This window comes from Anabrus simplex, chromosome 7 (assembly GCF_040414725.1).
Source record: "Anabrus simplex isolate iqAnaSimp1 chromosome 7, ASM4041472v1, whole genome shotgun sequence".
NCBI lineage: Eukaryota > Metazoa > Arthropoda > Insecta > Orthoptera > Tettigoniidae > Anabrus > Anabrus simplex.
Window position 1 is genome coordinate 241,744,358 of NC_090271.1, and position 523,728 is coordinate 242,268,085.

General features: G+C 39.8%; 2 protein-coding genes and 1 long non-coding RNA gene across 3 annotated transcripts; 1 reads left to right on the top strand and 2 right to left on the bottom strand.

Annotated features, from left to right (window-relative positions):
• Positions 1-38,439: 38,439 nt before the first annotated feature.
• snu (snustorr) lies at positions 38,440-455,137 on the top strand. Its single transcript, XM_067151642.2, has 17 exons — positions 38,440-38,705; positions 299,705-299,896; positions 352,335-352,494; positions 362,158-362,312; positions 365,286-365,393; positions 365,475-365,568; positions 371,739-371,903; positions 380,968-381,093; positions 385,141-385,289; positions 397,465-397,681; positions 411,851-412,028; positions 430,245-430,360; positions 443,081-443,151; positions 443,230-443,318; positions 445,953-446,129; positions 448,471-448,557; positions 449,467-455,137. The coding sequence occupies exons 1-17, from the start codon at positions 38,695-38,697 to the stop codon at positions 449,679-449,681; spliced, it is 2,310 nt and encodes a 769-aa protein (XP_067007743.1). The 5' UTR covers positions 38,440-38,694; the 3' UTR covers positions 449,682-455,137.
• On the bottom strand, positions 397,526-450,672 carry LOC136877526 (uncharacterized). The gene is made up of 4 exons (XR_010860774.2): positions 450,537-450,672; positions 445,292-445,453; positions 441,499-441,652; positions 397,526-397,657 (listed from the first exon to the last, which is right to left on the bottom strand). It is a non-coding gene; the product is annotated as an uncharacterized lncRNA (long non-coding RNA).
• Positions 455,138-485,488: 30,351 nt separating the features above from the next.
• LOC136877081 (uncharacterized) lies at positions 485,489-501,625 on the bottom strand. Its single transcript, XM_067150899.2, has 4 exons — positions 501,473-501,625; positions 495,377-495,578; positions 490,892-491,127; positions 485,489-486,049 (listed from the first exon to the last, which is right to left on the bottom strand). The coding sequence occupies exons 1-3, from the start codon at positions 501,596-501,598 to the stop codon at positions 490,901-490,903; spliced, it is 555 nt and encodes a 184-aa protein (XP_067007000.2). The 5' UTR covers positions 501,599-501,625; the 3' UTR covers positions 485,489-486,049; positions 490,892-490,900.
• Between the last annotated feature and the right edge of the window lie 22,103 nt (positions 501,626-523,728).

A 523,728-nucleotide genomic window follows, 5' to 3' on the forward strand; every position in this document is an offset into this window, starting at 1 on the left:
AGTGGACCACGTTTCAGCCCTCATACCACTTTACAAATTTCGTGGCAGACCCGGGAATCGAACCCGGGCCTTTGGGGATGGCAGCTAATCACGCTAACCACTACACCACCGAGGCAAGGACTATTTCCTCTCTTCAAAAATCGACAAATCGACAAGTGGGCCCGGTACAGGTGAGCGCGGTTTGAATCCCGGGCAATGCAGGTAGGGTTTTTAAAATGAGAAGTCATGTCCCTGCTAGGAGATCCGGAGGAAGTCAAGTTGCTCCCTGATAGCTATGCTATCCTTTACATAAGACTCCCGGTAATAGGTACAAGTGTATCACTAGTTATATAAAGTTCGGAAATTGTGCTACTTGAGAGTTCTCCGTATAATTAACTTACATAACATCACATTCACTCAGTTACACGTGGTCGCGTACAGCGATTCGGTCAATGATACTCCTCTTCCGCTAGACCCTTACCTTACCAGGTCCAGACGCTACGATAGCCCCAGTCGGCCAGACAAAAACAGTGAATTTAACTCATTAGTGAAGAAAATTTCTAACAACTTCAGTTCAAAATGCAATGGGTTGGAACCAGTGCGGTTTCAGACCACAGAGTGGAAGAGAGACACGTTTTCAGGATATGTTTACATCAAGTAACCGTTCTGTATTTAGAGCAGTCGCCCAGGTGGCATATTCCCTATCAATTGTTTCCCTAACATTTCCCTAAATATTTTCAAAAAAATTAGAAACTTATCGAACATTTCCCTTGATAATTTATTCCAATCCCTTACCCCTCGACCTATAATGTATATTTGCCCCAGTTTTTCCTCGTGAATTCCAAGTGTATCTCCATTAACAGCTCGTAACATACCACTTTGCCAAGCAGTTCGCCTCCTTACTCCCAAGTCTTCCCAGCCAAAAGTTTCAACATTTTCGTAACGCTACTCCTTTGTCCGAAATCACCCAGAAAAAAATCGTGCTGCTTTCCTTTGGATCTTTACCATTTCTCGTATCAAGTAGCCCTGGTGTGGGTCCCATACACTGGAACCATACCCCAGTTGGGGTCTTACTAGAGACTTACACGCCCTCTCCTTTACATCCTTACTACAAACTCTAAACACTTTTTACCCTCGGTACTCTGTCAAATGCCTCCTCTAGATCTACAAAACATAAACTATTATGATGATCATTCACTTATTCATTCATCGATACGGCCATCTGTAGGGCACGTTTACATAATCTACCTGCCCTTCTGTCACGCACTCTTATCAAAGATCCTTAAGTCTTTGGCTCCTTCTTTCTCGCTCTTCCGCAAAGAATTTTCCATGGCTTTTCGAGTGTATTCCTCACACTCGCAACACTTTTCGTAAATGCTTCTCTGTCCTTATCTCTTCCTCCTTGACACTCAGTTCTGCTACATCTTTGTGCACCTTTGCAAGCCACCCAAGCTGTGTATTCCACTTTTCTGGTAGAAGGATTATTATTATTATTATTATTATTATTATTATTATTATTATTATTATTATTATTATTAATCCGTTTACCCTCCAGGGTTGGTTTTTTCCCTCGGACTCAGCGAGGGATCCCACCTCTACCACCTCAAGGGCAGTGTCCTGGAGTATGAGACGTTAAGTCGGGGAATACTACTGGGGAGGAGGAAGTGTACCTAGCCCAGGTAGCCTCACATGCTATGCTGAACAGGGGTCTTGTGGGGCGGATGGAAATATTGGAAGACATAGACAAGGAAGAGGAAAGGAAGTGGCCGTGACGTTAAGTTAGGTACCATTCCAGCATTTGCCTGGAGGATAAGTGAGAAACCACGGAAAACCACTTCCAAGATGGCTGAGGTTGGAATCGAACTCCCCTCTATTCAGTTTACCTCCCGTTCCAGGACTTGTACAACTTTTCAAATGTCGTGGGAGAGCCGGGAATCGAACCCGGGCCTCCTTGGGTGGCAGCTAATCATGCTAACTACTACACCACAGAGACGACATTATTATTATTATTATTATTATTATTATTATTATTATTATTATTATTATTATTATTATTATTATTATTATTATTATTATTTACGCATCTTATAGCCTCAGCTACCGTTTGCATGCATTTTCATTTGACACTATTTCGACTGCGTACGCGTCAAATTCAATGTTCTATTTTACTCTAACAGATGACAGACTTAATTCGTCCGACTCGTTGGCTGAATGGTCAGCGTAGAGGCCTTCGGTTCAGAGGGTCCTAGGTTAGATTCTCAGCCGGGTCGGAGATTTTAATCGCATCTGATTAATTCTTCTGGCGCCCTACTCGTTGGATGAACGGTCAGCGTACTGGCCTTCGGTCCAGAGTGTCCCGGGTTCGATTCCCGGCTGGGTCGGGGATTTTAACCTTAATTAGTTAATTCCAATGGCACGGGGGCTGGGTGTATGTGTTGTCTTCATCATCATTTCATCCTCATCACGACGCGCAGGTCGCCTACGGGAGTCAAATAGACAGGCCTGCACCTGGCGATCCGAACCCGTAATGGGATATCCCGGCACTAAAAGCCATACGACATTTCATTTCATTTCTTCTGGCTCGGGGATTGGGAATTTGTGTTTTTCCCAACACTTTCCTCTTCATATTCAGACAATACTCAACACTATCAACCGCCACAGAAACATGCAATAGTGATCACATCCCCCCATATAGGGTTCGCGTCAGGAAGGGCAACCCGCCGTAAAACAGGGCCAAACCCGCGACCCCACAGGTTTAAGAAAAGAGGTAGTAGTAGAAGAAGAAGAGATAGCAGACTTAATCCGATGACGTTTGACTGAGGTTTTAATAATTAATTTTGTCAGGCAAACATCAAATCCTATCACCAGACAACTTTAATATGCCGACATCGAACGACATGGAGTGCTGAAGTGATTCTTTTTCAGCCCTTTGAAAACCCGACTACCGCCGTGTTCGACACTGTACTACTTATCCATAGAGAAAGACGGTATGTACAGACTACCTATATATTCGCCGGGTAGTTTCACGACGTCATGTGGGCGAGTCAATACATCTAAGGCTGATTCTCGATCAATATGGATTATTTCGTGGAAGGCATCAACTGTTTGAATGATTGGCCCTGAAATGAGTATACTGTAGCTTATGAACTGGCCAAACTGGTCATAGCAAGCATAACGTATTTGTAGATACGGTCAAGAGCAATTATTTACTTTGAATAATAACTAATTTTTATTACACCGTTTTTGTTCATGTATCAAAAAGAACAGAATCACTTTCCATCCATTCCAGCACCAAACTAAACAATAAATCTAATTTCACTGCTTACCCGTTGTTTATTGGTTCCTACAGCTCACGCCATTCATCGTAAGTCCTACAGGCTGTCTTGGAGATGGCATCCATTTTACGTCCTACACTACTTCCCTTCCAGTAACTTAGTTACAAAAATATTTTGTCATCAATTTTTCAAAGATTTATTCATGGTATTTTACAAGGACTTGATTTTTGTTTTGCTTAATTGATGACATCTTGGGAGCCTCAGAATCTCCAGAGCAACATACTGATATCATTTTAACTTCGTGTTTCAATGATTGAATGTCCGACCCGTCGGCTGAATGGTCAGCGTACTGGCCTTCGGTTCAGAGGGTCGCGGGTTCGATTCCCGGCCGGGTCGGGGATTTTAACCTTCATTGGTTAATTCCAATGGCCCGGGGACTGGGTGTTTGTGCTGTCCCCAACATCCCTGCAACTCACACACCACACATAACACTATCCTCCACCATAATAACACGCAGTTACTTACACATGGCAGATGCCGCCCACCCTCATCGGAGGGTCTACCTTACAAGGGCTGCACTCGGCTAGAAATAGCCACACGAAATTATTATAATGATTGAATTATAATAGCCTTAGAATTATTTTAAGTAAATCAGTATTAGGAATAAATAAATTTCAATTCCTGGGCCATCTGATTACACCAACAGAGTCCCACATATTCATCGAAATACGATTTAAGTAAAAAAAAATTACTATTATGAAATAAAACATTGTGCATGACGGCGGCGAAAGTGTTTTGTGTAATCGTTTCGAAATTTCGGCCGTAAGCATTTCAATTTATACGTGAATTCCATTGATCTGTGGTTGAATTGGCTCTTTTAATACGAGAGGGTAGTGGGTTTGTTATGACAGAGGGGAAAGATCTCCATTCCAACCGCTAGTTCATATCAATGCTCTCCGTCGAGCAGGCCTGCCAACTGCCGCTAATGCAGACCTCCTCGCTGGAGCCTCTGACCTAAGGACCAGTCTCCGTGCTGTGGTCAACTCTCAGCTCCTGGACATGAGTTTCTCTCAGTTCTCTTCCTGTTCTCACATCACTCAGCGGTCCGTACGCTACTTGTGTGTAGTGAAGTGCTCCTGGTATTCTACAGGCGGGAGGGTGATTCAAGAAACAGGAATGCTCTAATGAAGAAACAAGAACACAAAATGTGTAACTAAGAGGAAGAAACAGTTAATAGTGTTACAATAATTAACATCGTCTGATTTCTAGCAGTGGCGTATGCTGGGATCAAGACGTGGGCTTCCACTAGAATTAGGTTACCCCTTTTCGATGGTTGTTTTAGTGAACGTCAAGCCATTTTAAGCGTTCCGAACTGTACACAATAGCCAATGGAGAAACCTGCTGTATTGTTAAGGCTGCTTCACAAGCTACTGCCCTGGCCTCTGCTACCGTCAATACTCAACACATGATCAGTGGAGATGGTAGCCTAAAGTTTAGCAAATTAAAGTCCTTAGCAAAAGTCCGGCTTTGTGGCTAAATGGATAGAATGCTTGCCTTTGGTCCAATGGCTCAGATTCAATTCCCAGAATCGACCCCTTCATACTGTTAGTTCCCCTGGCTTGGGGACTGGGTGTTTATGACGTCTTCGCCATTCATTTCATCCTCATTAAGTCACCACCAAACCTATACAGATGCCGTGCACCATTATTATTATTATTATTATTATTATTATTATTATTATTATTATTATTATTATTATTATTATTATTATTATTATTATTGTTATTATTATTATTATTATTATTATTATTATTATTATTATTATTATTATTATTATTATTATTATTATTATTATTATTATTATTATTATTATTATATAGCCTATATATAATTCGCTGGGGCCATCAAGGACCACGTTAAGTCTTGTTGCATTTGACACTGAACTTGGCCTTCTTTAGAGCCCAAATTTCCCTCATTCTTTGTGAGTGGGCCTGCTTACGCTCCTCTGTCCAAGGAGCACCGTGTCTTCTCTTCGGTTGCTCGTCTCGGTTTAGCCCGTTCGTCAATATTTTTTTCGGAAGAGAACTCTGTTAAGGGCGTCTTCAGCTGAGATATGTAGCATAAGCAAGTCTTCTTTGGTATTTCTAAACCAGGGAATTGTAGTTTTGGGGTTTGAATCAAAAAAGTGAAAGATTTCCTTAGTTAACTTTCTTCCGTCCATTCTTTTCAGATGGCCGTAAAATCTTGCCCGTCTTTTTCTGATTGTGTCGGTAATTTTCTCTATTTTGCTGTAGACTTCCATGTTGGATCTCTTTTGATGGATTCCATTTCTGTACTTTGATCCCAAGATTCCTCTCACAATTTTGCGTTCTCATTTCTCCAGTTCTTCAAGGAGTCTTTTGTTGGCATTTAGAGACAGGGTTTCGGCTGCATATAGAACTACTGGCTTCAGAACTGTTTCATAGTGACGTATCTTGGTGTTTTGGGAAAGGCATTTTTTGTTGTAGATTGTGCGGGATGTTTGGTAGGCTATTTCCAGTTTGCGTACTCGCTCCTGAAGTGCTTCTTCGTCCAGTCCATTTTTCATGATGATCTCACCCAGGTATTTGAATTTGTCTACTCGGGTGATGTCCCCGTATTTTGTATGGAGTTTTGGTGGAGCCTCTTTGATGCTAGTCATTACTTCTGTTTTCTCAAACGATATCTGCAAACCAGTTTGTTCGGCAATTACCTTTAAAATTTCAACTTGAGCTCTAGCGGTTTCTATGTCGTTTGAGAGAACAGCAATATCATCGGCAAATGCTAAGCAGTCTGTTGCGATCCCCTTGGATTTGGTTCCTATTCTCAATGGACTGAGGTTGGTTTCCTGTAATCTCACCCGCCAGGTTCTGATGATCTTTTCAAGAACACAGTTGAAGAGTATCGGGGATAGCCCATCACCTTGTCGGACTCCTGTTTTGATGTCAAAGGAATGCGAGAGACATCCGTGGAACTTCACCTTGGATTTTGTATCGGTCAGGGTGGCTCTAATTAATGCCAGCAGTTTCAAATCAACTCCAAATTCATTTAAGATGTTTAGCAGGACTTCCCGGTCAATGGAGTCGTACGCTTTCCTAAAGTCCACAAAGACATACACATACTGCTTGGACCTTAGTGTACAATATCTGATGATCGTTTTGAGATTTTGGATCTGTTCAGCTGTTGAGCGACCTTTTATGAACCCTCCTTGGTATTCACCTATTTGATGTTCGACTTGTGCTTCCAAACGCTCCAGAATGACCACGGGTAGCAAAGATATTCCTCTGTAGTTGTTGATATTCTTCATGCTGCCTTTTTTGTGTAATGGATGGATCAAAGCTATTTTCCAATCTTCGGGTAGGGTCTCCTTGTTCCAAATTTCTTCTATTTGCTTTTGCAAGATATCAAGTGATTCCTCTGGGGCATATTTTTGCATAGTTCTGCTACTACTGAGTCTTCCCCCGGCGCTTTGTTATTTTTGAGACGGGCAATGTGGCGCTTGATTTCATCTCTGTCGGGCGGTCTGGAATCTGGGTACCTGAGTAAGGGTTCCTTGGTCTCAATGGCGCTTTGCGGTTTAGAGCAATTAAGTAAATTCTTGAAGTAATCTGCCAGAATGCTGCAATATTCTTCATTTGACGTCGCCAGTGTGCCGTCCTTTCGCTCAAAGCATAGAGATGGTGGTTTATAGCCAGTGAGTTTGCGTTTGAAGGCTCTGTAGTACTCTCTTCTTTCATTCTTCCTAAAGTTTTGTTCTATCTTTTCAGTGAGAGATTTTTCGTATTTACGTTTCTCAGTTCTGAACACCCTAGCTGCTTGGGCACGTTGGGTTTTGTAGGTTTCCCAATCATTTTCTGATTTCGTGGAGTAGTACTGTTTCCACGCATTGAGTCTTTCTTGGAGGACTGATTCGCAGGTACTATTCCACCAGGCATGCTTTTTGCTTCTCTTGATTTCTGCAACGTCCTTGGCGGCCTCAACAAGGAGACTTTTGGCGTTGTTAAAGTCACAGTCATTTGGTCTAGCCTTCTCCTGGAACTCCTCGACCCTTTGCCGAAGTTTATCATTGTCGAAGCGTGTGATCTGTTTGGTTGTATTCTTATGTTTGCGGGAATTGGTTTGAATTTGATAAGAGACATATAATGATCTGAGACCACATTGATGCCTTTCTTTACCTTGACATTCATAATCTCAGGGCTGTTTCTCCTGGAGATTGCAACATGATCAATTTGGAACTCTCCGAGAGCTTGGACGGGAGAACGCCAAGTCATTTGCTTTCTGGGTAGATGGCGAAAGTGGGTGGACATGACCTGCAGGTTGTGATTTTCATAATTATTATTATTATTATTATTATTATTATTATTATTATTATTATTATTATTATTATTATATATATATATATATATATATATATATATATATATATATTGCGAATGAGCCCATTAGGACTACGCAAAGTACTTAGAGACAGGCATTTGCCTTTCTTTGTGCCCACACTTCCTTCATTCGTTTGCTGTGTGCTTCTTTTCTCTCTTGAGACCATGTTGTTCCGGTCTTCTTCTTTGGTTTTTCCTCTTGGTCAACTTGCCACTTATGAACTTTGGTTCTGAAGATAACCCGGCTTTGGATGTCTTCAGGTGTAATTCCTGCCAGTTTGTGATCTGTTTTAATTTCGCCAATCCATTTTATTGTGTCCGTTTTAGCTTTACTTCGGTTTTCATAAAATTCAACTATTTGCTTGGTAAGTCTATCTGGGTTCATCCTTTTTATATGTCCAAAGAATCTTAATCTGCGTTTTCTGATGTCGCTGTGAATGTTAGAAAATTGTTTGATTTCCTGTTTCCCTCTAAGGCGGTACTGTTCATCTACGAGTTTTGGGCCTAAAATTTTTCTAATGATCTTGCGTTCCTTTTTCTGAATATTTTCTAGATCAGTTTTCCTGTTCAAAATTAGTGTCTCTGATCCATAGAGGCATTCTGGTTTTATAACTGTATTATAGTGTCTTAGTTTTGCATGCTTGGAGAGACACTTTTTGTTATAGATATTTTGGGTGAGTCTATACGCAGTTTCCATTTTTTGGCATCTAACTTCATTGGCTTTTGTTTCCATTCCATTCTCCTGAATTATTTCACCGAGATATTTGAATTGCTGGACCCGTTTTATTTTGCCATATTTTGTCTCCATGAATTTAGGGGCTTCTTTGCTGCAGGTCATGTATTCAGTTTTTTCAAACGATATTTGGAGGCCGACTTTTTCCGCTATTTCTTTCAGGAGTTCGATCTGGTTTATGGCTGTTGAAACGTCTCGAGTTAAGATTGCCAGATCGTCCGCAAATGCCAGGCAGTCTACTGCTAATTTGCCCCTACCAAGAGTGATTGGTTGGTCAATCTTGAGGGCAGACTTCTGTTTGCGCCATTATTATTATTATTATTATTATTATTATTATTATTATTATTATTATTATTATTATTATTATATCAAATTAGTATTTTACAGCATTACCAGTGGTCGTAGACATCGTTCATTGATTTATTAGCTTCCTCGGGAGATCATTGATGGTGTCCGATCCATGATCACGAGTTCGATTCCAACCAACAAAAGAGAACACTAAATCTGAAAGACTGCATTTCATTTCAGCAGATCTACCAATAAAATGAAAACTATACTGCTCCTATAACATCAGCCCTGCAGTGTCTTCCAACAAGGATGTAGAAGTAAATGGGAGTGAAATATCAGCACTCTGTTATCTATGAGTACGATGAGGTACGCATGGCTGTTAGCAGTAGCGATGTGTCGGAGCGAAGCCTAGCACACCTATCTCCCGGGTCGCCGTACCCAGCCCCACCTATCGAACATACATCAGCAAGTCGCGCGAATTGGGTCTAGGGGAGAGGGACGCAGAGTCTGGGCTGCAAGATCTGTCTCTGATGCCTTGCTCTCAGAAAGACGTGTGACGTTTTTTCTCATTGCTTTGAAATTTCGTAAATGGAACATTGTCTCAGATGCTTACATTATAATGTGCTTTAGATCTCCATCGCTCTCATTTGAGGTTTGGGCTTCACTGATAGCCTTGGTAGCCCTCGGTAAACGCCACTTTCTAGAGAATCAGTTGAGACTTTTCTTTCTCAGTGCAGAAAAAGAAATGCTTTCTTCAATCACAGAAAATCCCCATTAAGTTATACATGATGTGTGTACAGTAGTTAGTGCGGCGTAAAATCATTATCAATATTATTAGCAACATTACATTACATTACATTACATTATCATTATAGACTGTTATGCCTTTCAGCGTTCAGTCTGCAAGCCTCTGTGAATTTACTAAACGTCGCCACAATCCTCGATTTGCAACTAGTGTTGTGGCCTCACTTAGTTCTATACCTCTTATCTTTAAATCGTTAGAAACCGAGTCTAACCATCGTCGTAAGCCCCATTAATATTGATAGCTTCCCGTCGAATTCCATTTCGTTCGCCAAGTTGTATCCAAGGAGTCCCTCGCCTGTCAAATGGGAGTGAGACTCCATTACTCCCATAGGTCCGAGGCTTCCTTAAAATGTTCTGAGCTCGGTAAATTCATGAAACAGGATGCTACCCTACTTGCACATAGTCCAAGTGAGGATCTCTCCTCTAACGGGTTATGGACTACAGGTGAATTGTATAGTCCTAGCCGCCTGAGCACAAGGAGGGCCATGACTCAGAATATGTCCGAGATGCCCACTCCCATTCCATAACAACTGGTATCCCGACTCTCAGGACCACTTACTAGGCCACTCAGCCGCTGCCCATGGTTCACGAACTAGGACGTGACTACAGCAACCCACAAACATGAACCATAAAGAAAAACAAGAAACTGAAAATTTGCGTCAAAAATCATCGACTGTGACGTGTAGTATTGTTGGATGGCCATGACTGAGGAACGTTAGAGTACTAATGGTCGATGTGATCGTGCAGGCTGTGATGTGAGTTATTGAAGTAGCGCATACGAGTTCAACACCCGGCTGGCTGGATTTCTCGCTGCACACCTTGTCAGCAAAGAGACTGCTTGTAAGGAGTTATGTTATCCAGTCCAACTGTAAGAATAATAAACATAATGACCCTATTTATAAATAACGGCGACATAGCAGATAGATTAAGCTTTCCATGTTATTTTCTCCTCTGCCTTGTTATTACCATGTATTTTACCGAACTCGTACGCTCATGTTAATCGATAGTACTGATTATATAGGTTACTTGCTGAACGTATTTCATCATCATCATCATCATCATCATCTGTTTACCCTCCAGGGTCGGTTTTTCCCTCGGAATGAGCGATGGATCCCACCTCTACCGCCTCAAGGGCAGTGTCCTGGAGCTTCAGACTCTTGGTCGAGGGATACAACTGGGGAGTGTGACCAGTACCTCGCCCAGGCGGCCTCACCTGCTATGCTGAACAGGGGCCTTGTGGAGGGATGGGAATATTGGAAGGGATAGGCAAGGAAGAGGGAAGGAAGCGGCCGTGGCCTTAACTTAGGTACCATCCCGGCATTCGCCTGGAGGAGAAGTGGAAAACCACGGAAAACCACTTCCAGGATGGCTGAGGTGGGAATCGAACCCACCTCTACTCAGTTGACCTCCCGAGGCTGAGTGGACCCCGTTCCAGCCCTCGTACCACTTTTCAAATTTCGTGGCAGAGCCGGGAATCGAACCCGGGCCTCCGGGGGTGGCAGCTAATCACGCTAACCACTACACCACAGAGGCGGACGCTGAACGTATTTATTATTTATAATTATTATGAAAGATGTTGTCACTAAAAACGAGATTAGGTATATACATAATTCCTAATGATGTTGACAGGGAGGAAATACCATGTACCGGGCGAGTTAGCCGTGCGGTTAGGAGCGCGCAGCTGTGAGCTCGCATCCGAGAGATAGTGGGTTCGAACCCCACTGTCGGCAGCCCTGTAGATGGTTTTTTGTGGTTCCCCATTTTCACACCAGGCAAATGCTAGGGCTGTACCTTAAGGCCACGGTCGCTTCCTTCCCATTCCTAGGCCTTTCCTGTCCCATCGTCGCCATAAGACCTATCTGTGTCGGTGCGACGTAAAGCAAAATAGCAAAAAAAAAAAAGAAAGAAATACCATGTATGATCCATCTGCGGTGTTAAAAACGTGTAGAATCTGTTGAAGTCAATAAAAAATAGTATATGCTACATATAGCATACTTGAATAATATTTTATCATCATCATCATCTGTTTACCCTCCAGGTTCGGTTTTTCCCTCGGACTGAGCGAGGGATCCCACCTCTACCGCCTCAAGGGCAGTGTCCTGGAGCTTCAGACTCTTGGTCGGGGGATACAACTGGGGAGTATGACCAGTACCTCGCCCAGGCGGCCTCACCTGCTATGCTGAACAGGGGCCTTGTGGAGGGATGGGACGACTGGAAGGGATAGACAAGGAAGAGGGAAGGAAGCGGCCGTGGCCTTAAGTTAGGTACCATCCCGGCATTCGCCTGGAGGAGAAGTGGGAAACCACGGAAAACCACTTCGAGGATGGCTGAGGTGGGAATCGAACCCACCTCTACTCAGTTGACCTCCCGAGGCTGAGTGGACCCCGTTCCAGCCCTCGTACCACGTTTCAAATTTCGTGGCAGAGCCGGGAATCGAACCCGGGCCTCCGGGGGTGGCAGCTAATCACGCTAACCACTACACCACAGAGGCGGACGCTGAACGTATTTATTATTTATAATTATTATGAAAGATGTTGTCACTAAAAACGAGATTAGGTATATACATAATTCCTAATGATGTTGACAGGGAGGAAATACCATGTACCGGGCGAGTTAGCCGTGCGGTTAGGAGCGCGCAGCTGTGAGCTCGCATCCGAGAGATAGTGGGTTCGAACCCCACTGTCGGCAGCCCTGTAGATGGTTTTTTGTGGTTCCCCATTTTCACACCAGGCAAATGCTAGGGCTGTACCTTAAGGCCACGGTCGCTTCCTTCCCATTCCTAGGCCTTTCCTGTCCCATCGTCGCCATAAGACCTATCTGTGTCGGTGCGACGTAAAGCAAAATAGCAAAAAAAAAAAAGAAAGAAATACCATGTATGATCCATCTGCGGTGTTAAAAACGTGTAGAATCTGTTGAAGTCAATAAAAAATAGTATATGCTACATATAGCATACTTGAATAATATTTTATATTGATTTAAATGTGACGTCCGCGGCATGTTCGATCTCTAGCCTAAGTTTCTCCCACTGGGTACCGAAATTTTTACCGATTTATATACATGCATTCACTTTGGAAGCTCTTAATCTGTTGAAGTTTGTCCCTTTAACTCTACATAATTGCTGTTATAATTATTTCTAGTTTATTTGAATGCTGACAGATGGCACGTGCAAAACACACCTTTAGCGCTGACACGGCTATTTCTGAAATCGAGACTCTTTACCGCTCCTTATAAGTAGCCTATTTCTCTTTGCTTCCAATGTGTGCAGCGAGGAATCCAGCTGGCCGAGTGTTGGACTCGTACACGCTACTGCTATTGATGTATATCTATGGCTGAGAAACAAGCCAAAGAGGGGCGTTAATTTTTTTTCTTTATTTTGACCTTCGTCCATAGGACATTTGGCCATCAATAATGTACAATGATAAAAATTGTTACAGAAAAGAGAAATAAAAAAGGGACAACAAGTTAAAAGACATACAAAATAACAGAAACGACCTAGAACAGAGCAAAAAGGAAGCAAAACACACTTGAAATAAAGACACTTACACTTTAGATATTAACACCAGTTTTTGTGAAGAATGTTGCAATTGCACTGTACATACGTAAGTCTCCAGTTGCCAGTAATAGCTGAATATTTGTGGGTAAGGGAATCCGAAGTTGCACAAGGGTAGCGAACAATTCTCTGCGAAAAGATACAGTTCTACTGCACTCGAAGATAATGTGGTTCACATCTCCCGCGTTTCTTGCGCTACACGGACATTGTGCTGATTGGAGAACTCCAATCCTGTTGAGGAGAGCGGGAAATGAAGCATGGTTGAACCTCATCCGAATAATGGTAGTTACTTGGCCTCGGGCCCATCTGACGTCTTGATACCATGGTTTGTGAGGGATAGCTGGTTGAATGCAGGCATAGTATCGTCCTTTGTGTTGAGTAGTCCTGCTCCACAGAGCTGTCCATTCAACATAAGTTTTCCTTCTACTAGTAACATAAAAATCAGTACAGGGGAGGGGTAATGAAAGGAATAAGCCAGTACGTGCACCTTGTTTGGCCAGACTGTCAACCAGTTCATTGTATGGAAGTCCTGAGTGTCCTTTCACCCATAAAAATGACACACATTTTCCGCGCGATTTCATGACAGACGATAATTCTAATATTTCATAGATGTAGGAGTGTGTTCGTATGTTTCGTCGAGGATGTCCCAATTTCCTAATAGCACTTTGAGAATCTGAAATGATAAGTATCTTGGGGAAATTTCTGGATTGTGAGTAATACAGTGCAAGAGGGGCGTTAATAGTCAATGTGATGGTGCAGGCTGTGATGTCAAGTATAGATGGACGGCCATAACTGCGAGACGTTAGTTTACAGATGGTCGATGTGACCGTGCAGGCTGTGATGTGAAGTACTGATGGATGGCCATGACTGAGAGACATTGAGAAGGCTGTCTTATCAAAGAGGCCTTATCTCATCATATTCTAGAGAACAGATTATTTCACTCCTGGTAGTTTGAAAGGCCCTGAGTTTATTCCTCCCTTTCGATACACTGAGTCCTTCACATGTTCAGCCTAAATTCCATACAGCTGTCTCTCGAAGAAGAAAACGATTCCTTAGATGCAAGTAAATTAATATTTACCCTTTTGAGTTTCATTTATTGAAAGATACATTTATGATCATTTCATTTTCCCAAAAGGAAATTTGACGCTCATTTTTCGGCAATCTGTTTAGCACCCGGGGATGGGTTTTTTCCTCGGATTCAGCGAAGGATCCCACTTCTACCTCCTCAAGGGCAATGTCCTGGAGCGTGAGACTTTGGGTCGGGGATACAACTGGGAACGAGGAACAGTACCTCGCCCAGGTTGTCTCACCTACTATGCTGAACAGGGGTCAGGGGCATGGGAAGATTGGAAGGGATAGACAAGGAAGAAGGAAGGAAGCAGCCGTGGCCTTAAGTTAGGTATTATCCTGGCATTCACCTGGAGGAGAAGTGGAAAACCACGGAAAACCACTTCCAGGATGGCTGAGGTGCGAATCGAACCTCCTCTACTCAGATGACCTCCCGAGGCTGAGTGGATTCCGTTCCAACTCTCGTGGCACTTTTCAAATTTCGTGGCAGAGGCAAGAATCGAAGCCGAACCTTCGTGGTAGTGGTGATGATGATGGTCATTGTTGTTTTAAGAGGAAGTACAACTGGGCAACCATCCTCTAAACAACACTAATCAGAGAGAAAAAATGGAAGGGCTTCAACACTTCGAAAATGAAGATATCGACCAAAGAAAGACAAGGACCACGAAGGGCGTGAACATGAAAAGACTCCCTAGGCCTCGAGTGTTCTAATACCGTCGGGGTCAGAAAAGAACAAGAGTTGACCAAGTGAGGTCGGATAGGATAGATGAAAGTGAGGAACCTGGAACAAGTAACTGGAGGCAATGCTAGGATTCAACTCAGGGCCCCGTGGTCGCCAACCCACGCTCCCAAGTAAGAGCCTCTGGGGCCCCTTTTAGTCGCCTCTTGCGACAGACAGGGGATACCGTGGGTGTTATTCTACCGCCCCCACCTACAGGGGGTGGCCTCCGAAGGTGACAGCTAATCACACTAACCACTACACCACAGAGGCGAGTATGAAACATGGGCCAGATCGGAAAGAAGCTATTGTCACCAATGAAATTCCATGGACGTCCTTTTCCAAAGGACTATATCCAGCTCAGGTCCAGAAATACTAACATTAAAGTTAAGAAAAATGTAAAATTTGTGTTCAATGAGGGGGATCGCTCAAAACACGCCGGGCTGCGTGGCGCAGGTGATAGAGTGCAGGCTCTGTGACCCCAAGGTGGTTCAGTCCGGTGGTATTTGAAAGTAGACCCAGGGTGCGAAATCAGAAGAAAACGGTGGGGGAGAAGGATCATAGGGCTTAACTACTAGTGTTTCTTTCAGGGAGTACCCGGCGGGCCAGGGGGTATTTAATTCCCTGTAAGTAAATTACCCCCTCTCACAGGAAACTGTACATTTTAGATCTTTTTTACTTGAGTTCTATTGTTATAACAAAAATGATAATTATTGGAAAGTTGTTTCTTGTAGGCAATGACATTTTTTCCGTTGGTCATTACACAGTTCAATAAAAATACTAGTAACAAGTAGGCACTTCGAACTAGGTGCAATTTCACTAAATCCCTACGCGTATTCGATGGAAAAAGTCAATGTGAATTTCGGAAGTCTAGGCACTCATCTCTCCCCCTCCCCCCTGCCTCCCTTGAGCACGGCTGGTGGCAGGCCTTATGAGTTGCATGAGTTGCAATGTTGAGCAATAGTATATCTGCAACATATGCTGGATCGTTGTACACATTGTGACCATGGATTCCTATAGCAACAAAGGGAGTAGAACTGTAAACAAAATTTAACTTAATAAACTAAATAAAAAATACATATTTATAAACATCGAGTGTACCAAATATTGTACAGTCCATCATTTTTGTCCTATTTTTGTATCACATCCCGAAGGTGCGAAACATGCCCCCAGAAGATATTTTTCTGAAATACATCCTGCTAACTACCAGTGCACTAATTTGGAAAATCATAAGTGAAAAAAATAAAAAAAACGAAAGAATGAATGAATGAATGATGAATGAATAAATGAATGAATGAATGAATGAATGAATGAATGAATGAAGCGCGTAACTGACACTGAGGAAATAAAATGTGCCAGTTGGTGAGGCCTATTGCACTCATCTGGACAATGATTAATGAATGAAAAATAAGAAATTGTGGAAAGTGTTGCCGGGATGAGAGATGACAGGAGAAACCTGAATAAAGTTGTTCCTGCTCCGCTTTGTCCAGCACTAACCTCGCATGGAGTGATCGGTGTTTCAACCACCCGAGCAATAATGGGAGGCCGACGTTCTACCAACTGCGTCACAGAGGTATATTAGAGAATCTTAAGTCGTTTAAAATCTTTAAAATAAAAATGCAGGCCCGAAAACGAAACTCACTTCGAAGAAAAAATCTGAGGTTGTATTTCTCCTCGCTGCTGTTCTTCAATGAGTAGCTTTGGTCTGCCAAGTGATGCCCAGAGATGACCCATTTATCAGCGATGGTAACTGCATCCCACAATCTCAAACGGGGTCCGTTCAGTTTAATAGTCATCGCAGCCTGTAAAGTGTTCACCAACAAGCGATTTCTTTCGGTTGTTTTGATGTTATGAGCAGCGCTGAAACCTCGTTCACAAACGGCGGTTGTCATAGGCACTGAACGAATTTTGCGTATTACTTTCATCATCATCTTCATCATCATCATCTGTTAACCCTCCAGGGTCGGCTTTTTCCTCGGACACAGCGAGGGATCCCACCTCTACCGCCTAAAGGGCAGTGTCCTGGAGCTTCAGACTCTTGGTCGGGGATACAACTGGGGAGAATGACCAGTACCTCGCCCAGGCGGCCTCACCTGCTATGCTGAACAGGGGCCTTGTGGAGGGATGGGAAGATTGGAAGGGACAGACAAGGAAGAGGGAAGGAAGCGGCCGTGGCCTTATGTTAGGTACCATCCCAGCTTTCGCCTGGAGGAGAAGTGGGAAACCACGGAAAACCACTTCCAGGATGGCTGAGGTGGGAATCGAACCCGCCTCTACTCAGCTGACCTCCCGAGGCTGAGTGGACCCGGTTCCAGCCCTCATACCACTTTTCAAATTTCGTGGCAGAGCCGGGAATCGAACCCGGGCCTCCGGGGGTGGCAGCTAATCACGCTAACCACTACACCACAGAGGCGGACGTATTACTTTCAAATGAACTAAATAAGTTTGGGTTTCAGAGCCTATCTTATACTCCCTCCATTGCGATACCACAGTATCACCATCCAAAGCAAACAACTCAGCTGCTTTATATACATCAGAAATGCCATACAAACCACTAGTATCACTACTTGTTTCTTTATCAAACACTGCAAAGCACTTCAGTACTTCATCTTTCTACTTCATCTACTAAACCCTAAATTATTTGTCCTCTTACTCTGTCAAACTCATCCTCCTCAGAATCGCATTTGCAATATGTTAAATAATTTTCCTTGGAAAGAGTCAAATAAACATCGTCTTTCACGCGCATTTCTTTAAGGGTCTGTATTGTAGAATTAAGCTTGTTTTCGATTTCACCATAAGAAACCGATTCCTTTTGCATTGTTGTACTTAGGAGGGACAGTACACACGATACATCTAACAGAAAACCCAACAATAGAATATTTTTTCTCTGCGACAACTTTCTGTACAGCCCTGCAAATTTACAACGATCTTTACTCTACACTTCACTGTTTTCAGATTCACGGATTAGGTACTCCATGATGCAAGAGAAGTCTTTGAAAACTGCCAATAAACAGTCCTTCTCACTTGAAATCCAACGAACTTGGAAGAGATTTTTGACTTTCAAGAACCCTGAAACACCTGTGACTGCCGCAATATGTCTCAGTTCAGCAGCTGCAGAAGGTCTACTGAAAAGTTTATAAAGTTCGTCTAGTACGCATTCAAAATTATGAACAGCATTCACAACACTAACAACTTTTTCTGAAACAAGGTCCATTCTATGAGCCATACAATGCACGCTGTTCAAGTGCGGAGATATGTTCCTCCTGATTGTAGCAGCAACACGTTTCTTTTCGGCCAGTAAACACTGCAGCTCCGTCCGATCTAAACCCCACAAGTTTATTTTTGAGCATTTCTACATCTGTGTCAGCTTCTGAAAAGGCTTGGACAATTTTCTCTTCCAGCAACTTACCATCAGCATTTTGAACAGGTACTAGCTTGTAGAAAAGAGCTGCCTGTCCGAGGCGGTAAAGGCGTGCTCGGTTCACCCGGCAGGACGTGGGTTCTAATCCCCGTCAGGAAGTCGTAAAATTTAAGAAACGAGATTTCCACTTCCGGGGGTGCATATGGCCCTGAAGTTCACTCAGCCTACACCAAAAATGAGTACCAGGTTAATTCCTGGGGGCAAAGGCGGCCTGGCGTAGAACTAACCACTCTACCCAATCACGTGCCGAGGTTAACAATGGTGGAAGCCTTTACCTTCCACTCCTCCAAAGCCCTTCATGGCCTGTACTGAGGTGACTTTGCTTTGGTTTTACTAGCTTATAGAAATAGCAGCAAGCGTCATTCAGTTCGTCAACGTACGTAATGTACAAAATGAAATGTTTTTCAGAAAACCTATCTGTAGACTCATCCACAGAAATTGAAAAACAGTCAGTCTCTTTTTTTTTAATTCACTAACTTTACACGTAATTGTTCCGCAACAAAACTGGTCATTGCCGCCGCAGTCTTGTCTGTATCTTTTTTTTTTTTTTTTTTTTTTTTTTGTTTGTTAGGGGCTTTACGTCGCACCGACACAGATAGGTCTTATGGCGACGATGGGATATGAAAGACCTAGGAGTTGGAAGATAGCGGCCGTGGCCTTAATTAAGGTACAGCCCCCCCCCCCCCCCCCCTTGTCTGTATTAAGATGTGTCCCCATGTCTAAGCCATTTGCGATCTGTAGTTTTATAAGCTCCGGATGATCACGGAAACTCCACTCTCTTTTCGCTGCTACATAAACTGACCTTAACACTTTAATGTCCGCCTCTGTGGTGTAGTGGTTAGTGTGATTAGCTGCCACCTCCAGAGGCCCGGGTTCGATTCCCGGCTCTGCCACGAAATTTGAAAAGTGGTATGAGGGCTGGAACGGGGTCCACTCAGCCTCGGGAGGTCAACTGAGTAGAGGGGGTTCGATTCCCTCCTCAGCCATCCTGGAAGTGGTTTTCCATTTCTCCTCCAGGCAAATGTCGGGATGGTACCAAAATAAGGCCACGGTCGCTTCCTTCCCTCTTCCTTGTCTATCCCTTCCAATCTTCCCATCTCCCACTCAGGCCCCTGTTCAGCATAGCAGGTGAGGCCGCCTGTGCGAGGTACTGGTCATCCTCCCCAGTTGTATCCCCCGACCCAGAGTCTGAAGCTCCAGGACACTGCCCTTGAGGCGGTAGAGGTGGGATCCCTCGCTGAGTCCGAGTGAAAAACCGACCCTGGAGTGTAAACAGATTACGAACAGACGAACGAACACTTTAATAGTTGTATCTCCAAATTTTCGTGTTTATAAACAGCGTCCAGATTCTTCTTTTTATTTTTCCTCATTACACCGTATTTTGCCCAAGGTAAATCAATATATGAAGTTCGTAACATTTTACACACGTGTTGCGAATGTTTAACACACACACACTACACATCATTACTCGACAGTCTTTGTCATTGGTAGTAATCAACAACCAGGCTCAATTTTTCTGCCAAGACGTCCAAAACCTCTCGGTGGCCACCAGCATTGATGATCCTGGATTATCTGCATTGCTGCATTCGACATTGTGCTCGTTGTGTAAAGGACATTATGCCGGCACCTTATGTAACACTTCACATCACATTTAGGTTTTTTATTGGATTTTTCCTGCACATCATCTTCATGTGTCACTGATTGAACTTGCGTATTGACTGGTAGTGACTGTATATTATCATTACCAGTTTGAAAGAAGTTAGTAATTAAACTATTCTTACTTTTTACCGCACGTTTCATTTCTAGATTCTCGACCTCGACTGTTCGTTACCATGTACAAGAGACAGATTGCAGACTGGTGCCAGTGGCGGATTTGGCAGCGGTAACGTCAGACAAGTTCATCTAAAATCCAGACGGGAGGGCTGGTCTGCGGAGTAAGAGGGAAGTCGATGCAGCGAAGGAGAAAGAAAGAAAATCGGCTGAGAGGTTTGTGAGAGACTGTCCCTTTCCTAAGAAAGGACAGGTGAGGCGCGGTTTGTCCTGATTTATTGCTGTATTAGTGGAACCTTCCACTACTAGGGCTAAATTCTGACTGAACAAATTTTTCAGTTTGTACACTTCGTAAGTGTATATTGTTCTATTGACTACCTATCGGAAACACACCCTCTCTAAGAAGTACAGGAGTGGTGTACGCTCGAGCTACTTATTTTTGTCCGGGTTTCAGATGGTCCTGCCAGATTGAAACAGGAACAATAGGCTGCAGGTGCGGAGTTGCCACCGCTACGTTGTTTTATTGTTCAAGGCCTGGCAGTCATTGTATTATTTCCATATTATGTGTATTATTGGCAAGGCTTTTATGAAAATATGTGCAGCAAGAATATTCATTTCAGTAATATATGTGTTATACTTTTTCCTCATTACTATATACTGAAAGATTCCACCCCAGGCAATTTTAGTCGGTGGGTGGAAATCCCCCATCCCCCGCGATTTCACACCCTGGGTAGGCCTACTCAAATACGCCTGCATACTGTCGGTAGATTTAATGGCACGTAAATGAACTCCGGCATTTCGACTTTGCCTTCGTTTGCATTGGTGTCGACAGAGACTGAAGTGGAGTACTATGGACAGTACGAGTACCAAATTCTCTTTATCACATAACCACTGCCACTGATTGCACTTCACTTTACTGCAACAAATATCCTTTACCGTTGGAGTGATGGTCTAGGAGCTATCGAATGTGATTGGCTGTAGTGACACGAAGTTCATTGAATGCACAACGGTATTTTAAGGAAGTCCTGTGACCACATGTGCTACCTTTCCTCACTAAATGCTCAGAGGCCATGTATCGCCAAGATAACGTTCATTCGCTCATAGCTGTGGTTTTCCTAGAGTATTTACGTCATGCTTCACCACTTCCTTGATCTACCTACTCTCCTGATACGACGCTCGTTGGACACCAGTGAGATCAGATGGGGTACGAGCTTCATCTGTAAGGGCCATTCAAAAAGAAACGAGCCGGGTGCTATAAAATGAAAACCTGTACCGGTATTTCAAAAATATTGTCCATCACCGCTGGGGCACTTGTACCGCTGCGACACAGGGCGGTGAATGGCCGTCTCGTAAAATTCCTGGGGCTGCGCTGTGAACCAGTTCCCAACGTACTGCTTGACGTCATTGTCCGAGGTAAATCGTTTGCATCTCAGAGCTTTCTTTAGCTTACACTGGATTTTTTGGATGGTGACGACCCTGCAAGCTTCCACTGGAGACTTTGTCGTTTTGACTCGGGTTCGAAGTGATGACACCATGTCTCGTTTCCAGCGACCACTTGTGACAGGAACTCATTCTCTTCCTTGGTTCAGCACAGCAGATGTTCAAGAGAGAGGTCCATTCGACATGCTTCCCGTGCTGGTTGAATACTGTGAGGCACGCATTGGGCACACTTTTAGAGAAATTTCAATCTGTCTTTAATGATGGCGCGAACTCTTCCGGTGCTCACTCGGACCTCTGCGGCAATCGCTGCTACCGTAACTCGCCCATCTTACATAATGAGGGCATCCACCTGCTGGACAATGGCATCGGTAATGGGGTGTGGCGTTCCAAACCATACATCATCGGCCAACGACATGCATCTTTCCCTGAATCGCTTGTGCCATGCCTTGACCCTTGCAACGGACATGCAGTGCTCTCCGTACATTTGTACTGTTCTTCGATGAATTTTCTTTCCCCTCACTTCTTCCGCTGTCAGGAAACGCTCTGCATTGTTGGATGCGCTTGAGAACGGTTGGCTGTTGAGAGAGCTCTTGCATTATTGTAGTGATAAAGTAGTGAAAACCTATTGAAATAGCTAAATTTTGTGTATATCTGATTCATTTAGTGCTGTTTATATAGTGGTGTTTAATGCTTGTTGGTATAAATTGGGAGTAGTGATATTTATTTAAATTTTGTAACAAGTAATTCAGATGGTCTTCAGTAAATTACGTTTTCTAGGTTAAGTAGGCTAGCTAGGTGTACCTTGTTTCGAATTTAGGTTTAGGAAATACTTCAGGTAATAATATTAACTTTAAAAATATTTGTAAATATCTATAGGTTCGTTGGTTATACTTACAAAGGCAGATTATCATAAGGAATAGTACCGTAACTTCTGCAGCAACTTCTCCGGCATTTCGTATAGATATCCGTTCAAACTATCGCGAAGGTAATAATTTACTACATTAAAAAACACGATACGCCTGTAAACTTCCATTTAAAAAGAAGTTAAAGAGATTACACGGTAATAGTTAACAGTTGTTGTATTGATATTGATTATTGTCGCTCCTCATATTCAAATATTGCATTGTTGGCTACAATCGTGAACAAAGGGTGTAGTGTAGTCAAGTAAATATAAATAAAAATCAGCTGACCTTGTATTCCATTCATCTGTACTTCTGAGTAGGTAGTTAAAGTATCCGTAATTTATATTTCGCTCCCTCAATCTTTCAGAATTTATGAGCGGTTAGCTAATAATAATAAAGTTCATATATCCCAGTAATTGCAGTTCAAGTCCCTGGAGTAGTAGTAGTAGTTTTGATAGAAATATTTGAGAAATTATTGTAGACGACCTCGTATTTTTCAGTAGGCCTAATTAAGGACACTTTTATTCTCCGTCCCGTGGAGTAGGGAAAATAATAGTAATCCACCAGCTGTAATAATCACATAACCACATTTCAGTAGAATTGTAGTGAAGATAAGGTATAATATATTAGATAGTATCTTGCCAGTTATATTCGTGTTTTTCTTCGTGTACGGCAATCATTTAACCAAACGCAGTGTAGTGTAGTGTAGATACATTGTAGTACAGATACTGTACATTTAGATAGTGCCATATCTTGCCTGCTATATTCGTGTGTGATTTTTTCGTGTGTATCTATTAGACCGTAATACAAATAATAATTTGTCTAAGCATTTAGCATTTAGCTTCGTTGGTAATCTTTGAGTACAGTAGTTCTTGCAAATTTCATTTCTGTTGTGCTTAGTTTAGTGACATACGGTACGGTACCGGTATCGTAATTAAGATACGTCTGAAAGTAGTTTAAAATTACTGTAGTGTACTGTACAGTAGTATACGAGTAATTCTCCTATTAGAATTTAGTGTGATTATCCTATTATTGTAAAATATTTGTGTAGTACTGGTTGTAGTAGGGGTATCCGTAGAAACTCTTACTAAAATACTGTTGTAATTAGAATAGGCTTAATGGCAGTTTGGAATTGAGAAGTTCTTGTGTAGGCTATTACTTTCGATATTCAGTAATTAACAGCAGTTTTTATCCTGTCAGGGGTTGTAGGATTAAAAAAAATAGAGCACGACTAAGTAGTATTGTAGTGTAGTCGTATATTAATTACCTTATTGTTGTGTACTATCCCAGACAATATATCCCTCCGTTCATTTTTTTTTCCAAATAAGTTACTTTATTTTCTTTAATTTCTAATTTTCCCCCCGTAAAGAATGGCTAAGGAGCGCGAGTGTACTTATTGTGGGTGTGGTGAGGCATTGAGGGGTATGAGGGAGGAGTTGGAAAGTTTGAGGGAGATAATTAGGATTCTCACAGAAGACAGGAAGGAAGATAGGACTCCCTCAAACAATGTACAGGTTACAGTAGGTGTACAAGAGGGAGGGGAAGGAAAGGGAGGAGTTGTAGAAGACAGGTGGTCTAATGTTCTAAGGGGAAGGAGACTGCAGGCTAAGGGCTCTGTTCAGGATCAGAATTCAGGACAGGTGTCTGTGCGAAATCGGTACTAGTCACTCCAGGTAGAACAACAGAGGGAATATGAGGGACAGGGAACTGTTGCTGAGATGCATGGAAGTAGGAGGAAGGGAAAAGGTAGGAAAGGGAAATGTAGAGTAAAGGATAGGAAAAGACAGGTGGAACAGGGTCATGGGAAGGAGAAAAGCGAGGAGGAAGTAGCTTCTGCAGCTGTCAGGAAAGATAGGGCTGACCAGGAGGGGAGGAGATCAAATGAGGTGGGTAGGGTTGAGGCTCTGGTCATGGGGGATTCCATCGTTAGACATGTGGGGAAAGTGTGTGGAGGAAAGGGAACCAGGGTAGAATGTTATTCAGGAATTAGGTTGAGGCAGATGTTGAGGAAAGTAGAAGAGAGGGAGGAGGGGAAGGAGAAGGTGGTAGTGTTTCACGTTGGTACCAACAACGTAAGGCAAGCTGATATAAGTACCAACATAGTTGGAGATGTGTGGGATCTGGTAAATGCAGCACGGGTGAAGTTTAAGAAAGCGGAGATTGTTATTAGTGGAATACTGTGTAGGAGGGATACTGACTGGAGGGTGATTGGGGATTTAAATGAGACTATGGAGTGGGTATGTGGGAAACTGGGAGTGAAATTTCTAGATCCTAATGGGTGGGTAGGAGATAGGGATCTGCGCTCGGATGGCCTTCATTTAAACCGCAGTGGTACGCATAAGTTAGGAAATTTGTTTGGAAGGGTAATAGGGAGGTACATTCAGGGAAACGGGATGGCCTAGGGAGCGGTGATAAGGGAACAGGGAACTGGAAATCAAGTAGGGATGACATAAAATTGTTAGTGTTGAACTGTAGAAGTATTGTAAAGAAAAGAATAGAATTAAGTAATTGAATAGATATATATTTACCAGATATTGTAATAGGAGTTGAATCATGGCTGAGAAATGTGGATGCAGAAATTATCTCACGTCACTGGAGTGTGTATCGTAGAGATAGGATAGGGTGGGAGGGGGAGTGTTCATTCTGGTGAAAGAAGAATTTGTAAGCTACGAAAATGTTAAAGATGAGTCACATGAAATTCTAGGTGTAAGGCTCATTTCTAAAGATAATAGGCAACTTGATATATTTGGAGTGTACAGATCGGGAAAGGGTAGCACTGACGCGGATTCGGAATTATTTGATAGGATAGTCAGCTATGTGGGATACGACATGGAAAGAAATGTGATTTTAGCGGGAGATCTGAATTTGCCAGATGTCAATTGGGAAGGAAATGCGAACGACAGGAAGCATGACCAACAAATGGCAAATAAGTTAATATGGGAAGGACAGCTGATTCAGGAAGTGATGGAACCAACCAGAGGGAAAAATATACTGGATGTCGTGCTGATAAAACCAGATGAGCTCTATAGGGAAACTGAAGTAATAGATGGTATTAGTGATCATGAAGCTGTTTTTGTGGTAGTTAAAAATAAATGTGATAGAAAGGAAGGTCTTAAAAGTAGGACTGTTAGGCAGTACCATATGGCTGATAAAGCAGGCATGAGGCAGTTTCTAAAAAGTAACTATGATCGGTGGAAAACGGTAAATAAAAATGTAAACAGGCTCTGGGATGGGTTTAAAGAAATAGTTGACGAATGCGAAAACAGGTTTGTACCATTAAGGGTGGTAAGGAATGGTAAAGACCCACCTTATTATAACAGAGAAATAAAGAGACTAAGAAGGAGGTGCAGACTGGAAAGAAATAGAGTTAGAAATGGCTGTGGAAGTAAGGAGAAATTGAAGGAACTTACTAGAAAATTGAATCTAGCAAAGAAGGCAGCTAAAGATAACATGATGGCAAGCATAATTGGCAGTCATACTAATTTTAGTGAAAAATGGAAGGGTATGTATAGGTATTTTAAGGCAGAAACAGGTTCCAAGAAGGACATTCCAGGAATAATTAATGAACAAGGGGAGTGTGTATGTGAGGATCTTCAAAAGGCAGAAGTATTCAGTCAGCAGTATGTAAAGATTGTTGGTTATAAGAATAATGTCGAGATAGAGGAGGAGACTAAGGCCAAAGAAGTAATAAAATTTACATATGATAACAATGACATTTACAATAAGATACAAAAGTTGAAAACTAGAAAAGCGGCTGGAATTGATCAGATTTCTGGGGATATACTAAAGACAATGGGTTGGGATATAGTACCATATCTGAGTACTTATTTGATTATTGTTTGGTCGGAGGAGCTATACCAGATGAATGGAGAGTTGCTATAGTAGCCCCTGTGTATAAAGGAAAGGGTGATAGACATAAAGCTGAAAATTACAGGCCAGTAAGTTTGACATGCATTGTATGTAAGCTTTGGGAAGGCATTCTTTCAGATTATATTAGACATGTTTGTGAAATTAATAACTGGTTCGATAGAAGGCAATACTAGAGTATGGTTCCAATGTATGGGACCCTCACCAGGATTACTTGATTCAAGAACTGGAAAAAAATCCAAAGAAAAGCAGGTCGTTTTGTTCTGGGTGATTTCCGACAAAAGAGTAGCGTTACAAAAATGTTGCAATGTTTGGGTTGGGAAGAATTGAGAGAAAGAAGAAGAGCTGCTCGACTAAGTGGTATGTTCCGAGCTGTCAGCGGAGAGATGGCGTGGAATGACATTAGTAGACGAATAAGTTTGAATGGCGTTTATAAAAGTAGGAAAGATCACAATATGAAGATTAAGTTGGAATTCAAGAGGACAAACTGGGGCAAATATTCATTTATAGGAAGGGGAGTTAGGGATTGGAATAACTTACCAAGGGAGATGTTCAATAAATTTCCAATTTCTTTGAAATCATTTAGGAAAAGGCTAGGAAAGCAACAGATAGGGAATCTGTCACCTGGGCGACTGCCCTAAATGCAGATCAGTATTGATTGATTGATTGATTGATTGATTGATTGATTGATTGATTGATTGATTGATTGATTGATTGATTGATTGATTGATTGATTGATTGATTGATTGATTGATTCATTGATTGATTGATTGATTGATTGATTGATACACACCCTTCCTCTTCTTTTGAAGCCACTATTTCATTGTTTTCAGCACGACTGTGTGCGCGTGCTCATTCTGTCGTCATGGCCCTCCAGCGGTGAGATTAGGACCTCAGCGCTCTTATGGGGACCGCATCTTCTTCCGCAGGCAACTGCATTACGATCCTTTTAGCGGTATTCATTTTATAGCCTCCCGCCCTCATAAATTGACATTATCGCGTTGTAAATCATAATTTGATAGAGCTACGGGAAAATCTGTTTGATGATAATGTACCAGATCTCTTTCATTCCATGTTCAATCGTATCAAGGCAAAGATCCAGTCATGATGCTCTCCAGTGAGGAGTTAATGTTCCCATGAAGTCTTGAACAAGAAATTGCAAAAACCCTTAAGCAAACGAAATACTTCCATTATTTGGCAGATGGAACAGACGGTCGTACTTTACCATAATCAGAAGACCACACAAAGGTGAACTGTTTGGGTCCCATTGACAACTGCCTATTAGAGACATTGGAGCAGAAAACACTGGAAGGCAGAGCGATGGGGGTAAAGTTCTCTTTATCAATGGGAGTAGATTTAGCCCCAGCAGTGACTCTGGACGTCAGGTAACATGAAGAAAGTTTGGAACACGGTGAAAGCGGTACTATAACTGGAGAATAATTCTACTGCTACAAAATCAACCTTCTGAAGTGCGTCTATGCAAATGTAGCCTACTGTTGGACTCGAGTTTTTCTTCATGGACGATTATATCAGGCCGGCGTATTGGAGCTGTTCGCAAAGTGTTCGAAAAGGAAGATAGATGGATTGGCCTGTTTGTTCTTTAATAAGAAATAAGGTATAATTGATTGAGTGACTCCAACTTTACAATACAATACAATATTCTCTTTTTATTTTATTTTAAGAAAAAGGACATGTTTCGTCTCTTCTATTGTCAGACATCTTCAACCTTAGCTATTATGGTAAAACACATGATAATCTTAATACTAAGAACAATGACATATATTAAAATATTGAAGATTTTTAAAAACACAGTTCGTTTAAGTCTTAAAACCAATTATTTGAATAGTAGAAGTCTCATTGAGTTTTAATATACAAAATGAATGGAAAAGATGGTCATAGCGTGGCAAAATCAGAGTTCAAACTTGAAAAACGTCGATATGATCTCATTTGGTAGCCTTGATTACGTGAATATCTGATCAAACAGGGCTTGTTTGTAGGTTGAATTGTATTATGTGGCGGGACAATTCTTGAGAACCATATATTTTTTGGAAAATCTAAAAGGAAAAAAAGAAAAAGAGGGAAAAAGATAAGAGACTTGTACAAAATACTGCAATAAACAAAGTGTTTTTACGGCGTCTGAGTACTGCTCCACCCTGTTTGTCCCTTTCCCTTGGCCGGCCGGCTCATGTATGGCTCCGTATGGGACTGTTGTCTGCTGTTAATAGTGTTAATTGTGTTTCCGAGCAGGGGTGAGGGGAGTGGTAGTACGAGGAGTCGAGTAGAGGGGAACGGATGAATCAAAAGCGTCAGAATTGTTCGTGTTTTGCAAAAAAATTCTTTATAATTTCTTCAAAAAGGATGTTGTGATCTTCGGAAATTTCGTTTTGATTACTGTTGGGGTTAATTCTTTGATCAGTGTTAATAAAGATATTATCGTACACAGTATATTCAGAAGAGCGCCTTTATAAATTATTTTGAAGATGGAAAGATCATGTTCATTTTCGGAAAAAAAATACTTTAGTCAGACATGTGACTACTCATAGCTGAGAATTCACGATATTTTTGGTATTGACGTGTTCTGAATAACGAATAGGAAAGCTGCGTCCTATTTTCCTAATGTAGCTGCCGGAACAGTGGGTACAATTCAATTTATAGACTCCTGAATTAGAGAATTTATATCTGGCATTGATTTTATAATGATTGAAACACAAAGTAGAATTATTATTAACGTCTTAAAAGCTATATTAAAGTTCTGTCTTTTGAAGAGATTTGTAATTTGATATATTTTATCGTTATTGCAGGTACATGTGATGTGATTCTCTCTTTTTTCTTTTCTGGTTCTCTCGTAAGAGTGGTCACAGGCTTATTTTTTTATTTTATTGACGATTTTGTCAATAAATGATTTCTTGAAATCAGTATCAATAGCTAGACTATAGATTATGTTCATTTCCTTCTTCAGATTGCTAGCCGATAAGGGGATACTGAAATCTCTATGAATCAAACTAAAGAAAGTCGGTCTTTTCTTGGGCTTCGGGGTGAAAGGAATCCCGTCTTACGGTGATATCTGTTTATGTGGGTTTTCTGTAGATGTCGTAGGTAAGTTTCTCGTTAGTTCTAGTGACAGTTAAATCTAGGAAATTCAATGATTTGTCAACTTCTGATTCTATTGTAAATTTTATGGAATGACCTATTTGGTTCAAGTGATTAAGAATTGTTTGGCCATTAGATGCTTTCTGATTGAATATAGTAAAAACATCGTCTACATAGCGCGTCCAAAAGACAATCCCCTTGTCGGTCATCCCACCTCAGCCAACCTCGAAGTGGTTTTCCGTGGTTTCCCACTTCTCCTCCAGGCAAATACCGGGATGGTACCTAACTTACGGCCACGGCCGCTTCGTTCCCTCTTCCTTGACTATGTCTTCCAATCTTTCCATCCCCCCACAAGGCCCCTGTTCAGCATAGCAGGTGAGGCAGCCTGGGCGAGGTACTGGTTCTCCATCCCAGTTTTATCTCCCGACCCCATGTCTGGCACTCCAGGACACTGCCCTTGGGGCGGTAGAGGTGGGATCCCTCGCTGAGTCCGAGGGAAAAACCAATCCTGGAGGGTAAACATATTTAGAAAGAAGAAAGAAAGAAAGAAAGAAAGAAAGAAATGAATTTTAAAACATCAATTGTCCTACACTCATTGCATAAAAGGTATATCACGACTAGACGCAATGCATTAAAAATTCACGCATTGATTCATAATAAATTGCAAGCGAGAGTTTTGGAAAAAATGATCCGTTATGCGTGGTTTGTCGCAAATTTAATTGCCAAAACGTGAAATTTCCAGTAATGTTAACGAGTTTTTTTCCCGAGTGTCATTCCCACCCAGAAATGTAGCCTAACTGTGGCAAGCCTGTCTTTGCGCGATAATCGAGGTGTGCGAAATGTCTATGTTTGGAATGTTTCTACGATCAGTACCATCCAAGCGAATGCATCGTATCTACCTGAAACTTTAATGTAAGAATGAAGATAGAAGACGTTGTAATCCCTGAAAAATACCATACTGTATATATGATAAATACATAACACTTATTGTGAAATCCAGTTGTAATTTTACAATCAACATAATGCCCTTCACACCAGGCAAATGCTGGTGCTGTACCTTAATTAAGGCCACGGCCGCTTCCTTCCCATTCCTAGACCTTTCCTGTCCCATCGTTGCCATAAGACCTATCTGTGTCGGTGTGACGTAAAACAAATAGCATCACGATCTTGTCTCAACTAACTTGATAAGAAACATCTGCGTAGCAATCGTCGATGGACGTATGAAAATATATGAAACAAACAAAGCAGAAAATCATCGGGAAGCCGCGTCGATAGCCGCTGCACCACCACGCCAGGTGTACAGTAGTTATTACGCTCTAAAAAGGCATGTAAAGCACGTCGTAAACTTCGACCGTAATTATCTCGGAAACGGTCGAGTGTCTACGGATAAGCCGTTTATTTCGGTCCCTCTTCCGCTGAGCGAAGTTTCTGGGAAATCTGGTCGTTACACTTGGTGGGTTCCCCTCGTGAGTGTGCCCCCGCTAGATGCCAGTACTGATACCATTGTACAAAGCTATCCCGTCAACGACGTTGTGGATAGAGATGCTGTGTCTAAGCAAACAATGACATAGAAAAATCGGGCCCTAACTCGCCTCACAGAATTCCGAGTGTTAAAAGCTTTGGTAACTCCAAGTTTTCCTGTTATGTAGCTGAAACTTGGACAATCACTGCAGGAGACCGCAAAAGATATTATGCTTTTTGAGACATCGACATAAAGGAGCATATTGAGAATCTCATGGACCACAAAAGTAATTTAATATAATGGAATCCACATTTTCAATACATGCAAAACTGTTGCACATAAATTATTTATAGCAAAATAATAATAAAAATGTTGTAAAATGTTGTAGTATAATTTATATGCAACAATTTTGCATGTATTGAAAAGGTGGATCCCATTATATTAAATTACTTTTGTGATTCTCAGTTCAGTACCGAACGACCATGAAATTCTTAACTTTAGAATCTCATGGTTGGACAAACGAACTACCACCTCGATCTCTCAAGGACTCAGTGTGAAGAGATTTCCCAGTACTTGTTTCCACTGAACCCTGCGGTACTTTGGACACATAGCTCGGTGGTGGGAGGATAACTTGAAAAGGATGTTTGTCCAATGTAAAGTTAAGTGGAAGACCTGCATCACGCGATGCCGAAGACCGAGAACAATAGGGCCGAACTGTAAAGTGATGTGTCACCAGTTTTCTTCAGCTATGAAAGATGCCGTGATGATGATGATGATTTAATCTGCCCTTGAATATACCTGTGCCGGGCCCGCGGTGTATTGGTGGCGTGCCTGGTTCGAAGTCCACTCAGCCTACGTGATTACAATTGAGTAGATCTCTGACGGTGATATGGAGATCCCAGTCTAGGAAGCCAAGAATAACGGCAGGTGATTCGTCGTGGAAACTACGCGATACCTCATAATCTTCAAGCCTTCGGGTTGAGCAGCGGTCCCTTGGTAGTCCAAGGCTCGTCGGGGCTGTTGCGCCATGGGGTTTGTTTTGGATTGTTTCTTTTTAGTATAGGCCTACCTGTAATCGACGATATGTCAGACTCGTGTCTCTTCTTAATAGTGTTAAAAGAGAGTTGCGTGCTGAATGTGGGCAAAGTGGAGAAACTTTTTGAATATGGTGGAATGATAAGGAACAAGGAGAGAGAAAATTCCGAGCAGAAATAAAAATTTTAAATCCCATGAAGGCAACATAGGTCAAGTGCCTGCTACCTGATGCATAGCGGTGACACAATTACAGTATTTTTCTTCTTTCTTTACTTTTACCACATCGTGGTGGGGTCCTAGACGTGTGTATAAGGACTTGACCCTGTTTGACGGCTGCATAACCTTCCTGACGCTAATCCTATTTAGAGGAATGCATTCACTATTGTGTGTTTCTGTGGTGGCTGTCTGTATATTAAGTAGAGTGTACTGGGATAATCGCGAACACCTAGACCCCGAGCAAAATAAATTAACCAAGCGTGGTTAGGAACTCCGACCCGGATATGAATCGAACCCGTGATCATCTGAAACGAAGGCCTCAATGCTAACGATAGATCCAAAGAGCTTGACAGCGATGGCGCAGTTATCATCCTTAACACTTCCTGTGTACACTGAGGTTTGTATTCCTTACAATGGCAAAAAAATCTGTCGACCTGTGAGGTCGTTATCTAGTGGTTTAATCGAAGTTTGTGTATATTACTAACAGTGATGCTGTTCCTTTAGATCCTTTGTTGCGGAATGTTGGTATGAAATGCTAACTTCCGTGTGTGGTTACGTGACGGATGCCCGCTATCAAATACCGAGAAGGCAATCTCTGCGCTAAATGTGACTCACTGATGCATGTTGGCAAGGCCTGACCGGCAGTTCCATCCTATGAGCCAACTGGTGGAGAAAGAAAAAGTATATGACGAACTTTGTGTGATTTCAATTGCTAACAAAATATTAGTCAGAATACCCCAAAGTGCTTTAGGAAGACGAGTAGCAATAAAGGAGATATTCATTGATAACCTTGCAACAAATGTCGAGATTGCTGGCAGCATTTGGTGTTTAAATGTAAAAAGTTTGATGATTTTTAACAGTTGTATCTATTGCATGAAAAAAAGACAGCCGTGAATTTAAATTGAGAAAAATTATTCGGGCTATGTATTCTATAATATTTTGAGGCGGTTTCCTCATGATCTACCCTATCAAAAGCATTGGCTAGATCAATAGCGATACAGACCATTTGACCTCCTCAATCGAAAATATATGCTTATCTCCCTGGAATATTCTGCAAGTTGAGCCTCACCGGAATAAACTTTCCTAAACCTGAACTGCCTTCTATCAAACCAGTTAGTAATTTCGCAAAAAATGTCTAACGTAATCAGAAAGACTCAACACCTAAATCCAATGCACGTTAGGCCGACCGGCCTGTAATTTTCAGTTTCATATTTATCACCCTTTGCTTTGCTACTATAAAAAACTGCCCATTCATTCTGCATAGCTCCTCCATACAAACAGTAATCAAATAAGTACTTTAGATGTGGCAGACCTATTAAATCCCACCCCACAGTCTTTACTATATTCCCTGATATCTTATAATTTCCAGCTGTTTTTCTAGCTTTCAACATTTTATCTTCATTATCGTGTGTACATTTCATTACGGTACTTCGCTAGCATTTGTCACCTTCTCTACTTGGACATTATCTTTACATCCAACTATCTTTATGTACTGCTGACTAAATACTTCTGCCTGCTGTGTTTCCTGAAACCTCTTTCTGCCACAAAGTGCCTATATATTCCCTTCCAGTTTTCACTACCATCTATGTGACTGTCAACTTATTATGGTTGCCATCGTGTTGCACTTAGTTGAATTTTTCGCTAAATTAAATTTCCTAGTGAGTTATTTGAATCTTTCCTTATATCCACAGCCAGCGGAGAACATGAGCAAACTGCAGAGAGTACAGTGCCGCGTCCACCCCTACCATTCAAAACGTTATCTTCCATTGAGAGAGTAGCCAAGCAAACTGATCTGTCCTTTTACGGAAATCCCTCTCTGGCTCTATGAAATTGATCCCTTCCAATATCTATCATTTGTTTAGGCCTACTGCTCAGTTCAGGGAGGCGCTTATCTCGGCCTTTCAGAAGTATTTTTATTGGTGCTCTGAAAATTTCACATTTTTTCCGCCTTTCACCCGTACTTCTACCTTTCACAAGGGTTCTTATTGGCGATCCGCAAAGTTCTCAATTTCGTCAGCAGTCTCCGATTATATACTCTATCGAAAGCCAAGAATAGGTCGATAGAGATACAGTCTATTTAACCTTCTGAAACTAAAATATCTGCTAGGCCTATATCTTGCTGTAATCGTATAAACTGAGCCTCACTAGAATAACCTTTCTGAAACAGGCCATGAATGTCAACAAAGGAGTCGAAGGTAAATGGCTCCCTTTATCCGCAGCCTTGGCGATAAATGGTGGTGGTGGTGGCGGTGATTACTGTTTTAAGAGGAAGTACAACTAGGCAACCATCCCCTAGAGGAAGTACAACTAGGCAACCATCCCCTAGATAACACTAATCAGAGTGAAAAAATGGAAGGGTCAGACACTTCAAAATATGAAGGTATCGACCAAATAAACTAAGGGCCACATAGGGCGTGAAAATGAAAGACTCCCTAGGCCTCAGTACCTATTTCGATATCTCGAAGGAATTGTCGTTTCCCGGTGGAATCTTACATATTTTATATTTTCTAAAACTTGAAGTCCTATTTCTCGAATTCTTCGACATTTCGACGGATATTTCGTGCCTAGATGTAAAATATTTTTCCGTAATTCGACGTTATGCAGAAAAATGCACTGTGTGTACTCGATTAATCACTCATAAACTTATTTCTAGAGTAGGAACCTGACCTTAAATCGTCTCCTTATAGAATAATAAATATTCTGTTCCTTTTTAGAGATTATTATTTAAACTAGCCGCATACCATAGCAGCCTAAAACCCTACTTCAGGCTGCTAAGACCCCTGTGGGTGGGGGCGGTAGAATAACACCCACGGTGTCGTTAGAGGCGACTTAAAGGGGCCCCATGGGCTCTCAACTTGGGAGCGTGGGTTGGCGAACCGGGGCACTCACCTGAGTCCTGGCAGTGCTTCCACTTACTTTTGGTAGACTCCTCACTTTCATCTATTATATCCGACCTTCCTTGGTCAACTTTTGTTCTTTTCCGACCCCGACGCTATTAGGTTTCCGAGAGCTAGGGAGTCTTTCATCTTCACGCCCTTCGTAGCCCTCGCCTTTCTTTGGCCGATGAAATGAAATGAAATGTCGTATGGCTGTTATTGCCGGGATATCCCAGGACGGGTTCGACTCGCCAGGTGCAGGTCTTTCTATTTGACGCCTGTAGGCGACCTGCGTGTCGTGATGAGGATGAAATGATGTTGAAGACAACATATACACCCAGCCCTCGGGCCATTGGAATTAACCAATGAAGGTTAAAATCCCCGACCCGGCCGGGAATCGAACCCGGGACCCTCTGAACCGAAGGCCAGTACGCTGACCGTTCAGCCAACGAGTCGGACTCTTTGGCCGATACCTTCATTTTTCGAAGTGTCGAATCCCTTCAATTTTCTCTCTCTGATTAGTGTTATATAGAGGATGGTTGCCTAGTTGTAGTTCCTCATAAAACAATAACCACCACCACCACTCAGGCTACTAAGGAACCCTCAGCAGAGTGTCAGAAAGAGAATGGGTAGAAGAAAACCAACGGACTTCTTTTCAAAGATATAGTCTTGTAAGTATCCTAAAATGAGAATGCTCCTTAGTATGCCATAACAAAACTGGTTTTAAAACACTGACTTATAATACGATAGAATAAAATTGTAGATGTAGGGAAATATAGTAGCATTGGTGGCAAAAATTTAGGAAGTAAATAACGGTATAGCATTTGTTTTTTGTTTTGGTTTTGGTTTTTGGTGCTTCGAATTTTCAATAAACGAAAATGAAAATCCACAGCCTGTTTCCAGTCACTGATCGGGTCAGGAATGGAATGAATGAAGCCCCCATCTAGCGGCGTGGATAGGCGTTGTGCCGGCTGCCGAAGCCTGTCGCACTCCTCTGGGGCAATGAATAATGACTGACAGATGGAATGAAATGATATTGGAGAGTGTTGCTATAATAAAAGATGACAGGAAAAACCGGAGTACCCGGAGAAAAAAAAACTGTGTCAACTCCGCTTTGTCCAGTACAAATCTCACGTGGATTGACCGGGATTTGAACCATGGAACCCAGCGGTGAGAGGCCACCGCGTTGTCGCCTTAACCACGGAGGCTCTGCATTTTCGATAACTCGAAGTATTTTCAGCCTCCGTAAGCACTTCGAGATATCGAAGTTTAACTGTAGGCTATATATAATATCTCACGTAATAATCAACTTTTCCACATAATCAGCTTGGGCGTTTAGACAGTTTAAGTAATTTTTCTTCTTAAAATATTCTTTCGTCCGTACCTCTGCCTTTCAGGAGGGTTTCTATTGGCGTTCCGCAAAGCTATGGAACCCGCTGTTAAGGGATGTCAAGAACTTGCCTCTTCCAAACTTTCAAAAGTATATAAAGACAAATGTAAAATAACGGAACTGCCTCATGTGTCTGTGAGTGTGTGGGTGAATGATTGGTAGAGTGAAAGGAAGTTTGCGAGCATTGGAATGATCGAACGGATGAATGATTAGCTAACTATCGATAGACAGAATGAACGATCAGTAGGAAATTATGCATATTTTACACAGTACTATTTAAGTATTTTGTAAACTATGTAAATAATATATCATCTTAAGATAGGTCTAGGGAATATTTTATATGTACATGGGGCTCACCTTTTTTCTCTAGACCTTCCATATTTCTGAACGGAATTGTGGTAAATAAATAATACTAATACTAATCAGAGAGAAAGGATGGAAGGGATCCGACACTTCGAAAAGTGAAAGTATCGGCCAAAGGTCCACGAGGGGCGTATTAATGAGACTCCCTAGGCCTCAAGTGCTCTAATACCGTCGGGGTCGGAAAAGTACAAGAGTTGATCAATGGAGGTCCGATAGGACAGATGAAAGAGAGGAGCCTGACACAAGTAAGTGGAAGCAATGTCGGGACTCAGCTAAGGGCCCCGTAGTCACCAACCCACGCTCACAAGTTAAGAGCCCCTGTCGCCCCTATTAGTCACCTCTTACGACAGGCAGGGGTTATCGTGAGTGTTATCTTACTGCCCCACACACTGGGGGATGTATATCCAGAGACCTGTTATGAAAATAAGAAGAAGAATAGTAATTAACCAAGAATATTTTATAACATATTTTGCAGTTGTGATTTTTTATTTTTAAAGATCCATACACAATCAGTTTCTGAGTCACATTTAGTTATTTTCGAGTCACATATTGTCATTTTAAGGCCATAATTTGTTTGCAAATTTGGCAGATCTTTGGGTTTTATATACCCGAACCTTACTTTTTCAGTAAAACACGCTATCGCTAATTTATTCACCAACTTATCAATAGGTTGACGTCATTTCACTAAAGTGCTTCATCAAGCAGCACTATTTCAGTTGTTGTTCTCACGTACACTTCACAGTGTTAACAACCACGGCAGTTTTATAAACCAGGTGATTTGTGCTTCCTCGCAAGAATCATTACATCCTCGAAGGAGACATTCAATCAATCAATACTGATCTGCATTTAGGACAGTCGCCCAGGTGGCAGATTCCCTATCTGTTGTTTTCCTAGCCTTTTGCTAAATGATTTCAAATAAATTGGAGAATTATTGAACATTTCCCTCGGTAAGTTATTCCAATCCCTAACTCCTCTTCCTATAAATGAATATTTTCCCCAGTTTGTCCTCTAGAATTCCAACTTCATCTTCATATTGTGATCTTTCCTACTTTTATAAACGCCACTCAAACTTATTCGTCTACTAATGTCATTCCGCGCCATCTCTCCGCTGACAGCTCGGAACATATCACTTAGTCGAGCACCTCCCCTTTTTTCTCAATTCTACCGAGCCCAAACTTCGCAACATTTTTGTAACGCTACTCTTTTGTCGGAAATCACCAAGAACAAATCGAGCTGCTTTTCTTTGGATTTTTTCCAGTTCTTGAATGAGGTAATCCTGGTGAGGGTCCCATACACTGGAACCATACTCTAGTTGGGGTCTTAGCAGAGACTTATATGTCCTCTCCTTTACATCCTTACTACAACCCCAAACACCCCCATGACCATGTGCAGAGATCTGTACCCTTTATTTACAATCCCATTTATGTGATTACCCTGTTTCTTACACAAACTGATGAAGATTTCTAGAGGGTACAGTGACCTTGAATGTTCTTTTTAAATTCCTCGGAAAGAAGCACTGAGTTTCCTTACGTCCCTTTCCACGAAGCAGATCCGTACTTGCAGATACATACACGATTGAATGAAGAACTACTAATGCACATTAAGTCATACGTCTAACTTTCCTCCCTGGTTCAAGGCAGAGGAAGAGCTTCACCCACACGCGTTGCCTCATCTTCCTGATCGTCACTGAATGATCTTTTGGGGGAAAGGAATTTAACGCGAGCCGCAGGTGCTGTGGTGGTGGGGGCCGACTGGTCAGGTGGCCGCCTGCTAGGCGAGCTCAGTTGAGCGCGGAGTGTCCTGGACTTGAGTGCGGACCATGAACGTCTTCTCGTAAGCTACGTCGTGCGGGCTTCTACACTTTCTCATGTGCTGTCTGTGCTCTTACATCGCTCGGAGAAAGTGTTCCATGTGCTAACTTTCACTAACAGCCACATACTGTTGTTAACGATAAAACTCTTTAACTTTTGAGACGATCAAACGATATTTTGGTTAGTTTTATCAGTGTGCTTCGTGTGAGAAGCAGATAGAGGATTATTAAATTATCATCAGGATGCTTATTACGTAAGTACCTTAATATTTAAAAGTGTATACATTTGGAGTAATGTGATTTGTGAATGGACTAATTTCCCGTGTTAATATAACTTACAAGCTTTCCAGTCTGTGGAACACTTAGAGCCCTACAAAACATCTGTAAAAAAAGCTTATAAGTTATATTAACTGAGACGAAACTAGAAAAGAATGGCTTCATTTTTACCAAAAAGAATCTACTGTTGTGAGACGAGAATAGTGTTACACACGAGTTCGTTATTTTCCGAATTAACTCTGGTACAACAAAATGTCACCTTTTTAAGCAGAGGCGGACTTCAAAAGAGACTTCAATTCTGTGTACTCTATCCACCAAGACGTCAATTCAGTAGAGTGCCGGGATGATGTGTCCAGTCAACACAGATATTATTTCACCTTCCATGAAGTTTTAATAATCTAGTGGGCGTCGATGTTTGCAGGATGATAGCCAATACATATATATTTTCTAGTGAATGTGAGAAACTTATTTAATTTAATTTTTCTGGTGTTAATTCTTCAAACCCTCCAAAACTTGCTTTACGAGGACAAAGAGTATCCTTTACTACCGAAGCCTTCAGTGTTGTCTAACTTGATTTTCCTGATAATCAACCATCAACAACTCAGGCATGCTCGGCTCATCCGCAGTGACGTGGGTTAGGAGACTTCATCGCCTGTCGATTTCGCTTTTCTTTGCATTGTTTCATCAACAATAAACTAGCTGTCGTAATTTTCATAAAATGATACTAACTCATTCTTCAAAACCTGAAATCTACTAAGTCGAAGAGCTGATTATAACTCCGAGTGTATGTCTCTAGTGCAATATTGTTAAACCTACTCTTTTACTTAAGTTTCCCATGAAATGTCATATTTTTTTACGTAAATAAGGAATATTGCCGTCGGTCCTTTTTCCGATTTCAAAGCCCTTTATATTTTCAGATTTATTTACTTGAAAAGTGGAAAGAGGTAAGGATATCCTTTGAAGAAGGAAAATATTTCTCATCCACGAATACGATACTTAGGTTTATCTTCGGTTACAGCTCAAACGTCGCGGGTCAGCTTGAATTAAAGAGATAAATTCAGTGACACTAAAGGTTGGTTACCATGGCTTCCTTATTTTCACATATTCCAGAGCCGCTACCTTTTTCTAGTCCTAACATTTCTTATTCCAGTGTTACTAAAAATCTATATGGTAGTGTGACATTAAACTTGTAGAAACGTCTTGAATATTATGATAAGGACTCAGATTGCTAGCTTTTATCAAGCTTTCCTTTAGGCTGTTTATATCGGACAACAACGAACAAATTAAACAATTTTGAAGGAATAACTTAGAAAAATAAAGTGGGTGAAGATATCCATTTCTTCCGTGCAATATCAGATTTCTCTCTTCAACAGTTTTCATTATCTCAATTCTTTACAAATATATTATGATCAATTTATTAAAGATATGGCATTCATTTCTCTACAGTTATAAAGATACTACATATACAAGAGTAACAACTGTCTTGGGAATTCATTTCTTTTATTAATATGTTCTGAAAACATATTTATTAAATTTGACCGACTTCCTCACATTAGAAACGTATTTTGAAAGTCACCATGGTTTCCTCTTCAAAGTAGGATATGGATGACGTTCACAAATCTGTGGAGGTTTTCCTGTAACTGTATAGGAGTGAATTTATTTCTTCACTTTTCGAAACTCTCGCCTGAAATTATGCAACCCTACATGACCTGTAATCTCTGAGTACATCAGACGGACACGCGCGGCATTGCTACTGCTGATTGAGTAGCTACGTGCTGCTTAAGTGAGCTGACTTAACGAAAATATTTCGTTTTTTTTAAATTCGTATATTATTTACGTCCCCATAAATTTAACAACTCAGCTTTATTCAACTGCTGAAACTAAAAGTATTGAATTATTTAGATATTCTTTTTCATTGTGGAATAAAAATAAAATTAACATTTTCTTATACAGTATTTGTACTCCCTGTCTTGAAGTACTGTACCATATATTGGATTTTATTTTTCAAATAAAATCTGAAAGAGGCAATCCTGATGGTTGGAAATCTTAATCTTGAGTTATGACTCAAGTCCTGCTTAATCCAAACATCATACTATAAAAAGCCTATTTTATTTGTGTAAAACTGAAACCTAATTCAGTTTTCTGTCCCTAAGGACGGGATTAAATATGGGGCTTGGAAGTCGCGAAAAATAATATTAGACTATAAATAGAAGACAATTTTGTACACGCTATTACAGCTAAGAAAATATTGTTTACATAATATCGACTTCGGAAATTGTCTAAATCTATTTTTAAACTTTCATTATTTAAAAGAACAAGTCTATTTTCTGCAGGTTACTTTTTTCGGCTTCGTGTGGAATGTCTCTCATAATACGCTTTGTAGATATTTCGACAATATTACGAACATTATTTTGAAACTAGGCTAAACATTTCAGTTAGACGTTTACTGGCACCAAGGACTGACCTTTAAACGAAAGTTGAAAATGTCTGGTGGAAGAAACAAGCGACTGAGCTTATTATTATTCCACCTTGCTTCATTGAAAACACGTATAACTCCTGCTTTGTGCTATTCAAAAGTATATTTCCTCTGGCATGACCTTTAAATAATCCTCAGTAAAGTGCAAGAACTACGTATCTCAGAAGAATGCCGAAGCAAGGGAAATGAGAATGAGCTCTAATCTCTACCGCGAACGGACGTGTAACTCGAGAGTATCGAGCCAAGCAAACCTCTCGTTACTCTGTCCAAACAAAAATATCCCGAAAACTACAAGGTCCAGCAGGACGTAGGTTTACTTGATGATCTTTAGGGGTCCCAAATAGATGAGCTCTTTCCATTATCGAAGAGAGTCTATACTCTGCATGCATTGACACATTTTTAAGAAAAAAATATCTTAGCAGTTTGGCATAAAAAATGTAATAAAAAGGTGTAATGTTTGAGAGGTGGGAGAGAGGTGCAGAAACTGAAGAAAATTTATCGAAGACCAGAAGGGCTATAAAGTCATAAATTAGGAGGCAGAAAATCTCTAACCCGAAAGAATGTTAGAATCTTTCTTCTTTATGGCCTTTCCCCTATGTATTGGGGTCGGCAATTGGTGGTGATTTGCTCCAGTTTTACAGTCGTTTGCCTTTCCCGACGCCAACCCTTCGTGGAGGAAAGTATTCGTTGTTGTGTGTTTCTGTGGTGGTTGGTGGAGATGAAGAGAACTGTGTTGAGACGAACACAAACACTGAGAACCCAAGCCAGAGAAATTGACTATACGCAGTTAAACTCCCCTAACCGGCCGGGAATCGAACCCACTGCGTTCTGAACCGAAGACTAGTGTACTGACTAATCATCCAAGGAAATAGATGGATGTAGAATTACTTGGTGACTGTAAAAATTCCTAAATGGGTCGCATGAAGGTGGCCGGAAAAGATGGAAATTGCATACGAAGTCCTTGCTATTATCATACAAAGTTAGTATGAATTGACTCCTTTTCAAAACCTACTTGACCAATTTGGAATTAAAAATTCACTGAGTATAATGATAAGATGGTGGGAGTTCCGAATGTTCCAAGGCCGTAAGGCTGCAGGAATACTTTGTGACGGAGAATTTCCCCAAGAACAAGGATTTCTGGAATAAATCGAAAATTATTATTGTAAAAGTGACCCTTCCATTGTAAGTGTAGTTAACTGCTGTCCTGGGAGACCGGGTACTGACACAGATTTAAGAATGGGAGGAGCTCACCTCCAGCGAGGGTGTGCCTGAAATGTGGGTTACTTTACTTAACATTCAATATACGACAGTTTCTTATAATTATAGTTTGTATATTACAATAAGTAAAGTGCAATATCAATCCCTCAACAACGCGAGCTTTTTTTCTCAAGCAGTCGGTATTTTTCCCCATGTACTAGGCTATAGGCTAATTAGCTCAGACGGTAGAACGCTTGTCTTCAGGCGGGTTCGATCCCGGCTGAGTACAGTGGTATTTGACGATGCTCAAATACGCCAGCCTCGTGTCAGTAGATTTACTAGTACGTAAAAGAACTCCTGCTGGACGTAATACCGGCATCTTCGTGTCTCTGAATACCATATTGGTAGTCAGTTGGATGTAAACTTACTATTATTATTATTATTATTATTATTATTATTATTATTATTATTATTATTATTATTATTATTATTATTATTATTATTATTACGTTGCGCTCACCAGAATAACTATCAAAGAAAATTTTTAAATCTTCATTTAACGAGTAACAAGACCATATATTAGAAAATGATAAACTATTTATTTAAAAAATATTGTTTATGTATAAATGTTTCACTGAAGTACACATTCTTCCTTTCAATCAAGTTGATATTTCCTGTAGAGATTGTTCACAAAGAAGATCGTCTTCTCCATATCAACAGTCACGAACATGATGCTTTTTTTCCTATCAGGGTCCAACAAATGTGTATGGGACACATTAGAATGTCGTAAATACGTACAGCGCTGAGTTTAAACTGCCATTATGTTAATTACGTTGTTATTGTTATGGTGTTATGAAACACCAATAAAAGATACTGAATCATATTGATGAGAGGAGATCGATTTGGCTAAATTTGAGGAGAAGAAGAGATAGAATGAGAGGATACATCTTAAAAGAAATCCAGAACTTGCTCAGTTGGTTTTTGAACGCTAGGGATAGAGCAAGGTATGAATGTGACAAACAGATTAGAGCAGATGTAGGATGCAGTAGTTACGTAGAAATCTTTTTTTTCGCACCGACACCCATAGGTCTTGTGGCGACGATGGAAAAGGGAAGGGCTAGGAGTGGGAAGGAAGCGGCCGTGGCCTTAATTAAGGTACAGCCCCATCATTTGCCTGGTGTGAAAATGGGAAACCACGGAAAACCATTTTCAGGGCTGCCGACAGGAGTTCGAACCTACTAACATAGAAATCAAAGGGCTAGCACAGGATAGGGTGGCATGGAAGCTGCATCAAACCAGTCTATGGACGACTCCGACAACAACATTATGTTAATTGGGGCCTGCGTGATTGAGGCGGTAAAGGCGTGCTCGGTTCACCCGGAAGGACGTGGGTTCCACTTGAGGAACTCGAAAAATTTTAAGAAACGAGATATGCACTTCCAGAGGTGGGTACGACCCTGAAGTTCACTCAGTCTACACAAAAAAATAATTCCTGGGGGCAATGGCGACCGGCCACAGAACTAACCACTCTACCCCAACAAGTGCCGAGGTTAGGTTAAGTGTAGTGGAAGCCTTTACCTTCCACACTTTCCAGGGCCTTCATGGTCTGTATGGAGATAACTGCTTTGCTTTTCCGTTTTGCATTATGTTAATTATCTGAATACAAGAAACTGAAGTTGACTTACTTATCTTCGGCATGGCTGGCAGAAGATCAGGGACGTACGCAGAAATTATTTTCGGGGAGGGAGGCTATTAAGTATTAAAATTTGAGGACTATAAAATAATGGTGGCTGCATATTGTGTAATTGGAAACACTAAATTAAAACTTGCAAGATAACACAATTATTTAATTAAGACACATTTGCATTCATATTGATGGTTATTGATTACAATAGCAGGCGTTTCCTGTTTGTTTGCTATTTTGGTCAGTTCATGCATTATATTTTCTACCCTCACATGTTCTTCCTTATGTAAATACAAAATAGCTAACACATTCAATCTTTCCTGTGCAGTCATATTCTGCAAATGACCTTTTAAATATTTCGGGGGTAAAGAAGAGCGTTCTGGTGTGACAGTGGTTACTAGTAAGACAGCAAACCGTTTCAGTACTCAGTGTACAGTATTGTTGGGAAAATATCACTCTCACAAAATATTAAGTGCAAAACTGAAGTTTATTGGTTCAGAATGATTTCTTTCAGAAGAAAATCTTATATTTAAATTTATTTATATTTATTAATGGAAGCATTAACACATTGCTGGCAAATACGTAGTTCCAATTAAAGCAAAACAGTGAGCTACCTCAAACTTCAATTACATGGTTTCCATAGTTAATCGCAAGTTCTAAACTTCAAAATTTCTAGGAGAGATATTTATCCCCCCAATCCCTCACCACCTCTGCGTCCGCCCCTGCAGAATATTACTTCCCCATCGGTAGTGAAGTCTGAATTGCTGACATTCCATTGCTTCATAATGTATAATTCAGACATTACGACATCACAAAGTAATTGGTCTACGTCTCAACCAAGCAGCGAAACACAATGTGTAATAACGCAACTGTAGTGACCACGACAGTGAATCACTCCGGCACTGAACAATAAACAAGTTCATTCCATTCCCCGTGTATTCCTATCGTAGGTTTCAGTCAGAAATAGTAAACTAGCTGTTGAGATATTCTAGGTTGTAACTCCAGTTTTAGATAGCGCAATGTTTAATAAGACGTTCATATTTTGTTTCAGAAAGTGTGAAATAGGGTAGATGACAGATCATATCAGGCTCTAGTTATAACAAAACTCAACTTAAATTTTCACTTCAAGAATTTGACTAAGTTATTACATGTTGTTGTGTTGTTTGAGTCATCAATGCACAGACTGGTTTGATGCAGATCTCCATAACACTCTATCCTGTGCTAACATTTCTACGTAACTACTACATACTACATCTGCTGTAATATGATTCTCATATTCGTACCTTGGTCTAACCCTACCGTTCTTACCACCTGAGCTTCCCTCAGAAAACAGATGTACAAGTCCTGGGTGTCTTAAAATGTGTCCTATCATTCTATCTCTTCTCCTGGTCAAATTTAGCCAAATCGATCTCTTCTCACCAATTCGATTCAGTATCTCTTCATTCGTGATTCTATCTACCCTCCTCACCTTCAGCATTCTTCTTTAACACCATATTTCAAAAGCTTCTATTCTCTTTCTTTCTGAGGTAGTTATCGAGCATTTTTCACTTCCATACAACGCCACGTTCCAGACGAAAGTCTTCATAAACATCTTTTTAATTCCTATATCAATGTTGAAGGTGAAAAAATGCATTTTCTTAAGAAAGGTCTTCCTTGCTTGTGCTAGTCTGCATTTTATGTCCCCCTTACTCCTACCATCATTAGTTATTTTACTACCCAGGTAACAATACTTTTCTACTTCCTTTAAGACTTCATTTCCTAATCTAATATTTCTGGCAACACCTGACTCTTCGACCGCCCTCCATTGCTTTTGTTTTGGACTTATTTATTTTCATCTTGTATTCCTTCCCCTAGACTCTGTCCATACAATCAGCAATTTCTCCAGATCTTTTGCAGAGTCCGATAAAATAGATAGCGTATTTATAACGTTGGTTGCACAAGTAAACGAAATATTTTATTTTATGCGTTGAGGAAAAGTCCGCCTCTGTGGTGTAGTGGTTAGCGTGATTAGCTGCCACCCCCGGAGGCCCGGGTTCGATTCCCGGCTCTGCCACGAAATTTGAAAAGTGGTACGAGGGCTGGAACGGGGTCCACTCAGCCTCGGGAGGTCAACTGAGTAGAGGTGGGTTCGATTCCCACCTCAGCCATCCTGGAAGTGGTTTTCCGTGGTTTCCCACTTCTCCGGGCGAATGCTGGGATGGTACCTAATTTAAGGCCACGGCCGCTTCCTTCCCTCTTCCTTGCCTATCCCTTCCAATATTCCCATATCCCTCCACAAGGCCCCTGTTCAGCATAGCAGGTGAGGCCGCCTGGGCGAGGTACTGGTCATACTCCCCAGTTGTATCCCCCGACTCAAAGCCTGAAGCTCCAGGACACTGCCCTTGAGGCAGTAGAGGTGGGATCCCTCGCTAAGTCCGAGGGAAAAACCGAACCTGGAGGGTAAACAGATGATGATGATGATGAGGAGGAAAATATTCTATTGCTTCAGGTTTTCCTTCGTTTTGTAGGCTATTGATAAATAAGGACAATAACTATGTCACTTGTCAGAAAGAATGAGAAAAGAAGCTTGTGAAATGTTGAATTCTCGGTCACCAAGTAAACGTACATTCTATTGGATCTGTTGAAATGCTGAAGGTGGATCGGATCACGGATGAAGATATACTGAATGAAGATAGTACGACGAGAACGATTGGGATAAATTCGACCAAAAGAAGAAGAGATAGCACGACAGGACACATCGTAAGACAACCAGAACTTGTTCAGTTAGATTTTGAGGGAAGTGTTTGCGTTAAGAACAGTAACGGCGGAGCAAGGCATGTCTATGACAAACAGATTAGAGTGTATGTATGATGTAGTATTTACGAAGAAATTAGAAATTTAGCTCAGGATAGGGTGGCATGGTGGGATGCATTAAACCATTCTATGGGCTGATGATCCAAACAACGACAACAACAACAACAACATATAGCGTACACCTGTCTGCCTAATCCGTACCCCGCTAAGCCAGACTTCGCGTAATCCGGACACAAGAAAATAATCCAAACTATATGGAACCAAGCTGGCTTCAAAGCGAAGGAATTGTCCATGTTTATCTAATTTTTCGGTGTGTTACCTTTCTCTGTTCTAAGAATTCTGAACTGAAATAAGAACTGATGTCATAGAGAGGTGGTGATTGTTGTTTCAATGGGGAGGATCATTAGCCGCTTTTACAATGTAAGAGTCTGGAATCGTTGAAACTGAGGAAGAGATGGGCGAAGTAAAGGATCCTGTCAGGTTCTGGGTTGGACGAGAACAATTAGTTGCTTTTGATGTTAATGGGGTAGTTTTTATCCGCTTGCAGCAGAGACAGAACACGCACTCCTCCAAAATCAGTCGCTTGTCCGGCTTGGTGGTATTAGCATATCCGAGGCCAGTTATTTATCCTTATTTTAGATTCCTCTTCCCTTATTTTTGAGTGATCGTTCCTTCACCTTTAATTTTGATAGTCATCTTCACTGTTTTCCTGATCAATAGCGATTGATAATCGTGCGGTTTTAAACAATGGGTCTGTTGAAATGCTGAAGGTGGATCGGATCACGGATGAAGATATACTGAATGAAGATAGTACGACGAGAACGATTGGGATAAATTCAACCAAAAGAAGAAGAGATAGCACGACAGGACACAACCACCGCAATCGCCAGCCAGGACTGAGCAGTACTTTCATGTCAGAATTTATCGCCGCTGATGAAATGCAATAAAAATTTAAATTTCTCAATATTTCCATTATTGTGAACACAGTAAATCCTCACTAATCCGTACCCCGCTAAGCCAGACTTCGCGTAATCCGGACACAAGAAAATAATCAGGAAAATGTATTATTAAATTTTCCTTTGGGAAGATCAAATGAACATAAATATGTCTTTGAATGAAATGTGTCACGTGATGTTACCTAGCAACTGTGCAGGCTGTGACGTGAAGTATTGATGAATGGCCATGACCTGTGCATCTCTCAAGGTACTGTTGCTAGGTACACAGCGTCAAACATGTTGTTTCGTGACGATGTTTGTTACACAAGTTTTCGGATGACCCCCAGCTCTGAGAACATTTATGTCGAAAACAAAGATGAGGTGATGGTGGTGATTATTGTTTTAGCACTAATCACTAATCACAGAGAGAAAATGGTGGGATCCGACATTTCGAAAAATAAAAATATCGGCCAAATAAAGACAAGAGCCACGAAGGACATGAAAGTGAGACTCCCTAGGCCTCGAGTGCTCTAACACCGTCCGGGTCGGAAAAAGAACAAGGGTTGACCAAGGGAGGTCGGATAAGATAGGCGAAAGTGAGAAGCCTGGCACAAGTAAGTGGAAACAATGTCAGGACTCAGCTAAAGGCACCGTGGTCCCAACCCACGCTCCAAAGTTAAGAGTCCTCGGGGCCCATTTTAGTCACCTCTTACGACTGGCAGGGGATACCGTGGGTGTTATTCTACTGCCCCCACCTACAGGGGAGAAAGGATCCGACACTTCGAAAAGTGAAGGTATCTGCCAAAGAAAGATAAGGGCCACAAAAGGCGTAAAAATGAAAGACGCCTTGTCTTCGATAACTAACACCGTCGGGGTCGGAAAAGAACAAGGGTTGACCAAGGGAGATCAGATGGGATAGATGAAAGTGAGCAGCCTGGCACAAGTAAGTGGAAGCAATGCCAGGACTCAGCTAAAGGCCCTGTGGTCGCCAACCCACGTTCCAAGTTCAGAGCCCCTGGGGCCCCTTTTAGTCGCCACTTACGACAGGCAGGGAATACCGAGTGTGTTATTCTACCTCCCCCACCTACAGGGGGAGAAATCCTTAGAAATCGCAAGACGCAAAGTTTGAAAAGTGGCTGGAAGTCAACAATAAAGTGCTCCGTGGTGGTACACACTGCAGTTACCAAATTGTTCCTTTAATCTTGTGCAGTGCAGTGCTGTATTTTACCGTGTTATCATTATGTCATTAAGTGAGCACTTTTGTAGACGGAACCGCAAACACAGAGGTCTTTCCATTTACGAAAATATAGCAATAATAGAAAAAACGTGAAAAGGGTTCATCCATGCGTAATACCTGTGCCGAGTAGAGAATTACAAAACAGACTGTATCCGACATTAAGAACGAAAGTGAAATGTTCATATTTGCGGTAAAATTAAAAAACAAAATGTGAACTGAAGCGAATGAGAAGGTTTCTAGAGGAAATCTCCAGATGATGCTGGCGTACAAGTGATTCACACAACTGCGTTTGGGTGGACTGGCAGCCGGAGGAACTGAAACTCAAGTTGTTGCAGAAATACTTGTCAAGTAAGGCATACATTTTCAGCGATTTCAGACTGACTTTTCAGATTATCAAGACACCATATTATAACGAAAAAAATTTTAGGCCTACTCCCTCTAAATGTTCCTTGATAGAAGTATTATGTTGCTCTCAAGGGAGTCTTAATGGATCTTCTACTGTTCTGATCGGTTATTTCCCGTATGCCGGTCAACTTGTTCCACCCATTTAGTTCGGATTAACGAGTTCCTACTCTATATCAGATATCAAAGGTTATAAATGATATTTTCTGCAAAAAATTTTATGTACACATTTTAGACAGAACTACTATTTCCGGAGATTTGTGAATGATTCCTCGTAACGTAGAAAAGGCATGAAACATAAACATATGTTTACGTATACAGCTAACAAGAATGAGGAAAATACACATATTCTAGTCCGTCTGGTTGCCATGATCGGTTAAGGCGTTGAAGTCTAAACGGTCAGCCGGTTCGAGTCCCGTTGGTCGAATAAAATGTCACCATCAGAATGGTGGCCGGCAGGGTAGGAGAGGTGGTGGTATAGTAGATTGCGTACCAAAAGCCTTGATTCTATTCCAAACCCCTCCGCAGTGTTCATATGGAGTGAGGGAATATGACGCTGTTGATGGTGATTCATCCGTCGGATGGGGACGTAAAGCCTTGAACAGATCCCTTGGCGTTATTCGACAGGAGTAGGCTATGTTCCGACAACGGGTTTCACCCTCTCCCTACTTCATTACAATAATCCAGACGCGAAGTTTGCTAATGGGCGTCAAATACCAGCACCAGGCGAGCCGAACATGTCCTTGGACACTCCCAGCACTAAAAGCCATGCGATAAATAAATAAACACACACTTTTTGTTCACTGTAAAATTCGCTATCCTTGAACTTAAATACCGAGTGTCGGAAAATGCTAAGTCACAGACAAACGAAAGTTGACCTGAAGCCACTTTCGACTTTCAAACACCTAATGCGAAGTAGAACGAAGTAGGCCCTACAGGGCAAACATTTAACAAAATTGCAATTTTATTTATACAGGTACGATGTCCGATTCTCAGAGGGCTCGCCAGGATCTCTTAACTTGGGAGCGTGGGTTGGCGACCACAGGGCTCTCAGTTGAGTCCTGGCATTGCTTCTACTTACTTGTGCCGGGATACTTTCATCTATCATATCCGACCTCCCTTGTTGTTTCCCGACCCTGACTGTGTTAGGTTGCAAAGCCTGGGGAGTCTTTCATTTTCACGCCCATCGTGACCTTTGTCATTCTTTGACCGATGCCTTCATTTTTCGAAGGCCGGACTGAGTGGCTCAGACGGTTGAGACGCTGGCCTTCTGACCCCAACTTGGCACGTTCGATGCTGGCTCAGTCCGATTGTATTTGAAGGTGCTCAAATACGTCAGGTTTATGACGGTAGATTTGCTGGCACGTACAAGAACTCCTGCAGTACAAACCTCCGGCACCTCGGTGTCTCCGAAAAAGCCTAGATGTAGTTATTGGGACGTAAAGCAAATAACATTATTATTATTATTATTATTATTATTATTATTATTATTATTATTATTATTATTATTTCATTTTTAGAAGTGTCGGATCCCTTCCAGTTTTTCTGTCTGATTAGTATTATATAGAAGATGGTTGCCTAGTTGTACTACCTCTCAAAATAATTACCACCATCAAATTAGAGGACCACGGGTTCGATTCCCGACCGGACCGACGATTTTAACCTTTTCTGGTTAATTCCTCTATCTCTGACGCTGTCCTCCTTTATAAACAACACATCTCACTATCTGGCACCTCAGAGTACTTACCTCACTCAGTGTGGAGGTTAGGAAAGTGATCTGGCCGCAAAACTCAGTTAAATTCATACAAAAATGAAGAAGAAGAAGATTGTAGGAAGCGAGGTCTTGTTTTTCTCATCCAGTATCGATCGTTGGCTACCATCGTTTTGTTGACTTTACTATTTGCTTTACGTCGCACCGACACAGAAAGATCTTATGGTGACGATGGGACAGGAAAAGATAGTAATTCCAGGATGAATTAACCGAAATATTCTCTCACACTTTAAGACATGCTATTGCTCTTCTACCGTGATCTCGCTTGTTTTCGATATGTATGGTGATGTGGAAGTGGTAATGACGTCTTTGAAGACGTTGCATTCAAGTAGGATAGGGAGATAGTAGGTTCGAATCCCACTATCGGCAGCCCTGAAAATGGTTTTCCGTGGTTTCCCATTTTCACACCAGGCAAATGCTGGGGCTTTGTGCACACTTCCAATACTTCGAGCCTCTTTGGTGTGGGTTGGTATCAAGGGCCATTACGCAGAGCAGCATTAGGAGAGAGCAATATCATATCACTGCTCACTGAAGGAGAAAAGTCTTGTGAGCTCCTGGAGCGTTTGTAGGTCGAGCAGTGGGTGACCAAACACCATTGCATTCTTCGTCCGGCTTGGATCGTACAAGTTGGAGGCATTTCGAGTACACCACACTATGCACGGTGATTCAATACAACACCGGCAACGTTTAGTATGTTGCAAGGGACGGCATATGTCCATAAATTGTACAGTTTTGATGCTGTGGTGTGTCGAAATTTGGCAACATTTCGGATAAGGTGACGGGCGTGTCTTCCATATGTTGTGGAGAAACCCAACGAGAGCATCACATCGTGACTTAAATTACATCGAATTGTCGACCTTCAACTTAATTTCATCGTCGGTGCAGAGATTGGATGTCGTGGTCAAAGACGTTATTGTTTGAAGTACTATCATGGATATGGTATACGAGACTGCTCTTTCATCGAAGGAGGACCTTTTCGGCAAGAATTTACACAGTGACTGAAATACTGAGCACACAACTTCACTTATACTTGTAGTAGACCCTGACACGGCTGTCGCTTTCAGATTTTGTCGCTCCCGAATTTTTCTCAATGTTCTGTGGATGATATCTGGTCCTCTTACAGTGAGCATTCTATGGGATTTGTTTTATCCCATAACCTCCTTTTGAAAACATACACTTTCTTATTCTGGAGATAGTGAGATATTTTCAAAGAATTACAAATTTTTTCAGTATTTCAAAACCTACATATATCAGTTCTTTTAATCTTTATGTTTTTTCATGATTTTCAGCGCTAGAACAACGTAAACGCTTTACAGTGAAGCCACTCGCAATCTCCTCGCACGATTCGACGTCGAGCTATACTAATTTTATGCGGTCGGCGCCACATGATTTGATACCCACATTTGGTGGTCATATCTTCTTTTATATGATATCGTTGTCAATTCCAATCTTGGCATTCGTAGAGGCGCGCGGCTGTGAGCTTGCATCCGGGAGATAGTAGGTTCGAATCCCACTATCGGCAGCCCTGAAGATGGTTTTCCGTGGTTTCCCATTTTCACACCAGGCAAATGCTGGGGCTGTACCTTAATTAAGGCCACGGCCGCTTCCTTCCAACTCCTAGGCCTTTCCTATCCCATCGTCGGTGCGACGTAAAGCCCCTAGCAAAAAAAAATCTTGGCATTCATTTCATTCTCCCACCCTTCCTCTTTCGAATGGTACATGCCCTGTTTTGATATCTCTTAAACTTTCCAAGTTATAAGGAAATGTTTGGTATACACACAAATTCGTTGTATCCCCGCCGACCATGAGACTCACGTCAAAAACCTCGAATTGTCTTTCAAGGCCAAGGTAGACGTTCATTTTCACGTAATCTGTGGAAGTGGTTAGCGAACCTTCCCGATTTCGAAAGTTAGTTCATGACAGCCTAACGACCAGGCTCGGAACTACAGCGGGAGTTTGCCAAATACGAGGACCTCCTGATCAGCTGGTACATATAGCCTACGGCCTAGAACTTCATTGAAAACGTATGTTTGGCACTGTGTAACATGCTGGTGAAAGTGAAATACAGAACAGTATCAAAATAATTTTTTGGTCCTAACACAATATTACTAAGTGTGAATTGTGAAGGTCATGTTTTACAGTCAGTAAAAGTGAAATCGAGATTCATTAAGAAACGTCAGTATCGTATAGTTCTCTCTCTGTGCATCAATGATACCAGATCCAAAATCGGACATAGGTTGAAGAACTAACAAAATTTCATTCAGTACTCCACGTAGCACGATGTTGGCATGTAAATGCTAGTTGCTTTACGTCGGACCGATACAGATAGGTCTTTTGGCGACGATGGGACAGGGAAGGGCTAGGAGTGGGAAGGAAGCGGCCGTGGTCTTAATTAAGGTACAGCCCCAGCATTTGCCTGGTGTGAAAATGGGAAACCACGGAAAACCGTTTTCAGGGCTGCCGACAGTGGGGCTCGAACCTACTATCTCCCGAATACTGGATACTGGCCGCACTTAAGCGACTGCAGCTATCGAGCTCGGTGGCATGTAAATGATCTCTCGTACCGTATTTTGGTCTTGACCCGACTAAGTTAATTAAATCTCAACCCAAGCACGGCTATCCTCTCCAATCTCTCGGCAACCGCGTGGTCAGCTGATTCATATAGCCTACGGCCTAGAACTTCATTGAAAACGCATGTTTATAGGATTTTAACAACTCGAATCTAAGGTCCGGTAAAACTTCCATCTTTTACGCATTTGGCTGATGGGATACAGAGCTTCATAATTATTATCCACTGTTCAAAGACTCCAGGTTTGACGTGGAGTGAAGGTAACAAGTTCATCTTATTGGATACAAAATATTCATGAATTATATTGTATTCGTCTGGAAACATGCTGGTGATATGTTGACCGTTGGCTTCGATTCATAGGGCCGCGTGGCTGGGGGATTTTAGACCCGGTTAGTTAATTCCGCTACCTGTTCATGTGTAGACAACACACCACACTACCAATCACCACAGAAACACGGACTCCACATGAGGTTGGCGTGAGGAGGGGTAATCGACCTACCTAAAGGATCTTCAATATTCTATGATACACACACATTTCACAAACCTGCATTCGGTTCATTGATGAAAACTTGATGTCCACCCTTCGTCACCGTACTGTAAGTAACGCTTCACGACATTCCAACGACTAAACAATCAACCAGTTCCCGTTAATTCTCAGTCCTTTTGTTTCCCATAAAACATTCCACTGCCATTCGAAAAACTTCCCAGCATTACGTTCATCAAGAGTCATTGAATCTGCAATGAAGGTTTACTCAAATCGTTTGTTTCTCACAAACAAGTTCACTAGCATTCCCAACATTATGTTCATCAAGAGTTATTTCATGTACAATTTCTTTGGATTATACCCACTCGAATCTAATGTCCGGTAAAATTACAATGTTTTACCCATTTGGCTGACAGGATACAGAGTTTCAATAATCATTATCCTCTGTTCAATGACACCAAGTTTGATGTGAATCGAAGGTAACAAACCCATCTCATTGGCTACAAAATGTTTATGAATTATGTTGTGTGCGTTTGGAATTATCCTGTTGAAAATAATATCTTCTGCTCTGCCAGCTTATAGAGAAACCACGAATACATTGTGTGCCTAGTTTGAAGACCCAGAACTTCTTTAAAATACCACTTTACAGCACTCACAGAAAAGATTTCCTAACTCTTTGATATAAACAGGGTGAATTACTGGAATGGAAGGAAATTTGTTTGCGTTGTACAGTAGGACACCCTAGAGACTTGTGGCTGAACTATCCATAAATAGAGGCCTCTAATCTTTCTCATGAAGAATCTGTATGGCATCAAGAGACCACTGACATCGCTACAAAAACAAAAGGTTTCATTCTTGTGGAAATGCTCCGTATTTTATATTTTTATGATATACGGGATATGTCAAGGAAGTTCTTCAGAATGTCAGAATTTCTGATGTTACTTGGTTAGTTGTAAGTCCTATGTAAAACTAATTCCAAATGAGTAAAGAATTATGGTTCTTTGAAAGCAATATTTAGTTTCAAGTTAATTCCGGAAGATTTTGTGCTAGTATGGTTGATTTCTATTTTCTTGATACTTTTACAAGTTCTAATATCCATCATATATTCCATCTGGCAATTTTGTCTCGGTGAAGCCATGGGAGGTGAAATGTTCTTTTGACGTCAAGTTTCAGCCCCGTCTAAGGTATAGAATGTCTTAAAGGTGAGGCAAAATTCTTGACTCTCTATATCAAAATGTTTGATGAGACAACGTCTGACTCCACAGGCCTGCATATAGCGTTACGAGAATCAACCTGTACATCACAGGCAAAGTCTAGGTGATATTTTGAAGTAACTAGATAAATGAAGGCCTCAGCTATATGTCACAATGGTAAATTTAAGGCAATGATGCCACCTTTCTACGTGTAGGCTTTATGGTTTGACTGTTTGTTTACGCCCACTCAAAGCAGTTCGGAGAGCCGTAGCAAGTGAACGCGTCGACTGATTAAAAATATTCTGGTCTCTTTTTATACACAAAAATAGACAGGCTAACAAATATAAGTGACATTGTTGCGAAAACATGCACAGCTTTTGCACAAATAACTGTGAACATTGAAAATATGCAACAATATTTTATTTTTTTATAAAATCGGTGATTTGGCCACCTAGACATTAACCACTCATGTCGAGTACAGTAAAAAATCCCTCTCTGAATCGGACATAATGATACCACAACGGTAGTGCTACATACTTTAGAGCGGGGTCGAAATATGTTAGAATGTATTAATTAGCTTCATATCGACTTCTGAATGTAAATTCCTACCCTTGATGCACGTATCACTGAATAGAGAATCTTACTCCCGGCATAACGATGCCACTGCAGTACATTTAGGGCGATTGGAGCAGAAGCGATGTAGCCTACTCCACGAAAGTTTGAAAATATTACCAAATGTATTTTAATTAGTTTAATTTCGTGTGGCTATTTCTAGCTGAGTGCTGCCCTTGTAAGGCAGACCCTCCGATGAGGTGGGTGGCATCTGCCATGTGTAGGAAACTGCGTATTATTGTGCTGGAGGATAGTGTTATGTGTGGTGTGAAAATTGCAGGGATGTTTAGGACGGAACAATCACCCAGTCCCCGGACCAAGGGAATTAACCATTTAAGGTTAAAATCTACGACCCGGCCGGGAATCGAACCCGTGACCCTCTGGACCAAAGGCCAGCACGCTAACCATTCAGCCATCGAGCCGGACACTTACTTCATTTAAAACAATGTGCTGTATATTCATCAATTGTTATCATAATACCAACGCTTGTGTGTTTCATTTTATAAGTATCGCTAAGCAGAAATTGGTTAATCCGTAAACTGTTTATGGCGAATTCTCTCAAATAAGGTTATAAAAAATGACAGCTCATGTCGTGGTCATGATCGTTAAGGCTTCAAGTCTATTGTGGTTAACCGGTTCGACTCCCATTCGGCGGGGAAAGAAAACATCATCAGAATGTTGGCCGGCAGGGTAGGGAGAGGCGGTGGCATACAATTTCTAATCACTACATTTCGTGCCAAAAGCCTGGATTCAGTTCCAAACTTCTCCGCAGTGTTGATATGACGCTGTTGATGATGATTCGTCCGTCAGATGGAGACGTTAGGCCCTGAAGTATTAATCGACATGAGTAGGTTATGTGCCGACACCGGGTTTCACCCTCTCCCTACCTTATTGTTATTATCATTATCATTATCATTATCATCATCCCACAACCAAACGCGAAGGTTACCCGTGGGCGTGAAATAGAAAGACCTGCACCAGGTGAGCCGAATATATTCTCCGACACTCCCGGTACTAAAAGTCATACGAATAATAAATAAATGGACAATGAAGAAATGAAATGAAATGGCGTATGGCTTTTAGTGCCGGGAATGTCCGAGAACAAGCTCGGATCGCTAGATTCAGGTCTTTGTATTTGACGCCCTTAGGCGACCAGCGTGTCGTGATAAGGATAAAAAATGATGATGAAGACGACACATACACCCACCCTCCGTGCCAGCGAAATTAACCAATTTCGGATAAAATTCCCGACCCTACGGGGAATCGATCCCGGGACCCCTGTGACCAAAGGCTACCACACTAACCATTTAGCCATGAGTGTGACAGAATAGTGCGTGAGCGTACAGTATGTCAGACTAGGAATGAACATGTGTTATCGGTGTGATGGGTGGCATTCCTTCTGTCAGATTGCATTACGCAGCCTCTTGTTATGTGACGGCACAATTCTTGTGAAGGTGACCGTACGGTCTTTGTTTGATGCTTACGATGGTGAGGAGGCTAGTAAAGTAGCCTATTTTAAAATTTAAAAGACCAACTGTTGACCACTGGTGTGGTGAAGAAGACCAAGTTTTATTTTAAACAATCCATAACAGAGTTTGTAAATAAGATATGGCCGTGCGTGTAGAGGCGCGCGGCTGTGAGCTTGCATCCGGGAGATAGTAGGTTCGAATCCCACTATCGGCAGCCCTGAAAATGGTTTTCCATGGTTTCCCATTTTCACACTAGGCAAATGCTGGGGCTGTACCTTAATTAAGGCCACGGCCGCTTCCTTCCAACTCCTAGGCCTTTCCTATCCCATCGTCGCCATAAGATCTATCTGTGTCGGTGCGACGTAAAGCCCCTAGCAAAAAAAAAGATATGATTATCTTCAGTCAATCAATCACTACTGATCTGCATTTAGGGCAGTCGCCCAGGTGGCAGATTCCCTATCTGTTGTTTTCCTAGCCTTTTCTTAAATGATTGCAAAGAAATTTGATATTTATTGAACATTTCTCTTGGTAAGTTATTCCAATCCCTAACTCCCCTTCCTATAAACGAATATTTGCCCCAATTTGTCCTCTTGAATTCCAACTTTATTTTCATATTGTGATCTTTCCTACTTTTAAAGACACCATCCCAACTTATTCGTCAACTGATGTCCTCCCACGCCATCCCTCCACTGACAGCTCGGAACATACCACTTAGTCGAGCAGCTCGTCTCCTTTCTCCCAAGGCTTCCCAGCCCAAACTTTGCAACATTTTTGTAACGCTATTCTTTTGTCGGAAATCGCCCAGAACAAATCGAGCTGCTTTTCTTCGGATTTTTCCAGTTCCTGAATCAAGCAATCCTGGTAAGGGCCCCATACACTGGACCGTACTCTAGTTGAGGTCTCACCAGAGACAAATATGCTCTCTTAAGTTGAGAGAATTATATAGGGTGATCGGAAACAACGTGAACCGGGTATACGAGCCTCAGGGAGCTGCTCGTTCAATTTGAAAAATAATATATCTTACGTCATTGTCATTTCATCAGATCGCCTCGCGGGTGAATTCAAAAAGGCTTTCAAGGGCAGTGTAGCCTTTTCCTTTACAAGTCGCTTTACGTCGCACCGACACAGATATGCCTTATGGCGACCATGGGACAGGAGCTGGAAGGAAGCGCCCGTGGCCTAAATAAAGGTATAACCCCAGCATTTCCCTGGTGTGAAAATTGGAAACCAAGGAAAACCATCTTGCTATTTGCTTTACGTCGCACCGACACAGATAGGTATTACGGCGACGATGGGAGAGGAAAGGCTTAGGAATGGGAAGGAAGCGGCCGTGGCTTTAATTAAGGTACAGCTCCAGCATTTGCCTGGTGTCAAAATAGGAAACCACGGAAAACCATCTTCAGGGCTGCCCACTATTTCCCGGATGCGAGCTCACACCTGCGCGCTCCTAACCGCACGGCCAACTCGTCCGGTGAAAACCATCTTCAGGGCTATCGAGAGTGGGGTTCGAACCCATTATCTCCCGAATACCAGATACTGGTCGCACTTAAGCGAGGTGGTGTAGCTAAATCTGCACGTGCCGGGCTGAGTGGCTCAGACGGTTAAGGCGCTGGCCTTCTGACCCCAACGTGGCAGGTTCGATCCTGGCTCAGTCCGGTGGTATTTGAAGGTGCTCAAACACGTCAGCCTCGTGTCGGTAGATTTACTGGCACGTAAAATAACTCCCACGGGACTAAATTCCGGCACCTCGACGTCTCCGAAGACCGAAAAAGTATTTAGTGCGATGTAAAGCAAATAACATTATTATTATTATTATTATTAATGTGCACGTGACATAAGACCCGTCTGAGAGCACCAACAGAAGAAGAAAGTGTGTATACATTTCTCCATTGCACGGAAAAACATAGAATCACGGATATGTTAATAATAATAATGTTATTTGCTTTACGTCCCACTAACTACTTTTACAGTCTTCGGAGACGCCGAGGTGCCGGAATTTAGTCCCCCAGGAGTTCTTTCACGTGCCAGTAAATCTACCGACACGGGGCTGTCGTATTTGAGCACCTTCAAATACCACCGGACAGAGCCAGGATCGAACCTGCCAAGTTGGGGTTAGGAGGCCAGCGCCTTAACCGTCTGAGCCACTCAGCGCGGCACTGATATGTTTTTGGACTTAAGAGATGAGAGTGGTGGTGGTGGTGGTGATTATTGTTTTAAGAATGGAGAAATGAAAGGGATCCCATACTTTGAAAAATTAAGGCATCAGCCAACGAAAGGCAAGGGCCAGGAAGGGGGTGGTAATGAAAGACTCCCTATGCTTCAAATGTTCTAATACCGTTGGGGTCGGAGAACAATAGTTGACCAAGAGAGGTCGGATAGGATAGATGAAACTCCACCAGGGGAGGGATTTGAACACGTACTTCCGAGTTGACAAGCCCGCGCCATAGCAAGTACGCTACCGTGATGCCGGCTGAAATCCACGCTGCGTTTGTGTTTGATGCTCAATTCTCCACTTTACGAGGATCTGTTTAACACAAATGTGGTTGTGTATAACCCGATTATAGCCAGAGACTGTCCGCTTTATGAGGGATCTGCCCAACGGAAACTTGATTAATCACCTTATTCATGTACTGACAGGGTCTACCCGGCCGGGCTGTGGACTTGAACCGCGTGTGGTTAATTCCTCTAGCTTCGGAACTGGGCGTGCATTCACCTTAATAAAGCTCTTCATTTATACACAATAAATCACACAACCAACCACCACAGAAAAGCTGAATACATAGGAAGTACCAGCCTTAGGTAAATGAGGAGGACGAGGAAGAAGAGATCCGTACATTGACCGGCGTTTAAATCAAGGATGCCTTAATAGGAAGGCACTAATGACGTCCCTCTCCTAGCGTACCCTATCTTTTGCAATGTTGTGAGATGGACAGCAGACAATGGTATGATGATAAACGGGGTTAAAAGTAGTTGTGTGTTTCACAATTAGGAAAAGTCTTCTCAGTTTTAATTACTGCATGAAAGTTCCTTATGGGCATCACTGTAAGTACCTAGGTGCTAATATAAGGAAAGACCTTCATTGGGGTAATCACATAAATGGGATTGTAAATAAAGGGCACAAATCTCTGCACATAGTTAGGAAGGTATTTAGGGGTTGTAGTAAAGGTATAACGCGAGAGCATATAAGTAAGTCTCTGGTAAGACCCCAACCAGAGTATGGTTCCAGTGTATGGGACCCTCACCAGTATTACTTGATTCAAAAACTGGAAAAAATCCAAAGAAAAGCAGCTCGATTTGTTCTGGGTGATTTCCGACAAAAGAGTAGCGTTACAAAAATTTTGCAAAGTTTGTATTGGGAAGACTTTGGAGAAAGAAGACGAGCTGTTGGACTAAGTGGTATGTTCCAAGCTGTCATTGGAGAGATGGCGTGGAATGACATTAGTTGACGAACTAGTTTTGAGTAGAAAATATCACAATATGAAGATAAAGTTGGAATTCAACAGGACAAATTGGGACAAATATTCATTTGTAGGAAGGGGAGTTAGAGATTGGAATAATTTACCAAGAGAGATGTTCAATAAATTTCCAATTTCTTTGCAATCATTTAATAAAGGACTAGGAAAACAACAGATAGGGAATCTGCCACCTGAGTGACTGCTCTAAATTTAGGTCAGTGATGATTGATTGATTGATTGATTGATTGATTGATTGATTGATTGATTGATTGATTGATTGATTGATTGATTGATTGATTGATTGATTGATTGATTGATTGATTGATTGATTGATTGATTGACGACCACAAGTCCTGTTTTCGAAGCAGGGTGACAGCGCTGTTCAGGCTTTCGAGCGATGGTTGGATCGAACCCCACTATCGCCAGCCCTGAAGATGCTTTCCTGTGGTTTCCGGTATTTACTTGGGATGTTCATTCATTATGGCCACACTCGCTTCCTTTCCACTCCTTGCTCTTCCCTGTCTGAGTCGAAGCGGTTTAAACGTAAAGTCTGCAGTCTCAAACCTGTAATGTGATGATCAGTAAGGCGTTTGTTTTAATTGCTCTGGTAGAAGTCAGTTGGGCAGCAGGAGAACTACTGAATATCCTTGAAGATGTTATTACGCAGCTACAAGGCGAACCACTTTCGTATGCTCTTATTTCTCTAAGCGAATGCTTTTTTTTTTTTAATAGTCGTAGACTTTACATCTTGGATATTCATCACCTACTGCTAAAAACTTGTTCTCAGCTTTCACGAAGCTTTTCTTAATGATGGCTTTGGAATGCCTTTGCATGCGTTAAGTTCTAGAGCCGCGATAACAAGGAGCTTAATTTGGCTGCGTGCTGTAGACCATCTTCGTGTCACATGAGCCTTCGTCTGGGACTGTGTGGACGGCGTTTTGTCGTTTCATCGGTGTGGGTTGGTGACCACGGGGCCCCTGAGTCTAGCATTCCTTCCACTTACTCGTGTCAGTCTCTTCACTTTATTTTTTGCTATCCGATCTCCGTAGGTCACCTCTTCTCCTCTTCCAACGCTGAAGTTATTAGGCTTGCGAGACTTTCGTGGCCCTTCCCTGTCTTTCAGCTTCATTCTGCGAAGTGTCGGACGCCTTCCAGTTGTTGTATTGGTGTTAATAGAGGATGGTTGCCCGGTTGTTCTTCCTCTTAAAACAATAACCAACCTCCGAACCAACATTATTGTTAATAGAGGATGGTTGCCTGATTGTTCTTCCTCTTAAAACAAAAACCACCAAACCATCATTACTGTTAATAGAGGATGGTTGCCCGGTTGTTCTTCCTCTTAAAACAATAACCAACCTCCGAACCAACATTATTGTTAATAGAGGATGGTTGCCTGATTGTTCTTCCTCTTAAAACAAAAACCACCAAACCATCATTACTGTTAATAGAGGATGGTTGCCTGATTGTTCTTCCTCTTAAAACAAAAACCACCAAACCATCATTACTGTTAATAGAGGATGGTTGCCTGATTGTTCTGCCTCTTAAAACAATAACCACCAAATCATCATTACTGTTAATAGAGGATGGTTGCCTGATTGTTCTTCCTCTTAAAACAAAAACCACCAAACCATCATTACTGTTAATAGAGGATGGTTGCCTGATTGTTCTGCCTCTTAAAACAATAACCACCAAACCATCATTACTGTTAATAGAGGATGGTTGCCTGGTTGTTCTTCCTCTTAAAACAATAACCACCAAACCGGCATTATTGTTAATAGAAGATGGTTGTCCAGTTGTTCTATCCTTTTACACAATAACCTCCAAATCATCATTATTGTTAATAGAAGATGGTTGTCCTGCTGTTCTTCCTCTTAAAAGAATAACCTCCAAACCATCATTACTGTTAATAGAGGATGGTTGCCTGGTTGTTCTTCCTCTTAAAACAATAATCACCGAACCAACATTATTGTTAATAGAAGATGGTTGTCCTGCTGTTCTTTCTCTTAAAACAATAATCACCGAACCAACATTATTGTTAATAGAAGATGGTCGTCCAGTTGTTCTTCCTCTTGGTGCAAGACTTATATTTGAGGTCCATGGACGACCTGCTCGACTGACTCGTGTGCTCATCCCGAGGTGGTGCAGCTCTATTCAGGCACAACCCCAATGGAGGCGAGATGAATGTACAATTTTAACCATATACCAGACCTCCTGCCATTCTTAAATCTCTGGCGGTACCAGGAATCAAACCCGGGCCTCCAAGGACGGCAGCTTAGAGCCCTAACCGTTACGCTACGAAGGCGGACTGGGTGTGTGGTAGTGATAATGATGATAAAGAGGTATTGAAAGAGTGAAATCGGGTTTCGGTACGTAGCGTACTCCTATCGAATAACACCAACAGGTCTGCTCATGGCTTAACATCTCCATCCGACAGACGAATTGCTATCTACAGCGTCATATGCCGTCACTCCATATGAACATTCTGGAGCGGTTTTGGAATTGAATCCGGGTTTTCGACACGAAATCCAGTTATTAGCAATTGTATACCACCACCCGTCCCATTCTGCCAGTAAATATTCTGATGGCGAAGCGTTTTGTTCCAGCTATGGGACCCGAACCAGGTAAACACAGTGTCAGACCTCAGAGACTTGGTAATTTTAACTATATACCAGCCCTGCTGCCATTCTTAAATCTCTGGCATTGCCAGCATGCGTGTGAACATGTGCAACATGAACAGATGGTGTCCTACAACCAACTACTATGACATTGTCAAAGCTTCTGAGAAATGGAGGTTCCAAAAAAGCGAACGGGAAGAACTATTCTTCCGTTATGAAAAAAAACTGAAATGGCGTATGGCTTTTAGTGCCGGGATGTGTCCGAGGACTTCGGCTCACCAGGTGCAGGTCTTTTGATTTGACACCCGTAGGCGACCTGCGCGTCGTGATGAGGATGAAATGATGATGAAGACGACAAATACACCTCGCCGTGCCAGGGGAATTAACCAATTATGGTTGAAATTCCCAACCCTGCCGGGAATCGAACCCGGAACCCCTGTGGCCAAAGGCCAGCACGCTAACCATTTAGCCATGGAGCCAGACTCCGTTATGAAAATATGCAGTGTCTTATATTTTCCAGGACTATTAATGACATATTACAATGTAACATACGAGTATAGTGGCGCTATTTTGCCTGAAATGTACGACTGAAAAGTATTGCCCTCGACTCCTTGGCTGAATGATCAGCGTTGAGGCCTTCGGTTTAGAGAGTGCCAGGTTCGATTCCCGGCCGCGTCTGATTAATTCTCCTGCCTCGGAGACTGGGTGTTTGTGTTTGTCCCTACACTTTGTTCTTCATATTCAGGCAACAAACCACACTACCAGACACCACAGAAATGACACAGTGATGACATCCCTCCTTTAGGGTTGGCGTCAGGAAGGTGTCCGGCCATAAAACAGGGCCAAATCCACAGGTGAGAGACGGTTCGCACCCGTGACGCCACAAGTGTGGGAAAGTCGGTAGAAAAAGTATGACTGAAATGTAATTAATATTATTAACATCAACATCGTATACCTATAGAGTTATAGACTACGTGTGTGCCGTCTAACGATTCATTATTTCAGCATTGGAACAGGTCAAGAAACTTACTAAGTTGAAGAAAAATTCGGCTTTTTCTGTTACTGGTATATCTCAGGCAAACACTAAAACAACGACTTGCTAGTTATGCTGTGGCATGGGAAATAGGCAAATCCCTTACATCTTCTTAAGAGGAGGCATTTATAGAGACATGTATGGTGGAGGTAGCAACGAACTGGCCCAACTTCAAGCCCTGCCTCTTTCACGACAGAGTCCCCCTGTGGGTGGGGGCGGTAGAATAACACACACGGTATCCCCTGCCTGTCGTAAGAGGCGACTAAAAGGGGCCCCAGGGGCTCTGAACTTTGGAACGTGGGTTGGCGACCACGGGGCCCTTAGCTGAGTCCTGGCATTGCTTCCCCTTACTTGTGCCATACTCCTCACTTTCATCTATCCTATCCGACCTCCCTTGGTCAACTCTTGTTCTTTTCCTACCCCGACGCTATTAGGTTTGCGAGGGCTAGGGAGTCTTTCATTTTCACACCCTTCGTGGCCCTTCTCTTTCTTTGACCGATATCTTCATTTTTCGAAGTGTCGGATCCCTTCTTTTTTTCCCTCTGATTAGTGTTATGATGGTTGCCTAGTTGTACTTCCTCTTAAAACAATAATCACCACCAATTTCACGACAGAGTATATGTCGAAGAATTGAGTTCCTGTCCAATGACACATGTAGGCAGGTGAATGTTAAAAATCTCTAGCCATCGATGAAAGTTACGACGTGATTGGCACAACTCAGCTGGCAATATTCGTGCACGGCATTGATGAAGAATTAAATGTTGGAGACTATTTATTAGTATGGATTCCTCTGGAAGGTAATACCACAGGAGAAGACATTTTCAATGTTCTTTGTACGTGTATAAAGAAAGATAATTTAGTCAGATTATGGCTGATGGGGGTCGGTCGATTGTTGGCCGTTTAGTACCTTAGAAGGGTTTCTGAAGAAAAGAGGCGTAGAAAAGATATTATACAGTCTACTTTGCATCTCATTCCACTTCAGGAACCTGTTCCTACAAAATGTGCACATATTCCAATAGTTATAAATGTTGTGACTCAAAATTTATACTAAAGAACAGTGAATTAAAACATCGCGAATTTTAATATTTGCTTCAAAGTTCCGAACATAAATTTGAAGATCTACAATACTACACAGATTTTGTTTACTTCGGAACATAACTGATGAATTTTTGAAACACAAGGGAGGTCGGTAGTAGAATTGAATAATGACAAGTGGATTCGTGAGTTAGTTTTTGGGCGACATTTTTAACACTTAAACAAGATCAAATATTTCCTTGCAAGGCCGAAACTAAAATATGTCCATATGTATTGCTGAATGAATATGCTTCAACTTTGGAGTGAACATCTGAATTCATCCGAATTGCATTACATTCCCAGTTTTAACTATCTGCCATATGTTCCTCCACATAAGCTCAATAGCCATAGTGACACATGGTGAAAGGTCTAAAAAAAATATCGGCTTACCAAAGAATCGATCTGCAGACATGAGACATTTAAGAAACTGGCCCGTTATTCACTGATATCAGAAACGCACGTGTAGATATTCAGGAAGAATTGACAGACTTAATTTCAAACATGTCGAAGTAAAAGATAAAAACTTTACCTCTCCAAACTATACAAACCATTGTCGAAGAAAAATGCGGAAAGTTAGAAATTATGTCTGTTTTTTAAATCAATTTTTGGAACATATGTTTGTGAACAAAAATTCTCCAAAATGAAAACTTTAAAATCTAAATGTAGAAGGCGTCTATCAGATAGACATCTTTGTGACAGCTATGATTAGTCGTATGTGACTTCAGTTCTAAAATATTACAAACAGTATGTGAAGAGAACGAATGTTAAAACATGTACTTTAAGTTGTACACTGACCGTGGTACTTAAAAGTAGTGAAATATAATAAAGTTATACTTAATATGTCTATAGTTAGGTATAATTTTTATACATTATTTACCGGGCGAGTTGGCCGTGCGCGCAGAGGCGCGCGGCTGTGAGCTTGCATCCGGGAGATAGTAGGTTCGAATCCCACTATCGGCAGCCCTGAAGATGGTTTTCCGTGGTTTCCCATTTTCACACCAGGCAAATGCTGGGGCTGTACCTTAATTAAGGCTACGGCCGCTTCCTTCCAACTCCTAGGCCTTTCCTATCCCATCGTCGCCATAAGACCTATCTGTGTCGGTGCGACGTAAAGCCCCTAGCAAAAAAATATATATATACATTATTTATGTACTGTATTTTTCACAAGTTTTTCTTAGCCATTTCTCTCTAACCAGTAGTAAAATTGAGTATTTGACTTGGATGGTCAGCGTACTGATTTTCAGTTCAGAGGCGCGGGTTTAATTCCCGGTTGGGCCGAGGATCTTACCAGCATACTGTATGGTTTATTTATCTGGCTAAGGGACTGAGTATTTATGTTTGATTAATACTCTTCTCTTCATCTAATTACTACAAACCACCACAGAAACACATACAGTAATAGTGAATGCATCCCTCTACAAAGGGAAGGGCATCCATTCATAAAACCTGGCCCAGATCCATTTCAATTGCCGGTCCCAATAAATTAGATTGAGGTCCAAGAAGAAGAACATTATAATTTATAAATATTATTTCAGTTCTGAGAATGAGTACACTTAACTAATTTCGATCAGTAGTGCGCCACTTGTTGCTCTCTCTCTCTCTCTCTCTCTCTCTCTCTCTCTCTCTCTCTCTCTCTCTCTCTGTGTGTGTGTGTGTGTGTGTGCGTGTGTCACGTGTGAACAGGAGATTTTACCATTCCAATTTGTAACAAAAACCAGTTAAACGTTACATAGACAAGCTAAGCCAAGGAATATTTAATTAAATATAACCATTCTGAATCATAAAATATCCCTTGTTTTGACAATGATTATACCACAAACGTTTCACGTAAAAAAAGTGTGTATGTTTGATGTTATGGGCTCCTTGAGAAAGAGTAACCACGTTTTTCTTCTCACCGGTTGCTCCACACAGTAGAAGTTTGCTGGAGGAGAGCATTGCCAAGGAGGTGGGACTAAATTACGGTGTAGAGAGACGTGTTGCCAACCTCTGTTATCCAAACGGAAAAGTACCGCGCACAGTGTACGATCCTCGACCCATCGTCTGAGACGACTTCTTTCTGAACTACAGTACCATATAACCAAAACTGCGTTCTTCTTCTAGGATACATGTTATTCCTCATTGTGAAGCAGTTACCTATCAAACGTTGCTGGGAGGATCGAGGACCGCTGCCATATTTCCTGTCCATAACTCATATTCATAACGTCGATGTCTTTATTTTAAACCGTATTTTCCCGGGATTACTTTGTTCATACTTTTTCTGAATAGTTGTGATACGTTAGTCACGTGGGTCTACTGAGTGCCCAGCTGTTACTTAGTACCTAACTTAAGGCCTGTCCGGGTATAGTGCGCATTGGTATCACCCAAATATCACTATAAAATTTGTCACAAATGGAACATAATAATTGCTTTTACACATATCAAGTGAAAAATCCCTGGCAAATTAAGAACTATTTGATTTTTGGAGAATATTATCTATACGTACTTTACCACTTTACAAGTACATTTGGTGTTGCGCTCACAGTGACACACGTATGTCTTTTGTCTTACACTTTCAACGATTTCGTGTGTGATATGTGTTCACTGAACTTCTTTGCTTTCGTTTCATTGCTTCACTTGTCAAACATCTTCATTTCAAGAATTGTATCGCAATATGCAATATTTAATAGGCGACAAAATGGTATGGCCAATGTACATAAGAAAAATTCAGTGGACTAGTGATTTATTGGTCCAGGGATCGAGCTACTTTCGTTCGAACAGAAATAAAAATATTTATTGGTCCAGGGATCATGCTATTTTTTTGTTGACCTCCATTTTGTTGTTTGAACTGGCCGCTCTAGTCATATGGACAAAGATAATGAGAATCTACAGACATAGCACTCCCATTCCACGGTGCTAGCCCTGGACCTGAAGAAAGTAACAAAAGACTGCACCAGCAGCGTAGTACGACATAAACCAGTCCTGGCTACAAGCCTTAAGTATGTTTCCATATTTCTCAAATAACGACGGTATTTCTTAATTTGCCAGGGATTTTTCACTTGATATGTGTAAAAGCAATTATTATGTTCCATTTGTGACAAATTTTACAGTGATATTTGGGTGATACCAATGCGCATCGTACCCGGCCTGTCCCTTTAAAAGGACAGTGGGCACATTTGACACCATATGTTCGTATGCTACATTCTAATAGTCTAATGTTTTTGTTGATAATACCTCTATTTTCTTATTATTTTTAAGTAAAACCTATAAATAATTATGGAAACTATTATATTTAATGTTTTAGAACGACAATAGGCTACATGTTTATATACAATATCTGGTACCAACATTTATAGTCGAAATATCTATGTTTGGGCAAATTCCTTTTGATCTTCAAAGTTTATAGAGGATGGTTGCCTAGTTGTACTTCCTCTTAAAGCAGTAATCACCATCACCACCTCTCCAAAGCTAAGCAAATACATAGGGTTTCAATGAAAACAACTGCATTGTTGGCCTCATTGTGGGTACAGTTTTTATCACAAATAGCGGACACATTGTTGAAGATCCCATAAGACATTTCCCGTGAATTAGTATGGGTGATAGCAAATGATTACGCTTTTGACCAGCCTATCTTTTCCACTGCCCTTCGTCTTACGTCCACTAGTTTTCTTCTTCTCAACTTTATTCTCAAGAGCATAATTTAGTTTGCGACTTTTTGAAGCTGATGGACCTGGATTAACACAAGATTGAAGTACACACCTGGCGTCGTCATTAGTGTAAACGTTAAGTTTTTCCAATCCAACTCCAAGCTCGAAGTTCAGCTGGAGCTCGTTGTTGGTTCCCTGTTAAGGTGTAGGGCCCTCATCCTTATATCCACTGTCCTCATCGCTTAGAAGGTGATTTTCAGGGGGGAGGGGGGGGATATGAAAATATCACCACTACAATATCAATATTTTCCAATTGTCAGGGAGAAGTCTGGCTAAAGTAAGCAGAATAAATACCAGATTCAGCTAGGTGCCCGTGGGTGTCACGCACGTGTCACAAGTTATGAGCCCTTCAGAATAAAACTAACAGGCTCTACCCTTAAAATATGCTATTCTCTATCCCGACCGCCGTGGGATCAGTCTCCACTAAGAGATGGTATTGTCTCGGTCTCTAGGTACTTCTGGATCAGATCTCTGTTCATATCCAAGGTAAAGAGTTCTGTGATTGTGGCGAACTACACATCACCTGCGTTCCTATATTTTGTGCCAATCTAGATGCCCTTGAATTGGTGTCAGCTACACTGAATACTTTACAAGTAACTAGATGTTGGCAGAAACTACTTGATTTTTCTTGTAACCATACGTTCAGTAGTATGATTTGTAATTTTATAGTTAGGTTAGTTTAGGATATTTAGCTCATGGGATCTTTGAACAATAAAGTAAATAAATAAAATTAATAGAAGAAAAAGAATTGATACATGCTAGTCAGTAACAGAAGTGTGTTTAAGGCTACCTAAACAATATAACTTCGTTAAAGTCTAGAGCAATTTAGGTACATAGAGTATAGTAATATAATAAAATTAATCACCGTCGTATTCTAATTAGTTCGAATGTCTCATGATAGTTTAATACTAATATTCACTTGAGGCGTCGGACGTGGTATGGAGGTACTGAGGATGAATATTGGTGACCTTCACTTTGGGGGGGGGGTCACGTTTCCGCACCTACAACTTTGGTGCTACGACTTGTTGTCGTATCTCGATCCCTTATGCGTTAGATAGAGCTGCATTTCCCGACTATAATCAAAGCTCCCCAACTCGACTATGACTGGCATTAGGAAATGGGGCCTGCCTTTATAATGAAAACTCCCCATCTCGATTGTGAATGGCAGTAGAGTAGTGAGCCTGCCATTATAGTATAAACTCACGAACTCGATTGTGAATGGCAGTAGGATACGTGACTGCCATTATCATCAAAACACCCCAACGCCCACCTTACATGGGAAACAACGTATGAGGACTTCCCCCTGATGTTTCCCGGATAATGCTAAGAGATATGCAGTTTAATATGTTTAGCATGTCCGAGAAGTTTGATTTCTTTACAATAATACCTCTGATATTTCTTTCAGGCCATTCTTTTTCTGTTCAATTTCTAATCACTTACAAGCGTAAAATTTTGGTTATTACCCTAACGCTATTTTAACGACACTTCTCTAATGGTGAAAACATTTCTTATCAGACAGGGTAGGGGTCCTCATACTACGAAAAACGTAACATTAAGTATTTTCCTCAATTTTGCCGAACTTTGAAGGGCTAAAGGGCCGAAAAACTAAAGAAACAAATTTCAAAAATAACTTCCGGCCAAAATGCAGTTCCGGTAAAACAGCCTAAAATCGCTTGTTACTTTACTCGTTTTTTTAAATTCAAACCCTAGCTAAATTAACTTATTTACATGATTATTTTTGTAATGTTTTCCTTGGTTCAATATCCTCGGGATTTTTTTTTTTTAGATTTTTGAAAAATATTCACAGCGAAGTTAGTTATAAGGGCTTAAGTGAAACTCTGTATTGACTCACATTAGCGCTCGTAGCTATAGAAAAAGGTGAATTGCTAATCTAATCGACCGGATAACGATGATTAAGAAAAGGGTTGCAATTTTTAGGAATAAATAAAAAATATATTCTCATACTTTATTATATTTTATATACTTAAAATTCGTAGCTCGTATCCCCAGGATGTTTTCAACATTCAGTTGCTTGCCTGAAGGACTAGAACTGTGGATATTTCCTTTAGGCCTATTTGTCTTTCTACTTCATGTTTTTGAACTATGATTTTAATGCTTTCAAATTATTGTTAACAGGACATCTGTCTGTCTGTCTGTTAGGTCATCAGCCCAGAGGCTGGTTGGATCCCCAAATAGCACCACCAAAGATTATGCGGTTATAGGGAAACCCCAAAAACCAATGGCAGCACCAAAATGAGGCATACTAGGCAAGATGAGGAGTGAGGTGGTTTGCCATTGCTTTACTCACTGGGCCAGAAAGTACTATTGCATCATGACTGACCCTATGAGCAGCACCTTTCATAACACTCAGATGCACTAGTCATGCTCTGAATGTCATTACTCAGCACTACCCATACCCAAGCAACTTTCATATTGTCACAGCCATGGATGTTGACTGGGACTTCGGTGGAAGCTATACTTTACTCTGGCCTGTGCCAAGAGATGGATGCAAAAGTACTATATCCATCAAGAAATGACAGCAGGCAGATAACAGGACATATGAGATGAAATTACAATAAACAATACTTTCTCCATAATCTTCAGTTTCCAAAATCATGGGAGATGGGTTTTATCTTATCTAATCCCGAATTCTGTCTTAAATATCATTTCGTCTTGTTAGGAGACACCGCGTCTTGCGATTAGACCTTATTCAAGGTTCTAGTGCCATAGAAGTTTGCTGTTAGATTCACCTTTCATTTTTTGTTGCTTTCAGCTAAATATTTTATCCCTTGACTTCCTTCCCGTGGGCTTGAGATCATTAAAGAACCCAAAAAGGCTCACTCATACCTGGCAAGTGGTCGTTCCCCCGAGCTCTCCAGGTAGCGAGCGGCCGCGCTCTCATGTGTCGCCAGAGAAAGTGTGTTGTGTTATCTTTACTTTGACTGTTCCACCAGGAAAGTTAACATTTTAAACCGTTTCAGGTGTTTTATAGGGAAACGGTTCTACAATGAGATTTTCATAAATATTAGCGGTCTGAACTATCAGATCCCCTAAAATTTACCCAACTCCCTTACATTCCTGTAGATCGTCTAGAAGTCTAGATGATACTTGCACCTTGTTCAAATACGTTTACATTTTAACCTATTAACGCCTAAAAATCCTTCCTCTAGAATAACAAACATCTACTATGTTGTCGTTTAATTCAGCAGTATCTAAAGATTGTTGGCTACAGGGATTGATAAAGTTTCGGAGGATATACTGAAGACAATGGGTTGGTATATAGTACCATCTCTCAGTACTTATTTGATTATTGTTTGCATGAAGGAACTTTACCAAATGAATGGAGAGTTGCTATAGTAGCCCCTGTATATAAAGGAAAGGGTGATAGACATTAAGCTGAAAATTACAGGCCAGTCAGTTTGACATGCATTGCATATAAACTTTGGGAAAGCATTCTTTCTTATTATATTAGACATGTTTGCGAAATTAACAACTTGTTTGATAGAAGGAATTCTGGGTTTAGGAAAGGTTATTCCACTGAAGCTCAACTTGTAGAATTCCAGCAAGATATAGCAGATATCTTGGATTCTGGAGGTCAAATGGACTGTATCGCGATTGATCTGTCTAAGGCCTTTGATAGGGTAGATCATGGGAGACTACTGAAAAAAATGAGTGCAACTGGACTTGACAAAAGGGTGACTGAATGGGTGGCTCTGTTTCTAGAAAATAGAACTCAGAGAATTAGAGTAGCTGAAGCTTTATCTGGCCGGCCCCGTGGTGTAGGGGTAGCATGCCTGCTTCTTACCCGGTGGTCCCGCGTTCGATTCCTGGCCACGTCAGGGATTTTTACCTGGACCTGAGAGCTGCTTCGAGGTCCACTCAGCCTATGTGACTAGAATTGAGGAGCTATCTGACGGTGAGATAGCGGCCCCGGTCTAGAAAGCCAAGAATAATGGCCGAGAGGATTCGTTGTGCTGACCACACGATACCTCGTAATCTGCAGGCCTTTGGGCTGAGTAGCGGTCGCTTGGTAGGCCAAGGCCCTTCAAGGGCTGTAATGCCATGGGGTTTGGTCTGGTTTGGTTTGGTTTGGAAGCTTTATCTGTCCCGGTAATAATTAAGAGGGGAATTCCTCAAGACAGTATTATTGGACCTTTATATTTTCTTATATATACAGTATCAATGATATGTGTAAAGAAGTGTAATCAGAGATAAGGCTTTTTGCAGATGATGTTATTCTGAACGGAGTATTAATAAGTTTCAAGATTGTGAGCAACTGCAAAATGACCTCGATAATGTTGTGAGATGGACAGTAGGCAATTGTATGATGATAAACGGGGATAAAAGTCAGGTTGTGAGTTTCACAAATAGGAAAAGTCCTCTCAGTTTTAATTACTGCGTTGATGGTGTGAAAGTTCCCTTTGGGGATCATTGTAAATACCTAGGTATTAATATAAAGAAAGATCTTCATTGGGGTAATCATATAAATGGAATTGTAAATAAATGGTACATATCTCTGCACATGGTTATGAGAGTATTTAGGGGTTGTAGTAAGGATGTAAAGGAGAGACCATATTTGTCTCTGGTAAGACCCCAACTAGAGTATGGTTCCAGTGGGGCTTACTGTTTTTTTTTTCTTTTTTTCTTTACGTCGCACCGACACAGATATGTCTTACGGCGACGATGGGAGAGGAAATGCCTAGGAATTGTAAGGAAGCGGCCGTGGCCTTAATTAAGGTACAGCCCCGGCATTTGCTTGGTGTGAAAATGGGAAACCACGGAAAACCACCTTCAGGGCTGCCGACAGTGGGGCTCGAACCCACTATCTCCCGATTGGGTGGTTTTGACCCCCACCACCCCCGTGGAAACTGACAGTAAACAATAAAATAAATAAACATTAAATTTTTCTTCCAGTCCTTAATAATCTCACTTCCATCACAGACTTGGAATGGTTGCGGCTTCTCCCTGCACTGCTGAAGAACTTGCACATACTCTTCTTTTGAGTGGATATTTTCCATCTTCTTTGAATTCTTTCCATAAATGCCAAAGTTTCTATCACACTGACTGTGGCCACGCACTGGGAAATGTGATCTATTATAATACATTTTGTCTTTGCTAGCCAAGTGCAGAAGGCAGTCATAAACAAAATTTTTGTTTTGTCCTCCTGCTGCATCAGAAAAGGAATTATTTTCTTAACATTTGGTGACTCTTAAAGCTTCTTTAATATGAAGTTATGGAGGAATGAGCAGACAGAATTTGGATCCTTTTTACCCTCAAATTCCATGAAATAGCACAAAGCACTTGAACCATTATTGTGGCAGTGTATACTGGAAATGTACAACCAAACGATTTTTTATAGAACTGTGCATTAACCACAAGTTTTGGCAATGGCAGATTTTGGGCATAGTCAAACTCCAAGCATAGCAAACTATCATCTGTCTTACACTGTACAATGATATCCTGTTTTCCTTTGTAATAAGCCTCAACAGATTTTTGTGAAGCTGTAAGTTAGTTTCAAACCCCTTATTTTCTTCCTATGTAAATCTTGTAGTCGCTTCACTGCAAATGTAACAAGTGTCAGATCTTGGTTCCCTGAATGCATAGTTCACTGTTGAAATTTTTTTTAAATATGCATGGTATTTCATATTGACTTTTCGGCCATACTTTAACTGGTAGAGCTCTTTAAAGAGTGTAAACATTGTATTGACATTGAAATTTGTATTGTCGAAGTACAATTTTCTTGATTTGGATGCTGAATAATGTGAATTCGAGTGAGAAATGGTCAATAAATGCTCTGTTACACACTCCCAAATATCATCCGTTATTTTATGGGGCCTTACCCCTTCTTTCCTCAAAGTTATCTCCTTGAATAACTTTCTTCTGGATAGTTCTCAAACGTTTTTTCTTTTGATATGTTGAGCACAGTTAAAAGAAAATATCTGCAGACAGCCACTTCACAACCCTGGCCAGGCAATGAATAACCCCACACATTTTCTCTGTTCTTACGTTTGGGTGCCTTGATTATCTCTTTAATCTCCTTTCTGTGACAACATCCTGATAGAAATGCTTCCTATTGAGCTTTATCACTTGAACTATAAAACAGATGGAACACAGTTTCTTGGACATTACGAGTCACTGCTGCACTACACTCCGTTCCACAGCAACGAATAACAGGCTGAAATGTATTTCCTGTTATAATGATCCCTTTCTTATTTCTATAACTACTACCACCATTTCTTCTCTTCTTACTGTCATTAAAATCATTCTCTGACTCTGATTCACTTATTTAACTCATTTTCTACACCAATTTCCAGCAACACATTACACTGTAACAAATTGGTGGCAAAGAAGCTGGAAGTTGACTGTCATGCACCGCCTTCTGAAAGCGATTTCTGGGCCTGCTTGAAAGATATCGATCTGAAATGTTGTACGCAAATAATTCAGACATGTAAGAATTTAATTCGCACTTTGAGGGAAAAAAGGCGTAACGACACTTCCGCCCTTATTCTATCAAACTCCTCAATTGTACATAACTTTATAGCTTAACGGAGAGGAGTTTCCTTGCCTAATAGTCAATTTCGAGCAGTGACCGCATTTTTCACGTTTTCTTTGCCTGGTTATTACTCCATGTTTAACATAAACCGTCAATAAACGTTTTAAGTTATGTTTTAAATAGTTGAAATCAGTTATCTTTAAGCAGCAACCTTCGCACAAAACATCCACATTTAACAAACAATTATTGATTTCCATAGCAACGAATAACTTATTTATTAACATAGCAACTGGTAATTTGTTTATTGACATAGGAATTAATGAATTAAACAACGCCCCTACCCAATGTCCCTCCTTCTCAGTTGGCAGCAGTCACAAGGAACCTACGTCTCTACCGACAAATGAACATCAAACAGCGGTACATTCGCTGGTGACAGTTTGGTAAAGATTTACCGTAGAAAATGTGCCTTGCTTATGAGATTGAACACCAGCGTAACGAAGCTTTCGTGATGACTGAAAGTAAGGTTCAAGGACAATCGCTGAAAGTGGCAGGAATTCCTTTGGAAACTCCGTGTTTCGGTCGTTGTCAATTTTATGTAGCTTACTCCAGGTTTGGAACTCTGAGGAACTTATGCGTATGCGCTCCTAATAGTGCAAAGCATAATATTGATAATGGGATTAATCAACTTCTGGTTTGATGTCATGCATTTTATTGATATAATACATTCCATTTCCAAAACGTTCTTGTGGATATTTCATTATATCGAAGCTTTGAACTACTGGACGGTTACCTACTTTTACTTCCTCTTAAAACAAACATCACTACCAAATCAATCATAATAGTAAATCCCAGGGAATCACTGGACAGGTGAAAATAATATTTGAACATATTTTCTTTCTTAATCTGCTTACCCTCCAGGGTTGGTTTTTCCCTCGGACTCAGTGATCCCACCTCTACCGCCTCAAGGGCAGTGTCCTGGACCGTGAGACATTCGGTCGGGGATACAACTGGGGAGGATGACCAGTACCTCACCCAGGCAGCCTCACCTGCTATGGTGAACAGGGGCCTTGGTTGGGGATGGGAAGTTTGGAAGGGATAGACAAGGAAGAGGGAAGGAAGCGGCCGTGGCCTTAAGTTAGGTACCATCCCGGCATTTGCCTGGAGGAGAAGTGGGAAACCACGGAAAACCACTTCCAGGATGGTTGAGGTGGGAATCGAACCCATCTCTACTCAGTTGACCTCCCGAGGCTGAGTGGACCCCGTTCCAGCCCTCGTACCACTTTTCAAATTTTGTGGCAGAGCCGGGAATCGAACCAGGGCCTCCGGGGATGGCAGCAAATCACACTAACCACTACACCACGGAGACGGACTTGAAAATCTTTTCAACTTAAAAAGAATTTTTCTGGTAATTTTGAGCACAACAGTACTCATGGGGAGGAAGTGGAAAAATGGTAAATAAACTCCATTGTCATAAAGCAGCAGGAATAAATGAAATTAGACCTGAAATGGTGAAATATGGTGGGAAGGCAGGGATGACATGTAAGTAAGGTACCTTTTGATTTGATGAAAACAGTAACTGCACTTATTTTTAAGAAAGGGAACAGCAAGGATTGCAACAATAATCGAGGTATTTCATTGATCAGTATACCAGGCAAGTTACTCGCTGGCATTTTGGAAGGGAGGGTGCGATCAGTCGTTGAAAGTAATTTGGATGAAGACCAGTGTCGTTCATACAACAGGGGGACTGTCAGGACCAGATTTTCAGCATGCGCCAGGTAATTAAAAATGCTACGAGAGGAATGGACAATTATGTTTATGTTTCATAGATCTAGAGAAGGTATATGACATAGTACCGAGGGAAAATACGATAGCCGTACTGGGAGACTTTGGGATGAAGGATAGCTTATTAAAAGCAATCAAAAGCATCTATGTTGACAATTGGGGTGCAGTGAGAATTGATGGTAGAATGGGCTGTAAAATGTTACCTTTGTTGTTCATAGTTTACATGGATCATTTGCTGGAAGGTATAAAGTGGCAGGGAGTGATTCAGTTAGGCTACGTAGAAATATAGTAAGCAGTTGGGCCTATGCCGACAACTTGATGTTAAAGGGAGATTGTACTGAAAGCCTGAAATTTAACATCTTGGAACATGAAAATAGGTGCAGTGAGTATGATATGAAAATTAGCCTTTTCAAGACTGACGTGATGTCAGTAAGTAATAAACTTAAGTGAACTGAATGTCAGGTTGGAATACAAACCTGGAACAGGTAGATAATTTCAAGTACTTAGGATACATATTCTCCCATTGAGTCAAAGTGCATTAACCCTCAAACACACGCGTATGGGGTGGAATCCACCCCCAGGTCATTTTATTTCCTCGTGAAATGTACAAATAACTTTTCTGTGCTCTCCCCGCTCTTGTACATTTCTGGCTGGATCCCTTGCGAAAGAGTCATTCGTACATAACCTATCTTAAAATCTCCAATTAATACAGTAATTCATATTTTACAATACAATGATATGTGGGGTGGAAAGCACCCCCACGCGTGTGTCTGCGTCCTAAGATCTGGCGCATGTGCTTGAGGGTTAAAGTTAATGCAATGAGCTCGCAGTTGCGATCAACATTATTCTATACGTAGAAGTCAGTTCCCGGACTAAACTGTCTTTACACCGGTCTGTTTTTAGACCAACTTCGATTTACGGGAGTGAAAGGTGGCTGGATTCAGGATACCTTATTTATGAGTTAGAAGTAACAGATATGGGACTAGCAAGAATGATCGCTGGTACAAACAAGTGACAACAATGGCAGGAGAGCGGCCGTAATGAGACGGTAAAGACTAAGTTGAGAATGAACTCGATTGTTGAAGCGGTACGGATTAACCGGCTTCGGTGGTAGGGCCATTTGAGGCGAATCAAATGCAGTAGAGACAATACGCGACACTTCCGGATTTAGCCTTGGTAAAATGGGAGACAATTCGATGGTGGCGCGCTGCTAGTGACTTGACCTGAAAAGTCATGCTAAATTCAAGTATCAATGGAAATGCATATACGAAAATGGATAAATAAATTACGTCTAGAAAGAAAGTATTATTGAGATATTAACTTCGAAGTTGCTAAAGCAATATTCTGGATAAATGAAGGAAGAATTATTTAAAAGGTTATTATTTAAAGACTGAAATTATACATATAAACTGCTGTGAAATGGCTTGATCTTTCATTTATGCATTACTTTTTCTGCTTTAGCATTCCTGCCTGAACTTTTACGGTTAAATTTGTGTTTTTCCTTATTTAAAAACATTTTATGATTACATTAAGACACTTGTCAATAAAAATATCGGCACATTCCTTACACACATGATGCAGTGAACTAACATTTAAAAGCTGGACAATTTTCCTCTTAACATGAAGCCTGCTAACAGAAAGAAAATCTATAAAATCCCGGCTTTAATCTGAGAAGAGGGATAAAAGAAAGAAAAGTATGAAAATGTTGTCGATAGTGATGCTTTTAGGAATATTTACGTACAATTAGAGTAAAAATGTAACATATCCCTGGCTGTATAGTCGAGGATTTCTAAAGTCGCTGGCCTGGAAATGATCTGAACAGATCTTATAATTCTTATACAAGCGTAAAGTCCCTTCTTTCTTGTACACCTTATCCAAATCACTTCTGTGACATTTCAAAACCCACAGATCACACCTACAACAACACATCTGTATTGAAGGTTAACTACGGCACTATACAATAAAATATGCGTATTATATTTTAAGCCAGTTAAAATATGGGTCGAGCAGGTCAGAAGATTATGAAGTACTATAAAAGTCTCTTTGTCACTGGAAGAATATATGTGCAAACACAATAGTACTTACATTTTCTTGTCACGGGGGAAGCGAAAGAAAGACCGCGCATTCTTCTCTACTTCATAGTTACTGCAGCCAAACATAACACATACCTTTCCCCTCATGTTGAGAGGAGATATCAAGGAATGACACACGCTACTATTTAAATATGTCAAATCACTGAAAACGCATAAATAACACCAAAAACTTCACACACAAATACACATGCTCTTATGACAGAATCAGTAGTTCTCAGGCCTACCCGCTAGAGAGAGCTCTAATAGCTGTCCCTCGATATCTCGCTGAGTGTCGCGTATTGTCTCTACTGTATTTAGGCGAATGGAAAGGGACATATTACCTAAGAGAGTGGTAAACTCGGCTATGGATAGTAAGAGAAGTAGAGGGAGACCAAGACGGCGATGGTTAGACTCAGTTTCTAATGATTTAAAAATAAAAGGTATAGAACAATTCGAGGCCACAAAGCTAGTTACAAGTGGTGGTATTTATTAAAATCACGAGACTTGCAGACTGAAAAGTATAACAGTCTATAATGAAGATTTATGTAGGAAACTTTGCAATTATTGTATATGTGTGGGAACATTTGTGAACAGCATGATACATTGCGGGAAATTGCTAGTACATAAATAATTATGAAGTGCTTGAAATATGTTTACTACAATTCGGCAAAGACACAATCCGTGTCGCTCTACTGCTTAATAAATACCAACTCAAGAATCTTGAGATCCGGTGTACTTATGGTTGGATGTAGAGCCACGATTATGTCTTCTTCTGTCGACTTTTGTAACAGACTCGGAATCAGCGAAGATGGCATCCGTGATGTCCTCATAACACTGAAGCGATTCATCAGGATATTGAGACATAACTTACAGTCATTTTCATGTTAACACACTCGGTGCGTCGCGAATCACAAATTTACTTTTTTAGGTTTGTATTTCATTAGCTTTGCTCATAACTACTATATTCTAATAATGTTATATATCTGTTTAAGTGTTCTATATCCTTAATAGTAATGCTATTGGCGTTACGTCCCACTAACTACTTTTAAGGTTTTCGGAGTCTAAATCCTTGTAATAACCTGTAAGTTAAGGCAAATTAATGAAATATTTTGTAAAAGAATTACGAACATCTTGCTCAGTAAAGAATGAACAGAGACTGCGATCTTGAGAAGAAATACTGCTTCTAGAAATGATACTCCATCATGTCGGTTTCGTAACAGTCCATCAAGAAGTTTCTCAACAAGCTGAAGAACGAAATTTCCATCCTTGTCGTCACACAGAATTTAAATTGTCAGACATAAAAGCTCTTTAATTTAGAAGACAACAGTCCGGCTGCTAGGCTGAATGATCAGAGTTCTGGTGTCAGTTCAGAGGGCCCCGGGTTCGATTACCGGCCGAACCGGGTGATTTTAACTGCGGATGATTAAATCCTGTGGATTGGGGACTGGGTGTATGCTCACTACCAACCCCCACAGAAACACGTGAACACATCACTCCATATAGGGTTGGCGTTGTGAAGGGCAAATCCTTTTCATAATGCCGAACTCAATAAAATTGAGGAAGTGGCCAGAAAAAGAATTTAGGAGACACTAAGGGAGAAGCCATAATAACTAGCGACATGTTACCTCATGTTTCCAAGTCAGTGGTGTATCTTACATGGAAGACTTGGGCTCGATTCCCGGCTGGTCATATTATGTTAATTCCGGACTGAGGGCTGGAACGATATTCACTGAGCCTCGCGATTTCAATGAAGGAGCTACCTGATATGAGGGACAGCGTACCTGGTCAAGAAACCTACGCAATATGGCAGAAAAAGAAACTATGTGAGCCACGTGATTAAACTCCTGTTGTCAGGACAAATAACACAAGAGCAGACTGTTAAGTTTCATTCCTATAAACAATAAACTCAAAATGTGTCGTATTTACACTGTTAAAACTAACTTGCCTTCTCTATTTAGTGACTTGCCTGACACTCTTTACCCATTGAAGCTATTTGTTATGGGTGGAACATGCCTGTGTACCACGACCGTCCAGGACTGCCGCGCTTGCTTCAGGTAGATAGTGGGTTCGAACACCACTGCCGGCAGCCCTGAAGATGGTCTTCCGTATTTTCCCATTTTCAAACAAGGAAAATGCAGGGGCTGTACCTTAATCAAGGGCACCTCAATTGCCACGGAAAACCATCTTCACGGCTGCCAACAGTGGGGTTCGAACCGATTATATCCCGAATGGAACTATTTGTACTTCCTTAAACATACAGTAGTAGGTTCATTTATATAATGAAAGAAATATTTAAAATTTTCTTTCCTTCTTTCTTTCTTTCTTTCTTTCTTTCTTTCTTTCTTAATCCGTTTACCGACTGCAGGACCCCCCTCCGTCTGCGATGAGTTGGCCGCGGGCGCCTGTACTCTTGGTCATTTTCGCTCAATTTTGTTATGAAAACGTTCCACTCCACAGACCTGTATAGCGTTATGGAAATAAGCCTGTTTGTTTCTGACAAACTGTGCGTCAAACATCCAATGTCTTGATATCGCCAGTTAAATCAAAGCCTGGTTCAGACGATTGAGGCGCCGACATTCTGATCCCAACTTGGCAGGTTCGATCTTGCCTCATTCCGGTGGTATTTGAAGGTGCTCAAATACGTCGGCTTCAATCGGTAGGGTGGCACGTACAAGAACTCCTGCGGGACTAAAGTAGGCACCTCGGCGTCTCCGAAAACCGTAAAAGTAATTAGCCTAGTGGGGCGGAAAAGCAATAACATTATTATTAAATGTCTCAATGATGGCACCACTCCCCACGAGCCTCGTGCTTTGAGTGCTCGATTACGCGTTCGGAGCGCCGTAGCGAGTGAAATTGTCGACCGATTTAAAATATTCTGATCTTGTTTTGCTCGACAATAAACAGGCTATCAAATATATGACAAACACAAGTACAATTTGCGAACAAGACTGAAAATATTGAATATTTCAATTTTTTGACATAGATATTATATCTTATGGCTGGGGGTCATCCGAAAATTTGTGCAACGTGACGTGACAAAATGTGTGACGGAAGTGTAACCATAGCAATCGTGCAGGCAGTGATGTAAGTAATGGATGGATGTTCAGACAATGTTACCTAGCAACCGTGGGCCGGCGGTCATCTGAAATTAGCTTGACAAGACTAATACTATGCCAACGGTCGTAGCCGTGTTGAAACACCAGATTCCGTGAGATCCCCAAGTTAAGCAACATTGGGCGTGGTCAAGATTTGGATGGGTTGCCACGGGAATGGAGGAGCTGAAAGGAACTGGCCACCCTACCATACGTACACTCCGGCTCAGGCACACCTCTGGGGAGGTTCGGACCTGCCTTCGGGCAGAATACACCCTTACCTTTTAGACTAATACTATGGTGAAAGATCTGCGAATATATTTCCATCCAATCAAAAGTTTAATAGAGGAGCGCCGTTGTGTCATCATCATATTCAGGGCCACTGAAATGAAATGGCGTATGGCTTTTGGTGCCGGGAGTGTCCGAGGACATGTTCGGCTCGCCAGGTGCAGGTCTTTCGATTTGACTCCCGTAGGCGACCTGCGCGTCGTGATGAGGATGAAAATGATGATGAAGACGACGCATACACCCAGCCCCCGTGCCAGCGAAATTAACCAATGATGGTTAAAATTCCCGAACCTGCCGGGAATCGAACCCGGTACTCCTGTGGCCAAAGGCCAGCAATCTAAGCATTTAGCCATGGAGCCGAACTTCAGGGCCACTGAGGTACAACGACAGTATCTAACTCCCAAGAAGTATATACAAAATCGATTTTATGTACAATATTTGCCTTCTTTATACGTCTTTCTAACCTAAGAAATTTGATCATGTAACACCCACGGCCTGTTGTCAGGACAAGTAACACAAATGCAGGCTGAAATGTTTCATTCCAATAAACTACATTCTTTGATTTTTGTTTTCTTGTCTTTTTTTTTTTTTTTTTGCTTTACGTCGCACTGACACAGATAGGTCTTATGGCGACGATGGGATAGGAAAGGCCTAGGAAGTGGAAGGAAGCGGCCGTGGTCTTAATTATGGTACAGCCCCGGCATTTGCCTGGTGTGAAAATGGGAAACCACTGAAAACCATCTTCAAGGCTGCCGACAGTGGGACTCGAACCCACTATCTCCCGATTACTGGATACTGGTCGCACTTAAGCGACTACAGCTATCGAGCTGGATGTTTTCTTGTCTTGTCTTAACAAACTCGCTCCACTCTCAGAAGGTACGAATGACGGGTACATAACAAAAAGGATACCCTGAAATACACGCTGTCGAACACTTAATTAAACTAATTAGTTGGACAACGCTGCAAAACCAGTCAGAGAATGGCCTTGTCACAAGTTCTTGTTCAGCTTCTAGCACACAGCACTAAGGCAAAACCCCGAATAGTGTCCGTCGCTTGGTGGAGGATAAAATAAAAATCCATGTTATTATAAAGTAATCCATGTGTACAAATTAGTAGGTAAGTGTTGCAAACTTCGTTATTTTGTTGTGAAAAAAAATAAACCCCAATGGTAGAGACGGTACATCCATCCTAGAAACGTGTAACAAACTCAATGCAGCGTACCAACTATCCCACAACCATTATAATAAGAGGTGCATTTCAAAAAATGCTAAGATCTGTCATTACAAAACTGTTGTCAGACCACAGTTTTTGTACGCCTCAGAGACCCTCCTGATGAACAAAACAGGTACCATGGATGATCTAGAGAAAGCCGAAAGACGTATCCTCAGGAAAATTCATGGACCGAGATTGCTCCCAGATGGAACCTACAGACTTAAATCGAACTCTGAGCTGTATCGACAGTTAGAATCAACCAATACCAGCATGCGACGTAAGAGGCTTAAGTTCTACGGAAACCTACAACGAATGGACAGCAACAGGCTTACCAAGAAGATCTTATCTTTGGTTAAAAGCTACAAGACTGGAAGCTTGTGGCTTAATGAAGTACAGAAGGACTTGGATTCGGCTGGGATTTCAGACATTGATATAGAAGATCGTTCCAAATTTTGTGCTATGGTACAGTCTTGGACCCCACCACCTAGACTTCCTAGAAGTCGGAAGCCCCTTTCACAAGAGAGAAAGGAGAAATTATCAGCAGGGTTCAAGAGATATTGGGGACGAAGAAGAGCATCGAGGAAGAACTAGTCATCAGCACTCCTTAGTGGGCTTAAATTAATAATAATAAATCTTGTGGAGAAAAAAGTTTCCTATTGTGTTTTGTTAACAATGCATGTTGTAATAATAATAGTTCGACTCATTGGCTGAATGGTCAACGCTGATGCCTTTGGTTCATAGTGTCCCGAGTTCGACTCCCGGCTGGGTTGAGGATTTGAATGTATCTGATTAATTCTTCTGAATCGGGGACTGGGTATCTGTGTTTTTCCCAATACTTTCCCCTTCATATTTAGACACACTACACTACCAACCATCACAGAAAAACTCAATTGTGATTATATCCCTGGCGTCAGAAAGGGCATCCAGCCGTAAAACAAGGCCAGATCCACCTGTGCTACACAGTTCGCCAACGCGACCCCACAGATGTGGGGAAAAGTGGTAGAATAATAATAATAATAATAATAATAATAATAATAATAATAATTTTACGAGATCTACAATGTTTTTGATTTTCTCACAGTTCATGAGTCTTACAATTCTTTTGTGGACATACTCAGTTTTCCTTCGATTTATCGAAACTCTTTTATCTCCCCTGTGGGTGGAGTCAACGGATGCATGTCGTAAGAGAGGAACAGTCCGTACTCGTTCTCTCGTCCTTTAAGCCCAACATTACGATCATATCCATGATTCTATGCTTTTCCCTGTAGTGGAGAAAATGTACGAGTGCTAGAAGGATGTTGACACTGGGGAAGGCGGGGCTGCTACTCATTTCATTAGCAAAGCAAAGCAAAGCAAAGTCACTTCCGCATAGGCCATGAAGGCCCTTGGCGGAGTGGAAGGTAAAGGCTTCCACTATTGTTAACCTCGGCACGTGATGGGGTAGAGTGGTTAGCTCTACGCCCAGCCACCTTTGCCCCCAGGAATTAACCTGCTACTCATTTTTGGTGTAGGCTGAGTGAACCTCAGGGCCGTATGCACCTGCGGAAGTGGAAATCTCGTTTCTTAAATTTTACGACTTCCTGACGGGGATTCGAACCCACGTCCTTCCGGGTGAACCGAGCACGCCTTTACTGCCTCGGCCAGGAAGCCCCTACACATTTCATTACCACCGTAAATCTCCGTTCCTACATGGGCTAATGTTTTGCTCCTCTCTATCTGTGTTTCGCAGCGAGTCAGCGAAGAGGCAAGCAAGAGGCCTTCTAAGCATAAGTTGGCAGGTTCGATCCCGGCTCAGCCCGATGGTATTACAATGTGCCCAAATACACCCGTCTCGTGTCGGTATATTTGCCGGCATTTGGCATCTACTCCCCCTGTGGATAGGGATGGTAGAATAACATCCACGGTATCTCCTAAAGGGCGACTGAAAGGGTGACCAGGAACTCTGAAATTTGGAGAAATTGATCACCTGACACTGCAAGAATACAGCTTTTGGAAAGCCAAGGTCCCCGACATCTCAGGACTTATGACAGTTGTAGAACGTTTGGCACCTGGATGTCATGAAGACTGGTCTGCCTGAAAGTCCTTCTTAAACAAACTGAGGACAGGAGTGGGCAGATCCAAAATCAACCTAGCAAGATTGGGCTGTATCGAAGCTAGAGCAACATCAAATGTGACTGTGGCGAAGAACAAACTATTGCAACATATGCTCCAGTGTTTATTGTGTGCATCTTCCTGCACTAAAGATGATGTTATGTAGTTCAGTATGTATAATTGACAGTGTAAATGGTATTTCTGATACGATAATAATGAAAAATGAAATGGCGTATGGCTTTTAGTGCCGGGATGTATCCGAGGACTTCGGCTCGCCAGGTGCAGATCTTTTGATTTGACGCCCGTAGGCAAACTGCGCGTCATAATGAGGATGAAATGATGATGAAGACGACACATACACCCAGCCTCCGTGCCAGCGGAATTAACCAATGATGGTTAAAATTCCCGACCCTGCCGGCAATCGAATCCGGGACCCCTGTGACCGAAGTCCAGCACGCTAATCATTTAGCCATGGAGCCAGACATACGATGATAATAATAATAAGATGAGTCTGACATTGATTCCACTTACTTGTGTAAGACTTCTCGCTTTCATCAATCCTGTCCGATCTCGCTTGGTCTATTCTTTTTCCTTTTCCGACTCTTTCGCCACTAGATTTCCGAGGCCTAGGAAGTCTTTCATTTTCATGTTTTTCGAGGCCCTTACACCTTCAATCTTCGAAGTGTCCGACCTCTTCTGATTAGTGTTTTATAGAGGATGGTTGCCCAGTTGTACTTCCTCTTAAAACAATAAACACCACTACTACGCATAGGACTTGAAAGAGAGGTACATGCGGGTCAGTTTCAATGGGTGCTCCTGACAAAAGCTGCACCATCCCGAGGATACCAATTTACTCTCGTGTCTAGTATTTCAGGCGTGAAAGTATAAACCTTGTTAAGCTGGTGTTGAGATGAACGGAAGCGCAGCATACAGTTGAACATTTAATTAAATACTAATTTAGCAGCACGCCCGTGCCTAATTCACGTCGCTCCATTATCTCAAGTATAATGGCGTGGCGAATGTTCTCATCTTACGCAACTCTTAACTATGGTGGTTATTTCCACTCCACAACAAGCAATCAACTGAGAAACTGTGTCACGAGATTTCAAAATAGAACGACTTTCATATAATGTTAATATTAGTTCTTCTTCGTTAATAATAACTTCTGCTAATGTCATTTTTATTATGACTAAATGTTACAGCTCCTTTGGTAGATTAGTGGTAGATTTCACGATTTTGTGTTCAAAGCAGGCAGTAGGGGTAGTCGGATTTTTGAAGGGCAGGAAATCAATCCATGACGTATTATGTCGCTATGTACCACATGTGGTGTTTACACGACAAAATTAACGAAAATTCCGCCGGAGGTCACCCAACAGTAATCTGGTTTACTCTGCCATCTGGTAGACAAAAATGGAACGTCAAAATTGATTCACAGACAGTGTTAAGTTGTAACGTGAAAATGATAACTACATCTTTCTCACAACACTCTATTACTGTACGGCATGCAAAACAAAAAAGAATCTACAAGCGTAAAACTCCACTTAGTTACTAGTCCTTCTGGTAGGTGGCATTTGCTTGTACATTTAAACCTCAGCATTCCCCTCACCCTGGTCGATTTCAAGAGGAATCACCAGTTGCACCGGTCGGCTGACTATTGAACCATTCGGCAGACTCAGGATGGCTGTCCTCACTCGGCCGTCTCTCCCCTGAAGGACTTCGTCGACTTGGGCTCTCTTCCACATATGACTAAGCAGGACGTCTTCTTGTAAGTGGGCAACATTTCCTACTCGAAGTCTCGGATGTTTACCGGTTGGAGACTTGACCTCGTGGTAGCTCCGCAGCTGAAGGAGGTATTCCCTTTTCCACCTTCGCCAAAAGTCTTCAACCATTTTCAGATTCGTACGAAATTCCCTCGTAAGGTCTTTCTTCTTTACCGGCTCAGTCGAACTGGAATGGTCGTGAGTTTCTCGCCGTTGAGGAAATGCGAGGGTGTTAATATTTCAGGGTTACTTCCATCCTGAACAATGGGACTTGAATTCAGGGTGGCTTCAGTGCTCATTAGAACTGTACGGAGAACCTCTTCATAGACCTGTGAGCGATCTAGAACCTTTCTAAGACTTTCTAAGCGCTTAGGGGAGCCAATCATTCTCTCCCACCGTCCTCCCCACCAAGCCGCCCGTGAAGCTATAAACTTCCACGTCACATTGTGATGTGCCATATATTCATGAGACTTTGGACTGTTGAGCACGTCTGAGAGTTGAAGTTCTCTGTTCGTTGCTTGGAATGTTTGGACATTGTCGGTATATATAGTGTGTGGAACACCTCGTCGTCCTACGAATCGTTGAAAAGCCATTAAGAATCTGTCGATAGTTAAGTCCGTTGAGAGTTCCAGGGGTATAGCTCTCACGGTTGCACACGTGAACAGAACGATGTAAAACTTCTTGGGCGTGTTTTCTGACTTGATATAGATTGGGCCTGCTAAGTCGATTCCGGTCACAGCAAATGGTCAAATTGGACGGACTTGAGACGTCTTCTTTTCTTCCGACAGGGTCATGTCCGGGGCAGTGACGCCAGAAGTTTGCATGTTCGACAAGCCAGTGTCGATGTCGGGGCAGAGTATCCACTGACTGGACACGGTATGCGTCTACATCTCTGTCACGCTGTTGCAGACAAAGGTCTTCCGGCGGTTTTGATTGTTGCAGATCCATCCTAATGTGACGGTTGAGTCACTCCGTAAGGTGGCACAAGAGGACTCAACTCCAATCTACTGGCAGAAGTTGTGAAAAAGACGGAATCCAAGCAAGGCTGCAAGCAATTCCAGCCTGAGAAGTGTTACTTTCTTCACGGGCGACAGTAGGTTTTTACTGAAAACCAGCGTGACAGAGGAAGTGTTTTGGTAGTCATCTGAATGTGCAGCACAGGACCATATGCCCTTTTGGAAGCATCACAGAACACGTGCACGGATAAATCGTCGTTAAATTTAGATATACCAATCCATCTTGGAATGCGGATGGAAGACACATACGGAAGATTAGATGTCCAGGCTTGCCATCTCTAGCTAAGAACATTTGGGAGGATTTCATTCCATTGCAGTCTCTTGCACCAAGTGTCTTGAAAGAGGATCTTGCCGATGATCATGACGGGGGAAAACAGGCCTAGTGGGTCGTAAATTCTGGCAGTAACTTGCAGGAGGTGGCGTTTAGTTTCTTGCTGGTCAAGTAGTTCGGCGGTCATATCGTCTGGAATTGCGAAGAAGTAGCCCGATTCTGCATTCCAGTTAACACCAAGGACTCGTGCTTCCGATTTCACCTCTCGACCTTCTGCTCTCCAGATGGCTGTCAGTGGCTCTGAATTTGTAAACCATTTCGACAATGGAAGTTTGATGTGTCGAAGTAGGCCTGTGAGTTCATAATAGACGACGGTGGCCAGGTAAATGGCGTTTGGCTTTTAGTGCCGGGAGTGTCCGAGGACAAGTTCGGCTCGCCAGATGCAGGTCTTTCGATTTGACACCCGTAGGTGACCTGCGTGTCGTGATGAGGATGAAATGATGATGAAGACGACACAAACACCCAGCCCCCGTGCCAGCGAAATTAACCAATTAAGGTTAAAATTCCCGACCCCGCCGGGAATCGAACCCGGGACCCCTGTGACCAAAGGCCAGCACGCTAACCATTTAGCCATGGAGCCGGACGGTGGCCAGGTTATCATTATCGACGCTGCCTGCAAAGTCGTCCATAAAAGTACAACCATCCAGGGATGCTGCTGCAGTGGGATATTTCTCCTGATGCAGTGTAACCAGTTCTCGTTGAGTAGCGGACAAAAGGAATGAGCTGCAGGTAAGTCCAAACGGTAATCGTGTGAAGCGATACATTACGACGTCTCTAGTCATCTGCGTGCCATCAGTGGTAATTTGCCCCGGTACCACATAAATCTTGTCAGATCCCTGTCGTTTTCATCTAGGGATAGCTGTAAAAACGCTTGACTTCCATCGCAGACAATAGCACCTTGACGCATTCGCAAACGGAGCAATATCGCTAGAATTTCAGGCAGCAGATTTGGTCACATCTCTAGGGCATCATTTAATGCTGGTTGGCCTCGTTCATGCGAATAAGCATCGAACACGATCCTCCATCTTATGCCCTCTCTCTTTGGCTTCTTCATAGCGTGATGTGGTAGATAGAAGACGTTTCCGGGAGTCTCATACGTCGGAGCTACTTCCACTTGTTCCTTCGGTATGTAGTCCAACATATGCGTGTGGTACATAGTTTGGAAGTCTGCATCCTTATCCATTCGTTTCTCAGGACTCTGAAATATTTTCTCAGCGATTGACCGCTTATCAGACAAGACGATGTACTTTTTTTCTTGGAAGTGATGCAAATCTTCTTCCGTCTCGGATCCGGTGTGCCTCATGAAATTTGTGAAGGATAGCGGCGTCCGTATCTTCCAGTGTCCTGTCTTGTGAATCGCGAATGTCAATTGTTTCCAGATCCCAGAATCTTCGCATGGTTTCTGGAGATATCTCACTATTAGTGACTGAAACGTGGTGCCTTGTAACCTGTTTTACTGAAGCTCCGGACCGGTTTCCCGTTAGTACCCAGCCGAACACCGTAGGTAGGAGTACGAGGGAAGGTGCGATTGACATCGGCTGTTCCAGTTTTACAATTTTTCAATAATGGCCCGCGCCGATTAGTATTTCAATAGGTGGTTCTTCCTGTCAATTTGCGGGCCTGAGAGTGTCACGTTCCGTAAATCCTGAGGGACACTGGGGTGAGAGGAATAGGTATTCTGACTTTCGAAGGCCGTGAGTGTTACGATTGTCCTTGTTGACAATCCTGTCATGTCAATCTGCCTTGGTACTGCTCGATGTCGCTTCGAAGGCTGTCACTGCAAGTTCTCGAATAGCTGTCACGCGTAGTTGAAGATCATCCACGAAAGACTTCGTTAAAAAGCTGGACTGGCTTCCGGGGTCCAGCAGACATCTTGTTAGTTTAAATATTCCCGTGGGTCCTTTGATCCAAACTCGAGCAGTTTGAAGAAAGGAAAAATTTGATGTGGTAACTTCTATTTTACCGACAGACGTGGGTTAAGAGTTCGCGTTACAGAGTGATATGTGATGAAGTTGCTTACATTTTGCGCAAGAAACTTTCCCTGTCTTGTAGCACTGGCGGACGTTGTGTCTTCTATTTAGACAGAGAAAACATATTTTGGAAAGTTTTAGTTCGTCTATTCTCTCCTGAAGGTCAGCTGGTTCTTTACATTCTTGCGCCTCGTGGCCTCGGCTTTCAAAAAAAGCAAAAAAGGGGTTATTGTGGCCTTTCTTTTCGTCTTAGATGTTTCTGTTCCCGTAGCAAGTTGAAGAGCAGCCACTGTTAGGGTGTAGGGCGATGGAGGTGACGTGCGAAATTCTCCTCGTATCTTCTGAGATTTTAGTGCTGCTTCTGCCTCTTCATTTAGGAATTCCATTAATGTCATCAAATGACCTTCTGGGATATTTACGCGTTTGGCATGGATCAACCAACGTCTACAGATCTCAACCGGAAATGCTCTTAGAATTTTTGGCACTAGCACGCGACCATACCGGTTTACATCTTCCCCTAGGGCCTTGAGGGCTTGATCTCTTCGGTGGCACTGCACGTAGGCCTATGTCATATTTAGTTCCTCAGGGGTCTCCGAGAAAGCGGGATTTAAATTCTTCAGGAAGTCCAGGTGGGCCTGGATTATTCTGTCCTTGTCTCCGTAGCGTGCTATCAGTATTGTCTTCGTCCGATCGTATGTATCTGCGCGTACTGCGATGCCATTTGCGATTCGTTTTGGCTCTCCTTCGAGATACCCTCGCAGGAACACGTGCTTGTTAATGTCGGATATTAATGGGTTCTTGTCGACCGAGGACTGAAACTGCTCCCAGAACGTGGACCAAGTCTCTACGTCGCCGGAGAACAGTTCGAGCCTGATTGTTGGTAATTTTACGCCTTGAATATTCGCGGGATGAACGTCCGAACAGAAGACATGCTAGTTTGTTCTTTCTTCTTTCTGAGGAGGCTATTAGCCTTCTGAATAGCGCGCTTCGAGCTATCTATATATTCTTCACAACTGCATGCGTCTGCTTCGTATTGTTCATCTTGTAACAGGTCGTGTATAGACTTATCTAAGGCTAACAACTATTGCAGTGTATCTTGAAGACGATCATGGATGTTTTGGATCTCACTGAGGCCTGCAGAGCCATTACAGCCTTTTAAAAATGTGGAGAAGCGCGTAGCATTATTACGCAGTTATTCGCTTCCGTTTAAGATTCCTAAGCTGTTGTTCATTGTCAGGTATCGTGAATGGAAAGTGCCGGTCGGGTAGAAGTGAGGTAATTTATTGCTCTTCGAGGTACAGTAGGTATGTGACTGAGAATGGGTTTTCGTGGTTTTCCATTTTCCTGCACTAAGATGAATACCGGGACAGTTCTTAGTGTAGACCACGGCCGCGAACCCTCTCACCTTCTCCGCACACCTCCTTCTCCAATATAAAGACGGCGTGGTAGTAGCTGTCGTTCAAAGTTAAGGAGCCGAGAATCGTGAGGGGAGCTCTGTGGTGCTAGAGGCCATCCAAGCCAGTATTGGTAAATAATTCGGAAGTGATTCTCTTCAAGATGTGTTAACTTGTTTAGAACTATGAAACAAAATCTCAATAACATTTCAAACACGTACTGACCAGGTAAATGGTAGAATAACATCCGCATATCCCCTGCCAGTCACTGTCGTAAGATGCGAATAAACGGCGTTCCAGGGGCTCTTAACTTGGGACCGTGGGATGGCTACAACGAGGTCTTTAACTGAGTCCTAGTATTGCTTCCAATTTGTGCCTGGCTCCTCAGTTTAATATATCGTCGTTCCGCCTAGCACAGCCGCTATGTGATAATATTTCACCTCAGAACTCTGACCAGAAAGATTCTGTCAGCTAAGGTTCAATAGAGGAAAGCAACGGGAAACTACCTCACTCCTCATTTCCCTAGTACACCTCTTCAGTGACGCCTAGGCTATTTATGACAGCTGTTGGCTGAGCTGCAGAGGATCAAACCAGCCTTCGGGCTGAATACCCAACATACATACATACAAGGTTCAATATTTATTTATTTATTTATTTATTTATTTATTTATTTATTTATTTATTTATTTATTTATTTATTTATTTATTTATTTATTTATTATGTCAGAAGTACAAAGTCAACGAGACAAAAATTAAACAGAGGAATTTTAAACACTGGTTGACCAAAAATTGGCCATTACAAGTGCATTTGGAGTTGCCCTCATTATATCTTTACTCCCAGATATTTTGGAGTCGAACAGTGCTGAAGAGGGATTCCTTCTCAGGTGATTCGTAGGTTTTTCAATATTACATAAAGTGTATCAACGAATTTTCGCCCTCAAGTGATACATGTATTGCGGGTCAGTATTTCTCCCCTCAACATTGTCGCATACCGGTATCGCGAGGAGAAACGACGATATGCTATATGCCCTCGTTTGGTCAACTCTTGTTCAATTCCGACCCCGATGGTATTGAGTTCTAGAGAGTCTTTCATTTTGACCCCATTCGTGGAGCTTGCCTATCTTTGCCCGATACCTTCGTTTTTTGAAGTGTTGGACCCCTTTCCTTTTTCCCTGTGATTAGTGTTAACAGAGGGTGGTTGCCCAGTTGTACTTGCTCTTAAAACAATAATCACCACCACCATCTCTACCCGGGTAGAGTAAGATGCACCCAATTCCAGGCTCTATCCGTAGCATGTCCATCAGGTGGATGTGTGATGCAATTATTTATCATCGAAAAAGTGAACTCATCAAGTTGAGCTGCGTCTGTTGATACTCAGCAGGCTAACCTTGAACACAGCTATACATGAAACCAACAGGAAACTTTAAAAAATAAATCACGTGGCATCTGGTTAGTTCTGCACGCCCCCTGAAAGGTAGACCCCTTTTAAAGCTGTGCCATCCATAGAAACGAGTGAGTTAGTCGCGTAGCTCAAGGCTTTCCATTCGGGGCAAGGTTGGTTCGAATACCACCGTCAGCAGCCCTTGAAATGGCTCCCCGTGGTTTCTAAGTTTTTCACCAGGCAAATGTCGGGACTGTACCGTAATTCATAACCCCCTACCTTCCCAATCCTAGCGTTTCGTTTAATTTTGTCTCATGGTCGTGCCCATTGACCCAGACCCATCACCGGTGATGATCCTGTTGATATTATCCCATGAGAAACGCGTACTTTTGTGGTTTAACATTTGAAAATCTCTGTCTGAAGTAATTAGAGAATTCAAAACATATGTTGAGCGTCAGAACTCGAATCAGTTAAATAAAGGATTAATATTGTGAAGCGTTCATTTAATTTTATGTTACCTTTCCATCAATAGCCGGCTCCGTGGTGTAGAGGTAGCGTACCTGCCTCTTACCCAGAGGCCCCGGGTTTGATTCCCGGCCAAGTCAGGGATTTTACCTTGATTTGAGGGCTGGCTCGAGGTCCACTCATCCTACGTGATCACAATTGAGGAGCTATCTGATGGTGAGATGGCGGCCTCGTTCTAGGAAGCCAAGAATAACGGCTGAGAGGATTCGTCGTGCTGACCACACGACACCTCGTAATCTGCAGGCCTTTGGGCCGAGTAGTGTTCGCTTGATAGGCCACGGCCCTTCGGGACCTTAGCGCCATAGGGTGGTGGGAGTGTTTTTCCATCAATGATGTTAATAATAATAATAATAATAATAATAATAATAATAATAATAATAATAATAATAATAATAATAATCGCGTGGCCTTCTCTACCATGTGCAAATATATTTATTTGACGCCACATCTGGCTGCTTGATCGTCAGTTTCGACGTTCCGTTTTACTCCAGGCCTACCAGATGGCAGAGAATACCGAAACTCTCTTCGGCGTCTATACCTGAGTTTTAATTAATGTTGTCAGGTAAACACTAAATTTGTTACCAGAGTTCTTTTACATGCCGACCTCATACGACATGGACTGTCGAATAGACTTCTTTTCCGCCCTTCAAAATTCTGACTAACTCTGCGGGTCTGGACCCATTATCTTGGGATCCGGAGACCGACACTCTACCACTTCCTTTTTTACCAGACTTTTATTCTATGCTTCAATACCACTGATCCATAGAGAGAACTAGCCTTCCACTGAAAGGAACTTAATAGCAATGTGTTTCACAAACAGTTGTCAAATTATTGTAACTCGAATAGAATACAGATCATTCGACTTTGGTTACTGGAAACATCTACAATCAGCTCCATAAGTGGCGGTATCTCCTTATGAATTGTAAATAAAGGTTACAAATCTCTTCATATGGCAATGAGAGTATTTAGGAGCTGTAGTAAGGATGTAAAGGAGAGAGGGTGAATCTCTGGTAAGACCCACCTAGAGTATGGTTCCAACGTACGGGCCCTCATCGGGATTACTTTATTTGAGAACTGGAAAGAATCAACACACAAAAACGCATGGTTTTTTTTCTGGATTATTTCCAACAAAGGAACAGTGTTACGAAACTGGTGCCAACTTTGTGCTGAGAAGACTTGGCAGAAAGGAGACGAACAACTCGACTAAGAGGTATGTTCCGAGCTGCCAGTGGAGAGAATGCTTCGAATGGCATTAGAAGACGAATATGCTTGAGCGGAGCTTGTAAAAGTAGGAAAGACCATATCATGAAGATAACGTTATAATTCAAGAGGACAAATAGGAACGAATGCACGTTTATAGGAAGAGCAATTAGGGATTGGAATAATTTACAAAGGATAATTGTCCAACTTCTTTGAAATCACTTAAGAAAAGAAAAGGTAAACGCCGGTCACCTAAGCGATACCCCTAAGTACAGATCGGCGATGACTGATTGACTGACCACCCTGTATAAGTGAAAGATTATTGAAAAATTAATTTTTTAAAAATTATGCGACGTTAAACCATTGTGAGTCTGTTGTAGGTTTAATCTCCTTCGTGATACCGAATTACGGTGGAAATAAACGTTAGCATTGTCTGGAATAAGTAATAACAGCGTACGAGTTCCTGAATACGTAATGAGATCATATCAAAGAAAGTGGGGAAAAAAGATTTAAAAGACAATAATCAAGCGCATAGTCCTGTATGGAAAGAAGATCCGAACTAGAATCCTGTTTAACCGATTGAAACGTTGTACGCCGACTACAGAGCACCTTGTTGTTTGTCTTAGCGAATGGAACTCAAACTCTCGACGATAAACATCACTTGACTTTACCCAACGCTCATCAAACGACATTAATTACGAGGAAAATTTTAAAATAACAATTGGAATTACGAAATTAAGGGCCGTACATTTTAAATAGTCCGCTTCTATGGTGTAGTGGTTAGTGCGATTTGCTGCCACTCCCGGAGTTCCGGGTTCGATTCCCGGCTCTGCCACGACATTTGAAAAGAAGTGGTACGAGGGCTGGAACAGAGTCGACTCAGCCTCGGGAGGTCAACTGAGTAGAGAGAGATTCGATTCCCACCTCAGCTATCCTCGAAGTGGTTTTCCACTTCTCGTCTAGGCAAATTGTTTTATAACTTTTTTATGTAGGCCGACTGATGATGATCCCAAGGATCGAAACATGTCTATGCTTTAAATTTTAGAGTTAACAACATTGAGTACTGAATAAGCTGGATAAAATTCCTATATTTTAATTGTTACGTGGGAGGCGAAAGTCAGACTGAAAGGATGTAGAGGAACCATACGTCAACAATTTTCGAGTAATATTTATTTATTTATTTATTTATTTTTTGCTAGGGGCTTTACGTCGCACCGACACAGATAGGTCTTATGGCGACGATGGGATAGGAAAGACCTAGGAGTTGGAAGGAAGCGGCCGTGGCCTTAATTAAGGTACAGCATTTGCCTGGTGTGAAAATGGGAAACCACGGAAAAACATCTTCAGGGCTGCCGATAGTGGGATTCGAACCTACTATCTCCCGGATGCAAGCTCACAGCCGCGCGCCTCTACGCGCACGGCCAACTCGCCCGGTAAGAGTAATATTTAGATCTGAACATTGGGAAAATCTAAACCAGAATAATAGCTCTCAAAGTGCAACTAAACAAAAAGTATCTTGTTTCCGATGACCCACGACGTCAAAAATATTACCTTAACGGTGTTGCGAGGTGTAATTGAGCAAATGTAGTGATACAAAAAGTCATCCTATCAAAAAGATCTCCGGTGAGAACCTGGCCTGTGTGGTGCTGGGTTGGTATTCCCGAGTAATTTTCAGCTCAGTTGGCAGACACTAAATATCAAAGCGTATGACCACTTAGCTGACGCAAAAACTAATTTCATGAACGTTACAGTATTAAAGTAGCCGTCCTTGATGGGTTAGTTTGTGTGTAGGACCGATTAGCAGAATGAGACATAGCGATTTAAAGTTATTGGGGCTCAGGCCATCACTTTAGCGGATCAGACGCCCCCATCTGGACGGTACACTTCCGTGTCCCTTGTCGCCATCAGTTATGGCCGAGAGACCTGTATGTTCCGATTTTCCCAAGTAAAATCAGATTAACAATCTCATAGAGTAAAATACCGTATTATACTGTTGCACTGTCGTAGAATTTGTTTTATGTCTTCTTGGTACAAATGTACCAGTCGAACGACTCGTTGGCTGAATGGTCAGCGCACTGGCCATCGGTTCAGAGGGTCACGGGTTCGATTCCCGGCCGGGTTGGGTTTCTAACCTTCATTGGTTAATTCCACTGGCCCAGGAGCTGGGTGTTTGTGCTGTCCCCAACATCCCTGCAACTCACACATGGCACATAACACTATCCTCCACCACAATAACACGCAGTTACCTACACATGGCAGATGCCGCCCACCCTTATCGGAGTGTCTGCGTTACAAGGGCTGCACTCGGCTAGAAATAGCCACACGAAATAATAATAATAATAATAATAATAATAATAATAATAATAATAATAATAATAATAATAATAATTATTATTATTTATTATTATTATTATTATTATTATTATTATTATTATTATTATTATTATTATTATTATTATTATTATTATTATAATACCAGTCGAACGTGCCTTTGTTGTAACGAATAAGATAGGGACATCTGTGAAACTCGAATAAAAGTACATTGACCACTCTGAAAGCAATTGAGCCGATGACCTTCGATGTCAGGCCCCTTAAAGCAACAAGCAAGCACGCAAGCTGAAAGCAATTGTGGTGGGTAAAATGAATTTCGAATACAGTTGTTTGAACTTATACATTTTTAGAAAGATACATATCACCTGTGAAAAAGTTTCCTTACAAAACTACTGTATGGGGGAACTGAATTACTGTAAATCATATAGGCTGCATGAGCTTCCGTGGCTCACGCGGCAGCGCGTCGGCCTCTCGCCGCTGGATTCCGCGGCTCAAATCTCGGTCACTCCATGTGAGATTTGTGCTGGACAAAGCGGAGGCGGGACTGGTTTTTCTCCGGGTACTCCCGTCTTCCCTGCCATGTTTTATTCCAGCAACACTCTCCAACATCATTTCATTTCATCTGTCATTCATTAATCATTGCCCCAGGGGAGTGCGAGAGGCTTCGGCAGCCGGCACAATTCCCATCCTCGCCGCTAGATGCGGCTTCATTCATTCCGTTCCCGACCCGGTCGATAGACTGAAAACAGGCTGCGGATTTTCACTTTTTATATAGGCTGCATACAATTTACAGCTTCAGTACAAAAATACAACACAATTAATTGTAATACATATTATTGTATATTGTATTTGTTGTACAAATCTGTAGTAGGTTGCATAGTCACTCCCGATTTATATTGCTAATACTGTATCTGTATATTAGATGTGTGTTAATGAAATTCTTCATACTAACTGTTTAGTTAAATTCTTTCTACCTTTAACTTCAATAATGTGGTGTACGGAAATTATTGAGCACTGTTTGCCCTACACTATGTCCTGCAGTAGCTAGCCGTTTGGTTCTAGCGTTGTCTCACAGGAATAAGCTAAGCTCTTCAACTGCAACTACAGAGTCCATCAATAAAAGTAGGAACAATCCTCAAACACGCGACACTTTTTCCAGACTAATACATGAAAGAGACTTCAATCAGTTCTTGAGGTAAAAACATTTAAAGACACTGTATTCTCCGCGAAAGATAACACCGACGCTGCTTGCATAATTCAGTTGTTGCGCTCAAAATCCTTGAAGAATCATGTTTTATTCAAACTTGGATTTCCACGAATTCCAACGTGACGTCGTGATCTCCTGTAAGAGCCAATTGTCTGATTGGTCCAGTCAGATATCCTGTCTTGTTGACTGAAGTGCGAGGGTCGTACCAGCGCTAACTGATGTACTGATGTATGCTACTCTAGATATCTGTAACGCCGAAGAGAATGGAGGAAAGAAATATGGGAGCTGTTGAATAGGTTTCTAAAAAGTCAGTCCGCCTCTGTAGTGTAGTGGTTATCCCCGGAAACCCGGGTTTGATTTCGGGCTCTGTCACGATATTTGAAAAGTGGCACTAGGACTGAAACGAGATCCATTCAGCCTCGGGAGGTCAACTCAGTAGACGCGATTCGATTCCCACCTCAGCCATCCTCAAAGTGGTTTTCCGTGCTTTCCCACTTCTTCTCCATGCAAATAGCGGAATGGTACCTACCTTAAGACCACGGCCGATTCCTTTCCTATTCCTTCCTTCCTTCCTTCCTTCCTTCTCATCCCCCATAGGGGCCCTGTTCAGCACAGCAGGTGAGGCCGCGTGGGAGAGGGACTGGTCCTCCTTCCCGGTTTTATCCTCGACCAAATGTCTCAGGCTCCAGGATACTGCCCTTGAGACGGTAGAGGTGGGATCCCTCGCTGAGTCCGGGGTAAAAACCAACCCTGGACGGTAAACAAATCAATTTTAAATGCTTAATTCAAAACACGAAGAAAATGACAGACTATTTTAATTCGAGAGCATTATTTTCACAAAATAGAGATAAATACAGTCCCGCAAAAAATTCTTAGTAGTATTAAATTATTCAAAATGGGATAACACTTAGATGAGGCGGCGATAGAGTGTTCGTTTATCGCAGTGGATAGAGGGCATCGGAGTTCAGTCATCACATGAGTCTTGTATTACTGGTAATATAAGACCTGTAGGCCTACTATAAATTGCACTACGCTAAACAAACTATTATACATAAAAATGAACACACGAACAATACAGTACAGTGATCTCTCCATTAAATAGAGTCGCCCGTGAACCGAGAGTCCATTAAATCGCGAAATTTAGGAATGTTGTTGGTAATTTAAAATTTCCTGTGGTATTAATATACCTTAATGGGAAACATTTTATATACATACGATTCTTCGCAATTTTACGCTAAGGTTTTAACATCCAAAGACCGAACATTACTGTTTACTGACCATGGGTACGTATTGCAAGGTGTAAGTATACTTGCACGACCGTAGGTCGGTAATATATTTTGAGGTTGAGTCAAAGGTACTCCTGAAGCCTGTGGTAATATGATGGGGAGGGCCTTCAGAAAATAAACGGTAGCTGGTACGCGTGGATGTTAACGGGGTGGAAGGAGTACCTTTGGTTGTAGAGCTGTTTTTTCTATCTGTTATGTATAAAAACACGGCATCGCTAGTACATGTGTTTGATTGACTGTGCAGTTGAATGTGTGCCGTAGAACTACCTCTGTCCACAATATGTATCCATTTACACAGGTGAAAATTTATATGTTGCCTGATGACAACTCTGTGCAGTAGAGGGTTAATGGGAAAATGTTTAGCCTATATACATACCCTGTTACGGTGGATTTGGCTTGAAAAAAATGAGGAGAGGTAGTGATAGCTGCTGCAGAGCTTGTGCTGTGTTAGTTACGTAGAAGAAATGAAAGAGGTTATTTATCACAGAACATGTATGGTGAGAGAAGTAAGAAATGTGACGTTTACGTGAGGCATATGTCCTACGGCCTTACTGGACGGCGCCTGTTTCCATAACGGGCGCTCCATCGCACCGTCTTCGGCGCGCATCGCCTCAACTTTGCGGCACTCCCTAAAACGATGCATTCTCTCAGCCGATCTCGTTTTGGGCTTTCTAGACTCCTCCTTATAGTCTGGTGCGTTCTCGGTGTTCTTTTGTAAATTGTGTCGTCAAGTCTACAAAACTCCGCAATTTTCAATTATTTCGTGCTAAAAGTTTGGTTTTTCCACGTTCATATCTTCATGATGCTCAACAGGCTTCATTTGTTAGTCCATCAGCTACAAAATCGCATCTTCTGGTCGACTTTACCCCGTCCAGTTCCAACACTACAATGTGATTTTTGTGCGCTGAAACAAAGGAGATTACCAATCACCTTGGCAGCCGTGTAATGACGTCATCCACACAACTTAGAGATTTTGTTTGGTCGTTTATTCGTCATTACGTTAGCTCTGCGTGAAATGTAACTACTGTGTGTTTTATATGCGTTTCAAACGTGACTTCAGATGCATTTCACCATTTGTTTAATGTGACATCCAATATGGGACCGAATTCAAAAGTTTCCACTTCAAAAAGGTATTCATTTTCCGTTGCTTTCCACCTGTATACTATTTCTTGATAACTATTGATCGAAATTGCTCGACATGTTTGTAATAAGCAGTCATATCTGACGAGAGCCTTATGGACGAGATAATGTTCTCCATGTTCTCTCAAACCACCAATAGTTCTGGAGCAACTGGAGCTTATTATTATTATTATTATTATTACTATTTCTTCTTCTTCTTCTCCTTCACCAGCTTTCTGATCGTGCCCTAAAACACCTTAAGCAATGCTTCCCTGTCTTAGAATCTGCTAGCTTGGATCACCTTCATCAATGTCTAACCATTATTCAATTATTCTGACAGCCTGATCAGCTTGCTTCAGGATTTTGCAAAAGTCAGGGGTTTTAAAACTTTTAAAATTGCATTATAGTTCAATAACTTCGTTCAACTATTAGTTAATGTTGTTGTCTTTTAAAAAAGAATATTTTCATAATCTGTATTTATTTGTCGAATTCTGTCCGTGAATTCCGAAGTCATTGGAGTGGAGAATTTACTGTAAATATAAATCCATGGAATGTTCGAGCAAAAGGAATCACTGAGCCACTAAATGAGCAGTCATAAATTTAGCGCGCTACACTGTCTGGCGACTGAGCACTGGACTTAAACAAGCAATAGTTCCTGGCATTACGGATTGCAGGCACGAAATATTTATTGTCGCCTTGTGTGATAACGAGCAAGCAATCCCACTTCGAAGTCGAGGAACTACGATACTGACCGAGCGATTTGGCTATTCAATTCGGGTTACGTAGCTATGAGATGGTGAGTTCGAACCTCACTGTCGGCAGGCCTGAATATTGTACCTTAATTAGCACCATGTTTCCTTCCCAGTTCTAGCTCCTTCCTATTCCATGGTCGTCAAAAGACGTAGCTGAGTGGCTCCGACGTTAAAATACTTGCGCCACACAACTTCCAAGTTACCTGCTAATGGGAGGCATTGTCTTGTGAATGTTTATCTTTGAGTGATATGAAAACCATCTGCCTCTGAACAGGAAGATGATCCATAGGAAACAGAGTTTGTATTTGTAAGAATAAACCAGAAGCATTTGGGTGACATTTGGTCTCACCCTTAGTATGTTTTAGGCGGTGTATGTTTCCAATCAGATTTCGACATAAAAGCATGCTATATACTAGTGTCCGCTAATGAAGAGAGGGAGCAGGGGTGTCCTGATAGTTGTTTGTGCGGTGAGATGCCAGCCACTTTCACTGCCACTCGGCCCACGGCCATGCATTACAACACACACTGTTAGTTTCTACATCCAGTATGGAATGTTGTATCACATGACTCATCAACTTATGCCGACCGCATTGCGTACTGCATGGACTAGCATACTGTATTCGCTAATAAGCAGATATCAGTTTTTTTAAATTGGCAAAGTTCCCTTGTAGAGGCATTTTGATTTGTCACCTTTTACGCTGCCTGTGTGTCCATTTCGACGTTCCATTTTACTCTACGAGATGGCAGAGGAAATGGAATTCCATTGGGCGACCTATTGATGAATTTCTTAATTAATTTTGTCGGTAAACATCAAATGTGTCTTTCACACCGCGATATTGTACGACATGCAGTGTCGCACGGGATTTCCTACACATTTCAAGAAATGAATTACCTCTGCCGGGTTTGAACCCGTGACCTTCCACTTATCCACAGAAGGACATCGAGGATATTGCTGCTACTTAAATGGAAGTTGAAGGGTAACGATGCATGAAGGTATGTATAAAAATACAAAGAACAGGAAATAATGAGGCCGGGCTGAGTGTCTCAGACGGTTGAGCCGCTGGCCTTCTGACCCCAACTTGGCAGGTTCGAACCCCGGTGGCATTTGAAGGTGCTCAAATACGTCAGCCTCGTTTCGGTAGATTTACTGGCACGTAAAAGAACTCCTGTTGGACAAAATTCCGGCACCTCGGCGTCTCAGAAAACCGAAAATGTAGTTAGTGGGACGTAAAGCCAATAGCATTATTATTATTCGAAGTAGTAATGCACGTCCATGCATCTTCTAAAATTAAAACTTTATTCAGAGCATCTGATACTCTCAGGATCCCTACAAAAATTGAAAATGTCTAAAACTGCTCGACGGGTCCGAGCTGGAGGGTTTCGAAATGGGGGTCTGAAGCAAAACACCGAAGACAAAACAAAGCACCTAAGTGTAAACATTTTTTTCACCCACCGGGAAACTTTTCTAAAGCGATGACCTATAGTCCTAATATTAATTTAGTCTGTTATTTAAATCAATTTTAATTCTATTAATATTGTATTTTCTTTCTTTCTTTCTTTCTTTCTTTCTTTCTTCTTTCTTTCTTTCTTTCTTTCTGTCTTTCTTTCTCTTTCTTTCTTTCTTAATCTGTTTACCGCCCAGGGTTCGTTTTCCCTCGGACTCAGTGACGGATCCCACCTCTACCGCCTCAAGGGCAGTGTCCTGGAGCGTGAGACTTTGGGATACAACTGGGGAGGAGGACGAGTACCTCGCCCAGGCGTCCTCACCTGCTATGCTGAACAGGGACTTTCTTGGGGGATGGGAAGATTGGAGGGGATAGATAAGAAAGGAAGCGACCATGGCCTTAAGTTTGGTAGAAGAAGGAGAAGTGGGGAAATTAGGAAAAACCACTTCGAGAATGGCCGAGGAGGGAATCGAACCCCCTCTACTAATTTGAATTCCCGAGGCCGAGTGGACCCCGTTCCAACCCTCGTACCACTTTTCAAATGTCATGGCAGAGCCGGGAATTGAACCCGGGTCTCTCCGGGGAAGGAAACTAATCGCACTAACCACTACACCACAGAGACGGACAATTATTGTATTTTTATTATTTTATTTTAGGTTTTAAACACAATATGGTCAAGTGTAAGAGAGGGCCTAGTCTCCTAACTTCGCCAATGAAGAATCTGGCTCCATAGCTAAATGATTAACGTGCTAGCCATTGGTCACAGGGGTCCCGGATTCGATTCTCGGCAGGGTCGGGAATTTTAACCATCACTGATTAATTTCGCTGGCAGAGGGGCTGTGTGTATGTGACATCTTCATCATCTCGTCCTCATCACGACGCGCAGGTCGCCTGCGTCGTCAGTTCAAAAGACCTGCACCTGGCGAGCCGAACATGTCCTCGGACACTCCCGGCAATAAAAGCCATACGCCATTTCATGCCACTGAAGAAGGAACGAATAAATACATAAATATATATGCTTTTCAATTTGTATAAAAGTTGCCTGAAAATCAGCATTAATGTTTAAAATCAAACACCGAGAAACACCTCTTTTTACTTCATTTGATATGAGTTTAATGTCTCAATAACGCGCAGAAGGTTTTCGGCGACGCAAGGATGAGAAATATGCGGACTGAGGCCGTGGCCCTAATTAAGGCACAACCCCTGTATTTACCTGGTGTGAAAATGGAGAAGCATAGAAAACCTTCTCCTGGGCTGCCAAGCCCACCAAATCCCTAATCCAAGTTCACGTTCCTGTGACCGGAGAATATGTTGAGGAGAATTTCCGAGGTATTTAATGCTTTTCCTTTTATAGAATGTGAGCTAATATATCTTTTCATTCATTTGAGTGTCAGTTAGCCGTTCGTTTTATGATGGTGTTAATTAAGAGTCTCCTTCTTTTTCCTGGGCCAGGCTGAGTGGCTCAGACGGTTGACGCGCTAGCCTGTTGACCCCAACTTGGCAGGTTTTTTTTTTTTTTTTTTTTGCTAGGGGCTTTACGTCGCACCGACACAGATAGGTCTTATGGCGACGATAACTTGGCAGGTTCGATCCTGGCTCTGAGTGTTATTTGAAAGTGCGCAAATATGTCAACCTCGTGTCTGTAGATTTACTGGCACGTAAAAGAACTCCTGCTGCACAAAATAATTCCGGCACATTGGTGTCTCCGTAAAAAAGCGGAACGTAAAAAACAACCTTAGTATTCCTTTTACCGGTCTGTTTTCCAGTTTACTGGGAATGGCACTTGGCGAAGGTTTGACCATTTTTTACGGGCAACAACCTTGTTCGGAGGGATGTCTTCCATATTTGTGTTCTGTGGTGGCTAGTAGTGTGTTGTGTGGTGTGTAGAGGAACAGACGAATACGAACACCTGGCTCCCGAGCCAGAGCAATTAACCACACACAGTTAAAATTCCCAGGCTGAGATCGAACCTGGGACCCTATGTACGGAAGACCAATGTGCAAACCATTGAGCCCCTTTGGTCTCGGGAGACCCGGGTTCGATTTCCGGCAGGGTCGGGAATTTTAACCATAATTGGTTAATTCCACTCGCACTGGGGCTGGGTGTATGTGTCGTCTTCATCAACATTTCATCCTCATCACGACGCGCAGGTCGCCTACGGGAGTCAAATCAAGAGACCTGCATCTGGCGAGCCGAACTTGTCCTCGGACACTCTCAGCACTAAAAGCCATATGCCATTTCATTCTTTTTACCACTGAGCCAAGGGGACGAATGATGGCTTTACTTAAGAGTATTCTACTTAATAAATGAAAGTCGAAGTGCAACGTTGTAGCAACGTGAGTTAATGAGGAGGCACCCTAGAAACGTAAGACGTGTTACTGTGGAAACTGATTACCCGACGATCTCAATAAAAATCAGACATTCCTGCAACTCCCTGAGAGGACGATCTGGGCGATGCAATATCGAAAAGGAGCATAGAAGTGAAACAAGTGTAAATTCACGAGCATGTGTAGGCGTCTTTTCACCTAGTGGAATTCTATTTCCAAAGATCTGAGGTACAGCATAGGATTGGCAGTTTAAATAAACATATATTTCATATAATAGGGGCCGATGACCTCGATGTTAGGCCCCTTTAAACAAAAAGCATCATCATTTCAACTCAACTTATTCGAGATATGTTGTTGAAGTGTAGCTCATACGCACACTGATATTGAGCGTTTTGTACGGTGTGAGAATGAATGATTTTGTTTGATAGGATTGGCTAATAAGGGTTTTCAAAATGCTGTTGCCTTATTTTTCAAGTCTTAATATTCTCGAAAGTATAGCAAATATGGGCAGTGTTTCTTACTTCTCTTGAAGGCAGAGGTTTCTTTTATGAACCGTCATGAGATAAACAGTAACATTTGTACAGATGTGCCCAGAATGTTTGGTAGTTTTTCGCCCGTAACTCCTACAGTTTTTTAAATAAATGTGATTTTTTGGTTCATTTTCGTAACAGCTACATTTGAAGATGAAGTGAAGAATTCTATTAAATTATGAAATACTACTACTACTAAAATGTTTTCATTCCTGCCCTGAAGGGGAAGGCGGGCCTCTTAGACGGTGACGCCGTCTCTCAGGCCGGGAGATTTGTTACGGTGAAGGAGATGCTCGGAGAAGGTGACGGGGTTGGCGGCCGTGGCCTATACTGGGAACTGTCCCGGCATTCGCCTTAGTGCAGGAGAATGGAAAACCACGGAAAACCATTCTCAGGACAGCCGACGGTTGGGGCCAGCCATGAGGTCCAGCCCTGTCCCGTCTCCCGAATACAGAGGCGTAGAGCCACGGTAGAGCCGTGGCCACCCCTCTTCTGTTCGGTTGGCCGGTCGGAGTGCAGAGCTGTTGGACCATGGACCAGCCGTGACCACTTATGGGCCGAGATCCACTCTGCATCTACCGACGTATGAAATATGAGCTCATAGAATAACTTCATTCTTTGTTTACTTTTTCACCAAGAGAGTTAATAATGCTACTGAAACAATAAACGTAATGTGAGGCTCAGAGCAGTGTTATGATTGGAGGATACCGTACATCTCTTCACAAATATATAAATTACTATAAAATAAAGAAAACGTAAGGGAAATATATTTATGGAAATTGGCACAGAGATGGAGGAGAATGTGATGTATCCGGTGAACTTATAAAACAGAAGTATATAAACCCCTTTGCAATACGATGATATTCAATAAATGTCTATTTCTCAGTGTTCGACCCAAATATTTCAGGTCAGTTTCTCAACATGTTACGCGAGCAGTATCGCCCGGTGTAGGAGGAGAGACTCGTTGTATTAGAACAATGTGGTATTCTTCACACGATAAGCGGACATATTGTCTGGCGAGTGAGAAAGTTCAAAGGAATGCTGTGACAATCGCACTGCGTCAGGCGCCAAGAACTTCGCCCAGCTCAGCAGAGTATGTTTTTCATTGAGTGTTTTCCTGGTCTTCACCTATCCCAATAGTGTCCACTGTCTGCATTAGCTGACGGTAACAGATTGAGGTGAACGAGCGGTTCTCAAACCGTGTGACACGGCCCCTTCGGGAGACGAAGCATACTTCTTTGTTCAATTATTTTTGAAGAATTGAATTGGATTAATAATAATCCATTTGAAAATGCTCCTGGTTAATTATTTTTGAATGTGAATGTTCAAGAACACATCATGGATCTCACTAGTGATTCTTCTTTAAATTGACGGAATTCATTCTTGGCGTTCCGGGTATGCTGACCACACAGCTCTGGGTAGACTCACTTCCCGGCCAGGTCAGGAATTTTCACCAGAATCTGAGGGCTACTTCGAGGTATACTTAGCTTACCTGAGAATGTCTTGCTGTGAGTTAGTGGCCCTACTCTGGAAAGCCAAGATAATGACCAAGAGAGTTCGTCGCGTTGACCTCGTAATCTACAGGTCTTCAGTCTGAGCAGTGGTCCCGGCAGAGGTGCGTGTATAAGCGAGTAAACTGTTGTACTCATAGTGAAAACAATCATAGTCTTCTACCGCACATGTGCTTGGAACATTGGTAGAGTAACTCTGAACTTTCAGAAACCCTTTCCGTACAGGTACTTCGTGCTAGCGATCAACTCCACAAACCAAACGAGCTTTCTCTCTTGGATCTCATTCCACTCTGCCTCTGTGGATCCGTGGTAGAGTGTCGGCCTCCGAATCCGAAGATAGCGGGTTCAAACCCGGCAGAGGTAGGTAGTCGGATTTTTGAAGGGCGGAAAAAAGTCCATTCGACATTCCATGTCGTATGATGTCGGCATGTAAAAGATCTCTGGTGATACATTTGGTATTTACCCGACAAAATTAATGAAATCTCAGTCATAGACGCCCAAGAGAGATCCGATTTACTCTGTCTGCCATCTAGCGGACCTGGAGTAAAACGGAACGTCGAAATTGACGAGCAGACAGCCAGATGGCGTCAAAGCGAAATGTCTGCACACGGTAGCTGAGGCCATACGATGATTATTATTATTATTATTATTATTATTATTATTATTATTATTATTATTATTATTATTATTATTATTATTATTATTATTTTGCTATTTTACTTTACGTCGCACCGACACAGATAGGTCTTATGGCGACGATGGGACGGGAAAGGCCTAGGAATGGGAAGGAAGCGGCCGTGGCCTTATTTAAGGTACAGCCCCAGCATTTGCCTGGTGTGAAAATGGGAAACCACTGAAAACCATCTTCAGGGCTGCTGACAGTGGGATTCGAACCCACTAACTCCCGGATCCGAGCTCACAGCTGCGCGCTCCTAACCGCACGGCCAATTCGCCCGGTATATTATTATTATTATTATTATTATTATTATTATTATTATTATTATTATTATTATTATTATTATTATTATTATTATTATTACACTCTACACCCTAGTTGGGGGTTTAGAAACAAGAATGAATCTCTTCCAATGTTAGAAAATAACACTACGATGCAAAGGTATCAGTGAGTGAGACCTGCGGAAATGCAGACCTTCCCCAATAGTATTCATTTAACTACAGTCGAACCTCGATATTTCGAATCACCGCGGGAGCTGAATGGTATTTCGATTTATCGAAATTTCGAGAATTTCCGCCTTTGAGGATTGCACATAATCGAATCACGTGGAACTACGGCTTGATGCTGTCATAAGTGTTATTTAACCATATAAAAACAAACTCGAAGTAGCTTGTCATTTTAATGAATTGCCTATTTCATCAAGTCGTAGAAAACAGAATATGGTACATATATTGAAGGAACACGAAACATACCTCCGTTAACAATTTTGGAAAAAAATCCATTGGCTTCTTCTGTTTTTCACCCTAAAGCTTATTTCCTTCCACATAGTTTCCAACAACAGTTATTGCTGTAAAAACATTTACATTCGACTAACTGACTCTGTATGTAGGATCGAAGAATAGTCAGTGCATCTAACGTCTGGTCTCTGTTGATCTAGAAGAAGGCTCAAACAGCCCCTGTGCTTATGGTGGTGGTGATTATTGTTTTAAGAGGAAGTAGGCCTACAACTAGGCAACCATCCTCTATATGACACTAATCAGAGAGAGAAAATGAAAGGGGTCCGACACTTCGAATAATGAAGCTATCGGCCAAAGGAAGACAAGGGCCACGAAGGGAATGAAAATTAAAGACTCCCTAGGCCTCCGTACGTTATACTGTCGGGGTCTGAAAGAACAAGAGTTGGCCAAGGTCGGATAGGGTAGATGAAAGTGAAGAGCCTGACACAAGTAAGTGGAAGCAATCCCAGGACTCAGCTGAGGGCCCCGTGGTCGCAACCCACGCTCCAAAGTTCAGAGCCCCTGAGGTCCCTTTTAATCTCCTCTTACGACAGGCAGGGGATACCGTGGGTGTTATTCTACCGCCCCTATCCACAGGGGGACAATGCAAATGATAAACGCACCAGCGGTGAACAGACGAGCCGTTGTGTAAAAATACGGAAGTCTGATGGGAAGATATACTGTAGTACGTTAAGGAACAATAACACACAAATCTTAAATGCTGTACAAAATTCGAGTTACAGAATATTTTTATCTTCTATGGAGGAAACGTTTGCTTCGAGAAATGGAGAAATTCATGTAATCGAATTTCGAGTAGTAAGGGAATAAATACACGTCAAGAATAGAACAGATGGTACAGAAATTGAAATTATTTCAAAATACTGAAATTTCTAGTAATTGAGGTTCAAGATATCAAGGTTGGATTGTAATTATTTCAGTAATTATTTATTTTACTGAATTTTCTTCATCGTTTATCTCAATCATTGAGCACTCAGTATGCGATGCTCTTGATTACTCTCTATTTTACATTTAAATTCAAATTTGCCAAACACAAAATACTCAAGAAGTTGGGAGATGAAGACGAAGCCGACGTTGATAAAGGAGTAGAAGTTGGCATAGTTATTTAAGCAACAGCCACGGAAAGTGGTCTTTTACGTTACGAGTGAGATGTTTACGGCGAGGGCGGAATTTCGAAACGATTAATGTAAACTTATCACTTTAGTGGCTGCTGCGTACAAAATTTTATTTCATATTATCGTGAATTTATTTTAAATTAAACACAATTTTAATTCTTCACGATGCAGATCGTCCATGTTTGATCCACGCATTGACGTTAACTTACTTTGTTGTTCATGTCTTGCTATGAAAGGTATAAGAGGTGTGCACATGAGGTTTTGATGCAATAAAACATAAAATTTAATCTTATTTGAGGCATTGAACAGTTCACTAAGCTACCAGAGTCGTAGACGTGGTCCTCTGCCTCCTGGATTAATGAAGGTAATACGAACTTTATAATATACTGTGACAAATGCGATATTTATCTGTTGGAAATGGGTTAACCTCTACATTAGTATTGTGATGGCTTGAGCTGGAAAACCAGAGACGCCATTTTTGTGTGTGTGTAGATGGCTACAGAGCCACAGTGCTGCAGTCAGACGAAGAAACAGTTCAACAAGGTTACGTTTTATGTTTGGTGTTCCTTGATTCATGATCTCCCTCACTATCCGTGTTTACGACACTGTGAAGCGGAGTACAACCAATAATAGATGATTTCTAATTAAAAAAAGACAGTACGGTAAAGTGTCATTTTCCATACTCTTTTGAGGCAGTTACATCATAGTATGATATAAAATTCATTTCACTTCATTGTGAAAGGGCTTCAAGGATTTGTTATTAAAAGAAAATAGAGAAATTTAAGTAATTTGACGATTATATTGAATATAGCTTATAAGATAAAGCAGCCCTCTCCCCGAGAGTTAACAAGCTGGAACTGGTCTATCAATTGACTCGAAACGCTTACAACAAGTGATACCTGTCACGGAATCTGAAGCTTAAACACTATACAACAGTCATCCGCCTGGAAGGCCTGTATGCTATGGAGTGTCAGTCAGTAAATAGGGAAGGCTTGATTGAGAAACTGAAGTCAGAGAGAGAAGAAATATCCGAAGGAACGTACGCGTGGTACTTGAAGATGGGGAACACCGAAGACGGCACAATTCAGAGCTCTACTTCCAGCTCTACTTCCTCTGCGAACCATGTGACCTTGCCGCGGTGGGGAGGCTTGCGTGTCCCAATGATGCAGATAGCCGAGCCGCAGGTGCAACCATATCGGATGGGTATCTGTTGAGAGACCAGACTAACGAATGGTTCATCGAAAGGGGGGTAGCAGCCTTTCGGTAGTTGCAAGGGCGGCAGTCTAGATGATTGACTGATACGGCCTTGTAATAATACTCAACATGGCTTAGCTGTGTTGATACTGCTACACGGCTGAAAGCAACGGGAAACTACAGCCGTAACCACCTCCCGAGGACATGCAGCTCTCTCTGTATGAATGATGTACTGATGATGGCTTCCTCCCGGGTAAAATATTCCGGAGGTAAACTAGTCCCCCATTCGGATCTCCGGGTGGGGACTACACGAGAGGGGGCGATCATCAGGAAGATGGATACTGACATTCTGCGAGTCGGAGCGTGGAATGTTAGAAGTTTGAATCGTTGTGGTAGGTTAGAGAATCTGAAAAGGGAGATGGATAGGCTAAAGTTAGATGTAGTTGGTATAAGTGAAGTACGTTGGCAGGAAGAACAGGATTTTTGGTCAGGCGACTACCGAATTATCAACACGAAATCAAACAGGGGTAATGCAGGAGTTGGTTTAATAATGAATAAGAAAATAGGGCAGCGGATAAGTTACTACGACCAGCATAGTGAAAGAATTATTGTCGCCAAGATAGACACCAAACCAATGCCCACCACAATAGTGCAGGTCTATATGCCTACTAGTTCAGCGGCTGATGAAGAAATTGAAAGAATATATGAGGAGATAGAAGATTTAATACAATATGTCAAAGGTGACGAGAATCTAATTGTGATGGGAGACTGGAACGCAGTGGTAGGCAAAGGAAGAGAAGGTAGCACAGTAGGAGAATTTGGATTGGGACAAAGGAACGAAAGAGGAAGTCGGCTGGTTGAATTCTGCACTGACCATAATTTAGTCCTCGCCAATACATGGTTCAAACACCACAAACGACGGCTGTATACGTGGACGAGACCTGGAGACACTGGAAGGTATCAAATAGACTTCATTATGATTAGGCAGAGATTCAGAAACCAGGTGTTGGATTGCAAAACTTTCCCAGGAGCAGACGTGGACTCTGACCACAACTTGTTGGTCATGAAATGCCATCTGAAGTTGAAGAAATTGAAGAAAGGAAAGAATGCAAAAAGATGGGATCTAGACAAGTTGAAAGAAAAGAGTGTGATGGATTGTTTCAAGGAACATGTTGCACAAGGACTAAATGAAAAGGCCGAAGGAAACACAGTAGAGGAAGAGTGGAGAGTCATGAAAAATGAAATCAGTAGGGCTGCTGAAGAAATGTTAGGAAGGAAGGAAAGATCAACTAAGAATCAGTGGATAACTCAGGAGATACTAGACCTGATTGATGAACGACGAAAATACAAGAATGCTAGAAATGAAGAGGGCAGAAAAGAATACAGACGATTAAAGAATGAAGTGGATAGAAAGTGCAAGGTAGCTAAGGAAGAATGGCTGAAGGAGAAGTGCAAGGATGTCGAAGGCTGTATGGTCCTGGGAAAGGTAGATGCTGCATACAGGAAAATCAAGGAAACCTTTGGAGAAAGGAAATCTAGGTGCATGAATATTAAGAGCTCAGATGGAAAGCCACTTCTAGGGAAAGAAGACAAAGCAGAAAGATGGCAGGAGCATATCCAACAGTTGTATCAAGGTAACGATGTAGATAATTTCGTTCTGGAACACGAAGAGGTTGTTGATGCTGATGAAATGGGAGACCCAATTTTGAGGTCAGAGTTTGACAGAGCTGTGAGTGACCTAAATAGGAACAAGGCAGCTGGAATTGATGATATTCCCTCTGAATTACTGACTGCCTTAGGAGAAACCAGCATGGTAAGGTTATTTCATTTAGTGTGCAAGATGTATGAGACAGGAGAAGTCCCATCCGATTTTCGGAAGAATGTTGTTATACCTATTCCCAAGAAAGCCGGTGCTGACAGGTGTGAAAACTACCGCACTATTAGTTTAGTATCTCATGCCTGCAAAATTTTAACACGTATTATTTACAGAAGAATGGAAAAACAAGTTGAAGCTGAGTTGGGGGAAGATCAATTTGGCTTCAGAAGAAATGTAGGAACACGTGAAGCAATCCTGACTTTACGTCTGATCTTAAAAGATCGAATCAAGAAGGACAAGCCCACGTACATGGCATTCGTAGATCTAGAAAAGGCATTCGATAATGTTGATTGGACCAGGCTATTTATGATTCTGAAGATGATAGGAATCAGATACCGAGAACGAAGAATTATCTACAACCTGTATACAAATCAGTCTGCTGTGATAAGAATCGAGGGCTTTGAAAAAGAAGCAGCAATCCAGAAAGGAGTGAGGCAAGGCTGCAGTTTGTCCCCTCTCCTTTTCAATGTTTACATAGAACAGGCAGTAAAGAAAATCAAAGAGAAATTTGGAAAGGGAATCACAGTCCAAGGAGAGGAAATCAAAACCTTGAGATTTGCCGATGATATTGTTATTTTATCTGAGACTGCAGAAGATCTTGAGAAGTTGCTGAATGGTATGGATGAAGTCTTAGGTAAGGAGTACAGGATGAAAATAAATAAGTCCAAAACAAAAGTAATGGAGTGCAGTCGAACGAAGGCAGGTGATGTAGGAAATATTAGATTAGGAAACGAAGTCTTAAAGGAAGTAGATGAATATTGTTACTTGGGTAGTAAAATAACCAACGATGGCAGAAGTAAGGAGGACATAAAATGCAGACTAGCACAAGCAAGGAAGAGCTTTCTTAAGAAAAGAAATGTGCTCACTTCAAACATTGATATCGGAATTAGAAAGATGTTTTTGAAGACTTTTGTGTGGAGCGTGGCATTGTATGGAAGTGAAACATGGACGATAACTAGCTCAGAAAGAAAGAGAATAGAAGCTTTTGAAATGTGGTGTTACAGAAGAATGCTGAAGGTGAGATGGATAGATCGAATCACGAATGAAGAGATACTGAATCGAATTGGTGAGAGGAGATCGATTTGGCTAAATTTGATGAGAAGAAGAGATAGAATGGTAGGACACATCTTAAGACACCCAGGACTTGTTCAGTTGGTTTTTGAAGGATGTGTAGGTGGCAAGAATGGTAGGGGTAGACCAAGGTATGAATATGACAAACAGATTAGAGCAGATGTAGGATGCAATAGTTACGTAGAAATGAAAAGGTTAGCACAGGATAGGGTGGCATGGAGAGCTGCATCAAACCAGTCTATGGACTGATGACTCAACAACAACTTCCAGATCGTGAGTCTCAAATGTGGTCTCAAGTAGGTTCATTCGAAAGAAGAAGACATGTTTAATTCAAAATAAAATATAAATGTTGTTTCGAAAGTCCTTTTTATTTTTCATACTGGAAAACTACATTTTGTTGTCATAGTTCCTCATTTTCCAAGGAACTGCTTCAGTTAGATCTTTGAAATTTTAACAACTTAAAATTCATAACATTATTGTGATAATCTGGATCAATAATGGTAGAAGTAAACATTAAGATGTAAAATTGAAGATTTTTATATCTCGCTTTATACTGAAGGTAAATTTAAGGAAACAGATCACCAACCCCTTATTTTTTGGAGGTAGGTAACCCAACTAACGCATATATCAGTCATCCGAAAAACATAATTACCTGTTTCTTTATGGCTTTAGTACAACCATACCGTTTATAATGCGCGTGAATATGGTATAAATCATTAGCGGCAGTGTTATTTCTATTACTTAAACTATAATGAATGTGTAAAACGATCATAGCTGTGAATAACACTATCTTACGTTTCGACAGGAAGTGTCTATAAGGACTATAACGTGCAAGCTGTGCACGACGGATGCGGTAGCTAAGGTGGCTGAATCATGCAGTACTGCTGTTGCATCAGCCAAGTTGTCAGGTAGTAGGTTTAATTCACAGGCTAGTGCGGTTCTTTTTTTCGATTAACGCCGTTTACAGTGACCATAATATGGCCGCATGTCATCGAGTTCCAAAGAGTGAAGTTTTATTTGCTCCTGAAAACGACCGCTTTTATCCGATGTAACGACATAATGGTTAACGTACTATCCATAGCAATACATCTTGAGGAAATGAGTAAGTGCTCTGATGTGACCTGTTAGGTGTGGATTATTATTTGTGTGCGTGGAACTCAGGAGGTTATGGATTCGAATGCCGGGACGGTACTTTAATAAAAGACCAAGGTCGATTTCCTTCCCAATCCTTCCCCCACCCATCCTTAGTGGAAAGACGCCAGTCAGATCGGACTCCTTAAAACCAATAGCAATTTCATTATTATTATTATTATTATTGTATTCCCGCTAAAATGGAGCACCTCTGTCGTTGAAAATAAATGTCTCATACTGGATTCTAACCACTACGGTGCCGATACCCACATACGTTGTCCTCCAACCCTTAACCGATTCCGTCACATGAGGCTTGCTAGAGGTTTAGTACTTAAGTATGGCCGTTCCACCTCGAAAGTTAATATCCGTGTCAGAGTCTTCAATGGCGGTTTACAGTGTTCATTTAAGTTTTTTACATAGCAGATCACGTGGCATAACCTATTAATTCGATCGTATTACGGGTACCTGTGTTATTTCAAAGCGCAATAAATCACATGTTTGCTGATGGTCCTTAGTATTTGACGCGGAATTGTGCATTATAGTTTTCCCTTTGCTAGGTCCATGGATCAATTTACACTGATGACACACAGGTAGAGGAGAGCCTTATCGATCATAAGGAGAAATTTGAAGTTATTTTGTGTTCATAAAACTAAATTATTAGGTTATGCACGTTATTTGGGTTGCCTGTCACCGAAAAAATAAGGGGCTGGTGAACCACCTGGTATATACAGGTTGTCCTTGAAAAAGGATCCAATATTTACAGAGGAGGCAGCACGCAACAGACGAAGGCAAAAGGTCCTATAAACATTGGTCGCAAACCTTCGGAGTTAAGGTCCACTACCCCTACTATCAATGATCTCGATATTTCAATAATGTACGGAGGGTTGTATGTAACAAAAGACAGAAATACGTTCCTACCTAAACACTGGTCATAAACCTACTAACGTGTTGTGTTATGGTCTTATTATAACGGGGCACTGGCCCATTTTCATGGCAGGGTTAGGCGACACCTAGCACGGGTCTTCCGTGAGGGATGGATTGGTTCGGGAGGGCCAGTCCTTGGACTTCCGTTCACCTGACCTTAATCCTTCAGATTTTTGGCTTTGGGAACATGTAAAGATCACGGTCTTGAGGAATGATGTGGATACACTACGAGAACGCATGTTCAGTGTCTGTGATGCAATCCGGCTACAGCCAGGGATGTTCCTACGAATGCGTGATTCCATGCGAAGTAAGGTGGAAAGCTGCATTGCAACATATGGCGGTCACATGTTGTGAGGAGTAGATTAAAGACATGGTGATCACTGATGGTAGTGGCAGGGGCTATAAATCCGAGAGATTGGATTTGTGATCGATGTTTATAGGACATTTTGTCCTTCGTTTGTTGCGTGCTGCCTACCCTGTAATTAGTTACCATTTTCAAGGACACGCTTTATATACACTGACTGACAGAGCAAATGCAACACCAAGAAGGAGTGGTCAGAACTTTATGCCAATTGCAGGGTAGACTGACGTCACTGAGGTATGCTCATGATGTGAAATGCGCCGCTGTGCTGCGCACGTAGCGAACGATAAATGAGACACGGCGTTGGCGAATGGCCCACTTCGTACCGTGATTTCTCAGCCGACAGTCATTGTAGAACGTGTTGTCGTGTGCCACAGGACACGTGTATAGCTAAGAATACCAGGCCGCCGTCAACGGAGGCATTTCCAACAGACAGACGACTTTACGAGGGGTATGGTGATCGGGCTGAGAAGGGCAGGTTGGTCGCTTCGTCAAATCGCAGCCGATACCCATAGGGATGTGTCCACGGTGCAGCGCCTGTGGCGAAGATGGTTGGCGCAGGGACATGTGGCACGTGCGAGGGGTCCAGGCGCAGCCCGAGTGACGTCAGCACGCGAGGATTGGCGCATCCGCCGCCAAGCGGTGGCAGCCCCGCACGCCACGTCAACCGCCATTCTTCAGCATGTGCAAGACACCCTGGCTGCTCCAATATCGACCAGAACAATTTCCCGTCGATTGGTTGAAGGAGGCCTGCACTCCCGGCCGGCGTCCGCTCAGAAGACTACCATTGACTCCACAGCATAGACGTGCACGCCTGGCATGGTGCCGGGCTAGAGCGACTTGGATGAGGGAATGGCGGAACGTCGTGTTCTCCGATGAGTAACGCTTCTGTTCTGTCAGTGATAGTCACCGCAGACGAGTGTGGCGTCGGCGTGGAGAAAGGTCAAATCCGGCAGTAACTTTGGAGCGCCCTACCGCTAGACAACGCGGCATCATGGTTTGGGGCGCTATTGCGTATGATTCCACGTCACCTCTAGTGCGTATTCAAGGCACGTTAAATGCCCACCGCTACGTGCAGCATGTGCTGCGGCCGGTGGCACTCCCGTACCTTCAGGGGCTGCCCAATGCTCTGTTTCAGCAGGATAATGCCCGCCCACACACTGCTCGCATCTCCCAACAGGCTCTACGAGGTGTGCAGATGCTTCCGTGGCCAGCGTACTCTCCGGATCTCTCACCAATCGAACACGTGTGGGATCTCATTGGACGCCGTTTGCAAACTCTGCCCCAGCCTCGTACGGACGACCAACTGTGGCAAATGGTTGACAGAGAATGGAGAACCATCCCTCAGGACACCATCCGCACTCTTATTGACTCTGTACCTCGACGTGTTTCTGTGTGCATCGCCGCTCGCGGTGGTCCTACATCCTACTGAGTCGATGCCGTGCGCATTGTGTAACCTGCATATCGGTTTGAAATAAACATCAATTATTCGTCCGTGCCGTCTCTGTTTTTTCCCCAACTTTCATCCCTTTCGAACCACTCCTTCTTGGTGTTGCATTTGCTCTGTCAGTCAGTGTACATATCCCGTAAAATTATCATTATATTTCCTTGACTTGTTTCAGAGGGTAAGGGAAAAGAATTTGCTAAATTTAAAGTTGTGCTGTAAAATCTAAAGTCCCTTTTTTTTTTTGTTTAAATGAAGTTAATTTGTTGCCAAATTTATTGAACTCGAGGCACTAAAATGCAAGAGAAGTAGAGTTGGCTAGAGCATACCGATTTGAAATTAGGATGAATGTATGTATGTGTATGTTGGGTATTCAGCCCGAAGGCTGGTTGGATTCTCAACAGGTTCACCATTAGCTATCATAGATGGCCTAGGTGTCACTGAAGAGGCGTACTAGGGAAATGATAAGTGAGGTAGGTTCCCGTTGCTTTCCTCACCGAGCCAGACGTTGCTATTGCACATCAGTCTTCCAAGCCCACTGAAATGCTTGCACCAACCGACCCTATGAGCGACATTTTCACACCATTCATAGCAGGGACTAGCTGCATAAGGAATGGCATTACTAGCGTCACTCATACCTCAGCCACTTTCATATTGTCAAAGCCAAGGAAGAGACTGAAACAGGTCTATGAAAGTAACAATTTTATTCTAGCCCATGCCAGAAGACATAGAACACCGTAAACACTACATCTTGCCAGCAAAGGCATACAGAAGCATATAAAGCTACTATTTTAGTGGCAAATAAGGAATCGTGGAGGAATTTGGTTCTGTAAGCGAGGCCTCCAGACTTATGTTGAAAGGCGAGTACCCATCCCTACTGTGGTCGAATGAGGCAATAACCTTTCTGACGTACCCAGAGATAATGGAACATTTTGCTTGCGACAGGAGACCAAAATACACAATACCTCTGTATGTGTCGGGTTGAGTGGCTCAGACGGTTAAGGCGCTGGCCTTCTGACCCCAACTTGTCAGGCTCAATCCTGGCTCAGTCCGGGGGTATTTGAAAGTATTCAAATACGTCAGTGTAGTGTCGGTAGATTTACTGGCATGTAAAAGAACTCCACCGGGCGAGTTGGCCGTGCGGTTAGAGGCGCGCAGCTGTGAACTTGCATCTGGGAGATAGTGGGTTAGAACCCCACTGTCGGCAGCCCTGAAGATGGTTTTCCGTGGTATCCAATTTTCACACAAGGCAAGTGCTGGGGCTGTACCTCAATTAAGGCCACGGCCGCTTCCTTCCTATTCCTAGGTCTTTCTTATCCCATCGTCGACATAAGACCTATCTGTGTCGGTGCGACGTAAAGCAAATAGAAGAAAGAACTCCTGCGGGACCAAATTCCGGTACCTCGGCGTCTCCGAAAACCGTAGAAGTAGTTAGTGGTGGTGGTGGTTATTTTTGTTTTAAGAGGAAGTACAACTAGGTAATCATCCTCTCTGAACTAATTAAGTGGAAAATAAATTCAAAATAAAGCAAAATTATGTATTCAACGAGGAAATTTGGAAACGAAGTACTAAATAAAACAAAGAATTACTGACGAATCAAAAGGAAAGGTCATTCCCTGTGTAACACTGCACTTGTAATTTACATACCTTTGATTAATCCACTGTCGCACATAAAGTGAATGACGAGATCAGCAGTAGTCGTGTCATGGGCTAGTATGCGTTCGAGTGTTTCCTGCAGGCCGAGGCTCCGTCTTAGGCCAGAGAGATCGGCGCATTCTGTGAGGTTTTTTTTTTTTTTTTTTTTTACGTCGCATCGACACAGATAGGTCTTATGGCGACGATCACGGTGAAGTCGGCACCACAAGAACACACTAGAGGGGTCTTCCCTCTTTAGGAGATAAGAGTGCGTAGATCGTCCATGACCTATCCTCAGCCTACACAATACTATTGCCTCTGTCTGTGAAGGACCGAGCTCGATAGCTGCAGTCGCTTAAGTGCGGCCAGTATCCAGTATTCGGGAGATAGTAGGTTCGAACCCCACTGTCGGCAGCCCTGAAGATGGTTTTCCGTGGTTTCCCATTTTCATACCAGGCAAATGCTGGGGCTGTACCTTAATTAAGGCCACGGCCACTTCCTTCCCATTCCTAGGCCTTTCCTGTCCCATCGTCGCCATAAGACCTATCTGTGTCGGCACGACGTAAAGCTACTAGCAAAATGTCTGTGAAGGCTGGAATGAGGACCGCCACACGGCTGTTGTCTTAATAGCTCTCAGCTTGTTGAGAGTTTGCATAGCTAGCTACTCCGATTCCCAGGAGGCCAAGACGGTTCGACGCAGCTGAGATCAAATATCTGTAGCAGGTACATTAATAGGTCTTGGAGGTAAAAGTACCGGTGAGACGTACAAACAATAACATTATCATTACCTTTGTACGTATGTACGCTATGTCCATCCGTATAGTCCTGAAGCATTGTGATAGCTAGCACAGGAGGGAGGAGCTACTATAGAGCCGTTGGTGAGAAGTGAAAGGTCTGGCAACTCCAAGTGGATAGCAGGCTGTCTCCTTGGTGACCGCAGTGGTCCGCCCACGTTTCTATGGCAACCATACCCCTACTCCCTCCTGTCCAGTCAGGTAGACGGTAAACGGACCCTCCCTGCACTAGCTGTCAGATCACTTCTTTTAATATTAGGACTATAATACCGTTTCCTGGTACGGGGTCGGGGATGAGGTAAGATGAATTATATGGCAAGATTTCACGGCCGGATACCGTTCCTGACGCCAACCTCAGTTGAGGAGCTAATACAGATGAAATGAATGTTGGTAAATGAAACTGACTATGGAGGTAGAAGAAATCGGCTGTGGTCTATGAAGAGGAACTCTCCCGGCATTTGCCTGGAAGTTCAAACAGGAAGAAATATAAAAACATTCTGAGGACAGCCGAAGGTGGAGCTCGAATCTACTCATCCCCTACCGCAGAGCTTGGCTCCATAGCCGTAGCGCATTAACACGGCGGCCATTCTACTCTGTAAAATACACAACAGCTTTAAATCCGGCATTTTTTTAATAGCTGTAGTTGGTAATTTTTTTCTCGTGTAGATATCTCCTCGCTGTCATTGTTGAAATGATGATGTTCTTCTGGAGCTGAGTTACACGTCAGGTAGTGCTTACAGGATATCCCGAGCGATGCTTCGTCAGATACGAGAAGCAAGGACGAACTATTGTGGTAACATCCCGTTTAGGCCTACTCTACATCTACCGGACAGATATAATAAGGCACTTTCACAAAACATTGTTAGATGTCTTAAGTTTTAAATTATTACACTTCAGTGTCTTCGGAACATTCTGGTAGATGACTTTAATAAGAGAACCGGGCAGTGTAAAATATCAAAGTAGGACAGTTTTTTTTTTGTTTTTTTGTGTGAAAAATAATCTACAGACTTTCAGGATTACTAAGATATACATTTTATTGGGCATAATGATGGTTTACGGGGTGTTACTGATGATTCTGTTGAACCATGTGCTCAGGCGCCACGCCCCTTTTTCGTACTTAACATATGGCTTTTGTTGTTCAGTGATTGAGGAAATTTGGATGAAGTACTCTGCCCCCTAGAGAATGTTTCTTAACATAAGTTCGCTACTCTTTATACACATTATCTATTTTAATTTGCTTTCCCACCTCTCTTTGCGTAGGTTGCGAAAGTTGAAGAGGGACATGAAGGGACAGAAGCTTACTTATGGTAAGGCATTAAGAGGTCCTGGCCGAATAACAAGCTGTGAAATAGACTTACTGCAGACTTACTTTAGATTAGCAATAAGCAAAAACACCAACAACTTGAACGCCATGCGCGAGGCTGTGTGAGCGTCATTCCTACACAAGTGCTCCACTGACGAAACGTCACAGCATGTTCTGTGCCCTAAAGGTCCAGTCTCTTGGTGTACGTACCAGCGATCTCAAATTACTGGGACCGTACAGTTATAAACACTGTCTTCCCTATGCAGCAACGGAAGAGATAAAACTTATTTACAGCAATCTGAGCTAACCTGAACTCCTGAAGATATGCTTGCATGGGAAGACTCAAAACCCAAATGAAAGTCTCAATAACTGCATCTTGGATCGAGTTCCGAAAGGTGTTTTTGTGGGTCTGCAACTACTGAATATTGGAGTAAAGGATGTTGTGATTACTTTTAATGATGGAACTCTGGCTAAGACACTGGTGTTGTGAGAAATGGGTTTCACTCCGGGAAGAAACTGCCAAGCGAGTCTTCAACGCGTTGGCAACAAGTGCATATTTTATGCAAATAAATCAGCTGAATGAGGAACCAAAGAAGCGAGGACCAAAAGAAGACAAGGAAGCTACGAAAAATTAAAAACTTAAAAAGAACTCAAATAATGGTTAAAAATATTGACGAAATCAAAAATTCATAAAATCGAAACCATATTCCTGTCAACACAATACGTTTGTTTCACAAGCTGCGCCAATAACATTATATTAAGAATTATAGTTTTCATTCAATAATCTATTGTAACATAAGGGGAAAGGGTACCAAAATAGAAGTACTTTTCTAAAATGTTCATAATTTTCAAATGTTCACTATTTTTCAAAATATGTTTTCAATTTCTATCATTCACTACCATGACACAGCTATGGATGTTATTGATAGCTTCTCTAAATCTCAATTTTCTAGGTGCCATGGTTATGTAATAACGAAGCTTTTATTGAACAGTTGTCCGGCTCCATGGCTAAGTGGTTAACGTGCTGGCCTTTGGCCACAGGAGCCCGGGTTCGATTCCCGGCAGGGTCGGGAATTTTAATCTTAATTGGTTAATTTCGCTGGCCCGGGGGCTGGGTGTACGTGTGGTCTTCATCATCATTTCAACCTCATCATGACACGCAGGTCGCCTACGGAAGTCAAATCAAAAGACCTGCATCTGGCGAGCCTAACTTGTCCTCGGACACTCCCGGCACTAAAAGCCATACGCCATTTCATTTCATTAAACAGTTGCAATGGTGGCTAATCTACACTACCCGGTTCCCTAACATGGCGATGTTTTTTTTCATTTGCAATAAATGTTCCAACAATGTTATTGATCATCAAACTTCCACATTTTGTACTATACAACGTAATAATAATAATAATAATAATAATAATAATAATAATAATAATAATAATAATAATAATAATTCCAAGTAACTAATTTTTACAGCTTTTATAAATGTAGTCCCTCGGAATTATTTTTACGTGCGAGTAAAACTTATTCGAGCACCTTGAAATACCACCGGACTGTGCGGGGCATCGAACCCGCCAACCTAAGCTCAAAAGAAGAGCGCTTCAACCGTTTGAGCTATCCATCCCGGTAACGAAGGAACTACCGGTAAATCACGTCATTATAACTATTTAATATGCCTTATATGCTAGTTCCTTAGGCTCCACAGTACATTTCGTATTCTGTCATTCAAAAAAGGTAATCTACTGTATTCAGTCCAGCTGTCCGGCTCCATGGCTAAATGGTTAGCCTGCTGGCCTTTGGTCATAGGGGTCTCGGATTCGATTCCCGGCAGGGTCGGGAATTTTAACCATAATTGGTTAATTCCCCCTGGCACGGGACTAGGTGTATGTGTCGTCTCCATCGTCATTTCAACATCATCACGATGCGAAGGTCGCCTACGGGAGTCAAATCAAAAGACCTGCACCTGGCGAGCCGAAGTCCTCGGACACATCCCGGCACTAAAAGCCATACGCCATTATTATTATTAGTCCAGCTATGGTTACAGTCTTTGTCAATGGTACTCGGAGTCTCAAGTCAATGGATTTTAATCTTAGGCGGTTAATTCATTTGTTCGGGGATTAGATGTTTGTTCTGTCCCCAACATTCCTGCAATTATTCATTGATCGAATGAGTACAAGAAGAGAGTAATTGGACTGCGTTACAGTTGCCTGATGAATGATATCTCAGTTACAATCACAAATTACATTTTTCAACAAGTAATCACTGGCATTTTTCCCATGGGGCTAGAATAATCCCAAAGTTTGCAGAGAAAAAGGTTATTACTTCATTTTGTGGTCTTCTTTTAGCATAGAGACAGGTATAAATCATCACAAAGTGAAACCAAAATTTATATTTTGTAACTCTCAAAATTAATTTTTTACCATAATTTTAGTTGGTGACTTCTAGCATTTCAAATCGGTTCTTAAAATTACCGAGCGAGTGGCTACGCGGTTTGGGTTACGTAGTTGTCAGCTTGCATTCGAGACATAGGGGGTCGAATCCCACTGTTGGCAGTTCTGAAGATAGTTTCCCGTGTTTACTCATTTTCGCACCAGGTACCTTAATTAAGGCTACAGAAGCTTCCTTCCCACTAGTAGCCATAAGACCTATGTGTGTCGGTGCGACATAAAGCAAATTGTAAAGATAATGGCACTCTACATTTTCATCCCTAAACCAAAGCAAATTTGCTGAACAGACGCACTTGAAGAAATACCTGTGTTTAGTTTCAAGAACATTTCCAGCAGTGATGGATAAAGCCCGGATTTTCATGCGGTAATAGGTTAGGTTGCAAACTAATTTGGTTAGTAGGAAATGTCGGCCACCTGCTCTTCCATAATGTAGAAAGAGTAGCATAAATTATAGGGGTTCTGATGGGCCGTACCCCTAATGTTTATGCAAACCCCATAGCATAATCGTTGTGAAGGTAGACTATACTTGCTTCTCGCTTCAGTAAGTTTGCATTCTAACCTATTAATGCACAAAATTCCGGGCTCTAGTGATGGATATTGTAGGATTTTTTTTTTTCTGTGGAAGTACTGAAGAGGTAAGAAAGTCTTTCATTCAGCACTGATGACTGTGCTGGTGTTTGCAATGATTTTAATAAAAAGACATCATACTACGTTTCTGAAAGGTCAGATTCCTTGGCTGAATGGTCAGCGAGCTAGCCTGCTGTTCAGAAGACTCCTAGTTCGATTCCCGGCCGGTTCGAGGATTTGAACTGCGTCTGATTAATTCCTCTGACTCGGTGACTGAGTTTTGAGTTCGTCTTAATACATATCCCCGTTTACAGATAACACAGAACACTGCCCACCACCACAGAAACACGCAGTAATGAATACGTCCCTCCATATACGATTGGCGTCAGGAAGAGCACGCGACCGTAAAGCTGGGCCAGAGGAATGCCAAATTTTGACCCCAATAAAACTGAGGAAACACCAGGATATTCTACGTTTCTGAAGGAGGTGAAACTTTTATTTTTAAGTGTTATTTTAACTTACTGTATGTAGTAGACTGTAAGACATTTTAGCGTTCGGTGTGCAAAAACCTCTACGGTTGAAATAAGTGCCATCAAAAAGCCACTCTTCTCCTTCAGTACCCCATATTCGGAAACCATTGCATGAAGTTTGTAAACATCAACTCTTTTGCTCCAATCATTGCCGAATCCGTTAGTCTCCTGAACTACGACCGCCCGCTTCTTTCGTCGTCTCTGTGGAACTAACCACAGCACCGCGAAAATTATAGCCTGTCGACCGGTACCGATCTTGAAGGTCATATCTTAATAATTAATTCCCTAACGGCATGGTTTATTGTGAGAAACGAGTTAGACTGACTATTCGAGGTCAGTGTGTGTTATGGCGCGAGGGTAGTCGCTCTAAGTCTCGTAGTTGCCTAATTGGTTGACTAGCGGGTTGCCTATGTTGCCTACGAATGCATTCCCTAACCCGAGTTTTCCTTTTCCCTGTCTTTCCTTCTACAGGTTATATCATAATTAATAGCACAAGTTGAAACCGCTGAAAGTACACGATACTAGAAGCAAAAAATTCTTCGTAAACAAGGGTCCTGAAACGAACAGTTAGCGAGATCATTTACAATTTGTGGTTACCACTGACTTTATTGTGTGTAAACGTCATCCTAGTTAGAAACAGGTACCAATAAAATATTAAGAAAAATTATCAGATACTTTATTAGAAATGCAGTTCTTTTTAATGAACAATAACAGTCTGTGAACACTTCCTTTAACTACGAGTATGTACACTATACAATCATTGTAACATGTAACTGTAACATATTAAAGGTAAGACTGTTTACTTACAGCTGTTTCAATTTGCGCTATTAATTATGATACACTCTGTATACACTTTTGTACCTCTTGGACCAGCAACACAGGCTTAGGCATTTCAATGGCATACCTACGCCTGTCACCCTATGTTGACTACCAATTTAACAGAATTTTTACAAGTTGCTTTACGTCGCACCGACACAGACAGGTCTTATGGCAAGGACGGAACAGGAAAGGGCTAGGAGTGGGAAGGAAGTGGCTGTGACCTTCATTAAGGTACAGCAACAGCATTTTCCTAGTATGAAAATGCACAAACGACGGAAAACCATCTTCAGAGCTACCGACAGTGGGATTCAAACCCACTATCTCCCGAATGTAAGCCCACAGCTGCGTGCCTCTAACCGCACGGCCAACTCGCTCGGTATATTTAATAGAAATCTGATCTCTATTTTGAATGTAATAAAAATAACTTAACACTACAAAAGTTTCCACGCACTCTTTGCTAGTGTAATCAATCACAAATACTGCCTTTAGGTTTAGAGGCTCCACGTACTTAATTCCTCTAAACTTTTCCTATCTAAATTAGCCTTCACTGCGTAGCTTCAATTTTACAATGCCTATACTACCAGGCGATCCGTATTCTTATTCCCGAGTTCTTAAAGCTCTTGGCTCCCTTCATTTTTTCCTCTGTCAACTCCAAGAGATGGGGCCGCATTGATGTTGGTCGTGAACTCAGTCTTATTATACGAGACTCTTTGCCATCTTCTGGAGTTCTTCAACCCTTTTCTTCGCTGTTGTGGTGTGAAAGAATGCCAACCATACTATTTCTATACTTTCCTTAGGCCTACCTCTCCCAATCCTGAAAGTCTCTATTTATAAAATTCTCTACTTGCACAGTCTAATGATTTTTTCCACGACACAGTTGAACAGGATTGGCGAGAGCTCGTGTTCTTGTCTTATGCCAGTTTTGACCTCAAATGGCTGTGAGGTCTTCCCCATAAACTTAATTTTTGAACTAGTGTTCCTAATAATCTGGCGTCTTATTGTTCACTCTGACCTCTTCTAGGACTCCCATCAGGGTATTTCTGTTAGTATGAAGAAAAGGAAGAATAGCATAAAAATCCTGGTGCACCAACCTATCCTAAACATCACAAATAATTAGAATATATATATATATACCGGTCTGTTAAATAAAATGTAAAATTTTAATTTAAAAAAAAGGAAAAATGATGCTTTGTGAAACAATTCATACTAGCAGTTTCCCGCTGGCTCCGCCCGCAATGTACAAAGTATCGTGTTGTTCGTTACTATCCTCACGGATGTATTTGCAAAGTTTCGAGTTAATGAAATAAAGCTCATGATCTGCTGTGGTAATAGAAAGTAATATTATGTCAACAAAACACTTGAAAATACATCACACAAAGAAATTGAATTAAACGTTCCTTGGAACAACACTACGCGCCGAACTGTTAAAAAGTGATTCAAAGATCTTCGCTACGGAGACAAATGTACTCATAAATTTTCTCAGAATCTACCAATGTAAGTAGTTATTACCCCAAAAGAAAGCGCTTGATCCACTGAGTGTTTTTAGACCAAAATGAACTGCGTACCTCAATTAGAACGAAAGATCCGATTGCTTCAATGAGAAAAAATGTTGAAGAAATGAGACGTCAAATTGAATGTGCACTCATCACTTTCCTCAGAAACAACCAATTTGAATAGTTAAGAGCTGAAATGAAAGAGCTTGACCCACTGTGTGTTCTTAGGTCAAGACGAACTCCTTACCTCATTTAGAACCAAAGATATGATTGCTTCAAAGAGACAAAAAAATTGCAAAAATCAAATAATTTGAGGAATGCGGAAGTTAAGTGATTTGCTGTACCTGATGACAAATCTGTGAATGAATACCTTTCAGTTAAAGAAAAAATTAAGGAAATCGACCGGATAGAATGGCCGGACTGACTGACTTTAGTTTTCATAAATTTATTTAATATATAGATGATCCCATTTAGACTGCCTGCATACCAATTTAAAGATTATTTTTTACTGCACCAGATGGCAAAGAAGAAAATTTATTGTTGAATTCTAATTAACTTTGTCGAATGAGACACCAGGAATCTTTTACGTAACGATACAAAACCTGTGTTGCTGACTGTACGCATGTCCCATATATAATCCTCTCCGTGTGACTGGAATAATTTAATAACAGTAGCCGATCACCTTGATCATTTATCTTGTTTTCTGTTTGTTGTAGCTTTACGAATTACTTCCTTGTATATTAAGAAAGCTTCAAGTTATTCGAAAACAAAGTAGGCCTACTTCGCTAATTGTTCACAGTATGTATATTTGTCAGCTAAAGGGCTGCTCACTCATACTGATATTTTTTGAAGTTATTCGATATCTCGCGCCTGTGTCATTTTATCAGCTGCTGAAGTTAGCCCATCAGATCGGTTCGCGGGCGAATTCAAATGGATTAGGGAGGTGGTGTTGCTAAATTTTCAAGTGGCTTAAACCGGCTTGAGGGCCATAATAAGAAGTCAGCATCAAACACACGCACAGTGGGTTTCAGCCTGTTACCGTAGCGCGCTTGCTTTGGTGCGATCGTATCAGCTCGGATGGTTCGTGTTCAAAACAGTGTTGCCAACTTATATTTTCAAGATCCTCTAAATACTACTAAAAACCGCTGAAATTCCGCCAAGAAGTCCGATCTCAAATAATGGGCAATAATAATAATAATAATAATAATAATAATAATAATAATAATAATAAAGTAAATGTCTGCACTCACCTGATCTGTAAGTTTCACTGGGATTAACCACCTGCCTGTGAGTCGGCGAGCTAAAACTTGTAGGCGTTTTAGTGCCGGGTGCAAACTAGGTGAATCCCCTACCTCAAGGGCCACACACAGAACAGGCCAGTTCATTAATCGGTCTTCCTTCATAGCATAGATATAAATGCTACTCTCTCACAGTTTCATTATTTGTCGTCATTCGTCAGCTAAGAGATAAGTACCCTTTCCCCACGCATTAAACATGTATGATACCATGATCTCATAACATCAGATCCAAATAACATGTTTTCCTCGTGTGACTGCTAGCTCCTGACAAGAAATACGGAATAGCTCGGAGACAGACTGGAGTGAAAAAACGTGAAATGGATAAAATAATAAATTCCACTATAATAATTCTAGAATTCCGCGAAAAAATCCGCTGTCCGCTAAATGATGTACTTCTCCGCCGACAGTCTTCTAATTCCGCCAAATTTAGCGGAAAAACCGCTAAGTTGGCAACACTGGTTCAAAACACTTCGATGGCGAAGTTTTTCGTTCTATTGGTGCTCTCAAGCCAGTTTTAAGCCACGTACAGATTTAGCAACACCGCTTCGTAAAACCCATTCGAATTCGCCTGCGGAGCGATCTGATTGGCTAAATTCAGCAGCTCATAAAATGACAACCACGCGGGGTATCATTTCCTTCAAATTATTTGTAAGTATGACCAGCCCTCTAACGTTCATATATTAGTTTCATGTTGTTTCCGACCACCCTATATATATTCCTGCAACAACGGCATTGTAACACCTAATTCTGTCCGGCATTAGTCTGCTTTCTGACGTATACAAAATCTCACCTCTGATTACACACTTTATTATCAGAGCCCTATGGTGTTTAGTTACCGAGCGAGTTGACTACCCCATGTCGGTAGTACACACAGGTTTTCCAAGTCAACACCAGGTGAATGGCAGACCTGTACTGCCACTACCCTCCCAAATCCAGCCCATTCCATCCCACCATCACTGAAAATCTGTAAGTGTTAGTGAGATGTCAAACCGAGTTCACTGGACCGCGCTAAGCTAAAAGGCTTCTCTTCCACTGTGCCCTGTCCGTTGCTTTCTCTCGCAATCCCATCTGCCTCAGGTCTTCGCGTAGTCCGTCATTCGAAATTTACCTTGGCTTGCCCACAAGAGACAAAATTCACCAGCTTCACAACTCATGTGTAACCATTCATCTGACATTACTTACCCACGTGATACATTTACTTATCATGTGGCTCATAGTGTTTGAATGTTTGTATATATATCATTTATCTCATGATCGTAACGTATCCACCACTCCCAATTCGCCGCGAAGATCTTCTGCTTTCAAAAATAAAAAGAAATGTTCTAATCCTCTTTCCGTGCATTTCAACCTTAACCCTGTACAATACAACAGTTAGGATTATCATAAAACAGATAACAGAAAAGAGAAAGGAAAAATAACTCCTCAATTGGGTTCATGTTCAGAAATACAGTAGGCCACTGTAGCTCCTCATATCACGTTCTTGGAACCAAGACATCGCAAGCCTTTATTTTTTACTTTCTGGAAGGGAATTCCATGACATTATGCTTTTCCGATGGTTACAAAAACCTTTTCCTGATTACATAATTACCGGAAGTCAAGGTGGTTGTTTTTAAGCTTTAGTATCAAAGTTCTGATATGATGATTGTTGTAAGAGGAAGAAAAATGGAATTTTCAGCACCTTACAAACTTAATCGTAGGAGAAATAGGAAGAATTCCGATTCGCAGTTCTTGAAAGAGAAGGATCATAAAAGGGGAAAATGAAATATCCTCTAGACCCCACAAACCTGATACCGTCGGAGTCAGGAGGAAACAAGAGCTGACCGAGGGGAGGAGGAGGTACTGATGGCAAAGATGAAGGAGAGGAGCAGAAGTAAGTGGCATCAATGCCAGGCTCAACACTGGTTCTGAAGTCGTCAACCAAGTCTCGTAAATTGTGAACCTCTGGAAGTCAGAGGTTTAGAGTGAAATAAATCATGTCAGAGGCTTGGCCATAGTTGATCGTCTCCTAACTGACGTCTATAAATTATTCTTGTATATACACCTTCAATAGAAGCTCCATCTACGCACAGCACATCATACCACACATATACCCTCAATGGTGATTATATCTCTCCACATTAACTTGACGTCATGAAAGGCATCCATTCATAAAAGTGGGTCAAATCCACATCATGTGCAGACCCCAATAACCTGGAAAAGAATCGTAGTTCTGTGAATATTCTCGACATGCTACTCTAATATTAACTCACGTCTTTCTTACTGTTTTCCTAGTTTGTACGCTTTTGTGCAACTTTACTTACTGCCTTTGTTCTGTGAATTTTCATTTTAATTTATTGGATATGTTGAACGAAGAGACCGCGTTTATACTACATAAGTAATATTTATGACTTTTCTTTCTTTCCAGGTGAGTACTGGTTCCACAAAAGAGGTGACTGGAGAAACTTGTCTGCTGCTAGTGAGTTACCATATCTTACTAGTACGTTCGTTTGTTTGTTTTTGTTTGTTTGCTTGTTTGTTTGTTTGTTTTTAGTACGCTTGTACGTGTGTATGTTTGTTTGCCTGTTGTTGTCCTTTTTTTCGTTTAGAGAGTTTATGGGATACATGATGCGTAATGATTGAAAAAAAATTTCTGTTGAATTGTTTAAATTGAATAAATTCAAAATAGCGTAACAAACTTTTCAATATAGAGAGATCCAGATTTCCCCTGCAGTTAGCTTTCGTCTCAATCCGTTGTGCAGATAAATGAAAGTTATAACCTCGAGTATTCCGCCTCTCAGCCAGTGAGAAGCAAACAGTGAGTTTAGCTGCTTCCCTCACCGGCCATCAGCACCGCACTTCTTGCTAACAGTAATGGTTGTGAGCACCTGCTCATTGTGTAGAATGCAAAGCCATCTAATATCCTTCACAAGTGCATCGACTGCTCTTCTTATTATTTCTTGCCTGAGATCTTTACAACTACACCTTCGATAACTCCAGTTTCACGCGACTTCAGTCTTAGGCCTCTGTTCCTTGTTAAAGGGCACATGGCATTCTCAGTAATGTTATCCAGATGTAGCGTGTTTATACCTCCCATTTTCTTCATTAGTAAAATTTTAATGTGTTTGTTAAATCTTATATAACAGTGCGTATATCAGTAATTGAATTAAATTAAAAATATCTACCAATTAGAAGTAAACATAGTTAGTAGAAATTCCAGTATTTAATTTGGATCTAGTACTGCAAGAATTAATTGAATTGTATTTAATATTTTTATTATTAGTATTTTTTACTTTCGCTTTTTTCTTGAGTTAAATGTGCAGTTCCTTTTTTCCGTGTATAGATATTCATATTTTTTGTCTTATACATTAGTGCTACTTGTAGTTCTAAGTATTTTAAATTTCGGTCAGTTTTATGCTATTAATAACTTTAATAAGTAATAATATGTATGTGGCTACGTATTAGAGAGAGCCGGGAGCTCTAACTTCGCCAGAGCTTTATCTATCTATCTGTCTTTATATATATATATCTATCTGTCTATCTATCTATATAACTATCTATCCATCTATCTAATACAGTCCACCTGCAGGCCCGGTTGGATTCCCTCCTCAACCATCCTCGAAGTGGCTTTCCCTGGTTTCCCACTTCTCATTCAGGCAAATGCCGGGATGGTACGTACCTTCAACATAGCAGCTGAGGCCACCTGGGCGAGGTACTGGTCCTCCTCCCCAGCTGTGTCCCTCCGACCAAATGTCTCACGCTCCAGGACACTGCCTTTGAGACGGTAGAAGAAGGATCCCTCGCTGAGTCCGGGGAGGAGAGAAAAACAACCCTGGAGGGTTAACGAATAAAATATATCTAAGACGTAACAATTAATATACCATTTGAGCATACTACAGATCAAGAGGAGAGGTATGGTGTGAGGGAATCAGTCGATTTCTTCCTTTTGCTGACATTTGCCTTATTACATGGGATCGGCCCAGTTTTACGGCCGGATGCCAACCCTAGGAATAGTGATTTTTTAATGATTGCGTGTAGTGTGATGTGGTGTGTTGTAAGAGGATGAAGGTCTTTAGTAATAAGAAGACAGAGTGAGAGGAATTAACCAGGCCGGGAATCGAACCCTGCGTCTTCTGAACTGAAGTCCACGACACTGAGCATTCAGTGAACGAGTTGGGCTTTATTATAGAGAGCAGTAGCACTATGCAGTAAGTACTAGGTACACACTCCTCACTTTCTAGTTGTCCGAGTGTTCCGTATCATAACATGCAGAATATATCCTGGATGCGGGATTTTCACCACTCTAAAGTGATTCCGTTTGCACGAAATTCGCATTGTTACGAATCGGTGAACAATGGTGATAAAACTGGCGTAGGAAGCGCTTCCCGGATGTTGATATCTGCCATAACTCACCGGGTATGAATGTTATGTAGGATCATTATGAACGGCCACAGTCGATGTCACCTGACTTCCACACACAACTCCATTATCTGCCCCTGCTCAAAGTCGTTGAGAGGTTACCTCTGGAGAAGAATGACACTCGCTCGGCGACGCCTACGGACTTATTCATTCCTCTCATCGTTCCTTCACGTTGTCCTTATTTCGTTATCAGGTCTGATGACCACTTTATGAAAACTATCACAATAACAACATCACCACCAGTTACACCAGTTAACTCACTATTATTATTATTAATATTATTATTATTATTATTACAATTTGCTGCACGTCACACCTACACAGAGATGTCTTATGGCGATGATGGGATAGGAAAGGCCTAGGAGTGGGAAGGAAAATGCCGTTAATTAAGGTACAGCCCCAGCATTTGCCTCGTGTGAAAATGGGAAACCACGGAAACCCACCTTCAGAGCTGCCGACAGTAGGGTGCGATCCCCTACCTCCCGTATGCAAGCTCACGGCTGCGCGCCCCTAACCACACGACCAACTCACCCGGTACTCATTCTTATGACAAGTGATGCTTGTCATTGTTGGTCTTGGCATTAAAAGTCCAAATTAGTCAATATATCTTAGCTCGTATAGTAAAAGTATATGAGACATAAAAGATTTACAATTGTATGCTCAATAATATTTTTAATATGTACAGTTCTTCGTTTGGCTAATATTAACGGAGATATTTGACAGTTCCTGATTTAGGCCCTTACTACTGCTACACCAAAGGGGCTGCCTAGCAGAGGCGGTAAATGTATGTTCGGTTCAACCAGAAGGACGTGGGTTCGATTCTCCGTCAGGAGGTACACTTTGTCCTGAGGTTCACTCAGCCTACACCAAAAATGAGTAGCATGTTAATTCCTAGAAGAAAAGTGAGTCGCGCGTAGAGCTAACCACTCTACCCAAGCCTTTTGCCTTCGATCTCTCCAAGGGCCTTCGTAGCCTGTACGGAGCGTAAAGTTTAGTGCACTTATCAGTTAACTTAAATACATTCCCGTGTTGTCATAACAAACATACAGACGCACAAACTTTTTTTTTTTTTTTTTTTTTTTTTTTTTTAACTCAGACGGATCTTATGGTGACTGTAAGCTAGGACCGGGAAGGAAGCTTCCATAGCCTTAATTAAGGTACAGCCTGGTGTGAAAATGGCAAACCGCAGTCTTCAGAGTTACCGGCAGTGGGGTTGGAATCCACCCTCTACTTGACCAAACCGCGTACCCAACCCGTTCGATTGGAGGAAAATTGAATCCGAGATAAAGACAAAGAGCGAGGCAGACGTTTGAGATTTCCGGGACAGTTGTTCACATTGCGCCTTCCGGGCCTATCGTAGAGTGCTCCTGGAGCTCCCTTTCTCTGTTTGTTAACATTTCATAAGGTGTCACGCAAGTTCGCCGCTGGCAGCATCGCGTACGTGTCTCCACACACATGCTGTACTGTCTCCCCTTAATCGTTTCCTGACAGGGAGTCAGGGATGAGATGAATGTATATGCCTTTTTACGGTCGGATGCCCTTCCTGGCGCCAACATTAGTTGAGGAGCTGGTGAAGGTGAATTAAATTAGGTAAGGAAGTGGAAGGAATCAGCTGTGACCTATATATAGAAACTGTCCCGGCATTTGCCTGGAAGTGAAAATGGGCAACCACAGAAAATCATTCTCAGGACAGCCTACGGTGTGGTTCGAACCCGCGTGTCTCCCGAAAGCAGAGCTATTCTGTTAAAATACACTATGACCCTAAAAACATCCTCACAGATACTTTTCATTGAAGACAGTAGTTAGTTGGTAGCTTCTGTGAGTCTAGTGGTAGTATCTGTATACATAACGCTAAGGTATATGTTTCACAAAACTCAAGCTCTTAAACCAGAGGGAGTTAAAAGGTGCGGTTTGCACCATAATCTTCCAAATCGTCTCAATAGTACAGGAAAAAATCTTGCATTTCTTGAAAAGTCAATGGAAATAATTAATATTTATTTTATGTAATTCATTTTAATTACTAAGTCGCACCAAAATTTGGGTCGACCTTGATGGATAGATTGTCGCTAGGCGACAGCGAATTACTCTGTATCATGATAGTCCGATAAGAAATGTTGTATATAGAAGGATGGGAACATACCGCCATTTTTTATGAAGTTCCTTTCTTGCTAGGAAATTCATGTAACTAGGCAACTCACTGCCGAGGAATCTGTTCATTTTCGCACCAGATGGAAAAGCAAAGAATGTCATGCATCCACTCCCGTTTCATTGAACATCATGCAAATAAATCGCTATTTATGTAAGCAAATAAAAATAGTTTGATCAAATTAATAGACATAGAAATCAAAAATAATATATATATAAAGTAACAGTTTCTTTGTTTTGTAAGTGAAATTATAAGTAAATGTATTAAGAATATAACAATACAACCAAAAATAATGAAGAAAAATGTTAATAAAATTTGCATAGAGTAGAATTAATTAAAAACACCTTTTATTTATTGAGGCGTAGCAGCGGACGCCGGGTATCAACTAGTTAATTGTTATTTACCTTAAAGGATAATATTATACAGAAATACTGTAAAGTTACGAGCTTCGGTGGTCTACTGCATAGATGAAAGCACTGCTTGCGCCGCTTTTGACGACCGGAGAATGGAGAAGCAGTCAGTAACCGCATGGAGATAATTCCACCGTACCAATTCCTTCGTGCATGTTATTATTATTATTCATTTATTTATTTTCTCTAATCGGCAGCTAGGGACCTCGATAAGTTTCATTCCACATTACACATTCTGTCGTTTATTCAATGTTTTATTGATCCAGTAGGTTTCCATTAGGTCGCTGTGTCGAGCATAACACTCATACGATCACATTGGACCAGATATCAATTTCTCATCCCGGAAAGTCAAAAAAGTAACTTAGCGCACGTAACCCGCAAAGCTACCCCCCCCCCCCCCCCGGCCACGCTCCTCCTACGTCAACACGTCATAAGACATTTTTTGTTGCAAATTTTGTCTGCTTTCCATATTTTTAGGTATTATTTCCCAATAATACACACCAAGAGTTTTTAATCCATGTTTTTGGATGTTTTCTGGAAACTTCCAGGGGTTCCGTAGGGGGGATTTTTGGTAGGAAGTTAAAAATTCGGATTCATTGTTCCAAGAAACATAAAGTAAGCCAATTTTCGGAACTACCCTATTTTCCCCTAGGCAAGTTCCCTATATACGGTCTCTATTGCCTCGGCTAAGCAAAGAAGTAGAATAAGGGGCCAGCGCGCCTCTGACCCAGGACGCTTACTTGGCAGTGAGGAACGCTGAATATTAGACCACAGAAGCCACAGATAGTGACAAAAGGTATCCAGGCAAATTAATTTAAAATGTCGGTTTGTCGTTAAATAAAGGTCAATCGCATTAACACGTTTTTTTTTTTTTTTACGTAGACCAATCTCCCAAAGTTTCAACGAAAATGGTGACCCCATACACGCGGCTTCGCTTGTTAATACACGACCATCCTGAGAGAACACACATTCTAAACACTAGCAATGATCAACTTCTTCCACTGTTGTATTTCTGACGCGTGGCGAGACCTAGTATTTACAGTGCACTATGTCTCAGTTTCACCCTTGGCTTTGACAATATGAAAGTGACTGAGGTATGAGCAACGCTAGTAATGCCATTTCTCATACAACCAGTCGCTGTGATGAATGGTGTGAAAATATCACTTATAGAGTCGGTTAGTGCAAGCATTTCAGTGGGCTTGGCAGACTAATATGTAATAGCAACGGCTGACTCGGTGAGGAAATCAACGGGAAACTACCTCACTCACCTAGACCATCGAAGACAGCTGATGGACGAGCTGTTGAAAATTAAACCCGCCTTCGGGCTGAATACTTCACATATATAATGTTTTTATTCTTTATTGTTTGTTGCTTGTTTAAACGTCGCACTAACACAGATAGGTCTTATGGCGACGATAGGATAGGAAAAGGCTAGGAGTAGGAACGAAGTGGCCTTGGCTTTAGTTAAGGTGCCTAGTGTGAAACCACGGAAAACCATCCTCAGGGTATCGAATGCTATTGGCAACGGAAGGATGGGATAGGGAATGTAGCGGCCGTGGCCTTAATTAAGGCACAGTCCCAACATTTTGAGAGGTGTGAAAATGAGAAACCACGATAAACCATCTTCAGGGCTATTGATGGTGAGATTCGAAACCACTACCTCCCAAATGCGAGCTTACAGTTACTCGACCCTAACCGCGGTACATACATACCTGACCTGATAAGCAATCCTCGTAGGTTTCTCCTCTATTGACATCATTTTAGTATCAGAAATGTTCATTTTGATATCAGATAGGCCGGGCTGAGTAGCTCAGACAGTTGAGGCTCTGGCCTTCTGACCCCAACGTAGCAAATTCGATCCCGGCTCAGTTCAGAGGTAATTGAAGGTGCTCAAATACGTCAGCCTCGTGTCGGTAGATTTACTGGCACGTAAAAGAACTCCTGTGGGATAAAATGCCGACACCTCGGCGTCTCCTTAAACCGTCAAAGAGCAGTTAGTGGGATGTTAAAAACAATAACATTATTTATTATTTTTATATCATACTCGCTACGCCTATTTCCTAGCCCCAGGCTACTGGGTTGCAGGCTTTCAGCAGAGTCTGCGTTATGACCAAGCCGTTGGGATAGCTCAACAGCCTTGTCTAGCCCTTGTAACTAATGTACTTTAGTCCAATGGTTAATTCAACCGTCAATTCTCATTGCAGCCCGATTGTCAACATAGTCAGGGGCCCGATTACGAACATTCAACTTTCACCTCGCAGAAAGTCCACGGAAACACAAGACGAAAAGCACAATACAAGCAGAGGCCGGCACATGCCTTCTGGATGAATGGGAGGTCGCCTGCCTGAACTCATTCCTTCCAGTGGCTACGACACGGTGGCAGTCGCATGAGTACATAACAATATAAATGGTGTAAATTTATTTATTACAATATTTATTATTATTATTATTATTATTATTATTATTATTATTATTATTATTATTATTATTATCATTTTCTTTTGCCTCATTAGCGTAATGGTTAGCACTATTAGCTGACATTCTCGGAGACGCGAGTTCGATTATCGGTGCTACCAGAGATTTAATATTGCAGGAGGGTTGGTATGTGATTAAGAAAGTTACACGCAGTCTCCCACCACTGAGGCAGGAGGGACACGAGTTTGCTTTATTATCAGTCACCATAATCCCATCTGATCATTTCTATGTGTGTTTTGAGAAGTGTACTTTCCTTTTTGGCTTTAAGGATCAAGTAACAAGTAACACTTGACAACGCTTAAGAATTCTCAGCGAAATAAATAGACAATGAAATGATTTTGCGTGACGAAAGCGTGACCTAGTGACCCTTGTGATCGTTCATTTACCTACTGTCTCCAATAGATAGTTGTTATGTCCAAGGATGACGAGAGTCACTTTATCTTCCCTTTCACTGCGCCTTCAGTGAACTGTGTGGACTGTTCGAGCGTATTATGTTACCTATGAGAATGACAGCAGCTTTGTACTGATACGAGGGAAAAACACATGCTTTCCTCTGAAATTCCACTTATACATTCTTTCCAAGGGATTGGCTAATATAATGTAGAAATAAGCAAGCAACGCAGCTGAAAAATTCAACATTTTCGAACTGCATTTAACTTATGTTACTTATTAAACAGACTGGAGAATAATAGCAAGATTTAAAACGAAAATTAAGACAAAAAATCCCTGATGCCTTTTAATACATCCCACTAACTGTCGTAAAAATTTTCAGCAGCAATTCAAAATAAGGAGTTCCAGCAACGCAAAAGAGGAACAGAAGGGTTGATTCCTTACATCAGTGAAAATGATACAGTGTTTTTTGCGTTCCCCGATAACGCATGTAGCCTATGTACTATGACTGACTTGTGGTTTGTGAACATGCTCGCTATTTTTATTATCATTAATGTGGTGCCTTATAATTTTTTACGTCAGTACTGAGTCAGCTCTGACTTTAAAGAGGTATTTTCCATCATTTTATAAGCATTGTCTTCTTTGTTTGCTTGTCTGTTTATATGTTTGCATTTTGCTAGTAAAAATAAATACAATTGAATCAAGGTGCAGTACAGCTAACGCAGTGAGCTCGCAGTTGCGATCAATAGTATTCTGTAAAAATGAAGTCAGCTCCCGTACGAAACTATCTTTACATCAGGCTGTTTTCAGATGAACTTTGCTTTACGGGAGTCAAAGTTGGGTGGACTCAGGGTATGTTACTCATAAGTTAGAAGTAACAGACATGAAAGTACCGAGAATGATTGCTGGTACAAACAGGTGGGAACAATGGCAGAAGGGTATTCAGAATGAGGAGATAAAGGCTAAGTTAGGAGTGAACTCGATGGATGAAGCTGTACGCGCAAATCGGCTTTGGTGGTGGGGTCATGTGAGGCGAATGGAGGAGTATAGGTTACCTAGGAGAATAATGGACTCTGTTATGGAGAGTAAGAGAAGTAGAAGAAGACCAAGATGACGATGGTTAGACTCAGTTTCTAACGATTTAAAGAAGTATAGAACTAAACGAGGCCATAGAACTAGTTACATATAGAGGATTGTGGCGGCGGTTAGTAAATTCAGAGGCTTGCGGACTGAACGCTAAAAGGCAAAACGGTCTATAATGAAATGTGTTGTTTGGTATTGGTTTAACGTTGCACTAACACATCGAAGGAATGGGTAGATAATATACACTGACTAACAGAGCAAATGCAACACCAAGAAGGAGTGGTTCGAAAGGGATGAAAGTTGGGGAAAAATCAGAGACGGCACGGACGAATAATTGATGTTTATTTCAAACCGATATGCAGGTTATACAATGCGCACGGCATCGACTCAGTAGGATGAAGGACCACCGCGAGCGGCGATGCACGCAGAAACACGTCGAGGTACAGAGTCAATAAGAGTGCGGATGGTGTCCTGAGGGATGGTTCTCCATTCTCTGTCAACCATTTGCCACAGTTGATCGTCCGTACGAGGCTGGGGCAGACTTTGCAAACGGCGTCCAATGAGATCTCACACGTGTTCGATTGGTGAGAGATCCGGAGAGTACGCTGGCCACGGAAGCATCTGTACACCTCGTAGAGCCTGTTGGGAGATGCGAGCAGTGTGTGGGCGGGCATTATCCTGCTGAAACAGAGCATTGGGCAGCCCCTGAAGGTACGGGAGTGCCACCGGCCGCAACACATGCTGCACGTAGCGGTGGGCATTTAACGTGCCTTGAATACGCACTAGAGGTGACGTGGAATCATACGCAATAGCGCCCCAAACCATGATGCCGCGTTGTCTAACGGTAGGGCGCTCCACAGTTACTGTCGGATTTGACCTTTCTCCACGCCGACGCCACACTCGTCTGCGGTGACTATCACTGACAGAACAGAAGCGTGACTCATCGGAGAACACGACGTTCCGCCATTCCCTCATCCAAGTCGCTCTAGCCCGGCACCATGCCAGGCGTGCACGTCTATGCTGTGGAGTCAATGGTAGTCTTCTGAGCGGACGCCGGGAGTGCAGGCCTCCTTCAACCAATCGACGGGAAATTGTTCTGGTCGATATTGGAACAGCCAGGGTGTCCAACTAACTAATGTTTACGGTTTTCGGAGATGCTGAGGTGCCGGAATTTAGTTTCGTAGGAGTTCGTTTACTTGCTAGTAAGTCTACCGACACGAGGCTGACGGATTTGAGCGCCTTCAAATACTTCGGGACTGAGCCAGCCACGAACCTGCCTTGTTGAGGTCAGAAGGCCAGCGCATCGACTGTCTGAGCCACTCACCCCGGTCTATATGATATGAAAATGAACATGAACATCTTCAAATACCAGCAGACTGGGAAGGCAGCGGTCGTGGTGATAATTACGTCACAGTCCCACCATTCGTTTGGAGTGAAAATGAGAAACCACGGAAACCATCTTCAGGACTGCCCACTGTGGGATTCGAACCCACCATCTCAAGAATGCAAATTCACAGCTACGCGACCCACCAAACGTCCAATTCGCTCGGTGATTGTCTTGAGTTCGTTGATATTGTTTTTATCACGCCTTATTCTGTGTGATTTTCGACAAAAGTGTAGTGTTAAGATAATATTGCAAACTTTGGGCTGGGAAGACTTGAGAGATGTTTGATAAATGTCCACCTTGCTTGAAATTATCTAAGAAATGATTAGATAAAGAACTGATGGGGAATCTGTCACCTGAGTGACAGTCCTAAATGCAGATAACGATTGATTGATTGATTGATTGATTGATTGATTGATTGATTGATTGATTGATTGATTGATTGATTGATTGATTGATTGATTGATTGATTGATTGATTGATTGATTGATTGATTGATTGATTGATTGATTGATTGATTGATTGATTGATTGATTGATTGATTGATTGATTGATTGATTGATTGATTGATTGATTGATTGATTGATTGATTGATTGATTGATTGATTGATTGATTGATTGATTGATTGATTGATTGATTGATTGATTGATTGATTGATTGATTGATTGATTGATTGATTGATTGATTGATTGATTGATTGATTGATTGATTGATTGATTGATTGATTGATTGATTGATTGATTGATTGATTGATTGATTACGCTACAGTCCTGATAGGTCTTGGTCTAGCAAGACTGCTGCTCAGCTGGAAGGCCTGAAGATCCCTAGTTGAAATGTGATCAGCGCAATATATTCTCTCGGCCGTTATCCTTGATATTTTTTAGACCGGCGCCTCTACCTCACTGTCAGATAGCTCCTTACTTGTCGCCACGTAGGTGAATGAACGTCGAAGCAGCCGTCAGATCCATTTAAAAAATATCTGACCTCACAGAGAATCGAACGCTGCACCTCCGGGTATGAGGATGAGGCATTCTCGCTACTCCTATACTACGAAGCCAGCCTAGGTTATTTAAAACTTTGAACATCATCCCATGACTGGAAATGAACGCATGTTGTGCAGGTATCATTTTGTTTAAGTAGCATGTTGGTTACTGAAATGAAAATTAACAACCTGTTTTCCAATCAGTGACCGGGTCACGGATGGAATTAATGAAGCCTCCATCTAGCGGCGAGGATAGGAATTGTGCCGGCTGCCGAAGCCTGTCGCACTCCTCTAGGGCAATGATTAATGACTGAAAGATGAAATGAAATGATATTGGAGAGTGTTGCTGGAATGAAAGATGATAGGGAAAACCGGAGTACCCGTAGAAAAACCTGTTCCTCCTTCGCTTTGTCCAGCACAAATCTCTCATGTAGTTACCGGGATTTGAACCACGGAACCCAGCGGTGAGAGGCCGACGCGCTACCGCCTGAGCTACGGAGGTTTCCCATGTTGGTTACTGAGCTCTGCAAATTTGAATATTAAGTTTAAACTGATCGAAAAATGTAATTGCTTAAAAGTGCATCCATCTGTAAGGTAGGAAAATCAAAACCCAAACCCCGTGGCGCAACAGCCCCGAAGGGCCTTGACCTACCAAGCGACCGCTGCTCAGCCCGAAGACCTGCAGATTGCGAGGTGTCGTAGGGTTGGCACGACGAATCCTCTCGGCCGTTATTCTTGGCTTTCTAGATCGGGGCCGCAATCTGGCCGTCAGATGGCTCCTCAATTACAATCACGTAGGCTGAGTGGACCTCGGACGAGCGCTTAGATCCAGATAAAGGTCTCTGACCTGGCCGGGTATCGAACCCGAGACCTCCGGATAACAGGCAGGCACGCTACCCGATAACCTTGAGGCCGGCTCTTTAAGGTGGGAATTGTACTAAAATATAGTGCAAAAGCTGCAAAAGTCCCTCTAAACATCTAAACGTTGTTCCTACTTCAGTATGTTAGATAAACTTTAGAATCAGCTGATATTGGCATCCCTGGTCGGTACAGGTGCTGTATCGCCTGCTGAATACGAATTGCACAATTCAGTTATCATTCTCCAGGCTTGTGCACTGTGTGCTAATGAGTTAACCCGTCTTGTGTAATGTTAGGTCCTGGCACCTTGCGAGGTGACAATTGCTCTTCCAGGAAACACTTGTTTCTTCTTCAAATATTCAATTAGCATGATTTTTTTTACGGCGCACAGTTATTACTTTGTTTGCTCTAACATGTGTGTCGTTTATTTTCGTCATAGTTTTAGAATTCGCCTTCGTAGTCAGGAGGAAAATACGACTTCAGGACACAACTGGGAAGCTGAATCGGTCGGAGATAGAGCGCTCTTGAGTGTTCATTTCCCCCTAGTTTGCCCACACTCACTTAAGAAAGATGCCACTATGCAGTGCCTTTTCCGTGTATTGCGATAACTCACATACTTCTGAGGCGAGTTCTAACCCCAGCCGAGCACATCTACTGTCCAATACTAACTAGAATTTTGTTTCGATAACATCTAGCTTGAAGACCCTTTTGATTTATTGATCATTTATTGGTAAAAAAATTTTAGCCTTAATAATACCTAGGAATACACTTATACAAAATAAGTACGACTAGAATTGTGCAACCAGTCAAGCATATTCGACTGCTAATAGTGAGACGGGATCGAAGTCTGCGGAACAGAAAATCAGTAACTAATCGATTGTGTCACTGAGGTCGATAGCGTTTTTAATACATGGAAGCATATTTTCTTCGGAGTATTTCCAAGTGCTTTACGCACCCTTATCCATCTGGCCTTTATCTGTATCAAAACAGCAGTTCTTTCCCCTCGTTCGTCAACCGTGGTGTGGCCACAAGTTCAGGAGTTATCATTTCCCAGCATACTATTTGCTCGCTCATTTTGAGGGAATGTTTAACACATTCCTGATTAATGTCTTTGCTGAGAAAATCATCAATGAATCTATAACGAAAACCAAGCTTGAGGGGTGAAAATAGAAGGGAGACTAATGCAGACCATCAAATTTGCCGACGATCAAGCTATAGTTGCTGGTAGTCCAATAATATTATCTAAAACGTTGCTAAAGCTGAATGGAAATGCTAAGAAATTTGGTATGAAAATGATTATCAGTAAAATAAAATCCATTATGTTTAGTAGGAACCCACGTCCATTGAAAGCGATGATCAGTGGTGAGCCTGTACAACAAGTGGCACAGTTCAAATACCTTGGGGAGATCTTAACAGAAAAACTTTAGTGTCACACTGAAATTAAAAATACATGAGTAGCAATAGCAAACCAAGTCTTCAGAAATAAACAGTTCCTTCTATGTCAGAAAAATAATGTCCCTCACCTTACGTAAAAGAATAATGAAATCTTATGTTTGGTCTGTTGCGCTGTATTGTGCTGAGAGCTAGACGTGATATTAAGACGCTACAAGCCTTTGAGATGTGGTGTTAGCGTCGGCTGGAACGGATAAGTTGGGTGGAGAAGAAAACCAACTCTGAGGTATTGAACATTGTCCAAGAAAAAAGACGACTGTTGAGTCAAATTAGTAAGATACAACTTTCTTAGATAGGACATAGGCTTCGACATAGGAAATGGTTAATGGAAATTTTAGAAGGTAAAATATCAGGGAAACGTCCTCATGAACGACCAAGAAAGACATCCATGATGGCATTTCTTGTGAACTCAGGATGCAGGAGCTATGCAAACGCAAAACTTACTGCACAGGATCGACCCAGTTGGAGAAGACTCATCGCAGGGCAAACCGTCATTAGACTGAATTATTTTAAGAAGAATAACACATTTTAAGGACGTGAAACTGAAAGACATTCCAGCTTTCAGGATAAGAAGAGAACGGGAGATGACCGGACAAGAAGTATGGAAGAAATGAACCTAGCACAAATACTCAGCTGGGATATAACACGGGTTAAAAGGCAGTTTAAATACTGAAATACGCCCGTAATATGAGTTAACAGTTCTTTTTCCTGAGCTACTGTGCCTTGGCTTGTGGTGGACTTGGATCAATTCCAACGTGTTTTTAGGCTTTCCCTTGGCAGACTGACCTCCCATGCAGAATCTGATGTCCCTCCCTAACTACCGTCTTAACAATCGCAGTAACCTACGCAACGTGTACGTAATGAGTTCTGGTTCGTGCCGGGAGTGGATCCAACAATCCTGGGTGCAGGAAGCGAGCACTTGTCCAGCTGAGCCACGTAAATTTTAATATTCATGTACAGTTGCTTGATCGTCACGGCCTCTTGCTCTGACGCATGAAGAGGGAGGAGTAAGGCGTGTTGCCTACCCAGCTGATGACCAGCGAGGCTATAACGTATCATAGCAACCAAACCGGACTCCACATACTCACCTGCTGTACTATGACGTCAAAATGTAGTGCCCTGCGGCTTACAAAGTCAGAGGTTTTTTCTATATGACAACAGTCGTATGCAGAACTCAAGTTGCAATAATGATATTCATTTCATCAATATTGATATAGTTCCAGTTATACATATGCTTCACTAAAACATCGTTTTGATATAAATATGTCTTATTTCTGAGGGTCATTTGAAATTAGCTACACAAACTGCGCGACGCGATGTTTCCTAGCAACTGTGCAGACCGTGATATGAAGTACTGAAATATGGCCATGACTTAGAGACATATAAGATTAATGATCATTTGATTTCCCAAAAGGGAAATTTGACAACATTTTAGTTTTATGCGTATTATGTGGTTTCTTCTTTCTTTCTTCCTTTCTTTCTTTCTTAATCCGTTTACCCTCCAGAGTTGGTTTTTTCTTCGGACTCGGAGAGGGATCCCACCTCCACCACCTCAAGGGCAGTGTGATGGAGCGTGAGACTTTGGGTCGGGGGATACAACTGGGGAGGAGGACAAGTACATCGCCCAGGTGGCCTCACCTGCTATACTGATCAGGGGCCTTGTGGAGGGGCGAAAAGAATGGAAGGGATAGACAAGGAAGAGGGAAGGGAGCGGCCGTGGCCTTAAGTTAGGTACCATCCCGGCATTTGCCTGGAGGAGAAGTAGGAAACTACAGAAAACCATTTCCATGATGGATGAGGTGGGAATAGAACACCCCCCCCCCCCAGTCTACTCAGTTGACCTCCCGAGGCTAAGTGGACCGCATTCCAGCCCTCGTACCACTTTTCAAATTTCGTGGCAGAGCCTGTAATCGAACCCGGACCTCCGAGGGTGGACGCTAATCATGCTAACCACTACACCACAGAGGCGGACTCTTATTATTATTATTATTATTATTATTATTATTATTATTATTATTATTATTATTATTATTATTTCTTTAATCTGTTTACCCCCAGGGTTGGTTTCTTCCCTCGGACTCGGCGAGGGTTCCCACCTCTACCGCCTAAAGGGCAGTGTCCGGGAGCGTGAGACTTCGGGTAGGGGATACAACTGGGAAGGAGGAGCAGTACCTCGACGAGGCGACCTCACCTGCTATGCGGAACAGGGGCCTTGTGGGGGGATGGGAAGATTGGAAAGGATAGACAAGAAAGAGGGAAGGAAGAGGCTGTGGCCCTAAGTTAGGTACCATCCCGCCATTTGCCTGGAGGAGAAGTGAGAAACCACGGAAAACCACTTCAAGGATGGCTGAGGTGGGAATCGAACCCTCCCTTTCCACTTGACCTCCCGAGACTGAGTGGACCCCGTACAACTTCTCAAATTTCGTTGCAGAGCCGGGAATCGAACCCGGGCCTCTGGGGGTGCCAGCTAATCACACTACCTCTACACCACAGAGGCGGACGTTATTATTATTGTCACGGTGTCATCATCCAAGGGAAATATTATTGTTGTATGCAAATGGTGACTGAGTAAACATTTGTTTGCCCCGGAGAAATGAAGGAGCACTACACGTGTTCTGTCATCATCTCGCATCCTCACATGGCACCACATAAGGCTATGGAGTTATAAGGAAAGCAAGAAACCCGATTGCGGCGACGATGGGATAGGAAAAGGCTAGGAGTGGGAAGGAAGTGGCCGTCGCCTTAATTAAGCCACAGCATTTTCCTGGTATGAAAATGGGAAACCGCAGAAAACCACCTTCAGGGCTGTCGACACTGGGATTCGAACCCACTATCTCCCGAATTGAAGCTGACAGCTACGTGCCCCAAACCACGCGGCCAGTTGATGGGCCCACTCTTTTCTGTGTTGATTTAGTTATTATAGAACTTAAAGGTTATAAACTACATATTGTTTTAACTAGAGTAACCTGCGGAAATTGTAATATATCATACAGTCCGGCCCCGCGGTGTAGGTGGTAACGCGTCCGCCTGTCACCCGGCGGCCCCGGGTTCGGTTAATATTAATATCCGTGGCCTGGGGACTGGATGTTTGTGACGTCCTAAATCTTCATTTCCTCACGCACAACATTCCACACTATCGCCATTTCAATTACACGCAGGTTCATACAATATGGGGCCAGTAGGAGCAAAAGATCCACATGGGTCGACGCCTCGAACAAATAGCATTTTAAAAAATATATACTATATGTTATACAAATATCTTCATTATAGACTGTTATGCCTTTTAGCGTTCAGTCTGCAAGACTCTGTGAATTTAATAAACGCCTCCACAATCCTTTATTTGTAACTAGCCCTGTATCTTTAAATAGTTAGAAACTGAGTCTTAGTTTCCCTCTACTTCTCTTACACTCTATGACCGAGTCCATTATTCTCTTAGGTGACATATCCTCCTCCATTCGCCTCACCTGACCCCACCATCGAAGCTTCATCAGTCCAGTTCATTCCTAACTCAACCTTTATCTCCTCATTCCGAGTACTCTCCTGCCATTATTCCCACCTGTTTGTACCAGCGATTATTCTCTCTACTGTCATGTCTGTTATACTGCTAACTTACGAATAAGATATCCTGAGTCGGCACAACTGTCACTCCCGTACAGCAAAGTTGGTCTGAAAACAGACCGGTGTAATGTTAGCTTCGTCCGGGAGTTTACTTTTTCCGTACAGAATACCGTTGATTGCAACTGTGCGCCCACTGCAATAGCTTTGCTGCACCTAGATGCAATCTCACTTACTATACTACCATCCTGGGAGAAGTCCGGCTGCATGGCTAAATGGTTAGCGAACTGGCCTTCGGTCTCAGGGGTCCCGGGTTCGATTCTCGGCAGGGTCGGGAATTTTAACCGTGCCATTGGTTAATTCCGCTGACACGGGGGCTGTGTGTGTGTGTGTGTCGTCTCCATCATGACCCACAGATCGCCTACGGGTGTCAAATCAAAGAAAGACCTACACCTGGTGAGCCGAACATGTCCTCGGACACTCCCGGCACTAAAAGCCATACGCCATTTAATTTCCTGGGAGAACACTCATCCTAAATACTTCAAATTATCTACCTGTTCCAGCTTTGTATTGCCAACCTAACATTCATTTCTCTTAGATTTCTTACCTACTGACATCACTTCAATCTTTGAAAGGCTAATTTTCATGATGAAGACGACACACACACTCACACACATACAAATTGCTCTTATTTTCAAGTTTCAGGATGTTGGCACAATCTGCCATGAAGGCCAAGTCATCGACATAGGCCAAACTGTTTGCTACACTTCCACCTAACTGAAACTCTACCTGCCACTTTATAATCCTTAACAATTAATAACTGGAATATGTTTGGTGAACATTAAGTGTGACCTTCCCACATGTTTACAGTAATTACAGTTCGCTCAGAGTGAAAGGGATTTGCGAGTTCAGAGAGTTTCTAATAGTCTAAGGGCCGGTTTATTCAACCTCAGTTAACATTTAACTGCCTGTTAAAATAATTGAATAGTGAACTCAACAAAATTGGCATTTAATCAACATTGGATAAGACTAACAAACTGTTAAACTCTCGGTTAACTTAACTGCCCAGTATCAAGCAGTTAAATTCCCTGTTAGCGCAAAATACGGCAGGTGCATTAGATGCAGAACTTCTGTATCTTGAATATTTGGAATATAGTAGGCCTTTTCCAGAAAGATTTACAAACAGATGAGATTATTTACATACAGTTATTTCGGTTTCAGTTGTTCACGTTGACTAACGTCAGTATGTAGATTGAATTCAATACACATTTTCTGTCAAGCGTCACTTTTAGCTTTGAGCACGGGTCCATCAGTTTGCTTACTTTCTATAACAGGTAATTCAGTGTTCTCCCCAGAAATTTTCGCCAGCCGGGCGGGAAATACTACGTAAAAAATTAATATGATCAAATTTTAGTTTATTCCTCTTAGAGCAACAACAATAATATCAGACAGATAAACATTAACTGGAAAATTGTACTATTTTAGTGTTATCACGAACAAGACAAAGGGGGCGGTATTTTTGAACTCTTTGTATTCCGCTGCTCGTTTATCATAACGTAAGACCGGAACTTACCACTTGATGGCTGTAGAGTGGCATTCGGAATCTAGTACTCGCATGCTAATCCAGACACTGCTCGCGCACGATACTAAGTCACGTGATAGTCAAACTGAACATTAGAACTCGGATGTAACTGATGCAATTGTGCTGACAATAATGAAGATTTATCATTTAACAGTTTTTCAGTATTAACATTTTTTTTTTTGCTAGTTGCTTTACGTCGCACCTACACAGATAGGTCTTATGGCGACGATGGGACAGGAAAGGCCTAAGAATGGGAAGGAAGCGGCCGTGGCCTTAATTAAGGTACAGCCCCAGCATTTGCCTGGTATGAAAATGGGAAAGCACAGAAAACCATCTTCAGGACTGCCGACAATGGGGTTAGAACCCACTATCTCCCGGATGCGAGGTCACAGCTGCGCGTTCCTAACCGCACGGCCAACTCGCCCGGTTATTTACATTTTAATATGGAACATCCTTTGACTCAAATATGCATTAATATTATGAAACTAACACATATCTAGGTTATGTTAGCAGGTCCAAGGGAGAACACTTGGTATATACTTGGAAATAATTTCCAAAATAAGATAAATATGAACCACGAATTCTCTTTTCGGCCTTTTTTTTCATATTGGTCTATAGAGCAACAGAAAATTCACGGTCAAGACAAAAAAATTCGAATAAATGTTGACTTCATGGGCGTTGGTTTTCAGCTGTATTCAAACAAAAGCGCATCAAAGCGCGCTCACAAACTGCATGGTTCTGCCAGTACCTTCTAGATTCTCAGTGACCGTGACTCTTGTGAGAGTTAACACCGTGTTAGCTAACAGTTCCCAGGAAATGTTTGGATGAACGCAAGAATCTTAACATGCTTAACGCTATGTTAACAAACAGTGTGTTAGTGCTCTTTTAAACTGAGATTGAATAAACCGGGCCTAAGTAACTTACATATAAACATTCCGCTCAAATAGATTTTCCTCAAGCTAGACGAAGTCCTCTCAGTGTGAGCACGGTGTGTTCGAAGTAATACACTAACACAATGGTTCATGTTTGGGACATTTTTACTTTTATGACCAGCCATTCGAAGTGTTATCATTCCTGCACGTCTTGCCGTTGACAGCATACGCTGAACTTTCTCTAATTAAATCATTGCAATCTATGTACATTAATTACTGGAATATGTTTGTTAAACATTAAGTGTGACCTTTCCCACATGCTTACAGTTATTACAGTTCGCTCAGAGTGAAGGGATTTGTTCGGGTTTCCTATGAACGATTCTGATTTCATGAAAGAATGAAAACAACAAGATCATCACCTTTATCATTAATTGAAAAAGAAAGGGGACGGTCTCTGAGCTTATAAAGAATGGTCAATAAACCAATCATCAATGATCTACTTTTAGGGCTGTCACCCAGTTTGCAGATTGCAGGTCCCCTATCAATTGTGTATCGAATATTTCCCTTGATATATTATTTAATTGTTATGTTATCCTGGGTCAGTTTATCCCGCGGACTCAGTGAGAGATCCCACCTCTACCGCTCAAGGGCAGTGTCCTGAAGCGTAAGATATTTGGTCAGGGATAACACTGGGGATGAGGACCAGTACCTCACCCAGGCTGCCTCACCTGCTATTCTGAACAGGTGCCTTGTGAGGGATGGGAAGATTGGAAGGGATAGATAAAGAAACAGCCGTGGACTTGAGTTGATATTATCCCAGCATTTGCCTGGAGGAGAAGTGGGAAACCACGGAAAACCACTTCGAGGATGGCTGAGGTGGAAATCGAAACCCCTCTCCTTAGTTGACCTACCGATGCCAGGTAAACCCAGTTCCAATCCTCGTTCCACTTTTCAAATTTCGTGGCAGAGCCGAGAATCGAAACCGGACCTGCGGGGGTGGCAACTAATCACACAAACCACTACACCACAGATTCTAATCTCTGATTCCACTTTCTATAAATGAATGTGTATGCCTACTCCGTAGTCCCATTTCTTGATACTGGCTCGGGCTTCCTATAAACGAATATTTGCCCCAAATTGTCCTCTTGAATTCCAGCTTTATCTTCATATTGTGATTACCTACCTTTTAAAGCTCTACTCAAGCTTGTTGGTCTACTAACGTCATTCCTCGCCATCTCTCCACTGACAGCTCGGAACATACCGCTTAGTAGAGCAGCTCGTCTCCTCTCTCCCAAGTCTTCCCAGCCTAAAAATGTGCAACATTTTCGTAATACTACTCCTTTGGCAGAAATCACCTAGAACCTATGGTGCAGCTTTCCTCTGGATATTTTCCAGTTCTCGTATCAAGTAAGCCTGATAAAGGGAATCACAGTGAAGGTGTCCGGCTCTTTGGCTAAGTGGTCAGCGTGATCGCCTGCGGTTCAGAAAGCCCCGAGTTCGATTCCCGGCCAGGTAGGAGATTTTAACCTGATATGGTAATTTCCCCTGATTCGGGGACTAGCAACACACACACAACACTATCCTTCACTGCTAAACACGCAGTTCCCATACATGGCAGAAGCCACCCACCCTCGTTGGAGAGTCTGCCTTATAAGGGTTGCACCAGGCGAGCAGAACATGTCCTCGGACACTCCTGGCACTAAAAGCCATACAATAAATAAATAAATAAATACATAAATAAAGCAGTGAAGGTTTGGAAGTCTGCCTCTGTGGTGTAGTGGTTAGTGTGATTAGCTGCCACCCCTGGAAGCCCGGGATCCATTCTCGGCTCTGCCACAAAATTTGAAAAGTTGTACGAGGGCTGGAATGGGGTCCACTCAACCTCAGGAGGTCAACTGGGTAGTGGAGGGTTCGATTCCTACCTCAGCCATCCTCGAAGTGGTTTTCCGTGGTTTCCCACTTCTCCTCCATGCAAATGCCGGGATGGTACCTAACTGAATGCCACGGCCACTTCCTTCGCTCTTCCTTGTCTATACCTTCCAATCTTCCCATTCCCCCACAAGGTCTCCGTTCAGTATAGCAGGTGAGGTTGCCTGAGGAGGTACTGGTCATCCTTTCCAGTTGTATCACGCTCCAGGACACTGCCCTTGAGGCGAAAGAGGTAGGATTCCTTGCTTAATCCGAGGAAAAAACCAACCCTGAAGGGTAAACGGATAAGGAAAGAAAGAAAGAAGGTAGGGAAAATATTATAGAATACTTGATATAGCGTGAAATATAACTGGTCAAAATAAGACAATTACACATTTGATTTGTCTCTACAGTTTAGTATCAATAGAATGAGTTTTAATGTTACCTATTCATTGCCAGAAGTAAAAACAAGTAGTTTTTAGTTTCCAACCAACACCAGGTAGAACGATCTGATTAGCTCCTTCGTCGTATTTTTGATGTAGCTTAAGGTGCGGCTTGGAATATTCCACTGCCAGAAGTCGAATGATCTGTGGGTTTCACCAGAAGGACGCACTTCAGCCTTCGCATCAAAGAGCCGCAACTAAACAATTCATGATGTGTAGAAAAGAATCGTGACGCAAATGGAAATATTCGTCGGATCCCTGACCCTCTTAGACGTTATAAACTCATTGCCAAGACCTCACTCTAGGGGTCGGAAAACTTAGAGGACATACTTGAGCAAGAATGAATTCGTTAGTTAGCGTCTGAGTTATAGGCTCTCCGCCATTAGAGAACACTATTGTAATTCGTCGTACAGCAAAGCCAGGATTATACTGACTTCAATGGCCAAAATCAATCAATCAATCAATCAATCAATCAATCAATCAGTCAATCAATCAATCGAACATTCAATCATTCACCACTGATCTGCATTTAGGGCAGTCGCCTAGGTGGCAGATTCCCTATCAGTTGTATACCTGGTCTTTTCTTTTTTCTTTTTTCTAAGAAGTTAGAAATGTATCCAACATTTCCCTTCATAAATTATTTCAATCCCTAAATATAAACCCTATAAACCGGCTCTGTAGCTAAATGGTTAGCGTTCAGGTCTTTGGTCCAGGGACTCCCAGGTTGGATTCCCGATCGGGTCGGGGATTTTAACCTTAATTGGTTGATTCATCTGGCTCGGGGGTGGGTGTGTGAGCCGTTTACATCATTAGAAATCCTCATAGGTAGGACCCCATACTCATAGACATGCAGGTTGCCTATAGGCCGTCTATTAAGAAACGACCTGCACTAGGCCTTTCCGGGGGCCATACGCCATTATTACTATTATTATTATTATTATTATTATTATTATTATTATTATTATTATTATTATTATTACCGTGCCCAGTGAGTTGGCCGTGCGATTAGTGTCACGTAGCTGTGAGCTTGAATTCGAACCCCACTGTCGGCAGCTCTGAAGATGGTTTTCCTGGTTTCCCATTTTCACAACAGGCAAATGCTGGGGCTGTGTCTTAATAAAGGCCACGGTCGCTTCCTTCCTACTCCTAGTCCTTTCCTGTCCCATTGTCGCCATAAAACCTATCTGTCTCGGTGTGACGTAAAGCCACTTGTAAAAAAATTGTATATTTTAAAGACTCGCCAGAATGCCCACTATCAAGCAGACAGATAGAAGTTAAAACACCAGATTTGGTGGAACTACCACTAAATTGACAACTCTGCTGAGGAGATGTGTATTCGTGATTGTCTCAATACAACACACTACTGAAAATAGGCCCTATTCCTCCACATAAGGTTGGTGTCAGAAAGGACACGCGGCTGTGGAACTGGGCAGGAAATTGGGAGAAAGGCCAGGAAGTCTGAAAGAAGGAGCACGCGTGTGGTAGGACTCATCTGCTGTCCGCTCACGTTGCATAACGCGATGCCCTATAAAAGAGGAATGTTCGTGGTCAGCATTAGCAAGGCGTGTTGTGCTTTGTTTGTTCGCTCGGCCTCTAACCCGTAAATAAATAAATAAATACTTATACATACAAATGGGCAATTATCGTCTGTCTTTACCTTCGGTAATTTGTATAGGCAAGTGCCACAAAGGTGAAGCTCCAATCTGAATCGCATCGTAAACCCGGAAAGTGTAGGTCCCAGGCTTCCTGTAAAGAATAAAAAACGCGATATCCTTCAACAAGTATTCTATTGCTGTCAGAGACAAAAACCTCACTGACCTTCATTAACGTGTGTGTCAATGTCAGTTCGTCAGGTGTTGTATGAATCGCTCAGGTAATTCGTCCTCACTCGCATTTATTCCCAAATATATATCCAGCTACATAAGTTTCTCCGGTATTTATACAGAACGAGTAAAATAACAGACAATGCCAGTCACAAATTGATCACCTAATAAATGTCTTCCTCTTGTCCGATTGAAGAGCTTATTTTGAATTGTCTTAAATTCAAAAATGTCCAAGGTTGTCTCTAGTCAGGGCCGGGCTGTGCTAAATGTAACAACGTCGCAGCTTGTCCAGTCAGGTGAGTAGAGTCCCGGTAGAGTGTCGTATGAATGTGTGTAAGACACTCTCTAAAATTATATATTTGTACCAATATTTCCAGCCCGCCTCTGTAGTGTAGTGGTTAGTGTGATAACCTGCAACCCCTAGAGGCCCGGGTTCGATTCCCGGCTCTGCCACGAAATTTGAAAAGTGGTACGAGGGCTGGAACGGGGTCCACTCATCCTCGGGAGGTCAACTGAGTAGAGGGGAGCTCGATTCCCTCCTCACCCTTCCTGGAAGTGGTTTTTCGTGGTTTCCCACTTCTCCTCCAGGCAAATGCCTTGATGGTACCTAACTTAAGGCCACGGTCATTTCCTTCCCTCTTCCTTGTCCATCCCTTCCAAACTTCCCATCCCCTCACAAGGCCCCTGTTCAGCATTGCAGGTAAGGCCGCCTGGGCGAGGTACTGGTCATCCTCTCCAGTTGTATCCCCCGACCCAGAATCTGAAGCTCCAGGACACTGCCCTTGAGGCGGTAGAGGTGGGATCCCTCGCTGAGTCCGAGGGAAAACCGACCCTGGAGGGTAAACAGATTACGAAAGAACGAACCAATATTTCCATTATTGCGCTGTCTGTGGTGATGAGAACATTCAATAATCAAGTCAGACAGATGTACACTACCGAGGTGCATAAACAACTACTTTCTTTATTAATTAATTTATTTATTTACTACATTCTTTATGAGTGTATCCAAGAATACATTTTGAAGAATCTCCCTCCTATTACATAATGACGAAAGTTTAAATTCATTTACCAAGTTCGTGTATGAAACCTTTTCTTTCAGTGTTGAAGTATGGTGCGAGTTGAAGTATGGTGCGTTTTGTAATACAGAATGAAAAGAGACATTTTATGCCTGGCTGAGTGGCATAGACGGTTGAGGCGCTGGTCTTCTGACCACAACTTGCCAGGTTCGAACCTGGCTCATTCCGGTGGTATATGAAGGTGCTCAATGTTCGTCAGCCTTGTGTCGGTAGATTTACTAGTACGTAAACGAACTTCTGCGGAACTAAATTCCGGCACCTCAGCGTCTCCGAAAACCATCAAGAGTAGAACCTAAAAACAATAACATTATTATTATGAAAATTGTTATGATTTTTTTTTTCGATCTGATTTATATGGGAGACACAAAGCACAGAGTTCCCTCGAATTCCGAATCACAGAACGGAAGGATCCTTACACTTCATTTGGAATGGTCTTCAATGCATCTTTTAAAGGAGAATGTAAGCCTACTATCCTTTAAAATTCCCAAATATTTATACCTTCTTATAGCAATGTTATCCACTTTATATTCAAGTGGACATGTCAGTAAAATTAGGATTCGTAAGTTGTTTTCGATTGCCTAAGGGTCCTGATCTTCGTAGTGATGGATTCATTTGTCCCACGCACAGACTGATGTCAACAAACAGATCATTCGCGTCTCTGAAACATTTTCAAGACAGTGACTTAAGCGTTATTGAAAAACTAGCAAATGTACCCGTGCTTCGCTACGGTATTCTACATTGTATACGGATATCGACGTAAATACTGTGCGTGCAGCAAATGAGATTGTTTTAAAATTGCATGTATCTTAGCCTTATCCGAGAAATAGCATGGGGAGGTCCACATACGTTGTTTCCAATGTAAAGTGAGGGTTGCGGTGTTGTGATGATAACGGCAGCTAACTTGCCTACTGCCATTCACAATCGAGTTGGCAAGTTTACATTATAATTGTAGGCCCCAATGGCTACTGCGCGGTCACAATCAATTTGGGGAGTTTTAGTTACAATGGCAGACCCATTTCCTACTTTCAGACAGGTTACAGTTGAGGAGTTTTTATAATAATACCCGGCAGCTTCCCTACCACCAATCAAAATTGAGTTGTGCAGTTATCATTATAATGACAGTCCCTTTTTACTGCTGCTAGCCAGCTTACTGCCAGTCACACAGAATTAGTGAGTTTCCATGAAAATAGCAGGTCACTATGCCTAATGCTAGTCAAATTTTAGATTGGAACATTTGTTTATAATGGCGGGCACCCTGGCCTAGAGCCAAACACAATAGAGTTGGGGACTTTCGAACAAAACAGCATGATCCCTTGCCTTCTGCAAGACAAATCGAAAAGTGAATTATTCATTAAAATGGTAGGCCCTCCTTACTAATGCCAGTTACACAGGAGTTGGAGAAGGACCCCATTCCTACTGCCAGCAGTTTAAGTCGGTGTAGGAGTACTGATTACAATAGCAGACACATCCTTTCTCGATCGCTACAAATCGACATCAATGAATATATACAGATGGACATACGAAAGTATATGAATGTTTACAATATTGCAGACCTTCATTTACAGATTAACTGCTGCTAAACGGTACGTCATATCGACATAGGATTGTACCGTAAGGCGCAGTATTTAGCGATCTAAATGGCTGGTCCTATGATATTTTCTTGCATCTAATCTATTCATGGGTCAGATTGAATCAGAAACGTTGAATAGGTTGAAATTTGTGTAAGAATATCTTACATTGCATTACTTTTCGGATAATTATGTGACATAGCATTTGGGTCACATATGGGTACTGGGTGGGCCAATGTTCGTGTAGAGTTTGATCATACTATCTTTCCTGTAAGTGATTGAAATGATGCACATGAGAAGAAAAGGTTTAGAAATTAATTTCCATTAAGGCAGGTAGATTTCCATTAAGTTTGGTAGTGTGTATTTGGAGGGAGTGCAAAATCACGGTTTCGGTTTCGTATAAACCCCCAATGAGTTCAGGGATTTAGAAACAATATTTGCCCTAAAACCTCCCCAAAGGACAGGTGGATTCTAAATATGAAGTTTGGTGGAAATATATCCAGTAGTTTTCAAGTTAGAGAAAGACAAACAGACAAACAAACAAACTAACTAACTAACTAACTAACTAACTAACTAACTAACTAACTAACTAACTAACTAACTAACTAACTAACTGACACCAAGGAAACCTACCCTCGGACGGATGGATGCTATATATAAAGTTTGGTTCAAATATCTTGTTAGTTTTCAAGTTGTAAGAAGTACGCTTTACACGCACCCGCTCTTGAGTTAAGTCCGCTGGGATTTGTACCGAAAAACGGTCCGTTAATGATATCTCCCTTACTAAATCCTGTTATCGAAATGATGCACATGAGAAAAAAAGTTTAGAAATTAATTTTCATTAAGGCAGGTTGATTTCAATTAAGTTCGGTTGTGTATACTTAGAGGGAGTGCAAAATCACGGTTTCGGTTTCGTAAAAATCCACACAAAGTTAAGGGATTTAGAAACGATATTTGCGCTAAAACCTACCCAAGGACAGGTGGATTCTAAATATGCAGTTTGGTGGAAATATATATTTAGTAGTTTTCAAGTTATAGAAGGACAGACAAACAGACAAACAGACAAACAGCCACCAAAGCTAAAAATGATGCAGATGGTTATTATTACACCCGAAACGGATAACTGTACGGAAACTTCGCCAAAATAATCAATGTACAGACACACAGTCGTTACGATTTTATTTATATAGATGACGGATAAGCATGAGCACGTTGTAAAGTGCAGACTTCCACTTCGAGATTCATATCTCCTAAACGGTTTATGATATTAAGAAACGGTTTGCGCCATCAGACGCCCCATTTTTCGCTCTAAATGTCTGTTTCTAAACAATATCCTCGTATCTCCCATATTAAGGGGGTAAATTGAGTTCAAATTTTGAATAGGATGAAATTTGGGTGCATCTTTAACATTTTACATTACATTTTGTCTACTTATGTATAAGCTAGAATCATGAAATTTGGTACACGTATGTCCCTTAATCGTGCCAATGTGCGCACCTAACGCAATGATCCTATCATTCTTATAAGTGTGTCAAACAATGAAATATACTTGTAAAAATCACCAAATTTACGAACAATCCAGAAATACGACCAAATTTAACGTATAAGGGAGAGTGATACGACAAAATGTCACAGGACCAAAGTTGTAGATCACTCCGAATTGAAGGGACATTGTGCCATCCGTTTTGTGATACGACTTACCGTTTAGCCAAAAAATAGCTCAAAAGGAATGTCTGCACAGACATTAAAATTGCCTCCATATTTCGATATCTTTGGGGGGTAAAAAGTGAAAAATTTGAACATCTTGGAATTTTCCCGTCGGTTAGGGACCAAAAGCTATAATTTCACCAAATTTCAATTGTCTACTTCGTCTGGCAGGTTGTGCCGCCATTTTGATTTGGGGGGATAGGGGATAAAAATGAGGAAATTCTCGAACATTTTTAAGCCCACGAAACCTATAGGTTATCGTTTTGGATATACTATACGACTGTGTTCTTATGCTGAGCCCAAAATTTGAGCCCCCCCAGCGTGCCCCCTTCAGGGAATTTTGAGAATTTCCGATTTTTCTAGGGATCCTGGGGTCATCAGTTTCCTCCGTACCAAGTTTCAAATTTCTGAGATTTATGGAAGTGCCTCATTAATTCACGTCTTTTTTCATTTTTAAATATTTATATATACATCGCTCCAGGCCGACTTGCTTTTATATATATAGAAGATAGATGACAGATAAGCATGAGCACGTTGAAAAGTGCAGACTTCCACTTAGAGATTCATATCTCCTAAACGGTTTATGATATTAAGAAACGGTTTGCGCCATCAGACGCCTCATTTATCACTCTACATCTTTGTTTCTAAACCATTTCCTCGTATCTCCCATATTAAGGGGGTAAATTGAGATCAAATTTTGAATAGGGTGAAATTTGGGTGTATTTTTAACATTTTACACTACGTTTTGCCTACTTATGTATAAGCTAGAATCATGAAATTTGGTACACACATGTCCCTTAATCGTGCCAATGTGCGCACACAACGTGATGATCCTATCATTCTTATAAGTGTGTCAAACAATGAAATATACTTGTAAAAATCACCAAATTTACGAACAATCCAGAAATACGGCCAAATTTAACGTATAAGAGAGAGAGATACGACAAAATGTCACAGGACCAAAGTTGTAGATCACTCCGAATTGAAGCGACATTGTGCCATCCGTTTTGTGATACGACTTACCGTTTAGCCAAAAAATAGCTCAAAAGGAATGTCTGCACAGTCATTAAAATTGCCTCCATATTTCGATATCTTTGGGGGGTAAAAAGTGAAAAATTTGAACATCTTGGAATTTTCCCGTCGGTTAGGGACCAAAAGCTATAATTTCACCAAATTTCAATTGTCTACTTCGTCTGGCAGGTTGTGCCGCCATTTTGATTTGGGGGGATAGGGGATAAAAATGAGGAAATTCTCGAAAATTTTTAAGCCCACGAAACCTATAGGTTATCGTTTTGGATATACTATACGACTGTGTTCTTATGCTGAGCCCAAAATTTGAGCCCCCCCAGCGTGCCCCCTTCAGGGAATTTTGAGAATTTCCGATTTTTCTAGGGATCCTGGGGTCATCAGTTTCCTCCGTACCAAGTTTCAAATTTCTGAGATTTATGGAAGTGCCTCATTAATTCACGTCTTTTTTCATTTTTAAATATTTATATATACATCGCTCCAGCCCGACTTGCTTTTATATATATAGATGACAGATAAGCATGAACACGTTGAAAAGTGCAGACTTCCACTTAGAGATTCATATCTCCTAAACGGTTTATGATATTAAGAAACGGTTTGCGCCATCAGACGCCTCATTTATCGCTCTACATGTTTGTTTCTAAACCATTTAATCGTATCTCCCATATTAAGGGGGTAAATTGAGATCAAAGTTTGAATAGGGTGAAATTTGGGTGCATTTTTAACATTTTACATTACATTTTGCCTACTTATATATAAGCTAGAATCATGAAATTTCGTACACATATGTCCCTTGATCGTGCCAATGTGCGCACACAACGTGATGATCCTATCATTCTTATAAGTGTGTCAAACAATGAAATATACTTGTAAAAATCACCAAATTTACGAACAATCCAGAAATACGACCAAATTTAACGTATAAGGGAGAGTGATACGACAAAATGTCACAGGACCAAAGTTGTAGATCACTCCGAATTGAAGGGACATTGTGCCATCCGTTTTGTGATACGACTTACCGTTTAGCCAAAAAATAGCTCAAAAGGAATGTCTGCACAGTCATTAAAATTGCCTCCATATTTCGATATCTTTGGGGGGTAAAAAGTGAAAAATTTGAACATCTTGGAATTTTCCCGTCGGTTAGGGACCAAAAGCTATAATTTCACCAAATTTCAATTGTCTACTTCGTCTGGCAGGTTGTGCCGCCATTTTGATTTGGGGGGATAGGGGATAAAAATGAGGAAATTCTCGAACATTTTTAAGCCCACGAAACCTATAGGTTATCGTTTTGGATATACTATACGACTGTGTTCTTATGCTGAGCCCAAAATTTGAGCCCCCCCAGCGTGCCCCCTTCAGGGAATTTTGAGAATTTCCGATTTTTCTAGGGATCCTGGGGTCATCAGTTTCCTCCGTACCAAGTTTCAAATTTCTGAGATTTATGGAAGTGCCTCATTAATTCACGTCTTTTTTCATTTTTAAATATTTATATATACATCGCTCCAGCCCGACTTGCTTTTATATATATAGATGACAGATAAGCATGAGCACGTTGAAAAGTGCAGACTTCCACTTCGAAATTCATATCTCCTAAACGGTTTATGATATTAAGAAACGGTTTGCGCCATCAGACGCCTCATTTATCACTCTACATCTTTGTTTCTAAACCATTTCCTCGTATCTCCCATATTAAGGGGGTAAATTGAGATCAAATTTTGAATAGGGTGAAATTTGGGTGTATTTTTAACATTTTACACTACGTTTTGCCTACTTATGTATAAGCTAGAATCATGAAATTTGGTACACACATGTCCCTTAATCGTGCCAATGTGCGCACACAACGTGATGATCCTATCATTCTTATAAGTGTGTCAAACAATGAAATATACTTGTAAAAATCACCAAATTTACGAACAATCCAGAAATACGGCCAAATTTAACGTATAAGAGAGAGAGATACGACAAAATGTCACAGGACCAAAGTTGTAGATCACTCCGAATTGAAGGGACATTGTGCCATCCGTTTTGTGATACGACTTACCGTTTAGCCAAAAAATAGCTCAAAAGGAATGTCTGCACAGTCATTAAAATTGCCTCCATATTTCGATATCTTTGGGGGGTAAAAAGTGAAAAATTTGAACATCTTGGAATTTTCCCGTCGGTTAGGGACCAAAAGCTATAATTTCACCAAATTTCAATTGTCTACTTCGTCTGGCAGGTTGTGCCGCCATTTTGATTTGGGGGGATAGGGGATAAAAATGAGGAAATTCTCGAAAATTTTTAAGCCCACGAAACCTATAGGTTATCGTTTTGGATATACTATACGACTGTGTTCTTATGCTGAGCCCAAAATTTGAGCCCCCCCAGCGTGCCCCCTTCAGGGAATTTTGAGAATTTCCGATTTTTCTAGGGATCCTGGGGTCATCAGTTTCCTCCGTACCAAGTTTCAAATTTCTGAGATTTCTGGAAGTGCCTCATTAATTCACGTCTTTTTTCATTTTTAAATATTTATATATACATCGCTCCAGCCCGACTTGCTTTTATATATATAGATGACAGATAAGCATGAACACGTTGAAAAGTGCAGACTTCCACTTAGAGATTCATATCTCCTAAACGGTTTATGATATTAAGAAACGGTTTGCGCCCTCAGACGCCTCATTTATCGCTCTACATGTTTGTTTCTAAACCATTTAATCGTATCTCCCATATTAAGGGGGTAAATTGAGATCAAAGTTTGAATAGGGTGAAATTTGGGTGCATTTTTAACATTTTACATTACATTTTGCCTACTTATATATAAGCTAGAATCATGAAATTTCGTACACATATGTCCCTTGATCGTGCCAATGTGCGCACACAACGTGATGATCCTATCATTCTTATAAGTGTGTCAAACAATGAAATATACTTGTAAAAATCACCAAATTTACGAACAATCCAGAAATACGACCAAATTTAACGTATAAGGGAGAGTGATACGACAAAATGTCACAGGACCAAAGTTGTAGATCACTCCGAATTGAAGGGACATTGTGCCATCCGTTTTGTGATACGACTTACCGTTTAGCCAAAAAATAGCTCAAAAGGAATGTCTGCACAGTCATTAAAATTGCCTCCATATTTCGATATCTTTGGGGGGTAAAAAGTGAAAAATTTGAACATCTTGGAATTTTCCCGTCGGTTAGGGACCAAAAGCTATAATTTCACCAAATTTCAATTGTCTACTTCGTCTGGCAGGTTGTGCCGCCATTTTGATTTGGGGGGATAGGGGATAAAAATGAGGAAATTCTCGAACATTTTTAAGCCCACGAAACCTATAGGTTATCGTTTTGGATATACTATACGACTGTGTTCTTATGCTGAGCCCAAAATTTGAGCCCCCCCAGCGTGCCCCCTTCAGGGAATTTTGAGAATTTCCGATTTTTCTAGGGATCCTGGGGTCATCAGTTTCCTCCGTACCAAGTTTCAAATTTCTGAGATTTATGGAAGTGCCTCATTAATTCACGTCTTTTTTCATTTTTAAATATTTATATATACATCGCTCCAGCCCGACTTGCTTTTATATATATAGAAGATGACAGATAAGCATGAGCACGTTGAAAAGTGCAGACTTCCACTTCGAAATTCATATCTCCTAAACGGTTTATGATATTAAGAAACGGTTTGCGCCATCAGACGCCTCATTTATCACTCTACATCTTTGTTTCTAAACCATTTCCTCGTATCTCCCATATTAAGGGGGTAAATTGAGATCAAATTTTGAATAGGGTGAAATTTGGGTGTATTTTTAACATTTTACACTACGTTTTGCCTACTTATGTATAAGCTAGAATCATGAAATTTGGTACACACATGTCCCTTAATCGTGCCAATGTGCGCACACAACGTGATGATCCTATCGTTCTTATAAGTGTGTCAAACAATGAAATATACTTGTAAAAATCACCAAATTTACGAACAATCCAGAAATACGGCCAAATTTAACGTATAAGAGAGAGAGATACGACAAAATGTCACAGGACCAAAGTTGTAGATCACTCCGAATTGAAGCGACATTGTGCCATCCGTTTTGTGATACGACTTACCGTTTAGCCAAAAAATAGCTCAAAAGGAATGTCTGCACAGTCATTAAAATTGCCTCCATATTTCGATATCTTTGGGGGGTAAAAAGTGAAAAATTTGAACATCTTGGAATTTTCCCGTCGGTTAGGGACCAAAAGCTATAATTTCACCAAATTTCAATTGTCTACTTCGTCTGGCAGGTTGTGCCGCCATTTTGATTTGGGGGGATAGGGGATAAAAATGAGGAAATTCTCGAAAATTTTTAAGCCCACGAAACCTATAGGTTATCGTTTTGGATATACTATACGACTGTGTTCTTATGCTGAGCCCAAAATTTGAGCCCCCCCAGCGTGCCCCCTTCAGGGAATTTTGAGAATTTCCGATTTTTCTAGGGATCCTGGGGTCATCAGTTTCCTCCGTACCAAGTTTCAAATTTCTGAGATTTATGGAAGTGCCTCATTAATTCACGTCTTTTTTCATTTTTAAATATTTATATATACATCGCTCCAGCCCGACTTGCTTTTATATATATAGATGACAGATAAGCATGAGCACGTTGAAAAGTGCAGACTTCCACTTAGAGATTCATATCTCCTAAACGGTTTATGATATTAAGAAACGGTTTGCGCCATCAGACGCCTCATTTATCACTCTACATCTTTGTTTCTAAACCATTTCCTCGTATCTCCCATATTAAGGGGGTAAATTGAGATCAAATTTTGAATAGGGTGAAATTTGGGTGTATTTTTAACATTTTACACTACGTTTTGCCTACTTATGTATAAGCTAGAATCATGAAATTTGGTACACACATGTCCCTTAATCGTGCCAATGTGCGCACACAACGTGATGATCCTATCATTCTTATAAGTGTGTCAAACAATGAAATATACTTGTAAAAATCACCAAATTTACGAACAATCCAGAAATACGGCCAAATTTAACGTATAAGAGAGAGAGATACGACAAAATGTCACAGGACCAAAGTTGTAGATCACTCCGAATTGAAGCGACATTGTGCCATCCGTTTTGTGATACGACTTACCGTTTAGCCAAAAAATAGCTCAAAAGGAATGTCTGCACAGTCATTAAAATTGCCTCCATATTTCGATATCTTTGGGGGGTAAAAAGTGAAAAATTTGAACATCTTGGAATTTTCCCGTCGGTTAGGGACCAAAAGCTATAATTTCACCAAATTTCAATTGTCTACTTCGTCTGGCAGGTTGTGCCGCCATTTTGATTTGGGGGGATAGGGGATAAAAATGAGGAAATTCTCGAACATTTTTAAGCCCACGAAACCTATAGGTTATCGTTTTGGATATACTATACGACTGTGTTCTTATGCTGAGCCCAAAATTTGAGCCCCCCCAGCGTGCCCCCTTCAGGGAATTTTGAGAATTTCCGATTTTTCTAGGGATCCTGGGGTCATCAGTTTCCTCCGTACCAAGTTTCAAATTTCTGAGATTTATGGAAGTGCCTCATTAATTCACGTCTTTTTTCATTTTTAAATATTTATATATACATCGCTCCAGCCCGACTTGCTTTTATATATATAGATGACAGATAAGCATGAACACGTTGAAAAGTGCAGACTTCCACTTAGAGATTCATATCTCCTAAACGGTTTATGATATTAAGAAACGGTTTGCGCCATCAGACGCCTCATTTATCGCTCTACATGTTTGTTTCTAAACCATTTAATCGTATCTCCCATATTAAGGGGGTAAATTGAGATCAAAGTTTGAATAGGGTGAAATTTGGGTGCATTTTTAACATTTTACATTACATTTTGCCTACTTATATATAAGCTAGAATCATGAAATTTCGTACACATATGTCCCTTGATCGTGCCAATGTGCGCACACAACGTGATGATCCTATCATTCTTATAAGTGTGTCAAACAATGAAATATACTTGTAAAAATCACCAAATTTACGAACAATCCAGAAATACGACCAAATTTAACGTATAAGGGAGAGTGATACGACAAAATGTCACAGGACCAAAGTTGTAGATCACTCCGAATTGAAGGGACATTGTGCCATCCGTTTTGTGATACGACTTACCGTTTAGCCAAAAAATAGCTCAAAAGGAATGTCTGCACAGTCATTAAAATTGCCTCCATATTTCGATATCTTTGGGGGGTAAAAAGTGAAAAATTTGAACATCTTGGAATTTTCCCGTCGGTTAGGGACCAAAAGCTATAATTTCACCAAATTTCAATTGTCTACTTCGTCTGGCAGGTTGTGCCGCCATTTTGATTTGGGGGGATAGGGGATAAAAATGAGGAAATTCTCGAAAATTTTTAAGCCCACGAAACCTATAGGTTATCGTTTTGGATATACTATACGACTGTGTTCTTATGCTGAGCCCAAAATTTGAGCCCCCCCAGCGTGCCCCCTTCAGGGAATTTTGAGAATTTCCGATTTTTCTAGGGATCCTGGGGTCATCAGTTTCCTCCGTACCAAGTTTCAAATTTCTGAGATTTATGGAAGTGCCTCATTAATTCACGTCTTTTTTCATTTTTAAATATTTATATATACATCGCTCCAGCCCGACTTGCTTTTATATATATAGATGACAGATAAGCATGAGCACGTTGAAAAGTGCAGACTTCCACTTCGAAATTCATATCTCCTAAACGGTTTATGATATTAAGAAACGGTTTGCGCCATCAGACGCCTCATTTATCACTCTACATCTTTGTTTCTAAACCATTTCCTCGTATCTCCCATATTAAGGGGGTAAATTGAGATCAAATTTTGAATAGGGTGAAATTTGGGTGTATTTTTAACATTTTACACTACGTTTTGCCTACTTATGTATAAGCTAGAATCATGAAATTTGGTACACACATGTCCCTTAATCGTGCCAATGTGCGCACACAACGTGATGATCCTATCATTCTTATAAGTGTGTCAAACAATGAAATATACTTGTAAAAATCACCAAATTTACGAACAATCCAGAAATACGGCCAAATTTAACGTATAAGAGAGAGAGATACGACAAAATGTCACAGGACCAAAGTTGTAGATCACTCCGAATTGAAGGGACATTGTGCCATCCGTTTTGTGATACGACTTACCGTTTAGCCAAAAAATAGCTCAAAAGGAATGTCTGCACAGTCATTAAAATTGCCTCCATATTTCGATATCTTTGGGGGGTAAAAAGTGAAAAATTTGAACATCTTGGAATTTTCCCGTCGGTTAGGGACCAAAAGCTATAATTTCACCAAATTTCAATTGTCTACTTCGTCTGGCAGGTTGTGCCGCCATTTTGATTTGGGGGGATAGGGGATAAAAATGAGGAAATTCTCGAAAATTTTTAAGCCCACGAAACCTATAGGTTATCGTTTTGGATATACTATACGACTGTGTTCTTATGCTGAGCCCAAAATTTGAGCCCCCCCAGCGTGCCCCCTTCAGGGAATTTTGAGAATTTCCGATTTTTCTAGGGATCCTGGGGTCATCAGTTTCCTCCGTACCAAGTTTCAAATTTCTGAGATTTATGGAAGTGCCTCATTAATTCACGTCTTTTTTCATTTTTAAATATTTATATATACATCGCTCCAGCCCGACTTGCTTTTATATATATAGATGACAGATAAGCATGAACACGTTGAAAAGTGCAGACTTCCACTTAGAGATTCATATCTCCTAAACGGTTTATGATATTAAGAAACGGTTTGCGCCCTCAGACGCCTCATTTATCGCTCTACATGTTTGTTTCTAAACCATTTAATCGTATCTCCCATATTAAGGGGGTAAATTGAGATCAAAGTTTGAATAGGGTGAAATTTGGGTGCATTTTTAACATTTTACATTACATTTTGCCTACTTATATATAAGCTAGAATCATGAAATTTCGTACACATATGTCCCTTGATCGTGCCAATGTGCGCACACAACGTGATGATCCTATCATTCTTATAAGTGTGTCAAACAATGAAATATACTTGTAAAAATCACCAAATTTACGAACAATCCAGAAATACGACCAAATTTAACGTATAAGGGAGAGTGATACGACAAAATGTCACGGGACCAAAGTTGTAGATCACTCCGAATTGAAGGGACATTGTGCCATCCGTTTTGTGATACGACTTACCGTTTAGCCAAAAAATAGCTCAAAAGGAATGTCTGCACAGTCATTAAAATTGCCTCCATATTTCGATATCTTTGGGGGGTAAAAAGTGAAAAATTTGAACATCTTGGAATTTTCCCGTCGGTTAGGGACCAAAAGCTATAATTTCACCAAATTTCAATTGTCTACTTCGTCTGGCAGGTTGTGCCGCCATTTTGATTTGGGGGGATAGGGGATAAAAATGAGGAAATTCTCGAACATTTTTAAGCCCACGAAACCTATAGGTTATCGTTTTGGATATACTATACGACTGTGTTCTTATGCTGAGCCCAAAATTTGAGCCCCCCCAGCGTGCCCCCTTCAGGGAATTTTGAGAATTTCCGATTTTTCTAGGGATCCTGGGGTCATCAGTTTCCTCCGTACCAAGTTTCAAATTTCTGAGATTTATGGAAGTGCCTCATTAATTCACGTCTTTTTTCATTTTTAAATATTTATATATACATCGCTCCAGCCCGACTTGCTTTTATATATATAGAAGATGACAGATAAGCATGAGCACGTTGAAAAGTGCAGACTTCCACTTCGAAATTCATATCTCCTAAACGGTTTATGATATTAAGAAACGGTTTGCGCCATCAGACGCCTCATTTATCACTCTACATCTTTGTTTCTAAACCATTTCCTCGTATCTCCCATATTAAGGGGGTAAATTGAGATCAAATTTTGAATAGGGTGAAATTTGGGTGTATTTTTAACATTTTACACTACGTTTTGCCTACTTATGTATAAGCTAGAATCATGAAATTTGGTACACACATGTCCCTTAATCGTGCCAATGTGCGCACACAACGTGATGATCCTATCGTTCTTATAAGTGTGTCAAACAATGAAATATACTTGTAAAAATCACCAAATTTACGAACAATCCAGAAATACGGCCAAATTTAACGTATAAGAGAGAGAGATACGACAAAATGTCACAGGACCAAAGTTGTAGATCACTCCGAATTGAAGCGACATTGTGCCATCCGTTTTGTGATACGACTTACCGTTTAGCCAAAAAATAGCTCAAAAGGAATGTCTGCACAGTCATTAAAATTGCCTCCATATTTCGATATCTTTGGGGGGTAAAAAGTGAAAAATTTGAACATCTTGGAATTTTCCCGTCGGTTAGGGACCAAAAGCTATAATTTCACCAAATTTCAATTGTCTACTTCGTCTGGCAGGTTGTGCCGCCATTTTGATTTGGGGGGATAGGGGATAAAAATGAGGAAATTCTCGAAAATTTTTAAGCCCACGAAACCTATAGGTTATCGTTTTGGATATACTATACGACTGTGTTCTTATGCTGAGCCCAAAATTTGAGCCCCCCCAGCGTGCCCCCTTCAGGGAATTTTGAGAATTTCCGATTTTTCTAGGGATCCTGGGGTCATCAGTTTCCTCCGTACCAAGTTTCAAATTTCTGAGATTTATGGAAGTGCCTCATTAATTCACGTCTTTTTTCATTTTTAAATATTTATATATACATCGCTCCAGCCCGACTTGCTTTTATATATATAGATGACAGATAAGCATGAGCACGTTGAAAAGTGCAGACTTCCACTTAGAGATTCATATCTCCTAAACGGTTTATGATATTAAGAAACGGTTTGCGCCATCAGACGCCTCATTTATCACTCTACATCTTTGTTTCTAAACCATTTCCTCGTATCTCCCATATTAAGGGGGTAAATTGAGATCAAATTTTGAATAGGGTGAAATTTGGGTGTATTTTTAACATTTTACACTACGTTTTGCCTACTTATGTATAAGCTAGAATCATGAAATTTGGTACACACATGTCCCTTAATCGTGCCAATGTGCGCACACAACGTGATGATCCTATCATTCTTATAAGTGTGTCAAACAATGAAATATACTTGTAAAAATCACCAAATTTACGAACAATCCAGAAATACGGCCAAATTTAACGTATAAGAGAGAGAGATACGACAAAATGTCACAGGACCAAAGTTGTAGATCACTCCGAATTGAAGCGACATTGTGCCATCCGTTTTGTGATACGACTTACCGTTTAGCCAAAAAATAGCTCAAAAGGAATGTCTGCACAGTCATTAAAATTGCCTCCATATTTCGATATCTTTGGGGGGTAAAAAGTGAAAAATTTGAACATCTTGGAATTTTCCCGTCGGTTAGGGACCAAAAGCTATAATTTCACCAAATTTCAATTGTCTACTTCGTCTGGCAGGTTGTGCCGCCATTTTGATTTGGGGGGATAGGGGATAAAAATGAGGAAATTCTCGAAAATTTTTAAGCCCACGAAACCTATAGGTTATCGTTTTGGATATACTATACGACTGTGTTCTTATGCTGAGCCCAAAATTTGAGCCCCCCCAGCGTGCCCCCTTCAGGGAATTTTGAGAATTTCCGATTTTTCTAGGGATCCTGGGGTCATCAGTTTCCTCCGTACCAAGTTTCAAATTTCTGAGATTTATGGAAGTGCCTCATTAATTCACGTCTTTTTTCATTTTTAAATATTTATATATACATCGCTCCAGCCCGACTTGCTTTTATATATATAGATGACAGATAAGCATGAACACGTTGAAAAGTGCAGACTTCCACTTAGAGATTCATATCTCCTAAACGGTTTATGATATTAAGAAACGGTTTGCGCCATCAGACGCCTCATTTATCGCTCTACATGTTTGTTTCTAAACCATTTAATCGTATCTCCCATATTAAGGGGGTAAATTGAGATCAAAGTTTGAATAGGGTGAAATTTGGGTGCATTTTTAACATTTTACATTACATTTTGCCTACTTATATATAAGCTAGAATCATGAAATTTCGTACACATATGTCCCTTGATCGTGCCAATGTGCGCACACAACGTGATGATCCTATCATTCTTATAAGTGTGTCAAACAATGAAATATACTTGTAAAAATCACCAAATTTACGAACAATCCAGAAATACGACCAAATTTAACGTATAAGGGAGAGTGATACGACAAAATGTCACAGGACCAAAGTTGTAGATCACTCCGAATTGAAGGGACATTGTGCCATCCGTTTAGTGATACGACTTACCGTTTAGCCAAAAAATAGCTCAAAAGGAATGTCTGCACAGTCATTAAAATTGCCTCCATATTTCGATATCTTTGGGGGGTAAAAAGTGAAAAATTTGAACATCTTGGAATTTTCCCGTCGGTTAGGGACCAAAAGCTATAATTTCACCAAATTTCAATTGTCTACTTCGTCTGGCAGGTTGTGCCGCCATTTTGATTTGGGGGGATAGGGGATAAAAATGAGGAAATTCTCGAACATTTTTAAGCCCACGAAACCTATAGGTTATCGTTTTGGATATACTATACGACTGTGTTCTTATGCTGAGCCCAAAATTTGAGCCCCCCCAGCGTGCCCCCTTCAGGGAATTTTGAGAATTTCCGATTTTTCTAGGGATCCTGGGGTCATCAGTTTCCTCCGTACCAAGTTTCAAATTTCTGAGATTTATGGAAGTGCCTCATTAATTCACGTCTTTTTTCATTTTTAAATATTTATATATACATCGCTCCAGCCCGACTTGCTTTTATATATATAGAAGATGACAGATAAGCATGAGCACGTTGAAAAGTGCAGACTTCCACTTCGAAATTCATATCTCCTAAACGGTTTATGATATTAAGAAACGGTTTGCGCCATCAGACGCCTCATTTATCACTCTACATCTTTGTTTCTAAACCATTTCCTCGTATCTCCCATATTAAGGGGGTAAATTGAGATCAAATTTTGAATAGGGTGAAATTTGGGTGTATTTTTAACATTTTACACTACGTTTTGCCTACTTATGTATAAGCTAGAATCATGAAATTTGGTACACACATGTCCCTTAATCGTGCCAATGTGCGCACACAACGTGATGATCCTATCGTTCTTATAAGTGTGTCAAACAATGAAATATACTTGTAAAAATCACCAAATTTACGAACAATCCAGAAATACGGCCAAATTTAACGTATAAGAGAGAGAGATACGACAAAATGTCACAGGACCAAAGTTGTAGATCACTCCGAATTGAAGCGACATTGTGCCATCCGTTTTGTGATACGACTTACCGTTTAGCCAAAAAATAGCTCAAAAGGAATGTCTGCACAGTCATTAAAATTGCCTCCATATTTCGATATCTTTGGGGGGTAAAAAGTGAAAAATTTGAACATCTTGGAATTTTCCCGTCGGTTAGGGACCAAAAGCTATAATTTCACCAAATTTCAATTGTCTACTTCGTCTGGCAGGTTGTGCCGCCATTTTGATTTGGGGGGATAGGGGATAAAAATGAGGAAATTCTCGAACATTTTTAAGCCCACGAAACCTATAGGTTATCGTTTTGGATATACTATACGACTGTGTTCTTATGCTGAGCCCAAAATTTGAGCCCCCCCAGCGTGCCCCCTTCAGGGAATTTTGAGAATTTCCGATTTTTCTAGGGATCCTGGGGTCATCAGTTTCCTCCGTACCAAGTTTCAAATTTCTGAGATTTATGGAAGTGCCTCATTAATTCACGTCTTTTTTCATTTTTAAATATTTATATATACATCGCTCCAGCCCGACTTGCTTTTATATATATAGATGACAGATAAGCATGAACACGTTGAAAAGTGCAGACTTCCACTTAGAGATTCATATCTCCTAAACGGTTTATGATATTAAGAAACGGTTTGCGCCATCAGACGCCTCATTTATCGCTCTACATGTTTGTTTCTAAACCATTTAATCGTATCTCCCATATTAAGGGGGTAAATTGAGATCAAAGTTTGAATAGGGTGAAATTTGGGTGCATTTTTAACATTTTACATTACATTTTGCCTACTTATATATAAGCTAGAATCATGAAATTTCGTACACATATGTCCCTTGATCGTGCCAATGTGCGCACACAACGTGATGATCCTATCATTCTTATAAGTGTGTCAAACAATGAAATATACTTGTAAAAATCACCAAATTTACGAACAATCCAGAAATACGACCAAATTTAACGTATAAGGGAGAGTGATACGACAAAATGTCACAGGACCAAAGTTGTAGATCACTCCGAATTGAAGGGACATTGTGCCATCCGTTTTGTGATACGACTTACCGTTTAGCCAAAAAATAGCTCAAAAGGAATGTCTGCACAGTCATTAAAATTGCCTCCATATTTCGATATCTTTGGGGGGTAAAAAGTGAAAAATTTGAACATCTTGGAATTTTCCCGTCGGTTAGGGACCAAAAGCTATAATTTCACCAAATTTCAATTGTCTACTTCGTCTGGCAGGTTGTGCCGCCATTTTGATTTGGGGGGATAGGGGATAAAAATGAGGAAATTCTCGAAAATTTTTAAGCCCACGAAACCTATAGGTTATCGTTTTGGATATACTATACGACTGTGTTCTTATGCTGAGCCCAAAATTTGAGCCCCCCCAGCGTGCCCCCTTCAGGGAATTTTGAGAATTTCCGATTTTTCTAGGGATCCTGGGATCATCAGTTTCCTCCGTACCAAGTTTCAAATTTCTGAGATTTATGGAAGTGCCTCATTAATTCACGTCTTTTTTCATTTTTAAATATTTATATATACATCGCTCCAGCCCGACTTGCTTTTATATATATAGATGACAGATAAGCATGAACACGTTGAAAAGTGCAGACTTCCACTTAGAGATTCATATCTCCTAAACGGTTTATGATATTAAGAAACGGTTTGCGCCATCAGACGCCTCATTTATCGCTCTACATGTTTGTTTCTAAACCATTTAATCGTATCTCCCATATTAAGGGGGTAAATTGAGATCAAATTTTGAATAGGGTGAAATTTGGGTGCATTTTTAACATTTTACATTACATTTTGCCTACTTATATATAAGCTAGAATCATGAAATTTCGTACACATATGTCCCTTGATCGTGCCAATGTGCGCACACAACGTGATGATCCTATCATTCTTATAAGTGTGTCAAACAATGAAATATACTTGTAAAAATCACCAAATTTACGAACAATCCAGAAATACGACCAAATTTAACGTATAAGGGAGAGTGATACGACAAAATGTCACAGGACCAAAGTTGTAGATCACTCCGAATTGAAGGGACATTGTGCCATCCGTTTTGTGATACGACTTACCGTTTAGCCAAAAAATAGCTCAAAAGGAATGTCTGCACAGTCATTAAAATTGCCTCCATATTTCGATATCTTTGGGGGGTAAAAAGTGAAAAATTTGAACATCTTGGAATTTTCCCGTCGGTTAGGGACCAAAAGCTATAATTTCACCAAATTTCAATTGTCTACTTCGTCTGGCAGGTTGTGCCGCCATTTTGATTTGGGGGGATAGGGGATAAAAATGAGGAAATTCTCGAACATTTTTAAGCCCACGAAACCTATAGGTTATCGTTTTGGATATACTATACGACTGTGTTCTTATGCTGAGCCCAAAATTTGAGCCCCCCCAGCGTGCCCCCTTCAGGGAATTTTGAGAATTTCCGATTTTTCTAGGGATCCTGGGGTCATCAGTTTCCTCCGTACAAAGTTTCAAATTTCTGAGATTTCTGGAAGTGCCTCATTAATTCACGTCTTTTTTCATTTTTAAATATTTATATATACATCGCTCCAGGCCGACTCGCTTTTATATATATAGATGACAGATAAGCATGAGCACGTTGAAAAGTGCAGACTTCCACTTCGAGATTCATATCTCCTAAACGGTTTATGATATTAAGAAACGGTTTGCGCCATCAGACGCCTCATTTAATGCTCTACATGTTTGTTTCTAAACCATTTAATCGTATCTCCCATATTAAGGGGGTAAATTGAGATCAAATTTTGAATAGGGTGAAATTTGGGTGCATTTTTAACATTTTACATTACATTTTGCCTACTTATATATAAGGTAGAATCATGAAATTTCGTACACATATGTCCCTTGATCGTGCCAATGTGCGCACACAACGTGATGATCCTATCATTCTTATAAGTGTGTCAAACAATGAAATATACTTGTAAAAATCACCAAATTTACGAACAATCCAGAAATACGACCAAATTTAACGTATAAGGGAGAGTGATACGACAAAATGTCACAGGACCAAAGTTGTAGATCACTCCGAATTGAAGGGACATTGTGCCATCCGTTTTGTGATACGACTTACCGTTTAGCCAAAAAATAGCTCAAAAGGAATGTCTGCACAGTCATTAAAATTGCCTCCATATTTCGATATCTTTGGGGGGTAAAAAGTGAAAAATTTGAACATCTTGGAATTTTCCCGTCGGTTAGGGACCAAAAGCTATAATTTCACCAAATTTCAATTGTCTACTTCGTCTGGCAGGTTGTGCCGCCATTTTGATTTGGGGGGATAGGGGATAAAAATGAGGAAATTCTCGAAAATTTTTAAGCCCACGAAACCTATAGGTTATCGTTTTGGATATACTATACGACTGTGTTCTTATGCTGAGCCCAAAATTTGAGCCCCCCCAGCGTGCCCCCTTCAGGGAATTTTGAGAATTTCCGATTTTTCTAGGGATCCTGGGGTCATCAGTTTCCTCCGTACCAAGTTTCAAATTTCTGAGATTTATGGAAGTGCCTCATTAATTCACGTCTTTTTTCATTTTTAAATATTTATATATACATCGCTCCAGCCCGACTTGCTTTTATATATATAGATAGAAGATGACAGATAAGCATGACCACGTTGAAAAGTGCAGACTTCCACTTAGAGATTCATATCTCCTAAACGGTTTATGATATTAAGAAACGGTTTGCGCCATCAGACGCCTCATTTATCGCTCTACATGTTTGTTTCTAAACCATTTAATCGTATCTCCCATATTAAGGGGGTAAATTGAGATCAAAATTTGAATAGGGTGAAATTCGGGTGCATTTTTAACATTTTACATTCTATTTTGCCTACTTATGTATAAGCTAGAATCATGAAATTTCGTACACATATGTCCCTTAATCGTGCCAATGTGCGCACACAACGTGATGATCCTATCATTCATATAAGTGTGTCAAACAACGAAATATACTTGTAAAAATCACCAAATTTACGAACAATCCAGAAATACGGCCAAATTTAACGTATAAGGGAGAGAGATACGACAAAATGTCACAGGACCAAAGTTGTAGATCACTCCGAATTGAAGGGACATTGTGCCATCCGTTTTGTGATACGACTTACCGTTTAGCCAAAAAATAGCTCAAAAGGAATGTCTGCACAGTCATTAAAATTGCCTCCATATTTCGATATCTTTGGGGGGTAAAAAGTGAAAAATTTGAACATCTTGGAATTTTCCCGTCGGTTAGGGACCAAAAGCTATAATTTCACCAAATTTCAATTGTCTACTTCGTCTGGCAGGTTGTGCCGCCATTTTGATTTGGGGGGATAGGGGATAAAAATGAGGAAATTCTCGAACATTTTTAAGCCCACGAAACCTATAGGTTATCGTTTTGGATATACTATACGACTGTGTTCTTATGCTGAGCCCAAAATTTGAGCCCCCCCAGCGTGCCCCCTTCAGGGAATTTTGAGAATTTCCGATTTTTCTAGGGATCCTGGGGTCATCAGTTTCCTCCGTACCAAGTTTCAAATTTCTGAGATTTCTGGAAGTGCCTCATTAATTCACGTCTTTTTTCATTTTTAAATATTTATATATACATCGCTCCAGGCCGACTCGCTTTTATATATATAGATGACAGATAAGCATGAGCACGTTGAAAAGTGCAGACTTCCACTTCGAGATTCATATCTCCTAAACGGTTTATGATATTAAGAAACGGTTTGCGCCATCAGACGCCTCATTTAATGCTCTACATGTTTGTTTCTAAACCATTTAATCGTATCTCCCATATTAAGGGGGTAAATTGAGATCAAATTTTGAATAGGGTGAAATTTGGGTGCATTTTTAACATTTTACATTACATTTTGCCTACTTATATATAAGGTAGAATCATGAAATTTCGTACACATATGTCCCTTGATCGTGCCAATGTGCGCACACAACGTGATGATCCTATCATTCTTATAAGTGTGTCAAACAATGAAATATACTTGTAAAAATCACCAAATTTACGAACAATCCAGAAATACGACCAAATTTAACGTATAAGGGAGAGTGATACGACAAAATGTCACAGGACCAAAGTTGTAGATCACTCCGAATTGAAGGGACATTGTGCCATCCGTTTTGTGATACGACTTACCGTTTAGCCAAAAAATAGCTCAAAAGGAATGTCTGCACAGTCATTAAAATTGCCTCCATATTTCGATATCTTTGGGGGGTAAAAAGTGAAAAATTTGAACATCTTGGAATTTTCCCGTCGGTTAGGGACCAAAAGCTATAATTTCACCAAATTTCAATTGTCTACTTCGTCTGGCAGGTTGTGCCGCCATTTTGATTTGGGGGGATAGGGGATAAAAATGAGGAAATTCTCGAACATTTTTAAGCCCACGAAACCTATAGGTTATCGTTTTGGATATACTATACGACTGTGTTCTTATGCTGAGCCCAAAATTTGAGCCCCCCCAGCGTGCCCCCTTCAGGGAATTTTGAGAATTTCCGATTTTTCTAGGGATCCTGGGGTCATCAGTTTCCTCCGTACCAAGTTTCAAATTTCTGAGATTTATGGAAGTGCCTCATTAATTCACGTCTTTATTCATTTTTAAATATTTATATATACATCGCTCCAGCCCGACTTGCTTTTATATATATAGAAGATGACACATAAGCATGAGCACGTTGAAAAGTGCAGACTTCCACTTCGAAATTCATATCTCCTAAACGGTTTATGATATTAAGAAACGGTTTGCGCCATCAGACGCCTCATTTATCACTCTACATCTTTGTTTCTAAACCATTTCCTCGTATCTCCCATATTAAGGGGGTAAATTGAGATCAAATTTTGAATAGGGTGAAATTTGGGTGTATTTTTAACATTTTACACTACGTTTTGCCTACTTATGTATAAGCTAGAATCATGAAATTTGGTACACACATGTCCCTTAATCGTGCCAATGTGCGCACACAACGTGATGATCCTATCGTTCTTATAAGTGTGTCAAACAATGAAATATACTTGTAAAAATCACCAAATTTACGAACAATCCAGAAATACGGCCAAATTTAACGTATAAGAGAGAGAGATACGACAAAATGTCACAGGACCAAAGTTGTAGATCACTCCGAATTGAAGCGACATTGTGCCATCCGTTTTGTGATACGACTTACCGTTTAGCCAAAAAATAGCTCAAAAGGAATGTCTGCACAGTCATTAAAATTGCCTCCATATTTCGATATCTTTGGGGGGTAAAAAGTGAAAAATTTGAACATCTTGGAATTTTCCCGTCGGTTAGGGACCAAAAGCTATAATTTCACCAAATTTCAATTGTCTACTTCGTCTGGCAGGTTGTGCCGCCATTTTGATTTGGGGGGATAGGGGATAAAAATGAGGAAATTCTCGAACATTTTTAAGCCCACGAAACCTATAGGTTATCGTTTTGGATATACTATACGACTGTGTTCTTATGCTGAGCCCAAAATTTGAGCCCCCCCAGCGTGCCCCCTTCAGGGAATTTTGAGAATTTCCGATTTTTCTAGGGATCCTGGGGTCATCAGTTTCCTCCGTACCAAGTTTCAAATTTCTGAGATTTATGGAAGTGCCTCATTAATTCACGTCTTTTTTCATTTTTAAATATTTATATATACATCGCTCCAGCCCGACTTGCTTTTATATATATAGATGACAGATAAGCATGAACACGTTGAAAAGTGCAGACTTCCACTTAGAGATTCATATCTCCTAAACGGTTTATGATATTAAGAAACGGTTTGCGCCATCAGACGCCTCATTTATCGCTCTACATGTTTGTTTCTAAACCATTTAATCGTATCTCCCATATTAAGGGGGTAAATTGAGATCAAAGTTTGAATAGGGTGAAATTTGGGTGCATTTTTAACATTTTACATTACATTTTGCCTACTTATATATAAGCTAGAATCATGAAATTTCGTACACATATGTCCCTTGATCGTGCCAATGTGCGCACACAACGTGATGATCCTATCATTCTTATAAGTGTGTCAAACAATGAAATATACTTGTAAAAATCACCAAATTTACGAACAATCCAGAAATACGACCAAATTTAACGTATAAGGGAGAGTGATACGACAAAATGTCACAGGACCAAAGTTGTAGATCACTCCGAATTGAAGGGACATTGTGCCATCCGTTTTGTGATACGACTTACCGTTTAGCCAAAAAATAGCTCAAAAGGAATGTCTGCACAGTCATTAAAAATGCCTCCATATTTCGATATCTTTGGGGGGTAAAAAGTGAAAAATTTGAACATCTTGGAATTTTCCCGTCGGTTAGGGACCAAAAGCTATAATTTCACCAAATTTCAATTGTCTACTTCGTCTGGCAGGTTGTGCCGCCATTTTGATTTGGGGGGATAGGGGATAAAAATGAGGAAATTCTCGAACATTTTTAAGCCCACGAAACCTATAGGTTATCGTTTTGGATATACTATACGACTGTGTTCTTATGCTGAGCCCAAAATTTGAGCCCCCCCAGCGTGCCCCCTTCAGGGAATTTTGAGAATTTCCGATTTTTCTAGGGATCCTGGGGTCATCAGTTTCCTCCGTACCAAGTTTCAAATTTCTGAGATTTATGGAAGTGCCTCATTAATTCACGTCTTTTTTCATTTTTAAATATTTATATATACATCGCTCCAGCCCGACTTGCTTTTATATATATAGAAGATGACAGATAAGCATGAGCACGTTGAAAAGTGCAGACTTCCACTTCGAAATTCATATCTCCTAACCGGTTTATGATATTAAGAAACGGTTTGCGCCATCAGACGCCTCATTTATCACTCTACATCTTTGTTTCTAAACCATTTCCTCGTATCTCCCATATTAAGGGGGTAAATTGAGATCAAATTTTGAATAGGGTGAAATTTGGGTGTATTTTTAACATTTTACACTACGTTTTGCCTACTTATGTATAAGCTAGAATCATGAAATTTGGTACACACATGTCCCTTAATCGTGCCAATGTGCGCACACAACGTGATGATCCTATCGTTCTTATAAGTGTGTCAAACAATGAAATATACTTGTAAAAATCACCAAATTTACGAACAATCCAGAAATACGGCCAAATTTAACGTATAAGAGAGAGAGATACGACAAAATGTCACAGGACCAAAGTTGTAGATCACTCCGAATTGAAGCGACATTGTGCCATCCGTTTTGTGATACGACTTACCGTTTAGCCAAAAAATAGCTCAAAAGGAATGTCTGCACAGTCATTAAAATTGCCTCCATATTTCGATATCTTTGGGGGGTAAAAAGTGAAAAATTTGAACATCTTGGAATTTTCCCGTCGGTTAGGGACCAAAAGCTATAATTTCACCAAATTTCAATTGTCTACTTCGTCTGGCAGGTTGTGCCGCCATTTTGATTTGGGGGGATAGGGGATAAAAATGAGGAAATTCTCGAAAATTTTTAAGCCCACGAAACCTATAGGTTATCGTTTTGGATATACTATACGACTGTGTTCTTATGCTGAGCCCAAAATTTGAGCCCCCCCAGCGTGCCCCCTTCAGGGAATTTTGAGAATTTCCGATTTTTCTAGGGATCCTGGGGTCATCAGTTTCCTCCGTACCAAGTTTCAAATTTCTGAGATTTATGGAAGTGCCTCATTAATTCACGTCTTTTTTCATTTTTAAATATTTATATATACATCGCTCCAGCCCGACTTGCTTTTATATATATAGATGACAGATAAGCATGAGCACGTTGAAAAGTGCAGACTTCCACTTCGAAATTCATATCTCCTAAACGGTTTATGATATTAAGAAACGGTTTGCGCCATCAGACGCCTCATTTATCACTCTACATCTTTGTTTCTAAACCATTTCCTCGTATCTCCCATATTAAGGGGGTAAATTGAGATCAAATTTTGAATAGGGTGAAATTTGGGTGTATTTTTAACATTTTACACTACGTTTTGCCTACTTATGTATAAGCTAGAATCATGAAATTTGGTACACACATGTCCCTTAATCGTGCCAATGTGCGCACACAACGTGATGATCCTATCATTCTTATAAGTGTGTCAAACAATGAAATATACTTGTAAAAATCACCAAATTTACGAACAATCCAGAAATACGGCCAAATTTAACGTATAAGAGAGAGAGATACGACAAAATGTCACAGGACCAAAGTTGTAGATCACTCCGAATTGAAGGGACATTGTGCCATCCGTTTTGTGATACGACTTACCGTTTAGCCAAAAAATAGCTCAAAAGGAATGTCTGCACAGTCATTAAAATTGCCTCCATATTTCGATATCTTTGGGGGGTAAAAAGTGAAAAATTTGAACATCTTGGAATTTTCCCGTCGGTTAGGGACCAAAAGCTATAATTTCACCAAATTTCAATTGTCTACTTCGTCTGGCAGGTTGTGCCGCCATTTTGATTTGGGGGGATAGGGGATAAAAATGAGGAAATTCTCGAAAATTTTTAAGCCCACGAAACCTATAGGTTATCGTTTTGGATATACTATACGACTGTGTTCTTATGCTGAGCCCAAAATTTGAGCCCCCCCAGCGTGCCCCCTTCAGGGAATTTTGAGAATTTCCGATTTTTCTAGGGATCCTGGGGTCATCAGTTTCCTCCGTACCAAGTTTCAAATTTCTGAGATTTATGGAAGTGCCTCATTAATTCACGTCTTTTTTCATTTTTAAATATTTATATATACATCGCTCCAGCCCGACTTGCTTTTATATATATAGATGACAGATAAGCATGAACACGTTGAAAAGTGCAGACTTCCACTTAGAGATTCATATCTCCTAAACGGTTTATGATATTAAGAAACGGTTTGCGCCCTCAGACGCCTCATTTATCGCTCTACATGTTTGTTTCTAAACCATTTAATCGTATCTCCCATATTAAGGGGGTAAATTGAGATCAAAGTTTGAATAGGGTGAAATTTGGGTGCATTTTTAACATTTTACATTACATTTTGCCTACTTATATATAAGCTAGAATCATGAAATTTCGTACACATATGTCCCTTGATCGTGCCAATGTGCGCACACAACGTGATGATCCTATCATTCTTATAAGTGTGTCAAACAATGAAATATACTTGTAAAAATCACCAAATTTACGAACAATCCAGAAATACGACCAAATTTAACGTATAAGGGAGAGTGATACGACAAAATGTCACGGGACCAAAGTTGTAGATCACTCCGAATTGAAGGGACATTGTGCCATCCGTTTTGTGATACGACTTACCGTTTAGCCAAAAAATAGCTCAAAAGGAATGTCTGCACAGTCATTAAAATTGCCTCCATATTTCGATATCTTTGGGGGGTAAAAAGTGAAAAATTTGAACATCTTGGAATTTTCCCGTCGGTTAGGGACCAAAAGCTATAATTTCACCAAATTTCAATTGTCTACTTCGTCTGGCAGGTTGTGCCGCCATTTTGATTTGGGGGGATAGGGGATAAAAATGAGGAAATTCTCGAACATTTTTAAGCCCACGAAACCTATAGGTTATCGTTTTGGATATACTATACGACTGTGTTCTTATGCTGAGCCCAAAATTTGAGCCCCCCCAGCGTGCCCCCTTCAGGGAATTTTGAGAATTTCCGATTTTTCTAGGGATCCTGGGGTCATCAGTTTCCTCCGTACCAAGTTTCAAATTTCTGAGATTTATGGAAGTGCCTCATTAATTCACGTCTTTTTTCATTTTTAAATATTTATATATACATCGCTCCAGCCCGACTTGCTTTTATATATATAGAAGATGACAGATAAGCATGAGCACGTTGAAAAGTGCAGACTTCCACTTCGAAATTCATATCTCCTAAACGGTTTATGATATTAAGAAACGGTTTGCGCCATCAGACGCCTCATTTATCACTCTACATCTTTGTTTCTAAACCATTTCCTCGTATCTCCCATATTAAGGGGGTAAATTGAGATCAAATTTTGAATAGGGTGAAATTTGGGTGTATTTTTAACATTTTACACTACGTTTTGCCTACTTATGTATAAGCTAGAATCATGAAATTTGGTACACACATGTCCCTTAATCGTGCCAATGTGCGCACACAACGTGATGATCCTATCGTTCTTATAAGTGTGTCAAACAATGAAATATACTTGTAAAAATCACCAAATTTACGAACAATCCAGAAATACGGCCAAATTTAACGTATAAGAGAGAGAGATACGACAAAATGTCACAGGACCAAAGTTGTAGATCACTCCGAATTGAAGCGACATTGTGCCATCCGTTTTGTGATACGACTTACCGTTTAGCCAAAAAATAGCTCAAAAGGAATGTCTGCACAGTCATTAAAATTGCCTCCATATTTCGATATCTTTGGGGGGTAAAAAGTGAAAAATTTGAACATCTTGGAATTTTCCCGTCGGTTAGGGACCAAAAGCTATAATTTCACCAAATTTCAATTGTCTACTTCGTCTGGCAGGTTGTGCCGCCATTTTGATTTGGGGGGATAGGGGATAAAAATGAGGAAATTCTCGAACATTTTTAAGCCCACGAAACCTATAGGTTATCGTTTTGGATATACTATACGACTGTGTTCTTATGCTGAGCCCAAAATTTGAGCCCCCCCAGCGTGCCCCCTTCAGGGAATTTTGAGAATTTCCGATTTTTCTAGGGATCCTGGGGTCATCAGTTTCCTCCGTACCAAGTTTCAAATTTCTGAGATTTATGGAAGTGCCTCATTAATTCACGTCTTTTTTCATTTTTAAATATTTATATATACATCGCTCCAGCCCGACTTGCTTTTATATATATAGATGACAGATAAGCATGAGCACGTTGAAAAGTGCAGACTTCCACTTAGAGATTCATATCTCCTAAACGGTTTATGATATTAAGAAACGGTTTGCGCCATCAGACGCCTCATTTATCACTCTACATCTTTGTTTCTAAACCATTTCCTCGTATCTCCCATATTAAGGGGGTAAATTGAGATCAAATTTTGAATAGGGTGAAATTTGGGTGTATTTTTAACATTTTACACTACGTTTTGCCTACTTATGTATAAGCTAGAATCATGAAATTTGGTACACACATGTCCCTTAATCGTGCCAATGTGCGCACACAACGTGATGATCCTATCATTCTTATAAGTGTGTCAAACAATGAAATATACTTGTAAAAATCACCAAATTTACGAACAATCCAGAAATACGGCCAAATTTAACGTATAAGAGAGAGAGATACGACAAAATGTCACAGGACCAAAGTTGTAGATCACTCCGAATTGAAGCGACATTGTGCCATCCGTTTTGTGATACGACTTACCGTTTAGCCAAAAAATAGCTCAAAAGGAATGTCTGCACAGTCATTAAAATTGCCTCCATATTTCGATATCTTTGGGGGGTAAAAAGTGAAAAATTTGAACATCTTGGAATTTTCCCGTCGGTTAGGGACCAAAAGCTATAATTTCACCAAATTTCAATTGTCTACTTCGTCTGGCAGGTTGTGCCGCCATTTTGATTTGGGGGGATAGGGGATAAAAATGAGGAAATTCTCGAAAATTTTTAAGCCCACGAAACCTATAGGTTATCGTTTTGGATATACTATACGACTGTGTTCTTATGCTGAGCCCAAAATTTGAGCCCCCCCAGCGTGCCCCCTTCAGGGAATTTTGAGAATTTCCGATTTTTCTAGGGATCCTGGGGTCATCAGTTTCCTCCGTACCAAGTTTCAAATTTCTGAGATTTATGGAAGTGCCTCATTAATTCACGTCTTTTTTCATTTTTAAATATTTATATATACATCGCTCCAGCCCGACTTGCTTTTATATATATAGATGACAGATAAGCATGAACACGTTGAAAAGTGCAGACTTCCACTTAGAGATTCATATCTCCTAAACGGTTTATGATATTAAGAAACGGTTTGCGCCATCAGACGCCTCATTTATCGCTCTACATGTTTGTTTCTAAACCATTTAATCGTATCTCCCATATTAAGGGGGTAAATTGAGATCAAAGTTTGAATAGGGTGAAATTTGGGTGCATTTTTAACATTTTACATTACATTTTGCCTACTTATATATAAGCTAGAATCATGAAATTTCGTACACATATGTCCCTTGATCGTGCCAATGTGCGCACACAACGTGATGATCCTATCATTCTTATAAGTGTGTCAAACAATGAAATATACTTGTAAAAATCACCAAATTTACGAACAATCCAGAAATACGACCAAATTTAACGTATAAGGGAGAGTGATACGACAAAATGTCACAGGACCAAAGTTGTAGATCACTCCGAATTGAAGGGACATTGTGCCATCCGTTTAGTGATACGACTTACCGTTTAGCCAAAAAATAGCTCAAAAGGAATGTCTGCACAGTCATTAAAATTGCCTCCATATTTCGATATCTTTGGGGGGTAAAAAGTGAAAAATTTGAACATCTTGGAATTTTCCCGTCGGTTAGGGACCAAAAGCTATAATTTCACCAAATTTCAATTGTCTACTTCGTCTGGCAGGTTGTGCCGCCATTTTGATTTGGGGGGATAGGGGATAAAAATGAGGAAATTCTCGAACATTTTTAAGCCCACGAAACCTATAGGTTATCGTTTTGGATATACTATACGACTGTGTTCTTATGCTGAGCCCAAAATTTGAGCCCCCCCAGCGTGCCCCCTTCAGGGAATTTTGAGAATTTCCGATTTTTCTAGGGATCCTGGGGTCATCAGTTTCCTCCGTACCAAGTTTCAAATTTCTGAGATTTATGGAAGTGCCTCATTAATTCACGTCTTTTTTCATTTTTAAATATTTATATATACATCGCTCCAGCCCGACTTGCTTTTATATATATAGAAGATGACAGATAAGCATGAGCACGTTGAAAAGTGCAGACTTCCACTTCGAAATTCATATCTCCTAAACGGTTTATGATATTAAGAAACGGTTTGCGCCATCAGACGCCTCATTTATCACTCTACATCTTTGTTTCTAAACCATTTCCTCGTATCTCCCATATTAAGGGGGTAAATTGAGATCAAATTTTGAATAGGGTGAAATTTGGGTGTATTTTTAACATTTTACACTACGTTTTGCCTACTTATGTATAAGCTAGAATCATGAAATTTGGTACACACATGTCCCTTAATCGTGCCAATGTGCGCACACAACGTGATGATCCTATCGTTCTTATAAGTGTGTCAAACAATGAAATATACTTGTAAAAATCACCAAATTTACGAACAATCCAGAAATACGGCCAAATTTAACGTATAAGAGAGAGAGATACGACAAAATGTCACAGGACCAAAGTTGTAGATCACTCCGAATTGAAGCGACATTGTGCCATCCGTTTTGTGATACGACTTACCGTTTAGCCAAAAAATAGCTCAAAAGGAATGTCTGCACAGTCATTAAAATTGCCTCCATATTTCGATATCTTTGGGGGGTAAAAAGTGAAAAATTTGAACATCTTGGAATTTTCCCGTCGGTTAGGGACCAAAAGCTATAATTTCACCAAATTTCAATTGTCTACTTCGTCTGGCAGGTTGTGCCGCCATTTTGATTTGGGGGGATAGGGGATAAAAATGAGGAAATTCTCGAACATTTTTAAGCCCACGAAACCTATAGGTTATCGTTTTGGATATACTATACGACTGTGTTCTTATGCTGAGCCCAAAATTTGAGCCCCCCCAGCGTGCCCCCTTCAGGGAATTTTGAGAATTTCCGATTTTTCTAGGGATCCTGGGGTCATCAGTTTCCTCCGTACCAAGTTTCAAATTTCTGAGATTTATGGAAGTGCCTCATTAATTCACGTCTTTTTTCATTTTTAAATATTTATATATACATCGCTCCAGCCCGACTTGCTTTTATATATATAGATGACAGATAAGCATGAACACGTTGAAAAGTGCAGACTTCCACTTAGAGATTCATATCTCCTAAACGGTTTATGATATTAAGAAACGGTTTGCGCCATCAGACGCCTCATTTATCGCTCTACATGTTTGTTTCTAAACCATTTAATCGTATCTCCCATATTAAGGGGGTAAATTGAGATCAAAGTTTGAATAGGGTGAAATTTGGGTGCATTTTTAACATTTTACATTACATTTTGCCTACTTATATATAAGCTAGAATCATGAAATTTCGTACACATATGTCCCTTGATCGTGCCAATGTGCGCACACAACGTGATGATCCTATCATTCTTATAAGTGTGTCAAACAATGAAATATACTTGTAAAAATCACCAAATTTACGAACAATCCAGAAATACGACCAAATTTAACGTATAAGGGAGAGTGATACGACAAAATGTCACAGGACCAAAGTTGTAGATCACTCCGAATTGAAGGGACATTGTGCCATCCGTTTTGTGATACGACTTACCGTTTAGCCAAAAAATAGCTCAAAAGGAATGTCTGCACAGTCATTAAAATTGCCTCCATATTTCGATATCTTTGGGGGGTAAAAAGTGAAAAATTTGAACATCTTGGAATTTTCCCGTCGGTTAGGGACCAAAAGCTATAATTTCACCAAATTTCAATTGTCTACTTCGTCTGGCAGGTTGTGCCGCCATTTTGATTTGGGGGGATAGGGGATAAAAATGAGGAAATTCTCGAAAATTTTTAAGCCCACGAAACCTATAGGTTATCGTTTTGGATATACTATACGACTGTGTTCTTATGCTGAGCCCAAAATTTGAGCCCCCCCAGCGTGCCCCCTTCAGGGAATTTTGAGAATTTCCGATTTTTCTAGGGATCCTGGGATCATCAGTTTCCTCCGTACCAAGTTTCAAATTTCTGAGATTTATGGAAGTGCCTCATTAATTCACGTCTTTTTTCATTTTTAAATATTTATATATACATCGCTCCAGCCCGACTTGCTTTTATATATATAGATGACAGATAAGCATGAACACGTTGAAAAGTGCAGACTTCCACTTAGAGATTCATATCTCCTAAACGGTTTATGATATTAAGAAACGGTTTGCGCCATCAGACGCCTCATTTATCGCTCTACATGTTTGTTTCTAAACCATTTAATCGTATCTCCCATATTAAGGGGGTAAATTGAGATCAAATTTTGAATAGGGTGAAATTTGGGTGCATTTTTAACATTTTACATTACATTTTGCCTACTTATATATAAGCTAGAATCATGAAATTTCGTACACATATGTCCCTTGATCGTGCCAATGTGCGCACACAACGTGATGATCCTATCATTCTTATAAGTGTGTCAAACAATGAAATATACTTGTAAAAATCACCAAATTTACGAACAATCCAGAAATACGACCAAATTTAACGTATAAGGGAGAGTGATACGACAAAATGTCACAGGACCAAAGTTGTAGATCACTCCGAATTGAAGGGACATTGTGCCATCCGTTTTGTGATACGACTTACCGTTTAGCCAAAAAATAGCTCAAAAGGAATGTCTGCACAGTCATTAAAATTGCCTCCATATTTCGATATCTTTGGGGGGTAAAAAGTGAAAAATTTGAACATCTTGGAATTTTCCCGTCGGTTAGGGACCAAAAGCTATAATTTCACCAAATTTCAATTGTCTACTTCGTCTGGCAGGTTGTGCCGCCATTTTGATTTGGGGGGATAGGGGATAAAAATGAGGAAATTCTCGAACATTTTTAAGCCCACGAAACCTATAGGTTATCGTTTTGGATATACTATACGACTGTGTTCTTATGCTGAGCCCAAAATTTGAGCCCCCCCAGCGTGCCCCCTTCAGGGAATTTTGAGAATTTCCGATTTTTCTAGGGATCCTGGGGTCATCAGTTTCCTCCGTACAAAGTTTCAAATTTCTGAGATTTCTGGAAGTGCCTCATTAATTCACGTCTTTTTTCATTTTTAAATATTTATATATACATCGCTCCAGGCCGACTCGCTTTTATATATATAGATGACAGATAAGCATGAGCACGTTGAAAAGTGCAGACTTCCACTTCGAGATTCATATCTCCTAAACGGTTTATGATATTAAGAAACGGTTTGCGCCATCAGACGCCTCATTTAATGCTCTACATGTTTGTTTCTAAACCATTTAATCGTATCTCCCATATTAAGGGGGTAAATTGAGATCAAATTTTGAATAGGGTGAAATTTGGGTGCATTTTTAACATTTTACATTACATTTTGCCTACTTATATATAAGGTAGAATCATGAAATTTCGTACACATATGTCCCTTGATCGTGCCAATGTGCGCACACAACGTGATGATCCTATCATTCTTATAAGTGTGTCAAACAATGAAATATACTTGTAAAAATCACCAAATTTACGAACAATCCAGAAATACGACCAAATTTAACGTATAAGGGAGAGTGATACGACAAAATGTCACAGGACCAAAGTTGTAGATCACTCCGAATTGAAGGGACATTGTGCCATCCGTTTTGTGATACGACTTACCGTTTAGCCAAAAAATAGCTCAAAAGGAATGTCTGCACAGTCATTAAAATTGCCTCCATATTTCGATATCTTTGGGGGGTAAAAAGTGAAAAATTTGAACATCTTGGAATTTTCCCGTCGGTTAGGGACCAAAAGCTATAATTTCACCAAATTTCAATTGTCTACTTCGTCTGGCAGGTTGTGCCGCCATTTTGATTTGGGGGGATAGGGGATAAAAATGAGGAAATTCTCGAAAATTTTTAAGCCCACGAAACCTATAGGTTATCGTTTTGGATATACTATACGACTGTGTTCTTATGCTGAGCCCAAAATTTGAGCCCCCCCAGCGTGCCCCCTTCAGGGAATTTTGAGAATTTCCGATTTTTCTAGGGATCCTGGGGTCATCAGTTTCCTCCGTACCAAGTTTCAAATTTCTGAGATTTATGGAAGTGCCTCATTAATTCACGTCTTTTTTCATTTTTAAATATTTATATATACATCGCTCCAGCCCGACTTGCTTTTATATATATAGATAGAAGATGACAGATAAGCATGACCACGTTGAAAAGTGCAGACTTCCACTTAGAGATTCATATCTCCTAAACGGTTTATGATATTAAGAAACGGTTTGCGCCATCAGACGCCTCATTTATCGCTCTACATGTTTGTTTCTAAACCATTTAATCGTATCTCCCATATTAAGGGGGTAAATTGAGATCAAAATTTGAATAGGGTGAAATTCGGGTGCATTTTTAACATTTTACATTCTATTTTGCCTACTTATGTATAAGCTAGAATCATGAAATTTCGTACACATATGTCCCTTAATCGTGCCAATGTGCGCACACAACGTGATGATCCTATCATTCATATAAGTGTGTCAAACAACGAAATATACTTGTAAAAATCACCAAATTTACGAACAATCCAGAAATACGGCCAAATTTAACGTATAAGGGAGAGAGATACGACAAAATGTCACAGGACCAAAGTTGTAGATCACTCCGAATTGAAGGGACATTGTGCCATCCGTTTTGTGATACGACTTACCGTTTAGCCAAAAAATAGCTCAAAAGGAATGTCTGCACAGTCATTAAAATTGCCTCCATATTTCGATATCTTTGGGGGGTAAAAAGTGAAAAATTTGAACATCTTGGAATTTTCCCGTCGGTTAGGGACCAAAAGCTATAATTTCACCAAATTTCAATTGTCTACTTCGTCTGGCAGGTTGTGCCGCCATTTTGATTTGGGGGGATAGGGGATAAAAATGAGGAAATTCTCGAACATTTTTAAGCCCACGAAACCTATAGGTTATCGTTTTGGATATACTATACGACTGTGTTCTTATGCTGAGCCCAAAATTTGAGCCCCCCCAGCGTGCCCCCTTCAGGGAATTTTGAGAATTTCCGATTTTTCTAGGGATCCTGGGGTCATCAGTTTCCTCCGTACCAAGTTTCAAATTTCTGAGATTTCTGGAAGTGCCTCATTAATTCACGTCTTTTTTCATTTTTAAATATTTATATATACATCGCTCCAGGCCGACTCGCTTTTATATATATAGATGACAGATAAGCATGAGCACGTTGAAAAGTGCAGACTTCCACTTCGAGATTCATATCTCCTAAACGGTTTATGATATTAAGAAACGGTTTGCGCCATCAGACGCCTCATTTAATGCTCTACATGTTTGTTTCTAAACCATTTAATCGTATCTCCCATATTAAGGGGGTAAATTGAGATCAAATTTTGAATAGGGTGAAATTTGGGTGCATTTTTAACATTTTACATTACATTTTGCCTACTTATATATAAGGTAGAATCATGAAATTTCGTACACATATGTCCCTTGATCGTGCCAATGTGCGCACACAACGTGATGATCCTATCATTCTTATAAGTGTGTCAAACAATGAAATATACTTGTAAAAATCACCAAATTTACGAACAATCCAGAAATACGACCAAATTTAACGTATAAGGGAGAGTGATACGACAAAATGTCACAGGACCAAAGTTGTAGATCACTCCGAATTGAAGGGACATTGTGCCATCCGTTTTGTGATACGACTTACCGTTTAGCCAAAAAATAGCTCAAAAGGAATGTCTGCACAGTCATTAAAATTGCCTCCATATTTCGATATCTTTGGGGGGTAAAAAGTGAAAAATTTGAACATCTTGGAATTTTCCCGTCGGTTAGGGACCAAAAGCTATAATTTCACCAAATTTCAATTGTCTACTTCGTCTGGCAGGTTGTGCCGCCATTTTGATTTGGGGGGATAGGGGATAAAAATGAGGAAATTCTCGAACATTTTTAAGCCCACGAAACCTATAGGTTATCGTTTTGGATATACTATACGACTGTGTTCTTATGCTGAGCCCAAAATTTGAGCCCCCCCAGCGTGCCCCCTTCAGGGAATTTTGAGAATTTCCGATTTTTCTAGGGATCCTGGGGTCATCAGTTTCCTCCGTACCAAGTTTCAAATTTCTGAGATTTATGGAAGTGCCTCATTAATTCACGTCTTTATTCATTTTTAAATATTTATATATACATCGCTCCAGCCCGACTTGCTTTTATATATATAGAAGATGACACATAAGCATGAGCACGTTGAAAAGTGCAGACTTCCACTTCGAAATTCATATCTCCTAAACGGTTTATGATATTAAGAAACGGTTTGCGCCATCAGACGCCTCATTTATCACTCTACATCTTTGTTTCTAAACCATTTCCTCGTATCTCCCATATTAAGGGGGTAAATTGAGATCAAATTTTGAATAGGGTGAAATTTGGGTGTATTTTTAACATTTTACACTACGTTTTGCCTACTTATGTATAAGCTAGAATCATGAAATTTGGTACACACATGTCCCTTAATCGTGCCAATGTGCGCACACAACGTGATGATCCTATCGTTCTTATAAGTGTGTCAAACAATGAAATATACTTGTAAAAATCACCAAATTTACGAACAATCCAGAAATACGGCCAAATTTAACGTATAAGAGAGAGAGATACGACAAAATGTCACAGGACCAAAGTTGTAGATCACTCCGAATTGAAGCGACATTGTGCCATCCGTTTTGTGATACGACTTACCGTTTAGCCAAAAAATAGCTCAAAAGGAATGTCTGCACAGTCATTAAAATTGCCTCCATATTTCGATATCTTTGGGGGGTAAAAAGTGAAAAATTTGAACATCTTGGAATTTTCCCGTCGGTTAGGGACCAAAAGCTATAATTTCACCAAATTTCAATTGTCTACTTCGTCTGGCAGGTTGTGCCGCCATTTTGATTTGGGGGGATAGGGGATAAAAATGAGGAAATTCTCGAACATTTTTAAGCCCACGAAACCTATAGGTTATCGTTTTGGATATACTATACGACTGTGTTCTTATGCTGAGCCCAAAATTTGAGCCCCCCCAGCGTGCCCCCTTCAGGGAATTTTGAGAATTTCCGATTTTTCTAGGGATCCTGGGGTCATCAGTTTCCTCCGTACCAAGTTTCAAATTTCTGAGATTTATGGAAGTGCCTCATTAATTCACGTCTTTTTTCATTTTTAAATATTTATATATACATCGCTCCAGCCCGACTTGCTTTTATATATATAGATGACAGATAAGCATGAACACGTTGAAAAGTGCAGACTTCCACTTAGAGATTCATATCTCCTAAACGGTTTATGATATTAAGAAACGGTTTGCGCCATCAGACGCCTCATTTATCGCTCTACATGTTTGTTTCTAAACCATTTAATCGTATCTCCCATATTAAGGGGGTAAATTGAGATCAAAGTTTGAATAGGGTGAAATTTGGGTGCATTTTTAACATTTTACATTACATTTTGCCTACTTATATATAAGCTAGAATCATGAAATTTCGTACACATATGTCCCTTGATCGTGCCAATGTGCGCACACAACGTGATGATCCTATCATTCTTATAAGTGTGTCAAACAATGAAATATACTTGTAAAAATCACCAAATTTACGAACAATCCAGAAATACGACCAAATTTAACGTATAAGGGAGAGTGATACGACAAAATGTCACAGGACCAAAGTTGTAGATCACTCCGAATTGAAGGGACATTGTGCCATCCGTTTTGTGATACGACTTACCGTTTAGCCAAAAAATAGCTCAAAAGGAATGTCTGCACAGTCATTAAAAATGCCTCCATATTTCGATATCTTTGGGGGGTAAAAAGTGAAAAATTTGAACATCTTGGAATTTTCCCGTCGGTTAGGGACCAAAAGCTATAATTTCACCAAATTTCAATTGTCTACTTCGTCTGGCAGGTTGTGCCGCCATTTTGATTTGGGGGGATAGGGGATAAAAATGAGGAAATTCTCGAACATTTTTAAGCCCACGAAACCTATAGGTTATCGTTTTGGATATACTATACGACTGTGTTCTTATGCTGAGCCCAAAATTTGAGCCCCCCCAGCGTGCCCCCTTCAGGGAATTTTGAGAATTTCCGATTTTTCTAGGGATCCTGGGGTCATCAGTTTCCTCCGTACCAAGTTTCAAATTTCTGAGATTTATGGAAGTGCCTCATTAATTCACGTCTTTTTTCATTTTTAAATATTTATATATACATCGCTCCAGCCCGACTTGCTTTTATATATATAGAAGATGACAGATAAGCATGAGCACGTTGAAAAGTGCAGACTTCCACTTCGAAATTCATATCTCCTAACCGGTTTATGATATTAAGAAACGGTTTGCGCCATCAGACGCCTCATTTATCACTCTACATCTTTGTTTCTAAACCATTTCCTCGTATCTCCCATATTAAGGGGGTAAATTGAGATCAAATTTTGAATAGGGTGAAATTTGGGTGTATTTTTAACATTTTACACTACGTTTTGCCTACTTATGTATAAGCTAGAATCATGAAATTTGGTACACACATGTCCCTTAATCGTGCCAATGTGCGCACACAACGTGATGATCCTATCGTTCTTATAAGTGTGTCAAACAATGAAATATACTTGTAAAAATCACCAAATTTACGAACAATCCAGAAATACGGCCAAATTTAACGTATAAGAGAGAGAGATACGACAAAATGTCACAGGACCAAAGTTGTAGATCACTCCGAATTGAAGCGACATTGTGCCATCCGTTTTGTGATACGACTTACCGTTTAGCCAAAAAATAGCTCAAAAGGAATGTCTGCACAGTCATTAAAATTGCCTCCATATTTCGATATCTTTGGGGGGTAAAAAGTGAAAAATTTGAACATCTTGGAATTTTCCCGTCGGTTAGGGACCAAAAGCTATAATTTCACCAAATTTCAATTGTCTACTTCGTCTGGCAGGTTGTGCCGCCATTTTGATTTGGGGGGATAGGGGATAAAAATGAGGAAATTCTCGAAAATTTTTAAGCCCACGAAACCTATAGGTTATCGTTTTGGATATACTATACGACTGTGTTCTTATGCTGAGCCCAAAATTTGAGCCCCCCCAGCGTGCCCCCTTCAGGGAATTTTGAGAATTTCCGATTTTTCTAGGGATCCTGGGGTCATCAGTTTCCTCCGTACCAAGTTTCAAATTTCTGAGATTTATGGAAGTGCCTCATTAATTCACGTCTTTTTTCATTTTTAAATATTTATATATACATCGCTCCAGCCCGACTTGCTTTTATATATATAGATAGAAGATGACAGATAAGCATGACCACGTTGAAAAGTGCAGACTTCCACTTAGAGATTCATATCTCCTAAACGGTTTATGATATTAAGAAACGGTTTGCGCCATCAGACGCCTCATTTATCGCTCTACATGTTTGTTTCTAAACCATTTAATCGTATCTCCCATATTAAGGGGGTAAATTGAGATCAAAATTTGAATAGGGTGAAATTCGGGTGCATTTTTAACATTTTACATTCTATTTTGCCTACTTATGTATAAGCTAGAATCATGAAATTTCGTACACATATGTCCCTTAATCGTGCCAATGTGCGCACACAACGTGATGATCCTATCATTCATATAAGTGTGTCAAACAACGAAATATACTTGTAAAAATCACCAAATTTACGAACAATCCAGAAATACGGCCAAATTTAACGTATAAGGGAGAGAGATACGACAAAATGTCACAGGACCAAAGTTGTAGATCACTCCGAATTGAAGGGACATTGTGCCATCCGTTTTGTGATACGACTTACCGTTTAGCCAAAAAATAGCTCAAAAGGAATGTCTGCACAGTCATTAAAATTGCCTCCATATTTCGATATCTTTGGGGGGTAAAAAGTGAAAAATTTGAACATCTTGGAATTTTCCCGTCGGTTAGGGACCAAAAGCTATAATTTCACCAAATTTCAATTGTCTACTTCGTCTGGCAGGTTGTGCCGCCATTTTGATTTGGGGGGATAGGGGATAAAAATGAGGAAATTCTCGAACATTTTTAAGCCCACGAAACCTATAGGTTATCGTTTTGGATATACTATACGACTGTGTTCTTATGCTGAGCCCAAAATTTGAGCCCCCCAGCGTGCCCCCTTCAGGGAATTTTGAGAATTTCCGATTTTTCTAGGGATCCTGGGGTCATCAGTTTCCTCCGTACCAAGTTTCAAATTTCTGAGATTTATGGAAGTGCCTCATTAATTCACGTCTTTTTTCATTTTTAAATATTTATATATACATCGCTCCAGCCCGACTTGCTTTTATATATATAGATGACAGATAAGCATGAGCACGTTGAAAAGTGCAGACTTCCACTTAGAGATTCATATCTCCTAAACGGTTTATGATATTAAGAAACGGTTTGCGCCATCAGACGCCTCATTTATCACTCTACATCTTTGTTTCTAAACCATTTCCTCGTATCTCCCATATTAAGGGGGTAAATTGAGATCAAATTTTGAATAGGGTGAAATTTGGGTGTATTTTTAACATTTTACACTACGTTTTGCCTACTTATGTATAAGCTAGAATCATGAAATTTGGTACACACATGTCCCTTAATCGTGCCAATGTGCGCACACAACGTGATGATCCTATCATTCTTATAAGTGTGTCAAACAATGAAATATACTTGTAAAAATCACCAAATTTACGAACAATCCAGAAATACGGCCAAATTTAACGTATAAGAGAGAGAGATACGACAAAATGTCACAGGACCAAAGTTGTAGATCACTCCGAATTGAAGCGACATTGTGCCATCCGTTTTGTGATACGACTTACCGTTTAGCCAAAAAATAGCTCAAAAGGAATGTCTGCACAGTCATTAAAATTGCCTCCATATTTCGATATCTTTGGGGGGTAAAAAGTGAAAAATTTGAACATCTTGGAATTTTCCCGTCGGTTAGGGACCAAAAGCTATAATTTCACCAAATTTCAATTGTCTACTTCGTCTGGCAGGTTGTGCCGCCATTTTGATTTGGGGGGATAGGGGATAAAAATGAGGAAATTCTCGAAAATTTTTAAGCCCACGAAACCTATAGGTTATCGTTTTGGATATACTATACGACTGTGTTCTTATGCTGAGCCCAAAATTTGAGCCCCCCCAGCGTGCCCCCTTCAGGGAATTTTGAGAATTTCCGATTTTTCTAGGGATCCTGGGGTCATCAGTTTCCTCCGTACCAAGTTTCAAATTTCTGAGATTTATGGAAGTGCCTCATTAATTCACGTCTTTTTTCATTTTTAAATATTTATATATACATCGCTCCAGCCCGACTTGCTTTTATATATATAGATGACAGATAAGCATGAACACGTTGAAAAGTGCAGACTTCCACTTAGAGATTCATATCTCCTAAACGGTTTATGATATTAAGAAACGGTTTGCGCCATCAGACGCCTCATTTATCGCTCTACATGTTTGTTTCTAAACCATTTAATCGTATCTCCCATATTAAGGGGGTAAATTGAGATCAAAGTTTGAATAGGGTGAAATTTGGGTGCATTTTTAACATTTTACATTACATTTTGCCTACTTATATATAAGCTAGAATCATGAAATTTCGTACACATATGTCCCTTGATCGTGCCAATGTGCGCACACAACGTGATGATCCTATCATTCTTATAAGTGTGTCAAACAATGAAATATACTTGTAAAAATCACCAAATTTACGAACAATCCAGAAATACGACCAAATTTAACGTATAAGGGAGAGTGATACGACAAAATGTCACAGGACCAAAGTTGTAGATCACTCCGAATTGAAGGGACATTGTGCCATCCGTTTAGTGATACGACTTACCGTTTAGCCAAAAAATAGCTCAAAAGGAATGTCTGCACAGTCATTAAAATTGCCTCCATATTTCGATATCTTTGGGGGGTAAAAAGTGAAAAATTTGAACATCTTGGAATTTTCCCGTCGGTTAGGGACCAAAAGCTATAATTTCACCAAATTTCAATTGTCTACTTCGTCTGGCAGGTTGTGCCGCCATTTTGATTTGGGGGGATAGGGGATAAAAATGAGGAAATTCTCGAACATTTTTAAGCCCACGAAACCTATAGGTTATCGTTTTGGATATACTATACGACTGTGTTCTTATGCTGAGCCCAAAATTTGAGCCCCCCCAGCGTGCCCCCTTCAGGGAATTTTGAGAATTTCCGATTTTTCTAGGGATCCTGGGGTCATCAGTTTCCTCCGTACCAAGTTTCAAATTTCTGAGATTTATGGAAGTGCCTCATTAATTCACGTCTTTTTTCATTTTTAAATATTTATATATACATCGCTCCAGCCCGACTTGCTTTTATATATATAGAAGATGACAGATAAGCATGAGCACGTTGAAAAGTGCAGACTTCCACTTCGAAATTCATATCTCCTAAACGGTTTATGATATTAAGAAACGGTTTGCGCCATCAGACGCCTCATTTATCACTCTACATCTTTGTTTCTAAACCATTTCCTCGTATCTCCCATATTAAGGGGGTAAATTGAGATCAAATTTTGAATAGGGTGAAATTTGGGTGTATTTTTAACATTTTACACTACGTTTTGCCTACTTATGTATAAGCTAGAATCATGAAATTTGGTACACACATGTCCCTTAATCGTGCCAATGTGCGCACACAACGTGATGATCCTATCGTTCTTATAAGTGTGTCAAACAATGAAATATACTTGTAAAAATCACCAAATTTACGAACAATCCAGAAATACGGCCAAATTTAACGTATAAGAGAGAGAGATACGACAAAATGTCACAGGACCAAAGTTGTAGATCACTCCGAATTGAAGCGACATTGTGCCATCCGTTTTGTGATACGACTTACCGTTTAGCCAAAAAATAGCTCAAAAGGAATGTCTGCACAGTCATTAAAATTGCCTCCATATTTCGATATCTTTGGGGGGTAAAAAGTGAAAAATTTGAACATCTTGGAATTTTCCCGTCGGTTAGGGACCAAAAGCTATAATTTCACCAAATTTCAATTGTCTACTTCGTCTGGCAGGTTGTGCCGCCATTTTGATTTGGGGGGATAGGGGATAAAAATGAGGAAATTCTCGAACATTTTTAAGCCCACGAAACCTATAGGTTATCGTTTTGGATATACTATACGACTGTGTTCTTATGCTGAGCCCAAAATTTGAGCCCCCCCAGCGTGCCCCCTTCAGGGAATTTTGAGAATTTCCGATTTTTCTAGGGATCCTGGGGTCATCAGTTTCCTCCGTACCAAGTTTCAAATTTCTGAGATTTATGGAAGTGCCTCATTAATTCACGTCTTTTTTCATTTTTAAATATTTATATATACATCGCTCCAGCCCGACTTGCTTTTATATATATAGATGACAGATAAGCATGAACACGTTGAAAAGTGCAGACTTCCACTTAGAGATTCATATCTCCTAAACGGTTTATGATATTAAGAAACGGTTTGCGCCATCAGACGCCTCATTTATCGCTCTACATGTTTGTTTCTAAACCATTTAATCGTATCTCCCATATTAAGGGGGTAAATTGAGATCAAAGTTTGAATAGGGTGAAATTTGGGTGCATTTTTAACATTTTACATTACATTTTGCCTACTTATATATAAGCTAGAATCATGAAATTTCGTACACATATGTCCCTTGATCGTGCCAATGTGCGCACACAACGTGATGATCCTATCATTCTTATAAGTGTGTCAAACAATGAAATATACTTGTAAAAATCACCAAATTTACGAACAATCCAGAAATACGACCAAATTTAACGTATAAGGGAGAGTGATACGACAAAATGTCACAGGACCAAAGTTGTAGATCACTCCGAATTGAAGGGACATTGTGCCATCCGTTTTGTGATACGACTTACCGTTTAGCCAAAAAATAGCTCAAAAGGAATGTCTGCACAGTCATTAAAATTGCCTCCATATTTCGATATCTTTGGGGGGTAAAAAGTGAAAAATTTGAACATCTTGGAATTTTCCCGTCGGTTAGGGACCAAAAGCTATAATTTCACCAAATTTCAATTGTCTACTTCGTCTGGCAGGTTGTGCCGCCATTTTGATTTGGGGGGATAGGGGATAAAAATGAGGAAATTCTCGAACATTTTTAAGCCCACGAAACCTATAGGTTATCGTTTTGGATATACTATACGACTGTGTTCTTATGCTGAGCCCAAAATTTGAGCCCCCCCAGCGTGCCCCCTTCAGGGAATTTTGAGAATTTCCGATTTTTCTAGGGATCCTGGGGTCATCAGTTTCCTCCGTACCAAGTTTCAAATTTCTGAGATTTATGGAAGTGCCTCATTAATTCACGTCTTTTTTCATTTTTAAATATTTATATATACATCGCTCCAGCCCGACTTGCTTTTATATATATAGAAGATGACAGATAAGCATGAGCACGTTGAAAAGTGCAGACTTCCACTTCGAAATTCATATCTCCTAAACGGTTTATGATATTAAGAAACGGTTTGCGCCATCAGACGCCTCATTTATCACTCTACATCTTTGTTTCTAAACCATTTCCTCGTATCTCCCATATTAAGGGGGTAAATTGAGATCAAATTTTGAATAGGGTGAAATTTGGGTGTATTTTTAACATTTTACACTACGTTTTGCCTACTTATGTATAAGCTAGAATCATGAAATTTGGTACACACATGTCCCTTAATCGTGCCAATGTGCGCACACAACGTGATGATCCTATCGTTCTTATAAGTGTGTCAAACAATGAAATATACTTGTAAAAATCACCAAATTTACGAACAATCCAGAAATACGGCCAAATTTAACGTATAAGAGAGAGAGATACGACAAAATGTCACAGGACCAAAGTTGTAGATCACTCCGAATTGAAGCGACATTGTGCCATCCGTTTTGTGATACGACTTACCGTTTAGCCAAAAAATAGCTCAAAAGGAATGTCTGCACAGTCATTAAAATTGCCTCCATATTTCGATATCTTTGGGGGGTAAAAAGTGAAAAATTTGAACATCTTGGAATTTTCCCGTCGGTTAGGGACCAAAAGCTATAATTTCACCAAATTTCAATTGTCTACTTCGTCTGGCAGGTTGTGCCGCCATTTTGATTTGGGGGGATAGGGGATAAAAATGAGGAAATTCTCGAACATTTTTAAGCCCACGAAACCTATAGGTTATCGTTTTGGATATACTATACGACTGTGTTCTTATGCTGAGCCCAAAATTTGAGCCCCCCCAGCGTGCCCCCTTCAGGGAATTTTGAGAATTTCCGATTTTTCTAGGGATCCTGGGGTCATCAGTTTCCTCCGTACCAAGTTTCAAATTTCTGAGATTTATGGAAGTGCCTCATTAATTCACGTCTTTTTTCATTTTTAAATATTTATATATACATCGCTCCAGCCCGACTTGCTTTTATATATATAGATGACAGATAAGCATGAACACGTTGAAAAGTGCAGACTTCCACTTAGAGATTCATATCTCCTAAACGGTTTATGATATTAAGAAACGGTTTGCGCCATCAGACGCCTCATTTATCGCTCTACATGTTTGTTTCTAAACCATTTAATCGTATCTCCCATATTAAGGGGGTAAATTGAGATCAAAGTTTGAATAGGGTGAAATTTGGGTGCATTTTTAACATTTTACATTACATTTTGCCTACTTATATATAAGCTAGAATCATGAAATTTCGTACACATATGTCCCTTGATCGTGCCAATGTGCGCACACAACGTGATGATCCTATCATTCTTATAAGTGTGTCAAACAATGAAATATACTTGTAAAAATCACCAAATTTACGAACAATCCAGAAATACGACCAAATTTAACGTATAAGGGAGAGTGATACGACAAAATGTCACAGGACCAAAGTTGTAGATCACTCCGAATTGAAGGGACATTGTGCCATCCGTTTTGTGATACGACTTACCGTTTAGCCAAAAAATAGCTCAAAAGGAATGTCTGCACAGTCATTAAAATTGCCTCCATATTTCGATATCTTTGGGGGGTAAAAAGTGAAAAATTTGAACATCTTGGAATTTTCCCGTCGGTTAGGGACCAAAAGCTATAATTTCACCAAATTTCAATTGTCTACTTCGTCTGGCAGGTTGTGCCGCCATTTTGATTTGGGGGGATAGGGGATAAAAATGAGGAAATTCTCGAACATTTTTAAGCCCACGAAACCTATAGGTTATCGTTTTGGATATACTATACGACTGTGTTCTTATGCTGAGCCCAAAATTTGAGCCCCCCAGCGTGCCCCCTTCAGGGAATTTTGAGAATTTCCGATTTTTCTAGGGATCCTGGGGTCATCAGTTTCCTCCGTACCAAGTTTCAAATTTCTGAGATTTATGGAAGTGCCTCATTAATTCACGTCTTTTTTCATTTTTAAATATTTATATATACATCGCTCCAGCCCGACTTGCTTTTATATATATAGAAGATGACAGATAAGCATGAGCACGTTGAAAAGTGCAGACTTCCACTTCGAAATTCATATCTCCTAACCGGTTTATGATATTAAGAAACGGTTTGCGCCATCAGACGCCTCATTTATCACTCTACATCTTTGTTTCTAAACCATTTCCTCGTATCTCCCATATTAAGGGGGTAAATTGAGATCAAATTTTGAATAGGGTGAAATTTGGGTGTATTTTTAACATTTTACACTACGTTTTGCCTACTTATGTATAAGCTAGAATCATGAAATTTGGTACACACATGTCCCTTAATCGTGCCAATGTGCGCACACAACGTGATGATCCTATCGTTCTTATAAGTGTGTAAAACAATGAAATATACTTGTAAAAATCACCAAATTTACGAACAATCCAGAAATACGGCCAAATTTAACGTATAAGAGAGAGAGATACGACAAAATGTCACAGGACCAAAGTTGTAGATCACTCCGAATTGAAGCGACATTGTGCCATCCGTTTTGTGATACGACTTACCGTTTAGCCAAAAAATAGCTCAAAAGGAATGTCTGCACAGTCATTAAAATTGCCTCCATATTTCGATATCTTTGGGGGGTAAAAAGTGAAAAATTTGAACATCTTGGAATTTTCCCGTCGGTTAGGGACCAAAAGCTATAATTTCACCAAATTTCAATTGTCTACTTCGTCTGGCAGGTTGTGCCGCCATTTTGATTTGGGGGGATAGGGGATAAAAATGAGGAAATTCTCGAAAATTTTTAAGCCCACGAAACCTATAGGTTATCGTTTTGGATATACTATACGACTGTGTTCTTATGCTGAGCCCAAAATTTGAGCCCCCCCAGCGTGCCCCCTTCAGGGAATTTTGAGAATTTCCGATTTTTCTAGGGATCCTGGGGTCATCAGTTTCCTCCGTACCAAGTTTCAAATTTCTGAGATTTATGGAAGTGCCTCATTAATTCACGTCTTTTTTCATTTTTAAATATTTATATATACATCGCTCCAGCCCGACTTGCTTTTATATATATAGATAGAAGATGACAGATAAGCATGACCACGTTGAAAAGTGCAGACTTCCACTTAGAGATTCATATCTCCTAAACGGTTTATGATATTAAGAAACGGTTTGCGCCATCAGACGCCTCATTTATCGCTCTACATGTTTGTTTCTAAACCATTTAATCGTATCTCCCATATTAAGGGGGTAAATTGAGATCAAAATTTGAATAGGGTGAAATTCGGGTGCATTTTTAACATTTTACATTCTATTTTGCCTACTTATGTATAAGCTAGAATCATGAAATTTCGTACACATATGTCCCTTAATCGTGCCAATGTGCGCACACAACGTGATGATCCTATCATTCTTATAAGTGTGTCAAACAACGAAATATACTTGTAAAAATCACCAAATTTACGAACAATCCAGAAATACGGCCAAATTTAACGTATAAGGGAGAGAGATACGACAAAATGTCACAGGACCAAAGTTGTAGATCACTCCGAATTGAAGGGACATTGTGCCATCCGTTTTGTGATACGACTTACCGTTTAGCCAAAAAATAGCTCAAAAGGAATGTCTGCACAGTCATTAAAATTGCCTCCATATTTCGATATCTTTGGGGGGTAAAAAGTGAAAAATTTGAACATCTTGGAATTTTCCCGTCGGTTAGGGACCAAAAGCTATAATTTCACCAAATTTCAATTGTCTACTTCGTCTGGCAGGTTGTGCCGCCATTTTGATTTGGGGGGATAGGGGATAAAAATGAGGAAATTCTCGAACATTTTTAAGCCCACGAAACCTATAGGTTATCGTTTTGGATATACTATACGACTGTGTTCTTATGCTGAGCCCAAAATTTGAGCCCCCCCAGCGTGCCCCCTTCAGGGAATTTTGAGAATTTCCGATTTTTCTAGGGATCCTGGGGTCATCAGTTTCCTCCGTACAAAGTTTCAAATTTCTGAGATTTCTGGAAGTGCCTCATTAATTCACGTCTTTTTTCATTTTTAAATATTTATATATACATCGCTCCAGGCCGACTCGCTTTTATATATATAGATGACAGATAAGCATGAGCACGTTGAAAAGTGCAGACTTCCACTTAGAGATTCATATCTCCTAAACGGTTTATGATATTAAGAAACGGTTTGCGCCATCAGACGCCTCATTTAATGCTCTACATGTTTGTTTCTAAACCATTTAATCGTATCTCCCATATTAAGGGGGTAAATTGAGATCAAATTTTGAATAGGGTGAAATTTGGGTGCATTTTTAACATTTTACATTACATTTTGCCTACTTATATATAAGGTAGAATCATGAAATTTCGTACACATATGTCCCTTGATCGTGCCAATGTGCGCACACAACGTGATGATCCTATCATTCTTATAAGTGTGTCAAACAATGAAATATACTTGTAAAAATCACCAAATTTACGAACAATCCAGAAATACGACCAAATTTAACGTATAAGGGAGAGTGATACGACAAAATGTCACAGGACCAAAGTTGTAGATCACTCCGAATTGAAGGGACATTGTGCCATCCGTTTTGTGATACGACTTACCGTTTAGCCAAAAAATAGCTCAAAAGGAATGTCTGCACAGTCATTAAAATTGCCTCCATATTTCGATATCTTTGGGGGGTAAAAAGTGAAAAATTTGAACATCTTGGAATTTTCCCGTCGGTTAGGGACCAAAAGCTATAATTTCACCAAATTTCAATTGTCTACTTCGTCTGGCAGGTTGTGCCGCCATTTTGATTTGGGGGGATAGGGGATAAAAATGAGGAAATTCTCGAACATTTTTAAGCCCACGAAACCTATAGGTTATCGTTTTGGATATACTATACGACTGTGTTCTTATGCTGAGCCCAAAATTTGAGCCCCCCCAGCGTGCCCCCTTCAGGGAATTTTGAGAATTTCCGATTTTTCTAGGGATCCTGGGGTCATCAGTTTCCTCCGTACCAAGTTTCAAATTTCTGAGATTTATGGAAGTGCCTCATTAATTCACGTCTTTTTTCATTTTTAAATATTTATATATACATCGCTCCAGCCCGACTTGCTTTTATATATATAGAAGATGACAGATAAGCATGAGCACGTTGAAAAGTGCAGACTTCCACTTCGAAATTCATATCTCCTAAACGGTTTATGATATTAAGAAACGGTTTGCGCCATCAGACGCCTCATTTATCACTCTACATCTTTGTTTCTAAACCATTTCCTCGTATCTCCCATATTAAGGGGGTAAATTGAGATCAAATTTTGAATAGGGTGAAATTTGGGTGTATTTTTAACATTTTACACTACGTTTTGCCTACTTATGTATAAGCTAGAATCATGAAATTTGGTACACACATGTCCCTTAATCGTGCCAATGTGCGCACACAACGTGATGATCCTATCGTTCTTATAAGTGTGTCAAACAATGAAATATACTTGTAAAAATCACCAAATTTACGAACAATCCAGAAATACGGCCAAATTTAACGTATAAGAGAGAGAGATACGACAAAATGTCACAGGACCAAAGTTGTAGATCACTCCGAATTGAAGCGACATTGTGCCATCCGTTTTGTGATACGACTTACCGTTTAGCCAAAAAATAGCTCAAAAGGAATGTCTGCACAGTCATTAAAATTGCCTCCATATTTCGATATCTTTGGGGGGTAAAAAGTGAAAAATTTGAACATCTTGGAATTTTCCCGTCGGTTAGGGACCAAAAGCTATAATTTCACCAAATTTTAATTGTCTACTTCGTCTGGCAGGTTGTGCCGCCATTTTGATTTGGGGGGATAGGGGATAAAAATGAGGAAATTCTCGAACATTTTTAAGCCCACGAAACCTATAGGTTATCGTTTTGGATATACTATACGACTGTGTTCTTATGCTGAGCCCAAAATTTGAGCCCCCCCAGCGTGCCCCCTTCAGGGAATTTTGAGAATTTCCGATTTTTCTAGGGATCCTGGGGTCATCAGTTTCCTCCGTACCAAGTTTCAAATTTCTGAGATTTATGGAAGTGCCTCATTAATTCACGTCTTTTTTCATTTTTAAATATTTATATATACATCGCTCCAGCCCGACTTGCTTTTATATATATAGATGACAGATAAGCATGAACACGTTGAAAAGTGCAGACTTCCACTTAGAGATTCATATCTCCTAAACGGTTTATGATATTAAGAAACGGTTTGCGCCATCAGACGCCTCATTTATCGCTCTACATGTTTGTTTCTAAACCATTTAATCGTATCTCCCATATTAAGGGGGTAAATTGAGATCAAAGTTTGAATAGGGTGAAATTTGGGTGCATTTTTAACATTTTACATTACATTTTGCCTACTTATATATAAGCTAGAATCATGAAATTTCGTACACATATGTCCCTTGATCGTGCCAATGTGCGCACACAACGTGATGATCCTATCATTCTTATAAGTGTGTCAAACAATGAAATATACTTGTAAAAATCACCAAATTTACGAACAATCCAGAAATACGACCAAATTTAACGTATAAGGGAGAGTGATACGACAAAATGTCACAGGACCAAAGTTGTAGATCACTCCGAATTGAAGGGACATTGTGCCATCCGTTTTGTGATACGACTTACCGTTTAGCCAAAAAATAGCTCAAAAGGAATGTCTGCACAGTCATTAAAATTGCCTCCATATTTCGATATCTTTGGGGGGTAAAAAGTGAAAAATTTGAACATCTTGGAATTTTCCCGTCGGTTAGGGACCAAAAGCTATAATTTCACCAAATTTCAATTGTCTACTTCGTCTGGCAGGTTGTGCCGCCATTTTGATTTGGGGGGATAGGGGATAAAAATGAGGAAATTCTCGAACATTTTTAAGCCCACGAAACCTATAGGTTATCGTTTTGGATATACTATACGACTGTGTTCTTATGCTGAGCCCAAAATTTGAGCCCCCCCAGCGTGCCCCCTTCAGGGAATTTTGAGAATTTCCGATTTTTCTAGGGATCCTGGGGTCATCAGTTTCCTCCGTACCAAGTTTCAAATTTCTGAGATTTATGGAAGTGCCTCATTAATTCACGTCTTTTTTCATTTTTAAATATTTATATATACATCGCTCCAGCCCGACTTGCTTTTATATATATAGATGACAGATAAGCATGAGCACGTTGAAAAGTGCAGACTTCCACTTCGAAATTCATATCTCCTAAACGGTTTATGATATTAAGAAACGGTTTGCGCCATCAGACGCCTCATTTATCGCTCTACATGTTTGTTTCTAAACCATTTAATCGTATCTCCCATATTAAGGGGGTAAATTGAGATCAAATTTTGAATAGGGTGAAATTTGGGTGCATTTTTAACATTTTACATTACATTTTGCCTACTTATATATAAGCTAGAATCATGAAATTTCGTACACATATGTCCCTTGATCGTGCCAATGTGCGCACACAACGTGATGATCCTATCATTCTTATAAGTGTGTCAAACAATGAAATATACTTGTAAAAATCACCAAATTTACGAACAATCCAGAAATACGACCAAATTTAACGTATAAGGGAGAGTGATACGACAAAATGTCACAGGACCAAAGTTGTAGATCACTCCGAATTGAAGGGACATTGTGCCATCCGTTTTGTGATACGACTTACCGTTTAGCCAAAAAATAGCTCAAAAGGAATGTCTGCACAGTCATTAAAATTGCCTCCATATTTCGATATCTTTGGGGGGTAAAAAGTGAAAAATTTGAACATCTTGGAATTTTCCCGTCGGTTAGGGACCAAAAGCTATAATTTCACCAAATTTCAATTGTCTACTTCGTCTGGCAGGTTGTGCCGCCATTTTGATTTGGGGGGATAGGGGATAAAAATGAGGAAATTCTCGAACATTTTTAAGCCCACGAAACCTATAGGTTATCGTTTTGGATATACTATACGACTGTGTTCTTATGCTGAGCCCAAAATTTGAGCCCCCCCAGCGTGCCCCCTTCAGGGAATTTTGAGAATTTCCGATTTTTCTAGGGATCCTGGGGTCATCAGTTTCCTCCGTACCAAGTTTCAAATTTCTGAGATTTATGGAAGTGCCTCATTAATTCACGTCTTTTTTCATTTTTAAATATTTATATATACATCGCTCCAGCCCGACTTGCTTTTATATATATAGATGACAGATAAGCATGAGCACGTTGAAAAGTGCAGACTTCCACTTCGAAATTCATATCTCCTAAACGGTTTATGATATTAAGAAACGGTTTGCGCCATCAGACGCCTCATTTATCGCTCTACATCTTTGTTTCTAAACCATTTCCTCGTATCTCCCATATTAAGGGGGTAAATTGAGATCAAATTTTGAATAGGGTGAAATTTGGGTGTATTTTTAACATTTTACACTACGTTTTGCCTACTTATGTATAAGCTAGAATCATGAAATTTGGTACACACATGTCCCTTAATCGTGCCAATGTGCGCACACAACGTGATGATCCTATCATTCTTATAAGTGTGTCAAACAATGAAATATACTTGTAAAAATCACCAAATTTACGAACAATCCAGAAATACGGCCAAATTTAACGTATAAGAGAGAGAGATACGACAAAATGTCACAGGACCAAAGTTGTAGATCACTCCGAATTGAAGCGACATTGTGCCATCCGTTTTGTGATACGACTTACCGTTTAGCCAAAAAATAGCTCAAAAGGAATGTCTGCACAGTCATTAAAATTGCCTCCATATTTCGATATCTTTGGGGGGTAAAAAGTGAAAAATTTGAACATCTTGGAATTTTCCCGTCGGCTAGGGACCAAAAGCTATAATTTCACCGAATTTCAATTGTCTACTTCGTCTGGCAGGTTGTGCCGCCATTTTGATTTGGGGGGATAGGGGATAAAAATGAGGAAATTCTCGAAAATTTTTAAGCCCACGAAACCTATAGGTTATCGTTTTGGATATACTATACGACTGTGTTCTTATGCTGAGCCCAAAATTTGAGCCCCCCCAGCGTGCCCCCTTCAGGGAATTTTGAGAATTTCCGATTTTTCTAGGGATCCTGGGGTCATCAGTTTCCTCCGTACCAAGTTTCAAATTTCTGAGATTTATGGAAGTGCCTCATTAATTCACGTCTTTTTTCATTTTTAAATATTTATATATACATCGCTCCAGCCCGACTTGCTTTTATATATATAGATGACAGATAAGCATGAGCACGTTGAAAAGTGCAGACTTCCACTTCGAAATTCATATCTCCTAAACGGTTTATGATATTAAGAAACGGTTTGCGCCATCAGACGCCTCATTTATCACTCTACATCTTTGTTTCTAAACCATTTCCTCGTATCTCCCATATTAAGGGGGTAAATTGAGATCAAATTTTGAATAGGGTGAAATTTGGGTGTATTTTTAACATTTTACACTACGTTTTGCCTACTTATGTATAAGCTAGAATCATGAAATTTGGTACACACATGTCCCTTAATCGTGCCAATGTGCGCACACAACGTGATGATCCTATCATTCTTATAAGTGTGTCAAACAATGAAATATACTTGTAAAAATCACCAAATTTACGAACAATCCAGAAATACGGCCAAATTTAACGTATAAGAGAGAGAGATACGACAAAATGTCACAGGACCAAAGTTGTAGATCACTCCGAATTGAAGGGACATTGTGCCATCCGTTTTGTGATACGACTTACCGTTTAGCCAAAAAATAGCTCAAAAGGAATGTCTGCACAGTCATTAAAATTGCCTCCATATTTCGATATCTTTGGGGGGTAAAAAGTGAAAAATTTGAACATCTTGGAATTTTCCCGTCGGTTAGGGACCAAAAGCTATAATTTCACCAAATTTCAATTGTCTACTTCGTCTGGCAGGTTGTGCCGCCATTTTGATTTGGGGGGATAGGGGATAAAAATGAGGAAATTCTCGAAAATTTTTAAGCCCACGAAACCTATAGGTTATCGTTTTGGATATACTATACGACTGTGTTCTTATGCTGAGCCCAAAATTTGAGCCCCCCCAGCGTGCCCCCTTCAGGGAATTTTGAGAATTTCCGATTTTTCTAGGGATCCTGGGGTCATCAGTTTCCTCCGTACCAAGTTTCAAATTTCTGAGATTTATGGAAGTGCCTCATTAATTCACGTCTTTTTTCATTTTTAAATATTTATATATACATCGCTCCAGCCCGACTTGCTTTTATATATATAGATAGAAGATGACAGATAAGCATGAGCACGTTGAAAAGTGCAGACTTCCACTTCGAAATTCATATCTCCTAAACGGTTTATGATATTAAGAAACGGTTTGCGCCATCAGACGCCTCATTTATCACTCTACATCTTTGTTTCTAAACCATTTCCTCGTATCTCCCATATTAAGGGGGTAAATTGAGATCAAATTTTGAATTGGGTGAAATTTGGGTGTATTTTTAACATTTTACACTACGTTTTGCCTACTTATGTATAAGCTAGAATCATGAAATTTGGTACACACATGTCCCTTAATCGTGCCAATGTGCGCACACAACGTGATGATCCTATCATTCTTATAAGTGTGTCAAACAATGAAATATACTTGTAAAAATCACCAAATTTACGAACAATCCAGAAATACGGCCAAATTTAACGTATAAGAGAGAGAGATACGACAAAATGTCACAGGACCAAAGTTGTAGATCACTCAGAATTGAAGCGACATTGTGCCATCCGTTTTGTGATACGACTTACCGTTTAGCCAAAAAATAGCTCAAAAGGAATGTCTGCACAGTCATTAAAATTGCCTCCATATTTCGATATCTTTGGGGGGTAAAAAGTGAAAAATTTGAACATCTTGGAATTTTCCCGTCGGTTAGGGACCAAAAGCTATAATTTCACCAAATTTCAATTGTCTACTTCGTCTGGCAGGTTGTGCCGCCATTTTGATTTGGGGGGATAGGGGATAAAAATGAGGAAATTCTCGAACATTTTTAAGCCCACGAAACCTATAGGTTATCGTTTTGGATATACTATACGACTGTGTTCTTATGCTGAGCCCAAAATTTGAGCCCCCCAGCGTGCCCCCTTCAGGGAATTTTGAGAATTTCCGATTTTTCTAGGGATCCTGGGGTCATCAGTTTCCTCCGTACAAAGTTTCAAATTTCTGAGATTTCTGGAAGTGCCTCATTAATTCACGTCTTTTTTCATTTTTAAATATTTATATATACATCGCTCCAGGCCGACTTGCTTTTATATATATAGATGACGGATAAGCATGAGCACGTTGAAAAGTGCAGACTTCCACTTAGAGATTCATATCTCCTAAACAGTTTATGATATTAAGAAACGGTTTGCGCCATCAGACGCCTCATTTATCGCTCTACATGTTTGTTTCTAAACCATTTCCTCGTATCTCCCATATTAAGGGGGTAAATTGAGATCAAAGTTTGAATAGGGTGAAATTTGGGTGCATTTTTAACATTTTACATTACATTTTGCCTACTTATATATAAGCTAGAATCATGAAATTTGGTACACACATGTCCCTTAATCGTGCCAATGTGCGCACACAACGTGATGATCCTATCATTCTTATAAGTGTGTCAAACAATGAAATATACTTGTAAAAATCACCAAATTTACGAACAATCCAGAAATACGGCCAAATTTAACGTATAAGAGAGAGAGATACGACAAAATGTCACAGGACCAAAGTTGTAGATCACTCCGAATTGAAGGGACATTGTGCCATCCGTTTTGTGATACGACTTACCGTTTAGCCAAAAAATAGCTCAAAAGGAATGTCTGCACAGTCATTAAAATTGCCTCCATATTTCGATATCTTTGGGGGGTAAAAAGTGAAAAATTTGAACATCTTGGAATTTTCCCGTCGGTTAGGGACCAAAAGCTATAATTTCACCAAATTTCAATTGTCTACTTCGTCTGGCAGGTTGTGCCGCCATTTTGATTTGGGGGGATAGGGGATAAAAATGAGGAAATTCTCGAAAATTTTTAAGCCCACGAAACCTATAGGTTATCGTTTTGGATATACTATACGACTGTGTTCTTATGCTGAGCCCAAAATTTGAGCCCCCCCAGCGTGCCCCCTTCAGGGAATTTTGAGAATTTCCGATTTTTCTAGGGATCCTGGGGTCATCAGTTTCCTCCGTACCAAGTTTCAAATTTCTGAGATTTATGGAAGTGCCTCATTAATTCACGTCTTTTTTCATTTTTAAATATTTATATATACATCGCTCCAGGCCGACTCGCTTTTATATATATAGATGACAGATAAGCATGAGCACGTTGAAAAGTGCAGACTTCCACTTCGAGATTCATATCTCCTAAACGGTTTATGATATTAAGAAACGGTTTGCGCCATCAGACGCCTCATTTATCACTCTACATCTTTGTTTCTAAACCATTTCCTCGTATCTCCCATATTAAGGGGGTTAATTGAGATCAAATTTTGAATAGGGTGAAATTTGGGTGTATTTTTAACATTTTACACTACGTTTTGCCTACTTATGTATAAGCTAGAATCATGAAATTTGGTACACACATGTCCCTTAATCGTGCCAATGTGCGCACACAACGTGATGATCCTATCATTCTTATAAGTGTGTCAAACAATGAAATATACTTGTAAAAATCACCAAATTTACGAACAATCCAGAAATACGGCCAAATTTAACGTATAAGAGAGAGGGATACGACAAAATGTCACAGGACCAAAGTTGTAGATCACTCCGAATTGAAGGGACATTGTGCCATCCGTTTTGTGATACGACTTACCGTTTAGCCAAAAAATAGCTCAAAAGGAATGTCTGCACAGTCATTAAAATTGCCTCCATATTTCGATATCTTTGGGGGGTAAAAAGTGAAAAATTTGAACATCTTGGAATTTTCCCGTCGGTTAGGGACCAAAAGCTATAATTTCACCAAATTTCAATTGTCTACTTCGTCTGGCAGGTTGTGCCGCCATTTTGATTTGGGGGGATAGGGGATAAAAATGAGGAAATTCTCGAAAATTTTTAAGCCCACGAAACCTATAGGTTATCGTTTTGGATATACTATACGACTGTGTTCTTATGCTGAGCCCAAAATTTGAGCCCCCCAGCGTGCCCCCTTCAGGGAATTTTGAGAATTTCCGATTTTTCTAGGGATCCTGGGGTCATCAGTTTCCTCCGTACAAAGTTTCAAATTTCTGAGATTTCTGGAAGTGCCTCATTAATTCACGTCTTTTTTCATTTTTAAATATTTATATATACATCGCTCCAGGCCGACTTGCTTTTATATATATAGATGACGGATAAGCATGAGCACGTTGAAAAGTGCAGACTTCCACTTAGAGATTCATATCTCCTAAACGGTTTATGATATTAAGAAACGGTTTGCGCCATCAGACGCCTCATTTATCGCTCTACATGTTTGTTTCTAAACCATTTCCTCGTATCTCCCATATTAAGGGGGTAAATTGAGATCAAAATTTGAATAGGGTGAAATTTGGGTGCATTTTTAACATTTTACATTACATTTTGCCTACATATATATAAGCTAGAATCATGAAATTTGGTACACACATGTCCCTTAATCGTGCCAATGTGCGCACACAACGTGATGATCCTATCATTCTTATAAGTGTGTCAAACAATGAAATATACTTGTAAAAATCACCAAATTTACGAACAATCCAGAAATACGGCCAAATTTAACGTATAAGAGAGAGAGATACGACAAAATGTCACAGGACCAAAGTTGTAGATCACTCCGAATTGAAGGGACATTGTGCCATCCGTTTTGTGATACGACTTACCGTTTAGCCAAAAAATAGCTCAAAAGGAATGTCTGCACAGTCATTAAAATTGCCTCCATATTTCGATATCTTTGGGGGGTAAAAAGTGAAAAATTTGAACATCTTGGAATTTTCCCGTCGGTTAGGGACCAAAAGCTATAATTTCACCAAATTTCAATTGTCTACTTCGTCTGGCAGGTTGTGCCGCCATTTTGATTTGGGGGGATAGGGGATAAAAATGAGGAAATTCTCGAACATTTTTAAGCCCACGAAACCTATAGGTTATCGTTTTGGATATACTATACGACTGTGTTCTTATGCTGAGCCCAAAATTTGAGCCCCCCCAGCGTGCCCCCTTCAGGGAATTTTGAGAATTTCCGATTTTTCTAGGGATCCTGGGGTCATCAGTTTCCTCCGTACCAAGTTTCAAATTTCTGAGATTTATGGAAGTGCCTCATTAATTCACGTCTTTTTTCATTTTTAAATATTTATATATACATCGCTCCAGGCCGACTTGCTTTTATATATATAGAAGATAGATGACAGATAAGCATGAGCACGTTGAAAAGTGCAGACTTCCACTTAGAGATTCATATCTCCTAAACGGTTTATGATATTAAGAAACGGCTTGCGCCATCAGACGCCTCATTTATCGCTCTACATGTTTGTTTCTAAACCATTTAATCGTATCTCCCATATTAAGGGGGTAAATTGAGATCAAAATTTGAATAGGGTGAAATTTGGGTGCATTTTTAACATTTTACATTACATTTTGCCTACTTATGTATAAGCTAGAATCATGAAATTTCGTACACATATGTCCCTTAATCGTGCCAATGTGCGCACACAACGTGATGATCCTATCATTCTTATAAGTGTGTCAAACAACGAAATATACTTGTAAAAATCACCAGATTTACGAACAATCCAGAAATACGGCCAAATTTCACGTATAAGGGAGAGAGATACGACAAAATGTCACAGGACCAAAGTTGTAGATCACTCCGAATTGAAGGGCCATTGTGCCATCCGTTTTGTGATACGACTTACCGTTTAGCCAAAAAATAGCTCAAAAGGAATGTCTGCACAGTCATTAAAATTGCCTCAATATTTCGATATCTTTGGGGGGTAAAAAGTGAAAAATTTGAACATCTTGGAATTTTCCCGTCGGTTAGGGACCAAAGGCTATAATTTCACCAAATTTCAATTGTCTACTTCGTCTGGCAGGTTGTGCCGCCATTTTGATTTGGGGGGATAGGGGATAAAAATGAGGAAATTCTCGAACATTTTTAAGCCCACGAAACCTATAGGTTATCGTTTTGGATATACTATACGACTGTGTTCTTATGCTGAGCCCAAAATTTGAGCCCCCCAGCGTGCCCCCTTCAGGGAATTTTGAGAATTTCCGATTTTTCTAGGGATCCTGGGGTCATCAGTTTCCTCCGTACAAAGTTTCAAATTTCTGATATTTCTGGAAGTGCCTCATTAATTCACGTCTTTTTTCATTTTTAAATATTTATATATACATCGCTCCAGGCCGACTTGCTTTTATATATATAGATGACGGATAAGCATGAGCACGTAGAAAAGTGCAGACTTCCACTTCGAGATTCATATCTCCTAAACGGTTTATGATATTAAGAAACGGTTTGCGCCATCAGACGCCTCATTTATCACTCTACATCTTTGTTTCTAAACCATTTCCTCGTATCTCCCATATTAAGGGGGTAAATTGAGATCAAATTTTGAATAGGGTGAAATTTGGGTGTATTTTTAACATTTTACACTACGTTTTGCCTACTTATGTATAAGCTAGAATCATGAAATTTGGTACACACATGTCCCTTAATCGTGCCAATGTGCGCACACAACGTGATGATCCTATCATTCTTATAAGTGTGTCAAACAATGAAATATACTTGTAAAAATCACCAAATTTACGAACAATCCAGAAATACGGCCAAATTTAACGTATAAGAGAGAGAGAGATACGACAAAATGTCACAGGACCAAAGTTGTAGATCACTCCGAATTGAAGGGACATTGTGCCATCCGTTTTGTGATACGACTTACCGTTTAGCCAAAAAATAGCTCAAAAGGAATGTCTGCACAGTCATTAAAATTGCCTCCATATTTCGATATCTTTGGGGGGTAAAAAGTGAAAAATTTGAACATCTTGGAATTTTCCCGTCGGTTAGGGACCAAAAGCTATAATTTCACCAAATTTCAATTGTCTACTTCGTCTGGCAGGTTGTGCCGCCATTTTGATTTGGGGGGATAGGGGATAAAAATGAGGAAATTCTCGAAAATTTTTAAGCCCACGAAACCTATAGGTTATCGTTTTGGATATACTATACGACTGTGTTCTTATGCTGAGCCCAAAATTTGAGCCCCCCCAGCGTGCCCCCTTCAGGGAATTTTGAGAATTTCCGATTTTTCTAGGGATCCTGGGGTCATCAGTTTCCTCCGTACCAAGTTTCAAATTTCTGAGTTTTATGGAAGTGCCTCATTAATTCACGTCTTTTTTCATTTTTAAATATTTATATATACATCGCTCCAGCCCGACTTGCTTTTATATATATAGATGACAGATAAGCATGAGCACGTTGAAAAGTGCAGACTTCCACTTCGAAATTCATATCTCCTAAACGGTTTATGATATTAAGCAACGGTTTGCGCCATCAGACGCCTCATTTATCACTCTACATCTTTGTTTCTAAACCATTTCCTCGTATCTCCAATATTAAGGGGGTAAATTGAGATCAAATTTTGAATTGGGTGAAATTTGGGTGTATTTTTAACATTTTACACTACGTTTTGCCTACTTATGTATAAGCTAGAATCATGAAATTTGGTACACACATGTCCCTTAATCGTGCCAATGTGCGCACACAACGTGATGATCCTATCATTCTTATAAGTATGTCAAACAATGAAATATACTTGTAAAAATCACCAAATTTACGAATAATCCAGAAATACGGCCAAATTTAACGTATAAGAGAGAGAGATACGACAAAATGTCACAGGACCAAAGTTGTAGATCACTCCGAATTGAAGCGACATTGTGCCATCCGTTTTGTGATACGACTTACCGTTTAGCCAAAAAATAGCTCAAAAGGAATGTCTGCACAGTCATTAAAATTGCCTCCATATTTCGATATCTTTGGGGGGTAAAAAGTGAAAAATTTGAACATCTTGGAATTTTCCCGTCGGTTAGGGACCAAAAGCTATAATTTCACCAAATTTCAATTGTCTACTTCGTCTGGCAGGTTGTGCCGCCATTTTGATTTGGGGGGATAGGGGATAAAAATGAGGAAATTCTCGAAAATTTTTAAGCCCACGAAACCTATAGGTTATCGTTTTGGATATACTATACGACTGTGTTCTTATGCTGAGCCCAAAATTTGAGCCCCCCCAGCGTGCCCCCTTCAGGGAATTTTGAGAATTTCCGATTTTTCTAGGGATCCTGGGGTCATCAGTTTCCTCCGTACCAAGTTTCAAATTTCTGAGATTTATGGAAGTGCCTCATTAATTCACGTCTTTTTTCATTTTTAAATATTTATATATACATCGCTCCAGCCCGACTTGCTTTTATATATATAGATGACAGATAAGCATGAGCACGTTGAAAAGTGCAGACTTCCACTTCGAAATTCATATCTCCTAAACGGTTTATGATATTAAGAAACGGTTTGCGCCATCAGACGCCTCATTTATCACTCTACATCTTTGTTTCTAAACCATTTCCTCGTATCTCCCATATTAAGGGGGTAAATTGAGCTCAAATTTTGAATTGGGTGAAATTTGGGTGTATTTTTAACATTTTACACTACGTTTTGCCTACTTATGTATAAGCTAGAATCATGAAATTTGGTACACACATGTCCCTTAATCGTGCCAATGTGCGCACACAACGTGATGATCCTATCATTCTTATAAGTGTGTCAAACAATGAAATATACTTGTAAAAATCACCAAATTTACGAACAATCCAGAAATACGGCCAAATTTAACGTATAAGAGAGAGAGATACGACAAAATGTCACAGGACCAAAGTTGTAGATCACTCCGAATTGAAGCGACATTGTGCCATCCGTTTTGTGATACGACTTACCGTTTAGCCAAAAAATAGCTCAAAAGGAATGTCTGCACAGTCATTAAAATTGCCTCCATATTTCGATATCTTTGGGGGGTAAAAAGTGAAAAATTTGAACATCTTGGAATTTTCCCGTCGGTTAGGGACCAAAAGCTATAATTTCACCAAATTTCAATTGTCTACTTCGTCTGGCAGGTTGTGCCGCCATTTTGATTTGGGGGGATAGGGGATAAAAATGAGGAAATTCTCGAAAATTTTTAAGCCCACGAAACCTATAGGTTATCGTTTTGGATATACTATACGACTGTGTTCTTATGCTGAGCCCAAAATTTGAGCCCCCCCAGCGTGCCCCCTTCAGGGAATTTTGAGAATTTCCGATTTTTCTAGGGATCCTGGGGTCATCAGTTTCCTCCGTACCAAGTTTCAAATTTCTGAGATTTATGGAAGTGCCTCATTAATTCACGTCTTTTTTCATTTTTAAATATTTATATATACATCGCTCCAGGCCGACTTGCTTTTATATATATAGATGACGGATAAGCATGAGCACGTTGAAAAGTGCAGACTTCCACTTAGAGATTCATATCTCCTAAACGGTTTATGATATTAAGAAACGGTTTGCGCCATCAGACGCCTCATTTATCGCTCTACATGTTTGTTTCTAAACCATTTAATAGTATCTCCCATATTAAGGGGGTAAATTGAGATCAAAATTTGAATAGGGTGAAATTTGGGTGCATTTTTAACATTTTACATTACATTTTGCCTACTTATGTATAAGCTAGAATCATGAAATTTCGTACACATATGTCCCTTAATCGTGCCAATGTGCGCACACAACGTGATGATCCTATCATTCTTATAAGTGTGTCAAACAACGAAATATACATGTAAAAATCACCAAATTTACGAACAATCCAGAAATACGGCCAAATTTAACATATAAGGGAGAGAGATACGACAAAATGTCACAGGACCAAAGTTGTAGATCACTCCGAATTGAAGGGACATTGTGCCATCCGTTTTGTGATACGACTTACCGTTTAGCCAAAAAATAGCTCAAAAGGAATGTCTGCACAGTCATTAAAATTGCCTCCATATTTCGATATCTTTGGGGGGTAAAAAGTGAAAAATTTGAACATCTTGGAATTTTCCCGTCGGTTAGGGACCAAAAGCTATAATTTCACCAAATTTCAATTGTCTACTTCGTCTGGCAGGTTGTGCCGCCATTTTGATTTGGGGGGATAGGGGATAAAAATGAGGAAATTCTCGAACATTTTTAAGCCCACGAAACCTATAGGTTATCGTTTTGGATATACTATACGACTGTGTTCTTATGCTGAGCCCAAAATTTGAGCCCCCCCAGCGTGCCCCCTTCAGGGAATTTTGAGAATTTCCGATTTTTCTAGGGATCCTGGGGTCATCAGTTTCCTCCGTACAAAGTTTCAAATTTCTGAGATTTCTGGAAGTGCCTCATTAATTCACGTCTTTTTTCATTTTTAAATATTTATATATACATCGCTCCAGGCCGACTCGCTTTTATATATATAGATGACAGATAAGCATGAGCACGTTGAAAAGTGCAGACTTCCACTTCGAGATTCATATCTCCTAAACGGTTTATGATATTAAGAAACGGTTTGCGCCATCAGACGCCTCATTTATCACTCTACATCTTTGTTTCTAAACCATTTCCTCGTATCTCCCATATTAAGGGGGTAAATTGAGATCAAATTTTGAATAGGGTGAAATTTGGGTGTATTTTTAACATTTTACACTACGTTTTGCCTACTTATGTATAAGCTAGAATCATGAAATTTGGTACACACATGTCCCTTAATCGTGCCAATGTGCGCACACAACGTGATGATCCTATCATTCTTATAAGTGTGTCAAACAATGAAATATACTTGTAAAAATCACCAAATTTACGAACAATCCAGAAATACGGCCAAATTTAACGTATAAGAGAGAGAGATACGACAAAATGTCACAGGACCAAAGTTGTAGATCACTCAGAATTGAAGCGACATTGTGCCATCCGTTTTGTGATACGACTTACCGTTTAGCCAAAAAATAGCTCAAAAGGAATGTCTGCACAGTCATTAAAATTGCCTCCATATTTCGATATCTTTGGGGGGTAAAAAGTGAAAAATTTGAACATCTTGGAATTTTCCCGTCGGTTAGGGACCAAAAGCTATAATTTCACCAAATTTCAATTGTCTACTTCGTCTGGCAGGTTGTGCCGCCATTTTGATTTGGGGGGATAGGGGATAAAAATGAGGAAATTCTCGAACATTTTTAAGCCCACGAAACCTATAGGTTATCGTTTTGGATATACTATACGACTGTGTTCTTATGCTGAGCCCAAAATTTGAGCCCCCCAGCGTGCCCCCTTCAGGGAATTTTGAGAATTTCCGATTTTTCTAGGGATCCTGGGGTCATCAGTTTCCTCCGTACAAAGTTTCAAATTTCTGAGATTTCTGGAAGTGCCTCATTAATTCACGTCTTTTTTCATTTTTAAATATTTATATATACATCGCTCCAGGCCGACTTGCTTTTATATATATAGATGACGGATAAGCATGAGCACGTTGAAAAGTGCAGACTTCCACTTAGAGATTCATATCTCCTAAACAGTTTATGATATTAAGAAACGGTTTGCGCCATCAGACGCCTCATTTATCGCTCTACATGTTTGTTTCTAAACCATTTCCTCGTATCTCCCATATTAAGGGGGTAAATTGAGATCAAAGTTTGAATAGGGTGAAATTTGGGTGCATTTTTAACATTTTACATTACATTTTGCCTACTTATATATAAGCTAGAATCATGAAATTTGGTACACACATGTCCCTTAATCGTGCCAATGTGCGCACACAACGTGATGATCCTATCATTCTTATAAGTGTGTCAAACAATGAAATATACTTGTAAAAATCACCAAATTTACGAACAATCCAGAAATACGGCCAAATTTAACGTATAAGAGAGAGAGATACGACAAAATGTCACAGGACCAAAGTTGTAGATCACTCCGAATTGAAGGGACATTGTGCCATCCGTTTTGTGATACGACTTACCGTTTAGCCAAAAAATAGCTCAAAAGGAATGTCTGCACAGTCATTAAAATTGCCTCCATATTTCGATATCTTTGGGGGGTAAAAAGTGAAAAATTTGAACATCTTGGAATTTTCCCGTCGGTTAGGGACCAAAAGCTATAATTTCACCAAATTTCAATTGTCTACTTCGTCTGGCAGGTTGTGCCGCCATTTTGATTTGGGGGGATAGGGGATAAAAATGAGGAAATTCTCGAAAATTTTTAAGCCCACGAAACCTATAGGTTATCGTTTTGGATATACTATACGACTGTGTTCTTATGCTGAGCCCAAAATTTGAGCCCCCCCAGCGTGCCCCCTTCAGGGAATTTTGAGAATTTCCGATTTTTCTAGGGATCCTGGGGTCATCAGTTTCCTCCGTACCAAGTTTCAAATTTCTGAGATTTATGGAAGTGCCTCATTAATTCACGTCTTTTTTCATTTTTAAATATTTATATATACATCGCTCCAGGCCGACTCGCTTTTATATATATAGATGACAGATAAGCATGAGCACGTTGAAAAGTGCAGACTTCCACTTCGAGATTCATATCTCCTAAACGGTTTATGATATTAAGAAACGGTTTGCGCCATCAGACGCCTCATTTATCACTCTACATCTTTGTTTCTAAACCATTTCCTCGTATCTCCCATATTAAGGGGGTTAATTGAGATCAAATTTTGAATAGGGTGAAATTTGGGTGTATTTTTAACATTTTACACTACGTTTTGCCTACTTATGTATAAGCTAGAATCATGAAATTTGGTACACACATGTCCCTTAATCGTGCCAATGTGCGCACACAACGTGATGATCCTATCATTCTTATAAGTGTGTCAAACAATGAAATATACTTGTAAAAATCACCAAATTTACGAACAATCCAGAAATACGGCCAAATTTAACGTATAAGAGAGAGGGATACGACAAAATGTCACAGGACCAAAGTTGTAGATCACTCCGAATTGAAGGGACATTGTGCCATCCGTTTTGTGATACGACTTACCGTTTAGCCAAAAAATAGCTCAAAAGGAATGTCTGCACAGTCATTAAAATTGCCTCCATATTTCGATATCTTTGGGGGGTAAAAAGTGAAAAATTTGAACATCTTGGAATTTTCCCGTCGGTTAGGGACCAAAAGCTATAATTTCACCAAATTTCAATTGTCTACTTCGTCTGGCAGGTTGTGCCGCCATTTTGATTTGGGGGGATAGGGGATAAAAATGAGGAAATTCTCGAACATTTTTAAGCCCACGAAACCTATAGGTTATCGTTTTGGATATACTATACGACTGTGTTCTTATGCTGAGCCCAAAATTTGAGCCCCCCCAGCGTGCCCCCTTCAGGGAATTTTGAGAATTTCCGATTTTTCTAGGGATCCTGGGGTCATCAGTTTCCTCCGTACCAAGTTTCAAATTTCTGAGATTTATGGAAGTGCCTCATTAATTCACGTCTTTTTTCATTTTTAAATATTTATATATACATCGCTCCAGGCCGACTTGCTTTTATATATATAGAAGATAGATGACAGATAAGCATGAGCACGTTGAAAAGTGCAGACTTCCACTTAGAGATTCATATCTCCTAAACGGTTTATGATATTAAGAAACGGCTTGCGCCATCAGACGCCTCATTTATCGCTCTACATGTTTGTTTCTAAACCATTTAATCGTATCTCCCATATTAAGGGGGTAAATTGAGATCAAAATTTGAATAGGGTGAAATTTGGGTGCATTTTTAACATTTTACATTACATTTTGCCTACTTATGTATAAGCTAGAATCATGAAATTTCGTACACATATGTCCCTTAATCGTGCCAATGTGCGCACACAACGTGATGATCCTATCATTCTTATAAGTGTGTCAAACAACGAAATATACTTGTAAAAATCACCAGATTTACGAACAATCCAGAAATACGGCCAAATTTCACGTATAAGGGAGAGAGATACGACAAAATGTCACAGGACCAAAGTTGTAGATCACTCCGAATTGAAGGGCCATTGTGCCATCCGTTTTGTGATACGACTTACCGTTTAGCCAAAAAATAGCTCAAAAGGAATGTCTGCACAGTCATTAAAATTGCCTCAATATTTCGATATCTTTGGGGGGTAAAAAGTGAAAAATTTGAACATCTTGGAATTTTCCCGTCGGTTAGGGACCAAAGGCTATAATTTCACCAAATTTCAATTGTCTACTTCGTCTGGCAGGTTGTGCCGCCATTTTGATTTGGGGGGATAGGGGATAAAAATGAGGAAATTCTCGAACATTTTTAAGCCCACGAAACCTATAGGTTATCGTTTTGGATATACTATACGACTGTGTTCTTATGCTGAGCCCAAAATTTGAGCCCCCCAGCGTGCCCCCTTCAGGGAATTTTGAGAATTTCCGATTTTTCTAGGGATCCTGGGGTCATCAGTTTCCTCCGTACAAAGTTTCAAATTTCTGATATTTCTGGAAGTGCCTCATTAATTCACGTCTTTTTTCATTTTTAAATATTTATATATACATCGCTCCAGGCCGACTTGCTTTTATATATATAGATGACGGATAAGCATGAGCACGTAGAAAAGTGCAGACTTCCACTTCGAGATTCATATCTCCTAAACGGTTTATGATATTAAGAAACGGTTTGCGCCATCAGACGCCTCATTTATCACTCTACATCTTTGTTTCTAAACCATTTCCTCGTATCTCCCATATTAAGGGGGTAAATTGAGATCAAATTTTGAATAGGGTGAAATTTGGGTGTATTTTTAACATTTTACACTACGTTTTGCCTACTTATGTATAAGCTAGAATCATGAAATTTGGTACACACATGTCCCTTAATCGTGCCAATGTGCGCACACAACGTGATGATCCTATCATTCTTATAAGTGTGTCAAACAATGAAATATACTTGTAAAAATCACCAAATTTACGAACAATCCAGAAATACGGCCAAATTTAACGTATAAGAGAGAGAGAGATACGACAAAATGTCACAGGACCAAAGTTGTAGATCACTCCGAATTGAAGGGACATTGTGCCATCCGTTTTGTGATACGACTTACCGTTTAGCCAAAAAATAGCTCAAAAGGAATGTCTGCACAGTCATTAAAATTGCCTCCATATTTCGATATCTTTGGGGGGTAAAAAGTGAAAAATTTGAACATCTTGGAATTTTCCCGTCGGTTAGGGACCAAAAGCTATAATTTCACCAAATTTCAATTGTCTACTTCGTCTGGCAGGTTGTGCCGCCATTTTGATTTGGGGGGATAGGGGATAAAAATGAGGAAATTCTCGAAAATTTTTAAGCCCACGAAACCTATAGGTTATCGTTTTGGATATACTATACGACTGTGTTCTTATGCTGAGCCCAAAATTTGAGCCCCCCCAGCGTGCCCCCTTCAGGGAATTTTGAGAATTTCCGATTTTTCTAGGGATCCTGGGGTCATCAGTTTCCTCCGTACCAAGTTTCAAATTTCTGAGTTTTATGGAAGTGCCTCATTAATTCACGTCTTTTTTCATTTTTAAATATTTATATATACATCGCTCCAGCCCGACTTGCTTTTATATATATAGATGACAGATAAGCATGAGCACGTTGAAAAGTGCAGACTTCCACTTCGAAATTCATATCTCCTAAACGGTTTATGATATTAAGCAACGGTTTGCGCCATCAGACGCCTCATTTATCACTCTACATCTTTGTTTCTAAACCATTTCCTCGTATCTCCAATATTAAGGGGGTAAATTGAGATCAAATTTTGAATTGGGTGAAATTTGGGTGTATTTTTAACATTTTACACTACGTTTTGCCTACTTATGTATAAGCTAGAATCATGAAATTTGGTACACACATGTCCCTTAATCGTGCCAATGTGCGCACACAACGTGATGATCCTATCATTCTTATAAGTATGTCAAACAATGAAATATACTTGTAAAAATCACCAAATTTACGAATAATCCAGAAATACGGCCAAATTTAACGTATAAGAGAGAGAGATACGACAAAATGTCACAGGACCAAAGTTGTAGATCACTCCGAATTGAAGCGACATTGTGCCATCCGTTTTGTGATACGACTTACCGTTTAGCCAAAAAATAGCTCAAAAGGAATGTCTGCACAGTCATTAAAATTGCCTCCATATTTCGATATCTTTGGGGGGTAAAAAGTGAAAAATTTGAACATCTTGGAATTTTCCCGTCGGTTAGGGACCAAAAGCTATAATTTCACCAAATTTCAATTGTCTACTTCGTCTGGCAGGTTGTGCCGCCATTTTGATTTGGGGGGATAGGGGATAAAAATGAGGAAATTCTCGAAAATTTTTAAGCCCACGAAACCTATAGGTTATCGTTTTGGATATACTATACGACTGTGTTCTTATGCTGAGCCCAAAATTTGAGCCCCCCCAGCGTGCCCCCTTCAGGGAATTTTGAGAATTTCCGATTTTTCTAGGGATCCTGGGGTCATCAGTTTCCTCCGTACCAAGTTTCAAATTTCTGAGATTTATGGAAGTGCCTCATTAATTCACGTCTTTTTTCATTTTTAAATATTTATATATACATCGCTCCAGCCCGACTTGCTTTTATATATATAGATGACAGATAAGCATGAGCACGTTGAAAAGTGCAGACTTCCACTTCGAAATTCATATCTCCTAAACGGTTTATGATATTAAGAAACGGTTTGCGCCATCAGACGCCTCATTTATCACTCTACATCTTTGTTTCTAAACCATTTCCTCGTATCTCCCATATTAAGGGGGTAAATTGAGCTCAAATTTTGAATTGGGTGAAATTTGGGTGTATTTTTAACATTTTACACTACGTTTTGCCTACTTATGTATAAGCTAGAATCATGAAATTTGGTACACACATGTCCCTTAATCGTGCCAATGTGCGCACACAACGTGATGATCCTATCATTCTTATAAGTGTGTCAAACAATGAAATATACTTGTAAAAATCACCAAATTTACGAACAATCCAGAAATACGGCCAAATTTAACGTATAAGAGAGAGAGATACGACAAAATGTCACAGGACCAAAGTTGTAGATCACTCCGAATTGAAGCGACATTGTGCCATCCGTTTTGTGATACGACTTACCGTTTAGCCAAAAAATAGCTCAAAAGGAATGTCTGCACAGTCATTAAAATTGCCTCCATATTTCGATATCTTTGGGGGGTAAAAAGTGAAAAATTTGAACATCTTGGAATTTTCCCGTCGGTTAGGGACCAAAAGCTATAATTTCACCAAATTTCAATTGTCTACTTCGTCTGGCAGGTTGTGCCGCCATTTTGATTTGGGGGGATAGGGGATAAAAATGAGGAAATTCTCGAAAATTTTTAAGCCCACGAAACCTATAGGTTATCGTTTTGGATATACTATACGACTGTGTTCTTATGCTGAGCCCAAAATTTGAGCCCCCCCAGCGTGCCCCCTTCAGGGAATTTTGAGAATTTCCGATTTTTCTAGGGATCCTGGGGTCATCAGTTTCCTCCGTACCAAGTTTCAAATTTCTGAGATTTATGGAAGTGCCTCATTAATTCACGTCTTTTTTCATTTTTAAATATTTATATATACATCGCTCCAGGCCGACTTGCTTTTATATATATAGATGACGGATAAGCATGAGCACGTTGAAAAGTGCAGACTTCCACTTAGAGATTCATATCTCCTAAACGGTTTATGATATTAAGAAACGGTTTGCGCCATCAGACGCCTCATTTATCGCTCTACATGTTTGTTTCTAAACCATTTAATAGTATCTCCCATATTAAGGGGGTAAATTGAGATCAAAATTTGAATAGGGTGAAATTTGGGTGCATTTTTAACATTTTACATTACATTTTGCCTACTTATGTATAAGCTAGAATCATGAAATTTCGTACACATATGTCCCTTAATCGTGCCAATGTGCGCACACAACGTGATGATCCTATCATTCTTATAAGTGTGTCAAACAACGAAATATACTTGTAAAAATCACCAAATTTACGAACAATCCAGAAATACGGCCAAATTTAACATATAAGGGAGAGAGATACGACAAAATGTCACAGGACCAAAGTTGTAGATCACTCCGAATTGAAGGGACATTGTGCCATCCGTTTTGTGATACGACTTACCGTTTAGCCAAAAAATAGCTCAAAAGGAATGTCTGCACAGTCATTAAAATTGCCTCCATATTTCGATATCTTTGGGGGGTAAAAAGTGAAAAATTTGAACATCTTGGAATTTTCCCGTCGGTTAGGGACCAAAAGCTATAATTTCACCAAATTTCAATTGTCTACTTCGTCTGGCAGGTTGTGCCGCCATTTTGATTTGGGGGGATAGGGGATAAAAATGAGGAAATTCTCGAACATTTTTAAGCCCACGAAACCTATAGGTTATCGTTTTGGATATACTATACGACTGTGTTCTTATGCTGAGCCCAAAATTTGAGCCCCCCCAGCGTGCCCCCTTCAGGGAATTTTGAGAATTTCCGATTTTTCTAGGGATCCTGGGGTCATCAGTTTCCTCCGTACAAAGTTTCAAATTTCTGAGATTTCTGGAAGTGCCTCATTAATTCACGTCTTTTTTCATTTTTAAATATTTATATATACATCGCTCCAGGCCGACTCGCTTTTATATATATAGATGACAGATAAGCATGAGCACGTTGAAAAGTGCAGACTTCCACTTCGAGATTCATATCTCCTAAACGGTTTATGATATTAAGAAACGGTTTGCGCCATCAGACGCCTCATTTATCACTCTACATCTTTGTTTCTAAACCATTTCCTCGTATCTCCCATATTAAGGGGGTAAATTGAGATCAAATTTTGAATAGGGTGAAATTTGGGTGTATTTTTAACATTTTACACTACGTTTTGCCTACTTATGTATAAGCTAGAATCATGAAATTTGGTACACACATGTCCGTTAATCGTGCCAATGTGCGCACACAACGTGATGATCCTATCATTCTTATAAGTGTGTCAAACAATGAAATATACTTGTAAAAATCACCAAATTTACGAACAATCCAGAAATACGGCCAAATTTAACGTATAAGAGAGAGAGATACGACAAAATGTCACAGGACCAAAGTTGTAGATCACTCAGAATTGAAGCGACATTGTGCCATCCGTTTTGTGATACGACTTACCGTTTAGCCAAAAAATAGCTCAAAAGGAATGTCTGCACAGTCATTAAAATTGCCTCCATATTTCGATATCTTTGGGGGGTAAAAAGTGAAAAATTTGAACATCTTGGAATTTTCCCGTCGGTTAGGGACCAAAAGCTATAATTTCACCAAATTTCAATTGTCTACTTCGTCTGGCAGGTTGTGCCGCCATTTTGATTTGGGGGGATAGGGGATAAAAATGAGGAAATTCTCGAACATTTTTAAGCCCACGAAACCTATAGGTTATCGTTTTGGATATACTATACGACTGTGTTCTTATGCTGAGCCCAAAATTTGAGCCCCCCAGCGTGCCCCCTTCAGGGAATTTTGAGAATTTCCGATTTTTCTAGGGATCCTGGGGTCATCAGTTTCCTCCGTACAAAGTTTCAAATTTCTGAGATTTCTGGAAGTGCCTCATTAATTCACGTCTTTTTTCATTTTTAAATATTTATATATACATCGCTCCAGGCCGACTTGCTTTTATATATATAGATGACGGATAAGCATGAGCACGTTGAAAAGTGCAGACTTCCACTTAGAGATTCATATCTCCTAAACAGTTTATGATATTAAGAAACGGTTTGCGCCATCAGACGCCTCATTTATCGCTCTACATGTTTGTTTCTAAACCATTTCCTCGTATCTCCCATATTAAGGGGGTAAATTGAGATCAAAGTTTGAATAGGGTGAAATTTGGGTGCATTTTTAACATTTTACATTACATTTTGCCTACTTATATATAAGCTAGAATCATGAAATTTGGTACACACATGTCCCTTAATCGTGCCAATGTGCGCACACAACGTGATGATCCTATCATTCTTATAAGTGTGTCAAACAATGAAATATACTTGTAAAAATCACCAAATTTACGAACAATCCAGAAATACGGCCAAATTTAACGTATAAGAGAGAGAGATACGACAAAATGTCACAGGACCAAAGTTGTAGATCACTCCGAATTGAAGGGACATTGTGCCATCCGTTTTGTGATACGACTTACCGTTTAGCCAAAAAATAGCTCAAAAGGAATGTCTGCACAGTCATTAAAATTGCCTCCATATTTCGATATCTTTGGGGGGTAAAAAGTGAAAAATTTGAACATCTTGGAATTTTCCCGTCGGTTAGGGACCAAAAGCTATAATTTCACCAAATTTCAATTGTCTACTTCGTCTGGCAGGTTGTGCCGCCATTTTGATTTGGGGGGATAGGGGATAAAAATGAGGAAATTCTCGAAAATTTTTAAGCCCACGAAACCTATAGGTTATCGTTTTGGATATACTATACGACTGTGTTCTTATGCTGAGCCCAAAATTTGAGCCCCCCCAGCGTGCCCCCTTCAGGGAATTTTGAGAATTTCCGATTTTTCTAGGGATCCTGGGGTCATCAGTTTCCTCCGTACCAAGTTTCAAATTTCTGAGATTTATGGAAGTGCCTCATTAATTCACGTCTTTTTTCATTTTTAAATATTTATATATACATCGCTCCAGGCCGACTCGCTTTTATATATATAGATGACAGATAAGCATGAGCACGTTGAAAAGTGCAGACTTCCACTTCGAGATTCATATCTCCTAAACGGTTTATGATATTAAGAAACGGTTTGCGCCATCAGACGCCTCATTTATCACTCTACATCTTTGTTTCTAAACCATTTCCTCGTATCTCCCATATTAAGGGGGTTAATTGAGATCAAATTTTGAATAGGGTGAAATTTGGGTGTATTTTTAACATTTTACACTACGTTTTGCCTACTTATGTATAAGCTAGAATCATGAAATTTGGTACACACATGTCCCTTAATCGTGCCAATGTGCGCACACAACGTGATGATCCTATCATTCTTATAAGTGTGTCAAACAATGAAATATACTTGTAAAAATCACCAAATTTACGAACAATCCAGAAATACGGCCAAATTTAACGTATAAGAGAGAGGGATACGACAAAATGTCACAGGACCAAAGTTGTAGATCACTCCGAATTGAAGGGACATTGTGCCATCCGTTTTGTGATACGACTTACCGTTTAGCCAAAAAATAGCTCAAAAGGAATGTCTGCACAGTCATTAAAATTGCCTCCATATTTCGATATCTTTGGGGGGTAAAAAGTGAAAAATTTGAACATCTTGGAATTTTCCCGTCGGTTAGGGACCAAAAGCTATAATTTCACCAAATTTCAATTGTCTACTTCGTCTGGCAGGTTGTGCCGCCATTTTGATTTGGGGGGATAGGGGATAAAAATGAGGAAATTCTCGAAAATTTTTAAGCCCACGAAACCTATAGGTTATCGTTTTGGATATACTATACGACTGTGTTCTTATGCTGAGCCCAAAATTTGAGCCCCCCAGCGTGCCCCCTTCAGGGAATTTTGAGAATTTCCGATTTTTCTAGGGATCCTGGGGTCATCAGTTTCCTCCGTACAAAGTTTCAAATTTCTGAGATTTCTGGAAGTGCCTCATTAATTCACGTCTTTTTTCATTTTTAAATATTTATATATACATCGCTCCAGGCCGACTTGCTTTTATATATATAGATGACGGATAAGCATGAGCACGTTGAAAAGTGCAGACTTCCACTTAGAGATTCATATCTCCTAAACGGTTTATGATATTAAGAAACGGTTTGCGCCATCAGACGCCTCATTTATCGCTCTACATGTTTGTTTCTAAACCATTTCCTCGTATCTCCCATATTAAGGGGGTAAATTGAGATCAAAATTTGAATAGGGTGAAATTTGGGTGCATTTTTAACATTTTACATTACATTTTGCCTACATATATATAAGCTAGAATCATGAAATTTGGTACACACATGTCCCTTAATCGTGCCAATGTGCGCACACAACGTGATGATCCTATCATTCTTATAAGTGTGTCAAACAATGAAATATACTTGTAAAAATCACCAAATTTACGAACAATCCAGAAATACGGCCAAATTTAACGTATAAGAGAGAGAGATACGACAAAATGTCACAGGACCAAAGTTGTAGATCACTCCGAATTGAAGGGACATTGTGCCATCCGTTTTGTGATACGACTTACCGTTTAGCCAAAAAATAGCTCAAAAGGAATGTCTGCACAGTCATTAAAATTGCCTCCATATTTCGATATCTTTGGGGGGTAAAAAGTGAAAAATTTGAACATCTTGGAATTTTCCCGTCGGTTAGGGACCAAAAGCTATAATTTCACCAAATTTCAATTGTCTACTTCGTCTGGCAGGTTGTGCCGCCATTTTGATTTGGGGGGATAGGGGATAAAAATGAGGAAATTCTCGAACATTTTTAAGCCCACGAAACCTATAGGTTATCGTTTTGGATATACTATACGACTGTGTTCTTATGCTGAGCCCAAAATTTGAGCCCCCCCAGCGTGCCCCCTTCAGGGAATTTTGAGAATTTCCGATTTTTCTAGGGATCCTGGGGTCATCAGTTTCCTCCGTACCAAGTTTCAAATTTCTGAGATTTATGGAAGTGCCTCATTAATTCACGTCTTTTTTCATTTTTAAATATTTATATATACATCGCTCCAGGCCGACTTGCTTTTATATATATAGAAGATAGATGACAGATAAGCATGAGCACGTTGAAAAGTGCAGACTTCCACTTAGAGATTCATATCTCCTAAACGGTTTATGATATTAAGAAACGGCTTGCGCCATCAGACGCCTCATTTATCGCTCTACATGTTTGTTTCTAAACCATTTAATCGTATCTCCCATATTAAGGGGGTAAATTGAGATCAAAATTTGAATAGGGTGAAATTTGGGTGCATTTTTAACATTTTACATTACATTTTGCCTACTTATGTATAAGCTAGAATCATGAAATTTCGTACACATATGTCCCTTAATCGTGCCAATGTGCGCACACAACGTGATGATCCTATCATTCTTATAAGTGTGTCAAACAACGAAATATACTTGTAAAAATCACCAGATTTACGAACAATCCAGAAATACGGCCAAATTTCACGTATAAGGGAGAGAGATACGACAAAATGTCACAGGACCAAAGTTGTAGATCACTCCGAATTGAAGGGCCATTGTGCCATCCGTTTTGTGATACGACTTACCGTTTAGCCAAAAAATAGCTCAAAAGGAATGTCTGCACAGTCATTAAAATTGCCTCAATATTTCGATATCTTTGGGGGGTAAAAAGTGAAAAATTTGAACATCTTGGAATTTTCCCGTCGGTTAGGGACCAAAGGCTATAATTTCACCAAATTTCAATTGTCTACTTCGTCTGGCAGGTTGTGCCGCCATTTTGATTTGGGGGGATAGGGGATAAAAATGAGGAAATTCTCGAACATTTTTAAGCCCACGAAACCTATAGGTTATCGTTTTGGATATACTATACGACTGTGTTCTTATGCTGAGCCCAAAATTTGAGCCCCCCAGCGTGCCCCCTTCAGGGAATTTTGAGAATTTCCGATTTTTCTAGGGATCCTGGGGTCATCAGTTTCCTCCGTACAAAGTTTCAAATTTCTGATATTTCTGGAAGTGCCTCATTAATTCACGTCTTTTTTCATTTTTAAATATTTATATATACATCGCTCCAGGCCGACTTGCTTTTATATATATAGATGACGGATAAGCATGAGCACGTAGAAAAGTGCAGACTTCCACTTCGAGATTCATATCTCCTAAACGGTTTATGATATTAAGAAACGGTTTGCGCCATCAGACGCCTCATTTATCACTCTACATCTTTGTTTCTAAACCATTTCCTCGTATCTCCCATATTAAGGGGGTAAATTGAGATCAAATTTTGAATAGGGTGAAATTTGGGTGTATTTTTAACATTTTACACTACGTTTTGCCTACTTATGTATAAGCTAGAATCATGAAATTTGGTACACACATGTCCCTTAATCGTGCCAATGTGCGCACACAACGTGATGATCCTATCATTCTTATAAGTGTGTCAAACAATGAAATATACTTGTAAAAATCACCAAATTTACGAACAATCCAGAAATACGGCCAAATTTAACGTATAAGAGAGAGAGAGATACGACAAAATGTCACAGGACCAAAGTTGTAGATCACTCCGAATTGAAGGGACATTGTGCCATCCGTTTTGTGATACGACTTACCGTTTAGCCAAAAAATAGCTCAAAAGGAATGTCTGCACAGTCATTAAAATTGCCTCCATATTTCGATATCTTTGGGGGGTAAAAAGTGAAAAATTTGAACATCTTGGAATTTTCCCGTCGGTTAGGGACCAAAAGCTATAATTTCACCAAATTTCAATTGTCTACTTCGTCTGGCAGGTTGTGCCGCCATTTTGATTTGGGGGGATAGGGGATAAAAATGAGGAAATTCTCGAAAATTTTTAAGCCCACGAAACCTATAGGTTATCGTTTTGGATATACTATACGACTGTGTTCTTATGCTGAGCCCAAAATTTGAGCCCCCCCAGCGTGCCCCCTTCAGGGAATTTTGAGAATTTCCGATTTTTCTAGGGATCCTGGGGTCATCAGTTTCCTCCGTACCAAGTTTCAAATTTCTGAGTTTTATGGAAGTGCCTCATTAATTCACGTCTTTTTTCATTTTTAAATATTTATATATACATCGCTCCAGCCCGACTTGCTTTTATATATATAGATGACAGATAAGCATGAGCACGTTGAAAAGTGCAGACTTCCACTTCGAAATTCATATCTCCTAAACGGTTTATGATATTAAGCAACGGTTTGCGCCATCAGACGCCTCATTTATCACTCTACATCTTTGTTTCTAAACCATTTCCTCGTATCTCCAATATTAAGGGGGTAAATTGAGATCAAATTTTGAATTGGGTGAAATTTGGGTGTATTTTTAACATTTTACACTACGTTTTGCCTACTTATGTATAAGCTAGAATCATGAAATTTGGTACACACATGTCCCTTAATCGTGCCAATGTGCGCACACAACGTGATGATCCTATCATTCTTATAAGTATGTCAAACAATGAAATATACTTGTAAAAATCACCAAATTTACGAATAATCCAGAAATACGGCCAAATTTAACGTATAAGAGAGAGAGATACGACAAAATGTCACAGGACCAAAGTTGTAGATCACTCCGAATTGAAGCGACATTGTGCCATCCGTTTTGTGATACGACTTACCGTTTAGCCAAAAAATAGCTCAAAAGGAATGTCTGCACAGTCATTAAAATTGCCTCCATATTTCGATATCTTTGGGGGGTAAAAAGTGAAAAATTTGAACATCTTGGAATTTTCCCGTCGGTTAGGGACCAAAAGCTATAATTTCACCAAATTTCAATTGTCTACTTCGTCTGGCAGGTTGTGCCGCCATTTTGATTTGGGGGGATAGGGGATAAAAATGAGGAAATTCTCGAAAATTTTTAAGCCCACGAAACCTATAGGTTATCGTTTTGGATATACTATACGACTGTGTTCTTATGCTGAGCCCAAAATTTGAGCCCCCCCAGCGTGCCCCCTTCAGGGAATTTTGAGAATTTCCGATTTTTCTAGGGATCCTGGGGTCATCAGTTTCCTCCGTACCAAGTTTCAAATTTCTGAGATTTATGGAAGTGCCTCATTAATTCACGTCTTTTTTCATTTTTAAATATTTATATATACATCGCTCCAGCCCGACTTGCTTTTATATATATAGATGACAGATAAGCATGAGCACGTTGAAAAGTGCAGACTTCCACTTCGAAATTCATATCTCCTAAACGGTTTATGATATTAAGAAACGGTTTGCGCCATCAGACGCCTCATTTATCACTCTACATCTTTGTTTCTAAACCATTTCCTCGTATCTCCCATATTAAGGGGGTAAATTGAGCTCAAATTTTGAATTGGGTGAAATTTGGGTGTATTTTTAACATTTTACACTACGTTTTGCCTACTTATGTATAAGCTAGAATCATGAAATTTGGTACACACATGTCCCTTAATCGTGCCAATGTGCGCACACAACGTGATGATCCTATCATTCTTATAAGTGTGTCAAACAATGAAATATACTTGTAAAAATCACCAAATTTACGAACAATCCAGAAATACGGCCAAATTTAACGTATAAGAGAGAGAGATACGACAAAATGTCACAGGACCAAAGTTGTAGATCACTCCGAATTGAAGCGACATTGTGCCATCCGTTTTGTGATACGACTTACCGTTTAGCCAAAAAATAGCTCAAAAGGAATGTCTGCACAGTCATTAAAATTGCCTCCATATTTCGATATCTTTGGGGGGTAAAAAGTGAAAAATTTGAACATCTTGGAATTTTCCCGTCGGTTAGGGACCAAAAGCTATAATTTCACCAAATTTCAATTGTCTACTTCGTCTGGCAGGTTGTGCCGCCATTTTGATTTGGGGGGATAGGGGATAAAAATGAGGAAATTCTCGAAAATTTTTAAGCCCACGAAACCTATAGGTTATCGTTTTGGATATACTATACGACTGTGTTCTTATGCTGAGCCCAAAATTTGAGCCCCCCCAGCGTGCCCCCTTCAGGGAATTTTGAGAATTTCCGATTTTTCTAGGGATCCTGGGGTCATCAGTTTCCTCCGTACCAAGTTTCAAATTTCTGAGATTTATGGAAGTGCCTCATTAATTCACGTCTTTTTTCATTTTTAAATATTTATATATACATCGCTCCAGGCCGACTTGCTTTTATATATATAGATGACGGATAAGCATGAGCACGTTGAAAAGTGCAGACTTCCACTTAGAGATTCATATCTCCTAAACGGTTTATGATATTAAGAAACGGTTTGCGCCATCAGACGCCTCATTTATCGCTCTACATGTTTGTTTCTAAACCATTTAATAGTATCTCCCATATTAAGGGGGTAAATTGAGATCAAAATTTGAATAGGGTGAAATTTGGGTGCATTTTTAACATTTTACATTACATTTTGCCTACTTATGTATAAGCTAGAATCATGAAATTTCGTACACATATGTCCCTTAATCGTGCCAATGTGCGCACACAACGTGATGATCCTATCATTCTTATAAGTGTGTCAAACAACGAAATATACTTGTAAAAATCACCAAATTTACGAACAATCCAGAAATACGGCCAAATTTAACATATAAGGGAGAGAGATACGACAAAATGTCACAGGACCAAAGTTGTAGATCACTCCGAATTGAAGGGACATTGTGCCATCCGTTTTGTGATACGACTTACCGTTTAGCCAAAAAATAGCTCAAAAGGAATGTCTGCACAGTCATTAAAATTGCCTCCATATTTCGATATCTTTGGGGGGTAAAAAGTGAAAAATTTGAACATCTTGGAATTTTCCCGTCGGTTAGGGACCAAAAGCTATAATTTCACCAAATTTCAATTGTCTACTTCGTCTGGCAGGTTGTGCCGCCATTTTGATTTGGGGGGATAGGGGATAAAAATGAGGAAATTCTCGAACATTTTTAAGCCCACGAAACCTATAGGTTATCGTTTTGGATATACTATACGACTGTGTTCTTATGCTGAGCCCAAAATTTGAGCCCCCCCAGCGTGCCCCCTTCAGGGAATTTTGAGAATTTCCGATTTTTCTAGGGATCCTGGGGTCATCAGTTTCCTCCGTACAAAGTTTCAAATTTCTGAGATTTCTGGAAGTGCCTCATTAATTCACGTCTTTTTTCATTTTTAAATATTTATATATACATCGCTCCAGGCCGACTCGCTTTTATATATATAGATGACAGATAAGCATGAGCACGTTGAAAAGTGCAGACTTCCACTTCGAGATTCATATCTCCTAAACGGTTTATGATATTAAGAAACGGTTTGCGCCATCAGACGCCTCATTTATCACTCTACATCTTTGTTTCTAAACCATTTCCTCGTATCTCCCATATTAAGGGGGTAAATTGAGATCAAATTTTGAATAGGGTGAAATTTGGGTGTATTTTTAACATTTTACACTACGTTTTGCCTACTTATGTATAAGCTAGAATCATGAAATTTGGTACACACATGTCCCTTAATCGTGCCAATGTGCGCACACAACGTGATGATCCTATCATTCTTATAAGTGTGTCAAACAATGAAATATACTTGTAAAAATCACCAAATTTACGAACAATCCAGAAATACGGCCAAATTTAACGTATAAGAGAGAGAGATACGACAAAATGTCACAGGACCAAAGTTGTAGATCACTCCGAATTGAAGGGACATTGTGCCATCCGTTTTGTGATACGACTTACCGTTTAGCCAAAAAATAGCTCAAAAGGAATGTCTGCACAGTCATTAAAATTGCCTCCATATTTCGATATCTTTGGGGGGTAAAAAGTGAAAAATTTGAACATCTTGGAATTTTCCCGTCGGTTAGGGACCAAAAGCTATAATTTCACCAAATTTCAATTGTCTACTTCGTCTGGCAGGTTGTGCCGCCATTTTGATTTGGGGGGATAGGGGATAATAATGAGGAAATTCTCGAAAATTTTTAAGCCCACGAAACCTATAGGTTATCGTTTTGGATATACTATACGACTGTGTTCTTATGCTGAGCCCAAAATTTGAGCCCCCCAGCGTGCCCCCTTCAGGGAATTTTGAGAATTTCCGATTTTTCTAGGGATCCTGGGGTCATCAGTTTCCTCCGTACCAAGTTTCAAATTTCTGAGATTTATGGAAGTGCCTCATTAATTCACGTCTTTTTTCATTTTTAAATATTTATATATACATCGCTCCAGGCCGACTTGCTTTTATATATATAGATGACGGATAAGCATGAGCACGTTGAAAAGTGCAGACTTCCACTTAGAGATTCATATCTCCTAAACGGTTTATGATATTAAGAAACGGTTTGCGCCATCAGACGCCTCATTTATCGCTCTACATGTTTGTTTCTAAACCATTTAATAGTATCTCCCATATTAAGGGGGTAAATTGAGATCAAAATTTGAATAGGGTGAAATTTGGGTGCATTTTTAACATTTTACATTACATTTTGCCTACTTATGTATAAGCTAGAATCATGAAATTTCGTACACATATGTCCCTTAATCGTGCCAATGTGCGCACACAACGTGATGATCCTATCATTCTTATAAGTGTGTCAAACAACGAAATATACTTGTAAAAATCACCAAATTTACGAACAATCCAGAAATACGGCCAAATTTAACATATAAGGGAGAGAGATACGACAAAATGTCACAGGACCAAAGTTGTAGATCACTCCGAATTGAAGGGACATTGTGCCATCCGTTTTGTGATACGACTTACCGTTTAGCCAAAAAATAGCTCAAAAGGAATGTCTGCACAGTCATTAAAATTGCCTCCATATTTCGATATCTTTGGGGGGTAAAAAGTGAAAAATTTGAACATCTTGGAATTTTCCCGTCGGTTAGGGACCAAAAGCTATAATTTCACCAAATTTCAATTGTCTACTTCGTCTGGCAGGTTGTGCCGCCATTTTGATTTGGGGGGATAGGGGATAAAAATGAGGAAATTCTCGAACATTTTTAAGCCCACGAAACCTATAGGTTATCGTTTTGGATATACTATACGACTGTGTTCTTATGCTGAGCCCAAAATTTGAGCCCCCCCAGCGTGCCCCCTTCAGGGAATTTTGAGAATTTCCGATTTTTCTAGGGATCCTGGGGTCATCAGTTTCCTCCGTACAAAGTTTCAAATTTCTGAGATTTCTGGAAGTGCCTCATTAATTCACGTCTTTTTTCATTTTTAAATATTTATATATACATCGCTCCAGGCCGACTCGCTTTTATATATATAGATGACAGATAAGCATGAGCACGTTGAAAAGTGCAGACTTCCACTTCGAGATTCATATCTCCTAAACGGTTTATGATATTAAGAAACGGTTTGCGCCATCAGACGCCTCATTTATCACTCTACATCTTTGTTTCTAAACCATTTCCTCGTATCTCCCATATTAAGGGGGTAAATTGAGATCAAATTTTGAATAGGGTGAAATTTGGGTGTATTTTTAACATTTTACACTACGTTTTGCCTACTTATGTATAAGCTAGAATCATGAAATTTGGTACACACATGTCCCTTAATCGTGCCAATGTGCGCACACAACGTGATGATCCTATCATTCTTATAAGTGTGTCAAACAATGAAATATACTTGTAAAAATCACCAAATTTACGAACAATCCAGAAATACGGCCAAATTTAACGTATAAGAGAGAGAGATACGACAAAATGTCACAGGACCAAAGTTGTAGATCACTCCGAATTGAAGGGACATTGTGCCATCCGTTTTGTGATACGACTTACCGTTTAGCCAAAAAATAGCTCAAAAGGAATGTCTGCACAGTCATTAAAATTGCCTCCATATTTCGATATCTTTGGGGGGTAAAAAGTGAAAAATTTGAACATCTTGGAATTTTCCCGTCGGTTAGGGACCAAAAGCTATAATTTCACCAAATTTCAATTGTCTACTTCGTCTGGCAGGTTGTGCCGCCATTTTGATTTGGGGGGATAGGGGATAATAATGAGGAAATTCTCGAAAATTTTTAAGCCCACGAAACCTATAGGTTATCGTTTTGGATATACTATACGACTGTGTTCTTATGCTGAGCCCAAAATTTGAGCCCCCCAGCGTGCCCCCTTCAGGGAATTTTGAGAATTTCCGATTTTTCTAGGGATCCTGGGGTCATCAGTTTCCTCCGTACAAAGTTTCAAATTTCTGAGATTTCTGGAAGTGCCTCATTAATTCACGTCTTTTTTCATTTTTAAATATTTATATATACATCGCTCCAGGCCGACTTGCTTTTATATATATATAGATGACGGATAAGCATGAGCACGTTGAAAAGTGCAGACTTCCACTTAGAGATTCATATCTCCTAAACGGTTTATGATATTAAGAAACGGTTTGCGCCATCAGACGCCTCATTTATCGCTCTACATGTTTGTTTCTAAACCATTTCCTCGTAACTCCCATATTAAGGGGGTAAATTGAGATCAAAATTTGAATAGGGTGAAATTTGGGTGCATTTTTAACATTTTACATTACATTTTGCCTACTTATATATAAGCTAGAATCATGAAATTTGGTACACACATGTCCCTTAATCGTGCCAATGTGCGCACACAACGTGATGATCCTATCATTCTTATAAGTGTGTCAAACAATGAAATATACTTGTAAAAATCACCAAATTTACGAACAATCCAGAAATACGGCCAAATTTAACGTATAAGAGAGAGAGATACGACAAAATGTCACAGGACCAAAGTTGTAGATCACTCCGAATTGAAGGGACATTGTGCCATCCGTTTTGTGATACGACTTACCATTTAGCCAAAAAATAGCTCAAAAGGAATGTCTGCACAGTCATTAAAATTGCCTCCATATTTCGATATCTTTGGGGGGTAAAAAGTGAAAAATTTTAACATCTTGGAATTTTTCCGTCGGTTAGGGACCAAAAGCTATAATTTCACCAAATTTCAATTGTCTACTTCGTCTGGCAGGTTGTGCCGCCATTTTGATTTGGGGGGATAGGGGATAAAAATGAGGAAATTCTCGAAAATTTTTAAGCCCACGAAACCTATAGGTTATCGTTTTGGATATACTATACGACTGTGTTCTTATGCTGAGCCCAAAATTTGAGCCCCCCCAGCGTGCCCCCTTCAGGGAATTTTGAGAATTTCCGATTTTTCTAGGGATCCTGGGGTCATCAGTTTCCTCCGTACCAAGTTTCAAATTTCTGAGATTTATGGAAGTGCCTCATTAATTCACGTCTTTTTTCATTTTTAAATATTTATATATACATCGCTCCAGGCCGACTTGCTTTTATATATATAGAAGATAGATGACAGATAAGCATGAGCACGTTGAAAAGTGCCGACTTCCACTTAGAGATTCATATCTCCTAAACGGTTTATGATATTAAGAAACGGTTTGCGCCATCAGACGCCTCATTTATCGCTCTACATGTTTGTTTCTAAACCATTTAATCGTATCTCCCATATTAAGGGGGTAAATTGAGATCAAAATTTGAATAGGGTGAAATTTGGGTGCATTTTTAACATTTTACATTACATTTTGCCTACTTATGTATAAGCTAGAATCATGAAATTTCGTACACATATGTCCCTTAATCGTGCCAATGTGCGCACACAACGTGATGATCCTATCATTCTTATAAGTGTGTCAAACAACGAAATATACTTGTAAAAATCACCAGATTTACGAACAATCCAGAAATACGGCCAAATTTAACGTATAAGGGAGAGAGATACGACAAAATGTCACAGGACCAAAGTTGTAGATCACTCCGAATTGAAGGGACATTGTGCCATCCGTTTTGTGATACGACTTACCGTTTAGCCAAAAAATAGCTCAAAAGGAATGTCTGCACAGTCATTAAAATTGCCTCCATATTTCGATATCTTTGGGGGGTAAAAAGTGAAAAATTTGAACATCTTGGAATTTTCCCGTCGGTTAGGGACCAAAAGCTATAATTTCACCAAATTTCAATTGTCTACTTCGTCTGGCAGGTTGTGCCGCCATTTTGATTTGGGGGGATAGGGGATAAAAATGAGGAAATTCTCGAACATTTTTAAGCCCACGAAACCTATAGGTTATCGTTTTGGATATACTATACGACTGTGTTCTTATGCTGAGCCCAAAATTTGAGCCCCCCCAGCGTGCCCCCTTCAGGGAATTTTGAGAATTTCCGATTTTTCTAGGGATCCTGGGGTCATAAGTTTCCTCCGTACAAAGTTTCAAATTTCTGAGATTTCTGGAAGTGCCTCATTAATTCACGTCTTTTTTCATTTTTAAATATTTATATATACATCGCTCCAGGCCGACTCGCTTTTATATATATAGATATATATAATAGGACCGAAAGACTAGTTTCCGTAAACACGATCACCTCGTTTTGTTCGAATTAGGATAGACAGTATTCATATGTGAACTGTGACTGCATACGGAATGAAGTTTTTATGAGAAAAAAAATTGTAATTGACAATGTATTGGCCAGATATACGGAGACATCGTATTATTTTGGCTTTCTGCTACGTGAAATGAAACTTACTTCCTGAAAACTTTACTTTACTTACTCAGAAGATGATAATATTTGTTCCAACACAGCGAGTCTAAAGGGAACTCACAGGTTCAAGAAGGTTGCATGCGGACCGTCCACTTCAACGAGGGCAGTTTCGTCGGTGTCGTCTAAAACCATCCGAGTCTCAAAATATCCTAATTCCAGAGGACAGTTTAACGAACCTGTTTACAACCTTGACGACGAGTCCCAAAAAATTCGCATTTCCAACGCTGGTACTATTTCAAAACAAATTTACAATATTTTCGTCAGAATGTTGCCACAGGTTTCAGTCCATTAATTATAACGTAAGAGTTTATTCTTAAAAAAGTCGATGTCTCCAGTTTCCTCGCAATTTATTTGTAGCCCTTATGATTCTTTCATCTAAAATGCAATATACGTTTCTTGTCTTCGAACCTTCGAGATTCATATCCACCCTGGCTATTTGAAAATGAGATGATCCGCCTTCATTCTTCAAACAACTCCTTGAAGCGAGGAGTGTTTTTATCAGACGGCTAAACTTAGAATACCACCCCTCAACGGTATTGTTTGTTCGGTGTCGTTTTCCATGACAATTCCACAGCTCAACTGGCATTTGTAAATTGTCTAGCCACTGGTCGTCGAAGTAGTTGCTAAAAATTCTCAAATGAAATGACTAATAATTATTTAAAAATTCACCCTCAACGTAGCGAAGGTCGGTCTCCCAGAAACTTAAGAATTGTTTGTTTATAAAGGCCCTGTCACCGACACTTCTCGGATATTTCGAGACCCTTTAGTTTATTTAGTTCGGCTACATATTTATCGCGGATATTTTGTACTGTTTCCTGTCAACTTCATGTTGGGATATTTTGAGACTGCACCGTTTCACCAAAGACGACCACTCTGCGATCAGTCAGTTTCTTGACTAATTTGCTGAAGTGCGGGAAAGAACGCTTCTGAAAGTTTTGAAACGGAATGTTACTTGGTAGCTTGTTAATAACGTAAGTTACTTTCTTTCGTGTAGGGTGGTAATAATTATTGTTTTCAAGCAGGGACACCCAGGTTGGATTTACGACCTTGAATCTGTGGTGTGAAGTGCCATCACGTCGTGCGCGGAGTACGTGTCTGTATTTCGTTGAGTCAACAACACACTTAAATATCGCCCGTATCCACTTTACGTCTTATTACGAAAGAGCAGTGCCAAAGCTCGACTGTGCCATAATGCAGGGCGTAACCCCATCACCCGGATGAGATTCAACCATGCTTCATACCCCGCTCACCTCAACAGGATTGGAGTCCTCCGATCAGCAGAATGCCCGTATAGTGCAAGAAACACACGAGATGTGAACCACCTCATCTTCGAGTGCAGCAGAACTATCTCCTATCGCACAGAATTGTCTGACACCCCTGTACATCTTCGTGTTCCCCTTACGGACAACCGGAGATCTGTGTGTGTACATGCAATTGCCAATTACTTGTCGAAAACGGGCGAAAATATCTAAAGAAACAAGTGTGTTTATTTCAAGTGTTCTTTCTGTTGCTCTGTTCTAGGCCCTTTCTGTGATTCTGTATATGTTTTACCTTGTTGTCGTCCGGCTCCATGGCTAAATGGTTAGCGTGCTTGGCCTTTGGTCTCGGGGAATCCGGGTTCGATTCCCGCCAGGATCGGGAATTTTAACCATCATTGGGTAATTCCGCTGGCACGGGGGCTCGGTGAATGTGTCGTCTCCATCATCATTTCATCCTCATCACGATATGCAGGTCGTCTACGCGCGTCAAATCAAAAGACCTGCAACTGGCAAGCCGAACATGTCCTCAGACACTCCCGGCACTAAAAGCCACACGCCATTTCCCCTTGTTGTCCAATTGTTTTTCCTCTTTTCTGTAACGTTGTTGATACGCCCACTACCATTTTTTGATAGGTGCAGTACTTTTGCATCTGTCTCTTGGCAGAGGCCACATCAAAATGTAGCTTCCACCGAAGCTGCTGGGGTATGGGTAGTGCGAATGACATCCAGAGCACGAACAGCGCGTCTGATTGTTATGAAAAGTGTTGCTCATAGGGTCAGTCGTGCTGCAACAGCTCCTTCTGGCCCCGTGAGGAAAGCAATGGCAAACTACCTCACTTCTAATCTTGCCCAGTATGCCTCATTTTGGTGCCACCATCAGTTGTTGCGGTTTCCCTGCAACCGCATACACTTTGGTGGTGCTATTTGAGATCTAACCAGACTCTGGGCTGAAGACCTAATAGACAGACACGTTGTTGATGGCCAAATGTCCTAAGGACGAAGGCCATAATAAAATAGAAATAGTGCTAGTGGTTTTATGTCGCACCGACACAGTTTCTTGGCAAACTACCTCACTTCTCATCTTGCCCAGTACGCCTCATTTTGGTGCCACTATTGGTTGTTGCGGTTTCCCTGCAACCGCATAAACTTTGGTGGTGGTATTTGAGGATCTAACCAGATCTAACCACGGAAAACCATCTTCAGGGCTGCCAACAGTGGGATTCGAACCCACTATCTCCCGGATGCAAGCTTACAGCCGCGGGCCCCTAACCGCACGGCCAACTCGCCAGGTAAAATAAAAATAGTGCAGGGTGACTGAGGTACAGTGTGTTATTGGCATTAGAAATACAGACAGGTACTTCGCCCGCGACGTTGTAGTTTAAAGGTCAAGAATCAAACCAGGCCATCCCCCTGTGATGATGTGTGGCCTCCAAAGAGGCCGGGAGCAGTTCTTTCTAGTTTACACTTATGGGTGACCTGCGCTAAGGTAGAGAGACACTGAAAACCGGTATCGAATAGCTCAAGGCTTAACGTACCCATCCGACGGACGAATTACTGTCAACAGCGCCATGGATCCTCACTCCATATTTACACTCCGGAGAGTTTTGGTATTGAACCTAGACTTTTAGCACGCAGTTTAGTCTGAAATTGTGTAGCGCCACCCCTCTTTCCCTGTCGGACAACATTCTGATGGTGACACTTTTTTCCACCAATGGGACTCGAACCAGCTAACTACGGTGTCAGACTAACAAGATCTGACGCCTTAACGGTCGTGACCAACACTTGTAGTTTTACGTGAAGTAAGACTTTTGGTGGAGTTTAAGTTGAACATTCACATGTTTTCAGAAAGAGAAAAATCATAGAAAAATAACGTGAAACGATACCTGAAATAGCGTAGAGGGGAGATCCTTCCTTTATGCTTGCTAGGAACCCACTGGCCTACCCTGAGAAGAATTCTTACTTAAATAGAAGAATTAAAAGGGAGTCTGTCTAAACTTGGCAAATGTGACCATCTTAACATAAATGGCTGGGGATCATTCGAAAATGTGTGTAACGTGACGCGAGAAAATATGTGACGGAAGTGTAACCATAGCAACCGTGCAGGTTGTGATGAATGGATGGTCAGACAATGTTGCCTAGCAACCGTGCAGGTTATGTCTTATAGCTGGTTGCCATCTGAAATTAGCAGCTGTTTGTGGATGACCATGACCGGACACGGGGCTACCACATTCAGTGAAAAATCAGAAAACCGCGCGGTGTGAAACTGGTGATAGCGTGAGGCGGAGGGGACTGCACCGTAACCTTACTTTTTGTCACTTTCCCAGGAGTGGAGGCGATGCTACAGGCCTGTAGGGCGCTTTACTTGCCCTCAGACCAAATGGTCTTCTCCACACCAATATTCTAACCAAATCAGACCAATGTTCTTGTCATTGTCACTTTAAGAGCGTGCTAAGGAATCAATTCCGGTGTTGTCCAGTTTCGAACATAGAATGCGCTGCTCTGCCGTCCGCCGACGTTGCCAAGCCTTGTTTATTACTTGTGACGTCATCCGAGTCACGCCATTTTGATTCTCTAACCTAAGTTTTGTGGATGGTCAACGGAAGTTTTACCCTTTTATTTCTAAAACCTCGAATACATTGCCTCAGGATTCGCTGACGCTGCGTTGAGCATAGAAAGCGAGCACATCCTCGACGTACACTACGCAAGAACAGTTTCTCTCCGATCCTTATTGAGGTGCTATTCGATATCACTCCCATTATAGCTCACTTCGTGCTCTAGATTGCGCAACCGGAATCTACATTAAAACATTGCCACACTCTACTTCCTTTGTTTACATTCTCTAGTTCGGAAATAGAGAGAGAGAGAAGGGGGAACATCAACAAGAAGAAAGCCAGTGTTTTGCTGACTGCCCGTGATTGACAAATATTGTTTAAGTAATTACTTCACCTTGTATGTGCAGTCTGTTCATTGCGATGTGCATGTGCTGCCGGCACGTAGCCAGTGCAGGGCGGAAATAGCTCAAATGTAATTAGTTAGATATTAATGTGGATGTGAGAACATTTGGTGTGTTTTTGTACCTTATATTCAAATTGACCATTATGAATCCCAGTTCTTCTCCCGCCATTCTCTCGCCCCCTTTCCCTTTCACTTGTCTTCCATCAATTATATCCTCACCTGACCTCTCGAGCAAAGCAACCAGCAGAAAATCGGAAAATACTATACCTAGGTGCAAGAATGAGGAATGTGGCCTGCAAGCACGAACTTCCTGTTATGCCCAGACAGATTGGCTCTTATCTGCTACACGAAAACATCGACTCACGCTTTGCAGTTTGCTGGATTACAACTGACAAGACCGAAGAGCTGCCAGTAGAAGATAATATAAAGTCACCTGGATAGTAGCGGAGTTGCTATGGTAACCATTCCGTCACTGGCTCTGCTGGTGAAAACCCCTTCGCCCCGTGCCTCAGCGGGGAAGTGCATTCTTCTGACCTCCCAACAATACTAATATAAGGAAAGATCTTCATTGGGGTAGTCATATAAACGGTACTGTAAATAAAGGCTCCAGATCTCTGCACATGGTTATGAGGGTATTTAGCGGTTGTAGTAAGGATGTAAAGGAGAGGGCATATGTCTCTAGTAAGACCCCAACTAGAGCACAGCTCCAGTGTATGGGACACTCACAAGGATTACTTGATTCGAGAACTGAAAAAAAATCGAAAGAAAAGCAGCACGATTTGTTGTGGGTGATTTCCGACAAAAGAGTAGCGTTACGAAAATGTTCCAAAATTTGGGCTGGGAAGACGGAAGAAAAGGAGATGACATGCTCGACAAAGCAGTTTGTTCTGAGCTGTCCGTGGAGAAATGGCGTGGAATGACATTAGTAGACGAATAAGTTTGAGTGGCGTTTTTAAAAGTAGTGAGAGGGATTATAATATTGACCACCAAGGGTTCAATATGAAGATAAAGTTTGAATTCAAGAGGACAAATTGGGGCAAATATCGTTTATAGGAAAAGTAGTTGGGGATTGGAATAATTTACAAAGGGAGATGTTCAAGTTTCCAAATTCCTTGGAATTATTTAAGAAAAGACTAAGTAAACAACAAATAGGAGATCTGCCATCTAGGTATCTGCTCTAAATGATCAATGGTGATTGATTGATTGATTGATTGATTGATTGATTGATTGATTGATTGATTGATTGATTGATTGATTGATTGATTGATTGATTGATTGATTGATTGATTGATTGATTGATTGATTGATTGATTGATTGATTGATTGATTGATTGATTGATTGATTGATTGATTGATTGATTGATTGATTGATTGATTGAAACCAGCCAAGCCGTGTCGTCCACATACACACATAATAATCTTTGGTATCCATTCTACACAAAAAATGTCAGTATTTTAAATTTGGTGTCTAGAACCTTGACAAAATAGATTACACAATGATTCTTCCCCGGACTATGAGGCTGGCTGGTTACGGGGCTGACATGCTGTCAAGAAGCCCTACCAGCCACTGTCTTTCCGAATTGGGGAGGCTTAAAAACGAACTGTTGTTGATACTTGTTTTACATCCCGAGAGAATCGATCACACGCTCCCTATATGGGGGCCGCAGGTGTTAACTGGTCCTGATGACTCCCTACTGGTAAGGTGGTGATGATGCTTGTTGTTTAAAGTGGCCTAACATAGGTGTCCTTTTTCTTTCGACTGTCGTCCCTTTGTCCCCATGACGCTACATTGTCCCTTTTATAACAAGTCCGGTCCCATTTTGACCCTATTTTAAAATAATTTTATTTATTTATTTATTTATTTATTTATTTATTTATTTATTTATTTATTTATTTATTTATTTATTTATTTGACTTTAGCAGTGGCGAAGTTAGGGCTCGTGGCCCTCTCTTACACTTAACCACAATGCCATGACTGCAGCAGTTGTAGAAGCTTTGAATGTTAAATACGCGAAAGGCTCTGCTAATGGTGCGTTAAGTAGCCATCATATTCCGAAATCTAATATCTCTACGCTGTGTGATTGACAACTACAGTAAGAAGTGGATTATCTGGATCAATTGGAAGTGAGGAGCGTCCGAATGAGCAAAATTCTGAATAATCAAATTCAAAATTTTAATGAAATGAAACGGCGTATGGCTTTTAGTGCCGGGAGTGTCCGAGGACATGTTCGGCTCGCCAGGTACAGGTCTTTTGATTTGACTCCCGTAGGCGACCTGCGCGTCGTGATGAGGATGAAATGACGATGAAGACAACACTTACACCCAGCCCCTGTGCCAGAGAAATTAACCAATGATAGTTAAAATTCCCGGGCCTGCCGGGAATCGAACCCGGGACCCCTGTGACCAAAGGCCAGCACGCAAACCACTTAGCCGTGGAGCCGGACAAAATTTTAATATAATAAAATAAACACACAGTAGGTAAGCCTACAGTACAGCATATGAAACATTTGTGGACGATTATGAATTCAAAATTTTAAGCATTTAACATAAACATCCAGTACAAATATATAAAACATTTACGAACAATTATGAAGCCTCAGAGCTTATGTAACATATCGACGTAGCAAAAGAAAAAAAAATCTCTTCACGTCCGGAGCTCCAGATAATAGAGTTTCTACAGTATTTTGTAAAAGCTGTCGAAACTTGATGCTGCAAACTGAGCCAGCTGTTCTAGCAACAAACGGTAAAAATGTCTCGTTGAAAGATAAAAACTTGGGGAGGAAAAGTTTCTTTAGAAAAGTATGTGAATGATGGCAATCATAAGTGGTAGTGCAATTCTCAGTTCTGTGATCAAGTTCACCGCATTTCTGCAAGTTGTCATGTTATAGGCCTAAGGCAAATATTGTTGTTGTTTAAGTCATCAGTCCATAGACTGGTTTGATGCAGCTCTCCATGCTACCCTATCCTGTGCTAACCTTTTCATTTCTACGTAACTACTGCATCCTACATCTGCTCTAATCTGCTTGTCATATTCATACCTTGGTCTACCCCTACCGTTCTTACCACCTACACTTCCTTCAAAAACCACCTAAACAAGTCCTGGGTGTCTTAAGATGTGTCCTATTATTCTATCTCTTCTTCTCGTCAAATTTAGCCAAATCGATCTCCTCTCGCCAATTCGATTCAGTATCTCTTCATTTGTGATTCGATCTATCCATCGCACCGTCAGCATTCTTCTGTACCGCCACATTTCAAAAGCTTCTATTCTCTTTCTTTCTGAGCTAGTTATCGTCCATGTTTCACTTCCATACAATGCCACGCTCCACACGAAAGTCTTCAAAAACATCTTTCTAATTCCTATATCAATGTTTGAAGTGAGCAAATTTATTTTCTTAAGAAATCTCTTCCTTGCTTGTGCTAATCTGCATTTTATGTCCTCCTTACTTCTGCCATCGTTAGTTATTTTACTACCCAACTAACAATATTCATCTATTTCCTTTAAGACTTAATTTCCTAATTTAATATTTCCTGCATCATCTGCCTTCGTTCGCCTGCACTCTATTACTTTTGTTTTGGACTTATTTATTTTCATCTTGTACTCTTTACCCAAGACTTTGTCCATACCATTCGGCAGCTTCTCGAGATCTTCTACAGTCTCAGATAAAATAACAATATCATCGGCAAATCTCAAGGTTTTGATTTCCTCTCCTTGGATTGTGATTCCCTTTCCAAATTCCTCTTTGATTTCCTTTACTGCCTGCTCTATGTAAACATTGAAAAGGAGGGGGGGACAAACTGCAGCCTTGCCTCACTCCTTTCTGGATTGCTGCTTCTTTTTCAAAGCCCTCGATTCTTATCACTGCAGACTGATGTTTATAATGATTGTAGATAATTCTTCGTTCTCGGTATCTGATCCCAATCACCTTCAGAATCTTAAATAGCTTGGTCCTGTTGTACCGGTTTGTGTCGAGTGTTTTCTTGTCTTCTATCCTTGATCGGGGTCCGACTCGTTGGCTGAATGGTCAGCGTACTGGCCTTCGGTTCAGAGGGTTCCGGGTTTGATTCCCGGCCGGGTCGGGGATTTTAACCTTCCAATGGCCCGGGGGCTAGGTGTTTGTGCAGTCTCCAACATCCCTGCAACTCACACACCACACATAACACTATCCTCCACCACAACAACACGCAGTTACCTACACATGGCAGATGCCGCCCACCCTCATCGGAGGGTCTGCCTTACAAGGGCTGCACTCGGCTAGAAATAGCCACACGAAATTTTAAAAAAATCCTTGATCGGGGCATTGTCAAACTCGCACCTCTAGATTACAGAAAAGACGCTATGTTGTCTTCTCATTTCACCCTTTGTCTGCCTCTCGTTAACTTTATAGCAAATAGGAATGCGTGTTTTGCTGCACCGACTTTCAACAGTGTAGTGATGTGTGCGCGCATGTGCGAGCGAATGAATGGGATTTCGCAACACAGTTGTAAGGAGACAAGCTTGAAGCCGTGACCAGGCTGTGACCAATGAAAGGTGAGTAACGTTGGATGTTTTTTTAAACTGTTACTTTTCACAGTTACTTTACTGTGGCAGTGACAGGTGCAGCAGTTGCACAAAAATAACCGTTTGTCACACCTCTAGTTCGAACTCTCTTCGGACAGTTACGGCTTTTATTCGCTACAGAGCCCGTTTTACGATATTATGCCAGTAAGTTTTGTATTACAGACTTGCTGGAGATTTTGCCAAAACACTTCCAGTCTTAAACTTTTGCGCAAACCATTCCGCACAGGTTTTCCAGGAATCGTGCTTCGCATAACAGTCCACAATGAACAGGCGCTGTTTCATCGTCAGCACCATTCTGTGTTGCATTCTACTGGTCATTAAACACGTCTGCTCCTCTCACAATCTCACACATAAGACTGACACATTTTCCCTACTCCGTATAATATGGTTTAGCACAACTGCAGGCTTCATAGACTGAGACACGGCATCTAAAAGAAATTAACAATAATAATAATATCAATTGTTATTTACCACGTTATCAATCAACTAATCGGAAGTGGCAGAATAGTCTCGATAATAGCAGAATGACGATAGCAGATTTTTGCTTGGGAGGGTAGGCAACCTACACGAAATCACACAAAGGGACCCACTCAGGCATATCCCTTCGCCATCTTTCTTAATTCTAGCGCGTGCAATTAAGGGCACTTCCCCTTTCTCAGCATTCCTAAGCCCCGACTCCCCGAACACGGACAGATTTACGCTCTTCCTCCTCTCCCAGAACATACTTATTTCCTCTCTAAAACTAATGGCACACACCTCCGCACTAACTAACAACACACCTTTTTTTTATTTCTGCTGTTTTAAAAATAAAGTTATTGACTTTCGGTCTTGTTCGGTCATACAGCCAACGCCAGTGTTGATGAAGCTCACTTTTTTCTTCAGTTCCTCAGCCAGAGTAACTAGGCAGACGCAACTTAACTTGACGACCTGGCCGAGAATCGAACTTGGACCATTCTTAACCGACGGCCGTTATTCTGACCACTCAGCCAAGTCGCTGGACTTATTTCCGCTAATCAGCTTAACCCCCACTGGAACAGATCCCTAAGACTACTTAAAAACAGGTGCACATTAAATCCCGATAATCATATCCAAATTCCCTTCCAAGATTAAAACCCTCCTAAAAATTAAACCAGGTAAACCCCAATATACTTAATGATAATTACCAACAGACCACTCCCTAGAATCACGTACCTGCATTCAAAAAGGAAAACCTCAATCCAACAACTGCAATGAAGAACACATCGGGCCGATGACCAAGATGTTAGGCTAGGAAGACCAGATTTTCAAAACAGGAAAAAAACGACATTTCACGATTTTCTTAACTAAAAGAAGGGGAAAATGGGACACATGTAATTAAAATTCAGCAATACCCGCTTAAAATACAGTATAATTATCTGAATAAGTTATTTCCCACTTGAAACAAAGAAATAAAATGTATTATCGACGTTTGACATATTTTTAAGGTTTTAACATTGTTTACAATATTTGTTCCAAAATATATCACTCAGGTGTGTTATGAATTATAAACATTGACATATTTCCTCCCCTGCGAACCATGTGACTTGCCGCTGTGGAGAGGCTTGCATGTCAAAATGAAGCAGATAGCCGAGCCGTAGGTGCAACCATATCGAATGGGTATCTGTTGAGAGACCAGACTAAGGAATGGTTCTTCGAAAGGGGGGTAGCAGCCTTTCGGTGGTTGCAAGGGCGGCAGTCTGGATGATTGACTGATATGACCTTGTAATAATACTCAACATGGCTTAGCTGTGTTGATACTGCTACACGGCTGAAAGCAACGGGACACTACAGCCGTAACTAACTCCCGAGGACATGCAGCTCTCTCTGTATGAATGATGTACTGATGATGGCTTCCTCCCGGGTAAAATATTCCGGAGGTAAACTAGTCCCCCATTCGGATCTCCGGGTGGGGACTACACGAGAGGGGGCGATCATCAGGAAGATTGATACTGACATTCTGCGAGTCGGAGCGTGAAATGTTAGAAGTTTGAATCGTTGTGGTAGGTTAGAGAATCTGAAAAGGGAGATGGATAGCCTAAATTTAGGTGTAGTTGGTGTAAGTGAAGTACGTTGGCAGGAAGAACAGGATTTTTGGTCAGGCGACTCCAGAATTATCAACACAAAATCAAACAAAGGAGCCACGTGACCCATACCACGCAGCCATTCACTCGGTAATATAAATGTATTTCGACGATTTTGTCACAGATATGAAATTTTGATGTATTTTAGCATTCTGCTTCTTACAGTGTGCTCCCAGCCCCAGACCTCCATTCCGCTATGAACGGCTTATACTATACTATACTATGTTATAGTCTACTATAGTCACCATTAAGACCCGTCTGTATTGGTGTGACGTAAGCCTAATAAATGAAATCGGGTGATATTTGAAAGTACTAAACGCCAGCCTCCTGTCTGTGGATTCGACAGCACAAAATTCTGGGGCCTTGGTGTCTCCGAAAACCATAAAAGTAGTTAGTGGAACGTAAAGTGAATAACCCTATTATAACTAAATGGAATATGTACTGTATCAGCGCACAGGAGCTGAGGTTTCTTTCTACACCTTTCCTAATTATGCGCAATAGAAAACAGTCTGTAGCATCAGTTTAGCAGCTGACATCGGTATAAACAATCAAGGTATTACTTTGTTTTGAAATGAGCGGAAATTTAATCATCTTTTCATCCCCGCCTTTTCTACACACTTATGTTAAATTTCGCACACACCTTTTAGCTTTTGAGAACACAATAACATGGTTCTTGTTTTTGCTATATTTTATAATTCAGTCCTGTTTGACCACAAATGTTGTAAAAGCATATTTTTGGTTATATTAACCGTTCTGGAAGTGTTATTCACATCTTTTGTGCTAATAATGCTAAGTGACTGTTTGTGCTAGGTTAGTGCGTTTTCCTTTCCTAAGAAGTATTTTGTGATGAAATGAAATTTCAAGGTAACAGGATCCACAGGAACTAAGTTGTGTAATTAGAAAAGGCAAAATAATGTTTAGAACATGGCTAGTTTGCTGCTGGTCGGCCACGCCTACACCAACCCCGCCCGTTGTTGGCAGATAATAATTGTAAGCAGTCAGTGACCTTTTTTTTTTTTTTTTTTTTGCTAGTGGTCTCACGTCGCTGGAACACATCGAAGGATTTCGGCCACGGGAAGGTAGCAGCCGTTGCGTTAATTCAGGTACAGCCAGAGCATTTACCTGCTGTGAAAATGGGAAACCACGGAAAACCATATTCAGAGCTGCCGACGCTAGGATTCGAACCCACCATCTCCCGCATGCAAGCTCACAGCTATGCGCGGCCAATCAGAGACTATGAAAACAAGCTGTACGGAGGACAGGCGTTGGACACTTTCCTCTCAGAATACTTTCATCTTCTTTACAATGAATTGTGAATTCATTTAAATGCTTTTTCTTGTTTTCGCTGGTAAAATAATTACATTTAGCGTGAAGAGTCGTCTTTTGTTGTCAATAAGGTAAGTTAGTATTCTACAACCTTTTCTGATACAGAATGAAGAATTAAAAATCTCTTCTAAGCAATTTTCGGACGATATTTAATTTCTTTTCCGTCATATTTCCAAGTTTTTATGTTATATTTTCGTATCTTTTAGGGTCTAAGTGCACGCATATTTCTAGAGCTTTCGGGAAACAGAAATTTGAGCCTGAATGATGAGCAATTGTGCACCTGGCCCCGGAGTCAGTCACGGAGGACTGCTAGTTGTTGAGGTGCTCGCGACGCGCCTATTCGACACAGAAGTAACAAGCAGTTGTTAGTAGACTATCATTGTCATCTCACCAACCGGCAATGGTAAGTGTGTTGCTACACAACGGTTCACTTCACATTTATACTCTAACTACATTAAAGTTGGGCGCGATGGAAAACTGCGCTAGATGTGCGAAGTCTCCACTGAAATGTGTAAGTACTATCCATGTATTGAAGTAAACCCATGCGGCTACTGCAACGCGTGCGGTCGTGCACACCTTCAAACTGTGTTTCTTTGTGAAGTGAGTATTCTGTAACATGACTGGAGACGTCAGATCAGAGTAGACTAAGGCGGGCTGCACACCAGTATTTTATGTCTTATTCACTCTTGCTGCGAATCAGATTATTTCCTCCATTCACCTCAGCCACTAGTATGACCGACCTATCCTTTTAATTTGTACTTACGCAGTGTAACGCTCCCCTACTACCGTCTACAAGAAAATGCCTGTATTTACTGTACGTCGTCTCCTACGCTTCGGACCGCCGCTGCTCCATCTGCTGTTGTCCACTGCCATCATGTAACTAACGCAGATACGGATTTTTTAAAAACAGCTTTATTACGTTAATTTTGCTGTCACAGTGGATTTCTGTCCATTGGCAGATCCTTTAAGACTTCGCGAAAAGTACAGAGGGAGTCTTTCTGAGGTTATAAAAAGACAGGTGCACGGCGAGTGTCTACCGTTATAATGAAAACTGCCCAACTCTTTTGCGACTGCTGAGGGAAGGAATGAGGGACCAGACATTCAGAAAAGGGAAACATTCCACAATTTTGGAGGACAGCTACATTTTAAGCAGTAATTTAAAATGATAAAAATGTTATCATCATCATCATCATCATCTGTTTACCCTCCAGGTTCGGTTTTTCCCTCGGACTTAGCGAGGGATCCCACCTCTACCGCCTCAAGGGCAGTGTCCTGGAGCTTCAGACTCTTGGTCGGGGGATACAACTGGGGAGCATGACCAGTACATTGCCCAGGCGGCCTCACCTGCTATGCTGAACAGGGGCCTTGTGGACGGATGGGAAGATTGGAAGGGATAGGCAAGGAAGAGGGAAGGAAGCGGCCGTGGCCTTAAGTTAGGTACCATCCCGGCATTCGCCTGGAGGAGAAGTGGGAAACCACGGAAAACCACTTCCAGGATGGCTGAGGTGGGAATCGAACCCACCTCTACTCAGTTGACCTCCCGAGGCTGAGTGGACCCCGTTCCAGCCCTCGTACCACTTTTCAAATTTCGTGGCAGAGCCGGGAATCGAACCCGGTCCTCCGGGGGTGGCAGCTAATCACGCTAACCACTACACCACAGAGGCGGACGATAAAAATGTTAACATTTCCAAAAGCATTGTGTTGCCTCATTCCTTCTTTTTTGATCAAGAGTACTCTTAATGAAATAATAACATACAACAGGGCCTCTCAGGGTGCATGCACCGGTGCATTGCGCGGTGCAAGGTGTATAAGACGACTTCGCTAGGTTGGCCAGAGTGTAAACCCCCACTCCTCGAGTTTGAACAATAGCTCTATCTCTCTCTTTCCCTATTGCTGTCTCGCTCGCTCCGCCTGTCTCCCCCTTCCTCACTCGCTCTGCAGCGCTCCACCATCAGAGCTGATTTGAGCCGAGCTTAGCCGAGTTGCCTCGAGACAAAACGCTGGTCCAAACCGAGCCGAGTCGGATCGATGCACGGTGCGCAGAACCTTTGCGCCTCGTTTTGTACGCGTTGAGATTTTAGGCGCTTGAGGAGCGCTGACATAGAAAAAAAAATTCATTCGTATTTATTGTACAATTTCTTTTCCAGTCTTTGGGCTGAAGAACCTTCATCCATATACTGAACATCTTGCAAAGTTTACAAAGCGCCTTCTGGACGTTACTTCGATCGAGAGATAAGTATGGCGTGTTGGTTTCCCACTTTGCATACGCGTTTATAGTTCCCTTTTGCCTTCTCGGATTTAAATGATTGCTTTCTATTTTGTGACGTGGTAGAAGCACAATCATCACTATCCGACGTCGAATCCAATTCAAAAAATCACAAAAACGTAAAGAAAAGCGCCAGTTGATACAAGACGTCTATGTTGATGCACTTCGTGCTACAGAATGGCCACAGACTAACAGTAACTCGAAAGTTGGAAGGTACATTCGGGACGCTTCTCCAAAAATGCTGTGACCTGCTTCCTTGCACATTCAAAGATCGTACTGTTGGCAATGGTTACGCTATGTTTAGTTGAAGCTAGATGGCAGAACAGTTGAGTATTGTGATAATTCGTACCGAAGACAATCACACGAAAATTTGCTCAGACAGAAAACGAACATTTATAAAATACTGTACCTTCAAATGCGGGACGTCCCGCAAAATTCAGAACGGTTGGTCACCCTAATTGCGACAGTAGGCAAGCTGGCCTGCCATTACAATAAAAACACTCCAACACCATTGTGACCGGCAGTAGGCAAGGCGGCCTGCCATCATAATAAGAACACCCCAACTCCATTGTGACTGGCAGTAGGCAAGGCGGCCTGCCATCATAATAAGAACACTCCAACTCCATTCTGACTGGCAGCAGGCAAGGTGGCCTACCGGTATAATAAGAACACTCCAACTCCATTGTGACTGGCAGTAGGCAAGGTGGCCTGCCATCATAATAAGAACAGTCCAACTCCATTGTGACTGGCAGTAGGCAAGGTGGCCTGCCATCATAATAAAAACACTCCAACTCCATTGTGACTGGCAGTAGGCAAGGTGGCCTGCCATCATAATAAGAACACTCCAACTCCATTGTGACTGGCAGCAGGCAAGGTGGCCTGTCGTTATAATAAGAACACTCCAACTCCATTGTGACCGGCAGTAGGAAAGGCGGCCTGCCAATACAGTTGAACTTCCCTAACCCGCTCTTCACATGAGAAACGAGTATGGCACCCTCCCCGTCGTGTTTCTCCAGTAACGCCAAGAGCTATGTAATTTAATAAAATCTTATTCACAACATGTACACTACTTAGAATTCTGTATACAATGTAGAATTCCGTAGCGAAGCACGGGTACGTCAATTAGTTATAAGATAGACTTTTCTCTTGCCCGTGCAAACTATACTGAAATTACTAAACAGTTGCTCACCAGCACAATAACGATATTTATTTTACGATACGTAGAGACTCGCGCTACTGGTGTCTTGGCGATTATTATCGCATGATACCACTAGATGGCAACTGGAAAGGAAGACGCGTCGTTCTTTATTTCATTCATCAAACTAGTGGAGAAAATTCCGTGTTTGTGGAATTACACACTAAAATCCTATAGTAAAAGTGAAGTGGCAGGTTTGTCATGAAAAACCATTGAGACTGAATTAAAAGACACGGGTAAATGACAACATGTATTGTTGTAACGTGGCTTGTATAGTGCTGTGTCGCATTTCAAATTACATTATACGGATGCACCCGGTACTTTCGTCTCTTCATGCTTCTGGTTTGTAAATACCAATAGTCTACATCTCGAAATGCCAACTTCACTTGACGAGCTCATTATAGAAACTACGGAAAGTGGGCCTTGTAGTAGAGATCGAATCGCTTTGGTGTGTAGCGAAGTTATCTTAAGATAACTATCGCGTACCGTTTACGACTTACGATATAAATCGCATCGTACTGGTGTGCAACCGGCCTAAAGTGAGCTGAAGGATGCTTCGAATGGTGTACTCCTTACCTGCAAACATTCACTCCACCTGGCTGGAAAGAAGCGTGAAAATGTTGCGAAAATGAGAGATTTGTACCTATAAAATTATTAAAACTTGTGTCAGTTATCCCCGCTGTGCGTGGGCGCACAAAACACATCCAGAGTATTATTTCCTTCATCCTATTTCTTGTGGAACTACCTTCTGGCAGGTGATAGGTCTTTGATGTCTCTTCCCATTATTTCCAGTTCCTGCAGGTCTTTAATCCCTTATTATTATTATTATTATTATTATTATTATTATTATTATTATTATTATTATTATTATTATTATTATTATTATTATTATTAACTGCTTTATTCATTTGCATTATATCTCTCCATGAATGACAGTGAACTAGTTCCACTAATTCAGCGTAATTCTGAGAGCACGAGCGAAGTGGTCTCAGCAATCTGTGCTCAGTGAAGCGCACGTAGCACCAAGTAGTTAACGGTTCACATTCCAGTCAGAGGTTTTTAGCACCAGAGAAAGGAAGATGTTTTGTTTTGACTGGATGTCTTTCGAGGCGAGTAGTTCCAGGAACTATGAACTGGAGAGCGTGAATTTGCAATCAAAGTCTGATATCGCTTCCACTTACATGCACCACTCTCCTACCTTTATCCGACTGGACAACGTGTGGCAATATTCTCGCTGCTACCACGGTACGTGTGATGTATGACGACAGTACAGTCTCCTGCCTGTCATAAGAGGCGAAACGATCGGGAACTGTCCGTATCCTGGATAGTACTTGCAACCCTACAGCTGTAATATGAAGGCAATTGTTGCGGTACATGTTGATGGTCGTCCACGTTCTTCTTGGGAGTTCAGAACTAGTCCGAACATGAGTTGGATCAAAGAACTTGGGCCACTTTGGAACTGCATGCGCCATTGCTGTCCCCATTCCGCTGTTAAATCGATAGGAAGTCCTGGGTTTGACATAGTCTTGACAGACTCTAGGGTAAGAGCCCTTCAGCGGCGGAAAGTTGGCGGGGCAATGTGGGACAAAACCAGCAGTCAGTAAGTTGAAGTAGCTTGAGATGTGACGCATTGCGCTGTTGAGCTGGGTGTGGCCATACGGAGAGGAGTGTGTATATTGTACGCGCACTTTTTAGTGATAGATTTTTGTACTGGGTTGAGGAGTAAGGAGGGAGCACTGCCGGTTCCGTTAATACTGCCAACTGAATGGAAATGAAATCTGAATTGAAACGATAATATGATCGATCGATATAATTTTCTAAACCTTTATTATCTTACGCCAACAACTGTGTCACACACACAATCCTATATAACATTTCTCGATGCGAAACTTGTTCCTTGCATGAATTCTATAGTTTGGCCATGACGAATATGGCTTTGCTGTGTAAACAACAACAGTACGAGTACGTAAAGTGTACGCCAGCTGTCGCACAGCGATCATAAGCGATTCTTAGTTTGTGTTTCAAAAGTTGCCAATACCAATCTTGAGATAACCGAAGTCGACCGATTCAGCACTAGGGTGTAAATCTATCGCTAAAAAGTGCGCAGATAATACTAAGGCTCCCCATGAAGTGCTACACAGTTTAAATAGTGGGAGCGGGGCTCTAGCTTACTTCTGCTGGCTTTCTCACTTTCTTCTTCGTCGCTCTTTGCTGATACCAGCATTCTTGGAAGTGTCGATCCTCCGCTTTTTGTCTCTTAATTGATGTTAATCCACTTGTTCATAGAAACAAAACCTGAGGCCCGCAAACTGAAGGCTCAAGCGCATAAGAGTCTATACTCTATAACGTACTTACACGTTATTTAAAGAACTTAGAATATGTGTGCTTGATACGACTAAGACTGGAGCATCTGGACTTCTTGCTCCCTCTTCACTGTAATTCTACCGCAGAGAAGATGGGCTGGGAAGGTAGTAGCGGTGGCTTAGAAAATTACAGCCATGGCATTTTCTGCGTGTGGATATAAAGCTATGATGGAACTACGTTCAGAACTCTCAAATGTTCGTTCGAAATTTCCATCTCTCGCATCACAGGTTATACAGTAGCTAAGCAACTCCTTCATTGTACCTGCAAAGCATTAATCCAGCTTCATACATGTCGTGATCATTATTGTTTCAAATTTAACGTACAAACACTGCCGGAATAAATGCAACATCTCAAGGACAAGGTCATTTTATTCACAAGCGATATCCCTCTCTTTGCAACTGGACGCCTCCGACCTCCGACGCAATTCTTCACTTTTGATCGGCTGGGTGGCTCTTCATCTCTACTGTCAGCTCCCCACCGACCTAATAAAGCATATAGGCCGACTTCGCACTGGAAGTTAGCCTCCCAATCATGACCACCACCACCACCACCGCCGCAATCACGACCTCTGCTCTTACCTTTCTTCCCATTCCTATCACCACTGTTACGTACTTCCACCCGTCACCGCTTGTTACTTCGACACTTCCTCAGCCAACATACCCTGATCCACCCAGTTTTCTTTACATCCCTCCCTGCTACTTTAACCACTCGCCAACCACCGCCGAAGAAAGCTCTACGACGCCACCAGCAACGTAGCCACCGCCTCAAGCAGATGCCGCACAACAATCACCATTGCCACAGCTACAACCAGCCCGCAACATCATGTATAGTTGTGTCCTCCGCAGCGTGGATCCCCTCATTTCTGACAGAGACGTCATCCACGAGCTCAACCACGAAGGTATCCCTGTCCGGCGAGCCTTCCGCCCCTGGAATATCTCGGGACCAACATATTTAGTTCGTCTTCACCTGCAAACTGAAGAGGAAGTCCAACGCCTCATCACCAACGGCGCACGCCTCTATGGTCGACAACTCACCGTGGAACCCTCCCACTCCCCTCCCAGACCCTCATACACCTCATGTCATCAACCCCGAACTCCCCCCCCCCCCCCGCCTATCGACCTCAAGCCCCAAAGTCAGTCCACCCCTTCATCCAACGTCCTCCTTCATCCCATCACCTCTTCTCACCACCTCCCTATGTAACATCTCCTAACATCTCAGCTACGCTTCACCTCCTCATTTCACACATCTAAACTCCAGTTTGAACCTTCACTACTCCACCATGCACTGACGACAAACGCTCGGTAATATTTCTTTCGAAAGTTCAATTCCAATTTTCTTTTCGCTCACTTGAGGTGAAATCCTTTAAAGAATTCTTTTTTGTTTGTGATACACAGTGCTAAATCACGCTTTTCACAAAATATCAGGGTTTTGCCCTTGCATGAGGGAAATTTACTGTTGTGGAGTGTCTTTATGAATTAGCTAGCATTCCAAACCATTTCGATGGACTGGTTGTGGAGGGCAAACTGCTACTGGAGCCTTCTTCTTTATGGGCTCTTCTTCAACTTCAGAACTTAGCCATTCTCGTTTTGGAGTGACTGATAGCCTCACTTCATAGATGTTGATGATGCTAGTGTCATGATATTTTGAATACCCAACCAGGTACTAACTCGTTGATATCAAATCCAGGTGTTCACAATAGTGACACCTAAGAAACTGTAGAAGAGTTTGATGCACCATTTATCAGTTCCCATAACATGCTATGATTGAGTCCTTTATCATACCACCGCACGACTCGAAAGCATAATAGGACGAATTAATTTCATCCTCTAGTTTAAACAAAAACCTACACCAAATTCCAAACCGCCCTTTTAGTTTATTTGAAAATGAGCAGATTTACCGGCAACAGTATGATTTTTTCTTAGCAGTGCAAGAATCCGAATTTCATGCTTTTACTGCATGTGATTTTAGTGCAAATATTGAACTCTCTCCTGTTCTGGAGGACATTCAAATATTTCTTCCCGCCGGGCTGAGTGGCTCAGACGGTTGAGGCGCTGGCCTTCCGACCCCAACTTGGCAGGTTCGATCCTGGCTCAGTCCGGTGGTATTTGAAGGTGCTCAAATATGAGAGCCTCGTATCGGTAGATTTACTGGCACGTAAACTAACTCCTGCGGGACTAAATTCCGGCACCTCGGCGTCTCCGAAAGACCGTAGAAGTAGTTAGTGGGATGTAGAGCAAATATTATTATTATTATTACTATTATTATTATTATTATTATTATTATTATTATTATTATTATTATTATTTCTTCCGTGTGAAGTGCTGCCAACCATTTGAAAAATAAATCCTACCCGCTTACATACTTCTAGATGTTTCTCCTTCTTCTAATCATGCACGAAGGTTCGTGTTATCTTTAGTAACTATGCGATTTCGTTATAGTTTGTTATGCCTTTTAGCGTTCAGTCTGAAAGCTTCTGTGAGTGAACTAGGGGTTTCGTGATCCTCCATTTGCCCCTAACATTGCGGATTCGTCTAGATTTTTAAAATTTAAAAATTTTAATTTTAAAACTTAGAAACTGAGCGCATCTATCGTCACCTATTATTCTCGGTCGGTGGAAGCAGAGTGGGTCTCGGCTCGCAAGCGGCCACGGCTGGTCCGTAGTCCGGCAGCTCTGTACTCCGACCGGCCAATCGAGCAGAGGAGGGGTGGCACGTGGCTCTACGCCTCTGTATTCGGGAGACGGAGAGGGGCTGGTCCCCACCGTCGACTGTCCTTGTTTTCCATGGTTCCATTCTCCTGCACTAAGACGAATGCCGGAACAGTTCCTAGTGTAGTCCACGGCCGCCAACCCTCTCACCTTCACCGCACATCTTCTCCGATACAAATCTCCTGACCTGAGAGACGGCGTCATCGTCTAGGAAGCATATCTCCCCCATCAGGGGAGGAATGTAAACATTTCATAGCAGTAGTAGTAGTACAAAGGGCACTAGGAAAGTTTTGCAATACGCAAAAACGGTTGGCTGGACACCCCTGTTATAGTGAGGGATGAAAAGAGGGGTGAAGACCGGTCTTTGTAGTAGTGATTCTCTCCCCTGTGGCTGAAGGCGGTAAAATACATCCATGGAATTCCGCTGTCTGTCGTACGATCTCCTGGGTTGGTGATCATGGGGCCCCTGACTGACTTTAGCATTGCTTCCACTTACTTGTGCAGGCTCCTCCCTTTCCTCTTTCCTATCCAAACTTCCTTGATCAATTCTCGTTTCTCTTCTAGCCCTTTAGGGACAAAATTACTCGAGGACGAAAATGTGAATATTTTTTAATTCACTTCATATCGACTAATCCCATAATATTAAAATTCATGATATAAAATCACAGGAAATTACCCAACCTTTATAAATTATTCAAGTATACTGAAGGAACATGGTGTAAATAGCGCGCGCCGCAGACGAAATTGCAAAGATTTGACTTTCCTGTATAAAATAACTAATTACAAAATTGATGACTCAAATAGGTTGCAGTGAATAACGTTCTATGCGTCACAGAAACTAAAAATCCATAAGAACTCCCCAATTAACAATAATATTCATTCCTACGTTGATTTTTTTTAGTATGACAGAAGCTACATTCACTTCGTCATGTAACACTGTGCTTCTTCTGAACATAATTTAATAGATTTTGAAGAAATGATAAAAGAAAAACTAGTATACATTTTGTAAACCATATTATGAAATTTATTAGATTCCGAGTGAAAATTCTGTTATAAGAATTGTCTTAAGTATTATACTTATCTTAAATAGAATTAATTAGTACTGTAATGTAATATGAGTTATATTATCCTTAATGACTTTTTTCTAATAATGTGACATGTGTGTCACTAGATTTCATTTTTAAGATTATTCTAGCTATACAAAAAAGCAAAAAAGCAAAGTCACCTCCGTACAGGCCATTAAGGCCCTTGGAGGAGTGGAAGGTAAAGGCTTCCACCATTGTTTACCTCGGCACGTGATGGGGTAGAGTGGTTAGTTCTACGCGCGGCCGCCTTTGCCCCCAGGAATTAACCTGGTACTCATTTTTGGTGTAGGCTGAGTGAACCTCAGGGCCATATGCACCTCCGGAAGTGGAAATCTCGTTTCTTATATTTTACGACTTCCGGATGGGGATTCGAACCCACGTCCTTCCGGGCGAACCGAGCACGCCTTTACCGCCTCGGCCAGGCAGCCCCTATTCTAGCTATACATTGTTTTTTAATTTGTATTTTTAACGTCTAAGTAACAATTGTCGTGGACATTGTAATTTGACTCATAACCTGTTATTTTCACAATAAATGTGGACATTGTAATTGGGACTCCATGACCTGTTATGTTCACAATTAAATAAAATAAAAATGTAAAAAGGATTTGTACCATTCAGTAGAAAATCTTACAACCGAGCAATTGTCTGCGCGATTTGAGTCACTTAACCATCAGCTTGCATTCGGGAGATCGTGGGTTTGAACCTCGCTGTCGCCAGCCATAGAGATGGTTTTCGTTGGTTTCCCATTTTCACGTCAGGCAAATGCTGGGGCTGTACTTTAATTAAGGCTACGGTTGCTTCCTTCCCACTCCTAGCCCTTCGCTACCCTATCACCGCCCTAAACCTGTCTGCGTCGGTGCGACGTAAAACAAATTGTACAAAAAAAAAGAAGAAGACTAAGGCCAATTACAGCAGAAGTTACATGACGAATGGTCCTGCTCCTCGAATGAATAATCAGAGTGTTCCGAGTTCGATTCTCGGCCGGGCTGCGGATTTTTAAAACAGCATGGGGTTTGTCTCCGTGCACTAGCGAATACACTCCTTCACACATAGCGGGACATTCACCTTCTACAACAGCTTCCTTTACTAATTAGGTAACAGATGAATGACCTTCGAATTGAAGGGTTTCTTCTGAAGAAGGGAATGTTCCAAATTATGGATCATTTCTACTCTTCTTCATGCATGTAACCTGTGCGGCTGCGGGACTCGTAAGCGTGACGTCAGAACGGGTTTAAGCACCACAGGTCCAAAATTATCATTCAGGTCTGCTTGCTTGTTCCATTGCCGGAGGAAGTTCATAGTCATATGACAAGTCCCTCTCATTTTGGTTTCAGTGTTACGGACCACGCAGCTTATCTTGATGGAAAGATCACGTTGATCAAGCTGGCGTAACTGGCTTTGTTGATACGATGCTTGATAAACCGAGCGCATTGTTGAATGTACAAACAATTGGATCCCCACATACTAGCCAAGGATTTACCGTTAATTAACTTCCTTGCAGAATGCTTCAGCTACTCGTGGTGCTGGTGACGTGGCTGAGTTGTCGTTTTAGCACAATCCTCCCTCATAACACCCATCGTAGGGCTAATGATAGGTGTCAAATAAAAATTCCTTGGAATTCTCAAAGTTAATAACATGTGGCTCAGAAAATGTTGACAAGATCAGTCCTTACACAATAACTTCGTGATTCCGACGCACCCACATACTATGTTATAAGATCTCCGAGTCAACAGATAGAACAACTCAGTTTTGTTTATTGAAATTACTGTTCTGTACTCTAGTTTAGACGGATAGAGCAGCCCAGATGGCAGAGCACTGGCTGGTTCTTTCTCAGCTCAGTGCTCCAGTCTCGTGAACCGTAAAAGTAGTTAGTAACACTTAACCCGTGAGAGGTCGCGTCCGGTCGTTTCAACCATTTCTGTGTATTTGGATCAATCCTTCCGCGAACACGGTCTATTATACTTCCTACGCCTCAGTACCTTTCAATGGACTCGTCCACACTTCTGTCACACCACCGTTATCCCTCTCCACTCCTTCAGTGAATGACAAGCTGGCTATCCGGTCGTTTCGTTCACACGCGACTCCCTACGTTACCTGTCCCCGTTCTATTCAACCACATGCGACTCATGGCATAGACTTATTTATAATGCGGAAAGAACGCTTTTATCATTCATTGTTGAGAAGAATCATTGTCTAGATGTGTGTTAAATGAAACTAAACATCGTTTTAAAAGTATTTTCCATAAACAGAAATTGAAGTTTTATTTTCAGTTTCATCAGCAAAAGCAATCTCATAATTATTATGTTAGAAGTGTTTGTCTCTGTTTAAATAGTATTATCTTATATTATTGTAACAATAAATAGCGTATTAAGTAAGCGTTTGGTGTTTTATTGATTTCCGGTCGAAACGACCGTACGCGACTCCTGGCGTTACACTCGGCACGCGACCTCTCGCGGGTTAAAACCAACATTATTATTATTATTATTATTATTACTATTATTATTATTATTATTATTATTATTATTATTATTATTATTAACCACATTTTTCTAGTGGTATAACGTCGTACTAACACATCGAAGGTTTTCGGTGACCAAAGGATGCTAAAGGGTAAGTAGTGTTCGTGGACTTACTGTATTAAGGTACAGCCCCAACATTTACCTGGTGTGAAAATGGGAAACCTCGGAAAACCATGGGCTGCGGACGGTGGTATGCGAATCCACCATTTCCCGTATGCAAACAAACAGTTACGTGTTCCTAACCACGCGGCCAACTCGCTCGGTATATGTTTATTATTATTATTATTATTATTATTATTATTATTATTATTATTATTATTATTATTATTATTATTATTATTATTATTATTATTATTATTATTATTATTATTATTATATGTTTGTGGATTACTGTAGTCACGTCCTAGTTCGTGAACCATTGGCAACGGCTGAGTGGCCTAGTAAGTGGTCCTGAGAGTCGGGATACCAGTTGCTATGGAATAGGAGTGGGCATCTCGGACATATTCTGAGTCGTGGCCCTCCTTGTGCTCAGGCGGCTAGGACTATACAATTCACCGGTGGTCCCTAACCCGTTAGAGGAGAGATCCTCACTTGGACTATGTGCAAGTAGGGCAGCATCCTGCTTCATGAATTTACCGAGCTCAGAACACTTTAAGCAAGCCTCGGACCTATGGGAGTATCGGAGTCCCACTCCCATTTGATAGGCGAGGGACTCCTTGGAAACAACTTGGCGAACGAAATGGAATTCGATGGGGAGCTATCAATATTAATGGGGCTTATGGAAGAAAGAAAGTAGAACTAGCTGAGTCTGCAAAGAGGATGCATTTGGATGTGCTAGGAGTAAGTGATATTAGGGTAAGGGGAGATAATGAGGAAGAGATAGGAGATTATAAAGTGTACTTGACGGGGGTTAGAAAGGGAAGGGCAGAGTCTGGGGTAGGGCTCTTTATCAGGAATACCATTGCACGCAACATAGTGTCTGTTAGGCACGTGAATGAGCGAATGATGTGGATAGATTTGTCAGTTGCAGGAATTAGGACTAGAATTGTGTCCGTGTATTCACCATGTGAGGGTGCAGATGAGGATGAAGTGGACAAGTTTTATGAAGCATTGAGTGACATCGTGGTCAGGGTCAACAGCAACGATAGAATAGTGCTAATGGGCGATTTCAATGCGAGAGTTGGGAATAGAACTGAAGGATACGAAAGGGTGATTGGTAAATGTGGGGAAGATATGGAAGCTAATGGGAATGGGAATCGTTTGCTGGACTTCTGTGCTAGTATGGGTTTAGCTGTTACGAATACATTCTTCAAGCATAAGGCTATTCACCGCTACACATGGGAGGCTAGGGGTACCAGATCCATAATAGACTATATCTTAACAGACTTCGAATTCAGGAAATCTGATCTGTAGTATCTCTAGGCCTAGGGTGGAGAAAGTGAAATCTGTCTGCAAACGAATAAGGGTAGAAAATCTCCAGGACGAGGAAATTAGACAGAAGTACATGGATATGATTAGTGGGAAGTTTCAAACAGTAGACAGTAAGCAGGTTCAGGATACAGAAAGTGAATGGGTGGCATACAGGGATGCTGTAGTAGGAACAGCAAGGGAATGCCTAGGAACAACTGTGTGTAAAGATGGGAAAAGGCGAACATCTTGGTGGAATGATGAAGTGAGAGCAGCCTGTAAACGTAAAAAGAAGGCTTATCAGAAATGGCTCCAAACAAGGGCCGAGGCAGACAGGGAATTGTACGTAGATGAAAGAAACAGAGCGAAACAAATAGTTGTTGAATCCAAAAAGAAGTCATGGGAAGATTTTGGTAACAACCTGGAAAGGCTAGGTCAAGCAGCAGGGAAACCTTTCTGGACAGTAATAAAGAATCTTAGGAAGGGAGGGAAAAAGGAAATGAACAGTGTTTTGAGTAATTCAGGTGAACTCATAATAGATCCCAGGGAATCACTGGAGAGGTGGAGGAAATATTTTGAACATCTTCTCAATCTAAAAGGAAATCATTCTTGTGGTGTTGCGAACAGCCAAGCTCATGAGGAGGAGGAAAATGATGTTGGTGAAATTATGCTAGAGGAAGTGGAAAGGATGGTCAATAAACTCCATTGTCATAAAGCAGCAGGAATAGATGAAATTAGACCTGAAATGGTGAAGTATAGTGGGAAGGCAGGGATGAAATGGCTTCAAAGAGTAGTAAAATTAGCATGGAGTGTTGGTAAGGTACCTTCAGATTGGACAAAAGCAGTAATTGCACCTATCTATAAGCAAGGGAACAGGAGGGATTGCAACAACTATCGAGGTATCTCATTGATTAGTATATCAGGCAAAGTATTCACTGGCATCTTGGAAGGGAGGGTGCGATCAGTCGTTGAGAGGAAGTTGGATGTAACCCAGTGTGGTTTCAGACCACAGAGAGGCTGTCAGGATCAGATTTTCAGTATGCGCCAGGTAATTGAAAAATGCTACGAGAGGAAAGGGCAGTTGTGTTTATGTTTCATAGATCTAGAGAAAGCATACGACAGGGTACCGAGGGAGAAGATGTTCGCTATACTGGGGGACTATGGAATTAAAGGTAGATTATTAAAATCAATCAAAGGTATGTATGTTGACAATTGGGCTTCAGTGAGAATTGATGGTAGAATGAGTTCTTGGTTCAGGGTACTTACAGGGGTTAGACAAGGCTGTAATCTTTCACCTTTGCTGTTCGTAGTTTACATGGACCATCTGCTGAAAAGTATAAAATGGCAGGGAGGGATTCAGTTAGGTAGAAATGTAATAAGCAGTCTGGCCTATGCTGACGACTTGGTCTTAATGGCAGATTGTGCCGAAAGCCTGCAGTGTAATATCTTGGAACTTGAAAAAAGGTGCAATGAGTATGGTATGAAAATTAGCCTCTCGAAGACTAAACTGATGTCAGTAGGTAAGAAATGCAATGGAATTGAATGTCAGATTGGTGATACAAAGCTAGAACAGGTCGATAATTTCAAGTATTTAGGTTGTGTATTCTCCCAGGATGGTAATATAGTAAGTGAGATTGAATCAAGGTGTAGTAAAGCTAATGCAGTGAGCTCGCAGTTGCGATCAACAGTATTCTGTAAGAAGGAAGTCAGCTCCCAGACGAAACTATCATTACATCGGTCTGTTTTCAGACCAACTTTGCTTTACGGGAGCGAAAGCTGGGTGGACTCAGGATATCTTATTCATAAGTTAGAAGTAACAGACATGAAAGTAGCAAGAATGATTGCTGGTTCAAACAGGTAGGAACAATGGCAGGATGGTACTCGGAATGAGAAGATAAAGGCTAATTTAGGAATGAACTCGATGGATGAAGCTGTACGCATAAACCGGCTTCGGTGGTGGGGTCATGTGAGGCGAATGGAGGAGGATAGGTTACCTAGGAGAATAATGGACGCTGCTATGGAGGGTAAGAGAAGTAGATGTAGACCAAGACGACGATTGTTAGACTCGGTTTCTAACGATTTAAAGGTAAGAGGTATAGAACTAAATGAGGCCACAACACTAGTTGAAAATCGAGGATTGTGGCGACGTTTAGTAAATTCACAGAGGCTTGCAGACTGAACGCTGAAAGGCATAACAGTCTATAATGATAATGTATGTATGTAATGTTATCTCAGTGTTTATTATTATTTCAAACGTTCATTCTACTCTCTAATTTCGTTGTTTTTTCTAGTGCTTAATCAGTTATGCTGTAAGATCATTGTTGTAACATAGACAACGTAGTTATTTCGTCATCTTTGTTATTCAATAGTATAAACTATTTGTCTAGAAGATCACTGTTGAACTTAAATGATAAAGCATCCTTAAGCGTCATTATTGCTATTTCTAGGGCTTAATCCTTTTTTCATTATTCTGTACGACCTGTGTTGCGTTTTAAATGGCATTATGCAGTAATGCTGTGGGTTAAAATGCAAATTGTTTAAGTGAGCAAGAATGATTTTCTATTCCGCATGACGGTTCAGCCTTGAGATCTGTATAAACATTAGGTGTATGACCTATAAGAAAGCCCACATTACCTTAAAGTAGGCTAGACGACTCATCGTCTACAATCACGTTGTTCTCAAGTGTTCTGCTTCCCATTATTATCGAGGATCGCTCTCACTGCCTGTACGTCTTGTCATCTTTATCACAGATCCAACTTCATATCACACATACATACATCTTCATTACAGACTGTTACGTCTTTCAGCGTTCAATTTGCAAGCCTGTGTGTATGAACTAAGTGCCTCCACAATTCTCTATTTGTAACTAGCACTGTGATCTCGTTTAGGTCCCCAATTCTTAACATTAAATCAATAAAAACTGAGTGTAACGATCGTTGGATTGGTCTCCCTCTACTTGCCTTACCCTCCATGGCCGAGTACATTATTCTCCTAGGAGACCTCTCCTCCTCCATTCGCCTCAGGCGACCCCTCCACCGAAGCCGGTTTATGTGCACAGCTTCATCCATCGAGTTCATTCCTAACTTGGCCTTTCTCTCCTCATTCCGAGTACCTCCTGCCATTGTTCCCACGTGTTTGTACCAGCGATCGTTCTCGCTACTTTCATTTCTGTTACTTCTAACTTATGAATAGGATATCCTGAGTCCACTTAGCTTTTAATTCCCGTAAAGCAAAGTTTGTTTGAAAACAGACCGATGTAGAGATTGTTTCGTCCGGAAGCTGACTTCTTTCTTACAGAATGCTGTTGATGGCATCTGCGAGCTCACTGCATTAGCTGTGCTTTCATTCAATTTCACTCACTACACTACCATCCTGGGAGAATACCCAGTACATCCTAAATACTTGAAATGATCCGTCTGTTCCAGCTTCGAGTTCCCCACCTGGCTTTTAGTCCTGGTAGATTTCTTTCCTACTTACACCACTTTAGTGTCCGACTCGTTGCCTGAATAGTCAGCGGACTGTCCTTCGGTTCAGAGGGTACCTGGTTCGATTCCCGGCCGTGCCGGGGATTTTAACCATAATTGGTTAATTCCTATAGCTCGGGGCTGGGTGTGTGTGGCGTATTCAACAGTAGAAATCATCCTAGCTAGGGCCCTCATCTTCACAGACATGGAGGTCGCCTAATAGGCCGTCTACGAGAAAAAGACCCGCACCAGGCCTTTCCGGAAGCCATACGCCAATATTATTATTACTTTAGTCTTGCAGTCAGCATCTGCCATTTTATTCAGTGAAGAGCTTAGATTACTTGCATATTTCTGAAAAACCATTGTTGGAGCTTAAGTTGTATGTCATCTTCTCTTGTCACCATTAGTGCAGCTCAATATAGAATTATCTCCATTCATTTTGTTGTTTCAAGAATTCAGTCCTCTTATCATTATCATACAAGATCCTTGATCATTGCTGTATTATCACTCTGTCATTGTTGCAGATCAAACTTTACATTATCATCTCCTGTCGTTTTCTTGATTCCAGTCCTCAATCTACTCATCATATTTCCGTGAAATCATCAAACTTCATATTGTCATCTCTTATAAGAGAATCGGTTATGTTTTATATTAATTTTCTTGCCTACGATATTGACCTTCGTTTACCTTTATATTTAAACCACGCTCATCTTCACATGTCGGGAGCACGCACGATTCTAAGCACGAAAAGTAGACTTGAGTGGGTGAAGGCGTCTGTAACAAGTTGGAAAAAATAGCTGACCGGTTCTCTGACCGACCTCTCTACAGAGTGTCTGACAACATCACAAGACTGTCTGCTGCTCAACATAGAGGATGCCTTAACGAATACCTCATCTTGATCTTTCTGTGACTTAACGTGATATTAAATAAGAAGAAGAAGAAGAATCGTTATCATCAATATTTAGGACTGTCACCCAGGAGTCAGATTCCCTTTCATTGGTTCACCCAGTCTTTTCTTTATTTCAAAGAGTTTGGAAATTTATCACATTTCTCTTGATAAATCATTCCAGTCCCAAATTCTCCCTCCTATAATAGAATGTTTGCCCCAGTTTGTCCTAATGAATTCCAACTTTATGTTCATATGGTTTTCTTCCCTACATTTAAAAGGTCCACTCAATTATTTTCTTTTTTTTTCTTTATTATGACCTTTGTCCAAAGGACATTTGGCCATCAATAATGTACAATGACAAAAAATTGTTACAGAAAAGAGAAAGAAAAAGGGACAATAAGTTAAAAGACATACAAAATAATAGAAATGACCTAGAAGAGAGCAAAAAAGAAAGCAAACCACAATTGAAATAAAGACACTTGTTCTTTAGATATTAACACCAGTTTTTGTGAAGTATGTTGCAATTGCACTGTACACACGTAAGTCTCCAGTTGCTAGTAATAGCTGAATATGTGTGGGTAAGGGAACCCGAAGGTGCACAAGGGTAGTGAACAATTCTCTGCGAAAGGATACAGTTCTACTCAAACTTATTCGTCAACTAATATAATTTCACGCCTTCTCTCCACTGACAGCTCGGAACATACCACTTAGTCGAGCAGCTCGTCTCCTTTCTCCCAAGTCCTACCAGCCCAAACATTGCAACATTTTTGTAACGTTACTCTTTTGTCGGAAATCACCCAGAACAAATCGAGCTGCTTTCTTTGGATGTTTTCCAGTTCTTGAATCAAGTAATCCTGGTGAGGGTCCCATACACTGGAACCATACTCTAGTTGGGGTCTTACCAGAGACTTATATGTCCTCTCCTTTACATCCTTACTACAACCCCTAAATACCCTCATAACCATGTGCACAGATCTGTACCCTTTATAAACAGTCATATTTATGTGATCACCTCAATGACGATCTTTCCTTATATTAACACCTAGATAATTACAATAATCCCCAAAAAGGAACTTTCAACCCATCAACGCAGTAATTAAAACTGAAATGACTTTTCCTATTTGTGAAACTCACAACCTGACTTTTAACCCCGTTTATCAACATACCATTGCCTACAGTCCATCTCACAACATAATCGAGGTCATTTTGCAGTTGCTCACAATCTTGTAACTTATTTATTACTCTGTACAGAATAACATCATCTGCAAAAAGCCTTATCTCTGATTCCACTTCTTTACACATATCATTGATATATATATATATAAGAATATATATATATAAGAAATAATACTCCCTTGAGGAACTCCCCTCTTAATTATTACAGGGTCAGATAAAGCTTCAGTTCTATTTTCTAGAAACTTAGCCACCCATTCAATCACTCTTTTGTCAAGTCCAATTGCACTCAATTTTGCCAGTAGTCTCCCATAATCTATGCTATCAAATGCCTTAGATAGGTCAATCGCAATACAGTCCATTTGACTTCCTGAATCCAAGATATCTGCTATATCTTGCTGGGATCCTACAAGTTGTGCTTGAGTGGAATAACCTTTCCTAAACACAAACTGCCTTCTGTCAAACCAGTTATTAATTTCGCAAACATGTCTAATATTATCAGAAGGAATGCTTTCCCAAAGCTTACATGCAATGCATTTCAAACCGGCTGGCCTGTAATTTTCAGCTTTATGTCTATCATCCTTTCCTCTATACACATAGCCTACAGTATAACATCATCTGCAGAAAACCTTATCTGTGATTCTATTTCTTTACTCATATCATTATTTATATACATAATAAAACGTAAAGGCCCAATAATAACGCCCTGTGGGCTTCAGTTATTGGTTTTCAGACCTTTCAGAATTGATGCCATATAGGCGGCCTGCGTACCAGTTCCGATGTTCCGATTATGCTTCAATCTAATAGCGAAACCCTGACTGTAATATACGCCGTTATATTGTTATGGTTAGGATAACGAGATTTTCTTACTAATCTAAAGACCGGTGTACAACTCAGTTATTACTAAGAACAGGAAGTGCTTTCTACAAATATGGAAAGAACTGTTTTAGATTTTATTTTATTTTGGATTTTGGCCAACTGACCATACAGCCAGCTTACAATAGAGACTGTACAACATTAACATGTATGACACTGATTCATCTTTGTATACGGAACTGTAACTAGATACAGACTACGAAGACACCAATGAATGATCAAACTGTTGTATGGAAACGCTGTCACACACTATAGGGTGCATCTGTGATGATGTTACAAAACTTTCAGAGATGATGGAGGACGACGAATGGATCCATTTGAGATTAGCAACCATATTCCGTAAACGATCAAGTCAAAATTTAAGCAAAATTCTACTCATTTAAGTCCGTTTACCTGCACAATTTTCAGCAAGCTGCTCCATTTACAATAAATGTTGGAAATGGCGTCCCGCTACTTCTATGCAGGCATGCCCGACTCGTTGGCTGAATGGTCAGCGTACTGGCATTCGGTGCAGAGGGTCCCAGGTTCTATTCCCGGCCGGGGGCTGGGTGTTCGTGCTGTCCCCAACATCCCTGCAACTCACACTCCACACATAACACTACCTCCACCACAATAACACGCAGTGTCCTACAAATGGCAGATGCCGCCCACCCTCATCGGAGGGTCTGCCTTACAAGGGCTGCACTCGGCTAGAAATAGCCACACGAGAAAAAAAAAGAAGAAAAAAGGAGCCATGGCATCGTCGCAGAGATTTCTGTCGTACCCGGTGTCGTTTGAACAGCGTCGCAGGCAGCGAGAATTCTCGCCAAGACATCCTCTTCATTATCGACAGGTGTCTCATACACATGGCCCCACAAGAAATAATCAAGTGGGGTGAGATCAGGTGAACGAGCGGACGTCTGTTAAGAACGGACGGACGTTAACTTGGGTTATTAATAACTTTTGACTTGAACGCTTCCAAACTACGGTTCCTTATATCTCAAACTGATCCATTTGTCGTACTACATCATCCCTGAAATTTTTTAACATCACCACGGATACACCTGTATGTCTGTATCACTTTGTGTTGTGTAGGATCCAGGGGCGTAGCCAAGGGGCCGTTACTGGGGGTTACAACACCCCCATGGAATGTTTACGAAACAAAATAAACATAAACTGACAATAAACAACCGAAAATCGGCTCAAAGGCTTGGCTCTTCTGAACATTCACAGAGATAAAATTGTAAAACCAACATATCATCTGAATCTGTTTTCTAAGATGCCTCGAAAGTTGTATTTTAGATTGAAATCTGAACATACCATTCGCCGTATAACTATTCACTTTGATCATACTGTTCTTATTCTGTATTTTAATGTAAGATTTTGTAATGTACCGGTACTGCAATCTGAATCTCAACATAATTTATGTGTATCATTGTCCTTATGTCCGACTCGTTGACTGAATGGTCAGCGTACTGGCCTTCGATTCAGAGGGTCCCGGGTTCGGTTCCCGGCCGGGTCGGGGATTTTAACCTCCATTGGTTAATTCCAATGGCCCGGGAGCTGGGTGTTTGTGCTGTCCCCAACAACCCTGCAACTCGCACACCACACATAACACTATCCTCCACCACAATAGCACGCAGTTACCTACACATGGCAGATGCCGCCCACCCTCATCGGAGGGTCTGCCTTACAAGGGCTGCATTCGGCTAGAAACAGCCACACTAATTTTTTTTAATTGTCCTTATGATACTCGCGCATGTGCGCACCGCACGCATACAACCACCTTCATTGTATTCTATCATTATTCTGTGGGTGGGGGCGGTACAGTAACATCGAAGGTATCCCCCGCCTGTCGTAAGAGGCGACTAAACGAGGCCACAGGGGCTCTTAACTTGGGAGCGTGGGTTGGCTACCACGAGGCCATTAGCTGGGTGCTGGCATTGCTTCCACTTACTTGTGCCATGCTCCTCACTTTCGTCTAACCTATCCAACCACCTTGCCCCACTCTTGTTCTTTTCAACCCCGACGGTATTAGGTTGCGAGGCCTAGGGAGTCCTTCATTGACACGCCCTTCGTGACCCTTGTCTTTCTTTGGCCAATACCTTCATTTATCGGACCCCTTCAATTTTTCCCTCTCATTAGCATTAATGGTTGCGCAGTTGTACTCTCTCTTAAAACAATAAACACCAACACCAACATATTTTATTCTATAGAGATGACTGGGGTAGCGGCCGTGTCCCAATCTCATACGGATGAGTGTCGTCAGACATCGTCGGCTGAGCTTGATATTAGTGAGTCAGGGTTCCTTGGGTATTGTAGGTTCCATAAGGGAGTAGTGTCATTCTTTATGGCAGTCCTTAGTGGTCCATTTGGTTGACCATCGATCGTATGTTCTCTGGCGTATAGTACAAAGAAAATCGGTGTAAGGAAGTGGGATAGCGTTGAGTTCTACGCGAAAGAGCAGGATTACAATAATTGCGGAAGATACGATACCCGACCTGCCTAGAAGGACTTCAGCGATTATATTTAATACTCTTGGGCCCTATGTACCTCTGTACGTTCCCAAGCAGGAAACCTCTGAGGCATTTCGTAGGTTGGGAATACATATCCATTTCAGCTATTGTACGAAAGAATTTCTTGAATTTAGTTTCTGTTTTGTTCGTCATCGGTCTTGCCATTACACAGAATACGGGGGCGTCTCAGACAGAGCCTTCTGACATCGCGAAATGCTGTTGCATCAATTAACTCGTGACGTAATAGTCGTATCTGACACAATACTATAAACTCGTAATATGGTAAACAAACGCTGGAATGTGGATTAAGAAACGAGGAAGTCAAGTCGCCCACAGTGGTATGATTGTAAGAGTCAGTTCCGGTCTATTCATCAGGTTAATAGTTCTCTCAACTGTTTCAGATTTATTGAATTTTTGTAAAACATATTATAATATGTGACATCGTACTGCCTACTATGGTGTGTTCAACGAAATTGCTTTCACTCAGCTCTTGCGTCCTTCCAGACAGAGCAGAAAAATTAGGAAGTACAGCGTGAAACTTCTTACAGAACCATGTGGAATCAAGAGAGGTCGTTTAAAGTGAGGAATTTGTTATGATGATGTATGTTATTTGCTATGTAACTAAATAGTCCATGCCTGGCTGAGAGGCTCAGACGGTTGAGGCGCTGGCCTTCTGACTCCAACGTGGCAGGTTCGATCCTGGCTCAGTCCGGTGGTATTTGAAGATGCTCAAATACGTCAGCCTCGTGTCGGTAGATTTACTGCCACATAAAATATCTCCTGTGGGACTAAATTCTGGCACCTCGGCGTCTCCGAAAACCATAAAAGCATAGTTAGTGGGACGTAAAGCAAATAACATTATTATTTATTTCAATAGTCCATTAACTCACTTTTCGGAATCTTTGGAATTGTGGAAATCATATTACCTTATCACTTCAAGGTTGAGAGCCTCCGTGGCTAAGGCGGCAACGCGCCGGCCTCTCACCGCTGGGTTCCGTGGTTCAAATCCGGGTCACTCCATGTGAGATTTGTGCTGGACAAAGCGGAGGCGGGACAGGTTTTTCCCCGGGTACTCCGGTTTTCTGTGTCATATTCCATTACAGCAACACTCTCCAATATCATTTCATCTGTCATGCATTAATCATTGCTCCAGTGGAGTGCAACAGGCTTCGGCAGCCGGCACAATTCCTATCCTCGCCGCTAAATGGGGGCTCATTCATACCATTCCTGACCCGGTCTATAGACTGGAAACAGGCCGTGGATTTTCATTTTCACTTTAAGGATGCTTGGAAAGTTATTCGTAGCAGATATTTTAGATTCGGAAGGTTAAATGGACTGTATCGCGATTGACCTTTTCAGGGCTTTTGATAGGGTATATTATAGAAGATTGCTGTCCAAAATGAGAGCTATTGGACTAGACAAAAGAGTGCTTGAATAGAAGGCTAAATTTCTAGAACACAGAACTCAGAGAATTAGAGTAGGTGAAGTGTTATATGATCCTGTAATGATTAAGAAGGAGGGTCCCACATGGCAGTATTATTGGACCTGTATGTTTTATTATAAGTTATATAAATTATATGAATAAAGAACTGGAATAACATATAAGGCTATCTGCGCATGATGTTATACTGTATAGAGTAGTAAATACGTTGCAGGATTGTGAGCAACTGCAAGGGGACCTAGACAATGTTGTGAGATGGACAGCGGAAAATGGTATGATAGTAAACGTGATGAAAAGTCAGGTTGTTTCACTAAGAGTATAAGTCATCTCAGTTTTAATTACTTTGTTGATGAGGTGATATTACCTCATGGGGATAAATGTACGTACCTAGATAAGGGATGATCTTCATTGGGATAATCATATTAACGAGCTGTGAAGAAAGGTTACAGACGTCTTCACTTGGTTATCAGAATATTTATGGGTTTTAATAAGGATGAAAATGAGTAGGCATATAAGTCTCTGGTAAGACCCCAGTTAGACTATGGATCCAGTGTATGGGACCCACACCAGGAATACTTGATACGAGAACTGGAAATGATCTAAAGGAAAATAGGACGATTTGTTCTGGGTGACTTCCCACAAATGAGTAGTATTACGAAAATGTTGCAAACTTTGAGCAGGGAAGACCTGGGAGTAAGGAGACGAGATGCTCGACTAAGTGGTATGTTTCAAGCTGTCAATGGAAAGATGGCGTGGAATGACATTAGTAGACGAATAAGCCCGAGCAGAGCTTTTGAAAGTACGAAAGATCATAATATGAAGATAAAAATGGAATTCAAGAGGACAGATTGAGGCAAATAGGCCTATTCATTTACAAGACGAGGATTGAGGGATTGGAAAAAATTATCAAAGGAAATGTTCGATAAATTGTCTAAGTTCTTTGAAAACGTTTTAAGAAAAGTCTGGGTGTCAGTCCTAAATGCAGATCATTGATTGATTGATTGATTGATTGATTGATTGATTGATTGATTGATTGATTGATTGATTGATTGATTGATTGATTGATTGATTGATTGATTGATTGATTGATTGATTGATTGATTGATTGATTGATTGAACGACATCTCTATCTCATGGATTATTTAGTTAGATGCCGTAGATGCCGTATATAAAACCATGTGTTTATTTATTATTCATATTTTCCACAGTGACTGCTGGAGAGAAACAAATTGGCCTTTACTAAGTTTATGTATGTGAGAAGGCAAAGTGAGAGTCCCTGCCACTGTCTACTGTCCATCTCACAACATTGTCACGGTCTCCTTTTACAGTTCTGTATTCCTTCCCTTCGTCACATTTTCAACTGTTCGACCCGCTGGCTGACTGGTCAGCGTACTGGCCTTCGGTTCAGAGGGTCCCGGGTTCGATTCCCGGCCAGGTCGGAGATTTTAACCTTAATTGGTTAATTCCAATGGCTCGGTGGCTGGGTGTGTGTGGTGGCGTATTCAACATTAGAAATCATCCTAGGTAGGGCCATTATCTTCACAGACATGCAGGTCGCCTAATAGGCCGTCTACTAGAAAGAGACCTGCACCAGGCCTCTCCGGAGGCCATACGCCATTATTATTATTTTTCCACTCACGATACTCTCTTTCTAATCTATTCACGAACATTTAATCCATTTGCTTTTCCTTAGTCCAAACACGTCACTTTACAAAGGTGTTTGACATTTAGGTTGCTTCGAAAGATAAATTATTGCACTAACTCACTGTTCAACAACCAACCAGATTAGCTAAATAGGTGTGAGATTCGCGTGGTACAGAGAAAATCTGCTTAGTTTGTCATTTCTTTGTGAATTATCGATATTTCCAATTTATCGGCAGCATTATGCACACTTAAAACTAAAGGTGAATTCAGAAAACAGAAAATCTTTAACACTTTCACAGTACAGATATTTTCCCAGAACATTCATATATCGTGAACTAATAACAACCTACAAACTACAATATTGAGATCTCGTTTCAGTGGCTATGCTTTTGACCAGTCGGACTGCTACACGGTGCACAGAACCTCTGCACCTCGGTTTGCACGCGTGAGATTTTGGGCGTTTCAGAGGCCCTGATTTATACCACATTCTGTTGGGGGTTATTGGTTGTGATATACAGTACATACTGAAAGTCGAATCGTTCCCCTGTGGATGGGGTGTCTGCTACCTGTCCTAAGAGGCGATTAAAAGGGGGACCAGAGAGCGTGGGTTGGCGACCACGGTTCCCCAACCTGAGTCTGGTATTCCTCTCACTTATTTGCATAAGGTTCCCCATTTTTATCTTCCCTTGGTCAACTTTCAACCCCTATGGTATTACTACAAACCACGGTCACCATTAATAATAATGGTATTTGCTTTACGTCCCACTAACTACTTTTACGGTTTTCGGAGACGCCGAGGTGCCGGAATTTAGTCTCGCAGGAGTTCTTTTACGTGCCAGTAAATCTACCGACACGAGGCTGACGTATTTGAGCACCTTCAAATACCACCGGACTGAGCCAGGATCGAACTTTCCAAGTTGGGGTCAGAAGTCCAGCGCCTCAACCGTCTGAGCCACTCAGCCCGGTCACCATTCAGTCGAATCGAAATGTTATCTCAGTTGAGGTCACAGCTGCTATCCTGCCAACGCCAACCATCCTTCACAGCAGTAGCGCGGAGAAATTACGTTGCGTTTGTGCGACATTAAACACTTAGTAAAATAAAATCCATTTGGCAACAGATTCCAGTGGTAAGAGTAACGAAATTCAAATATCTGGGAGAAATAATTCAAGAAAATGGTTTAGACAAATCTGCAGTAGAAGAAAGGGTACAAAAGATGGAAGGAGCTTATGGTATCACAAAGAATTTTTATAACAAAAAGTGTCTATCTAAAATCTTAAAATAAGACACTGCACTACAGTAGTGAAACCAGAATCCCTAATGTGCAAGTGAATGCCTGGTACTAAACTATAGATTAGATAAACTTGACGTACTAGAGAGGAGAATCATGAGAAAAATCTTAGGCCTTGTGAAAAGAACAAAAGTATGGAAATTAAGCTCTAATGATGGAATATACAGGAACACACAAAACATAACAGAAACTATAAGAAAAGGGAGATTGCAATATTTTGGACATATTTACAGAATGGATGATTCCAGATTAACAAAAAGGATTTTCAAGTACATTTGGGACAAAAAGGCAACAAATAGTTGGATTCAAGAAGTAAAGAAAGATTTAGAAAGAAATAATATAAGATAAGAAGAAACTATGGACAGAGAGATTTTTAGAAAGAGGGTAGTAAGTATGGAATGATTTCAAGGAGGATTCAACAAGAAACCTGATGAGAAGTGGTCCGAGGACAGAAAGAAACAGCATAGTGAAAGGATGAAAGAATATTGGAAGGAACGGAAGAGAAAACAACGAAGTATGAAGAAATGAACTGAAATTTGCACCTGGTTCTTAGCAGGCCTCGGCGGAAAGAAGAATAAGAAACTCCATTCAAAGGTTGTTTGGATCTTCAAGGCTGTCTAGGAATAACTCCAGGCAGAGCGAAAGAGACTTACAAACGGAGGTGAAGTTATCAGTCAGTCACCAGTGATCTGCATTTAGGGTGGTCGCTCAGGTGGCAGATTCCCTATGTGTTGTGTAACTAGTCTTTTCTTCAATAATTTCAGGGAAGTTGGGAATTTATTGAACATCTCCCTCGGTAAATTATTCCAATCCCTAACTCCTCTTCCTCTTCCTCTAAACGAATATTTGCCCCAATTTGTCCTCTTTTAAAAAGACTGCTCATCAACCTTCGTGTACTGTCATTCCACGCCACCTCTCCACTGACAGCTCGACACATCGAAACATATCGCTTAGTCAAACAGCTTGTCTCCTTGCTCCCAATATTCCCAGCCTAAAGTTTGCAACATTTTCATAACACTGCACTACTGGAACCATATTCTAATTGGAGTCTTACCATTGGACACGGTCGTTGCCCGGACATTTTTCCCAACAGCTCAGTTTCTTCTCAGGGTATCCGATTGTCAAGTAAAATCTGGAGATCTTACATTAGGTTTCGCTTTACGTGAGGTCGAAGAGAATGGCGGTCCACGGTAAACTTATCTGCGGTCGTTTGATATAGACATAATATCAATTAATTATTTTTCCTAACTGAGGTACCGACGACGTGAGAACTCAATATATTCCAATCAGGTAACTACCCAGTCGTTAGTTCGCATATCTTACCAACTAACTTATCAACTATATCAAGATGAAAGAATTCATAACACACCAAATTATAGAAAAGCACAATAATAGTATTTATTGAATAAATAGATGCCCTATGAAAATGTAATCTGATCTGGGGAAGTATTTACTCTGGTATTACGAGTATTTACAAGTAAAAGTTCAGAGTCAGCGCTGGCTCGTAGAAAAAGAAAATAAATATAATGTTAAGTTATGTACATCAGTTCCGTCATGAATTCAAAATCGGATACTAATATTTACAATTAATCACTGGACATCTACAGTCCTCCTTGAAATCAAGTCCTTGAGACGACATCAATATCATTATGTTGTTAAGATTGCTCAGTTTCATTAAAAACACAGGCTAAATAGATCTGAATAGACGTACAGTTAATCTGAAGTGAACGTAAGATCTACAAATAGATCTAAGCTTGAAAATAATTCTGAATTATAACTTCGAAATATATATCTCAATTATATTTGAATTATAAATAACATTTAAATTATACGTTGCAAATCATAAATCTGAACTCATTTATTTGATCTTTCTTCTATGTTGCGCATGGCTAACGACTTACGGACTAAGGCATTTCTCCCTAGTGCCTGTTAAATCTGGCTCCTAGCCTATCATTTCCCTAACCATTACTCACTGAAAGAATGTAAATTCCAACAAACTCCGTCTCAGGATAAATAAGCTATCTATCTAACTTCAACATAAATTTTTGGTCGACATACACACGTATTTGAGGCTCAATGTGCCCTCTCTCTGTTATATTCCATAACATTTCTCGTTTAGGCAAGTTACTGAATTCATATGCGCAGTCGTAATGTAAATAATATGTATTTGTACTTGGGAATATATTACCGCATTTATAGATATCATGAATGCATTTGGTCAAGATCACCGTCATAAAACATATAATAATATTCTCATAATTGGAACAAAGCATCTACAATTGACATATGATCCCGTCATAAATTCAATTCTACTTTAATGAATTCCATCCATACCTTGGTTTAGCTCATCTCCGCGGTGTGGTCAATTTCACGTACCTGTATCCTTTCACATAATTCCTTCCCAATTATAAGTGTGGCATGGCATATCCTAAGCTGCAGGCACTCCTTGGCCTCTACGTAATACATAAATAAACCTTCGCATTTCGTATACAACATCATATTTCGTCGAGTTACCACCATTGTAACCATATTTCCACATTCACTTAACATCTTAATTATCATAGCCTCCATAACAACATGTCGCGATTACATTCACATTACCATGTCAAAATGCCACAATTCCTTTCTTATAAACGCATTTCAATATTGCTATTTATCATAACCCTAAAGTTGAGTTCAATGCACTTATTGCGAAGCAAAGAGTACGTGATTCTATGCATTCATTACCACCGCGCATACCAAACGTGACGTAGACATACATGATAACCAATATGAATTCATTGCAATTCCTCAATGTGTCATTACTATCAGCTGTTATTAAAGATACTTCTTTCAACTTGTCGTTACTCACGAGTTATTCTGACCAATATGCGGTGATGTATATATATCTAACATACAAGAATCTTATTCTACACTGCTTAATCGTATTACTATGGACTTAAATATCTCACACTTCACTTTCAATATTCACTTGCACTTAAAATTCCACGGTTTCTATTGACGTCAGAAAAGTTGGATGACGCAGCCACGCGGTAGAATGTTGAAGCTGCAACATAGTGACTGGTGAGGTATATTTACATGGCGAAGCATTGACGTCGTGATGGAAACAGAAAGAAAATCGTCAAATTTGAGGAGGTACTGCTCTGTATAAGGTTGCAAATCGTATAAAACGGATGCGAAATCTGGTCACTACTTTCCTGTACAAAAAGTTCAGAGAGAAAGATGGGTTTCCGCGCTGTCAATTGGAAAACGCGTTGCGCGATACATGACAGTGCGCAGTCTGCATTCTCGTGAAGACGACTTCTTTCCACAGCGTAGGTACCGGTACTGTTTATTGTACTCATTGATAGTTATTATCTCTAATTTGTATTCACAAAGATTTAGCTACATCAAAAATACTGATAAACTTGTAGCCTAATACTTCTGTGCCGCACATAGAATGTTATCCGCTCTTTGTAAACTTCTTCATATGTGTAACAGCAGACAGTAAATTAACTATCTACATGTGAGTAATATCTTTAACTGATAGTAATTAAGCACTGAATTTAAATTGCCTATATAATACTTCTATCAATGAAAGAAAATATGTAGTATTTTGCCGTCATAAATTAGCTTTTTTTGCTATTTGTTTTACGTTACACCGACACAGAGAGGTCTTATGGCGACGATGTGACGGGAAAGGTCTAGGAATGGGAAGGAAGCGGCCGTGGCCTTAATTAAGGTACAGCCCCAGCATTTGCCTGGTGAGAAAATGGGATACCACGGAAAACCATCTTCAGGGCTGCCGACAGTGGGGTTCGAACCCACTATCTCCCGGATGCGAGCTCACAGCTGCACGCTCCTAACCGCACGGCCAACTCGCCCGGTCATCATAAATTAGAAGCCATAACCTAATTATTTGGTAGAATTGGACAAAGCAAGTATTCTTCAACCCCAAACAGCTGTGACTGTAGAGGTTATAGTACTCTTAAATTATAATATTCCAACTTTGCTCTGCATAATCTGTAGGTACTTATAATTTTTTTATACTTATTATTGTCGGTTCTAAGTTCTAACTTTTGTGCTGATGGTAAAAATGGAAGAACATTTAAGTTTATGTGGGCTGTTCCAACACAAGCCTGTATAAAGCCTAGATTTATTTGCTTTACAACATTTACTTAGTAGAATTATTATTTTCTTTCTTCCCCAAGATTACAGTTTACAAAACAGGTAACTCCCCCGTCACCTGGCTAAGAAATTACTCCACAACCTCTAATAGTGGAAAATTACAGTAGCTTAACTGTTAAGGTGAATTAGCGTGTCAGCGGTAACATTTCTCTGACAAACCAGCTTTACATATACAGTTGCACTTCACATTTTCACCCCCTTATTCAAGACAACATTAACTTTGTGCTGTTTTGAATCGATGTGGGATGATTGTAAACACAACCAGTTTCATCTTCTGTTTCAAACTTTTTACCTACACATATCAAGTAATTACGCTTGAATATTTCTTCCCCTTCCACTAATGGACGCATGAAATCTCCGACAACTCTCAACAGTTGCGCATACGACACCAAAGACATTTTGAACACTTAATAAATCCTACAGACGCACACCCGATCACTGTCGTGTTTACATCCCGTCACTATCTCGCCGCCATATTGGAAACAGCTGACGGTAAGCTCCTCCCCCGTTTCGGACGTCAATAACCAACTTATCGGCACATGCCAAAAGCACCTGTGTACTCGAACCAAAAATTATGTAATTAAATAATGTAAATGACTTAGCTCGCTCATCGTTACATCTGGTCCAGCTGTTCCGCCTCCACTCGGATGTAGTTGGCTCTGCAGTCAGGTCATGGGTTGGTCATCTGGTAGATCCACGGCCTCCTCATCATGGGTTGGTCGTCTGGTTTCCCATTGCCTTCCTCATCATGGGTTGGTCTTCCGGTAAGTCCTCAGCCTCCTCATCATGGGTTGGTCGTCTGGTTTCCCATTGCCTTCCTCATCATGGGTTGATCTTCCGGTAAGGATGTACTGCTCCCCAACTTGGTCCATCATGCGTATTTAGCAAGCCATCATCATGCTACTTCTGCTAGCAACAAAAATGCAGATTTCAGAGCAGTAAATAGCCATGGTATGATCTATTCGACGATAATAATTCCTCAATTGTTATTTCTTTTTGCTGCTCTCAGAGATGTGCATTTAATTTCGACGGGTTTAAGTTCTGCGAATATATAACTATATCGGCTGCTTCTTGCAAATGTCGAAAATTTATTCTTCTTCTCTCGACACAAGACCAAGGTAGTCTTCTTCCCGTAAGATAATCTTTCTCCTAGGTTTCATTTGGTTCTTCCTTGTAAGAATGTAGCTCAGTTGCTGTTGAGATCTTCCCACGCGTATTTCGTCGTATCTTGCTTATTTATCAGCTCTTCTTCGTCGGCTGGTGAATTATGTCGTTTCTTTTACTACGACGATCCCTTTTTCTCCAGTACCTCTTCTAAATCCTTCCGTCTTCTTCAAATTACGTAGCGCGTTCGCCAATTGCGTCTTCACTCTCCGATGAAAATTTTTAAGATGGAGTTTTTTTAACAATCCGTTGTCTTCTATTTTTTTGTAAAACAATTCACTTGACAGTCCACTGTCCGTAGTGCCTTCAATATTTGACCGTTCCGTGACGTGTATGGCCTTCTATAATATCGCATTAGATACCTATTCCTTGCATCTTATAGATCAGATGGGCCATACCTTCGCTCGGCGCCATTTTGAAAGCTGTCTACGAGATGTAAAATGGGCACACCTTTGACTTCCACGCTCTCTCCTTTATATCCTTACTACAACCCCTAAATACCCTCATAACCATTTGAAGAGATGGGTAAACTTTATTTACAGTCTCGTTTATGTGATTATCACAATGAAGATCAGCTTTGCTTATATTAACTACTTCTCTTCCAATCTTCCCATCCCTCCACATGGCCCCTGTTCAGCATAGCAGATGAGGCCGCCTGGGCGAGGTACTGATCATTCTCCCCAGCTGTATCCCCGGACTCAGAGTCTGAAGCTCCCGGACATTGCCCTTGAGGCGGTAGAGGTGGGATTCCTCGCTGAGTCCGAGGAAAAAACCGATCCTGGAGGGTAAACACATGAAGAAGAAGAAGAATAAGAAGAAGAAGACGAAGAAAATTATACTTTTATTTTTAAAGATATACATACGTAATTTTTTAATATTTTGTAACATGTTTTAAAATATGGAATATCTTTAGTGTTTTGTGTTAGGAGCTAACTGCATGTTGTTGGTCATCCCTGATTGGTAGAGAAAAATACGGTACTCTGCTCGTTATAAGGTTTTTCGTCTACTTCCATAGCGTAACGATTAGTGCTGTTAGCCCCCGTCCATGGAGGCCCGGGTTCGATTCACGGTATTCAGAAATTTAAGATTGGCAAGAGGCCTGGAATGCTGCTCACCTCCATTGGGAATGTACCGGTACCTGAAAAGAGCAACATCACTTCGGGTCGAGGACACAAATTTACATTGATGACGTTTTTCCACTGTTGAATACACATGTTTAGGAGATAGCTCTGAAAGGAGGGATTGCGTTCAGTCTGCGGTTTGAATTTCCAGTTACGTTCTCGCCAGCATTGCAGACATACTTTACTTTCCCTCGCAGTAATTACCAGTGGGCTTCGGGCGTTGTCGAAGCTCTTCAGACATTAACAGCTGTCCTCATGTCTTCATGTCTTGTGACTTTCAGCAACCGCTACATGTCCATCGTGTGTTGTAATTAAGAATAATAAAAAACCAAACCCCATGGCGTAACAGCACTGAAGGCCCATGGCCTACCAGGTGACCGCTGTTCATCTCGAAGGTCTGCAGATTACGAGGTGTCGTGTGGTCAGCACGACGAATCTTCTCGCCCGTTATTCTTGGCTTTTTAGACCGGGGCCGCTATCTCACCATCAGATAGCTCCTCAGTTTTAATCACGTGGACCTCGAACCAGCCCTCAAATCTAGGCAAAAATCCCTGAACTGGCCGGGAACCGAAACCGAGGCCTCAAGGTAAAAGGCAGGCAGGCTACCCCTACACCGCGGGGCTGGCACAATTACGAACAATAAGCAAGAAGAAATTTGCACATCGTTCTATTTATTCATTTAAAATTTCATTTTCAGAATATTTTACAGTTGTCAAAATGTCATTGAAAAATGGTGAATGAAGTTGGAATTTAGAGATGTGAGCACTGCAGGCTCTCGTAATCGTCTCACTCGTTAGGCACAACAACGTTCGTCCTCCATAGCCATATACCCACTTGTTATTTTTGTGAAGTACGCCAAAATTCTTCAATTTTCAGTCACACATTTTCATTTTTCTGATAGATCTCGTCGAGATGAATCAAATTACACCTCACTCGTCTCCGTGGAGCTATACCGCGCAGTAAATGACATCACCACGATCATCCTCCTACTAATCATTCCCGTAAGTGTTACACTTTTTGAGCTATAATCACTTTCTGCTTCACATTAATTTTTCGCAGAAGGCTCCTCGACCCCAAATTTAATGACGTTTGTTGTAAAAAGAAAAATCTGCAACAGAAAATGCTTTATGCAAATGAAAAATACACCACCGTTTCGATCATGAGAGAGAGAAATGCATCTATTTCTGCTTCCCCCATTTGGAGGCTGCCAAAAAGACAAAGCTTACATGAAAATTTGATTAATAATTACAAGAGTCGTTTAAAATATGTCCATAAATGATAGGTATACTACATCAAAGCCTAATTACGTTCTGCCCGATGATCTCCACCGGATGGCAGGTAATTTACGCATCACAGCAATGGCAAACTACCTCACTCCTCATCTTGCCTAGTACGCCTCATTTTGGTGCTGCCATTGGTTTTTGGGGTTTCCTTATAACCGCATAACCTTTGGTGGTGCTATTTGAGGATCCAACCAGCCTTTGGGCTGATGACCTAACAGACTACTATAAGACGACGCCCAATGCAAGTTTCTTTTTACCTTCATTATTTTCGGTACGAAATGTTAACTTATTTACTCTACTTCTATATAAAAGCAAACATTACTTGGCTGAATGTCATGTCTCATGTCATAATTTCCAAGCTTTCCTGGATGATGGTTTGGAGTGACACACCTCATGTCTTCTGAGTTTCTTTCCGTGCAATATTAGACAGTAACGGCCTGACAGACCTTGTTAATGCAATTTCACTGACTAGGTTTTGATGATTAAGTGTGTAGGCCTATCGCATTGTATCACAGAATAGATTGCAAAGGAATGTGCAGTCTTGAGAGTTTGCATGACTTCGTACAGTAGAGGACAGCAGCTTCCACAAACTCCTGCAAATGCTCTAATAAGACAATAAAGCATGGTTTCGGGTACCGAAGTCGTCCTCTGTCTTGATGACGAATAATTTTTATTTTTATTAGCAGTGTCGAAGATGTCGTTGTTGATGCAATAATCACAGTTCATTTTATATTCGATCACATGAACCAAGTACCCGCAATTAAAACCTGTGAAACAGTTTGGAGATTATCATCCGGCACTCGGTTCTGAAGAACAAGATCGTAAATATTGTCACTGTCCATGACAATAGTCGCGCTGTCAGAAGGAAGTATTTCTCCGCAGTATCCCTCGGTGTCTTTCAATTTGGCAGATTTAGAAGGTAGCAAGAGTCCATATTTAACTATTCTCTTAATAGCAGAGGCTGCTGCTCGTGATATGTCTCATCATTGTTCCAGCCTACCGTTTTCTTAGTCAAGCTCCTAATTATTTTAACCCACTTTGATTCAATTTGAATCGTATTGATGTACTTGGCAATGCCTTCTTGTACCCACCGTAACCTTTCATCGGCTACAGAATGAATACGCACGCAACCTGGATTGTTTTGTCGTGCATATTGACTCCTGTCACTGATGCCATGAATCGTAAAAACACTGTAAATACATTTCATGAATTTAATAGTTGAGTTCGCTTGGGAAAAAGTAATTTTCGCCACTAGACGGGAGTAGTTACTTTTTATTACCGGTAATTAAATTGTTGCAGTAACAGGTGGAGAGAGAACCTGCACAGCACACAAAACATTCATGTTCTCAAAGAAGGTAGGTTTGACGTGTTTTCTAGTAAGATAGCGAATGTATTTTTTATTGTCAAGTTTCTCTTTAATTTCTTTCAAGTTATCAGCAGTAAGACTTAATAATGCCATCACCGCCCGGCATGTCCCTTTTCAGAAACTGTGATATGACATGCTTTACCACATGACAATAGTTAAAACTAAGAAAGAGTTGACGCTCTTTATCACAAGGATACGGCACACTGCTTTACAATTCTCCTTTGCCAATGTGCCTAATCATGGACAAATTTATTCTATAACTATCACAATTTGTAACACATATAATCCACAATCTCCCACTGCCTCATTTACTTGATTAAACAAACTACAGTATAAAGCTCAGGTCCCTGAAAATTCCTAACTAAGAAGAAGCAGCAGGACTAGTAAACCTCTTTGAGAGACAATTTACGACAAAACAGAACAGTTTATTTGCCAATGTGGGATATTTACCTAATGTATATACTGGTCATACTCACTGCGTTGGCAGCTCCAAATAACTTATCGTTCACTTTGTCATATTGAAGCCCTTTTTTAATCGCCATTTCATCTGTTATATGAGATTCAACTTTTCCCACGGATTCCAAGTTTTCACTTTCGGCTTGAAGTTTATTATTGATCAAAGGTGATATTTCTATATCACAATCAACATCTCTCATACATCTGCCCAGTGTGTCGCGAAAAGGGCCACACAGTGCCGAATACTTAATTCCGTCAATTCCGACCTTACTCTTTCCAAAATTATTTATTTGGACAAGTAAATAAATGGCTTTCTGGCTCCTTGCCTTAGCGGCTTCTTCTATTGTAGCAATCGTGCTAAATTCTGGGTGTTATTCCATTGTTCCTCATATTGCTTAATTTGCTTGTTAAGTCTTCAATCTCATTTCGAAGTCCATGTATTTGGGACCTTACTTTGTCTCCTGTGGTGGTCTTTAATGCTTCATATAATACTTGTTTTACAATTTTGCTTTACCTCGCACCGACATAGATAGGTTTTATGGCGACGATCGGATGGGAAAGGCCTAGAAGTTGAAAGGAAGCGACCGTGGCCTTATGTAAGGTACAGCCCCAGCATTTGCCTGGTGTGAAAATGGGAAACCATGGAAAACTATCTTCAGGGCTGTCGACAGTGGGGGTCGAACCCACTACCTCCCAGATTCGAACTCAAAGCTGCGTGCCCCTAATCGCACGGTCAGCTCGCCCGGTTTATGTAATAAAATCAACTCGAATTCCAACATCGCAATTGTTCTTGATGTCTTTCTGGATTTCATTTCTTAAATCGGTAGTGTAATACGCAGGCTTGCCTGGGGAGGAATAATGATAAATTATTATATAAATAAATTTCACCTAACTAAATTGGACACATATATGCCGCTGTAAATATAAACCCACTTACATTATCTTAATTAGTATGTTACTCAACGTTAAATAGGCTATAACTTACGAGAGTTGCCTTTGCAGACGCTTACATCAGTGCTTCTTCGGAGGGGAATTGGTTTCTCACGCTTATTGCGAGGTTCCAACCTTGGCGGTTGCAAGTAACCCGGATAATTTGGAAATATACTCCTGGCTTTAAAATGGTCTCTTTTTTTTCAATTATTTATATATTTCGTTGCGGAGATGAATAAATACGCGGGAATAATCTGATGGGAACCGCTTGCTTCCTTTACTGTAATCTTGTCTAGATACAGCAGCCAACCATTTTCTTTTTTCGAAGTTCACTTGCAATGAAATCTTATTTCCTTTCACAGAGGTACAGGTCGCCCATGGGCGTCAAATATAACGACTTGCCCCAGGCGAGCCGAACATGACCTCAGACACTCTCGCCTCTAAAAGTCATATGATACATAACAATTGAAGCCATGAATTCCAAAACAGCACAAGTCCACATTTTGACGCTTTATGAGTTATGAGTATTGTTGTAATCTTCTCGTCGAAAGTTTTCACTTTGCAATCAAAACAGCACAAAATATTCGTTTTGTGCACATCCATTTTGAGTAATGATAGTCAAAATTATCACAAGTGCATGAACAAATGCTGTTCTGACTCTAAACGCATATACTTGTACTGAGTTGAAGAGTTGAAGAATAGGAAGCAGGACACTGTACACTCCTCAACAATGGATAGATATCATGGAGAAGAGTGCTAGTAATATACATATTGTTCACGTTGATCAATCCATGATTATGGATAACAAAACTGTTGTAACCAAGGTTGAAGTTTACAGAACACAACTTTTATTGCTTCACTTTATGATATTTACACAAATAACTGAAATTTATTTTGAAGCAAAAAGGAATATTGAATCTTGAGAAAAGTCTGTCTTTATACAATATGTACAGGTTTGCAGTCTTTATATACACTTCTATCTTGAAAAGATAGTCTTTGTGAATTGACACTTTGATAGTCGAGAACTATCTGGCACACTAACATAAATGTCATGAGAGTCCTTGTTGGTTGAAGTGCCTGAATTCCTAAAAAGCAAGTTCAATTGATTGAAGAAATTCCACCTAGCGAAACTAAGGGAGCTTGCATAACTTAGGGAATGAAAATGGCTTGTAAAAGAATTACGGAACATAGGCAGCGGAAACAGGTAAGGGAGCGGTGACCAGAGGTGAGACCTCGTACTGCCAGAAATTCAGTCCACCTGGTCGAAGCACATTTTCAAGAGGAGTAGCCTCCGTGCTCGACGTAGGGTGTATTCTGGAGCTGGACACCGGGGCAAGTGGGCAAGTGAGCTGGCAGGGAGCTCCTATTTATAGTACACTCGATGGTCAGGCACGCGCACTGAGGGCTGCGCGTCGAAGCTAGCAGAATGATACACAGGCGCGCGTGCAGCTGGCTGGCGGAGCGAGAAGGGAGCGCCGGACATACAACAAAAACCTTCTTTGCAAAAGTAAAAGACCCTGTGCCACTGTCTAAACATGAAGAGCAGTGAAAAGTCACATCATTCGAGATTATTCAGTATCGCAACAGTGATGTGACTGTTAGCACATCAGCTAGTGGACTAGTGACACAGACATTTCAAAGAAAAGCGTGTTAGTAATTTGGCAGCTTTAACGAATGCCTACAACAGTGAACTAAAGCTGAAACCAGCGAAAGCAAGAGACATTTTGAAGTATAAACTATCCATTGACGCAGAGCATCGGCCATAATTTGAGCGTCTACTACATTAATATGGAAACTCTGTCAATCATAATGCTGCCTCAGAAAGTGACGCCTGGGATTCAGACTGAAGATTTCTTAGGGTCATGCATTTACTGATAACTTTGTGAATATATTTTCACCAAAATTGAACTCTTACCATCTATTTGTATGCAATTAAACAGACGTTAATAGAAGTAATATTTAAAAAAATCCAATGATTTCCAAAACAGCAAAAAATACCCTTTTTTATATATTTTTTATTCTGAAACCGTTCATAGTTTTGATGTAATATTTTTCAAGACACATACGCCTTATAATATCTGTGCACAGAAAAAAATGAAAGGAATAGCTTTAGTAGGTTATTAAAAACACTTTGATGAGTGGACTTGTGCTGTTATGGAATTCTCGGCTTCAATTTCCTTTCTCCGAGATGTCCGTTGGCGAGACTTACACGACTGAGTACAACGAATGACCATTGCGGACACTAGTAAACCACAAACATGGATACCCAAAACTCTCAGTTTTATACTTACGACTTTTGTTAAACTAACAAAATCCAAAATCACTTAGCTTAATATTCGAGGCCATGACTGTTAAGGCGTCAAGTCTATATGGTCTGACACAGTGGTTAGCCAGTTCGAGTCCCGTTGGTCGAAAACATTTTCACCGTCAGAATGTTGGCCGGCAGGGTAGGAGAGGAGGTGGTGTGCGATTTATAATCTTTATATTGCATGCCAAAAGTCTGGATTCAGTTCCAAAACTCTCCGCAGTGTTCATATGGAGTGAAGGCGTATGACGCCGTTGATGGTGAATAGTCTGTCGGATGGCGACGTTAATCCTTGAGTAGACACCTTGGTGTTATTCGACAGGAGTAGACTATGTGCCTCTCCCTTCCTACTACATATCATATATCGCGTCATCCATTTCATCTCATTATAGTAACTTCTCTGATGAGGTTGACGTCAGGATTCATCTTACTTCATCCCCGAACCCGCAGGGTAACGGGACAAGGGTACTATCTGCCATCTCACGGCGAATTTATGAAACACGGCTATAAATTACGCCCACGGCTGACTGGATCCCTCGCTGCGCTCCTTGGAGCTAGCTAGAGCGACGCATCAAGTCAGCCGTGATACGCCAAATCCCATGCAAATTCCACTCGACGGTAAATTCGTTTCATAGAGCAGGCAGTATATTATTATGATCAAGACGGCGGTGATTAGAACAAAGACTTGACATGGACGCCGGTAACTGCTGTACAATTCTCATAAGTCACGAGCCCTGTTTTCATAAAAGTACACACTTTGTAACTGAAAATGAAAGAGTAATACCTTTGAAGATTTACCTTTATGACGTCTTAACTCACTTGGAGATTAGATTAGATATGATGTACGCACTATTAGAGGGAATTTTACGAATCAGTGCATCTCACATTTGGTACAAAATGGGCTAAAATCCCTTTGATATTGGTGCCAAGTGGTTGGCTTCACTGCCGAATAAATAACATTTGACATTTTGTGATATATTTGTAAACGGCAAGTCGCCACACTTTGTTGGACTGAACTGACATTTGGAACTTAATTTGCATTATTAAAAGCTATTTTGTGAAGAAGATAAAAAGAACATGCGCTATATAAGGTAAGTAGAGGCACAGATGGTAGAATATGATGTAACATGGAAGATATCTGTCATCTTTTTACTATTGAAATGGAATATTCATATTCCTTTCCCTTTCTGTAAACCACTATGAGAATTCAAAAATAAAATGCAAAATTAAGATAAATGCCACACTCCTAAGGATTAATGTGATATCATTGTGTACATCAATGGTGCAGGTGGTTAATTATGAGCTTCTGTTTCCATGATATCGAATTTTATCCCAGTAGTGTTTAAATGTGACTGCCTCGTAGAACTTTAATAAGAGACCTACCACTTACACAACATAATTCGTGTTACTGCAGGAGAGCGAAGTGTTTATCCACCAACCCAACCCTAGAAATGTATCAAATATCGGTAGAGTGTCGCATCCCGAATTCTAAGACCACGGGTTCAAATGCGACGGAAGGAGTCGGACTTTCGAAGGGTGGAACAAAAGTTAGTTCAACACTCCATGTCGTACGATTTCAGCAATTAAAAGATCTATGCTGACACATTTGATGTTTACACGACATCATTCAATTAAAACTCAACCATAGACTCCTAACAGAGATCCGGTTTACTCTACAATGAACGTCGAAATTGACACGTATGCAGCCTATATGGCGTCGAATCATAATACGGCACACGGTAGCTGTGGTCATACGATTATTATTATGATTATTTTATTTATTTATTTATTTATTTATTTATTTATTTATTTATTTATTTATTTATTTATTTATTTATTTATTTATTTATTTATTTATTTATTTATTTATTTATTTATTTATTTTACGCTCACATTGGAACCCTTCAGTCAAACCATATACACCTAAGTCTTCAAACAAAAAGTTTACTGGGAATTTAGCTTTCAATATCTTCCTCCTCTCCCAAAATCTCTTCGTTCTTTCCGATCTGGCTGCCCTTTCTTCATCAGATATGACCTATGTTTTCATTGTAAAGTTTTCTCTTCTCTATTTGCAATTTGTTGAATTGTAATATTCAACTCTTCTAAATCATCTTAGACGTCTTTGAACGAATTATTTTGTGGTTTTTACTATTACTAGGTATTATAGGCCTTTGCTGGCAACATGTGGTGACAGTGCACTATGTCTTCTGGTATGGGCTAGACTAAATTTGTTACTTTAAATTGACCTGTCTCAGTCTTATCCTCGGCTTTGACAATATGAAAGTGGCTGAGGTATGAGTGATGCTAGTAATGACATTCTTTATGCAGCCAATCCCTGCTCTGGATGGTGTGAAATTGTCGCTCATAGGGTCAGTTGGTGCACGCATTTCAGTGGGCTTGGCAGACTGATATGCAATAGCAACTCCTGGCTCAGCGAGGAAAGCAACGGGAAACTACCTCACTCCTCATTTCCCTAGTACGCCTCTTCAGTGACACCTAGGCCATCTATGACAGCTAATGGTGGATCTGTTGAGGTTCCAACCAGCCTTCGGGCTGAATACCCAACATACAACATACATGATTATTATTAACGTAGTATCATAAATCGAACAACATTGTTCCATACTCCCTGCAACAGCTATTACTGCCCTTGGCTGAAATTCATGGAATACGGCGTCGCTCCCAGAATTCAGCATAGGTAGATGTAATTACCAACAACCGCACAATAAAAGTCCGCAATCCTTTATTCACTTCGACATATTATATTCTGAAAATGAAACGAAAGTGAAAAAATAATCAATGGTGGTACATAATAATAATAATAATAATAATAATAATAATAATAATAATAATAATAATAATAATAACAATAATAATTTCATGTGGCTATTTTTAGCCGAATGCAGCCCTTGTAATGCAGACCCTCCGATGAGGGTGGGCGGCATCTGCCGTATGTAGGTAACTGCGTGTTATTGTGGTGGAGGATAGTGTTGTGTGTGAGTTGCAGGGATGTTGGGGACAGCACAAACGCCCAGCCCCCGGGCCATTGGAATTAACCAATTTAGGTTAAAATCCCCGGCCTGGCCGGGAATCGAACCCTGGACCCTCTGAACCGAAGGACAGTACGCTGACCATTCATCCAACGAGTCGGACAGTGGTACATTAATAAACACGAAAACAAAGGGAAAAATTGTTTAAAAATCCCTCTTCTCCCAGTGCCGAGGTGTCTCAGTTGGCAACAGTTGGTAGGAATTAAAGCCGCTAGCAGCTAACATAATCACTCTGTAGCATCCAGCAACTAGCTGGCGGATCCCGTTCTACTAGGAGAATTTCTGCTGGACAAAATTCCTTGGCGTCTGTAAAGACTAACACTGTCATGAAGATCGTTAAGTGATAGATATGTCCTTAATTCCGCTGAAGTAACCATGGATTTCGTTTATAGGCCTACTATACCTAGAGAAGTCGTAATTTGACAACTTTTCCGAACATACTTTTTCATTTATTGTTTCCTTGACATTTACATTTACAACTTTGCATTTATTATAAAGAAGTTCCCCACAAGTGTTTCCTTTAAGATTCTTCTGTCTTGTCGTTGGTTTCTGGTTACTTTCTCGGTGTGAATCTGTTATTGTCCCACCCTCGTCAAACCATAGGCTGGTTGGATTCTCAAAAAACACAACCCTAGGCTGTATGGCGTCATGAAACCAAGATAACTTTACAATGAGGTATACTAAGGAAGATGTGAATATGATCGTTTCCTCTTGTTTTCCTCAGTGGGCCAGAAAGGACTATTTCAGCACCACTGTTGCGCTTCACCGTGTTCTGAATACGATTGATCAGCCTCACTCATACCTCAGCAGCTTTCACAGTATGACAATGAGAGTGATACATCAGTGAAAGCCAAGGTTTTTCCCAGTCTGTAACAATCGACCGCCGGCCGTGAGGTGTAGGGGTAGCGTGCCTGCCTCTTACCCAGAGGCTCCGGCGTCAATTTCCAGCCAGGTCAGGGGTTTGTACCTGGATCTGAGGACTAGTTCAAGGTTCCGATACAATCTTCCCTCTAAGGTTTGCCAGCTTTCAAGATCAGGGGTCAGATGTATCTTCTGATTAGTGTTAATAGAGTTGTACTTCGTCAATCACCACTGCCACTAGTCTGACCTTTACGAACTGCTCTTTGTTGCAGGGAAGCCAACAGCATGGTGGAGCTGACCTCGACGCCTCCGCCGAGCCGCACACTCCAGACTCAGCAATCGACGGTATGGAGCAGGCGGCAGCAGGCGGTGTGTGTGAGGCACGCCTTCAAACAATATGGCTCCAAGAAGAACCCGAACCATGTGCTCAGCAACCTCAACATGACTGTGGCCAAGGGGACCATGTAAGTACCACAAACACTAGAACTTGTACAGTCCGCGAGGCCTTTCAACATTGTGTCTCTGGTGAACAGTATTCTAAATGGCTTATTAAAGCAGAGTATTATTTCTCTCTTCTTTGGCAAAACACACAGATCTTTTCTCTGGCTGGAGCCGACAGAGGAAAGAAATAGGTTAACTCTAAAACTAGTAAACGCAATTATTCAAATGCAATTTCATTTGAAACAGGGAACTACTTGTAAATTTCATAAGCTCATTCAAAACAAACAAAATGTCTTTCTTCTGTCTGTGGTCCGAGAAGTATGCTGGTATCTGGTGCAATACATTGTGGTTAATGTACAGAATTTAAGATACTCAAATAAGTTACCTCCTAATATTATTTTACTGGCGACAAAAGAGAGCTGAGTCCTGTGTTGTACCGGCTGCTTTAGATACATCCTCCCTACTGGTCCGCTGTACGAGCTCTCATCGTGAAGCGTGAAAGAGCTACACTCAACATGTCTGGAGTTTGATGGAAGGTCACGTAAGGGCTTTGTACATTGCTCAGGGTATGAACATCCAGCCTACAGCACTGGAGCGACCACATGATCTTCTTCCTAGCCTTTTCCCCTGCTAACCAAATAAATCTCTACCAGAAAATTCTCAGATAATATACTCCGTTAAAGAGGAAGGTTTTCAAAATACGAAACTAATACACAACGCTCCTCACTTTTTTCATTTCCCTCCATTTCAAAGCTTCTGTGTTTTATTCTAAAAACCTTTCTAATTTGATTTCAAAATCACCACAAGATTTTATATTGGACGCGTATACGATTATTAGTCTAGCTTTGGTTTTTGTTTCCAAACTACTCCCTCTCCACAATATTTATTGTCTGATACTGTACTATGCTTCTTATGCCTAGTTTTTAAATTTACTTTTGTCCTGACCTCATCATTTTATCGAAATGTCTCCTGTCCTTCCCCGTGTTTTCCCAAGACATACCATTCTTGGAAATCCGCAGCCTGTTTCCAGTCATTCGACCGGGTCAGGAATTGAATGAAGCCCCATCTAGGAGCGAGGATAGGAATTGTGCCGACTGCCGAAGCCTGTCGCACTCCTCTTGGGCAATGATTAATGAATGATAGATGAAATTAAATGGTGTTGCCGGAATGAAAGATGACAGGAAAAACCGGAGTACTCGGAGAAAAACCTGTCCCACCTCCGTTTTGTCCAGCACAAATCTCACATGGAGTGACCGGGATTTGAACCACGGAACGCAGAGGAAAGTGGCCAGCGCGCTGCCGCCTGAGCCACGAAGGCTGCACATACCATTCTTGTTTCATTTAAATATCCTCGGCACACTTGTCATCTATTGTTTGGAACTATATACACTGACTGACAGAGCAAATGCAACACCAAAAGGAGTGGTTCGAAAGGGATGAAAGTTGGGGAAAAAACAGAGTCGGCACGGACGAATAATTGATGTTTATTTCAAACCGATATGCAGGTTACACAATGCGCACGGCATCGACTCAGTAGGATGTAGGACCACCGCGAGCGGCGATGCACGCAGAAACACGTCGAGGTACAGAGTCAATAAGAGTGCGGATGGTGTCCTGAGGGATGGTTCTCCATTCTCTGTCAACCATTTGCCACAGTTGGTCGTCCGTACGAGGCTGGGGCAGAGTTTGCAAACGGCGTTCAATGAGATCCCACACGTGTTCGATTGGTGAGAGATCCGGAGAGTACGCTGGCCACGGAAGCACCTGTACACCTCGTAGAGCCTGTTGGGAGATGCGAGCAGTGTGTGGGCGAGCATTATCCTGCTGAAACAGAGCATTGGGCAGCCCCTGAAGTTACGGAAGTGCCACCGGCCGCAGCACATGCTGCACGTAGCGGTGGGCATTTAACGTGCCTTGAATACGCACTAGAGGTGACGTGGAATCATACGCAATAGCGCCCCAAACCATGATGCCGCGTTGTCTAGCGGTAGGGCGCTCCACAGTTACTGCCGGATTTGACCTTTCTCCACGCCGACGCCACACTCGTCTGCGGTGACTATCACTGACAGAACAGAAGCGTGACTCATCGTTCCGCCATTCCCTCATCCAAGTCGCTCTAGCCCGGCACCATGCCAGGCGTGCACGTCTATGCTGTGGAGTCAATGGTAGTCTTCTGAGCGGACGCCGGGAGTGCAGGCCTCCTTCAACCAATCGACGGGAAATTGTTCTGGTCGATATTGGAACAGCCAGGGTGTCTTGCACATGCTGAAGAATGGCGGTTGACGTGGCGTGCGGGGCTGCCACCGCTTGGCGGCGGATGCGTCGATCCTCGGGTGCTGACGTCACTCGGGCTGCGCCTGGACCCCTCGCACGTGCCACATGCCCCTGCGCCAACCATCTTCGCCACAGGCGCTGCACCGTGGACACATCCCTATGGGTATCGGCTGCGATTTGACGAAGCGACCAACCTGCCCTTCTCAGCCCGATCACCATACCCCTCGTAAAGTCGTCTGTCTGCTGGAAATGCCTCCGTTGACGGTGGCCTGGCATTCTTAGCTATACACGTGTCCTGTGGCACACGACAACACGTTCTACAATGACTGTCGGCTGAGAAATCACGGTACGAAATGGGCCATTCGCCAACGCCGTGTCCCATTTATCGTTCGCTACGTGCGCAGCACAGCGGCGCATTTTACATCATGAGCATACCTCAGTGACGTCAGTCTACCCTGCAATTGGCATAAAGTTCTGACCACTCCTTCTTGGTGTTGCATTTGCTCTGTCAGTCAGTGTATATGTATGTACAGTACCTCTACATAATGTAATTATTCATTCGTCCCGCAAACAGATTTCATTTTCTGAACTTTAGATTCAGATATATAATTCACTACAGGACATGTTGTGATTAGTATCATCGAGAAGTCCAACGAGAAGCTTCGTACTTCTAATAGATATCCTTAGTTCGACGTTGGTGATAATTATTGGAGAATATCATCAGTGTAGTTCTCCTCTGTAGCATAACTTTGAATGAAGAATTATTTTGCAAAGATTTAATTGCATACCAACAAATTATTATAGAAAGCTTTCAGAGCATCTGCAAACTCATCCTCTGATAGTCTTCATAACCGAACTTTGAAGTCTCCCATACTATACTGTTTTTGCTGTTTAATGTCACAACCCCGTTATTAAATGCCACGTGTCCCGCCCTAATCTGCTACTTCAGTAAGTGAATAGCCTACCTTGAGTTCTATGGTCACCGAATCTCTCCAAATTATTTACACATCTTAAATTTCTGGCATTCTCTATGAACTATCGATCTTCTCACTGCAACACAAGAACTAACAGAATCACATTATGTCTCCATTTGTCTTCTTCTCCATCCACTCCTCGTACCATTAACCCCAATATAATCCTGGTTCAATCTTTACTGTCTCATCCACTTCTGTTCCTCGCTCCATAACCTTCGTTGATACCTTTGCGCACATTGATTACCGTCTGCTGGGTCATTTGCGACGCGTTCCGATCTATCAACTTTGAGAGAGAATCTGTCACTCTTATGGGTGAGAGGTGTGCTCTGCTGATTGAAAAGGGACTGTCTATGAAGAAAGTTGCTAGCAGCCTCTAGCAATTCATGACTAAGCAGTGAACACTATAGTTCAAGCTGATTCAAACTGCATCCTATTTCATAGTACGTGCCATTCCAACTCTCAAGTCCGTTTATAGAAAGTAAGAAAGTAACAGAACGATGGCGGCGGTATTTCGAGGAATTTAGCACTGCAGGATTTTTACAGGTTCCAACTCCAAATTTCACACCTGTACATCGACCCGATATACCCGTCACCGAGGCTAAGGTCGTTGAAGCGCTGAAAAGGAAACTAGACCAGAATAGCTACCTGCTGAACTGTGGAAATAAAAGCATTGGGATTCAGCTATACGGCTGAAAGGTTTCTTCATCAAGGTCGTCGAAGAGTGAAGGATTCCAGCCGAGTGGTCGTACAATATTACAGTTCCAATCTAGAATCAGAAAGCAAGTCTAGTTGAATGTTGCAATTATCGTCCAGTACGCCTCCTATCATACACGATGATGATCTTCAAACTTATAATCGATAAGGGGATCGGACAAACCGTCATGTCACCACTAGCCAGCGTTGATTCTCGAAACGCTGTGAAACGATAGATGCTCTCGTTCGCTTGTCAAAAAATACCATGAGAAATCAAAGCACCTACACCTCACTCTTTGTTACCTGGAAAAATGTCGTTGAGAGTGCCACTCGAGTTGTTCTATCTTGCCCTCTGTGAGAAAAAAGTATTTGAAGAGCTAATACATGAGTCAGATACAATCAGCAGCGGCTGGATTATTTGGCAGTTTCCTGTATCCGTGAGAGTCCACCAGGAATATACTCTCCCACCTCTATTCATCATCGCGGTCATAGATATGGTCACAAAATATCTGCAGGAAACTGCTCCTTGGTGAAGATGTGGTAATGGCGTCCGCAGATAAGACTGACCTTCAGTATCAAGTCCCAGCATGGAAGAACCACCTTGCTGAAGTCGGCGTATGACTCAACGTAAAGAAAATACAACGTGGAATATCTGACTACAGATCAAAGTGATTTGGATACCATGGTGATGAACTACTAACGACAAGGACATTTAAGTATCTGGCCTCAAAAATTGTTTTTGGCGATACCCTCCAGAGCTGAAGCCTCTAACTGTCTGGGCAGTGCATAGCTTAAACGGCGTTCTATAACTGGTGCACTGTGCGACAGGAAGATTCCAGACCGGATCAAGTCGAGAATATACCGCTCTGTAGTTCGACCAGTTGTTCCGTATAATGCTGAACGCTGACCCTCGTCATAAGAAACGGAAAAGTGACTTGCTGCCATGGCAGGCGATATGGAGTGGTACCAATAGGTGCTGAAAAGATGAGACAAAAATCCTTCTACGCTGGCACGGGTACGTACTTCGAGCAGGAACAGTAATAGTGGCAAAGACTGTATTTTGCTTGTAAGTACTGTAGATGGGAAAAGGCCGATAGCGTTCGGTTGACATCCTGCAAGAAGATCTTGAAATTACAAGTCTGTGGCATAACCGAGCACACGATCGAACCAAAACATCAGACCTCACCAGCATGTGGGACATAGAAGAAGAAGACGAAGAAGAAGAAGAAGCCCCTTTTTAGTTGGGATCACCTAACATTGGTTCCTGAAGTAGGAACTTCATAATTATTACCGAACCTAGTGATTTATAGTTAATTTTTAGCTGTTGGGTTGCATACTGCGCTTCTACTCAAACAGTGAACAGACTATGCTTACCAATACAGCATCTTGTAGATATAACTGACAAGTTGACAGCATTTTTCGTGATATGAGAGGAACTATTACCAACCTTCATACTGTCGTATCACGGAAGTCACTGCTAGTACATTTCGGAATGTAATTGATTTATATATTATCTTCCTTTTAAGATTGCAAATATGTTAGGATATTAGATGAGTATTATAATGGCACGTGCGAATAATGTATTTAATAACATAACTGGTGAAATTAGGTTTCATGAATAATGCACCCATGTAAGTGAATGGTCAATATTGCTACTTGCATTAAGATACTGATTGTTTTGGTAATATCTGGTGATTTTTATAAGTAACTATTCAAGATGGGAGCAGTGATGGATCATACTTATGTCCGGAACCAATCTTTCATGATTTCACCTAAACTTGCCCGCCCAATCGCTATGCGCAGAATAACGAGTACACAGAAATCCATCCCTCGGAACATACATGAAGCAAATGGCACATCACATTCTGTACACAAGGAGCTCACGACGATGGTGAATATTGTTCAGGAGCAAAACAATGAAGTTATTATTATTATTATTATTATTATTATTATTATTATTATTATTATTATTATTATTATTATTATTATTATTATCTAATCAGAACGTCAACTTAAAGATGGAGCAATAATCCAAAGATCTTGAAGAATAAAGATCTATGTTAAAGAACTTGAAGACGTCAAAAAATGTAAAAAACTTTAAACTTACCAAACCTTACACTGTCAGGCTGGAAAATAACACTATTTTACTACTAACAGAGATAGGAAAAAGAAGGGAAACGGCGTTAGTTAGCTCAGCAAAACAAGATGCGATTCTTTGACGACATAACTTCCATTCAAGTTGGGCACAAATCACGATCGTACCTTATAGCTGGTTTTGAAATTTATATGCACTAAAAATTCCAAAATATGCACAGTAAAATGCTTTGAGAGTGCAAGCTTTCTCTTGTACTAGATACGTGAAAAAACATTAGCAGCATAACATGAAATATTACATTTTTGAATAATGTAAACACATGATTACTTACACAAACACATTATTCCTGCCCTTCCTTACTATTCATCTACAGTAAAACTGATTTCCTAAAACTCTGAGATACTACTGTGTATAATTTTCTCCAGAGATTTATTTTCAGGTTTGGGATTATTCATCCTGTCCATAAAAATATACAAAAAATGTACTCTCACCACACAAGAAGCAAGGGGACAAAACTTAAAATCGAACATTAAGCTAAAACTCCACATCACCATCAGAACACTGAAGAATTTTTTATCATTTTCCTTAGCTTCTAATTCCATTAATTCTGCAAGGATGTTTGCAATTTTCTGCTTCGCATCATTGCTACGTTTTCTGCTAACTGCTTCCACACGTTTGATAGCAGCATCAGGCAACTTCAAACTTCCAGAAATCTTCATGCCTAGTGTTTCTCATTGCTTGATGCTATTGCACCGACTATGAAGACTTTATGTTTACTCTGCATACACCGAGATTACCACGGCACGGCATTGCTGCTTTGCAGTTAAAAATGGTCTGCTTCGTGTTGTGTAGCTTACCAAAGTCCAAAAAGCTCGAAAACAGTACTCGCCACAAGAAACTATAAATATGCACTAAATATGCTCTTAACATCGAAATATGCTCAAACGTCCAAAATATGCACATGTATGCACGAACAAACACAGGTACTTCAATCGTATACATTTAATATGAAATGTGTAATTACTTTTATTATGATATGCGGCTACATTAAAATTGTACATTTGAATGAATATATTTGCCTTTTAACCACGTAATATTTCAAATACACATACAATTAACACTAAATAACATTGGGTAAGTTACTTACTGTATTTCCACATTTCACGAAGTGAGTGTCTTTCACTTGCAGCCGATGGCATTTCCGTCTTCCAAGCTTCTAGGAACTGTCACATGTAATTTTTCTGTTGTTTTCGTTATGTATCTGGAGTTAGTAATCACGATGTCAATGACCTTAAACAGAATCACCCCAACGTGGACTTTCTACAAACTACGTAATAATGTACATTCTTCCAACTTCTGGGGCCCTCCTCGCATAAACTCCCATCTGATCGCAAGATGTTATCAAGGTATCCACTGTAAAAACACAAACAAACAAAAAAAAATGTTGTGGTAGTCCTTGAAGCAGACAGGTACAAATTTGATCTGACCTTGTCTTGCAAGGAGTAAGTAATACGTAGAAGATTTGGACGGATCAGTTCTTTTACACTCTTGCACAACAATGACCTCCAGGAGATGGATTTTTTCAACAAATATGATTTCATACAATGAGTAAATAATCCACATCGGAATGTTACCTAACACCGAAAACAGTTTAAATATGACGTCAAATGATTACTGAGAATCTCGTTGAGACAATCTGAGAGCTTGATCATCCTCCTGCAGCTTAACTTTGAGTGTTGATGGTTGTTGTCCAGATTATTACTGGAGGAACAATTATGCTATCTGGCAAATAAGGGAAGGAACCGTGAAAGTGAAAGACTACTTCGGTCTCGCAGATCTAATACGTTGTAAGTACTATGGCGAACGAGAGGGCACAAAATGTGACGCCGAAGGGAGATCGGACAGACAGGATGTAAGTAATTCAAAATGGTAATGAATGGGTTGCTATATTTCTAGAAAATAGATCTCAGAGAATTACTGTAGAGTAGGCGAAGCTTTATCTTACCCTGTAATAATTAATAGGGGAATTCCTCAAGGCAGTATTATTGAGCCTATATGTTTTCTTAGTTAAGGCCAGGCCGTTTACTTCCCATTCCTAGGCATTTCCTATCCCATCGTCGCCATAAGACCTATCTGTGTCGGTGCGACGTAAAGCAAAATAGCAAAAAATATTATATGAGTAAAACACTTAAATCAGAGATAAGACTTTTTGAGGATGATATTATTATTCATTATAGAGTAATAAGTGAGTTACGAGATGGCCCGCCTGGTGGCCATGATCGTTAAGGCGCTGAAGTCTAAACGGTCTGACCCCGAGGTTAGCCGCTTCGAGTCCCGTTGGTCGAAAAAATGTTCACCATCATAATGTTGGCCGGCAGGGTAGGGGATGTGATGGTATGCAATTTCTAATCACTAGATTGCGTGCCAAAAGCCTCGATTAAATTCCAAACCTCTCCGCAGTGCTCATATGGAGCATATGACGCTTTTGATGGTGATTCGTCCGTCGGATGGAGACCTTGAGCCTTGAGCAGACCCCTTGGTGCTATTCGACAGGAGTAGGCTATGTGCCGGCACCGGGTTTCACCCTCTCCCTACTGTCATATATCACGCCATTCATTTCATTTCATTAACTCCTCTGATGAGATTGACGTCAGGAAGGGCATCCGGTCATAAAAACCCGCCACGACAGATTCATCTCACCTCGTACCTGACACCGTATGGAAACGGGTCAAGGGTTGGACAAACAAGTAAGTTACGAGATTGTGAGCAACTACAAAAAGACCTCGATAATGTTGTGAGATGGACAGCAGGCAATGGTATGTTGATAAACGGGGTTAAAAGTTAGGTTGTGAGTTTCACAAATAGGAAAAGTCCTTTCAGATTTAATTACGGCGTTTATGGGGTGAAAATTCCTTTTGTGGATCATTGTAAGAACCTAAATGTTAATATAAGGAAAGATCTTCATTGGGGTAATCGCATAAATGGGATTGTAAATAAAGGGTACAGATCTCTGCACATGATTATGAGGGTATTTAGGGGTTGTAGTAAGTCCCCAACTAGAGTATGCTTCCAGTGTATGGGACCCTCACCATGATTACTTGATTCAAGAACTGGGAAAAAAAATCCAAAGAACAGCAATTCTATTTGTTCTGGGTGATTTCCGACAAAAGAGTAGCGTTACAAAAATGTTGCAAAGTTTGGGCTGGGAACACTTGAGAGAAAGGAGATGAGCTGCTCGACTAAGTGGTATGTTCCGAGCTGTCAGTGGAGAGATGGCGTGGAATGACATTTTTTTTTAATGCTGTTTGTTCGGGGCATCGACCCATATGGATTTTTTGCTCCTACTGGCACCATATTGTATGAACCCGCGTATAATTGGAATGGCGGTAGTGTGGAATGTTATGTGTGAGGAAAGGAAAATTAAGGACGTCACAAACACCCAGTCTCCAGGCCAGGGATATTAATCATTACAATTAAAAACCCCTGATCGGGCCGTTAATCGAACCTGGGGCCGCCGGGTGACAGGCGGACGCATTGCCCCCTACACCGCGGGGCCGGACTGGAATGGCATTAGTAGACGAATAAGTTTGAGTGGTATCTTTAAAGGGAGGAAAGATCATAGTATGAAGATAAAGTTGGAATTCCATAGGTCATATTGGGGCTAATGTTCATTTGTAGGAAGGAAAATTAGGGATTGGAATGGCTTACCAAGGGAGGTGTTCAATAAATTTTCAATTTGCCTTAGGGCTGAGCAGCGGTCGCTTGGTAGGCCAAGGCCCTTCAAGGGCTGTAATGCCATGGGGTTTGGTTTGGTTTGGTTTGGTTTGCAATCAAGGCTAGGAAAACAACAGATAGGTAACCTGTCACCTGGGCGACTGCTCTGAATGCATATCAGTAATGAATTTTCATTTAATAATTTTTCATGCCAGTCTAAGTTGAAACCTAGTTGGGGCTACGCACTTCCACTGCTAGGGAAAGTGCTCGTCGCAATAACACACAATATTCTACATATTTATAAAACGCATATGGAAGAACAGAACAGGAATAAGTAACTATATCTTCCTTTATAAAGTCTGGAAGTTGAAGTAATTCTGTTTCATAATACGCTTACGAATTTCATTAGCTAACTAGTGGAATGCATGCACTATACCAAGAGTTTCTATGTGTTTATTTTTGTGTAATTTATTCATTTTGTTGTTCACAGTTTACATCGATCATCTACTGAAAGGTATAGATTGACAGGGAGGGATTCAGTTAGATGGAAATGTAGTAGTTTAGCTTATACCGACGACTTGGTCTTAATGGCAGAGTATGCTGAAAGACTGCAGTCTAATATCTTGGAAACTGAAAATAGGTGCAGTGAACATGATATAAAAATGAGCATTTCCAAGATTTAAGTGATATCAGTGGAGAATAAACCTAAGAAAAGTGATTGTAAGGTTGGGTATACAAAACTGGAACAGGCAGATAATTTCAAGTATTTAGGATAGGGCCTCTCAAACGCCCAAAATCTCACGCGTGCAAACTGAGGCGCAGAGTTCCTGTGCACAGTGCATTGGTCCCACTCGGCTCGGGTCCGACCAACGCTTCATCTCTGGGCTACTCGGCTAAGCTCGGCTCAACTCGGCTCGGATTTGGAGCGCTACGGAGCAAGTGAGAAAGAAGGAGACAGGGAGAGCGAGCGAGACAGGCGTGGGGAAAGAGAGAGACTGCGCTATTGCTCAAAATCGAAGAGAGGGGGTTTGCACTCTGGTCAACCAAGCGAAGTCGTCTTTTGCACCGTGCACAGCGCAATGCACTGGTGCATGCACCCTGAGAGGCCCTGATTTAGGATGTGTATCCTCCCAATATGGTAGTATAGTGAGACTGAATTAAAATTCAGCAAAGCTAATGCAATGAGCTGACAGCTGCGCTCAACAGTAACTTATACTGTATGAAAGAAGTCTGCTCTGTGTCGAAACTATTTTTACACTGGTCTATTTTCAGACAAACTTTTCTGTACGGGATTGAAAGCTGAGTGGATTCATGATCGTAAGTTAGAAGGAATAGACACGAAAGTAGCGACAATGATCGCTGGTACAAACAGAGGGAGGCCAAGGCGACGATGGTTAGACTCGGTTTCTGCTCATTTAAAACAAAGAGGTATGGAACTAAACGAAGCCACAGCACTAGTTACAAACAAAGAATTGTAGAGGCGTTTCGCCACATTAAAAAAATCACGGAGGCTTGCAGACTAAACGCTGAAAGTTATAACAGTTTACAATGACGTAAGCATTCTATTATTACTCTTCAACATAACCCGTCACTATCCTCAGCCGCATGTGGCAACCCTACATTACCTTCAAGATTTTTTTCTTTTTTCTGTGAAGAATCTTGACGTCTTTCATGAAAACTAAGAATTCGTCAACGTCCTTAGTGCTTCGAGTTTCAGAAAGTACTCCAAGTCCGTGTTGTGTATCGGTAATCTGTACTTTTCATATATAAGCCTACTCTGGAGCAAACTTCAGCATCGCTGTTGCATGTCGAAGAAGTGCTGGTGAACTTTTATCTCTCATGTAGGGTGTTAAGCAATTGAAAAGGTTTAAAACGATATTGCTTACAGTTTTCAAATTCACGACATGAAATTTTGAAATTAATAGTACAACACTGGCTTCTCTGAAGAGTGTAGTGTCATTCTTAATTTAAAATCGCTAAATAATCAGTGAATAAATATTACAATTGTTTAACTTATCATTCTATTCATAGATGAGATCTCGCTAACGTGGTAAGACATCTTCAATTTTCACAATACGCATGTGTGGTCGGAGAACAATTTCCATGTCATGAGACGTTCCCACCACCAGGTTCAATTTTCCATTCATGTTTGGACGGGCATTATTATAGGACTCGTGGTATTACCACAGTCAATATATATTAGGCTGTGGTATTACCTCATAGACTGATTGGCGTATCTTATCTATAGTGCTAGAGGATGTTCCACTCCATACCCGGCGGCACAATGCCTTCCAGCATGATGGAGAACCCCCGCGCATGACAACACAGTGCCTCGCCACCTGGTCGCCACCTATCTGCAACGATGGATTTGGCATTAAGTTTCTATCGGCTGGCAAGAAGCCCTCATATAAACCTCTTAGGCCCGGTTTCACAGTTTGAGTTTAAGCCGAAGCTTTAGTGAGCCACGCACGCCGCTTAAGTAAGGCTTACTCTTTGGCTTAAACACTACGAGTTTCACAGTAGGGGGACCATGTGCAGCTTTACTAAGCTGAACATCTCCGAAGTTGGTAATGCTTGCGCATGCGCAATGATTCAATTCTCATCTTTGTTTACATCCGTAGCCTATGACTGATTGACTTGTAGGTTATACATCGTTATCAGCCAAGAATTTAGAAAAATGAACGGAAAATGTGATTCCAATAATAGTAACAAAAATAAAGTTTAAGAAAGGTCACTCGCTCGTCCTTCTGACACGTATTACCACTACAGCCTAAAATGGCCATAACTTCTGAACCATTCATGCAAATAATGTCCTGACAAGGTTATTGTAATCCTTATAAAATACTGGAGGAGGTCAAACAATTTATTTCGATGAGGAATTCGAGGATAATATGGAAATATTTATTTAATGTGAAGGAGTTATATTTTTTTACCGCTGAGTATAGCATAAAATCGCTTCTAGAGGGCAAACGGTCTGAAATAGGTATATACCATCGCGAACGTTTTCGTAGAGGTTTCTATGCTCTACAATTCGTACACTTACACTTGGGGTCTATCGTTGATGGTTCACGCAGCGTAAGCCAAGAAAGCAAGTGACCGACCGACATTTTTGTCTCTTTTACTGTATATCGGAACACGGAAACTGTATTATTTCACGAGCCTCGAAATATATTCAGAAATATAAGTTATTTAAATGTTATTGGTTTTACGTCCCACTAACTATGAATTTGAGCACCTTCACTACAGGACCGAGACAGGATCGAGCCTGCCAAGTTGGGCTATAAGGAGGCCAGCGCTCTACCATCTGAACTGAATCCTTAGCTTAAACCTGAGTTTCATACAGCTTAAGCCAGTCACAGATAAGCTCGGCTTACCACTTGCACTCCCCACTGCGAAACTCGTCCATAGTTTAAGCTCCCGCTTAAGCCCGATCCAAGGCTTAAGCGTTTACTGTGAAACCGGGCCTTAGATTACTTTTTTTTTGGTGGGGGGGGGGGGGGGTACATGAAATATAAGGTGTTTCGCAGAGAAGTGGAAGCCCTGCCCAAGACCTCCGGACAAGTGTCTTGGAAGCTGCTCAGGATATCAGTCAAAACCACGAGGCACTGAGGCGGGTACAAAAGAAATTTCTCTGAAGGTGCCGAACATGTATTGCCGCTGATAGTGGACATTTCGAACGCCTGCTCTAACAATGTGCACATTTGTCGCTTAAGTGCGGTCAGTATCCAGTATTCGGGAGATAGTAGGTTCGAACCCCACTGTCGGCAGCCCTGAAAATTGTTTTCCGTGGTTTCCCATTTTCACACCAGGCAAATGCTGGGGCTGTACCTTAATTAAGGCCACGGCCGCTTCCTTCCCACTCCTAGCCCTTCTCTGTCCCATCGTCGCCATAAGACCTATCTGTGTCTGTGCGACGTAAAGCAACTAGAAAATACAAAATGTGCACCAGTTCCCACGACCAATCAGATCGAGTGCGTTACTCTCTAAAAGATACACAAACGCTTTGCTGTTGCGTTCTCATTTTATCTGTTAAAAAGGTAAACTAAGCTTAGACTTTTACGTAACCTTTACTTCTGTGATCATAAGCCACGGGACCTCCATTTTATGTGGAATGCGTTTCCTTTCGTAAATCCCACATGCATTGGCCGGGAATCAAACCAGGACTTCCTTGGTGAGAAGCGAGCAACGATGCCATTGGGATTGTTTCTATTACACCCCATTTTATTCCGTTCATTCCTTCGGGATCAGGGATTGTAGGAGATGTGATAGAGTTTTACGGTCGGATGCCCTTCTTGGCGCAAGCCATTATTGTAGAAATGCTGCGTGTTAATGTGGTGGTGGCGGTGGTGGTGGTGAGTGTCCTTTCTTGTGCGCTGCGTACAAGTGTTGAAGACGACAAAAACCCACTTCCCGAGCCATAGGAATGTACTTGTCAATATAATAATTCCTGGACCGGAGTGGAATCGAACCCGGGGCCTCAATTACGGAAGGCTAGTACACTAGACATCCAGCTATGCAGCCGGACATATTTTGTGTCCTCGTTATGGTATTATTTATTAATGGAATGGTCAACCGGAGCAGCAAAGCACAGTTGTCAGCGGCACGCTATTCCGGCGAGTTTGCTGCAATCGGAGAGTGAGCGGTTTGATTCCCACTGCCAGTCGTCTTGAAGATAGTGTTCCGTAGTTCCCTATATTTTTTTTTTACTTTCAAGAATCATCATTGAAATCTGCCGAATTACGCTTGATGTCATATTGTTGAATAGTAACCGAACGTTCATTACGTTTGTTAAGTTTAAAGCGTGAATTTACGCCCTGCACGTTTACAAAACTCGGTCAATGCACTAGAGCATGTTGTTATTATTCTTGTTGACAGCGGACGCTCGACCTTGAAGATACAACAGTTGGCCGCAAACGGTTTAAACACTTGCGCGCGTACCCCTCATCTGTTGCTACCACCAGCCACTGGATTGCAATTCTTGCAATTCACAAACCACGACTTTACTCAAGAACGGTGCAAGCTACAGACATGTAACATCATGCGACATTGTGATTATCTCCCCATGATGTACAGTGGAACTTCGATATCTCGAATTTTATTGCGAGTTATTGAAATTTCGAGATATAGAGATGCTGTTTTTGAGCATATTTAGCACATAGTTGAGTCATATTTATCTACGGGCTTAGGCCTATACTGAAATGAAATGTCGTATGGCTTTTAGTGCCGGGATATCCCAGGACGGGTTCGGATCGCCAGGTGCAGGTCTTTCTATTTGACTCCCGTAGGCGACCTGCGTGTCGTGATGAGGATGAAATGATAATGAAGACAACACATACACCCAGCCCCCGTGCCGTTGGAATTAACCAATTAAGGTTAAAATCCCCGACCCTGCCGGGAATCGAACCCGGGACCCTCTGAACCGAAAGCCAGTACGCTGACCGTTCAGCCAATGAGTCGGACAGGCCAATACTGAATACATTATTTTTAACAGTATTTAAAAATATACAAACTCTATTTTACGGCATCACTTTAATTGAAGACAGGATACAGTACATACAGTAGTGATACAAGAAACATACCTCCGTTAACACCTTTGAAAAAAGACCGTTATCCTCTTCTGTTTGTTACCTATCCTCCCTTAACTTTGAAACTTGTCGTCAATACCACGCAAATGGAGCTTGTCATCCGCGACTTCGGGGGTTGTTTTCGTGCGTGACCGGTAATTAGTTTACACCCGAGAAACAGCGAGGCTTCGCCGATTTTCCGATCACTAGAAGTTTTAGTTTTTCGGTTCCCGTCATATTAGTTCCCAGCATCACTGTAACCCTTTCTTTACTTGTTAACTGTTCCTCACAAAACACAAATGCCGTATTGCACAGTTAATGTTGCACAAAATTCCAGTTACAGAGGATTTTTTGCTTCAAGGGAGGAAATGTTTGCTTCGAGAAATGGAGAAATTCGTGTAACCGAATTTCGAGTAATAGAGAAACAAATACACGTGAAGAATAGGACAAACGGCCGGGAAATTTATGTTTTTAAGTGACTTCGAGATACTGAAAATTCGAATAATGGAGGTTAGAGATATCGAAGTTCGACTGTATTACTTGTGTTAATTTGGTGCATCATTTTCCTGTCACCCTGTATACTATACTGTATTTCCAAAATCACTCTGTGTATTCCGTGGCCTGGCTACCTGTGGTTTTCCACATCTCATTATCCTACTAATGAAGGGAATTATTTTTATCCTTGGAGACTGTGCGTGTATATTAAACAACTACATTTACTTATGTTTGCATTTGGAGGTCGTGATAGGTTTATAATTGCCTGCAAGGATAGTTAGTAATAAATAACTTGCGTAATCTTCATAAATTTTTCACCGTAACTGGTTGCTGTTTTCATCGTCCTGTATGTCCATTCAAAGCTGTCAGGCAAGCATTGAAATTCCTATCAAGTTTGCATAATATACTGTACTTTTAAACTGTTCTTTATATATTTTTACATACCATAGTACCGTAGTTCATTTTTGCTTCTAACAAACAAATGTTCGATCATTCAATATTGTGACAAATCTTCTGGTGAAATTAAGTAGAGCTATGATCTCCGCAGCTGTCTGTGAAATCATGGCTTTGAACAAAGATAATGCCCGCCATTACACTTCTAATTTTCCGTAGCGTAGGATGAGGTATTTATTTATTTATTTATTTATTTATTTATTTATTTATTTATTTATTTATTTATTTATTTATTTATTTATTTATTTATTTATTTATTTTGGCCATAGTGACTGATTGTTATTATTAGCAGAAAAAGAGTGACCTCAGTCTATCTTGGAAATGGAAAGGAGGTAAAATAAGAGCGAACCGGTTTCGTGCGGAGAAAGAGAACAGTCTTTAGGCCTAATGCCATTATTAGCATTGTTATTTCTAGGGACCATTGTGGAGCTTGTGGTAGCCCTAAAATATGATTTTCCGTAGTTTTCCATGTTCACACCAGGAAAATGCTGGGCCTGCAGTGCGACGTTAAACCGCTAGCAGAAGGAAGAAGGAGAGTTTGGGTTCATCAGAGAAATCGTCTGTCATTAGAAGCGACTGAAGTGGGCGACCCTCAGGGCAACTCCAACTGATTCCCTGTGGGTGCAGAATAAACTGTACCCTGCTTGTCATAAGAGGAGAGTAAAAGGAAGTCTTGAATTGTCAGCAGGGAGTAGGGACCAGGGAATTCCAGCTGAGCTTGGCAGAGATGACTTCCCTTGGTCATTTCTGACCTTAACGATATTAGGTTGTGAGACCTACGAAGTCTTCCGAAGCCCTTCTTCTGCGGATACATTCATTATTCCGTTGTTTCTTCGGACGAGAGTTACGATGGCGTGGTTAACAAAATGCACTCCCTCTCAAACTGCCGTCGTCTCTCAAAGAGTGAAGGTTTTCATTTTAAAAAGTTATAAAAATGGGAAAATTAAAGACACTTCTAAACCTTGAAAACCTATCATCGTGAGAATCTGAAGGCAAGCAAGAATTGGCTGCGGAAGGAAGAATGATAAGCTAGCCTGGTGGAAGTAAATGGAAGCTACACTGGATTTAGTTGTGGTCTCGCGTATAATTCACGTCTTTAACCCTTAGCACGCAGAGAATAATTATCTTAGTTTACTAACTACTCTTTGAAGAAACTTTTAGCACATTTTCATTAAGCTAATTGCATTATGAGGACCTGCCCTAACCGAGATACATCTTACCGTTAGTAACGGATCTCCGGCAGACAACAGACTTTCACGTTTACTTCTAATTTTAAGACGACACTGTACATTCCTGTGGCTCCGCCTAGCTCAACAGGTTTATGTCCACATTACACACATACGGTACTGTAGAGCGTCACCGCCGTATAGAAATTCTCTTTCGTTATCTACATTTTATTAGATACAACTATGAATTTTGCAGAGATTGGACACTTGTTTTGTGATGACAATTAACAAGATTCTGAGCCTTTCCTCGCTGAAGATTGATGAAGAAAAAGAAGAGTTTTGACTAACAATGGAAAAGGACGTGAAGAGCACGAAAAAGTTTTTTTAAAAACTCCTAGCTGTCTACTAAAAAGGGACCCAGGGGTGGGTATTTAACTTGGTAGCACAGGTTGGTGACCACGGACCCTTAGCTGAGTCCGGGATTGCTTCCACTTACAGTATTTTTTGCCAGGCTCTTCACTTTCGACTTTCTTATCCGAGTTTCCTGGGTTAATTCTTGTTCTCTTCCGACGATATTAGGTTTGAGAGACCTTCGTTCACTTTGTTTTACCGATACCTTCATTTTTCGAAATACTGGGCCTCTTCCATTTGCCTTTCTGATTAGCGTTAAGGAAGGAAGGAAGGTTTCTCACACGTACCTCCTCCTAAAACTAAAATGAAATGGCGTATGGCTTTTAGTGCCGGGAGAGTCCGAGGACATGTTCGGCTCGCCAGGTGCAGGTCTTTTGATTTGACTCCCGTAGGCAACCTGCGCGTCGTGATGAAGATGGAATGATGATGAAGACGACACATACAACCAGCCCCCGTGCCAGCGAAATTAACCAATCATGGTTAAAATTCCTGACCCTGCCGGGACCCCTGTGACCAAAGGCTAGCACGTTAACCATTTAGCCATGGAGCCGGACTCCTAAAACACTAATCACCATCAACAGCAGTGTCCCCGAAACAGCGAGAAGTCATCTTTTCCGTTTTCGTTTTGTCAGACCATGAGTACGAAGAGTTGAGTAAGTCTTCTGAACTCTTTAAAAATATATACATCGTTGTAACCCTTCAAACTTCACTGCTTTCCAAATTACTAACGGACAACGAATCTGAACGCAAAAAAAGTACTGCTTTGGTAAATGTTTTCGTTATGACATGCATTAGCTGGAGTGAGCCAGCCTGGTGGCCATGATCGTTAAGGCGTTGAAATATAAACGTTCTGACACCGTGGTTAGCCGGTTCGAGTCCCGTTAATCGAAAAAATGTTCACCATCAGAATGTTAGCCGACAGGGTTGGAGAGGTGGTGGTATACAACTTCTAATCAGTAGATTGCGTGCCAAAAGCCTGGATTAAAATCCCTAACTCCCCTTCCCATAAAATAATATTTGCCCCAATTTGTCCTCTTGAATTCCAACTTTGCCTTCATATTGTGATTGTTCCTACTTTTAAAGACACCACTCAAACTTATTCCTCTACTAATCTCATTCCACGCTATCTCTCCACTGACAGCTCGGAACATATCACTTAGTCGAGCAGCTCGTCTCCTTTCTCCCAAATCTTCCCAGCTCAAACTTTGCAACAATTTTGTAACGCTACTCTTTTGTCGGAAATCACCCAGAACAAATCGAGCTATTTTTCTGTGGAATTTTTCCAGTTCTTGAATTAAGTAATCCCGGTGAGGGTCCCATACACTGGAATTATACTCTAGTTGGGGTCTTGCCTGAGACATATATGCCCTATCCTTTACATCCTTACCACAACCCCTAAATACCCTCAAAACCATGTGCAGAGATCTGTACCCTTTATTAACAATCATATTTATGTGATTACCCCAATGAAGGTCTTTTCTTATATTAACACCTAGATACTTACAATGATCCCCAAGAGGAACTTTCACCCCCATCAACGCAGTAATTAAAACTGAGAGGAATTTTCCTATTTGTGAAACTCACAACCTGACTTTTAACCCCGTTTATCATCATACCATTGCCCACCGTCCATCTCACAACACTATCGAGGTCACCCTGCAGCCGCTCACAATCTTGTAACTTATTTATTACTCTGTACAGAATAACATCGTCTGCAAACAGCCTTATCTCTGATTCCACTTCTTTACACATATCATTGATGTATGTAAGAAAACATAAAAGTCCAATAATATTACCTTGAGGAATTCCCCTCTTAATTATTACAGGGTCAGATAAAGCTTCGCCTACTCTAATTCTCTGAGATCTATTTGCTAGAAATATAGCAACCCATTCAGTCACTCTTTTGTCTAGTCCAACTGCACTCATTTTAGCCAGTATTCTCCCATGACCCACCCTATCAAATGTCTTTAGTGTATCCCCAGAAATCTTTGTGATTAGTAGCAATGGAGTGTGGATCAGCATGGTTTTTACAGTACCTAGCACCATAACTTTTAAAGATAATCCAAATAAGAAAAATGTTACATAATAAACGTATACTTACTAATATATAGCATTTCCCATAAATCGCACTTGGACGTATCTTTAATAATTACATTAACTTAGGATTGAGATACAGTACTTCCTAGATTGCCGGACTGAGTAGCTCAGACGGTAGCGTGCTAGCCTTCTGAGTCCAATTTGGCAGGTGAGATCCTGGTTCAGTCCGGTGGTATTTTAAGGTGCTCATATACCAGTCTCGTGTCGGTAGATTAACTGGCACGTTAAAGAACTTCTGTGGGTCAAAATTCCGGTACCTCGGCATCTCTGAAAACAGTGGTAGTTAGTGGGACGTAAAATCGATTATATTATTAGAACTTCCTAGTCTTTAACTAAATCATAGAGTCTAGGATACCTCCTCATACATATTCTTACTAGTAGCTACATGAATCTTCTGTTTTCATCCTCTTTAGAGTTCTTTTCCCACATCCTTCTTAATATTACACAGTTTTGCTGTTCTCCCTAATGTCTTCCATTCTCTGCTTAGTAACTTAACAAGATAGTGAAGTTCAGGTTCAGTTTTGATTTTAACTCTCTCCTTCTATATATTTCTCTCTGATCTTCTTTCCTTACAGTTCTTAGTAGGTGTGACACTTCTACTGTATATTTTTAAAAATATAAAATGCATCGATTTCCTTTTCCTTTTTAGCTTTATTCTTATATACTCCTATCAGCCACTAAATTATTATAGCTTGTATGGCTAGAGTTGATTAGGCCTACTTAATTTTAAATCTATACTAACAGTCTTGTATGTGAATGAGATAGACTTATACAAAGTCACTGCCATCATTCTGTTGGTTTCAGACACAATTATATTTCCACCTCTTAGCTCACATATCTTTTTTGTGATCTTCACGTTCACAAGGAAATCTATTCACTCTCAAAATACGATCATCAGACTAATGTCTGTGACAGGAAACAACTAATGTTGATTTCAAGGAAAATCAAGAAGTATCTCATGCTAAGTACATCAATTTGCAAGGACTGCATCCAGCGTATATACTATTGTTTGTACTGTAATTCTCTCCTTGGCTTGTTTTTGCTCTGAAGGACACAGATTACCGGTCTTTGTTCGAGGCACAAAGTACCCTCGTGAATATACCTATACAACATATCGGACTTGATACAGAAGCCTGGGAATAAGAACGCTAATGGCATAGAGCAGGGCCTCTCAAACGCCCAACTCTCACGCGTGCAGAGCGAGGTGCATAGGCTCTGTGCACTGTGCATCGGTACGCTTCGCCTCAACTCGGCTTGACTCGGATGGTGTAGTGTGCTGAGAGCAACGAAGCGTTTGGTGGTAGACGACGTGTTTATCAGTGAAATAGACAAGCGCACGACAACAACATAATAATGGAGCAACCTGTTTCGAAGAAAGCAAAGGCTTCCGAAAGTCCATTTCAATCGAACTGGGAACTTTCGTATTTTTTTTTTTGTTTGTTTGTCGTGACGATAACGCCAAATGCTTAATCTGTGGGACGATAATTACGTGCGTAAGAAAATCATCTATTGAAAGACACTACAACAGACTACATTCGGAAAATTATTGTGAAATCATAGGAGACGTCAGAGAGAAAGAATTAAGGAAGTTGAAACAGCTTGAAGAAGAGCATTCTATATCCACAAATGAGTTTTGTTCCAGTACTGTAGCATTTTCATTTTGGTTACGGGTTCTGCATTTTTTTTAAATTATGTTTACATTCCTCTCAAACATGTATGTGTATTTCTAATTCACTTTTTTAATTTTTTTAATAACACTGGTAACCTTGTCCCATACAACTGTGCGTCTCCGCTCACCACACGTAAACATTTCGCAGTGGGGGAGAAACAGCAGTGAAGGTGAGGAACGCGGAGACAGGCCGAACGGGGAGACAGGTGTAGGGAGAGAGGAGTGGGGGGTCTGCACTCTGGTCAACCAAGCGAAGTCGTCTTTTGCACCGTGCACAGTGCATGCACCACGCGCATGCACCCTGAGAGGCCCTGGCATAGAGACATCATTGTCGTTGTAAAATTATTAAAGGAAACATGAATTCTCATCAGATGGAAAAAAGTAGGAACTAATATCCAACTTTGAGCACTTTAGTAGAGCAGCTGGATACATTTATATATTTTGGATGCATTATCACTAACGAGAAGAAGAGTAACAGTAAACTAAAAAGAAGAATTGGACAGCAATCACCCGTGGAGAGAAGCTTACTAAGATGTCATCTACGCCATTGCTCTCACAACATCGAATGGATCCATCAGGATTCTGTGACATCATAATTGTGTAATTATTAACGCACTCGGTGTGCCGTAAATCACAAAACTTTCTTTTTGATATGTACTGTATATTTCATCCCCTTCATTCACAACTGTAGTATTTGTAGTCAGATTAATAAAAACGACATCTAGATGTCTATGCGGGTCACACCTTGTGAGCAACCTCAACTCTTGCTCTCTTTCGACCCTAACGATGTTAGGATGTCTTTGTAGTCACTTTCTTTCGCTGGTATATTTATTTATTTATTTATTTATTTATTTATTTATTTATTTATTTATTTATTTATTTATTTATTTATTAGAGTCTTCGTGGCTCAGGCGGGAGCGCGCCGGCCTCTCACTGTTGGGCTCCGTGGTTCAAATCCCGGTTACTCCATGTGAGATTTGTGCTGGACAAAGCGGAGGCGGGACAGGATTTTCTCCGGGTACTCCGGTTTTTCCTGTCATATTTCATTCCAGCAACACTCTCCAATATCATTTTATTTCATCTGTCATTCATTAATCATTGCCCCAGAGGAGTGTGACAGGCTTCGGCAGCCGGCACGATTCCTATCCTCGCAGCTAGATGGGGGCTTCATTCATTCCATCAAATACAGTAGAGACAATACGCGACACTCAGAGAGATATCGAGGGACAGCTATTAGAGCTCTCTCTAGCGGGTAGACCTGAGAACTACTGATTCTGTCATAAGAGCACGTGTATTTGTGTGTGAAGTTCTTGGTGTTATTTATGCGTTTTCGGTGAGTTAACATAATTAACAGTAGCGCGTGTCATTCCTTGATATCTCCTCTCAACATGAGGGGAAAGGTATGTGCTGTGTTTGGCTGCAGTAACTATAAAGTATAGAAGAATGCGCGGTCTTTCTTTCGCTTCCCCCGTGACAAGAAAATGTAAGTAATATTGTGTTTGTATATATATTCTTCCAGTGACAAAGAGATTTTTATAGTACTTCATAACTTTCTGACCTGCTCGACCCATATTTTAACTGGCTTAAAATGTAATACGCATATTTTATTGTTTAGTACAGCATTTAACCTTCAATACCGATTTGTTGTTGTAGATGTGATCTGTGGGCTTTGAAATGTCACAGAAGTGATTTGGTTTAGGTGTACAAGAAAGAAGGGACGTTACGCTTATATAAGAATTACTACGTATAAGATCTGTTCAGATCACTTCCAGGCCAGCGACTTTAGAAATCCTCGACTATACAGCCAAGGGCATGTTGCATTTTTACTCTAATTGTGCGCAAATATTCCTCAAAGCATCACTATCGACAACATTTTCCATACTTTTCTTTCTTTTATCCCTCTTCTCAGATTAAAGCCGGAATTGTATAGATTTTCTTTCTATTAGTAGGCTTCATGTTAAGAGGAAAATTGTCCAGCTTTTAAATGTTAATTCATTGCATCATGTGTGTAAGGAATGTGCCGATATCTTTATTGACAAATGTCTCAATGTGATGATACAATGTTTTTTAAATGAGAAAATAGAAATCTGACAGTAAGAGTTCAGGCAAGAATGCTAAAGCAAAAAAAGTAATGCATAAATGAAAGATCAACCCATTTCACAGCAGTCCATTTCACATCTAGTTTATATGTCTAATTTCAGTCTTTAAATAATAACCTTTTGAATAATTCTTCATTCATTTATCCAGAATTGATTTAGCAACTTCGAAGTTAATATCTCAATAATTCATTCTAGACGTAATTTATTTATCCATTTTCGTACATGCATTTCCATTGATATTTGAATTTAGCGCGACTTTTCAGGTCAAGTCACTAGGAGCGCCACCGTCGAATTGTCTCCCATTTTAACAAGGCTAAATCCGTAAGTGTGCGTATTGTCGCTACTGTATTTGATTCCATTCCTGACCCAGTGGAATGACTGGAAAAAGGCTGCGGATTTTCATTTATTTATTTATTTATTTATTTATTTATTTATTTATTTATTTATTTATTTATTTATTTATTTATTTATTTATTTATTTATTTATTTATTTATTTATTTATTTATTTATTTATTTATTAACGTCTATGCACATAGCGGTGCTCAGGTAATGAAGTCTACATAGTGCCAAACTCTAGAATTATACACCTTCATAATACTGTGCCTACTGTGCACTATAGATATTCAAAATTTAATTTTTTTTAAATTCAAATAACCTAAAATGAAAATCTAACTGAAATCTAATCGGTGACAACGTCGAGAGCTCTTGCAGTCGAGAAACCAAGGAGAGGACGCGGTCGCCCGAGAGCAACATGGAGGCGTACAGCCGAAAAGGCCTTGAATAGAAACTGCATTCCAGTGGCAGGGAGTACTCTCTGAGGACCAGAAGAGCCGATCCTGGGTGATACTTGGGAATGTCCATTGTGGGCACACATACGGCCAGGGAGGAAAAAGAAGAAAATCTAACTTAATTGAAATTCAAATTAATATTGTTACCGTGTTTTAGTCGATCACAGAGGTGAAAGAAGGTGCTGGAATGAATGGGTGGGTATACGAAAATTGAAAGATTGATTTAAAACTTTAAAATTGTAAATTTTATTTCTTTTCTTACTTAACCTTCCCCTTAGGGGCAAAAGATCCACATGGGTCGACGCCCCGAACAAATAGCATTTATTTTAAATCTTCCCCTTTTTTCGTTTTCTTTTCAGATAACAAAACAATTCACTAAGCGAATAACAAAATCGTACTAGTTTGCCAAGTAATTAACAATTATTTACAAGTTACCTCGTAAGCTTGAAAAGCACTTTTAGAGAGGTCTAAAATAATCAGAGAACAATTTTGCAGGCTGAGCTTGAAGCTCCCAGTTACAAATTTTACTTGAGCACTACCGCTGCTTTAAATCACTAGTCAAGGAGACGGATCTCCCAATTTCTATTACACCACTAGGAGACAACGTATCCAAAATATGCTATCTTACAAGAGCAGCTTTGCTCCACAAAATCTAGGAGACTACTCTTCAAACAATGTACTATTCCAGCCTTTCAAGACACCATTCAACCTTTACATTAATACCTTTACTGTGCATTAATAGGAAGAGCGTCTTTGCTGTATAAGTTTATACTTAGGAATCTATTTTCGAAAATGCACACTTTCCAGGCCTGTCAAAGGCACAACCTACATTATTAAAAATTAACCAGAGTTCACCGTCTTATACGCTCAATAGTCTGATATCTTTAACGTGAAATGAATGAAACAGGGGTAACAATTACCCATACTGCATGGCTTTGGTGAAAAAAAAAAAAAAAAAAAAAAAGGTTAATGTTACTGGCCGAAAAACCAAAATGGTGAAGAGGCGAACACTTGCACCCCTTAAAATTTGCATTAAATCATAAAACTCGATTTCGGTTTATGGCCCGACGTTACAAAGGCTAAGCCTATACTACGAAGGTGACTAGACGGAGAAAAATGTTTAAGTTACAGAATTTACAAGATATAAAAGGTTACAAATTCATAGTCACCTCACAATCAAGTTGAGAGAAAACACAAGAGGGTACATCACTCTCTATTCCCTGATTTCGGTTAAGACCTTTCGGCTAGTTTCAAATTTACATTTAGAGTTTGAAATTTACATTTTAGAAAAATGAAGTTACATTACTAAAGATATGAAACATTCCCTTCGAGCTAGCTTTGAAAGACTATCAAATTTTAAACTGCATTTGCCATTACCTTGAGCTGGTGGACCTCCTGAAGATGGTCGAGGCGCCGCCGCCTCCCTTACGAACACACACTAGATGTAAACTGGAGCGATCACAAAGACAACCTGGTCCGAAAATGTGCCAGCTTTTATAGCCAAGGTGAAAATTCCAGAAAACTCTGGGCTAAAGCCCTGGCACAACCCCAATTCTCGGTGAATAATCAAATAAATACCAGAAGGTTTTGATTGGCCGAAAAATAAATGTACAAAATTTTTCATTGGCAACCTCTAAAGTTGGTGGGAAGAGATAGAAGTGTTGTAAACTTTAGCACACCGAAAACAGTATAAATAATTCAGTTTACTAAACTTTAACATACAAAATTACTCTAGAATTTTAATAGCTCATCTTCACACCAGAGGGCACAACATAATTTTCTAGTAGCGACATCTGTTGATAAATGTTCAAACTTCTTGTAATAGTCGTTTCAAACTTTACTTTAGAGAGGGCCTTTACTTTATTTTAAATGTCCGGGGTGGGTGTACCTCTGGTACAAATATAAAATTTAATACTGTTATTATCAAAATTAATATTGTTGAAAAATCCTCAACCTGTTTCCAGTCGTTCGACCGGATCAGTGTCTGGCTCCTTGACTAAATGGTGTGCGTGCTGGCCTTTGGTCACAGGGGTCCCGGGTTCGATTCCCGGCAGGGTCGGGAATTTTAACCATAATTGGTTAATTACCCTGGCACGGGGACCGGGTGCATGTGTCGTCTTCATCATCATTTCATCCTCATCACGATGCGCAGGTCGCCTACGGGAGTCAAATCAAAAGACCTGCACCTGGCGAGCCGAAGTCGTCGGACACATCCCGGCACTAAAAGCCATACATCATTTCATTTTACCGGATCAGGAATGGAATGAATGAAGCCTCCATCTAGCGTTGAGGATAGGAATTGTGCTGGCTGCCGAAGCCTGTCGCACTCCTCTGGGGCAACGATTAATGAGTGGAAGAGTGTTTCTGGAATGAAAGATGACGGAGAAACCCGGAGTACCCGGAGAAAAACCTGCCCCGCCTCCGCTTTGTCCAGCACAAATCTCACATGGAGTGACCGGGATTTGAAACATGGAACCCAGCGGTGAGAGGCCGGCGCGCTGCCACCTGAGCCACGGAGCCTGTTAAAATGAATATTGTTATTATGATTAAAAAAACTAAATCTAGATGTTTTTAAACTGTAATTTACATAATATGTATCTAGTAACCAAACCAAACCGAGCGAGTAGGCCATACTGTTAGCGTCACATAGCTGTGAGCTTGCATTCGGGAGATGGTGGGTTCGAATTCCACCATCGGCATCCCTGAAGATGGTTTTCCTTTTGAACGCCAGGCAAATGCTGGGCTGTGCCTTAATTAAGGCCACGGTCGCTACCTTCCCAATCCTAGACTTTTCCCAACCATGGATCGCCGAAAACCTTCGTCGTGTTAGTGCAACGTTGAACCACTAGCAATATTATAAACGCGGTACTTGCATTCGGGGGATAGTGGGTTCGGACCCAACCGTCGGCAGCTCTCAATTGTCTTGTAAATTGAGATAGGGAAAGTAGATCGTGAACTCCGCTCATAAGATCTCTGAGGCCTAGCATCTTTCTCTTCCTTAGCAGACGCCAGGTCAGGATTCATCCAATGTGTTCTTTGATGATAATGACTTCATATTCCCTCACCGAGCTAGTCTGGCAGTTATGTATTATTGATTGATAAACATCTGGACACCCAGTGAAAGATATTTTAAAACCACAAAAGTTGATAAATAGCTACTACTGAAGTCGCCCTTTGTGTGGCTTAAACGAACAGTTCTCAGGAAAGTGTGTGTGGTGTAATACACAGTATGTGATTCATGAGCGGCAAGCACAGCCGGACACATCCTAACGAACAGCTAACGGAGTTTGAAAGGCTGTGTATTATGGGGCTGCGAGAGACAAAGTTCAGACTTCACGGTCAGATCATGTTGGGAGCAGTGGACACATCGAGAATGGATCTCGACGACCCTGACAAACTACTAGGAAGAAGCTGTTTGATAAGCAAGACAAACAAGATCTAATGATTTCCTGGCTCATTAAGATACACACGTGACAGCTTCACTTAGGCACTTTTTCTTTATTAGAAGCATTTCCAGACGTCAAACACAAGGAAATCTGCGATCTCGACAACCTGTATGTAATCTACCATTAACACCTAAGTGTCAGTCTCCTCCGTCCGTTGGGTACCAGCGGAGAGAACAACTTCCATACTAGGGGCTAGCGGTATGTTGTCTTTAGCAACCTATCGTGCTTTTCTTTAGGAACAAATTACCACCGTGCCGTAACTAACTACTAACTAACTAATAAACGTTTTCATTCCTCCCCTGAAGGGGGAGGCGGGCCTCTTAGACGGTGAAGCCGTCTCTCAGGCCGGGAGACTTGTTACGCTGAAGGAGATGTGCGGAGAAGGTGAGGGGGTAGGCGGCCGTGGCCTATACTACGAACTGTTCCGGCATTCGCCTTAGTGGAAGAGAATGGAAAACCACGGAAAACCATTCTCAGGACAGCCGACGAGTGGAACCAGGCGTGAAGTCCGGCACTGTGCCCCAGGCCCGTCTCCCGAATGCAGAGGCGTAGAGCCACAGTAGAGCCGTAGCCAACTTTCCTCTGCTCGGTTGGCCGGTCAGAGTACAGAGCTGTTGGACCACGGACAAGCCGTGGCCTCTTAAATGACGAAACATAAGGGCCGAAACCCACTCTGCATCCACCGACACCGTGCCGTAGTTTGGAGAATGGCAAGTAAGCGCTACAATCCCTCTCCTGCTACCAGTGTATGGTCCGGGGAGCACTTTTTATCACATTTCGTCACCTGATACGAAATACAATGACCGTGTAGTAGTACAAGGGACGCCCCATGTGATTGTTGCCTATCGTGGCCGAGTGCCCAGGAGCTATTTTCCAGCAATAATAACCCTCACCCGCCCACACCCGGAGTTTCGTAGAAGTGTCCATGTTATATTCCAATAATTTTCTGGTTTGTCCGGTACCAACACAACATTTGTGGGACCAGATGGTAAATTGTTCGTGATCTGGAACATAATTTATAACAACTGTGGGCTAATCTTGCCGGCCCCGTGGTGTAGGGGTAGCGTTCCTGCCTCTTACCCGGAGGCCCCTGGTTCGATTCCCGGCCAGGTCAGGGATTTTTACCTGGACCTGAGGGCTGGTTCGAGGTCCACTCAGCCTACGTGATTAGATAGCGGCCCCGGTCTCGAAAGCCAAGAATAACAACCGAGAGGATTCGTCGTGCTGACCACACGACACCTCGTAATCTGCAGGCCTTCGGGCTGAGCAGCGGTCGCTTGGTAGGCCAAGGCCCTTCAAGGGCTGTAGTGCCATGGGGTTTGGTTTGGTTTGGTTTGTGGGCTAATCTTTCGCACCGGGCGAGTTGGCCGTGCGGTTAGGGGCGCGTGGCTATGAGCTTGCATCCGGGAGACAGTGGGTTCGAATCCCACTGTCGGCAGCCCTGAAAATGGTTTTCCGTGGTTTCCCATTTTCACACCAGGCTGTACCTTAATTAAGGACACGGCCGCTTCCTCCCAACTCCTAGGCCTTTCCTATCCCATCGTCGCCATAAGACCTAACTGTGTCGGTGCGACGTAAAGCCACTAGCAAAAAAAAATCTTTCGCAGGATAACATACGACTTCTGCTCGATTGCATACTCGATCATATCAGCGCATATATCCAGACACAGCACTAAGTGTGTTCTTATTCTGCACCGCGGAATATTGTCCTAATACAATTATATTGTAACCATTTATTTCTTTTGTCAACAACATAAAACTAGTAAACTAATGCGGTCGGTTGAATTCAAATATTTCGGCATTAAAAGCACAATCGCAGTCGAACGAAGTTTACCTCTATCACACGACAGAAACGCAAAAAAAAAAAAAAAAAAAAAAGCAACGTGTTTATATATATCACTCTTTTCTCATTTAGGTTTATCTGATCTTCCTTCGTATCAGTGACAATTTTCATTCAGTAATCCCCAGAAGTCGTCTCATATATTTTCATTTTAGTGAAGAATTGATTGTATGCTCCAGTCAAAATATCGGACGTGGAAGATGAACATTGCACTGTTAACAAATCAAGCGATTCCATTCACTTTAACATTTCCAGATTTCTCCAGATGTAACTAATCACCAGGATGGTCACATATAATGACATTTTAAAGAACCACACGCGAAATATCACCAACAATGCTAGACTTTCAATATTAAAGTTTAATTTATTTTAAAAATGTATTTAAATGAACCTGTTAAACTTATCGAGGTTCATCCTCTAGAAGAACACCTCTACTTTCAAGGGTAATGAATATATTAGCCAGTTTTGTTTTCCTTTTGTGGATAGTGTAATTTGAAAAATATGGGAACAGAGTTTTTGAAAAACCTTTAACAACCAATCGTATCACTCAAACATCATTTTTCACATCTTACTAGAAAAACAATAACAATGTAAATACGAGCCATATTTCAAGAAAATCCCTCAAAATTCTCAGCGGAATTCAATGTTTCCTGAAATGTACGCTCGCTATTGTAAGAAACCTGTTAATATGAACCAACAAAACATATGTCTATAGCCTACATGCAGAGGTTTAGTTGCATTGAGGTAAGTGGTGACTCCTATCCCGTAAGAGGCGACTGATAGAGGAATGTGAGTTGGTGATCACGGGGCCCCTGGCTGAGTTTAGCATTGCTTCCACTTACTTCAGTCAGGCTCCTCACTTTCATCTTTCCTATACGACCTCGTTTGGTCAACTCCTGTTCTCTTCTGACCTTGCCAATATTAAATTTGCGACGTCCTTCGTGGCCCTTCCCTTTCTTTTGCCGATATCTTTATTTTTCGATTGGTCAGACCACTCTCTTTCAAATCAACCAATCACCACTGATCTGGATTTAGGACTGTCGTCCAAGTGACAGACTCCCTATCAGTTGTTTACCTCGTGTTTTCTTAAATGATTTGAAAGTTGGAAGTGTATCGCATATTTCTCTTGATAAATCAATTATTCCAATTCCTAATTGCTCTTCCTATAACCGAATATTTGCCCCAATGTGTCCTGTTGAATTCCAGCTTTATCTTCATATTGTGATCTTTCCTACTTTTAAAAATCCACTCAAGGTTATTCGTCTACTAATGTCACACTACGCCATCTCTCCACTGACAGCTCGGAACATATCGTTTAGTCGAACAATTTGCCCCGCAAGTCTTCCCAGCCCGAAGCGTAACACTATTCTTTCGTCGAAAATCACCCAGAACAAATCTTGCTGCTTTCCTTCGGATCTTTTCCATTTCTCGAATGAAATAATCCTGGTGAGGTTACCATACATTAGAACCATACCCTAATTGGGGTCTTACCAGAGACTTATTTGCCCTCTCCTTTACATCCTTACTACAACTCCTAAATACTCTCATAACCATGTGAAGGGGTCTGTAACCTTTATTTACGATCCCGTTAAAGTGATTACCTCAAAGAAGATATTTTCTAACATTAACACCTAGGTACTTACAATGAAGCCCATTAGGTACTTTCACCCCATCAACACATTAATAAAAAAGTGAGAGGACTTTTCTTCTTAGAGAACTTACAGCCTGACTTTTCACTCCGTTTACCATTATACCATTGTCTGCTGTCTGTCTCACAACATTGTCGAGATCTTTTTACAGTGCCGGGCTGAGTGGCTCAGACTGTTGAGGCACTGGCCTTCTGACACCAACTTGGTAGCTTCGATCCTGGCTCCGTCTGGTGGTATTTGAAGGTGCTCAAATACGTCAACCTCGTGTCGATAGATTTACTGGCACGTAAAAGAACTCCTGCGAGACTAAATTCCGGCACCTCGGCGTCTCCAAAAACCGTAAAAGTGGCCAATAACATTATTATTTATTATTCTTTCGGCAGTCGCTCAAAATTCTGTAAGTTATTTATTACGCTATACAATATAACATCGCCCACAAAAAGTCTACCGAGCTCGATAGCTGCAGTCGCTTAAGTGCGGCCAGTATCCAATAATCGGGAGATAGTGGGTTCGAGCCCCACTGTCGGCAGCCCTGAAGATGGTTTTCCGTTGTTTCCCATTTTCACACCAGGCAAATGCCGGGGCTGTACCTTAATTAAGGCCACGGCCGCTTCCTTCCAATTCCTAGGCCGTTCCTCTCCCATCGTCGCCATAAGACCTATCTGTATCGGTGCGACGTAAAGCAAAAAAAAAAAAAAGTCTAATCTGTGATTCTAGTTCATCACTCATATCATTTATATACATAAGAAAACATAAAGGTCTAATAATATTTGCGGGACCCCCTCTTATTTGTGAGAGGTTCAGATAATGCTTCACTTACTCTAATTCTTTGAGTTCTGTTTTCTAGAAATTTAGCTACCCGCTCAATCTCTCTTATCTAGTCCAATAACCCTCGTTTTTGTCAGTAGTCTCCAATGACCGACTCTCTCAGAAATCTTGGATAGGTCAATAGCGATGCACTCTTGACCTCCTTTCTGCTGTATCTTGCTGGAAACGTACAGTTAGTCACACTGGAATAACTTTTCCTAAAACGGAACTGCCTTCTATCAAATCAGTGTGTAATTTCGCATACGTGTCTTCTATAATCAGAAAGAATGCGTTCCGAAAACTTACATGCAACACATTAGCGTTTACAGAATTGTTGTCCAGTTGTACTCCGTCTTAAACAATAATCACCACCACACCTGTCGTGAAAGACGAGAAATTGGGATACTTTCCCAGGCCTCCCACCTTGGCGAAGGAGTGATAGCTGGGTGCAGGGTGGTTTAGGTTTGAATACCGGCCTACATATTTAATAATTCTGAAATGAAAACTGACGTCTTTGTGGTTCGGTTTCAACGTATAACTGGAGGTCCCGTGGCTATGATCATTTGTTTGTCTGTTGTCACCTTGAGAGAGCGGCTTGGCCACCTTTGTTAAATTGCAAGCTTTCTTTTCAACATGACTTGTGATAAGTCACGAGGTGACTGAACGTTTCATTATCAGACTCTCTCATATAGGATCGGTGTATACACTGAGGTACCTCTCTAGTCACGCGGGGGGTTCTGTAGTTACCACTCACTCCTTACGAAGCGAGTCAGTGGAAACCTCAATGTTTTAACAGTAATGGAAAAGAAATAATGGAAGTGTTGACATATACCTCGTAAGATGTGTCAGGTATTTCCATGAGGGGAATGCTTGTTCCTTGGTGATGAATGTGCTAACTTTCAGTCTTTGGCCAATATTTATTCTGGTTTTCGCACTGTTTAGCGACTGGGAGTTGTCGAGTCAGCAACTAAAAGCACCCCACCCTACTTCCTCAGAAACAGAAAGAACTTGATCAGCCCCTCTACGCTCCCTCTCATCGATGTTCCTGGAGACCACGTGTGCTATGCTCCTGTTTCCGAACCACGTTGTATGCCGTACCTGCCGTAAGAGACTGACTAAAAGGGGTGAATTCCCTTGGGTAGGAGCGTAGACTGGCGATCTCAGGTGTTCAGCTAAGTGTGGAATCGCAAGGCTTCTCGCTATCATCTTTCCCTTCGTTAACTCGTGTTCTCTTCTAAACGCAACGTCATTAGGCTTGCGATGTCTCGGGATCTTTCATTTTCTCCTTCTTCTTTCGACACCTCTTTATTCGGGAGGGTTTCGAGAAGACCTGATGGTTAGGCCGAAGGAGTTCTATCAGGATTCATTTTCTAAGGGAACGCTGGGGACCATCAATCAATCGATCAATCAATCAATTAATCAATCAATCAATCAATCAATCAATAAATCAACCAGTCAGTCAATCAAACGAACATCATTCACCACTGATCTGCATTTAGGGCAGTCACCCAGGTGGCATATTCCCTATCCGTTGCTTTCCTAGACTTTTCTTAAATAATTGTAAAGAATTCGGAAATTTATTGAACATCTCCCTTGGTAAATTATTCCAATTCCTAACTCCCCTTTCAATAAACGAATATTTGCCTCAATTTGTCCTTTTGAATTCCAACTTTATCTCAATGTCTCTTTCCTACTTCTAAAAACACCACTCAAACGTATTCGTCTACTAGTGTCATTCCACGCCATCTCTCCACTGACAGCTCGACTTAGTCGAGCAAATCGTCTCCTTTCTCCGAAGTCTTCCCAGCCCAAAACTGGAACATTTTCATAACGCTACTCTGTTGTTGGAATTCGCCGAGAACAAATCGAGCTGCTTTTCTATTTTCCAGTTCTCGAATCAAGTAATCCTGGTGAGGGTCCCATACACTGGAACCATACTGTAGTTGGGGTCTTACCAGATACTTATATGCCCTCTCCTTTACATCCTTACTACGAACCCTAGACACCGCCATAACCGTATGCAGAGATCTGTACCCGTTATTTACAGTCCCAATGATGTGATTACTCGAATTAAGATCTTTCCTTTTATTGACACCTCGGTACTTACAATGATCCCCATAAGGAATTTTCACCCCATCAACGCAGCGATTAAAACTGAGAGGACTTTTCCTACCTTGAAACTCACAACTTGACTTTTAACCCCGTTTATCATCATGCCATTGCCTGCTGTTCATTTCACAACATTGTCGAAGTTTTTTTGTGGTTGCTCACAATCTTGTAACTTACGAATTACTCTATACAGAATAGCATGATCGGCAAAAGAAACTTATCTCTGATTTCAGTTCTTTACTCATATCATGTACCGGTATATATAAGAAAACATAAAGGTTCAATAATACTGCATTGAGGAACTCCCCTCTTAATGATTACAGGATCAGATAAAGCTTCACCTACTCTAATTATCTGGGTTCTATTTTCTAGAAATATAGCCACCCATTCAGTCACTCTTTTGTCTAGCCCAAGTGTACTCATTTTTGCCAATAGTCTCCAATGATCTACATCATCAAATGTCTTAGATAGGTCAATCGCGATGCAGTTTATTTGACCTCTTGAATCCAAGATATCTGCTATATCTTGCTGGAATCCTACCAGTTGAGCTTCACTAGAATAAACCTTTCCTAAACCCGAACCGCCTTCTATCGAGCCAGTTATTTTCTTATATATGTCTATCCCCCTTTCCTTTATACACAGGGCCTACTATAGCAACTCTCCATTCCTTTGTTATAGCTCCTTCATGGAAACAGTAATCAAATAAACACTTCAGATGGTCGTGTATCCCTGAACGTTTAGGGCCCCAAAGAAGGAAAACATAGTCTTTTTATTCTGTCGTAGCGAACATTAAAGTTTACTTTCGGTTTTTAGTGTTACCGTTACCTAAAAGAACAGATGAAGAACCGCCTTTTGCCAATAACTGTTGGACTGTTGAACTTGGCCAAATAGTCCGAACATGATATAGAAATTAGTTCGTCAAGTAGTAGATTTGGACTTCCTAGTTGACAAGTGGGTCAAATTTTTGGTACTATCTTAAGGACAGAATCCCCTCTTCCTGTTTTGAAGGCGTTGAACAGAGTCCACACATCCACCAGTGAATCTGGACATCACACTTACAAGAGCATCACTACACCTTCTTCCTTTCATCGATCTCCTGTTTGTTGGTTCTCCACTGCACTTAGTTGATGTAAACTCCTGTTTTTCTGTGATTCTTTTAATTAAGGCATCTTGAAACCGCCTCAGGGAGTAAGGAGAGGTGTGATAACTAAAGCACTGACAAACTGATACCAATTTGGAAGTTGCTCGGTTGTAAGATAACTTCAACTGTTTACATCACTGTTACTACCACCACTTCCCTCTCCCTTAGCATGGAAACTTGATTTGCAGTTACAGCTTAAGTCGAAACTTAGATGAGTGTACTCCTACGAGTAAACTTTTTCTTTAGAAAAAAAGAGCCCTGATTATTATCATGCGTATATCACGAACTTTAATTACAGGCCTAACAAAAGCATTAAATGGCTCCTGAATTAAAATCTGGAACATTTCTCCAAATCCTAAGATACGATAGTTTCCTTGAAAACATGTATGTGTCCAACCCTTTTCTCGTTTCCCAACTGGGTCGGCTATGATGTGAGATAAATCTTCGTAGTGAGGTTTTTACGACCGGATGCCCTTCCTGACGTCAATATAATCAGAGGCGTTGATGAGATGAAATGAATGACGCGATATATATATATAGCAGAAAGGGAGAGGGGTAAACCCATGTCGGCACATAACCTACTCCTGTCGAATAGCACCAGGGGGTCCACTCAAGGCTTACCGTTCTATAATCGTACGTTTCATCACCAGTTATCATCTTCTTATCGCTGACTTCAGGAACATTTCTTTTTTCCCTCTTTACCTGAAACTCCTCAAGTTCGTCTCAATATTCACACTAATGAAAACCTACAACCTGTTTTCCAGTCAATGACCGGGTCAGGGATGGGATGAATGAAACCTCCCAACTTGCGGCGAGGATATGAATTGTGCCGGCTGCCGAGGCCTGTCGCACTCCTCTGGGGCAATGATTAATGACTGACAGATGAAATGAAATGATATTGGAGAGTGTTGCTGGAATAAAATATGACAGATAAAACAGGAGTACCCGGAGAAAAACCTGTCCCACCTCCGCTTTGTCCAGCACAAATCTTACATGGAGTGACCGGGATTTGAACCACGGTATCCAGCGGTAAGAGGCCGGCACGCTGGCACCTGAGCCACTAATAAAGAGAAAATATTTTGCTTCTGTTTTCAGCAAGTGATGGTGGCTGTTTTAAGAAGTTTAACAGTGAAATTAGTATTCCCTCGCAACATCAGCTGAAAATGGATGGGAAGCCTGAAGACCAAAGATGAAGTAGCTCAAAAGTCTTGATATTGAACAAGGAAGAATGGTGATCCGAAGGTCAGGGTTCAAAAAGAGCTGTCATTCCAACATGATTATTATTATTATTATTATTATTATTATTATTATTATTATTATTATTATTATTATTATTATTATTATTATTATTATTATTATTATTATTAATTAGCTTCACGTCGCACCGACACAGATAGCTCTTATGTCGACGATGGGATAGGAAAGGGCTAGGAGTGGAAAGGAACCGATAGTGGCCTTAATTACGGTACAGCCCCAGCATTTGCCTGGTGTGAAAATGGGCAAACCATGTAAAACCATCTTCAGCGCTGCTGACAGTGAGGTTCGAACCCACTATTTCCCGAATACAAGCTGAAAGCGCACCCACTTGCTCGGTATTATTGTTATTATTATTATTATTATTATTATTATTATTATTATTATTATTATTATTATTATTATTATTATTATATTAAAAGAGTTTACTAAAAACAGCTTTGGCAAATCTGTCCGTCCGTTCTACTGGACCGATGTCCGGCTCCATGGCTAAATGGTTAGCGCTCTGGCCTTTGGTCACAGGGGCCCCGGGTTCGATTCCCGGCGGGGTTGGTAATTTTAACCATCATTGGTTAATTTTGCTGGCATGGGGGCTGGGTGTACGTGTTGTCTTCATCATCATTTTATCCTCATCACGACGCGCAGGTCGCCTACGGGAGTCAAATCGAAATACCTGTACCTGACGACCCGAACATGTCCTCGGACACTCCCGGCACTAAAAGCCATACGCCATTTCATTTCACTGGACCGATTTGCTTCATGTTTCTTTTATTCTCTCCGGAATCACCTCCGCTGAATCATGAGATATTGATAGGTCTCTAAGATCAGCCAACTTTGAATAATTATAAAATCAAATCATTAAATGATCACTCCAATAATCGCAGGCGAAGCCTTACCCTAACCCGCAATACATTCTCTACTTAGCAGGTTGCTAAGCGACTAACACTTTCATTAATATTCTGATATATGAGATTTTCATCCTTATTAATGCCATTGCATGCAGCCAGGTTTGATTCCTACCTGTCAAGCCAGAGAGTATACACTTCCTCTCATCACGGAAGAATGCTATTCTCTGCTAGATACTCTTTGAGTTTCTAACCTATCCCAGCTTCCAAATATATTCAACAGATGGCAGAGTGTTCCCAATAAGTTACATGCTGCTAATAGGAAAAATAAGTCTACGTTCAAACAAACCCCATCATGACATACGCCTTAGACATTATCTGACTAGCTACATTAGAACGAGTGAAGGCCATGTATCTTGAAAAAGTTCTCTTCCTGGGAAAAAGCTGTCGTTCGAGACTAACGTATTAGCTCACGAGACAACTGTTCTATATACAATAACTGCGATTAAAAATACCTTTACCTTCTACGACACAATACCAAGCTTTACATAAAGAACTGCAGGATAAAAAAGGTGAATATATGGTTAGATTCTTACCAAACAGACGGCATGATGACGACAGAATGGATGAATTTTGACTACGAACTGCAGCTTACCAAAACGCACTTCTTATTAAATATTCATAAAACCACTGTAAAGGACAGGCAAAATAATATGACTACGACAGACATATCAAGACGAGTTATCTGACCTATGTATATTGCATGCCGCGGAGCAGCACGGATCGTCTAGTTATTATTATTATTATTATTATTATTATTATTATTATTATTATTATTATTATTATTATTACGATAGGAATTGAGTTGTGATTGAACTATGTGAACTGCATTGTAAGTGGTCTTCTCTCAAAGCGCTCAGTCAGAAGGTTCGACATAAGCATAGCGTACAAGCGGATATTTTAAACAAGATCGTAAAAATCCATTATCGATAGCTTAGGGCAATGGTAAAGTCTGTCATTTTCGCTTTCTTCTTTCATGTGAACTTGATCTCTCTCTCTCTGGCTACAGGTCGAACGCTGGTTTCGTACTTAACTATTTGTAGGTCGGTGAACATGTCCTCGGACACTCCCAGCACTAAAAGCCATACGCCATTTCATTTTGTAGGTCGGTGGTGAGAGACATGATCATGATTTTTCAATTAAAAATTCTCAGCAACATCACAGTGATGTTAGCGGTTGGTTGTAACACTGCAGCAATTGAACAAGTGATTAATGCCGTAGCCATGATCCTCGTCAAGCGCTACTTCAAATGAACAAGGAATACACTTCGTAATTTCTATATGGCTTGTTCAGTTGAAAATGGTAACACTACAAACATCTGACAGGACAGCCAAGAGATCTGGTGTTCAACGTCTTCTGCTAAGTTCTTCTAAAATGTTGAAGCAACATTCATGTTCAATAGTTACGTTCAGACGAATACAACGTAGCAAAGAAGGTGCCTTGACCGGGAAAGCTGTCACGAGCACGGTAACACATCAACACAACAACGGGCACTCGGCGCTAATGTCTAATAGTAAAAGAAAGAAATGGCGTATGGGTTTTTGTGCCGGGAGTGTCCGAGGACATGTTCGGCTCGCCAGATCCAGGTCTTTTGATTTGACTCCCGTAGGCGACCTGCGAGTCGTGATGAGGATGAAATGATGATGAAGACAACACATACACCCAGACCCGTGCCAGAGAAATTAACCAATGATTGTTAAAATTCCCGACCCTGCCGGGAATCGAACCTGGAACCCCTGTGACCAAAGACCAGCACGCTAACCATTTAGCAAGGGAGTCGGACATGTCTAATAGCAATAATGTTATTGATTTTACATCTCATTAACTACGTTTACGGTTTTTGGAGACGCCGAGGTGCCGGAATTATGTCCCGCAGGATTTCTTCAACGTGCCAGTAAATGTACCGACATGAGCCTGATGTATTTGAGCACCTTCAAATACCACCGGACTGAGCCAGGATCGAACCTGCCAAGTTGGGCTCAGAAGGCCAATGCTCTACTGTCCGAGCTACCCAGCCCTGCGCGCTAATTTCAGTAGGACCTTACGAATCACCCGCTTTACAATCAAGACCTTCGTTTGTTTGATCAGCTGAAAGAAGCCCTGAAGAGCAACACATTCACTCCGGCAGTAATAAGACGTCACTGTTACCATAGCAACAAGTCTTCCACGCTGGGTGTTTTTAAGACCTCAAGTACTCAAGAACTCAAGTACGGAGTTAAGCTGGGTTCTGTCATTGCATCCGCTTACTTGTGCCAGGCTCCTCACTTTCATCTATTCTATCTGACCTCCCTTGGTCAACTCTTGTTCTTTTCCGACCCCGACGGTATTGGAGCATTCGATGCCTAGGGTGTCTTTCATTTTTACGCACTTCGTGGCCCTTATCGTGGCCGATACCTTCATTTTTCGAAGTGCCGGATCCTTTCCAATTTTTCCCTTAAATTATTGTTAACAGAGGATGGTTGCCCAGTTGTACTTTCTCTTAAAACAATAATCACCACCACTGTATTCATAACATGAGTTGATTTCAAATTACTTTGGACTGACAACTGTTAGTGTCTTTTAGCATCACGAAAATAAAAATGCAGTATGTAGGCTACTGCCGTTGGATTTATTTTCATTTTTATTATGTTGCTAGACTTCGTAGTGGCTTGCAACTTTCTTCATTGCAGCAATTGTAGGAAGTAACACAAATAAAAGAAAATTGCCATTACTCTACTGTTAATAGTCTACTAGTACATATTTCTTATCTTCCTAGTTACATCCTGCAACAACAGAGCAGTTATATAAAATAGTGTTCATATTATTATATCATGACTGAACAACTTTTCAGAAGAACTTCTGTGCATTTGCCGAAAGATGCGCTTTGCTATCTTTTCAGTGTAAGGAAATACGAACGTACAATTACTAATAGTTTCAAGTTCAGAATATACATCCAAGTTACTTATCAGTTCTCATCATTTCAGATAATGTGACCCAGGGCTCGCCTGGTGCAAGTCTTTCAATTTGACTCCCAAGGGTAACATGCGCGTCTGGATGTCAGATGATTATGATGATGATGATGATGATGTATGGAGAGGGTGAAAACCGGTGTCGGCACATAATCTGCTCCTGACGAATAACACCAAGGGGTCTGCTCACTGCTTAACGTCTCCATCCTATGGACGAATCATCAACAGCATCATATGCTCTCACTCCATATGAACACTGTGGAAAGGTTTGGAATTAAATCCAGGCTCCTGGCGCGCAATCTAATGATTAGAAATGGTATACCACCACCTCTCCTACCATACCGGCCAACATTCTGATGGTGATTTTCTTCCACTAACGGGACTCGAACCAGCTAACCACAGTGTCGGATCACACAGATTTGACGCCTTAACGATCATGGCTACCAGGTGGGTGCCAGTTTGGATGAAGGCATAGAACACATCCACAGTACCGGTATACCGTTCCTGCGACTAAAAGGGCATTTCAACTGAAAAACATAGTATATAACACACACGGGGCCCAGAACTGAATGTGACCACTCTCTGACAAGTCTTATTATTGTGACCCGGACGGTTTTAGGTTTGCAAGACCTTAAGAGTTTTTCATTTTTACACACTTCTCGGTCCTTTCACTTATTTTGCCAGTACAACCATTACTCGAAAGGTCAGGTCTCTAGAGATGGTTAGCTAGTTGTACTTCCCCCCAAGATGATCAAAGTGGCATAGTCACTTCATTCTGGGAGTTTTGAAATGAAAAGTCGCATCCCTGCCGTTCACACCCAACGTAAAAGTGGAGGCCCCTTGGCAAAGATTATAATATTAACAATCACCTAAAACTGGAGATCCTGAACCTAAGCTCATAATATTAACAGTCACGTAAAACTGGATATTCTGTGGTTAAGATCATAATACTAACAGTCATGTAAAACTGGAGATTCTGTGGTTAAAATCAGAATATTAACAATCTCGTAAAACAGGGGATCCTGAGTCTGGGGTCATAATATTAACAGTCTCGCGATCCTGTGGCTAAGATCATAATATGAACAGTCTCGTAAAGCAGGAGAACCTGTGGCTGAGATTATAATATTAACAGTCACGTAAAACTGGATATTCTGTGGTTAAGATCATAATACTAACAGTCATGTAAAACTGGAGATTCTGTGGTTAAGGTCAGAATATTAACAATCTCGTAAAACAGGCGATCCTGAGCCTGAGGTCATATTATTAACAGTCTCGCGATCCTGTGGCTAAGATCATAATATTAACAGTCTCAAGATCCTGTGGTTAAGATCATAATATCAACAGTCTCGTAATGCAGGAGAACCTGAGGCTGAGATTATAATATTAACAGTCACGTAAAACTGGAGGTCCTGTGGTTAAGATCTTAATACTAACAGTCACGTAAAACTGGAGATACTGTGGTTAAGATCATAATACTAACAGTCACGTAAAACTGCAGATACCGGGCGAGTTGGCCGTGCGCGTAGAGGCGCGCGGCTGTGAGCTTGCATCCGGGAGATAGTAGGTTCAAATCCCACTATCGGCAGCCCTGAAAATGGTTTTCCGTAGATTCCCATTTTCACACCAGGAAAATGCTGGGACTGTACCTTAATTAAGGCCACGGCCGCTTCCTTCCAACTCCTAGGCCTTTCCTATCCCATCGTCGCCATAAGACCTATCTGTGTCGGTGCGACGTAAAGCCCCTAGCAAAAAAACTGCAGATACTGTGGTTAAGATCATAATACTAATAGTCATGCAAAACTGGAGATTCTGTGGTTAAGATCATAATACTAACAGTCACGTAAAACTGGAGATACTGTGGTTAAGATCATAATACTAACAGTCACGTAAAACTGGAGATTCTGTGGTTAAGATCAGAATACTAACATTCACGTAAAACTGGAGATACTGTGGTTAAGATCAGAATACTAACAGTCACGTAAAACTGGAGATTCTGTGGTTAAGATCAGAATACTAACAGTCACGTAAAACTGGAGATTCTGTGGTTAAGATCAGAATATTAACAATCTCGAAAACAGGGGATCCTGAGCCTGAGGTCATAATATTAACAGTCACGTAAAACTGGAAGTCGTGTGGCTATGATCGTAATGTCAACAGTTATCTAAAACTGGAGAACCTATGGCTGTGACATGATATCAACAGCCACGTATAACTGGAGATCCTGTGGCTATGGACGTAATATCAACGCTCACGTAAAACTACAAACGTACTTTTGCTTTAAGGTATCGTTCATTCTAGTCATTAATACACTCTTTGCATGAGGAATGTACCTTATGACCTTGATAGTACTCGTCTTCAACCTGGATACTGAGCTTCTGACAAATTAGAGGCGGTCACTTCATTCTGTTACGGCACAAAGAAGATGCTGATATCAAATAAAAGAAGGGGGGAAAGAAGTTACATAACGTAGGAAATTCTGCGGATGACTGGTGGAAAGTTGAGCTCTGTTACACAAGAGGTGAAAGCGAGAGTGCTCCACTGGCCCAGTGCCCACCAAGTAGGTCATGTGCCTTTCCTTCTCTGGTTTCGTGGTAAATGTTGTTTTAAAGGGTGAAACATTGAGATTATCAGCCTCTCAAGAATAAATTAAGGAGTTCCGGGTGACGAAATATGTGAAAATGAAAGATCCCTAGGAATTTCAAGTCTAACGATAATGCTGGAATCCAAAAAAGGACAGCAGTTGAACTTTGACCTCGGGAGGTCAGAAAATAAGTATAGCTGTATAACAGGAAAGCGGAAGCAATGTTGGACAGCCGATCCTCTTTGACACTCCCGGTCCCTCAGCTTAGGAGCGTACCGGTATGTAGGGAACCACAGGTCCCCTAGCTGAGCCTAGTGGTTTTTTCTTACTTATTTGTGCCAGGTTCCAACCGTCTAGATTTTCTACCTGACCTCCCTTAGTTAGTTCCTGTTCTCTTCTGACCTCGACGATATTAAGTCTGCGAGGCCTGGAAAGTTGCCAAATATGCGCATTTTTCGCAGGGTTCCTCTTGTAAGTACAATTAAAAGGGGGAGATTTTCTTAGCTGTACCCGGAACCCGTGGTAGTTGAATTATTTCGTTGTGGTACTTTCCCTTGTAACAGTAATCACTAGCATTCGACCCTGCAATATTTGTAACGGCAACACTGGGTTCAGTGATATCCTTGGTTCAGGTGGAATAGGCTGGAGAGCCCGGGCAACCTCCTGCCCCCACCCCATCCCTGAAGTGTGATGATCGTATCACTATATAGGATGTTTCAGTAGAAGTGTGCAAAAAATTAAACAGGAAATAGGAGATACATTTAGAGAGAAGTAATGTACAGTCTATGTCAGCGATTTGGTACTATACAGCAAGAACTGTAAGTACTAACTTAAACAGATACATATAAACATTAGACGTAAATTAGATGTAAAACATCAGTAAGGTTGCAATAGTGATCAGCTAACTCGAATCTTTTTCTTTTCTTCATTTTCTACCGCATTTTCCCACACTTGTGGGGTCGCGGGTGTGAACGGTGTCGCACATATGTATCTGGACCTGTTTTACGGTCGGATGCCCATCCTGACGCCAACCCTTTATGAAGGGATGCGTGTTTTCTGTGGTGGTTGGTAATGCAGTGTGTTGTATGAATATGAAGAGGAAAGTGCTGGGACAAACACAAACACCCAGTCCCATAGCCAGAAGAATTAATTACTCGATTGAAATCCCCGACCCGCCCGGAAATCGAACCCGGGACCCTTTTTAACCGAAGGCCTCAACGCTGACCATTCAGCCAACGAGTCGGACAATAAGCTAACTCGAATTGGGATTTTAAAAAATACACTGCATAGGCCCTAATGTTAATTATAAAACTAATTTTCTGCAATACATCAGGGAGAATGTTCACTTGAAATGAAATATCTTCATATACTAGATAAGAGATTGTAGAAATAAAGAACCCAGTAGAAGCACTTAAATCGATAAAATTCTCTTAGTCTTCCTCTGTAAACTCCAAATGGTACTTCAGGCATTTCAAATGTAGGGTAAGACCGATAAATGCAACTACTGTACTACTCACGAACTGTCATACAATGCGTCGTAGACTGCGAAATTTCCCCACCATTACGGAATTTTCACTAATCTCTTTTCCTAAAATAGTGAAACAATGTTTCCCCGACAAAAGGGAGTTTCCTATTTATCTGGCAACAGAATACGATGCATTACAATGGTGGTGGAAGGACAGACCGTTATTGTTTTGTCATCAAAATACCACGTCGAGTCGGTGGCGTTGGTGGTGGTGATTACCGTTTTAAGAGGAAGTATGACTTGGCAACCATCTTCTATTAACACTAATCAGAAATAAATTGGGAGAGTAGAGAGTCCTTGGGCCTTGCAAACCTAATACCCTGGGGGCCGAAAAAGAACACGAGATGATCAAGCGATGCCTGACAAGAAAGATGAAGGCGAGGAGACTGACGTAAATAAGAGAAAGTAGTGCCAGAATCAGCACGGAGAACCGTGGTCGCCAACCTACGCTTCCAAGTAGGGAGCCTCTGGTTCCCCTTTTAGTCGCCTGTTACGACAGTCAGAACATACTTTGAATGTAATTCTATCGCCCCTACCCACAGGGGAACAACAAACCGCGTTCACAGTTCAGTTCTTGGCTTTCGTACCTCACAATCGTCACAGTATGATTACAGTAGTGTAATAATATACTTTACTTTCTGTATAATATGGATCGGTTTGTCATGAAAATCGTAACTGACAAATCAAAGAATAACTTGTAGTGACAGAGACAGCAGAAAATGGGAAGATAACAGTGTCCGTGAACTAAGTGTACTAGCCGATAGGTCCACCGGTGAATTTTTAGAAAATGACAGCAGTGTTAGGAAAATACAGTATATAAACCAACGTGCCACGCTCCGACTCTCTGAACATCAGTATTCATCTTCCTGATAATTGCCCCTTGTAGTTCCTTCCCGGAGATCCGAATGGGGACTGTTTTACCTCCTAAATATTTTACCAGGGAGGAATCTATCATCAGTACATCGTTCATTCATAGAGAAGTTAGTTATGGCTGTAGTTTTCCGTTGCGTTCCGTCGTGTAGCATTATCAACGCAGCTAAGCCATGTTAAATATTATTGCAAGGCCATATCAGTCAATCAACCAGATGGTCGCCGTTGCAACTTACGAAAGGCTGTTATCTCCATTTCAATGAGCAACTCGTCAGCCTGGTCTGTTGACAAATACCCATCCAATATGTTTGCACCTACGGTTCGTCTACCTTATTCATTGGGACTTACAAGCCTACCCACCGCGGCAAGGTCGCATGATTCACAGGGGAGGTTCAGTTTACTACAGATCATAATATTTTCATGTTAAAATTTAACTACTCGTATGTAATAGCCCGCTTATTAATGAAATCAATTAATTGAGATTTAAAGGGAGTCGGAAAGCCCTATCTTGACAATGTTAATTTGACAGAAAAGAGACCCCAATATCTCAAGAACTATTAAGTTTAGAGTTTTGAACTTTTCACCACTGCTAATTACAATCTTCCCCCTAAGTACTGAACTAGAATGAAGTGGATAGAGTGAACAGTTGCGCATTTATTAATTTTGTAATGCTCCATATTTTAGCAAAAAAGCCACTAAAATCTCTTTAAATTAGAAACTAATCAAGGGAAATAGCTTTTTCTTGCTCAATAGCGGCATCAAGGCATAATATAACTCTCGGAAAACAATGATCTGTTCATCTGGTATACTTTAAGAGATAATGGGTCAGACATGTTAAAAAAGTCATTTTTTTTAGTACGACCCAATGTTTACGTACACATTTACCCATGTCAGCACCTAAAACAGCCTGACTATAGTCCGCATTATCTGAGTCCTCTTCCTGTTCATCCTGGATGCTTAGAAGTTTACGTTTAATTCTTCCTCTCGCTTCTGCAGTAATTTGCTGTGCTGCACGCTGCGTCTTCCTTATCCTTCATTTAACCATTTGATGGGAAGCTTGAAGAGTATTTATACCATTTACAATATTGGCAGATGGACCAGCATCTTATGTGTACCTATTTCTGACGCACTTCAAACATACCTTTTGGCCTAGTGATTTTAAAAAAAATTGAAATAAACTGAAAAAGACCTATAATGCATAGATGATGCATATTCACAACAACAAAATCATAAATAAACTCCAGTCAATCTGAATTATGTGCAGTGTTTGTTATGACAAACCGGCAACTTCTTCACACATAATTCTGGAACGGATTAGTGAAAACCATAATACATCTAGATCGAACGGTTTCAGAAATAGGTAAATTCAAAGAGAAGCATGCCCGAAGTTGTAAAATGTCTCACTTGTGCATTAATATTCTAAAATATATATTTTAAAATATTTACAGGGAGGGTATCATAATACATTATACATTATTTCATTCAGCAGAGTCCAAATAATTTTATGAGGCAACATTGGAAAAAAAAGAGATTTTTCCCGACTTCCCTTAGTGTTTACTTATATCAGGGTGAATATTTCCAAACTTAAAGATGTGTGTTGTCATTTCGCTGGCGCGTTTATTTGCCAATATCACAGAGAGATTGAGCCCCCACCCGCAATGTATTTGCAGAAGTCGGCCGGCGCCTATGGCTGCTAGTGCTTCACCACAGGCCAATACTCTGTGACGATGTGCGTTGTCCCATGATTGGAGTTCGAGCTTGGCGGCGCACGGTGATGGACCTCTTAACGATCACCTCCTGTATTAGGAGCTTCCTGTCCTGCTCAAGGAGAACGACCTTGCTTCATCCACGTGCGTGACCTAGCACGGAGTTGCCAAGAATAAGAGAACTTACTTCGCACAGTTCAGATTTACGTTACTGAAGTTATAAATAGAACCTTAAATTTGGTAATATTGTTGTATCAACTCAAAACCAGATTGCGCACTGAAGTATTAACATTAATACAAATCAGTACAGCTAACTTATTTGTAAATCACCCATCTTTGTAAATAAACTTGTTAATTCAGGCTAAAGTGCACAATTTTAGCACCTACTTTATCGAACGACGGCTTCCAACGTGTGAGTCAATGTTGGCCTTGGGACCCCAGCTATTACTTCCATTTACTTGGGCTAGGTTCCTCACTTTTATGACCTCCATTGGTCAACTCTTGTTCTCGAGTTTAGGAGGCTTAAGTATATTTTATTTCCATCTTTCATGGTCCTTTAGCCGAAATGCTGGATTTCTCATAAGATACCAGTTAAGAGAGCTGATAATACCTTTGTTTCCTCTCTTAAACCACAACCATCAAGAATTACCCTTTACTTACCCGACCATTAGTCTATTTACTGAGATGTTTGGACTACCCTTCTTACCATACCAGAGTATGTTTCTTCCTCTTCCGTTTAGTGTGATCTTGTAGACTCAGCGACCGAAAGCTCTTCTTGACGCTAATCCTATATGAAGGGATTATTGAGCTACAGCAGTCCGTCTTTCTGCGATGGTTGACAATGAAGTAAATGAAGAGGTCTGTGTTTATACAAACACGAACACCCACCCCCAATCCAGAGGGATTAACGAGACACGTCTAAAATGCTTGGCCTGGCCGGGATTCTCGAATCGAACCGTTGGCAATTCATTCAAGCAGCCGGACTTCTTACCACGGGAAAAATAAATTTGAGAAATTCAATTAACCAGTCACTTTAAGAAAATTTCATCCCTCTAAAAGTGGAATGTTTAATGCAACTTTGCCTGCATGCTGCTGGACAGTAAAGGGGAGAGATTCTCTACGTTTCGTAAACTTATTACTACCAGAGACGAAAGAGAACTGACCAACGATGGGCTTCAAAATTTCGCCATTCAATATGGGTACGCTTCTGAGACATGCGAAAGTCATAGAGGATACGATGAGGGTGTTTAGGGGTTGGAGTAAGGATGTAAAGGAGAGGGCATATAAGTCTCTGGTAAGACCCCAACTAGTGTATGGTTCAAGTGTATGGGACCCTCGCCAGGATTACTTGATTTAAGAACTGGAAAAGTTCCAAAGAAAAGCGGCTCGATTTGATCTGGGTGATTTCCGACAAAAGAGTAGCGTAACAAAAATGTTGCTAAGTTTGGCCTGGGAAGACTTGGGAGAAAGAAGACGAGCTGCTCGTCTAAGTGGTATGTTCCTAGCTGTCGACGGAGAGATGGCGTGGAATGACATTAGTAGACGAATAAGTCTGAGTGGTGTCTTTAAAAGTAGGAAAGATCACAATATGGAGATAACGTTGGAATTCAAGAGGACAAATTTGGGCAAATATTCGTTTATAGGAGGGGTAGTTAGGGATTGGAATAACTTACCAAGGGAAATGTTCAATAAATATCAAATTTCTTTGAAATCATTTAAGAAAAGGCTAGGAAAACAACAGATAGGGAATCTGTCACCTGGACGACTGTCCCAAATGCAGATTAGTATTGAATGAAAATGAACTTTGATATCGGCATGTTCCTTAGAATTCTGAGAGTGATGAATACTATACCGAACTACTAGTTAGTGAAAGAAGTAGATGATAAGGTTCTGAAACAAGAAGAGGCTGTTGATGCTGATGAAATGGGAGACCCAATTTTGAGGTCAGAATATGACAGTACTTTGAGAGACCTTTATAGGAACAAGACACATGGAATTGACGACATACCCTCAGAATTACTGACTGCCTTCGGAGAAACCAGTATGGCGAGGTTATTCCATTTAGTGTGTAAGATGTATGATACAGGATAAGTATCATTCTATTTTAGACAGAATATTGTTGTTATACCTATTCCTAAGAAAGCAGATGCTTACAAATGTGAAAACTACAGCACCATTCGTTTAAAATCTCACGCCTGGAAATTTTTAACACGTATTATGTACAGAAGAATGGCAAAACAAATTTAAGCTGAGTTGGGAGAAGATCAGTTTGGCTTCAGAAGAAATGTAGGGAGAAACGCGTGGAGCAATCCTGACTTTACGTCTGATCCTAGAAGATCGAATTAAGGACAAGCCCACGTGCATGGCGTTCGCAAATCTAGAACATGAATTCGATAATGTTGATTGGAGAGATTCTAAAGGTGACAGGGATCAGATACCGAGAAAGAAGAATGATCTACAATCTGTTATGTACAGGTAGATAAAACATATTTCCGCGGATATTTGGAAATTTGTGAACAATGTAACAATCGCGAATATCTCCGTGATTTTTCTCGCACGGTAAAATCACACGAAAGTAAAACATAGAAGATCATGCTTTAAACAACTTTCATTATATACAGGTTTTCGACACGGCTAATATTAACGGAGAAATTTGATAGGCTAGATATTTACTGCTTTGGCCCCCTTAAAATGTTTACACCACTTTATTATTGTTATCATAATGTATGAGAAAACTCTACTCGTTGCTAGGTGCGTCTTATAACGTGCTACTTTCAGAGCGGAAATTAAGCAATTGTCCGGTTTTATTTTAGGCCTCCGTGGCTCAGGTGGCAGTACGCCTGCCTCTCACCGCTGAGTTCCGTGGTTCAAATCCCGGTCACTCCATCTGAGATTTGTGCTGGAAAAAGCGGAGGCGGGACAGGCTTTTCTCCGGGCATTCCGGTATTTCCTGTCATCTTTCATTACAGCAGCACTCTCGAATATAATTTCATTTCATCTGTCAGTCATTATTAAGTATTGCCCCAGAGGAGTGCGACAGGCTTCGGCAGTCGACACAGTTCCTATCCTCGCCGCTAGATGGGGGCTTCATTCATTCCATTCTTGACCCGGTTGAATGACTGGAAACAGGCTGTGGATTTTCATTTTTTTATTTCCTGTTTCATTTTAGAACACTTTTCGGGTCTGCTTGTGCTTTCATAAGCACAATGGTCTGGCATGCATTTCCTTCAATGTTTAGACCAGAGAAATACGTATATGCACATACATTTCAAAAACTAATCCCGTCGTGCTTAATTAAAAACAAGAAATCATGGGTATTATTAAAGTTAAAATAGGTTGCCTAAATTTCACTGAAATTGCATAAAGAGAGATCATGCATTTTGCTGAATACATAGCCTATGTTGAAATCAGCTGGCGGAAAATTTAGCTAAAAGATGGGGGAGCCAATTAAAATGAAGCAATCGTTGACCACACTGTTCCTGTAGAATAGTTGTATGGATGAGTTTTAATTCATTTTGTCGGGCAAACACCAAATGTGTCATCTGAGTTATTTTTCATGCCGGCAGAGTACAAAATGAAGTGTGGTTTGAACATTTTTTTCCATCCTTCAAATATTCGACGGGTTTGAACCCGTTATATTAGGACCGGAGGCCGACACAATTCCACTGATCCACACAGTAAGCTTATGGGAACAAAATGTAAGTAGATGTTCTGAGAGGTGATGACAGTAACGAGAAACCGGAGGTAGCAATTGAAGTTAGTGCTCACGTTTTCTCAGGGTTATTAACAGCGTAACGCCAGTGTTATGATATACGGTAATTATCATAAACCCAGGTGCAATTTTGCAAATGTACCTAATTATGGTAGGTGGCAGAAAAATACTCCTTATTGTATAGCAAATGGCGGTTTTCCCAAGTAATATTACAAGAAGCAAGAACTAATGATCCTTTTTTTTCTCTCTTCCTTTGTTTTCAAATTAATTATTATTTTTACGGTATTGTTCTTTTGCTTTTTGACGACTTCTGTCTTCTTGAAGCTAACTACATTACGTACTATAGACTACTGGTATTGTTATTATTATTATTCTCCTGTTGGACTGCTAAAGAGCATGGGTTTATATTGAAGAAGGAAAGAAAGAGAATACGGGATTTGTCTTAAGATAGAGCTAAAAAATGTAGGAAAGAGGTAAAATATATCTTTAAAAAACCTCAGTAAAGTAGTGAAGAAATTTAAGAGTCTGTCGTAAATAGAAGGAAGAGAAACATTAGAGAGTTAACCAAGAAGAAGAACTCAGGGAGGGGGGAAAAGGAAGTGGAAAAACATGCATTCTAAGAGAGATAGGAAAGAAATTTCCGAGTCTGTCGCGATGTAGAGTTAAGAGGTAAACAGGATAGAATCATATGGCAGAAACTGACTTGAATTAGAGGTAAGACGCTGATTAGAAAGAGTAGAGCTAATGAGGCAGGAAGGAGATGGGGACGAGAGCTGATGGACCACTGATATCTGTGATGGACGTATGGAAGAGACAAGTTAGAGAGCCCGTTCTGAAAGAAATTGTACGAGATAAGGAACAGCTATAATATAGTCTACCGTTCAGCATATGTAGAACAAATGTAGAGCAAAGAGATCGACAGGAAGGAGACCTGTTACAGAGTTTGTTCTGAGGTAGAGCTAAAAGACTGACAAGAAAGGGGTACGTTAGAGAGTTTGTCCTTAGTAGATCTAAGTGGCTGTCTCGAAAGGGACACGTTAAGAGTTTGTTCAAAGTAGTGACAAAAGAAATAATAAAGAGATTGATTAGAGGATTCAGCTTAAAAAGAGGGGGAGTGATAGGGAAGAGACACATTCGTAAGTATATCCCAGACTAGAAATACAAGACATAGACGGGAAATGGAGTATAAATAACTTACATTGAACTGTAACATCCTTTCCTATCAATTGTATGACTATGTGTTGTCTGTAAGTGCAGCCACGTGCTCTGTTTCCCTAATGGTTTCTTCATGCTCTTTTCCACATACTTGTTGCAATCTCACACAAATACCAACAACCACTTTCTATATACCTACTAACTCATAAATCCATTTTTGAGACAAAACTTCAATCAAAGCTAAAGAAGTCACAAAACTCCTAAACAGGGCTAGAAGAAAAGTTCAGTAGGTCTTTAAAAGTGGTCTTGTGTGTTTGCAGCTATGGACTGCTAGGAGCCAGTGGCTGCGGTAAGACGACTCTGCTCAGCTGCATCGTGGGACGTAGGCGCCTTAATTCAGGAGAGATCTACGTGCTTGGTGGAAAGCCCGGTACGAAAGGTAGCGGAGTTCCTGGCAAGCGTGTGGGATACATGCCTCAGGTATGGTCAACATTCCCATAATACTTTCCTAATTCTTTTAGTGTTTATGCTTTATAATTACATCTACAAACATTTAAATTCTTGGCATTTGATTCACAGCATGATGCCTTTGAAGAAATCAATTGTTCATGATCAGTCAGTGAAAAGTACTGAACTAACAAATTAAAAACTGGACGTGTTATTTCTGAGATAATTTTGAACCATGAAAAGCATCGATCAATCACTACTGATCTGCATTTAGGGCAGTCGCCCAGGTAGCAGATTCCCTATCTGTTGTTTACCTAGCTTCTTTGTCTCTAAATGATGGACGCCATTCTACTCAGGGAGATGATAGTCCTCTTGGAATAATATGCAGGATTTTCCTTTGAGAATCAAGATGAATTCATGATGTTAAGTACCGGTAGCAATAATAATAACAATGTGATAGTACAAATATAAAAAAGTAAGTGCTGAGCATGAAGAAGATAATTTTGTTTTTTGTTTTAACTTTGTTTCACGTTGCACTGACAATGGGATAGGACGGGCTAGGAACAGGAAGGAAGCGACTGTGGCCTTAACTAAGGCACAGCCCCGGCATTTGCCTGGTGTAAAAATGGGAAATCATGGGAAACCATCTTCAGGGCTGCCGCCAGTGGGGTTTGAACCCAGTATCTCCCGAATGTAAGTTGACATCTGCATCAAATCAAATTCACTTTATTTGCAAATGAGGTGTCTATGTCGGTGGCAAATGATACACAAAAATATATTATTAACAAGCACTACATTTTAAATTTAAAAGAAGGAAGAAAATTTCCTAAAATACAGTACTATACAATTTCAAACCCCATGGCACTACAGCCCTTGAAGGGCCTTGGCCTACCAAGCGACCGCTGCTCAGCACGAAGGCCTGCAGATTACGAGGTGTCGTGTGGTCAGCACGACGAATCCTCTCGGCCGTTATTCTTGGCTTTCTACACCGGGGCCGCTATCTCACCGCTATATTACGTAGGCTGAGTGGACCTCGAACCAGCCCTCAGGTCCAGGTAAAAATCCCTGAACTGGCTGGGAATCGAACCCGGGGCCTCCGGGCAAGAGGCAGGCACGCTACTCCTACACCACGGGGCCGGCACTATACAGTTTACAATCAGAATTTTTCTATTAAAAATACAGCTCATCTATCTATCTATCTATATCTATATATATATATATATATATATATATATATATAAATTAATAAATAAAATGTCCTGACTGACAGATTCATAATCGCCGAGCCAAAACTACTGGACATAAAGAAATGAAATTTTCGAGATACATTTATATCAGTGTACGTGCTAAGGAAAGAGCCTCCGTGGCTCAGACGGCAGCGCGTCGGCCTCTCACCGCTGGATACCGTGGTTCAAATCCCGGTCCCTCCATGTGAGATTTGTGCTGGACAAAGGTTTTTCTCCGGGTACTCCGGTTTTCCCTGTCATGTTTCATTCCAGCAACACTCTCCATTCTCATTTCATAGCATCTATCAGCCATTAATAAATCACTTTGGGAGTGGCGACCCCATCGTAATAATAGCCTATATCTGCTTCATTCATTCCATCCCTGACCCGGTCAGTGACTGGGAAACAGGTTGTAGGTTTTCATTGATTCACGTGCTAAGGAAGGATTTTTGGATATTCCGTCGCTAAGGGGGTGAAAAGCGGGGGTGAATTGTTTAAATGAGTACCATATATCTCAAAAATTTAAAAGTTTACGGACGTAAAAATTGGTATTTGGAATCTACGTTAAAAATAAAGAAACGCGTATTTTTTTGTTTTCGGAAAATTCCATTGGGGAGGGGGTGAAAAAGGTGTTAAATACATTTTATGAGGAAACTTATACCTCAAAAACTGAAGATGATACAGACATTAAAACTGGTATTTGGAATCTGCTTTAAAAGTACAGAAACACGTATTTTTTTTGTTTTTGGAAAAGCCAATTAACGGGGGGGGGAGGGTAAACAGGAGTGACAAATGGGGTGAATTTTTAAAAGGACCATATCTACAGTATATCTCAGAAACGTAACATGTTACAGACGTGAAACTTGGTATTTGGAATCTCCTGTAAAAGTAAAAAGACGTAGATAATTTGTTTTCAGAAAATCCACTTAAGAGGCACTGAAAAGGGGGTGAATTTTAAAATGAGCGTTTCTGCAGTATATCACAAAAACTTAACATGTTACAGACGTGAAAATTGGTATTTTATTTTTAATTAAGAGACATACATTTTTTGTTTTCAGAAAAAGGATTGAAAAGGGGGTCGAATTATTTTTATCAGGATACTGACATCTCGAAAACTGAAGATATCATAGACACGAAAATTGGTATTTGGTATCTCCTTAAAAAATAAATACTATTTTTTGTTTTCGGAAAATCCACTTAAGTGTGGGGGTAAAAGAATTGAAAAATTAGTTGAATTCGTTGTATGAGGATACTTATATGTAAAAGAAACTAAAGATGTTACAGGCGTAAAAACTGGTATTTGAAATCTCCTTTAAAAAGAGAAACACGTCTTTTGTTTTCGAAAAATCCACTTAAGGGGATGAAAAACTTTAAAAGTTAGTTAAATTATTTGTGTGAGGATACTTATATCTAAAAAAAAGCTAAATATGTTACATACGTGAAAATTGGTATTTGAAATCTTCTTTAAAAATAAACACTGAAAAAACTGAAATATTAGTTGAATTATTTGCATAAGGATACTTATAGCTAAAAAAAATAAAGATGTTACAGGCGTGAGGATTGGTATTTGGAATCTTCTTTAAAAGTAAAGAAACATGTTTTTTGTTTTTGGGAAACCGACTTAAGGGGTTGGGTGAAAATAAGTAAAGAAGTAGTTGAATTCTGTTTATGAGGATACTTATATCTCAAAAGAACTGAAGATATTACGGACGTAAAAGTTGGTATTTTGAATCTCCTTTAAAAAAGAAACACGTATTTTTTGTTTTGGGAAAGTCCACTTAAGGTAAGGGAGGGGGTTGGAAAGAAGTGAAGAAGAAGTTGAATTCCTTTTATGGGGATACTTATATCTCAAAACTGAATTGAAAAGTGGTATTTGGAATCTCCTTTAAAAATAAATAAACATGTTTTTTTATCCAACTTGAGTGAAGACGGTTTATCACATGTAGGCCTACAGTTCTATGACATCGAGCTCGATAGCTGCAGTCGCTTAAGTGCGACCAGTATCTAGTAATCGGGAAATAGTGGGTTCGAACCCCACTGTCGGCAGCCCTGAAGATGGTTTTCCGTGGTTTCCCATTTTCACACCAGGCAAATGCTGGGGCTATACGTTAATTAAGGCCACGGCCGCTTCCTTCCCATTCCTAGGCCTTCCCTATCCAATCGTCACCATAAGACCTATCTGTGTCCGTGTGACGTAAAGCAAATAGCAAACAAAAAAAGTTCTATGTCGCATGGTCATCTTAGTCCCAAAGGTAATACCACAAACATGGTTTACAAAGAGTTTCTGGGGTAAATGAAACTCGATTTTTAGGTGAGTTTTTATACTTTAGGGATTTTCAAATAATGTCTTAGTATAGTACCAAGGAACAATAATTTTTGTCCAATTATGAAATCAATGTGAGCGAAGGTGCAGATAACTGCTAGTCCTTAATAAATGTACAGTATATTATTTACAAAATTCTACTCATAATATCTTCTCTAGTTACACACATAATCAACCCATATACAGTATGTAGAATCACTTCAAATAATACTATACAACTGCTGTAAGATTTAAATTTACATTAGGTACTTTTTACCCATTTTGGTACCTGACATGCATAATATGACCCAAATCATGCACCCACTCACTTGGTCCAAAAAGATAAATAACCTGTTACATATAAATTCAGAAATGAAATTAAAATAGTTATAACTGAAGTTAACAGATCTCAGGTGGTGGACATAAGGACAGGTCAGCTGTTTACTAAGCAACTAAAAACACAGAAATATCTAATGTACAGTCTATACATAAGCAAAGATTCATGGGCGCCTGTAAGGGGGGTGCACATCCTCCCTGGAATTCTAAAAAGGTTGATGTTCAATTGTTTAATATCATACCAGATATTTTTCATAAACTGAATTTACTGGCAGTTATCTAACATCTGTTATAACCGGAAATTTCTGTAAACAATTTAATGTTGCTGACGTCATATTGGTTTTTATATTCAAGAAAATTGTTGATGCCCTCCCCCCCTCCCCCTGGAAAAGATCCTGTGGGTGCCCATGGCACAGATCCATTTCTGAGGAAATCTATGTTTCCAGTGCACTATATATTTTGGTATGGCTAGAACATTGACCTGTCTCAGTCTATTTCTTGCCTGTGACAATCTGAAAGTGACTGAGGTATGAGCGATGCTAGTAATGCCGTTCTTTATGCAGCCAGTCCCTGTGATGAGTGGTGTGAAACTGTTGCTTGCAGGATTGGTTGATGGGTGTATTTCAGTGGGCTTAGCAGACCAATATGTATTAGCAACTGCTGGCTCATTGAGGAAAGCAGTGGGAAACAACATCATTCCTCATTTCATTAGTACACCTCTTCAGTGATACCTAGGCTACTTATGACAGGTGACAGTGAAGTTACCAGCCAACAGTCTGTCTGTTAGGTCATCAGCCCAGAGGCTGGTTGGTTCCTGAAATAACACCACCAGTGATTATGCAGTTATAGGGAAACAACAAATGAAGGTGATGCCAAAATGAAGCAAACTAGGCAAGATGAGGAATGAGGTAGTTGGCCATTGGACCGGAAAGTGCTTTTGCAGTATGACTGACCATATGAATAACACTTTTCATAACACTCAGACACACTTGTGCTCAGCACCACCCGCCTCCACATTGTCACAGCCATGGACGAGAGTGGGACTTCAGTGGAAGCTACACTTTGATCTGGCCTGTGTCAAGAGGCAGATGCAAAAGTACTGTGTCCATAAAGAAATGGCAACAGACTATGTAAGATTAAAAATACATAATTCACTGGGTAATGCAAACTCGTGTCCTCATCCCGAGGTGGTGCAGCTCTTTTCAGGCACACCCCCATTGGAGGTGAGCTGCATGTACCATTTCAACCACATACCAGCCCTCCTGCCATTCTTAAATTTCTGGCAGTACCGGGAATCGAACCCAGGCCCCCGAGGACGGCAGCAAATAACACTAACCATTACGCTACGGAGGCGGAATTCACTGGGTGAAATTAACTAACATGCCACTAGGGTACTTACAGCTTGATGTACTGTAATGTTTGTTTGAGGTCTACTGTCAGCAGCCTTGAGGATAGTTTTCTGTAGTTTCCTATTTTCACACCAGGCTGCACCTTAACTAAGGCCAAGGTCACTTCCTCCCTAGTCCTACACCCTGTCCTATCCCATCGTTGCCATAATAGCTGTCCATGTCAGTGAGTAAAGTAAATTTTATAAAGGTAGCCTGAATCATGTCTTGTTCAGTTCTTGAAGGCTGACTTCTAACTTGGTTCTCACTCTTCTTCCACCTGAGATGACGAATGATGTATGTAGAATTAGGGCCTAATTCCTCACAAACAAAGTGGGAGGAATCACCTACAAAACTATACTACCGGTAGCCACCAGAATAAATCAATAGTGAATTTGGCATGGTTAGGATTTTCTCAGCTGCTCAGTTAACTATTGCAGATCACAGGCAAGGATGTCAAACTTGTAAGGAAAAAAAAAAACAAAAAAAAAAACAGTTTACCTTTGAAAAAGAGTGGGGGAGATGGCGTCCACCTGCATCCCCCCCCCCCCCCCCCTGCATTGAAGTGTACAACTCAAAGAATGGGTGACACTGAGTCTGTTAATAAACTAAAACTTGATTACTTCAAAGTAAGCACTTCTCTGGTGAGCCACTCATCACATAAGATTACAGTTCTGTTCTCCATTTGAGTAACGTTCTTCAGGTAGCCCTAACTTAAGTGCAACAATGACATGATCGGAGCCCTAAGCATAGGTACAACAGCTCTTTATAAAACAATTATCACTTGTATTATATCTTCTCCAAACTGATGACTTATTGATAAGACACCACACAAGTTCCATGAAATCCCAATATAGTCCATTTTCATTCCCCTCCCTGAGGAGGAGGGACGGGCCCCCTAGAGCATAACACACTCTCTCGGGCCGGGAGTGGTGGAGAGAACAGTGAGATGTGTGGAATGAAGAAGGTGGGAAAGGCTGAGATAAGTTGATAGAGGAGAAAGGGTGGAAATATTGGGGGAGGTGTGTGAGGAGGGAAGGTTTATTGAGAGTGCTAGGATGGAGTTGAAGGGTTAGAAGGTGGAGGGTGCTGTGATATTACATAATGAGTTGGTGAGGAGTCTGAGGAGTTGAAACTGCAGAGGAGGTTGATAGAAGAAATTAGTTGGGAGTAGGGGTGGACGGATGGATTGATTAGGTTGAAATGGAGGAGGGGCTGGCCGGGTGCGACGTCGTGTGTTAGTAGGATGGCAAGGAAAAGGTTGGGGTGGGGAGTGAGAGGGTTCTACCTTATGGAGATGGCGGTAGATGTAGGCACCATTGCTGATGAGTCGCTGTACATCTTCGCCGGTGGGCAGATGGAGTTGGATCATATAGATGGGCCCAGAGGTGCATGATTCGAAAGGCTCGGTGAGCTGGAACACCTTCTGCCTGTAGTTCATGTAGTATGTCCCAGTCGGAAATGTTAGGATAGACTCCGCGGATTATGCAGCTATACATAGCTTGAGAAGATGGTGGTGTCAATGGTGGTTGTGTGGAGCCAGCTGAAGTGGTGACAGGTGTGGCAGGTCCTTCGTCTGTGGCGAGAGAAGATGGCGGTGATGATATCTGTGGTGGTGCGGTTGCTCCGATGGCAGAAACTGCATTGAGTGGCTGAAGACTAGGTTGAGCAGGGGTTTGAAGGTTAGGGAGAGTGGAAGTATTTGCTGATGACGGGCATTGAAAGTAACTGGGCGGGTCGGGTATGGAGGCAAGGGATATGAAGTCGTAAGGAGAGGCGAAGGATGGGAATACGTTAGAGTCGTGATGGGAGGGTAGGTAAAGTGGAAGATGGAAGTCGTCGTCATAGTGGTGGTGGTGGTCATAATGGATAGAGAGGTAGGTAAGTTGGGGAGGCTGACTCCCAAGTTCTGGTGTCAGCCATTTTGCTTTTTTGTAGCCAGCTGGGAGCTGAAGTATAAATGTGGAGCCACCCAGCCGGGCAAAAAATATTAGGAGAATTGTCTGCGAAGAGCTGAGATATCCGCATCCTGTTGTGAAGCGGTATGTGTCCTCGAGAAGTGTTGCATTTCCTGTCTTAGTCCTTGCTACTTAGCAGGCTACTGAACACCATTATCATATAAGTTGTAATGTATGTAGTGTTTAGTCCTCAGCCCGAAGGCTGGTTGGATCCTCAACAGCTCCGCCATCAGCTGTCATAGATGGCCTAGGCATCACTGTAGAGGCGTACTAGGGAAATGAGGAGTGAGGTAGTTTCCCGTTGCTTTCCTCACCGAGCCAGAAGCTGCTATTACATATCAGTCTGCCAAGCCCACTGAAATGCATGCATAAACTGACCCTATGAGCAATATTTTCACACCATCCATAGCAGGGACTGGCTGCAGAAGGAAATGGCATTAGTAGCATCACTTATACCTCAGTCACTTTCATTTTTTCCAAGCCAAGAATAAAGCTGAGACAGATCAATGAAAGTAACAAAATTGCTCGAGCCCAAACCAGAAGACATAGTGCACTGTAAACACTAGATCCCACCAGCAAAGGCACCATAAGTTGTAATATTACAATAATATTTATACACATCTAAATTATACATATTGGAGATTATTTTGAATTAATAGAAGCCTAGATTTATGTAGTTATGATACATGATAATGGCACGTGTGAAATATTGGGTGTTTACAACAACAACCCTGCAATCAGATACGAGTCTCAAACAAGGCAGATAGAAGAAGTGCATGGGGGAACAATGTCCATGTATGAAAGTAGAGTCCAATTTTTCAAAGAGAAGTACCATCAGGAACCCATTACTGTAACAGGCCTCATGATAGGAGCTCATGGGACTATACTGCAGTTCTTTGTTGATTTTTGAAATCTTTCAGCTTGCCTGAAGATACAGTGAATCATATCTCAATTACAATTCTCAGAGGCTCTATAACCATTTTTAGGCAACAGGAAATATTGTTCTCTGCAATCAATTTGGTGTGAAAGCATCAAAAGTAGCAATATTGTTTTATTATCTATTCTTGGTTAATTGCATAGATATTAATTGAACGAAAGAAGAAAGTGTCCCAGAGGTTAAGTACCTAATAGAACTCTTGTTCACCGAAGGTAAGATTTCATATCCCGGCTGTGGGTGGGAGCGGTAGAATACATCAACAGACAAAAGAGGTGATTGAACGGGATCTCCAGCGGCTGACTCATTGATCAATGTGTGAAGATTATACTGGAAATACAATTGTTATACTGTATGTATTCATGAATTTTTCTTATTTTCAGATCCTTATATAAACTGAAATATGTGTGGCTGAGGCATTGGGGTTTTCAAAAAAATTGTGTTACAGTACTACTCTGTTCTTGGCAGCCTGTAGTTGTTGCAGGAAGATTTTAAATAAATCATAATAAAATAATAACAGCAACAATAATGTAAAACTCAAATATGCCAGTGTTGTGTCACTAGATTTATCAACATATAAAGGATCTCCCACATGAAAATATTTCCACCACTTCGGTGTCTCTGAAAACCATATACTGTAGAGTAGTTAGTGGGATGTAGATTTATTAATTGTATGGCTTCAGTTGCCATGTACAGCCATTTTGATTTGGCACCATTCAAGCTGTGCATCAATTTTGATGTTCCATTTTTGAAAATGTTTTTTAATGACGGATAAATCAGACCTCTATCGAGTGACCCCCTGCCAAGTTTTAATTAACTTTGTTAAGGTTAATACCCAAAGTGTCATCAAAAATCTTTTTCATGCTTACATTGGTATGTCATGGAGTGCTGATGGGCTTTTTTTGTCCTTAAAAATATGACCACCTCTGCTGTGTTTAAATCTGCAATTTTGGGATCTGGAAGCCAATTATAACTGTCACTGGATTTTTTTTTTTAAATGTCTCATTAACTACTGTTATGGTTTTTGGAAACACTGAGGTGCCAGAAGTTTATGTACCTTCAAATACCACAATACACACAGTATTTTTACAGGTATATTTATAGTGTTATAATTTATATTGTAATAGCAGTGTGTTTGACAGACTGAAAAGTTTTTGTTACATTTAACTAAGTCGACACTGAAAAGTATGGCTTCATTCCTAACAAAAAAAAAACACCTGAGCCGCTCAGCCTGACTGGAGACCAACACTTTACCACTGATACATAGAGGGAGATACTTGATGAGAAAGAAGATTGTTAATCTTACGCTGTATAACTATTAAAACTATTGAAAATTTAATACATCTCTTATCATAAAAGAAATATATTATGATGTTAAATAGTTTTGAACCATGTTTAATACATTCATAAATTATTCCCATATATAACATACTTTATTTAAAAGGAAATTCTAGCTTTCCTTATATACAAAAGTTGTATTTATATTATTGTAATTGTCTCTTTCTTCTAATAAATTTGCTATTGTCTATTAATGTAGTTATATTTCTGTTTGTAGGAGATCGCCCTGTACGGAGAGTTTTCCATCAAGGAGACCATGTTGTACTTCGGATGGATCTTCAGCATGAAAACCAAAGAGATCAATGAGCGCCTACAGTTTCTTCTCGACTTCCTCGACTTACCTAATCAGAATCGGCTCGTCAAGAACCTCAGGTAACCTTCTGAACAGTGCTTTCATGTATCCATTGTCAGTTAAACACAATCAGTCCGTAACATCTTCAACCAATAATCATAGTCTAGGGCTTACCATAATCGTCTCAACCACCTTTTTCCCATTCTTTTTCTCAGGTAATTACAAAATACACCATCTAGTATCAAACAAGAATATCACTTGGATGGTTGCTTATAAGTAGATATTGGGGATGAGTAGAATTTTTAATGACAAATACTCATGCAATAAGCTGTAACCAAGTCAAGCTCACAAATCATTTCCTGCACTGCACTGTGTCCTGTTGAAAGTCTCGCCTCAGTTTCCCCCACAGTGACACATCTGTTGTTTTTAATGATGCCATCAATTCTTCTCATGTTGCACTCAGTGGAGGCAGTTCGAGGGTGCTCACTATGCATCTAATCTTGGATGCTCATGTTTCCATCAATGAAAACTGGAAAAGATCCAAAGAAAAGCAGCACAATTTGTTCTGGGAGATTTGCGACAAAAGAGTAATGACAATATTTCAAAGTTTGGATTGGCAAGACTCGGGAGTAAAGAGGCAAGCTGCTGGACTAAGCGGCATGTTCTGAGCTGTCAGTGAAGGGATGGCGTGGTATGACGTTAGTAGACAAATAAGCTTGAGTGGAGCTTTTAAAGGAAGGATAAAGTTGAAATTCAAGAGGACAAATTGGGGCAAATATTTCTTTATAGGAAGAGGAATTAGTGACTGGAATAATTTACCAACTTCTTTGTAAACATTTAAGAAAAATCTATTGATTGGGAATCTGCTACCTGGGTTACTGCCCTACGTGCAGGTCAATGATGATTGATTTATTGATTGATCAGTTGACTGATTGATTGAAACAGGATATAACTAAGCTGCTTTTTTCTTGGTGGTGTATTCAGTGCTCTGGATAGAGATGATGTTGTTTGTACATAGTTTTCAAAATGAAGCCACAACTTTGAGTCATTTTGATGGTGCTGATGTTTATTTGCACTTAACATATTGTATTTACATCCCTCATAGTTTCTAAATACATACAGCAGGTGAATTGGTAAGGTATTTTCAATAACATGTTAGTTTATTTGCTATTTTGTTTCATTTTATTGTTTCATTAGGTTATGTGACACCTAAGCTATGGCATGGTAGAAAGACTGGACAGCCTATAAAAGGAAATTTCTATGTCACATTATCATTTGAAGCCTGCTATTGGCTAAAAATGAGTGAGAGTTGATAAAATGAGTTACTTTTCTTTAAAATCTCAGTTAATGATACCATCATCTCATGATGAACAACCAGCTAGCTTGGACCTACGTCCTTTGAATGAGTTGTTCAAAAGAGTCAGTTTATTCATGAATGACTCATCACTACTTTGTTCTCTCTGAAACTCAGTAGTGGACTATGATGCTGTGGCTGTGTGCTCCCACAGGTAGGTTACAGACTGCGCAGAGAACACCTTGCCACATCATGTATAGGGGGAGCTCTCACAACAAAAGTCCAGATTGCACAGACTGCCACATCATATATATTGAGTGCTGTCACAACGAAAGCCCACACTGCATAGACAACACCTCACCACATCATACATATTGGAAGCTCTCACAATGGAAGTTGAGACTACGCAGTGAACACCTCACCACATCATATATATTGGGAGCTCTCAGAATGGAACTCAAGACTACACAGTGAACACCTCACCACATCATATATATTGGGAGCTCTCACAATGGTAGTTGAGATTACGCAGTGAACATCTTGCTGCATCATATATATTGGGAGCACTCACAATGGAAGTCAAGACTACACAGTGAACACCTCGCCACATCATATATATTGGGAGCTCTCACAATGGAAGTCGACTACACAGTGAACACCTCGCCACATCATATATATTGGAAGCTCTCACAATAGAAGTTGAGACTACGCAGTGAACATCTTGCCGCATCATATATATTGGGAGCTCTCACAATGGAAGTCAAGACTACACAGTAAACACCTTGCCACATCATATATATTGGGAGCTCTCAGAATGGAACTAAAGACTACACAGTGAACACCTCACCACATCATATATATTGGGAGCTCGTACAATGGAAGTTGAGACTACGCAGATAACACCTCACCATATCTTATATACTGGGAGCTCTCACAACGAAAGTCCCAACTGTACGGACAAAACCTTGCCACATCATGTTATTGGGAGCTCTCGCAATGGAAGTTGAGACTATGTAGAGAATACCTTACCACATCATATATATTGGGAGCTCCCACACTAAAAATCGAAACTACACAGATAACACCTCACCACATCTTATATATTGGGAGCTCTCACAACAAAAGTCCAGACTGCACAGAGATCAGCTTGCCACATCATATATGTTGGTAGCTTTCACAGTTACAGACCAGACTATGCAGAGTACACCTTGCTGTGTCATTTTGTATACTGGGAGCTCTCAGCTTTCCACATCATATATGTTGGTAGCTTTCACAGCTATAGACCAGACTACGCAGAGTACACCTTGCGGTGTCATTTTGTATACTGGGAGCTCTCACAATGAAAGTCCAGACTGCACAGAGATCAGCTTGCCTTACCATATATATTGGAAGCTTTCACATCTTAAGTCCAGACTGTCCTCAGAACATCTTACCATGTATATATATTGCAAGTGCACAGGCACAGCTTCAGTCCACTACTGATCTTCAGAGAGAGGACACCGTTGAAAATTAGGGTGCAGTCTCTTGTGAAATGTTCAGAGCTAGGAACTCAATTGGACTATGAACTACAAGCCTGAAATTGACTTCTGTATTTATCATGATCTGGCTGTGAGAGCTGTTATGTTATTTCAGGATGTAGTTTATTTCATTAAGATATTACAATTGTGTCCTTTTGTATAACCATTCAAACTAATATCTAGTAGTCTGTTTCTTAAACTGTTGAATTCTGACATTTAAAATATTTCTCTCTTTTCTCCAGTGGTGGCCAGCAGAGGCGAGTGTCTTTTGCAGTCGCCCTCATGCATGACCCAGAACTGCTCATTTTGGATGAGCCGACAGTTGGAGTGGATCCCCTGCTCCGACAGAGGTATGAACCACATATCGGTTGTCTTATTTTCATTTGATATTCTATGAGGCAAGATTTACAACTCAACTTGCTATGTTTCAGCATTTGGAACCATCTAGTACAAATAACGAAAGATGGCAACAAGACTGTTATCATCACCACTCACTACATTGAGGAAGCAAGACAAGCCCATACGGTAAGTTATAAGGACATACCTGTAGCCATGTATCTCTTCTTCCTCTTCTTGTAGAAGGTTGACTCCTCTATGAGAGTTGCCATATTGTGGATGCAGAACCAATGTTGAATGTTCCGCACCCGGAAAAATCTTTTCCACCCATATCCGCATTTCCCTTCTATCTTGTTATCCATGATCAGTTGTATCATGCTCTATTTGTCATTTCAGAAGATGTGATCAAAATAGGCTGCTTTCTTGTGTTTTGCTTTTGTTGAGACTTGACATGATTTCCCAGTATGATGGAGTACATCCTTGTTGGTGATGTGGTCCACCATAGATTCATGAATATTCTGCAATACATCCACATTTCAAAGGCCTGCACCTGGTTCACTGATGAAGCCTTTAATGTCCACTGGTAACATAACATGCCAATGAATTTTGAATTAGAGAAAATGGTTTCACACAAGACGTTTTAATTTTAGAAGCACTTATTGCAATGCTGATTTCTACATCCCTATCCCATTATTGGGTTAGGCTGCATCCATGATGATTGAAATGATGTCTCCATCCAGAGTGACAACAGCTTTGGAGGTTTTTGATTTGCAGATTACCATGAAATCTGAATATTTATTTTAACTTTTAACAGTTGTATTTTAATAGAGAATGTTTACTCACCAGGTTGTACTTAAAAGGGACAAGTTTTACAAGTTTTGATGCAAATGCTTCAACTTCTAAACTTTAAATACAAGGTTGAATCTTTATAAACAGGGCTGATTGTGCTATAGATTCTGCTTTTCTAATTCATTTCACATGTACATCTTTAGTTCTTAGTAATGTAATCGACTCTCATGTGATACAGTACTAAATAAATGCCTAGATGCAGACCAAGTTTCTTTAGACAAGTTGCACAAAAGTACACAGTTTCCTGTTGACCACCCTTGATTTTCTTATTTGAACATACTGTGCAGTTCTTTGTGTAACTTCGCTTTCCTCATTGGAATAAATGAAATATTGTTTCCTGTTCAGCCTTTCACATGTGTCACATGTTAATTGACAACCTCGCTTCACGGATCCTCTCGCAAACTTTCGGCTGATAGTTCTTCCACCAATTTTCTCTTAACTTCTTCAGAAATATCCAAGGAAAATATAATATAACTGTCAGAATTCTCAACTGCATCAACAATGTCTGAATTGCTCAAAAAGGTATGTTTATGTTTGCTATCTGTATTACTGGTAGACACCATGACGCTCAATGAATATGCAGGGACAAAAACAGACATGGTTGTTTCTTGTCAGAATTCTCCTCCCTACTTGTCACTGTCCAGGTCTCATAGGTCAATATCAGTGAGTAATACGTTTTGTACATTGTCTCTTTACACTTCCTTGGTATTTCCTTATTTAATTGCTGCATTGATGGGGTGAAAGTTCCTTATGGAGATCACTGTAAGTACCTAGGTGTTAATACTGTATAAGGAAAGATCTTCATTGGGGTGATCACATAAACAGTACTGTAAATAAAGGGTACAGGTCTATGCACATTGTTATGAAGTCTGTGGTATGACCCTAACTAGAGTATGGTTCCAGTGTATGGGACTCTCACCAGGATTACTTGATTCGAGAAATGGAAAAAATCCAAAGAAAAGCAGCTCAATTTCTTCTGGATGATTTCCGACAAAAGAGTAGAATTACAAAATTTTGCAAAATTTGGGCTGGGAAGACTTGGGAGAAAGGAGATGAGTTGCTCATGTAAGTGGTATGTTCTGAGCTGTCAGAGGAGAGATGGCATGGAATGATATTAGTAGGCGAATAAGTTTGAGTGGTGTTTTTAAAAGTAGGAAAGATCACAATATAAAGAGAACAAATTGAGGTAAATATTCATTTATAGGAAGAGGAATTATCTAAGAACAAATGGATCACGTCAGTTAAGTCAGATATGGAACAACTAGATATCCCACTGTGACAAACTCATGACCGACTACTGTTCCGTCAAGCTATCTGACACGGAGTTTTCCCAATGTCCCTTACAAGTAAGAAGACTACAGGAACTAAGTGGACCAAGGAGAGAAAGCTGGCTCATAGTCAGCAAATGAAGGAGTATTGGAAGAAGAAGAAAGCAACAACTTTACCCAAGAGTAGATATGAGCCCCGTGATCCTCAGTAGGCCTAAACGACAAAGAAGAAGAAGAAGGAAGAGGAATTAGGGATTGGAATAATTTACCAAGGGAGATGCTCAATAAATTTCCAATTTCTTTGCAATTATTTAAGAAGAGATTAGGTAAACAACAGATGGGGAATCTGCCATCTGAGCAACTGCCCTAAATGCAGATCACTATTGATTGATTGATTGATTGATTGATTGATTGATTGATTGATTGATTGATTGATTGATTGATTGATTGATTGATTGATTGATTGATTGATTGATTGATTGATTGATTGATTGATTGATTGATTGATTGATAAGGCTTCTTACACTCTGGTAGAATGCATTGCCCTGTTGCTCCCCTCTTGCTAATCACCATGTCCAGTCTTGCTTTTCGCGCTGATTTTCATACCATATTTTTTTATTTCCTCGTTCAGTACTGCACCTGTCCTGGGCTCGGCAGAGCATTATTTAGACAACTTTTTTTCACAAATAAATATCTGAATGTAAATCTTCTGAATGAGGAACTTCGGAAAGCAATCCCGGGCATCGAAGTCCCATCCTCCCTACTTTCACTGTCACAATGGCTCAGCTCAATAGCATATGGGTCAATGGACTGTTCGCAATGGAGTGGGCACTTAAATTAAATATATTGAAAGTAGGGTGTTCTATAATATGAAAGGAATACACTAGAATACTGAAATGAGAAGAATGTTTGTTCCCAATTCAAAACATAAATTTAATGAAACTGATAGAGTCACAAGAAGACAATGTACATGAGAAAATGCCATAATATTATACACATAAAAGGACAATCAATTATATGAAAAATACTTTTACGTCCATATCAGTCTTTTTACTTCTGAATTATTGCTTTGGCACTCTCAAATCATCTTGTTAATACGCACCTATGATTATCACAGGTCACACTAAATAAGGGTTTACCCCTTTACTTATTATCAGAACCCGATGTATCGGTTAGATTAATGTATAAACCAAACACGTGCTCTTATGTTTTCCCATCCATAGAAAAATGAAGTGTACTTAACATTTATGCATGCAGCCATGATGTCATCCGGGGGTACACCTCCGGGTTTAAGCCTCCATCACTGAAGCCTCGTTAGCTGAGAGGCCTTGGTTCATCTTATTCTGGGTCGCGTACATGATGTCTCAAACTGTAGTCTGCTACGGTCGGAAGTTCTGGGCGGTCCCTGAAGAGATGATTGCAGGCACAATGGTGTATTCTGGTTGATTTCCCTCTGCAAATGCTGGCATTATGGCGCGTTCTGGTTGATTCCAATCCTGAGTTCAACGAGCACTCACATACATATGGGAAAATGGGAAACTGGTTAATGAAGTACTCTCAATGCATCTTCAAATAATATACTATGGTTATATTCAAATGGACTACCTGCGTTGCAGTCAAGTCCCTGGAGATCGCTACTCATTTCCCTTTTGTTGCCATACGACACAGTGATTGCAGTTATTTTTATGTGAGCATCACTTGTTCAATCAGACATCACTCTCTGGCTAAACTAGCTACTATTAGTTCGATTAACGTCACCTACTACTCCATCTGCCTTAATTCCGGCCACTAATTATTAGCAGAATATAGTCAGCATCTCACTGTGTCTGAGCGATTATCAGAAGTTTTACCCGCTCTTTAAACATTATTCATGTAAGCCGCTACTGATGTTAAAATTCTGCGTCCCCTTAATATGTGAATATGGGAATTACAGGCACCTACAGTATATTCGGACACCACAATCATTATTTTATTCATTAAGTAGGACATCTTCTGATCTCATTGAATAGTAAAAATTACGCCGATTCCAATTAGATTTCACAAGCTTGTATCAAAAATGTTGTTATTATTATTATTATTATTATTATTATTATTACTATTATTATTATTATTATTATTATTATTATTATTATTTACATGCGTGAATTGTGAGTTGGCACTCATGAATACACAGGGAAATCACCATCACTGAGAATCTCCAGTTCTTGGGTTAAAACACTGGAAAATAGACTCCGCTTTCTGACGTAGATGTTCTCTGTGCTTGGCTTGGTATTTCTTGCTCTGCAAATAGAGAGCGCAATTTCAAGGTTCTGCTGCAATGAGCTCTTTCCCTCTCTGTATATATGTAACTAACCTTTACCCTCCGAGCTAGCACACCATTGATCGTATTCCGGTCTGGGCTAAAAATGCTCACTACGACCAAATATGTCATAGAATGATGCGGAAAATGGCATATATTACTTGTTGGACCTCTTGACATGCCTATCAGTATGGTAGTGAACGGTTACGTTGCATCAAGTTGATCTTTTATTTCTTTGCTGTTTGTTCCCCAGCCCACATTATCGTCTGCAAATAGTAATTTCATCTCCCTATTCCTATATGCTTCCCTCGTCTCCTTTAGAAATTCGTCCATAACCATTAGAAACAAGACACTCCCCTATCTTAGTCCAGTTTCATTTCTAAATCATTCTGTCTTTCCAAACGGAGTCTGTACACTGCTGACACAGGTTTTTTTACATTGCTTGCACCATTCTATAGTTTATGTACCCAGTCTCTCTTTGTCCATGGTTTTCCAAGCCTTCTCCCTGGGAACACTATCGCATGCCTTTGTTAGATCTATGAACATTGTGACCAAATCCTTTCCATATTTGCACCTCTTTTCCATTAATTGCCTCATGCTGAAGATTGGGTCCACTGTAGATCTTCCGCTTCTAAATTTATATTGTTCCTCTTACAACTCTTTTTCTTCTTCTTCTTTTCTTCTTCCTAAAATGTCCTTTCTTCTCATTCACCTCTATAATATTCTTCCCAGTATTTTTAAGGGGCGGCCTAAAGTTACACCTGGCAGTAGGTATAAAATGCCTGTGAGAGTGGTGACCCAACCATAATAATAGACTATATATATGATATGACACTTCCACAATCCCATGTATGAGAATTTAATGCACCCCACTTATGCAATGTATCAGCAAATCTTCCAGTGCTAACATGTACTCAATATGCAATATATCAGTGCATTTTCCAATGCTTGCATGTACTTATTTCAAAACTTACCATATTTTCTACATGAGATGAAAGCCTGTAGGCCCTTTCTTTAGGAAGGAGGTCTTCCAATTCTAGACCTACTATACAATGGAGTCTTCCTTGTAAATTTTACTTTATCCAGAAATGTTAAAATAAAAATAATCTATACAAATAACCACTCGTGCCAGAATTGCTCTAATGCTGATGGTTTTTATTACTGTGCATTGAGTAATAGAGAAAACATTATTTTGTTAATCGTGTACCTCTTAGTCTGTTCCACCTCTGTAGCCTAATGCTTAACACTATTACCTGCTGACCTCAGAGGCCCGGGTTCAAGGGCGCCCATAGGATAGTTTGTAGGTGAGGGCTAGACCTGGGGGGTATATATGGTCATATTTTTAATATTTTGGAAGATGAATGGCGACTTGTATTCCACAGTAGAATATTACCCATGGTATTCCGTACCACTTCTACATAATACCTACTTTTAAACCATTTTCTTGAAAGAAAATCACCTGACTACATTACAGTTTTTTTTCCTTTCCCTGAGAGCTAGTGGGGGAGGCGTCCCCCCTTGCCCCCCGGGCATGGGTGCCCTTGCCCGGGTTCAGTTCCTAGTGCTGCCAAAGATTTAATACTGGCAGGACGCTGGTTAAAATGATACATGCAGCTCACCTCCACTGGGGGTGTGCCAGAGAAGAACTGCACCACCTTGGATGAGAACATGAGTTTACTTTTTTAAAATTATAATGCATATTAAATGCAATGTTACTTGCAGCATTTATTCATCAGCTGAAATATACTGTACAGTATTACCATGAAAACAATAAATAGGAACAAAATTATTTCTTGAGCATTGCTGAGGAAGTTCTGCAATTGAGGCTCTGTGGCTGTCTAAATAATATTCTTAGAAATTGATCACAGTACATGTTATATGAGGCCTATATTTTGTATCATTTCTGTATATTTGTTTCAGCTGACATGTAATTTTACTTGTAGATTGGCTTGATGCGAAGTGGACACCTTCTGGCTGAGGAATCACCTCATGTTCTGCTCTCGATGTACAACTGTCAGTCCCTAGAAGAAGTGTTCCTCAAACTGAGCAGAAAACAAGGAAATGACAGCTCCCTTCCAGAGTTGAACATCTCACACAATATCTCACTCGTAAGTATAATACAATATTCTGAACATCTTACTTAATATCTCACTTAAGTATAGTAGAATATTCTAGAATTGAACATATCACACAATATCTCACTTGTAAGTAAAATACAACAATCTAGAGTTGAACATCTCACACAATATCTCACTTGTAAGTACAGTACAACATTCTGAACAGCTCACACAATATCTCACTTGTAAGTATAGTACAACATTCTAGAGTTGAACATTTCACACAATATCTCACTTGTAAGTATAATACAACAATCTAGAGTTGAACATCTCACACAATATCTCACTTGTAAGTATAGGACAATATTCTGAACATCTCACACAAAATCACACTCATAATTATATTACATTCTGAACATCTCATATAATATCTCACTTGTAAGTATAATACAACAATCTAGAGTTTGTGACATCTCACACAATATCTCACTTGTAAGTTAGTACAACAATGTAGAGTTGAACATCTCACACAATATCTCACTTGTAAGTTTACTTCAACAATGTAGAGTTGAACATCTCACACGATATCTCACTTGCAAGTATAGTCAGTAGCGGTGATTGGGACTTAAAAGTGCAGGTGCAAAAAATATTCAGACAACAGACAGTACCCAGGTTTCTGGGATATAGGGGACGGGAGGTTTATATCAATCAAAACTGAAAAAGAAATGCTTTTGATGCTCTCTGAGCGAATTTCGACAGAGAGGTAAACAATTAACCAATTTAAGTGCGGTAATAATAGTTTTTTGAGATTGAGATTCAATACTATATAATAAAACTTTCACCAAAGGAACAATTGTACACATGTATTATGATTAAAAGGAAGTATGGTGTGATTATACAATTAAAATAATTTAGTATTTGATTACACACTAAAAAGCCAACAGACACTAAAGAGACTGCCAGACTGGCAAATGCGCACAGCAAGCCAGTGTACCATACCTCAGTGTCCATTACCTTAGCAAAAAAAAAAAAATCCCTGTTACCCTTCCTCACAACATGTGTAAAGTCTCCACTACTTGCTGTGGTGCTATAGAAATCGGTCAGCCAGGATGAACGGTATTTTGTGCGTATTTCCGCTAATAATTTTGTTAATAATTAAAGAAAATAAATGAATTATCTGATAAGACAACAGGGCTTGTACAAATTGTTTCTTTAAATAATTTCTATAATTCCTAGTTTCAGCTGGCTAAAATGTAATAAAAATTTAATATTTTCTCCAGAAAGTGGGGGGACAAGTGCAGCCCTCGCCCCTGTAATCACCACTACTGAGTACAACATTCTAGAACTGAACATCTCACACAATATCTCACTTGTAAGCATAGAACAACATTCTACAGTTGAACATCTCACACAATATTGCACTTGTAAGAATAGTACAACATTATAGAGTCGAACATCTCACCTAACACCGCAAAACAAGCTAATTTTGGCCACCTGGGCAAATTTGGGTGTTAGGTTGTCCAACTTGATTTTTGTTGCTTCCTTCTAATCAACTGATGGTCAGTGGCGACGTGTGACATTTTGAAAAGTGTTACCACACTCCTTCTGAGAGCATATCTATCTAAATCGTCCACACCATCTTTATTCCAAGCATTTTTTTTTTTTTTTTTTTTTTTTTTTTCTGAGGAAAATAGGATACATGGCCAACAAAACAGTTTATTCATTTTTGCACAACCACATAACCAATCCAGATCTATGTACAATGAGTCACTGTTGCCCCATCAAATGTCTCTGCTACTAACTTTTCACCACACTGAAATTCTTGTAATTTTCCAAAGAGATGTTTAGAGAGAGAAACAGCAGAACGGTCACCGCTTACATCACCAAATCTCAAAAATTTCTTGAATTTTGCCTTTGGGACTAACATATCTAAATACAATCGAGAGATGTGCTCTGTTAGAAATGTCTGTACTTTCATCCAAAATAACAGAAATAAGGTTTGATTTCTTAACCTCGTCTTTAATTTTGCTGGTCATAAAAGTAGCTATGGCATCAATAATATCATTTTGAATGTCAGATGAAAGCCCTGAGAAAAATGTAGATGTTTCTAAGTGGTGCAAAAATGTCATCTTTCTTAGTAATTAACATTAGTAACTCCTTGTAATTAACCTCTGTTATCAGATTCTTCAGTTTCTCGATGACCACTGAAAGATAATCCTTGCTTTGAAAGAAAACACACAGTATGTATTAAAGTGCTGATAATATACCTGTTATTCTTACTAGCTCATTATGTTCGTTAACTTTTTTTCTGTGAGCTGTACTCTATTCTGGACCTTCCGAACTGAATCATATCGGTAACATCGATGATGTGTGCTTGAGACACTTCATAGCATCTCTTTAAAACCTAAACTATATAAATTGTCCACACTGTCTTTATTCCAAGCATCCTTTCCTGAGGAAAATGGAACACACGGCCAACAATACAGTTTATTAATTTTTGCACAACCACGTAACCAATCCATATCTATGTACCATGAGTCATGAAAATATTGTAGTGTTCTTTTCGATTCCTTGACTTAATTGTTAGGAGAAGGTGTAGGTCTACCTTTTTCAATTATGTATTTCTTTTCTACAAAATTTCTTAACAAAAATGGTGTATTCATTAAGCTTTCTATTATACATGAACATTCTGGGCCTGCCAACTCACTTATTTTCGAGGTGGAAGTGACAGCACTCATTTTAATGTTTAATGTGTTGTGCAGTTCTGTAGGCTATTCTGACCTAACATAAATTAGCACTTTAACAAGAAAAGTTACATTATATTATAATAGAAAACAATAAGAATAATATAGTAATGCACTGTTGAGCGTGGCAGAAAGAACAGACAGTGCAGCTCAGCACCAACGTTATATGCTTTTGTTTCCACTTTCCATTGTGGTAACACGACCGGAGAACGTAGCAAGGATACATCTCTGTGCCGAGGGAAAAGGTGCCTTGCTCGGCGCAGGGGCAGTAATACTCGCCTAGCTGTTAGAAGAGATTCAAAGCGTAACCACTGTATGTGTGGTAACAGCCTCTCGCTCAGCTTTGACGGTGACGATCTACTGCAATAGAGTTCTTGCAGCATGTCCAGGTGAAGAAACAAGAATATTTGATTTTTATACTTTCAAACTGCTGGTAACAGTGGATACTAGCACACTTCACCACTACTGACGGTTTAAATTAATTTGTAATGTGTTTGTGCTAGAGATCTCCTTATTGACTCACTTGCACTTCACGCGAAAACTACAGTATACCAGCAGCCGATTTCCTTTCAGCATTGAATAACGCAGCATGGAAGTGTGAAGGCAAACTACTGCACAGCTGAATCTTGATTTTGAAAACTAATCTCTCTTTAATTGAGCTATTGGGTAAATATCTCTTAACATATATAGTATACTGTGTATGTAAAATGCAGGCACAGCAGGTCTATGTTTACAAGTAACTAATCTCATTTTGTTCCGTATTGAAGATACAATAAGTAAAATTCTTTCTTGAATAAAATTATTGTGTCCACCTATTCAACACAATTATATTTTGTAGTGATTAAATTCTACATGAATTATAAACACTACAGTAGTTAGGGACATGTTTCACCCTAGTTTTGGGCATCTTCAGCCTAATACTAATCTTAAGGTCAGTCTTAAATCTATTAACATTGGAACTTAATACTAAACTTAAATTAATACTAAATACAATGGTCTTATGCTTATTATTACAAAGTTGAGTTTTAGGTGATATTTACATAGTTTACAACATGTACATTAACTAAAAGCCGGAATTTGTGAACAAGGAAGCAAATAAATATTTTATTTTACAATGACTAGAAAACGTCCAAAGTGTAGATTGGATTTATCCTATTGTATGGATGAAAGTTTATGCTAATGTGTACATATTGGCTAGAGATTGATCACAGTGTAAATTGGTCAATACAGTTGGAGAAACCCCAATTCACACTGTGATCAATCTCTAGCCAGACTTCGTTGTCAATGTGACTTGAGGCTGACAAGGTCATCACCATTCGAGACCACAACTTTTATTTACAAATGTTACACACGTTTTAATCCATAGTATTGATGGTCTCACTACACTCCTCAGCACAGTGTTTTCATTTTAACAGTCAGCAAGTTTTATTTAACAATTCAAGAACGATCTATTAGACGAGAGGACTTTGTACCTCAATATGTTTTTAACTCACACAGTCATGATCACTGTCACTTCACTTCATTACGATTTTTAATTTGTTTGTGTATTATGTAATTACGGTTTTGCTACTGAAGATGGCCTTGAGATTAGGCTGAAACATGTATAGACTTTGCTTCATCTAACGGATGACTTGATTTGTATTGATAAGGAGAATTTTATAAATATTTTCATTTGTAAAGTTAAGTGAATGAATTTTACCCATACCCTTACCGCCAAAATTGAGTGAGAGGGAACATGGACCTGTGAGAAAGGGTACAGTTAGCCTGGAAGCTGAATGATCAAAAGCACAGGTTTTGTGCGCAATAGATAACACGACAGGTAAACTATTTGTGATGTAACATTTTCAGATCTTCAGACAGAGAGAGTCAGACACCAGACAGTACGCCTTATGAAGTAAATTAGTGGTGTTGGTTTCTGTGGAAAGACATACCTAATTGTTGCTGATGTGATGTGTGAGTGGATGTGATTACAGTGGAGTGATTTTTTTCACAGCATTATGAAGAAATTAGACAATTAATTTTTACCAAAGAAATATAAATTAAATAAAGATGATGTAGGTGAAGGATCCTCTAGTGATGTGTTGTCTCAACCTGATAGGCCTTGTGCTTCTATATCTGAAGAGGATCGTCTAAAACTTGATTGTACTTCTCGCTATGATACAGATCTCTATTCATCTGAGTGTTCTTCTGACAAACAAAAGTATAAATACTTGAAAGAAACATGGTCCCCTGCTGACGACTTTTTAAGTTCCCAGCAGGAGAGAGGAATTTAAAATTCCATTGGAAGTGCCTATGTGCTTTTTGTGCTACTGAGGAATATTTTCATCATTTTCACCTAATTTTGGAACAAGGAAAGGCAGTCATGTTTAGTTTGGTTCTCTGGTTAAAAATCCATTTAAGAAATGGAAGAATGCCAAAGAAGAGTTTAGAAACCACGAAAATAAGGAATATGACAAAAAAAAGCCTGTATTATTGCTCAAGATTTTCTCTGTGTTTTTGCAAACAAACCTAGTTGGTTTTTGACCAAATAGACTGAGGCAGGAAAACTCAAATAGAGTAAAACCAAAAAAACTCCATTTAGCAAACCATTACTCTTTCTTTTCTCAGAGAAGGTCATAGAGAATCTGGTAGCATTTCTCTGGAAAGAAATCAAGGTTCGTATGATAGCAATTTTAGAGAATTTTTGTGTTTTTGAATTGACACCGGCAACAGCGAGCTGAAAGAACATCTTATAGATTTTGATGCTAATCCAACTTATGCCAGTCCAAAGATGCATTTTAAAAAATTATTATTTTTTTGCTATTTGCTTTACGTCGCACCGACACAGATATGTCTTATGGCGACGATGGGATAGGAAAGGCCTAGGAAGTGGAAGGAAGCGGCCGTGGCCTTAATTAAGGTACAGCCCCAGCATTTGCCTGGTGTGAAAATGGGAAACCACGGAAAACCATCTTCAGGGCTGCCGACAGTGGGGCTAGAACCCACTATCTCCCGTTTACTGGATACTGGCCGCACTTAAGCGACTGCAGCTTTCAAGCTCAGTTGCAGACAAATTATCACCAACAATATTGTCAATAAAATTAATGAGTGTAGGCTTACATATTTTAGTGTTCTAGGAGATGAAGCTGCAGATGTTTCATGTAATGACCATTTTTCTCTCTGTATTCATTATGTGCACATTCAGAATCAATCTCGTCATTCGGGAAGATTTCCTTAAATTTGCTCCCTTATATAATGCTGGGTTTTTTTTGGCCAATGTTCTTATCAAAAATCTGCTGAATCTAATTTTAGAGGTAAGGATTTTAATGGAGCCAGTAATATGAGTGGACAATTTAAATGGTTGTGCTGCTAAAATAAAGGAGAAGTAATTTCAGGCACTGTACGTGCACTGTGAAACCATTAATTTAATTTAGCACTTTCCCATGCATTCACCATGCCTAGTATAAGGAACTGTTTGGCCACTATGAATAGTATACTGTAATTGCATTTTTTAGAGCATCACCTAAAAAAGAAACTATTTTAAAGAAACACATTGAGCAATGCATGCAAAGTGCTAAATGTAAAATTTACTCAAATTCTGCGAGACATGCTGGGTTATACATTTGGATGCTATTGCCCTTTTTTCAGAGATGCATGATGTCATTGCTTACTCACTTCTAGAAATTCAGAACTTTATAGATTCTGAAACATCAAGCAGGGCATTTTCATTACAGATATGATTCATTCTGATTTTACAGTATCAATGGCTATTGCTAATCACATTTTCAGTTTGTCCCTTGGATTTCCCACAGTTCTTCAGTCAAAGCAGGTAGATATGAAGACTTGTGTTAATCTGTGTGAAGGTCTTGAAAACACATGAAATACAAGTTAAATTTGATCGTCTTGCAATTTGAAGAAATTGCTAAACAAATTGGAGTTAATAAGCTGGAGATTCCTCTGAAAGTTGTCGACAAATACATCGAGATAAATATGAGACTAATGACTCGAAGGAATATTACAGGATATCAATTTAATCCCCTTCGTTGATTTCTGCAACACAATCATATTCTGAAGAACATGAAAATAACTCTTCCTCAATCAATTGTGAAGGCATCATATATGAAATAAATATTTTTGATGCCATTATGACTCAATGGTCAGATGATATCAACGTGGGTACAATTGTATTTCCCAGTGAACTTAAAATGTGGAAAATAAGTTTTTTTTATTTTCTAAAAGCAATCATCCTGAACCAATGGACTTCATTTCTGCACTTAACATTTTGCAACAGTGATATTTTCCTAGCAACATGTCGAGTATTGATATTGTTTGCTGTCTTACCAGTAACCACTGCCACATCAGAACACTCTTTTTCATTCCTGAAGTTCAATTTGCACAAAAAGATAGTAGAGAGTCTGCAACTGAACAGGAAAGGCAATTCGGCCTTAGTAGATCAAAATGAAAATCTTTCAACCAATATTAAAGAAAAGCTACTTGTATGGGAATTTTATATTCATGACCTTTTTGATGATGATGAACCAGATCATAATGATTTGACAGATGATAGTGGTGGGGATGATGATGAAGGGCTGGATATATTTCAGGGTGAGGTTAAACACACTCTTCAACAGATGAAGACTGGCAAAGCTCCTGAACCATCTGAGATTTATTCAGATATCTGGAAAATGTTGTATGGGAAAGGTATAGCCATATTAACAAATCAATATACAAAACTGTCATTATTCCAGAGGATTGGCTGAAATCAACATTTGTTACTCTGCCCAAAAAAGTGAACGCCGAACTTTGTGAGGAATACCACACTATAAACCTCATGTGCCATGTATTGAAACTGTTCCTGAACATAATTTATGCAAGAAATTATACAAAATGTGATGAAACCTCAGAGTCATAGCTTGGTTTCCGATATGGTCTTGTTATAAGAGATGCCTTGTTCTGCGTGCAAGTCATAGTGACATGAATACAGATTATGAGAAGGCATTTCATAGAGTATTGTACAGCATGGCAAACTTATTGAGATTCTCCAAGACCTTGACAGCAGAGATACTCGAATCATAGCTCATCTTTACTAGAACCCAAAGGTCAGTTTTAGAATTGTCGTGGAGTTCACTAGGGTTGTATTTTTTCCTCTCTTGTTTAACATCTACTCTGAAATGATTATGTCCGAAGCATTGGAAATACCATCAACAATAGGCATCCAAATGAATGGAAGATGTATAACCAACTTATGTTACATAGATGACACAATTCTCCTTGCTGGAACAGCACAAGGTTTGCAAGCATTGCTCAATGGAGGTAACATTGCCTGTAACAACAGAGACTTGAAAATTAATGTTAAGAAGATCAAGCTTATAATTATAAGTAGGAACAGCAACACCACCATGCAAATAATGTTTGGTAAAGAAAGAGTAGAGCATGTTTCACATTACCTCCTTCATACTTGTGTGGGCATTACAAATATCTTGGATGCTGTCTTAATGAATAGTGGCAATGCAGACAAGAAATTAAAATTGGACCTGAGCAAGTGCAAATTATGTTCATCAAAAAAAAAAAAAAAAAAAAACCTACTGTGCAGCAAGCAACTTACTCTTGATCTTAGATCACATTCCCATATGTTATGTCTTTCCAACATTGCTGTATAGAATGGAAGGGTGGATTGTAACACAGAATGACTACAAAAAAACTAGAAATGTGATGTTACAAGTGTATGCTTCGCATCTCGTGGTTTGAAAATATTAGGAGTACTGTAACAATGCAAAGGATGAATAAAACAACTGAGGGTCTCCTTTCCCTCATGGTTCATAAACTTGTATATCTTGGTCATATTACGAGGGGAGAAAAGTATAAACTCTTACAGTCAGTAGATTGCAGGTAAACGTAGACTTGGAAGATGTTGTGTATCATGGCTTGGAAATCTATGGAATTGGGATGGCAGAAATACAAATTCACGTCTGGAAGTTGAAAAATTGAAAGTTTAAAATGCCAGAATGATTACCAACCTTTGATAGCAGAAGGAACCTCAAGAAGAAGAAGAAGAAGAAGAAGAAGAAGAAGAAGAAGGAGAAGAAGAAGAAGAAGGAGGAGAAGAAGAAGACATTATCATCTTCACATTCATGAAAATCCTTAAAAAGCAGCTAAAGTTTTACAGTACCTCTCTTGTAAATAGACTACAACTGTCTTAAGTACAACATCTTGTGTAGTTTTTCACTTGCAAGTTTTTATAACACAAGCATTGTGTTATGCCATACATTCTGTATCAAGTGACATTGTAAGATAGTTATAGATTTTGTTCTTGATTAATACTAATTGCTCATCAATTGTTGAAACATTGTTGACAGCACAGACAAGACTGTTTATCAAGTTGATTATTTCAGGCTTCTTTGCACTGGGGCCGAAAGGATGGTCCAGTTTATGTCACAGAAGAAAGTGGTGTCGTTGGTCTCAACTTCCACCAGTCAAAGGAAGTGCTCATCCAAGACAACACCAATGGCTACCTAGAGGTAAGATCAAATATACAACTTCTGATGTATCTAAGTCAGAATTCCATTTTAGCAATTTCTTGGTTTTAGTAGTGTATTTGACATGCTAAATATAGACATATTGGTGGTAAAATTAAAGTCCCTTCATCTGAATCAGACTGCTTGACAACTCTTACCTCATTAACTGCAAACAACAAGTTCTTATAAAGAATAAGACTTTTCAATGGGCAATGAAACAAACAGGAGTACCAAGAGGCTCTGTACTTGCATCATCACTTTTTATTTTGAACATAAATGACATATCATCTCCGTTGAAATAACGAAATAACAATTTACATGTTGATAATCTTCAAATACACTATCACACAAAACTGGAAGATATTTGCTTATAATCTGATAGAATGAATACTTATTTACAAAATATATCATCATATGCTTCTGAAAACTTTATATTAATAGATCCCTCAAAGGCAAAAGCCATTAAAGTTGAATAATTAAAATTAATAAACATGAAAAAGACTTCAGATATCCCTTCACTTATTTCATCTGGTACCAAAATTCCATATAAAAGTTTAGTAAATAATCTGGGCGTTATTATAAATGAGAATCTAAATTGTAATGAACATATCAATCAATCAATCAATCAATCAATCAATCAATCAATCAATCAATCAATCAATCAATCAATCAATCAATCAATCAATCAATCAATCAATCAATCAATCAATCAAATCAAATCAAATCAAATCAAATCAAATCAAATCAAACTGACCGACCGACCAATCAATCAATCCTGATCTGCATTTAGGACATACACTCAGGTAGCATATTCCCTATCTGTAGTTTTCCTAGCCCTTTCTTAAATGACTGCAAAGAAATTAGAAATTTATTGAACATTTCCTTTGGTAAGTTATTCCAATCCCCAACTCCCCTTCCTATAAAAGGAAACTACGTGAAATTATGAGAAATCGATCCTTTCAGTCGTGGTGCCAGCTACCACATAAAATCAAAGCCTACCCACACAAATCGATATCTTCATGCAGATTCTCACCACCATCCAGCACAAAAACAAGGCATTCTCACGACACTCGCCAAGAGGGCGAGACGATTTGTGAGCTATCAAATTTCCAGGTGGAGATGGACACACTCAAAGTCGCGTTCAAGGGTAATGGTTACAGTGATTTGCAGATTCATCGAGCCCTACATCCTAGAGAAACGACCAAGCAAAGCTCACAGAGGGAAGAAGTGAAGGGAACTGCCTACTTGCCTTACATTCACAACACCACAGATCGAATTGCCAAGGTCCTCAGCAAACACAATATAAAAACTGTATTTGGCACCGCCACTAAAATTACTCACAGTCTGAGTAAAGCCAAGGACAAATTGTCCCCACTTTTACATCGTGGGGTAAACAAAATTCCCTGTACTTGTGGTAAGGTATACATTGGCCAAACATGCCGGTCCATTGGTACCCGTGTCAAGGAACATGAACGTAATATTCGTCTCAACCAACCAGACAAATCGGCAATAGCTGTGCACGCTCTATCGTCGGGTCATGATGTCATGTTCCAAGATGCTCGAGCTCTTACCCACACTAGACACTACAGGTCCAGGATTATACAGGAAGCTGTGGAAATACGTAGAAATCCTAACAATTTCAACAGGGACACCGGCTATCAATTAAGTAATACCTGGTTGCCAGCCATTAAGAATTTACGTAGATAGTTCCCTTCCTTGTCCCTTCTCTATTGTTATTTTGTCTCGGTGTTTTCCAAATTCATACGTTCCTCATCGCCAGATGTTTCATTCCAAGCTTGTGTCAATGTCATACACCTGTCAATGTCATATGTTACGTACACATGTTATGTGAACCTCTTAGACTGAATCTAATAGTTCAGTCAGCTTCCGCTTCGAACGCTAGCACTGTGCCACATCCTAGGAGCCATCTGGTAGTGAATGAACATACCATTTCCACTTCTACTACAACGTCTAAATTTAAAGAGTCATTACTTAAGAAGCCTTTTTCATGGACAGTCGAGATTTCTTCTGATGATGCAGAGCACAGTTCTCTGTGAAATGTAAAGAACTTCACCTTATTTACTTGACACGGCATAAGCCCAAAAGCCTATACAGTATCATGTCTATAAGTAGGAGCCATGAAAGCATCAATGGCAAAATCATATGACTATTAAATATAAAAGTCAGACTTAGAAAAACAGTAGATTAGTTCTTCCAATGTTCTGTAATCACTCAGGCAATTAATGGACCATGAATTTCTGAATCATTTATTTTCTGTATGCTGTGTCACTCCTTATTACAACTAATGTTCCCTCCTAAATGTGAAGAACTCAGAAATCTTCATGTAGCTGCATTGGCATTCATATCCCTAGCTGAGAGGTCTCCCTAGTACATGTACTCAAAATATACTTACCTTTCCTCTTTTCACCAGCGCAACTCACACTCTGTTACCATCCTTGCCATTCTCTTCAGCATGTCAGCTGCCTATAATCGCCCATTTATTGTACTGGGAATTAGATTATGGAACTTGATTCCAAATAACATTCATAGCATGAACTCTTCATAGAGAATGTACCGTACCTCTTATATTCTTAAACCAATGGTGTGAATTATGATGAGTGAATGTTGTGACTGTGCATGCATTTTTATTTTATTTTTGTAATAATCTCAGTTTATTAGTAGTTTGACTAATGGTCTGTGCATATTAGTTTAAACTGGTTTTTATGTTGCATTTATTTTATATTACTATTCAAATGAGATTTATTTCCCATTTTAAAACACTCTTACTACACTGTAATGTGGTTAAGTGTAAGAGAGGACCACAAGTCCTAACTTTGCCACTACTAAAGACATGAATAATAAAATAAGGTCCTGAAAAATAGTATATTTTTAGAATTATCCTTGTATCTCTCGAGCTGAGTTTTACCCAGATTTGTAAGTTTCACGATCTAAAATTAAACAAGGGGAGCTCAGTCTGCATGTTTAGTTAATAAATATAAGAAGTCAGTTTAATGAAATATGATGCTGTTGATATTTGTGTCTGTCTTGCATGTATATTGCAGTTGCAAGAAATGTTTGCAGTGATGTGACGAAAATGTACATAGGGAATGATAATTCTGTGCTAAAATGTTTTATTTATCATATCAAATATGAGGTCCCTAAAAGTACTAAAAGATCAAGATATTAGACATATGCAGTACAAGGTAAATGTTATATTGGATTCTATGTTTACAAAAATGAAGAGCTTTTTCAGAATGACAATCTCATACTTCACTCAGGTATAAACTTTTTTGAATTTAACAAGCATGCTGCTTGTCCCTTGTACTGAATATCTAACATATTGAAATGACTTTTAGTAGTCAACAGTGGAAAACAAGCAGTTAACACAGAGTAGTATTGCTTAATCAATATCTGTTTTGTGAGGTAGGGGTTGCCTAGCCTGTGTTCAGTTCACACCGAAGACCATGGGTTTGATTTCCTTCCTGGTAGTCGAAATGTTAAGAAACAAAATTTTAATTTCTGGAGAGTCACATAACCCTGCAGTTGACTTAGCCTACACCAAAAATGAGTACCAGGTTAACTACTGGGGGTAAGGCTAACCGTACTTAGTGCTGAGTTTGGCTGCTGTGCAAGGTTGTACCAGTACCTTTCTGAGGAGAAGTTTGGAACTTCTGAGGTACTGTGACATGGTTCATGTTGCTGCAGCCACAATGATTATCGTCACTTCAGATGAACCACAGAAAACAAGCGATTAACACCAATACACAATGCACTAGCATGGAAATCATGAACTTTGTAGTTAAACCATGAGATGTAAGGGCAGTCAAAGCTCATTTCACTTTTCACTGTTGCTACCTCTGCGTACTATGTGGACCCAATATTACCGAGTGAGGACACTCAAGAAAATGTGTGCAGATAGTATGTACTGGATGTTACAGTACACTGGTCATTATAACGTACCTGGACTAAAAAAATCCAATTTGTGCTCAGAGAATGCTTTTTTTTTTCTAATCTGATTTTTTTAATGTTGCTCTTAACCACTTGTTTCAGATGAATGGCAAGGGAAAATTAGGTCAGGCAAGCACATCCATGGATCTTAATGACTGTAAAGATTGCAGTGACTGTTTCCAGTTAACAACTCGCGGTAAACTGCGTGCATTACTGCAGAAGAACTTTCTACGGATGTGGAGAAATGTTGGGTAAGTGTTTGTTTACTGAACAATCATAAGATGTCTCATGAGAGAAATAGCTGAAGAAATTGTTTCAGTCTGAAAATGTCAGATAAACATTTATCAATATGTTACTAAAACCTAATTTATTACTAAAACATTAACAGCTATTCTTCTATAGAAGGAAAGGTTCCAGTTTCACAAATAAGGGCATTAGGAGGTGCATTTTCTTCAGCTGTTGATAATGTACACTGATGAGCCACTGCATTATGACCACTCTAACCCGAGAACATTTAGAGTGCCTCAAGCGGGGAGAGTAACACGCGACATGCTTGTAGCATGATATACATAACGTCGGCCTGCTCTCTTGTTGTTAGTGGTGTCTCCATCATCAGAATGGGAAAAGTGGTCAATCTCTCCACGTTTGATAGAGGGAAAATTGTGATGACATAGCACCTTGATCCAGCAGATCAAGAGGCCATCAGAGTCTTCTGCTGATAATTTGAAGTGACCGCAGGGCCATAGTACAAGAAATCACCATCAGGTACAATGGTGATGATTGAGGCCCATGTTTCCCAGCACAAGGTTCATCGAACACTGCTGCGCATGGGACTGCGGAGTTGAACCAATTGTATCCCAATGCTGACTGCTACTCCACAGAGTGCATGATGTGGGCACAAACTCATTACCACTCAACTTGTGGAAGATTAGAAAAAGTTTGCCTGGTCCGATAAATCGAGATTCCTGGTTCATCACTACGACAGACGAGTGTGTGTATGTCAGTTTCCATCAGAAGCTATGGCATGTGGTTGCATTGTCAGATGGAAAGAGGCCTGTGGCCTGCGGTGGAGGTGTGATGATCTGGGCAATAATTTTATCGGACACACTGGAGCCCATTATTTTGGTACACAGATCCCTAACAGCTATCTGATATTCAGACATTATTGGGAACCAAGTCCATCCGCTCATGACAACAGTGTTCCCTGATGATGACAGCCACTTCCAACAGGACAATACACCATGCCACACTGCCAGAATTGTGAAGGACTGGTTTGAGGAACATGATAGTAAATTAGTTTTAATGCTGAAGTCCCCAAATGGTCCTGATTTGAACTCCATTGAACATTTGTGGCTCGACTTGGAGAAGTAGGTTCATGCTACACCACCACCACCACCCAGCATTATCTGTCAACTGGAGGAGCTGCTGTTGTGCTTGTGGAACAGTAAAACCCTAGGCTACCTTCTTCCACCTTGTTAAAACGATACCTTGCTGAGAAACTATTGTCCTGCATCGCATTAGGTAGCTGGTCATAATGTAATGGTTTATCAGTGTCGTCATCGTCATCATCATCATCATCATCATCATCATCATTTCCCAACTCCAGTTTCCCGGGTGTGGTGTACAAGTGCTTGCCATCTCCTTCAGTGTATTTGCATAATTTCAATTAAAATAGGGGCAGGCAACATTTGAGTCAGCCAAACCAGGATTTAATAATATCGTAGGATATTAGTGAAGTTTTCTGAACATTTCTAACATTGTTATATACAAATCTATCTCTGTATAGGTGAAGGCCCTTGTAGCAGTAGAAGGTAAAGTCTTCCACTATCCATAACCTCGGTACCTACTAAGTAGGTCTATGTCTGACTGTCTTTGCTTTCAGAAATTAATCTGATACTACTTCTGCTATAGGTTGAGTGAACACTAGGGAAGTTTTGTTTCTAAATTTTCCATATTCCTGACAGGTAAATGAACATATCTTTGCAGCTTTGGCAAGGCAGTCCTCAGATCAGGTGGTAAATTTAAAAGTAAACTTAGGTAATTTGTAAATTTAATTTACTTTTTCTCTGTATTTTCCAATTTCACTAGGACAACCAAATCATAAGAAAGACTACCGGTATCCATTCTTTTGATGTTGAAATAACTCTGTAGAGATGTCTGCTGGGCAAGGATTGGATTACTTTGAAACCATATGATAATCGTACAGACACACAACATAAACTCACTCATGCAAACCAGTAAACTAAAAGTGATCACCGACATAATGGACCAACACAAAATTCTTATCATGGGATTACAGGAAATTAGAAACACTGACCAGGATGCCTTGGAATCTCAAGGGTACAGACTTTATAAAGGTATACCCGGGAAGAGAGTGATGCAGAATGTCTCACAATTTGGAACAGGATTTTTGGTCAGCCTTAAAATAATAAACTCAGTTCAAGAATTCAGATCACAGTCTCCATGACTCTCCACGCTCACCTTAAAGGCATCTAATAAAATCTATACTATAATAAATGCCCATGCTCCCACTAATGATAAAAACAACTCCTCAAAAGACCAGGAGGAAACAGGAGAATTTTGGGACCTATTGGACCAGACCATAGATAACATCCCCAAACACCCTATAAAATTATTAATAGGCGACTTCAACGCTCAACTAGGCAGAGAAAGAAAATACCGTGACATCGTCGGAAAATGGCCAGCACACAAGAAAACAAATAAAAATGGAGAGAGACTAGTTGACCTGTGTAGAAACCATAATTTAATCTCAAAATCTACATGTTTTAAGAGGAAACCTCAAAAACTCAAAACATGGAAACACCCTGACTACACTAAAGGAGAATGGCAACTGGATCACGTCTGCATGGACAAATACCACCACAAAGAGATCTATAACGTCAAAGTCCTCCGAGGAATAGACACAGGTTCAGATCACTACGTAGTTAAAATTAAAATTAAACTCACTCCCCAGAGGAGACAACAAAAGCAAGCCCCTAAAACTAAAAGCAAAATAGATCCTACCCAGCTAATCAACAACAAAAATTACCAGAAAGCAACTGAAAAAATAAAAATCACAGATAAACTTGAAGACTTAGTACACAACCTTAAACAAATTGCAGAAGACCTGGCTCCAATTAAACCATGTAAAAAACACCAATGGTGGAACACTGAATGTGATGAAACAGTGGAGAAAAGACATCAGGCATGGCTATTACATCAGTCCCAAAAGACAGAAATATCCTATCAAAAGCTAGTAAAACAGTGAAAAGAAACTACCCAAGTCTTAAGAAGAATAAAAAGACAACATCATAAGGACACCCTGCAGTTAATTGAAGAACAGTTCAGTAAAACTCAATCAAGGGACTACTACAAAACCTTCAGAAAGCAGCTCCAAAAATATGAACCCCCGACCCTACTGTTGAAGGATGAAGATGGTAAGCTGGCCCATAACAATAAAGACAATGCAGAAATTCTGGCTAAACATTTCAACAAGCTTTTAAATTGTGAGGAAGCTACAGAACTCCTTCATTTGGACACCAACACCCCGATAAAAACATCACCAGAGAACATCAATCCCCCCACAATAAAGGAAGTCTACCAAGCTCTGAATAAATTAAAAAACTATAAAGCACCAGGAGAAGATCAGACCTTTGTGGAAATCTGGAAATATGCAGGAACATCAGCAAAAGTTGCCCTCCATCAACAACTTGTCCCTATCTGGATTAAAGAAGAACTACCAGAACACTGGACAACAGCCCTCATTCATCCACTGCACAAAAAAGGGGACAAAACCGACCCTAATAACTACAGGGGAATCTCACTCCTAGACATAACATACAAAATATTTTCAATAATCATCCTTAATAGGATAAGTTTACAACTTGAGAAAGAACTAGGAGAATATCAAGGAGGTTTCAAACCCTGGAGGAGCTGTCCTGATCAGATCATGAGTCTTAAGTTAATAATGGACTATAACAGGAGAAGAAACAGAGATATGGTGATAACATTTGTAGATTTCAAGAAAGCTTATGATTGCATCCATAGAGAATCTCTGTTTAAAATTTTAAGACACCTTGGACTACACCCCAAATTAATAAACATGATAAAATTGACTCTCACCAATACCAAATCAAAAGTGAAGTTTAGGGGTGAAACATCAAAGACATTTGAAATTCATCATTATTCCGTGTCCGGTCAGCATTTCCAAAATGTAGCAACTCCGATGGCCTTGTTGTTCGCCTCGATTAGGTCCTGTGTAGTGCAGGGATGTTCTAGTAGGGGACAAATGAGCAGGTGGTTTGGATCTTGTGTTACACCACACTCGCAGGATGCGTCTCCATCAGCTGGAAGTATGGCCCATTTTTGCATGTTGGTTTTGCAAAGAGGTACGCCCACCCTAAGACGATTAAGTGATCTCCAAATAGGGTAGGGCAGGTCATTTCCTGGAGCTAGCTCTTCCTTTGCAGGAGTATCAGACGGCAGCATGCTCTTCCACCTGGTGATGCGGTTATACTCAGGTGTTCCTACCAGTGGTTGAGTCCTGGTGATGAAGCTCTTTCTCGACTGGACTACAGCAGGGAGATGGGCTCTCACCACTATTATTTAACTGTGCTCTAGAAATGGTAATGAGGGAATGGTTTAGAAAATGTCCCCCCAAAATAAAGATTGGCCGAAAAATCAAAACAAATTGCCTGGGTTTTGCTGACGATTTAGCATTACTAGCAGTGGACATAAAAGAAGCAAAACCCAGATATCAGAACTTCAAATCATTGCAAATAAAATTGGCCTCAAAATATCATTTGAAAAAACAGAAATTATGCCCCATAAACCAACACAGCTAAAAGAAGTCACCATAAATGGTAATAAAATCAAAATAGTAACTCAGTTTAAATATCTTGGAGAAGTAATAACACATAACTTAAATGAAAAAATCTCAATCCATAAGAACAAATAGATTAGCTAAAGCACAAAAATTAACATGGGATATCTACAAAAAGAAATGTCTATCAATAAATACAAAAATAAAACACTACAACACAGTTATAAAACCGAAAGCTACATATGCAGCAGAAACACTCTTTTACCTGAATAAACAATCAAAGACTGACAAACTTCAGAAAATTGAAAGGAGGACTGGAAGAACCTGCATCAACAAAAAATACCAGAAAGATGGACAGTGGCGGTTAATACCTAACAAAGTCGTGTACAAAGAGCTAGAACCCATTACAGATACTATGCGTAAGAGGAGACTGGGATTCTTTGGACATATCATGAGGATGCAGGATTCGAGACTTCTGAAACAACTAGTACAACACAATCTCGTCTCAAAAAATACCACAACAGGATGTAAATGGATCAGAGAAGTAAGAGAGGATCTGAAGGAAATAGGCCTTACAACAGAAGACACCACAAATAAGATAAAATTGAATACAAAACTCAAGAATACAAACCTCCGCTTTACCCTTACACAAAACAAACCAACAACACGCACATTTTCAACTGAGGAAAGGGCACAAAGATCAGAGCGTCTGAAGAAGTACTGGGAGGACTGCAAAGCCCGAACAATCCCTTCAAAGAGACCTGAACGACGGACTGACTAAAGTGATCCTATGTGGTCATAAAATAAGAAGAATAAGAAGAAGAAGAAGAATTGTACGGATTGTTTTCAGCCAACCAGTATCAGAAACTGACCAAATTTTTCAAATTTAGAAATAGCTTTAGAAGATAGCTCCTCTTAAAGTAATTGAGAATCTAAGACATAAAATCTGAAAATGTGATTACCCTCGGAACCTAACTCAATCCTCCCCAAGTGTGTTAGCTGCCCAAACAGAACTGGACAGTGGGTTTGAGTCCTGAGGGCAGCCACATTTTCAGCCCTTTCATCTTAGAATCACAATCACTTTTAAAAAGAGCTATTCTCTAATGCCATTTCTAGTGTGTGTAGCTGTCCTCTTCACCCCAATCAATAGAATTGGGTTTAAATACCTATCTGCCCAATCTATCTATCTCTCTCTGTATAAAATTACATGTCCTAACTGACTGATTCATCATCACCGAGCCAAAACTACTGGACATAAAGAAATGATATTTTAAGGATACATTTATATTACAATGTAGGTGCTTACTAAGGGAGGATTTTTGGATATTCCATCGCAAAGGGGGTGGAAAGGGGGGGGTGAATTTTTAAAATGAGTGTATCTATATCTCAAAACTGAACAGTTTGAAGATGTGAAAATTGGTATTTGGAATCTCCTTAAAAAATAAGGAAACATGTATTTATTCGTCTTTGGAAAATCCTCTTAAGGGGGTGAAATAAAGTGAAAAAGTGATTGAATACCTTTTATGAGGATACTTATACCTCAAAAACTGAAGATGTTACAGTCATGAAAATTGGTATTTGGAATAAATAAAGAAACATATTTTTTGTTTTTGGAAAATCTATTTAAGGGGTGGTGAATAGCTGTGGCAAAGGGGGTGAATTTTTAAAATGAGTATATCTCAAAAACCTAACATTACAGATGTGAAAATTGGTGCAGTAGAACCCTGTTCATTCAAAATAAAGGGGGCGGAGCCACTTCGGTTGACGCGGATTTTCGAATGACACATTGGTAAATATTTTCGGAAGTTAAATGCCGAAATAGAAATGCATAAACTCTGTTAAGCATAGGCGCATACTGTATATTGACATTAAAATGTTTACATAATGTCACTCATTGTATAAAATCAGTGAATTTTTTCTGAATTTTCTTGGTGCAGCACTGTCGTGCAGCTATTTTGCGCCACCGTTTAATCAACAATACATCAGCTGGTGTAAGTTCATAGCTTTGTTCAACGAAGTGCTAAGCAATCTGAAATAATGAAACATTTTTTGTTACTACTGAACTGAATACTGTACACAGTAATTAAAGCATGTGGTACAGTATTTTCATAAAAATTTGAAATCAATCTTACCTCCAATGCATTAAATCCATCATCTAATGTAACTCGATTTTCAAAATTGCTATTGTCAAGGTCGGAGTCATCTGCATAATCTTTTTCATGAAAAATAATACAGTAGTAGTAGTAGTAGTAGTAATAATAATAATAATAATAATAATAATAATAATAATAATAATAATAATAATAATACAGTAATAATAATAATAATAATAATAATAATTCCTGTTTGTTCAAGAAAAAATGTATCATGGAATGAACTAGAGGGTAAGAAACTGTTTTGTTTTATGCTACACGTGCATTCTGGCATAAGTCAAAATATAAAAATAGGGTTTACCTAGTAGCTCTCAGCACATTGACATATAGCAAGAGAATTACTAATATCGATGGCTAAGAATGAGAGAATAAAAACAAAATATTAAAATATAATTTTGCCAGAGCATGTCAGTTAAGCCGGGTTCCGGTTAAGCGAAGTTCAGTTAAGCGGGGTTCTACTGTATTTGGAATCTCCTGTAAAAGTAAAGGAACACACATAATTTGTTCTCTGAAAATCTGCTTAAGGGGAAGTGTTAAAGGGGGTAAATTTTTTAAATGAACATATATACAGTATATATCATAAACTTAACACGTTACAGATGTGAAAATTGGTATTTTTAATCTTTTAAAAGTAAAAGTAACACATTTTTTTGTTTTTGGAAGAAGCACTTCAATGGGGTGACAAAGAGGGTGAATTTTAAAAAAGGGTATATCTCAAAAACGGACATGTTACAGTCATAGAGATTGCTATTTTTAATCTCTTTTAAAAATAAAGTAACACATACTTTTTGTTTTCGAAAAAATCACTTGGGGAGAGGGGCTAAAAAGGACTGAAAAAGGGGTTGAATTCTTTTTATGTGGATACTTATATCTCAAAAACTGAAGATGCTCCAGACATGAAAATTGGCATTTGGTATCTACTTTAAAAATAAAGAAACATGTATTTTTGTTTATTTTTGGAATATCCACTTAAGGGAGTGGGGTGGGCTGGAAGAAGTGAAGTGAACATAGTTGAATTATTTTTATGGGGATACTTATACATCAAATACTGAAGATGATACAGACATGAAAATTGGCATTTGGAATCTCCTTTTAAAATAAGAAAACACATATTTTTTTTTCTTAAAAATCCTCTAAAGGGGGTGAAAACAGTGATAAAGTGGTTGAATACCTTTTCGAGGATACTTATATCTCAAAAACTGAAGATGTTACAATCACGAAAAGTTTTATTTGGAATCTCCATTAAAAATAAAGAAACACATATTTTTTTATTTTGGAAAACCTACTTTGGGGGAGGGGGTGAACAGGACTGATGAAGGGGGTGAATTTTTAAACAGGGTGTATCTCTAAAATGGACATGTTACAGACATAGAAATTGGTATTTTTAATCTTTTAAAAATAAAGTAACATATACTTTTTTGTTTTCAGAAAAATCACTTGGGGGGTGAGGGTTAAAAGGACTGAAAGAGGGGTTGAATTATTTTTATTAGGATACTGGTATTTCAAAATCTGAAGACATTACAGACGTGAAAATTGATATTCGGAATCTCCTTTAAAATAAAGAAACACACATTCTTTTGTTTTTTGGACAATCTAATTAAGGGTGGGTAAATGAATTGAAAAATGAGTTTTATTCTTTGTATGAGGATACCTATATCATAAAAATTAAGGATGCTATGGACATGAAAATAGGTATTTGGAAACTCCTTTAAAAATAAAGAAGCACACATATTTTGTTGGGAGACTATTTTTTTTTTCTTTACGTCGCACCGAAACAGATATGTCTTACAGCGACTATGGGATAGGAAAGGCCCAGGAATTGGAAGGAAGCGGCCGTAGCCTTAATTAAGGTACAGCTCCGGCATTTGCCTGGTGTGAAAATGGGAAATCACGGAAAACCATCTTCAGGGCTGCCGACAGTGGGGCTCAAACCCCACGATCTCCCGATTACTGGATACTGGCCGCGCTTAAGCGACTGCAGCTATCGAGCTCGGTATTTGTTGGGAGGGGGGAGGGAATTAACTTAAGGGGAGTGTAAAAGGAGCTGAATTCTTTTTATGAGGATACAAATAAGAAGTGGACTTGAAACAATACACCGCAAAGGGGTTTTGACTGGGAGATGAGGAATGATGACAAAAATATACGTTTATATGAAACCGTTTGAATTACGAAGTTAAAATGTCAAATGATATCCTAGGTGTTAAATAAAAGAAGGTTTCAAACAAATTTAACCCCTCGGAGACTTAAATGGGGGTTAAGATCCAAAAACAAATACATTAATTCCTTCCTCCGAAATGGTTTAACATACAAAGACAAAATTCCAAATAACGGTATATATTTTAAATCCTAGGTGTGAAACAGGAAATAATTTTAAACGTTCCACCGCTAAAGTGTCAAATGAGGTTAGCTCCATAAACTAAATTATTCATCCCTCCAAAACCATTTGACAAAGTTGTTAATTTATAAGAAGGGTCTTCTTTTATGTCCTAGGTGTAAAATATCGTATATTTCAAAATATTTCTCCAGTAAGGTGTTTACATGGTGGTTGACTCAAAAACACAATATCCATTCTTCCAAAACTCTTTCAATCACGAGCTTAAGTTCTTTTTATGAAGGGTGGTCTTCTGTATTCTAGATGTTAATAAATATTTAAAAACATACACTCCTTTAAAAAAAAAAAAGATCCATTCCTCCATTACTGTTCAAAGTACAAAATCAAAATTCTACACGTTGGTGGCTTTTACATCCTAGGTGTTAAATAAGATAGGGTTTAAAACATTCAAATTTTTTGTATGGGGGTCAAGGTAAGGGTTATTCTGCCCGAAGACAGGTCCAAACCTCCGCAGAGGTATTCCTGAGCCGGAGTTTACGTGCGGTAGGGTGGCCAGTTCCTTTCCTCCATTCCCTTACCCCCCACCAACAGCGCATGACAACCCATCCAACTCCTGACCATGCCCAATGTTGCTTAACTTCGGAGATCTCACGGGATCCGGTGTTTCAACACGGCTACGGTCATTGGCTTGTATGTGGGTCAAATGAGGGTTATATCAGAAAATAAATAATCATTCCCCCAAAACCGTTTGACTTATGAACTGAGGGTGTATTTTACAGGCTCAGCTGACAGTGGACTCTCTAAAATGTTAAACTTTGAATAATAACTTTCAGTTTAAAACCGTAGCAAAGCACGAGTATCTTGCTAGTTTACCAATATACTTGGGTCCTGAACTACTTGCTCTGTTATACCAAAGTGGGCACAAAAGTCACAAGAGTCTCTCAGAGTTATTCTCATTCATCCCATCTGAAGCACCCTAATCATAACGTCTTTGAGGTTATCCATATTTTAAGAATAATTTACCTTGGGCTCTAAAATATCCTTCTTTTGTTTGAATTACTTCAACTTCATTCACTCAGCTTCATATAGCTTTATGTGGGGACCACATGACATTGTACTCCTTGACATTATGCATATTATGTACTATACTCCTTGGAAAGAAGGAATTGTGACAGAATATTTTGAGATCTTTCGTGATTGTTTTTATTTATTTATTTATTTATTTATTTATTTATTTATTTATTTATTTATTTATTTATTTATTTATTTATTTATTTATTTATTTATTTACATAGTTTATGCCCACATTGGAGCACTTAAATCAAACCCAAATATATTTATGTTAACAAAGAATTAACTGAAGATTTAGCTTGCATCATCTTCTTCCTTTCCCAAAACCTCTTCATTCTGGCTGACCTGGCTGCCCTTTCTTCATCAGATATGACATATTGTTTGTGTTGTACAGTTTTTAATGACAATCTTATTTGTTTGTTCTTGAGAATCCTTTTTTTTTCTCTATTTTCAATTTGCTTCATTGTAATATTCAGCTTCTAAATCATTCTGAACTTCTTTAAACCAATTATTTTTTGTTTTATTTTTCCAAAAGTAATTAAATAGTTGTTTTATTATCCTACTATCATTTAATCTAGAAAGATGACAGAAAAAGGCAATTCTTCTTTTTCTCATCATATCTATTATAGATTCACTTTCCCTATAAACCACTGCATTAGGCAATAATCTCCATTATCCATCCACCTGATGTTTTTTATTAATGATTGTTCTGAGTATCCTTCTGTCAACCTTTTGCAGTGTATCAGTTGTTGCTTTGGTGTTCAATTTAAATAGTGTTTCACAAGCATTGTTTTTACTGTTATGATTAGATAATCATTGATAATGGCATTAGAGTATAAAAGAATATTGTAGTATAAAATATATAATAAATGCTGTGTTATACTAGTCCGCTACACTTTGCATATAACAACTTTAGAAATGTTCGGTAAACTTCATTAATGCCCTCTGATGTTATTTAAACACAACTTGTCACAAGCAATCCTGGTTTGGCCAACACAAATGTTGCCAGACCCTATTTTAATTGGAATGATATAAATACACTGATGAACCATTACATTATGACAAGCTACCTAATAACAATGCAGGACCAAATTTTACCTACAGAACTGCAAGCCACTTGGCAAGGTATTAATTCAACAAGGTGGTGCGAGGTATCCTAGGATATTATGGTACCACAAGCAAAAGGTCAGGTCCTTCAGTTGCCGTACATTGCTGGCCGGCGGTGATGTAGCATGAACCCAGATGTAAGCATGAAACCACAAATGTTCAATGGAGTTCATATCAGGGCCATTTGGGGGCTTCAGCATTAAAGCAAATTTTGAACTGAACTGTGGGATCACTTAGAATGTCAGGTGTATGAATACTTTCTTTGTGGTGGTATGAATACTTTTGTAGGCCTCAAAAGATTTTGATGGCCAAGCTCGGCACAATCTTGCTCAATAGCAGACAAGCCCTTGTATTTCTAAGGAGGTCTTCATTCGGGCAGGAGCTCAGGACATGTCCAAGAGTTTCAGTCTCATAATATCTGCAATAGGTGCCATCCTGTCTCCTTCCATGGAGAGCCCACATACGGTCTATGTTATCCTGCAGTTCAATAGCATCCCACCATTCAGAGCAAATAGATGCTTGTCTTGAGTAATACTACCTGTTCATCAATGGACAGTTTTCATTTTGAGCAACACACTTTGTTGTTGTCTGAATCCAATGAGATGTATGGAGCTCCCACCTTTCAGAGCTCTTCTCTTTCCTTATCATATTCTTTGAGAGGTTGGATCTCTACTTTCTCTTCCATAATACGACTGATAATCCAATTGATTGTCCACTTATCACAACATTACCAAGGTTATATGCCTGCATTTAAAACAGATAGCAATCTACAAGTAATCTGCAGTTTTGTATTTTTGAACACAGCCCTCTTAAAGTTTATTAAATATAAGAACTGATTACAACACTAATAGGAATACAGTAGTTAATAACATAAAGCTGTGTTAGAGATGTTATCACAGTTAGTTCTGCATCAGCCAGTTTCATCTGCTTCACTGTTTCAGGGTGATGCTGTTCATCTTTGCGTTACCTGTAATGCAAGTGATTCTCTTCTGCCTTGCTATTGGACGAGACCCGAAAGGACTGCACCTGGCCATTGTGAACCATGAAGCCAACTACACCGACATGATGCAACAAAACTGCCAGGTGGCGGATGGTTGTTCATTCAGGAATCTCAGCTGTCGGTATCTACAACATCTAAAAAATGAAACAATAGTAAAAGTAAGAGAAAATATTAGAACTAGACACTATTATGGGAAATATCTGTCTTTCTTTTCATGAGGCCATACATAGTAGTGACCATACATGAAATTATACTGTAACATTCCACTTCTATAGTGGCCTACTACTACATCACGAGATTTTTTAAGCTGTCTAATGAGGCGTGCAGCATTATAACTTTTCACAAGCAAATATTGGAGAGCTTTGTACACAAGTTAATAATATGTCCTTTTAGGACACCATGAAAATGCTTTTTGATTTGGTGCCTAAATGAGTATGGTAGGTGATACAGGGAAAGGCAGTAGAAAGTTACTGCATTATGCTGGGGACTTCAGGAGAACAGACTGCCCACAATCCATTACTTTAGCAGCACAAATGAGTGTTCAGTTTCATTATGGCAGTCCTACATTATTAATTCAGAGTTAAAAATGAATGAGGATGAAAACTAATGTAGATCTCACCTTCCATCAAAGCAGTTGTTGAAAATGATGTCCAACATTCTCAATATAAACATTGCATCAAATACTCATATCTCTGCCTCTGAAATTTCACATATCAGTTGTTTGATTTCATTCTCCAGGGCTTCAAGAGTACACATTGTTTTTGTACATGAAGTTCCCCATAAATAAAACTCACAGACACTCAGATTGAATAAACAGTTCTGATATAGGAGAAATATCAACTAGAAATATCCATTGGTTAATACTATAATAATACCGTGTGGCATCTGAAGAGGCGTGGTGCAGGTCTTTCAAGTTGACACTATATTGACGTCAGAAAAGTTGGATGGCGCAGCCACGCGGTAGAATATTGAAGCTGCAACATAGTGTCTGGTGAGGTTTATTTACATGGCGAAGCATTGACATCGTGATGGAAACAGAAAGAAAATTGTCAAATTTGAGGAGGTACTGCTCTCTATATGGTTGCAAATCATATAAAACGGATGCAAAATCTCTTCACTTACTTTCCTGTACAAAAAGTTCAGAGAGTAAGATGGGCTTCCACGCTGTCAATTGGAAAACGCGTCATGCGATACATGACAGTGTGCAGTCTGCATTCTCGTGAAGACGACTTCTTTCCACAGTGTAGGTACCGGTACTGTTTATTGTACTCATTGATAGTTATTGTCTCTAATTTGTATTCACAAAGATTTAGCTACATCAAAAATACTGATAAACTTGTAGCCTAATACTTAAAAATTATAATTTTCAAACTTTGCTCTGCGTATTCTGTAGGTAGTTATAATTTTTATGCTTATTATTGTCGGTTCTAAGTTCTAACTTTTGTGCTGATGGTGAAAATGGAAGAATATTGAGATTAGGATGTGGGCTGTTCCAACACAAGCCTGTATAAAGCCTAGGATTTATTTGCTTTACAACATTTACTTAGTAGAATTATTATTTTATTTCTTCCCCAAGATTACAGTTTACAAGACAGGTAACTCCCCCGTCACCTGGCTAAGGCTTTGGCATGGACCAAATCAACAAGAAATTACTCTATAACCTCTAATAGTGGAAAATTACAGTAGCTTCACTGTTAAGGTGAATTAGCGTGTCAACGGTAACATTTCTCTGACAAACCCGCTTTACATGTACAGTTGCACTTCACATTTTCACTCCCTTTGTTCAAGACAACATTAACTTTGTGGGGTTTTGAATCGATGTGGGGTGATTGTAAACACAACGCGCCAACACCAGTTTCATCTTCTGTTTCAAACTTTTTACCTACACAAATCAAGTAATTACGCTTGAATATTTCTTCCCCTTCCACTAATGGACGCGTGAAATCTCCGACAACTCTCAACAGTTGCGCATAAGACACCAAAGACATTTTGAACACTTAATAAATCCTACAGACGCACACCCGATCACTGTCGTATTTATTTCCCGTCACTATCTCGCCGCCATATTGGAAACAGCTGACCGTAAGCTCCTCCCCCCGTTTCGGACATCAATAGGCAACCTGCATGTCTACATCCATCTGTGTGGCAGCACCAGACAAAGTGCCTCTTCCTGTGAAATACCTTGTTATTTTATTCTGCACAACTTGTACATATGACAGTAGAATGATGCTTTTATTTTAAATAGGAAAAAATAAACTTATTGTTAGAAAATCAATTCCCTAACAGTATCAGACATTTATAAACAACGGTGTATTTTGTGACAGTTTTCTAATTTCACATATAAAACTTATATGACAGTCATTTGAATAATAATATTAATAATAATAATAAATAATAATAATAATAATAATAATAATAATAATAATAATAATAATAATAACCTCGTAATGAAGTCTACTGCTTGTAAACACCCGCCCAAGAAACAGAAGACCTGGAAGTCCCCAAATCACCACCTTGGTGAATTCCAGATTGATCATATTGCGATCGCGCGGAAGGCTCAAAGAGAAATTCAGAATGTTAAAGTTCTAAGACATGCAAAACTGGACTCAGATCACTATCTATCCAAGATAAAAATCAAACTGCTCCCGAGAAACACAAGGAGAGTTCGAGCCAAAAGGATTGAAAGATTTGATAGAGAAAAACTAGGATCTAACGACAAATTCACTCAGAAACTACAATCGGTGGATGCAGAGAACTGGGAACAACTGCGCGAGGCCCTAGTCAAAACAGCTAAAGAGACGGTTCAGCTTACTAAGCCCAGGAAGCATGCTTGGTGGAACAGTGAATGCGATGCAGCGATAAGGCAAAGACAGATCGCCTGGCAGAAATGGAACTCGTTAAAGAACCAAGTCAACTGGACAAACTTCTTGAATGAGAGAAAGTGTGCACAAAAACCATCCGCAGCGTTAAACGTGCTTTTGATAAACACCAGCTGGCTCAAATTGAGCAGGATTTCCAGAAGAACAATACACGCGACTTTTATAAAACATTTAAAAGCAACTTGAGGAAATACGACCCACCAAGCCTACAGTTCAGAGATTCCAATGGGAACCTAGCCCATAACGACAAGGAAAACTGCTGGATCCTTGCAAAATACTTTGAATCCCTTCTTAACTGCGAGGCCCCAATGTCCATATTCACATTTGAAGATAAAACAACAGTTCACCGAGATTCAGCTCCACCTACGAAAGAGGAAGTCAGACAGATTATCCAATCCTTGAAGAATAATAAAGCGCCGGGTGAAGATTCGATAATAGCTGAATTGTGAAAGTTTGCTAGTGACAATGCAGTGGAAAAATTAACGGACATCATACATGAAATCTGGAACACTGAAAGACTTCCAAGTGACTGGACATCTGCCCTAATCCACCCACTTCATAAGAAAGGCGACAAGTCGGATGTTAACAACTATCGCGGCATCTCCCTCCTACTTATAACCTACAAAATTCTCTCGAAAGCTCTTCAAATCAGGGCAGAAGAACAGCTAGATCCAGAGCTGGGTGATTACCAAGGAGGTTTCAGGAAAGGACGGTCATGTGTGGAGCAGATTATGAATCTGAAATCTGTCCTTTCATATCTTAAACTAAGGAGCAAGCCTTTTGTAGTAATGTTCATCGACTTTAAGAAGGCCTATGATTCAATTGATAGAACTACCCTACTTCAGATCTTAAAGGAATTTGGCTTGGACGGTAAAACAAGAGTGATCATCCAACAGACTCTCACCAACACCATCTCAAAAGTGAAGTTTAGAGGAGAGATTTCAGAGGCCTTTGAAATACGAACAGGAGTTAGGCAAGGAGATGGTTTCTCACCTCTGTTGTTCAACTGCGTTCTTGAGAAAGTGATCCGTGAATGGCGCAGAGAAATGAGTTATGAAGGAGTAGAAAGTGGAGTCAGACTAGGCCACAAGAACAAGAACCTTTCAATTGACTGTCTAGCATTTGCAGATGATCTCGCGGTTTTCGCTGATTCCTTGGATGTGGCCATGAAGCAGATCAACCAGCTTCAAACACAAGCTGCAAAGCGGGGCTCCAAATCTCCTTTGAGAAAACGAAATTCATTACAAACATCAAACTGGCGCCAAGTGAGCTAGAAGGGACTCACAGAAAAGTCAAGCGAGTTGAAAAATTTAAGTATCTTGGTGAATGGATAGAACCTAACCTGTCCGAAAAAGAAGCCTTTTCTTCACGCATGAATAAAATGGAAATGGCTTACCATCTGACTAAAAATGTCTATAACAAAAGATCTATCTCTGAATGAAAAAATCAAACACTATTGCACTGTTATCCGGTCAGAGGCTCTCAGAATGTCTCGCCATGAACAAAAAAGGCATGATGGAGAAATTGGAGGCCAAGGAAAGAAAGATTTTGAGAAAATCTTAGGTCCAGTCAAAGATAATGGCAAGTTTAGGAGACGGCACAACCAGGAGTTGTACTCGCATGAGGAGAAAATAACTGATGTGATGCGAAAAAGGAGGATTACTTTTTATGGACACATGGCCCGAATGAAGTCAACACGATTAACCAACCGCATTTTCACTTTCCTCCAAGAGAAAAAGGCAAAGGGGGCATGGTTCAGTGAGGTACAGAAAGATCTGCAGGAGATTGGAATCTCATTTGAAGATATCCAGGAGCATGTCCCACTTAAGAAAAAACTCCAAGAACATCAGAGTTTCCTACCAAAGCCGAAGATGAAAACTGGAAAGGCTTGGACGGAAGAACGAAAGGAGCAACACCGTATATGAATGAAGGAGTACTGGGGAAACAGTTGAAATGACGTGGTCCTTAGTTGGCCGAAACGAAACAAGAGAAGAAAATAATAATAATAATAATAATAATAATAATAATAATAATAATAATAATAATAATAATAATAATAATAATAATAATAATCTTCTACTGCTTTTCCCACATGTGTTGCACAGGTGTATTTGGCCCTGTTGTACGGCCTGATGCCCTTCCTGACACCAACCCTATATGGAGGGACGTAATCACTATTGCGTGTTTCTCTGGTGGTTGGTAGTATAGTGCGTTGTCTGAATATGAAGAGGAAAGTGTTGGAGAAAAACACAAACACCCAGTCTCTGAGCCAGAAGAATTAATCAGACGCGATTAAAATCCCTGATCCGCCGGGTGTTGAACCTGGGACCCTCTGGACCAAAGGCCACAGTGCTGACCTTTCAGCCAATGAGCTGGACTGAATAATAATAATAATAATAATAATAATAATAATAATAATAATAATAATAATAATAATAATAATAATGATGATGATGTTGGTATGACATCAAAACAATAGCAAAAATAAGGCAAGAGTATTAATGAAAAATGCTTATCTGCATCAAGATTTGATACAGCCATGGGCTCAGAAGGTGATCGATCAACTGCTTTACCTGTATTATAAGGTACAAGTTTCATTTTTGTTTCGTATTGAAGTGCAATTATAAGAAATAAATTGACAAGAAAGTCCATCTTTTCAATACAATATACCAAATAAACAATATTATATAAGTCTTGGGACTAGTTTCAGCCTCTTAGTGGCCATCTTCAGCCAAAATAAAATTAAACAGATCATGTGATACCTGAAACAATGTATATAAGATAAAGACAATGTTGCAGGAATAATTATAACATTAAAACACATATAACAACAAAAATTATGGTTGTGATCTTCTCAACATAATATGATGTCTTTAAGTTGGGTTAGGACCTCAGGCAATGAAGTAAATCTCTAGACTGAAATATACAGGATATGTAATGTTTAATGTAGAAGAAAACACTGATATGCAAGAGGAAGCAGGCAGTTCATAGAAACAAAACGTTTTGTTCCCTATCCATTCTTTTGTTTCCACGGCCTGCCTTCAGGGATGGGCTTGAGCGCAGCTTGAGCTGATGACGTCACAACCTGATGTAGGTCAGCAGTACTTGAGCAGAAGTATGGCCCGCCATCCATGAGAGATCTTGTATTAAATCAGATGCGTGGCAATCTTCTTTGCTCTTTCAATACTAATGAAATGAAACCAATGTGTGTACAGGAACACAAGTGAACAAAATATATTCTCCTTCGGCAATTTAAGAGATAGCTTGTTACATTTCATACCATGCGAATAATATTTATAATGATTATGTTATATAATTAATATTATTAATGGAATAAATGAATCCATTATACAACAGAGCATTATATGGATTATATGGTTGCTATCCTAGAGTAATATTATCACCTGAGAAATAATAAGGCATAGTATGTAAGTAAGCAATTAGTAATTTTAAGATCCAAAACATTACAACCGAAATGACGAGAAAATACTATTTGAAATTAACTTATTTGGTGATCACCAGATTTAATATTTAAAAGAATACAACTCAATATTTGATAAGATGAAATAATATAAGTAAGACAGAATATTATGGCATTAACACCACTAAACCATAGCCCTAGAGAAATAAATTATATAAATTAAAAATCAAAAGAAAAGTCGACAGGGACTTTGAAAAATATGTTATGCTTAGCACAGCCAGCTGAGATAGCAGAAAACAAATAGCACATACCATAAACAGAATCTTATATGTTAGGCTCACTTACAATGAGAGAGTATTTAATATATAATGAAAAAGATAACCATCAAAATTACAAAATAGTACAGTAAAGCAAACATCAAACAAAGATATAAACAAAAAAAGAAGCAACGTTTTGCATCCTGTGTTGTTAGAATTACTGCAGTGTCATTTTACCAAAATCAACATTTGAATTTGAAAAGACGAGCTTATCTACTACACTTCCTTTCAGTCGACTGCGTTGCTTGGTAAGTATTAGACCAGTCTTTGAAAATATGTGCTCTGACAATACAGAAGTAGCAATCGTCAAATATTTCTTAGCCAGCATTGCTAAGTGTGGATGCTTTGTCTCATTCGTGTGCCAATAATCGCATGGATCAGCTAATTGAGGAAGATAGGCTTCTCCCAGGTATCTCTGAACTTCTATAGTATCGTCAACGCTTGGTACATGCAGGGAGTTTTGTTTGTGAAGTTCCTTGTCAAAATCCCCAGAGCGACTGGCTTGATATACCCACACTACTATTACTAGTACTAGCCTCAGCCAAAATGTCCTGGTTGATCTTGGATACGGGAGATGGCTGTGTGGTAGAATGGGTGGTTTGTTCCATCTGAATTAGTGTGACACTTTCTAATTGAAGTTTCTTCACTTGCTCATTTGCCTTAGCAGCACTAATGAAGGCTAAGTACGTAAATCGTGGGTCCAGAATTGTTGCCAGTGCCATATGTTTGACGTCTTCAACAAATTCAAAGCATCCCCGTAAGTTTCTCACCAGTTCATACCGCAGCTTGTCCACAGGGTCATCAGAAACAACTTCTGTATTCTGAAATTCTAACTGCAGGAGTCGATTAAGGGGTATGATTTTAGACAGTGACACATTCTTCTCTGATGACATATCATGTACTACACTTTCAATAGGTGCAAGATACAGGAGCGCTCTTGACATGACATTCCACTCATCTTGTGACAAAGAATCGGGTCCTACATGTAGCTTTGCTAAGGATGCTGCAATACACTCCTTCTGTTCATGCAATCTGAGAAACATGGCATAGGTACTATTCCATCTGGTGTCTACTTCTTGCACTAACTTGTGACATGGTTTCCCTAGCTGCTTCAGAACAAGTTTGAGGTTTTTGTTTGCTGGGGTGCTAGATCTATAATAGCTGACAATTCTGCAAGCTTTCTCCCTGAGCATTAACATCATAGGGTTGTTGTTCAAAGCATCCTTGACAATTAAATTTAGTGTATGGTTGAAACAGGGCAAATGTTGAACCTGTGGAAGACTCCTTACAGCACCTTTCATGTTTAGGGCATTATTCGTGATGATGGACGTTACTTTAGTTGTGATGTTCCACATATCCATTATTTCAGACAGAGCTTCAGAAATATGCACAGACATGTGATTATCTGGGAAGCTTGAAAGGCCATCGTGAGGAATACGCACGATTCGTCGAGACAGTGCCAAGTCACTGCTAAAAACAATTCAGTGGAGCATAACGTCCACATGTCCGTTGACAGAGAGACAGTATGAGCTGGACTTAGTTTGGTTTCCACTTCCTTACGCTGCTGTTTATATTTTTCCTCAACCAGGCTGCAGTTTCTTTTGTGATGAAATGCAGTACTTTAGGTCCAAGAGGCTTACAAATTGCCTAAACCCAGCATCATCTACTATGGATAATGGCTGAAAATCCTTAGCTACCATAGCAACTAAGGCATCGTTTAATTGCAATTGTCTATGGTCGTTATCTGAAAAAACCAAAACATATTTCCGTTATGATACTGCTACTATCGACCAACAGTATTGTTTTAACCCAACAATTTTATCCACATTACTTTCTTAACATTATGTCATCCATCGTCTGGAGTCAGTAGAAACTGAAACTGGTCTGTTCTGTACTATACTGAATATGTTAAACGTATGTAACTTTTGTAGGTCTAATAAAATAATTTTAAATAGATAGGTATTAGACTACAAACATAGTTATTTTCTTTCTATTCAAACTTGCCAGCGTATTTGGTGGCGGGTCCAGGTTCGTCATCCTCAGCATGCGATAGCACATTCACCAATGAGTCAACATGTACTTGATGTTCCCTTGATGGTTCATTCAACCTGGTTGTAGGAGGAAGTATATTGTACTGCTTTAGGTGACATATCATGGATGAAGTGTTTCGGCTTTCAAACTTGAAATCTCTACTACAGATTCGACATACCACTTTCTTCTGGGGTTCCTCAGAGAAATACTCCCCTAATATAGATGTTGATTCCCATAGGGAATCTGAAATATTTGTCCCAAATGAGTAAATTTATAATACCAATATAAATGGTCCGTTATTGGACATTATAAATTTTCCAGCTAACTCATTCTTGGTTGCCAGCGTTTCACCCTCGTGTGCTAGGGTGGGCTCATCAGTTGGTACCTAGCACACCTACCAAGACGCATGGCTAGTGCATACCGTGGAGGTCACTGCATAGGCTACCTGAAGCCACCAGCAGTGTCAATGCACTATGAGAGACTTTATTTCACTACCAAAAATTGATGCCTGCTTGGCTATCAGATGATATAGATGTTGATTCCCATAGGGAATCTGAAATATTTGTCCCAAATGAGTAAATTTATAATACCAATATAAATGGTCAGTTATTGGACATTATAAATTTTCCAGCTAACTCACTGCTGGTGGCTTCAGGAAGCCTACGCAGTGGCCTCCACGGTATGCACTAGCCATGCGTTTTGGTAGGTGTGCTAGGTACCAACTGATGAGCCCACCCTAGCACACAAGGGTGAAATGCTGGCAACCAAGAATGAGTTAGCTGGAAAATTTATAATGTCCAATAACGGACCATTTATGTTGGTATTATAAATACTCCCCTGTCCACGAACATTTCTGGGCAGACATCATGTCTACTGCAAGTGACCGATACACAAGGTGAAAATATGACTGTAAGCACAGACAACTTATTACGTTTCTACCTCAACAATGTATGCTCCTCTAAAACTATTTCTATAGCCATCATGCCTCCATATATGCCCAGTGATGCATTTTTGGAACATTTTACAGTGTCATATCCCCAGCAACAGGTGAAATGCTGAGCAGTGAGTGGAATCACCTGATGGCTAACCACAGTACTAAAAACGAAAGGGAGTGAAGATGGTAATTTATAGGCGTTAGGTAAGTTGGTTGTTAAGAGTTGAAACTCGTATGATTTCCTCTGTACAAAGAATATACACGTACAATTAAAGTCGGTCACTTAGTGTGACATACTGGAATTAGCCCTCCTCAGAACGGCTATCCCAAATAAATGCAAATGGACTCTAAAATATTAGAGTACCACTGAAATGCTAAAGTGATGTAAAAACAGATCATCGTGGACTCTCAAAGAGATTCCTCAAGCTTTAAGTTGCCAACTACGATAAAACCAGAAGAACTAGGGCTTACGTCATGAATCAGAGTATGAAGGATGAATACCATGTGTTAGCAACACCCTCCAAACTTGATCTACTAATAAATATTGTGAGTAGCAACATCTCTTTGGAATCTATCGCGATTCCCTGATGTGAGCGGAAGGCAAGTCTGCCCTGGATGAAGACTCCAAAAAGATGCTTGTTCCTTCATTTACATTCATATTTAAAGAAACTAGCAATTAATATGAGAGTATCCCCTACTCTTAGCTAAGGCCGTTCCGGCTCTCTATTGGCTCTACCACCTCCCCCATGTATCGCAACTCCCCCTCTTGTACACATAGCAATTCTCATTTTCATAAACATGACTACTCGCCTCTTAACACTTATCTTCATAACCTGACTCCCACTTTTCTAATACTTGTTATCATAAACATGACTCTCCGTCTCATTATATTTGATTGGGGTGGCCCATTACTTTAGTTATAGGACACTTCAAACTACCCCTTCACTTGCTATTCCAAACATTGGAACGTGATTATTTAGATTGCCTGTATTGACTTATTCATAAGACCTTCTGACCTCACAAGACTCTGTTTCTACTTCATTCTTTTTCACCCCAACACATGGCTGTTTAGTTAGCACAGGCCCATGGATTGAGTTTCCAAGGTAACCACTCTATACTGTGTACTACTTAAATTACGTAATGCTACTTAATGCAGGTTCGTGTCCTTGGACATGACAACAATACTGATATTAAAAACGTATGAAGTAGTCTTTTAGTACCTGTGCCATCACAATAACTACGAAAACAATGAGAATTACAAGTGTGGAAATGACAAAGAACAGAATCAAGCAGCGAGAGGCTGGCTTGCTCCCTGAGCTACAGAGGAGGCCGATTTGATGAAAGGAGCCATATTGCAGTCACCCAGATGAAGAGAACCACATGCATCCTTGGTAAATCTCTGGGAACTAAATGTTATCTATGAAATGTTACGTTGCTTTGCATGATAAATACTTCCTAGGATTTATTTTTCAGAAAGAATGTATTTAATGATGTCAAGGACTGCATGTTCATGGTCATTAAATAAGTTATATCAAAATATGTGGAATTATTAAAGAATAATACACTAGAATTACAAGAACATAATACCAGCCCTATGTGTCCAGTGATATTTTCGCAACATGCAATATCTACAGATTGTGAGATGTAATTTAATAAATCCTGAAAGTTCAGTTATATCAGACTCAGGATTTCAGTTCTGTTCCAATTTCCTTATTGTTATTATTATTCTCCCTCCTTTCCCTAATTAGCATATATAGCAGCAAAATAATTATAAATTGAATGGATACAAATTAAATATTGAAGGTCCCATCATACCAATGGTGTATTGTATATAAACACGTCTTCCTGAAGGAGAAATAGTAAATATCATAGCATTATAATAAAACTGAAAAGAATATGTTATTAAAATGATACATTCAATGATCAGAAGAACCAGAAATGGAAGTAGCGACCAAGTAACCACAGGAAAACTACACAAATATTGTCACTATACAGAGCTCATCTTCATGTCGAGCAGTCAATTCAATTTGATAACAAAAAGTAATTCTGGGCACATATGGGTTTAATAAACTGATGCGTCCATTACGACCTACGGTACGTCTGTATTTCTGTAGAATGGTCGCTATCACTAATTACTTTACTACAATGTAGTGCTGGAATGTGAAGACCAAAGAGCAAAGAGAATGAGTGAAGACGGAAGTGCATAAAAGCCTACGTCACGAGGGAATTCTGTGCTGCTTGATCTTGCTCGAAACAGTACCCGGGAAACTGGAACTGTACAATGATGATGATGATTGATCTTGCTCGACCAAGATCAACACACCAGTTTGTGATGTCAACAATCGAGCCTGCTCGAGCAGGCGATCGAGTGGCACATCCCTACTTGCCTGCTTCCTCTCGCATGTCAGTGTTTTGTTCTACATCAGACATTACTTGTCCTGTATATTTCACTCTAGAGATTTACTTCATTGCCTGAGGTTCTAACCCAACTTAAAGACATCATATTATGACAAGAAGATCACAACCATAATTTTTGTAGTTATAAGTATTTTAATGTTATAATTGTTCCTGCAACATTGTCTTTATCCTATATACATTGTTTTAGTTATAACATGATCCATTTAATTTTCTTTTGGCTGAATATCGCCACTAAGTGGCTGAAACTAATCCCAAGACTTATGTAATATTGTTTACTTGATATATTGCATTTATTTCTTATAATTGCACTACATGTATGTATGTTCAGTCCTCAGCCCAAAGGCTGGTCAGATCCTCAACAGCTCCACCATTAGCTGTCATAGATGGCCTAGACATCACTAAAGAGGTGTACTAGGGAAATGAGGAGTGAGGTAGTTTCCCGTTGCTTTCCTCACTGAGCCAAAAGTTGCTTTTATATATCAGTCTGCCATGCCCACTGAAATGCATGCACCAACTGACCCTATGAGCAACATTTTCACACCATTCATAGCAGGGACTGGCTGCATAAGGAATGGCATTATTAGCATCGCTCATATCTCAGTCACTTTCATTTTGTCAAAGCCAAGGGTAAGACTGAGACAGGTCAATGAAAGTAACAAAATTGCTCGAGCCCATACCAGAAGACTTAGTGCACTTTAAACACAAGGTCTGGCCTGCAAAGGCATCTGCACTACAGTACATAACTGTCGTAATTTTACTTTGTTTCTTTAGATCAGTTAACTTTCTCAGTGGAGTGCTGTAGCAGTCGAGAGAGAACCTTGCTGGGTAGCTGGTGGACTTTTGTAGCAGTCACGAGAGAACTGTGCCAGGTAGCCGGTGGACTCCTATAGCAGCTGTATGTTGTTTGGCTTTTCTGTACTTTGCTATAGTAGACTGCTTGGGAAATTCAAACCTTCGTGATATCTAGCGGCTGTCTTGTGAGTCTGTAGTTTCTAGTAGAGTCACCAGATGTCAGGAGCAATCAGTTATAAGGTAAGGGTTCGAGTGACCTTCACACCCATCATCTGCCACATAATTACTGTTTACCGTCGACATATTAACACTTCTATAGATATCTTCAGCGCATTGTGGTACCACATACTGTATTTAATGCATGAGAAACTGTATACCTATGATGAAGCTCTTACACTCAAATTGGGTAGTGACTTTGAACAAAATGAAGTCAGGAAAGATTTAACTCTGCTAATGCTGTGTCCATACCCACAGATCTCAAAGTAGGGTGGGAAGTCTTGTATGAATGAATATGACTAATATATGCACAAGGATATTTGACTGTACTTCTTTTTGTAAATAGTCAACCTGCCATGTTTTAACAACGTGAACAAATGCGAACAAAATAGCGGAGAGCAGAAAATATCCCCCACCGGGCGAGTTGGCCGTGCGGCTAGAGGCGCGCGGCTGTGAGCTTGCATCCGGGAGATAGTGGGTTTGAATCCCACTGTCGGCAGCCCTGAAGTGGTTTTCCGTGGTTTCCCATTTTCACACCAGGCAAATGCTAGGGCTGTACCTTAATTAAGGCCACGGCCGCTTCCTTCCAACTCCCAGGCCTTTCCATATCCCATCGTCGCCATGAGACCTATCTGTGTCGGTGTGACGTAAAGCAACTTGTAAAAAAATATATATATATCCCATACATCGGTCATGGCCGACTGTTGTAGGCACTCGACCCCAAGGCCACGCATCCATTCTTGCTTCGATGGAGTGAAAAGGTTAAGTTTTACAAGTCCTCTATGAAATAAGGCTGATAATCTTGTATTCTGTGCCTTAAATCAACAGTCCTCCATCATTGTTCCACATTTATCATTTAAAAAATTAAACCATTCTCTTATGTAGTGCTGATGACTATGGTGCAATTTATTCAATTAAAATACAGTCTATATCAGCAACATTGTCTAACTCATTTAGTCTAAAATGGCTTTCAGAACTTATATTCCATCTTAAAATTTTAAAATGCTGCTGAGGATAATTATGTTGCAAAACAAAACAGAGATACAAGTGAAGGAAATTAAAATAAAATGTCTGCATTCAAAAGATACTGTTATTACAACATACATTTTTAATTATATCCACTGTGTTAGTTAGACAATTATGCTGTTGCAAACTATTTTATTTCAGTAAATTGTATTGTTCCACAGGTTGAACAATGTCCCAACAACTAAACAAAAAGTCAGGTCTTCATTTCTGGAACTGTATTGCAATTGCAGTTAGAAGTTTTATGTGTTTCAATTTTGATGTCTGGTGTATAACATTATTATTTTTCTTTGTAGGATTATTATGAATATCCAGATAGTGCATTAACAGCTGTGAAGAATGGAGAAGCTTGGGGGGTACTGTACTTCACGGAGAACTTCACAGATGCTTTAGTTGCACGAATGATTCTCGGTCGGGAAGCCGATGAAGAGACCTTCGATCAGAGTGAGATACGAGTCTGGCTAGACATGTCCAGTGAGTATACTTCATAGTGATTCAACTTTCATGAGGCAAGAGTCTACCTATATGAATGTCTCCTTTTTCTGTGGCTCACTCTTCCAATACTGTGTTCTTTCTATCTACAAGCATTTAGATTTGAGAACTAATAATATTTTATCATTTATCAATTACTCATTTGCTTACAAGATTTAATTACAGGGGTAATTTTCTTCATCATCATCATTACCATTTTCCTTTATCCCTCTCCATTTTATATCTCATTCATTACTGTATTGCAGTCCAAGCACCTTTGCTTAATGTTGTCCTTAACCAGGACCGTCCATTGTAATAAATCCTCATCAGCACTTTCCTTGTCTGACTCATTGGCTGAATGGCCAGCGTACTGGCTTTCAGTTCCGAGGGTCCCGGGTTCAATTCCCAGCTGGGTCGGGGATTTTAACTTTCATTGGTTAACTCCAGTGGCTCAGGGGCTGGGTGTTTGTGCTGTCCCCAACATCCCTGTAACTCATATACCACACATAACACGCGGTTACTTACACATGGCAGATGCCGTCCACCATCATCAGAGGGTCTGCCTTATAAGGGCTGCACTTGGCTAGAAATAGCCACACAAAATTATTTTATAGCTCTTTTCTCCTTTGCTTTTTTTATTTATGTTTCTTTTTCCTTTTCCATATGTTCTGTTTAATAAATCCAAATCATCACAGTCTATTTTCTTTTGATTTTTCAACTTTAAATTTTTCTGTATTTCTTTACTTTGCACTGTATCTCTTTTCATCTTCTCCAGCATGCTTTTCAGCTGCTTGTATTCAATTTTCATCCTTCTTTTTCTCTGACCAGGTCTCGGGTGCATATTTAATAATATGTATGTAATATTCTCTGTACGTTATTTCCTTAGCCTTCACTGGTATATGAGTAGTTTTCACATCCTAAGCTGTATCCTACTATTGATTTTCATATGTAGTCTTAGAATTTTCTATTAATTCATTAGGCCCTACCTGTACTTTAAGTACTCCACAATTTCATTATCTTTGTTTTCTTCCTCAGTCAGCCTTATCCAGGGAACTCCTGTCAGGCAGTGTATCATTGACCTCCATCTACTTCTCACACCTTTTTGGAAATACTTCTTAGCTCTTTGTCCTAATCCACTTTGGTGCTTCATATGGACTATTATGACGGTTGGCTCGCCACTCCCAAAGGCACTTTATATCAGACAGCCAGGTTTTTCATTACCTTTGCAAATTATTTTGTTCAATCTTTTAAATCTGCCATCACCATTGTCACTGATTCTTATTCTCTATTATCCAGTCTTCTCATTTGCTACATCATGCTGTTATTCACTTCTCTTCTCTCATCATTTCTCTAAATCATAATATCATCAGTAAATAACAATATATTCCTTTATGTACCTCCATTTGTTTCTCATAATATCATCTGTCACAATTACTGTATACTTCCTTCTCTCAGTCCAGGTTCAGGGAACATAAAACTCATGGTTGGACCATGACAATGTAACATTTGAATGGTTATAGAGGACTTTTTTTTTTTTTTTTCCTAGGTCCAGAATCAGACTGCCTTTGATCATTATGTTTTGCATTGTATGTTAATTGTGTACGAGTTCTTTGGACAGTTTTGCAGCCTGACTGTTCAAGTGCAATGTATTATTGATATAAAATAAAGCATTCAGGGAGGTGGAAGCACTGACTGAAGTGCCCCTTGTCTGCTCCTTCCGCTCTGCTGTGGCTGCACCCATGTGGAGTAGAGGATAGGAAAAGGCAGGTGAAACAGGGTCATGACAGGGAGGAAAGGGAGGAGGAAGTAGGTTCTGCAGCTGTCAGGAAAGATGGGGCTGACCAAGAGGGGAGGGGATCAAATGAGGTGGGTAGGGCTGAGGCTCTGGCCATGATGGATTCCATTGTTAGACGTTGGGGAAAGTGTGTAGAGGAAAGAGAACCAGGGTAGAGTGTTATCCAGGAGTTAGGTTGAGGCAGATGTTGAGGAAAGTAGAAGAGAAGGAGAAGGGAAAGGAGAAAGTGATAGTGTTTCACATTGGTACCAACAACATAAGGCAAGCAGGTAAAGGGATCTGCTAAATGCAGCAGGGGTGAAATTTAAGGAAGCAGAGATTGTTATCAGTGGAATAATGTATAGGAGGGATTTTGACCGGAAGGTGATTGGGGATTTAAATGAGACTATGTAGTGCGTATGTGGGTAACTGGGAGTGAGATTTCTAGATCCTAATGGATGGGTTGGAGATATTTGCTACTTGTTTTACGTCGCACTGACACAGATAGGTCTTATGGCAACGATGGGACAGGAAAGGGCTAGGATTGGGAAGGAAGTGGCTGTGGCCTTAATTAAGGTACAGCCCCAGCATTTGCCTGGTGTGAAAATGGGAAACCACAGAAAACCATCTTCAGGGCTGCCAACAGTGGGGTTCAAACCCAGTATCTCCCGAATACTGGATACTGGCCACAGCTATCAAGTTCAGTGAGTAGGAAATGAGGATCTGCACTCAGATGGCCTTCACTTAAACCACAGTGGCATGTATAAGTTAGGAAGTTTGTTTAGAAGGGTTATAGGGAGGTACATTCAAGGAAGATGGGTGGTCTAGGGAGCGGTGATAAGAATACAGGGACCTGGAAGTCAAGTAGGGATGACAAAAAAATGTTAGTGTTGAACTGTAGAAGTATCATACAGAAAGGATTTAATAGATACTAGCGAATGTACCCGTGCTTCGCTACGGTATTCTACATTGTATTCGAATATCGAAGTAAATAGTGTACATGCAGTAAATAAGATTGTTTTAAAATTGCATGTCTCTTTGCGTTATCCGAGAAAGTGCAAGGGGAGGTCCCCATACGTTGTTTCCAATGTAAAGTGTTTGTTACGGATTTGTGATATAATGGCAGGCTCACTTGCCTACTGACATTCACATTCGAGTTGGGAAGTTTACATTATAATTGCAGGCCCCATTGCCTACTACGCGGACAGAATCGATTTGGGGAGTTTTCGTTAAAATGGCAGCCCCCCTTTCCTACTTCCAGACAGATTACATTTGAGGAGTTTCTATTATAATGGTAGGCAATTACCCTACTATCACTCGAAATTGAGTTGTGCAGTTATCATTATAATGCCAGGCCCATTTTCCTACTGCCAGCCAGCTTACTGCCAGTCACACCAAGTTGGTGAGTTTCCATCAAAATAGCAGGCCACTATGCCTAATGCCAGTCACATTTTAGATGAGGAAATTTGTTTATAATGGTGGGCACCCTTGCCTACTGCCAAACACAATCGGGTAGGGGAGTTTTAAACAAAACTGCATGCTCACTTGCCTTCTGCAAGTCAAATCGAGAAGGAAACTATTCATTACAATTGTAGGCCTTCCTTACTAATGACACACAGGAGTTGGAGAAGGAACCCTTTCCTACTGCCAGTCAAAGTCGGTGTGGGGAGTACTGATTACAATATCAGACCCACCCTTTCTCGATCGCTAAAAATCGACATCAGTGAATATATATAGATCGACATACGAAAGTATATGCGTGTTTACAATATTGAAGACCTTCATTTACAGATTAACTGCTACTAAACGTACGTCATGTCGACAAAGGATTATACCATAAGACACGCCGGATTTAGTGGCCTAAATGGCTGGTCCTATGATATGTCATCTTTTCTTGGGTCAGATTGAGTTAGAAACGTGGAACAGGGTAAAGGTTTTGTAAGATTATCTCACATTACATTACTTTTCGGATAATTATGTGACAGCTACATATATAGCATTTGGCTCACACATGCCTACTGGGTGGGCCAATTTTCGTGAAGAGTATTATGATTGTGTATTTCATATAAGTAATTGAAAGTATGAATTATGCATGTGAAAATTCCAAATTGACTTAACATCGATTAGTAGAGAAAAATCAAACGTAAAAGGGATACAGATATGGCAAAAAGTCATAAGACCAAGGTTGTAGATCATTCCAAATTGAACGGAGATTGTGCAATCCGTTATGTGATAGGAATTTCCGAAGGTCTGCACCATCATTAAAATTGCCTGCATATTTCAATATTCTTCGGGGATAAAAAGTGAAAAATTTAATGATCTAGGATGTTTCAGCTAATAAATCTCATGTTTATTCCGTATTGGCTCAACACAACTAAGGTTAAGTTATGAGTAAGTTCCCACCTTCCAATACTTATCAATTTCTATATAATAGACTTATTAATTACATAATATAATCCATATAACCTCTAGTACATGTTTCGTTCCGATTATGGAACATCTTCAGCTAAAATTGGTAAAATGGCAAGACAATTAAAATACATTGATGTTAAGATGATACATAAGCTAAAAGATATGATAAAATGGCTCGAAAATTAAAACATATGATAATGATGATGAGATAAAGTTCATTCATGTTGGTTAAAAATACAACAAGTCAGTTTTCCAAATGGCGAATTAAAAACGGCGATAAGGTTCTTCATGTTGGAGGCGTGTACATTTTGTCGATCTTGAAGATAAATTGAAGAATACAGGATTTTCTTATATGTAATTTATCGGGGGAAATCTTGATAAAATAACCGTAGTTGAAGTTGAGTTTGGTAGAATTATTGAAATATGTCTGAAACGAGAAAAGGAGAAGTGAAATAGAAAATATTGAGGAGAAAACCTTGTTAAAAATGTATGTTCGCGAGAAAGAAGGATAATAGAGTTGATTACCTTAAAGACAATCTTGTCGTATTTAACGTCCTCCCTTACGCCGTGTTGTTAACTGACTGAGTCCTGTGTACGTGTGTGAGGTGCTTGCGGTGGGCGGGGAGTATTGGAGGGAGAGGTAAGTGACGTGAGGAGAGCGGGTGAAGTGTTGTGTAGGGTGGAGCTTACTGAGGAGTGGTGTTGTGATAGGCTAGGGGAAACGGACGGAAAGGTAGGGGGACAATTATGTAAGGTGGAGCTGTTCGGAAGGAGGTGTGTTGGTTGTTTGTTGGGATTCTTTTTGATGGTTTTTCTGGATGAGTCTAAATTGGTAGCCTCTTCTAATAATATATTTATGTTTTCCGTAATTTCGTTAACATTCTGGTTGGGATTTCGCTTCTGATCAATTTCAATAAAAATATTTTCAAGGATATTCATTAATTTACCTTTGTTTAGCGTTCGTAGGATGGTTAAGTCCCTTTCAATCGATGTAAAATTGTGTTTATATTCGGTCATGTGAAGACTCATGGCCGAGTACTTCCTGTGTTTTTCGGCATTAATATGTTCTTGATATCTTACTGAGAAATTACGGCCTGTTTGTCCGATATAAGAAGTGGCACAATTTGAGCATTTAAGCCTATATATCCCGGAATTTAAATATTTGTTATTGCTTGCAATGCTTTGGTGATTGAAAATTAACCGTTGATTGTTGTTATTGGTGCGGAAAGCAATATTGAAATTAAATTTCTTAAAAATGTTAGTAATCTGGTAAATATTCCCGTTATTATAAGTAAAGGTGGCGAAGTTCTTCTTTTTATGTTCTTTTACTAGCTGCGTTTGAGGTTTATTCTTCATTTTATTCACTAATCTATCTATGTAGTGTTTTGTGTATCCGTTGCTTATCGCTATTTTATAAATGAGATTAATTTCTTTTTGGAGGTCGTTTTTAGATAAGGGAATGTTGAAGGCTCTGTTTAACATGCTTAAAAAGGAACTCCTTTTATGTGCCTCAGGATGGTATGAATCTTTTCGTATGGTGTTTATAGTTTGAGTCGGTTTTCTAAAGATTGTAAAGGCCAACTTTTCTTCTTTCCTTTCGATTGTTAAATCAAGGAAATTTAGTTTTTTATTGTTCTCGGTTTCTAATGTAAATTTTATGAAAGGGTCTAAACTGTTGATTTGGTCTAATAAATTAGTGCTACTATTGATTTGTTCATCTATAATTGCGAAGATGTCATCGACAAACCTTAGCCAGATAATGATGCCTTTTTCATCGTTTAAAATTTTATGTTTTTCTAAGTGATCCATGTATATTTCAGCAAGGATACCTGACGCTGGAGATCCCATAGGAAGACCACTTTGTTGGTATACTGTGTTATTGAAGGAAAAATAATTATTGTTAAGTGTGAATTCTAGGAGTAACATAAATTCTTCTATTTCATGGTTACTAAGTTTTCTGTGTGTCTTTAAGTTGTTCTTAATTATATTTAGAGTTTCTTTCGTGGGGATCGTAGAATACATATTAGTGACGTCAAAAGAGTTCAAGGTGAAGGATGATTTTAATTTTGTGTTCTTGATAATTTTACAAAATTCTATTGAGTTATTGATTGTGGTTCTGCTTTGGAAAGTATAGTACTTCTTTAGGAAGCTATTGATAAATTTAGAGGTTTTGTAGGTGGGGCTATTTCTGAAGTTAATAATTGGTCTAATGGGTGTGTCAGGTTTATGTATCTTAGGCAAAGCTCTTGCCGTTGGTAGTCTTGGATTCATATTAATTAGGTTTGATATTTCGTTCTCATTAAGGATGAAATTAATGTTTTTAAGTATTTGTTTTAGTTTTCTTTGGACAGAGTTAGTCGGATCTTTTTTAATTTTTGTGAAAGTGTTATCTGAAAAAAATGCTTCGGTTTTTTCTATATATTCTTTTTTATGCATAATAACTGACACATTGCCTTTATCCGCCTTTGTGATTATAAGGTCATTATCTTTTATTTTTTGTTTAAGGCCTTTTATATCTGTAGAAGGTAAATGGGGTGTGTTAACTTTCTGATCTTTAAATAATTCTACAAGTTTCTTTTTGACTTCGAATTTAGTTTCGAGTTGTTGATCTACTGGAAGCTGAGCTATGACCTGTTCTACTTCAGCAATGGTTGTTATGTATTGCTTTTGGTTGTATGGATTAGACCAATTATGTTTGGGTCCTTTGTTGATAATCTGCAATTCTTTGTCCTCGAAAACAACGTCAGTTAGATTCTTAATCGGGGGGTGAAAGGTTGAATTGGGTTCAATGTTAATGGAGGATTCTTTTGACTGATTTATGTTTTTTTGATTTAGAGTAAGACCGTGAAGTTTTTTGTTCAAGATTTCTTGTTTCTTATCCAAGATATTTTGAATTTTTATATCACCATATTTCAAAAAGGAATCCCATTCAATAGGGGCCATAAGGGAGGAAGCTTCTAGATGAGCGTTATATAACTTAGAGTTTAAAAAAGACTTTTTTCTGTACAGAAATTTAATTTCATTTTTGAGCCATAAGTCGTTAGTTTTTTCCTGAGTAGCTTTGTGCCATTTTGTTGTACAAGGTTTTCTCTGTACTGAATTTAGAAATTTAGGAACGAGTTTTTGATGTAAACATTGTTTTAGGAAATTTATGTCTTTGCCAATTTTTGACAATTTAATCTTTAAGTTCAAATAGGTATTTGATTGTTTTTTTGCCTGGTTGGCTAAATTACAGCTAATAAATCTCATGTTTATTCCGTATTGGCTCAACACAACTAAGGTTAAGTTATGAGTAAGTTCCCACCTTCCAATACTTATCAATTTCTATATAATAGACTTATTAATTACATAATATAATCCATATAACCTCTAGTACATGTTTCGTTCCGATTATGGAACATCTTCAGCTAAAATTGGTAAAATGGCAAGACAATTAAAATACATTGATGTTAAGATGATACATAAGCTAAAAGATATGATAAAATGGCTCGAAAATTAAAACATATGATAATGATGATGAGATAAAGTTCATTCATGTTGGTTAAAAATACAACAAGTCAGTTTTCCAAATGGCGAATTAAAAACGGCGATAAGGTTCTTCATGTTGGAGGCGTGTACATTTTGTCGATCTTGAAGATAAATTGAAGAATACAGGATTTTCTTATATGTAATTTATCGGGGGAAATCTTGATAAAATAACCGTAGTTGAAGTTGAGTTTGGTAGAATTATTGAAATATGTCTGAAACGAGAAAAGGAGAAGTTTTTACCAACATGAATGAACTTTGTCTCATCATCATTATCATATGTTTTAATTTTCGAGCCATTTTATCATATCTTTTAGCTTATGTATCATCTTAACATCAATGTATTTTAATTGTCTTGCCATTTTACCAATTTTAGCTGAAGATGTTCCATAATCGGAACGAAACATGTACTAGAGGTTATATGGATTATATTATGTAATTAATAAGTCTATTATATAGAAATTGATAAGTATTGGAAGGTGGGAACTTACTCATAACTTAACCTTAGTTGTGTTGAGCCAATACGGAATAAACATGAGATTTATTAGCTGTAATTTAGCCAACCAGGCAAAAAAACAATCAAATACCTATTTGAACTTAAAGATTAAATTGTCAAAAATTGGCAAAGACATAAATTTCCTAAAACAATGTTTACATCAAAAACTCGTTCCTAAATTTCTAAATTCAGTACAGAGAAAACCTTGTACAACAAAATGGCACAAAGCTACTCAGGAAAAAACTAACGACTTATGGCTCAAAAATGAAATTAAATTTCTGTACAGAAAAAAGTCTTTTTTAAACTCTAAGTTATATAACGCTCATCTAGAAGCTTCCTCCCTTATGGCCCCTATTGAATGGGATTCCTTTTTGAAATATGGTGATATAAAAATTCAAAATATCTTGGATAAGAAACAAGAAATCTTGAACAAAAAACTTCACGGTCTTACTCTAAATCAAAAAAACATAAATCAGTCAAAAGAATCCTCCATTAACATTGAACCCAATTCAACCTTTCACCCCCCGATTAAGAATCTAACTGACGTTGTTTTCGAGGACAAAGAATTGCAGATTATCAACAAAGGACCCAAACATAATTGGTCTAATCCATACAACCAAAAGCAATACATAACAACCATTGCTGAAGTAGAACAGGTCATAGCTCAGCTTCCAGTAGATCAACAACTCGAAACTAAATTCGAAGTCAAAAAGAAACTTGTAGAATTATTTAAAGATCAGAAAGTTAACACACCCCATTTACCTTCTACAGATATAAAAGGCCTTAAACAAAAAATAAAAGATAATGACCTTATAATCACAAAGGCGGATAAAGGCAATGTGTCAGTTATTATGCATAAAAAAGAATATATAGAAAAAACCGAAGCATTTTTTTCAGATAACACTTTCACAAAAATTAAAAAAGATCCGACTAACTCTGTCCAAAGAAAACTAAAACAAATACTTAAAAACATTAATTTCATCCTTAATGAGAACGAAATATCAAACCTAATTAATATGAATCCAAGACTACCAACGGCAAGAGCTTTGCCTAAGATACATAAACCTGACACACCCATTAGACCAATTATTAACTTCAGAAATAGCCCCACCTACAAAACCTCTAAATTTATCAATAGCTTCCTAAAGAAGTACTATACTTTCCAAAGCAGAACCACAATCAATAACTCAATAGAATTTTGTAAAATTATCAAGAACACAAAATTAAAATCATCCTTCACCTTGAACTCTTTTGACGTCACTAATATGTATTCTACGATCCCCACGAAAGAAACTCTAAATATAATTAAGAACAACTTAAAGACACACAGAAAACTTAGTAACCATGAAATAGAAGAATTTATGTTACTCCTAGAATTCACACTTAACAATAATTATTTTTCCTTCAATAACACAGTATACCAACAAAGTGGTCTTCCTATGGGATCTCCAGCGTCAGGTATCCTTGCTGAAATATACATGGATCACTTAGAAAAACATAAAATTTTAAACGATGAAAAAGGCATCATTATCTGGCTAAGGTTTGTCGATGACATCTTCGCAATTATAGATGAACAAATCAATAGTAGCACTAATTTATTAGACCAAATCAACAGTTTAGACCCTTTCATAAAATTTACATTAGAAACCGAGAACAATAAAAAACTAAATTTCCTTGATTTAACAATCGAAAGGAAAGAAGAAAAGTTGGCCTTTACAATCTTTAGAAAACCGACTCAAACTATAAACACCATACGAAAAGATTCATACCATCCTGAGGCACATAAAAGGAGTTCCTTTTTAAGCATGTTAAACAGAGCCTTCAACATTCCCTTATCTAAAAACGACCTCCAAAAAGAAATTAATCTCATTTATAAAATAGCGATAAGCAACGGATACACAAAACACTACATAGATAGATTAGTGAATAAAATGAAGAATAAACCTCAAACGCAGCTAGTAAAAGAACATAAAAAGAAGAACTTCGCCACCTTTACTTATAATAACGGGAATATTTACCAGATTACTAACATTTTTAAGAAATTTAATTTCAATATTGCTTTCCGCACCAATAACAACAATCAACGGTTAATTTTCAATCACCAAAGCATTGCAAGCAATAACAAATATTTAAATTCCGGGATATATAGGCTTAAATGCTCAAATTGTGCCACTTCTTATATCGGACAAACAGGCCGTAATTTCTCAGTAAGATATCAAGAACATATTAATGCCGAAAAACACAGGAAGTACTCGGCCATGAGTCTTCACATGACCGAATATAAACACAATTTTACATCGATTGAAAGGGACTTAACCATCCTACGAACGCTAAACAAAGGTAAATTAATGAATATCCTTGAAAATATCTTTATTGAAATTGATCAGAAGCGAAATCCCAACCAGAATGTTAACGAAATTACGGAAAACATAAATATATTATTAGAAGAGGCTACCAATTTAGACTCATCCAGAAAAACCATCAAAAAGAATCCCAACAAACAACCAACACACCTCCTTCCGAACAGCTCCACCTTACATAATTGTCCCCCTACCTTTCCGTCCGTTTCCCCTAGCCTATCACAACACCACTCCTCAGTAAGCTCCACCCTACACAACACTTCACCCGCTCTCCTCACGTCACTTACCTCTCCCTCCAATACTCCCCGCCCACCGCAAGCACCTCACACACGTACACAGGACTCAGTCAGTTAACAACACGGCGTAAGGGAGGACGTTAAATACGACAAGATTGTCTTTAAGGTAATCAACTCTATTATCCTTCTTTCTCGCGAACATACATTTTTAACAAGGTTTTCTCCTCAATATTTTCTATTTCACTTCTCCTTTTCTCGTTTCAGACATATTTCAATAATTCTACCAAACTCAACTTCAACTACGGTTATTTTATCAAGATTTCCCCCGATAAATTACATATAAGAAAATCCTGTATTCTTCAATTTATCTTCAAGATCGACAAAATGTACACGCCTCCAACATGAAGAACCTTATCGCCGTTTTTAATTCGCCATTTGGAAAACTGACTTGTTGTATTTTTAACCAACATGAATGAACTTTATCTCATCATCATTATCATATGTTTTAATTTTCGAGCCATTTTATCATATCTTTTAGCTTATGTATCATCTTAACATCAATGTATTTTAATTGTCTTGCCATTTTACCAATTTTAGCTGAAGATGTTCCATAATCGGAACGAAACATGTACTAGAGGTTATATGGATTATATTATGTAATTAATAAGTCTATTATATAGAAATTGATAAGTATTGGAAGGTGGGAACTTACTCATAACTTAACCTTAGTTCTAGGATGTTTTCCATTCATTACAGGCTAAAACGTACAATTTTGTCAAATTTCAATTATCTTCTTTTTCTTCTGGCAGATTATGCCGCAATCTGGATTTTGGGCGAGGCGGGTAAAAATTAGGACTTTCAGGAAACTAAACCAAAAATTATGGAGATGGTCATTATTACCCCTTAAATGGAAAGCTGTACGAAAATTTCGCCAAAATAGTCAGTGTAGAGGCACACAGTCATTACGATTTGATTTATATAGATAAGGAATCTGCTCCATGTAAAACACCTTTTGGGCTATGTCCGCTGGACTTAACCTGCAAAACTGACCATTCATGATATCTCCCTTATTAATCCTCCTGACGAAAAAATGCACATGGAAAAAAGGTTTAGAGGTGGAATTCCATCACGTTTGGTCAATTTCCAGTCAGGTTGGTCTTGTTCTGTATATATTGTGTAAGAGTAAAATCACCATTTCGGTTCCCTATAAACCGCCAGTCCATTCTGGAACATGAAATGTTATTCACCTTTAAAACCTACCTTTGGACAGGTGGATGCTAAATATAAATTTCGATTCGAATGTCTTCAGTAGTTTTCAAGTTGTAAGGAATACGCTTTACACGCACCCGCTCGTGAGTCAAGTCCGATGGGACTTGTACAGAAAAACGGCCCGTTAATGATATCTCCCTTATTAATCCTCGTATCGAAATGATGCAAATGAGAAAAAAGGTTTAGAAATTAATTTCTACCAAGGTAGGTAGATTTCCATTAAGTTTGGTTGTGTATATTTTGTGGAAGTGCAAAATCACTGTTTCGGTTTCGTATAAACCCCCAGTCAGTTCAGGGATTTAGAAACAATATTTGCCCTAAAACCTATCAAGGACAGGTGTATTCTAAATATGAGTCTTGGTGGAAATACATACAGTAGTTTGTAGCACTCGCGTACATACGGCATAATTAAGGAAGAAAATAATACAGTTAAGAAAGTTGAAAGTAATAGAAAATGGATTATAACTGAGGACAGCCGGATAACAAAAAATATGTAAATGCCAAGTGAATATATTGGAAAATCAAATGCCCCTCAATAAATTATGCTAGTGTGAGTTATGGATATAATAAAGCGGTAATAGAGGAGAAATTTAGGTCCAGTGATTCTTAGGTAAACAAATAATAAGAAGATGACTAATGGTGTTATTACTTAATCTATTCGAGGGCGGTTATAACATCCAACGATATTCCGCCAATATCCCGCAGATAGGCCGACTGACGCCTCTCTTGCCTTCTACCCAAGAAACAACCACGAATTTAAAAGCATGATGAGGAAAATGGCAATACGTTACTTCCCTGTTGGCATGCAGTCAGAGACGTTGCCTTGGTAAACTGTAGGTTCGTTGTCGGTCTGTCGGTCACTCAATGCAGAGCATGATACCAGCGGAACATTGTAAATTTCTCCGTCATGTGAAGAGTAAGGTAAATTATGAACATAACAAAAGTTGTTTATCATGAAGATACGTTTCACGTACGGTAAACGAAGTTTACAGAAAATCAATAGTATAAGAGAAAATGGAGTAAAACCATTCTGGTTTTCCTATAAACCCCCCGTCTATTCAAAGATTTTAAAATGATATGCATATCGGAACCTTCCCCGGGATGAGTATACTCTAAATATGAAGTTTGGTTGAGATCTATCCAGCCGTTTCGAAGTGATGGTGGAAAAACCATTCTAGTTTTCCTATAAACCCCCGCTCTGTTCAAAGATTTAAAAATAATATGCATATTGAAACCTTCCCCAGGATGAGTATACTCTAAATATGAAGTTTGGTTGTCATCTATCCAGCCGTTTCGACGTGATGGTGGAGAAACCATTCTGGTTTTCCTATAAACCCCCCGAGTATTCAAAGATTTTAAAATGATATGCATATCGAAACCTTCCCCGGGATGAGTATACTCTAAATATGAAGTTTGGTTGAGATCTATCCAGCTGTTTCGACGTGATGGTGGAACAGACAAACAGACAGACAAACAGACAAACAAACAGACACGAAACGTAAAAACCACCGATTCGGTCTTGAGTTGACCTAAAACGGATAAATATCTGAAAAATTGGCAAGACAAAAGAAATTACAGACAGCGGAACCCCTACAATTTTATTTATATAGATATATACTTACCAGATATTGTAACAGGAGTTGAATCATGACTGAGAAATGATATAATGGATGCAGAAATTTTCTCATGAAACTGGAGTGTGTATCATAGAGATAGGATAGGAATGATAGGAGAGGGAGTATTCATTCTGGTGAAAGAAGAATTTGTAAGCTACAAAAAAGTTAAAGATGAAAAATATGAAATTCTAGGTGTAAGGCTCATTTTTACAGATAATATAATAGGCAACTTAATGTCTACAGACTGGGAAAGGGTAGCGCTAATGCTGATTCACAATTAATTGATAAGATAATCAGCTATGTGGAAAACGATATGGAAAGGAATGTGACTGGACCGGGAGATCTCAATTTACCAAATGTCAATTGGGAAGGTAATGCAAATGACAGGAAGCATGACCAACAAATGAGAAATAAGTTAATATGGGAAGGACAACTGATTCAGAAAGTGATGGAACCAACTAGAGGGAAGAAAATTCTGGACATGGTGCTGGTAAAACTAGATGAGCTCTATAGAGAAACCAAAGTAATAGATGGTAGTAACGATTACAAAGTTGTTCTTGTTGTAGTTAAAAATAAGTGTGGTAGAAAGGAAGGTCTTAAAAGTAGGACTATTAGGCAGTACCATATGGTTGATAAAACAGTCATGAGGGAGTTTTTAAAAGTAACTATGATCGGTGGAAAATGGTAAATAAAAATGTAAACAGACTCTGGGATGGGTTTAAAGCAATTGTTGAGGAATGTGAAAACAGGTTTGTACATTTAAAGGTACAAGGAATGGTAAAGACCCATTGTATTATAACAGAGAAGTAAAGACTAAGAAGGAGGTGCAAATTGTAAAGAAACAGAGAAGTGGCTGTGGAAGTAAGGCGAAATTGAGGGAACTTACTAGGAAATTGAATCTAGCAAAGAGGTCAGATAAGGATAACATGATGGCAAGCATAATTGGCAGTCAGCCAAATTTTAGTGAAAAACAGAAGGGTATGTATAGGTACTTTAAGGCAGAAACAGGTTCCAAGAAGGACATTCCAGGATCCATTAATGAACAAGGGGAGTGTGTATGCGAGGATCTTCAAAAGGCAGAAGTATTCAGTTAGCAGTATGCATTGTTGGCTACAGTGATAATGTCCAGTTAGAGGAGGTGACTAACACTAAAGAAGTAACGTATTAAAATTTACCTATGATAACAATGGCATTTACAGTAAGATACAAAATTTGAAACCTAGAAAAGCAGCCAGAATTGATTAGGTTTTGGGGGATATACTAAAGACAATGGGCTGGGATATAGTACAATATCTGAAGTACTTATATGATTATTGTTTGCATAAAGGAGCTATACCATATGAATGGAGAGCTGCTATAGTAGCCCCTGTGTATAAAGGAAAGTGTGGTAGGCATAAAGCTGAAAATTACAGGCCAGTCAGTTCAACATGTATTGCATGTAAGCCTTGGGAAAGCATTCTTTCTGATTATATTAGACATGTTTGCAAAATTAATAACTGGTTCGATACATGGCAGTTCGGGTTTAGGAACAGTTATTCCATTGAATCTCAACTTGTAAGATTCCAGCAAGATACAGCAGATATATTGGATTCAGGAGGTCAAATGGTTTGTATTGTGATTGACCTGTCTAAAGCATATGATAGGGTGGATCATTGGAGACTACAGGCAAAAATGAGTGCAATAGGTAGACAAAAGAGTGACTGAATAGGTGGCTATATTTCTAGAAAATAGATCTCAGAGAATTAGAGTAGGCAAAGCTTTATCTGGCCTTGGAATAATTAAGAGGGGAATTCCTCAAAGCAGTACTTTTGGACCTTCATGGTTTTATATATATATATATATATATATGATATGAGTAAAGAAGTAGAATCAGAGATAAGGCTTTTTGCAGATGATATTATCCTGTATAGAGTGATAAATGTTACAAGACTGTGAGCAACTGCAAAATGACCTTGATAATGTTGTGAGATGGACTATACACAATGGTATGATGATAAACGGGGTTAAAAGTCAGGTTATGAGTTTCACAAATAAGAAAAGTCCTCTCGGTTTTAATTACTGCGTTGATGGGGTGAAAGTTCCTTGTGGGAATCATTATAAGTACGTAGGTGTTAATATAAGGAAAGATCTTCTTTGGGGTAATCTCATAAATGGGATTGTAAATAAAGGGTACAGATCTCTGCACATGGTTATGAGGGTGTTTAGGGGTTGTAGTAAGAATGTAAAGGAGAGGGCATATAAGTCTCTGGTAAGACACCAACTAGAGTATGGTTCCAGTGTATGGGACCCTCACAAGAATTTTTTTTTTTTTTTCAAATGCTATTTATTCGGGGCATCGACCTAAGAAGATCTTTTGCCCCTACTTTGCACCATACATTATGAACCTGCGTGTATTTGGAAATTGCGGAAGTGTAAAGTGTTGAATGTAATGAAATGAACATTAAGGATGACACAGACACCCAGTCCCCAGGCCAGGGGTATTAATCATGTACAATTAAAAAACCCTGACCCAGCCACGAATCGAACCCGGGGCCATGGGGTGACAGGTGGATGTGTTGCCCCATACAACATGGGGCCGGATCACCAGGATTACTTGATTCGACAACTGGAAAAATATCCAAAGGAAAGCAGCTTGATTTTTTCTGGGTGGTTTCCAACAAAAGAGTAGCGTTAAGAAAATGTTGCAAAGTTTGGGCTGGGAAGACTTGGGTGAAAGGAGACAACCTCTCGACTAAGCGATATGTTACACGTGATAAAAATCATTTTTGGATCTGTATTGAAAGTATTTGTATTAAATAAAACTAGTTTATTTTTATTGTTTACCCCTCCCTTTTTTACTCCCCCTCAAGCGCAACCAATAAGCCCTTAGCCACACCTTCTCAAGCCCAACTCCCTCCACAAAGACTCTACAAATACAACACGTAAAGTAAGAGCTCAGCCGCTGCCAGTAGCTCTAAAGATCTCAACATAACGTGTTAACATCTTAGTTAGGGGTAAGTGTCAACATTTTTCATTCCTTCCACTATTAGCCCCCTCATTCCAATTATGGTTCTTCAACAAATTCCATAAAAAAATTTTAAATTACAGACTTTCATCTCACACTTGGCTATCTACCGATTGACAACAACAATGTTCGATTTTTTACTTGCAGGCTTACGCCAACATATCCAACAAAGAGCTACACCAATTCCAAACTCTTCCCATAAACACCATATCAAAGAAGATGGCCCAATGACATCTACAACAAACTCTAATATGGCCTACGGCATCCAGCATTCAAACTAATACTATCTCAAAATGAACTACGCCATATGAAAATTCTTCAAATTTATACGCACATAAATGCGAAATTAATACATATCAACTTCAAGAAACAATGACTATCACCAAATGAAATTTTAATGTTCAACATTGCTCAAGTTTTTAACAACACGCCATTTAAAAATTAACTGGAATGTGCTTTCCGATTTTTAACCATATTGTAATAACTTTTAATATCAAGAATCAACCACCTTATATCATAATTTCTCAAATAATTGTTATGTTTTTTAGACTCAAATATTGCTACAATCATTGTTAAGCCAATAGTATACCACAGCTTATATTGTAATAGTTGTATAATGACCTCTCATGCATTTTACAGGACATAGTTATATATCAATAGTATTCATACGTCATTTCCAATCAAGTACCTGATTTATTCCTAAGGTGATACTATGGCTGATGATGCCAACTATTGATAGGCGAAACATGTAACATCTAATACATTAATTTTTATGTTGACAATTTAATAAGGACAAAGTCCTAATTTTTAATATTGTATTGTATTGTATTGAATAGGTGGGTAAAAAAAAACTAGTTTTATTTAATATAAGCGGTATGTTCCAAGCTGTCAGTGGAAAGATGGCGGAGAACGACATTAGTAGATCAATAAGTTTGAGTGGTGTCTTTAAAAGTAGGAAAGATCACAATATGAAGATAAAGTTGGAATTCAAGAGGACAAATTGGGGCAAATATTCATTTATAGGAAGGGGAGTTAGGGACTGGAGATGTTTAAAACATTTCTGATTTATTTACAATCATTTAAGAGGAGGCTAAGGAAACAACAGATAGGGAATCTGCCACCTGGGTGACTGCCCTAAATGCAGATCAGCAGTGATTTATTGACTGAAAATTTCAATTACATGCATCCGATCCTGGCTTAAATAAGCTTAGTTATATGCTCATACTTTCACACTTGTATATAAGCCGGGTCGGGCAGAGCACAGAGCAGTTGCAAGGTAGCAGGGGGCGTTGATGATGAGAACAAGCCTCCTCATCACTGAACACAAGTTTGTAATCCTCAACCCCTCCTCAGCACAGAATTCAAGTATATCATAACATGTGCATGTTGTATCCCTTCTGTCTTCTTATCTCACATTACTACGTATTTTGTTAAATAAAATAAATGTGTAGTGTTTTTGTGTACCAGCTAATTTAAGAAAACCTCACAGAAAAGTCAATTTTAATAAAACTTATTTGAAATTTACAGACCAGCAAATTGGACTTATGCTGAACCGAGATCTCCAGTTTGCATATAGGGACTTTGCTCAAAGTCTGCTGAATGACTGTGGAGAAAACCCCAAGCTAGCTGATGTACCAATTCAGGTAAATTATATTCCTAAATGAATAGTTCAGTATTTAATGGAGGAATAAATTGAACTGAAGGCACTTTGTTGCCTCTTAAACCATAACGTACAGAACCTACAGTATGTAGACATGTTAACATACATACATACTTACAATCCTGTATTATTCCATTTAATTGCTGAGTCAGTGAATGAAGCCCTTTCATTAACTTCTCTCCAGGTATTTCATCATCATCATCATCATCATCATCATCATCATCATCATCAACATCATCATCATCATCATCATTCTCCAACTCCAGTTTCCTAGGCGTAGTATACAAAAATATTTTCACCTCTTCCTATCATCATTCATTTTTTATTGTAGGACATCTTCTCATGTGAATCCCTTATCCTCCATCTTCAATTTCCCTATCTCTATCCAATGCTTCCTTAGTCTCCTTCTTGGTCTATTTCCTTCCACTTAGAGGTTGAAGTGTTTCCTTGTGGTTCTCAAAGTATCCATTCTCATCAAGTGCCTATACCACTGAAGTCTACAGTTCCTTATAACACTGGTCATAAAAATCTTGACGTTGCCTGAGTAAAGGAGTGGAATCGGAGGTAAGGCTTTTTGCGGATGATGTTATTCTCTATAGAGTGATAAATAAGTTACAAGATTGTGAGCAACTGCAATGTGACCTCGAAAATGTTGTGAGATGGACAGCAGGCAATGGTATGTTGATAAACGGGGTTAAAAGTCAGGTTGTGAGTTTTACAAGTAGGAAAAGTCCTCTCAGTTTTAATTACTGCATTGATGGGGTGAAAGTTCCTTTTGGGGATCATTGTAAGTATCTAGGTGTTAATATAAGGAAAGATCTTCATTGGGGTAATCACATAAATGGGATTGTAAATAAAGGGTACAGATCTCTGCACATGGTTATGAGGGTGTTTAGGGGTTGTAGTAAGGATGTAAAGGAGAGGGCATATAAGTCTCTGGTAAGACCCCAACTAGAGTATGGTTCCAGTGTATGGGACCCTCACCAGGATTACCTGATTCAAGAACTGGAAAAAAATCCAAAGAAAAGCAGCTCGATTTGTTCTGGGCGATTTCCGACAAAAGAGTAGCGTTACAAAAATGTTGCAATGTTTGGGTTGGGAAGAATTGAGAGAGAGAAGAAGAGCTGCTCGACTAAGTGGTATGTTCCGGGCTGTCAGCGGAGAGATGGCGTGGAATGACATTAGTAGACGAATAAGTTTGAATGGCGTTTATAAAAGTAGGAAAGATCACAATATGAAGATAAAGTTGGAATTCAAGAGGACAAACTGGGGCAAATATTCATTTATAGGAAGGGGAGTTAGGGATTGGAATAACTTACCAAGAGAGATGTTCAATAAATTTCCAATTTCTTTGAAATCATTTAGGAAAAGGCTAGGAAAACAACAAATAGGGAATCTGCCACCTGGGCGACTGCCCTAAATGCAGATCAGTATTGATTGATTGACTGATTGATTGATTCAATTCACTTCATTTCTGATCTTGTCCCTTCCAGTCTTTTGATTCATAGTTCTGATGAATCTGATTTTTGTTGCTTGAACTCTGCTGAGGTCTTTGTTCAGTAGAGTATTGCAGATGAGAGTTGGCACAAGATAGGTGTAACACATAGTTAGCTTGGTTTTCTGAAGTGATTGTAAAAATCAGATACTTTCTGGGTCCTGCTAAGTATTTTCTGCTTGACTTACCTGCTCAAATCTACACCAGTTTAATTTTCTCTTTTTTTAAAAAAATCATCTCTTACCTTGTCTTTATATCTCAGTTGGGTCTCTGATCTTCTAGCTGCACCTTACATACTTTCTTAACCATTCTTTCGATGTTCTTATTTGACATGTGACCCTACTATGCCTGTCGCTGTATGGTTACCTCACCCCCTGGATACTCAATGAATACTCAGGTCAAAGATAGTGAGGAGGGCAGGAATAAGAAAAGAACACAAGATAATAGGACGAACAACGCTTTGTCCGCCCACCCTGCTGATGAAGCTGGGAAGCTGAAAGGAACTGAGAAGAGATGGATGTCAAAGAACTGGGATTGAAGAGGGGAGAGCCTATTTGAAGACAGCAGTGTATGAGATGTGGAGATTGTCCTTTTCCTTTCATGTTTCCATGTTTGTTCTCGTCTCTTTTTTCTGTTGATTCCTCTTCACACACTGACCTACCATTGAGTTCGTCCTATTATATGTGTTCCTTTCTTATTCTCTCCTCCCCCTCACTCTCATACCCTCTGACTTGATTTGACACTTTTTGTTACTTTCCTATATTTATATTATCCTGGGTACCAACAATTCTGACAAGTCCTTTACACCTTTGTTTACTCTGTCTTGTCTTGTATTCCTATTCTGCTTCTGGCAGACCTCATTTTAGCTATCTCACCAATCATCAATAATCTGCATTTCGGATGGTTGCCATTGTGGCAGATTTCCTATCAATTGTTTACCTCATATTTACATTTATGTATACTTGTTTACCTAGCTTTTTCTTAAATGTGTTCAACGAACTTGGAAATTTATTGAACATTTCCCTTGATAATTTATTCAAATCCCTTACTCCTCATCCTATAAATGAATATTTGCCCCAATCTGTCCCCTTGAATTCTTACTTTATCTTCATATTATGATCTTTCCTACTTTTAAAAGCTCCACTCAAGCTTATTCTTCTACTTAGCCTATGTCATTCCACATGAACTTAGCTCAAAACATACCACATAGTTGAGCCTCTCGTCTCCTTACTCCCAAGTCTTCCCAGCCCAAAGTTTGCATCATTTAAGTTTGTAACTCCTTTGTTGGAAATCACCCAGAACAAATCATGCTGCTTTCCGTTGAATTTTTCCCAGTTCTCGTATCAAGTAGTCCTGGTGAGGGTACAATACACTTTAGCCATACTCTAACTGCAGTCTTACCAGAGACTTACATCCCTACTACACAAACCCTAAATACTCTCATAACCATGTGAAGAGATCTGTAACCTTTCTTAACTATGTAATTAATATGACTACCCCAATGAAGATCTTTCCTTATATTAACACTTAGGTACTTACATTGTTCCCCATGAGGTCATATCACCCCATCAACATAATAATTAAAACTGAGAGGACTTATCCTCTTTTCTCCTCACATCTCTCTTCCTCGTGATCCATGTCTCACATCCTTAGGTCAAGATTAGTATGAAGTAATTTTGTCTGCACAACAGTTCCATACAAATCTCTTACAATTCAACTTGGATCATGTCAGGGAGACCTTTATAGACACTTGACACTGGATGCTGAACCTGTTATTGGTGAGTTAGTTTCTGTGACATCAGAAGAGTCAAAACACCCTTCAATTAACAATGGTTCATCAGTGGTGACTAGTTCCAGGGGCCTTGGAGGATTAGGGTTGGCCTCTGGATCCCAAGATTGCAGATTCAAAACCAATAGCAATACCATTTCCAAGGTTATTTGTGATATGTCAGTCAGGGTTGGCTCTATCCAAAAAGCACTGTTTAAAAATGCCCAAACTTGAATTTAAAGTAAGTTTTGTTTGAAACATTTCACAAGAAAAGCTGACCATTTTTAAAATATCAGCAACAATCCATTTCAGCTTCCCCTCTTAGCTTTAGCCCCTTTCTCTTTTGAATATCAAGCATACTTGTAGTTTTACATGATGGGTCAATATCATGTGACCTCCTGTTTTATGTGAAACCCAAATCACAGGGATGTGATTGAAAAATCAAATTTTAAAAATCTCTAGTGGACCCACGCTGCTCCACAGCATTCGTTATAAATAGGTGAGATAATTCAACTTGATGTGCCTGTCGTAGTCATATTGTTTTGCCTGCACTTTGGGTGTTTCTGAATCTTAACATTTTTCAAATGATCTTGTCTGGGATAGTGCAACATACCATTGGCTATGACTGAATACTGCTTCGGCTAAGTAAATACCCATTTTCAAGAGTTAGTCCCTGAGATTTATTAATGGTCATACAGAAGGCTAGTCAACTTGATACCTTCAAGTTTGTGCGTATGTCAATTGTTTACTCTTAGCAGCACATAATTCATTAAGAATGTTCTGCCTCTGTTGAATATATTTAGAAGCTGGGGAAGTTCAGAGGATCAAAGAGTACAGTATATATCAGAGAATAGTATTCTTCCATGATCAGAGGAAGTGTATACTCTCTTGCTTGACAGGTAGCAATCAAACATGGCTGCATTTAATCACATTACTAAGGATGAGAATACCATACTGTATATCAGAATATTAATGACAGTGTTAATTGCTTAACAACCCGCTAAGTACAGTATGTATTGTAGGCTAGGGTAAGCTGTCACCTACAATTATTGAAGTGTTCATTATTTTAGTGAAATAAAATTGCAATAAATAAAATGAAGAGAAAATAAATTTACATTTGAACTTCCAACTCCAGAGTGGTATTTAAAAGAAATAAAACCTTGTGGTTGTAAATACTGTAAACATAATCTAACAAGAAAGAGGAGAACATATTTCATTAATGAGACTACATCTTTTCAATACGCTACACACCTTATAGATACTTGTTACATACATCACCTCTCATATCATAAGTCAAAGTCAGGTTTAAGTATCTTCCAACTATAATTCACACTTCCTGCACCCATAAATAATACACTAAAATAAACATCCCCCCAAGAAATAAGTAGAGAATGACATTAAATTAAGTCAAGGTAACACCCATGTATGACAAAAACAACATAACTTGATGTCCCAAAATATAAGGAAAAGTTTCAGATAATACACAGAATATAAACTCTCAAACAATGCATACCGTAAGCAATTATAATTGCAGTTCCACACAGAAGACATGTATGGTATCACATCAGATCCAATAAGATCAGAAATTATATTACAATGGGCAAAAGAGCCCCAAAGAATTCTAGATAAAAGATCTTAACTGAAATAATAATAATAATAATAATAATAATAATAATAATAATAATAATAATAATAATAATAATAATAATAATAATAATAATAATAATAATAATAATAATAATAATAATAATAATAATAATAATAATAATACCCCAGGGGGTAAATCTTCGGATAAATCCCTCGTCGTGAACGCCATGGCGCACGAGTCTTGTTCAGATTCTGGGGGAGACTCGACATCATGCAAGAGACGAGTCGGAGCGTCTCGGTGTACCCCGAAGAGTCAAAAACTCAGGCCAAAATCTAAAACCTTTCTAGCAACTTTCAACATAAATTCACTTACACAAACTGGCAAGCTGAAAACCCTCACCAAAGCTCTTCACAAAAATCAGATATCCATAATGGCCCTACAGGAAACAAGGTACCCAGATGAAGAGATTTTTGAATCCGAAGGCTACCAATTTTTCAAGAGCAAAGCGCAAAGAGGAATCCTCAATGGAGCTGTGATGCTTGGAAACGCGTTTGCTGTTAGAACCAAGATCCTTAAATCGGTTGCAAATTTCGAACCTGTGAATGACAGATTGTCTATACTTACAATTAAATGCGCGAACAAAACCTACGCCCTAGTTAACGCACATGCTCCTACAAACGATAAGAACAAGCCTGATCCCGACGAAGTTGATAATTTCTGCGACCTACTGGATGAAGAATTAAACAAAATCCCCAAACAGCATGTCAAGCTTCTTTTGGGTGACTTCAGTGCCCAACTAGATCGTGAACAGAAGTACAAGAAAGTTATAGGAAATTACCCTGCTCACAAAAGAACCAATCCCAACGGCAAAAGACTGGTGTCCATTTGCGAAAATCACAACCTGCAGGTCATGTCGACCCACTTTCGCCATCTACCCAGAAAGCAAATGACTTGGCGTTCTCCCGTCCAAGCTCTCGGAGAGTTTCAAATTGATTATGTTGCAATCTCCAGGAGAAACAGCCCTGAGATTATGAATGTAAAAAGGTAAAGAAAGGCATCAATGTGGCCTCAGATCATTATATGTCTCTTATCAAATTCAAACCAATTCCCGCAAACACAAGGAAGACAACCAAACAGATCACACGCCTCGACAATGATAAATTTCGGCAAAGGGTCGAGGAGTTCCAGGAGAAGGCTAGACCAAATGACTGTGACTTTAACAACGCCAAAAGTCTCCTTGTTGAGGCCGCCAAAGACGTTGCAGAAATCAAGAGAAGCAAAAAGCATGACTGGTGGAATGGTACCTGCGAATCAGTCCTCCAAGAAAGACTCAATGCGTGGAAACAGTATTACTCTATGAAATCATAAAATGATCAGGAAACCTACAAAACCCAACGTGCCCAAGCAGCTAGGGTGTTCAGAACTGAGAAACATAAATACGAAAAATCTCTCATTGAAAAGATAGAACAAAACTTTAGGAAGAATGAAAGCAGAGAGTACTACAGAGCCTTCAAACGCAAACTCACTGGCTATAAACCACCATCTCTATGCTTTGAGCGAAAGGACAGCACATTTAAACCTAGGAATTTCATTTTTGTCCGTATTGAACTGAGAAAGAATGATAGGAAAACTTGGAACTAGTTTCAAGTACAAATACATGTTATAAATAAACTATAACATTTTTGTATTGAAAAGGTGGACCGTTTTAAGGACAGCACATTGGCGACGTCAAATGAAGAAAATTGCAGAATTCTGGCAGATTACTTCAAGAATTTACTTAATTGCTCTAAACCGCAAAGCGCCATTGAGACCAAGGAACCCTTACTAAGGTACCCAGATTCCAGACCACCCGACAGAGATGAAATCAAGCGCCACATTGCCCGTCTCAAAAATAACAAAGCACTGGGGGAAGACTCAGTAGTAGCAGAACTATGGAAATATGCCCCAGAGGAATCACTTGATATCTTGCAAAAGCAAATAGAAGAAATTTGGTACAAGGAGACCCTACCCGAAGATTGGAAAATAGCTTTGATCCATGCATTACACAAAAAAGGCAGCATGAAGAACATCAACAACTACAGAGGAATATCTTTGCTACCCGTGACTTATAAAATTCTATCACTTGCCATCCTGGAGCGTTTGGAAGCACAAGTCAAACATCAAATAGGTGAATACCAAGGAGGGTTCAGAAAAGGTCGCTCAACAGCTGAACAGATCCAAAATCTCAAAACGATCATCAGATATTGTACACTAAGGTCCAAGCAGTATGTGTCTGTCTTTGTGGACTTTAAGAAAGCGTACGACTCCATTGACCGGGAAGTCCTGCTAAACATCTTAAAACCGGGCGAGTTGGCCGTGCGCGTAGAGGCACGCGGCTGTGAGCTTGCATCCGGGAGATAGTAGGTTCGAATCCCACTATCGGCAGCCCTGAAGATGGTTTTCCGTGGTTTCCCATTTTCACACCAGGCAAATGCTGGGGCTATACCTTAATTAAGGCCATGGCCGCTTCCTTCCAACTCCTTGGCCTTTCCTATCCCATCGTCGCCATAAGACTTATCTGTGTCGGTGCGACATAAAGCCCCTAGCAAAAAAAAAAAAAAAAAGCCATCTTAAATGAATTTGGAGTTGATTTGAAACTGCTGGCATTAATTAGAGCCACCCTGACCGATACAAAATCCAAGGTGAAGTTCCACGGATTTCTCTCGTATTCCTTTGACATCAAAACAGGAGTCCGACAAGGTGATGGGCTATCCCCGATACTCTTCAACTGTGTTCTTGAAAAGATCATCAGAACCTGGCAGGTGAGATTACAGGAAATCAACTACAGTCCATTGAGAATAGGAACCAAATCCAAGGGGATCGCAACAGACTGCTTAGCATTTGCCGATGATATTGCTGTTCTCTCAAACAACATAGAAACCACTAGAGCTCAAGTTGAAATTTTAAAGGAAATTGCCGAACAAACTGGTTTGCAGATATCGTTTGAGAAAACAGAAGTAATGACTAACATCAAAGAGGCTCCACCAAAACTCCATACAAAATACGGGTAGACAAATTCAAATACCTGGGTGAGATCATGAAAAATGGACTGGACAAAGAAGCACTTCAGGAGCGAGTATGCAAACTGGAAATAGCCTACCAAACATCCCGCACAATCTACAACAAAAAATGCCTTTCCCAAAACACCAAGATATGTCACTATGAAACAGTTCTGAAGCCAGTAGTTCTACATGCAGCCGAAACCCTGTCTCTAAATGCCAACAAAGGACTCCTTGAAGAACTGGAGAAAAGATAATGCAAAATTGTGAGAGGAATCTTGGGATCAAAGTACAGAAATGGAATCCATCAAAAGAGATCCAACAAGGAAGTCTACAGCAAAATAGAGAAAATTACCGACACAATCAGAAAAAGACGGGCACAATTTTACGGTCATCTGAAAAGAATGGACAGAAGAAAGTTAACTAAAGAAATCTTTCACTTTTTTGATTCAAACCCCAAAACCACAATTCCCTGGTTTAGAAATACCAAAGAAGACCTGCAAATCCTACATATCTCAGCTGAAGACGCCCTTAACAGAGATCTCTTCCGCAAGAAAATATTGATGAACGGGCTAAACCGAGACGAGCAACCGAAGAGAAGACACGGTGTCCCTTGGACAGAGGAGCGTAAGCAGTCCCACTCACAAAGAATGAGGGAAATTTGGGCTCTAAAGAAGATGATGTGAAATTAAATGACGTAAGTTAGTACCACTGCCTGACTTAATTACAATTATGGTGATCATCAACACATTATAATATTTTTTTAAAACATAAATTGAGGAATATACAGGAGAAATAAGTCATAAATAAATTGAAGTAACAGAATTAAGGCGAATAATGAAATTACCCCCAGAAAATAACATGTAGTGATCAAGTGTGAATTTACGTCTCAAACAAGGTAAGCTGTCGTCGTCGTCGTCGTCGTCATCAAGTGTGAATTTACATTTCAGATAAAGCAAGTCCATTATAAAATGTTGCAATAAACATGTCACAGACATATATGTATATTTCCACTCGATGTGGCCTTGGCCTAAACGAGATGTTCTAGCAAAGAGTTTTTAAACAAAAATATATATGTATCCCAAAACAGGAATCATCTCAAACAAGTCAGGTTTAAAGTGTAACATATGAGTATTCACATAATTTAAACTAACACAAAGATGTAGCTCCAAGCAACATTCACCTCTTTATTTTCAGTTTTAATTGATACACATTACCAAGTATTTTTATACAAAATTCGAAGTCATTCTCAGAAGAGAAGGAATCCCACAGGTTAGAGTGGCTGGAAATCTCACCTTAAACACATCTTCTTCATTGTAGCAATTTCAGTTCACACATGCTGAATATTTATGTCTAACTGCATGGCAAGTTCCTAGGCTTCTCGCCAGTTAAAGTCCAACAGCCCAAGAGCATTAGCTGCCGGGGAGAGGGGGAGAGGAAACGGGCAACTGCACGTGCAGCTATACTCAATGTTGCAGATTTAAAATTATCTACCAACAATAATAGTGCAGTCCTGTTCGAGTTAATAAATGATTTTAGTTTAAATCATTTGAAATGTCTTAAAATAGTCACATACACAATTATGCATGATGGGATAGCAGAAGTTCAGTAGCCAGTTGCCAAGGTTTGAGGATAGAATCTACAATATGCCCAAAATAAGCCCATAAATGAATGTTTTGTGAAGAAACATGATTTTAATTTCAGACATCCCACACGCATTGGTCAGAATTCAAACCACATCAGTGACACTTCCCTTTTGATTGTCATAAAGCCATTTATCCCAGCATCTAAGTTAACAGAGCAGTAGAATACATGCCAAGTTACATAAAAGTGCTCATACAAACATACATACCGTACCAGTATGTCGACGAGTGGGAATGTGGTTAACTTGGCTAGATAGCGGGGTTTTACTCAGCTTTTCATCTTCTCTCGTTTTCTTCTTCAGGTTTGCCTTCTCGTATCTCAAGGTTAGGTAGGTTCCAACATGGATGACAGATAATACAGAATCAGCGTCCTCAGATTTGTAAATATCCTGTGCAATGGCATATTTACAGTAAAATTATAGCATGGAAGGGGGTATAAAGTTGTATGCATAAATAACACCACCAGCGAGTAGGCTGTATTTAAAAGGACGATGTTCAAATATTTATTAATTTTTAATAAACAAAAGGAAATCCAATGACACAATAATGCATTACAGTTCCTTGCGGTTTCCTACACATGCCATAACTTAATATGTGGTTCGTTATTGAGATTCTGTGTTATAATCATACTCATATATTACTAAATTCATATTTCAAAGACTCTATAACCTTATTTGTATTATTCACGAAGACTCCAAAGACTCCATTCAAATATCCATTTAAGTACGTATCACTGAAGATTCATCTCAGCTAGCGCAATTCACATATAATATCTATACAGTCAAATACCATTTCAGCAACAAATAATATTAGAAGAATTGCATCCCATATGGGTATTATTCAATGTCTACTTCTAAATCAATGTACATATATAACGTACCATAGCTCAACTTGGCATATCTAGTCTGACGTCATCATGGGACACTTGGTATAATATAAATGTTCATCCATAGAAGTAGTGTCTGTCTATTCTGTCTTCTGTCTTTCATCTGGTCTATTTTGATCCAGTCTACACTTTCATCTACTCTTTTGCCATCTGTAGCATAACCAATGTAGATCTCATACAGACCTAACACATGCTTATTGAGCTATGAACTGTGTGAATTTGAATGGTAACGAATATCATTGTGGAATATAGATTACTGTGAAAGTGTTCTTATAAATATCAATAAAGTATGGAAATTATTCTCAAGGGACATGAAGTTCATCTTAGTGACATTCCACTATAATACCATTTTGCATCAATATCAACTTAGTAATTACATTCCAGAAGACTTAACTCTATGAAAAATTATTCATGTTTGCAATTCTAAAAATCTGATTATCTTTAGAAGACTGAACTTCCCAAAATTACTCCAGTAAAATTATCCAAATGAAACTATAATCAATCCCAAATATTAAGTCTGATTTACAGTCCAGATGATCGTATTATTTTCTTCAAATTTCACACAATTATCAATCATATCATTCTGCTTATGCTGACTTTAAGGTAAAAAATTAATAAACACACTTCTGAAAAACAAGATATAAAATATAATTCAAACTACAAAAAAAACTAAAAACAATAAAAAGAAAATGAACAGACTTACCATCACATTCAGGTCACCCTCCTAGGTTGGATACTGATTACTGGTTGATCAACTCGATGACCATCCCATGCTGACTTAATGCTCCATGACTGCTTCCATCATGTACTGATCTTCCAAGATCAATTGATAACATTGCATTGTCATAGGACTGAAACTGTTAAAAACTTATTAGCATTTTTCTTTTTTACATACTTTATGCCCCCATTGGAGCATTTTAATCAGGGGCATATACATTAAAGTCTAATAGTTTTAAATAGATTAAGTTTTTCAGCTTCTTCTTCTTCTTCTCCTTCTTCTTCTGCTCCTAAAACATTTTCATCCTGTTGGACCTAGCAATGCAAATCAGTGGTAATTGATTGATAGCTGAAAGCTTTGTCAGTGGACTCTGTTTCAGGTCATCATCTTCACCTCTTCCTATGTCTTTCCTTCTATTTTACTGTCCTTTTCCCTCTCATTCTTGTCGTCCCTCCTCTGTTCTACTGTATAGCTGATGATTCTAATTTAGGACTTGTCCCTCCATTTTTGTCCCATTCATATGGGGTTTTATGTACCATATAACATATTTCCTTCATTTTTTCCAATAATTTTTTAACAGATTTGTGAATTACCATACCTGTTCAGCTTTGATCAACACCAAACCACAAGTCAGGAACATGATTCGATAGTGACATTAGGACACCTAGTATGACACAATGAAGTTCTGACATACAATAATGACAGTCCCCTGTGTTTAATTTGCAGTTTATAAATCCTAAGGACGATAGTTGTTGGTGTTGTTGTTATTATGTATATTATTATCATCACATAACCAGACAAAGAGTTTCATACATACATACATACATACATACATTATCATTATAGACTGTTATGCCTTTCAGCGTTCAGTCTGCAAGCCTCTGCGAATTTACTAAACGTCGCCAAAATCCTTGATTTGCAACTAGTGTTGTGGTCTCATTTAGTTCTATACCTCTTATCTTTAAATCGTTAGAAACCGAGTCTAACCATCGTCGTCTTGGTCTACCTCTACTTCCTTCGCCCTCCATAGCAGAGTCCATTATTCTCCTAGGTAACCTATCCTCCTCCATTCGCCTCACATGAGCCCACCACCGAAGCCGGTTTATGCGTACAGCTTCATCCATCGAGTTCATTCCTAAATTAGCCTTTATCTCCTCATTCCGAGTACCCTCCTGCCATTGTTCCCACCTGTTTGTCCCAGCAATCATTCTTGCTACTTTCATGTTTGTTACTTCTAACTTATGAATAAGGTATCCTGAGTCCACCCAGCTTTCGCTCCCGTAAAGCAAAGTAGGTCTGAAAACAGACCGATGTAAAGATAGTTTCGTCTGGGAGCTGACTTCCTTCTTACAGAATACTGTTGATCGCAGCTGTGAGCTCACTGAATTAGCTTTACGACACCTTGATTCTATCTCACTTACTATATTACCATCCTGGGAGAAAACACAACCTAAATACTTGAAATTATCGACCTGTTCTAGCTTTGTATCACCGATCTGACATTCAATCCTGTTTAATTTCTTACCTACAAGAGTTTCATAACACAAAATTATTTGTTTGTTCACAGTTTAAGGAGCCCATATACGGCAGCAACGAGCCAAGTTTCACAGACTTTGTGGCGCCTGGAGTCATTTTAACGTGAGTTTAATATGAATGCATCCTCTTAACACTATACCTTTATTTTTCGCCATGTAATATAATGCTTTTCTTCTTCAGTATCGTGTTCTTCTTGGCTGTAGCACTCACTTCATCAGCTCTCATCATCGAGCGAATGGAAGGACTGTTGGACAGAAGTTGGGTTGCAGGTATGTTTACCACTTTATTATGATAGATCAGTGGCACTCATCTTAAGAGGCAGCTTAGGAATCAATGTATACAGGCAAGATTGCAAATAATTTGCCCTATTTTATCTTTCCAAAATAAAAACTCTCAGCTCACTGCAATCTTTGTAGCTTCTAGTATATACCTCATAACTGGACAACAGATATTTTCGGTGGACCTGAGTCAGTTGATCAGTGTTTTCTTCCTTTGGTAGTTTTAACTTATTCAAATGTTTCAACTGAGACAACTCTAATTCATCTAGAAGTTCTTCTAAGAATCACAGTGCCATAACACCAAGCAGAAGATGTACAATGGAAACCTCATCCTGCAAAAGTTAACACGAATAAATTAGGGCATTAAGCTGCAAGTAGATGGTAGGTATCCCCTGCATGGTATAAATCACCTCATATTAGAAAAGTGGACCCAGCCTTGCATGCATCATGTAAATTAATCAGGAGTTGCCTGAAAACTGCTCATATGATGTACGATTTTTTTTATTTTTTTGCAAGTTGCTCTACATTGCACCGACACATAAATTATGTCTTTTGGGAACAATGGAATAAGAAAGGGCTAGGAGTGGGAAGGAATCAGCTGTGGCCTTAATTGAGGTACAGCCCTAGCGTTTGCCTGATGTGAAAAATGGGAAACCACAGAAAACTATCTTCAGGGCAGCCGATAATGGGGTTCAAACCCACTATCTCCCAAATGCAGGCTCACAGCTATGGGCCCCTAAGTGCCCCTAAACACACGGTCAATTCACTTGGTGATCTATGCTCTTGCTGACACCACAACTCATAGAAGGTACTGTGAAGTCGCTGCTGACCTCGAAAGACTTCTTTCCTTAGCTGTTCCATGTTATACAAACACTAGTAGGTTTTCATTGTTACTGGTATAAAAAAGATTTGTCAAGTTCAAAGATAGTAGGCCTGGTATTTAACATATTAAGGGGGTGCATTATATCAGTGCAGGATGAACAAGAACTTCAGAACTTGACTCACCAGAGAATTGCTTGGAATAATATCAAGCCTATGAAATTAGCTTTTGTAAAATATATTTGTAAACATTGTTATCGATTGCATAAAATACTGCAATACACTTTATCATCATCATCATTATTATTATTATTATTATTATTATTATTATTATTATTATTATTATTATTATTATTATTATTATTATTATTATTATTGATTCGTTGTGCCCAACTAAGGAGTACATTTGAACTTATTAGCACTTTTTTGATTTTTCATCTTCTCATCCTCTCACTGTGTTTCTTTTTATGTTGTTCAGCATCCTGTAGCCTATTTAGTCGAGAAGGTTTTACAGAAAATTTATGTTTGTGAATTAAAATTCTGAGTTTTATTCTATCTTGAATGGTTTCTTCATTAATGCCAATTTCATTTAGGTCTTCACTGATTTCTTTTAGCCAATAATATATTATTATTATTATTATTATTATTATTATTATTATTATTATTATTATTATTATTATTATTATTATTATTATTATTATTATTATTATTATTATTATTATTATTATTATTATTATTGTTATTATTATTATTGTTATTATTATTATTATTATTATTATTATTATTATTATTATTATTATTATTATTATTATTATTATTATTATTATTATTAATTTCCTGCTTATAATTATGTTATGTTGAGTCCTCAGCCCAACAGTTGGTTGGATCCCCTATTAAATAAGGCAATATAACATTTCTGCTTTAATTGTGATTTCTTGGAACCAGTCGCTACATAGAACGGCCCAACATAGTCTAACCCACTTGTAAAATGGTCTAACTGCTTCTACACGAGAGCATGGAAACTGATCTATCAGCTGTTGAGCAGTGTTTGACTTCAATTTTTGACAAATCAAACAACGATGCAAAACATGAACATAACAATATTAGGTAAGAAAGGATTGGTCGTTGCCAGTCCAGGTACTTACCTCTGCCTGTAGATGTACATCGGCCTGGAGTCGAACTAGGGAGCGCTGCCAGGTCCAGTAGGTTACTCAGCTCTCCAGTGGAATTCTTCAACAGCATGTCGAGTTGGATTTGGATTTGAACAGGTGCCCGCACGATAGTCTGATGTATCCATGTTTGTCCCACTGCACAGCACAGTGTCCATGATCAAACCTGAGTCCATTTGGAGATCCACAAGACATAACATACATTTAGGCTTAAAACGACTGGCGAACAGCACACAACACGGCACTGGCTACCATACATAAAGTAGTGTAATATATGAACTGAAAGACCCGTGCACGAAAGTTCACAATAGTATTCGTACCATACGGCTGTTGACTATTCACAATATCTGGCCTGGAGGATCAAAAAATGTTTGTTTGCTGCTAAAACAACATGTATTGATAACCTCATTGCACAGAAGTGAGGTATAATATTACAGTGTTAAGTTTCATTCCTTAGACATGATCTTATTTTTCCTTCATTAACACAGACAGATTTCTGCCACGTTTTAGTATAAGTTGTTGAGCATTGACTGTATTCAGAAGTACCAAATACCTAACTTGTGTTGTATACAACACTTTTTCTCCTTCTTCAATTAATTTGAAAAAATAGTTCATGAATACAAATTTTCTTTTACAGGTGTGACACCCTTCGAGATCCTCTTCTCACATGTAGTTACGCAGTTTGTTGTAATGTGTGGCCAGACAGCGCTTGTTCTTATCTTCATGATCCTTGTATTTGGAGTCCAATGTAAAGGAGATGTTGGATGGGTTGTGACTCTTACTATTCTGCAAGGACTGTGTGGCATGTGCTTCGGTAAGTTAGAGGAGAAGAAATAGTTTGCCCTCGGGAATTCAATTGTTACTAATTTTTGGTGTAGGCTGAGTAAACCTTACTGTCATGTGCAACTCCAAAAATGGAGTTCTCATTTCTAAATTTTCCAACTTCAGGATGGAGAATCAAACCCATGTCTTTCCAGGTGAACAAAACATACATTTCATGTCTTAATTAGGTACCCCTCATAATAAACATCTCCTACAGAAGAAGCTGAGCTTGTGAAAGAGACAGGTGTCATAGGTGTGCAGATATGTTTTTAAAGCTGGGCTTGTCCAAGGAAAAGGTACAAAAGAACACACATTACACATTCATCAGTTGATTTAAAGAAGCAGATTTTCCTCTCGTCAGCTACTTTTTAGACTACTAGAATGTCTTTGACTGCATTCGATGGGAGAAAATGTGTCAAGTTCATTGGAAATGGGAATTTTTGCACACCTGGTTTGGCTAATAAGGAATTCTTATGAATCCAACACAGCTGTGGTCAAAATAAATGGCAAACGAGTAATTTCAAGATTCAGAAAGGTGTCATTGTTCTTCAGTTTTTATGGTGAGTACATAAAGAAAGTTGTACTTGAGAAATGGAATGGCACATCTCCTACTGATGGTAAGAAGATAGCCAACCTACGTTATGGAGTCGATACTCCACACGTCACCAGTAATGAGATGGAAATGGCTGAGTTCATTGCTCATATCAGAAATGTGAGTTCTTGAAGGAGACTGCAGATTAACATGAATGAAACAAAAACGACGGCTGGTTACAGACATCTGCAAGGAATGGAAAACACCTCAGAAATGCTATTAGTTCAGTTGTTTTCAATTCAGGTAGATGTGCTCCTGAAATTAGGAAAATAACACCTGTGAGCAAAAATGTAATGATGAGCTTGTCCTATTTATGGAAGGATCACTGTACCTCATTATCACTGAAGATATGAGAGTAGCATACAATCTGATTATTAAGTTTCCCTTTATGGAACCAAGACATAGACTCTTTGTACTACAGACCTGAAGAAAATTTATTATTAGGAATATGGTGCTGGCAAAGAATTTTACACATACCTTGAACAATATTTCACACCAATAACTCCACTGTTAACCTACTCAACCTCAAAATCAGACTACCATCAATGTGTAAACAGAGCGCTCAACAATTCTTTGGATTCACTATGTGACATGGAAATGACAGAGTAAGAAAACTGATCATCCTTGGAAATGTTCCTGGGAAAAGAGATTGTGGACAAGTTCCCACTTGATGATAGAACATTACTAAGAATGTAACTGTCTTGAAGCTCTTTGGTGCAGCACATCTGGTGGAGGACTACAAGAGATGGAGATAACTGAAAAACAGCCTACTTGAAAATCACGATTCTCTGAACTGGTTTCACTCAAGGCAGCAACATCAATGTCCAACCTAGCCAGCTTGTGAGTGACACATGTTGTTCATCTTTCAGGTCTATTATTATTACATCGAGAAGCGTTCTGATACTCTATTTTCCAATTTTAATTGATTTATTAATTTTCTGATCGCAAGTGGGGTACAGCCTCCCAACCTGGTAGCAAAGTGTGACTACTACTGATGTTTAGTCCACATTGTTTAGAGACTTCCCCATGTGGAGGGAGAAGTGGTAATCCTAAATAGGCCTGCCCAATTGCAGGCGCAGGACCGAATTCCTGGGTAGTCACAGGTCTCAGAAAGACGACCATCATACAACTGCCACCAACATGCAGGCCCAGACTAGAAAGTCTCAGTTTCACCCAAAATCTGCACCTAACATCCTTATCCCATAGCCGTTGGACTTCATACAGTGATGGAAGATATGCATGAAAATGTGCCACTGACATGAATTTGTTGAAGGGGATACCAACCTGCTGGGGAGAGACCCACACATTATGATCTCAGAGTCAAATCCTGTGAGACACACATGAAATGAGAAATGCAGGGTGAAACACTGGGACTGCAACAGAATGTCACAGACTCGAATATAGTTGAGATGTGCCTTCACAACTGGTCCATCTGGCATAACATCCTCCGCCTCCATGACTGTTGGGAACTGAACAGTGAACATTCTTCCTACGTCCCTTTTGTTGTCGGGCAATATATTGACAGGATCATTTCAGCTATTCACCACTTATGAAATAGAACAAGTTGTAGACAAGTGAATTTGACATGAATACATAAGTAGGAATAGCTCTTTTCAATGTGTCTGTTGTGCTGATACACTCAAAGCTAATATCCAGTCAGCACCTTGTAAATTATTTACTTACAGCTTTATGTACGGTATATACAAATATTTACTTTTGTTTAACTGACTCTTACTTTCAGGTTTTGTGATCTCTGCCATCTGTGAACTGGAAAGGAATGCTATTCAACTGGCTCTTGGAAGTTTCTATCCAACTTTACTCCTCAGTGGTAAGTAATATTCTTTATAATTAGAATATTTGTCTTAAGGGAAAGCAGCATTTTACCAGTAAGAATGCTCATAAAGGAGCACCTCACAGATCCAAACAATTTTGATATAACATTCGTTTGTAGATATGTCTTAGCTGGAAGTTAGAGTCCTTCATACATTCGCCTGGAGGACACCTATGTCGTAGATTTCCCTGGGTACTTGTTCCGCTTCTTCTTTCCTCTCCTCAATGATGGTACAAGAGGCAGAGGCAATCTCTAGTCTGAGGACTGTTTTGATATCATGGGAAAGAATGTTCTCTTCACTGTTATGTATGCTAGTCCATTTTGAGAAAATTTGAAAATCTGTAGGATGCACTTCAGATATCTTGTTCTTAGGTTTTCTAATTTTCTTACTTTAGGTACAGTAAGTTTATGCTGCATTACTTGCATTCCGTAGGTTGCAACTGAGGCTACTCTGAGTCTGAAGAAAGCCACTGCTAATCTCACCAATAGATTTTGCAATTTTAGGTTGTCATACATTGCTTTTGTTTCTGCGGCTGTCCTTTGTTTTATGTACTAGGTGAATGTTATTCCTAGTTGTTTGAAGGCATGCTATTTCTAGGAAAAAGTTCTCACATGTATAGTTGTCCTATTAGGAAATATTCCCTCCTTTTCTGAACTTCATAACCTTTGCTTTTGACTTGATAATCTGAGATCTTGTTTGCCCATTCCAGCTGTTATGAGAATGGATGTGAGCAAATGGAAATCAGTGATTCACGCCAACTTTCACATAGGAGTATCCTCTCTCCCTTTCTGACTGCTATGCTACTGTATATTTCTGCTTCTCAGGAAAGGATCTGTATTAGCACTGCAGTACATACTTGGAGTCTTAATGGTTAGAATTCTAATTGTATGTTTAACTATTTTCAGGTGTGATATGGCCTGTTGAAGGAATGCCATGTGTACTACGCTACATCAGTTTAGGTCTACCCCTTACCATGGCGACAACATCCCTCAGGAGCATGCTAACGAGAGGGTGGTCCATTGTGGAGCCTGATGTCTACAATGGCTTCATCGCAACCATGATATGGATCGTACTCTTCCTAACCATCAGTCTCTTAGTTCTCAAATTCAAGAGAGGATAATCGTTATCGTCATTGCCTAGAACTAGTGTATGTGTGTGCCAAATGTTAGAGCACTGTTGTTTGTTTGTGTGGCACTAGAGACTGAACACAATATGGATGGTGAATGTCAAGTGTCTCAATAAATGTGATGTCTGCACAGTGTACGTCTCTCTTCTCTTTCAAATGTGAGCTGGGGTGAAGTGTTGTGAGTGGGGGATAACTAGTTTTCTCAGCAATTCAAAATAAGAAATTTTATTCGACTATATAAAAAGTAAATAAACTGGGTACTTTTACAACATTGAACTAATGGCTGACTTTTATATTTTAAGTATGCAACAGAAGATCTTTTCAAAAGATAAATGCCTGAATTTGAAACAATACAAATATATTATGGCAAATGACTGATAATAACCAGTGCTAATCCAAAAAGGGTGAAGCAAAAAACTGATCTGAAAGAGAACTACATTGCTCAAATCCTCTCAACAATTGCTTTGATGAACTTTATAGAACGTCAATATAGAAAAGGTGCACCATTGATAGAACCAAATGAAAAATCCATCTGGACAGGATCTAAACTAAATCATAGCAAGTTTTTGATTCCATGTGGAAAAAACAAACAAACAAAAAACTGAATGAACAAGTGATCAGTAACAGGAACATTAACTGGCAACAGTAATATTGATTGTTTGCTTACATAATAAACAACCTGTTCACAGGAAATCTGTATATCAGTTGCCCCAGAAATATTCCTTCTGCTGTGGTTTCTATTATAAGTGAAAATTAATACACACAGTTGAGCATTTGTGTTCTCCCCTTCTGAGTGAATAAGTGCAGAACTGGGTACCATACCGTAATGAGAATAATATAGAACATCACCTCCCATACTGCTTGTATAATGTCACTCTCCATAACTGCACACATTTGCCAACAGCAAATCTCCTCCACATAAACATCTTCAGTACTTCCTCCAACTCAGTCTATGAATGGAATGAGTGATGTTGCAGAACATTCTCTTGCCAACACACAATCTATCTGTGAAATATGCTGTGAGCAAAAAAAGAAAAGTTGTGAATATCAGTGTTGTAGTCTTTTCTTGGAAGACCTCAGTTACTTCTGTATGTATAAAAAGGACTCAAATATGGATGTGAACAGTGATAATTCACTGACATTTCTCAAGACTGGAGATTTAATTAAAATCATGATATAAAAATAATCAGGGCTTGCTTTGTTTCTGTAAAATATCAATTTTCTAAAGAGACGTGTACATAATTGTGAATTGTTACAATATTACTCATACCTACATCATATTTCTTAACATTATATGTCATAAAGCTACTGTAAAATCAGCCCTAAAACAAAATAAGGAATGAAAACAATTCCACCCTCATGTCCACTTCTTGTAATGCTCATTATTCCAAATATCATGATAATATAGATCAGAGAACTGTCTAGATTTTCTGAAGGTAGAATGATAAAGATCCATTTTGAGTCCTGTGGGTGCTATTAATTGACCAATATATAAGGCATATCACAGAAATCAGTGATCCATGACAACATAATTATTTTACTCCTTTAGCTAGAACTTGGTCAATCTTTTATACATGCAGCTTACACAGGCTGTGATACTGAGTTACTCAAAACTCAATACTCCATCCAGTAACACTCTATGGAAAGTGAGTGTTCATTGAGCCATCTTTCAGCAGATCTGGAATATCAGCCAGTTTAGAAAATTATCATAATCACTGAGTAGGCAATTACACATGACAACTAACTGGTCTTCATTTTTAATGTAGAACTAAGATTGAAGCTAAAGAGAGTTTCCACTTTATGGCTACATATAAGACGTCCTTCACAACTTCCTTGTTAATTGTGAATACTTAGAGTGGAATATTTTTCTCTTATGATTAGAAAATACAACCCACTTTTTATAGTGCACACTACAATAGTCATGGAATGAACTATTGATACTGGACACAGTATATTGTTTCATGAGGACGAGTGTATAATGACATTCCTTCTCATGTTACAGGAACTACATATTCTAAGCTATTCTATAATTTAATCTGTGATTTTTTGATTATATTAAGTATCAAAAGTAGTTAATATAATCTTACAATTTAACTTAAGAGATTGCTTATTTCTTTTTAAATTAAATATGTAATGAGGCTCACATAGCTTTATGACTGATGAGAAGATCTCACACCACAGAGATCATGTCCATATACAACTGCACCTTCTCATGTGCATGTGGGGTAGGTGGCCAGATGTCCACATGCTGGTCCCACGTCATCTGGAACATTCGGGTTGGGAGTCATAAAACAGTAATACCGAGAGATGAGTTTGCAGTCAAATGACAAGTTTATCTACAAATAAAACCAGGCACATCACTGCTTTGTATTAGCTAATAGTTTTTCTCTTTATTTATTCATTTTGATCATGACTGTTATGAATTCATTAGGGTAGGTTCCAATTCCTGACAGACTGGACCATCTGTCACCATCATTCACTGTCCTCTGCTGCCCTAGTCGTTCTTCTTATAGGCATATGGGTTGATCTGTCCACCTTCTGAGTGTTCTTCCTCTGGAGCTCCTTCCATTCAATACTTTTTTGGACTATAAGTTTCACATTATCAACTGACCTTTGTATTATGTGGCCTAAGAACTATAATATTTTCTGATAACTTATCAATGAGATAGTCTGCGAATTCCCACTTCATTCCTGATGACACATTTTTTTTGTTCTGTTCTATATCCAAGATACTTGTAACAGTTTTATAATTAATGCATTTTATTTTTAAACATTGTCTAGAATTGAGGAATATGAATACTACTTCTACAGTTCTATTACTTGAACAAGAGCATGGTGACATTGTGCTTCACTGGTGTTAACTGTACTTCTTCAGGTTATTCAGTCATGTGAAAAGAGTAGACTTGGGCCAGTGACCTAGATGTTAGGCCCCTTTAAACAAGCAACAACAACAAGAGTAGACTTTCATCAACATTAGAACAAATTTATTCAACACCTATACCTTACAATGCCATGCTCATGCATTTTATTAACACTGATTCGGGACCTTTTCCCATCCTGTTAAGGGACAACATAATAAACGCTGTAGACAGCAAGCTTGAAGTTTTATGTGGCTATAAATCTTGAACCACAGGACCTACAGCTTTACAGGAAATGTGACATGTTTCTCCATTCTCAATATCTCTCTTACATTCTTGCAAAATCTGTTCTATTTCAAACTGCATTACCAATAACAATGTTACCAAGAGAGATTACAAAGGGAAGGATTCATTAGTCATTCATTACCACCATTCCTTCCTTCCTTTCCTGATCAGTTAGCTTTTCCCTATTGTTTAAATTTTGCAAGAAAATTTCAATCATTTGTATAAATAATTACTCCAAAGGGGGTTTCCATACTCAGTAACATCAACATAAGCTCTATAGGAGCTAGAGATCTCACTCATATCACATGTCTCTTTTGGGCTTTTGCTTCTTGAGGAATGAATTGATAAAATACCTGTCTTACACAGTTATTTTTTATCAAAATAAATTTGACTGACCTACTCTTATTATATCAAATCTGAAGAATTCCAGTGTATCCAGTTGTAGATCCCATAGAGCACTAAGTTCTCACTTTCATTACTTTTTGTTTAACAAGAGTCATGTAATGATCTGAGGAGCCCCACAAGCTGCTCTGCCATGACACTGAAAACATTTGCTATGTGAGCTTCATATACAGTAGATCCTCATTAAATCTCAGGTTGATTATCTCATTTAGCTGGTGGTGACAGTGATTTGCAGCAGGCAAGTAGATTTCAAAAGTATTCCAAAAGTCAATTTGCTCTAATAGAAATGTTATTTTATACAATAATAGCTTAGTAAATTTTGTTAGTGAAGATTCAACATCAAATCTTTGAGCTATAGATATCTGTCTTTTCTATCTCTCTGTATATCTATAACCAGAATGTGCCTCGGTATTATAGTTTTTCTTCAATTGATCAGGCGGTTTATGCATGAATGACAATTTTCCACGTCTCTTGCATCATGTCTATTCTATTGCCATTTTTTTGAAAAGTTTACAGAAACCATGACTAGTGGATGCAGAATTTTAATGTGCACATTGTAATATTCACTATACTACCTATGATCGGCCATGTAGGTGGACCAGGTAAATAGAGAAATGTAATTTGTTCCTATCAGCACCTCCGTACTAGCTCCAATACTATGATGGTCATGTAACAGTAGTTATTAGAATAGGCCATGTATGGTCTAGAGAATTGGCAAGATAAAGAAAATGATCAAACTTTTGAGCTCTCTGCCTGTATTCAGAAAGAAGCTGTCCCATCTGGTGAGGTAACTCCCCTAGATTGCACATCACACTCACATAATACACTCAAGTATATGAACTGGTTAACCCTTCTACTATGATAAAAAATCAGAAAAATCAGAATTCAGTATTCTTTCTGTCTTCCCTACAAAGGATTCTTGAATAAAATTAACAATGGGAAGATACAGGAAAAAAAATACTGAAAATACTTCCCTTATTTATCACAGGACCAATTTATACTGTGTGCAAGATCAGAAAGTTAATTTTCTTCAACCTTTCAAAAATGTACAATTTATTGTTAGGACCAATGCTAGCACAGATATTAATTAATTTTTAGACCATCCCTTCAACTACTATTTTACCCAACGTGAATAAAACTATTTATAGCCTAGATTGTAGTGCCTTCTTCCTTGAGCTTATATCCAAATTTCATTAGATTCTTTTCAGCTATTTTCTAGAGATGCTTGTACAATATACCTATACAGATGGACAGATAGACAAGACATGACAGACATTTTAAAATTGCCTTTCTTTTTTCTTTATCAACATGACTGACATGTAAAAACCAATTTTTATAAAATTATATCCAAAGCACAGACAAAACTTGTATCTTATATATATAGATATATGTGTGTACAATTGGGCTGCCAGATGTCCCATATCTGAAAGGGAAGAAGAAGAATGTGCAGTGTGGAGAGCTGTAGTCCAAACCCTAATAAACCTCAACCATACTCCATTCTACTTTGCCTGTCTTGTAAATGACTGTACAACACAATCTAAACTAAACAATAAAAGCAGTCGCAAGTGAATGAAATTGCTCAAGAGGTTTCATATTGTGTGAGTGGTTATACTTATCCTCTCAATGTTAAGAGTCTTAAGTGAAAAGAGTACTTTCTACATCTTTTATTGATTCTCCTGACTTGTCTCCCCAGATCTGTTATTTCACTTCATCTCAATGAGGGAGCTACATTTCATAATAAAATTTGTGGAAAGAATACTCTGACAATTATTTTTTTATTCATAGTGATAAAATTGAAAGACTTTGCCTTTTTCTACTTTCTTGTTGTGTTATAATTAGTTTGATAAAACATGTTGTAATAAATCACAAGTGTAAATAAACAATATTTAATCATATATAAAAAGACATTGGCATCACTGTTATTTGGCCTGTGACAATCAGAATCTTTTATGTTGTTTGAAACAAGAACTGATCAAAAGTGAAGGTATGTACTTCAATAATGAAATAATGTATAAAAACCAAACCCCACGACGCAACAGCCCAAAAGGGCCATGGCCTACCAAGCAGCTGCTGCTCAGCCCGAAGGCCTGCAGATTATGAAGTATTGTGTGGTCAGCATGATGAATCGTCTCAGCAATTATTGTTGAATTTCTAGAGCAGGGCTGCCATCTCACCACTAGATAGCTCCTCAATTGTAATCACATAGGCTGAGAGAATCTCGAACCAGCCCTCAGATCCAGGTAAAAATCCATGATCTGGCCGGGAATCGAACGTGGGGCAACTAGGTAAGAGGCAGCCATGTTACCCCTACACAGTGGGGCTGGCAATGAAATCATATGAAGAAGATATCAAATTAGGAAATTACATCTCAAATGAAGCTGATGAAATTTACTACTTGGTTTTTAAAACAATCAGTTTGGAACCAAAGGAGGGAAGGCATTAAATGAACACAAACTGCTGCAACAAAGGGCTTTTGAAAAAAAGATAATTCTTTCCCCTAAAATATTGAAATTGTGGCTACAGATCTAACTGGTTATCATGCTGGTCTTTGGTCTAAAGGGTCATGAGTCTGAATCCCAGCTGCATCATTGGTTATTTCCCCTGGCTCGAGTTTGTGCTGTATTCGACATTAGATTTCATCCTAGATAGGGCCCATTCTTACACATGTGCAAGTCATCTATGGATATCAACTTGGAAGACGTGCACCAGGCCATTATATATTGAAATTGTAAGTCTGTCTACAATAAGGCAAGATAGTGTCTCTATTCCTTTTTCTAGCAGTAAAGTCTCAGGTTGGAAAAAGAATAATAATAATAATAGAAACAAGATTTCCACTTTTGGGGTTCACTCAACCTTGACCAGAAAAGAGTACCAAGTTGATTCCCAGCATCAAAGATAACCAGGCATACTTCCTCTTAAAACAATAATCACCACCACCACAGCCAGGCATCCCACTTAATGCTGAAGCTATGGGTTCCACTTCCACCAGGGTCTTTGTGAACTGTCCAGAGATGGAGAATCACTACGAGGTAAATGGTGACTAGAGCCTGGTATTCTTTCCACTTACAGTAGAGTCTCGCTCATCCGACCTTCGCTTATCCGACATTCCGTGTTATCCGACACTGTTAGACTTAATTTCAACTTTTGGTGGAGACTAAATTCAGGCACACCCGCTGTGGAGGGTGCGACCATGGGGCAAGCACTGGCCTGAACGCTGGCGGTAGGACTGGGTTTTTCTCAAGGACAGGTGCAGTGAGTCTTCAGTCATTGTAGTATTGGTTCGGTGCGGATGTTATAATTTTCATATCCTCTGTGAGTATGGCGAGTAAATGGAAGAAAGTGACTGTTTCTACGGAACACAAACTGAGTGCATTAAAGAGACTGGACAAAGGGGAAATTCTTCAAAATGTGGCTTCATATTATGGTGTTGGACGTGTTACAGTGGGAGACTGGAAAAAACAGAGGGAAGAAATTGAAAAGTTGTGCTCTACCAGAGCAGAGAAAAACAATGAAAAAATGTCAGTACGAAAAAGTAAGTGAAGCACTATTTCTTTGGTATCTCAACACCGGGAAAAGGGCCTGCCAATATCTGGCACCATTCTGCGGGAAAAGACTGTGTATTTCCAGAAGGATTTTAATGAAGGGGACCCTAATTTTCCTGCCAGTGCTGGGTGGCGTGATGGGTGGCAAAAACGGTACGGTATTAGGTAGCTTAATATCTGTGGAGAAAAGTTTCTTTTCGTAAGACATCTGGAAAGTTTTCGTTTAATACTGCATGTACTGTAGAATTGAATTGTAATTCAATAAATAGAGCACCGTAAAATATGTCATTATTTTAGCCTTCCTGTTTGTTTCAGTTCATTTTCAAAGTTATTCCGTATTATCCGACATTTTCGGTGATCCGACGTACTCCAGGTCCCGTTTACGTCGGATAATCGAGACTCTACTGTACTTGTGACAGATATCTATCCTATCTGACCTACCTTGGTCAACTCTTCTTCTCATCTGACCCCAACGGTATTGGGTTTCAAGGCCTTGCTATACCCTTCGCTGATACAGTATCTTCATTCTTCAAAGGAGCAGACATCTTCATTTCTTTCTGAGTTGAGTTGACAAGGGATGATTGCCCAGTTGCAGTTCCCCTTAAAACAATAACCACCACCCTTCTTCCTCTTCTAGCTCTTTGAAAGAGAACCAATACTAAAAGGTAAGTGTTTTTATATTCTTTGATTTTAAGGTTTAGACTAAAACTTACATCAATGTTTAATGTGGAATATGATGAGAAATATTATTTTTAGGTGTTCTTTTATTGTCTAGTTACTAATCTAAAGGGTGTCCAAAATCTAAAAAGCACCTTCATAGCTTTAATGGGTATAAGGCAACTTTCTTTTATTTTTATTCATTTTGGCCTACTAGGGACCACGGGGCTTTTCTTAACTCTTCTCTTAGCTAAGGTCTTCTGCTTTTTCTCGGCCCAGTATGCTTTCATTTTCTGGGTGTGTGCCCGCGTCCTTCCATTCGTCCACTTAGGTCTGGTGGTCCCTGTACTCTTTTTGCTTGCGAGGGACAATGGGAAGACTCCATGTAGGATGGCCTGTCAGTACTGAGATTGGTTCTCTGTGGTCTCTAATGGGATCTGTAGTTCCTCTAGGTCTGATTTTACTGACGTGATCCACTTGGTCTTGGAAGCCTTTCTCCTACTTGTCACGGTGAGGATTCTGTTGGTGAGCCTGCAAGGTTTCAGGCGGCTCATGTGCCCGTAGAAAGTCAGTCGCCTTTTCCTCATACATGTGACTATGTCTTTCTGATGTTCGTAGAGCTTGTTGTTCTGCCTTACCTTGTAGAAGCCATCCTCCTCTTTTATGGGTCCTAGTATCCTAATCTGTAGTTGTTTAGGTTGGTCTTACTTCCCTTCTTGTGTAGTCTGTCTATAAGTTCTAGTTTCCTGAGAGGGCCCTTTCGATTCATCAACAGGCACTCAGCGGTCTAGTCTAGAGTACAGAGGGTCTTACTACAGAGTTGTAGTGCTTCAGCTATAGGTTCTTGGAGAGATACTTGGAGGTGTAGATGCTTTTACAGGAATGATAGGCCCTCTCTAACTTGGTGCACCTGGTGTCTATGGCCAAAGTTTCACTCTCGCTTGTTGCTGAGATCCATTCTCCTAAGTACTTGACTGCAGGAACTTTACTAACGGTGTTATTTCCTAGTGGGATTGTAGAAGGAGCCTGCTTTATATTAGTGATAAACTCCGTCTTCTGTAGGTTGACCTTCAAGCTGGTTTTTGCTGCAATACTGTAGAGGCTCTGTAATTAGTGAGTAGCCTCTTCTATGCTGTTGGTCAGTAGGGTGAAATCATCAGCAAGGGCTAGATAGGGTACACTGAGGTTGTCTTTCTTGTACCCAAGATTCAGTTCTGCTTCTGATGGCAATGTGGCAGTCCATTCCCTGATGATCTTCTCTAGTACACAGTTGAAGAGGATGCAAGAGAGACCATCTCCCTGTCTGACTCCTGTCTGAATGAGAAAGTTCTCAAAGAGCTCACCCCTGAACTTGACTTTGGAGGTGGTGTTCATCAAGGTAGCTTGGATCAGTCTGGTGGTCTTCTTATCTAGGTCTCGTTCCTGCAGGGTAGATTAAGAGGGTCTGTCTATCTACTGAATCGTGTGACTTTTGGAAATCCACCATAATGGCTACCCAGGGGTGTCTCCCTCGGCTCCTATATGTGAGGATGGTCTTGAGGTTTTGTATCTGCTCTGTGCAGGACCTACTGATGCAGAAACCAGCCTGGTATTCACCTAGTTGGAAGTCCAGCTGTTCAGTGACTCTAGTTAGCAGGGCTGTAGAGAAGATCTTGTAGGTTACAAGCAACAGGGAGATCTGTAGTTGTTTAGATCAGTCTTACTTCCCTTCTTGTGTAGTGGATGAATCATGGCTGAGGCCCATCCCTCTGGCAAGACCTCTGTTCTCCATATGTCTTGGATGATCTGGGTGATATTCTGCAGGGACTGTTCATCTAGATGCTTCCACATCTCTGCAACAATACCATCTTCACCTGGGGCCTTCTTGTTCTTAAGGCCTTTGATTATCTCCTCTATTTCTTCCCTGTTGGGTGGTACAGAGTCTTGGTTCCTGACAGTGGGCTCGATGAAGGTCAGTCTCTCTTTAGGTTCTTCTGTGGTGAGGAGTTTCTGGAAGTACTCTGCAAAGGTGGTGGTGCAGTCTCTGTTGTCAATTTGGAGTTTCCTATCTGGCCCTCTGAGATGTGGGTGGGGGGGCAGTGTATGAGGTAGACTGTTTCTTGAATCCCTTTTAGAGATCTCTTGAATTGTTTCTCTTGAAGTCTTCTTCTGCCTGTTGTATTTGAGACCTGTTGTTGTTCCTCTTAGTTTTACGGATGATGCTCGCTGTTGATTTTCTTTCTGCAATGAAAGCCTGATGGTTGGGTTCATCCTTGCACTGGCTCCACTTGATCCAGGCTCTGCACCTTTCCTCTGTGGGTGGAGGGTAAGAGGGTAATGAAGACAGTTCCACACCTGGGTACTGGTTTTGCTGTACACCATAGAATGGTCGACCATCTCACCTAATGGCAGAACCTCCTCACTACCCTTCAGGTCCCACAACAGAGCGTACACCATAGTGAAATTCCATACACCTACAAACGACACCAACAGGAAGTTCGCACTCTGTGGTCCTCCAGGGATGCTTGCCTTTGCTGGATAAAGCAGGGATGGTTTCTAGAGCGGCATCCAGTAGAGCCTTTTGTAGAGTAGGCCGCCCTTGTTTCTGTGCATTCTTCTCAAGGGTAGTCTGGAAGTCACAATCCTCATCGCTCAGCTGTTGGGTGTTGAACCTAGGTATCCTCGAGACCTTTGGGGTTTTGGGTGCTCTCCTCAAGGGTTATACGTTGGTCTTTACTAAGGAGAGATAGTGGTCAGAGTCGAGGTTGGATCCTCTCAAGACCTTGACGTTCTGTATTTTGCTGTGGCATCTCCTGTCAATAGCTACATGGTCTAACAGAAATTCACCCAGCATGTCATTTAGACTCTTCTGGGTCGTGACCTTCTTAAGCAATCACTTGAACGCGGTTGATTTTAGGACCAGGTTGTATTTGTCTCAAAGGTCTATGAGTCGCTCGCCATTTCTGTTGGTCCTTTTGTGGGTTGGGTAACTGCCTACTATCTTGCAGTATTTCTTCTCCTTACCGAATTGTGCGTTGAAGTCGCCCATGAGTACAGTGGTGTGGTGGTTTGGGATCTTGTTTAGGGTCTCTTCAAGGGTGTTCCAGTAGTACTCTACTGCTTCCAGATCTTTCCTGATTGGTGTCTTTTGTAGGTGTATGGAAGTTCACTGTGGTGTACACTCTGTTGTGGGACCTGAAGGGTAGTGAGGAGGTTCTGCCCTTGGGTGAGATGGCCGACCATTCTATGATGTACAGCAAAACCAGTACCCAGGTGTGGAACTGTCTTCATTACCCTCTTACCCTCTTACAAAATGTAGAGGATACAGATAATGCATCCTTTCACTCCACTCACAGGGCAGATAAGGAGTTCCAATAAATCAAAATAAATATGTTGTTACTTGTAATTCCCTTTATATATTGGGTATCCTTGCATTTCCATTGCATCTTCATCTGTGAACTGAATCTCTTGTAGTACTGCTACAACTATTTATTTTTTAATAAACCATTTTTAATGACATGTACTACTAGAGCTTTACTTATTTATCACCCAATAATCCATTCACATTAACCTCATAATAAGTAATGAACTATATCTTGAATCCCTTTGCAAAAAGACTGTCCCATCCCAAGGTAAACTGCTTTCAAAATATAAAATCCCATTCCAAGGGTAATTCCCTTCAAAATGCTGGTGCAGGCAGTGAAGCAAGGAGCTGGAGCAGTTCACGAAGTTTGTTGGGCTTTGGCTTCTTTTAAGTATTTTAAGCTCAACAATTCAATATAAGAGGTAGAAAATGTGGATGATCTCTGCACTTTGGTTCCTGAGGCTTCCCGAAGCAGCGCTCACAAATTCCTGAACAGCATGGTGGCGAGCTGGTATGACATGGGCTTAAAAGAACTGTCACAGCATCTACAAAAATGCATCGACTGAAATGGTGATTAAGTAGAAAAACAGCTAAATATTCAAGCTGTAAAATGATGTATGTAAACCATTGTAGAAATAAACAGGTCTATGTATTTATAAAAATTTAGGAGACCTTGTTTTTGGGATTACCTTCATAGAAGGCAGAGTTCTGGCACATGGTAACGTGAGAAAGAAGATGACAAAGTCTTGTTTTATTCCTAATTTGCTTTATGTCTCACCGACACCGATAGGTCTTATGGCGACGAGGGATAGGAATGGGCTAGGTGTGTGAAGGAAGCGTCTGTGGCCTTAATTAAGATACAGCCCCAGCATTTGCCTGGTGTGAAAATGGGAAACCACAGAAAACCATCTTCAGGGCTGTCAACAGTGGGGTTTGAACCCACTATCTCCCGAATCCAAGCTGATAGCTACATGACCAAAACCACACAGCCACTTGCTCGGTAGTCTTGGTTTAGATAGATGATGAATATTGGTTGCCTGGTTATCACAGTGTCAGTTATCTGTCCAGCCCCAAAACATATCCATCTTAATAAATAAGAATACTTTCAGAGTAAGAAGAGAAAAAACCTGCAATATCATTGGATGGATCAACATCAATGCAGAAGTAGTCTTTGGATGAACAAGTACCTTGTTTTATATTCACAACAAATACTACTTTTCATGGTGATGAACAACCTCAATTTGTGTGACTTACAGAAACTATTTACGAAGAGGAAAAGAAAGCTAGTTCCCTTATTCTAAAAATCAAGTGTGGTGAATCAAATGTTTATAATGATCCTGTAATATGTCTTACAGTTACCAACAATACAGATGATGTTCATTAGTGGTCACTATTAAACACATTTGTACATGATCACACTGCCAATTATTTGGCACAAATTGCCAAAAATTGCCCTGAGGTAACAATCCATAAAAATATTAAAAACTTGCTCTATGAAGTTTAGATTGCTTAATGTTTTTTCCATGCAACACATGGATACTGACTCTGTGGAATAAAGAGCTTTAGAAAAACAGAAATTAGGAGATCTCTCTTACAAGTGACCATCAATCAATGTTAAGAAAACTTGAAACCGATTTATACATCATCCGAAAGACCACACTGAACTTTTTTTTTGCAAGTTACTTTACGTTGCACCAACTCAGATAGGTCTTATGGCGACAAGAAATATTTTAAACACTCAAAAATTACATCCTATTGTGCTTATATCTACGAGTTACAGGGCGGTAAAGATGTGCAGGTTGGGGTTGTCAGTGTCCAATTCAAGTGTTATTTTGAACTGCTGGCACGATGTAATGGGAAGCAGGCAAGAGAGAGAGAGAGAGAGAGCACTGTGAGTGCAGTGAACCTTGTGCAAATTGTACGCCTGTTAAACTATGTATTAATTTCTTTTAAATCATAACGCAGTAATCAAAAACTTGTAATTAATTTATACATGTTTTAAAGACACTATTATATAATAACATGTTTTTCATAGAGTCCCATAAGTAAAGAAACCTTGTGTCCTTGTCCCGAGGTGGTGCAGCTCTTTTCAGGCATACCCCCAACGGAGGTGAGCTGCACATACCAGTTTAATTGCATACCAGACTCCTGCCATTCTTAAATCTCTGGAAGTACCGGGAATCAAACCAGGGCCACAGAGGACAGCAGCTAATAGCACTAACCGCTATGCTACAGAGGCGGACATGGAGTTTCAAGATAAGTGAGGAAATGTTTGCTTTGACATCCACTTCTTTGCACTCAACCATGTGTTTATAACCTTTCCTTTTTCTTCCAATGACAATACTACTCTGTTTTTCCAGGCTCTGTGGACCTTCTAATGTTGATTCTTGTTTTGATGAATGTGAAGCAGATTCTTCTGATGGAGATTTGAATTCATTGGGCACTAACACTGTTTCAGATACTGGTTCATATTCATTAATATCTAAAGTCTGCATATATATTATTTCTGTCATCATTTTATCATCATTATTTTCATTTCCCCTTATCCAACTCCTACCAGATATCAGACTCAAATATATCTACTAAATAATGAAACACTGTTTCATCTTCTTTGGTTAAAACGGAGAGCTGGAAACTCTTTTCTTTAACCCCTTAAGCGGGGAGCTCGGTATACACATCGGCTCACTTCCAGGTTGGGAGCGATTTCCCTGATTGAAGAAAATATTTAACTACTTGACTAAAAAAATCTTAGACTAAAATTAACTATTGAAGGGCCCTAAGAGAAATATTTAGTTGAATATAATGTATTTAATTGTTGAAAATTTCTATTATTTTAATTTTTCAGTACTTTGTGCAAAAACGTACTCTCTGGTTTTCGTTTATACAGTAACTTTTACCTGAATATTTTAGGCAGTTTACTAACAATCTCTGCCTGGAAATAAAATGTTTCTGTATATGTAAATTGTAGATTTACAAAGTTTACATGCACTTAAAATATTTACAAAGGAATAAATTATAATACGAAATTTTCTGTTATGTTGGTTAGCGCTTTCGAGGGATCAAGTTTATATAGCCTACCTACAATTCATAAGTGAAATGAAATGTCGTATGGCTTTTAGTGCCGGGATATCCCAGGACGAGTTCGGCTCGCCAGGTGCAGGTCTTTCTATTAGACTCCCGAAGGCGACCTGCGCGTCGTGATGGGGATGAAATGATGATGAGGACAACACATACACCCAGCCCCCGTGCCATTGGAATTAACCAATTAAGGTTAAAATTCCCGGCCGGGAATCGAACCCGGGACCCTCTGAACCGAAGGCCAGTACGCTGACCGTTCAGCCAACGAGTCAGACAATTCATAAGTGATACACATGGAGTATATTACACTACAATACAGGTAACATTTACAGTATTCACAGTCTTCACAGTGTTATGTCTTTTACAGCTGTTCATTATGATGCACGCATAAGCAGATCATGTTATATAACCTGTCTTGGCTTCGCATAATTTATATGATTCCATTCCGAAACGCGATTGTTTTCTTTGTATGTAAACTTTCCACCTGAGCCACCCTTTCCATAGCAAGAAGTTCTCATCAATTGACACTTTGCCATCAGGGGTATAAGATTTTCTGAAAATTTTGCTAATAGTTGGTCAAATACTGGATTTATCTTGTATATTTTTGGAGGAAGTTGTCCATTATTCACCTCATTGTCAGGGATATGTAAAAATCTGTGGAGGAAAATAATAATAATAATAATAATAATAATAATAATAATAATAATAATAATAATAATAATAATAATAATAATGATAATGATCATAATAATGTTATTGGCTTTACATCACACTAACTACTTTTTTTATGGCTTTCAGAGATGCTGAGGTGCGGGAATTTAGTCCCGCAGGCATTCTTTTGCATGCCAGTAAATCTACTGACAAGAGGCCGACGTATTTGAGCACCTTCAGATACCACCGGTATGAACCAGAATTGAACCTGCCAAGTTGGGGTCTGAAGGCCGGCCAGCGCCTCAACCATCTAGGCCACTCAGTCCGGCGAGAAAAATCTCTTCTGTGTCATCAGCTCATAGAAAATAGGCATAGTGAACAAGCGATTGAGAGAAATAGTGTCCTAATTTAGGTTTCTGAACAATCCCCTGTGGCATCAGTATGGCCATAAGATGCTTTATTTCGTCCTTATTTGTTCGGACATGGTCTTGATCTCGACTCCTTCGTTTCATCTTACTAAACTGGGTTTTATGTGCGATTTTCTGCTTGTCATCTTCTGTCTGTTCAGCTATGTTCTGGCATATCTCGTCATGAAAAAGTACCGGTAATTAAAATATTTTGCTCAGTTTTGTTTCCCCTCAAAACTCCCCCTTTACATCACGATGGAATTTTGGATCAAAACGGGACTTAAATTTGCCATTTTCAGTATAAGTTGACGAAGAACTTGCAATAGTTGGATTGTAATCAGTATTATCGTTACAACTCTCACTGTCATGATCATTACTTGAACTGGAATCGAACACGTGTTGTCTCTTTCGCGACTGCTGAACATTCGCATCAGCTATGCCCGAACCCTGTATATTCGAGCCTGCAGTACGTATTCCAGGTAAGTTTTTGTCACTTAAAAATTCCCCTTCGGCAGAACTTACTTCACTAATATCACAATTCTCCCCACTAAATTCCAACATTTCATTTATCATGACCCGTAAATCATCTTCCTCTAATGGTGGGGGCCGGTAATTTGTTACAGATATTTTAGCGGAAAAAATGTAAGAAAAAGGATCAAATAGAACCCTGGTCTCTGCAGTTTTGACGGAAATAATGAAATGAGCCTGTATTACAGATAAATGTTGTGTAACTTGCGGTAAACACACACTCCAGTCGAGAAGGAAGAACTCAAGACTGTGAATAGTAAATCAGGTCACAGTTCTAAAATGTCATCAGAGAGGTCTTTTCAGTATCATAATCTCTAGAAATCCCTTCTACAGCAATATTATTACATCCAAGGGATGATTAGGCGATGAGCTAAAACTTCAGCGCAAAGCTATTAGGCCTTAGGTCGTTCTTGCCCCGACGTAAGCTGAGTTCTTTATGTTGCAACTCTTGGACGACATACTGGTATTGGGAGAACATAGTTGAAAAAAATTCACATCAGGGGGCAGACTCATCCAGAATATCCTGCTGAAAAGGAAATAAACCTCTGCAGGCAGGCAACTGAGAAAAAAATATAATTTGAATCGGCGAACATATCCGCGTTCCCCACCGAACAAGCGACTTGCAGCCGCGGATCTCGCCGCATCGCCAAACCGAACGGGTTAAAGTGATTATATAAAGCATTCACTATGTTAAGAGGCTTCATTGTTATAGGTAGAAGCTTACTTTGGAACAACTCGTACACAACTCACAGTGCCAGGTTCACTGCACTCACAGTACTCTCTGTCTCTCTCTTACCTGCTTCCCCTTTCATCGCACCAGCAGATCAAAAGAACTTCACTCAGATTGGAAACTGACGACCGTCACCCGCGCATCTTTTCCACCCTGTAACTCGTAGAAATATGCACAACAGGATGTAATACTCGAGGGTTTTAAATATTTGAGTGTCTTTTTTCGGATGGTGTATAAATCGGTTTCAAGTTTCCTTATGAGTAACACTGATTGATGTGAGAAGTAGGTCTGGCCAACTTTGTTACAAATTTGTGAAGAAAATTGTGAACTTATTGATAAAGCAGTGCAAATACAAGTTTCTAATTTTGTATTAAAATGGAATGTCAGTTGGAGGAATTAGGACTAGAATTGTCTCTGTGTATTCACCATGTGCGGGTGCAGATGAGGATGAAGTTGACAAGTTTTATGAAGCATTGAGTGACATCATGGTCAGGGTCAACAGCAAGGATAGAATAGTGCTAATGGGCGATTTCAATGCGAGAGTTGAGAACTGAAGGATACGAAAAGGTAATTGGTAAATGTGGGAAAGATATGGAAGCTAATGGGAATGGGAAGCATTTGCTGGACTTCTGTGCTAGTATGGGTTTAGCACTTACGAATACATTCTTCAAGCATAAGGCTATTCACTGCTACACATGGGAGGCTAGGGGTACCAGATCCATAATAGAATATATCTTAACAGACTTCGAATTCAGCAAATCTGTTAGGAATGTACGAGTTTTCCGGGGATTTTTCGATGATACAGACCACTATCTGATCTGAAGTGAACTAAGTATCTCTAGGCCTAGGGTCGAGAAAGTGAAATCTGTCTGCAAACGAATAAGGGTAGAAAATCTCCAGGACGAGGGAATTAGACAGAAGTACATGGATATGATTAGTGAGAAGTTTCAAACAGTAGACAGTAAGCAGGTTCATGATGTAGAAAGTGAATGGGTGGCATACAGGGATGCTGTAGTAGAAACAGAAAGGGAATGCCTAAGAACAACTGTGTGTAAAGATGGGAAAAGGCTAGTTTTTTTTTTTTTTTTTTGCTATTGGCTTTACGTCGCACCGACACAGATATGTCTTATGACGACGATGGAACAGGAAAGGGCTAGGACTGGGAAGGAAGCGGCCATGGCCTTAATTAAGGTACAGCCCCAGCATTTGCCTGGTGTGAAGATGGGAAACCACGGAAAACTATCTTCAGGGCTGCCGACAGTGGGGTTCGAACCTACTATCTCTCGAATAATGGATACTGACCACACTTAAGCGACTGCAGCTATCGAGCTCGGTATGGAAAAGGCGAACATCTTGGTGGAATGATGAAGTGAGAGCAGCTTGTAAACGTAAAAAGAAGGCTTATCAGAAATGGCTCCAAACAAGCACTGAGGCAGACAGGGATTTGTACGTAGATGAAAGAAACAGAGCAAAACAAATAGTTGTTGAATCCAAAAAGAAGTTGTGGGAAGATTTTGGTAATAACCTGGAAAGGCTAGGTCAAGCAGCAGGGAAACCTTTCTGGACAGTAATAAAGAATCTTAGGAAGGGAGGGGAAAAAGGAAATGAACAGTGTTTTGGGTAATTCAGGTGAACTCATAATAGATCCCAGGGAATTACTGGAGAGGTGGAGGGAATATTTTGAACATCTTCTCAATATAAAAGGAAATCATCCTGGTGGTGTTGCGAACAGCCAAGCTCATGGGGAGGAGGAAAATTATGTTGGTGAAATTACGTTTAATGAAGTGGAAAGGATGGCAATAAACTCCGTTGTCATAAAGCAGCAGGAATAGATGAAATTAGACCTGAAATAGTTAAGTATAGTGGGAAGGCAGGGATGAAATGGCTTCATAGAGTAGTAAAATTAGCATGGAGTGTTGGTAAGGTACCTTCAGATTGGACAAAAGCAGTAATTGGACCTATCTATAAGCAAGGGAACAGGAAGGATTGCAACAACTATCGAGGTATCTCATTGATTAGTATACCACGCAAAGTATTCACTGGCATCTTGGAAGGGAGGGTGCGATCTGTAGTTGAGAGGAAATTGGATGAAAACCAGTGTGGTTTCAGACCACAAAAAGGCTGTCAGGATCAGATTTTCAGTATGCGCCAGGTAATTGAAAAATGCTACGAGAGGAATAGGCAGTTGTGTTTATGTTTCGTAGATCTAGAGAAGGCATATGACAGGGAACCGAGGGAAAAGATGTTCGCTATACTGGGGGACTATGGAATTAAAGGTAGATTATTAAAATCAATCAAAGGCATTTATGTTGACAATTGGGCTTCAGTGAGAATTGATGGTAGAATGAGTTCTTCATTCAGGGTACTTTCAGGGGTTAGACAAGGCTGTAATCTTTCACCTTTGCTGTTCGTATTTTACATGGATCATCTGCTGAAAGGTATAAAATGGCAGGGAGGGATTCAGTTAGGTGGAAATGTAGTAAGCAGTCTGGCCTATGCTGACGACTTGGTCTTAATGACAGATTGTACCGAAAGCCTGCAGTCTAATATCTTGGAACTTGAAAATAGGTGCAATGAGTATGGTATGAAAATTAGCCTCTCGAAGACTAAATTGATGTCAGTAGGTAAGAAATTCAACAGAATTGAATGTCAGATTGGTGATACAAAGCTACAACAGGTCGATAATTTCAAGTATTCAGGTTGTGCGTTCTCCCAGGATGGTAATATAGTAAGTGAGATTGAATCAAGGTGTCGTAAAGCTAATGCATTGAGCTTGCAGTTGCGATCAACAGTATTCTGTAAGAAGGAAGTCAGCTCCCAGACGAAATTATCTTTACATCAGTCTGTTTTCAGACCAACTCTGTTTTACAGGAGCGAAAGCTGGGTGGACTCAGGATATCTTATTCATAAGTTGGAAGTAACAGACATGAAAGTAGCAAGAATGATTGCTGGTACAAACAGGTGGGAACAATGGCAGGATGGTACTCGGAATGAGGAGATAAAGGCTAATTTAGGAATGAACTCGATGGATGAAGCTGTACGCAAAAACCGTCTTCGGTGGTGGGGTCATGTGAGGCGAATGGAGGAGGATAGGTTACCTAGGAGAATAATGGACTCTGCTATGGAGGGTAAGAGAAGTAGAGGTAGACCAAGACGATGATGGTTAGACTCGGTTTCTAATGATTTAAAGATAAGAGGTATAGAACTAAATGAGGCCACAACGCTAGTTACAAATCGAGAATTCTGGCGATGTTTAGTAAATTCACAGAGGCTTGCAGACTGAACGCTGAAAGGCATAATAGTCTATAATGATAATGTATGTATGTAAGTATGTATGTGCAAAACCTAGATAATGAGAAATTAGCATCGGAAAGACCAACAATGGAGGCGAATGAAGGAGGATAGGTTACCTAGGAGAATAAAGGACTCTGCTATTGAGGGTAAGAGAAGTAGAGGTAGACCAAGACGACGATGGTTAGACTCGGTTTCTAATGATTTAAAGATAAGAGGTATAGAACTAAATGAGGCCACAACGCTAGTTACAAATCGAGAATTCTGGCGATGTTTAGTAAATTCACAGAGGCTTGCAGACTGAACACTGAAAGGCATAACAGTCTATAATGATAATGTATGTATGTATTGTACCAGGAAAAGTTGATTTTGAAGAGCAGGAGGTCTTCCTGAGGGGTGCCGAGTTATGTCGCCAAATTATGAATTTTAATAGAAAATAAACCCTATTTCCACAACAGAATATCGAAATTCAAATGAAATTCAATTGAATAATATTTTTCTCAATCTGATATGTCCATTATGGCATAAATCAATAATAAAGAATGTTGTAAGCAAATAAGAAATCCTAAAGTCTTTCTATGGGCACTTGCGATTTCATATTACTTTTTCTACATGACTTGAATAAAGTAAATTTGGTAATTCAAGAGCACATCAAACTTAAATATGAAAACACTTGAAATCAAATCTAGTCTTCTTGACTAAAGTTCCGAGTATCGTCCTACTCTTTTGTAAATTATTGAACACTGTATGAAAGTATTGTAAATTGAGAGCTTATGTTACACTTCCATTACTAATAATGCACTCAATTGAAATTTCAAAGTTCTAATAAATGAGAATATACGAGAACACACTGTTGTTTGAAAGTCTGTCTTGACTTGAAGACTTGTAAAACGTTAATTCTTTTCAAGTAAAATATTAATTAAGTGAACTCTTCATGCTCATTGTCAATAATGACACAGTTTATAAAGTTCTGCTCAAAGTCTGAATTGAATGGAAAAAGCACTGATATCACTTGATATGCACCTTCTCATTGAGCTCAAACAGTTGAGTGCTGCTCTGCAAACAGCAATCTGGAACTCAGCTGTCAGCAGACTCCACGATGTTCCATAGTACCACGTCCCTGGAACTATCCCTCGTAGTACCAAATCTCCAATGTAATAGATAAATAAATAAATAAATAATAAATAAATAATAAATAATAAAAAAAATAGTACCTAATCTCCGTCAATCTCCGTCGTTCTCCGTCGCCTCGAGTCAGGATTTCTCATGTTATTAAAAGAGTGGCTTTAACAAGAGAAAGTCCAACTGACTATGTCCACCATTTGATTTTGCACTGTTCGAACTGATGACTGTTTCATAAATAGTCACCATTCACTTGATGAGAAATACATCGGAGCACTGTGTATTTATCGTAAACCACGATAATGAGAAATACACTTCACTGCACAGTTCATCTAGACACTTACTGCTCACTGTTCGTGTGGTCAAAATAACTTTCATTTGAAACACAGTTTGTCATGGTTCACGGCAAAGAAATAAATAAGTGGCTCTCTCTCGTAATATCTCATAAGGTTACTTTTCACTAACACAGCCCTACAATTATTCATCAATCAATCAATCAATACTGATCTGCATTTAGGGCAGTCGCCCAGGTGGCAGATTCCCTATCTGTTGCTTTCCTAGCCTTTTCCGAAATGATTTCAAAGAAATTGGAAATTTATTGAACATCTCCCTTGGTAAGTTATTCCAATCCCTAACTCCCCTTCCTATAAATGAATATTTGCCTCAGTTTGTCCTCTTGAATTCCAACTTTATCTTCATATTGTGATCTTTCCTACTTTTATAAACGCCATTCAAACTTATTCGTCTACTAATGTCATTCCACGCCATCTCTCCACTGACAGCTCGGAACATACCACTTAGTCGAGCAGCTCTTCTTCTTTCTCTCAATTCTTCCCAACCCAAACATTGCAACATTTTTGTAACGCTACTCTTTTGTCGGAAATCACCCAGAACAAATCGAGCTGCTTTTCTTTGGATTTTTTCCAGTTCTTGAATCAGGTAATCCTGGTGAGGGTCCCATACACTGGAACCATACTCTAGTTGGGGTCTTACCAGAGACTTATATGCCCTCTCCTTTACATCCTTACTACAACCCCTAAACACCCTCATAACCATGTGCAGAGATCGGTATCCTTTATTTACAATCCCTTTTATGTGATTACCCCAGTGAAGATCTTTCCTGATATTAACACCTAGATACTTACAATGATCCCCAAAAGGAACTTTCACCCCATCAATGCAGTAATTAAAACTGAGAGGACTTTTCCTATTTGTGAAACTCACAACCTGACTTTTAGGCCCGTTTATCAACATACCATTGCCTGCTGTCCACCTCACAACATTTTCGAGGTCACGTTGCAGTTGCTCACAATCTTGTAACTTATTTATCACTCTATAGAGAATAACATCATCCGCAAAAAGCCTTACCTCCGATTCCACTCCTTTACTCATATCATTTATATATATAAGAAAACATAAAGGTCCGATAACACTGCCCTGAGGAACTCCCCTCTCAACTATTACAGGGTCAGACAAAGCTTCACCTACTCTAACTCTCTGAGATCTATTTTCTAGAAATATAGCAACCCATTCAGTCACTCTTTTGTCTAGTCCAATTGCACTCATTTTTGCCAGTAGTTTCCCATGATCTACCCTATCAAATGCTTTAGACAGGTCAATCGCGATACAGTCCATTTGACCTCCAGAAACCAAGATATCTGCTATATCTTGCTGGAATCCTACAAGTTGAGCTTCAGTGGAATAACCTTTCCTAAAACCGAATTGCCTTCTATCAAACCAGTTATTAATTTCACAAACATGTCTAATGTAATCAGAAAGAATGCCTTCCCAAAGATTACATACAATGCATGTCAAATTTACTGGACTGTAATTTTCAGCTTTATGTCTATCACCCTTTCCTTTATATACAGGGGCTACTATAGCAACTCTCCATTCATCTGGTATAGCTCCTTCGACCAAACAATAATCAAATAAGTACTTCAGATATGGTACTATATCCCAACCCATTGTCTTTAGTATATCCCCAGAAATCTGATCAATTCCAGCCGCTTTTCTAGTTTTCAACTTTTGTATCTTATTGTAAATGTCATTGTTATCATATGTAAATTTTATTATTTCTTTGGCCTTAGTCTCCTCCTCTATCTCGACATTATCCTTGTAACCAACAATCTTTACGTACTGCTGACTGAATACTTCTGCCTTTTGAAGATCCTCACATACACACTCCCCTTGTTCATTAATTATTCCTGGAATGTCCTTCTTGGAACCTGTTTCTGCCTTAAAATACCTATACATACCCTTCCATTTTTCACTAAAATTTGTATGACTGCCAATTATGCTTGCCATCATGTTATCCTTAGCTGCCTTCTTTGCTAGATTCAATTTTCTAGTAAGTTCCTTCAATTTCTCCTTACTTCCACAGCCATTTCTAACTCTATTTCTTTCCAGTCTGCACCTCCTTCTTAGTCTCTTTATTTCTCTATTATAATAAGGTGGGTCCTTACCATTCCTTACCACCCTTAAAGGTACAAACCTGTTTTCGCATTCCTCAACAATTTCTTTAAACCCAGAGTCTGTTTACATTTTTATTTACCGTTTTCCACCGATCATAGTTACTTTTTAGAAAATGCCTCATGCCTGCTTTATCAGCCATATGGTACTGCCTAACAGTCCTACTTTTAAGACCTTCCTTTCTATCACATTTATTTTTAACTACCACAAAAACAGCTTCATGATCACTAATACCATCTATTACTTCAGTTTCCCTATAGAGCTCATCTGGTTTTATCAGCACCACATCCAGGGTATTTTTCCCTCTGGTTGGTTCCATCACTTTCTGAATCAGCTGTCCTTCCCATATTAACTTATTTGCCATTTGTTGGTCATGCTTCCTGTCGTTCACATTTCCTTCCCAATTTACACCTGGCAAATTCAGATCTCCCGCTACAATCACATTTCTTTCCATGTCGTTTCCCACATAGCTGACTATCCTATCAAATAATTCCGAATCCGCATCAGTGCTACCCTTTCCCGATCTGTACACTCCAAATATATCAAGTTGCCTATTATCTTTAGAAATGAGCCTTACACCTAGAATTTCATGTGTCTCATCTTTAACATTTTCGTAGCTTATAAATTCTTCTTTCACCAGAATGAATACTCCCCCTCCCACCATTCCTATCCTATCTCTACGATACACACTCCAGTGCCGTGAGAAAATTTCTGTATCCATTATATCATTTCTCAGCCATGATTCAACTCCTATTACAATATCTGGTAAATATATATCTATTAAATTACTTAATTCTATTCCCTTCTTTACAATACTTCTACAGTTCAACACTAACAATTTTATGTCATCCCTACTTGATTTCCAGTTCCCTGTTCCCTTATCACCGCTCACTAGGCCATCCCGTTTCCCTGAATGTACCTCCCTATTACCTGTCCAAACAAATTTCCTAACTTATACGTACCACTGCGGTTTAAATGAAGGCCATCCGAGCGCAGATCCCTATCTCCTACCCACCCATTAGGATCTAGAAATTTCACTCCCAGTTTCCCACATACCCACTCCATAGTCTCATTTAAATCCCCAATCACCCTCCAGTCAGTATCCCTCCTACACAGTATTCCACTAATAACAATCTCTGCTTTCTTAAACTTCACCCATGCCGCATTTACCAGATCCCACACATCTCCAACTATGTTGGTACTTATATCAGCTTGCCTTATGTTGTTGGTACCAACGTGAAACACTACCACCTTCTCCTTTCCCTCCTCCCTCTCTTCTACTTTCCTCAACATCTGCCTCAACCTAATTCCTGGATAACATTCTACCCTGGTTCCCTTTCCTCCACACACTTTCCCCACGTGTCTAACGATGGAATCCCCCATGACCAGAGCCTCAACCCTACCCACCTCATTTGATCCCCTCCTCCCCTGATCAGCCCTATCTTTCCTGATAGCTGCAGAAGCTACTTCCTCCTCCCTTTTCTCCTTCCCATGACCCTGTTCCACCTGTCTTTTCCTATCCTCTACACTATATTTCCATTTCCTACCTTTTCACTTCCTCCTACTTCCACGCATCTCAGCAACAGTTCCCTGTCCCTCATCTTCCCTCTGTTGTTCTACCTGGAGTGACTCGTACCGATTTCGCACAGACACCTGTCCTGAATTCTGGTCCTGAATAGAGCCCTTAGCCTGCAATCTCCTTCCCCTTAGAACATTAGACCACCTGTCTTCCACAACTCCTCCCTTCCCCCCCCCCCCCCCCACCTCTTGTACACCTACTGTAACCTGTACATTGTTTGAGGGAGTCCTATCTTCCTTCCTGTCTTCTGTGAGAATCCTAATTATCTCCCTCAAACTTTCCAACTCCTCCCTCATACCCCTCAATGCCTCACCACACCCACAATAAGTACACTCGCGCTCCTTAGCCATTCTTTACGGGGAAAAAAAAAATTAAATTAAAAAATAAAATAACTTATTTGCAAAAAAAAAAATGAACGGAGGGATATATTGTCTGGGATAGTACACAAAAATAAGGTAATTAATATACGACTACACTACAATACTACTTAGTCGTGCTCTATATTTTCTTTTTATCCTACAACCCCTAACAGGATAAAAACTGCTATTAATTACTGAATATCGAAAGTAATACACAAGAACTACACAATTCCAAACTGCAATTAAGCCTATCCTAATTACAACAATATTTAAGTAAGAGTTTCTACGGATACCTCTACTACACCATTACTACACAAATATTTTACAATAATAAAATAAGCACACTAAATTCTAATAGGAGAATTACTCGTATACTACTGTACAGTACACTAGAGTAATTTTAAACTACTTTCAGACGTATCCTAATTACGATACCGGTATCATACCGTATGTCACTACTAAGCACAACAGAAATGAAATTTGCAAGAACTACTGTACTCAAAGATTACCAACAAAGCTAAATGCTTAGACAAGTTATTATTAGTATTACGGTCTAATAGATACACACGAAAGATAACACACGAATATAGCAGGCAAGATACGGCACTATCTAAATGTACTGTATCTATACTACAATGTATCTACACTGCACTACACTGCATTTGGTTAAATGCTTAAGTATCAAAAGGATTGCCGTACACGAAGAAAAACACAAATATAACTGGCAAGATACTATCAAATATATTATACCTTATCTTCACTACAATTCTACTGAAATGTGGTTATGTGATTATTACAGCTGGTGGATTACTATTATTTTCCCTACTCCACGGGACAGAGAAAAAAAAAGTGTCCTTAATTAGGCCTACTGAAAAATACGAGGTTGTCTACAATAATTTCTCAAATATTTCTATCAAAACTACTACTACTACTCCAGGACTTGAACTGCAATTACTGGGATATATGAACTTTATTATTATTAGCTAACCGTTCATAAATACTGAAAGATCGAGGGAGCGAAATATAAATTACGGATACTAACTACCTACTCAGAAGTAGAAATGAATGGAATACAAGGTCAGCTGATTTTTTATTTATATTTACTTGACTACACTTCACCCTTTGTTCACGACTGTAGCCAACAATGCAATATTTGAATATGAGGAGCGACAATAATCAATAACAATACAACGACTGTTAACTATTACCGTGTAATCTCTTTAACTTCTTTTTTAAATGGAAGTTTACAGGCGTATCGTGTTTTTTAATGTAGTAAATTATTACCTTCGCGATAGTTTGAACGTATATCTATACGAAATGCCGGAGAAGTTGCTGCAGAAGTTACGGTACTATTCCTTATGATAATCTGCCTTTCATGTACGAGTTCCATACTTCACAATATCATTGGTTACGAAGTTAATTATACAGTCTGTCCACACGCGTTATTTGAAATAGTACAGTCTGTTGTGACGATATGCAAACAGTCTTTCTACACAAATGAAAGTGTTCTATGCTCTCAAAATAATCAATGTATTGTGACTTACACTCACAAAATTCAAAGTTAAAGTAGTCCAAGATCATTACAATGCGAAGTTATTGGTGAAATATTACAAGTCTTTATGACTGACGTTACACACACATTAATTTTCTAAGTCTGAATGTCTGACAGATTACAAGTCCCACAGTTTATAAGTTACTCGCTGGTATTCGCAGAAACTAAGTGTCAATTTGCCGTCGAAATCTTCTAACTTTTACGAGGTCCGGCAGCAGGAATACTGAGTTCGACTCGTCACATGCAGCGTGACATACTAGCCAGCTGTGAAGGATGCGAACTGAATTGCTGTGGTCTGGCTTGCTGTTTATATCCGGTATGGCTCAAGGCTGCTTGCTACGTCACAGATATGAAATCTGCTTATATCTCTTGAATGCCTTGACGGATTTTATTGAAATTAACAAATGTTTACATTTGGAACATGAGCTACACGATGGTGTAGGTCTCATTTCCGTAACTTAATAGGCTGAAAAGTTAGACATTTTCTTCCAGTACTTTCGATAGAGAGGTGTGCATCATGTAGCAGTGACGTCACCCGCAGGTTCCTTGCTCGTGACGTGTCCAGCTCACCACGAGGAACTTCGTATTGAGCTAGCACAAGATGTTGGGCATACAAATAGATATTATCGCCGTCCCTTTTTCATATGTTCCGGCAATTATAAAACATTGTACAGGGCTGGAACAGTTCCTGGTACAGTATGTATGTATGTATGTATGTATGTATGTATGTATGTATGTATGTATGTATGTATGTATGTATGTATGTATGTATGTATGTATGTATGTATGTATGTATGTATGTATGTATGGAATGTGGAGGATATACTTAATTGTTTGAAGGCTATTACCATTGCCCTTGATGTCATTCAGAAAATCAAGGGTACTACTTCCAAGTCAGTACATGTGTGAGGGAATCTTCATACAGAATCTGAAGCTACAAAAGACAAACATGTCATACAAAAATTCAAAAACCCATATAATATGGCTCTAACACCAATTCATTTCTTAGCCTACATGTTAGACCCAAAAGAAAAGAATTCAGTATTGAATCTAACTAAAGAAAGCAGCACTTGGATTTGCAAAATCAATGTAGTTGTTACGTTGCCCGACTCTTTGGCTGAATGGTCAGTGTTGAGGCTTTTAGTTCAGAGGGTTCTGGGTTCAATTTTCGACTGGATCGGTGATTTTAATCGCATCTGATTAATTCTTCTGGCTTTGGGACTTGAGTGTTTATTATTATCCCAATACTTTCCTCTTCATATTTAGACAACATACTACACTACTAACCACAACAGAAACACACAATAGTAATTACATCCCTCCAAATAGGGTTAGCATCAAGAAGGGCATCCGACTAGATACATATGTCACAAACTTCTATCAGCTGATGATGACTCAGAGGGGCATCAAAACTAGTACTGACTAAAAATATATGTTGTAATTAAATGTACGCAACAATTTTTATGTATTGAATAAGGTGGACCCAAATTATAATAAAAGTTGTAATCTTGGTTCAATACGGACAAGCAATGAAATTTATTAATTTCACTGAAGAAGCCCATCGGGCAAAGATGGCAGCCCATCGGTTTTTGGGAAAGACAGGCAAGGATATAAAGTTTACCAAACAATGTATCGAATTTAATCTGAGCCCAAATTTTTTAAAAAGGGTATTTAAAACGAATCAGGTGCTTTCCCACCAGCATAATACACAACAAAAATGTAACAGAGTTTGTCTAAAAAATGAGTTAACATTTCTTTATAAGATTACATGAGGCTCACCTCAGGGCCGCTGCCTTGCTTACTAAAGCGCAATGGAACATTTTTCAGGACTTGGTTCAGAATAAATTAAATAACTCGCTTCTGGCTAAACAGAAAATATTGGATAAAAGACTAGAAGTGCTAAAGAAAGAATCGACATCAAGTAAACCCGTCTTAAGCACCAAACATTTTTGTAATAAAGATCTAGTCGGGAGTTTTCATACACCAGTAATCAGCCTTTCCAAGACCGACTTGAATGAGAAAGAAATGCAAATTATTTCTAAAGGCCCAAAACATAACCGGCCTAATTTCAACCTGGCCTAAAAGACCACAAAACTTTTTGTGGAATCGGAAGTTGCGATTGGTAAATTACCACATGAGGTACAGAAGGAAGTTAGATTAGATCTATAAAGAAAGATGCACAATAGTTTAGTTACTAATAATAAAGAGATTTCCGCTTGCAGTTCCAAGGACATAAATATTAATAAAAAGAGTATTCTAGAACTTGAAAAGAAGGTTAAAGATGAGGAACTCATTTTCACTCAAGCAGATAAGGGTAATGTAACAGTAATGATGCATAAGGATAATTACATTCAAAAGACTAAACATTTTTTCGATAATGAAAACTTTTTATTGATCAGGAAAGACCCAACACAAACTCTTTAACGCCAATTAAAACAAACATTAAAGAATGCAACCTTCCTCTTTACTGAACAGGAGAAGCAAAAACTAGTAAATATGAAACCGGGCCTTCCAACAGGGAAGGCACTCCCCAAGATCCACAAGGCCAGAGTCCCCATTCGACCCATAATAAATTACAGACCCAGTCCTCTATACGAATTTGCTAAGTTTATTCAGAAATTTCTTAAACAACACTATAGGTTTACTGCAAATGAGTCCATAAAGAACTCCATGGAACTGATTAATAAATTAAACAATTTTAAATTGCAAGCTCAACATACCTTACATTCATTTGACATCGTCAACATGTTTCTGAGTATTAGAACCAATAAGCTGCTTCCTATTATTTTCCAGAATCTAAGGTCCTACAGTGAACTTGAGATACAAGATTTCATGAAAATTGTTAAGTTACTTATGAATAATAACTACTTCATCTTTGACAAGGTCATTTATAAACAGGATGGGTTGGCAATGGGGTCTCCGGCTTCGGGAATCTTGGTGGAGATCTATTTAGATTCTTTGGAAACCTACATGATGGAGAACGACAGGGAATTTGACAACATTCTGTTTTGGTCTAGATATGTGGACGACACATTAGTAATTTTAGACAATCGTGTTAGGGACACAACAGCTACTCTTGTGACGTTGGTGACAAGTATTAGCTCTCCCCAACCATATTTTGAATACTGCATTTGTGTTTTTTTTTTAAATTGTGTCATTCAGAATTATTTCAGTCTTGTATTCTACAAATACCTTCTACGTGGCCTTGCCCACTTTATTTAATTGATACCATCTTCGTCATTGTCACCATGAGATTATATTGCTGTAATGTTTTCTCTCGCAATCCTTAATCTTGGTCTGGTAAAATTACGTGCCCTAAGTTGGTGGGCGAGTCTATGTCTTTCGCTTTCCGTTCTGTGGGGCCATGCTCATTATCGGTGTGGTCCGCCATGAGTCTTGCCTTGAGTATGATGGAGGAAGGACGTGTGATTACTCCGCTCCGGCATTTGGTTTCTAAATGCGACATGAAGCCTGGATAGATGGCATTTGTATGAGGGCTTGCCCTCAAAAAAATCTTCTCCAACACCTTTCAACTGAACGTCCTCTGAGCTATTTAGTTTTCTTATGATGTGTAAAGTACTTGAACCTCTACGTAAGTAACGTGTTTCTGCAGCTTCAACCAACATGTAAGTCTCTTCATAAATTCTATTCCTTTGGCTTCTGGATTCTATTGAAGGTGGTGTACAAACGGTGTGTCTCAAGATTCCTGGTGTGTGAAACTTCTAAAAGCGTCCATCCTCACCTTCTTTGATTTTAGTTAGGGCATTCTTTTATTCGGGTTCCCTATTGTATTTTGATTATATCGCCTAACTGTTTCTGAAAGGCATGGGTAGTGAAATTTAAGAAGGTTACTTCCAAAAAAGAATTATGATTTCATATTTCTTCTAATTTGAAAAGGCAAATTGGTTTATATCTATCTAACGTTTTCGGAAAGTTATGTGTAATTGGAAAAGTAACTACGCTGTTTATAAACTATGGAGCACAAGAGGTTTCACCTGAATTTCAGTGAAATTTTTTTTGCCACATTCTAATTCTGGTTAATTTTATTTATTCTTCTAGCCTTCCTTTTAATTATGTTTTTGGGGTTTCTTTCCCTCTGGTATTTGTACCATTGTTGCTCTTGTTTGATTTTGGTGGTTGCTATGGATGCTTGGGATGTTTTCGTTTCCATAGTAACCGGTTCGGGTTGAACTCTGCTACTATTTTATTATTATTATTTTCATGGGTGGGTTCTGTCTTTACGTCGTTTTCTAATTATATGTCTAGGGCTGACTCTACATCCTGGTGGCGTATTAACTTGGTTTACTTGCCTTTTCCTTCTCTTTTTCCCTTCTTATTTTTCTTTGGGAATTGTTTTATCCTATACTCTGCCTGGGTGGTATGATTTATTACCTTTTCTGGCAGTGAGACACGTACGGAATTCTGGTGGAATCTCGGGATTGTAGCTGGTACTGTTCAAATTAATAATAATTATAATAATGAAAGAAAATCAAATTGTTTGAAACCATTTAGAGAATGATTTAAGTAAAGAAATGGTCTCTGCTGAAGTGTAAACAGGTTACTAAGTCCTCAATTTCTGGGAGGTTTTTAAGAAATATTGAAAGTATATTATTTTCTTTTCGTTCGGCCGAACATTTTATATTTCTTGCATCACCTTTGCATTTTATGTAGTTTGTAGTTTCTTTTCGAGGGCGTTCATTCATTTATTTATTCATTCATTTTATACTGATTATGTCTACTTTTACCCTTTTATTTATTAAATAAAATATTGTGTACCTTGTTCTCAAAGAACATCTTGTTTTCCTTAGTAGTGTTGAAACAACTTATTGCCATACCAAGGGTAATTTTAGGTTCATGGTCTCTGGGTAACTGTTGGGTAAACCTATGTCACGGTAAGTGTTTAACATTAATGATTTTTGTGTCTATTGACTTTATTTTCTTGTGTATGTTTAACTTCTACTGCTGATAGTCGGTAAGGTGGTCGACTCTAGATGTACTTAATAACATGGACCCACAGATAAAATTTACTTTGAAATCAGAAAGTAATAAATCAATTAATTTTCTAGACTTAAAAATCAACAGATCGAATTCCTCTTTTGCTTACAGTATTTTTAGAAAGCCTACACAAACGGCAGTTACTATTAGACAAGACTCAGAGCACCCACAGAATCAAAAAAATTCTACATACAATAGTTTAGTAGAACTTTTAGGATTCCCATGACAAAGGCTAATTTGAATAAAGAACTTAACATAATCTGTTCAATGGCTAAGGCTAATGGTTTTAGTGAATGCTTTATTGAACGTATCATCAACAAGTTTAGGTACCGTTTACAAACCACTTTGCTCAAAGACAAACCTAATCAAAAGGCATTCACAATATTTACTTACAATAAGGATATATATAAGTTTACTAATATTTTCAAGAAGCATAATAATGCCAGGGTTTTGTTTCATACCGATAATAATAATACAGTTGTATTCCATAATTCAGCCTCAGTCAATAGATCAAACCCATATTCCAAATCGGGTGTGTATAGGTTAAATGCAACGACTGTGGGTGCACATATCTAGGTCAAACAGGACGAAACTTTAAAATTAGATATACAGAACATACTAATGCCATAAAATATAACAGGTTTTCTGTGGTAGGCCAGCATATGCTTGATCTAAAGCATAAATTCACATCTATAGAACAGGACATTTCAAAGTCTTGGAGAACTTAGGAAAAGGTTTGCTGAATGTTACGGAGTTTTGCTATATACACCTGGAACAGTATTTCAATCCAAACCTTAATTTAAATGAGATTTCTGAAAAATCAAATATTATATTTGATTTCCTTATTGCATTTTTTGAAAACATACATGACCCGGTTAATAGTTCAGTGTTTCATATTATGCGTAATAGCTTTGCTAGTTGCTTCTTATGACCACGCCCTCCAGTGCTCCAGCAAATTGCCATTCCTCAGTTGCTCCTCCCACTTTCCCCTACTTCCCCTCTTCAATCCCAACCAACCTTGGACACTTGATTTTTATCACAACACTGCTTGCTGTGCTTCAATGCGTTTCGCATGGACAGTGACCTTTTGAGGTGAGTCACATAAAAACAATTACATTATAAGACGCAATTTTATATCTTACCTCTTCGGTGAAGTGATAGTTTATTATTACAGGTCCGCACTGAACTGGGAACGTTGTTCTTGATGACATCTCAAAGGACTTATTGCTCATTTCCCCATCATTAGGACTGCTCCATCAAAGGGACACTGTAGTTTTTATTGAATTATTTCTACTACGATACTTCATCAAGTTTTAATAAGTGCAATAAATTAAGCACACAGTGCTTCAAGACTATTCTATTTTAATTGATGGTTCTTTGAAATCCGCTTTATATCATAAGTGAGCAAACCGGTTTGCATATGTTTTTATCAGTTTATGGCATAAGACTCGCAAGTTTTGGACTTGTAGAAAATGTGAAATTAGAGACAGTATATTTTAGACACAGTTTCATGTTGTTAATATGGTTTTAAATTGTGATCAATTTGACATTGATAAACTTATATGATTGTCAATTTTTCTACAAAATTCTATCAGCTGATGATGATGCAGAGGGGCGTCGAAACTAGTACTGATGTTGTAATTAAATCTACGCAACAATTTTTATGTATTGAATAAGGTGGACCCAAATTATAATAAAAGTTGTAATCTTGGTTCAATACGGACAAACAATGAAGTTTATTAATTTAAGATACACATGTGTGAGACAGTTCGCATCCGCGACCTCACAAGTGTAGGAAAAGTGTTAGTAGAAGAATAAGAAGAAGAAGAATGTCATTATTACGTTCACTCCTTCCATTGTTTTTGTGTCAAGTTTCAGCCAAAAACCTTGCCTTTTCAAGAGTTCTTTCCCTAATGTTATCTGTCAACCCTGAGGTTGGCTGACAGGAGTTCTCCAAGAGTCATGGTCTTGCGCCAATCACTTAAGCTCCACATAAGTTTAAACAGCCCAGCTTATCCATTAAATACCTGATGTAGTTCAGTCTAGGCCTGTCTCTATAATTTCTTCCCTCCACGCAACCCTCCTAGATCGTGGCCAGTAGACTTCCATGCCTGATTACGTGTCCAGTCCATATGTTCCTTCTTTTCCTCAATGTAGTTGCATCTTAGTTGCTAACTCTGCCTGTCCAGGATATTTTGAGTCTTCTTCTGCAACACCATAACTTGAACACTTCAATTCTTCCGTCTGTCATTCCTAGTGTCCAGGTCTCACTTCCACAGAGAAATATGCTTCACACATACATCTTGATCAGTCGTTTTCTTAATCTCAAGTTGATATTGTTAGATATGAATAGCTTAACTTTCTTATGGAAGGCTGTCTTTACTTTGTTGATTCTGCTGACCAGATCTCTTTCACTTCTACTATCAACTGTTATTCTGCTTCCTAAGTAAGTAAACTCTTCAACTTTATTCACATTTCCCAAGTAGAATTATTTCAGCTTCAGTATGGTGCTTGCTTATCACAAGTATACTTGTTTTATACATATTCATGTTGCGCCCAGTTAGATAGGTACTATCCATAACTTCCAACATTGTTTTCAACTCTTCCTCACTCTCTGCTATCACAGTAATGTCATTAATCAAACCTAGGCATACTTATTTTCTCTCCTTGGCTCTTAATCCCTCATCTTTGCCCTTTTCTCATCTAGGGCTTTCTGGATATGCCCATTGAAGAGTACTGGTGAGAGGGAACATCTATGTCTTACACCTTGTCTGATGATTGCTTCATGGTCATGTCTGCCACATCTGAACAGAGCCACTTCTTCTCTGTAGAGACTCCAGATGACTTGTCTGTCCTTGACTTCTGCTTCTCTTAGCTTTGAAACAATTGGCACTACTCAGCCTTGTCAAATATGCACGTCCAACCCTTGTCCCATTTCTGTATGGGATCGGGTATGAAATGAGATGAATCTTTGTCGTTTCAATACTGAAATGGCATATGGCTTTTAGTGCCGGGGGTGTCCAAGGACAACTTCGGCTCGCCAGTTGCAGGTCTTTTGATTTGACGCCCTTAGATGACCTGCATATCACGATGAGGATGAAATGATGATGAAGACGACACATACACCCAGCCCCTGTGCCAACGGAATTAACCAATTATGGTTGAAATTCCCAACCCTGCCGCGAATTGAAGCCGGGACCCCTGTGACCAAAGGCCAGCACACTATCCATTTGGCCATGGAGCCGGATGGTTTCAATACTTGTTTTATTGTATATATTTGTCATGTGTTTGTCAATTTTAAGGTTAACTGGATGAAGATGACCTTATTGTCAGGTTGAAACTAGTACCACAAGGTCTTAATGTTCATATAATTACATCAATAATAAGTACTGAACAGGTGGATCATCTTTTTATTTTGAACTGCCAATGAGTCTGCTCAAGACTTGACGTTCCCATCTGATGGACAAATAACCATCAACAGTGCTATATGCCCTCACTCCATATGAACACTTCGGAGAGGTTTGTAATTTAATCCAGGCTTTTGGTATGCAATCTGGTGATTAGAAATTGTATACTACCACCTGTCCTCTCCTCCAGGCAAACATTCTGATGGTGACATTTTTTTGACCAACAGGAGTCAAACAGGCTAACCATGGTGTCAGACCATATAGGCTTGATGCCATAATGATCATGGCCACCAGGCAGGCCCTGGAATTTTAAAAAAAATAATGCCATAATTAATTAAAATTAAATACAGTATTTGAAATCAAACCTCATTTAAATCAAAAAAACATGTTTTTTTAAGATTGGTTCTTCCCCAACCTTTGTATAAGGGGACCACCAAAATGTAGACTAATAATTTCTGTGTTTTCAAAACAATCACCAACACATTGCAAATATTATAAAGGAAGTGCATGACGTTTTAAAAGGAAAAACAATGAGAAAGAATATTTTTAAAATGTGAAGCAATTATTAATATTTTATTCTTAATAATAAGTTAACAAGATGTACAGTTCAAGTCTTCTTCCTCTTTTTCTATTTTATCATAAATGCATATAAATAAACTATGATACTTTCATAAAGCTTCTTAACGCATTCAGAAAAACAGTTTATCAATACGCCTACTCGATCTGCGCATAATGCCCTCATAACAATTATAATCTATAACTAAAACTAAATCTAAAACTGTGTGTAATGATTATCTTAGGAGAGCCACATGATTCAGCTGACAGTGAGGTCTGGACATTTAGCCAAAAGTTTTTTCAAGAGAATTCTGAGTATAAGGACATAGGAAAAACAATATTTTTATACACAGTATTCATTTGTTAACCAAGTACAGTACAATCTGAAATATTTTGCAAATAGCCAATCTAGTAGAAAGAAGAAAATTTAATTTGTTATTAGACATATATCCACGACATTTGACCACTGGAATAAATGCGACTTTTATGTACTAAAACTGTTCAGGTATTAGATGTTAACTTGTGACCTTGAGATGGTGGAATTTACATCTGAAACATAAGAAGCAGAAATTTCACTAAAGAATGAATTAAATACAGTTTTAATTCCAATTAGTACTAGAGTGCTGGCAGTACAACTAGATACACATCCTCTCAATTAGTACTACACTGCATCATAGTGCATGTTAATCACTACAATATATGAATATTATGCTCACAATGAATTTGTAATTGCATTTCAATAGAAATGGTGAACGTCACAGATTTCCTTTCCCTCTTCTTAACTTTTGTAGAGTTGTTGTCTACCTGTCAAAATAACTTGTCTCAAAAGTAAATAGTTTGTCTTCAGAATGCTACTTATTTTAGTTGGGGCAGAAGTAAGAATTTCATTCATTGTGTGACCAGAGGTGTGACTGCCTTCCTGCTCCAGCATTTTATGTCATGTGTATATTACATATTAATACATACTTGAGTTTAAAAAATGAGAATCAGGCAAGAGATATTCTTAAATTAGCCCCAGTGGAATTAATGGTCAGTTCATGATAAGTTTCAACATTTTACAATTAGCATAGATAAAGATCCAGAGTAGCTGCAAGGATTTAATGTTTCCACATACTTGCTGTAACCTTGAGAATGAAGTCCAAACAATGAGATGTATATTATGTCCTTGCCAATAGTCTAGCTAGATAACAGTTGTAACTGAGAAATCTCGTAAAACTCACGTGCGGCAAAATGTTCACACGCGACCAACTGTGTGACCTTAGCCATACTGACCAACAATGGGTTAAACACGATAGTTTTGTTTTGGTTTATGCTGTGTCAGTGATATACAGGATAGTTGTAAATTAATGTGCATCAATTTAAGGACTTACTCCTTCTTGAATTCTTCATCAATTTAACCCAACATAAATTTGGGAAAAATTAATGGAGGGAAGGCACAAGATTGTGAGTGTGGAGATGGTGAGAGCAGTTGGAGAGATGGGGATACAATGGATATATCGGGTGATGAGAGTTATATGGAAGGAAAAGAAGACACCAGAAGAGCAAATAATAATTGTAGCCTACCTATCTTTAAGAAGGGAGAGTAAAAACTAAGGGGAGTGACACAAGTACGTATGTGGAGTGGAAGTCAATGTTTATGGCCATCATGTTTTAAGTTGCCCTAAGAGTGCTGGTCAATTTTTCAAGACATTGTTCAGTTAATGACATTATCGAAAGAGCTTTTACATCTATTGATGTCCATTCTGTCCTGAAACTGAGTGGCATTAGTTGCACAGACGGAAAACGCCCTGATAGTCTGACTTTAGTCCCACGGAACAAAGGCAGATCTCTCCTGTGGGATGCCTCACACTTGCAAGGCTGCTGGTTCTGCTACAGAATTGGATGTGAGCAATAAAAGGATGAAATACAGAGCAGTGACAGACGACTACATCTTCGTGGCATTTGGAGTCAAAACGATGGGGATGTGGTGTCAAGAGGCTAAAAGTCTTGTTTCAAATATTGGCAAACAATTATTACCTACAATTACTGGAGACCCTTCTTCAACAGAATTCCTGAGGCAGTGGATAGGAATTGCTATCCAACAAGTAAATGCTGTCAGTGTTATGGGCTCATTTCTGGATAACGTTCCACTGGACAAAGGTTTCTATCTTACTTCTTAAACTTCAGAGCTGGCGCGAAGCACCAAAGTCAACAGCATAAATTTTCGTTTGAATTATGTGTCATTGTGCAAAGATTTTTGAAAAGGTTCTGGAGGGAAAGATTCAATGGCTGAGAGAAGAACAGTATGGCTTCAGACCAGGAAGGTCCACAGTAGATCTCATCTTTGCCGTTAAGACAGCTACAGGAACGGCATTATGAATATGGAAAAGATTTACTGATAGACCTTCTTGTATAGTGAAAAGGCATATAACAGTGTATGCAGAAACAAGATATGGAAGAGCCTGGAAAACAAAGGAGTTGGGACACAGACTGTATGGAGGGTATTTGTGTGAAAGTAGGAGGAGAGAGAACAAAATGGCTACTATACAACAAAAGAAACAAGAAAGTGCACTCTCACCATTACTTTTCACTGTAGAAGTAGATGATAAAATGACAAGAGTTGTAGAAGCAATGGGGGAAGAAACAAATGAAAGCTATAGTATAGGAAAATAGGAAGGAGGAATTCCAGGTGCAGTTCGATCCATGGGATGAAACAGTACAAGGAAATGGCATGAAATCCAGTATAAAGAGACCACAGGAGAATTAAAGAAATAAGTGAGTGGGGATGACAAGCTGATACATACATACATACATACATACATACATACATACATACATACATACATACATACATACATACATACATACATACATACATACTGTACCCGCTCAAAGCCTGAGTCCCAACCAGCATTTATCTCAGGGAGTGTTACGGTCCGAATCTATCACAACTAATAAACAATAAAAAAATTATATTTTGAGATATAAGATCTCAAACTAAATGTAAGGGCGCCATCCAATCAGTACTACAGGGTTGAACGGGACACTCTAATCTTTAACTTTAAGGCTCATCATAAAACACACAAATTATATATCTATATTCAGATCAAAGGGAAATTATGAAGGCTCCGCCCTAGGAATGGGGACGGATATTTAAACGGTCACCAAGGGTTTACTATTCTACAAGAACAAGAACCTGGAACTGTTTCCTTGCATATGCTAAAGGAGCATTTTATTCAAGTAAACAAATGAAATTTTACACACAATCAAAATCTGTTGACCCTTGATTTGCTGGTAATTTGGCAAATTATTCCTGAAAATGATCATGTCCCTTTGACTATCTATCTTTGAATTTATACGAGCCAGAAACGGCTCGTTTCACAATTAAGTTACATGATAAATTAATATGATTTCCTCCCCCTAACGATAGCAATCTACAAATATTTTAAAAGGTTACTCATCTCTGCCCTTGTAGTCTGCTAAAACCGGACGAGAAGCACAGGCCCCGTCCAGTCTTAGCCCTGCATCCTACTGGCTTTCATACCAGCTTGAAGAAGTAATCCAATGCACTTTTCAGATTTACACATTTTGAATTTAAAAAAATAAAATAACTGTTGCACTCTGGAATAATTTCCACCCTAAATTCTCCTCACAAATTTTACACTCTCGGCCTTGTATCTAGCCCACTTAATGTAGATATACATTCTTCATTCCTTTCACGGACACTAGGAACATGGGATACCTCGGGATCCCCTTTACAACGGCCCGTGCGCGCACTTGAATTTCCCGTCTCACGTTCGTGTAGCTGACCAGGTATCAGTTTAGAATCGACTGTTTACTAGGTGACATAAACACTCGTGACTGTTCTCACGTAACGCACTTCCTAATCTGTTGGTAGAATCTCACACTCCGTAAGTTATGCTTTACTGAGTCCTGTCTATTTGAAACACTTCATACTAGTATACTGCTCAAGACTGTAATATGAGCTACATCACGTCATGAATCACTGTACTATGTAACAATATAATACTTCGAACCCTACTCCTCGAGTAAGTACACACACGCGCCCCTGGCGTAATCACGGCTCGAACAAAATATCAGAAGTTGTCACGCACCCCAGGCATGGTATCAGCCCGAGCGCTTTGTCAAAAGTAGTTGTCAGTCCTTGTCCACGACCTCATATTTATACTTGTATCCCCTCTCTTCCAAGTTCAGGGGAGGTTATCTTAGGACGCGCAGTCCAGATATCTTCATACGACAATCTGCGGTTCGGCCCGTGGCTTAAATATGATATCCAATGATGTAATTATGTTCTCAAAGGCTCTATACCAATTCTCAACTATTATCGTTCGCTGGTAATGGATATATTTGCGAATTTAGCTGCCGTATCCTGGCCTGGGATTTCGCGCTCTATTGTGGCGTCCTATGTCTCCAGCCAATCATCGGATAGCATTCATTAATTCTCAGAATTACACCATGCAATCTCCCGCAATTATTAACTTTTTATAAGTTTTATAATATAGTAAGGCTCCTAAATTCCACCTTATTCTGAATTGATAACTCACTCCCTTCTATCAGTTTAATCCGCGGAGTTAGCCTCGCTAGTGCTTCTTACAATACGAAGTTGTCGCCTTGCTTTGGTCAAGTGAATTTTTCCATTGGTCCACCTAAACCATGGGACCGGGAAGGCTCATATTTTTTTCTTCCAGTGCCAACCCCGCGTTCAACTCCCACTAGTACATGGAGATACCCTGCCATCATTTCTCAGAAATTTGCACCCGGCTCCTTGCGCTGTTACCACTACCTATTCTGCCCGGGGCTATGAAGACTTTCCGCAACTTGTCAACAACTCGTGCCTTTCTCTTTCCCCCTTCGTCACAATTTCTGAGAATTCTAATTCTGCCGTTCATTGTGTTTGTTAATCTCAGTGGAGACAATAGTCTGTGCATGTTTCACCATACCATCTCGGCCTGGCCTGCTCTTACTGTATGTACAGTAAGATATTCTTTATTCTGAAAATGAAATATATATTCCTCAATAATTCATCATAATTGCATGACGCTTATCACACCCCCACCAGGGCGCAATACATACATACATACATACATGCTCCTTATCTTTGAATCATTACAAACTGAGTCTAACCATCATTGCCTTGGTTTCCTATTTTCTCACCAGGCAAATGCTGGGGCTGTACCTTAATTAAGGCTATGGTCACTTCCTTCTGTCTCCCATCCCTTTCCTATCCTATCATTGCCATAAGACCTATCTGTGTCGGTGCAACGTAAAGCAAATTGTAAAAAGTAAAAACAAAATATCTGGGTTTTATTGAAGAAATTATCCTGAAAGACTGCTGCTTTATGAGAGAAGTTTTCTTCTACATTGGTATTAATGTTGTATATTGTATCTTACCACCAGGAGTTACTCTTCTGAACTTCTACAGTGCATAGTCTCTTCACGTACAGCCGAAGAAACATAGGCTATTTCGGCACCATTTAGCCTCTGATGTATACCATCTAACTGATCTACGTCCATCTCTCGTTGTCGTCCAAAAACACCTGTCCACTGGTATTCAAATGAGCGGAAACAGGATGACAAGACTAGACTTGAGTTGGTCAAGTCTACGACTACAGTTGTCAGGCCAACATCTAGAACAAAGAAATACTTGTATGTATCAGATATTCCAGTTGGGAAGAAGGCAGTGGTAGTCACTTGATATCAAGTTCACTTACAAGCATGTAAAAAGAGAGGATATTTAACTTAAGGTGATAGACTTTGTACACATCAAGCCATTATTAAATGACAGTGTGTGGAAAGTTAAAAGGAGATGGTTTCACATAGTAAATAGGAAGAACAGGTATCAAATTTAAAAAAAAAAGACTTGCAGTCAGCAAAGGCTGTACAAGAATGATAATGTAAGATTTTCTTACACTGTTCTACGTTGAGTGCAGTTTGAGAACAAATAATGAACTTAGCAACATCGCACAGTACCTACCTGCCATCTTACTCTGCTATACACAATGGACAAGCCAGGCAAGCAGAGCCACTGCATGTTAAATGCACCACTGCCAACTCCTCACCCTCAACACAATGTTAACATGCTACAAGTATATCTTCAAAACTACACCTCATAGTGCATTAAGTTTTCTTTTCAGAGAAGTTTCATGGCCCTTTGGCATGCTCCACCATTTACAGGATACTCTGTATACAATGAAGTTGCAACAGCAGGATGTATCCGATGGGTATCACATCTGGGGAATGCATAGAGCATAATAGACAATGATGCGGTTAGTTGTTCAACTGAGTGGCACAGCACATGCACCAATGGCGACACCAATAAGACTTGCAGTCAGCAAAAGGCTATACAGGATGTCTGTTAAGTAGTTAGAGAGTCGCTGAAGTAGTATTCTGTTTCCCCATTGTTCATGTGTACAGACGGAGTTAGCATGCTGCGTCCAAGAACACTACAACCATAATAACAGGTTTCTACGAGGATAATCCCAAAAATAAGGTCTCCTGTTTTTTATAAATACAGAACTCTGTTCGTGTGGCTGTTGGTCACAATATTGTGAAGAGTGTTTCCCATGCTCATATATAAACATGCGCACGCCACGCTGAGGCACTCAGTCTTGGCTTGGCAGCCATTGAGATGGAACTCCCGTTCGATGTCACCGCCAAGTGCGCAGTGCGTGCAGTTATTCGGTTTTTGAACGCAAAAGGCACTGAACCAATTAAAATCCATCGCCAACTGATGGAAGTGTATGGTGGGTGAGTCATGCATGGATGTCAAAAATGTTCGTAAGTGGTGTAGAGAGTTTGCAGCTGGTCGGACTGAAATTCACGATGAACAAAGGAGTGAGAGACCGTCAATTTCTGTCGAGACAGTCGTGAAGGTTGAGCAAATCATGCGTGAAGATCGGCGGATCACCCTGGATGATCTCTGCACTTTGGTTCCTGAGGTTTCCCGAAGTGCCGCTCATAGAATTTTAACGTAAAAGTTGAAATACCGGAAGGTGTGCGCAAGATGGGTGCCACGCATGCTGACTGAAGACCATATGCGGCGAGTTGATTCTTCCTGCGCATTTCTTCAACGCTTTGCAGCCGAACAGGGCAATTTTTTAGACTCAATTGTGATGGGTGACGAAACCTGGGTGTTCCACTTTACACCTGAGACCAAGCAACAATCACGCCAGTGGCGGCATCCCTCTTCGCCAAAGCCATGGAAATTCAAGCAAAGACAGTCTGCCGGTAAAGTCATGACAACTGTTTTGGGATCGAAAAGGGGTATTGTTGGTCGACTTTATGCCCACTGGGACCACAATTAACGCCGACAGGTACTGTGAGACCCTGAAAAAACTCAAAACGGGCAATTCAGATCCAAAGAAGAGGAATGTTGGGCAAGGGCATAAAAATTCTCCAAGACAACGCTCGCCCGGACATTGCCCTGCAAACTGTTGCTCTCCTGCAACAGTTTCAGTGGAACATCATCACCCACCTACACTATAGTCCCGACTTGGCGCTCAGTGACTTTTCACTTGCTCCCTAAGTTGAAAAAACATTTGGCTGAAAAGCGATTCAGCACCGACGACGAGGTGAAAGATGAGGTTCACAACTTCCTGAAGAGCATGGCAATGAGCTGGTATGACATGGGCATACAAAAACTGTCACAGCGTCTACAAAAATGCATTGACTGAAATGGTGATTATCTAGAAAAATAACTAAATGTTCCAGCTGTAAAATCATGTAAACCATTGTAGAAATAAACAGGTCGATGTATTTATAAAAAATAGGTATATAGGTAATTAGAATATATTAACCAGTGAATGTGCCTATCAATTTGAGGTTATAAATGTTTACATGCGATACTGATAAAAGTAGTGAACTGGCAATACAAGAAAACATCGCAGTTTTTGAAGTTCTGGCTGAAGTGCTTTGTTTACTGCCCTAGGAAAGGAAGAAGAATGCTGAATGTAGACTATTGTGTTTAATAAAATGAACTAAGGGAATAATTAATAATGTTATTGTCTTTGCGTTCCACTAACTACTTTTAGGATTCTCGAATACGCCAAGATGTCAGAATTTTGTCTTGCAGGAGGTTTTGAACATGTTGATAAACCTACTGACACGATGCTGATGTATTTCAGCAGCTTCAAATACCACAGGAGTGAGCTGGAATCGAACCCGCCAACTTCAGCTCAAGAAGCCAGCGCTCTACCGCCTGAGCTACTTAGCACAGCATGTTAATGAGATTACCGATCTTTGTTTAAATTTCACATGATGCAGTTACCCAACTGTTTTTAAGAAAATGTTTATAAGGACACATGAAGTACCGGTACATCAACAAGTGTAAAAAGTTATAACCCACACAGTCATGTAAAGGACGTGCAAACAGCGGTTATGTTAATAATATTTTGGTATAATGATAACAGTTAGTAGTATTTGTTACCACGATTTGATAATAATCATGACTACTAATACTTTATAATACCAATATAATGGTCTGTTATTGGACATTGGACTTTTGTGAAAGGTATTTTATATCACAGCATGTAAATAATTACAACCACCATTCAAAACCACAGGGTAGACACAGCTGCTAGCCATCTCGAAAACGTATCTGTTTACTATTTTCTGATGAACTTCCATCATCTTTCAGGATTTCAGTGTAATCAGGAACCTTTAAACTATCATCTCTGTCAATAATATCCTCATATTCAGTGTATTGTTTACCATAAATGAGATTTTCTTTAGAAGAAAGCAGTCTTCAAGAACATGGACCACCATCTTGTAAATATGGGTTGTGATTGTTTACTGCAAAGACATGTGGCTTGTTATGAAAATGAAGCTGAATTTGTGCTACCAGATCTCATTAAATCAACTTCTTGAATAAAAAGAAACTTCATGTTAGATATAACCGTTTGCAACAAAGAACTGTATGTATGTATGTTCCTCTTCAGCCCTAAGGCTGGTTGGATCCTCAACAGCTCCGTCATCAGCTGTCGTTGATGGCCTAGGCATTACTGAAGAGGCGTACTAGGGAAATGAGGAGCGAGGTAGTTTCCCGTTGCTTTCCTCACCGAGCCAGAAGTTGCAATTACATATCAGTCTGCCAAGCGTGTTGAACTGCATGCACCAACTGACCCTATGAGCAATATTTTCACACCATTCATAGCAGGGACTGGCTGCAGAAGGAATGGTATAACTACAGTAGCATCGCTTATACCTCAGTCACTTTCATTATTGTCAAAGCCAAGGATAAGACAGAGACAGATCAATGAAAGTAACAAAATTGCTCTAGCCCATACCAGAAGACATAGTGCACTGTAAAAACTACGTCCTGCCAGCAAAGGCATACAAAGAACTGAAAATTTCAAAATGTAAGGGTTATCACTTTTTACTCCTGAAGTCTTCATTTTAACATTTATTTATTGTCTGTTGTTGCCTTCTGATTAAAGAAAATTTTAAAAATCTGTTCAAGAGAAAAAGAATTCTGTCTATTCTTCTAAAAATGCAGATAAAAGTGAGGGGGGAGGGGAGGTCCTGAAGCATGAAATAGAAGGGAAAATGTGGCAACATGTAGTAATCTCACAAAAAGGGTGCAAAAGGAGCAACAAATTGAGTTTATTGTGCTTCATTCCATGTCCCCAAATACACTATTCATAACCAATGACGAGTTTAAACAACGTAAAACAATATTGTACATACGTACACAGTCAATATAAGTGGTCTGACATAATTTGAGGATGTTCTTATAGAACAAAACATTTCACTACGTTAATAATAAACTGTTTTCTTTTTCAGGCATGTACTAGTGTTTCTTGTACTTGACAGACTAAAAAACTTGTGAGTTTATAGTATAAGAATAAACAATTTTGAAGTCATTGTTATCAGACATACCTGGCTCATCCCAGACAGAAGGAGAGATAGCGGCAAGGGTGAAGTTCTCAAACTCTATCCCTCCGTTTGGCTGAGGGAAGGAGAAGCCACTCTTCACTAAATTCTGAGTAGTGTTTCCAGACAAAATGATCCCTGAACAGCGGCGGGGATTGGGGTTGGGCAGCAGTTGGATAGTCTCCACCAGGAACCATGTTCCTATGAGCTAAGAACACATCAGAAACATGTTCAACACTTCCCTGTCTGAGTTATTCCAATACTCTGTCTAGTACAAGAAACTACTTTGCTACTTACACTGGATGCAGATGATAAATTAAATTAAAGCAAAAGCTTAGGTCAAATGCCTTACTGTATCTACTGCTTGCAAGTAAGAAATAAAAAAATCTTACTCTTCAGACACAGGGGTCTTGACATAAAAGTAGATTAACTAAAAAAATTAAGATGGAAGATTTTATATTTGAACGTTTTTATTCTCTCCAGAGCAAATATATAATTTTACACAAATGCACAATGGAAGATGAGCATAAATACATTCATTCTGTTTTCTTCTTTTGTTATTTCATTTTGTGTGTTAATAAGTTTTGTCCTAAATTTATTTTTCTTGACAAAGTAAGACAACTTTCTTCATTCTGGGTTATTTTATATAATTTTTCCTTTAATATGGTTTTTTTAACTATGTAACATGTAGTATTATACTGTGTATGTAATATACTGAGTGGCCAAAAGTCATGGGAAGACACTGAATGTGGTGTTAATAATGAGTTGCTCCTGCACAAGCCCTCAAAACAGCAGCAATACGGTGAGACATTGACTCTACAAGGTGTTGGAATCATTCTGGAGGGATCTGGACCCACGCATCTTGTACTACTACCCACAATTGGTCTTATGTGGTTGGTGCGGGGTTCATGGAGCGTACACCAGCATTGACAGCATTCCATAAGTGCTTGACTGGATTAAGATCAGGGGATCTAGAGGGCCAATCCATGGTCGTAACTTCACTGGAGGGGTCTTCCAATCACCTGCCTGCCACCACAGAGCGGTGACATGGGATATTGTCCTGCTGAAACATGGCATCTGCATTAGGGTATTCTAGGGCCAGAAAAGGATGCAAATGGTCTGAAAGAAAGTCCACATAACGTGCACCTGTCAGCACTCCCTGCAGCCGGACACTGGGGCTTAACTGCGACCATGAGAGCGCTGCCCAGACCAGAATTGAACCAACTCTCGTCTGGACACAACCTTTTGACACGCAGGATCTGTAGCTTCATGGGGCATACGTCACACTCTCACGTGCCCATCAGCTCGATACGACTGGAACCGGGATTCATCGGACCATACCACCACATGCCACCACTGTTCCACTGTCCACTGTCAATGTTCATGGGCCCATGCACGTTGCTGAGCTCTGTGTTGAGTTGTCAGCAAATAGACAGGAGTTGGTCATCGGCTGGTGAAGCCTATGCAGTGCAGATGCCTCCTTACAGCCCTGGAAGAAGTGGGTTCGTGACTCCCAACATTCAACTTTGGCTGTGATCTGACTCACAGTACCCCTTCAAGTGCCCAGTATGGTTCTACGGAGGCGACATAATGTTCGTCCATTAAACACCTGTGGTCTTCTCATGTGGCGGTTTACGCGATATTGAAGAGCCACCCTCTACACTGTTGACCTCGGAAACCTGAATTTGCATGCAATCTCCACACGTACGCCGACGATCATCTCATATTCAAAGTCGGTTAACTCGTGACGTGTTGCCATCTTCAAGACGCTGGTGCCTGAGACAGACTGCTCAGCTATGCTGCAGCTAGCCACAATGCTCAGGGCTCATACATGACACATTTTCTAATGGAACACCCCTTCCCGTGACTTTTGGCCACTAAGTGTATGTGCAATGTATTGTTAAACTGTTCGGCAGAACAGATGCTTCATAGCCTGAGCCATGCCATGAAAACATGAAGAAAATAATAATAATAATTATTATATTTATTATTATTATTATTTGCAATTATATTATGAGCCTTGCTACAAATAACTTTACCATGCTTCCTTTCACTTGACTGTGACATTGTAGATGACTCCTCTACTAACAAAGAGTGACTAATTTAATTTCCTTTCAGACTCAAACAGTAAGATGTCACAGAGAAAACAAAAAATTAGAGCAACATGCAGTCGCTGCTTGGGAAAAAACAGTATTTGTTATCTGCACTTATGGGCTACTTAATGACAAAAAGCAGTCGACATTGAGTTGTCATGTTTCAGTTATACAGGTATTAGAATTTATTTGAGTGAAAAGAATTTTGGGGTGGGTTCCTTCCTGAAAACCCCCACTTATCTACGCCAATCATAAGACATTATACGTGACCCGTTGTGTGGAAACGGACCCTCAGTTGGTAATGGAAATTTTACAGCAGAGCTGAACAAAAATGTTTGTGGTATAAAAATTGCATTTCTATATTTTGACTTCTTGTGCTACTGTGAATCTTAATAAACTAAGTTACACAGCAGTTCGAATCTTCACCACTCAATGCCATCAAAATTTTGTACAAATAGTGAAAGTTGTAATTGAGTTTTTCTCAAAATACAGTTTTCTTGTAGACATGATAATAATATTTTGGCATTTTGCTGTGTTGGAAAACAAAGTGAAATTCTTTACATTTTTCAGAGATCTCAGACAATAAAGTGGAGAGTCACACAGTCAAATAGATATGAAGCTCAGCTCAACCTAGACTGAGGACTGGAAGAGGGTTTTCTCAGATTAATGAGATAAAATGAGAAGGTGTCTGATGTAATAGAGCTGAGGAAGTTGTTGTGCTGACCATGATGTACCAGTATCTTGCTGTGCAGCAGGTGAGCAGGTGAAGGCCCTAATGGATGCTGTGTTTAGCCATAAAATAAGCTCAAAATGTCTAATTATTCCCTTTTTGCAAGGGATATATTTTTTTTTACAAATTGGATACTTGTAAGGAGTATGATTTTGCATTGTAAAAACTGTTAAAAAATATTCTCCTCTGTTGAAATATATCATTGTGTTAATTGTGCTTTGAATGTAATCAACACAAGGAATATCTTTCAAAACCATAATGCAAAATGTTATCAGACATGAGACAAATGAATTGTTGCTCTGAACCATTTTGATGTTATACCCAAACCGAGTAATTCACTATGAATTTTAAAGAGATTACCATCTTTAATGAAAGACATTTCTCAACTTGCAATTTAAGTAACAGAATTATGTGTTTTCATAACATAACACACAGGTGAATTGGGAACATGTAACAGATACTATAATTTTTGGACTGATACTTTCATGGCCCGTAATTGTAGACATGATATAAGCATTTGCGTTTTTGCCATGTCAAGAAAACAAGGCTAAATTCTTTATGTTTCGCAGAGAACTTTGCTCCGTGTATTCAGAAGAAAATCTCGACTGTTCACGAGGAATTATTATTTATAAGTTTCATTACCGTATTGATTGGATGCACTATACAGACAAGAAATGTGTTCCACCTATCAATACTTTATTTATTATAAACGGATTCACATCAGTACTGGTTTCGGCCTTCCACAGCCATCATCAGCTGGTATATTACAATACTGTAGCCATTAGACTATTGTCACAAAGATGTTATTATGATTAGATCATCTGGATGTCTAATGGGGTTAAAAATAAAATATGTTGTAGTAATGTTTTGTCTATGTGGGGTTAAAATAGTATCTATGATCAATGTGGCAGTGAAGGCTATAAACTAAAACTTATTAAGTGTACATTAGACATATTGAGCACATTAAACATATTAAAATACATAAAGCACAGTATAAAACACTTGATAAGTTTAAACTTGATAAGTTTAAACACTCTTACGACAGGCAGGGGTACTCTGTGTACCCCACCCACACGGGGTAGAGAGAGAGAAAAAGAAGGGATCCGTCACTTTGAAAAATGAAGTAACGGACGTGTATTATATTATATTATATTATATTATATTATATTATATTATATTATATTATATTATATTATATTATATTATATTATATTATATTATATTAAAAAGATAGTATTTTAACAGAGTAATTTAAATTCAAACTTTATCTGCGTCATGATAGAACATGTCTTCCAGAACGTGCAGGGGTGGCTTTCTGCATTTTCACTCACTTCTGTGCGTGTACAGTATGCTTGATATTTGCTAAGTTTGAATGAAATCGTAATTCTTTTGTATTCAGCGTTTTAAGGAATGCCACAATATCACATAGCAGGCAGTGTGCGGAGAAGCAGAATTCGCGAACGCTGGTGATGCTGACAGTTGGCCAAGAAGCTCGTATAACCAATTCGTACGTACCGAACAATATAGTCACCCCCTGTGCGTAGGGGACGCAGACGAAGAATACACCACCTCCTGCAGGTGGGGGATGCAGATGAAGAATACACCCATGGTATCCCTTGCCTGTCATAAGAGGTGACTAAAAGGGGCCCATGGGCTCTCAACTTGGGAGCATGGGTTGTCAACCATGGGGCCCTTAGCTGAGTCTTGGCATTGCTTCCACTTACTCATGCCAGCGTCATCACTTTCATCTATCCTGTCTGACCTCTCTTGGTCAACTGTTGTTCTTTTCTGACCCGATGGTATTAGAGCATTCGAGGCCTAGGGAGTCTTTCTTTTTCATGCCCTTCGTGACCCTTGTCTTTCTACGTCCGTTACTTCATTTTTCAAAGTGATGGATCCCTTCTTTTTCTCTCTCTCTCTACCCCGTGTGGGTGGGGTACACAGACTAAGAATACACCCACAGTATCTCCCGCCTGTCATAAGAAGTGACTAAAAGGGACAACCAAGGGATGATTGTATTAGACCCATAGAACTACCTTTGATTAGTACCTTCACGTGGGGAACACCATGGGCTGACTTTACTTGCGAGTAGTACCACTATGTTGGGTACACAACAGCTTTGTGATTCGTAGCAGCAGAGTGGGTTCACTGTAGGTTTACAGTACCTGTGATTAGTACTGCTATATGAGCGACACCGTGGGTCCATGTTGCCTGTGATTAGTACCCATAATGTGAGGAACCCCATTGGTTTGCACTGCCTATGAGTAGTACCATTATGTGAGAAACACTATAGGTCTGCGTTACCTGTGTGACGTACAATACTTGGAAGTAGTACCATAATGTGTGGACGGAAGAACAAAGACAGGCTGCTAGAGGAAGGATGCTAAAGTTTTGGGCTGTGAAGAAGGCTTCCAGAAACATGTAACTGTTACCTGATGTGGTCTCTAATGGCCATAAACGAAAAAAAAAAAACCATTTAGTACATTGCAAGAATACATTAACATGTTTAAGCCTTACCAAATGGATTTATTTCCAATGTACTACATAGAAATATTTTTTTACAAATATAATATTTATTTTAATGTATTTTAATTAATTTCATTTTATGCACAGTATTTGCAACTCTTAGAAAATATAAACATTAGGATGAATCCCAAGCAAGCTTGTGTGTGGTCTTGTATACCTGAGATACACAGGGTCATGGCTATTAACTGTAGATGTGTACATGACTAGACAGTTTCATGAGGTAATATATTTTATATAAAGGGATATAATTTATTTTTATGTGTGGCTTAGAGCTACTAGCACCACCTTCATTTAAGGTTATTCTAATAGTACAGCAATCTAAGGCAATTGGAAAGGAATTAACTTATTAACTTATTAAGTGAAAATATACTGGATAGGTCAAATCTACATGAGGAAGCAAGGTGTTAACACATTCTTTTAGTTTTGGTTCAGTCCTCATCTTTGCTATTCCTGGAGATACAGGAGCCTATTAAAACAATTTTACAGAACTCAACTTTCAGTGTACATGCATCAATATCTCTTTCTTTCTGCAGCCTACAATTAATAGATTCTCAGACCAGGTAAAGTATTGAATGAGCAGATAAAAAACAACAGATAAACATGAGAGAGTGAATGAACAATTAAATAAACAAACATGAGAGAATAAATAAATAAATAAATAAATAAATAAATAAATAAATAAATAAATAAATAAATAAATAAATAAACATGAGAATGAATGAAAGAATAGAAATCTAAAATGGGAGTACTCACTGCATTCACAGTCACTCCTTCCAGAGGGGTAATGGCATTACAAGGCCAGGCAGTAGAATTAAGCTCTTCTCCAGCTATAATAACTCCACAACAAACCAGGACTATCCACCCTAGAGAGAACGCCATAACTGAATGTTGATAAAGTGTGACCTTTGTCAGTGAATTATCACTTCATGCAGGTCAAAGGCACTTAACACAACAGATGTTGGACATATTACTACATCAATTCAAGAGATAAGAATATTGTCAGATCTTGTCATGTTCTAGTATTTATTATAAGCAGTTATAATCAGCTCTCACAGAATACACAGATATATTTCTTGTCAGAAAAGAATATTAATGTCCTTTTTCCTAAACTCTAGCCATGTTCACGGTCTAAGGTTGAAACTCCAATAATCACAACCAGTCAGGGTAATTAATATTACTTCACTTGCTCATGAGGCCACAGAGATCCCAGCTGGGTCTAACATGGTTTCTACTTGGATCAGACCTCTCGACTTCTCTTGGTTGACACTTGCTTCCCCTTCCCTTTGTTCTTTGAGGAATAAGAACTACTCCTATTCCTCCTTCACTTAATGTTTCAAGACACTCTGTGGGTCATGGGTAGAGGCGTAGAATACACCTATAGTATCCCCTGCCTGTCATAAAATGTGGCTAAAAGGAGTGGGTGTGCAGGCTGATAATCATGGGTCCCCTTGCTGAGTCCAGCTTAGCTTCCACTTGCTTGTGTCAGATTCCTTGCTTTCACCTTCCCTATCTGACCACCCTTGGCCAACTCTCGTTCTCTACCAACCCTACAGTGCTTCGTTTCTGAGGCCTCAAGGTGCCCTGCATTTTCACATCCTTCATGGCCCTTCCTTTTCATTTGCTGATATATTCATTTTTCAAAGGACTGGACCTCTTATTTTCCCCCCTCTGATTAGAGTTAAGAGAGGACGTTTTTCCAGTTGTACTTTCTCTTAAAACAACAATTGTTCAAGCCCCACTGTTGGCAGCCCTAAAGATGGTTTTCCATGGTTTCCCATTTTCACATCAGGCAAATGCTGGGGCTGTACCTTAATTAAGGCCACGACCACTTCCTTCCTATTCCTAGGCCTTTCCTATCCCATCATCGCCATAAGACCTACCTGTGTCGGTGCGACGTAAAGCAAATACCAAAAAAAAAAACAATTGCCATCATCAATGTTCCAAGAAGTTGAAAATTGAAATAAAAGTCACTGTTTCTTGTTAGGATGAATTCAATCATGTTTGCCAACTTCTTACTTGAATTACTTCTAAATACTTGTAGTTCAAGAATGTGGTTAGTATTTTTTCTTAGGAATCTACAGATGGTTTCACCCCTTCCTAAAGATACTTTACCATTGGCCTCAGTGGCTAAAGGCAATGCCTTGTCTATGCAACCATTCTTCTCTGTCCTCAGCTCATTTCATTTCAAAATAAGAACCATAATGAAGACTCTGTGCCAAGCCTTGAAGGAATTTTTTCCTCGGTCATCCTCGGTCTTTCTTCCCCATTATTTTTCCTTCCAGCAGATTGGTATTTAAAAAAAGTATTATGTCACAAGATGTGGCCAGTGAATTCAGCTCCTCTTCTCTGTATTGTTAACATCAGTTCTCTCTTCTCTTGAATTTCTTGCATCTGATCTAAAATGTGTTAATTGACAAGATTTGTTCCTTCTCAAAGATAACACAGAATGTTATCCCTTTCAGTTGTAATACATATCTTAGTGGTGCAATAGTTTCCGATAAAGAAAAGGAAGAACAAATGTTTCAGATCTTCATTTTGTTTGTCAATATATAGGATTCAAATAGCTATTAATTCCACATGAGGTATTATGGTAAAATTTATCATTTTTAAGAAAAGAATTGAAATGATCTAAGAATAAATTAAATTTTCCAGAATGTTTGAATGGGGATATTTGACTCTTCATTCTATTCGTCATTGCTTCAGTCAAGTAGAATTCAGTACAAATATCATTCCTTTTGACCAATCTTTCATCCAAGAGTTTCTTCCAATGGTCTGTATAAGGTAGAGCTCAGACTGGTAGGGTTGTTGTGTTACCAGCTACAAACTACTTCTATTAGGAAGATGAATGAACTGAATTTGTTTTCTCCTTCTTCCTAGTCAAAAAAGAAAGAATGAGGTGAAGAGTACTAATGTTGATGAATCTTCTTTTTCTGTGCCATCACCTCACAGAAGGTTGACAATCATCATCATTTTAATAATTTAATAGAGCACACAATTTGTGTATATAAAGCGATTACATATCATTTAAGCATAAGTCTGTTACAGGCCTATTTCGCTTAGAGCATTCCACAACATGGTAACGAGGACAAGTCAAATCACACAGCGTACACACACAACTATTGTCAGGTTCATGAAAGATCTTAGTTTTGCAGAGTTTATAGTGGTATCCATGAATTGCCATAGAATTGACAAAATGTCGGAGATCCTGGTTTGTACTGGTCCAAGTTCTATTCGTCATTGCTTCAGTCGAGTAGAATTCAGTACAAATATCATTCCTTTTGGCCAATCATTCATCCAAGAGTTTCTTCCAATGGTCTGTATAAGGTAGAGCGAGCTTGAATCTCAAATCTTCAATTAAAAAAGGCTCCTTTGGAAGTTCATAAACCAGTCTTGATCTAATAAATCTGGACACACAGAGGGTTGTCTTTAAGAATCAGGCTTTGATTTTTTCTAGAGTGTGTAGGTCATTCTTTGTTAGCTTATCCCAAATGATTTCCAGTCCATATGTTAAAATAGGAATATTTTTGCGTCAAACAAGATCATGGCTGTCTTAAGAGATAATCTATTTAAATTCTTGATGTCAAATATTGCTGTCATAGCTGCCATAGCACATAGCCTAATATGAAGCCTATAGAAGTTTACTATCGTCTGCATCATCAAGCCCAGATATTTAAAACTGTTTACGTTGTTTAATGTCTTCGCTTTATAAGTCACTTTGCCACTTGATGGTATTCGTCCTCCCTTCCTGAAAATCATGTAAACAGTCTTTTCAATGTTCACTTGCAATTCATTTGTATCTGTCCACTTCTCCAGTGCATCCAAGTGCTTTTTTTAGCTCTTTAACATCGTGTGATCCTAGAACCATATCATCAACATATAAATACATGGTTACTTTGTTCGACACCTCTTTCATTGTTCAGAACTAACTAAAGGAGAGTATGATATTGCAAATCATCATTTTACAGTTCCAGTTTCCCAGGTACTGTTGGCCAGCCTCTTCCACTCTGTCTTATTGAGATATGTTCTGTTGTTAATGACGACTTCCAGTGTCCTTCCCCGATCTGCAAGTTCCATCTTTACAATATCTATCCAGTGGGTTCTTGGTCTTCCCACCATCAGCTTTCCTGCCACAATGTCTCTCCAAATTAACATAAGCTGTCCTTGTTGGCTCCATCCTCATTACATGCCCAAACCATCACAATCTGGAAGTGCTGAACCGATCTAGCAATGATGTCTCAATCCCAGCTTTCTTTCTCACCATGTGATTTTAAATCCAGTGGAGGTAAGCTACAGAAGAAAACCAACCGAAAGTCAAGATCACCAAAGATTCATCTCTACGCAGACAGTCAAGGGCGGGGTATGGCAGAAGGCATCAAGGATGAGCTGCAGAATCCAGAGACTGAGGTTTTAGGACTAATGAAACCAGGTGCCAAAACTGAAGACGTCCTTTCAAGTTGTGATCCTGTGTTAGAGAAGGACAATTATGTGGTGATTGTGAGTGATACAAATGACATTGCTGCAAATGAAGGTGAGGAATTAATTACGACTCTCAGAGGTAAGATTTCTAAACTACCTGACTCAAAAGTAATTGTAGTAAATGTGCCACCCAGGTTTGACCTTTTAGAGGACTCATGTGTGAACAAAGCTGTACATGATGTAAATATAAAAATCAAGAGATTAAGTAAGAGTTTTAGAAATGTCTATGTAGTAGATACTTTAGGTCTTGGCAGGCAAATGTTCACTAGACATGGGTTACATCTATATGGTAATGGAAAAGCAACTCTCTGTAGACAAATTGCTACAATTATCAACAGAGATTTGCAAACTAATCTGTACTTAAGAAAACCCATACTACTAAACTGGCACATACAGGGAAACTTGCCAGAAAACCCAGACCCTTAAATCAAGATCTATGTACAAGGATCTGGGTTCCAGGGAAGTTCTCAACTCATGAGTCAAACGTTACCCAATTGCAACAGTCAAGTTTTAGGGAGGAAGGAGGTCTGAGATTGCTCTTGGTAAACTGTCAGAGTGTAGTAAATAAACAATTAAAATTCGGTACATTGATGGAATCTTATGAGACGGATGTGGTGATAGGAGTGGTATCGTGGTTGAGAGAAGGGGTGGGTAATACAGAAGTATTTCCAGAAGGGTATACAGTCTATCGTAGAGACCGAGGAGATAAAAAGGGAGAAGGGAGGGGTATTTATTCTGGTGAAGGAAACTTATTGTTCGCATGAATGGTTTACTGATGAAAGGGATGAAATATTAGGGATAAAATTAGTTTGTGATAATATGGAGGAGGTGGGAATTATAGGAACATATAGGCCTGGAAGAGAGGAAAGAGACATGGAAATATTTGAGAAAATAATAGATTATACTCATAAAAACAATAATGATACGGTAATAATTGGGGGAGATCTAAACTTGCCTGAAGTTGAATGGAATGGAGCTGCAAGTGAAGCCCATGAACAGAAACTGGCAAATAAGTTAATTTGGGAGGGAGGATTTACACAAGTAGTACAAGAACTAACTCGTCTCAATAACTTGTTAGATGTATTCTTGGTTAAACCATGGGAAATTGTTGATAAAACTGAGGTAATTGAAGGAATAGGTGACCATAAGGCTGTAATAATGGATGTAGGACTTGTACCAAAAATGCTTAATAAGAGGGTCACAAAAGACAAGAAATTATACAGAAAAACTAAAGTTGATGAATTTGGGACTTACCTTAAATCACAATTCAGTTGTTGGATAAGTGAAGGGAATAATGTGGATACACTTTGGGCTAAATTTAAAGGAATCATTTGGGAAGGAGAGAAGAGATTTGTACCTGTTAAGAAGGGTAAAATGACCTCAGACCCTGTTTATTACACAAGGGAAATAAGAAAATTAAAAAGAAAATGTAGAATAGTAAACAGGAAAATCAAAGAAGGTAGGGAGAGTAGAGAAAGTAGAAAACAGCTAATGAGGGAACTGAATAGAGGAAGCAAAAGAGAATTATATGAATGGCATTCTTCAAGAGGGTAATGACCACAAAGGGAAATGGAAAAAGCTGTATTCATATATTAGGAATCAAAAAGGAAAAGGAATCCAAATTCCTACAATGGTGGGAGAAGGGGGTGAACACTATTTAACAGATACTGAGAAAGCAAACCTCTTTAGTAGGGAATTCCGAGATTCAGTAGAAGATTGTCAGGACTTGGAAACCGTAACAGAAGATAGAGAGGGAGAGACACAGAGGGAAACAAGAAGCTTCTCATTTACAAATGAAGATATTTTCAGAGAAATCCAACTGCTTCAGCAAGGAAAAGCAGCAGGAAGTGATCAAATTACTGGGGAGGTATTAATGACAATAGGGTGGTATATAGTGCCTTATTTAACATTTCTCTTTGACTATGTCATAAATAATAGTGTGATACCAAAGGAATGGAAGGAATCTATAATAATACCAATTTATAAAGGAAAGGATGATAAAAGGAAACCAGAGAACTACAGACCAATCAGCCTGACCAGTATAGTTTGTAAAATACTGTAGAGTTTAATAGCAAAGTACATCAGGGGGATATGTGATGATAAAAATTGGTTCATGAGGAGCCAGTATGGATTTAGAAATAAATTTTCTTGCGAGGCACAACTGGTGGGATTTCAGCAGGACATATCAGATCAGTTAAATTCAGGAGGCCAGTTAGATTGCATAGCCATAGATCTTTCCAAAGCCTTTGATAGAGTGGAACATGGAATATTATTAAAGAAATTGGAGGGAATAGGACTGGATGTAAGGGTTATACGTTGGATAAGAACATTTCTAAATTCAAGGGTTCAGAAAGTCAAAGTAGGAAATAATATATCACAGGAAGAGAAAGTCTGGAAGGGAATTGCACAGGGTAGTATAATCGGTCCGTTACTTTTCTTAATATACGCAAATGATTTAGGGAACAATAAAACATCGAAAATAAGATTGTATGCAGATGACATAATTGTTTATAGGGAAATAAATAACATTGAGGATTGTTCAGAATTACAAAGGGACCTTGACAGTATCCAAGAATGGGTTGAAGAAAATAATATGAAGATTAATGGAGGCAAATCAACTGTTACAACATTTACAAACAGGAGCTTTAAAACTGAATTTGAATATACTTTGGATGAGATAGTTATCCCAAAAGATGGCAAGTGCAAATACTTAGGTGTGAGATTTGAAAGTAATTTGCACTGGAAGGGTCATGTTGATGAGATTGTTGGGAAAGCATACAGATCGTTACATGTCATAATGAGACTACTTAAAGGATGCAACAAAGAATTAAAAGAAAAAAGTTACTTAAGTATGGTTCGTCCATTATTGGAATATGCAAACAGTGTTTGGGATCCTCACCAAGAATACCTAATAAAAGAACTAGATGGTGTGCAGAGGAAAGCAGCAAGGTTTGTAACAGGGGATTTCAGGAGAAAGAGTAGTGTATCAGAAATGTTAAAGGAACTTGGGTGGGAAACTTTAAGTAAGAGAAGGGAGAAAACTAGACTTATAGGATTATATAGAGCCTATACAGGAGAAGAAGCATGGGGAGATATCCGTGAGAGGCTTCGGTTGGAAAATAATTATATTGGTAGAACTGACCACAAGTACAAAATTAGAAGGAATTTTAGCAGAAGCGATTGGGGTAAATTTTCTTTCATTGGGAAGGGAGTGAAGGAGTGGAACAGTTTACCAGGGGTAGTGTTTGATCCTTTTCCAAAATCTGTACAGATATTCAAGAAGAGAATAAACAACAACAGAGATAATAAATTAAATGTTAGAGGGCATTCGACCAGTGCAGGATATTGTAAATAATAAATGTGTGTGATTAAATTAATTCCATCCCCTGGTCTAAGGAGTTTGGACAGCCCAAGTAGGGGACTGCCTGTACGGGTTAAATACAGTGGGGACTTCGAGGGCCCTGGGACCGCTACGGTAGCTGTGAAGGCCCTTCAGGAGCTCTGAAAAGTGGTGGCAAAAGGGGCTCTGGTTAAGACGCAGCAGGTCGTTATGCTACTTAGGTTCCAAAATGGGTAAAATATAAATATGTGAATAAATTCAGTGTTAATTTTAATCTTATACCAGTTGTATAGTATTATTAGAAGTAATTTCACATACCGTACTGTATATGAGTTGACTATGTTTGTAAGATATTATAAGTAGAATTTTGTAAACAATATAAATTTATTAAGGATGATGTGTGTGTTTAATAGAAAAAATTATTAGCGTAAATTGTATAATATTGTATTCTAGGAAAATTTTCTTCGTCTCCTGTTAATTTAAAATTTAGTGCTTGACAATAATGTATTTTAGTGTACCATTTGCCACCGAGGTAGACACCTCATTTGCAAATAAAGAGATTTTGATTTTGATTTGATTTTGAACTTTTCCAGTTTTTTTTTTTTTTTTTTTGACCTCAGGAACTTCATCTCAGATGCCTGTAACCTTAATGAGTCCTTAGTGAGGGTGCAGGTTTCAATACCACAGATTTAGATCAGTATGAAGTACTGATTAAACAACACAAGCTTTGATTTTATTGGTACTTTGGGATCCCAGAGGAATGTTTGTACTTGCTGGTAAAAGTGAGCTCTTTTCCGCTCTTGTGCTCAGAATAATCTTCTCTGCTTCTCTGCTCATGTCCATATATATATATCCCTTCTCTCTTGGCTTTTATGATCAGTTATTTTAGGCAGAATTTGTCATTTTGGAAAATGTTATCAAAATAGACAGATTTTCTATGTTTTGCAAGGGTTATGACTTTGTACGATTTCCTTGTGTGTCAAAATACAGGTGAGGTGGTCTTCTCATGGAATCCTGAACATTCTGCAATACATCCATATTTCAAATATTTGCAGTCAGTTCAAAGACAAAGGGTTAGTGTCCATCTTTTAACACCATAAAGCACCACTGGTAAGACACAACACTTCACAACATGCTAACAAGTTCTGAATCGGAGGTTACAACTACACACAATGTGTTTTCATTTCAGAAACTGCAGTACTCTAAAATACCAGGGAGTTAATCTCAATTGTGCTTTGACATTCAGAAAGTACCAGTGGACTATCAAGCAGAATGTGACAGCTTGAAATAACACTGTACAGAAGCTGACTGGAACAACTTGGAGTGCACATCCAGGTGTATATGAATGCTAAGTGTGGTATAAATCGCGCCATGCCAAAACCATACATGTGACTCTCAATGAGATATGCTGAATTATCATTGACTGTCTATGTCCCCACACTTCTGGAAAAGCTCCATTGTCTTGCCAGTACAGTACATCCCACCCTCCCTTGAGAAATAGTTGTCCAGAAGAGAACAAGGCAATGATATCTTCGGCCCATCCTCTGTTTGGACATCATCTCAGAACAAGAAGGAACTTATCCACTTAAGCATTTCTAAGAACAGTAAAAGTTCAAAAGCGCTGGGCCAGAAGTTTGAACATTTACCTCGTTCCACACTAAGTCTGAGTGCCAGGAACCTCGAAAGTGGGGCTTGCTTTGTGTGAATGTGGAGAGTACACATCCAGCGAGTTGTACAACAGAAGACCTGCTTAAGCCAACAACTAATGCACTTATTTCTCCATCGAGATCACATTCTTGTGTTAGCCACTTGAAAATAAGACCCCCCCTTTCCAGTCCATGGTTATAGCAGTGATCGTGATTTTCCACTTGCTGATTGCCATGAATTTTGTTTCCTGAATATTTATTTTTCATGATCATATTCCTTGCTTACTTCAATGATTCTGTTCTAAAGGAATTGAAAGTCTTGTCGGTAAGTACCAAGGTGTCATCTGCACTCAGATGGTGTTTATTTGCTTCCCTTTCGATCCAGATTCATTTATCAATTTCATCAAGGGCAATTTGAAAACTGGCTTCAGAGTATAAGTTAGAAAGAACTGAAAGATGATACAACCAGTAGCGGTTTGTGTAGTTTTATGTAGGATGGTCACATTGTGATTTAAATACAGATACGGATAGTAGGCCTAAAAGTAAAAACAGTGTGCCAGGATACCTCAGCTTACCGTACCATTAATATTTATGTCAGACCCACTTTTCTTTAGTGGCAGCAAATCTCAACACCACTTGCCTACTGAAACCTGGAATATACTCTCTTCTATGGAGAGCATTTTACAACTCAGTTGCTATTATATTTCTCAGGGATGTCTTTTTTCTATTTAATGAACAGAAATACCTTTTATACCACAGTAGTCATTGGTATGGTTACATCTGAGGTGCTTACTGTGTCACCAGAAAAGGACAGCCTAGATCTGTGGTCGAAGAGGACCCCTCAATTCCGCAAATGGATACAAGCAGCTGGTCATAATGAAAGCTGGCTGGTGTGGAAGTCCCTCAACAGGCTGCGATTAGGAGTGGGAAGATCCAGGGATAACTTGAAGAAATGGGGGTTCAGTACAAGTGACAAAAGATGTGAATGTGGACAAGAACGAACTATGAGCCACATGCTTCAGTGCCCTCTATGCCCAACATCTTGCATGGAAGATTATCTCCTACAAGCCACTCCGAGTGCACTGGACATTGCAAAATACTGGGCATGTGTAATATGATCTCACATGTTATGTTTTGTGTACTTCAAACTGACTTCTACATTAACTTGTATGTTTTCAACTTAAGTATATTATTATTATTATTATTATTATTATTATTATTATTATTATTATTATTATTATTATTAACAATGGCATGTTCAAAAATACAAGTCAATGAACCAGGGAACTACTGGCTACCCTTCTTGGCCTCAGGTTGCTTCTGACCAAGCTCTTTCCTTACGGCACCACAGCATAGCCACCGGCAACATTTGGACACCATGTACTTTAAACATCCGTTCTATGAACACATGGTGTTTGTGACCAGGAGCTGATATATCCCACTTTACGCTTTGTCCTGAAGCCAGATTTCACAGTTTAAGAGTACTAGTTGCCTTCCTTACAAGCTTAAAACCAGTATATATTCTAGTTATAATGTATTAATGAGGAAAGATTAAAATATTTATTGGGAGGAACTGTGACACCGCGACCTAATGGGCAGGCTGCCACTGGATAGAACTTGTTTCACACCTTTTTGTACTGGGTAAGATCTCCACTTTTAACCTGGACTATTTGGTTCCAATACAATTTCTTGATGATGTTCCATCTTTAATGTCAAGCCCAATACGTTTCAGCTTGCTTACTTATCGCATAGCTTTTAGTACTGGGAGTGTCTGAGGACATGTTCGGCTCGCCTGGTGCAGGTCTTTCTATTTGACGTCAATGGGAAACCTGCATTTCTGGATATGGGATGATGCTGATAATAATGGGGTAGGGAGAGGGTGAAACTCAGTGTCGGCACGTAGCCTAATCCTATCGAATAACACCAAGGGGTCTGCTCAAATTTTACATTCCCATCTGATGGATGAATCACTATCAACAGTGTCATATGCACTTACTCCATATGAACATTACAGAGAGATATGGAATACAGGCTTTCGACATGCAAACTAGTGATTAGAAACACCACTACCTCTCCTACACTGTTGGCAAACATTCTGATGGTGAAATTCTGACCAATGGGACTTGATGTGAAATTAATAATTAATAAATAATGGGAATTGAAGTGGCTAATCACAGTGTCAGACCATATAGACTTGACGCCTTAACAATCATGGCCACCAGGCGGGCTATGTTTCAGCTGATGTATAAGTATATCATGTTTAACATTGCCGAAGTTCTTTCCATTATCAATGAAGCAAGTAAAGATATTTTGTTGTTGATCAAGACACTTCTTTTGAACTAGAACTTCGATACACATCACAACATACCTAGCACCCAGACTGTTTCTAAACCCAAACTGAGTTTCACTGATGTTTTCCTCTATTTTCCTCTTTTCCTCCATATCTTTTTTTTGCTATTTGCTTTATGTCGCACCGACACAGATATGTCTTATGGCAACGATGGGATGGGAAAGGCCTAGGAATGGGAAGGAAGCAGCCGTGGCCTTAATTAAAGTACAGCCCCAGCATTTGCCTGGTGTGAAGATGGGAAACCACGGAAAACCATCTTGAGGGCTGCCGACAGTGGGGTTCAACCCACTATCTCCCGATTATTGGATACTGGCCGCACTTAAGCGACTGCAGCTATCGAGCTCGGTAGAGTTCCTCCATATCAAAAGTGTGGAATTCTTAGAAACACTTTCAGAGCATGGTTCATTAGACGTATGAGCCTGTAATCATTACGTTACTTAGAATTTGACTTCTTTTTGGCAGGCTGATAATGGTGGATTTCAGCCAGTCAGCAGGAATATTCCTGCGTTGCAGATCTGGTTGAATAACTTCTCAAGAAAGTCATTATTATTTAAGATAAATCAGTTTAGGCAATTCTGTGTTCATTTGATCTGATCCAACAGCTTTGCAAGATTTTGCTTGGCCTAAGACTTTTTCCACTGTAGGGGTAGTGTGTCTGCCTCTTACTTGGAGACTCAGGGTTCAATTCCCAGCCAGGTCGGGGATATTTACATGGTTCTGAGGGCCTACGTGATTACAACTGAGGAGCTATCTGATAGATAGATGATGACCCGAATCTAGAAAGCCAAGAATAACATCCGAGAGGATTTGTCGTGCTGACCACATGGCACCTCGTAATCTGCAGGTTTTCAGGCTGAGCAGAGGTTACTTGGCAGGCCATGGCCCTTAGGGGTTGTTGCACCATGGGGTTTGGATTGGTTTGGTTTAAGGCTTTCCGCAGCCTATGCTTGAGAATCTCCGGACCATCTAGTTCCTCTTCAACACTATCATATACAGAGTAATCATCTTGAAAGAGATTTGCGATGTAGTGTTTCCATACTTACACTTGCTCTTCTTCATTCACAACAAGTTTATTTTCACTGTCTACTGGGTTCATGGACATATGTTTCTGGATAGTGAACGTTATCTCTTTCACTCTCTTGTGCAGATTGAAACTGTCATGCTTCTTTTCAGTTTCTTTGAGATGTTCGTTAATCCACACATCTTTTGCCTCTTACAGCTTTTTCTTAATAGTTCTTCGGATGTTTACATAAGCTAACTCATTATTCTTGTTCCATTAGCTCAAGTTTCTCCTTGTTAATCAAATCTTTCTTTTCTTTTCTGAAGTTTAAATGACTAATTGATTAACTGCACAGTATTTTCTTAATTTGGCTTAAGGTCATTCCATGTTTCATGAACTTTAACATTAGATCTAATATCCAGATTTGCAGTTCTGGTGTTGAGAACATCCGAGACTTGGTTTTGAATCTCAGAATCTTTCAGCCTCCTTACGTAAATCCTCTTGTTATGATGTTCTGTTACAGTACCTGAATTTTCAGTCGCAATCTAATCTCTGCAACAACTGAGTATACACCTATGTAGCATAATGGTTAGTACTATTAGCTCCCGTCCTCAGACCACCTCCACTGGGGGTGTTTCCTAAAAATATCTGGATCCCGTCATGATGTGGACACGAATTTATCCGTCTCCTTGGCTGAATGGTCAGCATAGTGGCCTTTGATTCAGAGGACCCCAGATTCGATTCCCGGTCAGTTCAGCGAATTTAATCTTAAATGATTATTTCCTTTGGCTCAGGGACTGGGTATTTATGCTATCTTCAACATCCCTGAAACTCATATGCCACACACACACTATCCTCCATCACAGTAACACATACAGTTTCCCATACACAGCAGAATCCACTCACCCTCATGGAAGGATCTGCCTTACAAGGCTAACAATAGCCACACAAAATTCTTCTTCTTATTATTATATTTATTATTTAGAAGAACTGAATTATGGTTTGAGTTAATGTCAGCTAATGGACTTGTTTTAAGGAGGTAACTGGAACCATGTACTTGTGAGGACTAGGTTTTTGTCTTGGCAGAAATGAAGCAATCTATCACCTCTTTCCTTTCTTTGCCCTAGTCCATGCTGGCTAACAATCTTACCAACTTGTCCTTGACCTATTTTTGCGCTCAGGTCTCCCATACTATATTGATACTAAGGTTGTTCAAGGCTCTCATTAGTTATTCTACTTGTTCATGAAATTCATGTCTCCTCTTGTAATTTATCAACTACTTAGATGTGGATTAATGATGATGATAATTGTTTAAAGGTTTCTAACAGGTAGGTCATCGGCCACTTATGGTACGAGGTGCAATGAAATGAAATGATTAAAACTTCAAAATGTATCCACTGATTAGAATCTAAAACGAATGATGATGAAAAAATGACCATGAATCCAAAACAATCAGTGGATCTGATTCAAAATGCCTTATTCTTTGAGATGATGTTTGTTGTCCAAAGAGGTCCAAATCCAGGTCATTAGCCCCTCAATAGTACTAATCACTGGTAAAGCAGAACCATGATATTTCTCCTATAGTAGTACTAATCACAGGTATCGAGGAATCGTTTTGTTCCTCACAGGGTGGTACAAATCACAGGTAATGTAGACCCAAGGTACGTCACAAGCAATACAGACCCATGGCGTTCCTCACATAAGGGTACTACTCACAAGCAACATAGACCCATGGTGTTTCTCACATAGAGGTACTAATCATGGGCGCTGGTTAAATCCGTGTTGTTCCTCATATAGTCGTACTAATCACAGGCCACATATACTCAAGGTGCTGCTTGTATAGTGGTACTCATCACAGGCTACTTATACTCATGGTATTGTTCATATAGTGGTACTAATCATAGGCAATGTAGAACCACGCTGTATCACACAGTATGGTACCACCCATGGCCAACACAGACCCATGGTGTTCTTCACATAATGGTACTACTCCCATAGTGATTCTCCCCTGATGATACTAATCACAGATCCAGCTGGAGGCAGTAGCGGTAAGAGTTCCTCAGGTAGTAGTGATTATTTCTCTAAGAGGGAGCACAACTAGGCACACACAGTAGTACAAATCACAAGTAAAGTCGATCCATGGTGTTCCTCGCATAATGGTACTAATCACAGATTATCCCATGGTTCCGAGTCTTATCAACTCTTGGTTGCCTCTTATGACAGGCAGTGATACCGTAAGTGTATTCATTGTCTGCGTCTCCCACCCACAGGGGGTAGACTTGGATTTAAATTGATATTCTTGTAGTGCCCCTTCAATTAAAATAGCATACAGCAGTCTGAGTATGGTACAAAGTAAGGATGGTAAGACGACAGCAGTTAGAGTATGGCTCCAGTGTTTGGGATACTCACCAAGATTACTTGATACACAAACTGAAAAAAAATTCAAAGGAAAGCAGCACGGTTTGTTCTGGGTGATTTACGAGAAAGGAGTGGTGTTACGAGAATGTTGCTTTGGGTTGGGAAGACTTGGGAGTGAGGAGAAGAGATGCTCGACTATATGCTATATTTTGAGCTGTCGGTGGAGAGTTGGCGTGGAATGATGTAAGTAGACAAAAAAGCTTGGATGGAGTTTTTAAAAGTAGGAAACTATGAAGATAAAGTTGGAATTCAAGAAGACAAACTGGGGCAAAGATTCATGTAGAGGATGAGGAGTAAGGGATTGGGATAAATTATCAATGGAAATGCCCGATAAATTTCCAAGTTCTTTAAAAATGTTTAAGAAAAAGCTAGGTAAACAAATGATAGGGAATCTGCCACCCAGGCAACAGCTCTAAATGCAGATCATTAATGATTTGATTTGATTGAAAATTTACTTGACCAACTCCTGAAATACTAGGATGATTGGAATCAACTTCAGAGCTACCTGAGTAGTACATCTTTGCTGTTTCAATTCATCATTGTCCATTACCTGTCTTAGCAAAGATGATTAGACACAGCTTAGGCAATTTCCTTTTTGCTAGTTGTTTAACATCATGTTTACATAGGTAGTTTTTGGTAAGCTTGTAAGTGTCTATTCGAGGCTATCTTTGGTTTGATGAGCATGGTTTTGAAGAGTTGAGCAGAGTTCAAACTATACCACTCTATCAAGTACCTGAAATAGGGAATTCCTCTTCTACTGGATCCTTTTATTTTTAAATTTTATAATGTGCTTCACGTTGCACCGTCACAGATAGGTCTTATGGCGACAATGCAATAGGAAAGGGCTAGGAGTGGAAAGGAAGCGACCATGACCATAATTAAGGTACAGTCCCAGTATATGCCTGGTGTGAAAATGGGAAACCATCTTTAGGGCTGCCAATAGTAGGGTTCGAACCCAATATCTCCCAAATGCAAGCTGACAGCTACGTGACCCAAATTGCGCTGCCACTCATCCGGTCTCTACTGGATTCTCTTCTACCATCTATTTTTTCTGCTGTATTCGTCTTTCATGATTTTAGAGAACACATGCTCTTAAATGATGTATTTAGGCCTGTAAACATTTACAAGCTAAAGGGGGGCAAATAAAAGCAATATGTACAATTCAACCTTACTGTTTCATTGTTTTCCAATGGAGAGTCCCTCCATCATATTCAAAGTCATCCCCATGCTCTTTTCAGTGATCATTCTGGAAGACTGCCTTTAGAATGATCTTAACCTCGCTCTGTCAGTTCTTTCTTATAATTTACACACACCTACCCTTTTCGACATCTCATTTAGAATTGTATCACCTCATTTATATTCCGTCATGTTCTGGTCTTCTATTGTATGTTCCTTAGGAACTTCCGTTTCTACTACTGAAATCCTCTTTTCTCTCAGTCTCAAGGTCCAGGCTGATGAAGCATACATCAATACTGGAACAAAAGATGAATACAAGGTCTTCCTGAATATCACTGGTTTATCTTTGTTCCATATAATGTTCCTAACAAACCAATAGAGTAGAATGCAGCTGGGAAGGCGGTTTCGTACCTTCGACTGTGCAGAGAGAGACAGAAGTATGAGGTGTGGGGATGCCTAGCTGCCTACTCATAACAGCATGGACGGCAAAAGCATACGTATGAAATTGTAAGCATTTCTTCATCCAGTCATTTCTTTAAATCCAAAGTGATGGCCTATATGTTTCATGGCTTGAAAGTTTCTCAAAAGTCCAAATTAATTTTTAACATCAAACCCCAAGAAGGTGTTTAGGGAAATTTTTGAGATATTATGGAGGATAAATGGGAGAGAAAAGGAAGGCAAGGTGCAGCGATGCTTAAAGACATACATTAACCCTTACCCCTCAAATTAAAATTCTCTGTGTTGTCTCTACTACTCACATTTTAAATGTGAATATGACCTGTATTCATCTTTCATGATTTTAAAGTTAGCACATGCTCTTAAATGATATATTTAGGCCTATAAACATTTACAACAAGCTAAAGTGGGGCATATAAAAGCAATATGTACAATTTAAGACACATTATTTTACATTTTATTATTACTATCATTATCATTAAAAGAAATATAATTATAAAATTCAACTAATGCCCTGTTAACATACTGTAAGATACTGGTGAATAGGAACACTGTTCAGTCAGTCAGTCATCATCCCTGGATATACTTTTCAGCACAGAATAACATGCTTTTTGGAACAAATAAACATATTGAAAAAAAAAAGAGTTCAAAGAGTGTTTATCACAAAAGTTATACACAGAAAACAATATTCACTTCTTTTACTTTTCTTACTAGTTAGGAAGGGTAACAATAACATACAAGAGCAAGATGATACGATAACATATCATCTAACAATACAATGGCTATGTATGATACATCTGAAAACATTTTCAAGGGTGTAAACCAAGTGTGCGTGTACACTTGTTACAGTAGAATACAGTCTCTCGCCTGCCACCCTTTACTTTCCTATCAGAACATACTGCACAATCTTTGCAATTGCTGTTTTTATTTGCAAAGATGAAATGAGAATGTCCATTAGACATTCTTCAGAATCAGTTGACGGACGATTACGTTTTCGTGAAGCAATATTTCTCATGTCAGTCACCAGCTGCTTGATGAGGTTCTTCCTGTACTGATTGTGGCTGGTTTTGACTTTCCCTTCTTTGTTCATTGAATAACAGAAAACTATTCATCCCACACACTTCCTGCAGCCAGAACATCTATCGCCACCATTTGACTGATTTCCGTGTGAATGAATGTGTAGATGTGTGATGGTCGTGTTTATCCACACCACCCATATACTGATTATAATCCCATATCATTGTCAGTTTTTCCACTTCCTCTATTATATTTCCCTTTAATTTTCTTTGCACAAATTGTGTTGATACATTACACCAGGTACTAAACATTACTACCAACCTCTTATCTGTCCACAGCAAAGTCATCATTTCATCAGCTTTCCTGAAAGCTACGATGCTGTGTTCTTTCAGTTTCATGTCACCTGCTTTTCTTACACAACATTGCAATCCTTTTCGTTTTGGCATGATTGTCTCTGACCCAAGGTCCAACAGTTTTTTTTGCCAACTCACAGCCTGTATAGTACCGATCAGTAAACACATGATACCCACATTAGTTCTGGAGTTCTGCAGCTTTTCACACAAATGGAGAACTATTCTGGCAGAGAATGGGAAGTCTGGATGAGGTAGGGAAGCAAATGTATGTGTTCCAAAGTAAGGTTATATAGCAACAATATATCCTGATAAAGAATCTGCTAATGCAAATATTCTCAGACCCTAGTTAGCGGGCTTCTGTGGGTTATAGCATTTGAACATTATCCTTCCTTTGAGATCAATGGTACTCTCATCTACGCACATATTGCGTCCTGGTACAAAATCTCTAAACTTCGAATCTTTATATTCAACAACATTCTGAATTTTTGAACCTCTCGCACTTACCCCTACGGGAACACTGACGGGTGGTGGACAAACATATAGCATCCAAAAAATTTGCAAGAAACGTTCACAACTGAATACATCCTTGTAAAATGAACATTTGTCCACCCAGTCTTCCGAAAAATAATCCTGCAGTTCAGGTCTAAAATACATGCCATATTGAAAATAACTCCTATAAATGCTTTCATTTCTTTCACAGTAATATTTGCCAACTTTTTCTATATAGACCTGGGACTCAGAATACCTATATTATCTGGATTTAACAAAGTTCCACACTGCACCACAAGATGGCAGTACAGATAAAGCATAGTGTATTTTGTCGGCTAAGAGATGACAGACAAGAGGTACAGGTTAATGAGGCACTTTTTAAGCTCCCTAGAAACTTAAATTTTGTACCAGAGAAGCTGATATGCCCATCATCCCTAGAAAAATTGAAAATTTCCAAAAATTGCTGAGCATTATTGGGAAGTTTCAAATTTGGGGTTCAGAAGCAAAAACAGCATTAAGGATGCAAGCCATGCAGAAATGTATGAATATGTGATTACAACACATTAATACACTTACACGAACTAACTACACACCTTTTTTTTCTATACCACACTGAAATTGAGAAACTGTGCAATCCTGATTTTATAATATGAAAAAAAAAAACCCGAGCTCGATAGCTGTAGTCGCTTAAGTGCGGCCAGTATCCAGTATTCGGGAGATAGTAGGTTCGAACCCCACTGTCGGCAGCCCTGAAAATGGTTTTCCGTGGTTTCCCATTTTCACACCAGGCAAATGCTGGGGCTGTACCTTAATTAAGGCCATGGCCGCTTCCTTCCCACTCCTAGCCCTTCCCTGTCCCATCGTCGCCATAAGACCTATCTGTGTCGGAGCGACGTAAAGCAACTAGCAAAAAAAATAATAATATGAAAAAAAACACCTAACAATAGACTCAGAATGAAAACAAAAACAGTGAATATTAAAACAACAAAATTTAAACTAACAATTGAAATTAATAAATAGAAAATTACCTGAACATTAATTAGAATCAGAGATATTGCCATGGTCGTCGCCTGATCATCACTGTCATCTTCGCTTTCACTTTCTTCATCACTATCTTTGAGATTGACAATGTAGGGCTCTATTATATCATCCCAGGGAATCTCCCGCTCATAATCTTCTTCTTGCAATATCTCCATGTGCCATACACAGTTTTCCTATGTCTCAGTTGACATGCTTGCAATAGCCTAATGTGTCAGTCTCTTGATGCTGGCGATTCTTTAAGTGTGGTTTTTGCTGGCAGCGCATGATTTCATTTGGACCCAAATTAACTTAACTGGATTGTAATGGCTGTGGTAGGGGGGAAGGTGAACAACTTGATGGCCATGTTGTTTGGCAATGCTGTCTATTTCATATGATATTGTCTTTGATTTAAACAACACTTTATGTGACATCATCACCAAATGACAAATACAGGCTAATAAAAATGATGATAGAAGGTAAAGTAGAAGGGAAACGTAGATAACATTGTCCTAGGCCAAAACAGGAATAATTACTGCAGGATGATTTTCAACCTTCTATGAGTAATAGTAGTAGCTGTTGTTTAGCATCCATACTATCCCTCTGCCAAATAATTAGTTTGATGGACACTGAAGAAAATACTTTTTTCTAAATGTAGTAAGTAACCATTATAGGTGAAGGCAGCTTCTCATAGCCACACCATCAGTCTGTTCTTATTAATGAGGAGTTTGGAGGATTCAGAAAACAGAATGAAGTAAAAAATAATGCACCAAGAAGTAGTAGTCTGATTTGCATGAAAATTGATATGAATGATTACAACATTGATGTAAGTAACTGATTACAATATCTGAGGAAAAGGATAATTTATTGCAGAAACTGAACGCTTGAATAGGGGGACTACTACCCTGTGGATCTGCCTCAAGCGTGGATAAAAGATGTGATATGAGTGGGCATGGAGGAATACAGGTTTCATATGCATACCTGCCAACTTCCAAAAAGAGAAATCCGGAAGATTCTCAAACAGAAATTTTTTAACAACATGCGCATGCATATCAGTCTTGAGACATTATGAAAAAAGGACGACAGGGGGAGATTATAAACAATACTAATACAAGTCAAATACAGTAGCATTTTTGATGCATCGTTCCTGGAACTGTCGTTTTCCCGTATTTATCGTTGAATTTAATCGGTCCCAAAAATGTTCCATATAATCCAGTGTTAAATTTCCGCGCATCTATTGTTTCTCGAACTATCGTTTTATCCCATCGATCTTCCAAAAATTATTTGTCCTCGGTCACAATTTTCCCGCTTTGATCGATCGTACGTAAGAAATATATACGCAAAAGTTTTTGAATTTTCAGGGACTGCTCAATACTCTTAGCATATAATAACAGCAGACTGTTATGCAAGAATGTACGAACGATTCGGAGTTGCTAGTCTTGAACAAGGATCTTGTAGGCTGGAGTGCTGTGCGCAGGTTATTCATGCGCAACCTCACTATGAGCCTCCTGGTGCTAACGGTTCTCCTCGACCCACTAACTGACCCCTAGAAGTATTCTTATCTACAAGAATTAAAACGTAGACAGCATAAAACTCAAATTTGCCACCATTTGCTCTGTTGGTATAGGCTGGCTAGGGCTGCCAACTTTGTTGAAAAAGAGAAAATCGCGCAGTGCGCCAGATACATTTTAATTAGTCACAGGGTGATTAATCGCATCGTACCTTGTGGAGTGAGTGGGATGCTGGAGGCCTGTTGACTGCTTTGTTGCCCTCTGCCCAATAATCTTGTTACAAGCCGGATCTAACCAAGCCAGACCAGTAATCTTATCTCATAGCCTAGTCTTGTAACTAGTTCCTAAGTTGACAGCTTTGCACAAGCCGACCTCTGTGACATTGTCCGAGCTGAGCTGTGGAAGCCACGCCTTGTTTATCTAACCTATCGTTCGCAAAGGTTCTACGGAATCTTTTCTTAAATACAGGTTATCGCCGTAAAATCCATATATATATTTAATTTGCAATAAGATAACTGGACTTAAAGGTTTTTCAATCATTACGAAATGTGAAACGAAACGGCGTAAAAGTCACCCTTTTTATTTTCATCTTGTATGCCTATATCATGGTTGCAATATATTGATACCGGTATGTATAGTATGAGCTAAATGGTTAGCATGTGTTGGCCTTTGTTTCAAGGGATCTCGATTGGGTCAAGGATTTTAAATTTTCTTCATTAATTCCAACGGTTTGGGGACTGTCTGTTTGCCGAATTAAACAATATAATTAATCTTAGGTAGGGCCGTATTTTCATATGCGCGCAGATCGCCTATCACCTGACAACTCGAAAGACCTGCACCCGACTCCGGAGGCCACGCACCATTATTGTTCCTGTTTTTATAATAATAATAATAATAATAATAATAATAATGTCCCAACACAGTACCCGTATTTTATTATTTTGCTTTCCCCCTATTTTTTATGTTGCTCGCATTTATAGTTTTCCCGCATCCGTCGTCATTTTCCCCTGAAAAACGATGCATTGAAGTTTTACTGTATATGTCATGATCACCCCTGAAATTAAATACTTACACAGTCTCATCTTGATGAGTGCTCATCTGTTTTCACTTAACACTGGGAACACATTCCAGGATTGTATAAGAAAAGGAAATTAAGCAGAATATGCCTCCCGAAAAGATTGATTAGATCGTTTCTTAGTTGAAATCATTATGAACACCACTAAAAATACTAAATCGCTTAGAAATTCGTCACACAATTCCACGAGTTTCAGAACTCCCGCCAATGTTACACACGTACACAAACTAAGGCCGCGTGCACACCGGGCGCGCTTCGCATAGTGTGTCACGTGTAGCGTGAAGCGGTATGCATAGCGCATGGCGTGCTTGCTGTTCACACCGAAAACTCTACGCCGTGCAGTCAGCTTAGTTTGGCGCGAGGCGTTTTGGTGGTTACATACTAAAATATGCCGTTATCTAAGTTCGCTAAAAAAATGTTATTGATGGAAAACAGTTACAGTTACTTAAAATTGAAAATTAGAAAGAAGAATCGTAAGTGGGTTCATGAATTTAATGAAGTACGAAATACTTTAGGAGAATTCTACCATTTGTACAGGGATGCAAGACTTCACCCCGATAAAGTTTATGACTACTTAAGAATGACAAAAAATACCTTTGACATGCTCTTGGGGAAGTTGGAAAATCATCTTGGTGGACCTGGTACTAACTACAGACAGAAGATATCGCCCGAACAGCGGCTAGTT

What these genes read in the sequence shown, in the direction of transcription:
- snu (XM_067151642.2), top strand. An exon ending in CGGCTCGTCAAGAACCTCAG is followed by an intron (nt 362,313 to 365,285) that starts GTAACCTTCTGA and finishes TCTTTTCTCCAG; the next exon opens with TGGTGGCCAGCAGAGGCGAG. An exon ending in TAGCTGATGTACCAATTCAG is followed by an intron (nt 430,361 to 443,080) that starts GTAAATTATATT and finishes GTTTGTTCACAG; the next exon opens with TTTAAGGAGCCCATATACGG.
- LOC136877081 (XM_067150899.2), bottom strand. Translation starts at nt 501,598, where the DNA reads ATGGCGTTCTCTCTAGGGTGGATAGTCCTGGTTTGTTGTGGAGTTATT. An exon ending in AAGGAGTGACTGTGAATGCA is followed by an intron (nt 495,579 to 501,472) that starts GTGAGTACTCCC and finishes ATGTGTTCTTAG; the next exon opens with CTCATAGGAACATGGTTCCT. An exon ending in TTCTGTCTGGGATGAGCCAG is followed by an intron (nt 491,128 to 495,376) that starts GTATGTCTGATA and finishes TCTTTGTTCTAG; the next exon opens with ATGTTGGCCTGACAACTGTA.